The sequence below is a fragment of the Trachypithecus francoisi genome, unplaced genomic scaffold (assembly GCF_009764315.1).
Source record: "Trachypithecus francoisi isolate TF-2019V2 unplaced genomic scaffold, Tfra_2.0 Lachesis_group7, whole genome shotgun sequence".
Taxonomy (NCBI): domain Eukaryota; kingdom Metazoa; phylum Chordata; class Mammalia; order Primates; family Cercopithecidae; genus Trachypithecus; species Trachypithecus francoisi.
This window is the reverse complement of record NW_022681472.1, coordinates 99529898-100031013: the sequence shown is the minus strand read 5'-3', so window position 1 is coordinate 100031013 and position 501116 is coordinate 99529898. Positions and strand designations below refer to the sequence as shown.

Below are 501116 nucleotides of genomic sequence, written 5' to 3'. Positions count from 1 at the left end.
CTCCCAGGGAAGCCCAGCGGCCGGAGGGCGCAGGATCCGCCTGACGCACCCCTCCCCACGGGAAGAACGGGGCGAAGGTCCAGGAGGGACGTAAGCCGGACTCCCCCAGCATGCTGATCCGAACCCGCGCGGGGAAATCTGCGCAAACCAAAGGAGGGAAGACTCAGGCACCCCCCAACCCCCCAGGGAGGCCCAGGTGAAAAACAGACGCCGGCCTCGCCTCTCCCCCTGCGGATGATCCCAGCACTCCCACCCCCGCCTCTGCAGCCCCCGAGTTCGGCTCCCTCAGCCCCACATCCTCTCTGGTCACCTAAGTGCCCAGCTGCTCAGAGAGCATGTCGCGAAAGATCGGGAAGGACAGGGGTCTGCTTCCCCAGCCGCCCTCCAGACCCCCAGGGCTGGTAGGGGCCGGCAACCCTGTGCCCCAGCCTGGCCCGTGGGGGGGGGGGCACACCAGGGTAACACAGGAGCAGGAGGGGGAGAGAGCCTGGCTAGCGCATCCACCTCATAGGCACCTTCCTTGTGTCCAGGGTGCAGATGCCAGGGCTCTGAGGCCCTGAGATCCTGTCTGGGGCGAGGGGGCTTCCTCCATCCACTGCATCCACTACCTGGCTGAGTCAAGAGCCCACTGAGCAAGCAGACCCTCCACAGCGAGGCACTCAGGCCTCACATGGTCACGGTGCTTATGCTCTGGGCCAGCCTGGATTGCTCATCCCTGTCTGAGATTGGGATTCACAGGGTCTTCCAGTTCCCCCTCTTTCTTTCTCTACTGATTGAGAAACACAGAGTCCTTTCACCGCTCCGGGACCTGACCACTGCGTGTTCCCTGCAGCCTTGAACTCAGGCTGGGGCCTGGCACATTCCCTGAAAAAGCTGTTTAAGTTGCTTAAAAACACAGTCAACCCTATTGCTGAACACATAGAAACTGGCCCTGCCCTGAGCCCAATCCCTTAAACTCTCATCTAAGCTCCATAGCCAGACTCCCTTGCTGCAAACATGCTTGGGTAAAGCATCCCTTGCCTCACTGTTGATCCCAAGAATGCTGAAGCTCCATATGAAAATGTCTGGAAGAAATGCTCTGGACTGATCGTTTACCACTTCTTTCCTTGGAATCCCAACCAATTCCATTTCGGGACAGTTTGGGGAAGTCTTTTGAGGCAACTCCCTTGCTGCCACTTTTGGGGCAACTCTAAACTCCTCATATTTGGTCAGATAGAACAGTTCCAAGCTGTAAATGTTTCCAGGAAAAAAATCTCAACTACAAAGCCACTTTCAAGGTGATGCTGCATTTCCAACAGCACTCTCCGTATCCAAGTGGATGGCCCAGAGCAATGGTGCTTCCAACCGACAGAGCCCCTCCACAGGTCCCTTACCATCTGCAGACACCCATATCTCAAGGTGAGTTCAAAAGTACCCTGGATTTTTTTTTTTTTTTTTTTCCAGAGTTTCACTCTTGTTGCCCAGGCTGGAGTGCAATGATGCAACCTCGGCTCACTGCAACCTCCACTTCCCGGGTTCAAGCAATTCTGCCTCAACCTCCCGAGTAGCTGGAATTACAGGTGCGCGCCACCATGCCTGGCTAATTTTTTGTAGAAATGGGGTTTCACCATGTTAGCCAGGCTGGTCTCGAACTCCTGACCTCAGGTGATCCGCCCACCTCGGTCGCCCAAAGTGCTGGGCGTGTAAGTGTTAGCCGCGGCGCCCGGCCCCCTGGATTTGTTTTAATCAAGTGTGGTAAGGCGTGCACACGTGAGAAAGACTGTTGTGAAGGCAGAGGTTATAGTCACGGGTCCCTGGAAACTGGGCAGGGCACACAGGGCCACATGAGAAGGACCAGGGATGGCCAGGAGGCAGAAAGTGGGAGAGGGCTGAGTTCGGCCGGAGCCTTTATTTTCTCTGGAAGGAGAGGGCAGGCAGGGTAGGTATGCAGAGTGAGCTCAGGATTGGACTATTTGAACAACTGTGGCAGGCTCTGGGCTATAGGAGTGGCCCCTTCTTGTCCAGTACCTGGCTCCCAGTTGACTTAGGGCAGGGGAAATATTGGCTTGGTGAGTGACAGTATGACAAGGGAGATAGACAGTTGTGGACTCTGGATTGGTTGGTTTGTGTCTCAGAGGTGCACTGGGGCTGGGCGCAGTGGCTCATGCTTGTAATCCCAGCACTTCGGGGGGCCGAGGAGGGCAGATCACCTGAGGTGAGACCAGCCTGGCCAACATGGTGAAACCTCGTCTCTATTAAAATACATAAAAATTAGCCGGGTGTGGTGGCGCACGCATGTAGTCTCAGCTACTCAAGGCTGAGATGGGAGAATCGCCTGGACCCAGGAGGCAGAGGCCACAGTGAGCCCAGATCATGCCACTGCACTCCAGTCTGGGTGACAGAGTGAGACTCCGTCTCGAAAAAAAAAAAAGGGGGGCACTGGAAGGGGAGTGTTTGCTGTCTCTGGGAATTAGCTAGCCCTAGAGGGAGCAGCCTCTCCAGGATCAAGGCCCCAAATGCTTGGGAGACCCTAGAGAGCAGAGATGGAGCCCCACAAACAAAAGGTTCTTCATTCTATGCACACACTCCCTGGTGCATGGTTTCAAATGTCTTGGTGAAGTCGGGTCCAAGCCTCCGTGCGGTGGAGAGGATATCTAAGGAGGAATAGTGCCTGATGGGGGTGAGCTGAGGAGCAGCGGGCCTGCCAGGAGGGCGCTGGGCTGCTGTGGGAAGGGGTGGGGTGAGCATCAGGTCGGCAGTGCTATAGGTGTTCCTGGAAGGCACCCTGGGCCCTCTGGACAGTCAGTCCTCACCCATCCCACACCCATCAGAGTACAGAGGAGACTGCTTCTCCCTGTAGTGATGATCTGTTTGGGACCGCATGTCAACAACCACAAGCAGAATTTGCTTTTCTCTGGCAGCCAAATCAAGAGAGACTGGAGGCTTGTGCCACAATTGGGCATCTCTGGGGGTGAGATCTTGGCAGCCGATTCCTACCTTTCAAGTGTCCAGTGGGCAGCCTGCCTGGCTAGCTGGGTGTGGGAGGGTCCCCCAGTTCAGGCCCTGCCTGCTTCTCCTCCCCAGGCTCTCTCCAGGCCTCTGGACTATTTTCCTGAAGTAAGATTCCCAGCTTCCAAACCTGAGCTAATCTCCCTGCTGGAACAAGGGGAGACGCCCTGGATCCTCACCCAGCCAGAAATGGGGAAGAGTGCTCCCAAGGGGTGCGTGTGAACAGGGTGGCCACAGCCCCACTGCCATAGGCCAGGCCACAACTTGGAGAGGGCCTGGGAGCTCGGAAGGTTCGGAGGACAGAGAACTAGGAGCCAGGAGCGTCTAAGAGCCACAGTGCCCACCTCCCAGAGGGCCGGGGCAGACAGCTGGCCCCACCTGGGCACTGTGCCATACAGAGACCCATGAGTGCCAGAGCAGCCATGGGACGGAGGTTTTGGGAACAGCAGTGGTGGCTGCTGCGCACACACAGAGGAGGACTGGCACGGGGGCCCTGGAGATGGAGGCTCTGCTGGCACGGGGGCCCTGGAGATGGAGGCTCGCTGTGCGTTGGGGATGACCGTACTGCCATCACACCAGGGATGTCCAGAGGGAGGCAGCCTCAGGAAGCCGTGCCACCTGGGCTGGTTATGAGTCGACGGTGAGGGTTCCGGGTTGGGGACCTGGTGACATGAGCTGGGAGAGGGGCTCTACTGCCATGGCCTTGGAGGGTCTTCTCTGTGCCTGCCGTGTGGGGCACCGGGGGTCCTGACAGAAGACAGTCGGTCAGGGAGGAGCAGCCTGAATGACAGTGATTGGCTTTGCCCTGGTGCGGGGACTGTGGTCATTCCAGGTGAGGATGAGGAGAGCTGAGGCCAGGCGAGGCTGCGTTTCCAGGGCCTTCAGCAGCACACGGCCGTTTGAAGTGCATCTCAGGAGGCAAGGGATCCTTCCCTGGCTTCAAGCAGGAGAAACCTGGGGTTCGATTAGCAGCTGCTGGGACCTCCATGTTGTCATGTTGGTCATTTGGGGCCTGTTGTTGAACAGGAACAGCTGCATTGCTGGAGTTGGGGGTGCTGTACCGTGGAGGAGAGAGGGGAGCTGTCAATCAACCACCATTGCAGGCTCTGGGGCGCCCAACTGGCAACAGATGGTATGGTAAGAGGTTGGTGGGACTGCTGAGGTGCCCAGGACCAGAGTGGCTCAGCACAGAGGGGTCCAGGCTGGGTCTGTCCCCCCAGGACAGAGACACAGTTTGGGTCTAGGTGGGGGTCTGTCCATCAGCCTTGAGCTTGTGGCTGGGGATGGCTGAGATTTGACTGTTGTTTCTTCGCAGTCTTGAGATTTGGGAGTAGATTTTGAATATAAGCGGGTCTAGAGACAAGAAGTTTTCAAGAGTTTCAGAAAAAGGAGTCAGCCGGGCACAGTGGCTCATGCGTATAATCCCAGCACTTTGGGAGGCCAAAGAGGGCAAATGGCTTGAGCTCACGAGTTCTAGATCAGACAGGGCAACCTGGCAAGACCCTGTCTCTACAAAAAATACAAAAATTAGCCAGGCATGGTGGCGGGTGCCTGTAGTCCCAGCTACTCAGGAGGCTGAGGCAGGAGAATCACTTGAACCTGGGAGGCAGAGGTTGCAGTGAGCCAAGATCACGACACTGCACTCCAGCCTGGGTGATGGAACCAGACCTTATCTCAAAAAAAAAAAAAAAAGAAAAGAACAAAGGAGCCTTGGGGCTCCAGAGTCCTCATCCGGCTCCTATTGGTGCCCTCCCGATCTTCCTCGCCAGTGTCCTTTTAGACCTGTGACCTCTTGTCACTCTTATGTGGCCTGCGGGGTTAATGATGGTTCTCCCTCACAGGCCTGTCTCCAGCGGAGCACCTCTGAGCTCCCCTAGACTCCTGGGGGGCAGGGCCAGATCCTCCCATGACCTTGAGTCCTCCAGGGACCGGTGCCCACAGGTCCAGCCTGCACGGGGACAGACAGAGCCAGAGAGTGGCCACAGGCCTGCTGCGGCAAGAAGGCAGGTGGTGTGTGAGCCAGGCTGGTGGTATCTGCCTGTGTCCCTGTGCTTATTGCTGCTGGTGTGAACAAAGTTACTGGCCCCCTGTAGCAGGCCCCAAGGACTCCGTGGGCCCTACCTGTGCTCCTATGCTTCTTGTGGCTGGGGCAGCAGCAGGCCGTGAGGAGCTCCTTCATACAAGGGTTTCAGACCATGCTGGCTGTGCCAGGACGCCTTTGTGGGCAGTGGGTGCCAAGGCCGCTCCGTCCTGGCAAGCCTGCCCCTGCGCACTTGCGTGGTGGATGCACACAGGTGGCCAGCGCTCCCTTCCTTGAGAATGGAGGCCTCTTGGCGGGAGACACCCAAGGGAACGGGCAGCACCTTTATAGGTTTGCTTCACTGCCCTTGGCTCCTGCCTTGCCTGAGTCTGGGTGTCCCTCAAGAGGGGCTGGTCTGAAGGGTACAGAGGGACCAAGGGATGTTTCCCCAGGGTGCGGATGGTCTAGGAGGATGCTTTGCGGCTTCTCAGTGGGAACTGCCCCAGGGAGGCTGGTCTGCCCAATGCCAGGTGCCCAGGGATGGAGGATCCAAACCTAAGCCACTTCCAGGCCTGTCAGGGCAACCTCCTTGGCTCCTGCAGCACAATCTCTCCAGTTCCCTGCAGTAACTCTGGGTCCAGAACAGCCCTGATATGTCACAACCCCTCCCCGTGTAGAAGCTGGTCTCTCGACTCGTCCTCACAAGCACCTGTGAGGCAGGAGATGTCCTCTTTTGGAGGTAAGACACGGAGGCACAGAGGTCAGGCTGCTAAGGGTGCCACCTGGGTCTCCCCCACGCCCACAGACCCTCCTTCTGCCTTCCATAGCAGCTGTGTGTGAGGAGGACAGTTGTGGGCGATTGCAGGCCAAGTGTGACACTGAGCAGGAGAGGAGGAGGACAGGTATCAGGAGCTGGTGTCCTGTAGGCTGGGGGATTTCTCTTTCTAATGCAATGTGATCTCCCCCACCCCCTGCCAACCCCCCTTGGGCTGCTGGTGAAGCAGTGTGAGTAACCAGACTCCTCAGTTAGTGACAGGCTTTTCCCCAGGCCAGACCCTGGGGAGCTCCCAGAGGAGTCTGGATCTTAGGCCATAAGGTGAGTCCCTTGCTCAGTGCTCTGCAGGATGTGGTTGGTTCAGGATCTGAGTTCTAACTGCTAATCTCAGGCCCCTGGTGGTCATGGGAGGCTGCTGTGGGTCCAGCCTGGGGGCCTGGCCACCCATACAGTGTCAGATTAGAGCCAAAGGCCACAGAGCTGGGTGGAGGGTGCTGCTGTCCTTGTGCGAGCCTATGACATTTTGCCCGTCATGTAGAAATCCAAGCTAACTGGCCCCAGAGTTGCTGCCAGGTTGAAGTGTCCACTCCGAGACGTTTTGGGCAGAAGCTTGCAGATTTGCCCTTCGATTTAACTCGGGGGACAAGGGCTATGCTGACCTCCCCAACAGTGGCCTGGGGCAGGGAGCGGGAGAAGTGGCAGGCCCCGTGGGGAGGGTTGCAGGAGAGGAAAGTCCAGAAGTGGGGCCAGGGAGCAGTTCACCCACCCCAGCGCCCCTTTAGTCAGGTCCTGCAGTATGCAGCATGGTGGGCACAAGGCCTATGTGGCTATCAGATGCCTGCAATGTGCCCGGTCCAAATTGCCATGTGCCACAAATGCAAAACAAACACTTGATTTTAAAGACTTAGTATGAAAAAGAAAATAAAATATCTCTCAGATGATTTTTTATATTGATTACATTTGGAATTATATTTTAGATTTAAGGAAAATAAAATGTATTACTGTATTTAATTTTACCTATTTCTTTTTACATTTTATTTTATTTTATTTATTTATTTATTTATTTATTTTGAGACAGAATCTTGCTCTGTCGCCCGGGCTGGAGTGCAGTGGCCGGATCTCAGCTCACTGCAAGCTCCGCCTCCCGGGTTTACGCCATTCTCCTGCCTCAGCCTCCCCAGTAACTGGGGCTACAGGCGCCCGCCACCTAGCCCGAATAATTTTTTTTTTTTTTGTATTTTTTTAGTAGAGACGGGGTTTCACCATGTTAGCCAGGATGGTCTCGATCTCCTGACCTCGTGATCCACCCGTCTCGGCCTCCCAAAGTGCTGGGATTACAGGCTTGAGCCACCGTGCCCGGCCTATTTATTTATTTTTGTTTGAGGCAGAGTCTCGCTCTATCAGCCAGGCTGGTATGATCTCGGCTTACTGCAACCTCCACTTCCTGGGTTTAAGCAATTCTCCTGCCTCAGCCTCCTGAGTAGCTGGGATCACAGGCACCCGCCACCACGCCCGGCTAATTTTTGTATTTTTAGTAGAGACGAGGTTTTGCCATGTTGGCCAGGATGGTCTTGAACTCCTGGCCTCAAGCGATCCGCCCACCTTGGCCTCCCAAAGTGCTGGGATTACAGGCATAAGCCACTACGCCCAGCCTCCTTTTACATTTTAAAATTAAAAAGTGGCTCAGAGATAGTGATTTTAGGTGAAGGATTTGGGCTGTGGCCTCTGTGCCCAAAACTTCTGTCTTCAATTAGATCCTTTCATTTCTACAAAGCAGGCAGCACAGCCTCACATCATTTGATTATTTGATCTTTCAATGCCACCTCTTGTCAGAAAACATCCTTATATAGTAGAATTTTATCTGGGTTCCCTCTTCTGGTCTACAGCCTCCATCCCTATCAGAGCAGTTTGTAGTGTCTTTTCTATTTCTTTTCCAGATCACTTGCCCATTTTAAAATCAGATTTTTACTATTATTATTACTTTTTTGCTATTGAGTTGTGCGAGTTCCTTGTATGTTCTTGTTTTTTGTTTGTTGGTTTGGTTTTTTTTTTTTTTGAGACGGAGTCTTGCTCTGCCGCCCAGGCTGGAGTGCAATGGCCGGATCTCAGCTCACTGCAAGCTCTGCCTCCCGGGTTTACGCCATTCTCCTGCCTCAGCCTCCCGAGTAGCTGGGACTACAGGCACCCGCCTCGTCGCCCAGCTAGGTTTTTTTTGTATTTTTTAGTAGAGACGGGATTTCACTGTATTAGCCAGGATGGTCTCGATCTCCTGACTTCGTGATCCGCCCGTCTCGGCCTCCCAAAGTGCTGGGATTACAGGCTTGAGCCACCGCGCCCGGCAATTTTCTTTTTTTTTTTTTTTTTTTTTAGACAGAGTCTCGCTCTGTCGGCCAGGCTGTCATGATCTCAGCTCACTGCAACCTCTGCCTCCCGGGTTCAAGCTATTCTCTTGCCTCAGTCTCCTGAGTAGCTGGGATTACAGGCACCACCACCATGGCTAATTTTTGTATTTTTAATAGAAACGGGGTTTCACTGTGTTGGTCAGGCTGGTCTCAAACTCCTGACCTCGTGATCTGCCCACCTCGGCCTCCCAAAGTGCTGGGATTACAGGCGTGAACCACCACGCCTGGCCACTTAACTTGATTTGTCTGTTGTTGTCTGAGATGGGGTCTCACTCTGTGGTCCGGTGCAATCATGGCTTACTGGAATCTTGAGCTCCCCGGCTGGAGCAGTCCTCCTACTTCAGCCTCTCAAGTAGCTGGGACTACAGGCAGGTGACACTGTGCCTGGCTAATTTTTTGATTTTTTATTTTTAGAGACAAGTCTCAATATGTTGCCTGTGGTGATAATAATTGTACATATGTATAGGGCACATGTGATATTCTGATATTTACACATGCATGTGGCAGGCTGGTCTCAAACTCCTGGCCTTAGGGGATTCTCCCGTCTCAGCCTCCCCATAGTTAGGAGAAGTGTGTGATGTGAGAATGCCCCCCCCAAGCTGATCGATGGATATGTAATAATTGTACACATATGGGGTATATGTGGTATTTTGATATTTACACATGAATACAATGTGCCATGATCAAATCAGGGTGATTATGATACCCATCACCTCAAACATTTATCATTTATTTGTGTTGGAAACATTTCAAATCTTCTAGCTCTTTTTAAATATGTGATAAATTATACAACTGTCGTCACCCTAGTGTGCTATCAAACACTGGAATATATTTCTTCCATCTAACTTTATGTTTGTACCCATTAATCAACATACATTCATCTCCCACCTCATCCTTCCCAGCCTCTGGTAACCATCATTCTACTCTCTACCTGCATTAGACCAACTTTTTTTTTTTTGAAATAGAGTCTTGCTCTGATGCCCAGGCTGGAGTGCAGTGGCGTGATCTTGGCTCATTGCAACCTCTGCCTCCTGGGTTCAAGCGATTCTCCTGTCTCAGCCTCCGGCATAGTTGGGATTACAGGCATGTGTCACCACGCCCGGCTAATTTCTTATATTTTTGGTAGAGACGAGGTTTCGCTGGTCTGGAACTCCTGACTTCAGGTGATCTGCCTGCCTCAGCCTTCCAAAGTGCTGGGATTACAGGTATGAGACACCGTGCCTGGCCAAGATCAACTTTATTAACTCCCATATATGTGTGAGAATGTACAGTATTTGCCTTCTGTACCTGGCTTATTTCACTTAACATAATGACCTCCAGTTCCAAACATGTTGCTACAAATGACAGGATTTCCTTTTTTTTTTTTTTTTGAGACGGAGTTTTGCTCTTTTTGCAACCTCCGCCTCCCAGGTTCAAGCAATTCTCCTGCCTCCTCCTGCCTCCACCTGCCGAGTAGCTGGAATTACAGGCGCCTGCCACCACACCCAGCTAAGTTTTGTATTTTTAGTAGAGACGGGGTTTCTCCATGTTGAGGCTGGTCTCGAACTCCTGACCTCAGGTGATCTGCCCACCTCGGCCTCCCAAAGTGCTGGGATTACAGGCGTGAGACACTGCACCCAGCCTAGGACTTCCTCCTTTTATGATGAATAGTACTCTACTGTGTAAGTGTACCTCATTTTCTTCATCCATTCACATGCTGATGGACATGTTGATTCCTATCTTGGCTATTGTGAATAGTGCCACAGTAAACATGAGCATAAAGATATGTCTTTGATATACTGATTTCCTTTCTTTTGGAAATATGCCCAGCAGTGGGATTGCTGGATCATACGGTAGGTCTATGTTTAGCTTTTTGAGAAAACTCCAGTGTTTTCCGTAGGGGCTGCATAGTTTACATTCCCACCAGCAGAGTACTTGCTTTCTCCACATCCTCACCAGCATCTGTTGTCTTTTTGTTAATCATCATCTTAACTGGATGAGATGATAGCTCATTGTGGTTTTGATTTACATTTCTCTTATTAGTGCTGTTGACACTTTTTTCATATGCCTGTTGGTTTGTTTTTTGTTTGTTTGTTTGTTTTGAAACAGTCTCTGTCACCCAGGCTGGAATGCAGTGTGCAATTTCAGCTCAGTGCAACCTCTGCCACCCAGGTTCAAGCAATTCTGACCTCAGGTAATCCACCCACCTCAGCCTCCCAAAGTGCTAGGATTACAGGCGTGAGCCACTGTGCCCAGCCTGTTTTTGTTTTAGACAGCGTCTAGCTTTGTCACCCAGGGTGGAGTGTGGTGGTGCAATCTTGGCTTACTGCAACCTCCGCCTCCAAGGTTCAAGCGATTCTCCTGTCTCAGCCTCCCTAGTAACTGGGGTTACAGGCGTGTGCCACCACACCCAACTAATTTTTGTATTTTAGTAGAGACGGGTTTCACCATGTTGGCCAGGCTGGTCTTGAACTCCTGACCTCAAATGATCCAACCGCCTCGGCCTCCCAAAGTGCTGGGATTACAGGCGTGAGCCACCGCACCTGGACCACATATGGTTGTAGTTTCACTTTTCTACATATCCTCAAAATGTATTTCCAGTTTTCCCAGCACCCTTCACTGCTCTTTCCCCAGTGGATGTTCTTAGCACCTTTGCTGAAAATCAGTTGACTAAATATATGGACTTATTTCTAGGTTCTCTATTTTGTTCCATTGGTCTATGTGTCTGTTTTTATATCAGTAACATGCTGGGTTTTGTTTTGTTTTTTGAGACAGGGTCTCACTCTGTTCCCCAGGCTGGAGTGCAGTGGCACAACTTTGGCTCACTGTAAACTCTGCCCCCAGGTTCAAGACATCCTCCCAAGTAGCTGGGATTACAGGTGTGCACCACTACACCAGGCTGACTTTTGTATTTTTAGTAGAGATGGGGTTTTGCTATGTTGACCAGGCTGGTCTCGAACTCCTGGCCTCATGTGAGCTGCCCACCTTGGCCTCCCAAAGTTCCGGGATTACAGGTAAGAACCACTGTGCCTGGCCCATGCTGTTTTGATTATTATAGCTTTGTACTATATTTTGAAGTAGTGTGATGCCTTCAGCTTTGTTCTTTTTGCTCAGGATTGATTTAGGCTGTTCAGCGTCTTCTGTCACTTTATATGAATTTCAGGATTTTTTTCCCTATTGCTGTGAAGAATGTCATTGGTATTTTGATGTGGATTGCATTTAATCTGTAAATTGCTTTTGATAATATTGTCATTTTCACCAAATTAATTATTCCAATCCATGAACATGAGATGACTTTCCATTTTGTGTGTGTGTGATCTATTCAATTTCCTTCATCAGTGTTTTATAATTTTCCTTGTAGAGCTCTTTAACCTCACTGGTTGATTTTTTTTTTTTTTTTTTTTTTTTTTTGAGACAGAGTCTTGCTCTGTTGCCTGGGGTGGAATGCAACGGTGCCATCTCAGCTCACTGCAACCACTGACTCCCAAGTTCAAGCGATTCTTCTGCCTCAGCCTCCCAAGTAGCTGGGATTACAGGTGCGTGTCACCAGGCCCAGCTAATTTTTTGTATTTTTTAGTAGAGATGGGGTTTCACTGTATTAGCCAGGATGGTCTCAATCTCCTGACCTCGTGATCTGCCACCTCAGCCTCCCAAAGTGCTGGGATTACAGGCGTGAGCCACCGCGCCCAGCCTCACTGGTTAAATTTACTCCTAGTTTTGTTTTTTGTTGCTATTGTAAATGGAATTGCTTTCCTGGTTTCTTTTTTGGTAGTTTGTGGTTGGTATGTAGAAATGTTACTGGGTTTTGTATGTTAATTTTGTATCCTGCAACTTTACTGAATTTGTTTGTTCTAAGAATGTTCTGATAAAGCTTTTAGGGTTTTCTATACATAAGATCATGTTGAATGCAAACAGGGACAATTTGGCTTCCTCATTTGGAAGGACGTATTTGGATGCCCTTTATGTCTTGCTCTTACCAGGTTGCTCTGGCTAGAACTTCTGTAGTGCAGCTTTGAGAAAGCCTCTGAGGTGCTGGGTCTGGGGCATGGTAGAGAGATCCATGTAACAGGAAGAAAGAAAGTGGCAGCCCAGGTCCATGCCTGAGTCTCCTGGTGAGACACGGAATCCTTCCAGCAGACTGGAGTGACCAGAAATGCCCCGAAAGAGGGTGGCCCTGCCTCTGCGTCCAGTCTGCAGTCTGCACCTCGCTGAGCTTACTGTCAGTGTCTCTCCCACCTTGTCTCAGCCTTTGCTTCCAGTCTGCAGTCTGCACCTGGCTGAGCTTTACTGTCCCTGTCTCCACCTTGTCTCAGGCGCTGCACAATAGAGGTTCAGAAGCTGATTGGACCTGAGCTGGTACTGGGACCGGGAACAAAAAGAGACAGAAACTTGTAAACACGACCCAGCAATAAGGGGCTGGGGAAGGTGAGCAGGGATTCCAGCTTCTGTGAACGGGGTCCACCAGAGTAAATGGATTGTGTCCAAGATGAGTTAGAATGTCTTGAGATGAACCTATCCTGGATGCTTTGGAAATAGCTAGGGAGAGCAACAGAAGTTACAAGTGAGTCTGGTTATGACACAGGACTCTTTCCGGGCCACTTTGCCAGCCGGAGACCTCCACGCTGGCAACGCCCCTGCCCAAGGCCTCACGGCTCCAGGCTGTTGGAGGTACCTGCCCACTCGACCCGGCAGGCTGCACCTGGCTTGTGCTTCAGGCTGGATCCCACACTCGCCATAGGATCTGCACTCGGCCTGCGGCTGGGCCGGGCGTGCCACCACCTGCTTCCACCTCGGGCGCCGACGTCTGGATGAGAGGAACGTGGTGGCTCCTGAAAAACCTGGAGACACCAGAAACCCTGGCTCCCCAAAGGAGGTGTTACTCCTCCTGCTGGTGCCGCACATCCCGGTTTCCAGCACGGGACAAAGACTCAGAGAGGCACCTGCTGGGAGTCTCAGGCGATGGGACCCAGTGGCGGGCATGTGGGCAGCTGCCCCAGGTGAAAGGGATCTTGGCACAGCTCTTGGTTTCCCAGGCTGGCCCTGACCTTCATGCTTTCCCGCCCATGGCCCAGACATCTGAGCTCCATGTTGGGGATGCTCAGGGACAACCCTTTAGCCTCCCCCACCATGTCCCAGCTACTGCCCAGGGTTCTTGTTCTCTGGAGGGTGGATCCAGCCCTCCCCATCTTGGTGCCCTACCAGGGCCAGGCTTCCCATGGCTCTTTCTGCAGCCCCTGGCATGGACTGTGGGGTGCACAGCCCAGGGAGCAGTGGGCCTTGGAGGGGCCAGGTGTGCATGTTCCCACCCCCACCATGGAGTTTGACACACCAGTGGGCAGGTAACTCAATCCCCCCTCACCTTCTCTTCATCTGTTAGGGGTGACAAGGTATTCCCAGTGGGGCCGAGAGGATGCAGCACCCCCCCCCGGCTCCCCCTCTGGCCACACCCTTCTCTCCTGGCCCACCTTCTGAGCTGGCAGGGCTTCCTTCCTGGCTTCTGCTGGGCAGTGTATTAGGGTCCTCTAGAAAGACAAAACCAATAATAGAGTTTAGGAGAGGGGATTTTTATTTATTTTTTTGAGAGAGAGTCTTGCCCTGTCACCCAGGCTGGAGTGCAGTGGCTCGATCTCAGCTCACTGCAACTTCCACCTCCCAGGTTAAAGCGATTCTCCTGCCTCAGACTTCCGAGTAGCTGGGATTACAGACAGCCACCACCATGCCCAGCTAATTTTTGTATTTTTAGTAGAGACAGAGTTTCACCATGTTGGCCAGGCTGGTCTCAAACTCCTGACCTCAGGTGATCCGCCTACCTCTGCCTCCCAAAATGCTGGGATTATAGGCAGGAGCCACAGTGCCCGGCCAGGAGAGAGGTTTTATTAGGGGAACTGGCCCACACACTTATGGAGGCTGAGAAGTCCTCCCATAGGCTGTCTGCAAGCTGGAGACCCAGAGAAGCCATTAGTGAGGCTCAGTCCAGGTAAGAAGGCAGTTGAACCAAGGAAGCCAGTGGTGTAACTCTCATTCTGAGGCTGACTGGCCAGGAGCCCTGCGAGGCCTCTGTGGCAAGCCTGAGTCCAAAAGCCAAAGAACCTAGAGTCCTGATGTCCAAGGGCAGGAGATGGGTGTCTCCCTCCAGAAAAGAGAATATGCTTCTCTTCTCCCTTTGTGTTCCATCTGGGCCCCCAGCCAGGTGGATGTGCCTGCCCACACAGGGCAGATCTTCACTGAGTCCACTGAAAACATCCTCACACTCAGAAACAATGCTTAGCCAGCTGCCAGATGCAGTGTGTGTGTCTTAGTCCCAGCTACTCAGGAGGCTAAGGTGAGAGAAACGAGCCTGGGAGCTCGAGGCTGCGGTGAGCCACAACTGTGCCACTGCACTCCAGGCTGGCTGGCAGAGAGATCCTGTCTCAAAAAGATAAGATGATTGATTGATTGATAGACAGACAGATAGATAGAGCTCCACCAGTCATCTAGGCTTTTTTTTTAAACGAGGTGTCACTCCGTCACCCAGGATGGAGTGCCATGGTGCTATCATAGCTCATTGCAGCCTTGACTTCCCAGGCTCAACCCATCCTCCCACCTCAGCCTCCTGAGTAGCTGGGACCACAGCCTGTAGGCGCAAGCTACAATACCTGGCTGATTTTTAAATTTTTTGTAGAGAAGTTTCACCATGTAGCCCAGGCTGGTCTCAAACTCCTGGGCTTAAGCAAACCTCCTGCCTCAGCCTCCCAAAGTGATGGGATTACAGGCAGGAGAGGTGGCAGGCAGCTAAGGCACCTTCTATCCTGTGACTCGGCTTTACAACACCTGAAATTCACCGCCACACAGGGCCTGGTGCTAAGACCTGGCTGTGCCAGGCTGCATATGCGTCTATGGTATCCCCCGTGCCCTGCTCTTTGGGGACTGAGCATAGCTGCCCCTCCCTCCCTCACTACTGCCGCTCCTGGACATTTCTGGAAGGTCCCAGGAAATGGCGGCTGATGGCAGTTCCTGAGGCCACACCACGGGCTGCCCGGTGCCCTTGCCCTCCCCACTGCCCGGCTAGAGCAAGCAGCTGAGCTCTTGGTGGGAGCTGGCCCTTTCTTCAGACTTTGCTGCACCTTCAAGACGTGGGGTTCTGAATTTCTGCGCTGGGGCCCCGCCGGCTTGGGTGGGCCTCCCGCGTGATTCCTTGGCCTGTCATTCCCATCATCGGGAAGCCCAGGGGGGCGCCCGCCTGCCCTCCGTGTCCTCCTGGCGCTCGCGGCCGTGCACCTTCTGGTGCTGGATGAGGGTGGACAGCCGGCTGCAGGCCCTCCCACAGGCGCGGCACCGATATGGCCTCTCGCCGCTGTGCAGCCGGTAGTGCTCGTTCAGCGTGTAGCTCCTGCGGAAGGCCTTGCCACACTCGGTGCACGCGAAGGGCTTCTCCTTGGTATGGATCTTCTGGTGCAGAGTGAGGTTGGACTTGCGACCGAAGGCCTTGCCGCACTCCGCGCACTCGAAAGGCTTCTCGCCCGTGTGGAGGCGCAGGTGCAGCAGCAGCAGAGAGTGGTGTCGGAACAGCCTCCCGCACACCGGGCACTCGTGGGGCGGGTCCCCCACCTGGGGCCTCTGCGCCGCTCTGAGCAAGGCGCCCTGCCCCGCGCCGCGGTCCTGGGGACCCTCCTCGGCGTGCAGCCGGTGGTGCTTCAGGAGCGAGGACCCTCGGATGAAGCGCTGCCCACACCGCTGGCACCGGTAGGGCCGCTCCCCGCTGTGGATGCGGCCGTGCTCGGTGAGGGTGAACCTGCGGCAGAACGCCTTGCCGCACTCGCTGCACGCGAAGGGCTTCTCCCCGGTGTGGAACTTCTGGTGCTGCAGCAGCCGGGAGCTGCGGCTGAAGGCCTTGCCGCACTCGCTGCACACGTAGGGCCGCTCGCGGGTGTGGACGCGGTGGTGGGCAGCCAGCTGCGTGCTCTGCCGGAAGGCCTTGCCGCACTCGCCGCACTGGAACGGCTTCTCCTCAGTGTGGATCAGCTGGTGCCGCAGCAGGATGGAGCTCTGCTTGAAGGCCTTCCCGCACTCCGTGCACTGGAAGGGCTTGGCGCCAGTGTGGATGACCTGGTGCCTGAGCAGCAGTGAGTTGTATCTGAACGCCTTGCCGCACACGCACCTGTAGCGGGGGGCTGAGCTCCCCACAGGCCGGCCCGGGTCTTCCTGCAGAACCCTTGGGGAGGCGCTGCGCTCCCAAGCCCGGGGGTGGGTGAGTTTATCTGACCCGTCCTCAGGACTGCCACGTGGGTGGGGTGGCGCGGGGTGCCCCCCGGGGAGGCACCCCCACACGGTGCCCGGCAGTCCTGCCTGCCTGGAGAGTTTTCTCTGGAGAGGAGACTCCGTGACCCCGACCTCCATCCTGGAATCTGAGAGAAGGAACAGAAAACGGAAGGGTGATCCAGCCTCTACACGCAAACGAACTTATTGTTGGAAGAACCTTTTTATTCCCAAGTCTTCCCCCAACACCCAGCTTTACTGAAGTATAAATGACAAATAATACTTGTATACAAGAGGCTGACGCAGGAGAATTGCTTCAACCCAGGATACAGAGGTTATAGTGAGCCGAGATCAAGCCACAGCACTCCAGCCTGGGCCAAAGAGACTGTCTTAAAACAAACCTTGTATATATTTTTTGTGTACAACATGATTCAGTAAACATGTACACTGTGACACGATAACACAATCAAGTGAAGACAGTCTTTGTTAGATGTTCAGGGAGGTTTGAGAAATTATTGCCAGAGGTTTTAAAACCAGGGTTTCAGGCCAGGCGTGGTGGCTCACACCTCTAACCTCAGCACTTTGGGAGGCCGAGGTGGCCTGATCACCTGAGGTCAGGAGTTCGAAACCAGCCTGGACAACACAGTGAAACCCCATCTATACTAAAAATACGAAAATTAGCTGGGTGCAGTGGCGGGTGCCTGTAATCCCAGCTATTCAGGAGGCTGAGGCAGGAGAATAGTTTGAACCCGGGAGGTGGAGGTTGCAGTGAGCCAAGACCGCACCACTGCACTCCAGCCTGGGCGACAAGAGCAAAACTCCGTCTCAAAAAAATAATAATAATAAAAATAAAATGAGGGTTCGGGTGAGAAGGGAACGAAAAGGCTAATAATGGCTCCAGCACTGTGGGAGGCTGGCTCATGGGGAGCCCATAGGAGAAGCCCAAGGTCTAGCAGGGAAGACAGGCCAGGCATGAGGTGCAGGTTGCACCTCACTCCACAGCCACGTTCTTTACTCCTCTCTCCTTCAGAGTTCACCCACAGTTCATTCACTCAGCAAACATGTCTGGGCAGGTGCGTAAAGCAGGTGCCTGCACAGACCTCCGGGACTGGGGGCCTCCTCCCCGGCTCAGGGTTCTTTCTGCAGCCTCCACTGCCCTGAGCTCAGTCCCTGGCACATGGGCCATGGGGAACCGGGAAAACCAAAGCAACCTGTGGGCAGCAAGCCTCTCAGGTGCCGAGGCAAGAGACCAAGGGCACAAGCTGTTCCAGTATAATAAAGAAAATACATATAATAAGAATAGTTATACTAGAAACAGATTATAAATATGATGATATATGAATATTATTAGTCGCCAGTTTGTAGCATTACTCTTTATTCTAACATTATAATAATCTCTGTTCTGGCCAGGCGCGGTGGCTCACGCCTGTAATCCCAGCACTTTGGGAGGCCAAGGCGGGCGGATCACAAGGTCAGGAGATCGAGACCATCCTGGCTAACACGGTGAAACCCTGTCTCTACTAATAATACAAAAAAAAAAAAAATTAGCCAGGTGTGGTGGCAGGCGCCTGTAGTCCCAGCTACTCAGGAGGCTGAGGCAGGAGAATGGTGTGAACCCAGGAGGCAGAGCTTGCAGTGAGCCGATACCACACCACTGCACTCCAGCCTGGGCCAAAGTGCAAGACTCTGTCTCAAAAAAAAAAAAAAAAATCATCATCATCATCTCTGTTCCACAATTATAACCTAGGAAAAACCAGGCCATACAGAGATAGGAGCTGAAGGGACACAGTGAGAAGTGACCAGAAGCCAAGTATGAGCCCTCTGTCATGCCCGGACAGGGCCACTAGAGGGCTCCTTGGTCTAGCGGTAGCCCCAGTGCCTGGAAAGGCACCCGTTAGTTACTTAGCAGACGGGAAAGGGAGTCTCCATCTCCCCTGGGGAGTTAGAGAAGACTCTGCCCCACCACCTCTTGTGGAAGGCCTGACATCAGTCACACCCGCCCGCAGCCTCTGGAGGCCTCACCGTCTCCCTGTGATGCTGTGCTTCACCAGTCACGCTCCTGGTCCACTTTCACGTTCCGCCCTGCACACCTGGCTCTGCCTTCTAGATAGCAGTAGTATAATTAGTGAACATACTAAGAGTCATTAAATTGCATAGAAGAAATAAAGGTGTAAGCTGTCCTCTCTCCCTCTGCCTCGGCTGCCAAACAGGGAAGGATCCCCTGCCTGGTGGACACGTGACTCACATGACCTTATCAATCATTGGAGATGACTCACACTCCTTACCCTGTGCCTTTTGCCTTGTATCCAATACATAACAGCACAGCCTGGCATCCGGGGCCACTACCAGTCTCCACATCTTGGTGGTCGTGGTCCCCCGGGCCAGCTGTCTTTTTTTCTATCTCTTTGTCTTGTGTCTTTATTTCTACGATTTCTCATCTCCACATACGAGGAGAAAAACCCACAGACCCTGTAGGGCTGGACCCTACATCTGGTGCTCCAACATGGGGCTCTCCCTTTCTGTGTGAAGTTGCGCCTTGAGCGTGGGACTCAGCAGAGGACTCTGATGACAGATTCCTGAGGATTGTGGTCAATAAGCTTGGTGGTCAACTTGAGCACTCAAAGTATTTCGGGGACACCATGGGACAGGCCAATACTAAGTACTTGGCTTATTTAAACTTTATAAAACCCTCCTGTATTATCGCAACCCTGTCTCTGTTCAGCCCTGCTGTAGGGCTCTCAACTTTCTGCCTGTTTGGCCCGGTAATGAGGCCCTCAACCCTATCCCTCCACAGCCTAGTTTTCCATTTCTCCCGCCTATTTCTCTTTCCACAAATTGAGCTCTCTTGGAGCCACAGGTTCCCTTGAAGCCTGATTCTCTCTCAGAAAGTCAGGCTCCCTTGGCCGGGTGCGGTGTCCCACGCCTGTAATCCCAGCACTTCGGGAGGCCGAGGCAGGTGGATCACGAGGTCAGGAGACCGAGACCATCCTGGCTAACACAGTGAAACCCCATCTCTACTAAAAATACAAAAATTAGCCAGGCATGGTGGCGGGGGGCTGTATTCCCAGCTACTCAGGAGGCTGAGGCAGGAGAATGGCGTGAACCCGGGAGGCAGAGCTTGCAGTGAGCCGAGATCGCACCACTGCACTCCAGCCTGGGCGACAGAGTGAGACTCCATCTCAAAAAAAAAAAAAAGAAAGAAAGAAAATCAGGCTGTCTTGAAGCCTGGGTCTCTTTCGACAAATAGGGCTCCCTTGAAGAAGCCTCAGGTTCCCTTGAAGCCTGGTCCGCAGCTGCCGCGGCAGCCTGGATTTCAGGCCCACGAAAGACCAGCTCAGCAGTAATCTCGTCTCATCCTGGTTTACAGGTTCTCAACTCTTTCTCCATTCAAAATTCCAACCTCTTTTCTGCTTCTGATCAGGTCGCTACTGTGGTTGCCACAACTACCCTTGCCGCTCACAAGCAACAAGTTACATACATTCCTCGAAATGACCCTCCTCTCATGAGGGCTATAGCACAGGCAAGAGAATGTGGGGATCCCAAAGCCTGGCAATTTCCTGTAATTTTCCAGCCTCCAATACCTGCTGTCCCTGCAGCATAAAATCAGCCACAGGCCACCGATCTTGCCCAGCAGGCGGCTGATCTCGCGGCACCGTCACGCCCCGTGTTAATATCTTGTTTTTCTGCGGTACAACAAGCACACCAGCCTGTTTGGTTATTACCTGCCCCCCCCCTCAAAAATCCAGACTACTTCTTATCACTATTTAGGAATGCAGCTACAAGACAAGGGTATTAAGCCCCCAAAAATCATTGTTCCCCTCACCCGATTACAAGTCCAACAGGCTTTTGCAATCTGCGTTGCTTGGCAAGTCCATTTGGCAGGTTTCCTGGGTATAACTGATAATCATTATCCTAATGTAAAACTATTCCAGTTCTTTAAACTCACTTCTTGGATCTTACCTCACGTGACTAGAAACACCCCACTAGCCGAAGTGGTCACTGTTTTTACTGATGCTTCCTGTAATGGCATACAAGGCCAAGAGAACTGTTTGCTAGTTCAGCACAACCAGCTGAGCTGATCGCTGTCATGGCTGTCCTTGAAGATTTCCCTGAACCAGTTAACATTGTTTCTGATTGGGCCTATGTAGTACATGTTGCTGGCAACATTGAAACTGCCTTAATCAAATTCCGGCCTGATGATACACTACTTTTTCTTTTCCAAAGGTTTCAGTCTGTACTCAGAGCAAGGTCTTCTCCTTTCTACATTACTCACATTCGGGCCCACACACCCCTCCCCAGGCCCCTCTCGGCAGCAAATGCCTGAGCTGATATATTAGTTGTTCCCGTTTTCACTGACACCGAAAATTTTCATGCTTTTAACTCATGTCAATGCTGCGGGACTCCAAAAAAAGTCCCCCTCACATGGAAATAAGCTAAAACCACTGCACGTCACTGTCCTACTTACCAAGTGTTAATTTTACAGCTACTTTCCTCAGGAGTTAACCCTAGAGGACTTTCACAGAATGCTCTCTGGCAAATGGACGTGACTCATTATCCTGCTTTTGGCAAGCTTTCTTTTATATATGTAACTATTGACATATTTTCTCATTTTATCTGGGCCACTTGTCACACAGGGGAAAGTACATCTCATGTTAAACGACTATGCTTTCATGTTTCTCGGTTATGGGCTGTCCCAAGAAACTGAAAACTGACAACGGCCTCAGCTACAGTGGTGCTGCGTTTAAAAAGCTCACTCAAACATGGGCAAGCACTCACACAACTGGCATCCCCTGTAACTCTCAAGGACAGGCCTTGGTGGAAGGAGCCAATAAAACGCTCAAAGATCAACTTCGAAAACAGGACACAAGACAAAGAGGGACGCCACTACCCCTCATGCTCAGCTAAATCTGGCTCTTTTTACACTAAATTTCTTAAACCTAGTAAGAAATCAACCTTTTATAGCAGAGAACATTTCACTGGAAATAAATTTGATCCACAAAAAGGAAAGCGGGTACGGTGGAAGGATGCAAAAACTAACAAATGGGAATTAGGCACTGTGGTAACATGGGGCAGGGGTTTGGCTTGCGTTTCCCCAGTAGAAAGACAACAACCCGTGTGGGTTCCCTCCCGGCAACTGAAATTGCACCAAAATTTCAAATATGAAACGCTCTCAGAAACAAAAGGCAAAGACTCCTCACAAATCGAAGGGCAAGGTTCCCCGCCTGACACATAAACTTCATGACCTCTACATTACGACAAAATCTCGCCGTGTGACCTACACCACCAGTCGTTCAACTCCACCAACATGGCGTCAAATAAATGTCTTATCACATCAAACACAAACATTACTACAAGAAAAAGGAATTCCAACGACGATGGGTAATATAATTCCGGCTGCCTTTACAGCGGTCAGTGCAGTGGTGAGTACGCCAGCCGTTGGGACACCTGAAAAGTCTACCTATTGGGCATATGTTCCTTTTCCCCCTTTAATTCAGTCTGTCTCCTGGGTGGACGCCTCAGTGGAAGTTTCCACTCATGATAGTGCATTCATGCCGGTTCCTAATGATGACAGGTTTCCAGCTCAACCAGAAGAAGGTTTAATTTGTCAATTGGCTACAAATATCCACCACTGTGCATTGCAATGTCGCCTGGCTGTTTAGCTTCTTCTTATCAGAACTGGATGTGGACCATATTGTCCTTTAGTAATGATTCTTATTAAGTACATAATATGCTCAGTACCAATTCTTTTCAACTTATGATTGTTCAACTTAATCCACATGAGGAATGGAGGGTTCCTGTTACCACAAAAGATAATTCCACAAAAGGACTGCCAGACTGCTCCACGGAACCTACAAAGGGACCGTTTTTCGTAAATTCAGTTGTATGGAATGATTGTAATGCTCCAAAGGTCATAGTTCCAAACTCTAGCTACAGGTGTTGTTACTGACTGGGCTCCAAGGGGACATTCTTGGCGGAATTGCTCCGGCCAAAATATGACCTGCTCGGAGTTTGTTAGATTATGTAGAGGACGAATGGCAGTCATACAGGTTGAAGGAATGGGTGTCTCCTTACCCATTTAAATGGATGGACACAGGCATCGTTCCTCCTAGACCAAAAATGATTCATCCAATTGTTACCCCGGAACATCCTGAATTATGGAAATTAGCTGCAGCCATGACAGGAATAAGGATATGGAATGCTACTTATCAACTCTCTCCTACTAATACCAAGACACCCATATTCAACATCACCTTGATGTCTGAACAGGTGATGCCTATCAAGAGCTGTCAAACCCCCTTAAATGCTGTTGGTTGGAAATGTAATTATCATTCCCAATACACACACTGTAGAACGTGATAACTGTAAGCTGTTCACGTCCATTGATGCTACTTTTAATCTCACAACAAGTATTCTCCTGGTGAGGGCTAGGGAGGGGGCAGGCATACCAGTTTCTTCACATCGTCCACGGGAGTCTTCCCCCTCTATTCACAGTCAATGAAGATCTTAAAGGTATCCTCAGAAGAACTAAGAGATTCATTTTAACTCTTATTGCAGTCATTGCAGGTCTAATTGCGGTTACTGCAACAGCCGTAACCGCTGGAGTTGCAATCCACAATTCTGTTTAAACCGCTCAATATGTTGAAGCATGGCAGAAAATCTCCTCCAGACTTTGGAATTCTCAGACTCAAGTTGATCAGAAATTAGCTAATCAAATTAATGATCTCCGCCAGAGTGTAATCTGGCTGGGAGATAGAGTTATGAATTTGGAACACCGTATGCAATTACAGTATGACTGGAATACTTCTGATGACTGCATAACGCCTTATGCTTATAATAAAGATCAACATAGCTGGGAAAAGGTCTTGAGGCATTTAAAAGCCTGGGATGATAACTTAACCTTAGATATTTCTTCTATCTCTTTTGTCTTGTGTCTTTATTTCTACAATCTCTCCTCTCCACACACGAGAAGAAAAACCCACAGACCTTGTAGGGCTGGTCCCTACACAACCCAAGGGTAGAAGTGCACAGACCCGGCCTCTGACACCTTGGGGACACCAAAATGGAAAATTCATGCACTTGGGTCTTCCTGCATAAGTTAGTTTTGACCTTAGACCTACAAGCAAGGCAGTTAATAGGAACTCTGACCGTGCTGTGAGGAGCTAAACACACACACCTCCTACTGTGGGAGAAGGACCTGCACAGAACTGCACGGAGGCCACATTGGCAGCACAGGACACGCCGTGCGGTGGGGCGGAGCCAGGCCACACTGGCAGCACACGACATGCCCTACAGTGAGGCCAGGCCACACTGGCAGCACAGGACACGCCGTGCGGTGAGGCCAGGCCACACTGGCAGCACACGACACGCCCTGCGGTGGGGCCAGGCCACACTGGCAGCACACGACACGCCCTGCAGTGGCAGCAGCCCAGGCCTTCCAGTGCTTTGTACTCACCTGTGCACGGGCTGGCTTTGGCCACGCTCTGTTCAGCCACCTGCAGAATCAAGGCCCCCGGCTCCTCTCCTTGCTCCAAGAGGGAGATCAGTGCTGGTTTGGCAACAAGAAAGCCTAAGTTCAGAGAAGGAAAGCAGAATGTATCAGTACAGGAGGGAGGAGGGATGCCCGGGTGCCTGGCTGGAGTGCTTGCAGTGGGTCAGGAACACTCACTGTCCCGGGGGGCAGCTAGGTGGCAAAGGGGAGATGGGGGGCCTGCCCCAGGAGAGAAGCCTCAGGCAGGCTGATGCTGGCAGTGGCTGCCCAACAGGAAGCAGAGAGGGGCTCCTTGGGGAGCCTCCAGTTTCCCCTCAAAAATGTTTCAGACCTTGAATCTGGAATGGAAACAACTTCCCTTTGAAGCTAACACAGACGCACCTCCCGGCCCCAGGACCAAAGGCAGAAGCCCTCACCTAGCGAGGCCAGGTTCCCATAGTTCTCCAGCATCACGTCCCTGTAGAGGGCCTGCTGGTCAGGGGCCAGGCAACTCCATTCTATCCTCGTGAAGTACACAGCCACATCCTCGAACACAACAGCCTCCTGCAACCACATACTCTGCTATCCAGGCAGTCAAGGGCTCGGTGAGAACCCAGCAGATGAGAAACATTTGCATGATCTGCTAGAGGCCTCTCTCCCTGCTGCTCATCGCTGCATCCACAGGGCCCAGCAGAGTCAGGGCAGCCCAACACTCCCCGAGTGAGCAGCCTCATACACAGCACAAGCCCCAGAGAGGAAGAGGGAAAAACTGAACTCGGGGGAGGGAGAAAGATTTACCAGGAAGGGGGTCCCAACCTTGGCCTCACCCTCTCCACAGACCATCAGGGATTTGGGGAAGGAGCACCAGCACTGCGTCCCCACCCTCTGCGTCTCCATTTCCAACACCGGCAGTCAGTCAGCATCAGTAGAGGGAGGATGGCTGACCATTCACACCAGGAAGGAGGCGGGCACTGGGGAAGGACAGGGACCCTGCCCTCAAAGTCTGATCACAGAAGCTCAGGGGCCATAGGAGGCCCCAGGAAGCCCACTTCTGCCCAAAGGCTGGAAGGATTTGGCAGAGCCACGTGTGCGGCCTGGCCACAGAGCAAGGAGGTGGTCCTCAGCTTGCAGACTCCATCTTGTGATGTGGATGGGTGTGAGGCTCCCTGGAAGGTTCTCAGGGCTGAAAAGCTGAGGCTAGGGGCGAAGCAGTCTCCTGGGGCAGTGGACAGGCTCAGGGGGTACTCACCTGGGGTCCAGGCGTCGGGAGTGCCATCGTCATTCCAGGGTACCCTCTGAGGAGAAGCAGGTGCTAAAGGCAGTGAATTCCGGGAGAACATAGAGCCATGAGTGGAAGGAGCCCAGGCCTAAGGCTCTCTAGCCCCCGAAAAGGCCCCTCCAGATTCAGAAGGGAGCAGGAGAGGGTAAAGTGCTGGGGCAATCACATCAGCCACCTCCTTCACGTCCCAAGGAGCAGCTGCACCCAAGCTTCTCCACTGGAACACCCACTCCCTCCAATGTTTGCTGGCTGTCACCTTGCTGGGAGGCCTTCTGTGACTGCCACCTCCCCTCCCGCCTGGGAATTCCTTATCCTCGCTTCTTGCTTTATTTTTCTCCATAGCACTATGCCACCTGACATAAGACAAGTTAACGCCCTTGCTCCTTATCTGCCTTCCCTAATTAGATAAGACCTCTGGGCTGTACCCCAAGGGCCTGACGAAGGGCTTGGCACACAGCGTATGCTCAGAAGGGATTTATGAAATGAACAAAGCATGACTGGTTAGAGCAAAATTATTGTTTTATTTGAGACAGGGTCTCGCTCTGTCGCCCAGGCTGGAGTGATCTCGGTTCACCTCAAGCTCTGCCTCCTGGGCTTAAGGGATCCTCCCAGGGTGGCCAAGGTTGCACCACTGCACTCCGGCCTGGGCAACATTGTTCATTAGGAAATGAACAATGGGTGACTCTACAACCAATAAAACCATGTGTGGGAACATCAGAAAACATTCTTGCATTTTACTACATGAAACAAGCAGACCGTAAGCAGAAAACTAAAGCTGGTAGCATAAAACCCTAGTTCTCTCTGGGTCATAGAATGACGAGTGGTTCCTGTTTTTCTATTTTTCTTTTCATTTTTTGAGACAGGGTCTTGCTGTGTGGCACAGGCTGGAGTAGAGTGGTATGATCACTGCAGCCTCAACCTCCTGGGCTCAAGCAATCCTCCCACCTCAGCCTCCTGAGTAGCTGGAACTACAGGAGAATGCTACCACACCCAACTAATTTAAAAAAAAATTTTTTTTTTTAAGACGTAGTCTCACTTTGTTGCCCAGGCTGGAGTGCAGTGGCGCGATCTCAGCTCACTGCAAGCTCCACCTCCCGGGTTCACGCCATTCTCCTGCCTCAGCCTCCAAGTAGCTGGGACTACAGGCGTGCACCACCACACCCGGTTAATTTTTTGTATTTTTAGTAGAGACGGGGTTTCACCGTGTTAGCCAGGATGGTCTCGATCTCCTGACCTCGTGGTCCACCCGCCTCGGCCTCCCAAAGTGCTAGGATTACAGGCGTGAGCCACCAGGCCCCGCCAAAAAAATTTTTATTATTGATGAGGTCTCACTATGTTGCCCAGGCTGGTCTTGAACTCCTGGACCCAAGTGATCCTCTTGCCTCGGTCTCCCAAAGCACTGGGATTACAGGTGTGAGCCACCACACCCGGCCTCTATTTTTCCAATTTAAGACTTTTTTGGCCAGGCGCGGTGGAGATCAAGACCATCCTGGCTAATATGGTGAAACCCCATGTCCACTAAAAATACAAAAAATTAGCCAGGAGTGGTGGCAGGTGCCTGTAGTCCTAGCTACTTGGGAGGCTGAGGCAGGAGAATGGCGTGAACCTGGGAGGCAGAGATTGCAGTGAGCCAAAATAGCGCCACTGCACTCCAGCCTGGGTGACGTCTCGCTCTTGTTGCTCAGGCCGGAATGCAATGCTGCAACCTTGGTCATCCTGGCAGGATCCCTTAAGCCCAGGAGACAGAGGCTGCAGTGAACCGAGATCATGCCACCAATTCCAGCCTGGGCGACAGAGCAAGACCCTGTCTCAAACAAAACAAAACAATAATTTTGCTCTAAGCAGACATATACAGAGCAGGCATGATGCCCTGGTCTCCTCACTCTTCCCTTCAACAGACAGTTGAGCTCTTGTGTTTGGGTGAAGGTTTCCGGGGCTATCCTTTTCTGTAGAGCTGGAGCTCTAAGTAGCTGCCACTTTGTAAAGAGATGTTTCCCACTAGGCATCAGTTAACAAAAAGCGTGTGTTCAGAGGCCGGGGGCGGTGGCTCATGCCTGTAATTCCAACACTGTAGGAGGCCAATGAGGGCAGATCATTTGAAGTCAGGAGTTCGAGACCAGCTTGGCCAACATGATGAAACCCTTATCTACTAAAAATACAAAAATTAGCCGGGTGTGCTGGCACACGCCTGTAATCCCAGCTGCTTGGGAGGCTGAGGCACAAGAACTGCTTGAACCCAGAAGACAGAGGTTGCAGTGAGCCAAGTTTGCCCCACTGCACTCCAGCCTGGGCGACAGAGTGAGGCACTCTCTCAAAATAAATAAAAATCAATAAAGCGCACGTTTAGAAGCAGGACGGCCGCTTGATCACAATGCTGTGAAGTGACATTTGGCAGCAGAGTCCTTTTGACATGTTAGGGTACGAAGGGTGATGGGAGTAGATCAGACAGATTCGTGAATCACCCCTGCACAGAATGCGCAGACCTATAGCAGACTGATTGCGGAAGAGCAGGACCACACACAGCCCCGCTCACTGTCTGTCCAGGGCAGTCTGTGGCAGGACCCACCTGGGCCACTGCGATGGTCACACGTGTTGTCCTCACCCCAACAAGGCCACCAGAGTATCTCAGGGTATGAGGCTGCCAGAAGACTCGATCCCCTGATCCCTCAACACATACCACGCTCCACTCTGGTAAGAACTGCAACCCCGGACTACGGTTGGACTTGGACTAGGAGGGTAAGTTACCACTGCTACTTTTTGTTTGCTCATGTCTAGGGAGTGCATGTACTCAGGGAGGGGCTACCTGGTTAGAGGGGGAAAAACCTGCTTTTAGCTCTATCTTTGGAATTAGGAAATAAACCTTCAATCAGATTAAACAGCACTGGGCTAAAAATAATTGAGCAATGATATGATGACAACAGATCAAACTGTTGCTGCGAGTGCTGAGAGAGAAAATGTCAAGGGGAGGAGGGTGCTAATTTAGAAGGAGGACCATCAGGAAATGTTACTGGGGGAAGTAACATTTAACTGGGGTCTAGAAGACTAGGAGGGGTCACCTCCTTCCTTACACAGAATAAGCCCTGTTCCTCGGGAACCTGGGGCACCCTGCTCACTACGCCGCAGCCATGCCAGCCTTCTCTCTGTTCCCCCGCCTGGGAGTTTCTCCGCAGGGATCTGTGGCTGCTTCTCTCGGCCAGCAGGTTTCAGTTCAAATGTTAACTCTTAGTGTCGCTGTTGTTTTGAGACGGAGTATCCCTCTGTCGCCCAGGCTGGAGTGCAGCGCTGCGATCTTGGCTCACTACAAGCTCCGCCTCCCGGGTTCACGCCATTCTCCTGCCTCAGCCTCAGCCTCTGCGCAGGGTGAATGAAAGCTGCGGGAAACGGCTTCCGCCGGGGAGCGAGGCTGCGGGGAAGAGCCCGCCATCGGGCGGATGCGAGGGGCAGAGCCTGGTTCTTCCCGGAGCAGCCCCACCTCGCCAGGCCTCCCCGCCTGCAGCCTCATCTCTGCGCAGCCGTCCGCCTAGGCGGAGCGGGTCTCTGGGGTCCGGCCGCACGCCCCCGGCCACAGCCAGCATGGACCGGGGCGCAGGGCCCTTCGCCCAGAGGAGGGTTACGGACCCAAGGCGAGCGGAGGCGGCAGTGCCGGCTGCGGGTCCGCTCCCTGTCGAGCTCCGGTGGCTGCAGCCTCCACTGGGTCGGGCTTCGAGGAACGCGCCCCTCCCAGTCCCCGCCCCGCGGCCGGGGCCGACTCACCCTGGGCCGCCGGGACCGCGCGGGGAGGAGCGCAGGGCGCCCGGCGTTCAGGCTCCGGTTCCTGCTCCGCCCCCGGAAACGGCCGCTGCGCCGCTCTGGGAAGCCTGGAGGACCGCGCACCTCGACGGCGCTCGCCAGGGCCGCAGCAAGGGGCGCTCCTCGCGGGTTCCCGGCGAGACCCGGTATCAGTCCCACGCCCCAGGGGCGCGGAAGAGCGTCGACGTTCTCAGCGCCCCGTTTCCCCCAGGATCGGAGGCGGCGAACGTTCAGCCCTTGCGCCCACTCCCTGCCTCCGGATGGCCTGCGAGGGTTGGGGAGCACGGCGCGGAATCGATTCCTGGCCCCGCAGGAACGGCGGAGCTGGGGCATCGGGCCGGGGTCTGTCTCTTATATAAATGTATGGCATTGTTTAGTATGACTTTTTTTTTTTTTTTTGAGCCTGAGTCTCGCTCTTGTTGCCCAGGCTGGAGTGCAGTGGCGTGATGTCGGCTCACTGCAACCTCCGCCTCCCAGGTTCACGCCATTCTGCCTCAGCCTCCCGAGTAGCTGGGACTACAGGCGCCCTCCAACCACGCCCGGCTAATTTTTGTAGTTTTAGTAGAGACGGGCTTTCACCATGTTGCCCAGGCTGATCTCGAACTCCTGATCTCAGGTGACCCGCCGCCTCGGCCTCCCAAAGTGCTGGGATTACAAGTGTGAACCACCGCACCCAGAGTTTCTGGAATCTTTTTTTTTTTTTTTTTTTTGAGGCGGAGTCTCGCTCTGTCGCCCGGACTGGAGTGCAGTGGCCAGATCTCAGCTCACTGCAAGCTCCGCCTCCCGGGTTCACGCCATTCTCCTGCCTCAGCCTCCCGAGTAGCTGGGACTACAGGCGCCGCCACTTTGCCCGGCTAGTTTTTGTATTTTTAGTAGAGATGGGGTTTCACCGTGTTAGCCAGGATGGTCTCGATCTCCTGACCTCGTGATCCGCCCGTCTCGGCCTCCCAAAGTGCTGGGATTACAGGCTTGAGCACCGCGCCCGGCCCGAGTTTCTGGAATCTTGAAGTGTCTCTGCTGCTCCCTCTGATCACTCTCAGACCACCTCTCCTGTCTGCACACAAGGGTGGTCATTCTGACTTCTAACAGCCCTGTGATTTTTGTAAACATTTGTATGCTCTTTGTATTTACTAATTTAATCCTCACGGTAATCATATCAAAATAACTACTGTTCCCATAGTAAAATGAAGAGAGCATAGTGTCCCTGTTATCTGCCAAGGTCTCATCTCTTTTTTTTTTTTTTTTTGAGACGGAGTTTTGCTGTTGTTGCCCAGGCTGGGGTGCAATGGCGCCATCTTGGCTCACCATTACCTCCGCCTCCCGGGTTCTCCTGCCTCAGTATCCCGAGTAGCTGGGATTACAGGCATGCGCCACTACGCCCGTTTAATTTTGTATTTTTAGTAAGGACGGGGTTACTCGATGTTGGTCAGGCTGGTCTCGAACTCCTGACCTCAGATGATCTGCCCTCTTCGACCTCCCAAAGTGCTGGGATTACAGGCGTGAAACACTGTGCCTGGCCAAGGTCTCATCTCTTAAGTAACACAACTGGGATCCAACCCACAGACCTGGCTCCAAGTCACATATTCTTTTTTTAAAAAATTTAATAATTTTTTTCAAGTCACATATTCTTTAGCCACTAAACTGTGGTGTGAAACCATCATGCAAGTGGGAAGAACAGTTCAATTCATGAAACTTGGTGTGCTGAAAAATTCCCACACACCTCCACACACATTTTAGGGATGGTTTCACACACGCTCTAGGTTTTTCAGATCCTCTGAATGGCAACCGTACCCTGGGAGGAGGTATGAGGATCAAAGAAGGTAAGGGACTCGTCCAGAGCCACAGCTGGTTGGGAGCCGGGTCAGATTTGAGCACAAGACAGACCAGGAACCATCATTTTCTTCCTTTTCACAAGGATAGGGGAAACTGGGTCAGGAGGGTGACACTTGTCTACGTAGGCTCAGCCCAGCACTCTACATGGGTGGTGCTAAACTTGTGTGATGTCTACCTAGATCCTTGTCCCAGGACTGGATGCCGGTAGGTTCCTCAGACCCTTTGGGGGACCAAGGGTGTCTCCTGCATTCACACTGCTGACAGCAGATCTGCTCAGGAGTGAGGCACAGGCTGGGTAGGACAGAGGCACTCCGGATTCGGGGTCCAGCAGGGGGGACTGGTGGACACTTGCTCTGTCCCTACAACCATCTTTGGGGAAGGGATCATGACTCCTCTCAGGGCCATGGCACATAATTTCAGATAATATGGGTATTATGGTGAACTTGGATGTCCAAAAATTCTACGTAAATCCTGTGCTGTTCTCATTGTAAAAGGATGCCAAAACCCCCAACTATTTAATCACACATGTGGGGTCCCAGAGAATGTTCACCCACGGCTTTATGTCAGGTTGACATGATGCATCCAAGCCATATAGACGGCAGGGGTCACGGAGATTTAGCACTCACTAACCCGCTGGGCTTCACAATAGAGATTTAGCACTCACTAACCCGCTGGGCTTCACAATACACTACCTTAACCCCTCTCGGAAAAATTTTAACACGCACCTTCAAGCTGTCCCCAAGCATGTGCAGTCTCCATCCTCGCAACCACCCCACCTATTCCTGTTGGCATTGGTCCCTGGGGTCTCCCCTCAGCCACTCCTGAATGGGTAACAGGGTCCTATGGGTAATCCCACCCGAGGCACTGAAAGCACATGGGAAAACTATCTCAGAGAATCTTTTTTTTTTTTTTGAGACGGAGTCTTGCTCTGTCGCCCGGGCTGGAGTGCAGTGGCCGGATCTCAGCTCACTGCAAGCTCCGCCTCCCGGGTTTACGCCATTCTCCTGCCTCGGCCTCCTGAGTAGCTGGGACTACAGGCGCCCACCACCTCGCCCAGCTAGTTTTTGTGTATTTTTTTTTTTTTAGTAGAGATGGGGTTTCACCGTGTTAGCCAGGATGCGCTCGATCTCCTGACCTCGTGATCCGCCTCTCTTGGCCTCCCAAAGTGCTGGGATTACAAGCTTGAGCCACCGCGCCCGGCCTATCTCAGAGAATCTTATTGGAAATACGTTTTCACAAGACATAGCTCCAGAATTGCAAGACACTTAATTAGAAAAGCAGTGTGCATGGGGCTGGGCGCAGTGGCTCATGCCTGTAATCCCAGCACTTTGGGAGGCCAAGGTGGGTGAATCATGAGATCAGGAGTTCAAGACCAGCCTGGCCAAGATAGTGAAACCCCATCTCTACTAAAAATACAAAAAATTAGCTGGGCACGGTGGCAGGCGCCTGTAATCTCAGCTGCTCGGGAGGCTGAGGCAGGAAAATCGCTTGAACTCAAAGAGGGCAGAGGTTGCAGTGAGCTAAGATAGCGCCACTGCACTTCAGCCTGAGCGACAGAGTGAGAGTCCGTCTCAGAAAAAAAGCAGTGTGCATGAAAAATACTTAGATCAGTCCCTGGCCCGTAAAAAGTACCCAGTATTGGCCAGGTGTGGTGGCTCACACCTGTAATCCCAGCACTTTCGGAGACCAAGGCAGGTGCATCACCTAAGGTCAGGAGTTCAAGACCAGCCTGACCAATATGGTGAAACCCCATCTCTACTAAAAAATACAAAACTTAGCCGGGCGTGGTGGTGTGCGCATATAGTCCCAGCTATTCGGGAGGCTGAGACAGAAGAATCGCTTGAACTCAGGGGGCGGAGGTTGCAGTGAGCCCAGACCACACCATTGCACTCCAGCCTGGGCAACAAGAGTGAGACTCCGTCTCAAAAAAAAAAAAGTATATATATATATATATATATTTCTTTTATTACAGAGCGATCCCATTTTAGCCATATGTGATGGTGTGCCCGTATGTGGGATACAGTTATGCTACGGGGCTGTGGTGGCGGGGGCAGGGAGGTAAGGACACATCAGTTGTGGGGGATTGGGGGTGCAGGCAGAGAATGCTGGTGGGGGAGGGGAGCCAAGCTGAGCAAGACAGGGGATCACAATTTCTCATGTTTATACCGAATTACTCCTGCATGTATGGGACAAGAAACATTTGAAGAACAATTTCAAAAGGAAATTTTTTTTTGTGGTGGAGTTTTGCTCTTGTTGCCCAAGCTGGAGTGCAATGGTACAATCTCGGCTCACCACAACCTCCACCTCCTGGGTTCAAGTGATTCTCCTGCCTCAGTCTCCCGAGTAGCTGGGATTACGGGTGCCTGCCACCACACCCAGCTAACTTTTGTATTTTTAGTATAGACGGGGTTTCTCCATGTTGATGAGGCTGGTCTCGAACTCCTGACCTCAGGTGATCCTCCCGCCTCGGTCTCCCAAAGTGCTGGGATTACAGACATGAGCCATCACATCCGGCTGACAATAATTTCTAAGAATAAAGTTTGAAAAGCAAGTTGGGGGTGACGTCGGTAGCACAAGCAGAGGCACTGTGTGGGGAGAGCCTAATCCTGGCCCCAAGAAAGATGGCTCCACCCCAGAAGGCTGGAAAACCTCATGTCCAGTGCTTGCGGCCTCGCCTGGAGTGGCTGTCAAATGACCTAGAACTGCACAGCCCCTGCTGTGTGCCAGGTCAAGACTGAGCCTAGTCATATAGTCCTCAGGACTGTCGGGTGGATGCTGGCAAGGCCATGTCTCTTCGAGCCTTAAAGCGGCCTGGTCAGCCTCCTGGCTGCACCTAGGATCTTGGGAGCCGCATCTCATCCCAGAGACCCGTGAGACCTTCCTGGGGAACCCCACAGCCTGTGTGTCCAAGCACTCTTCTCACCTCTATCCCGCACCCAACTCTCCTTCTGCTCCTGCAAAGAAGCAGATGTGCTCAGGAGTGAGGGACAGGCTGGGCCTGTGGGCCAATTTTGGGTTGATCCCAGAACCTCTCACACTGCCCCTGGGTTCCAGTCCTGCCCCTCAGCCCCTGGCCCTGCTGTGGACTGGGCTGCTTCCTGAGTCCCCACCTGCAGCTCCTCCTCGATCCCCCTGCCAACCCTAGGGGAGGGCCTCCTTCAGCAGCCCCTTCTCTCCCCTATGAGCAGCGGCGGCCACAGGACACCCCTTCCACCCTCTCCTGTCTCTTTCTCACGATGTCAACCCTGCCTCAGCCCCTGCAGGGTCTAGGAAATACCCCACTTCCCAGTCCTGACTGCAAGCCTCTCCCACCCACTGGGACCCCTGCCTTCACCTCCTTGCTGCCTCCTCAACCACGGCCTCGCCTGTGCTCGACAGTGCTCACTCAGCCAGGGGCTCTCTCCTGAAAAACCTCTTCCCCACCAGCCCCCGCCCCCGGCCTCGGGGTCCCACCCCTTAGGGACTCGAGTCCGCGAAGCCCCTCTCCACAGCATGTGCCGCTGGACCCCAGTCGGGCTGACTCTTTCCAGCTCAGGCCCCCACTGCCCCTCCCAGTTTCCATTTCTTGCTCCTTCCTCACCCACCTCTCCTGCACAGAATTTGGTCAGGGTACGGTCCAGTCTGCTATTATTCGTCATCCTCGCAGCATGTGACCCAGCCCATCCCCGCTCCTTCTTCCTCGCCCAGGTACCCTCCAGCTTGGCCCTCCCCACTTCCTGGGCCGGCCGGCCCTCGCCCTCGGCAAGGATCCCCGGGCTCCTTTCCTCGACGCCCGACCTCTCCAAGGGCCTACAGTGGACAAGGTCCCCGCGTCCAGCAGCGCCCGTCCATCAGGGAGACGGTCATCTGCCACCTGCAAACCACGACGTTCCACGAGTGGGTACACGCGTCTCCCCTGCCCATCTCCTGCTCTGCATCAGCGAGAACCCCTCCGCCTACACGGAAGCCCCTCACCAGGCAAAGCCGGGAGCCCCAGACCCCGTGGCCCGGAGTGGGTCGCTCTGTGACGCCCTGGACAGTTCACCCAACCACTCGGCGCCTCCTCGGCCACTCAGAGAACACGTGCCCTCCCGGAGACCCCGGTGAAGGCCAAGCACTCTTTCGCTCCTTCCGAGCCCGCGCCAGCAGGACCTCGCGCGCCGCGTCTCCCGGTGGGCCTGCGCGGGGGCTCCAGCGGCGGAAAAGTAGGCGGGGCCGGCGGCCACTGGTGACTACAAGCCCCGGCGTGCACCGCGCTGGACTGGCCGTGGCGCGCCCGGAAGGTGTCGCGGCCCTGGGCCCCGCCCCGGAAGATAAGGCGGCTCGCGGACGCCGCGTTTCCTCTTTCGGCAGCGCTAGTGAGCTGGTAGGTCGTGCTTGCGGCCCTGCGGCATGGGCAGTATCCGCCGCCATCCTTCTCCTTGAGGCGCGCTGAGACGCGGGCCGGCCCTCCTGAGAGGATGGCGGTGCGGGCGCCCGCGGTGAGGATAGCGGGTGGTGGGCGCGGCGGCCTTGGAGGCGGGGTCCCGGAAAGCTGGGCTGGCGGGGGTGCCCGGGCCGCCCGGACGCGCTAACCGTGAATCGCCCCCAGGACCCGTCGTCATGGGCCGTGTGATCCGTGGACAGAGGAAGGGCGCCGGGTCTGTGTTTCGCGCGCACGTGAAGCACCGTAAGGGCGCTGCGCGCCTGCGCGCCGTGGATTTCGCCGAGCGGCACGGCTATATCAAAGGCATCGTGAAGGTGCGGAACGCTGGCCAGGGCGGGGCGGGAGGGGACGGGACTCCCGGCCGGAACGCCGCACTTACGCCGCCCCTGCCCGCAGGACATCATCCACGACCCGGGCCGCGGTGCGCCGCTCGCCAAGGTGGTCTTCCGGGATCCGTACCGGTTTAAGAAGCGGACGGAGCTGTTCATTGCCGCCGAGGGCATTCACACGGGACAGTTTGTGTATTGCGGCAAGAAGGGTTAGCATCGCGGCGGGGAAGGAAGGTCGGGGTGGGGAGAGGTCTGGGTGTTGCCTGAGGAGTTAACGTCCTAAACCGGTGTGGGAACCTCGCAGCAGAAGGTTGGGGTGCGGACATAGACGTGGCCAGGCCAGTGGCTACGGTGAGCACCAGTGGGTGCTCAGAGAGCTGCCCCGGGAGGCTGGGTGTTGAATGTTGTGCTCGCAACTTCGCGGGCTACTTAGAGCGAGTGGGGTCGCATTGCCTCTTACCGCGCTGACGGCCTGATGCTGCTTCCCTTTGCAGCCCAGCTCAACATTGGCAATGTGCTCCCTGTGGGCACCATGCCTGAGGGTACGATCGTGTGCTGCCTGGAGGAGAAGCCTGGAGACCGTGGCAAGCTGGCCCGGGCATCAGGGAACTATGCCACCGTTATTTCCCACAACCCTGAGACCAAGAAGACCCGTGTGAAGCTGCCCTCCGGCTCCAAGAAGGTTATCTCCTCAGCCAACAGAGCTGTGGTTGGTGAGTACCAGGCAGCAGTTGAATGCTGAGGGCTGTTGGGTGAACAGGCTGTGAGCGTTGGCGGACAGCCAGTAGCTAGACTTGGTTCCTGGAATTACCTGTTGCTTCAAAACTTGGGTTTTGTAAGTTTGAGGTTATTCTGTAGTCTCAGTTTTCGTCACTGTAAAATGGGCACAATAGTACCTGCCTTATTGCTATTGTGGCGTTAAATGAGATTGGGATTAAGTCACTTGGGACTTGAATTCTAGTCTGGACTTCCTGATTGCTGTACTTGCATACAGTTGGTTAACAGCTTTTTCAGATAAGGCAGGGAGAGAGTTGTGACTTTCTCAAAAACACCTCCTGAGTGAGTGAAGGAGGATTTGAGTCTTGGTTAACTCGCTGTGCTGTGGGGAACATTGGAATCTTTGTTACGAACTCAGCCTCGCACAGGGGAGGCCCTGAGGTGGTATTCCTGGAATAAGCAAAGCTGAGATGGGGCAGGCTGAATCAAGTGTCCCGTGTCAGGTTGCGTGACCTGCCGGATGTCTCACATGGTGAAGGGGTGCTTTCCTGCGCTTGGAGCTCAGCCAGCATTCTGGGTGATGGAGGTGAGGGCCTTGGCTTGACTGCCCAGTGTGGATTGAAGAAACTGGATGTCGGCTCACAGGGTGCAAGGGGCTCTCTAGGGTGGAGGCGAGTGGGCTTTTTGCTGGGTAGTTGGATGTAGTATTGTGAAGGTGCATGACAGGAGATTGAGGGGAGGAGGTGGGGGTGCTCTGACCGACTAGAGGTTCCCTGAGGTACCTGATCTCCCTTACAGGTGTGGTGGCTGGAGGTGGCCGAATTGACAAACCCATCTTGAAGGCTGGCCGGGCCTACCACAAATATAAGGCAAAGAGGAACTGCTGGCCACGAGTACGGGGTGTGGCCATGAATGTAAGTAACGCAGAAATGCAGGATTGGGTATTCAAGGCACGGTGGCCACACGAGCAGGCAAGTCCCATCCACAGGTGGCCCTGCAGGAGGGACATCTGCAGTGGGAGGAGCAGTAGGTGGTGGTTTGTAGTCACAGGACTGTTGATCTTGCTCCAACCCTCCTGAAGGAGGTGGGCTCACCCGCATTCTAAAGCCATCTTCCTCTGCCTACAGCCTGTGGAGCATCCTTTCGGAGGTGGCAACCACCAGCACATCGGCAAGCCCTCTACCATCCGCAGAGATGCCCCTGCTGGCCGCAAAGTGGGTCTCATTGCTGCCCGCCGGACTGGACGTCTCCGGGGAACCAAGACTGTGCAGGAGAAAGAGAACTAGTGCTGAGAGCCTCAATAAAGTTTGTCTTTATGCCACCAGGCTGTGCCCACCCCCATGGTTTCAAAGGGAGGGGTCCCTGCTGGGAGGATTTCTGTGGGATCCCCCTGGTTGGTACTGGGAGGAAGGTAGACTACTGGAGTAGACCACCAATGAGTGGTGGAAGCGTGAAGGGAAAGTCTACAACTAGAAATGAGGTGCAGGTACCCTGGGCAAGACCCTTGCTTCCACACAGAGGGGACCAAGACACTTAGGTGGGTGATTCAGTACCATGGCTTGCAGTGCTTGGATGTAAGCACTTATTTCACATATGGGGAAACTGAGGAACAGGAAACAGAATAGGACACTATCATGAGCCTCGTGTTCTGGACCATACCCTCACTCTGCCAGCTCACTGCTAACTTGCTCAGCACCTGAGGCGTTCCTTTGCCCACGGTCTTTTGGCTACATCCTTCCCCTCCATACTGGGTACAGCCCTGCTGATGTCAGTGTGTTTTTGTAAAGTCACTGCCAGGGATACCGGGCTTGCAGGTGTCTGTCTTGCACTGAGAACTTGGGATGGGCCTGGAGGAACGTGGGACAGACACTCTGTCTACAGCCAGGAAGTTACTCCTAGCCTGGCCTTTACCATTCTGTTCTGCAGACGACTGGGAGCACCCTGTATGCATTCCCACCCTGCCATGGTGGGGAGTGGTCACTGACTGGAGGGTTCTGGGTGCTTTTTCCTGTGGGTGGAGCCTCATGGCTTACCTCGTTTTCTAACCTGATTGTGACAGGTGAGGTTGAGGGTGGTGATTGAGTGTGGGGTCCCAGGTCACTGCTGGGATTGCTGAACAAAGGGATGAATGTATGCAGTGCTTGTATGGGGATCCCAGAGCACCCAAGAGTCCCTTCACCCACCCACCCAGAGCCATACACTGCAGAGAAACTAACCAGGAACAGCCCCCAAAGCTGCATTGATTACCTTATTCTGAGCACATGGCCTTTCCCTACTGGCAGGGGCAGATACCTACCTTCTCTCTAGCTTTGGTAGTGACAAGTGAGGCTGAAGGTGGTGATTCTGAGTGGAATCAGGTTGGAAGTGTCAGGGAACTGCCCCCCTGCAATGGAAGGGCAAGTAAGCTCGTTGCGGTCACAAGGCAGGTGGAGGGGCTTCCTGTTTGGCCGTAGCCAATGGCATCTTGTTCCTTAACCACGAGGAGATCCCAGGACAGCATCCTATCAGCGCTTTCACACAAGGAAGTTCCACCAGCAAATGCAGCAGCTGCAGATAGATCACTGCCCCTAACAACACTCCTGTGGAACTGCAGCAGGCAGAATGAGGCACGGTGTGCTCTGCCTATAGACTTGGAGAGTGCCTGGCAGGTGAGAATAGGCCACCTTAGGCTTCCATGGTCACTCCGGGATGACAATTCCTAACTGGCTGCAGGGTGGCCCCTGACTGTCATGGTCCACGCTGTTTCTAGAGTGAACCTTACCCCGCATTTCATGATCTTGCTTTCCTGATCCTGCTGGCATGGACCCACCTGTCTTTGGGCGCCCACCACACCTAGGCAGTGATCCAGCAGGGCCTGTTTATTTTAGACAGGCTCTCGCTATTGCCAGGCTGGTCTCAAACCCCTGGCCTCATGTGGTCCTCCCACTCCAGCCCTGACCGCCCCGCCAGTAGCTAGGGGACCTGGTTTAGATCCCCTGTCATTCGCAAGGCGGTCCCAGGGTCCTAGGTGATTGGTCAAGAAAGAAACCAGGAGGATGGTGTTTCCTCCTGAAAGATGGAGGGGCATCTGGAAAGAGGGTTTTGGGAAAGCACTAGATGCTTAGCTTGGCCATAAGCGGTCACTGCTTTTCTGCTCCCTTCTGGGCAAAGTGGATGCAGGGCTTGGTCGAAGGACCGGCCATCAGGGAAAGTTTGCTCCAGAAGCAACTCAGGCACCCGAAAACCCTTTCTCCAGAGTGAACACTGGGCTCCATTTACAGGAGTCAGGGATGAGGGGCCATGGGTTAAACCCAAGACAGGCTTCTTTGGCCAGTAAGCATCCTCTCTTAGTCCCAAGGAAGGGTGCGGTTCCCGTTTCTTTCTCTGTGAAGGAAGGGACCTAGTTCTTTCTTGTTTGCGGCACCTTTCGTGGCTCATTAGGGAGAGAATTTATCAGAAAAAGGAAAAGATTAATATGTTTTCGACTCTGACCATCGCCCCAGTTCTGAGGCCTCCGGGCCGTGGCTTCGGACTGCCACCCGGTGGCAGCGTTCCGCTTTACAGCTTTGCCATTCGCGGGTCCCCGGAGCCTTACTGCGAGCCAGGGAGGTGGGCAGCCGAGACGCGGCGTCCTAACTTCCCAGAGCGGCCCGGACGGCGCCTCGGACCCGGACAGTTGGCTGACGTCACTTCCGGGTCGGCTCCGATTGGCGGGGCGGGAGGGCCGAACGGGCGATGTTGGGCGGCCGTGCTGCTCCGCCGCGCTGAGGTGAGTGTGAGCCCGGTGGGGGCGGGCGCGCGGGGCGCAGACCCTTCCCTGCGCACTGCGCCCGTGCCCGGTTCTGTTGCGGTGCTCCAGGCCTGGGTCCGTCCCGCCATCAGCGGCACTTCCTGTTCCAGGGACCCCGGACAAGGCCTTGAGTACGGACTGCGCTTCGCCGCCCTCTCCCAGCCCCGGGGTCGCTCCTCACGGGGCTCCTTCCGCCCTCGAGCCCCTCACAGCTCCCTTGCCCCACGCGGGCCCCCCGGACTCCTGCCGCACAGGGCGGCTTCTGCGTCCCGATGCGCTCCAGACCCCTTGGTCCCATCGGCCCGAGGCATCATCCCGGCTCCCTCCCACGCCCCTCTCCTGTCAGCTTTTCAGGGGCGGGGTCGTGCGTCTCTCGGTCCTCCCAGCCCTCTGCGGATCTCGCCCCTCCTGCATTTAGCGTCCGCGCTCCTCCGTGCTGCTCCCTCTGCTGGTGCCTTCCTTCCACCCCACCCTCCTCGCTTCTAGCGGTCGGGGGCTTTTCTCCCCGCAGCCAGGCAGCCAGGTTTTTGTTTCTCCTCTTTCTTTCTTCTTTCTTTTCCTTCTTTTCTTTTTCTTTTCTTTCTTCCCTTTCTCTCTCTTCCTTTTTCTGAGACGGAGCCTCGCTCTGTCGCCCAGGCTGGAGGCTCAATGCAACCTCCGTCTCCCGGGTTCAAGCAGTTCTCCTGTCTCAGCCTCCAGAGTAGCTGGGATTGCAGGCGCTCGCCACCACGCACGCCGGCTAATTTTGTGTTTTTAGTAGAGATGGGGTTTAACCATGTTGGCCAGGCTGGTCTCGAACTCCTGACCTCAAGTGATCCGCCCGCCTCGGCCTCCCAAAGTGCTGGGATTACAGGCGTGAGCCACTGCGCCCAGTCTCATTTTCTTGTATCTCTACATACCTAATATGTTTTTTGTCTCTTTTTTTTTTTTTTTTTTTTTTTTTTTTTTTTTTTTTGAGGCGGAGTCTCGCTCTGTCTCCCGGACTGGAGTTGTGGCCGGATCTCAGCTCACTGCAAGCTCCGCCTCCCGGGTTTACGCCATTCTCCTGCCTCAGCCTCCCGAGTAGCTGGGACTACAGGCGCCCGCCCTCGCCCAGCTAGTTTTTGTATTTTTAGTAGGACGGGTTTCACCGTGTTAGCCAGGATGGTCTCGATCTCCTGCCTCGTGATCCACCCGTCTCGGCCTCCCAAAGTGCTGGGATTACAGGGCTGAGCCAGTTTTTGTCTCTTAAAAATCTACATATGTATGGCCGAGTGCGGTGGCTCATGCCTGCAGTCCCAGCACTTTGGGAGGCCGAGGCGGGCGGATCACAAGGTCAGGAGATCGAGACCATCCTGGCTAACGGTGAAACCTCGTCTCTACTAAAAAATACAAAAAAATTAACCGGGCGTGGTGGCGGGCACCTGTAGTCCCAGCTACTCAGGAGGCTGAGGCAGGAGAATGGTGTGAACCCGAGAGGCAGAGCTTGCAGTGAGCCGAGATTGCGCCACTGCACTCCAGCCCGGGCGATGGAGCAAGACTCCGTCTCAAAAAAAAAAAAAAATCTACGTATGTATTATACTGTGGATATTCTATATCTGACAGTTTTTCTCAGCCTTATAACTGCTCTATCTCCTTGGCATTACTTTTCACCACTGTGACTTTGCTGATAGACGCTGAAGTTTTTTCTTCTTTTACACAGGCACATGGTAACATTCTTGTGTTTTTCTTGTGTGCCTTAGCAAGTCTCCATAGAGTACATACTTTGAGTTAGGTTTCCCCACAGAGAGTTTTGCAGGGTTTCAGTTCTACCAGGTAGGGCCAGATGTATTTCTAGAGTCACTGTACCAGTTTACGGTGTCCTCAACATTTGATATTATGAAATATTTTATATTTCCCCAATCTATGGGGAGAGTCTGGTTTTATTTACCTTTTTTTTTTAATTAAAAAATTAGAGATGGGGGGGTCTCACTATGTTGCCCAGGTTGGAGTGCAGTGGCCACTCAGGCGTGATCCCACTACTGATCAACACCAGAGTTTTGACCTGCCCTGTTTCCCACCTAAGCTGGTTCACCCCTCCTTAGGCAACATGGTGGTCCCCTGCTCCCCGATGTCACCATATTGATGCCGAACCTAGTGGGGACACCCAGTTGGCATAGCACACTGCAGCCCAGAACTCCCAGGTTCAGGTGATCCTCCTGCCTCAGCCTGCTGAGTAGCTGGGACTACAGGGTTTGCCAGGTCCTATCCTGTGTTCATTTGTTCAAAATTGTGACATTTTTCTTATTAAAAAAATTTTTTAATATATTCTGTATATTTATGTTTTGTTATATGTTTGCAAATATCTTTCATTCTCTAGCTTGTCTGCTTGCCTTTTAATTTTGTGGTGTCTTGTACAGAATCCTTTTTCTTTTTTTTTTGAGACAGGGTCTTGCTCGGGCTGGAGTGTAGTGACACAATCTTGGCTCACTGCAGCCTCCATCTCCCACTCTCAAGCGATCCTTCTACCTCAGCCACCTGAGGTTTTGCCTGGGACCACAGGCTCACACCACCACGTGGGCTAGTTTTTGTAGAGCTGTGGTTTCTCCATGTTACCCAGGCTGATTTCCTACTCCTGAGCTCAAGCAATCTGCCCACCTCCGCCTCCCAAAGCATTGAGATTACAGGTGTGAGTCACCAAGCCTGGCCTTTTTTCCTTTTTTTTTTTTTTTTTTTTTTTGAGGCGGAGTCTCGCTCTGTCTCCCGGACTGGAGTGCAGTGGCCGGATCTCAGCTCACTGCAAGCTCCGCCTCCCGGGTTCTCGCCATTCTCCTGCCTCAGCCTCCGAGTAGCTGGGACTACAGGTGCCCACCACCTCGCCCGGCTAGTTTTTTGTATTTTTTAGTAGAGACAGGGTTTCACCGTGTTTGCCAGGATGGTCTCAATCTCCTGACCTCGTGATCCGCCCGTCTCGGCTTCCCAAAGTTCTGGGATTACAGGCTTGAGCCACCGCGCCCGGCCCTTTTTTCCTTTTTAATGGAATCAAACAATCATTTTCTTTATAGGCTTTTATTATTTATTTACTTATTTACATTTTTATGTATTTTTTTGAGACAGAGTCTTGCTTGGTCACCCAGGCTGGAGTGCAGTGGCATGGTCTTGGCTCACTGCAACCTCCACCTCCCCGGTTCAAGTGATTCTTCTGCGTCAGCCTCCCGAGTAGCTGGGATCGCAGGCGCGTGCCACCACACCTGGCTAATTTTTGTATTTTTAGTAGAGACAGGGTTTCACCATCTTGGCTATTGGCTAGGCTGGTCTTGAACTCCTGACCTCGTGATCCACCCACCTCAGCCTCCCAAAGTGCTGGGATTACAGGCGTGAGCCAGCACAACCAGCCTTTTTTGTTTTTTAAATGTTTAAGTCTTTAACCTGCCCGAAATATTTGTGTACCATAGAAGGCAGGGAACTAATTTTATTTTCCAATGGAAAACCAGTTGTGCCAATACCATTTATTGTCCTTCTTCATTGCCATTGATATTGCAGGTATATTAACATGTGTATAGATATCTTCCATTATCTTTTTTCCTATACTTAAACTTCACTTTCCATTACCATAGCCTAAGTCTCAATATCTAGTAGGGCACATCCTTGTCTCCTTCAGTTATTTTTTTGGTATTGCCTTAGCTAACTTTTTTTTTTTTTTTTTTTTTTTTGAGACAGAGTCTTGCTCTGTCTCCCAGGCTGGAGTGCAGTGGTGTGATCTTGGCTCACTGCAAGCTCTGCCTTCGGGGTTCACGCCATTCTCCCGCCTCAGCCTCTGGAGTAGCTGGGACTACAGGTGCATGCTACCACACCTGGCTAATTTTTTTGTATTTTTAGTAGAGACGGGGTTTCAGCACATTAGCCAGGATGGTCTCGATCTCCTGACCTCGTGATGCGCCTGCCTCAGCCTCCCAAAGTGCTAGGATTACAGGCGTGAGCCACTGTGCCCAGCCACACTGCCTTGGCTAATCTTAGATCGTTACTATTTCATGTGGTATTTGGAGTCATTTCTGTCAGATATAATGTCCTGTTGAAATGCTTATTGTAATTGCACAGAATAAATTTACCTTGGGGAGAATTGATATCTTTATATTATTGAGCCCTCCTATTTAGAAACATGGTCTGTTTCTGCATAAACTTTTCTAAGTACTTCAATGAAGTTTTATAATGTTGTCCATTACATACATATCTTTTTTTAAGACTTAATGTACTGCATAGTTTTTGTAGCTATTATGAATGGTCAGTTTTCGGTTGCTGATTGCTAACGAATAGGAGTGGTATTCATTATTCTGTATTGACCTTGTTTGTGGCAATGCTGTTGAACTCCTGTCATCCCAACAGTAGATTGATACTCTTGTATTTTCTATGTAGATTGTTTTTATCATTTTCAAAGAATGGCAAGTTTGTCTTTTTTCTTCTGATCCTTGTAGCTTGTATTTCCTTTTTCTGTGACTTATTGCGCTGGCTAGGATGTTGAATAGCAGCAGGCTCTGAGAGGGAACATCCCTCTCTTGTCACTGACTCTACTGCACGTGCCCTAATGTGTCCTCTTAGTGTTGTGAACACAAACTTGAATGCATGGAACCCCAGGGTCCCTGAGCCACACTCTGAGAACTATTGCTATGCCTCCTGGGGTCAAGTGATCCTCCCACCTCAGCCTCCCAAGTAGCTGGGACTACAGGCATGTGCCACCAATCCCTGCTAATTTTTTTAATTTTTTGTAGGGATGGGGTCTCAGTATATTGCCCGGGCTGAGCTTGCACTCCTGGGCTCAAGCGATCTTCCTGTCTTGGCTTCCCAAAGTATGGGGATTACAGGCATGAGCCAACCATACCTGGCCTTTTGCTCTTTTTTTTAAAAATCTATTTGAAATTATTATTATTTTTTTTTTAACCTAGGAGCATAGATTCAAACTGCCCTAAATATACACTCTTTCCTTTTTTGTTCTTGGTAGCATTTCCTTTTCTACTTTTCCATCTATTTTCTTTTTTTTTTTTTTGAGATAGGCTCTGGCTCTGGCTCTGTCACCCCAGCTGGAGTGCAGTGGTATGATCTCGACTCACTGTGGCTTCTGCCTCCTGGCCTCAAGCGATCCTCCCACCTCAGCCTCCCAAGTAGCTGGGACTACAAGCACATGCCACCATGCCTGGCTAATTTTTGTATTTTTTGTAGAGAGGGATTTTGCCATGTTGCACAGGCTGGTCTTGGACTCCTGGGCTCAAGAGATCCACTCACCCTGGCCTTCCAAAGTGCTGGGATTACAGGCGTGAGCAACTGTGCGCAGCCCCTTTTCCATCTTTTTTTGTTCCCTTTATTGGATTTGCCAGGTGTTTGTGTACTTTATTAGCATTTTCAAAGAATGACCATAGAGATTGTTTTCTGTTTCTTTAAATTGTGTTTTGTTTCCTTTCATATTCTTTCCTTGAATTTGTTTCTTTCTTTCTTTCTTTCTTTCTTTTTTTTTGAGACGGAGTCTCGCACTGGGCTTGATCTCGGCTCACTGCTACCTCTGCCACCTGAGTTCACGCAATTCTCCTGCCTCAGCCTCCCAAGTAGCTGGGATTACAGGCGCACACCACCACGCCCAGCTAATTTTTTGTATTTTTAGTAGAGACGGGGTTTCACTGTGTTGGTCAGACTGGTCTTGAACTCCTGACCTCAAGTGATCCACCTGCCTCGGCCTCCCAAAGTGCTGGGATTATAGGCATGAGCCACATCCTGCATTTGATTTCTTGCTGAATACTTAGATTGTTTATTTCAGTCTTTCCTGTTAAAATGAGTCTATTAAAGATGCACAGTTTTCTTTAGGTAGGCTTGGTTCTATTTCCACTTTAATTTCCATTTTTGTATTCTTCTGGAGAGAGGGTAACTTTTCATCATATATTTCTAATATAACAACAATATGAGTAGGAATTATTTTGCCAATGATATATTCCTTTGGGATTTGTTGAAACTTTCTCTGTTGCTCTTTTTTTGGTAATGTTCAGTATGTTGAAAAAAAAGTGTGTTCTTTATGCTTTAAGCATGAGATTCTTTACTTGACCCACTTGTTTCTGAGGGAAGTATGTTAAAAATCTCAACTGGGCACGGTGGCTCACGCCTGTAATCCCAGCACTTTGGGAGGCCGAGGTGGGCAAATCACAAGGTCAGGAGATTGAGACCATCCTGGCTAACACGGTGAAACCCCGTCTCTACTAAAAATAAAAAAAAAAATTAAACGCACCTGTGGTCCCAGCTACTCGGGAGGCTGAGGCAGGAGAATGGTGTGAACCCAGGAGGCGGAGCTTGCAGTGAACCGAGATCGCACCACCGTACTCTAGCCTGGGCAACAGAGCGAGACTCCATCTTAAAAAAAAAAAATCTCATTCCAGAGGAGGATTTACTAGTTCCTCTTTGATAGATCCATACCTGTTTGTAAGTATTAAAGCTTTTTGGTGGACTTTTAGTAATATGCACTTTTTTTTTTATTCCTATTAGTGATTTTTGCTTTCTTTTCTTTTTTCTTTTTTTGGAGACAAAGTCTTGCTCTTGTCCCCCAGGCTGGAGTGCAGTGGTATTATCTCGGCTCACTGCAACCTCCACCTCCCGGGTTCAAGCGATTCTTCTGCCTCAGCCTCCTGAGTAGCTGGGATGACAGACGCCTGCCTGCCACTGCACCCAGCTAATTTTTGTATTTTAGTAGAGACGAGGTTTCACCATGTTGGCCAGGCTGGTCTCCAACTCCTGGCCTCAGGCGATCCGCCCACCCCAGCCTCCCAGAGTGCTGGGATTCCAGGCATGAGCCACCGTGCACGGCCTGGCCTGTTCTTTCTTGACTGTGGTGCTGGTTCCATGGGCTTGTGCAGTTCGTGATGATCCACTGAACTGTGTACTCAGGATTTGTCAACTTTTATAATATAAATATACTTCAATAAAAAGCTTTAAAGATATAGAAAAGGTATGTAGGTACCACAGCTTTATTTTAACTAGTGTTTGATCTAATATTTACTGATATTTAGCCTTTCTGTGTTATTTTATTTTAGGCCAAATAGTTGCATCATGTGTACCTAATCCAAGAGTCTCATGCTTCTGGTAAGTGAGTCAACCTTATTTTGCTTATTTATTTTGAGACAGGATTTTGCTTTGTCACCCAGGCTGGAGTGCAGTGGTGTGATCACAGCTCACTGCAGCCTCTACTTCCTGGGCCCAAGCGATCCTACCACCTCAGCCTCCCAAGTAGCTGGGACTACAGGTGTGTGCCATCACAGCCGGCTAATTTTTTTTTCTTTGGTAGCATTGAGGTCTCCCTACGTTGCCCAGGCTTGTCTCAAATTCCTGAGCTCAAGCTATCCTCCTGCCTCAGCCTCCCAAAGCGCTAGGATTATAGATGTGAGCCACCGAGCCTGGCCCCTTCTATCATTTTTAATTTTCTTCCTTAACCCTTAACATTTTGTCTTCATTCTTCCATGTAAAGTGAATGAGTATTGTTGTTTTCCTCCTGAATGAGATAACTTAGCATGCCAGAGAGGAGGAGGGGGATAGACAGCCCGAGGGCAGCAGGCAGTAGAGGTGAGACTGGAGGCTGGGCACTTTGGTGCACTCCTGTAATCCCAGCACTTTGGGAGGCCGAGGCAAGAAGATTGTTTGAGCTCAAGAGTTCAAGACCAGCCTGGGCAACATAGCGAAGCCCCATCTGTACAAAAAAATTAACCGGGTGTGATTGTTCGGGTGATCAGACCCAACACCAGGCTGTGGGGGCTGTGAAGTCTGGCGGAGTCAAAGGAGAAAAGACAGGTTAAGAGTACATAAGGTGGGCCCAGGGGGCCAGTGCTGGTATGGAGGCTGTGAAGGCCCCGAGCTCTGGGAGCCCACACTATTTAATGGTGATCAAACAAAGAAGCAGATGGTGAGGACGTGCATACGTGAGGGTAGACAGGTGAGGACATGAGGATGTGGGGATAGAAAGGTAGTGGTGCATCAAGCATGGCTGTGATGGTTTAGCATTTTCTTTGATGCATATGTAATATGCTCTGCTACCTGAGATAATGGAGAACTTGTTTACCAGCCTGGGAGGCCAGTTAGCAGTACCCCCATTGGGATGGGTGGGGGTGGACCAGTGAGGCAGGCAGGGCTGTTTATGGCAGCACCAGGTAGCCTGAGCTGTGGAAGAAGGGGCCAGACTGGGCCTCCACTTGTTCTGTTCTCTTCTCTCAGCACCTGAGTGACCAGCTCCTGTGCACCGCCCTCAGAAAGCCCAACCCTTAGGCAATGGCAGCCTTGTTCCTGTCTGCCCCACCCCAGGTGAGTATCTGTCCTCCTGGGAGGAGTGAAATCTTTACCCAGGGCTTTCCTTGGCAAACACTGTCAGGTGTCTCTGGTTTGGGGTGCTGACGTGATGGTAGGGGTGACCCTGGGACCCCCATGCAGCCACCCACTGTGGTAGTGCCTTTAGCATGCTTCTGCTGCCTCCCTGCCGCTGCCAGCCCACTCTGGACCACACCTGGGCTATAGCAGTTGCTGTCAATTCCAGGCCGAGGTGACCTTCGAGGATGTGGCTGTGTTCCTCTCTCGGGAGGAATGGGGCCGCCTGGGCCCTGCTCAGAGGGGCCTCTACAGGGACGTGATGCTGGAGACCTACGGGAACCTAGTCTCACTGGGTAAGGCCCTCACTAGGACTCAGCTCTGGGGACAGCCCTGGGGGCTAAGGGCTCAGCAGAGGCTGGGCTGGGGGCCTCACCCCCTGGGCACAGAGGTAGGTGATGACCTTTGTCCCAGGGAGGCACCTGATCTGAGAAGATGAGGGGAGGGGCAGTGCTGGGACCTTCCTGAGTCAGCCCTTCCCTTCCCTCTCGCTCCAGGTCCCAGGCAGACCCCTCCCTGGTGGGACAGGGGAACCGGGGTCAGGGGGTGGAGTTGCACACCTCCTAGTGGAGGTAACCCCTGAGCTCTTGTTCCCTTATGCTCAGGACTGCCCCAGCCCAATCTCAGTGCCCTCCAGAGGGTGTCCAGGCTTCCGTCACCCCCTCTGCTTGTGCCCCCCTTACCCTGCTTCCCCAGGGTGAGACGGCACTAGGTGCTGCCCTGTATCCTTGGTACCAACCCCAGTCCCTGTCTCCTTCCCAGGAGTAGGACCTGCAGGCCCCAAGCCTGGAGTGATCTCGCAGTTGGAGCGAGGGGATGAGCCCTGGGTCCTGGATGTTCAGGGCACCTCTGGGAGAGAGCACCTGAGAGTCAACAGCCCAGGTGCGTCAGGGGGTCTGCTCCCCAACTCAAGTCACCGAATGAGCATTTGTTAGGGTCCAGCGTGTCTGTTTAATGAACCAGGAGTCTGCGGGGAAGATGCCTTGGGGCTAGCACAGGAGGCCTGACGGTGGCCTTTGCTGAAGCCCAGGTCACCTCTCTCAGTCTGGGCACCTTGGTGGGGAGATTATTGAGCAGAATCTCTCCAGGGCAGCATTTCTGTGGAAAACAGGAATGGACATTCCAGGCAAGGTCCCGTGTAGAGGGGAGTGAGTAGGTGCAGACCATGGGTGCTGTAAGGGGAGGTTAGGGTCTGCAGAACCCCACAGAACCCTGCCCTCCAGAGCTTATGCCAGACAATGAGGGCCTAGTGATGGAGACTATCACTTAATTCCCCTCTCTTGTAAATTAATCCACTACGGAAAAGTGAGAGAGTACACATCACCCTGAGTCTCACTGCCCAGACACAGTTGTATTGTAGGAGATCCCTTTCCCAGCACTGGCCTTTCCACTGTTATGTACGGACACAGTCTTTCTTTTTTTTTTTCTTGAGACAGGGTCACCCTCTATCACCCAGGCTGGAGTGCAGTGGTATGATTATGGCTCACTGCAGCCTTGACCTTCTGCACTCAAGCGATCCTCCTATCTCAGCCTCCCGAGTAACTGGGACCACAGGCATGTCATGTGCCACTCACACTAAATTTTGATTTTTTTACAGACGAGGTTTCACTATGTTGTCCAGACTGGTCTCGAACTCCTGGGCTCAAGTGATCCTCTCGCCTTGGCCTTCCAAAGTGCTGGGATTACAGGTATGAGCCACTGCCATTGCACCTGACCCAGACACTGCTTTTTTTTTTTTTTTTGAGACAGAGTCTTGCTCTGTTGCCCAGGCTGGAGTGCAGTGGCGCAATCTCGGCTCACTGCGGCCTCCACCTCCCAGTTTCAAGTGATTCTCCTGCCTCAGCCTCCTGAGTAGCTGGGACTACAGGTTCCTGCCACCACACTTGGCTAATGTATGTATTTTTAGTAGAGACAGCATTTCACTGTGTTGCCAGGCTGGTCTTGAACCCCTGGGCTCCAGCAATCCTCCCACCTTGGCCTCCCAAGTGCTGGGATTACAGGTGTGAGCCATTCTTTTTTTTTTTTTTTTTTTTTTTTTTTTGAGACAGAGTCTTGCTCTGTTGCCAGGCTGGAGTGCAGTGGTGTGATCTCGGCTCACTGCAACCTCTGCCTCCTGGGTTTAAGCAATTCTTCTGCCTCAGCCTCCCGAGTAGCTGGGACTACAGGTTCCTGCCACCACACTTGGCTAATGTATGTATTTTTAGTAGAGACAGCATTCACTGTGTTGCCAGGCTGGTCTTGAACCCCTGGGCTCCAGCAATCCTCCCACCTTGGCCTCCCAAAGTGCTGGGATTACAGGTGTGAGCCATTCTTTTTTTTTTTTTTTTTTTTTTTTTTTTTTTGAGACAGAGTCTTGCTCTGTTGCCCAGCTGGAGTGCAGTGGTGTGATCTCGGCTCACTGCAACCTCTGCCTCCTGGGTTTAAGCAATTCTTCTGCCTCAGCCTCCCGAGTAGCTGGGACTACAGGTACACGCCACCACGCCTGGCTAGTTTTTGTATTTTTAGTAGAGATGGGGTTTCACCATATTGGCCAGGCTGGTCTCAAGTTCCTGACCTTGTGATCCACCTGCCTTGGCCGCCCAAAGTGCTGGGATTACAGGCGTGAGCCACCGTGCCTGGCTGACACTGCTGCTTAACAGGAATGATAGTGTGTTCTGCCGTGCAGACACGGCATGTGTTTCCATTTCTGTGCGCATGAGTCTCCGTCATGTCTTCACTGGAGGTGCAGGCCAAAAGATTGGATAGCTCTGCTGGTCACCTTTTTGCATGTGTCTGATGATATCCTAGGAAGGAACTGCTGGCTCAAAGGACTTCTTATTTTGTAAATCTGCTTATTTGAATGTAAATAGCTATAGAAACAAGACAAACCCTACGTTTACAACTCAGTGAATTTTTATGAAAAATCATCCTTCAGATTAAAATACAGACTGTTTCAGCCCCCAGGAGCTCCCTGGCTCTCCTCTGTCATTGCCCACTGCTCCCCACAGGGGTCTTCTTTCTGACTCCTGTCACAAGAGGCCGCTTCCTGCTTTGGATTTTTCTGTCTAGACGCACACAGGGCATCTTTTGCCGAACACTGTGAGAGCTGCTTGTGTTTCTTGGAGCAGCAGTGTGGTCTGTTTGGTTGCATTGTTCTATTGTATGAACATACCACAATTTATGTTCCCTTCTACTTGTGGAGGACATTGAGTTGTCCAGGTTTGGGGTTGCACAGGACTGCTGTGGACGCTCTTGGGCATGGATCTCTCCGGTGCCCGGAATACCTTTCTGGTGCGTGTGTACCTGGGAGCAGAGTCGCTGAGTCAGCATGTTCATAGAGCAGCTTTAGATAAGGTTGCCAAACCATCCTCCACAGCAGCAGCTCCAGCACAGGCTCCTGTAGCAGTATGTGAGCACTGTCTGCTGCACATCTTGGCCGATATTGGTGTTCAGCACCTGTATTCATGTGCAGTGCAGAGCCAGGCAAGGGGTGGAAGGATAGGCCCCTTAGGACTAGGAAGGGAGCAGTAAAGTGGCAGTCATGAGGTGCTTGCACCTGGAACTTGCTGTGCTGGGCACTGGGCTCAGTTCTTCATGGTCAGTCTGTTGTATTACTCTGTTTTGTTCTCATCAGAGTGCCATGTGGCCACAGATGGAGAAATTAAGGCTCAGAAAGGTAGGTGAGTTGTTGTCTCAGGTGACTCAGCTGGCAAGTAGGGGCCAGGACTAATCAATCCTGAGTGTGGCTGCTGGTATCAGTCTCTGAGGGGCCATGTGGCAGGACCCCACTTGGGTACTTGTCACTCCCCATTCTTGGGGAGTGGCCACCCAGGAGAAGTTTGTTGTGTGAGTGTTAAATCAAGGAAGGAGTGAGTGTTTGAAGGGCTACATGACTGCGGCCCTAGGTGAGCTGCGTAAGCCTCTGAGCTCCAGACTCTCATCTTTGCAAGGCTGTTGTGACTTTGGAGATGATCAAATCAGTACCCCACAGGTGGCCAGCAGCATCTCATGCCTGCCTTCCAGAGTCAGAGCAGGTGACCCTTAGATGTTCTGTTTTTTGTTTCAGTTCTTGGGACCAGAACTGAGTACAAGGAGTTGACTTCACGGGAGACATTTGGTGAGGAAGAACTAGGACAGCCAAGGGGGATTTTTCCCCGGGGATCTGAGCCGGTAGAAGCCTGTGACCACATCAGGAAGGCAGAGGGGAGCCTGGAAAAGCTGGAGCAGAGAGGCCCCAGGGCAGTCACACTGACCAACGGGGAGAGCAGCGGGGGGTCTGGGGGAAGCCTCAGGTTGGTGTCACGAGCTGTTCCCGATCAGAGCCCTCACAAATGTGATATATGCGAGCAGAGTTTTGAACAAAGATCCTATCTCAACAACCATAAGCGCATACACAGGTCAAAAAAAACAAAGACAGTTCGTGACTCTGGGGAAATCTTGAGTGCAAGCTTAGTTGTTAAAGAAGATCAGAAAATTCCTACTGGGAAAAAATTGCATTATTGCAGTTACTGTGGGAAAACATTCAGGTACAGTGCCAACCTTGTCAAGCATCAGCGGCTTCACAGTGAAGAGAAACCCTACAAATGTGATGAGTGTGGGAAAGCCTTCAGCCAGAGCTGCGAGTTCATCAACCACCGAAGGATGCACTCAGGAGAGATTCCCTACCGGTGTGACGAGTGTGGGAAGACATTCACCCGGAGGCCCAACCTCATGAAGCACCAGAGGATTCACACTGGGGAGAAACCCTACAAGTGTGGTGAGTGTGGGAAACACTTTAGCGCCTACTCTTCCCTTATTTATCACCAGAGGATCCACACTGGAGAGAAACCCTATAAATGTAATGACTGTGGGAAAGCCTTCAGTGATGGCTCCATCCTTATCCGCCATCGTCGGACTCACACTGGAGAGAAGCCATTTGAGTGCAAGGAATGTGGCAAGGGCTTTACCCAAAGTTCTAACCTTATCCAACATCAGAGAATTCACACTGGAGAGAAACCCTATAAATGTAATGAATGTGAGAAAGCTTTCATTCAAAAAACCAAACTTGTGGAACATCAGAGAAGCCACACTGGAGAGAAGCCCTATGAGTGTAATGACTGTGGCAAAGTTTTCAGCCAGAGCACACACCTCATCCAGCATCAGAGAATTCACACAGGAGAAAAGCCCTACAAGTGCAGCGAGTGTGGGAAGGCCTTCCACAACAGTTCCAGACTCATTCACCACCAGAGGTTGCACCACGGAGAGAAACCCTACAAATGCAGTGATTGCAAGAAAGCCTTCAGCCAGAGCACTTACTTGATTCAGCACCGGAGGATCCACACCGGGGAGAAGCCCTACAAGTGCAGTGAGTGTGGGAAGGCCTTCCGGCACAGTTCCAACATGTGTCAGCATCAGCGGATTCACCTCCGGGAGGACTTCTCCATGTAACAGTGGAGCAGTGTCTGAGGGCAGAGTCCAGCTGAGCATTTCCTGCATGCGCCCCCGGCACCTGACTCTGCCCTATATTATCCACACAATGTTTTCACAGGGTGAAAGGACATTTCTCATTAAACAAACCTCTTTTCTTAAATCAAATGCAGTGCATGTTCATTTTAGAGAAATTGAGAGAGAAAAGTGAGCAAAAAGAAGCTCCTGTAATCTCCCCCACTTAGAAAAAAATTCATTGCTGCTGATTTAGGAAGGTTTTCTTTGAGACATACTGGAGAGCATTTTAAAAATAAAATACTGTAATGCTTGTCATTGCAGCACCTAGGATCTTCACTTTTGCTATTTCCTCAATATCAGGAAATTCACACTGAAGATAATACCACATATTTTAACATTTTTATATATTATAAATTTAAAAACATCGGCCAGGTGTGGTGGCTCATGCCTGTAATCCCAGCATTTTGAGAGGCCAAGGTGGGTGGATCACTTGAGGTCAGGAGTCCAAGACCATCCTGGCCGACATGGTGAAACCCTGTCTTTACTAAAAATACAAAAATTAGCCGGGTGTGGTGGTGGGCGCCTGTGATTCCAGCTACTCGGGAGGCTGAAGCAGGAGAATTGCTTGAACCTGGGAAGCAGAGGTTGCAGTAAGTCGAGATTGTGCCTCTGTACTCCAGCCTGGGTGACAGAGTGAGACTCCGTCTCAAAAAATAAATGAAACAAACATATCATTCATACTTTTTATGTCAATAGAGTTGAAGTTGCCTTTTTTATTGTGGTGAAATAACCATAACATGAAATTTGCAATTTTAACCATTTTTTTTTTTTTTTTTTTGAGGCGGAGTCTCGCTCTGTCGCCCGGACTGGAGTGCAGTGGCCGGATCTCAGCTCACTGCAAGCTCCGCCTCCCGGGTTTATGCCATTCTCCTGCCTCAGCCTCCCGAGTAGCTGGGACTACAGGCGCCGCCACCTCGCCCGGCTAGTTTTTGTATTTTTAGTAGAGACGGGGTTTCACCGTGTTCGCCAGGATGGTCTCGATCTCCTGACCTCGTGATCCACCCGTCTCAGCCTCCCAAAGTGCTGGGATTACAGGCTTGAGCCACCGCACCCGGCCAATTTTAACCATTTTTAAGTGTACAATTCAGTGGCATTGAGTACATTCATGGTGTTGTGTAACCATCACCACTGTGTATTTCCAGAACTGTTTCACTATTCCAAACAAACTGTGTACCTATTAAACAATAACTGGTCATTTCCCCCTTCTCCTTGCTGCTGGTAACCTCAATTCTATTTTCTGTCTCTTTGAATTTGCCTATTCTGGGAACATAAATATGTGTGGAAACATGTAATCTGTGTTTCTTTCTGTTTGGCTTAGTTCATTCAGCATAATGTTTTCGAGGGGTTTCTCTGTGTTGTATCCTGTTTCGGAACTCCATTTCTTTTTCTTTTTTTTTTTTTTTTTTTTGAGACTGGGTCTTACTCTCACCCAGGCTGAAGTGCAATGGCATGATCTTGGCTCTGCAACTTCACCCTCCCAGGTTCAAGCAACTCTTTCACCTTATCCTCTTGAGTAGCTGGGACCATAGGCACATGCCACCAAGCCTGGTAATTTTTATAGTTTTTGGTAGAGATGGGGTTTCACCATGTTGCTCAGTCTGGTTTCGAATTCCTGTCCTCAAGTGATCCACCCACCTTGGCCTCCCAAAGTGCTGGAATTGCAGGCATGAGCCACTGTGCCTGGCCTCGATTACTTTTATCTTTTTTAGATGGAGTCTCGCTCTATCACCAGGCTGGAGTGCAGTGGTGCGATCTCGGCTCACTGCAACCTCCACCTTCCGGGTTCAAGCAATTCTCCTGCCTCAGCCTCCTGAGTAGCTGGGACTACAGGTACGCAGTACCACACCCAGCTAATTTTTTATTTTTGGTAGAGACGGGGTTTCACCATGTTGGCCAGGATAGTCTCGATCTCTTGACCTCATGATCCGCCCACCTCATCCTCCCAAAGTGCTGGGATTATAGGTGTGATCCCCTGTGCCTGGCCTCCATTACTTTTTATAACCAAGTAATATTCCATTGTATGTATATAGCACATTTTGTTTATCCATTCATTTGTTGTTGGACACTTGGGTGTTACTACATTTTGCCTATTGTAAGTAGTGCTAGTGTGAACATTGGTGTAAAAATGTGTTTTTGAGTCCCTACTTGAAGTACTTTTAGCTCTATACCTAGGAGTGAAGTAGCTGAATCATATGGTAATTTAACTGTTTTGTCCTGGCATGGTGGCTAATGCCTGTAATCCCAACACTTTGGGAGGCTGAGATAGGCGGATCACTTGAGGTCAGGAGTTGGAGAACAGCCTGGCCAACATGGTGAAACCTGTGTCTAGTAAAAATAGAAAAATTAGCCAGGCGTGGTGGTGCATGCCTGTAGTCCCAGCTACTCGGGAGGCTGAGGCAGGAGAATTGCTTAAACCTGGGAGGTGGAGGTTGCAGTGAGCCGAGATAACACCACTGCACTCCAGCCTGGGTGACAGAGTGACACCCCGTCTCAAAAGAAAAAAATATATATGGTAATGATTTAACTTTCTCAGGCACAGTCAAACTGTTCTTCACAGCGGCTGTGCTGTTTTACATCCCCACCAGCAAAGCACAACGGTTCCAGTTCTGCATCCTTGCCAACTTGATATCTTCTGCCTGTTTGATAATAGGCATCTTAATGGCGTGTAGTGTCTCACCGTGGTTCGGGTTGCGTCTTCCTAATGTTGAGCATCTTCACAGGTTCTTATTGACCATTTGTATATTTTCTTCGGAGATACCGCTGTTCAAATTTGCCCACTTTTGAATTTGGCTCTTTGGTTTTTGTTGTTGAATTTTAGGAGTTCTTTATGTACTTTAGATATGAATTCCTTATTAGATGTATGATTTGCAAATATTTTCTCCTATTCTGTTGGTTGCCTTTTCCCTTTCTTGATTGTTTCCTTTGGTGCACAAAAGTTTCCATTCTGAAGAAGTTTAATTCATTTATTTTTTTTCTTTTGTTGCCTCTGCTTTGGGTGTCATATGCAAAAAGTCATTGCCAAGTCCCTGGTCGTGAAGCTTTTCCATTATATTTTCTTCAAAGAGTTTTACAGTTTTTGTTTGGTTTAGTTTGGGGTTTTTTGTTGTTTGTTTTTGTTTTTGAGACAGAGCTTCACTCTCATTGCCCAGGCTGGAGTGCAGTGGCACAATCTCGGCTCACTGCAACCTCCGCCTCCCAGGTTCAAGTGATTCTCCTGCCTCAGCCTCCCAAGTAGCTGGAATTACAGGTGCCCACTACCAGACTCAGCTAATTTTTTAATTTTTAGTAGAGAGGGGGCTTTGCCGTGTTGGCCAGGCTGGTCTTGAACTCCTGACCTCAAGTGATCCACCCACCTTGGCTTTCCAAAGTGCTGGGATTACAGGCTTGAGCCACTAAGCCCAGCTGTGTTTGGTTTGGCTTTGAAACAGTTGTCTAGGCTGGAATGCAGTGGTGCAATCTTGGCTCACTGCAATTTCTACCTCCTGGGTCCAAGCGATTCTTCTGCCTCAGCCTCCCGAGTAACTGGGATTACAGGTGTGCGCCACCACACCCAGCTAATTTTTGTATTTTTAGTAGAGACAGGGTTTCACCATATTGGCCAGGCTGGTCTGGAACTCCTGACCTCAAGTGGTCCACTTGCCTCAGCCTACCAAAGTGCTGGGATTATAAGCATGAGCCACCACACCCAGCCAAGTTTTTACTTCTGAGTATTACATTGCTGGGAGTGGTGGCTCACACCTGTAATCCCAGCACTTTGGGAGGCTGAGGCGGGTGCATCTCAAGGTCAAGAGATTGAGACCATCCTGGCTAACAAGGTGAAATCTCGCCTCTACTAAAAATACAAAAAATTAGCTGGGCATGGTGGCATGCACCTGTAGTCCCAGCTAGTTGGGAGGCTAAGGCAGGAGAATCACTTGCACCAGGGAGCCAAAGGTTGCAGTAAGCCGAAATCGCGCCATTGCACTCCAGCCTGGGCAACAGAGCAAGACTTCATCTCCAAAAAAAAAAAATACTGCATTTTGGTCTTTGATCCATTTTGAGCTAATTTTAAAAATACAGTGTAAGGTAAGTGCCCAGCTTCTTTTTTTTCTTTTTGTGTGTGGATACCAGTTTTCCCAGCAGTATCTTTTTTTTGAGTCAGAGTCTTGCTGTCTGTCACCCAGGCTGGATTTCAGTTCTTGCCTATTGTAAGTAGTGCTAGTGTGAACATTGGTGTAAAAATAGGTTTTTGAATCCCTACTTGAAGTACTTTTAGCTCTATACCTAGGAGTGAAGTAGCTGAATCATACGGTAATTTAACTGTTTTGTCCAGGCATGATGGCTCACGCCTATAATCCCAGCACTTTGGGAGGCTGAGATGGACGGATCCATCCATGTATTATGTGTTCTTTAACTTCTTTCAGTGATCTTTTGCAGTTTTTTTGCAACCTCCGCTTCCCAGGTTCAAGCAATTCTTCTGCCTCAGCCTCCTTAGTAGCTGGGATTATAGGCATGCACCACCATTCCCAGCTAATTTTTGTATTTTTAGTAGAGACAGGGCTTCACCAGATTGGACAGACTGCTCTTGAACTCCTGACCTCAAGTGATCCACCTGTGTTGGCATCCCAAAGTGCTGGGATTACAGGCTGAGCTATTGTGCCCAGCCAATATCTATTGAATAGACTTTCTTTTTCCAGTTGAATGATGTATTAGTCAATTTGGGCTGCCATGAGAAAATACTACGGACTGGGTGGTTTGGCATAAGCAACAGAAATTTATTTCTCACAATTCTGGAGGCTAGGAAGGTAAAGTACCAGCCTATTCAATTATCAGTGAGGGTTCTCTTCCTGGCTTGCAGATGGCCTTCTTCTTGCTGTGTTCTCACATGGTGGAGAGAGACAGATCTCTGGTATCTCTTCCTCTTTTAGAGGCACCAGCCCTTTTGCATTAGGGCCCCACCCTATGGTCTCATTTAACCTATATCACCTTCTCACAGCCACTCTCCCCACCTTGGGGGTTGGGGCTTCAACATACAAAATTTGGTGGGACACAAACATGACAAAGGGTCCAAGCATCCTTGCTGAAAATCAATTGATAATATACGCAGGGGTTTATTTCTGGGCTCTCTTGTATTATGTTTTATTTCCTATCATGCCAGTATCACATTGTTTTTTATTATTGTAGCTTTGTATTAAGTTTTGAGGAAGTGTGAGTCCTCCAACTTTGTTCTTTTTCAAGATTGTTTTGGCTATTTGGGGTCACTTGCCATTCCATATGAAGTTCAGGATAGGTCCTTTTTTTCTTTGAAGCAGGATCTCGCTCTGTCACCCAGGCTGGAGTGCCATGGCACAAACTCAGCTCACTGCAGCCTCGACCTCATGGGCTCAAGCGACCCTTCCCACTTGGCTTCCTGAGTAGCTGGGACCACAGGTGCGTGGCACCATGCCCAGTTAAGGGTTTTTCTATATGTACAAAAAACACCATTAGGATTGTGGTAGGTATTGAATCTGTAGATCACTTTGGGTAGTGTTGTCACCTTAACAATATGAAGTCTTCCAATCCATGAACAGCGAGTGTATTTCCATTTATGTGTTCTTTAACTTCTTTCAGTGATCTTTTGTAGTTTTTCAATTTATGAGGCTTTTGCCTCTTGATTAGATTTATTCCTGAATATTTTATTCATTTTAATGCTCTTGTGAATGGAATTGTTTTCCTTAATTTCTTTCTTTTTTTTTTTTATTTTTTTTTGAGATGGAGTCTCACTCTGTCACCCAGGCTGGACTGCAGTGGTGCAATCTCGGCTCCCTGCAACCTCTGCCTCCCAGGTTCAAGTGACTCTCCTGCCTCAGCCTCCTGGGTAGCTGAGATTACAGGCCTGCGCCACCATGCCCAGCTAATTTTTTTTTTCTTGGTACTTTTTTTTTTTTTTTTTTTGAGACAGAGTCTTGCTCTGTCGCCCAGGCTGGAGTGCAGTGACCTGATCTCTGCTCACTGCAAACTCTGTCTCCCAGGTTCACGCCATTCTCCTGCCTCAGCCGCCCGAGTAGCTGGGACTACAGGCGCCCGCCACCATGCCCGGCTAATTTTTTGTATTTTCAGTAGAGACGGGGTTTCACCATATTAGCCAGGATGGTCTCGATCTCCTGACCTCGTGATCCACCTGCCTCAGCCTCCCTAAGTGCTGGGATTACAGGCGTGAGCCACCATGCCCGGCTTTTTTCTTGGTACTTTTAGCAGAGACAGGTTTCATCATGTTGGCCAGGCTGGTCTCGAACTCCTGACCTCAAATGATCTGCACACCTTGGCCTCTCAAAGTGCTGGGATTAAAGGCATGAGCTACCGTGCCCGGCCTTATTATTATTATTATTTTTTTTTTTTTTTTGAGACAGAGTCTCGCCCTGTCGCCCAGGCTGGAATACAGTGGTGTGATCTCAGCTCACTGCAACCTCCACCTACCAGGTTCAAGCGATTCTCCTGCCTCAGCTTAGTGAGTAGCTGGGACTACAAGCACCTGCCATCACACCCAGCTAATTTTTGTATTTTTAGTAGACATGGGGTTTTGCCATTTTGGCCAGGCTGGTCTCGAACTCCTGACCTCAGGTGACGCACCCACCTTGGCCTCCCAAAATGCTGGGATTATAGGTGTGAGCCACCGTGCCCGGCCTGGCTCTGTTTTTTCAAGTTACGTCTCCTCCTAATGTCTCCCACTGCTGCCTTCTCCAGAGCTGGCTCCCTCTCCTCGCCTGGGAAGGGGCATCTGTGTGTGTGTTTTCAGTCTGTGGAGCATCTGGCAGCCATGGCTCTTCCTCTCTCTCCAGCTAGAAGATCAGGTCAAGTTTGAGGCCTAGAAATTCTGCTGGCAGAGAAGGAAACACAACAGGTGCATTTCTGCAGAGAACCAAAGCCTATGGTCTGCAGAGAGCAGGCAGAGAGATTCAGCTGGACCAGGTAGGAAGGCCCAGGATGGTGGAATAAGTAGGGGCTCTAAAGATAAAACTATGTCCGGGGTAGGGAGGGATGGGGGTGACTCATGGCTGAGGGAGAAAGAAGGGCAAAGGGAGAAAAGAGTACAAGGTGATTAAGAGGTTCAGACTCTGGCTGGGTGCAATGGCTCATGCTTGTAATCCCAGTACTTTGGGAGGCTGAGGCAGGAGGATCACTTCAGCCCAGGAGTTCGAGACCAGGCTGGGCAACAGAGTGAGACCTGTCTCTACAAAGAACCAAAAAATTAGCCAGGCCTGGTGGCTCGTGCCTGTAGTCCCAGCTACATGGGAGGCAGAGGTGGGAGAGTCACTTGAGCCTGGGAGGTTGAGGCTGCAGTGAGCCATGATTGTGCCACTGCACGCCAGCCTGGGCGACAGAATGAAATCCTGCCTCAAAAAAAAAGAAAAATTCAGATTCATCAGGACTGTACCAAATCGTGCTGGGGAGACAGAAAGTCCTGCCAAGCATGAGTGGAATTCCGTGGTGCAATATCTGTAGGGAACTTGGAGAGAGGGGCTACCTCAGGCCCAGCCTCTTTCCTCTGTGTGGAGCTCAGGTCTGTCCCCTGGAGAAAGGGTCTAGTTTCTAGGTCTAGAAAGGATGTGGAATTTCCATCACAACAACTGAAGTACTCAGAGAGCCTGGAGAGGGGCAGGGGAGAGGGCAGTGCCTGCCCAGTCAGGTCAAGTTCCCACAGTTCTCCAACATCACCGCCTGTTGGTGAAAAGCTAGATGCATCCGTTCCCTCCTTGTGAAATTCGCGGCCACATTGTCAAATGTCACTGACCCCTGAAATAATACGTGGGTGTGGGAAAAAAGGCACTGCTGGAGATCAATTTAAGACAAGATAAAAATACTTCTAAGTTACAGAAAAAATACATGGAATTCACTGCCCTCAGTAAGTGGTAAAAGTTTAAAATGTAACTGGGATCAAGCAGAGTGATAAAAATTACCGGAGGCAAATAAATACAGATGTGGTGGTGGCGGTGGTTTTTTGAGACGGAGTCTTGCTGTATTGCTAGGCAGGAGTGCAGTGGTGCGATCTCAGCTCACTGCAACCCCTGCCTCCCCTGTTCAAGTGATTCCCTGCCTCAGCCTCCCCAAGTAGCTGGGACTACAGGCGCATGACACCACGCCTGGCTAATTATTTGTATTTTAGTAGAGACGGGGTTTCACCATGTTGGCCAGGATGGTCTTGATCTCCTGATCCCATGATTCGCCTGCCTCGGCCTCCCAAAGTGCTGGGATTACAGGCGTGAGCCGCCGCGCCCGGCCACAGTCATGGTTTTATTGCTAATCTTCTGTACTCACCTTTTGCTTCTCCAAGCCCCAGAGAGAAGAAACAAATCTGGTGTTCCCTGACTCTGCACCACCCAAGTCAGGATGGTTCAGTCCCCCAGCTTCGCTGGAAGAACCACATCACTCAGCCCCACAATGCCCCAAACCACAGGAAGAGCAACCAGGTTTTAGGCCCTGGAAACCTGGAACTTGGGAAGAGGCCTAGGAGCAACCTGTTACACCCAAAAGCTCCCATCCCAGCTCACAGGTGAAGGGCCAGTGGAACAGGAATGTGTTCTTTCTAGAGAAAGCCTTGGGACTTCCTGCCCTTTCAGTAATGGCTTTTGTGCATTCTATTGGACCGTCAGGTATCAAAACACTACTGCCAGTGCTTATCTCTTGCCCGCCTGCAGTCAGCCTTCTGGTCCGTCTGACGCAGCCAACCTCTGCAGCGTTCACCTTGCTTCCTATCTTGTTTTGCTTCCAACTTTCCATTACAAAAAACTTCCAGCGTAGAGAATATTAGAAACTACCTCCAATTGGGCGCAGTGGCTCACACCTGCAATCCCAGCACTTTGGGAGGCTGAGGAGGGTGGATCACGAGGTCAGGAGATCAAGACCAGCCTGGCCAAGATGGTGAAACCCGGTCTTTATGAAAAATACAAAACTTAGCTGAGTGTGGTGGCAGGCGCCTGTAATCCCAGCTACTCGGGAGGCTGAGGCAGGAAAATTGCTTGAACCCAGTAGGTGGAGGTTGCAGTGAGCCGAGATCGCACCACTGCACTCCAGCCTGGGTGACAGAGCCAGACTCTGTCTCAAAAAAAAAAACAAAAACACTTTCTATATCCACCTGAGTTCAGCAGCTGCTGCTCTGTTATCCTGTTCTCCAAAATGCTCTCTACATGTTGTATTTCTGGCTGAACCATTTGGAAGTAATTTGCAGCTGGTGACACATCTCCCCAAACGTCGCAGTCCTCCTCTCAAGAATGAGACCATCACTCCACATAACTACACCTAAGAAAATTAACAGTAATTCTGTAATCTCATTTAATAGTCAACCCATGTTCAAATTTTCCAATGTCCCCAAAATGTCCAGTAAAGTTTTTTTTCAGGCTAGGATCAACAACCACAGTCCTTGCTTTGTGTCCAGTTATTCGTTTACATTTTTTTTAAAGTACATATGTATGTATGTATGTTTTTAGAGACAGGGTCTTGCTATGTTGCCCAGTCTGGTCTCAAACTCCTGGGCTCAGCTCAAGCGATCCTCCTGCCTTGGCCTCCCAAAGTGCTGGAACTACAGATGTGAGCCACTATGCCCAGTCTCCACCTACACAGGAGACACGGCGCCCTGTCTGCTTGTGGCTGCCTCTTCTGGCTTTGGAACTACAGACAGCATTATGACCACAAGCCTCCAATACCCTATTATTTCTCAGGACCAGACCCCTTTCTGAACAGGCCTGTGACAAGCCCCAAATTCCAGTGTCAAGAACTCCAGTAGACTGGGGGGGACCCTTCTTTCTAAGCCTGCAAGTTGCCATAGAGGATGAGTGGTCCTTGTCCCTGCAGCTTTGTCCTGGGCGGCCCCTCCCCTGCTCTCATTCAGGCCATTCCAGGTTCTCATTGCTAGGGCATCCCTTGCGTGCGTCTCCTCATGAACCCACAAAGGGAACTCTCTGGATGTGTACATGTGGGATTCCGGTTCGCAGGGAAAATATATATATTTTCTGCCAAAATAGTTACTCCACTTCCCATTTCCACCAGCTCTGAAGACTCACACAAATTCCCCACATCTGTATATTTGCTACTGTCAGGTGTTCCCTGGCCATGTGGTTTTCTACTCTTGTCCCTGTTTTTGCCCCTTTTTTCTACAGGATTTTTTTTTTTTTTTTTTTTTTTTTTTTTTGGAGACAGGGTCTCACTCTGTCACCCAGGCTGGAGTGCAGTGGCCGGATCTCAGCTCAGTGCAAGCTCCGCCTCCCAGGTTTACACCATTCTCCTGCCTCAGCCTCCCGAGTAGCTGGGACTACAGGCGCCCGCCACCTCGCCCGGCTAATTTTTTTGTATTTTTTAGTAGAGACGGGGTTTCACCGTGTTAGTCAGGATGGTCTCAATCTCCTGACCTCGTGATCCGCCCGTCTCGGCCTCCCAATGTGCTGGGATGACAGGCTTGAGCCACCGCGCCTGGCCTTTTTTTTTTTTGAGATGGAATCTCACTCTGTAGCTGGAATGCAGTGGCGTGATGTCAGCTCACTGCAACCTCCGCCTCCCGGGTCCTGGTTCAAGCAATTCTCCCGCCTCAGCCTCCCGAGTAGCTGGGATTACAGGCACCCACCACCACGTCCAGCTATTTTTTTGTATTTTTAGTAGAGACTGGGTTTCACCATGTTGGCCAGGCTGGTCTTGAACTCCTGACCTCGTGATCTGCCTACTTTGGCCTCCCAAAGTGCTGGGATTACAGGCGTGAGCCACCGTGCCCGGTCCAGAAAATTTTTGGTCTTATTTCATTGATTTGGGTGAGGCCTATATCTATTTTGCAAACATGTCCCCACTTGTTGCTTGTTTTCTGGTGTGGTGGCCATGACGACCACCTGGGCCCAGCCCACACAGGGTCACCTCTGCTCCACTGTTGACTTTTCTCTCTCTCGCTGTCTATGTCCCGTCTGCCACCCAAACTGGGGGTTCCCGTTCCTTCACCTCCTTACCCCCACAAGAGTCATGCTAACACAGGGCCCTAACACTTCCCATCAGGGGCTTCAACACCCCCATAGAGCAGCCAGAGAATGTAAAAAAAAAAAACACTACAGCCCCTGTGAGAACACCTTAGCGGCGTCCTGTGATCCTGGAATGAAGTGCAGAACCCCTGTGGCTCACAGGGTCCCCCGTAGTTTGGCCCCATCTCTAGTCTCACCTATGCCTCCTCCTCCCCCACTTAGCCTCACACTTTTCCTGATGTGCCACACTGTCCTGTGCTGTGGGGCCTCTGCCATGTGGTTCCATGGCCTAAGCCACTCTCTACCTGGCTATGGCCTCAGAATGGCCTCTCTGACCCCACAGAGCTCCTGGGGCACTCGGCTCCCCTTTTTCTGCTACATCTTGTTTAGTATTCGTATCTCTCCAGCCCGGCAGACTGTGCACTCCGCAAGGGGGAAGCTCCAGTTCCTGCACATGGCTTGGCATACAGGTGGTGCCCAATACATACTTGCTGAATGAACAAGGAGGCTGTTTTAAGCCCTGGAGGCATTTGCTGGGTAGAGAAGCTCCAGGCAGAGTAGAAGGCACTCACTGGAAGGATGGACAGCTCACCTGACGTCCAGCCTTCGAGGGCACAGCTGCAATTCCCAGCTCCTGGGCTGTGGCAATGGGCAGACATCCAGAACAGCAGGGACTAGGGGACAGACGGACCAAGAGAGTCCAGCGGGGACTGTGGCTCCTCCACTGACCATGCCTCTTCACTTCCCCTGTCCTCAGGGTTGGTTGGAACAAACTAAGTTCTTTTGCTGGCATTAAGCTGCCTCTGGCACACATTCTAAAGTGGCTGTGGTCATTCCGGGCCAGCCTGAGGGCTAGAGGCCGCACTAGGGTTTGTGTGTGTCTCAGTGTGGGATGTGAAGTGGGCTCCCCATGGGACTTGTTTTCCCAGCAACAGTCACTACCTGGCTGCTCCAGACAGGAGGCAGTGCAGAAGCTGGCCACACCCAGTCAGGACCAAGATGGGAATGGGAACAGCCCTAGTTGCCCTCACTGCTCATTACATGCAAATTGTAATTAATACGTCAGCATATGACATGCCTGCCAGCGCGTGACCATATACAGATGCCATCGCAGCACCACGAGGTTCCCTTATAGGGCTTAAAAGAGAGGGTTCCTCCGTTCAGGGAATTGCCCACTCCTTTTCTAGAAAGCTTGTGAATAACCCACTCCCCCCCCTTTTTTTTTTTTTTGAAACAGAGTCTCACTCTGTGGCCAGGCTGGAGTGCAGTGGCATGATCTCAGTTCACTGCTACCTGCGCCTCCCAGGTTCAAGCGATTCTCCTGCCTCAGCCTCCTGAGTAGCTGGGATTATAGGCAAGTGCCACTGTGCCCAGCTAATTTTTGTATTTTTAGTAGAGATGGGTTTCACTATGTTGGCCAGGATGGTCTTGATCTCCTGACCTCGTGATCCTCCTACCTCAACCTCCCAAAGTGCTGGGATAACAGGTGTGAGCCACCGCACCCAGCCAACCCACCCCTTCTTTAGCATATGGCATTAGTCTGTTCTCACACTGCTATAAAGAAATACCCAAGACTAGGTAATTTATAAAGAAAGAAGTTTAATTGGCTCATGGTTCTGCAGGCTGCACAGGAAGCGTGGTGAAACCTGCTTCTTGGCGGAAGGCAAAGGGGGAGCCAGCACTTTACATGGTGGAAGCAGGAGGAAGATAGAAGAGAGGGGGGTAGAGGTGCCACACACCTTTAAATGACCAGCTCTCAGGAACTCACTCACTCTCAGGAGAACAGCATTAAGGGGGAATCTACCATTGTCATCCAGTCCCCTCCCACCAGGCCCACCTCCAGCACTGGGGATTAAATTTCAGCCTGAGATTTGGGTGGGGACACCAATCCAAAACATCACATATAACTCAGGAGTCCGCCAGTGCCTGTGGGGTCAAAACATCACATATAACTCAGCTGTCTGCCAGTGCTACCCTGGCTGTGGGGTCCAAAACATCACATATAACTCAGGAGCCCGCCAGTGCTGCCCTGCCTGTGGGGTAGCCCTGCTCTGTCTACAGAGCAGGCATTCTCCTACACTCTGTTGCTCTGATAAATGTGTTTTGCTTTCACTTTACTCTGTCAGCTTACTCTTGAATTCCTTCCTGTGCAAAACCAGGAACCCTCCCAGGCTGAGCCCTGATGGTGCGGTTCGCCTGCATCCGATGTGTAGACAAAACCATTTATGTTGAGAGTCTGCAGTCCTTAAAGACCAAGGTTGAGGCCTAGTTGGGAGCAGGGCTTAGAGAAGCCTGAGTTGGAGAGGAGAGTCTTTGCCATCCCACAGCTCACCCTCCTCCAGCCATAAGGGACGGCCCTGGCATGAACACAGCCTTGGTGACCTCCTTCCCCACATCCAGCCAGGGGAGAGTCTCAGAGAGCCCCAGCCTGCTCTCCGTGCTGCTGCCAGAATTGTTATTGTTTTCCTACAGCACTCTCAAGACCAGGGAAACGCAGAAAGCTGTTTTAGGGGAGCATCTGGCTTCTGCTCCTCTGGCTCATTCTCTGCAGAACAAAGTGAAGTACCTGTGTTTGGAGAAGGAACTTGTAGAGGTAGCTCATGCCCCTCCAGCTTCTTTGTCCTTCCAGTCTTCCTGGGATCAGATAGAATGCACTGGGTCTGCTCTTTGCCATGGCAGAGGCCTCTACATATGACCGGGAGGGTCAGTTTCTCAGGACAGTTAGCAGGCGCTTGTGGCTGCAGATGCAAAATCATGGTCGTTCATCGGTTTTATCATTATTTTGTTTATTTATTTTATTTTTAGAAATGAGTTCTCACTCTGTTGGCCAGGCTGCCTGAATTCTGGTGTTTTTGTACGTGGAAACTGGTGATGCAAGTACTGAATGTACCTCATGCAGCCGGGAGGAAGATACAGACCCTTGCTATTGCCACCCGTCCCCCAGGGTAACAATTCCCAATGAAGTCACACTCTCCCCGCCACTCCTCCTGAGAGGGTGGGTACAGTGGGAAGGAACGGTCTGAATTTTCCTCCCCAGAATTTCCCAAGACACAAGTGTATTAGTCATGAATGTGAGGAGGGAGAACAAGGGCCTGCCCCGGCCCACAGTCCGATTGCCCTTTCCAGCACTGCTTGCTGTGGGTGTTCGGCCCGGGTAAATATTTTTGTTTGTTTGTTTTGTTTTGTTTGTAGATGGAGTCTCACTCTGTCACCCAGGCTGGAGTGCAGTGGCACGATCTCAGCTCACTGCAACCTTCACCTCCCGGTTTCAAGTGATTCTTCCGCCTCAGCCTCCCGAGTAGCTGGGATTACAAGTGTGCACCACCACACCCGGCTAGTTTTTTGTAGTTTTAGTAGAGATGGAGTTTCACCATGTTGGCCAGGCTGGTCTCAAACTCCTGATCTCAGTTGATCTGTTCACCTTGGCCTCCCAAAGTGCTGGGATTACAGGCGTGAGCCACCACACCCAGCCAATGGGTAAATATGCTGAGTATGTATTTCTAAAGGTTTGAACACAGAAGAAAGGTCTGAGATGGAATTTTTTTTTTAGTGGGGTAATTTACATGTAAGTAGCAGTTGAAGAAATGAGACAAGGTAAGCTCTCTTAGAGGAAAATGTAGAATAAAGTAAGGAGAATGCCCAGGGCAGACACTGAGTAGAGGAGAAAGTAGCAAAGGAGATTGAGAGTTGTTGGCAGAAAATGAAGGAAGGGTGGTATTATTGATGATAAGGAAATCGAGTGTTCCAAGAAGAACGAACAGTTCATGGTGTCAAATATTGCTGTGAGGTCAAGTAAAGGAAAACTAAAAAATGCCCACTGGTGGCTGGGCACTGTGGCTCACACCTGTAATCCCAGCACTTTGGGAGGCCAAAGTGGGTGGATCACTTGAGGTCAGGAGTTTGAGACCAGCCTGGGCAACAGAGCAAGACCCTGTCTCTACCAAAAAAATACAAAATGCCGGATGTGGTGGCACGCACCTGTGATCCCAGCTACTCATGAGGCTAAGGTGGGAGGATTGCTTGAGTCCGCGGAGGTGAAGGTTGCAGTGAGCCAAGATTGTGCCACTGCACTCCAGCCTCGGTGACAGAGACCTTGTCTCAAGGGGAAAAAAAAAAGCCCACTGGTTTTAGAAACAGGGAGGTCAGTGGAGTAGGGAACAGCTCTGCCGTAGGCCCCGAGGACCTTGGACATCTTCACATAGCTGTGTGGCAAGGTCCATCACTGTGTGAGCTAAGTTTGGCAGAATGCTTGGAGGCTCCTCCTGAAACTAAGGGAGACAAGCAACCTTGTAAGAAACGACAGTGACACCAGCGCCCCTGGTTGGCTGCATCTGGGATGCTCCCCTTGCCTCTCCTTGGGGTACAGCTGTGGACACACCACTGCCTGGTTGCAGTGTGGAGCTGGCGCCTCAGCAGCACCATGGCCACCATCTGTGCTTCCTGTCATCTGGCCCCTATGGTTTGCTGTCATCTTCTGTGTCTAGGGACACAGGTTGCTGATCATGCTGTAGCTGTTTGAATAAGAAATAAACAATCTAGGCTGGGCACAGTGGCACACGCCTGTAATCCCAGCATTTTGGGAGGCGGGTGGATCCCTTGAGGTCAGGAGTTTGCCACTAGCCTAACAGGGTGAAACCCCGTCTCTACTAAATACAAAAAAATCAGCCAGACGTGGTCATGCATGCCTGTAATCCAAGCTACTTGGGAGGCTGAGACAGGAGAATCACTTGTACTTGGGAGGTGGAGGTTGCAGTAAGCCAAGATCTCACCATTGCATTGCAGCCTGGACAAGAAGAGTGAAACGTGAAACTCCGCCAAAAAAAAAAAAAAAAAAAGAAAGAAAGAAAAGAAAGGAAAGAAAGAAAGGAAGGAAAGAAACAATCAATATCCTTCGTGCTCATTGCTGACCAAATCCACATAAATATGGCAAACCAGCCTAGCATCTGTGGCAGTGACACTGGTAACCTTGTCAGCTGCTGGATTGCTGGTTAGGGACTCCTTGGATGCTCGGCAGTTGGTAGCCCTGTAAATTGGAAATATCCGTTAGGAAAGCCTGCAGCCGCCAGTCACAGAGTGATTACACACCTCCCGTAGGAGATTTGAAAAAGAAAAAGAGGAAATCAAATATTCTGCAATCTTACAATTAGTATGACGTATTTATTTTCAGCTTTTTATATGCGTTTTTCAAGCACTTCCCAAGTATTTATAGAGTGCCTACTATGTTCCAGGCTGGTGGCTGAGCAGTGAACAAACCAACCTAGGTCCCTATCAGAGGTGACAATGTGCTAGCAACCCTCACTCTCAGCGCCTCCTCTGCTTCCACATCCACTCCTGCGGCGCTTGAGGAGCCCTTCAACCCGCCACAGCACCGTGGGAGCCCCTCTCTGGGCTGGCTGAGGCCGCAGCCGCCTCCCTCTGCTTGCGGGGAGGTGTGGAGGGAGAGGCGCGGGCGGGAACCGGGGCTGCGCAGTGGCGCTCGCGGGCCAGTGCGAGTTCCGGCGGGCGCGGGCGCGGGCCCCGCATACGGAGCGGCCGGCCGGTGCCGCCGGCCCACGGCAGTGAAGGGTTTAGCACCCTAGCCAGCAGCTGCAGAGGGTGCACCGGGTCCTCCAGCAGTGCCGCCCGCCGGCGCTGTGCTCGAATTCTCACCGAGCCTCAGCCGCCTCACCCCCAGGGCAGGGCTCGGGACCTGCAGCCCGCCATGTCCGAGCCCCCGCTCCGCGGTGGACTCCTGCGTGGCCCGAGCCTCCCCGACGGGCGCCGTCCCCTGCTCCGTGGCGCCCGGTCCCATCCACCGTCCAAGGGCTGAGGAGTGCAGGCGCGGCTGGGAACTGGCGGGCAGCTCCGCCTGCAGCCCCCCTACGGGATCCACTGGGTGAGGCCAGCTGGGCTCCTGAGGCTGGTGGGGACTTGGAGAACCTTTATGTCTAGCTAAGGGATTGTAAATACACCAATCAGCACTCTGTGTCTAGCTGAGGTTTGTAAATACACCAATTGGTACTCTGTATCTAGCTAACCTAGTGGGAACTTGGAGAACTTTTCTGTCTAGCACTCTGTCTAGTTCAGGGATTGTAAACGCACCAATCAGCACTCTGTCAAACGGACCAATCAGCTCTCTGTAAAAGAGCACTCCCCTCACTGTAAAATGGACCAATCAGCAGGATGTGGGTGGGGCCAGATAAGAGAATAAAAGCAGGCTGCCTGAGCCAGCTTTATTATGTAGGGGCCTAGGGGAAAGTTCGTGTTTGTTGTCTGGAAGTTCACTGAAAACTAACTCATAAAAGGCAGCTTTTTGGAGAAAAGGCAAATAAATTGATTTATTATTTATTTATTTTTGAGATGGTGTCATGCAGGCTAGAGTGCAATGGCGCCATCTCGGCTCACTGCAACCTCCGCCTCCGGGATTCAAGCGATTCTCCTGCCTCAGCCTCCCGAGTAGCTGGGATCACAGGCGCCACCACCCCCGGCCTTTACCGCCAGTTTTCACACAGAAAGGCGGGAGAACATCAGAGTCATGTTTTTAGGTTGTATGACTGGCTTGGGGGTTCTGGTGTCTGTGACCCGCCTTGGGGAAAAGGGGTTCACTCTGTGAGGAGCCTCGCGGGAGAACAGAACTGAGACTGGAGGGCTGGGAGGGTCGGAGGGAAACTGCCTCCCAGGCCTTCATTTTGGGGCGTTGTGTTCTAAGTCCCAATAATTGTAACATCTTCATAACCGACTCTCTGGTGGTTATGGTGAATCGGGACACATGATGTGTGGTGACCGACGGAGGAACCGGGAGCGCAGCGGGGTTAAGGTTCGGGAGGGGGTTTAGGGTTGGGGCAAGGCGGGCGCGGCCCGGACGAGCAGCGTCACAGCCCCAGACCCTCCGCTCAGCTGCCGCGGGCTCTCGCCTGCCGACCATAGACGGCGCGGGCCTCCCGTCACCCCAGAGCGGCCCAGGAAGAATCCGGGCGGGACCTCGGCTGGTTTCCGGTTCCCGACGCTCTCCGAGGCGCACTGAGGCCCCGCAGGGGGCGGGGAAGTCTGCGTGTGCGCAGCTTGGCCGGCCCGCCCTCGTCCTCGGGGGCCCGCCCTCTCCCCGGCTCAGGACCGGGTGCTGTGGGCGGGTCCACTCCGGGTTCGGTGCGCCTGCGCAGCTCCTCGGCGGTTCCTCCGTGGCTGCCCCGGGCCAAGCGAACAGGTGGGGCAGTGTTGGACTAGGAAGGAACGCCAAGCGGGCGGGCAGGCGGGGAGGGCGCGGGGAGGCGGCGGCCAGTCCAGGAGGGGCCTCTTCTGGGTGCCGCGGGAGCCACCGACGGGCTGCAGAGGCCGGGAGGAGGCGACCGCGGCGCGGCCCTAGGAGGCCGGGCTGAGGACCACAGCTGGCTTCCGGCCTCTCCCCAGAGCCTGGGGCCTTCGGCAGCACCCCCGTGGCCTCCCTCTCACATCCTCAACCCTGGTGAGGGGGCACCCTCATGTGGCTCTTTGCCCCAGGTTGGCTCAGGCAGGTAGAACAGCCCTGCACCCCATTTCCAGGGCCTTCAGCAGGTCTGGACCACGGGAACTGCCAGCTTTCTCCCCTTAGCCGGGAGTCCCTGGATCCCCTCCCCCCCGGGCTCTGGCTCCGGCCGTTCTGGGATTTCAGGAGTCGCTGAGCAGTAGGGCACGTCGGCCTATGCTGCATAGTGACCTGCTTCCCACGACCCAGGAGGCCACACCAGCAGTCAGCTTCTGCCTCCTGGCCATCCTTCCACACCCCTGGTTGAGTGGGGCTGAGCCTGAGTTCTCCCCACTGAAGGTAAGTTGGGGGAGACTTCAGGCCAGAGCGGTCTCCTGTCTTCTCTTGGAAACCACAGCAGCCCTTGCGCACAGAATGTCAACCACAGTCCAGCTTCCAGGGCACCAGGTGAGTTAACCCTCCTTCGTGCCCACCTTTTCATCTTCATCCCCATCCCAGTCAGAGGCTGCTGTCCTCTGGAGCCGTGAGCCCGGCAACTGGTAAGGCCAGCCAGGGGCTCATAGCAACCGTGAGGAAAGGGTTCTGAGATGTAGACTCGCCCTCCCACAGGGAGAGGGGCTCTGAGCTCAGCTGGGTCCCCGTGTGGCTGAAGTTGGCTGGTCCTCAGCGCTCTGAGCTGCCCCATCAGGGACCTGCTGATACACAGTTCATACTGACCACTGCAGGGCTCTGGGTAGTGGGGCTCCACCAGGTCAGAGTCCTTTTAGTGCAGGCTGCTGCCCAGTGGGCATGGCCCGGGCAGCGGCGATGTGTTGTTGCAGGAGATGCCGCTGACCTTCCAGGATGTGGCCGTGTACTTCTCTCAGGCGGAGGGGCAGCAGCTGGGCCCCCAGCAGCGGGCGCTCTACAGAGATGTGATGCTGGAGAACTATGGGAACGTGGCCTCTCTGGGTGAGGCTCTCTGCACTTGGCCTGGTTCGCAGTGGGGACCTCTAAGGAGCTTGGGAGGCTGCTTTGGCTCTTTGGATCCCAAAGAAGAGGGTCCTGCCCCTTGTCCCCAAGTATCAGTCTGATCGCGACAGAAGGAACATTTCCCATGGGAAAAGCCTGCCTTGCTCCTCAGTTCTAGGGACTTCACTCCCTGTTGCCAGTGGCCCCACTGGTGTCCCTCTAGTGGCAGGAGAGCTAATGAGTGGATTCTCCTTCAGTACTTAGTCTCAGCCCACGGGCTCCCCTGACCAACATACATGCAGGCGTACACATGTGCACACAGGGCATATCTCTCCCCACCTGGCCTGGAAGACCCAGTCGGCAGTGTCCTGCCCCAGCTCCCCAGGCCATGCCAACTCACCAGTGTCCTCATCCTCAACAGGATTCCCTGTCCCTAAGCCGGAGTTGATCTCCCAGCTGGAGCAGGGGAAGGAACTTTGGGTCCTGAATCTTCTGGGAGCTGAGGAACCAGAGATCTTGAAAAGCTGCCAGAAAGGTGAGAATTGATGGGATGCTAATCCTGGGAACAGCCTCCCAATCCTGCCTTAAGAGGCTCCAAGTGTGGGACAGCTGGGGCATGGTGTTCATGTTAATGGCCTCCTCCAGGGGCAGTCTCACAGATACAGCCTGCTCGACAAATGTGAGCATGTGCACATGCTTTAGAAGTTTTATCTTGCTGGTCTGTTTCTTTGCTTTAAAAAATACATATATTTTTTCTGATCGTGTTTTTGTTTTGGTGGTTACCTTGATAACAACTTCGTTCTCTTCTTTATATAATGCACTTATTTCCTTTTGATAATAGATATTGGTTCCCTACCATGTCCTTTTTATTCTTCACCCCATTCTCTCCTTCATTTGCCAATTTTAGTCAGTAGTAGTCTTTTTTTTTTTTTTTTTGGAGATAGAGTCTCACTCTGTCACCAGGCTGGAGTGCAGTGGCACGATCTCGGCTCACTGCAAGCTCCGCCTCACTGGTTCAAGGGATTCTCCTGCCTCAGCTTCCCGAGTAGCTGGGACTACAGGCACCCGCGACCACGCCCAGCTAATTTTTGTATTTTTAGTAGAGATGGGGTTTCACTGTGTTGGCCAGGATGGTCTGGATCTCTTGACCTCGTGATCCGCCTGCCTCAGCCTCCCAAAGTGTTGGGATTACAGGCATGAGCCACCACACCCAACCAGTCAGTAGTAGTCTTTTTTTTTGTTTTTGAGAAAGAGTCTTACCCTTACTACCCAAACTGGAGTGCTGTGGTACAATCTTGGCTCACTGTAACCTCCACCTACCAGGCTGAGGCAATCCTCCCACCTCAGCTTTCCAAGTAGCTAGGACTACAGGCACATGTCACCATACCTGGCTAGTTTTTTAAAAATTTTTGTAGAGACAGGGTTTCACCATGTTACCCAAGCTAGTCTTAAACTCCTGAGATCAAATGATCCATGTCGACCTCCAAGAGTGCTGAGATTACAGGCGTGAGCCACTGCACCTGATCAGTAGTGTTCTTTTTTTAATGTTTACCTTTGTTGTATTGAATATACATCTACTACTTGATATGTCAGCTCTAAGTATTATCTTTGACTCTCAGTTTGACTCTCAGTTATCAACAAGCTTGTTCTGCTTTTCTCCCTTTTCCTCCTCATTCCTTTCCCAGTTTTTATTGGTTATATTGTTTCTATAATATATATATTGTAGAAACAATTCAGAACATATAACACTTTACCACTCATGTCCGCAGCTTTGTTACTGTCTTTTATCTGCAGTTAAGTATGTTATTAATAATTGTTTACCTCTGGTCCTTTTACTAAAAATTTCCCTGTCTCTTGGTCGGCTGGAGCTTGTCTTCTAGTTTATTCAGAAAGGCTCGTGAAAAATATACCCCATATTTGTGCACATTCAAAATTGGTTGAACAAAGCCTTTGGTTTCTACATGTAAGAGCTAAGACTATTGTAAAGTTATATCGTTTTCTCAAAGTGCAGCTTTAGGTGCATCTCACAAAATTTTAATATGTTGCATTTTCATTAACATTATAGTTCAAAACATTATCTAGTTTTTCTTGTGATTTCTTCTTTGACCCAATAATTATTTGGACATGCATTAATTTCCAAATAGTTGGTGTTTTCCTAGTTATCTTATTGTTATTGTCATTTAATTCCATTGTGGTCAGAGAACATACTCTGTATTATTTCATTCCTTTCATATTTGTTGCTTCTTGTTTTATGATCCCAAATGTGGTTTCTCCTGGTACAAATACCATGTGCACTGAAAAAGAATGTGTATTCTGACATGTTGGGGTTAGATAAATATCAGTTAAGTCAAGGTGGTTGATGGTATTGTTCATGTCTTCTGTATCCTTGCTGATTTTTTTTTGTCTAGTTATTCTTTCAGTTGCTGAGAGGGGGGTGTTAAAATACAGAAGTATGATTGTGGAATTGTCTTTTCTTCCCTTTAATTTTTGTAGTGTTGGCTTCATGTATCTTGAAGCTGTATTATAAGGCTCATTTGCACTTATGACTATCATTATGAGAGATAAGAGAATTCCTGTTTGTCTCTGGTAATACATTTTGTTTTGAAATATATTTTATCTAATATTAATGTAGCCACTCCATCCTTCTTATACTTACTGTTAGCATAGTATATCTTTATTCATCCTTTTAATTTCAACCTGTGTCTTTACACTTAGAGTGAATCTCTTGCAGATATCATACAATTGGGTCTTGTTTCTTCATCCTAACAATCTTTGTCTTTTAATTGTAGTGTTTAGTCTGTTAATGTTTAATGTAATTGTTGATACGGTTCAGGAATACACTTGTGTATAATATTTTTTATTTACAGTTATCTCTTCTGTTTTTTAAATTCCTTTTTCCTGCCTTTATTTGGGTTATTTGAATACTTTTTAGAACTCCATTTAAATTTTATTATTTGCCTTTTACATAATCTTTTTGCATTATTTTTTACAGTGATTTTCCTAAGGTTTACAGTATACATAAGTTTCCACAGTTTACTTACAGTTCATTTATGTACTACTTCACATAAATCCAGAAATCTTGTAACCATCCCTCCCATCCTTTTTGTCATAGTTTTTTTTTTTTTTTTTTTTTTTTTTTTTGAGACGGAGTCTTGCTCTGCCACCCAGGCTGGAGTGCAGTGGCCGGATCTCAGCTCACTGCAAGCTCCGCCTCCCGGGTTCACGCCATTCTCCTGCCTCAGCCTCCCGAGTAGCTGGGACTACAGGCGCCCGCCACCTCGCCCGGCTAATTTTTTGTATTTTTTTAGTAGAGACGGGGTTTCACGTGTTAGCCAGGATGGTCTCGATCTCCTGACCTCGTGATCCGCCCGTCTCGGCCTCCCAAAGTGCTGGGATTACAGGCTTGAGCCACCGCGCCCGGCCACCTGCTGGTGTTTTTATCAGAACTTAACCTATCTGGGGGAAAGGAAATACCTAACACTGGCTACTTCTAGATATTCTGTCCCACCTGATGGTGGGTGGGGGAAACTGAAAAGCACTTGGGAAGTTCATAGTCCAGGGACACAAGCTCGGCAAGACTGAGCCCTACTCATAGTGTCATAGAACACTTTCCCACCCCAACACCTGAAAACATGGTGAAAGCCCTATTTACTGCAATTCCTTTTACCCACTATATCATGTCTACCTATCAACAGAAAATTGCAAAGCATACTAAAAGGCAGAAAATACAGTCTGAAGAGACTGAACAAGCATTAGAACCAGAGTCAGTCATGGCAGGAGTGTTGGAGTAATCAGGAATTTTTTTAAAACTATGATTAACATGTTAAGGGCTTTAATGGAAAAAGTAGACAGTATACAAAAACAGATTGATAATGTAAGCAGAGAGATTAAAATTTTAAGAAGCTGGATGTGGTGGCACATACCTGTATTTGCAACTCATAGTGTAGCAGGATTGCTTGAGCCCAGGAGTTCAAGGCCAGCCTAGGCAGCCTAGTGAGATCGTCTTTCTTAAAAAACAAAAAAGAACGGCCGGGCGCGGTGGCTCAAGCCTGTAATCCCAGCACTTTGGGAGGCCGAGACAGGCGGATCACGAGGTCAGGAGATCGAGACCATCCTGGCTAACACAGTGAAACCCCGTCTCTACTAAAAATACAAAAACTAGCTGGGCGAGGTGGTGGGCGCCTGTAGTCCCAGCTACTCAGGAGACTGAGGCAGGAGAATGGCGTAAACCCGGGAGGCGGAGCTTGCAGTGAGCTGAGATCCGGCCACTGCACTCCAGTCCGGGCGACAGAGCGAGACTCTGCCTCAAAAAAAAAAAAGAAAATAAAATTTAAAGAATTTTTTAAATGCTAGAGAGCAAAAACACCGTAACAGAAAGGAAGAATGCCTACGATAGACTCATTAGTAGATGGGACAGGGCTTCCAAGAGATTGTTATTTGAAAGTGGACCTGGATTAGCTCTAAATGCAGATTGCAAACCAATTTAAAAAGTTAAAAAAGAAGTATAGCCGGGCGCGGTGGCTCAAGCCTGTAATCCCAGCACTTTGGGAGGCCAAGACGGGCGGATCACGAGGTCAGGAGATCGAGACCATCCTGGCTAACCTGGTGAAACCCTGTCTCTACTAAAAAAGACAAAAAACTAGCCGGGCGTGGTGGCGGGCGCCTGTAGTCCCAGCTACTCGGGAGGCTGAGGCAGGAGAATGATGTAAACCCGGAGGCGGAGCTTGCAGTGAGCTGAGATCCGGCCACTGCACTCCAGCCTGGGTGACAGAGCGAGACTCTGTCTCAAAAAAAAAAAAGAAAATAAAATTTAAAGAATTTTTTAAATGCTAGAGAGCAAAAACACCGTAACAGAAAGGAAGAATGCCTACGATAGACTCATTAGTAGATGGGACAGGGCTTCCAAGAGATTGTTATTTGAAAGTGGACCTGGATTAGCTCTAAATGCAGATTGCAAACCAATTTAAAAAGTTAAAAAAGAAGTATAGCCGGCGCGGTGGCTCAAGCCTGTAATCCCAGCACTTTGGGAGGCCAAGACGGGCGGATCACGAGGTCAGGAGATCGAGACCATCCTGGCTAACCTGGTGAAACCCTGTCTCTACTAAAAAAGACAAAAAACTAGCCGGGCGTGGTGGCGGGCGCCTGTAGTCCCAGCTACTCGGGAGGCTGAGGCAGGAGAATGGTGTAAACCCGGGAGGCGGAGCTTGCAGTGAGCTGAGATCCGGCCACTGCACTCCAGCCTGGGTGACAGAGCGAGACTCTGTCTCAAAAAAAAAAAAGAAGTATAGTTGATATGCTAAAAAAGGATACAAAATGGAATTACATATAATAGAATGCTCAGGTAAACCCACAAAAGGTAGCAAAAGCATGGAAAACAGAAATAGGAATGAAGAACAAGGGCAAAAAGTAGAAAATGGTAACAGATGTGGTAGATGTTAATTCAGCAACATCAGTAATCACCTTTTTAATTTTTTTATTTTTTATTTTTCTTTGAGACAGGGTCTCACTCTGTCCCCCAGGGTGGAGTGCAGTGGCACAGTCCCAGTCTATTGAAAGCTTTGACCTCCCAGGCTCAAGTGATCCTCCCACCGCAGCCTCCCAAGTAGCTGGGACTACAGGCATGTACTACCACACCTGGCTAATTTTTGTGTTTTGTAGAGACAGGGTTTCACCATATTGCCCAGGCTAGTCTCGACCTCCTGGTCTCAAGAGATCCACCCACCTTGGCCTCCCAAAGTGCTGGGATTACAGGCATGAGCCATCGTACCCAGCCAATAATCCCCTTTTTTTTTTTTTTTTTTTTTTTTTTTTTGAGGCGGAGTCTCGCTCTGTCGCCCGGATGGAGTGCAGTGGCCAGATCTCAGCTCACTGCAAGCTCCGCCTCCTGGGTTTCCGCCATTCTCCTGCCTCAGCCTCCTAAGTAGCTGGGACTACAGGCGCCCGCCACCTCGCCCGGCTAGTTTTTGTATTTTTAGTAGAGACGGGGTTTCACCGTATTAGCCAGGATGGTCTCGATCTCCTGACCTCGTGATCCGCCCGTCTCGGCCTCCCAAAGTGCTGGGATTACAGGCTTGAGCCACCGCGCCCGGCCAATCCCCTTTTTAAAAAGTTAATTTGTTTTTTTAGAGATGGGGTCTCACTCTGTTGCTCAGACTAGAATACAGTAGCTTGATCATGACTCACGGCAGCCTTGACCCCCTGGGCTCAAGCGATCCTCCCACATCAGCCTCCCAGGCAGCTGGGACTACAGGTGCATGTCACCACATCCAGCTCTTTTTTTATTTTTGTAGAGATCAGGTCTCACTGTTTTGCCTAGGTTGGTCTCAAACTCTTGAGCCTCAAGCAATCCTCCTGCCTTGGCCTCCTAAAGCACTGGTATTACAGGCCACAGTGCCTGGCCCCAACTGTGTTTTCTATAAGGAACCAAGTTTGGCCAGGAGTGATGGCTCACACCTGTAATTCCAGCACTTTGGGAGGCTGAGGTGGGAGGATCCCTTGAGCCTGGGAGTTTGAGACCAGCCTAAACACATAGTGATAACTCATCTCATCAAAAAGTTAAAAAACTTAGCTTGGTGTGGTGCTGTGCATCTATAAGTCTCAGCTACTCAAGAGGCTGATGTGGTAGGATCGCTTGAGCCCAGGAGGTTGAGGTTGCAGTGAGCTGTGATTGCACCACTGCACTCCAGCCTGGGCAACAGAGCAAGACCCCATTGCAAAGAAAAAAGAAACCTGCTATCTCATGACAAGATCTTGCCATGAACAAAAAAATAAAAGAAGCTCACTTTAAACATAAAAACACATATATATTAAAAGTAAAGGGATGGAGAAAGATAGTAATCCAAAGAAAGCAGAAATATCTTACTACTTTAGACACAGCAGACTTCAGAGAAAGGAAACTTATTGGGGTAAAGAAGGGCATTACATGATGATAAACGTAACAGTTCTTAAGGTGTATGTACCTAACTACAGCATCAAAATATGTGAGGTTGGCCAGGCATGGTGGCTAATACCTGTAATCCCAGCACTGGGAGGCTAAGGTGGGCAGATCACTTGAGGTCAGGAGTTGAAGACTAGCCTGCCCAACATGATGAAACCCCATCTCTACTAAAAACACAAAAATTAGCCAGGCATGGTGGAGTGTGCCTGTAATCCCAGCTACTTGAGAGGCTAAGGCAGGAGAGTCATTTGAATCTGGGAGGTGGAGGTTGCAGTGAGCCAAGATTGCACCATTGCACTGCAGCCTGGGCAACAGAGTGAGACTCCATCTCAAAAAAAAAAAAAAGTGAGGTTGCCAAGTGTGGTAGTCATGCCTATAATCCCAGCACTTTGGGAGGCCAAGACGGGCAGATCACTTGAGCCTGGGAGGTTGAAGCTGCAGTGAACTATAATCACGTCACTGCACTCCAGGCGAGGCAACTGAGTGAGACTCTAGCTCTAAAAACAACAAAACCAGCTGGACATGGTGACTCACGCCTGTAATCCCACCACTTTGGGAGGCTGAGGTGGGTGGATCACCTGAGATCGGGAGTTCAAGACCAGACTGACCAACATGGAGAAACCCCATGTCTACTAAAAATACAAAATCAACCGGGTGTGGTGGCTCATGCCTGTAATCCCAGCTACTCGGGAGGCTGAGGCAGGAGAATTGCTTGAACCCAGGAGGTGGAGGTTGCAGTGAGCCAAGATTGCACCATTGCACTTCAGCCTGTATGACAGAGCGAGACTCTGTCTCAAACAACAGCAACAACAACAACAAAAATATGTGATGCAAAAACTGATAGAACTACAAGGGGAAATAGATGAATCACTGTCTACAGTTGGAGACTCCAGGACCCTCTATCATAAATGGACAGATCCAGCAGGATGTAGTTGAATTTAACAGCACATCACATCAGTCAGCTGGGAATAATTTACATCTGTAGACAGCTTCATCCAGCAATAGCAGAATGCACATTCCTGCCAAGCTCACATGAAACATTCACTAAGATTAGAGACCACATTCTGGGCCACAAAACATACTCTAACATGCTTTAAAGAATAGAAAACATACAATGTCTATTCTCAGACCACAATGACATTAAACTATAAATGAAACCAGAAAGATAGCTAGAAAATCCTAAAGTACTTGGCAAATAAACAACACACTTCCAAATAACACGAGTCAAAGAAGAGATCTCAAGAGAAATTTTAGAATATTTTGAATTAAGTGAAAATGAAAATAAAACTTACCAAAATTTGTGGAATGCTGTGAATGCAGTGCTTAGAGGGAAATGTATAGCGTTGAATGCATGTATTAGAAAATGGGAAAGATCTAAAATCAATAATGTAAGCTTTCACTCTAGGAAACTAGAAAAAGAAGAGCAAATTAAATCCAAAGTAGAAGAAAAGAAATAAAAATTCAAGCAGAAATCAATGAAATGGAAAACAGGAAATCAATAGAGAAAATCAACAAAACCAGAAGATGGTTTGAAAAAAACAATAAATCAGTAAACCTTTAGCCAGACTTAAGAAAAAAAAGAGAGAGGACACAAAATACTAATATCAGAAATGAAAGAGGGGACATCGCTACAGAGATGTCCCATGGACTTTTAAAGGGTAATAAAAAAAAAAAAAAGATGAACAACTGTGCCCAAATTTGATAAATGAACCATTCCTTGAAGGACACAATCTCAACATGGGAAGAAATAGACAATCTGAATAGGGCTATGTCTGTTAAGTAAGTCAAATCAACAGTAACCTTCCAAAATAGAGTCCACTGGGCTCAGATGAGTTCACTTACGAGTTCTACCAAACATTTAAGGAAGAAATTATACCAGTTCTCTACAATCTATTCCAGAAAATAAAAACAGGAAATACTTCCTAACTCATTATATGAGATCAGCGTTACCCACCCAAATGCCACAACCAGACATTACAAGAAAAGGAAACTACAGACCAACGCCTCTTATGAACATAAATGCAAAAATTCCAACAAAATATTGGCAAATCAAATTCAATAATGTATAAAAAGAATTACATACCATGACCAAGTGGGATTTGTCCCAGGTTTACAAGGCTAGTCCAACATTAGGAAATAAATCAATGTAATGTGGTATATCACATCAACAGGCTGAAGAAGGATCATGTGGTCATATCAGTAGATGCAGAGAAAGCATTTGACAAAAGCCAACCTCGATTCATGACTACAAATTCAACAAACTAGGAACACAGAGGAACTTCCTCAAGTTGATAAAGAGCATCTACAGAAAACCTACAGCTAACACCATACTTAATGGTTAAAAAAAAAACTTAAAGCCTTTCCACTAAGATTAGGAACAAGGCATGGATGTCCCCTCTCGCCACTGCTGCATTGCACCAGAAGTCCCAGTTAATGCAGTAAGACAGAAAAGGAAATAAAAGGTATACACATTGGGAAGGAAGAGATAAAACTGTTTACAAATGATGATCATCTGTGTGGAAAATCAGAATGAGTCAGCAAAAAGACCTCCTACAACTAATAAGTGATTGTAGCAAGGTTGCAGGATACAAAGTTAATATACAAATGTCAATCATTTTCCTTTATACTAGCAATGAAGAAGTGGAATTTGAAATTAAAAACACATTATTTACATTAGCACCACCAAAGATAAAATATTTAGGTGTAAGTCTAACAAAATATGTGTAAAATCTATGAGGAAAAATACAAGACTGATAAGAATATATCAAAGAAGGCCGGGCACGGTGGCTCACGCCTGTAATCCCAGCACTTTGGGAGGCCGAGGCGGGCGGATCACAAGGTCAGGAGATCGAGACCACAGTGAAACCCCGTCTCTACTAAAAATACAAAAAATAAGCTAGGCGCGGTGGCGGGCGCCTATAGTCCCAGCTACTAGGGAGGCTGAGGCAGGAGAATGGCGTGAACCCAGGAGGCGGAGCTTGCCGTGATCGCGCCGCTGCACTCCAGCCTGGTGGACAGAGTGAGACTCCGTCTCAAAAAAAAAAAAAAAAAGAATATATCAAAGAAGAACTAAATAAATGAGATATTCTCTGTTCATGGATAGGAAAACTCAGTATTATCATGATGTCAGTCCTTCTCAGCTTGATTTATAGATTCAACACACACTCATCACAATCTCAGGGGCTAGTTGTGGTGGTTTATAATCCAGCACTTTGGGAGGCCAAGGCAGGAGGATCGCTTGAGCCCAAGAGTTTAAGACCAGCCTAGGCAACATAGCGAGACACCATATCTACAAAAAAAATTTTTTTTTTAGCTAGGCCTGGTGGCATGTGCCTATAATTCCCAGCTATTTGGGAGGCTGAGGTGGGAGGACTGCTTGAGCCTAGGAGTTTGAGGTTTCAGTAAGTTATGATCATGCCACTGTATTCCAGCCTGGCTGACACAGCAAGACCGTGTCTCTAAAAAAAAAACCCCAAAAAACTCAGTAGGTTATTTTGTGGATATTAGCAAACTGATTCTGATGTTTATAAGGAGAGGTAAAAGACCCAGAATAGTCAACTCACAATATTGAAGGAGAAGAGCAAGGTCAAAAGACCCAGGCTACCCAATTTCAGTACTTTGACTGTAAAGCCACAGTGATCAAGACAGTGTAGTATTGGTCAAAAAAACAGAAAAAATAGATCAGTGAAACAGAGCAGAGAGCCCAGATATAAACCTGCATAAACATATGCAACTGAGCTTTAACAAGGAAACAAACACACCTCAATGTAGAAAGGATAATCTTTTCAACAAATGGTGCTGGAACAACTGAACATCCACATGTCAAAAAAAGAGAATCTAGACACCCTTCACAAAAAATTAATGTGTCTTATTCTGCTCAGACTCAATACCACAAGCTGGGTGCTTAAAACACTAACTTTCCTCCACTCCCCTTCCCCTCTGCCTCCCCGTCCCCCTCCATATGGAGGCTTTGGTCACCCAGGCCGGAGTGCAGTGGCATGATCTCAGCTCACTGCAACCTGCAGCTCCCGGGTTCAAGTGATTATCCTGCCTGAGCCTCCCGAGTAGCTGGGATTACAGGCACCCACCACCACGCCCAGCTGGTTTTGTACTTTTAGTAGAGATGGGGTTTTGCTATGTTGGCCGTGCTGGTCTTGAACTCCTGACCTCAGGTGATCTGCCCCCCTCGGCTTCGCAAAGTGCTGGGATTACAGACGTGAGCCACCATGCCCAGCCTTATTTTCTTACAGTTCTGGAGGCTACACGTCCAAGATCAGTGTGTTAGCATCGTTAGTTTCTGGTGAGGGGTCTCTCTTTCTAGGTTACAGATGACTGCCTTCGCACTGTGTCCTCACATGGCAGAGAGAGAAAGGGCAAGTTCTCCGGAATCTCTTCTTCTAAGAGCACTAATTCTGCCATGACGACCCTCATGACCTCATCTAACTCAAATGATCTCTCAAATGCCCCGTCTCCAAACGTCATCACATTGAGGCTTCAACTTGTGAATTTGGGGTGAGCAGGACACATTTCATTCCATAGAAAAATGGATCATCTACACGAGGTCAGGAGATCGAGACCATCCTGGCTAACATGGTGAAACCCCGTCTCTACTAAAAAATAGAAAAAACTAGCCGGGCGAGGTGGCGGGCGCCTGTAGTCCCAGCTGCTTGGGAGGCTGAGGCAGGAGAATGGCGTAAACCCAGGAGGCGGAGCTTGCAGTGAGCTGAGACCCGGCCACTGCACTCCAGCCTGGGCGGCAGAGCGAGACTCCGTCTCAAAAAAAAAAAAAAAGAAAGAAAAATGGATCATCTAAATGTAAACCACAAAACTATGAAACTTCTAGATGATAATATAGGAAAAAAAGAGATGACGTTTGTTGGACGGTGAGTTTTTTAGGTGCAACACCAAAAGCACAATCCATGGAAGAAATAATTGACAGGCCGGGTGCGGTGGCTCACGCCTGTAATCCCAGCACTTCGGGAGGCCGAGGCGGGTTGATCACAAGGTCAGGAGTTCAAGACCATCCTGGCCACGATGGTGAAACCCCATCTCTACTAAAAATACAAAAAATTAGCCGGGCATGGTGGCGGGTGCCTGTAATCCCAGCTACTTGGGAGGCTGAGGCAGAGAATTGCTTGAACCCAGGAGGTGGAGGTTGCAGTGAGCCGAGACAGCGCCACTATACTCCAGCCTGGGTGACAGAGTGAGACTCTGTCGCAAAAACACAAACAAACAAAACAAAAAACAAATAATTGACAAGCTGGACTTCATTAAAATTAAAAAATTCTGCTCTGTAAAAGACAACATCAACTTTGGGATCTCTACTAAAAATACAAAAACCAGCTGGGTGTGGTGGCAGGTGCCTGTGATTCCAGCTACTCCAGAGGCTGAGGCAGGAGAATCACTGGAAGCTGGGAGGCAGAGGTTGCAGTGAGCCGAGATTGAGCCACTGCACTCCAGCCTGGGTGATAGAGTCAGACTCCATCTCAAAAAAAAAAAGACAATGTCAAGAAAATGAGGAACAGTCCATAGATTGGGAGAAGATATTTGTAAAAGGCACATATAACCGACCATTATCCAAAATATGCAAAAAAAACTCAAGAAAACGAACAGCCCAGTTTAAAACATGGGTGAAAGGCCTGAATAGACTCCGGATGGAAGGAGATACCCAGATGACAGGCGGGCATTGTGAGATCAGTATCATATGTCTGTAAGGAATTGCAAATTAAAACAATGAGATTCCACTGCACACCTACTAGAATGGCCAGAATCCACACCACTGATCACCCCCAGTGCTGGCCAGGATGTGGAACAGGAACTCCCATTCATTGCAGGTGGGGGATCGAAACGGTGGCCACTCTGGAAGACAGTTCGACAGTCTTACAAAACTAAACATACCTTTACCGTGTGATACAGCAATTTTGTCCCTTTGTATTTACCCAAATGAATTGAAAATGTATGTGCACACAAAATCCTGCACACAGATATTTATGGCAGCCTTATTCATAATTTCATAATTACCAAAACTCGGAACCAACCAAAATGTTCTTCCGTGGATGAGCGGGTAAATAGACAGTGGCATATCCGGAGAATGGAGTCATACTCAGGGCTACAAAGAAATGATTGACGGGACACGGTGCCTCGTTCCTGTCATCCCAGCACTTTGGGAGGCCGAGGCGGGCGGGTCACTTGAGGTCAGGAGTTCAAGATCAGCCTGGCCAACATGGTGAAACCCCACAAAAATTAGCTGGGTTTGGTGGCAGGCACCTGTAATCCCAGCTACTAAGGAGGCTGAGGCAGGAGAATCACTTGAACCCGGGAGGTACAGGTTGCAGTGAGCCGAGATGGCGCCACTGCACTGCAGCCTGGGCAAAAAAGTGAAACTCGATCTCAAAAATTATAAAATATAAATAAAAATAAATGAGCCACCAAGCTATGAAAAGACAGAGGAACCTTAAATGCACATTACCAAGTGAAGGCAGTTAGTCTGAAAAGATTATACAGTTGGCCTTTGAACAACATGGGTTTGAATTTCCCAGGTCCACTTATATGTGGATTTTTTCAACCAAACACATGTGAAACCCACATGTCCAGAGGGCTGACTTCATGTAAGTGGATTTTGAAAGGCCAGCTATGGAACTTGAGTATGCATGGATTGGGGTATATGTGGGGGGTCTCGGGCCCAATCCCCTTTGTTTACCAACAGACACCTATACTGTATGATTCCAACTATATGACATTCTGGATGAGGCAAAACTAGAGAGAGCAAAAAGGTCAGCAGTGCCAAGGAGCAGAGAAGCAGGGTGGAGCCAGAGGATTTTCAGGGCAGTGACACTAGTCTGTATAGTACTGCAGAGGTGGATGCAAAACCCATGGATCACGCAGCTCCGAGAGTGAGCCCTAAACAGAGTTTAGATGGTAATGATGCGTCAGCGTGGGTTCATTCACTGTGATGCTGTATCACTGTGTTGTGGGAGGTAAGTAGTGGGGGAGGTGTGTGTGTGGGGGGGTGTATGTAGGAACTGTGTTTTCTGCTTAATATTGCTGTGAAATGCTCTAAAAATAAAGTATTTTCAAAAAATTTCGTGTTCCCGAGATTTTCCATCTCTAGTGCTCTTCATCCCTTTCTGACGATCTGAGTTTCTAGCTGGCATCATTTCCCTTCAGCCTAAAGACTTTTGCATTTCTCGTGGTGCGAGTCTGCTGCTCCAGTTCTTAGTTTTCTCATGTATGAAAGTACCTTTATTTTGCTTTTTTTTCCCCTTTTCCCATTCAGCACTTTAAAGCTGCTATTTTACTCTTTTCTGGCGTCCTTGGCTTTCGATGAGGAGTCACCACGGGATCCCTGGCTGGTGGTGTGTCGTGGGTCACTCTCCTGCTTTCGAGGCGAGCTGCCTGTTGGTTCGGTTCCCAGCAGGTAGACTCTGATGGGCTGCAGCACTGGCCTCTTGGGTTTTCCTCTGCTAGGTGTTCATACAGCATCTTGATCCTGTAGATTTCTGTCTTTCATCAAATTTGGGCAACTTTTGACCGTTATTTCTTCACATTTCTTTCTGTACCATTCCCTCTCTGGTCTCCTGAGATACCAATTATAAATGACCATTTGAATTATCGAACAGATTTGTAAGGCTGTTTATTATTTTTAAAATATTTTTATCTGTATTCTTCCGATAATTTCTGTTCATCTCGATTAAAGTTCACTTACTCTCCTTTATTGTGCCCGTTCAGCTGTTAGTCCGTCAAGTAATGCTTTATTTCAAAAATTCTGTTTTTCAGCTCCAGAATGACCATTTTATTTTTTATTATTTCTGTGTCTCTGCTGAGACTTGACTCCCTGAGATTTTCCTGTTTTGTTTTATTTCACTGAGGATAATTATAATTCCTGTTTTTAAATCCTTGTCTGTTAGTTTCAACATCTGACTCATTTCAGGGTCAGATGGTTGATTTCCTTTTCTCACAAAAATGTGCTCTATTTTCTTGGTTCTTTATGTGTTTGTTAAATTTGGAGTAGAGACTGTGGATTCTGTACGTATGGGTATTTGTGTATCTGCGTCTGTGTGTATATACGTGTTGACACATGTGAGTATGTGTGTGCGTTTCAGTGTGCATGTACCTCTGTGCAGCTGGTCACCAGCATGTACCTTCACAAGGTACATTTTGCTGGCATCATCCACGAGCTGTCACCGCTGTGGTCTGGGCACCGAGCTTTCTGAGGCTTGTGTGTTGGCTTGTTCCAGGGCTCTGCCATCGTCAGTATTGGCCCCGCTCACAGATACTCTTTCCTGAGTTGGGCCAGCTCCTTTTGGACACTTTAGAGATCCATCTCGGGCCCGTCTGCGTTTGTGGTGCTGCTTCTCTGTGGCCCCTTCCGGCTCCTGGGACTGTTCCCTTTTGGCATTGCATTTGGCAGCACTTCTGAGGAACTCAGCCTCCAGGGCCTCCGGTTGTCCTTTTTTTTTTTTCATTATTTTTATTTGTTTTTTTTTTGTTTCTGTTTTTTGTTGTTTTTGTTTGTTTGTTTGAGACAGAGTTTTGCTCTTCTTGCCCAGGCTGGAGTGCCATGGCGTCATCTTGGCTCGTCACAGCCTCCGTCTCCCGCGTTCACGTGATTCTCCTGCCTCAGCCTCCTGAGTAGCTGAGACTGCAGGTGCTCACCACCATGCCCAGCTAATTTTGTATTTTTAGTAGAGACGGGGTTTCACCATGTTGGTCAGGCTGGTCTCGAACTCCTGAGCTCAGGCAGTCTGCCCGCCTCAGCCTCCCAAGGTGCTGGGATTACAGGTGTGAGCCACCGTGCCAGCCTATTTTTACTTTTTTGATATTTAGTCTTATTCTGTTGCCCAGGCTGGAGTGCAGTGGTGCCATCTTGGCTCAGTACAACTTCTGCCTCCCAGGTTCAAGCGATTCTCCTGCCTCAGCCTCCCAAGTAGCTGGGACTACAGGCGCCCACCACCACGCCCTGCTAATTTTGTGTTTTTAGTAGAGATGGGGTTTCACCATGTTGGCCAGGATGGTCTCAAACTCCCTACCTCAGGTGATCCACCCGCCTCAGCCTCCCAAAATGCTGGGACTACAGGCATGAGCCCACCACGCCCGGCCTGAAAATGCAGTTTAAAAACAAAAAAAATTCATTTTGCTTGTTTGTATTTTTCTGTTGTTATTTTTATGGTTTCTTGAAGACATGAGAAGATTCAGAGCTAAACTTTGTTCCCACTGGGACCAGATAATGAAATTCTTTTTGTTTTTTTGAAACAGCCTCGCTGTGTCACCAAGGCTGGAGTGCGGTGGCGCGATCTTGGCTCGCTGCAACCTTACCCTCCCCGGGTTCAAGTGGTCCTCCCACCTCAGCCTCCTGAGCGGGACTACAGGTGCGCTCCAGCACACCCAGATAATGTTTGTATTTTTAGTAGGGACAAGGTTTCACCATATTGGTCAGGTTGGTCTTGAACTCCTAGGCTCAAGCAATCCACCTGCCTTGGCCTCCCAAAGTGCTGGGATTACAGCATCAAAACACATGAGGTTTCCGGGTGCCATGGTCACACCTGTAATTCCGGCACTTTGGGCACTTTTGTTTCCATTTAGTTCATATGTCATGCATAGGCTATTTCAGCAAAATAAGATTCCTAGCATCCCTGGGCTCTATATTTGGTAGAGAGCTCTCTAGGTTGGAGTCTAGTTGTGAGTCCATAGTTGGGGCAGAGGCAGCCCTTTTGATCCTAGTTTGTGGCGGGGTGGAGTTGTGATTTGTGATCCTAGTTTGGGGGGTGGAGTCATGATGGGAGTCTGCAGCGGGGAGGGTCTGTGTTCTCAGTGTTGAAGTCGGAGCGATGTCATCCCCTATGAGATGGGGGCCATCCAGGCGGATGGATGGTGTGCCCCCAGTTGGCCACCCCTGTCAGGAAGGCCTTGTAGTTCCCTGGGAGGGCTGCTCTGCGCATCTCTGGCGCTGTTTCAAGTATCACCCTGCATTTATGGTGATCCCTCACAGACTAAGGTGAGGAAGCCCTAGGAGGCAACTTCTTCCCAAACAGGTGCCCCCACGAGGTTGCCCTGAACGAGAGAACCGTCCTGTTTCCACAAACAGGTGCCCCCCGAGGTTGCCTTGAATGAGAAAACCGTCCTGTTTCCACTTGCCTGACTGAGTCTAAATCTATGGGCAGAAGGCAGTTTGGACTTGCAGGCATGTTGCATCACAAGGCTGCCAATTCGACTGACTCGGCCACGTCCTCCAACACTATGAGCAAGGGGCCGGGTATGAGTAAAGCCACACCCCCTCCTGGAGTTTGGGAAGACCCTTTGTGTCAGGTCAGCCTGGTCCCACAGGTGCCATTTCCATGTAGCAAGGCGGCACCTACCTGTCCTAGGTGGGAGGTGTCCTGAGCTGTGGCATGGTGGGGATTGGAGTCCACAGGGGTGCTGCTTCCACTCATTGTGGGACCCTCAGTTTCTAATTGTGCCCAATAGGTGGATAGCATTTGCCTTTCTAGGGGGCATATTGAGCTGCTCTTTGGGGCTCATTTAGTTCAGAACCCTATGGGCAACCAGGTGGACCATGTTTTCTCCACAGACTCCATGAGGCAGAATGGGTGTCGCCAGAGCTTCCACGCAAGAGTGGGACCTGGAGGCATGGTGGCATGGTGTGCTGGGCTGCCTGCCAGGCCGGGTGAGGGCTGTGGGGCCTCCCCACTGAGAGGTGGTTGCTTTACAGGTTATAGCATAAAAGGGTCTGGGTACTAGAGTAAGATATGGAAACTCTTGTCTCCCAAACCTGAAGAATCCAAATTAATGTGTCTGTCGAAGACCTGTGGGTGGTATCAGTATCAGTAGTTTATGTTTAACAGTTAATAGGATCTACTGCACCCTGACCAGACAGTGCCCAAGAATTTTACTGAAGGCACTGGTCCCTGTATTTTATGCGGGGTGATACCATAAGCCTTTTTTTTTTTTTTTTTTTTTTGAGACGGAGTCTCGCTCTGTCGCCCAGGCTGGGGTGTACAGTGGTGTGATCTTGGCTGACTGCAAGCTCCACCTCCTGGTTCACACCATTCTCCTGCCTCAGCCTCCCAAGTAGCTGGGACTACAGGTGCCCACCACCTCGCCCGGCTAATTTTTCGTATTTTCTTTTTCTAGGTAGACACAAGGTTTTACCGTGTTTGCCAGGATGGTCTCGGTCTCCTGACCTCATGATCCGTCCGCCTTGGCCTCCCAAAGTGCCGGGATTACAGGCGTGAGCCATCGCACCCAGCCATCACCATTATTTTTCAGCTGGGTTATGATGGTGTGTAAATGTGAACAGCTTATTCAGAAGGAACCTTTTAACAGGAGGTCATCGATACAATGCCGTAAATGACAGTGTGGAAGAGATGCCTCATCCAGGTCTTGTCTGCAGAGGTTTGGGCACTGGCTGGACTACTGGGGACCTCGCTGGAAGCTGAGTAAAGGGATATTGTGTTCCTTTGAAAATGAAGGCAAATTGTGGTTGAGACTCCTCAGTAATAGGTATAGAATAAAACATATTGGCCGAACCAAGGACCACAAAGTGTGCACCTGGGACCATTGGAATATCTTCAATAATTTCTGTTATCTTAGTTAGAGGGGGCTTTGTTGGAGAAACTTGGGCATGTAAGTTTCAGTAATTAATAAGTAAGCGCCACTCTTTGGAACTAATTTGGGGTACAGGCTAGACTGTGCTGTTAAAGGGAGAGAGAGTGGTTTTGTAACCTTAGCCTTTAGCATGTTTTTAATGGCTGGGCACAGGCCAGCACACCTTGTTTTAAGGGATATTGAGGGGTGTGCACCGTCTTTACTGGAAATGGCAAGTGGACGGGTTCCCAGTGGGCAGCTGCAACCAGAAGGGCTGGTGACTTAGGTTTGTTCCAGGAGTATGAGGGCACCCACTCCCATGATGGAAGAAGAGAGAGCAGGTGGGTGGCAGATGTTTAATAAAAGTAGTGCCAATAGAGGCATCTAAAGGGTCATGAGGGGCCTGGCGCAGTGGCTCATGCCTGTAATCCTAGCACTTTAAGAGGCCAAAGCAGGCAGATCACTTGAGACCAGGAGTTCAAGACCAGCCCGGCCAACATGGTAAAACCCCATCTCTACTAAAAATATAAAAATTAGCCGGGTGTGGTGGTGTGCACCTGTAATCCTAGCTACTCGGGAGGCTGAGGTGGGAGGATTACTTGAGCCTGGAAAGTCAAGGCTCCCGTGAACCAAGATCATGCCGCTGTACCCCAGCCTGGGCAACAGAGCAAGACTGTCTTAAACAAAATAAAATAGGCTGGGTGCGGCAGCTTACAGCCTGTAATCCCAGCACTTTGGGAGGCTGAGACAGGTGGATCATCTGAGGTCAGGAATTCAAGACCAGCCTGGCCAACGTGGTGAAACCCCATCTCTACTAAAAATACAAAAAAGTTAGCCGTGCATGGTGGTGGGTGCCTGTAATCCCAGCTACTTGGGAGGCTGAGGCAGGAGAATCACTTGAACCTGGGAGCCGGAGGTTGCAGTGAGCAGAGATTGCACCACTGCACTTCAACCTGGGCAACAAGAACGAAAAAAAACATCCTCTGTCTCAAAAAATAATAATAATAAAATAGGCCGGGCACGGTGGCTCACGTCTGTAATCCCAGCACTTTGGGAGGCTGAGGCGGATGGATCATCTGAGGTCGGGAGTTCGAGACCAGCCTGACCAACATGGAGAAACCTTATCTCTACTAAAAATACAAAAATTAGCCAGGCATGGTGGTGCATGCCGGTAATCCCAGTTACTTGGGAGGCTGAGGCAGGAGAATCACTTGAACCTGAGAGGTAGAAGTTGCAGTGAGCTGAGATTGTGCCATTGCACTCCAGCCTGGGCAGCAAGAGTGAAACTCTGTCTCAAAAATAAATAAAATAAAATAAATAAATAAGTAAAATAAAATAAAGGAAGGTGAACTCCCGAGGGTTTGTTCGTGATTCCCTTTATTTTAAAAGCTTCCCCTTTTTACATTTTGTAGGCTCCTCAGAAACTACTGTGACTTGGGTCCCCTTATAAAGTACTGAAAGTTTTTCTTGCCCCAATTAATAGAGTAGTAAAAGGCAATTGTCCCCTCAGAGTGGGACAGTCCCTGGAGGACCACCAAGTCCCCAGGCTAAGGGATGAGGAGGCTGCCGTTCTCTCAAGTCGGGAAAGGAGGGAGGGTATTAGTTCAGTGAGAACAGGCTGTCGAGGGTCCTCAGCCTTCAGAAATGTGGCCGCGTGAGCCCAGGTGCTTATTTTCTGGTTGCCCCGTGATGAGGGTGTTGGGCACACCCACCCATCGTGGGGGCCCATGAGGGTCTGGTTCTTAGTCCTGGGATTTGGGGAAGGGTTTCCAGGTACTCAGGGAAAATAATGGTGAGGCCTGGGTCCCACTGTGGGGGGCCAGGGTTAGTCGAAGTCAGGCTGGGGGCCCTCAGCAGGCGACTGCTGAGCACCAGGGAGCAGCTGCCCATGTCTCGCCTTTGCACGTGCCTTGTCCGGAGCTGCCATGTGACTGAGGGGAGCCTCTTCAGGACTGGAGACAGTCCCAGGGTCCCCCGGCAGTGACATTCAAAGAGACAACAGACCCCTCGCGCTGTCTGCTGTCACTCAGCAGGAGGTGGGTGTGGTCTCCAGGGCCCCTCCACAGTGAGCTCTGGCTGTTGTCACTGGTGGGTGGTTGAGTCCGGGCCTTGCCTTGAGTATCCACAGCAGGGAGTCTCCGAGTGCGCCCGTCGTCCCCACCGGGTGAGGCTTTGTCATCAGTGGTTTTTCTGATTCGTGGGCATGGGATTGGCCACATTGAGGGACAGATGTGGGGGATCTGGGCCAGTGTCCTGGAGGAATTTAGTATACATTTCTGTGGGAGTGAGCACTAACTCTGACCCGGTACTAAATGCCCTGAGTCAGCCCCCTTTTCACTCTGTCAATGCAAAATCTTTTTTTTTTTTTTTTTTTTTTGAGACGGAGTCTCACTCTTGTCACCCAGGCTGCAGTGCAATGACGCAATCTCAGCTCACTGCAACCTCTGCCTCCCAGGTTCAAGCAATTCTCCCACCTCAGCCTCCCAAGTAGCTGGGATTACAGGTGCACTCCTACCAGCCAGCTAATTTTTGTATTTTTAGTAGAGACGGGGTTTCTCCATGTTGGTCAGGCTGGTCTCAAACTCCTGACCTCAGATGATCCACCCTCCTCGGCCTCCCAAAGTGCTGGGATTACAAGCATGAGCCACAGCACCTGGCCAGTGTAAAATCTCTCTCTCTTTTTTTTTTTGAAACAGAGTCTCGCTCTGTCTCCAGGCTGGAGTGCAGTGGCGCAATCTCAGCTCACTGCAAGCTCTGCCTCCCTGGTTCAAATGATTCTCCCACCTCAGCCTCCCGAGTAGCTGGAATTATAGGCATCCGCCACCACACCCAGCTAATTTTTGTATTTTTAGTAGAGACGGGGTTTTTCCACGTTGGTCAGGCTGGTCTCAAGCTCCTGACCTCGGGTGATCCACCCACCTCGGCTTCCCAAAGTGCTGGGATTACAGGCATGAGCCACTGCGCCCGGCCTGCAAAACCCCTTAAGGCAAATTCGAATTTTCTACCATAGAGGAATTTTGGTCTCCAGTTCTAATTCCCCCGTCCCCTGTGATTTTGACCTTTTAGATTATCTGAGGGTGAGCTCTGTGTGTCCCTACCTCGCAGGCAGCACCTCCCTCTCCAGGGTGTCCCAGTGGCCTCTGTGGGACCAGGGTCAGCACCCACCAGCGCCATCATTTTCTGGTGTCAGGGTCAGCCCCCAGGCCTCAGGACCACAGGACCAGCGGCACCAAGTACAGCCCATGCTGTTGCTGTGAGCCTTGCACTCATCTAAGAGCTGGATGGCGGCCTCCAGCATCCGGTGGGGCAGGGACTGGGTGCTCAGGGCATTTGCTTTTGCCCACCAGTCCATGCCAGGGATTACACCCATGAAACCCCCTGGAGTTGGGGGAGAGGGCCGACAGGCACAGGGACAAAGCATGGATATTTGCAAGGGGTCATGGCCAGCCCTGCAGGGATCGCCCATGGTCTGGGTCTGCAGTAGACCTGGATACCTGTGAATGCCGCGGGAGGTGTCCGTACAGCCAGGAGCTCCCCTCAGCTCAGCACTGGGACAAAGGAAAACACCGGGCAGGTGTGGCATGGGAAGTTCCCAGCAGAGGGACCGTGGTCTGAGTGGGTGCCTCCTCGGTCAGGATGTCGGAAACACAGAGCCACGCCTACCTGCCCAACAGCCATTTAGGGTGCACAGTTTAGGCATCTGGCACGTACAGCCTAAAATTCTGCCGGCTGTGGGACAGACCCTAGCGGCATCTCTGTTCCCAGATGTAGTTAATCCCCACTGGCAGTGATTTGAGTCAGCCAGGCGCAGCGGAAAGGCATCTCGCGCTCCATCCCAGCAACTGTGTTAGCTGTTCCAGGGTTTTTTCTTTTATTCTTTTTTCCTTTTGTTTCTCTTGAGAAAACCTCTTCAGTGATCAGACACAAGATGGAAAATAAGGATTTTCTTACTTACAGATCTTGGGGGTACATGGCATGCCTGAAGGCCACATGGAGGCCGGCGGGAGGAGAGAGGATGGAGGGCGAGGATCTGGGGCATCTGCCTTTCCTGGGTTCCAGGGTGTGGGTGGAAGCCCAGGTGGAGAAGAGGGGTTGCAGGGTTTGGAGCAAACACGTGCAAGGAGGGCTCCTGCTCCGCAATCAGTCCAGGTTTTGCATCCAGTCAAGCAGCTGTGTGCAGGTGGGCTTGCAGCAGTGGCCTCTGACCCACAGGGACTAAGAGGGAGGGGTTGGGAACTCAGGTCAGGCGGCTGCCGGAGGCCTCATGGCAGTTGGAGCTCATGTCAAAGAGGATAACACATGTGGAGGCAGCTCAGAAACAGGCCTGCTGCACTGGGTCTGTTTTAGAGGTGGGGTCTCAACATCTTGCCCAGGCAGTTCTCAAACTTTTGGCCTCAAGCGATCCTCCCACTTCAGCCTCTCAAAGTGCTAGGATTACAGGCATGAGCCACCACACCCGACTTAAGTAATATTTTATCAACATTTTTGTTTTGTTTTGTTTTGTTTTGAGATGGAGTCTTGCTCTGTCACCCAGGCTGGAGTGCAGGGGCACGATCTTAGCTCATTACAACCTCTGCCTCCCGGGTTCAAGCAGTTCTCCTGCGTCAGCCTCTCATGTAGCTGGGACTACAGGCACATGCCACCACGCCCGGCTAATTTTTGTATTTTTAGTAGAGACAGGGTTTCTCCATGTTGGCCAGGCTGCTCTCGAACTCCTGACCTCAGATGATCCACCCACCTCAGCCTCCCAAAGTGCTGGGATTACAGGTGTGAGCCACCCAGCCTGGCCTTTATCAACAATTTATTACATACAAGTGAATTATTACTGCTGCCAGTATTAAGTTACCTACTGTGGTTTGTGTTTGAGGTCTGATAGATTCTAACGCTCAGTCTAATGTAATTGGCCAACTCATCTTTTTCCTATGACCTGTCAATCATGCATAGGTTTTGGATTATCTAGAATTAATGTACAGCACTTTTCCCCCAGTGTGTTACGGAAGATTTCAGACATACACCAAATTTGGAAGAACTTTATGGTGAAGACTCATAACACCCGCCACCAAGGTTCTGTGTTAACATTTACCATGCCACTAACCCTCTACCAGACCCATCATCTACTTTGTTTTTGCTTTTGAAGTAAATTGCAAGGCTGGGCACAGTGGCTCACACCTGTAATCCCAACACTTTGGGAGGCTGAGGTGGGCAGATCACTTGAGGCCAGGAGTTTGACACAAGCCTGGCCAACATGGTAAACCCCGTCTTTACAAAAAAATTAAAAAATTAGCCAGGCTTGGTGGCGCATGCCTATAGTCCCAGTTACTCAGGAGGCTGAGGCATGAGAATCACTTGAACCTGGGGGCAGAGGTTGCAGTGAGTTGAGATCGCATCATTGCACTCCAGCCTGGGTGACAGAGAAAGATTCTGTCTAAAAAAAAAAAAAAAAAAATGCAGCTGTCAGGACATGTCCTTTATTGAATTTAATTTTATTTTTAATTTTAAAATAAAATTATTGGGCTGGGTGTGGTGACTCACGCCTGTAATCCCAGCACTTTGGGAGGCAAGGTGGGTGGATCACCTGAGGTCAGGAGTTTGAGACCTGCCTGGCCAGCATGGTGAAACCCTGTCTCTACTGAAAATACAAAAATCAGCAGGGCATGATGGCTCACGCCTGTAATCCCAGCTCCTCAGGAGGCTGAGGCAGGAGAGTTGCTTGAACCTGGGAGGCAGAGGTTGCTGTGAGCAGAAATCACACCACTGCACTCCAGCCTGGGTGACAGAGCAAGACTCTGTCTCAAAATGCATACATACATACATACATAAAATAACCAAGCAGCAGCACTAACAGGACACTTCCTTTAAATACATATGTGTCATTGATTGGAGATCAGTGTTTGTTTACAGTTTTTTCTTTTGAGGTGAAAATTATATAAATGAAGTGCACAAATCTTAAGTGTGAATTTGCTGAGTTTTAACAAATAGACACACTTGTGTAAACCAAACCTCTGTCAAGATATATAATGTTATTGTTGCCCAGAAAGTTCCATCGGTACGCAGTACACCGTTGAGGAAACACACTTGTAGCTGGAGGAAGACAAAGAACTGCATAGTTTGTGAAACTATGGTTCTGATGGCCACTGTTTGTGGTCATTTTCACTAAAAGTATTGATTGGGATATTCTAAACTTGCAGGGGAGCAAGGCTCCTGTGTGTGGTTCGTGCCAGACTTAGACCAGGAAGCAAGGTGGCCTTAGCTCGTGGCCCAGGCATCCCATGGATGATGTCAGTGTAGTGAACCCTAACGTCATGGGGATTCGTCGGCGCTCCGGACATCATCTGGAAGCACTGAAGTCCTGTTGGGGCAGTTGGAAGAGAGTCCGTCCTCAGTCTTAACCCTATGTGGCTGTGCGACACGGTACCTGAGGTGCTGCTGTCTCCTCTCAGGGGACGGTTCCCACGACCGTCATTGGGTGTCTGAATCGCCTGAGATTTTTTTTTTTTTTTTGAGACGGAATTTCACTCTTGTTGCTCAGGCTGGAGTGCAATGGCACCATCTTGGCTCACAACAACCACCTCCTCCCAGGTTCAAGCGATTCTCCTTCCTCAGCCTCCCTGGTAGCTGGGATTACAGGCATGAGCCACCACACCCAGCTAATTTTGTATTTTTAGTAGAGATGGGGTTTCTCCATGTTGGTCAGGCTGGTCTCGAACTCCCGACCTCAGGTGATCTGCCTGCCTCGGCCTCCCAAAGCGCTGGAATTACAGGCATGAGCTACGGCGCCCGGCCTTGCATGAAGAGATCTTGAGTAAGATCTTGTCAGCCAGATAGGAAAAGATGATTCTGTTTTTGTTTGTTCGCCTTTGAAGGGGCAGTGGTGAGCACAGGTGCCCTGCTTTAGAAGTTCTGAGTGTGTCTTGTACAAGAAGGAGGTTAGTGATGGGCCCCCCCGGGAGCCACAGGCTCTGGTCCTGTCCTCCCCTACCGCGGTGTCTGACCTGGCCCGGCAGGCGTCTCTGGCAGTGCCTCCATGTAGACTCTGAATCCAGGCTGAGTTTCAGTCGTGTTTGTTGGGGGTTCCTTGCCAGGGCCCTGACCCTGGGACGCCTCGTCGCGGCGTCACGTGCTGTGCTTTCCGTGGCTGTCTTACCGCGGGAGGCCTCTGGGAGGCAGCAGAGCCCACCCTTGCTCTTTGTCCAGGGATTGGTGCTCTGGGCCCCGCGCCTGGAGGGTCCTTTAGGCCAGGTGGATAAAGCATGGCCTCTCCACTCACCTGTTTGTTTTCCGAGTTCTCTTTTGGCAGTTTTCAGCCGATTCTGGTGATGTACGAAGGGAGGGGCACCGCTGGGCCTGCCATACAGCTGCACAGTGAGCGAGCGGCCTCGAGGTGGTGGGTGAGGGCCCCCTCCTGGGAACACCGCCAGCCCTGCCTGCAATGTTGAGAAACTGTTACAATGGAACATTTTTATCTGAGTAGTCACAAAAAACACATGTAACTTGTTGATAGCCTGATGAGAGATGTTTTGGTTTTAGTTTCTCAGAGACAGAGTCGCACTCTGCTGCCCAGGCTGGAGTGCAGCGGTGCGGTCTCAGCTCACTGCAGCCTCCACCTCCTGGGCTCAAGCGTTCCTCTCATTTCAGCCTCCCAAAGTGCCAGGATTACAGGCACGAGCCACCACGCCCAGCCCAAGAGATCTATTCTTAAGCGTCCTGTTACATTGATATGAGACATAGGGGAGGACCCTGGCATTTAAAAGGAATCTTACATGCTTGCTAAAAGGGCACTACACATAGAGAAAACGACATAAAAACTTTTCTTCATTTTTTTCCCAATTTTTCTTTTGACTTTTATAACCAGGAGCTTTAGGAGTGAACTCGTATTTTTAAATTTTAATATGAATATAGGTCAGGCACACTTCATTTTCTTCCACTTCACTTTGTTGTGCTTTGCAGATACTGCTGCTGCTTTTTCTTTTTTTTTCCCCTGTAGATGGAGTCTCGCTCCTGTCGCCCAGGCTGGAGTGCAATGGCACGATCTTAGCTCACGGCAACTTCCACCTCCCGGTTTCAGATTCTCCTGCCTCAGCCTCCCAAGTTGCTGGGATTACAGGCGCGCACCACCATGCGTGGCTAATTTTGTATTTTTAGTAGGGACAGGGTTTCACCATGTTGGCCAGGATGGTCTCGAACTTCTGACCTCGGGTGATCCACCCCCCAGGCCTCCCAGAGTGTTGGGATTACAGGTGCGAGCCACTGCGCCCGGCCAACATTTTTTACAAATTTAAGTTTTGTGACAACCTTGTGTTGAGCAAGTCTTGTCAGTGCCATTTTCAACAGCACATACTCACTTCTGTCTTTGTGTCACATTTTGATAATCATTGCAGTATTCCAAATTTTTTTATTATATCCGTTATGGTGCTCTGTGATCTTTGATCTTTAATGTTGCTACTGTAATTGTTTCAGGCACCATGAACTCTGCCTGTATGAGATGGTGAGCTTAATCAATGAATGGTGGGTGTCCTGACCCACTGAGCAGCCATTCCCTACTTCTCTCCCTCTCCTAGAGCCTCCATATTCCCTGAGACTCAGCAATATTGAAACTAGGCCAATTAATAACCCTGCAATGGCCTATAAGCGTTCAAATGAAAGGAAGAGTCACATGCCTCTCACTTTATTGCGAATGCTAGAAATGATCAAGCTTAGTAAGGAAGGCGTGGTGAAAGTTGAGACAGGCCAAAACCCAGGCCTTTTGCATCTGTTAGCTAAATTGTGAATGCAAAGCAAAACTTCTTCAGGCATGGTGGCTCAAGCCTGTAGTCCCAGCTTCTCAGGAGGCTGAGATGGGAGGATCGCTTGAGCCCAGGAGTTTGAGGCTGCAGTGAGCTATGATCACACCACGGTACTCCAGCCTGGGTGACGGAGTAAGACCCTGTCTCAAAAAGATAATAACAATAAAAAGAAAAGTTCTTGAAGGAAATTGGGAGTGCTATTCTGGTGAACATAGGAATGACAAGACGGTACAGCAGCGTTATTGCTGATATGGAGACAGTTTCAGTCCCCCTGAAACTAACTGGATAGAAGATCAAACCAGACACATTCTCTTAAGCCAAAGCATCGCCTCTAGAGCAAGACCCGAACTCTCTTCAATTCTGTGAAAGCTGAGAGGGGTAAGGAAGCTGCAGAAGAAAACCTTGAAGCTAGCAGAGGTTGGCTCATGAGGGTTAAGGAAAGAAACAAGTCTCCATAACAAAAGCACAAGGTGAAGCAGCCACTGCTGATGGAGAAGCTGTGTCAAGTTGTCCAGAAGACCTAGCTAAGATGATTGATGAAGGTGGCTACACTGAATAATAGATTTTCAGTGTAGACAGAACAGCCTTCTGTTATAAGAAGATGCCATCTAGGACTTTCATAGTTAGAGAGAAGGCAATGCCTGGCTTCAAAGCTTCAAAGGACAGGCTGCCTCTCTTGTTAGGGACTATGTACACACATTATATTGTTTTCTGAATGTTCACAAATCAGACGCAGCCATAGAACCAGCACAGATTAGGAAACAAAGCATGATCAGCTCTACAGAAGCCTAGCGGTATCCCTGCCAGGCACTACTGCCCCAGGGATAATCACTGAGTTTTGCTTGGTTTTGAACTTTTTATAAATGGAATTTTACAGCATACAGTCTTTCATGTTTGGGTTCTTTCACTAAAAAAAAAATTTTTTTTCAGAGACAGAGTCTCACTCTGTTGCCCATACTGGAGTGCAGTGGCACAATCATAACTGACTGTAATGTCAAATTCCTGGGCTCAAGTTTTCCTCCCACCTCAGCCTCCTGAGTAAGGGGGACTACAGGTGTGCACCACCATGCCCGGCTAAGTTTTATTTATTTTTAATTTTTTTTTATTTTTTGGAGATGGAGTCTTGCTCTGTCGCCCAGGCTGGAGTGCAATGGAGTGATCTCAGCTCACTGCAAGCTCTGCCTCCCAGGTTCACGCCGTTCTCCTGCCTCAGCCTTCCTTCCAAGTAGTTGGGACTACAGGCGCCACCACCACGCCCAGCTAATTTTTTGTATTTTTAGTAGAGACAGGGTTTCACTGTGTTAGCCAGGATAGTCTTGATCTCCTGACATCGTGATCCACCTGCCTCGGCCTCCCAAAGTGCTGGGATTACAGGTGTGAGCCACCACGCCTGGCCCATGCCCGGCTAAGTTTTCTAGTAGTCTTTCTTTTTATTATTATTATTATTATTTTGAGACAGAGTCTCACTGTGTCGCCCAGGCTGAAGTACAATGGCACAATCTTGGCTTACTGCAACCTCCGCCTCCTGGTTCAAGTGATTCTCCTGCCTCAGCCTACCAAGTAGCTGGGACTACAGGCATGCACCACCATGCCTGGCTAATTTTTACATATTTTTTAGTAGAGAAGGGGTTTCGCCATGTTGGCCAGGCTAGGCTGGTCTTGAACTTCTGGCCTCAAGTGATCTGTCCACCTGTGCCTCCCAAAGTGCTGGGATAACAGACGTGAGCCACTGTGCCCGGCCTGATTTTCTAATACTATACTAACTTTGCATTCTTTTTTTTTTTTTTTTTTCTTGAGACAGAGCGTCGCTGTTGCCCAGGCTGGTGTGCAGTGGCATGATAGCTCACTACAACCTCTGCCTCCTGGGTGTTTCACATGTCCGTGTGAAGAGATCACCAAACAGGCTTTGTGTGAGCAACATGGCTGTTTATTTCACCTGGGTGCAGGCGGGCTGAGTCCGAAAAAGGAGTCAGCAAAGGGCGGTGGGATTATCATTGGTTCTTACAGGTTTTGGGATAGGCAGTGAAGTTAAGAGCAAGGTTTTAGGGGTAGGGGGGTGGATCTCACAAAGTACATTCTCAAGGGTGGGGAGAATTATAAAGAACCTTCTTAAGGGTGGGGGAGATTACAAAGTACATTGATCAGTTAGGGTGGGGCAGAAACAAATCACAATGGTGGAATGTCATCAGTTAAGGCTATTTTCACTTCTGTGGATGTTCAGTTGCTCCAGGCCATCTGGATGTGTACGTGCAGGCCACTGGGGATATGATGGCTCAGCTTGGGCTCAGAGGCCTGACACTGGGTTCAGGCAATTCTCCTGTGTCAGACTCCCGAGTAGTTGGGACTACAGGTGAGGATCATCACGCCCAGCTAATTTTTGTATTTTTGGTAGAAATGGGGTTTCACCATGTTGGCCAGATTGGTCTCAAACTCCTGGCCTCAAGTGATCTGCCCTCCTGGGCCTCCCAAAGTGCTGGGATTATAGGTGTGAGCCACCACGCCCAGCCTAACTTTGCATTCTTGAAATAAACCCACTTGTTGATGATGTGTTATCTTTGTTACATATATGACAGGATTTAGCTTCTGAATATTTTGTTTAGGGATTTTACATCCATCATTGTGGATGAGATTGGCCTTCAAGTTTGTTTTCTCATACTGTTGTCAAATTTTGGTATCAAAGATGAATTAATCTCATATACACTGTTGGAGCATGTAGCATCTCTTTCTGTTTTCTGGATGTAACTAATAATGTAATAATAAAATGTAAATAATAAAACAGAATGAACAAATAACCAAAATGAAAAAGGAGCCACCACCTAGATATTTCAGACTATAATAAAAAGATATTTTGGGCCGGGTGTAGTGGCTTACACCTGTAATCCCATCACTTTGGGAGGCTGAAGTAGGAGGATTGCTTGAGGTCAGGAGTTGGAGACAAGCCTGGCAACATAGTGAGACCTTGTCTCTACAAAAAAATAAGGAATTAGCCAGACTACAGGTGGTGCACTTTGGGAGGCCAAGGCGGGTGCATTGCCTGAGCTCAGGAGTTTGCAACCAGCCGAGGCAACACGGTGAAACCCCGTCTCTACTAAAATTACAAAAAATTAGCCGAGCATGGTGGTGAGCATCTGTAATCCCAGCTACTCAGGAGGCTGAGGCAGGAGAATCGCTTGAACCCAGGAGGCGGAGGTTGCGGTGAGCCGAGATCGTGCCATTGCACTCCAGTCTGGACAACAAGAGTGAAACTCTGTCTTAAAAAGAAAGAAAGAAAGAAAGAAAAAAAGTGGTGGTGGTTGGGGGGAGCTATTTTGAGCACATTTATGCCAAATATTTTAAACATTTAGATAAAATGTATAAATATCCTAGAAAAATACAGTTTATCAAAACTGACACAAGAAAAGGTTAATACATAATTATTTAAGTGCTAAATAAATTGACTTATAATTTAAAACCCTTCCTCAGAAAAAATGCCAAGCCCAGATGGCTTCACCAACTTGTACTAAACAGTGAAGGAAGAAATAGCAACTATCTTACATATATACGTTCAGTAAAAGTTGGTTTATGCTGTGCATAACCAACTGATTCTTCACTTTGTAATATAAGCTTTTCATTTAATTATATATCTTTCTATTATAATAATGGTAGAATGGTATTCCATTATATGAATAGTCTTTACTGGGTTAAAAACCCCCATTTTTGGAAATTTGGGTTCTTCCTTATTTCCCCACAATTACAAAATGCAGTGAGCCTCATTGTACTCATTTCCATGTACATACAGCAGTCCACTTAGGATAAATCCTAGGGGAGCAGTTTGGGGGACAAAGGGTGTGTGATATATCAATTTTTTTGGCGACATATTGTCAGCTTTTAAAAAAAGTTGTATTTTGGTCAGGCACAGTGTCTTGTGCCTGTAGTCCCAGCTACTTGGGAGGCTGAGGCAGGAAGATTGCTTGAGCCTGGGAGGTCAAGGCTGCAGTGAACTGTGGTTGCACCATGGCACTCCAGCCTGGGCAACAGAGCAAGAGCCTATCTCAAAAAAAAAGTCATTTATTTACAGTCCCACCAACAGTACATGGTATGATTGTTGCTTTAATTCTTTTTTTTTTTTTTTTTTGAGACGGAGTCTTGCTGTGTCGCCCAGGCTGGAGTGCAGTGGCACGATCTCGGCTCACTGCAAGCTCCGCCTCCCGGGTTCACGCCATTCTCCTGCCTCAGCCTCCCAAGTAGCTGGAACTACAGGCGCCCACCACCACGCCTGGATAATTTTTTTTTTTTTTTTGTATTTTTAGTAGAGACGGGGTTTCACCATGTTAGCCAGGATGGTCTTGATCTCCTGATCTCATGATCCGCCCACCTTGGCCTCCCAAAGTGCTGGGATTACAGGTGTGAGCCACTGCACCCTGCTGATTGTTGCTTTAATTCTTAGCAGTGCTCAGCATTATTTTTTTTTTAAGTCTTTATCATAAAGTCCAAATTTCTCAACCTCTTTGCAGTGCTTCCTGTGTCTTTACCCTGCCCCATCTTGCCCCACTCTCCCCTCATACTTCTTGCTCTAGCCGTGGTGGGATTAAAAAAAAAAAAGACAAGAGTTTCACTCTGCCACCCAGGCTGGAGAGCAGTGGCGTGACCCTAGCTCACTGCAGTCTCAAACTCCTGGCCTCAGGCTCCCAAGGTGCTGGAAGTACAGGTGTGAGCCAGTGCACTCAGCAGTGAAATTCTTTAATTTTTTTTTCTTTAGACAGGGTCTCATTCTGTTGCCCATAGTGGAGTACAGTGGCACCATCATGGCTCACCACAGCTGTGACCTCCCAGGGTCAAGCAATCCTTACACCTCAGTCTTCTGAGTAGCTGGGACCGTAGATGTGCATCACCGCACCCAGCTAATTTAAAAAAACAAATTTACTTTTGTAGAGATGGGGTCTCCTTATGTTGCCCAGGCTGGTCTTGAACTCCTGGCCTCAAGCAGTCCTCCTGCCTTGGCCCCTCAACTGGGATTACAGGCGTGAGCCACCACATCCAGCCAGATTTTTTTTGGGGGGGAGGGGGGATGGAGTCTCACTCTGTCCCCCAGGCTGGAGTGCAGTGGCGCGATCTCAGCTCACTGCAAGCTCCACCTCCTGGGTTCACGCCATTCTCCTGCCTCAGCCTCCCGAGCAGCTGGGATTACAGGCTACCGCCACCATGCCCAGCTAATTTTTTTGTCTTTTTAGTAGAGACAGGGTTTCACTGTGTTAGCCAGGATGGTCTCGATCTCCTGACCTTGTGATCCACCGGCCTCGGCCTCCCAAAGTGCTGGGATTACAGGCGTGAGACACCGCGCCCGGCCCTGGCCCAAATTCTTTAAATCAGGAACTTGATTGATATTTTTGTGCATCACAACCAGACCCAGGCCTTCCTGTCTGCCACTGCTAACTTATTTCCTTTGTCAGGTTTCAGCTTGAACCTCACTCCTGGCATTTTCTCTGACCATGTAGACTAGGTTAGGGCAATAACATATTTACACAATTTCTGTCACATGGTGTATCATTATTTTTAAGAACTTACTTGCTATCTACTTGAGTAGAACATAAACATCATGAGATCAGAGACTATATTTATCTTCCTGTATATTCCTTACCTAGAACATGCCTGGCCTTCTAAATATTTGTTGAATAATTTGCCAATTTGATAGGTGAAAAATCATAATTTGTTTTGATGTGACTAATTTGATAACTAATGAAGTTGAATATTTTTATCCTGTTGATTGGCCATCCCATCTTTACTTTTGAATTCTGCCTTTCACATGTTTCCCTGTGAGAGCACTGCCTTCTGCATGGTGGTTTGTAGGAGCTTCTACCACATCGTGGACATTATCCCTGATGGAAGGTTTTCTCTAGTAACTCCTTCATATTTTTCTTTAACAGATTCCGAGGTTGGGACCAAGAAGGAACTATCTATTTTAAACCAAAAATTTTCCGAAGAAGTAAAAACCCCAGAATTTGTATCAAGAAGTCTCTTAAGGGATAATGCACAGGCAGCTGAGTTTCGGGAAGCATGGGGCCGTGAGGGTAAACTCGAAGAGCACCTGGGAAATTCTGCCAGGCAGAGTTTGAACAAACCCAATATTCACAAGAGAGTTTTAACAGAAGCTACCGTGGGTAGGGAAAGATCTCTGGGAGAAAGACCCCAAGAGTGTAGTGCATTTGATAGAAACTTGAATCTGAACCAAAATGTTGTCAGACTTCAAAGAAATAAAACAGGAGAGAGGGTCTTTAAATGTGATATATGCAGCAAAACCTTCAAATATAATTCAGACCTAAGTAGACATCAGAGAAGTCACACTGGGGAGAAGCCATACCAATGTGGCCGGTGTGGGCGAGCCTTTACTCACAGCTCAAATCTTGTTCTGCACCATCACATTCACACTGGAAATAAACCATTTAAATGTGATGAATGTGGGAAAACTTTTGGACTCAATTCTCACCTCCGTCTTCATCGGAGAATTCACACTGGAGAAAAACCCTTTGGCTGTGGTGAGTGTGGGAAGGCTTTCAGTCGAAGCTCAACTCTTATTCAACATCGGATAATTCACACAGGAGAGAAACCCTACAAGTGTAATGAATGTGGAAGAGGCTTTAGCCAGAGCCCCCAGTTAACTCAGCATCAGAGAATTCACACTGGAGAGAAGCCGCATGAATGCAGGCACTGTGGGAAGGCCTTCAGTCGAAGTTCCAGCCTTATTCAGCATGAGAGAATTCACACTGGAGAGAAGCCCCATAAATGCAATCAGTGTGGGAAGGCCTTTAGTCAGAGCTCAAGCCTTTTCCTCCATCATCGGGTTCATACTGGAGAGAAACCCTATGTATGTAATGAATGCGGTAGAGCCTTTGGTTTTAACTCTCATCTTACTGAACATGTAAGGATTCACACAGGAGAAAAACCCTATGTTTGTAATGAGTGCGGCAAAGCCTTTCGTCGGAGTTCCACTCTTGTTCAGCATCGAAGAGTTCACACTGGGGAGAAGCCCTACCAATGCGTTGAATGTGGGAAAGCTTTCAGCCAGAGCTCCCAACTCACCCTACATCAGCGAGTTCACACTGGAGAGAAGCCCTATGAATGTGGTGACTGTGGGAAGGCCTTCAGCCGGAGGTCAACCCTCATTCAGCATCAGAAAATTCACAATGGAGAGACTCGCAAGTGCAGAAAACGTGGTCCAGCCTTTGTTCATGGCTCTAGCCTTACACCAGATGGACAGATTCCCACTGGAGAGAAGCACAGCAGAGCCTTTAGCCATGGTGCAAATCTCATTCTGCGCTGGACAGTTCACACTGGTGAGAAATCCTTTGGATGTAATGAATATGGAAAAGCTTTCAGTCCCACCTCACAACCCACGGAAGATCAGAAAATGCATGCTGGGGAAAAGCCCTATAAATGTCAAGAATGTGGAAACGCCTTCAGTGGAAATTCAGCCCTTATTCGACATCAGGTAACTCACACTGGTGGGAAACCCTGTCATTGCAGTGTGTGTGGGAAAGCCTTCAGCCAGAGCTCACAGCTCACACCACCTCAGCAGACTCATGTTGGAGAGAAACCTGCTTTAAATGATGGATCTAAAAGATACTTTATTCAAATCAAAAAGATTTTCCAAGAAAGACATTTTTAAAGTGATAAATGCAGAAGACAATTTAGCAACTGTTCACTTTACGTTAGAAGATAAGATGGCATAATGAAAGATAAATAAGGTCTAAATATTCCTGGCAAAGTAAAATAAATAGTTCAGATGACTACTAAAAGTCATTTAAAGTCATTAAATCTGGGAGTAAACACAAGAGAATTCATTCTGGGAAATCAGGCTGTCTGTGTAAAGGCTACTGCTGTGCTCAGGAGTTGAACCGTGTGGTGCTGTGTCCGGATATTCATGATGAATGGATGGAGGGTGTGAAAAATGAGCCCAGCTGGTGCTCTGGGTCTACCCTACCTGACATCCTTCCAGTCTTATCCTTTGTTTCCTATCCAGGCCCAGGCTTGTGGCTGAGAACATCCACTTTCAGTCCCATACATCTGCCTCCAGGCAGAGAACTTGGGCCTGCTGGTGGGGCTTAGCCTTATTCCTTCCACCACCTCTCCCACCAACCTGCAGAGGAACTGCAGGTAGACGTTTCCTCCTTGCTTGGAGCCCCAGTTTTTACATTTCATTTTCATTAAAATGGAAGTTAGTTTGGTTTTGGTTCTAAGGAACTCTACAGTTTAGCAGAGAGACGGACCTTAAGGGCCAAGAAAGCAGGGGCCTACCAAGTATCCCCACTTTTGAAAATTGTAATTACTGATAAAAAAAATTTTTTAAGGCAGGTTTATTGAAGCTTAATTTATAAACAATAAAATTTTTTCAGTGTATAGTTCTGTGGGCTTTGACAAAAGCAAACAATTGTGCCACCACCACATTCCAGATATTGAACATCTTCACCACCACCCAGAATTCCTTTGTGCACTCTTGTGGTCAACCCCTCCTCAACCCCAGTCTGTGGAAACCACTGGTTTGTTTTCTGTCCATCGCCTCACCATTTCCAGGATTACAGTATGCAGCTGTTTGCATGTGGCTTCACTGAACATGATGCATTGGAGTCATCCACATTGCCTGTGTAGAGTGCTTTTTTACACCGAGTAGCATTCCATTGTATGGACGAAGCCATTTGTTTATCCGTTCCCCCATGGAAGGGTATTTGGGCATTTCCAGTATGGGCAACTATGATTAAAGCTGCCATAACTGTGTATCAACTACAGGCTGTTTTGTGAATCTAACCTTTCAGTTATCTTGGGTAAACAGGACTGGGATTGCTGGGTCACATGGTAAGCTTATGTTTTACTTTTTTTTTTTTTTTTTTTGAGACGGAGTCTCGCTCTGTTGCCCAGGCTGGAGTGCAGTGGCCGGATCTCAGCTCACTGCAAGCTCCGCCTCCCGGGTTTATGCCATTCTCCTGCCTCAGCCTCCCGAGTAGCTGGGACTACAGGCGCCGCCACCTCGCCCGGCTAGCTTTTTGTATTTTTTAGTAGAGACGGGGTTTCACCGTGTTAGCCAGGATGGTCTCGATCTCCTGACCTTGTGATCCGCCCGTCTCGGCCTCCCAAAGTGCTGGGATTACAGGCTTGAGCCACCGCGCCCGGCCTATGTTTTACATTTTAAGAAACTGCCAAACTGTTTTACAAAGTCAGTTGTGCATCCCACTGACGATGTGAGTTTAGTTGCTTTGAATCCTCACCAGATCTTGGTATTGTACTTTTTTTTTTTTTTTTTTTAGACGGAGTTTTGCTCTTGTTGCCCAGGCTGGAGTGCAATGGCACGATCTTGGCTCACCACAACCTCCACCTCCTGGGTTCAATTCAAGCGATTCTCCTGCCTCAGCCTCCTGAGTACCTGGGATTACAGGCATGCGCCACCACGCCTGGCTAATTTTGTATTTTTTGTAGAGATGGGGTTTCTCTATGTTGGTCAGGCTGGTCTTGAACTCCCGACCTCAGGTGATCTGCCCACCTCAGGCTCCCAAAGCGCTGGGATTACAGGCGTGAGCCAATGCACCCAGCAGTATTGTTCATTTTTTAATATTCTAGCTATTTTAGTGGATATGTAGTGGTATCCGTGGTTTTAATTTGCATTCTCCTATTGACCATGGTTGGATAAGTAAGCATCTATTTAAAGAGTTTCATTGGGAAGTTTGAATAACACTGTAGTAGTTAGTTTCTCAGTGTGATCACCTCTGAAATTCTGATAATCAATTTTTTTTTCTTCTTTTTTTTGAAACAAAGTCTTGCACTGTTGCCCAGGCTGGAGTACAGTGGCGTGATCTCGACTCACTGCAACCTCCACCTCCAGGTTCAAATGATTCTCCTGCCTCAGCCTCCCGAGTAGCTGGGACTACAGGCGCGCACCACCATGCCCAGCTAATTTTTGTATTTTTCTTAGAGACGGGGTTTCACCATGTTGGCCAGGATGGTCTCAAACTCCTGACCTTGTAATCTACCCGCCTCGGACTCCCAAAGTGCTAGGATTACAGGCGTGAGCCACCGTGCTTGGCCTCTGATTTTCACTTCTGAGACTCTACCTGCAAGAATCTTTTTTCAAATCTACTCTTCATTCCCTCCAGGTCTAACTGAGACATTTCCCCCCTACAAGGAGCCTTCCTTAATCTCTCATTTCATCTTTGTTTTCTTTTTTTCTTTTGAGACAGTGTCTCACTCTATCACCCAGGTTGGAGTGCAGTGAAGCGATCACAGGTCACTGCAGCCTTGACTTCCTGGGCTCAAGGGATCCTCCGACCTCAGTTCCCAAGTAGCTGGGACTACGGGCACACACCACCATACCCAGATAATTTTAATTTTTTGTAAAGATGGTGTCGCACCGTGTTGCCCACGCTGGTCTTGAACTCTTGGGGTCAAGTGATCCACCCACCTTGGCCTCCCAAAGTGCAGGCCTTACAGGCGTGAGCCACTGTGCCTGGCCCTACTGTTTTCTTAGGGAATTTGGGGTCACTGCTGCATTTGGTTTAACATCCATTCTGTGATTTGCTGCACTTATTCCCCCTGCTCAGGTTCTGTCTCCCCCACTTTATTATTAAAATTCTTATCACAGAACCTCTTCCAAGTGTGGGAATTGCCAGCCTTCGTGTGGTCCATGTGGAATGGTCCACACAAAAGAGGGAGTGGATAGCACAGGCTCGCCTGGAGGGTCCTGTCTCCCTCTGCAATGAATTCACTCTGACCTCAGGAAAAACATTGAATCTTCTTCGGTCTCTTTTTCTCCAACTCTAAAATGGAGGGGGGGGGACAACTCCCCCACTTGTAAAAAAATTACTCTCTTTACTCTTGTCTCCCATAGCACAACATTCATATCCCCACCATTTCAACTCACATTTTCCTTTCTACCTGGTTACCCTGCATTCCACGGAGAGCTCTCTGCTGTCAGAGACGTCATCTTACGCGCCTTTTTATCTCCAGCACGTGATATAGAACAGGTGCTTAGGATGTACTTGGGAAGGAAAGAAGAGAGGTGACAGTAGGAGAGAAAGGAAATAGTGCCAAGAATGTGCTTTGTGTAAATGTGAACCCTGTGTTCTGCTTATGCTGTGTTCATGAGCACACTGGCTACATTAAAACTGTTTTCCCCTTCTAATCTACTGGAAGGCTCCCACAATGATGCCTCCCTTAAGAGGCCCACAGGTCTCACATTTATGTAGAATGTAAGGAAGCACCGGGACATGGGAGGGCTCCTGTGTGGCTCTAACAGCTGTTTTGACACGTACTTGCTGTGGACCCTGGGACTGAGGATGTTAAAAGGAAAATTCATGGTTAAGCACTAAGAGAGTGAGGGAACACCTCGGGCTAAAAATGAAGACTGAAATGAAAGAGCCTCCCACCTGGAAACTGATGCTAGGACAGCTCTGGGGCCCGTTTATAGCCCCCATGAAGACAGTGAGGCCTGGGTGGCTTGAGGGTGATGGTTGGAACCTGGGCCCCTATCTAAAGGGTTGAACCCCCTGTATAAAGACAGACTAGGAAAAATCCACCTGCACATAGGGAGATGCTGGGCAGTCTCTATAAATTTAGGAGATGGAGATGGAGCTGGAGTCCTGGGAGCCCAAGGTGACTAGAAGTCAAAGGAGCAGAAGAAAACTGTAACACAACAGAAGTAAATATCCTCAAGCAAGCATCTGGAGATACTAAAAACCTCTAAAATCAGATATTTTAAAACTAAGAAAAAAAGTGTCTCGTCCTATATTTTGCACCCCCAAAAAGAAACAGGAAGAAATACAGGAAGATATGGAACTTAGGTAGGAAATTATAGACAAAATGACTCTTTCAAGCCTACTTCTAAATGGTTAAAAAAAAATGAAAGAGAAATAATATAGCAACAGTTAAGAACTGGTGAGTCTGAGTTAAGGTTATTTGGGAGTTCTCTGCATTATTGCAACTTTAAGTTTGAAATTATTTCAAAATAAAAAGCTCAGAGAGACCAGGCGTGGTGGCTCACGCCTGTAATCCCAGCACTTTGGGAGGCCGAGGCAGGTGGATCATGAGGTCAGGAGATTGAGACCATCCTGGCTAACACAGTGAAACCCTGTCTCTACTAAAAACAGAAAAAATTAGCTGGGCACGGTTGCAGGCACCTGTAGGCCGAGCTACTCGGGAGGCTGAGGTGGGAGAATGGCATGAACCCAGGAGGTGGAGCTTGCAGTGAGTTGAGATTATGGCACTGCACTCCAGCCTGGGCGACAGAGCGAGACTCCGTCTCCAAAAAAAAAAAAAAAAGCTCAGGGAGATGTTGGTCAAAGGATACCAAATTTCCTTTGTGTCCATTGGAGGAAGTAAATAGGAGGCAAAAGTTCAAGAAATCTACTGTACAACATGGTGACTATCGTTAATAACAATGTATTGGGCCGGGCGCGGTGGCTCAAGCCTGTAATCCCAGCACTTTGGGAGGCCGAGTCGGGCGGATCACGAGGTCAGGAGATCGAGACCATCCTGGCTAACATGGTGAAACCCCGTCTCTACTAAAAAATACAAAAAACTAGCCGGGCAAGGTGGTGGGCGCCTGTAGTCCCAGCTACTCAGGAGGTTGAGGCAGGAGAATGGCGTAAACCCGGGAGGCAGAGCTTGCAGTGAGCTGCAATCCCGGCCACTGCACTCCAGCCCGAGTGACAGAGCAAGACTCAGTCTCAAAAAAACAAAAAAAAAAACAAAAAAAACCAATGTACTCATCAAAACTGCCAAGAGGTTTTTTCTCACCACAAAAAAACGTATGTATGTATATGCTAATTAGCTCAATTTAGCCATTTCACAATGTATACATATTTCAAAACATGTTGTACATGATAAATATATACTTTTTTTGTCAGGTTCAAAATTAAATAAAAACTTTAAGAAAGCTTAAGGCCGGTCATGGTGGCTCACGCCTGTAAACTCAGCACTTTGGGAGGCTGAAGTGGGTGGATCACCTGAGGTCAGAGTTCGAGACCAGCCTGGCCAACATGGCAAAACCCCATCTCTACTAAAAATACTGTCCTTCAACTTCTATTACTCAGAGCTTTAAAAAAATCAGTCTATTACTAAGTCCAGTCTTCATTAATTTATAAACTTTTGTCAAATAACCTATTGTACTTTCATAATTATAAATCAAAAATTAGGCTGGGCATAGTGGCTTATACCTGTAATCCCAGCACTTTGGGAAGCCGAGGCAGGAGGATTGCTTGAAGCCAGGAATTAGAGACCTGTCTGGGCAACGTAGTGAAACTCTGTCCATACAAAACCCACAAAACTTAGCCAGTCATGGTGGCTTGAGCTTATGGTCCTGGCTACTTGGAGCTTGAGGTGAGAGGATTACTCGAGCCCAGAAGTCTGAGGCTGCAGTGAGCTATGATGGCACCAATGCACTCCCGCCTGGGTGACTAAGCAAGACCCTGCCTCTTAAAAAAAATTAATATACTAAGAAGTTAAATGTTCAATTTAAGAAGTTAGACAAAGATTATTAGAGTAAACCTAAAGAAAGAAGTAGTAACGAGAAAATGACAATTTTAAAAAAGGAAACAATAAAGTCGATGAAGAAAACCAAAAGGGGCAGGTTATTTGAAAGAGATACCAAAAGCACAAGTGACAAAATAAAAAGAGAAATATTGACCACATCAAAATTAAGAATTTTTGTGCTGCAAATGATACCATCAAGAAAGTGAGCTGGGCTGGGCGCGGTGGCTCAAGCCTGTAATCCCAGCACTTTGGGAGGCCGAGACGGGCGGATCATGAGGTCAGGAGATCGAGACCATCCTGCCTAACACAATGAAACCTCGTCTCTACTAAAAATACAAAAAACTAGCCAGGTGAGGTGGCGGGCACCTGTAGTCCCAGCTACTCGGGAGGCTGAGGCAGGAGAATGGCGTGAACCCGGGAGGCAGAGCTTGCAGTGAGCTGAGATCCGGCCACTGTACTCCAGCCCGGGCGACAGAGCCAGACTCCGTCTCAAAAAAAGAAAAAAGAAAGTGAGCTGGGCACAGTGCCTCACGCCTGTAATGCCCTGAGCACTTCGGGAGGCCAAGGCGGGCGGATCACGAGGTCAGGAGTTTGAGACCAGCCTGGCCAATATGGTGAAACCTTGTCTCTACTAAAAATACAAAAATTAGCCAGGTATGGTGGCAGGCGCCTGTAATCCTAGCTACTCAGGAGGCCGAGGCAGGAGATTTGCTTGAACCCAGGAGGCAGAAGTTGCAGTGAGCCAAGATCGCGCCATTGCACTCCAGCCTGGGCGACGGAGCCAGACTCCGACTCAAAAAACAAAAAAACAAAGTGAAAAGACGACAGCCAGGCATGGGGGCTCAGGCCTGTAATCCCAGCACTTGGGGAGGCTGAGGTGGGCGGATCATCTTAGGTCAGGAGTTTGAGACCAGCCCGCCCAACATGCTAAAACCCGATTGCTACTAAAAGTACAAAAACTGGCCGGGCGCACTGGCTCACGCCTATAATCCCAGCATTTTGGGAGGCCGAGGTGGGCGAATCACGAGGTCAGGAGTTGGAGATCAGCTTTACCAACACGGTAAAACCCTGTCTCTACTAAAAATATAAAAATTAGCCAGGTGTGGTGACGTGTGCCTGTAGTCCCAGCTATTCGGGAGTCTGAGGCAGGAGAATCGCTTGAACCTGGGAGGCGGAGGTTGTGGTGAGCCGAGATTGCACCATTCCACACCAGCCTGGACGACAGAGTGAGACTCCGTCGCAAAAATAAAAAAAGGTACCAAAAACTATCCAGGGATGCTGGCGCACGTCTGTAGTCCCAGCTACTCGGGAGGCTGAGGCAGGAGAATGGCGTGAACCCGGGAGGCGGAGTTTGTGGTGAGCCAAGATGGCACCATTGCACTCCATCCTGGCCGACAGAGCGAGCCTCTGTCTCAAAAAACAAACAACTGAAAAGACAACCCTCAGCAGGTGAAAATACCTGCAAACCATCTATCTGCTAAAGAACTTGTATCCAGAACAGAGAAACAACTCTTACAACTCAATAAAACAAGTAATTTTAAAATGGGCAAAAGTTTTGAATAGATATTTCTTCAAAGATACACAAATGGCCATTAAGCATGTGAGGTGATGCTTAACAACATTAGTTAACAAGGAAATACAAATCAAAACCAGAAAGCGACACCACTTCACACCCACCAGCTATGATTATGATTTTTAAAAAAAGGCCAATAACAAGTGTTGATAAGGATGTGGAGAAACTGTCGTGTATCGCCGTATGGATGAACAGATGCAGAATGGGAAGGTACAAGAAGTTAAACCTTGAGAAATTCTCAAATTCAGACTAAGGCTTTCTTCGGTCACTTCCTGAGGCCATGCACGCATCCTTTGGGCCCTTCACCACCTTCCCACACCCAGTTCCATGTGGCCCCTGCTTCTCCGGGTCGAGGGCCGAGGCTGCTCACCTTTTCCTGGGAGAGTCCTAAAGCCGCTGAGGCAAAGAAGGCCCAGCTCCCTCCACCCCGATGGGACCGCGCTGAGGTCCGATCCAAGCGGGCTCCAGACTCCCCTGCAGGACTGGAGCGGGTCATCCCGCAGCCTCTGCACGACGCTCACCCGGGCTGGCTCTTCTTCCCAGTCCTCACTGGCCGAGCCTGCGCCTCCCAATAAGCCAAGATTACAGGAAGCGTCACCTCAGGGTCTGCTTCTGGGGACCCCACCCTGACGCACATGGTCGTCATTGCAAGTTCTAAGGCGTTTTGACAAATCGTGCTTTAACCTCCACAGAGGGAAGTCCCGCGGAAACTCCGCGCGGCCCCTGCTCCCGGGCAGGTCAAGGCAGAGCGTGACTTCTGGGGGTCAGGCGCTTCCGACGGATTTTGAAAGGGGGGCTACAGCTTCCGGAACCCCAGGTTTAAGGCGCGGAAGAATCTAGGGCCACCAGAAACTTGTGGTCAGACAGCAGCTCCCACCCGGCGGAAAACGCGCGCTCTTAAAAAGGCGCTGACGCGATGGCGCCAGGTTTTCCCTCAGAAACGTTTCTCTTTCATCTTTCCGACCCATTTAGGGGATGCTTGAGGCAAAGGATTTCTCGCCCTCTACCCACTCGAGGCGCTGGGCCAGAACTGAGGTGGAAAGCGCTGAAAGAGGCGCGCGCCGGGGGCTCCTGCGGGGACCCCTCAAGCCACTCTCGGCGTTGCCCCGCGGACTCGTTAGCGACATCCCTGTGGGCGCCTCGCGTTCCCGCCGTACAGGAACGACCAGGTGAGGCAAGGAAACGCCCGGCTGGGGCAGCGAGGACGCGGCCCCTCCCCACGCTTTTGCCCTAACCACCCCCTCGGGCGCGCTTCGCCGACCACGCGGCAATGCGGACGCCCAGACTCGAGGGCGGGGCGAAACGGCCCCCCTTTCCGGGAGACCGAGCACTTCTGGGCGTGGCCCCGCCACACGCCGCCACCATCGCGCCCACTGCCACTTATGGGTGCTCCTCGGCTGGTCAGGGACGTGCTGGGGCAAAGCGGGGCGGGCAGCAGGGGCGAGTTCGCGCTTCTCTCGGGTCCGAAAGGAGCCCTGCGCCGGAAACCCGGGCAGAAACCTGTTGGGACCGCACCGGAAGTAGCCGTCCGCGGAGGTCTACGCATGCACTCTCGGTCCGTTCTGGGACATACGGTTGACCGCCCACTGGGTGGTTCAACGGTCCCCGACGGGAGCTGGGGTCCGGGCGAGGAAGGGGGCCAGTTGAGCTCTTAGTGTGAAGCGACTGCGGGACATCCTGGTGAAGACAGGACCTAAAGCCGGCAGAAGATGCTGTGATGTAGATGCAAATTGGGGCATCTTGATGGTCAGTGATGCCACTGGCGCTCGCGAGGTCACCCAGAGACAGTGTTGAGTGAGAAGCGGCCCTGGTGCCCCTGGGGCAGTTGAAGAGGAAAGAGGCGCCCTGGGCATGGAGACCAATGGGGTGGCCCTGGTGGGAGGTGAGGGACCCAGGGGCTGGGTGCCACAGAGTCCCTGATAGAACTAGGCCCCTGAGACCTCAGTGTTGCTCCGGACTGTTGAGTTCCTTGGAGAATGAGAACTAAGGACTGAAGGTAGAAAAAATAACTTATCTGTAGGAAAAATAGGTATCTTGGGAATGTTTCCAGGTGGCTGTGGTTGATGATACCCACAGCAGGAGCCCAGAAGCAACATGTCAGAACCTTAGTCTTGTCACCCATTTGGGGAAAAAGTTATCTCCTAGTCACAAAGATAAAGTTGCCTTTTACCATTAGCCTGGTAAAGTCCACCGTGGTGGCAATGAGAGGTGAAGCCAGCTGGACTTCCTGGGTCCAGTGGGGACTTGGAGAACTTATTCTGTCTTATAATGGGATTGTAAAATGCAGTAATCAGCACTCTGTAGCTAGCTAGAGGTTTGTAAAATGCACCAAACAGTGCTCTGTAGAGCTAGCTAGAGGTTTTTAAAATGGAGCAATCAGCACTCTGTAAAATGGACCAATCAGCAGGACATGGGTAGGGACAAATAAGGGAATAAAAGTTGACCACCCCAGCCAGCAGGGGCAACCAGCTGGGATCTTCTTCCTTGCTGTGGAAGCCTTGTTCTTTTGCTCTTCACAGTAAATGTTGCTGCTACTCATTCTGGGTCCGTGCCATCTTTCAGAGCTGTAACACCCACTGTGAAGGTCCGTGGCTCCATTTTTGAAGTCAGCAAGACCATGAACCCACTGGAAGGAACCAACTCTGGACACAGTAACAGTCGCTGCCATTCATGGAGCACCTGCCATGTGGCAGGTGGTGCTAAGTGCTCTGCGTGTGCCAGGTAAGGATTGACATCAGCATTTCACAGGTAAGAAAACTGAGGTTAAACAAATTGCCTGTGATCCCGATCCATCTGTCCCACTCCAAAACCCTCTTTTTGCTCCCCCCAGGCTCTGACATTCGATGTGGCTGGCCATCGTAGGGACAGGCAAGAGACTGTCTTTAAATGTGTTACTGAATAATTTGGGAGTCATTCTGAACTTCCATCAACTGTAAACTTATTGTCCCAAAGGGCATAGAATGAGATATTAATTTCATGAGCAGAAACCTAATCATTCATTAGAGAAACACAGAGGAAACTAACATTCAGCTTGGACTCTAAGCCTTAGAGGAAAGAAAATGGAAAGACAAAGAGCCAATAATGTGCAGATACTGTCCAGGCACTGTCCATTCCTCATGTTCTGGTTCCTGTTCCTCCAGCTTCCCTCAAGACCTGTGCACAAACAGAGGTACAATCCCAGTGGCAACACCAGGGTTGCTGACAACTTTCGGGCACATGTTAAGAATCTAGCCTCGCCGGGCGCGGTGGCTCAAGCCTGTAATCCCAGCACTTTGGGAGGCCGAGACGGGCGGATCACGAGGTCAGGAGATCGAGACCATCCTGGCTAATACGGTGAAACCCCGTCTCTACTAAAAAATACAAAAACTAGCCGGCGACGAGGCGGGCGCCTGTAGTCCCAGCTACTCGGGAGCTGAGACAGGAGAATGGCGTGAACCCGGGAGGCGGAGCTTGCAGTGAGCTGAGAGCTGGCCACTGCACTCCAGCCTGGGCGGCAGAGCCACTCCGTCTCAAAAAAAAAAAAAAAAAAAAGAATCTAGCCTCCAGCAGGGCTCATTTGTGCCCTGGCTTTCTGGTCTTCTATGTCCACTTCCTGGAGTGTAGGAATCATCTCAGCATGAGGGAAGAATCAGGTATCAGAGCCTGCAGAGCCACTGTCCAGACTCTGGGCAGGTGAGTTTGCCTCTCAGTAACCTCCCTGCTGATCTCTCCAGTACAAGTGTGCTATGACCCAGGCCCTTGACCAGAGCATTCAGCCACAACCAGTGTGGGTTCTTTTTTTGTTTTTGTTTTTTGTTTGTTTGTTTGTTTTTACCATAAAATCCCATGTGAAGGAAAAGGAGCCATGAGGGTAATCAAGAAGCCAGTTTATAGTCTGAGGAACAGGGCAGTGTAGCTATGACACCTGGCTGACATGTGAGGAGAAGAGCCATGCACACCATGGAGCACAGTACCTTTGTGGGCACAGGGAGCTGCCAGGTGCTTCGCAGACCACGTACCCAGATGGCCTTGAAGAGGAATTCTGAAACCCTCCTGGTTCAAAATATCCTACAGCTCCCATGGCTCCAGGACTGAACACACTCCCCAGCAAAGCCTGCAAGGCCAGGATCTGCAGGATCCTGGTCCTGCCCTGGTCCTCAGTCACACTCCCAACCCCACAGCATCTGAGAGAATCGGCCTCTTCCCAGCTCATCTGTGTTCCTTCTGCTATCATCTTAATCCTTCCAGGCCCAGTTATAATTCTTCATCCAAACCTTCCTAACTCCTCTTCCCCAATCAACCCTTCCCTTCACTGCAAGTCCTGTGGCACTTACGATCTTGGCAAGTGTCACCTGGCATCCAAGGGTATGTACAACAGGACAAGTGGAAGAGAGTGAGCCAGACACAAATCAGTGATGCACAGAAGCACCTGTTGGTGACAGCAGCTGCTGCGGCTTCCCTTTTGTGAATGTAAGGTCCGTTTTCCCTGTGAGGAGTAGAAAATTGTAGACAAGACTCAAGAGTCTACCCTCCCCTCCCTTTTGAACAAATTTTTTAGAGACCAGGCGGTCTCTCTCACCGACTGGAGTTCAGTGGTGCAGTCATGGCTCACTGTACTTTCAAACTCCTGGGCTGAAGCGATCCTCCTGCCTCAGCCTCCCAAGTATCTGGAAATACACGTGCAGGCCACCACACCCGACTAATTTTTAATTTTTTTTTTTTTTTGTAGAGACAGGGTCTCAATTTGTAGCCTAGGCTAGTCTTGAACTCCTGGCCTCAAGTGATCCTCCTGCCTCAGCCTCCCAAGTGTTGGGATTACAGGCGTGAACCACCGCGCCCAGCCCTCCCTTTTTTTTTTTTTTTTTTTAAACACAAGGCAACAGCTTGTTTCTTACACCCAGGACTGGGGGTGGAATCCTGGAGAGTATGTGGGTCTGGCTGCTCTTCTCTGCACCTCAGGCCTTGGAAGACAGACGGTCATCCCTGGCACAACCCAATGGCAGGTTGTGCCATTGTCTGATGACAAAGGAGGGGCAGATGGATGCATTTCATAGCTGTGTTCCTCTCAAAGCTTTCCTCCTTTTCCCTCAGACTGTGCCTAGAGGAAAAATCTAACCAGAAACTTTTTTTTTGAGACAAGAGTTTCACTCGGTCACCTAGGCTGGAGTGCAGTGGTATGATCTCAGCTCACTGCAACCTCTGCCTCCTGGGTTCAAGCAATTCTCTTGACTCACTGGAGTAGCTGGGATTACAGGCGTACACCACCACACCTGGCTGATTTTTGTATTTCTAGTAGAGACAGAGTTTCTCCATGTTGGCTGGGCTGTTCTCAAGTGATCCACCTGCCTTGGCCTCCAAAAGTGCTGGGATTGTAGGCATAAGCCACTGCACCCAGTAAGTCAGAAACTTTTCAACAGCTATTTTGTATAAACAATGAGCTATTTAGTTATATCTATGATTGAAGTTCACAAAATCAATTGCTCTTACCATCAATGGCTTTATAATCCTTTATTTGTGTTTCTACTTTAATGACATTATTGTATGCATCACTATTTCAATTCGAATTACCTTTGGGAGGTGTGAACTAGATATAAGTAATCTTTAACACATATATTTTTGGGACAGAGACTTGTTCTGTTGCCCAGGCCAGAGTACAGTGGTACAATCATGGCTCACTCCAGTGTCAACCTCCTGGGTTCAAATGATCCTTCCACCTCAGCCTCCCAAGTAGCTGGGATGGCAGGTACCCACCACCATACCTGGCTAACTTTATTTCTTTGTAGAGATTGGGTCTCACCATGTTTCCAGGCTGGTCTCAAAGTCCTGGCCTCAAGGGATCCATCTTGGTCTCTCAGAATGCTGGGATTACAGGCGTAAGCCACTGTGCCCAGCCTTGATTGCATTTCATAGTGAAAACTTCATTCTAAAGTCAAGGATTTTATTTTATCCTAAGCTGCTGAAGGCTTATGTTAAAATAATTTTATGTTTTCAGCATAGCCAGTAGCCGCAATGGATTGCCTTCTGATGAAAATACAGATCCTACATATTGGTGCGGCTGACACTCATTCTACATGCTTTCAGATTTAAGAAACTTAGTGCAGAGGTATAGGAAGCTACCTCAGCTATTCTGTTTGATTTCACGAAGACCTTGAGTCATTGCTCATCGTTGTTCAGGATAAAAAGGCAGCTTTGGGGACCCAACACTAACTCTAATAGTTTTCCATTTTCCTGTGCATCCACTTTGGGGGTTGCATTTATCTGCCTCTCTCTGGGTCTGGTCTCTGCTTCTGGTTTCTGCATATTTGAGATCAGGCCACACCATGGATCCTGGTCTCCCCTAGCATTTCCAGTGGCATTCCCAGCCAGGAATAAGGCTGTCTTTGTCTCCATCTGACAATTCCAGTCTAAAGCAAGATTCCCTACAGAGCATGGCCACCCGGGGGCAAGCACCTGCTAGGGCAGTTTATTCAAAAGGGCAACAGCAGGAACCCACATTTCCACCTACTTCCCACAGTACACCAAAGCCTCTCATATCCATTATATTCTCTATGAATTATCTCATTGTAATTAATACATGAGTTCCAACTAAATGTTTTTTCAACATTCATTACATCCATAGGGGTTCTCTCCAATAGGAACTCTCAAGACATTGTATAATGAGCTACAATGAAAGGCTTCCCACCTTTGTTGCGTTCTTGGATGCTTTTCCCTCCTGTATGAATTGAGGGGTTCCTCTCCAGTAGAATTTGTGAGATAGTGACCGAGAAGCTAGCTCACACTGAAAGCCTGCGCATATTCCTTTTAACTTATACTCGCTATCCATAGTGTGAATAACCTAATGTCTAGTAAGAGTTGAGCTGTGGCTGAAGCATTTCCCACATTCACTACATGCGTGTGGCTTCTCTACAGAATGTGTTCTATGGCAATGAATCAAGTGTGACATCTGAATAAAGCCTCTCCCACACATGACACACAAATAAGTTTTCTCTCCAGTGTGTATTCTTTGATGATCAATCAGGTGTGATGTTTGAAGCCCCTTCCGCACTCATTGCATTTTTAGGGCTTCTCTCAAGAATGCCTCCTTTGATTATGAATCATGTGTGATGGCTAACTGAAGCTTTTTCCACACTCTTTACATTCAAAAACTTTCTCTCCTGTACGACTTCTCTGATATTGCATGGGACTTGCTTTCAGATTAAAGGCTTTCTCACACTCAATACATTTATAGGGCTTCTCTCCAGTATGTATCAGTTGGTGTTTAATAAGGTTTGAATTCCCACTAAATGCTTTGCCATATTCATTCCACCCATAGGGCTTTTCTCCAGTATGAATTATCTGATGTTTAACAAGTTTTGATGTCTCCCTAAAGCTCTTGCCAAATTCACTACACACAGTGTTTCTCTCCACCATGAATTTTCTTTTCCTTTTTTTTTTTTGAGATAGAGTTTCACTGTCTCCCAGGCTGGAGTGCAGTGGCGTGATCTCGGCTCACTGCAAGCTCCGCCTCCCAGGTTCACGCCATTCTCCTGCCTCAGCCTCCCAAGTAGCTGGGACTACAGGCGCCCACCACCATGCCTGGCTAATTTATTTTTGTATTTTTAGTAGAGAAGGGGTTTCATCGTGTTAGCCAGGATAGTCTCGATCTCCTGACGTCATGATCTGCCCACTTTAGCCTCCCAAGGTGCTAGGATTACAGGCATGAGCCACCGCGCCCGGCATTTTTTTTTTTTTTTTTTTTTGAGACGGAATCTCACTCTGTCACCCAGGGTGGAGTGCAGTGCCGCAATCTCAGCTCACTGCAACCTCTGTCTCCCTAGTTCAAGCAATTCTTCTGCTTCAGCCTCCTGAGTGGCTGGGATCATGGGCATGCACCACCACACCCAGATAATTTTTGTACTTTTAGTAGAGATAGGGTTTCACCATCCACAGTGAATTTTCTGATGTTGTATAAGGCTTGAGTTGTGATTTTTTTCCCACATTCAATACATACACAAGACTTCTCTGTAGTATGAATTATCTGATGCCAAGTAAGGTGTGAGTTCTTGCTGAAAGACTTCCCACACACATGACATCTATGGGGCTTTGACCCACTGGTAACTGCTTGATGTCCACTCAGACATGACTCACATGGAAAGCCTCAGCCACCCATCCTCCATCTACTGGCTCTCTCTTCTGGCCTGTCCCTCAGAGGTACAACAGGTTTTGTGCCCAGAGACAAACTTTTCTCCAAGTTATTACATTCCTGGTATTTGTCTCCTGCATTGATTTTCTTTTTTTTTTTTTTTTTTTTTTTTTTTTTTGAGACGGAGTCTTGCTCTGCCACCCAGACTGGAGTGCAGTGGCCGATCTCAGCTCACTGCAAGCTCCGCCTCCGGGTTTACGCCATTCTCCTGCCTCAGCCTCCCCAGTAGCTGGGACTACAGGCGCCCGCCTCGTCGCCCGGCTAGTTTTTTGTATTTTTAAGTAGAGACGGGGTTTCACCGTATTAGCCAGGATGGTCTCGATCTCCTGACCTCGTGATTCGCCCGTCTCGGCCTCCCAAGTGCTGGGATTACAGGCTTGAGCCACCGCGCCCGGCCTCCTGCATGATTTTCAAGGGGGAGCTGACCACTTGCCTGAACCTCTCTTTTTTTTTTTTTTTTTTTTTTTTTAGACAGAGTCTCGCTCTAGCCCGGGCTGGAGTGCAGTGGCCGGATCTCGGCTCACTGCAAGCTCCGCCTCCAGGGATTATGCCATTCTCCTGCCTCAGCCTCCCGAGTAGCTGGGACTACAGGCGCCCGCCACCTCGCCCGGCTAGTTTTTTGTATATTTTAGTAGAGACAGGGTTTCACCGTGTTAGCCAGGATGGTCTCGATCTCCTGACCTCGTGATCCGCCCGTCTCGGCCTCCCAAAGTGCTGGGATTACAGGCTTGAGCCACTGCGCCCGGCCTGAACCTCTCTTTTGGGGAAGTAACTTCATCCTGGTTTTGTTTGTTTGGTTTTTGAGACCGAGTCTCGCTCTGTCGCCCAGGCTGCAGGCTGGAGTACAGTGGCGCAGTCTCGGCTCACTGCAAGCTCCGCCTCCCGGGTTCTGGCCATTCTCCTGCCTCAGTCTCCTGAGTAGCTGGGACTACAGGCACCCACCACCATGTCCAGCTAATTTTTTGTATTTTTAGTAGAGACGGGGTTTCATGGTGTTAACTAGGATGGTCTCAATCTCCTGACCTCATGATCCACCCGCCTCAGCCTCCCAAAATGCTGGGATTACAGGCGTGAGCCACTGCGCACGGCCATCCTGGTCTTTATTGTGAATTTTTTCCAGCAATATTCTGCTCCTGTCTCAATCCTACAAGCTGATCGAAACTCAAACTCCTCTGGATTGCCTCCTGGGAAAATCTCCTGAGTTACTCCTTGTAATTGTTCTTCAGATTTTTCTGTTGGGGTTGATTGTTTATGCTTTGTCTTGACCTAAGAATCTGAAACAAAGAATGGAAATTAAAAGTTTCTCTGTGAAAGAAGAAATTGATTGAGCCAAAGCAAATTTCTGTGCAGCTCATATGTCTCAGCCTGAGTTGAGTTTTATTTTCCCTTCTGTTAATGACTTTATTCCATTTGTCTTGTATCACGCTTAGTTGTGTGTGTCCATCTCTCTCTGACTGGATTGAAATTCTGAGGGCAAATGCCTTCTCAGACAGATACTTGCAGCACCTTGATGGCACAGTGCACAAAGCAGGAACTGACAACTAAAGAACTAGGGATTCATTCCAGCAGTGTTTGCCAGGTGCCTCCTGGGTACCTGGCACTGCTTGAGGTACCAGGGACTTGGTGAATGAATGAAGTCCCTGTCCTTTAGCATTCTCATGTGGAGACCAACAATATGATAGGACATCAGGGCAGGGTAAATCATTCTTCCCCAAACTACGATGTTCTGCACAAACCAAAATGTACACTCCCTGAAGACAAGGACTTGGTTTTGCTTATACTTAACCCCAGCACCTAGGAGAATGCCTGCATGCAAGCAGCGTGCAAACTGTGGAAATAGGAGAGGGTGCTGGGGGCATGCTCCCATGTGAACACAATGTGGAGTTTTGTTTGTACTTTGACATGTAAGTGCTAATCAGCTCATCAGGGAAGCCTAGTCACCACTAGAAAATGGCTGTCCCACCTGAGGAGCTGCACAAGGAGTAGCACAATGGGCTTGCACTTCCCCTCAGAGGGAAGGTGGGGCCAGGACAGGAGCCAGACTAGACAATCAGGGGTCTCTGAGCTGGCCATTCAAACTCCCCCCTCACAGCTCACACGCACAACACATTACGGCTTCCCCTGAGACACTTACCTCCTCACTCACCTGTGCAGTGACCCATAGCATTTTCCCCTGCTCCCGCTGGGAGATAACCCTGAGTGTGGACACTAAAAAACCTGTTTATCAAGAAGATAATGGTCAGTGCTGGAATATCTGAGCTGCCCCTGGCTGAGGGCCACAGAGGCTGCAAGAGGAGGGGGATCTAGAGGAGGTCTCGAGAAGAATGGGTGATGAGATCATTGGGCACTCCCTGCTGGGACACGGGTACTGGGGATGTACCATACCCATGGACTGGGGATGTTTGGTCTATGAGTCAAGAGAGCCCAGGGAACCAGTCACCTGGGGATGGGGAGCTGGGACCTGAAACCCACCATGTGATGCTTATCCAGAGCTGTTAGGATGCAGTGGTTCTCAAGTATCACATGCTGGTAGAGTGCTCTCGGAGGGGGTCCCAGGTGCTGCCCCTCCTCCTGTGTGAGGTACATGGCCACCTCCTCAAACATCACTGTGCCCTAAAATCACAGGTGCTCACTGCCCAGAGAGCCTCACCCCTGCCCAAGGGCAGGCACACCTTGCAGCTTGGACTGAGTTTCTAGCAAGAGGCTCTGTGTGCATCTCCCTACCTTCCAGGCAGATGTTTAGGAAAAGAGCTAGGGGTAGGTTGGGCAGGGAAGGTGTGACTATGGAAACACAGAGCTCTCAAAACTGGGCTCTCCCCTCAGGGCCCTGCACGCTGCTCAGCTCTGTGGAAGGGGCAGCCAGCGGGGTGGGCCTGCATCTGGGGAGGGAGATTCTGTTCTTGGGGCCCCAAGGGTCTGCTGGGCAAGGGGCTCTAGGCTGAGGGGGAGAGGCCTTGGGCAGCAACTGTTCCCCAAAGGTCAGCTCACCTGGGGCTCAGCCACCATCGCTGGGCTTCTCCTGGGAAGGATAGAGGCAGGATGTCAAAAGGAAGACACAGAAGGGCAAGCCCATGCCCCGCAGACCTGTGTGCTGCAGTGGCCCCAGGTCACAAGCTGTCTTAGGAGCTGGTGACCCTGCATTTCCTTCAGCATGAAGGGTACTTGCCCCCAAGACCTTCTCACCTGGGCTTAGTGCTGCTGCAGAGCCCTTGAATTCAGGTTCAAGGATGATACTGTGCCTCTGCTGCTTGGAGTCTGGGGGATGTGACCTGACCCTGACCCTGCCTGGCAACACCTCCCCCTGGTACCCTCTCCCACCCCCAGAGTTCGGGTCCACTGCAGGCTCCCTCGGGTCTCCAGCTTGCCTTCCTCCCTAGGGCACCTCAAATCAATGCCTTGCAGGGGTGAGGCATGTTCAAGAGGGGCTGGAGTCATGCTGGAGGGGTGTGCATCCTCAGAGTTGCCAGCAGGAGGACCTATAGTTCAGGCCTGGAGAAAACCCTTTTGGTAGAGCTGGCAGCAGGCCCCAGATTGGGAATGGCAAGGGATGGGGGCTCACCGCTCCACCTGCTCCCCTCCTCCCCAGCCGTCCCCAACCCTGCCTGAGGCCAGGGTGCCTCCCGCCCCCAATCACCACCCTGGTCGTTGGTCTCCCAGTCTCTGCCCGCCCCTGGCTCAGCCCACTGTGACTTGGGTTTGTAAACTGGCTTCCTCACCAGGCCCCTGGCCCATGGCCCTGTCCATCTTGAGGCCTCAGCTCTGCAGCCTCCCTGAACCCCTTCGAAAGAGGCCACCACAAAAGAAGCCACCATGGCATCGTGGTTGCGGGTGCAGGGGCATGGCCTGAGCTAGACCCAGGAAAGGTGGTCAGCAGGGGTCTCCCCCCAGCTGCTGGGGGACAGGCCATAATTGGCTGCATGTCACCTCAACGACCTCTGCCTTATGGACAGCAGAGACCATGACTCCACCCACTGGGGCATGAAGGACAGGGAGTGTTAATCTGTGTGGGCTCCAGGTTACACCCAGAACATGGAGTATAACAGATAGATGGCCACACGTGGTCACAAGTCAGTGTCCTAAATAGAAACAAAAAGCAGGGAAGCTATTCCAGATTAAAAGAGCCAGCAAGATGCGGTGGCTTAGGCCTGTAATCCTAGCACTTTGGGAGGCCAAGGCAGGTAGAGCCTTTGAGTCCAGGAGTTTGAGACTAGCCTGAGCAATATGGTGAGACTTGGTCTCTATAAAAAAATACAAAAAATTAGCTAGGCATGGTGGCACATTCCTGTAGTTCCAGCTACTCGGGAGGCTGAGGTGGGAGGATCACCTAAGCCTGGGAGGTTGAGGATGCAATAAGCCGTGATCGCGCCACTGCACTCCAGCTGTAGGGACAGTGTGAGACCTTGTTTCAAAAAAAAAAAGAAAAAAAAAAAGGAGCCTGAAGAGACACAATTAAATGCAACATGCAACTTTGATTTGATTAGCTTCTGAATTAGAGGGGAAAAACCCAGCTATGTAGATATTTTAGAGACAATTGGAGAAATAAGAGTTTCGTGACCATGGGATTGTTGTTTGTTTGTTTTTTGAGACGGAGTCTCACTCCGTTGCCAGGCTGGAGTGCAGTGGTGCGATCTTGGCTCACTGCAACCTCTGCCTCCTGATTCAAGTGATTCTCCTGCCTCAGCCTCCTGAGTAGCTGGGACTACAGGGGCATGCCAACACACCCAGCTAATTTTTGTATTTTTAGTAGAGACGGGGTTTCACCATGTTGACCAGGATGGCCTTGATCTCTTGACCCCATGATCTGCCCACCTCAGCCTCCCAAATGCTAGGATTACAGGCATGAGTCACCGTGCCAGGTGACCACAGGATTATTGTTAATTCTCTCAGGTGAAATAAAGTATTGTTATCATGTAAGAGAATGTCCTCACCTCTAGGAAATAGGCTGAGGTACCTAAAGGAAAGTGCCATGATGTCTACAAATTACAGCAGACCCTGGAATAACACAGGTTTGAGCTGCGAGGGTTAGTTATAATTGGATTTTCTTCCGCCTCAGTCACCCCTGAGATTGCAAGACCAATCCTCCTCTTCCTCCTCCTCCTCAGACTACTGAAGGTGAAGACAATGAGGATGACCCACTTTCACTTAATGAATATTAAATATATTATCTCTTCCTTGTGATTTTTTTTTTTTTTTTTTTTTTTGAGACGGAGTCTCGCTCTGTGGCCCAGGCTGGAGTGCAGTGGCTGGATCTCAGCTCACTGCAAGCTCCGCCTCCCAGGTTCACGCCATTCTCCTGCCTCAGCCTCCCCAGTAGCTGGGACTACAGGCGGCTGCCACCACGCCCGGCTAGTTTTTTGTATTTTTTAGTAGAGACGGGGTTTCACCATGTTAGCCAGGATGGTCTCGATCTCCTGACCTCGCGATCCGCCCGTCTCGGCCTCCCAAAGTGCTGGGATTACAGGCTTGAGCCACTGCGCCCGGCCCCTTGTGATTTTCTGAACACCATTTTCTTTTCTCTAGCTTATTTTAAGAATAGAGTATATAATACATATAATATAAAAATATGTTAATTGACTATATTATGCATAAGGCTTCCAGTCAACAGTAGGCTATTAGTGGTTAAATTTTAGGGGAGTCAAAAGTTATGCTTTAATTTCAACTGCACAGGAGTCACTGCCCAACCCCTGTATTTTTTTTTTTTTTTTTTTGAGGCGGAGTCTCGCTCTGTCCCTGGACCTGGAGTGCAGTGGCCAGATCTCAGCTCACTGCAAGCTCCGCCTCCCGGGTTTAGCCATTCTCCTGCCTCAGCCTCCACAGTAGCTGGGACTACAGCGCCCGCCACCTCGCCCGGCTAGTTTTTGTTTATTTAGAGAAGTTTGAGAGCTAATTTTCAAGGTCCAGTGGTCTGATCTGTGCCTCGATCCGGTCCAATCCCAGTGCTGGGATGACAGGCTTGAGCCACCGCTCCCGGCCTCCCCTGTATTATTCAAGGGTCAATGGTATTTTCAAATTACTTTTCAGCAACAAAAAGTAAATATATTCAAAGATACAGCCAGTGTGGCAAAATGTCAACGACCGTAGAATCTAAATGAAGGGTTTATGATGTTCATAATACTTTTCTGTGGATTTGAACATTCTCAAAATTACAAGCACTGTGGAAAGTAAAAAGCTCCTCTTCAAAGTTTCTACTTCAAATCAGAAATGTTATTGGTATTTTCTCTCAGAGCTAGTTCTGTTCAAGCTTCTTATTTTATAGTGATAACTCTGTTAAGCTTTATATAGCAAATGTAACGGAATAAGCATACTGTATGCCTGTGTACTCTGACTTCAGTATTTGTGTTAGACATGTTCACAGGCATGTAGTACATTCTGTGTCCTTTTACCTTAACCAAAATATTCGTGCTGGACATGCCCAGACATGTCCCAGCTTACAGCCTATGCCCCTTCCTTATTTGGAAATGTTATTACTGTTCTAAAGTCTTTTCGTTAGCAACTTCCTCTTTTCCTTTGTTCCTCATTGACTTGACCTATTTAGGAAGTTTTAAATTGTTAGCCAATCAAATTCAGCCTAGAATGTGAGGTTCAACTCCAGCCAATGGAGACAGGACACAGCAGTAGGGACTTCATGCATTAGGGATAAATATTCCTGTCTCCCTTTGTTTGGTGTACTCTCGTGGCGAGACTGCTGGCAAGCAGTACCATTTCTGCAGAAAGTAAAGTTGCCTTGCTGAGATAACTTTTTGTCTAAATGCTGACTCTTCCTTGCGACACCAGGGAATAAGCATTTATTTCTAACAAGCAGCAATAGAAGACACCACTCTGGCTTCCTACAGAGAGCAGTGTGGAGGCAGGAGAGGACAGGGGAGGAAACCTGTGGTCCAGGGTCCAGTGGCCTTTTCCTATCTTAGTGCTCCACGTTCGCTAAGTCGGAGGTACCACCTGTCATCACCACCCCATGGCCATTCATGCTTGAGAGGAGAGTCCTGCACAGACAGAGCCAGGCTCTGCTCCACATTTCCGTCTTTAGGCTATTCCCTGGCCCCCACCACCCCCAGCACGCTTCCGGCCCAAGAGCCGTGCAAGGACAGCAGGGCGGCTTCCAGGTATCTTGTGGGGAATTGGACGTGAGAAGAGCTGAGAGAGGAGCCCTGGGTGACCCTTGAGTGGAATCAATGAATGAATGAATGATTTCCTCTCACCTCCTCGAGTTTACTTCATATTGGTGGATCGTCTCAGGAAGACTCCAGAAGTGAGTGCCACCAGTCAGCTTTCTGGCAGTACAAGTGGGGAAAACGCAGGGCTGAGGATGAGGCCAGAGGTGGGAGTCTCGCTTGTCCCTGGACCCTCCCTCTCCAACTTTCACCAGACAAAATGGCGGACGCCGCCCAGCGACCACGTCTCCACCTTAGAGGACACAGCCCCGAGACAACTCCTCTCGTCCTGCACTAACCTCACCCGAAAGCACGTCATTCACCCTTCACATATCCTGCTCCAGGAACACTCTCCTCACCCTTCACAGACCCGCACCACCGGCAACACGGCTCTCACCCTTCACGGACCCTCAAGCCAGGAAAACACCCCTCTCCCTTAACAGTCCCTCATGTCGGAAAAACGCCCCTCATCCTTCACAAACACCTGCACCCCAGGAACACGTCCCTCACCCTTCACAGACCCTCATTCCGGGAACGCGCCCCTCATCCTTCACAGACCTGCACCAGCGGCAACACGGCTCTCAGGCTTCACAGACCCTCAAGCCGGGAAAACGCCCCTCACCCTTCACAGCCCCTCATGCCAGAAAAACTCTCATCCTTCACAAACACCCCCACCCCAGGAACACGCCCCTCACCCTTCACAGACCCTCACTCGGGGAACAAGCTCCTCAGCCTACACAGACCTGCACCCCATGACCACACCCCTCAGCCCACCCAGGGACCACGCCCCTTGCCCCTTATAGACTCCGCCCGGCGACCGCACATCCTTTAGAGACCCGGCCTCGCCCCTGCATCCCTTGTAGATCCCGCCCTGTGACCACACCCCTCGCCCTTCATAGGCACCGGCCCGCCACTGTGCACCTTTTATTGGCCCCGCTCCGTGACCACGCCCCCGCACCCTTGATAGACTCCACCCCCGAAGAACCTTCGCAGGAGCACAGTGACCCCGCCTCCACAGGGTCCGCTCCGCCACCCTGACCCTTCCGTGTCGCTCGCGGGGTCCCACCCCTGTCCGCCTGCTCCGGTGCCCATGGGGAAGCCTGGTGCCAGGGGCCACCAGTCAGACCAACTCACCGCCCGACTGGTGGGACAAGCACAGGTCGGCAGGTCACAGGCCGGAAGTGAGGCTCGCCCGGCCGCTCTAGGACGCGGGAAGACCGGGGCCTCGGTGATTCCCCTCTCCCCGGCCTGGCTCCCTCAGGAGAGGGAGCAGCTAAGCGAGGACCCGACACCGCGGTCGTAGCCGCCTTCTTTTCTGGCCCGGAGTACGGCCTGGGATCTCCAGGGCTGGAGACTGAATGGGTGCTGTCGAGGACCGGCGAGAGTCTGGAAAGTTGGCGCCTTGGTGGGAGAACGAGGAGGTGACGGATAGGGAAGCGGGAGCGGCCGCTGGGTGGGACGTCTGAGACCGTCGGGAATGGCCCGGTCGCCGACTGTTTGCACCACTGGCATCCTGCAGCACTGTGAGATGCGGCCCCGTTTGTTCCCAGAATGTAAATCATCCGGCACCTGGCACAGAAAAGGATGCGATTCACGGAGAAAGAGTTCTGTCTCCTCTCTGGGCACAGCTCTCTCCTTTCTGGGCAGCAGCGGCCCTGGACAGGCTGGGGGCCCCCGACAGGTTCCAGCCCGGAGGAAGGCGCTGTGTCTGGGGCCTGCGGTGAAGACAGAGAACCTTAATGGATTTTATTGTTGTGAGAAGCCCGCTTTCCTACCCAAACCTCATGCCAATTGGTGACGCGAAGTTAACTTGGGCACTGATCCAGCCCACCCAGCCACCATGGTGCCCAGACCGTCCCACCCTCCCGTGCCCTAAGCCCACCACGCTGCCCTCCCATTCCCTAGCCCACCAGCACCCCGCCCCGCCCTGCCGCCGAACGCCCACACAGCCTCCCCTCCGTGCCCCCAGCCCACCAGCCCCCTAAGCCTCCCACAGCGCCGCGCCCCAAAGCGCCCACAAGGCCTCAACCTTGGGTCCCTCAGCCCCACAGCCCCTGACAGCGCCAGGCCCCACCCCACAATACCCACAGCGCCCCACAGCCTCCCACCCCCACCTCAAGGCCCTAACCTATGACCCTCCACATTGCCCCACCCACACAGCACCCACACACCGGCCCGCCCCAAAGTGCACCACAACACCCCACCCCACAGCTCCCCAGAGTGCCCCTTCCCATAGCCCCCAACACCATCCCGCCCCGCAGTGCCAGCCCCAAGGCCCCGCCAACGGCCCCGCCCCACTGCCCTGCCCCTTCCATCCCCCACACCGCCCTGCCCTACAACACGCTACCCCCCATCCTCCATAGCGCCCCCACCTTCAGTTCCCACACCACCCTGCCCCACAGCGCCCCTCACCGCCCCATCTCCCAGGGCTTACAGTCCCCACACTCTGCATCCCCCAGCGCCTGAGAGGCTGGGTTCCTGGTACTTCCCAAGAGACAAGAGGTGCGTCCCGCGCCCTGTGCAGTGAGAAGCCCTGGAACTCCAGGACCCTGCTTTTTTAGGCAGAATGTTATGGATGGGCCACTCCAAAGAGAAACACGGCTGGGGTCTTCTCATTGGGGTTGCAGGCCGTAGGATGGTGTGAACACTCCACGTCTGTTCACATCTTGGACCCCACAATCTCCCTAAGGAAGGGGTGGCCTTCTCTCTGCAAGAAGGCTTCTGAGGCCTTAGAGGCGAAGCTGTGTCCCCATTCCACTCCCCCCGATACCCAAGCCAACAAGGAGATGCCCTGACCCACTCATGGCCAAGGACACCAGTGGAAACAGCCTTCCTCCTCTCAGTACAGACTGTGCCAGGCAGGCCAGGAAAAGTCAAGAAAATGTGGATGGAACAGACAGGTTCCTAGCAAAATGCTAAAGCTGAGCCAAAGTAGAATACTTGAATTAACTAATTGCCAAAAAAAGAGATTAGAGAGGTGATTAAAAAGCTACCATTAAGAAAGCTCTAGATGGCTGCAGATCACAGCTGAGCTCTCATCAACCTTTAGAGATCAGATAATTTGAAAGTTAATCACAATATTCCAAGCCACAGAAAAAGATTAAACAATTCACTTTACGAAGCCTTCTGTCTATAAGCTTGTCTAAGTCTGTGTTAGTTATAAGGAAATACCTGAGACTGGGTAATGTAAAGAAAGGAGGTTTATTTGGCTCACAGTTCTGCAGGCTGTGCTGGAAGCATGGCACCAGTATCTACTGGTGAGGCCTCAGGCTGCTTTCACTTATGGTGGAAGATGAATGGGAGCTGGTATGCAGAGATCACACAGCAAGAGAAGAGGCAAGCGAGAGAGTGGGTAGAGGCCAGGCTTGTTCAAACAACCAGCTTTTGGGGGAACTCATAGAACTAGAACTCATTCATTACTGTGAAAAAGGCACCATGCATTAATGAGGGATCCACCCTCATAACCCAAACACCTCCTACCAAGTACCACCTCCAACATTGGGGATCAAATCTCAGCATGAGGTTTGGGAGGACGAACACCCAAACCATAGCGAAGCTTAACACGCCAAAATGATAGAGCTCAAAGAATCTATAGACCCAGATCTCTATGTTTAATATTGAAAAACAAATTATAAGTAAGCTAGTAGCAAATAGAATCAAGCAGCATATCGGCCGGGGCGCGGTGGCTCAAGCCTGTCATCCCAGCACTTTGGGAGGCCGAGACGGGCGGATCACGAGGTCAGGAGATCGAGACCATCCTGGCTAACACGGTGAAACCCCGTCTCTACTAAAAAAATACAAAAAATTAGCCGGGCGAGATGGCGGGCGCCTGTAGTCCCAGCTACTCGGGAGGCTGAGGCGAGAGAATGGCGTAAACCCGGGAGGCGGAGCTTGCAGTGAGCTGAGATCCGGCCACTGCACTCCAGCCTGGGCGACAGAGCGAGACTCCGTCTCAAAAAAAAAAAAAAAAAAAAAGAATCAGCAGCATATCAAAAAATATTATGCCATGGCCAAGTATGCTTTATTTCAGGAATGCAAGGATATCTACCTACCATTGCAATTCATTAGCTCAACAAATTAAAAGAGAAAAAACAGGCCAGGTGCAGTGGCCTACACCTGTAATCCCAGCACATTGGGAGGCCAAGGCAGGAGGATCCCCTGAGGTCAGGAGTTCAAGACCAGCCTGGCCAACATGGTGAAACCCCGTCTCTACTAAAAATACAAAAAAATTAGCTGGGTGTGGTGGCAGGTGCCTGTAATCCCAGCTACTTGGGAGGCTGAGGCAGGAGTATTGCCTGAGCTCGGGAGGTGGAGGTTTCAGTGAGCCGAGATCACGCCATTGCACTCCAGCCTGGGCAAGAAGAGCAAAACTCCATCTCAAAAAAGAAAAAGAAAAAACAGCATTCCATCAACATACAGTAAATAATAACAACATATGGTAAAAAATCAACATATGGTAAATAAAATTGAATAAAATTCTGGAGCCATTCTGAGTAAACTTTCAAAGAAAATAGGAATAAATGAAAATGACTTAAATATGCTAAAAATTATTAACCATAAGCTCCAAGAACAAGCATCACTTATTGAACAATATGCTAAAGCTATTACTCTTTTTTTTTTTTTTGAGAGGAATCTTGCTCTGTCACCCAAGCCACGATCTCAGCTCACTGCAACCTCCTCCAGGTCCTGGGTTTAAGCGATTCTCCTGCCTCAGCCTCCCAAGTTAGCTGGAACTACAGGCGCATGCCACCACGCCTAGCTAATTTTTTTGTATTTTTAGCGGAGATGGGGTTTCAGTATGTTGGTCAGGCAGGTCTCAAACTCCTGACTTCAAGTGATCCGCCTGCCTCGGCCTCCCAAAGTGCTGGGATTTACAGGCATGAGCCCCTGCGCCTGTAATTTAAAATAAGATAGTAAATTTTATGTTATGTGAATTTTACCACAATACACAATTTTTAAACTCAGCAATAAAAATCTTAGTGAAAATTTAGAATATCATATGTACAAAGTAGAGCAGAGGAATACTTTGTAACCATGACAGGCAACTCAAAAGCTGTAAAAAAACAGATTAGACATATTTACTAAAGCTATTACTTGCACCAGGCGCAGTGGCTCACACCTGTAATGCCAGCTCTTCAGGAGACCGAGGCAGGTGGATCACTAGAGATCCAGAATTTAAGACCAGCCTGGCCACCATGGTGAAATCATGTCTCTACTAAAAATACAAAAATTAGCTGGGTATGGCAGTGCATGCCTGTAATCTCAGCTACTTAGGTGGCTGAAGCACGAGAATCACTTGAACCTGGGAGGTGGAAGTTGCAGGGAGCCAAGATCACGCCACTGCCCTCCAGCCCAGCCTGGGAGAAACAGTGGACTCTGTCTCAAAAACAAACAAAATAAGCTATTACTCAAAATCAGGGATAAGACCAGGACACCAACCTACATAATTTTTGGTCTACATTTGCTATGGACAGAATTATGTTCCCCCAAAATTCGTATTTGAGACTCTACCCGTCCCTATGACTGTACCAGAGATAGGGCCTTTGTGTTAGTCTACTCTGGCTGCCATAACAAAGGCCACAGATTGGGCGGCTTGAACAATAGAAATTTGTTTTCTCACAGTTCTGGAGGCTGGAAGTTTGAGATCAGGGTTCCAGGATGGAGAGTTTCTGAACGGGTCTTTTCCTAGCTTTCAGAGAGCTGCCTTCTCTGTCCTCATGTGGCATGGAGAAAGAGGTCTCATTTCTAGTGTGTTGTCTTGTAAGGGCACTAATCCCATCATGAGGACTCCACCCTGATGACCTTTAATTCTAATCACCTCTCCAAGGCCCCGTCTACAAATGTGATTACAATTGGGGTTGGAGTTTCAATATATGAATTTCAGGGGGACACAAACATTCAGTCCATAACAGCCTTTAAGGAGGTGATTAAGGTTAAATGAGGGTTAGGTGCTGTGACTTTTGCCTGTATTCCCAGCATTTTGGGAGGCCAAGACACATGAATCACCTGAGGTCAGGAGTTGAGAGCAGCCTGGACAACGTGGTAAAACCCTGAAACCCCATCTCTACCAAAAATACAAAAATTAGCTGGGCGTGGTGGCAGGCGCCTGTAATCCCAGCTACTTGGGAGGCTGAGACAGGAGAATCACTTGAATTCAATATGCAGAGGTTGCTGCGAGCTGAGATTACGCCACTGCACTCCAGCCTGGGCAACAGAGCAAGACTCCAACTCAAAAAATAATAATACTAATAATTAGCCAGCGGCGGTGGCTCACGCCTGTAATCCCAGCACTTTGGTAGGGCGAGGCAGGAAGATCACGAGGTCAGGAGATCAAAACTATCCAGGTTAACACAGTGAAACCCCATCTGTACTAAAATACACAAAATTTGCCAGGCACGGTGGCGGGCACCTGTAGTCCCAGCTACTTGGGAGGCTGTAGCAGGAGAATGGTGTGAACCCGGGAGGTGAGCTTGCAGTGAGCCAAGGTTGCACCACTGCACTCCTGCCTGGGCGTCAGAGTGAGACTGTTTCAAAAAACATTTTTTAAAGTTAAATGAAGGCATGGAGTGGAGTTCTGATCTGATAGAACTGATGCCCTTAGAAGAGGAAGAGACACCAGAATGCTCTCTCTCTTCCCCCCCACCCTGCCGTGTGACAACAGTGAGAAGTTGGCCATTTGCAAGCCAAGAAGAGGGCCCTCACCAGAGACTAAATCAGCTAGCACCTTGACTAGGGACCTAAGCCTTCAAAACCATGAGAAGTAAATTCTGTTGTTTAAACCCCACCAGTCCCAGGTGTTTTGTTATGGCACCCTGAGCAGACTAATACAACATTGTTTGGTAATTCTTACGAAAACAAAAAGAAATACGATTCGCATATAAGCTGATAAAGAAAAGACACGGATTCTTTTTGGGCAATGATATGATTGTCTGCATAGAAGACACTATTAGGATTAATATGAATGTTTGTTAAAGTTACTGAATACAAGATAAGTGTGTAAACACGATAGCTTTCCTCAATAATCGTTAAGTAATAATCACCAACTTGAAGTGGAAATGAGAAAATAGCTCATTCACAGTAGCAACAAAAACTATAAAATGTAATATTTAGTAATTATAAAGTAAGATGTAATAAATTATGAAGTGTAAAACCATATCGGAGGACATAAAAACAAGATTCGAGAAAAAGGTGTCCATATTCTTGGAAGACTTAATATACTAAAAAGTAAATTCTTTCCAAATATATCGAAAATATGTATACAATTAACAAACCTCTAAGTTGACACCCGGTAATTGCATCTTTCATAGGATATAGTCAGTTTAATTTATATATGGAAGAAAAATTTTCAAAACTAGCCAGGGAAACTATAAAGGATTAGGAGGGAGGATTTGCCTTCCAGATTAAACTAGCCTCTAAATCCTGTGAAAACAAAGCAATGTGGAATTGGTCTAAAAACAGACAAAAAGATCAAAGACTAAAATGGAAATCCTAGAAATGACCCCAAAACAGAGGGGAATTACTATTTCACAAAGGCGGCATTTCAGTTCAGTGAGGCAAGGATCATTTATGTATGTGTGTGTGTGTGTGTGTGTGTGTGTGTACATACTTTTTTTTTTGTGAGGCAGAGTCTTACTCTGTCACCCAGGCTGGAGTGCAGTGGCGTGATCTCAGCTCACTGTAACCTCCGCCTCCTGGGTTCAAGTGATTCTCCTGCCTCAGCCTCCTGAGTAGCTGGGATTACAGGCACGTGCCACCACGCCTGGCTAATTTTTGTATTTTTAGTAGAGACGGGGTTTCACCATGTTGGCCAGGATGTTCTCAATCTCCTGAACTGGTGATCCACCCGCCTTGACCTCCCAAAGTGCTAGAATTACCGACGTGAGCCACCGCACCCCGCCAAATGTAATTTTTAAAAGTTCAAAAATATAATAGAAAGATAGATTTAAAATGAAAGGATGGGCCGGGTGTGGTGGCTCACGCCTGTAATCCCAGCACTTTGGGAAACTGAGGCAGGTGAATCAACAGGTAAGGAGATCGAGACCATTCTGGCTAACATGGTGAAACCCATCTCTACTAAAAATACACAAAAATTAGCCGGGTGTGGTGGCGGGTGCCTGTAGTCCCAGTTACTCGGGAGGCTGAGGCAGGAGAATGGCGTGAACCCGGGAGGGGGAGCTTGCAGTGAGCTGAGATGGCGCCTCTGCACTCCAGCCTAGGGGACAGAGCGAGACTCCGTCTCAAAAAAAATAAATAAATAAATAAATAAATAATAAATAAATAAATAAAAATGAATGGATGCTAGATGGTACAATCCAAATAGCCAATAAACACGAGAAAGATGCTCAACCTCACTCATCAATGGGCAACTTAAAACTAATGTGTGAACAATAACTATCACTTCTCACTCATCATATTGGCAAAAATGTAAAAAGCAATAGCACTTGGTGCTGATCGATTGTACTCTGTTGCAATAACTCCTGCCTACAACATCCCTGCCCACCCAGGAGATTTGCAGTGTCCCTCCTTATGGAAGGAGAAGGCCCCCCTGTACTGATGATGTTGCTTTGATCAATGAAACAGCTGCCACCTTTCAGCAGCCTGAAATGTTATCATAAGATTCCAGCATGGCTTTTGCTGCACTGCCATGAAAACAGCCGGTCCAGGAGAGACACTCTATAGCGCTGACACCAGCATGAAGATCTTTAAAGAGCAGGTGCATAACACAAGTAAGGCCTGAACCTCCAATGTCGAAAACCCCTGAGATCTGGGAGTTGTTACTACCTGCACAACTCAGCGAAAGCTGACTCATATAGGAGGGGAATGGCATTAACACATAGTTGGTGGCAAGGTACATTTCCACACAGGCACTTTATGAAGCAATCTAGGGGCATTTATGAAATTCACAAATGCACCTGTCCTTGGGCTGAGCCGTTCCACTCTGGGACATCCATGGAAACGGGAGCCAGTGCATAGGCTAAGGCCCAGGGATGTACATGCAGCAGGGAAAATGGAAACGGTGAATGTTCATTACTCAACTTCTTGGTGACCCTGCAGTCCCCACTCCCCACCACCTATACTGCTGTACCACCAAGGCTGGCCTCCCTTTGGCTCCAGCTCTTGCTGCTCCCCCAAGTCCGCCACCACCCGGCCCCTGCCCCACGCAGCCTATTCCTCACAACAACCAGAATATTTCCTTTAAAACACAAGTCCCATCCCCCTATCCCTCCACTCACTCAGGTCCGTGGGTCCTCGCCCTCCCTTTCCTTCTCCTCTCTGAACATGGAGTCTGCTCTTTATCTTTGTGGTAGGCCTCCAGTCATTCCTGCCCCAGGGCCTTTGCACTGCCTTTCTCCTTTGCCCTCACGATTTGCTATTTGCTCGGCTCAGCCCTTCCCTCCCTTCTGTTGTCTACAAAGACCTCTTCTCTGCAGCCTGCCTGTCTCCATCCCCACTTTGCTTGACTTGTCCCCACTGCACTTGGCTCCATATGGCAGCACTGCGTGACACACTTATTTGTCTTTCCCGCAAACTTTCTAAATGTAAACTCCTGGAGGGCAGGGACATTCCTTTTCCATTTAGTGCTGTACCCCTGGTGCCTAAACCAGTGTGTAATCAGTATTTGTTTAATAACTAAAACCAGAACAAAACCTGCTTTCATTGGCAAACAAATCTCTCAAAGAATTTCACCGCTGGGCAGCCTGGCACGGTGGCTTACTCCTATAATCCCAGCACTCTGGGAGGCCGAGGTGGGCGGATCACAAGGTCAGGAGATCGAGACCATCCTGGCTAACACGGTGAAACCTTGTCTCTACTAAAAATACAAAAAATTACCGGGGCGTGGTGGCAGGCGCCTGTAGTCCCAGCTACTCGGGAGGCTGAGGCAGGAGAATGGCATGAACCCAGGAGGCAGAGCTTGCAGTGAGCCGAGATTGCGCCACTGCACTCCAGCCTGGGCGACAGAGCGAGACTCCTCAAAACAAAAAAAAAAAGGCCAGGCGCAGTGGCTCACGCCTGTAATCCCAGCATTTTGGAAGGCCGACGTGGGCAGATCACAAGGTCAGTTCGAGACCAGCCTGGCCAACATGGAGAAACCTCACCTCTACTAAAAATACAAAAATTAGCTGGGCATGGTGGCACATGCCTGTAATCCCAGCTACTTGGGAGGCTGAGGCGGGAGAATCACTTGAACCTGGGAGGTGGAGGTTGCAGTGAGCCAAGATGGCGCCACTGCACTCCAGCCTGAGCGACAGAGCGAGGCTCCGTCCCAAAAAAAAAAAAAAAGCCCAGGCACAGTGGCTCACGCCTGTAATCCCAGCACTTTGGGAGGCCGAGGCGGGTGGATCACCTGAAGTCAAGAGTTCAAGATCTGCCTGGGCAACACGGTGAAACCATGTCTCCACTAAAAATACAAAATTAGCGGGGCAGGTGCCTGTAATCCCAGCTACGCGGAAGGCTGAGGCAGGAGAATTGCTTGAACCCGGGAGGTGGAGGATGCAGTGAGCCAAGATTGGGCCATTGCACTCCAGCCTGGGCAACAAGAGTATATCACTATCTCACCCCCCCCAAAAAAGAATTTTACAATATACATTTTCTTTTCTTCTCTTCCTAGTGTTTTTATGATGGTTTAGCTAGTTCATGCATCTGGGTTTGGCTTTGGGGGGCCAAGTGGAGCATTAGTGGTGAGGTGGATTGCAGGCCCAGCCCTGAGCTACACAGTCCCTGTGTGAAGAGCAAGCCGTCCACAGCACCCAGTGAGCACCTTTCTCAGTGGTCCCTGATGTCATGTCTAGGAGCAGCCACTGGGGATGACTTTGAGGAGGATTTATAGTTAAGCAAGTAATCAAGTAATCGCTTCATTGTGGGACCTGCGTGGGTCCATGTGCTTGTCCTGGGGCTGCCCTCCGGCCATGCTGACTGGACCAGATGACTGTGGGTGCACAGCCGAGGGGCTGACATCTGTCTCCAGCAGAGACAGATCCCACCCCCACTCCTCCTTAGGCTAGTAGCATACATCCCATTTAGTGCCAGGGTTGGTGCCAAGAGACACCACAGAGCTGAGGCAGGGCATGGGGGAGCCCCTGCATGGAGAAGCTGAATAGTCAAATGAGGGCGGGGAGGGAGCGGAGGGAGGGAAGGTGACAGAGAGAGAGACATAGAGAAGGAGACAGAGAGAGGGAGGGGGAGACAGACAGAGACAGAGAGAAAGAGGGAAGTGGAGGGGAGAGAGAGCAGGGAAGCCAAAGGCTGTCGGGAGACTACAGTGCCAGCCCTTTCCAGGCCCTTTGTCAGCCTCATGCTGTCTGCTTGTAAGACTCTCCCATGGCTTCCAGTGAGTTCTCTTCACTTTTAGGAGCCTGTGTAGCTTCTACTTGTGAGGGAAATAATGTACAGAGTGGTCCATTTCCATGACAAAGTGCCTTGAATCGGTTTAGGACAGCAAACTACAGAAGAAACAGGATAAACTAGGCCCCTGCTTGGATAGCCAATGCCTGTTTCTTGCCCCGCCCCCCGCCCACGACCCCTCCTCCCCCGCCCGCCGCTTAATTGCCCTCACTTGATCCAAAGAAGTTTAGTCTGAGATGAAAGTTTACCAGCAGGCCGGGCGCGGTGGCTCAAGCCTGTAATCCCAGCACTTTGGGAGGCCGAGACGGGCGGATCACGAGGTCAGGAGATCAAGACCATCCTGGCTAACATGGTGAAACCCCGTCTCTACTAAAAAATACAAAATAGCCGGGCGAAGCGGCGGGCGCCTGTAGTCCCAGCTACTCGGGAGGCTGAGGCAGGAGAATGGCATAAACCCGGGAGGCGGAGCTTGCAGTGAGCTGAGATCCGGCCACTGCACTCCAGCCTGGGCGACAGAGCGAGACTCTGTCTCAAAAAAAAAAAAAAAAAGTTTACCAGCAAAATAGCTCCTTTGTCTGTTCTTATCAGCCTTCCCAGCTACTTAGGTCATAAATCAAATACTTAAAGAGCCCCTGAGCGGACTAGGATTGCAGTGCATTGTGGGCTGCAACAAAATGCAGCAAGACAACCCTAAAGAAAACACCTACAGCCTCTGCCCAACAGTCAACAGGTGACCTCCGGGAAGACTGTGACCCCACAGTGCTCAGCCTATGAGGCAACGGGGGAGGGACCTGCGTACTAGGGGATGAATCGCTTGTTGTGACCGCGCTGGGTGTGCCTGCCTACCAGACACCTGACCTTGCAAGACCATCATTAAAAGTCTCACTTTCGCTGTTCTTTGGGTCTCTAAGTCCTTTCTCTGGGTTTGGACGGGTGAGTTTTTTTCTCACACTTGCAATCAGATGATCCCAGACCAGAGACATTGGCATTTTAGGTGCGGATGCCCAAGCAGGACGTCCTGCTGGGTTCCACCAGACACAGGGCAGTCATCGTGGATGGTCCACGAGGCCCTCAAAGTCAGCTCTCTCCTGGATCCACGTGAGGAAAGGGCTCCAAGCAGCTGTCTGTGGGGCTTCCTGAGCCAGCTGTGCCTGCAAATCAATCCTGTTTCCCCAGACACAGTCACTAGTTGAGGAAGTGTCCTGAGCCAAGGTCTGCACACTGGATTGTCACCTGGGGAGCAGGGAGGTGAGACTCAGGGAGAAGAGCTGCCAAGAGAGAAGCCGAGTGGTGGGTGCTGTGTCTCCAGTGCCAGCCCAGCAGAGCGGCTCGGTCTGCTTTGAGGAGCCCCGCACGAGTGCACCTGGGACTGGCCAAGCAGGCCAGGGTGGCAGAAACCAAGGCCACCAGGGAGGTTTGCAGGTGGGTGGACACACTTGATCTTCCTCCCTGTCCCTCAGAGTCCACCAGCAAACCTCGTTACTCAGCATCACCTGGTTTGTGTCCTCTAACCTGAAAACATTATGTGTCTGTAATCCATCCAAACATTCCCACCAGGTCTCCTGCTAAGAGTGGGTTTAACCAGAGGAACCAGCAGGAAAGACACACTGGAATCCAAGCAGGGCCAAAGAGAGGGGTGGTAGGGTGTGAAGCCGAAGGGCATTCAGCCTCCCTGGGAGGGTGTGCCAAAAATTCTGGGGTGGTCCCACCTGTCAGACTCCCTCCTCCTGCACGAACTATGCTCTTTCCCATCTGTTCTCCTAGTGGAGTCCCTAGTAACGAAGCTTTAAAAAGAGACCAGCCCAAGGGAAACCCTTTACAAAGTACATACCCAACAAAAGATTTGTATCCAGAATATATAAATAGCTCTCAAAATTCAACAATGAGAAATCTAACTTTTAATTTTTAATTTTTTTTTTTTTTTTGAGATGGAGTCTCGCTCTGTCGCCTAGGCTGGAGTGCAGCTGACTCAGCTCACTGCTCCGCCTCCCAGGTTCACACCATTCTCCTGCCTCAGCCTCCCGAGTAGCTGGGACTATAGCCGCCTGCCACCACGCCCAGCTAATTTTTTTTTTTTTTGTATTTTTAGTAGAGATGGGGTTTCACCGTATTAGCCAGGATGGTCTCCATCTCCTGACCTCATGATCTGCCTGCCTCGGCCTCCCAAAGTGCTGGGATTACAGGCGTGAGCCACCGTGCCCTGATTTTTTTTTTTTTTTTTTTTTTTTTGAGACGGAGTCTCGCTCTGCCGCCCAGGCTGGAGTGCTGTGGCCGGATCTCAGCTCACTGCAAGCTCCGCCTCCCGGGTTCACGCCATTCTCCTGCCTCAGCCTCCCGAGTAGCTGGGACTACAGGCGCCCACCACCTCGCCCGGCTAATTTTTTTGTATTTTTTAGTAGAGACGGGGTTTCACCGTGTTAGCCAGGATGGTCTCGATCTCCTGACCTTGTGATCCGCCCGTCTCAGCCTCCCAAAGTGCTGGGATTACAGGCTTGAGCCACCGCGCCCGGCCATGATTTTTTTTTTTTAAGAGAGGATCTCACTGTCACCTAGGCAGGAATGCAGTGGTGTGATCATGGCTCACTGCAGCCTCAACCTCCCAAGCTGAAGTAATCCTCCCACCTCAGCCTCCTGAGTAGCTGGGATTACAGATACATGCCATCATGCCTGGCTAATTTTCTTTTTTTGTTTTTTGTAGAGATGGGGTCTTACTATGTTGCCCAGGTTGGTCTTGAAATCCTGGGCCCAAGCAATCCTCCTGCCTTGGCCTCCCAAAGTATTGGGATTACAGATGTGAGCCACTGTGCCTGGTTAGAAACTCAAATTTTTTTTTTTTTTGAGACAGAGTCTCACTCTGTCACCGAGGCAGGAGTGCAGGGGCACAATCTCGGCTCACTGCAACCTCCTCCTCCCAGACTCAAACAATTCTCATAGCTCAGCCTCCTGAGTAGCTGCAATAACAGGAGCACACCATCATGCCCATTTAATTTTTGTATTTTTAGTACAGACAGGTTTTCAGGTTTTTTTTGAGATAGAGTCGCGCTCTGTCACCCACACTGTAGTGCAGTGGCACGGTCTTGACTCACTGCAAGCCCCACCTCCTGGGTTCATGCCATTCTCCTGCCTCAGCCTCCCGAGTAGCTGGGACTACAGGCACCCGCCACCACACCCGGCTAATTTTTTGTATTTTTTTAGTAGAGATAGGGTTTCACCGTGTTAGCCAGGATGGTCCCCATCTCCTGACCTTGTGATCCGCCCACCTTGGCCTCCCAAAGTGCTGGGATTACAGGCGTGAGCCACTGTGCCCAGCCAGACGGGTTTTCATCTCTACTAAAAACATGGCCAGGCTGGCCTCGAACTCCTGGTCTCAAGTAATGCACCCACATCAGCCTCCCAAAGTGTTGGGATTATAGGCATAAGCCACCACACCTGGCCAGAAACTCATTTTTTTTTTGAATTGGAGTCTTGCTCTGTCACCCAGGCTGGAGTGCAATGGAGGAATCTCGGCTCACTGCAACCTCCACCTCCTGGGTTCAAGTGATTGAACCTCCTACCTTAGCCTCCTGAGTAGCTGGGATTACAGGCCCATGCCACCACACCCAGCTAATTTTTGTATTTTTAGTAGAGGCGAGGTTTCACCATGTTGGTCAGGTTGGTCTCAAACTCCTGACATCGTGATCCACCTGCCTTGGCCTCCCAAAGTGCTGGGATTATAGGCGTGAGCCACTGCGCCCGGCCCAGAAACTCAATTTGTTTAAATGGACAAAATAGCTGGGCAAGTTGGCTCATACCTGTACTCCCAGCACTTTGGGAGCCTGAGGCAGGCATATCACTTGAGCCCAAGAGTTCGAGACCAGCTTAGGCAACACGATGAAACCTGTCTCTACAAAACTACAAAAAAAAAAAAAAAAAAAAATCAGTTGGGTGTGGTGGTGTGTACCTGTAGTTCCAGCTACTTGGGAGGCTGAAGCAGGAGGATCACCTGAGCCAAGGAGGTCCAGGCTGCAGTAAGCTGAGATTATACCATTGCACTCCAGCCTGGGCAACACAGCAAGATCCTGTCTCAAGGAAAAAAAAAGGGGGGGCGCAGGCAAAAGATGTGAACAGACACCTTATAAAAGAAAATATAAGAAGAGCAAATAAGTACATGAATAGGTGTTCAACATCGCTAATCATTAGGCTAACAGAAATCAAAATCACAATTAGATATTACCTCACACCCATTAGGATGACTACTATAAAAAAACCAGAAATTAACAAGTGTTAGGATATGGAGAAATTGGAGCCCTTATGCACTGTTGGTGGGAATGTAAAATGGTACAATTTTGCAGTGGCTCACACCTGTAATCCCATCACTTTGGGAGGCCAACGTGGGCAGGAGGTCAGGAGTTCAAGACCAGCCTGGCCAACATGGTGAAACCCCATCTCTACTAAAAATACAAAAAGTGTCCGGGCATGGTGGCAGGCACTTGTAATCTCAGCTACTGGGGAGGTTGAGGCAGGAGAATCGCTTGAATCTCAGCTACTGGGGAGGCAGAAGTTGCAGTGAGTTGAGATCGTGCCATTGCACTCTAGCCTGCGCGACAAGAGTGAAACTCCATCTCAGAAATAAATAATAAAATGGTACAATTGCTGTGAAAAAGTTTGGTGGTTTCTCAAAAAATTAAAAAGAAGCCAGGCACGGTGGCTCACACCTGTAATGCCAGCACTTTGGGAGGCCGAAGCTGGCGGATCACCTGAGGTTGGGCGTTTGAGACCAGCCTGGCCAACATGGTGAAACTCCTTCTCTACTAAAAATACAAACAATTAGCCCGGCGTGGTGGCGGGCACCTGTAATCCCTGCTACTCGGGAGGCTGAGGCAGGAGAATCGCTTGAACCTGGGGAGGCGGAGGTTGCGGTGAGCCGAGATCACGCCATTGCACTTCAGCCTGGGCAACAAGAGCAAAAAAGTCTTATCTCAAAAAATAAAATAAAATAAAATAAAATAAAACAGTCAGGCGCAGTGGCTCACGACTGTAATCCCAGCACTTTGGGGGGGTTGAGGTGGGCAGATCACTTGAGGTCAGGGACTAAAGACCAGCCTGGCCAACCAACTTGGTGAAACCCCATGTTACTAAAAATACAAAAATTAGCCAGGTGTGGTGGTGGGTGCCTGTTGTCCCAGCTACTCGGGAGGCTGAGGCAGAAGAATTGCTTGAACCGGGGAGGCAGAGGTTGCAGCAGCCGAGATCACACCACCGCACTCCAGCCTGGGCAACAGAGTGAGACTCCTTCTCAAAAAAAAAAAAAAGATGGTTAAGATGGTAAATTTCATGTTATGTATTTTAAAGACAAACAGAAAACAAAAAGAAAACCAAAAGACTGGCCACAGCAGGTGTTAGTGAGAACATAGAAGCTGTGACTTGTGAGAGCTGCTAGGAGTGGTGTGGTGGCTTCTTAAAAAATCAAACTTAAGGGCCGGGCACGGTGGCTCAAGCCTGTAATCCCAGCACTTTGGGAGGCCGAGACGGGTGGATCACGAGGTCAGGAGATCGAGACCATCCTGGCTAATACGGTGAAACCCCGTCTCTACTAAAAAAATACAAAAAAAAAAAAAAAAAAAACTAGCTGGCGAGGTGGCGGGCGCCTGTAGTCCCAGTTACTTGGGAGGCTGAGGCAGGAGAATGGCGTGAACCCGGGAGCTGAGCTTGCAGTGAGCTGAGATCCGGCCATTGCACTCCAGCCTGGGTGACAGAGCCAGACTCCGTCTCAAAAAAAAAAAAAATCAAACTTACTTCTTTTTTTTTTTTTGAGATAGAGTCTCGCTTGATGCCCAGGCTGGAGTGCTGGAGTGCAGTGGCGCGATCTCGGCTCACTACAAGCTCCGCCTCCCGGGTTCACGCCATTCTGCTGGTTCAGCCTCCCGAGTAGCTGGGTCTACAGGCGCCCGCCACCTCGCCCGGATAATTTTTTGTGTTTTTAGTAGAGACAGGTTTTCACCGTGTTTGCCAGGATGGTCTTGATCTCCTGACCTCGTGATCCGCCCATCTCAGCCTCCCAAAGTGCTGGGATTACAGGTGTGAGCCACCGTGCCCAGCCAATCAAACTTACTTCTAGTTAAATACGTGTAGAAAAAAAAGTCAAACTTGCAGTCACCCTGCAATGTGCCAGGCAAGCCCTGGGCACCTCCCTAGGAGAGGAATATGGATGTGTAAATACCCCAGTGTGGCCCAGGGATCCTGTAGCAGGACGAGTCGCAGACAAACCTCCTTAGACACCAGATTAAAGAAGGAAGAGGTTTGTTAGGCTGGGAGTGTTGGCTGACTTGCGTCTTAAGAGCCGAGCTCTCGGAAAAAGAAATTCCTAGTCCTTTGAAGGGCTTAAAACGCTAAGGGGCCCACGTGAAAGTGTCTTGATAGATCGCGCAATCAAGAGGAATGTGACTGGGGTCTACATGCATCAGCTAACAGAACAAAAAGTTTTACAGTGCTTTTCTTATACAATGTCTGGAATTTACAGATAACACAAGTAGTTTTGGTCAGGGGTTAATATTACTACTATTATTTTAACCACCAGGGCCATGTGGTGGCGCCAAGGTCGTCTAGCTATTTATCTTACTTCTGTTTCTTTCCAACTTAGTGCTTTCTCCCTTTTCTCCTGCCTTATAAACTAGGGAAAAGGGGAGGTGGGAAGACGTTGGGAAGAACAGCAGAAGTGCTGGTCTCATTCCAAAATCCAACTTCGTTTTTCTCCCTGTAGCTCGCAAACAGAGGCTCTATGAAACAATAGACCTTTTTCCGTTAGTTTTGATGTGTGGATTTGATCAAACTCTTTGCTCCATTCCGTTCCATGTTTCTGGGCCTGTGAAACAACCCGGCTCTGGAGCAGACCTTAATCTCTGCCAGGGTCTGTCCCCCTTCATGTCCTCCTTCACAATTGGATGTGCTATTTTTAGATCTATTTTATTTTGTGCATTTTTTTTTTTTGAGATGTAGTCTCACTCTGTCATCCAGGCAGGAGTGCAATGTTGCAATCTTGGCTCACTGCAAGCTCCACCTCCCGGGTTCACGTCATTCTCCTGTCTCAGCCTGTAGCTGGGATTACATGTGCCCGCCACCACACCTGGCTAATTTTTTTGTATTTTTGGTAGAGACGGGGTTTCACCGTGTTAGCCAGGATGGTCTCGATCTCCTGACCTCGTGATCCGCCCGCCTCAGCCTCCCAAAGTGCTGGGTTACAGGCATGAGCCACCGCATCCGGCCTGTTTTGTGCAATTTTTAAAATATGTTGTTATAGTCCTCAAAAAATCTTGCTGGAATTTAGATTATTAACATTTTGGATTTCTGTATAACTTTAGGAAGAATCGACATCTTTACTATGTTATGCCACTTGGTCCATCAGCATGGTATGTTCCTCTATTTATTTATTATTTATTTACTTTCTGAGACAGGGTCTTGCTCTGCTGCCCAGGCTGGAGTGCAGTGGTTTGATCACAGCTCACCACAGCCTCGACCTTCCCAGGCTCAAGTGATCCTCACACCTCAGCCTCTTGACTAATTTAAAATTTCTTTTTGTAGACACGGGATTGCCCTATGCAGCCCAGGCTGGTCTCGAATTCCTGATCTCAAGTGTTCCTCCACCTCAGTCTGGAAAAGTGATGGGATTACAGCTGTGAGCCACCGCACAGGTCCCCATCCATCAGAGGGAACTTTAGGTTTTCTTTTTAAGTCGTAAAGAGTTAAGTGTCCTTGGCCAGGCGTGGTGGCTCACGCCTGTAATCCCAACACTTTGAGAGGTTGAGGTGGGTGAATCACTTGAGGTCAGGGGTTTGAGAGGAGCCTGGCCAACATGGTGAAACACTATTTCTACTAAAAATACAGAAAGTTAGCCAGGAGTAGTGGTGGGTACCTGTAATCTCAGCTACTCAAGAAGTTGAGGCAGAGGTTGCAATGAGCTGAGATTGTGCCACTGTACTCCAGCCTAGGTGACACAGCAAGACTCCATCTCAAACAAACAAACAAAAAAGTTAAGTGTCCTCTATAAATATTTTGTATATTTTAAATTACTTAAGTGTGTGGTCACGGGGGTGAAAAGTGCTCATCTTGAGTGTGTGGTCACAGGTTCAAGGTGAAGGCAGTCAGCCTGGATGTGTGATTTTCTTCAGCAGTCATGAAGAAGGGTTAGGCTCGCCCAGTTGGGTTTTCTAGTGAATATAGTGGAGAGGGAGCGGGAGGAGGCGAAAAAGCAGAGCCCTGTGTGTTAAGAGTGAAGAGTGACGACGGCCCAACAGGGAAGCGCGGGCGGCGAGACAGCCCAACGGGAGATCTCCCCGAGGCGGGAGTCTCTGCAAGGCGAGTGGGCTGCAGGGCAGGAGGTGGAGCTCCAGGAATGACTTTTAACGGGGGCCTTTCAGCCCTTTGCGGCTTCTCATGGTTGAGGACCCAGGGAACGTCTAGGACTGAAGGGTGTGTGCCCCCGTCTTCTACTGTCGAAGCTTCAGGCTGTTTAGCCTCCATTTCTTCAGAAATGCCAGTCAGATTTAATTTCCAGAAAAGCACAGGGCACTAAGAGAATCTAGAAGACCAGGCTGAATGCAGATTTGAAAATGCCGAATGTAGCAATAGTCGAGCTGCAGCTGAGTGAACTATCGAGTAAAGGTGACAGGGCTAAAAGGGTGAGAATAATAGGAGGTTGAGAGACACGAGCCCGCCACAAGGACTGAGGAACAGGGCAGCCCACGTTTTGAGGAAAAATGGCTGCATTTCCAGAGTCGAAAAAAAGTGAAATCTCAGACTCGGGAAGCCCAACGTGGTTTGAGAGGGCAAAACTACCCCAAACCACACCGAGACGTGTCAGATGGTAATTGCTCTGCACCAAAAGAGACGGGAAGACACCGCTAACTCACACGGTAGGTCCGCCCTAGAGGCCTCCGGCGCGGCGGCGGGGCGGGGCCAGGCGGCTCCCAGCATGCCGCGCGAGCCCTCCGCGGGACTCCGGCTCCCGGCATGCCGCGCGCACCCTCGGCGGGACTCCGGCTTCCGGCATGCCGCGCGCCAGCGCATGCGTTCTGCGGCCTCGCGAGGCAGCGCCCCCTGGCGGCGGGTGGGGACCGCCGCGGGAGCGGGGGCGGAGCCGGAGGCGGGGGGTTGCGCTTGGTGACGGGAGGACGCGCGGCCGCCGCGCACTGGGCCGGCGGCGGCGGAGGACGCCGACAGCACGGGCTGCCGCGGCAGCGGCGGCGGAGCAGCAGAGAGGCCGGGGAGCGGCGGACGGCTCACGCGCGTCGCGCGGGCCGGGATGAGGGAGTGTGGCGGCGCGGCCCGCGCGCAGCCGGCCGGTGAGAGCGCGGGCGGCGGGCGGTGGGCGGCGCGGGCCGGGAAGATGGCGGAGGGGCCGGCGCTGCGGTCCCCGTGGTCCTGGCCCAGCCTCGGCGAAGGCTCCAGGCCCGGCAGCGCGAGGAATCCAGGCCCGCTGCTACTGCAGCGGCGGGAGGGGCGGTGACTGGGCCCTGGAGGGAGGGGGCGTGGGTGTGCGGGGGCCAGGACGGGCGGGGGGCGCCGAGGCGCGGGGGGCCGAGGCCGCACGGGGCCCGGGAGCGCGCCGACGGGCCGGGCTGGGAGTGTGAGGGTGGGTGAGTGCGCGTGTGCCCGACCCGAAGTGGGTGTGACTGTACCCCTGTCCAAGGTGGGTTGTGTCCCTGCCCTAGGTGGGTGTGAGTGTGCCCGGCCCCAATGTGGGTGTGGGTGTGCCCCTGTCCACGGTGGGTATGAGTGTGCCCGGCCCCAGGGGGGTGTGAGTGCCCCTGCCCTAGGGGAGTGTGAGAGTGCCCGGCCCTAGGTGGGTGTGAGTGCCCCTGCCCGAGGGGGGTGTGAGGGGACCCCGCCCGTGGTGGGTGTGGGTGCACGTGTGCCCAGCCTGAGCTCCGGCGCCGGCCGCATTCCCGGGCGCCGTCGGAGTGGGGACAAGGTGGGTGCCTGCCGGTCGGGGCTGGTGCCGGCGTCCTGAAGGGCGGCCCGGGTGCAGGGCTGCGGTGCGCTGCGGTGCAGGCTCGGGCTTTGTCCCCGGGGCGCGGGGAGCGGGCATGGGCGTCTCCAGGTGGGGTCATGGCCGCCTGCGGGTGGGCTCCGCGGCCTCGCCTCTGCGGCAGGCGCGGGCTGGGGCTCCGGCGCTGGAGCCTTCCCTTCCCCGTTGCCCCCCGAGCTGGAATTTCCTCGGTTGCTTCCCAGTTACTGGAGTGCTGTGGGTGGAGACAACGTTCCGTGCCGAGGGCCGCGAGCGAGGCAGGCTGTGCATTTTGGGGCCCAGGACGTTTTTTATTTTAAAACGTGCAGCCGGCTCCTTGGCAGCTGTGGGTGTGTTCCGAGCCGCTTCCCACCAGCAGCTGCTGTGGGCGCTGCGCAGCTTCGGAAACGCAGCCGGGCCCCCTCCCCCTCAGCGCTTCACGGGTTTAACCAGACCTCCAGTGACCTCTGCTGAAAAACCTACAGTGGCGAGGCTTCACGTGCCACCTAGTGCAACAATACGTAGATTTGCCTTTTGAAGCCAGTGAGAGGAATTGGACACTGCGTCCTAGGTGCCCTCTATGAATAGCAGGTGGTTCCGCTGGCGGCGCCCGATCCCCAATGAGCAAGGTGCGATTCTCGCGCCAGGGGAGGGAAAGGCGATTTGATAGGAGGTGTGGCTGTAAATCGAGGAGATTCATTCCATAAACCGCCCTGGGCGCAGGCTCTGTAGCCATAAATGCTTGGAGTGAATGAAGGGGGTGGCGCCTCGCTCCCTGTCCTTGGTCTCGCCAGCTGTCTTGCTGAGAGGCAGGGGAGCAGAGTGAACAGGAGGGCGGGTTCTGGAGCCAGGCTGCCCGCCTCTGAGGCCCAACTCTTCTGTTTACTGGCTTCGTGGTCTTCGGCAAGGTCTCTGTGCCTTTGGCTTCTGGTCTGTAAAATGGGAACACTAATAATATTGGTCTCATAGGGTTGTCGTGAGGACCCAGTGAATTAAGACTTGTGAAACACTTTGTTCCTGGCACATTGTGTTTGAGAAAGTTAGGAATTGCCATTACCGCCAAGAGCTAGTGCTTCCGGGGTACAAGTGCCGGGTCAGTGGGTCTTCAGTTTCCCCAGCGCTGCCAGTGTAATGTAAACTTCCAGTTGACGTTAAGCTGGAAGTCTGTGGCGCTGGTTTCTTGCACAAGAAAGCTGAGGTCATATTTGCATGAACACATGTTTATAAAGATAAAAGAGAAACAAGCCTCACATACTTAGATGAATTATTATGTAAGATTGTTTTAAGACGTTCTTGGAGAAAAATGGGCAGGTGCGGTGGCTCACTCCTGTAATCCCAGCACTTTGGGAGGCTGGGGTGAGCAGATCGCTTGAGGTCAGGAGTTCAAGATCAGCCTGACCAATATGGTGAAACCCCGTCTCTACTAAAAATACAAAATATATATATATATTTAAATTAAATTAATTAATTAATTTTTTTTGAGATGGAGTCTGGCTCTTGCCCAGGCTGGAGTGCAGTGGTACGATCTTGGCTCACTGCAAGCTCTGCCTCCCGGGTTCATGCTATTCTCCTGCCTCAGCCTCCTGAGTTGCTGGGACTGCAGGCGCCCGCCACCACCCCCGGCTAATTTTTTGTGTTTTTGGTAGAGACGGGGTTTCACTGTGTTAGCCAGGATGGTGTCGATCTCCTGACCTTGCGCTCCGCCCACCTCGGCCTCCTAAAGTGCTGAGATTATAGGCCTGAGCCACTGCGCCCGGCAAAAAAAAAAACAAAAATTCTTAGAGAAAAAAGTTTGGCACTTATTGTCCTTGGAGTCATGTAAAGTTGTTGTTGACAGAAGTACGATTTGAAGTAATGCTCTCTGAACTAAACTGCCAAGGCTTTTTTTTTTTTGAGTTGGAGTTTCACTCTTGTTGCCCAGGTTGGAGTGCAATGGTGCAATCTTGGCTCACTGCACCTCTACCTCACAGTTTCAAGTGATTCTCCTGCCTCAGCCTCCCGAGTAGCTGGGATTATAGGCATGTGCCACCACGCCAGGCTAATTTCGTATTTTTAGTAGAGACGGAGTTTCTCCATGTTGGTCAGGCTGGTCTCCAGTCTTGAACTCCCAACCTTAGGTGATCCACCTGCCTCGGCCTCCCAAAAGTGCTGGGATTACAAGCATGAGCCACCGTGGCCAGCCAGTTTTTTGTTGTTTTTGAGACAGGGTCTCACTCTGCTGGCCAAGCTGGAGTGCAGTGGTGCGATCATGGCTCACTGCAACCTCAACCTCCTGGGCTCAAGGCATCCTCCCACCTTAGCCTCCCACGTATCTGGGACTACAGGTGTGTGTCACCACAGCTGGGTAATTTTTTTGTTTTGTTTGTAGAGATGGGTTTTGCATGTCACCCAGACTGGTCTCAAACTCCTGAGCTCAAGTGATCCACTGGCCTTGGCCTCCCAAAGTATTGGGATTACAGGCGTGAGCCACTGCACCCGGCTTGCCATTGTTGTACTTCTCAATATTATCCAACAGAAGTGATTTATTAAAATAAACATTAAGTGACAGGGAGGACATTAACAGAAAGTGAGAAGGTGGAATCACCAGTAGTGTAACATTCTTCTGCTAAGCTGTTGTGAGAAGTAAGATTTAACTTGCTTCAGAACATAGTGGAAAGATTCCCCATATTTCTCAAGGAGATGGTCCTCCTCAAGTCTGGTCACCTCTTCCCTCTGTGTCTTAGCTTTACCTTAGAAAATCGCATCTCATCGCCTTTATATTGTGTGACACAAAGATTAGGGAAAACCCTTCCACCTTTAGTAGAGTGTTTTGAGATTTGCGACATTTGAGGTGAGAATATTTAATGTTTGGATAGTGGTAACAAAAATAGCCTAAAATAGATTTTTAAATGCCCATCCCAGCTTTGTCTCCTACCTCTATGCTGGGATGGGCTGTGGAAGCTGCATGCTACATGGAGAGTTGGCATGTCCTTGAACAATTTATCAACAGTAGTTCCGAGAATGCAGCCTCCTGGTAGGCTTGTACCGGTTTCTTTGGTGCTGTTGAAAAAAAGTCCATGCAATATGCTCTTATACTGAGACACCTACTTCTACTAGCAAAGCCCCTCTGCTGTGCCTCTTTGCTGACTCATGGTCCTGTGTCATAGACCTTATGCGCTCGGTCTCACAGTTAACTTTGTGGGTATCCTGTAAAGACACCACAAGGCATGGCTCAAAAGAGCAGACTCTGGTGTTCAGCCTGTGGAGCAGACTCCCTCGCAGAGCTGGACAGACTCCCTCGCAGAGCTGGACAGACTCCCTCGCAGAGCTGGACTACCCTGCCTGGCCTGTCTCCTGTACCTTCTCTTTACCTTTCTTCTGCAGGTGAAATCCTTACCCTCCAACACTGGCTGTCTCTGCTGCCCCTGGGCTTCCCTCGTTGTGCCTTTTATCCGCCACTTAGACTTGTTCCCAAGTTTATCTGACAAGTCTTCGCTGTGCCCTGAGATTGAGTCTGACCCTGACTTCCATGGCCTTGCCACACTGTTTCTACCCGCTGTAGTCCTCCTCCTCAGCTGGTCTGCATGCCAGCTCCTCTGCCACTTCCGCTGTGTTTGGTATCAAGACACCTGAGACCAGGATTTTGCAGGGTTTGTCTCTCTTAAAACTCGTGTTGCTCACTGGTGCCTGCCATCCTGCTAACCCCCTGAAATGTGATGGTGACAAAGTAATTTTATTATCATACATCTGTGAGTTTTGTTAACATGAAATAGCACCCCCCTCCGTTGATAATCTTGTTATGAAACTCGTACCAGTCTTTGACACAGTTTGTGTATTGTGAAAAGAGATTAGTGGCCGCTATTAGGCTTCATTGGGTGGAATTTTTCTTGGTGCAATATTTTGTGTGAGTTTCCACTCCTTTCTTCTGAGGTTTTGGAACTCTGTGGGAAAATCATAATATTTAGCCTTAATAATATTTTTTTTCAATTTTTTATGCAAGTGTTTTCCAACTATTGTTTTGTAGTTTTAAAATTGAACATCTAATTTATGCTCAGTTGTACTTACATTGTAGTGCCACAGACATGCTTTCAGGGAGCCTAAAAAGAAAAAGTCTGAGGCCGGGCGCGGTGGCTCAAGCCTGTAATCCCAGCACTTTGGGAGGCCGAGACGGGTGGATCACGAGGTCAGGAGATCGAGATCATCCTGGCTAACACAGTGAAACCCCGTCTCTACTAAAAATACAAAAGAAAGCTAGCCGGGCGAGGTGGCGGGCGCCTGTAGTCCCAGCTACTCCGGAGGCTGAGGCAGGAGAATGGCGTAAACCCGGGAGGCGGAGCTTGCAGTGAGCTGAGATCAGGCCACTGCACTCCAGTCTGGGAGACAGAGCCAGACTCCGTCTCAAAAAAAAAAAAGAAAAAGTCTGCTACAGATATGAGTCCTTCTGTGATTAAAGGCCTAACCAGTGCTCCAGACCAGGGGTCAGTACACTACAGCACCACTGGCAGACTCCTCTGCCTGTTTTTGTAAATAAGGTTTTATTCAGCAGCCACACCTGTTTATTTCTGTATTGTCCATGGCTGCTCTGGCTGAACTGACTCCTTGTGCAGAGGCTGTGTGGCCCACAAAGCCTAAACCCTGTGTTATCTGGCCCGTTTATAGAAGAGTTTGCTTTAGAAGTTTAAAGGGGAGATCATTGCAGGGGGCTGCAGCAGTGAAGGGAGGCTTCAAGGCGAGGTGGTCTTGTAGCTGAACCGCGCACAGTGGGATGTGAAGAGTGGAGAGTAGGGACATAGCACTGCAGACACAAGTATTTTCACATTTTGGGGGCAAAGGTGAGAAGGTTGGTTATGTGTGGTTTCTAGTGGTTTAAAGGTTGTATAAGGAATAATGGAATAAAGGAATAATGGGGGATAAGGGTCATAATGAGAAGGTCTTTTAATTCCAGTTAAAGACTTTAGATTTTAATTTTTTTTTTTTTTGAGACGGAGTCTTGCTCTGTTGGCCAGGCTGGAGTGCAGTGGCGCGATCTCGGCTCACTGCAAGCTCTACCTCCCGGGTTCAGCCCATTCTCCTGCCTCGGCCTCCCAAGTAGCTGGGACTACAGGTGCATGCCACCACACCTAGCTAATTTTTTGTATTTTTAGTAGAGATGGTGTTTCACTGTGTTAGCCAGGATGGTCTCGATCTCCATATCTTTTTTTTTTTTTTTTTTGAGACGGAGTCTCGCTCTGTCACCCAAGCTGGAGTGCACTGGCCAGATCTCAGCTCACTGCAAGCTCCGCCTCCCGGGTTCACACCATTCTCCTGCCTCAGCCTCCCGAGTAGCTGGGACTACAGGCGCCCGCCACCTCGCCCGGCTAGTTTTTTGTATTTTTTAGTAGAGATGGGGTTTCACCGTGTTAGCCAGGATGGTCTCGACCTCCTGACCTTGTGATCTGCCCGCCTCGGCCTCCCAAAGTGCTGGGATTACAGGCTTGAGCCACCGCGCCCGGCCTCGATCTCCATATCTTGTGATCCGCCCTCATCAGCCTCCCAAAGTGCTGAGATTACAGGCAGGAGCCACTGCGCCCAGCCTAGATTTTAATTTTCTAGCTAACAGGGAGCCACTGCAGGCAGCTTTGTGAGCAGGGGATGTCCTGATTAATGGTTTAGGGAGATTTAATTGGCAATGTCCTGTAGGACGGATTGGTGACGGAAGAAATCCAAATCCGGGAGTTTATTAGACAGCTTTCTCTAGGGCGAGTTGCAGTAGCAACCCCAGCACTGCAGCGCTCACAGCAGCAGAGGCGGATTCCTGCTTGCATTTCATTTCCTTGTGACTCTTTCCCAAGAGTCTTCATTTCCAGACCCAGGACCAGGCCCTATTTGGCACATGCTGTTTTTATGGCAAGAGAGTGGCAGAAACCTAGTGTCTTTTCCAGCACCATCCTGGACTGGCGTCTCAGGGTCTGTGGACCAAAGCAGGGTGTGGCACACAGCCTTTGTGTGGGGAGGGTGAACCCCTGCTCGGATGCTGTGCTGAAGAGAGCTGAGGACCCCACACCTGTTGTCTGCGCCGTCTCACCATGGCTGAAGGTGCAGCTGGACGTCACCCCTCAGCCTCAGACGCTGGAGGCTGGAGCCAGCCTGCATGCGCGAGAGCCCCTGGGGTGGCTCAGCCTCAGCACCCACCTTCACTTCTGGCCTCAGCCCTCTGGGACTTTGGAACCTCCATCAGCTTGGTCCCCACCTAGAAGTTTGGCATGCTGGGTCCTCCTCTCAACTGCCGTGCGGTGCGGCTCCAGGTCCTGCTGCTAGTTCCCCCTGAACAGTGTTCAGAACCCCTGCCTGAGCAGGGCCTGTGTCATGTCCTTCCTGCACTAGGCTGTGCCTCCTGGGGCTCCCCTGCCCCAGCCTTGAGCCACTCCCCTGTCTCTGCCACATAGCTGCTCAGATGATGTACACAGGGCAGTGGTCTCCCCGGGGGTCATTCCGACACCACTCCCCGCCCCCCTGCTACATTTGGCAATATTTGGAGACATTTTTAGTTGTCCTAACTAGGAGGGGATGGCCAGGGATTTGTGGAGGCCAGGGATGCTGTTGAAATCCTACAGTACACAGGATGGCGCCAGACTCGGAGCGTCTGGGCGAGTGAGTCTGCTGCCCGGCCCTCCTCCCTGGCTCCCCAGCGCCTCCTGGACCATGCTCCACAGCCCTGCGTGACCCCAACTGACTCTGCTCTCCAGAAAAACTGCCATGTGGTCATGGGCCAAGCCTTGCTTGGCGTCCCTCCTTCCAAAACTAAGCCAAGCTCACTGGCTCCTTTAGCCCTTTGACTCAGACTCAGGTAATGTCTGCAGGAGCACCTCCTGGATCCCTGCCTTGTGCTCAGGTGCTGCACCCCCTCCCGTAGTGCTCTAGGTGGTGCTTTTGGTCACTGCACAATCACATAATATTTTCTCCTCTCTGAACTGAGAATTCCTTGAGGGTAACAGATACATTTGTATTTCCTTTTTTTTTTTTTGGAGAGAAAGTCGGTGTGGGTTGCCCAGACTGGAATGCAGTGGTGTGATCACAGCTCACTGCAGCCGCCATCTCCTGGGCTCAAGTGATCCTCCCCGCTTGGCCTCCCAAAGTGCCAGGATTGTAGACGTGAGCCATGGCACCTGGCTGTTTGTGTTCGGAATGTCTTGCTGTCGATTGCAACATTTTCTTTGAGCACTGGCTTTGGTAAAGATGATTGGGTTTAGAATGGGGAGTTGCCCTCAGAGAATGGCTGTGCGGCAGTGAGAGGGACTCCTTGACCCACTTCCCATGTCGGCTGCTTCCAGCTTCCTGGGCCATTCTTGTAACTTGCTTTCCTAAGTATAAGTGTCTTGATTCTCACAGATTCTCTATTTTTGCTTCCTAGAAAGTTTCCATTTTGTTTATTAATATTTTTGAGCAGATAATATACATGGTTCAAAAGTACAAAGGGAGCTCAGTGAAGCCTCCTAGTCTTTACCCTGGCACCTGGTTCCTCTGGAAGCCTTGCTAGACCAGCTTCTTGTGTATTCTTCTAGAGATACTTTGTAACTTTGCAAGCAAACAAGTGTGTGTATTTTTTTTCCTTACCCTTTTCTTTTTAAAAAGTTTCTGAACCTTGCCTTTTTCAACTATGTTTGAGAGGCCTTTCCATATCAGTACATTTTCCAGTACATTCTTTTCCATGGCTGCTCTGTATTCTGCTATATGGAGGTGCTGTGGCATTTTTGTGCAGTCATGAGCGAAGCTGTAGGCAGTGTTTTTGCAAACGTACCTGTAGGACCCGTTCTAGAAACAGCATCTCTCTCTCCAGTCACCGTTCATTCCGTCACATCAGGGTTTGCTCTTGTCTCTTGGTGTCTGTATTTCTGCACTTCCTTTGGTCATTTATTTCTCCTAATTATCTCATCTCTCTATATTTTAAATAATATCGTAGGTCAAATTAAATGAGTGTCTCAGTTGGAAACTGGTTCACCTTTTGTGTGTTCTTTTGGTTGAGTGACTGGGAATATACGCATCCACCCAGAAACTTGTCCGTGAGTGGTCACAGCAGCCAGAAAGTGGAGACAGCCTAAATGTCCATCAGCGGATGAATGGATAAACAGAATGTGGTCCATCCCTGCGATGGAATATTATTTGGCAATAAAAAGAAGTGAGTTACTGATTCATGTTATAACGTGTGTGAACCTTAAAAATATGCTGGCTGGGTGCAGTGGCTCACGCCTCTAATCCCGGCACTTGGGGAGGCTGAGGTGGGCAGATCACGAGGTCAAGAGATTGAGACCATCCTGACCAACATGGTGAAACCCTGTCTCTACTAAAAATACAAAAATTAGCTGGGCGTGGTGGCGTACCGGGAAGCAGAGGTTGCAGTTAGCCGACATCATGCCACTGTACTCTAGTCTGGTTACAGAGTAAGACTCCGTCTCAAAAAAAAAAAAAAAAAAAAGACTGAGTGAAAGAAGCTGGAAACATACTGTATGATTCTAATGGCATTAGTGACTTGTCTGGAGTGGCTGCTGCCATGATGCTGGCTGCAGTGGGGGTGGCCTGGGGCTGCATGGTCCACGGAGCTGGTGGGAGCTGGGAACAGGCAGGAGCCGCACCCCCTTCCAAGTTGGAGGGGTGGGAGACCGGCCCTCCTGGGCGCAGCTGTAGCTGCCTGGCTGTGGCTATGGACTCAGACATCCCTGCTCTCCCAGGGACTCTGGAAGCCCCCCTTCCCCTGCAGACTCAGAAGTGCCTGCTCCCACTGCCTGGCCTCTCCCTGCTCCTGGCGCCCGCATCAATTTTGGAACACAGTTGAGGCTGAAGCCAGGCACTGTTGCAACCTGGCCAGGTGTGTATATACCTGGGGCAAAACTGACATGCCAGCCGCCTGCCTCCTCAGCCCCCTTCGGACTTTGGGTGCTGACGAGTGAGCACTGGAGGGAGCCGGAGGAGGGGCTGAGGGAAGTGTGGCACAGGCCTGCAGGAGCCCCTCAGCACAAATAGCCTGGGCACCGTGGACAGCAGGTTGATGGCAGCAGGAGGCAGACAGGCTCCTGGGTGGAAAGGGGCAGGTCCCTGGTGAAGCCCCATGTTGAAGTCAGGGACAGCCTGAAGCTTGAGGGCTGGGCTGCCAGTTCCATGGACCAGAGTAAGAACTTCTGGTGCTTTTTCTGGGCATGCCCACAGCCACCCATGGACCAATCAGCACACACTTTTATGAAGCCCATAAAAACCCTGGGCTCAGCCAGACTCAGGCAAACAACAGGTCAACCAGCCTTCAGATAGGATAGGAGCTAACCAGCCCCAGTCTCCTTCCTGATGAGAGCCGGACACTCATCAGGACAACCCACATGCGGAAAGGAGCTACCCACTGTGGGTCTCCCAAGAGCTGTTCTGTCGCACAATGAAGCTCCTCTCCACCTCACTCACTCTCCAGTTGTCCACGTACTTCCTGGATATGTGACAAGAACTTGGGACCTGCTGAATGGTGGGACTAAATGAGCTGCAACACAAGCAGGGCTGAGACACGCCCCCCCTCCGCCACTCACCACGTCGCAGACAATGAAAAGGAGGGAAGAGCTGCAGCACTTTGGGGAGCCCAGACGTAGGGTCTTCTCGAGCCAGGGCTGTGACATCCTGTTTGGAGTTCTGTAGTTCCTGGCATCTTCAAGCTTCTGGGTGCCACTGCATTCCCCTCGTCCAGATGCAGGTGTCCACAGCAGAAGCCATGTGCAGTGCATCTGGTCAAGCCGCAGCCTCACACAGAGCTAGCACCTGGAGCAGCCTGCCCCGCTGCAGCCGGCATGTCTGGCTATGCACGGTGGCCTGACCCTGCGCTTGCTTGCCCACACACCCCTTGCCACTTTGCGCCTGGCTTGCACTTGGCAGGTGTGGGATCTGGGCCAGTAGTGCGAGCTGAGCGCAGCCTGCCAGGCTGAGTGGGCACAACGATCCCGGCGGGCTTGAGCAGTACTCAGGCAGAAGGCACCACTGGCCACAGTGGTTTCTGGCTTGTGGAGCGACACCCCAAGGGTCTCATGATAATTCCGTTTATGTGAAGTGTCCAGAAGTGAATCTGTAGAGGTAGAAAGTAGATTAGTGGTTGCCAAGGGCTGGGGTATGGAATTTCTTTTAGCATAATGAAAATATTCTAAAATTGACTGTGGTGAAGGTGCACATATCTGTGAATATACTAAAAATAACCTAAAATCGTATACTTTAATTGGGTGAATTGTATGTAATGTGAATTCTACCTCAATGAAGCTGTTAAAAACAAGAGTGACTAGGATTTTTCAGAAGAGAACATTCCAAGGTGAGGGTCAGAAGGTTGCATGCCACAGAGGACTTTGGTGTGGATGTGTTCCTGGAGGCTGTGGCAAGGCGATGAGTCCTTGATCAGTTTCTTTTCTTCTTCTTCTTCTTTTTTTTTTTTTTTTTTGAGACAGGTTCTTGATCTATCTCCCAGGCTAGAGGTCAGTGGCATGATCTCTGCTCACTGTATCTTTGACCTCCTGGGCTCAAGCGATTCTCCTGCCTCAGCCTGTCAAGTAGTTAGGACAATAGGTGCATGTCACCATGCCCAGCTAATTTTGTAATTTTTGTAGAGGCAGGATTTCACCATGTTACCCGGGCTGGTTTTGAACTCCTGGGCTCCAGTGATCCTCCCACCTTTGCGTCCCAAAGTGCTGGGATTACAGGCATGAGCCACTGTGCCTGGCCCTTATCAGTGTCAAATTTCAGGTGGTAGCAGATGCGACACTGTTCTCCATGCAGAAGACTTGAGTTAAACATTGACTTAATCGTGCCTGTGTGATTGAGCGCAGATAAGTCAGTTAAGCACTGGAGCTGTCATCTGCAGATAAGGTGCTTGTCCTGCTTATTTGTTCAAGGTTGTTGCGAAGCTGAAGCATGGCTGAGTCTCAGTGGGTTCTGTAAATTACTGAGTGTTATTTGTGTATAATAGGAGTTTTAAAAATTAATTTCAACACTAAGAGGGCGATGAACCAGCCTCTTGCAGGCTGGTCTAAGACAGTGCATGCAGAGCACAGTGATGGCGGTGTAGACAGATGTGAAGTGTGGGAGCACCACTGTCTCCCCAGCTCCTGGCAGCCAGGGTGCTGGACACAGGGTCCAGAACCCCTTGTCTGGCCCACAGTGTTTGAGTCTGTTTTCCTTTCTTGCCATTCTTCTTTCATCTTTTCTGCTTTTTCTCTCTCTCTTTTTATTTTTATTAGTAGAGATGGGGTTTCACCATCTTGGCCAGGCTGGTCTTGAACTCCTGACCTCGTGATCCGCCCCTCAGACTCCCAAAGTGCTGGGATTACAGGCGTGAGCCACCGCGCCCAGCCTCTGCTTTTTCTCTTGATTATTACTTTAAACCACTAGAGGCCCCAACACTATGCAGACAGAGTGGCTGATGCTTCCTTCATGGGTTGAGTTGACTGTTTGCCTTGAGATACTCCTAGTGGTTTTCTGTTACAGTCCCTTCAAGCATTGCCTGGGATTACAGTGGTGGCCAGCATGTTCCTCCTGGCGCTAGGGGCTGTGCTGAAGCCTCCGCGGTGTAAGCTTTCTCGGGATCTGACTGCCGGCTGCATGTGTGCCTGACAAAGGGGGGCAGCTTCTGAAGCTCTAGGTGCTGTGTTTCTGTTTCATTGCAGCTGTGTTGACCTTTTATTTTCTATTCAGAATTCAGCTGTGCTGTGGAAATTCCTAATTCTGGGAGGGGGTAGTGCTGTGACGTGCCTGAGACCCTCATTTGCAGCATGTGCCGGAATCACAGAGCGTCCAGGAATGGTGTGGGGTTTCTGCCCAAGGCCACTGGAGCCCAGGATGAGTCTCACTTGGGCAGAGCCCATCTCCATTGCTCTGGCAGGGCTCTCACACCTGGTCTTGTGTTTGCCAGGCCCACCCACACTCATCTCGCCCCCTCCTGTCGCCAGTATGTGCCAGCCACTTGGCAGTCAGATACCCCCGACAGGGAGGAGACAGATCAGGCCTCTGTTGGGGGACACGGGAGTGAGTTGTACTAACATCCTGTGGGCGGTGGAGGTGGGTGGCGGAGGCGGGCGGCGGAGGCGGCCATGTACCTGGGGTTGTAGGGAGAACCCTAGGGTGGATGGCCGGGAGGGGTATGGAGTTCAGGTAGGCTTTCTGGAGAAGGGGTATCTCGTCTGGAAAGGAGGGATATCGGCAACTGAGCCTTCGGCTATTCACCAGGCACAAAAAGAGCACACCTCAGGTGGCAGGGAGGTGCAGCTGGAGCCAGCAGGTGTGTCGCAGTGCCAGCAGCTCTGTGTGACTGGAGTGTCTGGCGAGACCCAGGTGAGCAGGCATCTGGGGGTCAGTGAGCAGGTGGGAGGGTGGTGTTTGCACTGTGTAGAGAGAGACTGTCTCCTGAAGGGGAGCACTTCTCAGCTTGAGCCCCACCTTCAGAGTCAGCTTGCAGTTAGGAAGAGCGAAGGGGTGCGCAGTAGCTTCTTTCTAACTCCAGCTTTATTCATTCATTTCTTTTTTTTTTTTTGAGATGGAGTCTCGCTCTGTCACCCAGGCTGGAGTGCAATGGCACCATCTCTGCTCACTGCAAGCTCCACCTCCTGAGTTCACGCCATTCTCCTGCCTCAGCCTCCCGAGTAGCTGGGACTACAGGCGCCCGCCACCTCGCCTGACTAGTTTTTTGTATTTTTTAGTAGAGACGGGGTTTCACGGTGTTAGCCATGATGGTCTCAATCTCCTGACCTTGTGATCCACCGGCCTCGGCCTCCGAAAGTGCTGGGATTACAGGTGTGAGCCACCGCGCCCGGCCATATTCGTTAATCTCTTTTGCGGAAAACATCAGAACTTACCTGAAGTTATTATCCACACTTGACCCATTCTGATGTATTTTAAATAGTAAGTCATTTGCAGAATTTGCCTGTTGGTGACCCTGTGCCTCTGGCTGGGAGATGCCGCAGGGCAGAGACTCTTGTCAGTGACCTGCAGAGCCAGGCATGGGCCCCGGATGCAAGGATGAGACACCTAACATAGGCCTCATTTCACATAGAGAACCAACATTAGGATTACAAACTGGAATTAATTCGCATGTACTTGGTATGTGAAGGGCTCTGGTTGAGTATTGGGAGAAGCTTGACTGCCCTGAGGCTTGGCGGCACTGCCCGTCCTGAGTGTGATCACGTGTGGGTGGTTGGGGTCTCTGGTGTGGGAGGAGGAGCAGCACCAGGCAGTGTCCTCAGAGCTGGATTGGGTAGTCATGCCTCTCTGGTCATCCACTGCATGGATAACTGAGTGCCGGTCAGTGGTGCTGGGGGCTGGCAGTGCAGGGGTAAAGCGTTTGTCTCTTGAAGCTCAGAGTCTAGTGCAGGGAACACATCCACACAGTTGGCAACTGTGATGTGTGCTCTGAAGGACGGGGGTGAGGCTGTGAGAGCAAATCTAGCATGCTTCATTTAGATGAGGAGCTCAGGGCAAGCCTCCGGGAGGGAAATTGAGTCTGGGGCCTCCAGGAGAAGATGGTGGGGATCAGCTCATGTGGCAGCCCTGAGGTAGCAGGACCGGATGGCAGGAGCCCAGGGAGCCTAGAGCACGGCAGGAGGTGGGACAAGTTAGGCAGCCAGCCAGACTGCACCAAGGGCCCACCCAAAATAGTCTTCTTGAAGCCTCACCCAGGCTTTTGTGTCAGGAGCACATCAAGGAGACTGACAGGAAATACAGAAATGGTTGAGCCACCTGTGGATGAAGTGAATGACAGTGGGGCTGAGGCTGAGGGGAGATGGCAGAGGTGTGGGGAGGACGATGGGAGAGGTGTGGTGAGCCCAGCACAGGCGCTTGGTCCCAGGTGCTGATCCTGCTTCCGGGTACGCTCTAGCACGCATCTGAGCTCCGCTGCTTTTTATTGCCGAGGGATGTTCGTTGTACTGGTCAACCCCGTTTCCTTTATACTTTCACCCATTGCTGGGCGTTTGAGTTGTTTCCACGTTTGACTATTATGAAGATTTGTGTAGTTGCTGGGTCATGTAGTAATTCTATGTTTACTTTTGAGGAAATGCCAGACTGTTTTCCAAAGCAGCGGCCCCGTTCTACGTCCCCACAGCAATACATAAGGTTCCAGTGTTTCCACATCCTTGACAACACTTGTGATTGTTCATCCTTCTGGTTAAAGCCATCTCAGTGGATGCGAAGTGACATCTCATAGTGGTTTTTATTTGTATTTCCCCAATGGCTAATGATGTTGAACATCTTTTCTTGTGTTTGTTGACCATTTGTCCATCATCTTTGCAGAAATGTCTATTCATATCCTTTGCCCTTTTTTCAGTTGGGCTACTTATCCTTTATGACTGAGTTATGTGTTTTTTCTATATTCTGTATACAAGTGCCAGATCAGATATATACAGTTTACAAATGTGTTCTTTCATTCTGTGGGTTCTTTTTTTCTTAGTTTTTTTGCAGTACATAAGGCCTTGGAATTTTTATGTTTCTTTCTCTTTTTTTAAGAGAGTCTCGCTCTGTCGCCCAGACTGGAGTGCAGTGGCGCCATCTAAGCTCACTGCAAGCTCCGCCTCCCGGGTTCACACCATTCTCCTGCCTCAGCCTCCCAGAATTTTTGTCTTTCTTGATGATATCATTTGAAGCACAAAAGTTTTTAATTTTGATAAAAGTAATTTTTTTTGTTGTTGCTGCTTGAACTTTGATATTATGGCTAAGAAACCATTGCTTAACCCAACGTCATAAAGATTTATTCCTGGCTGGGCACGGTGGCTCACACCTGTAATCCCAGCACTTTGGGAGGACAAGGTGGGTAGATCATGAGGTCGGTTCGAGACCAGCCTGGCCAATGTGGTGAAACCTTGTCTCTACTAAAAAATGCAAAAATTAGCCTGGTATGGTGGCACACACCTGTAGTCCCAGCTACTCAGGAGGCTGAGGCAGGAGAATCACTTGAACCCGGGAGGCGGAATTTGCAGTGAGCCAAGATCGCGCCACTGCACTCCGGCCTAGGTGACAGTGTGAGACTCCATCTCAAAAAAAAAAAAAAAAAAGAAGAAGAACCCAAAGATTTATTCCTGCTCAGGTGCAGTGGCTCGTGCCTGTATTCCCAGCACTTTATGAGGCCTAGATGGGAGGATCACTTGAGGCCAGGAGTTCAAGACCAGCCTGGGCAACATAACGAGACTCCATCTCTACAAAAAAATAGAATTAGCCAGGTGTGGTGCACACCTGTAGCCTTAGCTCCTTGGGAAGCTGAGGGAGGAGGATTGCTTGAATCCAGGAGTTTGATGCTGCATGAACTGTGGAAGCCCCACTGTACTCCAACCAGAGTGACAGAGCAAGACCCTGTCACAAATTTAAAAAAAAAAAGATTTACTCATGTGTTTTCTTCTAAGTTTTATAGTTTTGGACTTACCTGTACATTTCTATATTTTTTTAATTTAATTTTTTTTTCTTAGGATCTTAGTATGTTGCCCAGGCTGATCTCAAACTCCGGGCCTCAAGCAACCTTCCCACCTCACCCTCCCAAAGTGTTGGGATTATTGGCATGAGCCACTGTGCCTGGCTTACGTTTCTATTTTTATACATTGCTTTATATCATTTTGATACACATTTAGGTGTTTGATCCGTTTTGAGTTAATTTTGTTCATGTGTGAGGTAGGGTCCTGCTTTGCTTTTTTAACGTGGCCACTTGGCACCATGTGTTGGAGGGACTGTTCTTTCTTTCTATCATTGAAATATCTTGGCACCTTTGTCAAAAATTACTTGATCATAAATTTGAGGGTTTATTTCTGAACTCAACTCTGTGCTGTTGTCCTGTGTGTCTGTCCTCATGCCGTGCCACACTGTCTTAATTATGGTAGCTTTGTGAGAAGTTTCAAGTCAGAAGGTGTATCCCATTTTGTTCTTCTTTTTCAAGATTGTTTTGGCTATCCTGTTGGGTCTCTTGAATTTCCATATGAACTTCAGATCAGCCTGTCAGTTTCCTCAAAAAAGCAAGCTCAGTGTTTTTTTTTTTTTTGCAGCAAGCTTGACTTTGATGAGGATCTGTTGAATTCTGTTGATCAGTGTGGACTGTTCTGCCATCTTACTAATGTTGTCTTTCATTCCATGAACATGGGATGTCTTACCATTTATTTAGGGCTTCTTTAATTTTTTTCAACAATGTTTTGTAGTTTTCAGTATATAAGTGCTTTTGTTAAATTGATTCCTAAATATTTTACTCTTTCTGATGTTATTCTAAATGGAATTGTTTTCTTAACCTTGTTTTCAGAGTTTTTCATTGCTAATGAGTCTTCTAAAAAATACTTCCTGTTCCTGCTAAGTATTGGTTTTTATTTTTTTATTTTTTTATTTTTATTTTTTTTGAGACGGAGTCTTGCTCTGTCGCCGGGGCTGGAGTGCAGTGGCCGGATCTCAGCTCACTGCAAGCTCCGCCTCCCGGGTTCACGCCATTCTCCTGCCTCAGCCTCCCGAGTAGCTGGGACTACAGACGCCTGCCACCTCGCCCAGCTAGTTTTTTGTATTTTTTAGTAGAGACGGGGTTTCACAGTGTTCGCCAGGATGGTCTCGATCTCCTGACCTCGTGATCTGCCCGTCTCGGCCTCCCAAAGTGCTGGGATTACAGGCTTGAGCCACCGCGCCCGGCCTGGTTTTTATTTTTTATTTTGTTTTGTTTTGAGACAGTCTCACTCTGTCACCCATGATGGAGTGCAGTGACGCAATTTTGACTCACTGCAGCCTCAACCTCCTGGGCTCAAACTCTCCTCCCACCTCAGCCTCCTGAGTAGCTGGAACTATAGGTGCATGCCACTGTGCTCAGCTAATTTTTGTGTTTTTGTAGAGACAGGATTTTGCCATCTTGTCCAGGCGGGTCTCAAACTCCTGGGCTCGAGCAATCCTTCCACCTCAACCTGCCAAAGTGCTGGGACTACAGGTGTAAGTCACTGTGCCTGGCCTTAAAATTTCCTTTCTGAAAAAATGGGGAGGAAACAAATGTAACTTCTATTCCATCCTCTAGTGTGCCAGTTTTTAGGGGACCAAGAATTCGCTAGCTTTTTCAAGTCCTGAATGGAGGTTAAAAAAAAGAGAAAGGCTATGAACACAATTCCATGAAGAACATACTGGCATTTTCAACTCGCCCAGTGGTTTGAACATTGCCTTGTCAGAAGAAGTCATCACTCTGCATAAAATCTAGGAAAAATGTTTTGAAGATAAATGTTGCCCATTTTCATTGCTGTTAGCATTGTTGCTGTAATCTGAGGCATATGCTCTGAACACATTCTGTGCTTTTGTATAATTTTACCTCGGAACAATGCATGCAGTGGGTGCTCTTGGTCCTGTTTCATAGATGAGGAAACCGAGGCTGGAGAGGGCTGTGACCCACCAGGGTCACACAACTAGTAGGCAGAGCCAGGATTCAAGTCCAGGTGCCTTGACTCCTGAACTTTCCCTCTTACCACAGTCACACTTCCTTTCCTGTCCTGTGATCTCCATGACCTCAGGGTGTAAACACTTTGTTTATTGAGACATAATATACACAGAAGCTGTCCCAGATGCTGGGACATCACAGGGAGGAGGACAGGCCAAGCCCCTGCTCTCTTGGAGCTTATGTTCTCCCAGGGCAGGGAAAAGCAGACACGTGACATGTGACGTCTGCAGTAGTTGGTAGGTGTCAGCACTGCAGAGACAGGATGAGGGAAGGCCTGGGGATTGGGAAGGGTGTGGGGTCAGGTGGGCTTCAGTCACAAAGAACCTTCTTTGAGCAGGTGAAGGAAGTAAACCATTTGTGGGAGAAGGAGTGCAGACAGAGGGAATGGCCAGTGCAGAGGCTGGAGGGAGGGTCAGAGTGAGCCTGCAGTGCTGGAGGGCAGTCTGTGAGGCAGGAGCAGGAGGGCATCCGGGCTGCCTGGGGACAGGCAATGGGGGGGTGCGGGTGGGCTTGGAGCATCGGAGTGCTGCATCTGCCTTTTCTGTTTCTTTTTCACTTTGGGGATAAATTTTAATAGAATATGAGTCTGAACTCTTATATTTAGAATAAACAAAACCTTAAAATTGATTGGTTCAAAATGGTTTTATGGAAAAATTAATCTATAGCAGAAACTTGGCCTTGAGTGCAAAGGTTCTACCATTTTTTGAGCAAAGTGTACAAAGATTCAAAGGGACAGGACCAAGGAGGAGGGGCTTGGACATTTCCTACAGCAGGCATTTTCTCTTCCTCTTGTTTGCAGGAGGTGGGCAGAGGCCTGCTTGGGTTGCTTTGAACACTGTCTTGGGGCCTTGCTGTGAGAGCTAGAGCCCTCTGGGTGTTGTCCAGCACTGATCTCCTTAGCCATGTGTATTGGTCCATTTTCAAGCTGCTAATAAAGACATACCCAAGACTGGGGAGAACAAGAAATTTAACTGGACTTATGGTTCCACATGGCTGGGGAGCCCTCAGAATTATTGCAGGAGCTGAAAGGCACTTCTTACATGGCTGCGGCAAGGGAAAATGAGAAAGAAGCAAAAGCAGAAGCCCCTGATAAACCCATTAGATCTCGTGAGACTCACTCACTGTCATGAGAATAGCATAGGAAAGACCAGACCCCCTGATTCAATTACCTCCCCCAAGTCCCTCCTACAACATATAGGAATTCTAGGAGATACAATTCACATTGAGATTTAGGTGGGGACACAGCCAAACAATATCATTCCACCCGTAGCCCCTCCAAAACTAAGTCCTCACATTTCAAAACCAATCATGCCTTCCCAACAGTCCCCCAAAGTCTTATTTCAGCATTAACCCAAAAGTCCACAGTCCAAAGTCTCATTTGAGACAAGGAAAGTCTTTTTTGCCTTTAAGCCTGTTAAATCAAAAGCAAGCAAGTTAATTCCAAGATACAATGGAGGTACAGGTATTGGGTAAATACAGCAGTTCCAAATGGGAGAAATTGGCCAAAACAAAGGGGTTACAGGCCCCTTGCAAGTTCAAAATCCAGTGGGGCAGTCAAATTTTAAAACTCAAAATGGTCTCCTTTGACCCCAGGTCTCACATCCAGGTAATGCTGATTCAAAAGGTGGGTTCCCATGGTTGGACAGCTCCACCTCTGTGGCACTGCAGGGTATAGCCTCCCTCATGGCTGCTTTCTTTCTTTCTTTTTTTTTTTTTTGAGACGGAGTCTGACTCTGTCGCCCAGGCTGGAGTGCAGTGGCCGGATCTCAGCTCACTGCAAGCTCCGCCCCCCGGGTTTACGCCATTCTCCTGCCTCAGCCTCCCAAGTAGCTGGGACTACAGGCGCCCGCCACCTCGCCCAGCTAGGTTTTGTATTTTTTAGTAGAGACGGGGTTTCACCGTATTAGCCAGGATGGTCTCGATCTCCTGACCTCGTGATCCGCCCGTCTCGGCCTCCCAAAGTGCTGGGATTACAGGCTTGAACCACCGCACCCGGCCCCTGGCTGCTTTCAAAGGCTGACATTTAGTGTCTGCAACTTTTCCAGGCACATGGTGCAAGCTGTTGGTGGGTCTGCCATTCTGGGGTCAGGAGGATGGTGGCCCTCTTCTCACAGATCCACTAGGCCATGCCCCAGTGGGGGACTCCGACCCCATATTTCCCTTCTGCACTGCCCTAGCAGAGGTTCTCCATGAGGGCTCCGCCCCTGCAGCAAACGTCTGCCTGGGCATCCAGGCGTTTCCATACATCTTCTGAAATCTAGGTGGAGGTTCCCAAACCTCAATTCTTGACTTCTGTGCACCTGTAGGCTCAACACCACATGGAAGCTGCCAAGGCCTAGGGCTTCCACCCTCTGAAGCCACAGCCCGAGCTTTATGTTGGTCTCTTTCAGCCACGATTGGAGAGGCTGGGACAGAGGGCACCAAGTCCCTAGGCTGCACATAGCACAGGAACCCTGGACCTGGCCCACGAAACTACTTTTTCCTCCTGGGCCTCTGCACCTGTGATGGCAGGGGCTGCCAGGAAGGTCTCTGATATGGCCTGGAGACATTTTCCCCATGGTCTTGGGGATTAACATTCAGCTCCTTGCTACTTATGCAAATTTCTGCTGTTGGCTTGAATTTCTCCTCAGAAGATGAGTTTTTCTTTTCTACTGCATCATCAGGCTGCAATTTTCTAAAGTTTTATGCTGTTTACCTTTTAAAGTGGAATGCTTTTAATAGCACCCAAGTCACCTTTTGAATGCTTTGCTGCTTAGAGATTTCTTCTGCCAGATACCCTAAGTCATCTCTCACAAGTTCAAAGTTCCACAGATCTCTAGGGCAGGGGCAAAATGCTGCCAGTCTCTTTGCTAAAACATACAAGAGTCACCTTTGCTCCAGTTCCCAAAAAGTTCCTCATCTCCATCTGAGACCACCTCAGCCTGGACCTTATTCGTATCACTATTAGCATTATTGTCAACCATTCAACAAGCCTCTAGGAGGTTCCAAACTTTCCCACATTTTCCTGTCTTCTTCTGAGCCCCCCAGACTGTTCCAGCCTCTGCCTATTACCCAGTTCCAAAATCGTTTCCACATTTTCAGGTATCTTTCAGCAACGCCCCACTCAAGTACCAATTTACTGTATTAGTCCATTTTCATGCTGTTGATAAAGACATACCCGAGACTGGGAACAAAAAGAAGTTTAATTGGACTTACAGTTCCATGTGGCTGGGGAGCCCTCAGAATCATGGAGGGTGATGAAAGGCACTTCTTACATGGTAGTGGCAAGAAAAATTAAGGAAGAAGCAAAGTGGAAGCCTCTGATAAACTGTTCAGATCTCGTGAGACTTACTCACTATCGCAAGAATAGCACAGGAAAGACCAGCCCTCATGATTCAATTACCTCCTCCTGGCTCCCTCCCACAACATGTGGGAATTCTAGGAGATAGGATTCAAGTTGAGATTTGAGTGGGGACACAGCCAAACCACATCACCATGGCTGAGTCCTGCATTTCCGTCTTCTACCACATATTGGATGGCCTGCCTCTCTGGGGCTAGCAGCTGGGTGCTGAGGTGGGAAGTGGTGGAGTCCTGGGGCCACTGTTTAAGTGGCCTTGCCCTCCATGGAATGGAAGCCGAAGTTGGGCAGTGGCCACCACCCAAAGCTAGGAAAAACTGCTGCCTTGTCTGTTTTAAAGGGATCCTGCTGGCTGCCATGTGGAGGGAGGGAGGAGATCAGTTAGAAGTTGACCACAGCAACCCAGGCTCTACCCAGGTGGCAGTGGTGGAGGTGATAGGCTGTTGGACTCTGGAAATAGTTTTTATTTTTGTCCTCATTTTTTTTTCTTTTTTTGGGGAGGGGGACAGAGTCTCACTCTGTCACCCAGGCTGGATTTCAGTGGCATGATCTCAGCCTACTGCAGCCTCCACCTCCTGGGTTCAAGCGATTCTCTCACCTCAGCCTCCCGAGTAGCTGGGACTACAGGTGCACACCACTATGCCCAGCTAATTTTTGTATTTTTAGTAGAGACAGGGTTTCACCATGTTGGCCAGGCTGGTCTTGAACTCCCGATCTCAAGTGATCTGCCTACCTCAGCCTCCCAAAGTGCTGGGATTACAGGCATGAGCCACTGCACCTGGCTCCTCATTTGTTTTAATCTTGCTTATTGAGTTTTCTGCACCTATCTTGAAGTTAACCAGTAAAATTTCGTGGTAGAAGCCCAGGAGTTCAGTTTGGTCATGCTGCATTTACGAGCCTGAAACATTGGAGATGGTGGTCAGAAGTTGTCCATGGAGTGTCAGTTGGTAAATCCCGAGCATAGAGATGAAGGGCCCGCCTGAGCCTTAGGGGAGGCCTCTCGGGGAATGGGTGTAGCTGGAGAGGATGTGTGGGGCTGAGTGTGGAGCCTCCTGCCACGTGGGGTCCAGGAGTAGGAAGGAGGCTGCTGTGGTTGGCTATGGTTTGTTCAGTTCTGCCAAGTCTTGTGTTGAAGTGTAATCCCCAGTGTTGGATGTGGGGCCTGGTGGGAGGCGTTTGAGACATGGGGTGGCTCCCTCATGAGTGGCTTGGTCTGTTCTCTCAGGAGGGACTTCTCCCTCAGTTCCCTCGAGAGCTATCCCTCTCTTGTTCCATCTCTTATTGTGTGATCTCCACATGCCAGCTCTCATTCCCGTCTGCCAGGAGTGGAAGCTTCCTGAGGCCTCACCAGAAGCAGATGCTGGCACTGTGCTTCCTGTACAGCCTGCAGAACCGTGAGCCAAATAAACCCTTTTTTAAAAAATAAATCACCCAGATTCAAGTATTCCTTTATAGCAACGCAAACAGAGGCTTTAGTGACCAAAAGACCAAATGAGGAAGGTTAACCAGGGAGGAGGGTGCGGTCCAAGGTGGATAATGGAGGGTGGAGAGTAACCCAAGATGGATAATGGGGAGGCGAGGAGGGGCCCAAGGTGGGTAATGGGGAGGGGGACCAGTCCAAGGTAAATGATGGGGAGGAGGGAGTGACCCAAGGTGAAAATGGGGCATGGGGAGAGGCCCAAGGTAGGTAACGGGGAGTGGGGAGCGGTCCAAGGTGGATAATGGGGAGTGGGGAGCGTTCCAAGCTGGATAATGGAGAGGCGGGTAGTGGATAATAGGAGTGGAGAGCAGCCCAAAGCAGATAATGGGGAGGAGGAATGGTCCAAGGTGGATAATGGGGAGTGGAGAGTGGTCCAAGGTGGATAATCGGGAGGGGGCATGGTCCAAGATGGATAACGGGGAGTGGGAAGTGGTCCAAGGTTGATAATGGGGAAGGGGGTAGTTGCCTAAGGTGGATAAGGGAGAGGGGGAGCAGTCCAAGGTGGGCAATGTGGAGGAAGGAGGGGTTCAAGGTGGGTAATGCTGACGGGAGAGCGGTCCAAGGTGGATAAAGGGGAGGAGGGAGCTGCCCAAGGTGGATAATGGGGAGTGGGGAGCGGTCCAAGGTGGATGATGGGGAGTGGGGAGCGGTCCAAGATGGATAATGGGGAGGGGGAGTGGTCCAAGGTGGAAAATGGGGAGGAGGGAGCAGTTCAAGGTGGATAATGGGGAGGAGGGAGCAGTTCAAGGTGGATAATGGGGAGGAGGGAGCAGTTCAAGGTGGATAATGGGGAGGAGGGAGCAGTTCAAGGTGGATAATGGAGACACGGGAAGGGTCCAAGGTGGATAATGGGAAGGCAGGTAGCGGCCCAAGGCTGCAGTGAGCTGTGATTGCACCACTGCACTCCAGCCTGGGCAACAGAGCAAACCCTGTCTCGTTCATTCATTCATTCATTCATGTGGTGGCTCCCACCTGTAATCTCAGTATTTTGGGAGGCCGAGGTGGGCACATCAGTTGAGGGCAGGAGTTTGAGACCAGCCTGACCACCAGGGTGTTAAGGTGGCCAGATGGTCTCAGGCCCTGGGCTGGTGTGAAGATTGGGAGGGGAGAAAGGGGAAGGCTGGTTAGAGGCTGTTTTCCCCTGGGTGTGTTTAGCGGCAGGTGTGGATGGGTAGTGCTGGGTTAACCACAGGTGTTTGCCAGGTAAGCATGGGCCCAAGAGAGTTGAGAATATCACAGGAGTGAGGGTGCTGTTCCTGTTAGAAGGAAAGAGACTGAGGCCAGGTGGCTGGCGTGTGGAGCCCACCTCTGCGCTGGCCTAGCAGGAGTATCATGCGCGAATACGTGAAGAGGAGCTAGGGAGAGGCTGAGATGTTGCTCACAGAGCTTTGGGAGCCTTGTGTGTGTAGAGTGGAACGGCCTCCTCCGATCCACACTGCATGTGTGTGAAGGGGCCGTGGTGATCCAGGAATGGGTGAAGCTGCTGGGACCCTGTGTGATACTGCATGTGTTTTCATGGCAGTGCTGAGAGGGCTGCCTGCAGCCAGGTTGGACTGCAGCCTCCGTCTCCTGGGCACAGGTGATCTTCCTGCCTCAGTCTCCTGAGTAGCTGGAACTACAGAGTCATGTGACACCATGCCTATTTTTTTTTTTTTGAGACAGAGTCTCACTGTCACCCAGGCTGGAGTGCAATGGCACAATCTCAGCTCACTGCAAACCTCCACCTCCCAGGTTCAAGCAATTCTCCTGCCTCAGCGTCCCCAGTAGCTGGGACTACAGGCGTGCACCACCACTCCCAGCTAAGTTTTTTTTTGTATTTTTAGTAGAGATGGGATTTCACCATGTTGGCCAGGCTGGTCTCAAACTCCTGACCTCAAGTGATCTGCCTGCCTCGGCCTCCCAAAGTGCTGGGATTACAGGGATAAGCCACCCACTTGGCCTGTTAAAAACAATTATTTATTTATTTATTTAGAGATGGTTTTTACTGGAACAGAGCAGAAGTAGGAAGTCATTCTGGCCCAAGATCCTGAGAGAAGTGTTTTCTAGAGCCTGCTGTCCTGTGTGTGACTGCTGAGCACTGAATCATGGCTTGCAAGACTGAGTATTAAATGTCACTCAACTTTCCTTTAAATAAGCACAGTGGCAAGTGACTAGTGTGTGGCACAGTGCAGTTCTAAGGAATGTGCTCGTGCAAGGAGTGTCCCTTTATTTTAGAGGCACCAGTGAGTGCTTATCATGATGAAAGTGATGTGACCTTGGCTGGCTTTTTTGGAGATTCTTGAATGTGGTAGTAGGGGTGAGATGGGGTTAGGGGAGGCTGAAAGCATGAATAATCTTATGTTATTTAACCAGAGGCCAGCAAGAGGGAATTCGGTCTTGAATTTGTGAGAGACCATTCAGGCTTGTGGGAACAGGTGCTGCAGAGCTGACGCTGAGGTACCCTAGATGGGATGAACAGTGGCAGAGACCTGGGGCCCAGGAGGAGGAGACACGGGACCATTCCACACCTTTGACCCAGGGGTCAGGGGCAGAGTGGCATGTACTGTGGACAGAAATAGATGCACAGTGCAAGTGCATGTGGTGACTGGGAAAAGTGATTTGGGGAGGAGTAGCATTGCGATTCAGGTGAGGGAACACCACCTGAGGAATGTCCATCTGGCATTTGTAAAGTGAGGTGAACCTGGCATTTGGGAGAGAGGTGGTTGGGTAGAGAATTGGGACTTAGCTGCAGAGGGATTATAATGGAGACTGGGGGAACAGAATGAGGAGTTCAAAGGATAGAATGTAGAGAGAAATGCGTCTTGGGGCATCCCACAGTTGGAGTGGGGCATGAATAAGTGGACCCCTCAAGGCAACCAGAGAATGGGGATGAGAGAATCTATGGTTAGCTTAGCTCTGCAGAGAGCGTGAGTCGGTGAGCTGTGAAGGGGTGGCAGAGCAGCAGAGCCAGCAAATGAGCCCAGGCCAGAGGATTTGGCAAAAAATTGTTTGGGATTCTCTGATTGCTTTGTTTAGGTCCCATGAAATAGTCTAGGAAATGTCCTCCAATTAGGCTTGAACTTGGAACATTGACTTAGAAATAACACTTGTCTCTCCATTCTTAGATCAGAGGGCTGGTGTGATTGAAAAGTGGGCACTCTTCGGCCTCAGAGACGCTTGGTCGTGGTTAAGACAGGACTCAATGGGGACTGGGCGCGGTGGCTCAAGCCTGTAATCCCAGCACTTTGGGAGGCCGAGACAGGCGGATCACGAGGTCAGGAGATTGAGACCATCCTGGCCAACACGGTGAAACCCCATCTCTACTAAAAATACAAAAAACTAGCCAGGCGAGGTGGCAGGCGCCTGTAGTCCCAGCTACTCGGGAGGCTGAGGCAGGAGAATGGCGTGAACCCGGGAGGCGGAGTTTGCAGTGAGCTGAGATCCGGCCACTGCACTCCAGCCTGGGTGACAGAGCGAGACTCCGTCTCAAAAAAAAAAAAAAAAAAAAAGACAGGACTCAATGGAAATAGAAAGTTGAACACGTGAAACTTTAATTTTCTGTAGGTCAAAAACTGTTGAAAAAGGCAACGTCGTATGATCATATCTAATTGTGTTAAGAAGCATTCTTCAAATGAGCAGCTTCCCAGCACATGTTGGGAGTTACCAGTTGTTTCCTCCAAGCCTTCAGGGTGTGAATATGTGGTTAGGCTGGTGATAGGTTAATGGCTCTGGTCAGCATGTTGCTGGTTTTCTAGCTGCCTGTCGTTTTGATTACAGTAATTATGTCCTTTACAATGTGTATTATTAATTGCTGTTTGTGTTGAGTTCTCTGGGAAGTGGACACTGAATTGATTTGTCTTTAGGAAGATCACTGGGGAGTGCTTTTGGTATTAGCACCTGTGGAGTGAATGAACAGAATAGGGTTGGACAGAAAGACAGTGGAGCCATTACACCCTAATCCTGTTGGGCTGCCACATCCATGAAACTGGTACACCTCCCCATGATTCAGGTCCTTTTAAATGTCTTCCATCAGTACTTTGTAGTACTCAGTGCGTGTATTTTGCCAAATTTATTTCTAATGTTGATTAAATTTAATATTTACCCCAATATTAAACATTAATATGTAATGTTTTAATTTTTTTATATATATCATCATTTTGTCTATGAATATAGTTTTATTTTTTCTTTCCTAATCCTTCTACTTTTTTTTTTTTTCTTGCCTTATTGCACTGGCTTGTACCTCCGGTAATGTGTCATGTAAGAGTGGGGTGGGGAAAGCAGTCAATCTTTTGCTGTTTGTTATGATACACAGTCATCCCTCAGTGTCCATGGGGAATGGTTTTAGGACACCCTGTGGATACCAAAATTCAACGATCAAGTCCCTGATTAAAAAATGCTGTAGTGGCCAGGCACAGTAGCTCACACCTGTAATCCCAGCACCTTGGGAGGCTGAGGTGGGCAGATCACCTGAGGTTAGGAGTTTGAGAGCAGCCTGACCAACATGGAGCAATCCTATCTCTACTAAAAAATACAAAATTAGCTGGGCATGGTGGCGCATGCCTGTAATCCCAGCTACTCGTGAGGCTGAGGCAGGAGAATCACTTGAACCCAGGAGGCAGAGGTTGCAGTGAGCCAAGATCGCAGCATTGTACTCCAGCCTGGGCAACAAGAGCAAAACTCCATCTCAAAAAAAAAAAAAAAATTAGCTGGATGTGGTGGTGGGCACCTGTAATTCCAGCTACTTGGGAGGCTAAGGCAGGAGAATCACCTGAACCTGGGAGGCGGAGGTTGCAGTAAGCCAAGACCACGCCATTTCACTCCAGCCTGGGCAAAAAGAGCAAAACCGCATCTCAAAAAAAGAAGGCCAGGCACGTGGCTCACGCCTATAATTGCAACACATTGGGAGGCTGAGGCAGGCGGATCACAAGGTCAGGAGATCGAGACCATCCTGGCTAACACGGTGAAACCCCATCTCTACTAAAAGTACAAAAAATTAGCCAGGCGTAGTGGCAGGTGCTTGTAGTCCCAGCTACTCGGGAGGCTGAGGCAGGAGAATGGCGTGAACCCAGGAGGCGGAGCTTGCAGTGAGCCGAGATTGTGCCACTGCACTCCAGCCTGGGCAACAGAGCGAGACTCTGTCTCAAGAAAAAAAAAAATGAAAGAAAGAAATGCTGTAGTACTGATATATAACCTATATATATCATCCTGTATACTTTAAATCATCCTTAGATTAATTTAAATATCCAATGCTGTGTTAACACTATGTAAATAGCTGTTATGCCATATTTAAAAATTTGTATTATATTTTATTGTTATGTTGTTATTTTTATTTTAAAAAATATATATTTATATATATATATATTTTTTTTGAGACAGAATCTCGCTGTCTCTCAGGCTGGAGTGCAGTGGCGCGATCTCGGCTCACTGCAAGCTCCGCCTCCCAGGTTCACCTCATTCTCCTGCCTCAGCCTCCCAAGTAGCTGGGACTACAGGCACCCACCACCACGCCCGGCTAGTTTTTTGTATTTTTTAGTAGAGACGGGGTTTCACCATGTTAGCCAGGATGGTCTTGATCTCCTGACCTCGTGATCCGCCCGTCTCGGCCTCCCAAAGTGCTAGGATTACAGGCTTGAGCCACCACACCCAGCCTATTTAATTTATTTTTTTCAAAGACTGGTCTTGAACTCAAACACTCTACCCGCCTTGGCCTGCAAAAGTGCTGGAATTACAGGCATGAGCTACCATGCTAGGCCAAAATTATTTTTCTTAAATATTTAGTTTTAATTATTTTTCTTAAATATTCACCAGTGCAGTCATCTTGGCCCGGAGTTTTCTTTGTCGGAAGGTCTTAACCTACAAATTCAATTTATTAAATAGATACATTGGCTATCAAGTTATCTATTTCTTCATGAGTGATTTTTGGTAGTTTGTGTTGTTCAAGGAATTTATCCATTTCATCTAATTAACTCATTTTGTAAATGTCAGCTAAAAAGGATTGATAGAGATCCAGTCTTATATACCCTTAGACTAACTTTTTTTTTTTTTTTTTCGAGGTGGAGTCTTGCTCTGTCATCCAGGATGGAGTGCAGTGGCACCATCACAGCTCACTGCAACCTCTGCCTCCTGGGTCCAAGTGATTCTCCTATCTCAGCCTCCTGAGTAGCTGGGATTACAGGTGTGTGCCACCACGCCTGGATAATTTTTTATATTTTTAATAGAGACAGGGTTTTGCCATGTTGGCCAGGCTGGTCTCAAATTCCTGACCTCAAGTGAGTGATCCACCCACCCCAGCCTCCCAAAGTGCTAGGATTACAGGCATGAGCCACCATGCCTGGCCCCTTAGACTAACTTTTGAATTTGCCCCTTCTTGAAGTTCCATACTTTTTTTCCATGTGTTTTGAAGCTGTGTTATTAGACCAGGCATACTCATTTAGGATTGTTACATAATCTTGATGAACTGACCCTCTTAATCACATGCATTTAAAAATGAGAAAACATTTGCTTTTTATTTTTTAAAATTTTGTAAAAATGGGTCTCGCTATGTTTTTTTTTTTTTTTTTTTTTTTTTTTTTTTTTTTTTTTTGAGACGGAGTCTCGCTCTGTCGCCCAGGCTGGAGTACAGTGGCCGGATCTCAGCTCACTGCAAGCTCCGCCTCCCGGGTTTACGCCATTCTCCTGCCTCAGCCTCCCGAGTAGCTGGGACTACAGGCACCCGCCACCTTGCCTGGCTAGTTTTTTGTATTTTTTAGTAGAGACGGGGTTTCACCGTGTTAGCCAGGATGGTCTCGATCTCCTGACCTCGTGATCCGCCCGTCTTGGCCTCCCAAAGTGCTGGGATTACAGGCTTGAGCCACCGCGCCCGGCTGGTCTCGCTATGTTGAGCAGGGTGGTCTTGAACTCCTGGGCTCAAGCGATTCTCCTACCTCAGCCTCTCACGGTGTTGGGATTACAGGCATGAGCCGCTACACCTGGCCTTTTTTTTCTTCTTCTTCTTATTTGCTATGTCAGGTGCTCTTTATTACATTTTACATATTCAAGTTTTTATCCAGTATTATCTTTTTGCTTGAAGAAGTTCATTTTGTATTTCTTTTAGTATGTCTCTGTTGGCAACTAATTCTCTTATGTTTTTCAGGAAGAAAAGAATCTTTGTTTTTGGTTTCATTTTTTAAGAATGTTTTAACTGGGCATGGGATTCTAGTTTGATAGTTTTGTTTGATTTAGCATTTTAGAGATGCTGTTCCCTTTCTTCTTTTGTGTATTGCTTTTGATGAGAGGTTTTCTCTCTCTGGTTTGTATCAATTTGATAAGACTGAACTTTGGTCTGGTGTTTTCCTGTTTGGCATTCATCAAGTTTGTTACATCCGTAGTGTTACAGGGTCTTTGGGGAGTTGCTCTTCTGGCCAGAAACCTCTGTGGCCAGTGGCGCCTTTGCCCAAGTTCTTGTCCTGCATCCAGGAAGAATGAGGTATGCAGACAAGTGGAGGGTGAGCAAGACGAAGAGGAGCCTTATTGAGTGTTAGCTCAGAGGAGACCCACAGTGGGTAGCTCCTCTCTGCAGGCAGGTCATCCTGTCGTCTCTGCAGTTTTCAATAGAGAGGGGGCCTGGAGTGGGTAGCTCCCCTCTGCAGCTGGCCATTCCAACATCTGCGCAGCTCCTAGCAGAGAGGAAGCCCTGGATGGGTTTGCTCCTCTTTGCAGCCAGTAGTCCCGGCGTCTCTGCAGGTCTCTGAAGCTCTCAGTGGAGAGGGGAGCTCCTCTCTTCAGCTGGCTGTCCTGTTGTCTGCTCAGCTCTGGCTGATCCTGGGGCGTTTATGGGCCTCAGAGGGGAGGAATTGCACGCCGATTGGTCCATGGGTGGCCATGAGTGGGTCCAGAAAAGGCACCACAAGTTCCCACTCCAGTCCATGGGACTGGCAGCCCAGCCCCTAGCCTTCCGGCCATCTCTGGCCTGCGGTGGGGCCTCACTGGGGACCTGCCCCCTTCCACTCAGGAATCTGTCTGCTTCCTGCTGTTGTTCATGGTGCCTGGGCTCAGACACAACTTGCTCCAAGACTGGAGCGTGAGCTGACAGCAGGGAGAAGCCAGGCAGTGGGAGTGGGCACTTCTGAGTCTGCAAGAGTAGGGGGCCTTCCTGGGCCCCCAAGAGTGCAGGGATGCCTGAGTCTGCAGCTGTGGTTTGGTTGGCTGCAGCTGTGCCTAGCGGGACGGGGCTCCTGCCTGCTCCGTGGAACAGGAGGCTGGGTCTATAGCCATGGTTTGAGCGGCACGTGGGAGGACAGGGCTCTTGCCTGCTCCCAGCCCCCCAAGAACACAGGGAGGCTCAGATCTGCAGCCACAACTTGGGTGGCTGCAGCACTGACCAGGAGGGCAGGGCTTCCACCTGCTCCATGGAGCAGGGGGCCTGGGTGTGCAGCAGCAGCTTGGGCAGCTACAGCAGCACCAGGGGGAGCTCCTACCCCGACTCAGAAGGGGCGGGGCTCCTGCTTGTCCTGGCTCCTGCCGGCTCCGTGGAGTGTGCAGCCCCTCACCACGCCTCCCTGTTGCAGCCAGCATGATGGCAGCAGCAGGCCATCTTGAGTGGCTGCTGCCAGCAACAGTTTTCATCAAATTTGGAAAAAGTTTTTTTGACAGGGTCTTGTTCTGTCACTCAGGCTGGAATGCAGTGGTGTGATCACAGCTTACTGCAGCCTCCACCTCCCAGGGTCAATTGATCCTCCCACCTCAGCTCCTGAGTAACTGGGACTCCAAGCACCTGCCGCCATGCCCAGGTACTTTTTGTGTGTTTTGTAGAGACGGGGTTTCGCCATGTTGCCCAGGCTGATCCCACACTCCTGGGCTCAAGCGATCTACCTGCCTCAGCCTCCAAAAGTGCTAAGATTACAAGTGTGAGCCACTGTGCCTGGTCTCAAATATGGAAAAATTTTGACCATTATTTTTTCGACTACTTTTACTGTCTTCTCCCTTTATTTTGGATACGGGCTTCCAGTTATATATATGTTGGGGTGCTTCATATTGTCCTGTAGGTCGGTGTTCATCTTCCGTTGGGCTTTAGTTTGCATACTTCCATTTGTCACCTTTGGGTTCACTACTGTCACCTCCTTTCAGTGGTCACATCCAGCAGTGGGCTCTGCCCAGACGGTGGTCTGAAAAGTGCCTGCACAGAGCCGGGCTGGGAGCGGGGTTTCACCTTGTTGGTTTCCCTTTTCAGCACCAGGTTTTTCACATTCATACAATTTCTAGTTGTTACAACAGGAGAACAAGTCCAGCTCTGGCTCCCTCTCCACTGTAAGGAAGGTCCTTCGATTCTTCTAGATCAGTTTTCTGCATAGGAATCTTAACTGCAGGTTTGATGAGACCGAGAGGGTTAGGCATGGGTATTTCAGAGTTTCTGATGGCCAGTGTTTGTGGGGGTTCTCAGTGCAAGCAGGTGTCTGACGGGAAGATGGAGAAGCTTGTGCTTGCATCGAAGGGGCTTCCTTTTTCCATTTCAGTAGCTCCCAAGCAGGCAAACGCCAGGCATGGTGTTGTGCGTGTTTATAACTTGATGGACTGTTCTTTTACTATTTGTGGTTTCTGTGGTTTCCTATTAGTGTTTTTTGCCTGGATTTCTATTTCATACTTCAATAATTTTCTTTTATATATTTTTTGAGATGGAGTTTTGCTCTTGTTGCCCAGGCTGGAGTACAATGCTGCGATCTTGGCTCACTGCAACCTCTGCCTCCTGGGTTCAAGTGATTCTCCTGCCTCAGCCTCCCGAGTAGCTGGGATTACAGCCACAGGCCACCACGCCCGACTACTTTGTATTTTTAGTCAAGATGGAATTTCACTATGTTGATCAGGCTGGCCTCAAACTCCTGACTTCAGGTGATCTGCCCGCCTCGCCTCCCAAAGTGCTGGGATTTACAGGTGTGAGCCACTGCGCCTGGCCTCATATTTCAATAATTTTCAACCTTGGCTGCACATTAAAATCATGTTGAGAACCTGAGAAATTGGACTTATCCTCCGCTACTTTTTTTTTAACTTTTATTTTAGGTTCAGGGGGTACATGTGAAAGTTTGTTACACAGGTGAACTCATGTCACAGGGGTTTGCTGTACAGATTATTTCATCACCCAAGTATTAAGCCCAGTACCCAGCAGTTATCCTTTACGCTCCTCTCCCTGCCTCATCTCCACCCTCCACCCTCAGGTGAACCCTAGTGTCCATTGGTCTCCTTCTTTGTGTTCATGAATTCTCATCATTTATCTCCCACCTACAAGTAAGAACATGTGGTATTTGGTTTTTTGTTCCTGTGTTAGTTTGCTAAGAATAATCGCCTCCAGCTCCATCCATGTTCCTGCAAAGGACGTGGTCTTATTCTTTTTTATAGTTGCATAGTATTCCATGGTGTTTATGTACCACATTTAAAAAATCCCATCTGTCATTGATGGACATTTAGGTTGATTCTATGTCTTTGCTATTGTGAATAGTGCTGCAGTGAACATTCGTGTGCGTGTATCTTTATGGTAGAATGATTTATATTCCTCTGGGTGTATACCCAGTAATGGAATTGCTGGGTCAAATGATAGTTCTGCTTTTAGCTTTTTGAGGAATACTGCTTTCCACAGTGGTTGAACTAATTTACACTCCCACCAACAGTGTTAACTGTTCTGTTTTCTCCACAACCTCACTAGCATCTGTTACTTTTTTTACTTTTTATTAATAGCCATTCTGGCTGGTGTGGATCGTATCTCATTGTGGTTTTGATTCATATTTTTCGAATATCAATGATATTGAGCATTTTTTATATGCTTGTTGGCCACATGTTTCGCTGTTCATGTCATTTGTTCACTTTTTAATGGGATTATTTTTCTCTTGTAAATTTGTTTTTAAGTTCTTATAGATGCTGGGTATTAGATCTTTGTCAGATGCATAGTTTGCAAATATTTTCTCCCATTCTATAGGTTGTCTGTTTACTCTGTTGATAGTTTCTTTTGCTGTGCAGAAGCTCATTTAATTAGATCTCATTTATCAATTTTTGCTTTTGTTGCAATTGCTTTTTGTATCTTTGTTATGAAATCTTTGCCTATTCCTATGTCCATGATGATATTGCCTAGGTTGTCTTCCAGGGTTTTGATAGTTTTGTGTTTTACATTTAAGTCTTTAATCCGTCTTGAGCTGATTTTTGTATATGGTGTATGGGTTTGCCACTCTGTTCCATTGGTGCCTGTTTTTGTGCCAGTACCATCCTGTTTTGGATACTGTAGCTCTGTAGTATAATTTGAAGTCAGGTAACATGATGCCTCCAGGTTCTTTTTGCTTAGGATTGCCTTGTCTATTTGGACTCTTTTGTGGTTCCATATGAATGTGTTTATTTATTTTAATTTTTTTTTTTTTTTGAGACAGAGTCTCTCTCTGTCATCCAGGCTGGAGTGCAGTGATGTGATCTCAGATCACTGCAATCTCTGCCTCCTAGGTTCAAGTGATTCTCCTGCCTCACTCAGCCTCCCGAGTAGCTGAGATTAGAAGTGTGTGCTACCACACCCAGCTAATTTTTGAATTTTTGGTAGAGATGGGGTTTCACCATGTTGGCCAGGCTAGTCACAAACTCCCAACCTTAGGTGATTCACCCACCTCAGCCTCCCAAAGTGCTAGGGTTACAGGCACGAGCCACTGCACCCGGCTGCATATGAATTTAAAAATTATTTTTCTAGTTTTGTGAAGAATGTCATTGGTAGTTTGTTAGGAATAGCATTAAATCTGTAAATTTCTTTGGAGAGTGTGGCCATTTTCATGATACTGATTCTTCCTATCCATGAGCATGGGATGTTTTTCTATTTGTTTATGTTTTCTCTGATTTCTTTGAGCAGTGTTTTATAATTCTCATTTTAGAGATCTTTCACCTCCCTGGTTAACTGTATTCCTAGGTATTTTAGTATTTTTGTGGCATTTGTGAATGGCATTGCCTTCCTGATTTGATTCTCGGCTTGGCTATTGTTGGTGTTTAGGAATGCTAGTGATTTTTTGGACATTAATTTTTGTATCCTGAAACTTTGATGAAGTTGTTATCAGCTTCGTTTGATGAAGGAGCTTTTGGGCTGAGACTATGGGGTTTTCTAGATATACAATCATGTCCTCTGCAAACAGGGATAGTTTGACTTCCTCTCGTCCTATTTGAATGTCCTTTCTTTCTTTCTCTTGCCCGATTGCTCTGGCTAGGACTTCCAATATTATGTTTAATAGGAGTGGTGAGAGAGGGCATCCTTGTGCTGGTTTTCAAGGGGATGGTTCCAGCTTTTACCATTCAGTATAATGTGGCTGTGGGTTTGTCACAGATGGCTCTTATTATTTTGAGGTATGATCCTTCAATTCTTGGTTTATTGAGAGGTTTTTTTTTTTTTTTTTTGAGATAGAGTTTTGCTCTTTTTGCCTAGACTGGAGTGCAATGGTGTGATCTCAGCTCACTGCAACCTCAACCTCCCAGGTTCAAGCGATTCTCCTGCCTCAGCCTCCTGAGTAGCTGAGATTACAGGCATGTACCACCACACCAGGCTAATTTTGTATTTTTAGTAGAGATAAGGTTTCTCCGTGTTGGTCAGGCTGGTCTCAAACTCCTGACCTCAGGTGATCCGCCCACCTCCGCCTCCCAAAGTGCTGGGATTACAGGCATGAGCCACCGCGCCTGGCCTGAGAGTTTTTAACGTGAGCAGTTGTTGAATTTTATTGAAGCCCTTTTCTGCATCTATTGAGATAATCATGTGGTTTTTGTCTTTAGTCCTGTTTATTTGATGAATCACATTTATTGATTTGCATATGTTGAACCAACCTTACATCCCGGGGATGAAGCCTGCTTGATTTTAATGGATTCGTTTTCTGATGTGCTGCTGAATTCAGTTCGCAAGTCTTTTATTGAGGATTTTTGCATCAATGTGCATCAAGGATGTTGGTCTGAATATATATATTTTTTGTTGTTGTGCCTCTGCCAGGTTTTGGTATCAGGATGATGCTGGCCTCATTGAATGACTTGAGAAGGAATCCCTCCTCCTCAATTTTTTGGAATAGTTTCAGTAGGAACGGGATCAGCTCTTCTTTGTACGTTGGGTAGAATTTGGCTGTGAATCCATCAGGTCCTAGGCTTTTTTTGGATGGTAAGCTATTACTGATTCCATCTCGGAGCTTGTTAATTATCTGTTTAGGGAATCAGTTTCTTCCTGGTTCAGTCTTGGGAGGGTGTATGTGTCCAGGAATTTTTTTTTTCTTTTTTTTCCAAGACAGAGTCTTGCTTTATTGCCCAGGCTGCAGTGGCACAATCTCGGCTCACTGCAACCTCCGCCTCCTGGGTTCAAGCAGTTCTCCTGTCTCAGCCTTCCAAGTAGCTGGGATTACAGGCATGCACCACCATGCCGGGCTAGTTTTTATATTTTTGGTAGAGACAGGGTTTCACCATGTTGGTCAGGCTGGTCTCGAACTCCTGACCTCATGATCCACCTACCTCGGCTTTCCAAAGTGCTGGAATTACAGGCACATCCAGGAATTTACCCATCTCTTCTAGGCTTTCTATTTTATGTGCATCGAGGTTTTCATAGTAGTTTCTAATGGTTATTTTTTTTTTTTTTTTTTTTTTTTTGAGGCGGAGTCTTGCTCTGTCGCCCAGGCTGGAGTGCAGTGGCGCAATCTCGGCTCACTGCAAGCTCCGCCTCCCGGGTTCACGCCATTGTCCTGCCTCAGCCTCCCAAGTAGCTGGGACTACAGGCGCCCGCCACCTCGCCCGGCTAGTTTTTTGTATTTTTAGTAGAGACGGGGTTTCACCGTGTTAGCCAGGATGGTCTCGATCTCCTGACCTCGTGATCCGCCCGTCTCGGCCTCCCAAAGTGCTGGGATTACAGGCTTGAGCCACCGCGCCCGGCCTCTAATGGTTATTTTTATTTCTGTGAGGTCATGATAACATTCCCTTCATCATTGCTTGTTTTTTTTTGAGTTGATCTCATTTTGTTGCCCAGGTTGGAGTGCAGTGGTGTAATCTCAGCTCACTGCAACCTCAGCCTCCTGAGTAGCTGGGATTACAGGCGTATGCTACCACACCCAGCTAATTTTTGTATTTTTAGTGGAGACAGGGTTTTACCACGTTGGCCAAGCTGGTCTTGAACTCCTGACCTCAAGTGATCCATCTGCCTTGGCCTCCCAAAGTGCTGGGATTACAGATGTGAGCCACAGCACCTGGACACCTTTGTCATTTCTATTATTTTTTACTATTACTTTTCTGAGATGGAGTCTCGCTCTCTCATCCAGGCTGGAGTGCAGTGGCGTGATCTCGGCTTGCTGCAAGCTCTGCCTCCTGAGTTCACGCCATTCTCCTGCCTCAGCCTCCCAAGTAGTTGGGACTACAGGCACCCGCCACCACACCTGGCAGATTTTTGTGTGTGTGTATTTTTAGTGGAGATGGGATTTCACCGTGTTAGCCAGAATGGTCTCGATCTCCTGACCTCGTGATCTGCCCATCTCAGCCTCCCAAAGTGCTGGGATTACAGGCGTGGGCCACTGCGCCTGGCCTGTCATTTCTAATTGTGTTTATTTGGATCTTCTCTCTTTTCTTCTTTATTAGTCTAGCTAGTGGCCTGTCGATCTTACTGATTTTTTTCAAGAAGCCAACTCCTGCTCACTGACCTTTTGAATGGTGTTTTGTGTCTTGATTGCCTTCAGGTCAGCTCTGATTTGGGTTATTTTTTTGTCTTTTGTTAGTTTGGGATTGATATGCTGTTGCGTCTCTAATTCTTTATTTTATTTTATTTTTTTTTTTTTTTGAGACGGAGTCTTGCTCTTTCGTCCGGGCTGGAGTGCAGTGGCCGGATCTCAGCTCACTGCAAGCTCCGCCTCCCGGGTTTTACGCCATTCTCCTGCCTCAGCCTCCCAAGTAGCTGGGACTCCAGGCGCCCGCCACCTCGCCCGGCTAGTTTTTTTTTTTTGTATTTTTAGTAGAGACGGGGTTTCACCGTGTTAGCCAGGATGGTCTCGATCTCCTGACCTCGTGATCCGCCCGTCTCGGCCTCCCAAAGTGCTGGGATTACAGGCTTGAGCCACCGCGCCCGGCTCTAATTCTTTAATCAGCTGTGGTGTTAGGTTGTTAATTTGAGATCTGTCTAATTTTTGATATGGGCATTTAGTGCTATGGATTTCCCTCTTAACACTGCTTTAGCTGTGTCCCAGAGATTCTGGTATGCTGCATCTTTGTTCTCATTAGTTTCAAGGAACTTGATTTCTGCCATAATTTCATTATTTACCCCAAAGTCATTCAGCTCAGCTAGCTTTTAAAAATGAGTTTTTAAAAGTTCCACAAGAGATTCATTGCGAAGCTAGGGTTGAGCTTGGCTCTGCATTTACCTCCTCTCTACAGTGGCACTGGCTGAGCAGCCCTCCTTGGCAGTTGTCGTTACTGTTATCGAGTGGAACTTGCTCTGCCTTTCAGTATAAAAAGCTTTTAAACAGCCAGAAATTGAGTGTCCAATATCTGATGTTGCCCTTGCTCAGTATGGTTTCCTCTTAGGCTGTTTTCTTTCTGAAACGAGCCCTTCGGTCATTTCTGTAGTGAGGGTCTGTGAGTGCTGCAACTGGATACAACTTCAGCTGTTGTTTCCTTGTAGGAGATTGCTCCAGTTACTGTTGCTGGATAACAAATTACCCCAAGATGTAGGGGTCTAAAATAGTTGTATATGATCCTCTCTCCTGGTTTCTGTGAAACAGAAGTTCAGGAGCAGCTTGGCACGGGGTCTCCTGAGACTACAGTCAAGACGGGAGCTAGAGACGAGCCATCTTCTGGCATGTCTGGTGCTTCCTCTGGGGAAACCAGAGCAGCTGGGGCCCTAGAGGAGCAGCTGAGGCCCTGGAGCAGCTGGCGCTCCCTGCCTTCTTGTGGGTGTTCTAGCACGGCATCCTCAGGGTACGGCAGGCAGCTCAGGGCTCTGAAGGCTGTACCCCCTTTTCCAGCCCAACCTCTGAGGTCACAGGTCACTTCTCCCCCATTGTGTGTACCAGGAGTGAGTTGTTAGGGCCACCTGTGCTATAAGTAGGGGAATTAGACTCTCTACCATTTTGTAGAAATTGTACCAGGAATTTGTACACATTTTCAGCCCTCCAGTCTTTTGTCTCTGGTAGCTTTTAGTCCTTCAGGGCAGTGAGTCTGGATATGGACTTGGCACATGGGTGCACTTTTGCTTGGAAACACTGTTCCTCATTGTTCCCTCTGGTTCCCTCTCTTGGGGTCCCCGTGGACACATGCACGGCTTCCAGCTGCCCTCCCCTGGCATGGCATCTTGCTTTGTTTCCCTGCGCTCTGCGTCGGTCTCTGGGACTGCCCCCAGCTCCTGCGCTCTGCGTCGGTCTCTGGGACTGCCGCTGGCTCCTGCATTCTGCATCGGTCTCTGGGACTGCCCCCGGCTCCTGCGCTCTGCGTCGGTCTCTGGGACTGCCACTGGCTCCTGAGTATATCTTGTCCTGGATTGGTCATTCCTTCCCTCACCCACCAAAGGTCCTGACCTGAAGTGGTGTAAAGTCGTTTTCGTTGCTGTTTTGTTTTCATTTCCTCAGGAAGAATGAGAGTCTGTGTTCAGGCGAGGCTGACAGCAGTGCACAGGGCAGTGCGGGCAGCAGGGTGGGTGGCTGCAGGCTGCCGATAGCCTTTCCTTATGGGAATGTTCTGGGGCCCTGGACATTGTGAGCACAGGGCTCAAGCCCATGGTGCTTGTGGGGAAGTCTCAGGGGCTCTGCACAGTGAGGGTGAGAGCAGGGGTGCCACCTTGACACAGCAGTCTGCGGCCTTCATGTGAGGATGGGCGTTTGTCCCTTCCCTGCTCTTACTGGGGCCACGTGCTCGAGCTTTAAGAAGGGTCAGAGTAGGCCGGGCGCAGTGGCTCACCCCTGTAGTCCTAGCACTTTGGGAGGCCGAGGCGCGCAGAACACAAGGTCAAGAGCTCGAGACCATCCTGGCCAACATGGTGAAACCCCGTCTCTATTAAAAGTACAAAAATTAGCCAGGCGTGGCGCATGCCTGCAGTACCAGCTACTCGGGAGGCTGAGGCAGGAGAGTGACGTGAACCCAAGAGGCAGAGGTTGCAGTGAGCCGAGATGGTGTCATTGCACTCCAGCCCGGCTGTAGAGTGAGACACCGTCTCAAAAAAAAAAAAAAAAAAAAAAAAAGGAGGGTCAGAGCAGATGCCTCCAGCTGTGCCCCATCAGGGAGAGAGACAGAAGGAAATGCCATCTTGACCACAGGGCACTGGAGCCCTCTGGGCATGTCTGGTCCAGGAGCCTCATCTGCAGCGAGTGTGGCAGAGAGAAACCCAAGGCCTTGTTTCCTCACGTGCAGTGCCAGGGCCACAGCCCCGTCGGACTTTGGCCTCAGTGAGGGTCTCAGCAGGACCGGGCTGTCTCCTGCAGGTTCCCAGGCCCTTGGCTCACGGAGGCGTTTTGTTCTTAGAATCAAGGCTTTCAGGTAGGTTTCTGGAAAGGAGATTCACTTTTAATGCAGGTAGCCCAGGCACAGAGCTCTCACATTGCGGCGGTGCAGAAGGGACGAGGCTTCCATGCCCGCCGGCCTGTGCCCACCTCAGTTGTTGTTAGAGGCAGCCAATTCTGCTCCTTTCTTTTGGTGTCCCTGCTATTCCTCCTTTCTTTATATTTTCTCCACACTTTTTTTTTTTTTTTTGAGACGGAGTCTCGCTCTGTCGCCCGGGCTGGAGTGCAGTGGCCGGATCTCAGCTCACTGCAAGCTCCGTCTCCCGGGTTTACGCCATTCTCCTGCCTCAGCCTCCCGAGTAGCTGGGACTACAGGCGCCCGCCACCTCGCCCAGCTAGTTTTTTATATTTTTTTAGTAGAGACGGGGTTTCACCGTGTTAGCCAGGATGGTCTCGATCTCCTGACCTCGTGATCCGCCCGTCTTGGCCTCCCAACGTGCTGGGATGACAGACTTGAGCCACCGCGCCCGGCCCTCCACACTTTTTTTGGTGATTTTTTAAAATTTAGTTTTTTGGCTATCGATACTTTCACAGGATTAAAACAAACAGAAGCTGAGAAGGCATGTGCTGTAAAGTTTCACTCCCTCCCCTCCCCCTCACTGTTCCTGCCAACTCCCAGTACCACTTTTATTGCAGATGAAACAAACACAAGCGCCCTTGTCCTCACTCCTGTTTGGGGCCCGGTGTTGGCATGGTCCATACGTGCTCTTCCCTATCGAACATGTTTGCGGTTGTTGCCCTGTTGGCACAGAGAGAACACCCACATCTCCTCCAGCAGCCTGTGCCCTCCCTCCAGCAGGCTCCGAGCTTGTGACGTGTCCGTCCTTGCTGGCGGACATTCGGGTGCCGCCCGTGGGGAGGGGTGGCCAGTGCAGCTCCGGGGGATGCCCAGCAGGTGGTTGCTGGTCAGGGGGTGGTGTGTTCAATGTGGTTACCTACTCTAGCTATCCTGCCTCAGCCACAGAGCCAGCTGGGCCATCTGGGTGTTACCCTGTTGTTACACAGTGACGTCCTAAAGATGGTGTCGCTGCTGCATACCTTGCACCAGCACCCAGGCAAGGCCAGCTCCATCTGGGAGCATCTGCAGGTGTCTCTATCCTCCCTGCTGCCCCCAGTTCCCCTGTAGCCCTGGTCTCGCTCTGGCAGCCCCTTTGGTTATGAATTTCCTGAGTGTTGGGATTCCACACAAAATAAACCTCTGCCATCCAAGGTCTGTCGCTCTGCTTCCTGAGAGCACATCCGGGTTTGGGGATGGTTTTACCTAGAGGATAAGAATCCCAACGTTTGCACTTTATGTGTCATGTCTTCCATTCCTAACACATCCGGGACGATGACATTCATGGAACTCTGTGCCGGGAGAGACCAGAGTGAGGCAGGGAGGCCCTGCCCTCACGGAGCCCATCATTGAGAGTGTGGTGTCCCAGGGCTGGTTCCCACCTGGGCATCTGACCTTATGGCCAGCCTCTCCTTGACACCTGGACTCGTCGTGCCTTCAACTTACGTAGTGTCTCAGAGCTTCCAGCCTGAGTTTCGTAGCTGTGACTTCATCCAGCTGCTGCTTCTCATGGTTGCACTGGCATCTGCAGCTCTGAGTATGAGAGGAATGGGGTTTTGGAGCTGTGCAGAGCCAGGCTCAGGACCCACTTCTTGTTAGAGAGTTGCTGTTTGACCGAGGACGTGCCCAGTGTTTTCTTTGCTTCCTCCTGGATAACACGGGGACTGCGGTTGACACGTGCTCACTGCGATGGCCCAGCACCTGTCACCTGCCACCCAGGGACAGGCCTGCGAAGACTGACTTCTGTCCTGAACGGGCACACTGGGCAGGGTGTGGCAGCACGGGGCAGGGAACCTGCTAGGGGCAGAGTCTGATGAGATGAAATTGAGTTGTGAGGAGGCCACACAGCTCCCGAGGGGGGAGCTCAAATGTAGGGTGAAGGAAGATACAGAGCTTGGGTTCGGTGCCTGCAATGACTCAGGGTGCAGGTGCAGCTGAGAGCTGTGCAGACACCTGTTACTGAAAGGCCAGGTGCAAGTCACGGACGGGGACGTGCTTTGGCCTGGGTTGATGATGAAGTTCTGGAGACTGCTGTGCTCCAAGGGCCTGTAGCGAGAGGCCTCGGATGCCGCTTCAAGTGACTCGGAGCTCAGAAATGCATGGTGGAAGCCAGAAGGGGCGCCGCCACAAGCCGGTGTGCGTTTGGCAGAGTTTCAATTTTGGAGGTATAATTTATATATAAAAAATTCACAGGCCGGGCGCGGTGGCTCAAGCCTGTGATCCCAGCACTTTGGGAGTCCGAGATGGGCGGATCACGAGGTCAGGAGATCGAGACCATCCTGGCTAACACGGTGAAACCCCATCTCTACTAAAAAGTACAAAAAACTAGCCAGGCGTGATGGTGGGCGCCTGTAGTCCCAGCTACTTGGGAGGCTGAGGCAGGAGAATGACGTAAACCCGGGAGGCGGAGCTTGCAGTGAGCTGAGATCCTGCCACTGCACTCCAGCCTGGGCGACAGAGCAAGACTCTGTCTCAAAAAAAAAAAAAAAAAAAATTCCCTCGTTTCCAGTATATAATCCCATGGTTTTTAGTAAATCTGTGGAGTCATGCAGCCATCACCGCCTGTCGAGCGTTTCCGTCACCTAGAAGATGCTGCTGCTTCGTGCCCAGCCCCACCCCATGGCTGCCTCCATCTCTGCAGACCTGCTGCTCCTGGCCATTTCACGGACACGGAACCCTACAATATGTCATCTTCTGTGTCTGAGTTTGTTGCTTGCTTTCTTTTCTTTTTTTAAACACTTTCTCCAGGGTGTCTGGAGGGCTCTTTTAGCCTTAGAGCCAAGCCCTGCCTGTGGCTGAAGCATCGCATTGAGTGGGTCCACCGTCTTTTCTCACCCATCGTCTGTAGTGAATGTGGGGCTGTGCTGTGTTTGGCTCTTGTGAATGGTGCTGTTGGGAATGTGTGTGCCCGGGTCTCACTGTGCATTCGTGACTCCGTGTCTCCTGAGTCGATTCCTGGGAGTGGAATTGCTGGGTCATGTGGTAGATTTTTCCAAACTGTTTTCCAAAGTGAGCTCTTACTTGCAGTGTATGAGGGCTCTTGTTTGTCCACATCCTCGCCAGCACTTTTGTGTGACTTATTTTTTTTCTCTCTTTTAAAACATTGTCTTACTTTTCCCCCCAGCCATCTTATTGGCTGAAAAACAATAGCAAAATAGACTTTCTATCAAAATTCATGACCTTTATACTTCAAAATACACCATTAAGAAGGTGAAAAGACACGCTAGGCATGGTGGCCACACGTAATCCCAGTACTTTTTCTTCTATCACTCGTCCTTTGGTTGTTGAAGCTAAGAAGTCTTGCTCCTTGAGTAACATTGAGTACAATCCCCTGGATTCAGTTTAGTGACTTGGAAGTCACTGGAGACTTCAGTCAAGTGGAGGCATAAACCAGAGTGTCAGAGTTGAGGCCCCAGGTGAAGGTGAGGAGATGGAGGCCGCTTCGTCAGAGGAACTGTGGGGACATGTGGGGTGAGAACCAAAGTGGTGGGGGGAGGGGCAGAGAGCTGGGGAACCAGTCTCTCTGTGTGACTTTTTTTTCTTTTTGAGATTGGGTCTGGCTCTGTCGCCTAGGCTGGAGCACAGTGGCACGATCACGGCTCACTGCAAGCTCTGCCTCCCGGGCTCAAGCAGTCCTCCCACTCAGCCTCCCAAGTAGCTGGGACTGCAGGTGTGCGCCACCATCCCTGGTGATTTTTTTGTAGATACAGGGTTTTGCCGTGTTGCCCAGGCTGGTCTCAAACACCTGAGCCCAAGCAGTCCATTCGCCTCAGCCTCCCAAAGTGCTACGATTACAAACGTGAGCCACCACACCTGGCTGATAGTTTTTAATACGGTGGAGATAAGAACATGTTTAAATACTGTCAGGAAGGCCCGTGGGGAGGGGAAGGGCTACTCTACAGAAGAGACAAGGGATCATTGACAGCAGAAGCTTCCTGAGGAGGAGGAAGACATTGGTGTTAATTTTGTATTGTTTTTGTTTTGTTTGCTTGTTTGAGACAGGATCTTGCTCTGTCGCCCAGACTGGAGTGGAGTGGTGTGATGTCGGCTCACTGCAGCCTCAATCTCCTGGGCTCAAGGGATCCTCCTGCCTCAGCCTCCCAAGTAGCTGAGATCACAGGCATGAGCCATCACGCCTGGTGTGTTAGTATGTTGTCAGGAATCCTCCTGCCTCAGTCTCTCAGGTAGCTGAGATCACAGGCATGAGCCGTCACGCCTGGTGTGTTAGTCTGTTGTCATGCTGCTAATAAAGACATACCTGAGACTGGGTAATTTATAAAGGAAAGAAGTTTAGTTGACTCACAGTTCAACACAGTTGGGGAGGCCTCACCATCATGCAGAAGGCAAAAGGGAAGCAAGACACGTCTTATGTGGCAGTAGGCAAGAGTGTGTGCAGGGGAACTGCCCTCTTATAAAACCATCAGATCTCATGAGGCTTATTCTCTGTCATGAGAACAGCTCGGGAAAGACCTGTCCCCATGATTCAATTACCTCCCACTACGTCCCTCTCATGACACGTGGTGATTATTGCAATTCCAGGTGAGATTTGGGTGGGGACACAGAGCCAAACCATATCACCTGGCTAATTTTTAAAAACATTTTTATCTTTTTTTTTAGATGGAGTCTCACTGTCACCCAGGCTGAAGTGCGGTAGCATGATGTCGGCTCACCGCGGCCTCCGCTCAAGTAATTCTCCTGCCTCAGCCTCCCGAGTAGCTGGGACTCCAAGCGCCCACCACCACGCCCAGCTAATAGTTTGTATTTTTAGTAGAGCCAGGGTTTCACCGTGTTGGCCAGGCCAGTCTTGAACTCCTGATCTCAGGTCATCCACCCACCTCTGCTCCCAAAATGCTGGGATTAACAGGCCTGAGCCACCGTGCCCAACCCAAGTTTTATCTTTGTTTGTTTTGATTTTTAATGGAGACGAGGTCTTGCTGTGCTGCTCAGGCTGGTCTCAAGCTTGTGTGCTCAAGCAGTCAGCCCACCTCAGCATCCCGAAGTGCTGGGGTCAGAGGTGTGAGCCACATCTGTATTAGCTTTCTGCTGCTGCCATAACAAACCACCACAGGCTTGACCTCTTACAGCCGCATAAATCTGTTGCTCACAGATCCATGTAGCCTGGCTGTGGTTCTGAGAGTGTTGTCTCTGCAGGTTTGGGTTTAGCAGGTGGGTGTGCCAAGGGGCCGAGGATGAGGTGGTGGGTGGCTGCAGTGGCCCACCCGGAGCTGTGGCAGGTACCCCTCCTCCTTGCGGCTGCACTGTGATGGGATGTCCCCTTTCCTTGCATGATGGGTAAATGCACCAGCTTCAGAGGACACCCTTGGGTCCCTGTGGGGCCAGCTCGGACTGTGGCAGGAGCGTGGGTGCATCCTGGGCCTGTGTTTCTTCTTTCCGAGCTCCTCTCCTAAATAGAGCCCCTGAATCCACATCCTCGTCTCAGGCTCTGCTTTTGGCGGAGGCCGACAGAGGCTGAGTCTAAGCTGGAAGTTGAGGGGTGTGGGAGGATGGGGTCCTGGGGTGGAGTGATGGGCAGGACGCAGGAGAGCCGAGGACATGCCAGGAGACAGGTCGGGTGGTGCTGCTGGGGCCCTGCCTGAGCTCCTGCCTCGGGGGTCGGCCACTTCGGCGCCGCTGCGCTATTCCTCGATGTGAGTGTGGTGGGGTCTTGGTGGTCAGCTTCACTTTACCAGCCCATCTTCTGCCTGTGTCTGCATCTCCATGTTGTCTTGTTTCTGCTTGACGGATTGTAGCAGCCAGTAAATCTCTCGAACCCAGGAGGCAGAGCTTGCAGCGAGTCAAAGTCACGCCACCGCACTCCAGCCTGGTAACAGAGTGAGACTCTGTCTCAAAAACAAAACAAAACAAAACAAAAAAAAAACGATTATTTCATGCAATGTTTATGGATTTAGAGATGTGTTTACATTTTGCTAACCATTTCTTTTTGCATCTCTTTGTTTTTTGTTTTTTTTTAAGACGGTCTTGCTCCATTGCCCAGGCTGGAGTGCAGTGGCGCCATTATGCCTCACAGCAACCTGAAATTCCTGGGCTCAAGTGACCCTTCTGAGTAGCTGGGACTGCAGGTGTGCACCACCACCGGTGGATATTTTTCTTTCTTTTTTTTTTTTTGAGAGAGGGGTCTTGCTATGTTACTCAGGCTGGTCTTGAACTCCCAGCCTCAAGGAATCCTCCTACCTCAGCCTCTCAAAGTGCTGCGATAACAGGCATGACCCACCACCCCCAGCTCATTCTTTCCTTTTAAAACATTTTTCCTTCTTCTTGCATCCTGTCTTTTAGAAGCATCTTTAATGATGGTCTCTTGGTGGTAAGCTCTGTTTTATCTGAAAACGTCATTTCACTCTTACTGTTAAAAGATAATTTTGTTGGATGCTTGATAGGTTCCTTCTCTCAATATTTAGGATGAACACCACGGTCTTCTGGCTTTCACTGTTGCTGAGAAGGCAGTGGGCCGTCTGTACTGCTGGCACTGCCCTGGATGACCCCTCTCCTACCTCTGGTTGCTTTTAGAATCATCTCTTGGTCTTTGGTGTTTTGGAGCTTCCCTATGATGTGTCTCCCACACAGATTGCTTTTATTTAACTTGTTTAAAATATACTGCGTTTCCATTACCTAGGGACTCAAATCTTTCATCAGTTACAGAATATCCTTCAGCCAACAGCTCTTCAAATACTGCCTCTTCTTCGTTCTATTTTCCCCTTCTGGGGCTAAATCAAATGTACCTTAAACTTTTGCATTCTGTCTTCTGTGTCTCAGTCAACTTCTCTGTCACTTTCTCTATCTTGTTAACTCTTGACTGCATTCTTTTTGTTTTTTTTTTGAGACGGAGTCTCGCTCTGTCGCCCAGGCTGGAGTGCAGTGGCTGGATCTCAGCTCACTGCAAGCTCCGCCTCCCGGGTTTACGCCATTCTCCTGCCTCAGCCTCCCGAGTAGCTGAGACTACCAGCGCCCGCCACCTCACCCGGCTGGTTTTTTTGTTTTTTTTGTTTTTTTAGTAGAGACGGGATTTCACCGTGTTAGCCAGGATGGTCTCAATCTCCTGACCTCGTGATCCGCCCCTCTCGGCCTCCCAAAGTGCTGGGATTACAGGCTTGAGCCACCGTGCCCGGCCGGCTGCATTCTTAAAAAATGTCTTCCAGCTCACAAAGTTTCTCTCAACTGTACATAAGCTGACATTCAACCTATTCCTTGGTCTCTTTCAAATCTTCCTTATCACTCCTGCTGATCTCTTGTTTTCTGCTCATCTTCATGTTCTTTCTTTTTCACTTTTTGAGTCCCTAGTACCTCAACTTTTCGAGACTTCTGAGTGTTCTGTAGCACAGACAGGGTGAATCCTCAGCTTCCCTCACTGCCGACACGGAATCTGGCTTTCTCGGATCTGCTAAGGAAATTGTCACTCACCCATCTGCTTCCCGGCTTCCAGAACTTCACTACTGTCTTCTCTCCCACTCCACCCATTCCCTGCGAGTCTGACTTTTTAAAACATCACTTTGCTGTTCACTTCGCAAGGGATTGGGAAAGAGCGACACTGCATTTGTGTTCACTTTGCCACCCCTACCTGGAAGCCAGTATGCTTTTTTAAAAAATTACCTTCAGCATAGGCCAGGCGCGGTGGCTCATGCCTATAATCCCAACACTTTGGGAGGCCGAGGCAGGTGGATCACTTGAGGTCAGGAGTTTGAGACCAGTCTGGCCAACATGGTGAAACTCCACCTCTGCTAAAAATACAAAAATTAGCTGGGCATTGTGGTACCTGCCTGTAGTCCCAGCTACTTGGGAGGCTGAGGCAGGAGAATCACTTGAGCCCGGGAGGCGGGGGTTGCAGTGAGCTGAGATTGCACCACTGCACTCCAGCCTGGGCAACAGAGCGAGATGCTGTCTCAAAAAAAAAAAAAAAAAGGCCGGGCGCAGTGGCTCAAGCCTGTAATCCCAGCACTTTGGGAGGCTGAGACGGGCGGATCACGAGGTCAGGAGATCGAGACCATCCTGGCTAACACGGTGAAACCCCGTCTCTACTGAAAATACAAAAAATTAGCCGGGCGAGGTGGCGGCGCCTGTAGTCCCAGCTACTCGGGAGGCTGAGGCAGGAGAATGGCGTGAACCCGGGAGGCGGAGGTTGCAGTGAGCTGAGATCCGGCCACTGTACTCCAGCCTGGGCGACAGAGCAAGACTCCGTCTCAAAAAAAAAAAAAAAAAAACAAGAAAGAAAGAAAAGAAATATTTTTGAATTAATTTAAATTTCATTTCTATCACAAAAATTATTTCAAAATATTAAAAAAGAACTTCTTAAATCATCATCTATTAACATTAACCATATTACAGGCACACTCCACAGATGTCTTCCTGGTCAACACTTCTTGGTAGAGCATCTTTTTATTTCTGACAGTTTATAAGTTCATAAACCATATGATTCTTTCAATATGCATTCCTATCAATGGTTGCAGGGGTAAATTTTGTATTTACATCAAAAAACAAAACCAACATTTTAACAAAATAAAGTGCAGGGGAGAAAAAAAAAACCTCAAGTTGCATTTCAGATGCAACTAGAAGACGCCACGATCACACGCGTAGGTGTGAGCAGAGCATGTGCTGCCTGGATGATGCTGGCACAAACAGGCCTCTCAGTGTCACCCTGGGAAAAGCAACACTGAAAGCTTCACCTCGGCTGTCCAGTGTCAGGAAGCCACGTTTCAAACATTAACATCCTCACACAATAGCCTGTTTCTTGTATAAAGGGTATTTGTTACACGAATGTTTTGTCTTAGGAAACCTGTTGCACTGACACATGATAATTTACTAACTTTTCCTATTTAACATGAAAAAGACAACATTTTCATGCAAGATGTCTGGTTTTCAGGAATGGGTTACTGATGCAAGAACCACCTTTGCTCTCTGTAGAATACATTACAAGCCACATGCAGAAAATATAGAAAACCATTTCTGCCAAAAGCCAGATCAAGTAGTCTCTGCTATTTTAGAAGCTCCATGACACCAGGGATTGGCTAAACACAAACAAGTTCAAACAAGCACCCACCTGTTTCGGACTCTTGCATGGCTCAGTTTCACCTGGTGGACTGACAGGGACAGTTTTCATGGCACATGATACGGTTTGGCTGTGTCCCCACCCAAATCTCATCTTGTAGCTCCCATAATTCCCACATGTTGGGGGAGCGACCTAGTGGGAGATCATGGAATCATGGGGGCAGGTCTTTCCCATGCTGTTCTCCTGATAGTGAATGAGTCTCACAAGATGTGATGGTTTTCAAAACAGGAGTCTCCCTGCACAAGCTCTCCTCTTTGCCTGCTGCCATCCAGGTAAGACATGACTTGCTACTTCTTGCCTTACACCATGATTGTGAGGCCTCCCCAGCCACGTGGAACTGTAAGTCCATTAAACCCTTTTGCTCCATAGATTACCCAGTCTCGGGTATGTCTTTATCAGCAGCTTGAAAACAGACTAATACAGCACACTTACAAAGCAACATTGCAACGTAGGTTTAGCAGAAACAACAAAAAATGTCGCAGCGTTGCAGTAAAGAACGGTGTTTTCCCGATAAACACCCGTTAGGTAGTAGATAAGCATCCCACAAAATAGTGCTCAAAATGAAGCCAAGTTTTTCGATTCATACAGTTGTCTATTTTCACCTCTCTAAATGTTCTGTTCCAGTTGCTTTCATTTCATCAGATCCTAGTACATAGAAATCAACATTGTGATGGTCTCATTCTTCATCTATACAGACATGACTCTATTTCTTCTTTCCTACAATAATAAAATGTACACTCAACTACTGGGCCCGTCCCAGCACCAGCTCTTGCAGAGGTGCTCCGGGAGGTGAATCTGAAGGTTTCACCCACCATCCACCTGTTCTGCCTCAGGACCACGGGGGTAAGGAACACACTGGCGTCCAGTTCTCAGGGTCTAGTCTATGGCGTCTGGGACGCTGGGGCACCGGTCTCTGGCCCTCAAGGTACCAGAGGACGGGAAAGGAGAGGAAGACACCATTACATTCTTTATGGAATGAAAATTAACTCTTTCCTGCTTCAACCTCCCAAGTAGCTGGGATTACAGGTGCATGCCACCATGCCCGGCTAATTTTTGTATTTTTAGTAGAGACTGGGTTTCACCATGTTGACCAGGATAGTCTCGATCTCTTGACCTCATGATCCGCCCGCCTCAGTCTCCCAAAGTGCTGGGATTACAGGTGTGAGCCACCATGCCCAGCAATGAAATAATCTTTGTAAGATTCAAAAGAAAGAAAAGACTAAACACAAGCATGGGTTGCAAGATAAAGTTGAGAATCTCTCAGAAAATAGAGCAAAAATTTGGAGTTGGAGAATAGGAGAGAAGAGTATTCAAGGATCAGTCTTGGGAGTCCAGTCCCTGGATAGTAAACGTTTTAGAAATGAGATGGAGGAAACATCAATGAGAGAAACCACCAGACACCCACATGCTGTGTCAACAAAGACCGGTACAAAGACGCAGAGACATGGTGTCTTGAAATCCCAGACCCTAGGGCCGGGCGCGGTCGCTCACGCCTGTAATCCCAGCACTTTGGGAGGCCAAGGCGGGTGGATCACAAGGTCGGGAGATCGAGACCACGGTGAAACCCCGTCTCTACTAAAACCACAAAAAGTTAGCCGGGCATGGTGGCGGTGCCTGTAGTCCCAGCTACTTGGGAGGCTGAGGTAGGAGAATGGCGTGAACCCAGGAGGCGGAGCCTACAGGGAGCCGAGATCGTACCGCTGCACTCCAGCCTGGGGGACAGAACGAGACTCCTCTCAAAAAAAAAAAAAATCCTAGACCCTGAGGACAGATCGAAGATTCGGAAAGCTTCCAGAAAGACACAGATTGCGATCCAGGATTGCTGGTCAGAATAACTTTGGACTTCTTTTTTTTTTTTTTTGAGGTGGAGTCTTGCTCGGTTGCCCAGGCTGGAGTGCAGTGGCGCGATCTCGGCTCACTGCAGGCTCCGCCTCCCGGGTTTATGCCATTCTGCCTCAGCCTCCCGAGTAACTGGGACTACAGGCGCCCGCCACCTCGCCCGGCTAATTTTTTGTAGTTTTAGTAGAGATGGGGTTTCACCATGTTAGCCAGGATGTTCTAGATCTCCTGACCTCGTGATCCACCTGCCTCGGACTCTCAAAGTGTTGGGATTACAGGCGTGAGCCACTACGCCTGGCCAACTTTGGACTTCTTAATAGCAATTCTGGAGTTTGGAAGTCTGTGAAGCAGTAGGTTCAAAATTCTGATGGGAAGTGATTTCCAGTGTAGTATTCTTTACCCGTTGAAACTATCAAAGGCTGCAGAATTTACCTCCCGGGCATCTTTTTCCTGGAAGTGACTGACATGTTCCTCACCAAAACCAGGTGATAAATGGAGGGTGCTGAGCCAGGGGTGCAGGAGTGTCACCCCAGCGATGCTCCAGGGCTGGGAACCACCTTAGTCCTTTAAACATGTACAAGGCTAGTTTGGTTAAAGATGCAAGTATGCAGAGCTAGCTGATGTTATGCATACTTTATCCTGCAGAAGTGAAAATGCGGTTTGGTAATGCTGTATCTGTGTTAGCATCTGCTCTGATGTGCCAGGTGTCCCGCCCTCCTGGGCATCTTCACATCACCTGCATCGCAGGGAGGATTGCGGCTTCAGCAGCTTGGCCTGCTGTGCAGGGTTCCTGCAGGTCCCACAGTTTCTTCCTTTTTATTCCTTCTGTACTTCCCCCTCGTCCCTCAGTAAAAATAAACCAACCCAGGCAGTTTGATTGTGAGTTTACGTTTTCCCACCCGTTTCCCCCTCTTAACTGCTAAGCCTCCACTAAAACTAGCTGAGTATTGAATTTTAAGAAGCTTTTCTTCTGCACTCACCCCATAAGAATCAACACAGAAGAATTCTGTACCTCTGGTCACCAAGAAGGGTTTCTCCATACCAGCCACAAATCAGTCCCACAGCAGACACGAGCTGAGTGTCCTCTAAGTCATTCCTCACATTGTCTGCCTGGCGGTAGCCTCAGCTCCCGTCTAATTCAGTCCCTGCACTGTCTACCTAGCAGGAGACTCAGATCCCATCGGGTAAGTGCTCAGCTCCCCAAGAGCGCCCCCACTTCCAGTGCCCATTCCAAGCCCTGGGATATTTCACCCGAGCTCTAACCAACCACGTACAGATCGGGGTTCCCACACTCCCTCCTTGGGTCTGACTGATTTTCAAGAGTGACTCATAGAATTTGGGGACGCTTACATTGATGTTTATTGTGAAAGATATTACAAAGGATACAAATGAAGAGAAGCGTAGGGTGAGGTGTGGGGAAAGGGCCTGGAGCTTCCATGCCCTCCCCAGGTGCACTGTTCTCCAGAAACCTCCCTCCATGTGTTCAGCTCTCTGGAAGCTTCTTGAACCCTGTCCTTTTGGGTTTTTATGGAAGCGTCATTACATAGGCATGATTGCTTAAACCGCTGGTGACCAACTTAACCTTCAGCCTCTTTCCCCTCCCTCTGTGGGGAGTGCAGCTGAAGATTCCACCCCTCTAATCCTGCCTCAGTCTTTGTGGTGACCTACCCCATCCTCAAGCCACCTAGGGGCTACAGCCCTCAGTCAACTAACTAGTGTACAAAACAACATAACTGTGGAGATTCTAAGCATTTTAGGAGCTGCGTGCCAGGGTGGGATGAAGACCAAGCACACATTTTACAATTTAAAACAAACAAACAAAAAAACAGGGTCTTACTGTATCACCCAGGCTGGAGTGCAGTGCCAGGTCTCAGCTCACTGCAGCCTCCACCTCCCCAGGCTCAGGTGATCCTCTTGCCTCAGCCTCCCAGGGAGCTGGGATTACAGGCACAAGCCACCATGCCTGGCTAATTAAAAAAAGAAATTTGTAGAGATGGGGTCTCACTATGTTGCTTAGGCTGGTCTTGACCTACTGAGCATGGCCCAGAAGATTTCTTGAGTTGGATTCATAGTTCACCTCTTAAGTGAAAAATAAGCAAAACATATCTTGATTGTGAAACATGTTTGTTGGAGTATTTTCTCTTTGACAGCATTTTTAGAGCATGGGTTTGGGTCTGTGAGAAATGTGCCGAGTCGCTGCCCTGCCTCAGGCTCAGGGCAATTGTCTGGGTGGTTATGGGGCCATCACCTGACATGCAGTGCTGCCTGGGGAGATGGCACTTTGGAGAGTGTGTTTAGCCAGTTGGTGGCAATCCTGCTGCCCTGGATGAGGGCAGCTGCCCATAAGCCCACCGGAACCCCTGGGGCAGGGGACTGACAGCCCAGGCCCAGACCCGGCTCTGCCCCGTGGCACAGCCCTCTGTACCCCTCAACTCGCCGGTTCTACCAGGCAAGCCCACCACTCATTGGCATTTAGCCCTCATGCATGCTGAGGCCACCAGGCAGAGGCAGTGAGGGTTTGTCGACATGCTTTGAGGTTGATCGGTCACAGGCTGCTCCAGTGCAGCTGGAAGAGGGGCTGTGGGCTCTGAACAAGTGACAGAAGGTAGGCTCCACAGCTCTCCTGGAGGGTGATGGTGCCCTGGACAAGTGGCGTGCGCTCCGGGGCTCCTCTGGAGGGTGACGGTGCCTGTTCTGTGAACTTATAGCAGTCACTGAATTGTGTACTCACAAGTGCATGGATCTTAAGGTATGCAACTTATACTGCAGTGAAACTGTTTTAGAAAGAAAAGTTCACCAGGATGTCACTTGGGTGGAAAAAAGAAAGCAGAATCAGCACTTTGGGGCCAGAAGCTCCAGGAGGGGCAGTGATGGTCTTGGCAGACCCAGGAGGGCAGGACGGTGGCAAAGGAGCACACAGGGTGAGAACCAGTCCACGTTGCACTGGCTTCACCTGAGGGCTCAGAATCCAGGGCCCTGGCTTTCTTGGAGATGACAACCCTCGCTTTCTTGGAGATGGCAGCTGAGATACGGAGGCCCAGTCACTGGCTGTTTGAAAAGCAATTGGGTCCCTAGCTAGACTCTTACTTTCAATTCTTGGCATTGACAGTTTCCCCGCCTGGTTTGGAGGCTCTTTCTCTGGAAAAAGGTTACAGGAAAACAGGAGATGTTGGTATTGGGGCTCTGGCCGAGGTGCAGCTGGAAGTTCCCTGCCCAGAACGGGATGGCGGCCAGGCCTTTCCCTCTGCACAGGCTTCTTTGGGGGATCCAACTGCCAACGGAGAACCAGAGTTGCTTACATCAGGGACCCCAACAGATGGCCCAGCTGTGCTGCACTGACCTGGCGCCATCCACCTCCACAGGTTCAGAGTCAAACTTCCAACAGGAAAGACACAGATCAACTTCAATTTGCAGGAGATAGAGACTCTTCACAGAGAAGAGCATCAGATACGGTGATTATCCTCAGGAACCTGTAAAACGGGGCAGATGGCATAAAGAAAGGATATTCAGAGAACAGAAAAAATGCTTGGCAGTTTAAGATGTGATGGTGGGAATGAGAACTCGGGAGGGTTGGAAGATGAGTGACGAGGGTGCAGCCTTCCAGAAAGAAGGGCAGAAGGACAGGCAAGACATGGCGCCCCGTCCATTCCTGCTGCTGCACCTAAGTGCCCTAGACACGGTGCCCCGTCCATTCCTGCTGCTGCCCTAGACACGGTGCCCCGTCCATTCCTGCTGCTGCACCTAAGTGCCCTAGACATGGCGCCCCGTCCATTCCTGCTGCTGCACCTAAGTGCCCTAGACATAGCGCCCCGTCCATTCCTGCTGCTGCCCTAGACACGGCGCCCCGTCCATTCCTGCTGCTGCACCTAAGTGCCCTAGACATAGCGCCCCGTCCATTCCTGCTGCTGCCCTAGACACAGCGCCCCGTCCATTCCTGCTGCTGCCCTAGACACGGCGCCCCGTCCATTCCTGCTGCTGCAACTAAGTGCCCTAGACTGGTGATATGGTTTGGATATTTGCTCCTGCCCAATCTCATGTCGAAATGTAATCCCCAGTGTTGGAGGTAGGGTCTAGCGGGAGGGGTCGGATCATGGGGGCAGATCCCTCGTGAATGGCTCGGACCATCCGCTTGGCGATGAGTGAGCTCTGGCTCTGGCTCATGCGAGATGGATCTAGTCATTTAAATGTGGGCAGCAGCTGCCCCCTCTTGCCCCTGCTTTTGCCATGTGAGGCACCTGCTCCTGCTGGCCTTCCGCCATGAGTCAGAGCTCCCTGAGCCTCCCCAGAAGCTGAGGGATGTCAGTGCCATGCTTCCTGTACAGCCTGCAGAACCGTGAGCCAATTAAACCTCTTTTCTTTATAAATTACAGTCTCAGGTGTTGCTTTATAGCAATGCAAGAATGGCCTATTACAGATGGGTAATTTATAGACAACAGAAACTTACTTCTCACAGTTCTGGAGGCTGGGAAGTCCAAAAGCAAGGCCCTGGCCGGTCGGCGCCTGAGGAGGGCTGGCTCCTCACTGGCACCTTCTCACCTAGTGGAAGAGAGGGAAAGTCCAGGCCATCAGGACCTGATCACCCACTGGGGTGAGGTTAGGGGTGCCACCTCTTAACACCATCACATGGGGTTCTAGGTTCCAGTGTCCGCATTTGGCAGGGGACATTCACTTACACCACAGCAAATGGGAAATAAAAAGCAGAGTCTAGGAGTCTCAGTGTCTCGGTAACTGGAGTTCTAGAAAAAGGACAGAGGGGACGTCATGCCTGTCACCAGGCATGTCGGGCTTGTGTGCTCAGCACAGTGGGTGAGACCAGACCTTTGCGAGGCTGCAGAAGCTGGGGGCTAGGGCTGGGGCGCCTCTCAGCCACTACAGGGCTGGAGAACCAGGAAGCACTTTCGTAATTGTGACAGAATGACCCTGATGAAGCTGAATAGTCCATCTGTTGTCAAGGTAGAATAAAGGCATTTCCAGACAGGCATGGTTTCAAACCTTTACCTCCCATCTAACATTTTTCAGGAGCAGATACCTGGTGCTTGGGTGAGCACATGAGATGTGGTGGGGCAGTGAGGAGCAGCTGGACGGTGCCGGGTGGGGGCCTAGCCGGGGCTGGGGCACCAGGCCGCTGCTGTTGACCAGTCCTGCCAGTTTCTGTTTGGCCCATGTGCTCTGGACCTCAAGTGCGTTGCTGGGATGCCTGGTGTTGGCACCTGGGCTCGTCCCACACCATTGCCAGGGGCCTGTTGGGGTTCGGCCTTGCCTGTCTCTCGGTAAGAAGTGTGCCCTTGTGTTTGGGACTAGAATCAGCCCCCAGAGGCCCCCACAGTGCCCCCTGCCCCTACGTTGTGCTGCACCTGGACTCGCAGTTGGGAGGCGCCGCCTTTGCTATCCCTCAGGATGTGCCCCCAGCAAGTCCCCAGCACTTCCCACAGGCCGTCCCCTCTGCACACACCACTGACACCATCGCAGCTTCAAGTCCCCTGGCCACTGCCTGGCGCCCTCCTCCTCTGCCTGTGGCAGCCCCACCCGAGTCTTGTCCTCACCACCCTCTGCCAGCACAGGTCTGGCCCCAGGCCCCTGGGCAGAGGCGCTCATTGCTGTCAGTGCCATCACCTGATGCTACACAAAGCTGCTGCTTTTGTTGATCTAGAAAAACAGAATTTCAGAGGGTTGAATCTGCTTGCTGATGTCTTTCAGGTTTGTCTCCACAGCTCGGACTTCTGAAACCACACTTGTGTTCGGTAGCGTGTGCAGGATAAGCCCCTCGCACTCGCCTGTCCCCAGCCCCACTCCCCCTGGCCTTCCCTAGCCCGCAGCAGCTGCCACGTCTGCCAGGGCCCATCCAGCCAAGCCCTGGAGGTCTCTCAGCCGTGCTCTGCCTCAGCCCCGCTGGAGCCTGCGGGTCTGCTCTTACGGTGGTGCCAGTGCTGCAGCTCCGCCTTAGGCCGAGGCTGCCCCTGACCGGGCAGCAGGGTGAGTGGTGACTCTGGGGAAGGGGAAAACCCTTCTGTTACAGAAGATACCGAGAAGAGCAGTGCGGCCTCAAACCCAGAGAGTTTGCAACTCATGTAGCTGAAGACACTCATCCTGTGCACATTGTGAACCTTGTGCACATTGTGAACCTTGTGCACATTGTGAACGTTTTCAAGTTAGTAAGATCCAGTAAAGGAGTGGACAGAGGGTGTGAGCCGACACCTTGGGGGAAGGGAGGCGCTAAGGGGAAGCGCGTGGCAGGTGCTGGAATTTGGTGGGTGGAGACGCACCCGCCATCACAAGAATCACACGCGTCCTCCCGGGCGCAACGTTGACGAGGTGGGGCAGTGAGAAGCTGGACCGCGATGTGGGGCGCGGAATTCCTACAAACCAGTGGTGGGCTGAGCTCAGCACAGACACAAGGAATTGGGCGGCCTGGGGTAGTTCTTTGGCTGATGGGTTGTTTAGAGGGTGAGTTCCCTGTTGGGTGGAGTCAGGCCGGCCAGGTTGGCGCGTTGACTGTGGGAATCTGTGTTCTTCTAGATGGGGGATCGGGTTTTGTTGTCTGCCCACCCTGTCAGTTATCGAGAGAGACGGTTTTAAATCTCCCACTGCGATTGTGGGTTTGTCTGTTTTCCTTTCAGTTCTGCCAGCATTTGCTTTGTAAACCTAAGACTGGGTGATGCCAGGTACATTCAGGATTGCCATTTGACTTGGTGTCCCCGTGTTCTGCCAGCGTTTGCTTTGTAAACCTAGGCTGGATGATGCCAGGTACATTCAGGATTGCCGTTTGACTTGGCGTCCCTATGCCACTCCGGAATGCCCTCTGTGCTGCTGCCTCTCGTCTGGCCCAAGGTTGCTGGACCAGCCCTCTTTGCGTGTGTTCTCCTGGCTATTTTTCCTGCTGTGGCTCTCATGGGTGTCCCCTGCTCAAGTGGCTGGGTTGCTTTTACCTGGCAAATGTTCACTGACCGCCCACACCATGCTGTGCTCAAAGGACTGGGGAGAGCAGCGGGCGATGTCTTCTGCCCACAGGTGGCACCTGGCCCCTGCCCTGCATGGTGACCACCGTGGTACCCCACGCCGCCCCTCTCTGAGGACACTGTCTCTGTGTGGGGCCAACATCAGCCGACTGCAGTTTGTGTCAGAATACCCTGAGTGAGAGCCTGTGTCGACCACTGCATGTGGGATGACGGCTGCTGTGCCCGATGCCAGCCGTGGCGCTCCCACAGGTCCAGGACCAGCAGTGCCAGCCTCCTGGGGAACGCAGCCCTCAGCCCACTGCATTGGCCTGCATGCAGCTGGGCCAGAGTCTGAGTTGGGGCGGCACCCGCCCCCTCCGGCTCTGAAGGCAGGGGCAAGGCTCCCATGCTGGCAACTCCAGAGCCAGTGGTCGGAGTGCCTGGCGGAGCAGTGCTGTGACCGGGAAGGCAAGGGGTCCAGGGTGCAGGGAGGCCTCCATGAGCCAACCTGCCTCATGACTGGTGAAGTCAGCAGCTGCTTTGTTTTGTTTTGTTTTGTTTTGTTTTTGAGACAGGGTCTTGCTCTGTTACCCAGGCTGAAGTGCAGTGGCGCCATCTCGGCTCACTGCAGCCTCAACCTCCTGGGCTCAAGTGATCCTCCCACCTCAGCCTCCCAAAGTGCTGGGACCAAGGTGTAGGGCCCATGCCCAGCTGGCAGCAGCTGTTTGAGGTCATTGTGAACCCCACTTCCTTTCTTTTTTTTTTTTTTTGAGATGGAGTCTCGCTCTGTCGCCCAGGCTGGAGTGCAGTGGTACGATCTCGGCTCACTGCAAGCTCCGCCTCCCGGATTCACGCCATTCTCCTGCCTCAGCCTCCCGAGTAGCTGGGACCACAGTACAGGTGCCCGCCACCACACCCGGCTAATTGTGTGTGTGTGTGTGTTTAGTAGAGACGGGATTTAACCATGTTAGCCAGGATGGTCTCTATGTCCCGACCTTGTAATCCGCTCGCCTTGGCCTCCCAAAGTGCTGGGATTACAAGCATGAGCCACCACGCCTGGCCTATGAACCCCCTTCCTTGCTTGCACTGTGGCCTGGCAGGTCAGCCAGCTGAAAATGAAGGGTGACGCCAGAGCCCCCTCCTCTGTCCCTGGCTGTCACTGCCAGCTGCAGACACTGGGAGCGTGGTCGGATCCAAACAGCAGAGGCAGCTGCAGCCTTGGCCTGGCTCCTCTGTGAGGGGCTGCTGGATCCAGGTGCCAGGTGATCTTTCTTCTTTTTCTTGTTTTTCATTTCTACTCCCTGGTGTTTTTGGGGGGATCCTGTCCCTAGAGGGGACAAACATGGCCCTGACAGCTGCAAGCTCGAGCTTTATCCCAGCAGGAGTTCAGGGATGTCTTGTGGGGGCTGTTGTTCCACCTTAGTGCTGCTGCCTCCATGCTCTGCCTGTCCTGTGACCAGACATCTGTGGGGAGCCTCACTGAAGTGTCAGGAGGGGGAACTGCAGAAAGAGGGGTCTCTGGCCGAGGAGGGGAGGGGAGGAGAGGGGAGGGAAGCTGCCCAGCAGAGCCAGGGGCATGTCCCTAGTAGGAGGACAGACCTTGGTTTGGAGATGGGCCTTGGGGGTCCGCCTTGTAAGTGAGGAGGTCAGGACTCAGGAAGAGATGCTGTGGTGTTGGCAAGGCTTTTGCTGGGCCTGCTGCAGTGTGCAGTAGGTTCTCCGTGAATGGGGCTGCCGGGGCAGGGGCTGCTGCAGTTCTGCTGTTCGTCCAGCCATGTTGGTGCAGATGTGCGGCTTAGATAGAGGCAGCCTTGCCACACAGGCGAGTCTTCACTGGTCTTCAGAAGGAGATTGGGATGTGATTGATCAGAAGAAACGATGCGTTCTGTTTCATTCTCAGGCCCAGTGAATTGTGGATTTCATGCTTCTTCCTCTTCTTTCCTCTCTATTCATATAAAATTATTTCTTGAGATGATTATTTTATGGATTTTATGATTCATTATTTTGTCCAAGCCCAAAAGTATATCCTGCACTGTACGCTTTACACTTAGTGCAAAGGTGCTCATCATGGCTGTCAGCACGGCCAGGTCACTGGGGCTAACACAGTGGCAGGTGCAGGTGCAGGTGGGTGTGGCTTACAGGGACGACCTCGTGTGGCTCCTGGCTTATTTAGCACGAGTGTAAGGAAGCTTCTCTTCAGGAGGCCTGCGTGCTGGTGAGGTCTGGGCTCCCTCTGATGGGTGGAGGGTCCTGGCTTGTTTGCCGCAGAAGGCTGCTCCGTCAGCTCTCCGGTCTTAGCTGGGTCGCCCAGGGCTGCTGCTGATGCCAAGCATGGTCGTGGGCCTTTGTTTGCACTTGGTGCGCTGTTGTCACCCCAGCAAGTGAGGGGTATGGGCGCAGAGCTTCTCACTCACTGCCAGTCCTTCCCTGGAAGGCTTTTTGTCTACTCTGTGTGCTCACTTGCTCAGCGGCCTCTCTCATCCCTGATTCTGGGCGGTGCATTTGACAGAGGCCTGCCTGGGTGCTGCAGCCTCTGACATTTGCCCAGACGTTGCTTCATGCCCTGCTCTGTGGTCCATTTCAGAGACACTCCCTGGATTGTGAATCTGTGTTTTCCGTTTCTTGGGTTGGCGTTCTGCACGCCTGCAAGGTAAAGCCTGGCTTCTTGTGCCATCTCCCCTGTCATTGCAGACGTCGGGTGCCTCCTGGAACGCATCTGCCCGCTTTGTGTCTGTGCCATGAGGCCCTGTCAGGTCTGGGTGGCCTCGCTGGTCACGGAAGCCCTATCTCCACAGAGCCAGCCGCGATGGAACCGCACCAGCTCTGTCTCTTCCATTCTTGGCTTTTCGAATGTCCTGCCCTTACACTTCAGATGTGTTTGGTGTAGACACTTTCCCAAGATCTTTAAAATCTTGCTGACAGTCTTTGCCTTGACTAGACTATTGGTCCATTTACGTTACTGTAATTATTCTATTTAAATTTATTTCCACCGTCTTTCCTTGTACTCTGTCGTTTGAGAACCAGGTTGCTTCTTCGCTTCTTTTGGATGATTTTTTTTTCTTTCGCTTCTCTACTGGGTTGGAATTTGCTCACTTGGCTTCATAGTGGTTGCCTTGGATGTTCTAACATGCAGAATTAATTTGTCAAAGTCTAAAATTAGTATTTTTGCCCTCCTCCAAACGATTCAAAGATCCGGGAACATTTTATTCTGAGCACTCCGTCCACACAGGACTTGCCCCTCCCCGTCGCAGCCTGCAGCGTGTTGTGTCTCTGTGGGTCCTGACCGCGTGGGGCCAGGAGGACTGCGAGAAGAGCTTCCCCTGGGGCTGGATAGTAGTTTTCTTCCTTGTTCACCTAAACCCTCCCAGTCTCAGCCTTGGGGCGTCCCCCAGCAGTAACTGGATCCACAGCCCAGGCTTTCTCCTCTCTCCCCTGACTTCTGCAAAGCTGTGAAAGGAATGCGTGCAGGCCAGCTGCTGGCCAGGGCCCTCCTGCACAGGGCCTTCCTTTCCCCAGGTCCCTGCTTTTACTTAGTTTTTGTTCTCTAAGGTTCTGAACTTTCTTGCCAACCCACTGATAGATTTTTAAAGTTTTTAAAAATATATCTTACCTGGTAGTAGTGCTCGTTTGTTCATTAAAAGGCTGGTCAAAGCTTTTTACTCTGACAGAATGTAAGTGTCCACTCTGAATACATTGGCCCCTGTCGCTGCTGTGGGCTGGGCTCGTGCCTGAGGCTGGCGTGTCTCTCCCACCAGGACTGGGCCTCCTCTCCGGGAGAGCGACTCCGGGCACAGCCGTTCTGGCCCTCGGGTCATGGTGGCAGAGTCCGGAGTGTCTGGGAGGTGCCGTGCCTTCTGCTGCTTGTTGTGGGTGAGCCTTGGACTTGGCTAGAGGCTTCACAGAAGGAAGCCCGTGGCAGCTGGGGCCGCTGACATGGCCATGGGGGGTGAGGACATTTCCGAAGCTTTTCTGGAACCTGCGTTGAGAAGCTAGAAGTGATTCCGCGCACAGACAGCTCACCTCAGCCTTGGCCACTCAGCCTCCATTCCTCGGGTGCCCCAAGGCCCACGCTTTGCCTGGGACCCCGGCACCTTGGGCCTGTGCAGACCCCAGCAAGGCGGAGGCGGCCTGCCTGTGTCCCACTGATGGCACGAGGCCGTGGGGGGCTCAGTCTTGTGTGTGTTTTCTGTGTCTGTGCCTTTCCTCTTTTTCTTTCCTGCTTTCTGTGGGGTAAGTGAAAGTTTCTCCTCCTTTATATTTTGATATCTTTCCAGTGGATTTGATTATTTTCTTGATCACCCTTAACACTGTGTCTTCATGCACTGAGTCTTCCTACCTAAGTCGCAGTCACTCAGCTCTTCTGCGGAGAACCTGAGCGTGTGCGGCCCGCACTGAGCCGACCACATCTTGTTTGCCTGAAGCTGTAGTCTTATCCCTTTGGAGAACATGAACGTGAGCTTTTATTTTAGTTTAGTTTTGAGACAGGGCCTCACTCCTCTCGCCCGAGCTGCAGAGTGCAGTGGCGAGATCTTGGCTCACTGCAGCCTCTACCTCAGGGCCTCAAGCCATCCTCCCACCTCAGCCTCCTGAGTAGCTGGGACTATGGGTGCACACCACCACGCCCTGCTAATCTTTGTATTTTTGAGGGTTTCACTATGTTTCGCAGGCTGGTCTTGAACTTCTAGGCTGAAGCAATCTGCCTGCCTCAGCCTCCCAAGAACATGAGCTTTTAACCAGTGGTCAGTTAGTTATACTCACCACTGTCTTCCTCCCACCTGCCAGGCCCTGCCCCCCGGCCCTTCCCGCCTCTTGCCTCAGAACCTCTTCTCTGGGTGGCGCCTTGACTCCAGACCCTGCCACATTGATATGAAGCCACAGGACTGCCTCTTCCTGGGGTTTGTGGTTTTCCCGCCCCTGGGAACTGGCAAGCTGCGTTTGAGGGCCTCTGCTGGCCTGGAAGCCCTGTGGGCTGTGGAAAACTTGGGAAGTGGGTAGTTTCTGTTCTAGAGCCCAGAGCCCTCATCAGGGAGACCTGGCAGGATGCAGCTTGTGCTGTCCTGGCCTGCTGACCCTTTGCACAACTTCTGAGAGGCCACTGGTTGGCCTGCAGGGTCCAGGCTGAAGGCAGGGACTGATCAGAGTTTATGTAATGTCACACCAACAGGGCAGGCAGCTGCAGGCTGGGGCTTGGGCCACCCTCTAAGGGGGGCTAGGACAGCACCAGGACGGCCGCCAACTGGGGCTCTGGGTGGGGAATCTGGCCCCTTCCAACCATGTACTTCCTGCGAAGCAGGCCTCACAGGCTGGTGACAGCGGAGCTTCCGAGGGACAGGCCTGTGCTGGGCGTTTTCCAGTTGCTGTTCAGTTTCCCAGTTCCTTCCCATCACCTTCACCTCGAGGGCACAGTGGCCACTTCAGTAGCTCAGGGATTCCTGCCGGTCCTCACGGCGCTCTCCTGTACTCACAGTCCCTGCCTGACCCAGCATCTTCTGCTCAGACGCAGGTGTCTGTCCTGGAGGGGCAGGTGGATGGGCACAGGCGGTGTTCAGGGCAGCCCAGCAGGTCGGGTCAGAGAGGGCCGTCTGGACCTGAATTGGGTTTGGAGCCATCGCTCTTGTGAGGGATGCAAGCTCGGCAGATGGCAGGGCTGCTTGGGCAGTGGGCATATACTCACACACACGTACTCACACGCACGTGGGCACACATGCTCTCATGGACACATAAGCTCACAAGCGCATGGGCATATGCTGTCTCAGGGACACAGGCTCACATGCACATGGGCACACGCTCTCTCAGGCACTCAGGCTCACGCACACAGGCAGACAGACACACGGGCTCACGCACACGGGCACATACAGGGACACAGGCTCACACACACACGGGCACACGCTCGCTCAGGCACTCAGGCTCACGCACACAGGCAGACAGACACACGGGCTCACGCACACGGGCACATACAGGGACACAGGCTCACACGCACACGGGCACACACTCAGGGACACACAAGCTCACATGCACACGACCACACACGCTCAGGCACTCAGGCTCACGCACACAGGCACACACGCTCTCTCAGGTACACACAGGTTCACACACAGGCACACACTCAGGGACACACAGGTTCACACAGACGGGCACACACACTCGGACACAGGCTCACACACATGGGCACACAGGCTCCCATGTGCACACACAGGGACACACAGGCTCATGCACACGGGCACACATAGTCGGACACAGGCTCAAAGACACGGGCACACACACAGGGACACAGGCTCACACGCACACACATTCTCTCAGGGACATAGGCTCACACGCACATGGGCACACGTGCTCAGGGACACACAGGCTCACACACGGGCCCACACACACGGACACAGGCCCACATGCACATGGGCACACACAGGCTCACACACACGGGCACACACGCTCTCTCAGTGACACAGGCTCACACGGGCATCCACACTCAGGGACACACAGGCTCACGCACACGGGCACACACGCACGCGAGCACGCACCCTCTCTCTGGGACACAGGCCCACACACATGCTGCGTGCGGACCCTGGAGTGGGGATGGGAGACCCGGGCTTCTTGGAGTGAGAGGCCTCTGGCACCCTGGTCTATGGCGAACGTCGCCAGCCCAGGCAGATGCTGTTTCTGCGCTTGCTCTCCCAGCAGACCCCGTCTGGAGCTGGCACAGAGCATCCTCTGTTCCAGATTCGGCGTGGGACGTTGGAAGCAAGCGCCTGTCGCCCACTCATGACCGGAACTTTCCGGCAGTGCGAGGCGGGGGCGGGAAGCCCTTGTGACGTGTCTGGGGCCTGGGCCTGTCCTCCTCCCTGTGTCCACTGTGGACCAGGCTGGGCTGTGGCCTTCACTGCTACGGAGACCACCACAAGAGACCCTGGGGGCCCCACGTCTGCAGAACGAGGATGAGGACGGAGCACACCTGCCTCGTAGGGTTGTGGGAAGAACCAGGTGAGGCCGCTGTCACCAGTGTGCACCTGTGCCCGCCACGGTGGCTGTGCGCCCGCGGTCCTGCTCACGCTGCGCCACAGGGCCTCGGGAGGAGGTAGCCAGTGCCGGGGGCTGGAGAGACCCCAGCAGGACTTGCTCCTAGGAAGCCCAGCACTGCGCCTCCCACGCAGGAACCAGGCTCCGCGTTGCGGGGAGCCCGGCCTCTTCAGGGACCTCCCTCCCAGCTGAGCAGGCGGCAGCCCCAGCAGAGGGGGGAGGTGGCTGAAGCTGGCCCTGGGCCTGGGGACGGAGGGCACACAGCTGAGGCGCGTCCTGGGGGCTCTGCCTGCCTGCTCTGTGCCCTGTCCGCGCCCACCATGACCAATGCAGGCAGCATGCCCCACCTCAGGTGGGGCTCTGAGTACTGCATTCTGGTGGACAGCCTCAGGATAGAGTCCACGGGGACCTCCAGAAGCTTCCTCTCCCACCTATGAGCACAGGCTCATAAACTACCTATGAGCACAGGCAAAGGCAAAAATTCCACATCAGTAAATTGTGAAGTGGATTCTTTTGAAAAAGCTCATGCGAGATTATTGAGCAGAAAAGAAGAGGCAGGACGTGATCATGACAGCGCCAGCTCTGCCCTCTCAGGACCCCGTGTGGCCCCAGCCCTACACCAGGACCCCAGTCTGGGAGAGGGTGGGGACAGGAGGCGCTGAGCTCGGGTGGGCTTTGCCATGTAGGCAGGCGAGGGGTTCTTGAAAGGGTGGAACTCAGGATTTTTTGAGAAATGTTACAGTAACCACCTAATAAAAATTAAAATACTCTATTCCATTGAAATAGAATTTTAGGCCAGGCATAGTGGCTCACAGCTGGAATCCCAGCACTTTGGGAGGCCGAGGCAGGCAGATCCCTTGAGCCAAGAAGTTCAAGGCCAGCCTGGGTAGCATAGAGAGACCCCATCTCTAGAAAAAATACAAAAATTGGCCGGGCGCGGTGGCTCAAGCCTGTAATCCCAGCACTTTGGGAGGCCGAGACGGGCGGATCACGAGTTCAGGAGATCGAGACCATCCTGGCTAACACGGTGAAACCCCGTCTCTACTAAAAATACAAAAAACTAGCTGGGCGAGGTGGCGGGCGCCTGTAGTCCCAGCTGCTCGGGAGGCTGAGGCAGGAGAATGGCGTGAACCCGGGAGGCGGAGCTTGCAGTGAGCTGAGATCCGGCCACTGCACTCCAGTCCGGGCGACAGAGCGAGACACCGCCTCAAAAAAAAAAAAAAAAGAAAAGAAAAAATACAAAAATTAGCTGGGTGTGGTGGCTCGCATCTGTGGTCCCGGCTTCTCAGGAGACTGAGGCTGGAGCATCATTTGAACCCAGGAGGTTGAGGCTACAGTGAGCCCTGATTGCACCACTGCAGTTCAGCTTGGGCGACAGAGCAAGAAAGACCCTGTCTCAAAAAAAGGAGAGGAAAGGCCGGACTATGGTGGCTCACGCCTGTAATCCCAGCACTTTGGGAGACCGAGGCGGGTGGATCACAAGGTCAGGAGACCGAGACCATCCTGGCTAGCATGGTGAAACCCTGTCTCTACTAAAAATACAAAAAAATTAGCTGGGCGTGGTGGTGGGCGACTGTAGTCCCAGCTACTTGGGAGGCTGAGGCAGGAGAATGGAGTGAACCCGGGAGGCAGAGCTTGCAGTGAGCAGAGATGACGCCACTGCACTCCAGCCTGGGTGACAGAGTCAGACTCCATCTCAAAAAGAAAAAAAAAAAGAACAAGAAAAGGAGAGGAAAAACAAATAGAATTTTAAAAAATCAATGCAGAAGATAAAAGCAAAACATGGAACTGTACAGAAAAGCAACCAAAAAAGTCAGGTGAGAGGCCAGCTTGTGTGTGAGAAAATGTCTCAGATTCCATGATTAAAAGAACAAAAACCTCACTTTAGATCACAAAACCAGACCAGAGCGGGTGCGGCTCGCAGAGTTCACCTGCTCCTGCCTTTTTTTTTTTTTTTTTTGTCTTTTTTTTTGTCTTAAAAGTTTCTTATCTCCTGGGGCCAAGGCTGGGCTCTCAGCCTGAAGTCTGTGTTCCCAGGAAGCCCAGCTGAGCTGGGGGGGTCTCCTGGTTTGTGGCACTGGGTGCTCCAGTCTCCTGTCTCTTGCTGGTGCTGCGTCGCTTGTCCCGCCTGCCAAAGCCAGTGACAGGTGAGAAGCCCTTTGAGACATGAGGTGCCAGGCCCTTGTACCATCACCTTTATTCAGAAAGACTTCTGTTCTGAAATCACCCAGTTTTTTTTTTTTTAGACAGAGTCTCACTCTGTCGTCACCCAGACTGGAGTGCAATGGTGCAACCTCTGCTCACTGCAACATCTGCCTCCCTAGTTCAAGTGATTCTCCCGAGTAACTGGGACTACAGGCCATGCGCCATCATGCCCAGCTAATTTTTGTATTTTTGGTAGAGACTAAAAATGTTGGTCAGGCTGGTCTCGAACTCCCAACCTCAAGTTATTCTCCTGCCTCAGCCTCCCAAAGTGCTGCGACTCCAGGCGTGAGCCACCCCGCCCAGCGTTATTTTGTATTAAAATAGTGTTTGTTGATTCATTGGGCAAAATTGATTCACTGGGCTTTGGGCATATATGGTAGTGAGCAGAAGACATTTTTATTTACTGGATTTTAAACAATCATTTTGTAAAGAGGTTTGAGTAATGAGAAAAATACCCTCCACCACAGGATGCCATTGGCACTCGCCCTCCTTCCTGGGACCCAGGTCGCCCTGCACCTGTCCTGCTGCCTGAGGCCACTGTGCCGCCCCTGGATGCTGCCCCTGTGGCCCTTGGGCTCCCCCTGCCCTCCCCACCTCCTAGCTGCTGCCTAGGGCAGCCTTGGGTGAGGCAGTGCAGTGGCACAGAGTCAGCAACAAGGGCACAGCCTCATCTCCTACCCTGGAGGTTGGCTTGGGCTCAGCTTGAAGGGGGTCAAAGGAGTAGCTGAGCACCCTTTGACCAGGCGGCCTCCTAGGACACAAGCAGGCTCCGAGGAGGAGTCTGACCCTCGCAGTGCCCGAGCCTCTGTTTCCTGCACTGACAAAGCTCTTCCATGGCTTTTCTCATTTCTCTCTTAAAGCCCAAGGCAGCCCATAGCCACACCCATTCAGAATTTATGAACAAGCCCAGGACCCTTTTGTGGGGGGCCTTTCCCGGGTCACAGACCAGGTCTCTCTTTTGACCATGGACACAGGGCAGCCAGGAAGGGGCTGTGCTGCCAGGCAGGTCCATGCATCCTGAAGGCACAGAGGCCCCTCCAGACTGCCCATTTCAGGACCTTGTCATGCAGCTGGAGTCATGGGTGACACCAGCCCCGGGGCCAGGTAGCGGCTTGGCAAGCGTTGCAGCAGCCACACCACAGTAAGAAATTCTTTTTTTTTTTTTTTTTTTTTGAGACGGAGTCTCGCTCTGTCGCCCAGGCTGGAGTGCTGTGGCCGGATCTCGGCTCACTGCAAGCTCCGCCTCCCGGGTTCACGCCATTCTCCTGCCTCAGCCTCCCGAGCAGCTGGGACTACAGGCGCCCACCACCTCGCCCGGCTAGTTTTTTGTATTTTTTAGTAGAGACGGGGTTTCACCGTGTTAGCCAGGATGGTCTCGATCTCCTGACCTTGTGATCCACCCGACTCGGCCTCCCAAAGTGCTGGGATTACAGGCTTGAGCCACCGCGCCCGGCCAAGAAATTCTTTTTCTGTGCATCCAGGTGGCTCCAGCCAGCACCGTCCTTTCCATGTGGGGTGTGCCTGACACCCTCCTTTCCCACTCCCAGAAAGGTGAAGAACCTGACCTCCCAAGTCCATTCCGTGGCTGGCTGATGGGCTTGGTCACAGATCTAAACCCCTCAGCCTGGCCTGGCCTGGAGCGGGCGGCCTTGGTCAGCACAGCTGCTGAAGGGGCAGCAAATGCCAGTCGTGCCTGTCCTGGTCACTGGGGTCGCGTCTTTGCCCAGCCTGGCCCAGGCACTGGGCGGGGAGAATGGGGCCTTGTGTCTCCAGCTCACAGCCGAGCTTTCAGAGCATCAGACTGGGTTCATTGTTCAGAACCGGGAACACTAAAAACAGCATTGAGAATGGAACTTGGGCCTTCTGGAAATGACAGCTGAGTAAAGACTCATTTATTCTGCTTCCCTTCTTGAAACTCACTGCAGTGAACAAAGAGAATGAAAAATAGGGAGCAAGATTTAATTCACAATGGGCCTAAGGAATAGCCATGGCAAAGGAGGGTGTCGGCCAGACGGGAAGCAGTGACAGCCACATCAGGTCCAGCAGGCTGGGTTTTTGTTTAACAAGAATGGATTTTTGGAGATAGTGCTGATGAGTATTTTAAAAGAATGGGGTTGTGGCTCGGGGGAGCTGAGTAGAGGCGTGCTTCACTTTTCTTTCTTTCTTTTTTTTTTTTTTTTTGAGACGGAGTCTCGCTCTGTCGCCCAGGCTGGAGTGCAGTGGCCGGCTCTCAGCTCACTGCAAGCTCCGCCTCCCAGGTTCACGCCATTCTCCTGCCTCCGCCTCCCAAGTAGCTGGGACTACAGGCGCCCTCCTCGTCGCCCGGCTAGTTTTTTGTATTCTTTAGTAGAGACGGGGTTTCACCGTATTAGCCAGAATGGTCTCGATCTCCTGACCTTGTGATCCGCCCGTCTCGGCCTCCCAAAGTGCTGGGATTACAGGCTTGAGCCACCGCGCCCAGCCTATAAGATCCAGATTCTCATTTTTTTCTAATTTTTAGAAAAGGGGTCTCACTTTGTCGCCCAGGTTAGAGCGCAGTACCACAGTCATAACTCACTGCAGCGTCAGCCTTCTGGGGTCAGCGATCCTCTCACCTTAGCATTCTTAGTAGCTGGGACCACAGGCGTGCGTCACCATGCCCAGCTAATTATTGTATTTTTTGGTAGAGATGAGGTTTTCCCATCTTGCCCAGCTGGTCTCGAACTCTTGAACTCAAGCAATCCTCCTACCTTAGTCTCCCAAAGTGCTGAGATGATAGGCGTGAGCCTCTGCCCCCATGATCCAGACTCGTAAGGGGTGAAATGGGCAACGAAAGGATGGGCTGAGGATTCTCTTAGTTTTCAGCGTCATACTGATCATTACGTTCATATGAGGAAACTACCAGAGACCAGGGAAAAAGTCACCTGGAAGGATTAGAGAGAACAGTAAGTACTCAGAGCTCTCAGAACACTCAGAAGAGTGACTGTTGCCAGCAGGCGGACTGAGAAACCCCGTCACTCACAGGGCATGTGGTAGAGGACCCAGTGGAGAACAGGTAGCCCTAGAATAAATGCTGCTCTGCTGCTGTGCGACAAATCTCAGAAGGAAGAATCAACATTTTCAGTTTCCAAGTATCTGGATCCAAAGCAAAGCTCAAGAACAGTAACGGGCCAGGCGCGGTGGCTCACGCCTATAATCCCAGCACTTGGGGAGGCCAGGGTGGGCAGATCACGAGGTCAGGAGTTCAAGACCAGCCTGGCCAACATGGTTAAACCCCATCTCTACTAAAAATACAAAAGTTAGCTGGATGTGGTGGTGCGCACCTGTAATGCCAGCCACTTGGGAGGCTGAGGCAGGAGAATCACTTGAACCTGGGAGGCGGGTGTTGCCGTGAGCTGAGAGCACACCACTGCACTCCAGCCTGGGTGACAAGAGCAAAACTCTGTCTCAGAAAAAAAAGAATAGTAACAGGAACACAAAAAATATGCAGCTTTCCAAGAGGTAAAATTGATAATGTCTGGCATCCAACCAAAGAAGATCAGGTATGGAAAGAAACAGGAAAGTAGAACCCATGCTGGAGTGAAGACTCCATCCACACTGGCGTAGATGTTAGGGTCAGCAGACGGGCACTGACGTAATTGTTATAACTGTATTCACTGGCGTAGATGTTAGGGTCGGCAGACGGGCACTGACGTAATTGTTACAACTGTATTCACTGGCGTAGATGTTAGGGTGGGCAGACGGGCACTGACGTAATTGTTACAACTGTATTCACTGGCGTAGATATTAGGGTCAGCAGACAGGCACTGACGTAATTGTTACAACTGTATTCACTGACGTAGATGTTAGGGTCGGCAGACGGGCACTGACATACTTGTTACAACTGTATTCACTGGCGTAGATGTTAGGGTTGGCAGACGGGCACTGACGTAATTGTTATAACTGTATTCACTGGCGTAGATGTTAGGGTTGGCAGACGGACACTGACGTAATTGTTACAACTGTATTCACTGGCGTAGATGTTAGGGTCGGCAGACGGGCACTGACGTACTTGTTACAACTGTATTCACTGGCGTAGATGTTAGGGTCGGCAGACAGGCACTGACGTAATCGTTATAACTGTATTCACTGGCGTAGATGTTAGGGTCGGCAGACGGGCACTGACGTAATCGTTATAACTGTATTCACTGGCGTAGATGTTAGGGTCGGCAGACGGGCACTGACGTAATCGTTATAACTGTATTCACTGGCGTAGATGTTAGGGTCGGCAGACGGGCACTGACGTAATCGTTATAACTGTATTCACTGGTGTAGATGGTAGGGTCGACAGACGGGCACTGACGTAATCGTTATAACTGTATTCACTGGCGTAGATGTTAGGGTCGGCAGACGGGCACTGACGTAATCGTTATAACTGTATTCACTGGCGTAGATGTTAGGGTCGGCAGGCAGGCACTAAAGTAATTATTATAACTGTATTCACTGATGTAGATGTTAGAGTCAGCAGACGGGCACTAAAGTAATTATTATAACTGTATTCACTGACGTAGATGTTAGGATCGGCAGACAGGCACTAAAGTAATTATTATAACTGTATTCCATGTGTTCAGAGAGCAACAGGAAATGAACACATTAAGTGGAGACATGGAAGTATTTTAAAAGATCCAAATTAGAGTTGAAATGAAAACGTCCAAGTACCAAATACACTGGATGGGATTAATGGTAGATCAGAGATTGCAGAAGATTAGTGAACCAAAAGACGAAGCAGTAGACACTCTCCAAACTGAAACAAGGAAAAGAACAATATTTTAAAACAAACAGGAGCATCATGGAGCTGGAGGACAACTTTCAGAGATCTAACAATTGTGTGATTGGAGTCCCTACGTGGGAAGGGAGGGACGGAAGAATTGTTGGAGGACATGATAGCTGAAAAGCTTCCCAGTTTGATGGAAACTATAAGCCTAGATCTGACCATCTTTTCTTTCTTTTCTCTTTGTTGACCAATGGATTCATGTCACATGATCGGACCATCTTAATGACCCTAGAAATGAAGAAAATGACGCAAGGCACATCATCATCAAGTTACTCAAAACCAGTTACAAAGAGATAAATCTTAAAAGCAGCCAGAAAAGGAAAGCTTCCATTCCTTTGCTTATGGAAGAAACAAAGACAAAGATGCAGATGACAGCAGATTTCTCATGAGAAACAATGCAAGTGGGAAGACAGTGGTGTAGTGTGTTTAAGATGCTGAAAGGAAAAAAAAAAAAAAACACCCGTCCACCAAGAATTCTATGCCTAACTATCTTTTAAGTGACAGTGACATAAAAATGTTTTCAAACACACAATAGTCGAACTAGTTTATTACCAGCAGACCTTCACTGAAAGAAATGTTACAGATGCTTTAGGCTGAAGGAAAACAAAACCATGTGGAAATCTGGATCTATACAGAAAATTGAAGAGTACTGGAAATGGTAACTACATGTTTAAATACATGATACTCAACTCTCTTTAAAATATAATTGTTTAAGAATAGTAATTATGTAGCAGAGAAAGGAATTTATAACATATACAGAAATAAAATATTTGACAAAAATGGCAAAAATAAAAGTCCAGGAGAGAAGAAAATGGTAAATGCATACATTTGAAGTGGTAGAACAGCACTTGAAGGCAGAGTATGACAAATTAAATATGCATGTTATAAACTCAGAAGCATTTACTAAAATAGCAAAGCAACAAATTACAGCTGATAAGTGAACAGTGGAGATAAAGTGACCCACATAAAATACTTAATCCAAAGATGGCAGAAAGGAGGAAAAGAGGTAAAAAGAACAGATAGAACAGGTAACACAGCAAGATGGTCAGATTGCAGAAAAAAGCAATGCCCACGTATATACTGGCTAAAATAAACTGCTTTTTTCTTTTCTTTTCTTTTCTTTTCTTTTTTTTTTTTTTTTGAGACAGGATCTCACTCTGTTGCCCTGGCTGGAGTGCAGTGGCGCAGTCATGGCTCACTGCAACTTTGACCTCTTGGGTTCAAGGAATCCTCTGGCCTCATCCTCCTTTTTTTTTTTTTTTTAGGTGGAGTTTTGCTCTTGTTGCCCAGGGTGGAGTACAATGATGCAATCTCGGCCTACTGCAACCTCTGCCTCCCAGGTTCAGATGATTCTCCTGCCTCATCTTCCTGAGTAGCTGGGACTACAGGTGCACCCCATCATGCCTGGCTAATTTTTTTGTAGAGACAGGGTCTCACTATGTTGCCCAGGCTGGTCTTGAACTCCTAGCCTCAAGGGATCCTCCTGCTTCAGCCTCCCAAAGTGCTGGGATTGTAGGCATGAGCTACTGTGCCTTGCCACCCTCTTTAAATTTAAAGAAATAAATAGGCCATAAGTAAAAGAAGGATAAACGTTACACAATTCTAACTCTGATGTAAAGCAATCTGGAGTTGCTATAATATGAAATGTACTGATTTCAGAGCAAAGGAAACTACCAGGATAAAGATACTTCATGATAAAGGAGTTCATTCATCAAGAAGACACCATAAGTGTGTGCACCTAATAACAGAGCCATAAAATACATGAAGCAGAAACTGATAGTGCAGAGAGAAATAGACACATCCACAGTTGTCGTTGGGACTCTCAGTGATGGATAGAACAAATAGACCAGAAATTAGTGTCAGCACCATCAAGCAGCCTGATCGGTTGGCTTTATACAGCACTTCACCCAGCAGTACGTTGTTTACCAGTGCACATGGGACATTTTCCAGGATAGACCATTTTAGGGGGCCATAAAAAGTGTCAATAAACTTTAACAAATTCAAATCATATAAATTATGTTCTCTGAGAAAAATATAATTAGAAACCAGTAGACTGGGCACGGTGGCTCACACGTGTAATCCCAGCACTTTGGGAGGCCGAGGCGGGCGGATCACGAGGTCAGGAGATCGAGACCGTCCTGGCTAACACGGTGAAACCCTGTCTCTACTAAAAATACAAAAAATTAGTGGGGACATGGTGGCGGGTGCCTGTAGTCCCAGCTACTCGGGAGGCTGAGGCAGGAGAATGGCAGGAACCCGGGAGGCGGAGATTGTGGTGAGCCAAGATCGCGCCACCGCGCTCCAGCCTGGGCGACAGAACGAGACTCCGTCTCAAAAACAAACAAAAAAAAGAAACCAATAAAAAATATCTGGAAGATGATTAGTTACTGAGTATATGTTCTATTAGTCGAAAAAGGAAAACAAAAGAGAGGTTAGAAAAGCTTTCTGAGGCTGGGTGCGGTGGCTCATGCCTGTAATCCCAGGATGTACAAATCATGAACTCTGCTTCTGCCTTAGGAAATTAGAGAAAGGAAAGCAAATTACGTCTAAAGGATGCACAAGAAAGGAAACAAAGATCAAACTGGAAATTAATGAAAACAAAAATAGAAAAACACCTATTAAGCTGTCTTTTTGAGGCAATGAGTAAAATCAATAAGCTTCTAGCCAGGAAAGAGTGAAAAAAAAAAAACATTTTTTATATCAATATCAAAAATGAAAGACGTGGCATCACTACAGGGTATGTTGCTCTTAAGAGCATGTGAAGGAATAGTATGGTATGATAACTTACGCCAGCAAATGTGATTAATTTTATATGAAATGGGCAAGTTCCTTGAAAGACAAACCATTCATACTCACGTAAGCGGTTTTTAGAACCTGCTGAGCTCTGTATCTATTAAATAGATTCGATGTGTAATTGAAAACCTTCCCACAAAGAAACTACATGCCCATCTGGCTTCACTGGAGTCTCTGCCACACATTGAAGGAAGAAATAATAGCAATTCTATATAAACTCTCCCAGGAATTTGAGAGGAAGGAATACTTCTGATTTTGTTATGCTGGTATTACTCTGATAGCAAAACCAAAGATGTTACAAGAAGAAAATAGATGCAAAAATGAATATGAATATAGATGTAAAAATTCTTAACAAAATTTTAGCAAATCTCATTTGAGAATATATAAAAAGGACAATATGGCTGGGCGCGGTGGCTCACGCCTGTAATCCCAGCACTTTGGGAGGCCGAGGCAGCAGATCACGAGTCCAGGAATTCAAGACCAGCCTGGCCAACATAATGAAACCCCATCTCTACTAAAAAGACAAAAAAGTTAGCTGGGTGTGGTGGCAGGCATCTGTAATCCCACCTAATTGGGAGGCTGAGGCAGGAGAATTCGCTTGAACCTGGGAGGTGAAGGTTGCAGTCAGCCGAGATCACACCACTGCCCTCCAGCTTGGACAACAGAGTGAGACTCCATCTCAAAAAAAAAAAAAAAGGACAATCCATCATGACCAATTGGCAGTTATACAAGGAATATGTAATTGGTTTAAGAATAGAAAATTGGGCCGGGCGCGGTGGCTCAAGCCTGTAATCCCAGCACTTTGGGAGGCCGAGACGGGCGGATCACAAGGTCAGGAGATCGAGACCATCCTGGCGAACACAGTGAAACCCCGTCTCTACTAAAAATACAAAAAACTAGCCGGGCGAGGTGGCGGCGCCTGTAGTCCCAGCTACTTGGGAGGCTGAGGCAGGAGAATGGCGGGAACCGGGAGGCGGAGCTTGCAGTGAGCTGAGATCCAGCCACTGCACTCCAGCCTGGGCGACAGAGCAAGACTCCGCCTCAAAAAAAAAAAAAAAGGCCGGGCGCGGTGGCTCAAGCCTGTAATCCCAGCACTTTGGGAGGCCGAGACGGGTGGATCACGAGGTCAGGAGATCGAGACCATCCTGGTCTACACGGTGAAACCCCGTCTCTACTAAAAATACAAAAAACTAGCCGGGCGAGATGGCGGGCGCCTGTAGTCCCAGCTACTCGGGAGGCTGAGGCAGGAGAATGGCGTAAACCCGGGAGGCGGAGCTTGCAGTGAGCCGAGATCGCGCCACTGCACTCCAGCCTGGGTGACAGAGCAAGACTCCGTCTCAAAAAAAAAAAAAAAAAAAAAAAGAATAGAAAATTGATGGAATCCAGCTATTATCAAACTAAAGAGAAACCATGTGATCATTTCAATAGATACAGTAAAAGTATTTTACAAAATCCAACATCCATTCCTGATTTAAAAAATAACTTGGCAAACTAAGAGTACAAAGGAACTTCCCTGATCTTACAAAAGACATCATGAAAAAGTTACAGTCAACATCATACTTAATGGTAAAAGACTGGATGCTTTCCCTAAGATTAGGAGGAGGGCACATATGTTCACTCTTACTAATTGTGTTCCGTAATAATACTGCAGGTTCTTCCCAATGTAATTATGCAAGAAAAATAAATAAAAGGATCTAGTTTGGAAAGGAAGAAGTAAAACTTTTTGTTCACTGTTGACATGATTACCTCTGCAGAAAACCTAATAAATCTGTGAAAAAAGCAATTATAATGAATAAGTGAGTTTATCAAGGTTGCAAGATCAAATTGTAAAAACAACACTTTTTTTCTGTATTAGCAACAAACATTTGGAAATTATGTTTTGTTAGTATTATAAATATGCAATGCTTAGGGTGACACTTAACTAATATGTGCAAGATTTGTACACTAAAAACTACAAAACATTGCTGAAAGAAAGTAGACCCAACTAGATGGATATATTTTGCTCACAGATCAGAAGATGTAATGTAGTTAGGATGTTAGTTTTCCTCATATTCATCTAGAGATTCAACACAACTGCAGTCAAAATCCGAGCAGGCTATTTTGTAGAAATTGAGAAGCTGATTCTGAAATTCATATCGAAATGCGAAGGACCTGGAATAATTAATTCATTTCAAAAATAAAAAGTAGTTTGGGGACTCACAGCACCTGATTGCAGACCTGGTGCATTTGGGGTCACTGTGGCGTGGGGTTCCAGATGGGAGGAAGCTTCCTGAGAGGTAGTGCCTAGTTGAGTCTAAGAGGACGAGGAGGTCGGTGAGCTTGTTGGAACCCGTGGTGGAAGGATGGGCTGAGGATGGAGAGCAGGTGCACAGGGGAAGGCGTTGGTCAGGGTTGCTCTCAGGCTGTCGTGGATGCTTTTTAGCCTTTCAGAACTTCACTGATGCTGCTGTTTTACTTTTCAAAAAGATTGAAGCTGTACAAGTAAGTCACCTGTTTCCTCTTAAACAAGAAATTAAAAATACTTTTGTTTCTTTTTATTTTTCTTTTTTCTTTTTTTTTTTTTTTCTTTTTTGAAACAGAGTCTTGCTCTGTCACCCAGGCTCTAGTGCAGTGGCGTGATCCCGGCTCACTGCAACCTCAGCCTCCTGGGTTCAAGTGATTCTCCTGCCTCAGCCTCTCAAGTAGCTGGGATTACAGGCGCATGCTGCCACACCTGGCTAATTTTTGTACTTTTAGTAGAGATGGGGTTTCACTGTGTTGGCCAGGCTGGTCTCGAACCCCTGACCTCGAATGATCCGCCTGCCTTGGCCTCCCAAAGTGCTGGAATTATAGGCGTGAGCCGGTGCGCTGGCCAGAGTTTCATTTTTAAAAATAGCATTCCTAGCAGTCCCAAGCATTAAAATTAAAATGTGTGGAGATTTAAGTGGCGGAAAGAGCGTTTCCTCTAAGGAGGTGGTTCCCCCGCTTGTGAGTGGAGTGAGTGTGGGTTAGATTTGTGGCCCCACAGTCTGTCTGGGACTTGAAGAAAGTTTCCGATTGGCCTGCAGTGTCTCTTCCTGCTGGGCCCCGTCACCGGCTGTGCTCTCTTCTGGTGCCTGAGTCTTTTTTATTTCCCCTTGAATTAGCACAGTTAGTATCTATGGAAGGGCCTCTCCTCGGGGAAGGTGGGCGACCCTGTACTGATGCCAGCTGGGGCATCAGGGAGCAAGGAGACAGGTGCCCACCACAGCCGTGCCCACCGTGGTTCTGCAGACCGTCGGAGAGTGGCGGTGTATGTGTGAGGCCCTGTGGCTTCTATGAGCCAGTGCTGCAGGCAAAGTGGCACCAAGGCTAGGAATAGCCGTGTAGCCGTGGGTCCCTCCCCATCACCACCCAGGCCAGAGGCCATTGGTTCTGATTTCTAACAGCAGAGGCTGCTTTTGCCTAACCTTGAACCTCATGAAAGGAAACTGTACTCTGTGCATTCAGTTGTGTCTGGCTTTTTTTTTTTTTTTTTTTTTTGAGACAGGGTCTCACTCTGTTGCCCAGGCCGGAGTGCAGTGGCGCAATCCTCCTCCTCCTCTGCCCGTGTGGCTGGGACCATAGACACGCTCCACTACACTCGGCTGATTTCCTTCCTTACTGATAGGGTATGGCTCTTTGTCAGATTACACACACATTACACATGTTCTGTGTATTAAATATGTCCCACTTAGGATGTGCTTTTTTTTTACTTAATAGTTTCTTGATAAACAGAGGTTCTTAATTTTACTATAGTCCAATTTGTTAATTTTTCTTTTGTGCCTTATTTTTTGTGTGTGTCCAATTAAGATATCTGTGCCTACGATAAGGCCACAAAGATTTTCTCCTACATTTCTTTCCAAAAGCTTTATTATTTTACTTTTTTTTTTTTTTTTTTTTTTTGAGACGGAGTCTCGCTCTGTTGCCCAGGCTGGAGTGCAGTGGCCGGATCTCAGCTCACTGCAAGCTCCGCCTCCCGGGTTCACGCCATTCTCCTGCCTCATCCTCCTGAGTAGCTGGGACTACAGGCGCCCGCCACCATGCCCGGCTAGTTTTTTGTATTTATTAGTAGAGACGGGTTTTCACCGTGTTAGTCAGGATGGTCTCGATCTCCTGACCTCATGATCCGCCCGTCTCAGCCTCCCAAAGTGCTGGGATTACAGGCTTGAGCCACCGCGCCCAGCCTATTATTTTACTTTTAATATTTAGGCCTACAGTGCATCTAGAATTAAGTTTTACGTACAGGATTGGATGAGGTAAAGGTCCAAGGTTCATTTTTTTCACACTTGACCCTTGAATAACTCAGGGTTTGGGGCACTGACCCCACCAGGTGATCAAAACCCACATCTTACTTGCTGCTGCTGCTGCCAGCGCCCCCCCACCCCCACCCCGTTAACTACAGACAGCCTGCTGTTGGTGAGAAGCCTTCGGATAACAAGTCAATTCGTATGCATTTTGTATGCTATTGTAACATCTGTACTCTTCCTATAAAGTCAGAAAAGAAAATGGTAGTAAGAAAATAATAAAGGAGAGAAAATATATGTACTTCATTACGTGGAAGTGGATCATCCTAAAGATCATCGTCGTCGCCTTCACGTTGAGTAGGGTGAGGAGGAGGAGGAAGGGGGTTGGTTGTGCTATCTCAGGGGAGGCAGAGGAGGAAGAAAATCCACGTACAGGTGACCCTCTTAGCTCAGACCTGTGGTTTTCAAGAATGGACTGTGTACCTGATGAATACAGCACTGTTCTCAGAATTCAGGTGATCCGTGTGAACATGGATTGCTCCTGAGCGCCCTTGTGCTATGGCTGTGCACGCTGTATGTGTGTGGTCCTGCGTCCTTCCCCAGTGACTGCCGGCAAGTGTCGCCTGTGTGGACAGCTGGGGACACTGAGTCTCAGACGTGGGGCTGAGAGTGAGGGCGGAGCAGGTGCTTGTCCTCCTGTTCACCCTCCTGCTAGTCCTCAAGTCCTGTGGTCCCACAGTCCTGCCATGCTTGGCTTGTGCTTGCCCCGGCCCAGCATGGAGTGGGGGTGGTGTCTCCGGCTGACATGGGCTGGATCCTGGCTTGTGGGCACAGTCTCCCTGCTGTGTGGGAGACTGGCCAGGCTTTGCTGCAATGCAGGGCCAGACATCAGGAGCACTGAGGAGTGGGGTTGGCTGCCCGGGGACGGCTCACGGGTGCCGTGGAGTCCATCTTCATTCTGTCCAGCCACTCTGTGGTGACGGGCTCGGCTGGGTGGTTGGTGTGGTGAGGCATTTTCCAAATCAGCACTGTTCCTTCTCCCCTCTTGCAGTGCAGCACCTTCCCGTCTGATGCTGGGGTTGTCCCGATGATGCCCTGACGTCTGTCCACTTCGGCGAGGAAGCAGACAGCGATGTCCCAGACACAGGACTACGAGTGCAGGAGCCATAATGTCGACCTGCCGGAGTCAAGGCTTCCAGGGTCGAGCACTCGGTAAGGAGCCGACCGACCTGCGGAGCTACCCAGGCCTCGGGAGTGGGTGGAACTGCTTTCTTCCTTTAGAGAAAGCAGCGTGCGCACAAGATTCTCTGTGGGGTCGCTGGCTCTTCCCAAGGCCAGGGTGGCTGACGCCACCTGTGCACAGCACTGCCCTCAGGGCTCTGGCCTGCGATCCTGCAGATGCGGGTCGCCATGACTCGTTTTTATCTTTCTAATTTTTGACTTTCTTATTTATTTATTTATTTAGGAGACAGGGTTGTCTGGGTTGGAGTGCTGTGGCGCGATCATAGCTCACTGCGGCCTTGAATTCCTGGGCTAAAGCAGTCCTCCTACCTCAGCCTTCCAAGTAGCTGGGACTGCAGGCACGCACTGCCACGTCTAGCTGATTTTCAATTTTTTGTAAAGATGAGGTCTGTTGCTCAGGCTTATCTCAAACTCCTGGGCTCAAGTGATCCTTTTGGGAGGTCGAGGCCTCCCAAATTGCTAGGATCACAGACGTGAGCCACTGTTCAGCCCTGATTTCTAGGCTTTTATTTGGAAATAATTTCATGCTTCCGGAAAAGTCACGAGAAGAAGAACAGCCCCATGAGCACTCGAGGCGCAGAGACCTGTGGCTGTCATCGCTCCTGTCGCCTCTGAATGTTTCTGGGGATCGCAGTGTGAGAGCATGCGCTCCCTCAGGACGTCTTCCAGGTAGCCCAGGACACTTGTTACCACAAGTAAATCTGACTCTGTCCCATCTCAGCCAGCGTCCCGTGCCTCCAGGTCGGCTCTGCCTCTGACTGCCTCTCTCTCCTTAGCCTTTTTTAATCTGGAAGAATTTCACCGCTTTTCTCTGCCTTTGTCACATTGATTTTTTTTTTTTTTTTGAGATGGAGTTGTCCAGGCTGGAGTGCAGTGGCGCGATCTCGGCTCACTGCAAGCTCCGCCTCCCGGGTTCACGCCATTCTCCTGCCTCAGCCTCCCGAGTAGCTGGGACTGCAGGCGCCCGCCACCGTGCCTGGCTAATTTTTTTTGCATTTTTAGGAGAGACGAGGTTTCACCGTGTTTGCCAGGATGGTCTCGATCTCCTGACCTCGTGATCCGCCCGCTTCGGCCTCCCAAAGTGCTGGGATTACAGGCGTGAGCCACCGCGCCTGGCCCACATTGATATTTTTAAGGTAATAGTCACCCTATTTAAAACAGATGATCCCAGCCTGGGCAACCTAATGAGACCCCATCTCTCCAAAAAATACAAAAATTAGGCAGGCATGCTGGCAGATGCCTATGGTCTCAGCTACTCGGGAGGCTGAGGTGAGGAGATCCCTTGAGCCCAAGAGATTGAGGCTTCAGTGAGCTGAGATCGCATCACCACACTCTGGCCTGAGCAACAGAGTGAGACCCCTGTGTCACAGTAAAGTAAAATAGAGTTCCTTGGTTTGGGTTTGTCTGACAGTTTTTCAGGAGGATGCCGCACAGGTGGTGTTGGGGCCTCCCGGGCCCCGCATCTGCAGACACTGATGTCCACCTGCCCCTCACCTGGCAACATGACCTCTGACCCCGACAGAGGCCTCGCCCACACCCCCCGAGTTGCAGCTGCTGCCTCCCGGCCACCTGAGGGCGCTCTGAGCCCGGCTCCGTGTCTGGTGCTTTGTGACTCCCCGTGTGGTTGGTCTTTCCGGGACTCTGTGCACCTTCCACACTCGATCCGCACTCGGCCTTGACCTGAGCAGGAGTCCTGCTGTCTCCTTGTTCGTTCGTTCACTGGTTTGTTCGCTGATGTGGACTGAGCCCCGTTGGGTTTTTTCGGGGCTTTTGTTGCTCTTGCTCTTCACTGGGTTGGTGCCCAGATAGGCCTCCAAGCGTCTCGCCAGCTCCTGCGTCCCTGACGGCCTCATTCCTCCCAGTGCTTCCTCCTGGCACAGCTGCCCTGCTCAGCCCTGGAATCAGCTATTTGTCTAGGGAGTTCTGATTCCTTTCGGGGAATACTGGTCTTAGAGAACAAGGTCTGGGTTCTTAGAACATCCAGAGCTACTGCAGTGTGTTTGGTTTTTGGCCTCTTTTTTTTTTTTTTTTTTTTTTTGATGGAGTCTTGCTCTGTTGCCCAGGCTGGAGTGCAGTGCCCTGATCTCAGCTCACTGGAAGCTCTGCTTCAGGGTTGAAGCATTTCTCCTGCCTCATCCTCCTGAGTAGTTGGGATTACAGGCTCCCACCACCACACCCGGCTAATTTTTTGTATTTTTAGTAGAGATGGGGTTTCACCATGTTGGTAAGGCTGATCTTGAACTCCTGACCTTGTGATCTGCCCGCCTCAGCCTCCCAAAGTGCTGGGATTACAGGCGTGAGCTTTTTGGCCTCTTAAGCACATAGAACTAGAAAATTACACAGGAGTATGCACATGTACACACAGGTACCCAAACACACCTCCACGCGCACACATACATACACAGGTTCACGAGCGTGTACGCACGCCTCCACACATGCAGGTACACGAGCATGCATGCACGCCTCCACGCACACACACACAGCTACATGAGCACGCACACATGCCTCTATGCACACGCAGGTAGGTACACTAGTGCACACACATGCCTCCACACACACGCACACGCAGATAGGTACATGAGCTCACACGCACGCCTCCACACACATGCACTTAGGTACAAGAGCGCACACACGCCTCGTGCACATGCACATATGTACACGAGCACACATGCATGCCTCTACATACCTGCAGGTAGGTACATGAGTGCGCACACACGCCTATGCAGGTAGGTACATGAGCTCACACACACGCCTCCATGCACACGCAGGTAGGTACAGGAGCTCACACGCACGCCTCCATGCACACGCACATAAGTACACGAGCACGCACACATGCCTCCACGCACATGCACATAGGTAGACAATCACGCACACATGCCTCCACACACGCACGTGCAGGTAGGTACACGAGCACACACGCACACCTCCATGCACACCCACGCAGGTAAGTACATGAGCTCGCACAGACACCTCCACACACACACAGGTAGGTACACGAGCATGCATGCATGCTTCCACGCACACAGGTACAGGAGCACGCATACACACCACGCACACGCAGATAGGTACATGAGCTTGCATGCATGCCTCCACACACGCATCCACGCACACACAGGTCGGTGCATGAGCTTGCATGCACACCTCCACGCGCACACACACAGGTAGGTACATGAGCGTGCATGCATGCCTCCACGCACACGCACACAGGTACAGGAGCACACATGCACCTCCATGCACACGCAGGTAGGTACATGAGCTTGCACACCTCCACGCACACACACGCAGGTAGGTACATGAGTATGCATGCATGCCTCCACGCACATGCACACAGGTATAGGAGCACGCACGCCTCCACGCACATGCAGGTAGGTACATGAGCTCACATACACGCCTCCATGCACAGGCACACTCAGGTACACGAGCGTGCATGCATGCCTCCACGCACACAGGTACAGGAGCGCGCACACACACCATGCACACGCACATGCAGGTAAGTACACAAGCTCGCACACACGCCTCCATGCACACAGGTACACGAGCGTGCATGCACGCCTCCACTCACACACGCAGGTAGGTACATGAGCTTGCATGCACACCTCCACGCACACGCGCAGGTACACGAGCATGCACACACACCTGCATGCACACGCACACAGGTACAGGAATGCACACGCACCTCCATGCACACGCAGGTAGGTACATGAGCTTGCACACACGCCTCCACGCACATGCACATAGGTACACGAGCTCACACGCACGCCTCCATGCACACGCAGGTAGGTACATGAGCTCGCATCCACACCTCCATGCACAGGCACACTCAGGTAGGTACACGAGTGTGCATGCATGCCTCCACGCACACATATACAGGAGTGTGCTCACACCACGCACACGCAGGTAGGTACACGAACTCGCACACATGCCTCCACGCACACGGGTACACGAGCATGCATGCACGCCTCCACTCACGCAGGTAGGTACATAGCTTCCATGCACACCTCCACGCACACACGCAGGTAGGTACACGAGCATGCACTCACGCCTCCACGCACATGCACACAGGTACAGGAGCATACACGCACCTCCACGCACACACAGGTAGGTACGTGAGCTTGCACACACGCCTCCATGCACACGCGCATATGTACACGAGCACACACGCAGGCCTCCACACACACACGCAGGTAGGTACATGAGCTCGCATGCACACCTCCATGCAGAGGCACACTCAGGTACACGAGCGTGCATGCATGCCTCCACGCACACAGGTACAGGAGCGCACGCACACACACACCTCCGCGCATACACACACAGGTACAGGAGTGCACACCCACCTCCACGCACATGCAGGTAAGTACATGAGCTTGCACGCATGCCTCCACGCACATGCACATAGGTACGCGAGCGCACACGCACGCCTCCACGCACAAGCAGGTAGGTACATGAGTTTGCATCCATGCGTCCATGCACAGGCACACTCAGGTAGGTACACGAGCGTGCATGCATGCCTCCACGCACACAGGTACAGGAGCGCGCACACACACACACCTCCGCACACACGCACATGCAGGTAGGTACACGAGCACACACGCACGCCTCCATGCACACACAGTAGGTACTTGAGCTCACATCCATGCCTCCATGCACAGGCACACTCAGGTACACGAGCGTGCATGCACACCTCCACTCACACACGCAGGTAGGTACTTGAGCTCGCACACACACCTCCACGCACACGCATACATTTACACGAGCATGCATGCACGCCTCCACGCACACACATGCAGGTAGTTACATGAGTTTGCACACACACCTCCACGCACACGCACACAGGTATACGAGTGTGCATGCATGCCTCCACACACATGCACGCCTCCATGCACACGCGTCCTAGAATTGCTGAGCACACACGGCGCCCCAGTCCCGTCCCTCCCACAGAGTTGCTCTGTGGTCTCCTCTTCCGTCACATCTCTTCTTCCCTGGCTCCCAAGAACACCAGTGCGTTTACTCACTTGCTCATCTGATAATTCGTCTAAAATTGGTTCAGAATTGCTTCATCCATTCCACTACAAAAATACTTGCACTAAAAAAAGTCAGGGTTCATTTGCATTCCCTCACGTGCGCATGTCTCCCAGGAATGCGACCAGCTCATCCTGTGTTCCTAAGTTGTTTGGATTAGCTCTTTCTCTTTTCTTCATTGTGGTTCTGGCATCCGTTGGTTCATTACTTTCAGTTAGAGATTTTTTTGTCTCCCTTTTCATTCTTCCTGATACACTTTTGTATTCTAAATATATAGACCATTCGCACCCTCCCAAAGCCCCAGCCGTTCGCAGGCACATTCAGCCAGGCCTCTTCCCCACGTCCTTTCTGCACCCGCCTACCTGCTGCAGGCAGAAACTTGTCTAGTTTTCTGTTTTTCTCCTGGGTTTCTGTTGTGAAGAATAAACAGATGTTGGTATGTTTTCTTATTTCCCCTTCATCCTTACACAAATGGTATCATGATTTATGCGTTCTTTGCACAATTTGCTTTTTCCACTTAAAACATCCCCTAGACATCACTGCCTCCCAGACCATCCAGATTGTCCTCCTCCTTTTTCGAAGCTTCCTGGGCCTCTGTTGTGTGCCCCAGTCTTGTGTTGGCCATGTGGGTAATTTCGAATATTCTGCACTTATAAGGAATACTGCTGTCTGCTTGTGTCATTCTGAGTTTTGGGAGGTGCATCTGCAGGTGAATTTCTGACAAGGGACTGTTGGGTCCACGAATACCTTTGGATTGCTGTCCTTGGGGCGTCTGTGAGCAGCACCGGCCCCTGGCCATGGGGCGTCAACTGCTGCCTGTGGTCAGGTGCGTGGGCGGGTGCCTGAGGTCAGATGCAGGGGCTGGTGCCTGTGGTCAGGTGCGTGGGTGGGTGCCTGGGGTCAGATGCAGGGGCTGGTGCCTGTGGTCAGGTGCGTGGGTGGGTGCCTGGGGTCTCCGTGCAGCCTGGGCTTTGGGGCTCTGATGATCGCCGAAGTGGATGCTCTCCAAATGTCTGTGTTCACCTTGTGAACTGCGCGCTCTTACCTTTTGCTTTTTATAGTATTTTTATCTTTTCATGCTCAAATTTGTATATTAAAGACATGAGTTCTTTGTCTGTAATTTGTATTGTAAATGTACCACTAAATGTGTCTAAAAAGCCAAAATCAGTTGTATTTGTAGTGGCTTTTGCACGTAAAAGGTTTTGAAGTTTTGTGCAGTCAGGTTGGCCGTCCTTTCTTCAGTGCCTGTGTATTTTTAGTGTCAGTCCATCCAGGCGACTGACAAAAGAGCGTGTTGCATTTGCTCAGGGACTGGCACACTTTTGTTTTTGCTTTTGGGTCTCAGCTCCACTTAGAGTTGGTTCTTGTGTGTGGTGTGAGGTGTGGTCTGACCTGTTTGTTTTCCACGTGCATCCGGCTGTCCCCACACCATTTGTTTGAGGCTGAGGCTGCCTGTGCTCTGTGAGGGGCACCATGCCTTCTCTCATGCCCCAGGCTCTGTAAGGAGCTGGGGCTGCTTCTGTCCGTCTGTCTGGTCCTGCTGGCCTCTGGTCCTGTGCCCAGCCACACCTTCCTCATCCCTGTGCCCAGCCACACCTACCTCACCGAGGGTCTCTTCTGCTCCTTCGCAGTCTCTGTGGGGCTCACGTGTCCTCATGTGGCGCCTTGGTAACCCTCCACTGACACCCACGGCTGGGTTCCGAGTTCCCCTGTACGCACAACGCGGAGAGGGCCCCCCAGGTGTCCAGGCTTTAAGGCCATGCAAGGCGCCCTCTGGACTTCCCTGGGCTGCTCCTTCCCCACCACGGAGCTCCTGCTCTGTCCAGACTCTCCTTCCCTGCTGGCGAGTGGGTCTCCGTGGCTTCCGTGGTGGGTTTGAGCATCTCTGTGTGTTCTTAGCCCTCAGGTTTCTGCCTCTGGGAATCTCCTCCGGCCTTTTCCTCCGTTTAATAGTCTTTCTTAACCTTTGTGGTGTGGATGCATCCCTGTCTGTTCCAGGTACAGCTGCATGTTGACTGCGAGCCTGGATTATGGTCTCCGTCTGTGCTCACCCCTTCATGTCAGTGCTGGTGGCCTTTGATGAGCCAATGTTTTGAACTCCAGCGTTCTCTGTCCACCTGCCTTTTCCTTGTGGTTTTGTGTCTTACTCAGGAAGCCCTTTCCTAACTGAGCTCCTGAAATTCTTCATGTATTTTCTTCTAAAAGTCTTAGGTTTTGCCTTTCCCATTTGATCAGACTGCTTTTCATATCAACCCAAGTCAGCAATCCCAGCTCCATGGTTACAGTCTTGCCTCCCTGATCCTCTGTTCCCCCCGCCCCCTGCCCCCGTCCTCAAGGGCATCGTGTAGATCTGCGAGGGGCTGTGAGGGGCTCTGTGTCCATGCCTCAGTGTGCTGGGGTTCCAGCCTGGGCACGTGGCTTCCTTGGCTTCCTGGCAGCTCACGTCTGTGTCCTGAGTTCCCTCCCCAGCTGCAGTCCTTTAATTCAAAGATGCCTCCACCCTCCCTCCATGTGCTCTTCTAGATGGAGACAGGACCAGTCGGCCCCACCCAGAGAAGACGTTATGCTGGGCTTTGGACTGGAGGCGTAGGGCCGTGTGGCTGCTGGTGGGGAGTGTCCTGGCATTTGATGAGGTGGTTGCTGCGTCGGGCGGAGCTGCCTCCCCTCGTCCTCACGGAGCAAATGCGTCTCCTGCTGGATTCACCTTGCTGTTGTGAGCCTTTATTACAGCCCTAAGGCCGTTAGGGCGGAGCCTGGGAGGCACTCAGCCAGGGCCCTCCGCATCTCCTTGGGCACGAGTGAACCAGGGAGATCAAGGCCCAGAGGGAGTTCCCGCGGCTCTTCCCTCACCACGTCTGGTGTGAGAAGCCATGGCCTCTGCTGCTGGGACTCTGTCTCATGGTGGTAGACTTGCCTTGCACTCCTGGTGGCCTCAGGACAGCACGATGTGCCTGGACACGCGCCCTGGGCCTGGAGGGAGAGTTGGGAAGGTGGGGCTGGCAGGCAGAGCCTGTGCCCCCCCGTGTTAGGGGTGTGGTGCCTGTGCGGGTCTGGAGGACGGTCTAACATGGTGGCCACTCCTGCAGCATGTGCCAGGTCCTGCAGCACTAGTGGGTCCTATCTGTGTGCCGTTTCTCGTCTTCACCGAGGACCGTCTCTCAGCAGTGTGCGCCACCCGGGGCCTGCAGCACTGGATGTTTGCCTGGTAAAGAGCAGCGCCTGGCTGTGTGCAGGAGGCCCAAGAGGCCACACCTCCCCCATGTGCTCACGTTTGCAGGGCTTCCCCTGTACCTCACAGGACCCTCTCCATGCGACCCTCATAGCCAGTCTGGATTCAGCCCGCGAGTGAATGCCCTTCAGTGCTAGGCCTTGATTTAGGAGACCAGGAGGGAGTGGAAGGGCTTAACCTTTGAGTCACTTGTCAGGAACAAAGTCTTGAGGCCAGACAGGAGCAGTGGTGGAGCACTGAGGGGTGGTGGACGGGGCTGGGGTGGCGAGGACTCAGCCGTCCTCCTCTGCCGCCAGGGCCCTTTGGGTTCTGGTCACGTGGGTTTGCTGCTGGGCCACTGTCTCCTTTGTCTGTCGTGTACAGTTGTGAGCAGCCTATTGGGTGAGGAGGGGATTTGGTGTCTACTGCTTGGTCTGGGTGTCCTCTGTGGGGTGTCTGTGGTGATGGGTCTGGGGCTGGCCACACCTGCTGCCTGGCAGAGCGATAAGGATCGAGAGAGGAGCAGCGTGGCAAAGAGGACGCCATCTGGGAACAAAGAGCAGATCGGGGGGGGGTGATGGGAAGACAGCGGTGAGGTGGGAGGGACACCAGGTGCCCCTGGCAGAGGCTGCACAGCCAGGAGCTGTGCTGGGGGCTGCATGCCTTAGGGAGCGGTCCCACTGGGCCCACCAAGAGGGTCTGCCTGGGGCCAGCTGTGGCGGCTGGAGGCTCAGCATCGCCGTGGCCATCGTGGGCCCTGTTCAGCCTCTGCACCTTCCACATGTTCCCAGACACCTGCCTGCTTCTCGGGACCTCTTGGCTGAGGGCAGCCTGACAGGGCCTTCCCAGCGAGAGCCCAGCCCAGCTGCCGCTCACCTGCCAGACTCCCTTTTTTTTCAGGATTGAAATATAGTTCATATGCCACAAAGCTCACTCTCTAAGGTGCGCAATCCAGTGGCTCTTAGAGCAGTCAGAGTTGTGCACCTGCTGCCACCATCCGCCTCCCACAGAGAAGCCCCACTCCCAGCAGCAGCCCTCCCCAGCCCCAGGCACTGTGGGCCAGCTTTGTGTCCTGTGGGATTCACCTACTCCAGACAATTTAAATACATGGAATCATGCAAGTGGTCCTTCGCTCACGATGACACGCTCCAGGTTCATCCACGCCGTTGCTTGGGTCAGGGCTGCATTCCTGTTATTGCCGAACGATATTCCCGTGTAGGGATGGGCCACATTTTGCTGATTCATGCGTCCGTTGAAGGACATTTGCTCTGTTGCCACTTTTTGGCTATTATGAATCATGCTGCCATGAACATTTGTGTGCAGATTTCTGTGTGAAGACGTTTTCGTTTCTCTTGGGTATATACCTAGTTGTGGAATTGCTGGGTCAGGTGGTAACTCTGTGTTTTTTTTTGTTTGTTTGTTTGTTTGTTTGAGAAAGGTTGGTGCTTGTCAGGCTGGAATGCAGAGGTGCAATCACAGCTCACTGCAGCCTTCAACTCCCAGGCTGAGGCGATCCTCCCACCCCAGCCTCCCAACGTGCCGACATTACAGCCACCACACAGAGCCTGTCTGACTTTTTTTTCAGACAGATCCTCACTCTGTTGCATAGACTGGAGTGCAGTGGCACAATCTGGCCTCACTGCAACCTCTGCTTCCCAGATCCAAGTGATTCCCATGCCTTAGCCTCCCAAGTATCAGGGACTACACGTGTGTGCCACCATACCCGGCTAATTTTTGTATGTTTAACCTTTTTTTTTCTTTTTTGAGATGGAGTTTCGCTTTTGTTGCCCAGGCTGGAGTGTAGTGGCACGATCTCGGCTCACCGCAACCTCCGTCTCCCGGGTTCAAGCAATTCTCCTGCCTCAGCCTCCTGAATAGCTGGAATTACAGGCGCCTGCCACCATGCCCGGCTAATTTTGTATTTTTAGTAGACGGGGTTTCACCATGTTGGTGAGGCTGGTCTCAAACTCCTGATCTCAGGTGATCCGCCTGTCTTGGCCTCCCAAAGTGCTGGGATGACAGGCGTGAGCCGCGTACCCGGCCGGTGTGTTTGACTTTTTGAGGAACCACCACACTCTTCCATGGTGGCCACACCATTTAACGTCCCCACTTCCTACCAGCAACGTATAAAGGTTCCGGTTCTCCGCAGCCTTCACAACGCGTGTTGTTATGGTTTTGCGTTCCAGTGGGTCTGAGGTGGTGTCTCTTGTGGTTTTGATTTGCATTTCTCCTATGGGTAATGAACATGGGCATATTTTAATGTAGATTGGCCATTTGCATATCTTCTTTGGAGGTGTGTCTGTTCAGATATTTTGCCCATTTTTAAACTGGGGTATTTATCTTTTTTTTTTTTTTTTTTTTTTTTTGTGAGACGGGGTCTCACTCTGTTGCCCAGGCTGGAGTGCAATGGTGCAATCTCGGCTCACTGCAACCTCTGCCTCCCGGGTTCAAGCAATTCTCCTGCCTCAGCCTCCCGAGTAGCTGGGATTACAGGCGCCCACCACCTCACCTGACTAGTTTTTTGTATTTTTAGTAGAGACGGGGTTTCACCGTGTTAGCCAGGATGGTCTCGATCTTCTGACCTCGTGATCCACCCGCCTTGGCCTCCCAAAATGCTGGGACTACAGGCGCCCACCACCACGCCAGGCTAATTTTTGTATTTTTAGTAGAGACAGGGTTTCACCATGTTGGCCAGGCGGGTCTTGAACTCCTGACTTAGGTGATCCACCCGCCTCGGCCTCCCAAAGTGCTGGGATTCCAGACGTGAGCCACTGCACTGATGTGCGGACCAGCCCCACAGGGTCGGTGGGTTTTTCTTCCCGCGTGCGGAAACAAGAGATTGTAGAAATAAAGACACGCGACAAAGAGATAAAAAACAGCTGGGCCCGGGGGACCACTACCACCAAGACGTGGAGACCAGTAGTGGCCCCGAATGCCAGGCTGCACTGATACTTATTGGATACAAGACAAAGGGACAGGGTAAGGAGTGTGAGTCATCTCCAATGATAGGTAAGGTCACGTGGGTCACGTGTCCACCGGACAGGGGGCCCGTCCCTGCCTGCAGCCGAGGCAGAGAGAAAGAGAGAGAGAGAGAGAGAGAGAGGAGAGAGAGAGAGAGAGAGAGAGAGGGCTTACGCCGTTATTTCTGCATATCACAGACTTTTAGTACTTTCACCAACTTTGCTACTATTATCTAAAAGGTAGAGCCGAGTGTGCAGGATGGAACGTGAAGGCGGACTAGGAGCGTGACCGCTGAAGCACAGCATCTCAGGGAGACGGTTGGGCCTCCGGAGAACTGTGGGCGGGTCTGACTGATGTCAAGCCCTCCACAAGAGGTGGAGGAGCAGAGTCTTCTCTGAACTCCCCCAGGGAAAGGGAGACTGCCTTTCCTAGTCTGCTAAGTAGAGGGTGTTTTTCCTGGACACTGATGCTACCGCTAGACCACGGTCCACTTGGCAACAGGCCTCTTCCCAGACACTGGTGTTACCGCTAGACCAAGGAGCCCTCCGGTGGCCCTGCCCGGGCATCACAGAAGGCTCACACTCTGGTCTTCTGGTCACTTCTCACTATGTCCCCTCAGCTCCTATCTCTTTATGGCCTGGTTTTTCCTAGGTTATGATTGTAGAGCGAGGAGTATTGTAATATTGGAATAAAGAGTAATTGCTACCAACTAATGATTAATGATATTCATGTATAACCATATCTATGATCTATATCTAGTATAACTCTTGTTATTTTATATATTTTATTAGACTGGAACAGCTCGTGCCCTCACTCTCTTGCCTCGGCACCTGGGTGGCTTGCCGCCCACACACCCGGCCTATCTTTTTTTTTCCCTTTGAGACAGGATCTCACTCTATTGCCCAGACTGGAGTGCAGTAGATCAAGGCTCACTGCAGTCTCCACCTCCCAGGCTCCTACCCTGTTATTACTGAATTAGGAGAGTCCTTTGTGAACCTCATCAGACGGATGATTTGTGGGTGTTTTCTCCCATCCCATGGCTGTGTTTTCACTCTCTCGGTGGTGGCCACAAAAGTTTTAGTTGTGATGAAGTCTGTTTTTCCATTGTTTGTCTTATTGCATGTGCTTTTGGTGTCATAGGTCAGAATCCATTGCCAAATTCGAGGTCATGCAGAGTTGCCCTGTCTATTCTGAGAGTTTTATCAGTTTAGCTCTTACATTGAGACCTTTCATCTACTTTGGAGTAATTAGTGTGTGTGTGGCGTGAGGCAGGGACTGACTACATTTGTTTGCAGATGGATGTCCACCTGCACGTTTGTTCAAGAGACTCTCCTTTCCCCACTGAGTGGTCTCGACACCCTTGTCTAACTCTGCAGGGCAGGGCACGTTCTTGTTCACTCTTGTCTCCCTAGCACCTGGCAAACTGTCTGGCGTGCACGTGGCACTCATTACATTCATCAGAAAAGGCTTATGTGGGCAAATCACTGTCTGCAAAGAGACATCTCCGAGAAACAAGGGCTGCAGGAAGGTTGCTTCCACCTTGACATCAACTTCTGGGAGCTTCTGGGAAGAGGCCCATCCCCAGGGACCCTGAGTCCCCTGGGGTCACAGACATGTTGCCTCCTTCCACCTCTGTCACCAGTGGCTTCTTTCTCTTCCCATTTCATTTTAAATACTGTTGGCAAATGAATCTTTCTCAAACACACCTCAGATTGCGTCTGTGGGTGGATGATGACCCGCTGTGGTGGAGGGTTGAGGTGTGAGTTCCCCAGCCCACACAATGTCCTCCCCACCTTGCCCTGTGCAGAGCCAGCCTGTGGCGCCACTCGCTGCACCCTTTCATCCTTGCGGTCCAGCTCCAGCCAGTCCGTGGGGCCCCTGAGGCCGGGTCGCCCTCTGCATTCTGAAACCCTTGCCTTTCTCTGGGCAGCGGCTCCCCAAGGCCCAGCATCCTCCATGCTGTTGTCTGCCCTCAGGTTTCCCAAAGGTCTGGGCTCAATGCTGTCCCCTAAGAGGTGCCCACGGTGTTCTTAGGAGGGTGGTGTTCTGCCCACACGCACGCAGGAGTGCACTAAAAAGGGAACAATGTGCTATTCTTTGTTGAGAGAGAATTATACCATTACATTCATTTGAAAGTGCATTTTAAACAAAAATAACAATTGGTATTACTTCTTCTAGGACATAGAATGTTCGATTCTCTGCTTTTTGAGCTTCTCTGTGCTCAGAAAAACTATTTTGGGAGTATCTCAACTTTGTTCTGCTAAAATCTAACAGAAGCGAGGCGAGAACAGGAGAGCAGGCAGCACTCCCCGGAGGCACGCAGTGACGCCACCGTCCAGGGGAAGCCGCCCTGGCACACGGGGCCTGTTCCTTCCGGGCAGGGAGGCTGTGCTGATGCCAAGGGCACCTCACTGCTCATCGCATTTGACCTGGGTCCACATGGTCCTGTGCTCAGTGCACGTCCTGAGTTCTGACCCCAGACCTGACACAGCCCTGCCCTTCCAGGTGATCAGGCGGAAAACCTTGTCCTTCCTCGCCTCTGCTCTCCCACCCCTTGCCTCTCCTCCCCCACCCCTTGCCTCTCTTCTGGCATGCACCCTGTCCACCAGCACCCCTGGCCTCCCAGAGCCTTCATCCTGCTCCCTGTGGACCGGCCAGGAGGTTCCGCATGGCTGGGGATGCCCAGGAAACAATCGTGGTGGAAGGGGATGCAAACAAGTCCTTCTTCAGGGTCCGTTCACCTGAATTGACTCAGGTCAGCCCAGGCCTCAGGCTCTTCATGGTGGCCCTGCTGCCTCCGGTCCCCCCAGGCCCCAAGATGAGCTTCCTGCAGGTGTCTGCTTGCAGGTGCCTTCTTGGGGTTTCCTCGGGTGCCCTGAGGCCGCTGCATTTGCCATTGTCCTTTTCAACGTCCCAGCAGGTGCTCCTCACACTCGCCGCCCTCCCCTGCCCGGTCTGTGCTCACAGGAACACAGAGCAGGTGTGCATCGGGGTCCAGGCTCCGGCTGGGGAGAGGAGGTGTGTGGACAGCGAAGCCGCCTGCTGGGGGACTGTGAGCCTCTGGCCGGGTACCCCAGGCTTATGCAGCCGCCTGCTGGGGGATCGTGAGCCTCTGGCCTTGCACCCCAGGCCTGTGCAACTGCCTGACTCCAGGAGGTCACAGAAGCAAAGGTGACAGAGGCCGGCCAGGCTGAGGAGTGGACCGGGGGATGGGGGCTTTGCCGGGAATTGCCCCACTCCAGGGTCAGTGCCAGCTGTGGAAGGTGTCAAGGGTATAATGACCAGGTCCAGTTTGGGGAGTTTCTTCCATCTTCAGCATAGAGAATGGCCTGGACGGGGCAGGGGTGAGGGCTGGGGGTCAGGGCGACCTCCCCCTCTGGCTGGGCCCCAGGACGGTTGACAAGGCTCACGACCGGGGACTAGGAGGAGACAAGGCCCTGGCTGGGGTCTCCATGCTGGCTCTGTTCCCAGGCAGGGCTGGGGTAGCAGGTTGGGCTGTGGGGTGGGTAAGGATGTCTCTGGAGCTGACAAAGACCCTCAGCACACACTGAGATGTCACATGGTGCAGACTAGCCTTGCGGTCAGTCACTTGTGTTAGGCCGTTGTTGCATTGCTGTAAACACCTGATACTGGGTATTTTATAAAGAAAAGACATTTAATTGGCTGGTAGTTCTGCACGCTGTGGAGGAAGCATGGTGCTGGCATCTGCTTGGCTTCTGGGGAGGCCTCAGGAAGCTTCTAGTCATGGCAAAGCAGGAGCACGGGGCAGGGGAGGCACCACACACTTTAAACAACCTGCTCTTACAAGAACTCACTCACACTTGAGAAGATGGCACCGAGCCATGAGGGGTCCACCCCTGACCCGAGCACCTCCCACCAGGCCCCACCTCCAGCACTGGGGATCACATCTCAACATGAGGTTTGGGGACAAGCATCCAAACCGTCATCACCAGTAGTGAGGAAACACGAGTGACCTGTAAGGGCCGCTATACAAGGTCACCAGAGATGGGCCTGCCCCGACCACAGTGTCGATGGCATCTTCTGTCAGGCCTTGTTGGGAAGCCTTCTCTGGCCTCTGACCCATGTGCCACGTGATGTCCCTGGTGAACCCACCAAGCTGGCCCTGTGTTCTGCAGGATGACAGGCGAGAGACCCTTGGTGGCCTCAGGTCAGCTGGGAGCATGGAAGGCTGACAGCTGGCACCAGGGTCAGGGCGTCGTGGGCCCTGAGGCAGCAGTGATGTGGTGTTCCCCCTCGTGGCCGGGGCTCCCATGCATCTCAGCCTCTGTAGGCTCCTCACACCCCTCTGTGCCCCGCAGCCCACACGCAGCCCTTGTCCCTTCCCTTGTCCTAAGTCTTCTGGAGGCGCTGGGGCCTGGCCTGAGCCCCCATCTTTTTTTTTTTTTTTTGAGACGGAGTCTCACTCAGTCGCCCAGGTTGGAGTGCAGTGGCACGATCCCGGCTCACTGCAAGCTCCGCCTCCCGGGTTCGTGCCATTCTCCTGCCTCAGCCTCCCAAGTAGTTGGGACTACAAGCGCTCGCCGCCACGCCCGGCTAATTTTTTTTTGCATTTTTAGTAGAGACGGGGTTTCACCGTGTTAGCCAGGATGGTCTCGATCTCCTGACCTCGTGATCCGCCCGTCTCGGCCTCCCAAAGTGCTGGGATTACAGGCTTGAGCCACCGCACCCGGCCCTGAGCCCCCATCTCACAGGCACCTGGGCTGTGCCCGGGGCTGCTGATTCACAGCAGAGGCAGAGCCGTGTGGAGGCCTCCGAGCTCCTCCTGGGTGTCTCTGCCACAGGCCACAGGGACAGACCTAGCTTCAGGTCCCTGAGTGGGATGGCGGCGTTTGCCAGGACATGTGGGGGCCACCCTCTGCCCTGTGCACAGCCCCTCCCAGAACCTGGTTGTCCCTGGATCATGGGGTCACGGGAGTGCCTAGGGCCAGAGGGCCTCATTGGGGAGCTGGTGAGGTCTCCTGTGTTTTGGTAAAGCTGCCTCATGGTCACCAAGTTGGTGTCCTCAGGAAGAGGAATTGGGGGCTTCGTTCCATCCTGTTAGCGTCAGAGGAGTTCATCCTCCCAGGAGGGGCTTCCTGCTGCCCTGCTCTGGGCGCTTCTGTCCCCTGAGCCCTTCTGGGCCACGACTCCCTGCCCCAGGGTAGGCCCTGCCCTGACAGGCCTGCATGAAGGAGCAGCTGCTGGCTGCAAAATGAGGCCGACTGTGCTACTTATATAATTTATAGAGTAAAATTAACATTTTAAAATATGGAGACTACTTACGTTTTTTAAGTAAACTTTTAATTTTAGAACAGTCTTAGATTTACGTGGAAATGGCACAGGCAGCCCAGAGCCTCTGTGTCCACTGCATCAGGGTCCTTCGGCCGCTGACACCCTCACCTTCGTGCTGCCGGTGCCTTTCTACAGTTGACGAGCCCCTGTCGGGAACTGTTAGTAATGGAATCCACACCTTATTCAGATGCCTGGGCTTGCACCTCGTTTCCCTTTTCTGTCCACGGGTTCCACATGACACTGATCCTGACGTCCCCGGGCTCCTCTGGACTTACCCTCTCCTGGCATTTGGTGACCTACACAGCCTGGAGGAGGGCTGGCCCGGTGTTGCGTGACGCACCCCTCACTTGGACGTGCCTGATCTTTACCACAATTCACTGGGAGGAGGACCACAGAGGCGATGTGCTGCTCTCATCTCATGGTGCGGTGAGCACGCACGAGAGTCCTGCCCACGCTGGCCGCGGTCGCCCAGCTGAGGCTGCTGAGGCTTTGCTTTGTCCCCCCGCGCCACCATGCTGCCTCCGGCTGCGAGTCTGACCCTTGCTGGGTTTGACGGAGACAGGCCATGGGCATCAGGCGGCCAGCTGGGTCCCCAGCCCTGCTGGGTCTTACCTTCCACTTTGTCAGGGTCGGGCCCTGGACGGAGTTTCTCCAGATACTTGGCGAGAGCCCCGCCTCCTGCACTCAGTCTGCCTCTCCCTGTGGTCCCCACAGTTCTGTCCCTGCCGCCTATGGCTGCTCCTCCCGACTGCTGAGGGAGGCTTAGGGCCGCCTCCCCATAGGGTGAGGCACATTTCTCTTCCTCTACAAACATGTTAGCTGACACACTGTGTGCAGAGAAGTGTTCAAGGAGGCGCAGGCTCATGATGCGCCCCACCGGGCGGGCAGCCTCTGGCCTCACCGTTGGTTTGGTGCCTCTGTGAGCCTCAATGCAGTGCACAGCCTGCAGGCCCTGACTTGTTCCCTCATGCGGCATGCGTGCTCAGGACCCTTGGGGCGGCTCTGCTGTCTTGTTAGGTCTGTGGCTCTGCTCTGTCTTGCTGGGTCTGTACACCCTTGCTCCTGCCAGGTCGTAAACTGTAGGCCCAGGGCAGCAAGTCCCCCCAGTGTTGTCAACCGGCACCTGGCACACATGGCCCACCCGTGTTCCTGCCAGCAGCGTTGCTGGCTCCTTCTACCCCAGCTGTTCCCATGGGGCTGGGACCACCCTTGCTGGTTTTCCTCAGTGTCTCGAGCTCTGCATTTCCCTGATATTGATGGGCACTCTCTTCCACCTGCAGAGACTGGAGGCTGATCTGTCTAAAAATGTTTCTTCTGGCCAGGCGCGCTGGCTCACGCCTGTAATCCCAACACTTTGAGAGGCCAAAGCGGGCAGATCAGGAGTTTGAGACCAGCCTGGCCAACATGGTGAAACCCCATCTCTACTAAAAACAAAAATTAGCCAGGCGTGGTGGCACGTGCCTGAAATCCCAGCTACTTGGGAGGCTAAGGCAGGAAAATTGCTTGAACCCAGGAGGCGGAGCTTGCAGTGAGCCGAGATCGCACCACCGCACTCCAGACAGGATGACAGAGCAAGACTCTGTCTCAAAAAAAAAAAAAAAGATGTCTCTCTGCCCCTCATTCTTCCTCACGTGGACCCAGCAGGCCTTTCTCTGCCCTCTTCCGCGTCCTCCCTCTCCAGGCCCCGTCCCTGCTGCTGGGCTTTGTCCTCTGACCATCCTGTGCTCTGTCCCTTCATCCTTCGGCATTAGTTTCTTCTTAAACCTGTATAACACGTTACTTTCAGGGATCTATTTTGACATTTTAGATTTTCCACTTAATTCTTTATACACCCTCTACATTTTCCTTCCTCTGTAGAAACTCATCTTGTCATGAATGCCAGTCACAGCAGTGTGCATTCCACGTGTGCTGGCTCCAAACCGGGACCCTGAGGAGCTGCTGTGGCCTCTCTCCTTCTCTCTTGGTTTTCGGTTGGTTCTTCCTTGCGCTTTCCTGGCTGTCATTTCTTATTTGATGGCTGTATTAGCCCGTTCTCATGCTGCAACTAAAGGCATGCTCGAGACTGGACAATTTATAGAGAAAAGAGGTTTGTGTAATTGACTTATGGTTCTGCATGGCTGGGGACACCCAGGGAACAATCATGGTGGAAGGGATGCAAATAAGTCCTTCTTCACATGGCGGCAGGAGAGAGAACGAGAGCCCAATGAAGGGGAAGCCCCTTGTGAAACCATCAGATCTCATGAGAACTCACTGTCACGAGAACAGGATGGGGGAAGCTGCCCCGTGATTCAGTTATCTCCACTTGTTCCTTCCACGACATGTGAGCGTTGTGGGAACTACGACTCAGGAGGAGATGTGGGTGGGGACACAGCCAAACCACGTCATTGCCCATCCTGGTGTGTGTGATGGGCCTGCAGCCACGTGGGGGTGCTGATGGCTGCTGTCCCACAGAGCAGACTGACAGCAGCCCAGGCCAGCCGGTGCCAGTGGGAACCGTCCTGGGGACGCTCCTGCTTCCCTGGGCAGGGCCTGAGCCCTGTGTCAGCATGGGACCCACCACCTGGAAATGGCCAGAGTTTTCTGGCCGCTGCCCCAAGTTGAAGCCAAGTGTCTATGAAGGAGTCACACTCCAAGGCCACTCCTGAGGCTGTCACTAAGGGCTCAGGGGAGCCTGGGACTGCCACATGGGGTCTGGCCTCCTGGGGAGAGAACTGTCCTCCACACTGCAGCCATGGGAGGGATAAGACTGGAAGACACTGGGGGTGTCCCGGGCACACCCTGTGGGGCAGAGGAGAGTGGAGCCCGTCCCCAGGGTGTGGCCCAGAGCCGGGAGTGATTCTGGGCTGAGTGCTGAGCTGGTTGCACTTCCAGCAGTATGAGAAACATTGTGAAAGGAATTCCTGTTGTGTCCACTGCTGGCTGAGAATCAGCCCTGAGGCTGGGTGTGGTGGCTCACTCCTGTAATCCCAACACTTTGGGAAGCCAAGACGGATGGATCACTTGCGATCAGGAGTTCGAGACCAGCCTGGGCAGCATGGTGAAACCCCATCCCTACTAAAAATACAAAATAGCCAGCTGTGGTGGCACACACCTGTAATCCCAGCTACTTGGGGGGCTGAGGCAGGAGAATTGCTTAAACCTGGGAGGTGGAGGTTGCAGTGAGCTGAGATTGCACCACTGCACTCCAGCCTGGGCCACAGAGCAAGACTCTGTCTCCAAAAAAAAAAAAAAAAAAAAAACCTGCCCTGAGTCACGGGGGTCAGGTAACAAGAGTGAAGAGCCCGGCTGAGCCATGGGGGTGTAGCTCTGCCCCTTGGGGAGAGCTGGGCTCCAGGGGAAGGCAGGGTACCTGTCCACCTCCTTTCAGCAGTTGCCATTTTTACTTATGTGAGCCTTGGATTCTCTTTCCCATTTAAACTGTGAGTCCTGCAGGGGCCCACGAGGGTTGAGATTTAAAGGCATGGTGTGCAGCGGACTGTCACAACCAGCAACATCCTCAGGAGGCCCAGGCTGCAGCACGTGGCACCATGGGCAGGAGGAGGTCCTGGCCCTGCCAAGCCTCAGCCCTCTCTCCCTAGAGTGCTGAGCTCTGGGGGTTCGAGGTGCACCATGTCGGTGTCCCTGTGTTTCTGACAATGGGAGACATTGACACTTCGTATCCTGGGCTGAGGTCAAGGGTCTCCCGGGAGAGTTGCCCTGGAGCTAAGGACCAGAGAGTCCACGAGGGGAAGCCGGTGCTGGGAACCCCTGGCTGGCCCCTCCAGATTCTCTGTGAGCCGGTGCTGGGAACCCCTGGCGGGTCCCTCCAGGTTCCGTGTGAGCCGGTGCTGGGGACCCCTGGCTGGCCCCTCCAGGTTCCGTGTGAGCCGGTGCTGGGGACCCCTGGCTGGCCCCTCCAGGTTCTCTGTGGTGTGGTGATTTGGGATGTCCATGGAGAGAAGGAAGGGAGACAGGGGTGAGGCCCTCGAGAGGAAGAGTGAGTCTGCCATAGCATCTGGGACTGGGACCTGCAGAGGCTTCTGGGTGGTCTCAGCCCTCCCTGCGGCGGGATTTCCCTTAGTGGTGCTGTGGAAGCAGAGAGGGACGCAGGGCCAATCGGAAGAAGGCGTCCAAGCCCTTCAGAGACCTGGACGAGCAGAGGGAGACACCTTGGCTCTGGGTGGAGACCAAAGTTCCACCGAGACGCCTGGTTCTCCTTAAATGCATCCACAGGCTCTGTGCGGAGCCAACAAAGAGGTGATTCTCAGTTTCACAGGGAAGAACCAAGGGTCAAGAATGGCTTCAACACATGCCTGAGGGAGAGGAGTGTGTGGCTTTGGAAGCAACTTTACAAAGTTACGTAACTAAGACACTGCTCCAGCAGAGACAGAGATGGATGGATCAGCAAAGCCAGCTGATCTGAGCTAGGGGCTCAGACACACTTACAGAAACTCGATTTTTTTTTTTTTTTTTTTTTTTTTGAGACCTCGCTGTCACCTAGGCCTAAGTGCAGTGGCGTGATCTCCGCTCCCTGCAACCTCTGCCTCCCGGGTTCAAGGGATTCTCCTGCCTCGGCCTCCTGAGTAGCTGGGATTACAGGCATGCACCACCACGCCCAGCTAATTTTTGTATTTTTAGTAGAGACGGGGTTTCACCATGTTGACCAGGCTGATCTTGAACTCCTGACCTCAGGTGATCTGCCTGCCTCGGCCTCCCAAAGTGCTGGGATTACAGGCGTGAGCCACCGCTCCTGGCCAGAAACTAGATTTAAGATAGAGCTGCCATTGTCTATCACTGAGGAAACAAAGCTATTTAACAAGCTGTCCTAAGATCCATCTGGGAAATGATCCATCTGTCTATCCATCTGGGAAAATGAAATTTCACACAGTAAACAAAAATCAATGCAGGCAGATTAATGACTTCAGTGTGAAAATCAACTTAGAATATCTGCTGGGCACGGTGGCTCCTGCCTGTAATCCCAGCACTTTGGGAGGCTGAGGCGGAAGGATCACGAGGTCAGGAGTTCGAGACCAGCCTGACCAACATGATGAAACCCCGTCTCTACTACAAATACAAAAATTAGCCGGGCATGGTGGTGCACGCCTGTAATCCCAGCTACTCAGGAAGCTAAGGCAGGAGAATCGCTTGAATCCGGGAAGCAGAGGTTACAGTGAGCTGAGATCGCGCCACTGCACTCCAGCCAGGGCAATAGAGCAAGACTCCATCTCAAAAAAAAAAAAGAAAGAAAGAAAAAAGGAAATATCTGTGACCTAGAAGTAGGGAAGTTTTCTTTAAAAAGGTCGAAAGGGGCCGGGCGCGGTGGCTCAAGCCTGTAATCCCAGCACTTTGGGAGGCCGAGACGGGTGGATCACGAGGTCAGGAGATCGAGACCATCCTGGCTAACACGGTGAAACCCCGTCTCTACTAAAAAATACAAAAAAATTAGCCGGGCGAGGTGGCAGGTGCCTGTAGTCCCAGCTACTCGGGAGGCTGAGGCAGGAGAATGGCGTGAACCCGGGAGGCGGAGCTTGCAGTGAGCTGAGATCTGGCCACAGCACTCCAGCCTGGGCGGCAGAGCGAGACTCCGTCTCAAAAAAAAAAAAAAAAAAAAAAAAAAGGTCGAAAGGGCCAGGCATGGTGGCTCACGTCTGTAATCCCAGCACTTTGGGAGGCCGAGACGGGTGGATCACGAGGTCAGGAGATCGAGACCATCCTGGCTAACACGGTGAAACCCCGTCTCTACTAAAAATACAAAAAATTAGCCGGGCATGGTGGCGGGCGCCCATAATCCCAGCTACTTGGGAGACTGAGGCATGAGAATTGCTTGAACCCAGGAGGCGGAGGTTGCAGTGAGCCAAGATCAGACCACTGCACTGTAGCCAGGCGACAAAGCAAGACTCCATCTCAAAAAAAAAAAAAAACAAGAAAATGAAAACAGGAGAAATCATGAAGGAAAGATTTATGAATTCAACCAATTCAACCATATTAAAATTAAAAACTTATTTTCAGCAAAAGGCACCATGAAAAGTGAAAAGACAAGCCGCACAGCCAGAGATCTTTAGAGCATAGACGGGAGGTGTCACCTAGGACGTGCGTTTCTAAATACACAGCGCCGGCAGATCAGTAAGAAAATTGTAATGGGAAAGCCGTGTGTGTCTGGCGAGTGAGGAAGGTCAGTGGCTTAGGAACATGAGGAAATGCTTGTCCACATTAATAATTAGAAACATTAAAACCACATACATGGGGTTCATTGTACTAATCTCTCTATTTTTGTGCATGTTTGAAATTTTCCATCATACATTTTGAAAGCAAAAATGGGGGTGAGGTAAAATTGCACCAAATTCCACAACTCCACCAAATTCCACAACTCCACCAAATTCCACAACTCCACCAAATTCCACAACTCCTAGTAACCCTTCTGTGCGTGCGTGTGTGTGTGGACAGCATCTTTCTCCGTCACCCAGGCTGGAGTGTAGTGGTGCGATCTCAGCTCACTGCAACCTCTGTTTCCCAGGCTCAAGCCATCCTCCCACCTCAGCTCCCTGAGTAGCTAGGACCAGAGGTGCACCCACCATGCCTGGCTAATTTTTGTATTTTTTGTAGAGATGAGGTTTCACCATGTTGCCCAGGCTGGTCTCAAACTCCTAAGTTCAAGTGATCCGCCCACCTTGGCTTCCCAAAGTGCTGAGATTACAGGCATGAGCCACTGTGCCCAGCCAGGTAACCTCTTTTAATATTTGGCTTTAGACTTCCAGTAACTTTCTACACAACTATATACATATGAACACATATGCCACTTCTAAAAATAAAGCTATATCACTTTATCTCATTATAAACTGTGACTGTCCTTCCTTGTCATTAACTTCGCATTTGAATTAAAACACCCCTGCAGGGAGATACCTTTTATTCCCTTGAGTGATGTGCTGCACAGGCCAGTATCAGAGTGCAGATACTTCATGGAAACATTGCCCACTAAATCCTTAAAACTTGAAAACTGGACACTTGGAAAGATTCATTGCATGTCATACTTGGAACACGCACTATTTTATAGGAAGATAATGTGTGGTTTTTTTTTTCTCAAATGACAGTAGCAATCTTGTGAATATTGTGGAACACTTGGAAAATACAGAAAAATAGAAACCTCCGTAACCTACCGCCCCCACAACAGCACTGCCAGCATGACAAATTCTTTATCGTGCGACTCTTAGAATTCCAGCCAGCAAGGGCAGACTGTGTGCTGGCCAGCTCCGTGGAGCATGCAGGCAAGAAGCGTCCACGATGCTGAAAGTCGTGGGTGAAAGTGGAAGAGAAACAGGATGTCATGGGCCTTAAGGAATCCCCACGAGATCCTCATAGCCGGAGAGACGATACAGGATGCTGCAGTGGGGAACCCTGATGGGCACCCAGTCCCGCCTAGGCCTGTGCCTCCACGGTTGTCTCCTGAGCTGCTCAGCCCACAGTGCGGGCGCCTCGCCTCATTCTCCTCCTGTGGCCAGACCCCTGAGCCAGCTCCTTCCTCACATAAGGCCCTGAGCACACCCACCTCATGGCCCCACATGGAGTGTCCCTCGGTGTCTCCTGCCTGCGGCACCCAAACACGGAGGGGCAAACCGCGCCCAGTGGCCAGGGCCTGAAGGAGGGCTTGGGTGGCGGGGCGTGTTTCTCAGCTGCTCATCTGCTTCAGCAAGAAACAGATCCAGAACCCGAAGGGCTGCTGCTGGGGCTGCCGCCAATGGGTGAGGGCCCGGCTTCCCCAGCTGGCCTCTGGGGGGTGGCACGGACAGACTCCGCCTGGATCCTTGGTGCCACACGATCTGGTGCGCTGCGCGTCACAGCCCGTTTTCAGAGCCGCCGTGCCCCTGGCCTGGTTTCAAGGGGTGGGATGTGGGATGAAGGTCATCCCCGCAGCCAGTCTGTGCTGGCCGCCTGGGGCGGGGGCTCTTTCTGTCCTTGACCTGGGGGAGCCGCAGGCGGCCCCCACTAGCCTGTCTGGGCCTGTTGTCCGCTGGCCCTTCTGCCCTCACCACTCGCCTCTCCTTCTGCTGAGCCCCTGGGATTAGTGCCTTTTCCCTGGAAACAAGACCCCTTACCAACCCGGTGATGGTGAGGACCAGGCCTGTCACAGGGTTGCGAGACGGATGCACAGGCCCATGGTGACGCCTCCTGGCAGTGGCTTTGCTGAGATGTGCTCTGTGCCTCTAAGAGTTTTTATTTCTGTGTAGAAACGTGGAAGAGGCCTGAGAAACATTACTGAGCTGGAGGCTGTGCCTTCCAGCGGGGTTCTGAGGGCCGGGTGGTAGCTGTGCCGCTCAGCGGGGGTCTGAGGGCTGGGTGGAGCTGTGCCCCCCAGCGGGGTTCTCAGGGTTGGGTGGAGACTGTGCTGCCCAGCGGGGGTCTGAGGGCCGGGTGGAGACTGTGCTGCCCAGCGGGGGTCTGAGGGTGGGGTAGAGACTGTGCCCTCCAGCAGGGTCTGAGGGCCAGCTGGGCTCTTGGCCTTGCTGCTCTGGGAGCCCTTGGGAGAACAAATCTTGGGAGCCCAGCAGCACTTAGCTGGACCTGAGGCCCCTCCAGACCCGACCCAGAGTGGAGGTGGTGGTCCAGTTGCATCAGAGGGGCTACTGAGCAGGTGTGCAGTTGAGCAAGTGTGCAGTGGTGACTCACAGGCCCTTGCCACGATCCTGCAGGACGAGCGGTGGGCAGTGGGGTTGTGGCCTGGGTGCCTGTGAGGACAGGAACCTGCAACCACAACCAGTATGTCCCCACCTGGCGTGGGGCCCAGGACCCCTAGAGGGCTGCACCAGCCTGGGGTGCTGGAGGCTCCAGGGGCCTCCCTGGGTGCGGGTGCTCAGGAGCGCGGCAGTCAGGGGCGGACTGGGCTTGAGTTTGCTGTCCTCTGTGACAGGATTTCTGGGTTTTGCAGCCGGGGCTGGAGCCGGCGTCTGCAGGGGTGGGAGGCGCGGGTCCCGGACGCCGTGGATCCAGCCGCCCTAACGCTGTCTCTCCCCAGGTTGGAGTGGGTGGAGATCATCGAACCGCGCACCCGCGAGCGCATGTACGCCAACCTGGTCACCGGTGAGTGCGTGTGGGACCCGCCGGCCGGCGTCCGCATCAAGCGCACCAGCGAGAACCAGTGGTGGGAGCTGTTCGACCCCAACACGTCCCGCTTCTACTACTACAACGCCAGCACGCAGCGCACGGTGTGGCACCGGCCGCAGGGCTGCGACATCATCCCGCTGGCCAAGCTGCAGACGCTGAAGCAGAACACGGAATCCCCGCGCGCCTCAGCCGAGAGCAGCCCCGGGCGCGGCAGCAGCGTCAGCCGCGAGGGCAGCACCAGCTCCTCCCTGGAGCCCGAGCCCGACACCGAGAAGGCGCAGGAGTTGCCAGCGAGGACCGGGCGGCCCGCGGCATATGGGGCCGTGAAGGAGGACAGCGGCAGGTGAGGGCGGGGGCAGGTGCTGTGGGCGGGGCCAAGTGAGAGCAGGACTGGTGAGGGTGGTGGGCGGGGCCGGGTGAGGGCTGTGGGCAGGGACCCAGGGGACTCAGTGTCCCTGCGAGTGGCCAGAGCCTCGAACTTGGCTGTGGCAGTCACCACTGCTGTCCCAGTGAGCACTTTCTTGTCTCTCTGGGCAGCAGAGCCTGGTGCTCAGCCTCAGGTTTCTGGGTCCTCCAACCCTCCCCCTCGCTGGCCCAGCCCTGGCAGGTGGTGGTTCCTGAGGGCAGTGTCTGAGGGGCTCACCCAGCTCTCTCTGCTGATGGTAGATGCAGATGTGGGGATTTGGGTGCAGGTGTGGGGTGTGTGGACCTGGGGGACCCAGGTGGGGGGTGCAGATCAGTGTGGACACAGCTGAGGGGTCTGAGCAGGCTTGGAGGTGGCCCTCCCAAGTCACAGTGGCTCTGAAGGAGCACAGCCTATGTTGGTGGGAGCCAAGGAGACCCCTGCCCTCAGAAGCAGGAAGAGGTTAGGGTAGAGCGCAAGGGCCCCCAGGTGAGTGCACCTTAGGAAGCGAGTCCAGAGAGGACAGTGGGGAAGGGCTGAGGCAGGTGGCAGACGGGCAGGACAGTGGGGAAGAGCTAAGGCAGGTGCCTCATGGCGGGTACAGGGTGTGCTCTGGGGTCCCATGGGGTCATGGATGGTGAAGGTAAGACTCTGGCCCGGGGACAGGAGGCCGGGCCTTCCCAGAGCCCAGGCTGTGGTCCAGGGCAGACAGAAGCCTGGCCGCTGCAGGGGCGGATAGAGGCTCCTCGGAGAGGATGGAGGAGAGGCTGGACCCCAGGGAGAGAAAGGCAGGGGATTGGTCTCCCCCAGTACCAGAGTTTCGGTGCTTGGCTGAGGTTGCCAGGGGAGCTGAGGCCCAGGGGATTTCTGCAGAGGTGGGAAGGAGCCTGTTGGACTGTTGGGCTCATCTGAGGCCTCAGAAGAGGGACTCAGAGCATACCACAGAGTTTAGAGGACAGCAGGCTTCCATCCCACCCTGCCGAGGTGCAGGCACAGAGGGAGGCGGGCAGCAGGTTTACCCTGTGGACCCAGCCTGGCAGGATGAAAGGGAGGCCAGGGATGGAGCCTGCTGCAGACTGGGCAGGAGGCAAATCAGGTGTGGAGGAGCCACTGGAGCACACACACCAGGAAGATGGTATTGACGTCGGCATTCAGGGCAGAGTGAGCAGTGGAGGCTCGGGTGTGGCGTGGGTGCAGTGCAGAAGGTGGGCACAGGGAGGACTAGGGCCTGTATTTCACATCCCATCAGCAAATATGAGGGTTCAAAGTTATCCACAGCCTTACCAACACTACTTACTTTCCTTTTTAGATTTCTTTTAGCTATTGTAGCCGCTGTGAAATGTCTCATTGTAGTTTTGGTTTGCATTTCCTTAATGACTAATGACATTGAGCTTTTTTTCGCTTTCTTCTTTTCTCTTTTTTTTTTTTTTTGAGACAGAGTCTCACTCTGTCGCCCGGGCCGGAGTGCAATGGCGCCATCTTGGCTCGCTGCAGGCTCCGCCTCCCAGATTTACACCACTCTTCTGCCTCAGCCTCCCTGGTAGCTGGAACTACAGGTAGCCACCACCATGCCCGGCTAATTTTTTGTATTTCTAGTAGAGACGGGGTTTCACCATGTTAGTCAGGATGGTCTCGATCTCCTGACCTCGTGATCCACCCACCTCAGCCTCCAAAGTGTTGGGATTACAGGCCCCTTTTTTCACTTTCTTGATGGTATCATTTGAAAAACAAAGGTTTTTGTTGTTTTTGTTTTGTTTGTTTTTGAGACAGTGTCTCTGTCTCTGGGGCTGGAGTGCAGTGGTGCAATCTTAGCTTACTACAGCCCCCACCTCCTGGGCCCAAGTGACCCTCCCACCTCAGCCCCCCAAATAGCTGGGACTACAGGCACATGCCACCACACGTGACTAATTTTTGTATTTTTTTTGTAGAGATGGGGGTTTCACTGTGTTCCCCAGGCTGGTCTCCAACTCCTGAGCCCAGGCAGTCGGCCCCCTATGCCTCCCAAAGCTCTGGGATTACAGACATGAGCCAGCGTGCATGGCCACAGTACAAAGTTTTTACTTTTGGCCAAGAAAGGTGGTACACACCTGTAATCCCAGCACTTTTCGAGGCCAAGGAGGGCAGAACACTTGAGGACAGGAGTTTGAGACTAGCCTGGCCAATGTGGCAGAACCCTGTCTCTACTAAAAGTACCAAAATTAGCTGGGAGTGGTTGTCCACACCTGTAATCCCAGCTACTCGGGTGGTTGAGGCAGGAGAATCACTTGAAGCCAGGAGGTGGAGATTGCAGTTAGCCGAGATCGCACCACTGTTCCCCAGCCTAGGTGACAGAGCGAGACTCTGTCTCAAAAAAATATATATATATTGACTAGTCGTAGATTTGGGTTTATTTCTTGGCCTCCCAATTGATTTGCATTGATCCATATGCCAGTACCACATTGTTTTGATCACTGTAGCTCTGTAATACGTTTTGAAACTGGAAAGTGTGAGTCTTCGAACTTTATTCTCATTTTTCAAGGTTGTTTTGGCTATTTGGAGCCCCTTGCAGTTCCATATGAATTTGGGGATTGGCTTTTCACTTCTTTTAACAACAACAACAACAAAAAGAAAGCTTTTGGAATTTTGGATCTGTGTGGGGGATTGTGTTGGATCTGTAAGGTGGTATTTCATCCAAGCAATATAATTTTTTTTTTTTTTGAGATGGAGTCTCACTCTGTCGCCCAGGCTGGAGTGCAGTGGCGCGATCTAGGCTCACCACAAGCCCTGCCTCCTGGGTTTACGCCATTCTCCTACCTCAGCCTCCCAAGTAGCTGGGACTACAGGCGCCTGCCACCATGCCTGGCTAATTTTTTGTCTTTTAGTAGAGACGGGGTTTCACCATGTTAGACAGAACGATCTCGATCTTCTGATCTCGTGATCCACCCGCCTCGGCCTCGCAAAGTGCTGGGACTACAGGCGTGAGCCACCACACCAGGCCTAATTTTCTAATCCATGAACAGAGGATGTCTTCATTTGTTTATGTCTGATTTTTCTTAGCAGTGTTTTATATTTTCTAGTGTACAGTCCTTTCACCTCCTTGGTAATGTTTATTCCTAGATATGTTCTTCTTTTCGATGCTATTGTAAGTGGAATTTTTTTGTTTGTTTCTGGATTGACCATTATGGTGTATGGAAACATAACTGATTGTGTGTTGTTCTTGTATTGTGCAACTTTGCTGAATTTCTGTGTTAGCTGTAGTAACCTTCTTTTATATTCTCTGGGATTTTCTATATATAGGACTGTGTCATCTGTGGTTAGTGATTGCCTTACATCTTCCTTTCCAATTTGGATGCCTTTTTCTTCTCAACTGATTGCTCTGCGTAGGATTTCCAGTGTAATGTTGAATGGCAGTGGTGAAAGGGGCTTCCTTGTTCTGCCCTGATCTCAGGGGGAAAGCTTCCAGTCTTTTCTGTTGAGCAGGTTCCTTGATACTCCTTGTGTTCTCAGTGGTTTTATCATGTGGATTTTGTCAAATGCCTTTTCTGCATCAGTTGAGATGATCATGTGGTCCTCCCCTCAGTCTGTCAGTGTGGTTCATTACACTGGCTGGTCCCGTGTTGAACTGTCCTCGAGTGTGTATTCCGGTCGTCACAGCAGCATCTGTGTGCATTTGAAAACCAGAGGAACCGCCGGGCGTGGTGGCTCACGCCTGTAATCCCAGCACTTTGAGCAGCCAAGACAGGTGGATCACGAGGTCAGGAGATCGAGACCATCCTGGCTAACATGGTGAAACCCCGTCTCTACTAAAAATACAAAATTTAGCTGGGCGTGGTGGCGGGCGCCTGTAGTCCCAGCTACACGGGAGGCTGAGGCAGGAGAATGACGTGAACCCGGGAGGTGGAGCTTGCAGTGAGTGGAGATGGCACCATTGCACTCCAGCCTGGGCGACAGAGCGGGGAACCTCCGTGTGGACTTTCATGTGATCCATGAGACCCATGTGAGCAGTCTCATGCCTGTAGTTAAGCACACACCAAAGCAGGCCAGGAGTTCTTGCCCTCCAGCAGCATTTCCCAAAGGAGATGATACGGAAAGGTACAGAATTTAGACTGTTGTGGAGGTTAAGGAATAAAGGACGTTTGTGACGTGTACAGGTGGAGCTCCTGTGGAAAGGTGACTGCAGCATCTGGTTTATGGTTTAAATGAAATAAGCGAAAAACAAATCTATTGGTTTGCTGCAAATACTGATGGCAGTTAAATCCTATGGTCCCTCTGGAGAACAGCTTCTCCCAACCAGAAACAGGCAGAAGCTCATCTTGCACAAATCGAAGCCAGATTTATAACTCTCCCTCAAGAGCCTGTGCTGTGCTGCAGCACTAGAATCTCCTGTTTCCTCTCACTGAGCAGAACGGACAGCTTCGGGCCTGCACGGAACTTCTCAGAGAATTGCTTTCGGAGAAGCCGTGGGTCTGGCCTTAGCCCTGCCCTGTCACCCATGGCTCAGGGCCCACTCTCTGGGGACTGGAGTGTCCATCTCTTTTCAAAAATGTCTCAGGAATTCTGGGGTGATGTGGGGCTATTGGGGCCAGGACTTCCATGAGAAGCTCTGTTGGAGTTTTTTTTTTCTTTCTTTCTTTCTGTTTTTTTTTTTTTTTGAGACGGAGTCTCGCTCTGTCACTCAGGCTGGAGTGCAGTGGCGCGATCTCAGTTCACTGCAACCTCTGCTTCCCGGGTTCAAGCGATTCTCCTGCCTCAGCCTCCCGAGTAGCTGGGACTACAGGTGCCCGCCACCACACCCAGCTAATTTTTGTATTTTTAGTAGTGACGAGGTTTCACCATGTTGGCCAGGATGGTCTCAATCTCTTAACCTCGTGATCTGCCCACCTCGGCCTCCCAAAGTGCTGGGATTACAGGCATGAGCCGCCACTCCCGGCCACTCTGTTGGGATTTTGACTAGAATTGTGTTGAATTATGGATTAGTTTGGGTAGATAGGTGTCTTTATAATACAGTCATGTGCCACAGAACATTTCAGTCAGCAGCACGCTGCATATATGAGTAGTCTCATAGATTATAATGGAGCTGAAAATTTTATATGACCTAGTATGGTTGTGTACAACACTGTAGTCACAAGTCTGTGGTGATGCCGGTGTAAACAGACCCGCCGCGCTGCGGTTCGTGTGGAGGACAGCACGTGTGGCTGTGAAGGGTGCACGGTGTAAACAGACGCGCTGCGCTGCGGTTCGTGTGCAGGACAGCACGTGTGGCCGTGAAGGGTGCACGGTGTAAACAGACGTGCTGCGCTGCGGTTCGTGTGCAGGACAGCACGTGTGACCGTGAAGGGTGCACGGTGTAAACAGACGCGCTGCGCTGCGGTTCGTGTGCAGGACAGCACGTGTGACCGTGAAGGGTGCACGGTGTAAACAGACGCGCTGCGCTGCGGTTCGTGTGCAGGACAGCACGTGACGCTGGTGTAAACAGACCTGCCGCGCTGCAGTTCTTATGGAGAACAGCACATGTGGTTGTAAAGGGTGCACGGCACTTGATCATGATGATGGTACACGACTATTTCAGTGGTTTATTATTCACTCTACTATAGTTTTTATCGTTTAGCGTGCACTTAGTTAAAAAAAAATGCCTTGAAGTCAACTTTTAGAGTTTGTGGTGCCGTTGTTTCTCTTTGGTTAGAATTTGCCTCCTTCATCCATCCAGTCTATTTCTTGTAAATGATGTATAGCCGTTTGGCTTATATTTTAAATCTAGTCCAAACACCCGTCTTTTGTTTAGCAGGATTGTTACAGTCATTGATGAGATTGCCGATGCAATAAGAGGGTTTAGTTCATCATCTCATGTTCTGCTCGTCTTATAACCTTTTTTTTTTGGAGACGGAGTTTCACTCTTATCACCCAGGCTGGAGTGCAATGGCACGATCTCAGCTCACGGCAGCCTCCACCTCCCAGGATCAAGCAATTTTCCTGCCTTGGCCTCCTGAGGAGCTGGGATTACAGGCATGAGCCACCACGCCCGGTTAATTGTTGTATTTTTAGTAGAGATGTGGTTTCACCATGTTGGCCAGGCTGGTCTTGAACTCTTGACCTCTCATGATCTGCCCGCCCCAACTTCCCAAAGTGCTGGGATTACAGGCCTGAGCCACTGCGCCAGCCTCGGCATGTAAGCTTTTCTGTTGTCCTCTCTGTCTTCATGTTCCCCACACCTACTACTCTGTGTGTTTTTGTTAACATTTGGATGGATATCTTCCTGCCCTTGCCCTGATGTTTCTGTCTCTCCAAGTGTGTCAACTTTATGGAAGGAAAATGGAAAGGCAATAAACCACACACTTTTAAAGCATATGTTTTCATAAGTCTTGTATGTACACACCCATGACCATCACAATTACGGTAGTGCACTTTCCACTGGTACCAGAAGTCTCCTTGCCCTCCTGTTCCCCTCCCACCTGTCTCTGCACAATCCGCCACATTCCTAAGGAACCATACATCTACCTCTTTCACTGTAGATTAGTTTGTGTTTTGTAAAATTTGACATAAAAGGGCTCAAGCAGTATGCTCTCTTCTTTGTCATCTTCCACCGCATGTAACTGCTTTGACATGTTGTTGAATGTATCAGTATTTATTCCTTTTTCACTGCCTAGTAGTTATCATTATATGGATGTACTACCTTTTGATGGGCATTGGGGTTGTTTGCAGGTTTGAGCTATTACAGATAAAACTGCTGTGAACATTCATGTACGAGTCTTTGTTTGGACATACATTTTTTATTTCTCTCAAAATACCTAAGAGTATTTTGAGGCTCTGTAGTTAGGAACATAAACATTTAGGATTATGTCCTCTTGACGAGTCAATCCCATCATCGTTGACCCTCTTTGTTCCTAGAAATATTCTTTGCTCCAAAATCTACTTACATTAATATTGGCACTCCAAGGCCAGGCGCGGTGGCTCAAGCCTGTAATCCCAGCACTTTGGGAGGCCGAGACGGGTGGATCACAAGGTCAGGAGATCGAGACTATCCTGGCTAACACGGTGAAACCCCGTCTGTACTAAAAAATGCAAAAAACTAGCCGGGCGAGGTGGCGGGCACCTGTAGTCCCAGCTACCCTGGAGGCTGAGGCAGGAGAATGGCGTGAACCCGGGAGGCAGAGCTTGCAGTGAGCTGAGATCCGGCCACTGCACTCCAGCCTGGGCGACAGAGCGAGACTCTGTCTCAAAAAAAAAAAAAATATATTGGCACTCCAGCTTTCTTTTGATTCATGTTAGCATGGTACTTCTTTTTTCAACCTTTTACTTTTTACCTATTCTTTTGTCTTTATTGTGATTTTTCTTGTAGGCATCATATTATTAGGTCACATGTTTTTATTCAATCTGAACATCCCTGCCTGTTTATTGGGGGATTTAGACCATTAACACAATACGATGATGTGTATGGTTAGGCTTAAATCTGTCATCTTGCTGTTTGGTTTGTTGTCTCTTTTGTTCTCAATCCCTTTTTCTTCTCTCTTTTTTTTTTCCTTCTGCATTAATCGAGCATTTTTAAATTCACCTTTATCTCCTTTTGTTGGATTCTTAATTATGGTTTTTACTATTTGTTAGTGATTGTTTTAGGGTTTATGTATTATCTTAACTTACCATCGTCAACTTTCAAATGATATTATCCCACTTCATAAATGATGTAAGAACCTAACAGCATTTATTAGGCTCCATTTCTCTCCAATTTTGTCCTGTTGCTGTCAAGTATATTACTTTTCTACATGTTATCAATGTCTCAATACATTGTTATCATTTTTACTTTAAACAGTCAGTTATCATTTAGAGAGATTTTAATACTAAGCAAACATTTCTACATCAGCCCACACAGTTCCTGTTTCCCGTGCTCTTGATTGCTTATGTGGATCCAGATTCATGTCCATCTGGTGGCATTTCTTTCTGTTTCAAGGACTTCATGTAACATTTACTGAAGTGCAAGTCTGCTGCTGGTAATGACTTTTAGCTTTTGTATTTTTGAAAAAGTCTTCCATCTTTTTTTTTTTTTTTGAGATGGCATCTCACTCTGTTGCCCAGGCTGTAGTGCAGTGGTATGATCTCGGCTCACTGCAACCACTGCCCGCCAGGTTCATGTGATTCTCCTGCCTTAGCCTCCCGAGTAGCTAGGACTACAGGTGTGCACCACCACACCCGGCTAATTTTTGTATTTTTTTAGTAAAGACAGGATTTTGCCATGTTGGCAAGGCTGATCTCGAACTCCTAACCTCAGTTAATCTGCCCACCTCAGCCTTCCAAGATGCTGGGATTACAGGCATCAGCCACTACACCTGGCCTCATCTTCATTTTTGAAGGCTACTTTTGCTGGGTGTAGGTTAAGATTTATTCCTTTTTGCCACTTCATTGTCTTCTGGCTTGCACTATTTCTAACAAGAAATCAGCTGTCATTCTTATCTTTGTATTTCTTTACATAATGTGTCCTTTAACTCTAGCTCCTTTTTTTTTTTTTTTTTTAATGAGATGGAGTCTCACTCTGTCACCTAGGCTGGATGCAGTAGCATGATCTCAGTTCACTGCAGCCTCTGCCTCCTGGTTTCCAGCAAATCTCCTGCCCCAGTCTCCCAAGTATCTGGGATTACAGGCATGCACCACCATGCCCAGCTAATTTTCTATTTTTAGTAGAGCCAGGGTTTCACCATGTTGGCCAGGCTGGTCTTGAACTCCTGACCTCGTGATCCGCCCACCTTGGCCTCCCAAAGTGCTGGGATTACAGGCATGAGCCACCATACCCAGCCAATTTCATTCTATTTTTTGAGACAGGGTCTGGCTCTGTCACCCAGGCTGGAGTGGAATGGCATGATCTCTGCTCATTGCACCCCTTTGCCTCCCAGTCTCAAACCATCCCCCCACCTCAGCACCTGAGACCACAGGTGCACACCACCACACCCAGCTTGCTTTTGTATTTTTGGTAGAGATGGGGTTTTACCATGTTGCCCAGGGTGGTCTGAAACTCTTGGACTTAAGCGATCCACCTGCCTTGGCCCCCAAAGTGCTGGATTTACAGGAGTGAACCACCACACCTGGCTCTAGCTCTTTTATTTTCTCTATTTTGCTCATTTTAAGCAATTTGCTTAAAATAGGCGTTTATGTCATTTTCTTCATGTTTCTTATGCTTGGGGTTCATGTAGCTTCTTGGACCTATCAGTTTATAGTCTTCATCACGTTTGAGAAATTTTCAGTCATTTTTTCTTCCAAAACAAAACTTTTTTTTTTTTTTTTTTTTGAGGCAGGGTCTCGCTCTGTAGCCCAGGCTGAAGTGCAGTGGCACAATCACAGATGACGGCAGCCTCAACCTCCTGGGCTCAAGCGATCCTCCCAATCCTCCCACCTCTGCTTCCTGAGTAGCTGGGACCACAAGCTTATGCACCTCCATACCCTGCCAATTTTTTTTTTTTTTTTTTTTTTTTTCTGTAGAGATGGTGTCTCTCTCTGTTTCCCAGGCTGGTCTCAAACTCCTGGGCTCAAGCGATCCTCCCACCTCAGCCTCTCATAGTGCGACAAGTGTGAGCCACTGTGCCTGGCCTTTTCCTTCGATTGTGTGTGTGCCCAAACCCCCACCCAGCACTCCAGTTATGTTTCAGGTCACTTGAAGTCATCCTGCAGCTCTCTGACTCCATGGGATGATTTCCACTTCTCTTTTCTTTTCTTTTCTTTTTTTTTCTGAGACGGAGTTTTGCTCTGTCGCCCGGGCTGGAGTGCAATGGCTGGATCTCAGCTCACTGCAAGCTCCGCCTCCCAGGTTTACGCCATTCTCCTGCCTCAGCCTCCCGAGTAGCTGGGACTGCAGTCGCCTGCCACCTCGCCTGGCTAGTTTTCTTTTGTATTTTTTAGTAGAGATAGGGTTTCACCGTGTTAGCCAGGATGGTCTCATCTCCTGACCTCGTGATCCACCCGTCTCGGCCTCCCAAAGTGCTGGGATTACAGGCTTGAGCCACCACGCCCAGCCTCTTTTCTTTTTTTTTTAAGATGGAGTCTCACTCTACTGCCCAGGCTGGAGTGCAGTGGCACAGTCTCGGCTCACTGCAACCTCCACCTCCTGGGTTCAAGCGATTCTCCTGCCTCAGCCTCCTGAGTGATTACAGGCACACACCACCACACCTGTCTAATTTTTGTATTTTTAGTAGAGACATGGTTTCACCACATTGCCCAGGCTGGCCTTGAACTCCTGACCTCAAGTGATCCACCCGCCTTGGCCTCCCTGAGTGCTGGGATTATAGGCATGAACCACTGCGCTCAGTCCCACTTTCTCTTTTTTCTTTGTTTTTCCTCTTTGTTTTTTGTAGGTTTAATTTTGGATCATTTCTATTGTGCTTTCAAATTCACTAAACTTTTTTTTCTTTCTAGTGATGGATTTGATTTTGTTTTGTTTTGAGGCAAGGCCTTGCTGTTGCCCAGGCTGGAATGCAGTGATGCAGTCTCGGCTCACTGCAGCCTCAACGTCCTGGGCCCAGACAATCCTCTCAGCCTCCCAAGTAGCTGAGACAACAGGCACATATTACCACACTGGGCTAATTTATATATATAATTTTTTTTTTTTTTGAGATGGAATTTCGCTCTTTTTTCCCAGGCTGGAGTGCAATGGTGCAATCTCGGCTCACAGCAACGTCTGCCTCCCAGGTTCAAGCGATTCTCCTGTCTCAGCCTCCCAAGTAGCTAGGATTACATGTACATGCTTCCGTGCCTGGCTAATTTTTGTGTTTTTTAGGAGAGAGGGCTTCATCATATTGGTCAGGTTGGTCTTGAACTCCTGACCTCAGATGATCTGCCCGTCTTGGCCTCCCAAAGTGCTGGGATTACAGGCTGAGTCACTGTGCCTAGCCAATTTTTTACTTTTTTTTTTTTTTTTTTAAAGATCTCACTATGTTGCCCAGGCTGGTCTCAGACTCCTGGCCTCGAGTGGTCCTCCCGCCTCAGCCTCTCAAAGTGCTGGTATTATAGGTGTGAGCCTCCATGCCCAGCCCCAGTGTATTTTTCATTTCAGACATCATAATGCTTATCTCTAAAACTTTGATTGGGTTCTTTTTTGTGTATTTTATGTCTCTACTTAACATGTTCAGTCATTTCTCTAGCTTTTTGAACATGTGAACTTTGGTTGGGTTCTTTTTTGTCTATTTTACATCTCTACTTAACATATTCAGTCATTTCTCTAGCCTTTTGAACATATGGACTTTAGTAACTTTTAATGTCTTTCTCAATGGCTATCATTTGTGTCAATTTGGGGTTAGGTTCAGCTGATTGAGTTTTCTTATAATCATTCCCCCTTTTTTCCCCTTCTCCAAGTTATTGGTAGAGATTCAGTGCATTTTGAGCAAGAACTTAAATCTTGTGAGCAAAAGTTGTTTGATATATGAGGGGAAGCCATCCCAGCAGAGGAAGCACCAGTGCCACGTCCCAAGAAGGAAGAGCATTTGGTGTGCTCAGGGAACAACGGGGGGCTGGTGCTGTTGCTCCAAGAAACCAAAAGGAGTTGGCATTCCTATCAGAACCAACTGCAGATGTTCATCTGTTGTTATTTGTGATGACATTTTACATGCTTCATCTGCAAAAATGTCTTTTTACACAGATAGATACTGCCAAATACTGGTGTCAGTCCATGAGCATATGATTTGGAAGGCATTTATCAAATTCTGCTGATCTATATTTTGAGCTCAGAAAATATATCTACTGCAAATTTGTGTGGGAATGGAAATCTCACTTTCTGTTTTAATTTTAGACACCATGGGAAGTAGATAAAGCAGCTTGACATTACTTTTTTTTTTTTCTTTTTTTTTGAGACGGAGTCTCGCTCTGTTGCCCAGGCTGGAGTGCAGTGGTGCCATCTTGGCTCACTGCAAGCTCCACTTCCCAGGTTCACACCACTCTCCTGCTTCAGTCTCCCGAGTAGCTGGGACTACAGGCTCCTGCCACCACGCCTGGCTAATTTTTTGTGTTTTTAGTAGAGACCGGGTTTCACCGTGTTAGCCAGGATAGTCTAGATCTCCTGACCTCGTGATCCGCCTGCCTCGGCCTCCCAAAATGCTGGGATTACAGGCGTGAGCCACCGCACCCAGTCAGCATTACTTGTGATTCAGACGTTAGTTGTCACCAAAATAACTTTACTGCAATATAAGTTTTGCATGTAAGCACCGTTTGCTTTGTAATGTTGGGTTGAATTCGTTAAGAAATGTTGTCAAGTCAGCAACAAAAATCAATTTCCAAAGTCATTAATTGTGCATTTATTTATTTTAATTAATTAATTTTTTTTTAGAGACAAGGTCTTGCTGTTACCCGTGCTAGAATGAAGTGGTGTGATCATAGCTCACTGCAGCCTTGAACTCCTGGACTCCAGTGATCCTCCTCCAGAGCAGCTAGGACTATAGGCATATGCCACTGTGCCCAGCTAATTTTCTTTTCTTTTCTTTTCTTTTTTTTTTTTGTAGAGATAGGGTCTCACTATCTTGCCAGGCTGGTCTTGAACTCCTCGCCTCAAGTGATCCTCCTAACTCAGCCCCCTAAAGCATTGGGATTTTAGGGCTGAGCCATGATGCCCAGCCCTTTTCAGTGTTTAATAGTGGTTGAGGGAGGTTTTTCTCATGCAGAAAATTTTAGTCTTGGCCCAGAGTTTTCTAAAAAATGACAGTAAAACTTTGCCACTGCTAAGCTGTTGAACTTTGTGTGGTCAGGAATGTGAGAATATGTATCATCGATTTCTGACAAAAATTCATGGAACTAATGATGGCTAAGTCATGAGAGTGCATGAAGTTCATGTTGACGCCACTGTTTCAGTAACTCCTAATAGATGCAAATATTTTTTACAAAGTATCTGCTAATGAATAACACAATCAACATAGGCTTATATTTTCACATGATCTTCAGTTTTCATATGCTTTGTAAGTTTGTCTAAGTAAGCCTTTTCTGATCCATGTATATTCTTAGCATGATCAGTTGTAGTTCATCTTAGTAGATTCCACTTCAGGTCATACAAAATTAGCATTTTCACAACTTATTTGAAAATACTGTGTGTTCCAGTTGTTCCACATAGAAAAAGTGATAGAGGCTAATTTTTCAGTCACTTCAAGCTCAACATTGACTCCTTCAAACACAGCAGTACCAGTAACATCTGTCAGCTCATCAAGAGCCAAGGAAACCACTGGGGTCCTACGGAAACCACTGGAGTGAGTCCAGTGGAAACCACTGAAGTCCAGTGGAAACCACTAGGGTCTGATGGAAACCACTGGGGTCTGATGGAAACCACTAGAGTGTGATGGAAACCTCTGGAGTCTGATGGAAACCACTGGAGGGTGATGGAAAACACTGGAGGGCGATGGAAAACACTGGAGTGTGATAGAAACAACGGGAGTCTGATGGAAACCACTGGAGTCTGATGGAAACCACTGGAGTGTGATGGAAACCACTGGGGTCTGATGGAAACCACTGGAGTGTGGTGGAAACCACTGGGGTCCTATGGAAAACACAGGAGGGTGATGGAAACCACTGGAGTGTGACAGAAACCACGGGGGTCTGACGGAAACCACTGGAGTATGACGGAAACCACTGGGGTCCGACGGAAACCACTGGGGTCTGATGGAAACCACTGAGGTCTGATGGAAACCACTGGAGTGTGATGGAAACCACTGGAGTGTGATGGAAACCACTGGGGTCCAACGGAAACTACTGGAGTGTGGTGGAAACCACTAGGGTCCAACGAAAACCACTGGGGTCTGACGGGAACCACTGGAGTGTGGTGGAAACCACGGGGGTCTGATGGAAACCACTGGGGTCTGATGGAAACCACTGGAGTGTGATGGAAACCACTGGGGCCTGACACAAACCTCTGGGGTCCGACGCAAACCACTGAGGTCCAATGCAAACCACTGGGGTCCAACACAAACCACGGGGGTCTGACAGAAACCACTGGAATGTGACGGAAACCACTGGGGTCCGACGGAAACCACTGGGGTCCGACGGAAACCACTGGAGTGTGACGGAAACCACTGTGGTCTGACGGAAACCACTGGAGTGTGACGGAAACCACTGGGGTCCGACGGAAACCACTGGGGTCCTAGGGCTGTTGTGTTGCTCTCACTGTCCTCAATTCCTCAAGCAACTTTTCTTGCCAAAAGGCTAATAGTCTTAAGCAAGTTTATCATCTCTTGACACAGTTTTAGATGCTGTAATCAACACAAGGTCATTAACTTCCCATCAGTGAACAACGAGTGAGTCATGTGAGAACATACATTAGTGTAAGGGTCATTTTTGTGTTTGTAAAGTAATTCTGCCGTGATGAAATGCTCCATTTCAGAGTTTCTGACAGCTGTGTAAGTTGAGTCTATTGTGATGAGTACTTGCTGGAGTAGTGTTGACAGAGTGCTCTGCTAGCATAGCCAGAGCATTACTGCCTCAGGAACATGATACGCATCTAGTTCAATAACAGAAGAGCCCACACTCCACTGGTCTTCAAGAGCATGATATTGAACTCACTTGCAGGGCCTCAGTCAGGTGACCAGTCAGAAACAGCAGGAGGGATGCACTGATACAGATACAGCAGTAGTAGAGATGTCTTTGCCTGTGTGGTTTTCCATATAGACATATTCCATGTTTCTGGCTTTTTGTTCTGTACCATAATTATGTGTTTGAAGATATTGACCACCAGCCAACTTCAACATTTACCACTTGTTTTTTTATTTTGTTTCGTTTTTGAGATGGAGTCTCGTTCTGTTGCCCAGGCTGGAGTGCAGTGGCAAGATCTCAGCTCACTACAACCTCCGCCTCCTGAGTTCAAGCAATTCTCCTGACTCAGCCACCCGAGTAGCTGGGATTACAGGCACCCGCCACCACACCTGGCTACTTATTGTATTTTTAGTAGAGACGGGGTTTCACCATATTGGTCAGGCTGGTCTTGAACTCTTGACGTCAAGTGATCTCCCCACCTTGGCCTCCCAAAGTGCTGGGATTACAGGCGTGAGTCACTGTGCCCGGCCACTTTGCCATTTGCTTATACAACTGATTTTGAAACATTTTTTAAACGACCTTTTTATTTGAGAAGCAGTGTACTTTCATCATAGAAGATATATATAATTACATAAAAGAAAATAAACACTTGTAATAGATATTAGTGCTGTCTACCACAGGCCAAGCACACAAAATTCAAAATGCTCCGTAATCTGGAACTTTTTGAGTGTCAACATGATGCCACAAGTAGAAAATGCCACACCAGACCTGCAGTTAAAACAGTCAGAACTTTGTTTCATGCACAGAATTATTAAACATATTATATAAAATTGCCTTCAGGTTGTGTGGATAAGGTATATATGAAACATAAATGAATTTTGTACTTCGACTTGGGTCCTATTCCAAGATACCTCATTTTGTATATGTATATGTAGATATTCCAAAATCCTAAAAAATCCAAAATCCAAAACACTTCAATCCCAAGCATTTTAGATAAGGGATCATCAGCCTGCATTCATTTTCTGGCATATATCCTTGAGGTTTTTAAAATATTTTACCACAACCGTATTGCAGCAGCCACGTCCTATTTCTCAGTAGGAGCAATGTGCTTACCTAGTCCCTGTCGCCAGACACATGACTGGTCTCCAGCCTACTTGCTGTGTACAAAAATGTTAATCCCTGTCTCCTGAATTCTTGTATATATTTGGGTCAATACTTGGGCTTTCTGTTGCATTCCAGAATCCATCCGTCTACTAGTACCACACTGCTTTAATTATGTAGCTTTTTTTTTTTGAGACAGAGTCGCTCTGTCGCCCAGGCTGCAGTACAGTTGCATGATCTCGGCTCGCTGCAAACCTCCTTCTCCCGGGTTCAAACGATTCTCTTGATACGGTGACCACAGGCATGTGTCACCGTACCGGCTAGTGTTGGGGTTTGTTTGTTTGAGACAGAGTCTCACTTTGTCGCCCAGGCTGCAGTACAGTTGCATGATCTCGGCTCGCTGCAAACCTCCGCCTCCCGGGTTCAAACAGTTCTCCTGATACGGTGACCACAGGCATGTGTCACCATACCTGGCTAGTTTTGGGGGGTTTTTTTTGTTTGTTTTTTGTTTTGTTTTGTTTTTGAGACAGAGTCTCACTCTGTCACCCAGGCTGGAGTGCAGTTGAGTGATCTTGGCTCACTGCAAGCTCTGCCTCCCAGGTTCAAGCAGTTCTCCTGCCTGAGCCTCCCGAGTAGCTGGCACTACCGGTGTGCACCACCACACCTGGCTAATTTTTTTTTTTTTTTTTTTTTTTTTTTTTTTGAGACGGAATCTTGCTTTGTTGCCCAGACTGGAGTGCAGTGGCCCGATCTCAGCTCACTGCAAGCTCCGCCTCCTGAGTTTACGCCATTCTCCTGCCTCAGCCTCCCAAGTAGCTGGGACTACAGGCACCCGCCACCTTGCCTGGCTAGTTTTTTGTATTTTTTAGTAGAGACAGAGTTTCACCATGTTAGCCAGTATGGTCTCGATCTCCTGACCTCGTGATCCGCCCGTCTCGGCCTGCCAAAGTGCTGGGATTACAGGCTTGAGCCACCGTGCCTGGCCTACACCTGGCTAATTTTTTATATTTTTAGTAGAGACAGGGTTTCACCATATTGCCAGGCTGGTCTCGAACTCTTGACCTTGTGATCCGCCTACCTCGGCCTCCCAAAGTGCTGGGATTACGGTGTGAGCTACCGTGCCCGGCCCTAGTTTTTGTATTTTTCATAGAGATGAGGTTTTCCCATGTTGGCCAGGCTGGTCTCGAACTCCTGACTTCAAGTGATCCGCCCACCTCAGCCTCCCAAAGTGCTGGGATTACAGGCATGAGCCACCATGCCCAGCCTAATTACGTAGCTTTATATTACTGTTTATATAATCCTTTCTGGATTACTTCTCAGCTATTTTTACATGGGGCTTTTTGCAGGGAGCAGAGTAGGGGATGAACATACCAAACATTCTTAAGTTCTGAAAGCACTCCTGCTGGAAATTTTTCTTCAGCTGCCTACTGTTGCCACTTAATGAAATTATTATTAGAATTATATGGCTCAGCGTGGTGGCTCATGCCAGTAATCCCAGCACTTTGGGAGGCCAAGGCAGGTGGATCACCTGATGTCAGGAGTTCGAGACTAGCCTGATCAACATGGCAAAACCCTGTCTCTAATAAAAATACAAAAATTAGCCAGGCGTGGTGGCGGGCGCCTATAGTCCCAGCTACTTGGGAGGCCAAAGCAGGAGAATTGCTTGAACCTGGGAGATGGAGGTTGCAGTGAGCCGAAGTCAAGATCACACCACTGCACTCAAGCCAGGGTGAGAAAGTGACACTCCATCCTCCCGTCAAAAAAAAAAAAAAAAAAGACATTAAACGTATTAACTAATTTAGAAAGAAGTCATCTCTTTATGTTTATTGAATTTTCCCATTCAGGAGTGTGTTTCTCTGTTATGTATTCAAGTCTTGCTTTGTGTGTCTCAACAAGACTTGACAATTTTAATCACACTGATACAGCACATTCCTCACTGACCTGTGCCTAGTACTTTTGTTGTTACTGTTGTTTTAATAAAGGTGAGCTTGGTTTCCAGCCAGTCACCACCACACAGCACAGCCTCTGATGGCAGGTGGCACGTGAACGAAGTCTCTCCACACTGCTGCTCGTTTCTCATTCGATTGCTTTAATTTCTCTAGGCTGACAACTGATGATCAGTTGTATGTCTTCCTTTCAAATATTTGAATCTTTTGTGTTTTTTTTTTTTCTTGTCCAAATGCATTGCCTAGCACTTCCAATATTGTATTAAACAGTGGTGGTAAGGATAAATAAGTCTTGCGTTGACTTTCGTGGGTTTGCTCTCAGCCTTTTGCCGCTGAATGCGTTGAAGGCCTTGAGTTTAATTTGGATATTCTTAATCAGATTAAGTAAATTTTCTTCTACTTCTGGACCACTGAGAGTTGTTTTAAATCATAAATACTTACCGGTTTGATCACATACCTGTGAATATCTGTCGGGATAATCGCCTACTCAGCCATTCATTTCACAGATATTTGTTATGTTCCAGACCCTGACCGTCAGCAGTCACAGTCTCCAAGGGTATTTCTAACCAAGCTTCCTTCCCAGGTCATCTTTCTATGTCTGGCTGAAGCTGTGATTCTCACTAACCCCATCTCTGTGCCCTTAGAACAGTAGCCCCAGCTCCAGTGGTTCAAGCTTCTGAAATCCAGATGTCCCAGCCACCCCCTGGCCTCTGGATGGGCCACAGTGGTGTGTCCCTGCTGGAAGGAGGTGGACTCAGGGCAGAAGATGAAGAATCCAGCCTGTGGGCAGGAACCAGGTTATTTCCAGGAAATTGAGGTGGCAGTGCCACATTCTTAAGTCATGGAGAGGCTGGTTATGGTATTTTTAAATGATTGCGCTTACATTCATGTCTCTTTCATTTTACTGTATTTCAGTTCTTCACCACCGGGAGTGTTTCTTGAGAAGGACTATGAGATTTACCGGGATTACAGTGTGGACGGCCAGCTTCTTCACTACAGGTAGAACCCGTGTCTCAGGCGTGGCCCTGTTTGCTGATGGGAGGGTGGGCTCCTCAGCGAGCCAGGTTCACTGCGAGCGGGAGGTGTGTGGCGCGTAGCAGCAACACCACAGGGCCAGAGCTGGAAAGGCCGTGGAGGCCACAGTGCCAGGGGCCTGGGCAGAAGCCCCTTAGAGCTGCCCCAGGTCTATGCCCCAGAAGCCCCATTGGCAGCCCCTGTCTAGGAACTTTGTCTCTGCCTAGCTTAAGCAGCCTGGAGCCTGAGGGGCTTCCCTCCTGCTGATGGAGCGGCAAAGTGCTGGAGGGTCCTCAGTTAGGTCCACCCCTGGCAGCTCAGGCCACATGTGCCAAAGCACTTGCCAGGCCCGCCTGGAAGGTTGGCGCTAGTCACAGTGGAGAGGTGAGCTTTGGCTTCCAGTAGTCCTGGGTCAGCCTCACAGACTGCTGGAAGGTTCTGGAGACCCCCCTCAAGACCTACTGCCTTCACACTGGGGGGGCAGGGCACTCCCTCCACCTCCCAGGAGGTCCGGGCAGGGGCAGGCACCTGGATTTCTCCTCCTTGGCCGGGTGGTGACCAGTTGGCTGCAGGAGATGCAGGGCCAGGGCCAGCTGCTGTTTCTGTAGGGGGTGGGTGTCCGCAGCATGGACCACCCAGGAGCACTGTGGTGCTGGGAAGGAACTGGAGGACCCGAAGGGACTCTGGCATTTTGCACGGACGATTGAACAGCTGGAGCTTGGAAGTGGTGACGGTTTGTTTCTTACGTTTGTGTTTGTTGAACATTAGGGTTGCGACAGGGATTTAGAGGCTGCCCTGGTCCCAGCAGTGTGGCTGTTGGATGGAGGACAGGTTTTATAGCCTTCCCGAGCTTCCGTTTCCTCATCAGTGAGATGGATCTGGGCAGCTGACTCCGTGGTCAGTGCAAAGTGACAGAGCTCGTAGTGGAAGGACCACCCCACTGTGGCAGGTCAGGTCCTGGCTCTGGTCACCGTCCTTGGGGCTTCTCGCAGACCCACCATGTGCTTAGTGGACCAGCACGACTGCATCCTTCATGGCGGACGGGCCCACCTGGTCTTTGCCAGGCACCGCCTCAGCTCTGCCATCACCAGGGTACCATTCTCCCCAGAATCAAGAGTCTGACTCGCTGGCAGTATCCCTGAGCTCATCTGCAGCTCCCACAGAGCTTTCAGGGAAGCACGTGTGCCAGGTGAGGTGAGGAGGACCTTCTGGCCTCTCTGGGGATGTCAGGAGTGGGGATGGGCTGCTGAGCTAACCCTGCCCCAGCGTCCTGCCCCTCGCACCTGCCAGGCCATTCTGGTGGCTCAGCCTCCTTCAGTCCCATGGAGCCAATTCTGGCCCCACAAGCTGACGTACCAGGTCTTGGTCTCCACGAAGGTCCAGGGATCCTCCCGGAGGTCCACAGCCCCCGCAACCCTCCAGTGGCTGCGCTTCCTGTGGCCTCTGCCTCTGCTGTGCCTTTGGCCCCTCTCAGAGGCTGGCACCTTTCACCTGGCTGGTGATTCAGCCTGATGAAGATCTCTGTTCAGACCACGAGTGTGTCCATATGCTGGCCAGGCCCCCCGACACAGGGCCAGCAGCTGCACCTCTGGGCCATAAACTAGTGGCTGGGAGGAGACAGCCCACATCAAGCTGTGTGTGGAGTCATCAGGCTTCCTCTGCACCTGGCTGGGAGGAGACAGCCCACATCGAGCTCTGTGTGGGGCATTGGGCTCCCTCTGGACCTGGCAGGGAGCAGAGGCCTTGCCACTGCATTGGGCGGCCCAGCCCAGCGTTTTCTGTGAGTAGTGCTATGCATCCCTGAGGGCGATCCCGGGCCCTTGGCCAGTGTGGTGGTGGCAGCCTGGCCTCCTCCAGTGACCTGGTTGGGGGCTGCTCCACACCAGGCAGCTTGGCCACCTCCTCATGCCCCTCCCCTGTCACTGTCGTCCTGTCACTGAGACCTTGGGACAGAGGTTCAGTGGTGTCTGGAAGAAGAAGACACTGGGTCCACAGGGGGATGAGGGAGGCCTGCCAGTGTGCAGCAGCAGGGCACTGCCTCGGGGGGATTTCCGCGCCCTGGGGTGATGCATGCATGTCTGGGGCGGCAGTGCCCTGGGGTGATGCACGCATGTTTAGCTGGGAAGGTGGAGCAGGGCCGGGAAGTGGATAGCCAGACCTGTCCTGAGACGTTCTCAGTCCTTTTTGCCGAAACCTGCGTGCTCTGTGTGTTCTCATGATACGTGGGTGTGGGACTCACCCTCGCCAGATTGGCACTTGTAGATTGGTTGAGAGCAGGCACCCGGTGGAATCTGCCAAGCCAGTTCTCCCTATGATCTAGGGCTTCTGGAAGGAGGGAACTTATCTTCCTTGGGGAGTTAGTGAGAGGGCCTGCCATGCAGCAAGCTGGGCACAATTACAGACGGTGCCAACATCTCCTGGGGTGGAATGTTGAGTGTGCCAGGGTCCCATTGTGGCCGCTCGTAGGCGATACCGCCCTCAGCCAACCTGGACTCCCATCAGGAGTGAAGCTTCCCTCTGGACATGCTGGAGGCCTAGGTGTGAGCTGCCACAGCCATGCGGGTGCTTCTGGGAAGTGGGAGGAGAGCTGGTGTCCAGCCCCACGCCAGCCCCTCAGGGGCTGAGAGCAGAACAGATGAGAGCCAGCCGGGCCTGCTGGGCTCGGGAGGCCTTGGAAGCCCCACTCTGCCCCCAGACCATGCCTGGTGCTTCCTTCCACAAGCTGCCATCAGCATAATGGGCCAGTGTGATGCCATGTGAGATGGCAAGAAATAAAGTCCCTGTGAAATAAATTATATGGACGCAGGTCACTCAGGAAAAAGAAATTATAAACAAAAGCCAGGGAGCTGACCCAGCCCTGAGTTGCAGCGAAGGCATCCTACTACCTCAGCCTGGTAAAAGTACATTGCTTCTGGTGTTCTCTGCATATTGAGATAGGAAAAAAAAAAATGTCACCAGCTGGATACCAGCACTCAGGGTATCAAGAGACCACACCTAGAACAGCAGGGATAGCAGTGGGGTCGCCCTGGCAGGCAGCCTGGCAGGGTCACACCCAGAGGGAACACATATGAGTGTGAGGTCACAGGGGGACCCAGGGCCTGGAGGATTGAAGTTGTTTTTCAAGCATCATTTCAGACGAATGGTTTCTTGTTCTGTGTGAGTATAACTGTGTCTGTACTTCGGAGCTCTGGCGGAGTGTTTTCCTCGGAAACCTGCGGCATTGGCTTGGGAGCCTGTCAGCTGCTGCCGCCGCCCACTTCTCCCGGCTCCATCCAGGCTTTGCATGCACAGCAGCCGTTTCTTAGAAGCGAAAGCAGCAGAGAAGCGCTTCTGGCTGTGGTTTTGTTTCTGCTTTGGTTTATGTGCAGCGCTCCCAATTCTTCCTCCAAAAATAGGCTCTGGGAGAAACAGCCCTCAAGGCCCTGAGTGTCATCCTGTCCTCTGTCACTGAGTCTGCCCTGCCCGCCTGACTTCAGCATTTTCAGAGGCCACGACCGCTCTTAAGATTTTCCAGCTTCCCTTGCAGTTTGGAAGTGTCCACTGAACAACCTGTGTTGTGATGTTTGATTTCTGTTTTATTGAGAGATGGGGGAGATGGTCTTTCTGCACTGGTGCCCCTGTCCTACAGAGGTATGGCAGGGAGGGTGAGGAGGAGAAGGACAGGTTAGAGAAGGGGGAGGAGAGAGAGGCCTGGGGTTCCACTTGCCCCAGAGACATGGGAATGAGCTGGGCTCAGGAAGAGGGGCTGTGAAGGCCCGTCGGGGAGGCCAGACCAGCTGAAAGGGCAGACATTGCCCAGGAGGAAGCCCAGCAGGGGCAGCTGAGCCACGGGTGCTGTTTAGTGCTCCCCAGGGGCCCGGGACAAGCTCAGCCAACTAGGGGTGAGAATTACAGTCGGCGGGGCCTGGAGACTGGATGTGATTTGGGGGAGCTGAGGAGAAGGGCCAGGCGATGGGGTTGGGGAAACGCAGGCTCAGGAGCTGCCCCAGGGAGAGAGCGGAGCTGCCTAGATGGCAGAAGGGTGGGTGGGGCAGAGCGAGAGACCTCTTAAGAGACACTCTGGGCACCATAGGGCATGGTCCTCACCTAGCGTGGTCCTCACCTAGCTACCACGGGGTCTGTGCTGCATGGCCTGGGGAGAGTGTCTGGGCCTCTCGGGGCTTCCCCATCTGTGACTCAGGTGCTCGGCATGGGGGCAGGTCCTCTGGCCTTCTTACCTTTCTTCATCTCTGCCCCAACTGGGCAGAACCCCTCTCCGTTCCTGGGATAGAGTGTGGCATCTGACCAGCAAGCCTTTCCCGTGCCCTCACCTCCCGTCACACTTACCCCACCCTCCCGGCCACCTGCCAGCCCCCATCCTCCCTCAGCAACCCTAGACGGACAGCAGAAAGGCGCCTCCCTGGGGACACAGCAGGGCACCCTGTGCTGGGACCGTGTGCCAGCCCTTCCCTAGGCCTGGCCCAGGCCTAAGGCAGTATCTGTTAAGTGGTAAAAAGAGTCACAGATATGTGAAACTGGTGGTTCACATTTACCAAGGGTTTTCTGTGTCAGTGCTGAGCTCAGGGCCTTACTACATGCACATTGTTTTGTTGAATCTTCATCATAACTGAGGAGGAAACTGAGGCAGAAAGATATTAAGTGAAATCTGAGCCTTTGCAGCCACAGAGCAACAGACTGGAGTTCAACCCCAGATCTCCTGAACTCTGGAGCCCTTTACCCCTCAGTGTCCCCAGGCCATGGAGGGGTTGACACCACAGCTGGCCCTCAGGGTTTGGTGGCCCCTGCCATGCTGGCTGCCACCATCCACTCTGCCTGGCTAGCCCCTGGTGTCAGATTGGGAGCAGCCTCCAGCAGCCACGAGCAGAAATCCCGGGAACAGGCACCTGCACTCTGCCCCTGGCTGCTGCCCTGACTTCTCGCCTGGGTGGTGTGGCCATGCTGAGCGGGCCCACAGCCCAGTGTTCTGGAGCAGATTGCCGCCCGGCCAGCAGGTCAGGGGGTGCCATGTCTTCCTGGTCTTGCCTCAACAACCCCCCAGGCAATGGAGAATGTGGCCTTGTCCAGAAAGACCCCACATCAATCAGAGGGACACAACTGGCTTGTAAAATGTGTGGGGTTTCTACTTTTTTTGTTGTTTGTTTTAGAGATGGGGTCTCACTGTGTTGCCCAGGCTGGTCTCAAACTCCTGGCTTCAAGTGATCCTCCCACCTCAGCCTCCCCGAGTGCTGGGATTACAGATGTGAGCCACTATGCCTGGCCAAATTCCTGGGGCTCTTTGTATTTATTTATTTATTTATTTATTTTTATTTTTTATTTATTTATTTTTTTTTTTTGAGATGGAGTCTCGCTCTGTGGCCCAGGCTGGAGTGCAGTGGCCGGATCTCAGCTCACTACAAGCTCTGCCTCCCAGGTTCACGCCATTCTCCTGGCTCAGCCTCCCGAGTAGCTGGGACTACAGGTGCCGCCACCATGCCCCGTTAGTTTTTTGTATGTTTTAGTAGAGATGGGGTTTCACCAGGTTAGCCAGGATGGTCTCGATCTCCTGACCTCGTGATCCACCCATCTCGGCCTCCCAAAGTGCTGGGATTACAGGCTTGAGACACCGCATCCGGCCTTTATTTTTATTTATTTACTTTTTTTAAACAGGGTCTCACTCTGTCACCCAGGCTGGAGAGCAGTGATGCGATCATGGCTCACTGCAGCTCTGGCCTCCCTGAGCTTAAGCCATCCTCCCGCCCCAGCTTCCTGAGTAGCTGGGACTACAGGAGCACACTACCATATTTGGCTAATTGTTTTTTGTTTTTATTTTTTATTTTTTTTATTTATTTATTTTTTTTTTTGAGGCGGAGTCTTGCTCTGTCGCCCAGACTGGAGTGCAGTGGCCAGATCTCAGCTCACTGCAAGCTCCGCCTCCCGGGTTTCCGCCATTCTCCTGCCTCAGCCTCCCGAGTAGCTGGGACTACAGGCGCCCGCCACCTCGCCCGGCTAGTTTTTGTATTTTTAGTAGAGACGGGGTTTCACCGTGTTAGCCAGGATGGTCTCGATCTCCTGACCTCGTGATCCGCCCGTCTCGGCCTCCCAAAGTGCTGGGATTACAGGCTTGAGCCACCGCGCCCGGCCTGTTTTTTGTTTTTATAGAAATGGGGACTTGCTCTGTTGCCTGGGCTGGTCTTGAATCCCTGGACTCAAGTGATCCTCCTGCCTCAGCCTCCCAAAGTCTTTGGATTACAGACGTGAGCCACTGTTCCCAGCCATTCCCTATTTTTAAGCTACCTCGTTTGTAGTATTTTGTTATAGAAGCCTGAATGGACTAAGACAGTGCGTTTAAGAGCAGATTAAACATAGCTGAATAGAAAAGTAGTAAACTGGAAGGCAGCCGAGAAGAAAATATTCTGAAGTGTGGAGTTGCCAAGCGATGGAAACTGCTGCAGAACACAGCATGAAAACCACGTGGGGCTGGGCGAGGTGGCTCACACCTGTAATCCCAGCACTTTGGGAGGCCAAGGTGGGCGGATCACAAGGTCAGGAGTTCGAGACCAGCCTGGCCAACATGATGAAACCCCATCTCTCTACTAAAAATACAAAAATTAACTGGGCGTGGTGGCACATGCCTGTAATCCCAGCTACTCAGGAGGCTGAGGCAGGAAAATCACTTGAACTTGGGAGGCGGAGGTTGCAGTGAGGCAAGACTGTGCCACTACACTCCAGCCTGGCAACAGAGCGACAGAGCGAGACTCTGTCTCAGAAAAACAGAGTGGTGTACAGTAAGAAAGAGTGCAGTTGGATTCCCAGAAGAGAGAGGAAACAGGGTAAAAGTAACATTTGGAAATTGTAGAAGATGTCAGGCCCCAGATGTACAAAGTGCTATGCGTCCCAAATAGAGAAGCACACCCAAGTGGCCTCCAGGAGATGGAAGGTTGCAGAGGGGCCTCTCATCTCTCCCTGGCAGCATCCTGGGTCCAGCACCCTGCGTGGCAGGCACGACTGTGGACACAGGACCAGTGCTGACCTTGGGCCTCCAGGGGTGGAGCACGTGTGGGCATAGCTTCCGCAGTGCTGCCCAGGGCAGGGTCTCTCCCTTGTTGCGGATGAGGGAGTGGGGCTCATGCACTGGGTTGGCAAGACTGGTGAGGACGCAGACAGCGTGACTCAGGGAACTGTGGTGCCCTTAGCCAGGTGCGGGTGTTAGATGTTGGGGTGAGCGTGGTGACTGGGGCAGGGTCAGAGGAGGACAGTTAGTCTGTTTGGAGCTCACAGGAGTTCCCAGTTGGAAAATGGGGCCGTGGGATGCTGGTGGTGCGCCCTGCTCCTGCTGGGCTCACCTAGACCGCTGGGACGGGTCCAACGCCACCGCTCAGCAGGAACACAGGGCCCAGGAGCCTGCCTGGCAGCTCAGGCAGCTCGGGCGACACCTGCACAGCATCCACAGTAAGGGCCGCGGTAAGGCCGCCCCCGGTTCTAGTTATAGAAGCAGCTCTGTGCGAGGTCAGGGGCGGGGATGAGAGCAGACAGATGCCTGGTCGTGGGCGGCAGCTCCAGGAGAGCCCCAGAGGGAGGGCTGCGAGGGCTGGGGCAGGGCAGGTGTGAGGGGCTCCAGGGCACAGGGCCCCAGTGAGGAGGATGTACAACAGAGGGTTCGTGGGAGCCGCAGGCAGGCAGTCACCTGTGCCCGTCCATCCCCCACGCAGGACCTCCTCGCTGCGGTGGAACTTGGGCGCCAAAGAGCGCATGCTCATCAAGGTCGCTGACCGCGAGCCCAGCTTTCTCGCCGCCCAGGGCAATGGCTACGCCCCGGACGGCCCGCCTGGGGTCCGCTCGCGCAGACCCTCCGGCAGCCAGCACTCGCCCAGCCTGCAGACCTTCGCCCCGGAGGCTGACGGCACCATCTTCTTCCCAGAGAGGAGGCCATCACCCTTCCTGAAGAGGGCCGAGCTCCCCGGGAGCAGCTCCCCGCTGCTGGCCCAGCCCCGAAAGCCCTCCGGGGACTCGCAGCCCTCCTCCCCGCGCTACGGCTATGAGCCCCCGCTCTACGAGGAGCCCCCAGTGGAGTACCAGGCCCCCATCTACGATGAGCCCCCCATGGACGTGCAGTTCGAGGCTGGCGGGGGCTACCAGGCCGGCTCTCCCCAGCGGTCCCCGGGCCGCAAGCCCCGGCCGTTCCTCCAGCCCAACAAGCAGGGTCCCCCCTCGCCCTGCCAGCAGCTGGTGCTCACCAAGCAGAAGTGCCCCGAGCGCTTCCTGAGCCTGGAGTACAGTCCGGCCGGCAAGGAGTACGTGCGGCAGCTGGTCTATGTGGAGCAGGCGGGCTCCAGCCCCAAGCTGCGCGCCGGCCCACGGCACAAGTACGCGCCCAACCCCGGCGGGGGTTCCTACTCCCTGCAGCCCAGCCCCTGCCTGCTGAGGGACCAGCGCCTGGGCGTCAAGTCCGGAGACTACAGCACCATGGAGGGACCTGAGCTGCGGCACAGCCAGCCGCCCACGCCGCTGCCACAGGCCCAGGAGGACGCCATGTCCTGGTCCAGCCAGCAGGACACCCTGTCCTCCACAGGCTACTCCCCGGGCACGCGCAAGCGAAAGAGCAGAAAGCCCTCTCTGTGCCAAGCCACCAGCGCTACCCCCAACGAGGGCCCCGGGGACCTGCTTGTGGAGCAGCCCCTGGCCGAGGAACAGCCCCCGTGCGGGACCAGCCTCGCTCCTGTGAAGCGAGCGGAAGGTGAGGCCGACGGGGCGCGGGGCGCGGCCGAGCCCTTCCTGGCACAGGCTCGGCTCGCCTGGGAGGCGCAGCAGGCCCATTTCCACATGAAGCAGAGGAGCAGCTGGGACTCCCAGCAGGACGGCTCTGGCTACGAGAGCGACGGCGCCCTGCCACTGCCCATGCCCGGGCCGGTGGTGCGGGCCTTCAGCGAGGACGAGGCGCTGGCCCAGCAGGAGAACAAGCACTGGAGGAGGGGCACCTTTGAGAAGCTCGGCTTCCCCCAGATCCTACTGGAGAAGAGCGTCTCCGTGCAGACCAACCTGGCCTCGCCAGAGCCCTACCTCCACCCCTCACAGGTGAGGGCCCAGCGGGCGGGGCTGAGCCTGAGAGCCTGGGGCCAGCGCAGTCAGAGTGGGCCCCGTGGGCTGGGCACAGGAGACCTGGCGTCCAGCGCGTGCACACAGCACACAGAGTTCTGAATCCCTGTGCCTCCGGGGCCCTGGGCACTCCAGCGGGCTGTCAGGGCTCAGCCGGGAGTCCACGAGGAGGCCCCTGTGGGGTGTGGGCTGCTGGGGGTTCCCTGGCAGTGCCTTCCTCATCCTGGGGGCACCTGGGAGCTGGAGGCCACACCCTGACTCCAGCAACAGAACAGAGGTAGCCTCAGCAGACTGGGAGGGTGGTGGCCACCAGAGCCGTGGACTGGGCTCCTGAGGAGCGGGCAGCCAGGGTGTCGGGGGCTCCCTGGTGTTTCTCAAAGCCAGTCTCCGAGGCTCCCTCAGGTAGGAAGAACTGCTGAGGGGTCAGAGGCCCCAGGAATTCAGGGATGTTGTACCCAGCCGGGGGCCTCTGGCACGTTCCCCACCTGGCTCCTGGAGCTGATGGAGACCAGATCCCGTGGAGGCCACGTGCACCTCTGTCCAGCATCTCCGTCCTTGTTCTCACCTCCTGACCCTGGCCTTTCACACTGGTCGGCTGCAGACACAGGAAGCCTCTGCCTCACAGGGTGAGGCCTAGTGTCTGAGGACCCAGGAGGGTGGAGGAAGAACCCAGGGAGCTTCCTGGGGTGGGGAGGCCTCGAGGGCCTGGGTGGCCTTCATAGTCTCCAGGATGGAGACCTCAGAACAGCTTCCAGGCTGTGCGTCCACTGCTCAAGATGCAGGAGGACAAGAGGACAGAGAGGCCCAGGGTGCGTGGACCAGGGTCCTCTCAGAGCAGCAGGCAGGGAGAGGCCTCCTGGAGGTCGGCCTGGGGTGAAGGCTGGAGGAAGGGCCTGGGGTCCCAGCAGTGAAGGGATTGGGAACCAGGCAGCACTTTTACCTGGTGTGAACTGCAGCCTTTCGTGCCTGAACAAGGGCACTGACACTTCTCAGGGGGTGGCAGAGTAAGGTCAGCCCCCTGGGGATGCCAGCGGATACTCCCCTTCCTCCTGCTTCACCCTCAGCCAGGTCACCTGGGTCACCCATCAGCAGGCTGCCCTGCCACACCCTGGGAGTACAGGGCTCCAGAGCCCCAGCCGCATCTGTGGACAGGCTGGGCTCCCCTGGGCCTCCCCCTCAGGCAGCCTTGTGGTGAGCAGGGCAGGCCTCTCACCTGACTGGCTCTGGTGGGGCCCCAGCTCACACTTCTGGGGACTGTGGCCCAGTGAGCCCAACTGCCTGGCCCTCCTCCACCCCCTAACAGCCCAGTCCCATTTGTCCTTCTCAGTCTGAGGACCTCGGTGCCTGTGCCCAGTTCGAGAGCAGCCGGCAGAGCCGCAGCGGCATTCCCAGCTCCAGCTGTGTCTTCCCCACCTTCACGCTGCGCAAGCCCTCCTCGGAGACGGACATCGAGAACTGGGCCTCCAAGCACTTCAACAAGCACACTCAGGGCCTCTTCCGGCGGAAGGTGTCCATCGCCAACATGCTGGCCTGGAGCAGCGAGTCCATCAAGAAGCCCATGATCGTGACGAGCGACCGGCACGTGAAGAAGGAGGCCTGCGAGCTCTTCAAGCTGATTCAAATGTACATGGGTGACCGGCGGGCCAAGGCCGACCCGCTGCACGTGGCCCTGGAGGTCGCCACCAAGGGCTGGAGCGTGCAGGGCCTGCGGGATGAGCTCTACATCCAGCTGTGCCGGCAGACCACTGAGAACTTCCGCCTGGAGAGCCTGGCCCGCGGCTGGGAGCTCATGGCCATCTGCCTAGCCTTTTTCCCGCCCACTCCTAAGTTCCACTCCTACCTGGAAGGCTACATCTACCGACACATGGACCCCGTCAACGACACCAAAGGTAAGGCCATGCACGGGCTCTGCCTCCAGCTCAGGTAAGGGCAGTGGAGCGGGCTCCTACTGTGCTGGGTGGCAGCTGGTGAAGTCTGGCGGCCCTCCACACAGGGCCGTGGCTTGACACACACCTCCCGAAACACCCCACATCCTGTGTGGCCTCTTTCTGGAGCCCCACCTAGCACTGAGGCGAGGAGCTCCGGAGCCCTGGCAGACACGAGGGCGTGGGACCTCGATGGCCGCATCCACTCTGCTCCAAGCCCACTACAGGCAGTCCCGCTCCCTGACAAGGGCAGGCACGAAGAGGCTGAGGGCAGAGCAGCCGTGGTCAGGGCCCTGCATGCCTGCTGCACTCGCCTTCTGCTGTCCGTGGCCTAGAGGGATTACCACCCTGGCAAGACCCAGGTTGTCTGTTCTGGGCATGATCCTGGCAGAAGGCTCCTGTGAGCAGGCAGCAGCTCAGTGACCATGGCTCACATGCAGGTCATGCAGCACCTGAGCTGCCCCGAAGCTGCCCCATGGGGTCGTAAGTTGGAGCTGTCAACCCATCCTGATGGCTGCCTGGAGCAATGTGGGAGGCCAGAGTCTGCCCAGGGCTCTCCAAGACGATGCTTCAGGTGTGCTGGGCCCAGGCCATGGTGCCGTCAGCCGGACAGCCCTGTGTCTGCAGCAAGCCGCCCTCTGCCTCACATTGTGGGTATCTGCAGGGCACAGCCACAGAACTGATGTCCAGAAATGCATGCACGCACACACACATGCACGCATGCACACACACATCCTCCAGGTCAGACATGTCATAGACTGTTCTGTGGTAGTGAGAGCCCACCCTGGTCTCGCCTTTGCCTCTACAGAGATTGAGCCCCTGGTCAGGGCCTTGCTGGGCTTTACCCCTATTACCCCCAGCCCAGGTGTGGGGAAGGTGGCTTGCAAGCTGCTGTGGGCACAGAGGCAGGGTGGAGGCCACAGGGCAAAGGGAGGTTCCTGGGGACAGTGTTGGGTATAGGCACCACCCAGCCCGTCAGCTGTTTGTGGGGAGATTTTGGAAGCCATGCAGTTTCACCCGACTTCTCAACACAAAATCACAGCAGAGGCAGAGCTTGGCAGGTGGCTGGGGGCTCTGCATGTGCAGAGGGGGACCAGAGCAGGGTGCCAGGCAGGCTGGGCTGGCCCGTGAAGCCCAGTCCCTGGTCTTGGGCCCTTCAAGAAGCAGGTGAAGTCCTAGGGGCTGTGCTCCTGTTGGCGTTGTAGTTCACCTCCTCGCCCTCTTCCAAAAGGGCCTGGGAATGTCGTGCCTGAGCTGGAGGCTGTGGAGCTGAGCCCCTGCTGCTCAGCACAGCATGCAGCCCACAGTGGGTACCCAAGAGTAGGCAAGTGAAGGGCCAGGAGACAGCCAGACAAAGGCCTGAGGTTCCTTGGGCCCATCTTGGGCCAGCTGCCTAGCCAGTGTGTGGCTGGACCGTTTCTGCTGTGTGTAAGTAGAGGCTGTGGCCTCCTAGGGGAGTGTGTGCTCCAGGCCACTGCCCTTCACACGTAGGCTCGTGTGCCTTTGTCCTCGTGTCTTATAGCTGTGGGGTCCTGGCCTGCATGGAAAAAGGAATCAGGCTTCAACCTGGGTGGCCATGGCTTCAGAGCTCTGCCAAGGAAGGCCCATGAAGGCCAAGAGCACTGTCTGGGTTGGAGCGACAGCAGGACTGGGGCTCTGTGCAGTCCCACTGGCAGGCAGCCTGCATCTTGGCTGTGGTACTGTGGCCACCCGCACAGCCAGAACCCCATCTCCAGCCCCAGGGTCCACTCCTAGGTTCATCTGTCAGGGTCCCTGATTGACCCTGAGCCCAGAGGAGAGGCCTCTACATACACGGTGGCCATCCCTTCCCAAATGAGCCTCACCCTTCCAGCCAGCCTCCTGCTGCTCAGAAAGACAGGCCCAGCCAGGCACAGCAGCTCACACCTGGAGTCCCAGCACTTTGGGCCGAGGCAAGAGGATCCCTTGAGCCTGGGAGTTTGAGACCAGCCTGGGCAACAAAGTGAGACCCTGTCTTTATGAAAAATGTTATAAAGGAAATTAGCCAGGCGTGGTGGTGCATGCTTGTAGTCCCAAGTACTTGGGAGGCTGAGGTGGGAGGATTGCTTGAGCCCAGGAGGTTAAGTCTGCAGTGAGTCATGAATGCACCACTGCACTCCACCACTCCAGCCTGGGCAACAGAGCAAGACCCCCTCTTTTTTTTGTTTGTTTGTTTGTTTTTGAGATAGAGTCTCACTCTGTTGCCCAGGCTGGAGTGCAGGAGTGCAGTGGTGCGATCTCAGCTCACTGCAACCTCTGCCTCCCGGGTTCAAGCAATTGTCCTGCCTCAGCCTCCCACGTAGCAGGGACCACAGGTGTGCACCACCACACCCGGCTAGTTTTTGTATTTTTAGTAGACATAGGGTTTCACCATGTTGGCCAGGCTGGTCTCAAACTGCTGACCTCAGTTGATCCACTTGCCTCAGTTTCCCAAAGTGCTGGGATTACAAGCATGAGCCATTGTGTCCAGCTAAGACCCCATGGGGGGGGAGGGGAAAAGGGAAAGGAGGAGAGGAGAGGAGGGGAGGGGCGGGAAGAAAGACAGGCCCTATCAGCCAAGGAGGATGTAGGATGTAGCCTGTGCTCTGGAGGGCCAGCTAGGCTACAGCAGAGTTCTTAGAAAAAGGAAACTGTAGCCTGGGGACCCTTGGTGAGGGGCAAAGCTGAGCCTGGTGCATTGCCCTGAGCACCCTGCCTGCCTCAGCCTCAGGAGCCTTTGATTGTCTTATCTCCCAGCACCTACATGACCTGCACTGTGTGGTCCCCACCCTCGGGGACTGAGGCCCCACAAGGTGATGCCCCCAGCTTAGCCTTGTCTCATGGGTGGCCACACCTTCTGGTCTCCTGGCTGGTCCCCAGGACCTCCCTCAACAGGTTCTCGACACAGACATCGAGCGCACCTGGCAGTGGGTATGGTCGCTTCAGCTCTCCCACCTGCTCCACGTCTGTGTATTTTGGAAGGCTGGAGACCCCTAAAGATTTCACTCACTGCTCTTCTTCATGCATCCAGCAAGGTCTCCTGGCTTCCAGCTCATGACAGCAGATAGAACATGGGCATTTGCCTCACCTCCACCTTGAACTCACTAAAATGACAGTGAAGCCTTTTTTTGTTTTTGAGACGGAGTCTCACTCTATCGCCCAGGCTAGAGTGCAGTGATGCGAACTCGGCTCACTGCAAGCTCCGCCTCCCAGGTTGACACCATTCTGCCTCAGCCTCCTGAGTAACTGGGACTACGGGCGCCCACCACCACGCCCGGCTAATTTTTGTATTTTTAGTAGAGACGGGGTTTCACCGTGTTAGCCAGTATGATCTTGATCTCCTGACCTCGTGATCCGCCTGCCTCGGCCTCCCAAAGTGCTGGGATTACAGGCGTGAGCCACTGTGCCCAGCCAGTGAAACCATTTTTTAAAGGCAAAAAAAACAGAAAGGAATGTAAAATGGTATAGCCACTGTGGAAAGTAGTAGGCAGTTCCTCAAATAATTACAAATAGAATTCCCATATCATCTAGCATTTCCACTTCTGGAATGACCCAGAAGAGCTGGGAGCCAAGACTCTTAACGGTGATTTGTACACCCCGTTCCCAGCAGCTTTTATAACTTAAAAGGTGGGAACATGCCAAGGATCCATCAGCAACTGAGTGGAGAAACAGAACGTATCCAGCCACGAAATAGAAAATTATTTCCAGTCTTAAAAAGGAAGGAAGTGTTGACAGGTGCACGTGCATGAACCTTGAGGGCATCATGCTAAAGACAAGAAGCCAGTCGCAGGACAGAGATTGCAGGATTCCACCTCCGTGAGGCCCGAGAGCAGTCAGATTCCCAGAGACGGAGATTGCAGGATTCCACCTCCGTGAGGCCCGAGAGCAGTCAGATTCCCAGAGACGGAGATTGTAGGATTTTACCTCTGTGAGGCCCTAGAGGAGTAAGATTTCCACAGGACAGAGATTGTAGGATTTTACCTCCGTGAGGCCCGAGAGCAGTCAGATTCCCAGAGATGGAGATTGTAGGATTCCACCTCTATGAGGTCCTAGAAGAGTCAGATTCCCAGAGACAGAAACTAGAATGGTGGGTGCCACGACTGGGGGAGGGAGAAGCAGGAAGTGAGGGTTTAATGCGGATAGCGGTCTACTTCGGGAAGAGGAAAAAGTTCTGGAGATGGACAGTGGTGATGGTTGTACAATAGTGTAAATGTACTTAATGTCACAGTACTGTCTATTTTAAAATGGTTAAAGTGGTAAGTTTTATGTTATATGTATTTTACCACAATTTTAAAAACTCACAAAGAAAAAGAAAATGGAAAAGGAAGAACAACTGTTTTAGAAGCTGGAGCATGTGGACCAAAAACGGTGAATCCTGGGCAGATGGTGGGAAAACGGAAAAGCTAAAGCAGGCAGCAAACCCTTAAAAGCTCCAAAGTGGGTAGAGCCAGATTCCTCTAGCAAAGGGGGAAGAGGGTGACCCTGATGCTGAAAACAAAGGATTGGTCAAAACTCTGCTTGATAAGGAAAGCAGTCTCGGCGCAGTGGCTCCCGCCTGTAATCCAAGCACTTTGGGGAGCTGAGGCAGGCGGATCACTTGAGGCCAAGAGTTCGAGACCAGCCTGGCCAACATGGTGAAACCCTGTCTCTACTAAATACAAAAATTAGAGGGGTGTGGTGGTGTGTGCCTGTAATCCCAGGTACTCTGGAGGCTGAGGCAGGAGAATCACTTGAACCCAGGAGGCAGAGGTTGCAGTGAGCCGAGATCGTGGCATTGCACTCCAGCCTGGGTAACAAGAGCAAGACTCTCTTTCAAATTAATTAATTAATTATTTCTTTTTTTTTAATCCCCAGACAGGGACTTCATTTCAAATAAATAAATATTTATTTTTTTTCCAGACAGGGTCCCACTGTATTGCCCAGGGGAGTGCAGTAGTGCTGTCACGGCTCACTGCGGCCTCCACCTCCCAGGCTCATGGGATCCTCCCACCTCAGCCTCCTGAGTAGCTGGGACCACAGGCACTACCAAGCCCAGCTAATTTTTTTCTTAAGTTTTGTAGAGACAAGGTTTCACCATGTTGGCCAGGCTGATCTCGAACTCCTAGGCTCAAGTGATTCTCCAACCTTAGCCTCCCAAAGTGCTGGGATCACAGATGTAAGCCACCAAGCCTGGCCTCACATTTCTATATACTAGCAACAGATTATTAGAAGCTGGTATTTTAAAATACCATTTGCAGTTGAATGTATTTATTTATTTAGAGACAGGGTCTCCAGGGTGGAGTACAATCGCATGTATCTATTTCTTCTGAGACTCTGTGGCCCAGGGTGGCATGCAGCAGTATGATAGCTTACTGGAGCCTCCAACTCTTGGGCTCAAGCTATGATCCCCCAGCCTCAACATCTCAAGTAGCTAGGACAACAGGCCTGAGTCACCACACCCGGCCAATTCAAGTTTTTTGTAGAGATGAAGTTTTGCAGTGTTGCCCCGTCTGATCTTTAACTCCTTGCCTCAAGCGATCCTTCTGCCTCAGCTTCTCTGTGCCTGCCTGCAGTAGCATTTTAAAATACGACATACTGAGAGATAGATCTGACAAAGGACATGTGATACCTGCACAGTAAAAACTGCAAACCATTGCTGAAAGTAACGCAGTAAAGCAGACGACGAGGTCTACTGTGCTTATGAGTCCGAAGACTCAGTGCTGTTAGGCCCTCACTTCTACCACACTGATGCACAGATTAAATCTGAATGCAAATTGTACACATTTTTTTATTTTAGAAATTGGCAGGCTGATTCTAAAATGCATAGGAGCTACAAAGGACCTAGAATAGCCAAAACCCCTTTGAAAAAATACAGAGTTGGAGGATTTACAGCACCTCACTTGTTATAAAGCTAGACTAACGAGAGTGTGGCACTGGCCTTGAGGTAGACGGGGTCAGTGCCACAGAGAGCAAGGTTAGAACAGACCCATGTACGCATGAGCCAGCTTTCCACAGTGCTGCAAAGGCAACTTAGTGAAGAAAGGACAGTCTTTTCCTTCGAGGGTGCTGGGAAAACTGGGTGTCCAAATGCAAACAACAGATGAATTTCAATGTATATTTTGGAGTGTACACAAAAAAATAACTGCAAATGGATCACTCGGATACCAAGATATAAAACCTAAAACTATAAAACTTCTGGAACAAAACAGGAGAAAATGCTTGCTTTCCTGAGGGAGGCAAAGATTTTTATATATAATTCCAAAAGTACTATCTATAAAAGAAAAACATGGATAAATTGGATTTGATCAAAATTAAGTCTCCTACAAAAGACTGTTAAAAGAATGAGAAGATACACCAGTTACAGACATGCAAAGGAAGGAAGCCAGAGCGACTAACAGCGGTAGTGGAATCAAGTTAGAGGCCATGTTTAGCTGATACGGAGACAGACGGTGACATCCAGAAATATTTACAGATGAGCGTGCGAACAGGCGTTAGCGTGCACGCAGGTGTTTCCTCATTCTGTCCGTTGACAGGGCCTGCAGCAGTGATTTCCTGATAGCAGTAAGCATGTCACACACCCAGATCTTGGTTTCTAAATAACTGTTTTCCATTAAAAGGATCCAGAGTTCCTTGGAGAAACGGGTGATTCCAGGGCTGGTGCAGGGCATATATACAATACGAGATGGAGTCAAAAGTGAGAAAGTGCTAGAGGTGGGGGTGACGCCTGCCACAGGGACACAGGAGCCAGTGGAAGGAGTTCCCAGTGGCCAAGCCTGGAGCAAGTTGAGCAACAAGATAAAGACCCATTGGATTGTAACCCAAGTATAAAATAAAATCCATAAGTAGGCCAGGCGTGGTGGCTCATACCTGTAATTCCAGCACTTTGGGAGGCCGAGGCGGGTGGATCATTTGAGGTCAAGAGTTCAAGACCGGCTGGGCGCGGTGGCTCAAGCCTGTAATCCCAGCACTTTGGGAGGCCGAGACGGGCAGATGACGAGGTCAGGAGATCGAGACCATCCTGGCTAACACAGTGAAACCCCGTCTCTACTAAAAAATACAAAGAATTAGCCAGGGGTGGTGGCGGGTGCCTGTAGTCCCAGCTACTTGGGAGGCTGAGGCAGGAGAATGGCGTGAACCTGGGAGGCGGAGCTTGCAGTGAGCAGAGATCTGGCCACTGCACTCCAGCCTGGGCAACAGAGTGAGACTCCATCTCAAAAAAAAAAAGAGTTCAAGACCAGCCTGGCCAACATGGTAAAACCCCATCTCTACCAAAAATACAAAAATCAGTCAGAGGTGGTGACGCGTGCCTGTGATTCTAACCACTCGGGAGACTGAGGTGGGGGGTGGGGTCTCTTGAACCCGGGAGGTGGAGGTTGCGGTGGGTGGAAGTTGCCAGGAGGTGGAGGTTGCAGTGAGCTGAGATCGCACCACTCACTCCAGCCTGGGTGACACAGGGACACCCTATCTCACACACACAAAAAATCCGTAAGTCCATACTGATATAAATGAATAATCCAATAGATAGGAATAGACAAATCTGTGCAGAATAATGACAGACAATTTACATGCATGTCCACCCTCCAGGAGCTGGGGCCTAACCCCACCCCTCAGGTGTGGGCCGGGCACAGTGACTCCTACAGAGTGTGGCACGGAGTGGGGGGAGGAGACGGCACCTCACAGAAGCCTGGCAGCCGTGACCTCAGCTAGGTCATCAAGGCCAGTGGCCGCAGTGCGGAGTTACGCTGTGCAGAGCGGGAGGCCAGGATCAGCCTGAGGGGAGCCCCTCCTCTGACTGCGGTGGCTGGCTTGGGGCCAGCTGCCTTCGCCCCCTTGTTTCTGTTGGTTTTCTGACCGGCAGGCAGAGAGTCCAGGCCGTGGCCACCCCAGCCTTGCTGCCATCCAGAGGGCAGAAGCTGCCTGCTCTCCTCCTACTCCCCAGACGCCTTCCCTGCACCTCTACTCAGGCCAGTACGGGCACAGCAGCTTCCCAGCCCACAGTGCTCAGAAGGGCCCCTGGCACCTCTTTGCCATTCACACACACAGCCACGTCCCCCCAGACACGCTCAGCCCCCAGCCAAACAGCGTGAGCCCCCAACAGGCCCAGGGGCCTGCTCACCGGCCAAGTGTGGGAGCTGAGTGGGCGCTGGGTCCTGGCGTTGTGTTCTGTGGTCCTCATGGTTCTCTTTGCTCCCCAGTGACACAGCACATAAAAGAGCTCCTGGAAAGAAACACTAAGAAGAAGTCCAAATTGAGAAAGAAACCCAAGCCTTATGTTGAAGAGCCGGATGGTAGGGCCTCTCCCCGCAGCCCCTGGGCGCTGCGTCTGCACAGCTCTGCTCTCCAGCCTCGGCCGCCTGGCCTTCTCTTCTCTAACCGCTTCTGGGCGGGGGGGATGGGGCCACTAACCTCAGGCCTGTGGCCTCCTGAGCGAGCTGGAGGGCCCAGGTGACTGACTGGACCCCTGGAGAGGTCAAGCCTGTCCACACCTGTCTTGGTGGTGCCCAGAGTCATTTCCAACTTGCTTGCTGGGTTCTTGATGGGGTGGGGGCATGAGGACTTGCTGGCCGAGGGCTACTGGAGGTGCCCCCAGGTGAGCGAGTGGGCCTGACCCCCACAGGGAAGTTTGCAGGTGGAGAGGTGTGTGGTGCCCTGCAGACAAGTACCCCTCAGCCCTGTCTTCCAGCCCAGGGCTGCCCCTGGGCCACAAGAGCCAAGCCTGCATTCAGAATCAGCAAGGAGTCGTCCCCTGCTTTGATGGTGGCCCCCAGAAGCTGGGAGAGGGCTTCCCCACCCTCCCCGCCAGCACCCTTCCCACCACCCACACTCACAGCTTCCACCTCTCCACCTTCCCCCAGGCCCTGGCTCAGGAAAGCCCTGTAAACCCAGGGCTGTGCCCTATTGAGAGCTGTGCTGTCAGACCATGTCAGCTGTGCACACACACACACACAGGCTCCCAGGGCCACCCTCCCCGCTCTGCAGTGTGGTCCTGCCACACTTGGTGCCTCATGCCCACTCGTCTGTCTAGAGCTCCGTCACCACCTCTCTGCTCCACTTCACTTCCTTTGAGACCACTTGACTTAGGCACCCCTTCCTCGAGGAAGCCATCCCTGACTGCGTGCTGCCTATGCAGGCCCAGAACAGGCCAGCAAGCTTTCTGTGGATGAGGTTTGCTTAGGGCCAACTTCGGGGCCAGCAGGAGGCTACAGGAGCATGAAGGGCCCTCGTGGGGAATGCCAGGATGGCATCTGCCGGGCTAGGGACTTGTCCTCACCCTGGCGCCTCCAAGGCTGCCACCAACAGGTCTGTGCCAGGGTACAGTGACCCAGTCCCGAGTCACCCAGCCTGGTCTCACCCAGGACCCTGGGAGAAGAGGGCTAGCTGCAATGTAGGGGTGAGATTCCTGGTCACAGACATCCTCAGACCACTCCATCTGGGGCAGCGTAGAAGGAGCTCTGCACTCCTGCCTGAGCTGGTGTCTGGTGGCCTGAGAGCTGGACCAACACCACTGGCCGTAAAAGTCTCCTGGCTGCAGCCAGGCGGAGCAGGGAGCAGACTTCCCTGTGCCTGGAGTGGAGCCCAGTGGAACACTGCAGCCCAGAGTGTGTCAGCACCAGGAGGCCCTGGTCACACCTGGCGACCTGGGAGACCTGTGACCTGATCCTGTAGCTCTAAGGTCCCCGGGGCAGGCCTGGCCACCGAGCAGAGCAGCACAGACCTTAGGAGAGCTGCTGCTGTGGGTCCCTCCATGGGCAGCCATCCCACCTGGGCTTGCCTGCAGCTGGAGGGGGATGGAGATGAGGGCTGAGGTCAGGCAAGGTCAGATCAGGGCAGTGGGCTCAGAGCAGAGCACCTCACACAGGGGAGGGTCTCCCTGGGCTGGCCATGAGCACTGCCCACTCTCACACCACAGGTCAGCAGACACCTTGGTGCCTGGCCCTGTGCATGATGCAGCGTGAGCTGCAGTCATCCCCAGCTTTCTAGACCTTAGGGCACAGGCAGCCTGACCCCCAGAGTGAAGCTGCAGGTAGGATAGTGTGGCCTCGGTCCCTGGCCTACCGAGTACACTCGTGACGCCGGCAGCTGCCTGCTGAGCACTGCATGAGACAGGCGTTGTCACGGTCCCCATCCTACAGAGGAGTAAACTGAGGCACAGAGAGATTGCATCATGCTCCCCATCAGCTGAGAAGCGGTGGTCTCGGTGTGTCCCAGTCACAGACTGTTGGAGGGTGTCCTGGTCCCAAGCAGGCTGGGGCTGGGTGTTTGTCCCACCAGGGGCCTGGGGACAGGAGATCAGGGCCTGTCTTCCCGCAGGGACAGCAAACAGGAGGCCCGGCCCTGCCATCTGCCCCAGGCCCCCCGGCCTAGTGACTCCACGTCCCAACTGCTGAGCTGAGGCCCTGGGTTTCTGCCACCTTCTTGGGGCTCTGAAGCCTGGGTCCAGTGTGTGTGGGCACCATCCATTCTAGAAAAACGAGGGTACCTCACAGCCTGCCTGGAAGGCCCAGACCCTTGGTCCCACGCTGGAGGCTGGGGCCAGATCCTCTGCCAGGACCTGCGGCCCCAAGGACCATGACAGATTTCCTAGGACCTAAACATCTATGAAAAAAAAAAATTCATTTTGGTTACTTTAGAGTAACCAAAGAGTCTTGTTAGCAGTCACATGTCAACTCCTCTGTGGCAATTAGAGATGGACTCAAGACATGTGTGTATTTTCTGAACGTGGTCCAAGGACCCCTTGTCCTCAGCTGTCCACCAGAAACTGCTCCTTCAAAGAAGACAAAGACGTTCCGATTGGGGGTCAGGATCCAGAGGCCCCCCCTCACCCTGCCAGGCGGTAGGCTCTGGGTACTGGGGCAGGTCTCATGTCCAGAAGCACAGGGTCCTGTCCAACTGTCCAAGGTCCATGGCTCCCCTGGTCCCAGACAGCTTCACTTGGCATGTTCTCTCATCTGCTTCTTCCCGACCTGGAGCAGGAAGGTGCTGCGCCTTCCAGACCCAGCCTGGGAATCCTCTCCCCTCTGGCACTTTCCCCTGGGCCCTGTGTTTGCAGACTCCCCAGGCTGAGGTCCCTGAGTCCCTCCCCAGGTGCTGACTCAGGCACACTGCCCCTCCCCTCAGGGACGGTGCTGTCAGGGGCTGAGTTTTAGAAAGCCCCTCCCTTGAGAAAGGAGACTGGGCCCTCTCATTGCCACCTTAGTCCTTCAGAAGAGCCCAAAGGTGGTACTGCAGGCCCAGGGCTGCAGCAGAGTTGGGCTTGCTGTCCAGATGGCTCAGTGTCTGCCTCCCCCAGCACTGGCTGTGGGTGCTGAGTAGGTGGAAATGACTCCTCCAGGGCTCCTGCCCAGAGCCCAAAAGCCAGGGAGGGGCCTGAAGCAGAGAGGAGTCAAATACCTGGACAGCTGCCTGGTCAGGCCCCAGCGAGGGAGCAGTGGGGACTAGAGGCCCTCAGACCCAGGTCCTTCTCTTCCTGTTCCTGTGTGGCCGTGGGAGGGTGGGTGGAGCTGCCAGAAGGGTTCCTCCCCAGCCTGTCCCTCCGCAGGCGGGCACGTGCTCCTTGGGTCTGTGCTCTAAAGGACACTGCCTGAGAGAGTGTGAGGACCTGCTGCGCTGGGCAGGGGGTGGCTGGGGCCCAGCCCCCCAGGGCCCTTGAAGGAGCTGCGTCTGCTCACCTCTCTTCTGGCCCCACACCCACACATCCACAACAGGTTGATCGGGTCCCATTTCTTTCCAGGGGTGGCGATAAGCACATATGCCAAGTACTGTTACCACAAGCTGCAGAAGGCAGCCTTGACTGGGGCCAAGAAGGTACGGGTGCGCCTGGGGGGCTGGGGAGGGCAGGCGGGGACACAGAGACCCTTGGTGGACAGCCCCAGGAGCCCCGCCTGCAGTTTGGTGTGGGGCAGAAGTGCAGAGGGTGCCACACAGAGCCCACCTAGGTGAGTGGTGGGGTGTGCCAGGCCAACCCCGTGTTCCGACCTGTACCCTCCCCCAGGGGCCCTTCCCAGGCCCAGACTTCCAGCTCAGGAGCAAGGCAGGTAAAGGGCTTCAGTCAGACTGCACCACAGGACCTCATTCCCTGGACCTGTCCCAAGAGCCTGGCCCCTTCCCCACGTCGTCTTCTCTCTGATGCACTGCTCCCATCACACCCCTCCCCAGGGCTCTCAGCCCTGCCACAGACTTCTGGAAGTTTCACCCCAGCTCAGCCAGCTTGGCCTGTGCTATGCTCCCCAACAGCCCTGGCCAGCCCAGGGGACACTCCCACCTTTCCAAGGGACCCTGTGAGCTGGTGCTGTAGACAGTGACTCTGGCCAGGGAGCTGGGCTTGTCCGTAGCTCTAGTTGGAGCCAGGAGTTCACAGGGATGAGAGGCGGGGAGGCAGAGCCAGGGGCAGCCCAGGAGGAGTTAGGGTTTGGGGACGAGGAGGGCTGGAAGCAGGACGGCCAGGCCAGACCAGGACGGAGCCTCTGTCTTCACAGGGGCTGAAGAAGCCCAACGTGGAGGAGATCCGGCACGCCAAGAATGCCGTGTTCAGCCCATCCATGTTTGGCAGCGCACTGCAAGAGGTCATGGGCATGCAGAGGGAGCGCTACCCTGAGCGCCAGCTGCCCTGGGTGCAGACACGGCTCTCTGAGGAGGTGCTGGCGCTCAACGGTGACCAGACAGAGGGCATCTTCAGGTGCCACGGCAACCCTGGGTGCCGGGTGTGGGGGCCACAGCCGTGTGTCCACCATGCATCTCTGGCATGCAGGGGGGCCATTAAGCCTCCGACCTGCTGGGCTGCTTCCGCACCCCCTACCAGAGAGCAGATGGAAGGCTGGGGCCACAGTGTGGAAGCTGACCCCGAGGGTGTGCAGGCCAGGAAAGAGGACAGGACTCATTCTGAAGAGACAGCACAGCCAGCCAGGGAGGGCGCCCCTGCAGATGGCCACCAAGGGTCCAGAGCATGCTTGGACACCAGCCATGGGCAGCCCAGGGTGTGAGCCTCAGATGACAGGCAGCCCTCGTCTGAGAACAGGGATGGCACAGGGTGCCACCCACTCCCGTGACTCACCTGTCAGGGCAAGGGGTACCTAGGCCCCAGGAGGGCAGCTGGGGAAACTGAGGCTTGCAGGTTGAGCCCCAGTGATGCTTTGGTGAGGGCATCCACACAGGGAGCCGGCAGGGGTCCAGGGAGGGACGGTGGCCTGGGGAAGCACCACACTCGGACCCAGGTGTGTGGGGCAGGAATCCTGAAGAGTGCCATCCACCCAGGTTCATGGGAAAGAGGCCAACCAGGGTGGCAGGGGGTCCTGAGGTTTCACTCCCTCCAGGGGTCAGCAGGGGCCGACCGGAGGGAGTGTCCAGGTGGAATCATGAAACCGCAGCGCAGGCTCCTGTTGCCTGAGACCTGCCCTGTGCCCTGCAGGGTCCCTGGGGACATTGATGAGGTGAATGCTCTGAAGCTGCAGGTGGACCAGTGGAAGGTGCCCACAGGCCTGGAAGACCCCCACGTCCCTGGTGAGTCCTCCACACTGCAGCAGAGCAGGCCTAGCTCAGGTTGTGGCTAAGGGGTCCGTGTCTCCGCCTCTGGAGTCCACCCTGATCCTGCCTCCTGCCCAGTGATATGATGGCTTCCCAGTCACTTCCAGCACATCCTCCCTCCTGCCCACTGCACAGTCTCCCCAGGTGTCTGCGGGGCACCCCGAGGCCTGCCTGTGCAGCACAGCCCACTCCCAACCTGCTGCTCTCTGCCCTGTGCCCTTCCGCCATGCCTGCTGTGCAGACACCCCCTCACAGCAGCTGCACAGACTCCTGAGAAAAACCCTATTTGGCACGTCTCTGCTGGCGTGACCCCCATGCCTCCAGGATCAAGTTCGGGCCCCTAGGAGCTGAAAGGCCCTCTGGGGTCCGGGCCCAGCCGGGTCAGATGGGCCCGTCCAGAATGGGCCGGCCCTCCCAGCCTGTCACCCACAGCACCCCTCGTGTCGGCCACAGAACCCCACTTGGCCCGGGGTGCCCGCCGAGCAGGCCCGCTAAGCCCCGTGCTGTGTCCCCAGCATCCCTGCTGAAGCTGTGGTACCGGGAGCTGGAGGAGCCCCTGATCCCGCACGAGTTCTATGAGCAGTGCATCGCGCACTACGACAGCCCCGAGGCGGCGGTGGCCGTGGTGCACGCGCTGCCCCGCATCAACCGCATGGTGCTCTGCTACCTCATCCGCTTCCTGCAGGTACTTCCCTCCCCGGGGGTCCCCGCCGCTTCCCCCTCCCCGCCGCCGCCCCTCCGCGCCCACCCTCGCTCCTCCTCCAGGTCTTCGTGCAGCCGGCCAACGTCGCGGTCACCAAGATGGATGTAAGCAACCTGGCCATGGTGATGGCGCCCAACTGCCTGCGCTGCCAGTCCGACGACCCGCGCGTTATCTTCGAGAACACCCGCAAGGAGATGTCCTTCCTGCGCGTGCTCATCCAGCACCTGGACACCAGCTTCATGGAGGGTGTGCTGTAGTGGGGGCGCCCGGGGACAGGAGGGACGTCCTGCCGCCCCGAGCCAGGCCGAACCCCGCACTCGCTCTCCCGGCAGAGGGGCCAGAATCGCCCGGCCCAGCCCTGGAACCCCCTCCCCGGCCCCAGGCCCCTGGCCCCGGCGCTCCCCACGTCTTCTGCCTGGTCTGAGGGTGCAGTCAGGGCAGAGCAGCGGCGGGGAGGGCGCCTCTGGCCCCCCACCTCACGGCCAGTTCCCGCGGGCACCGCCTCGCCCTCCGCTGGCCCCAGGTCAGCTCCGAGAAAGTGCCTTCAGTGCCTTCAGTGTCCTGGAGCCGAGCGACACTGCCCTCCGTGGGGCCGGGCTGCCTCCCCGTGGCTCCTGCGCGTCCTGGCCTGGGCCTTGCCCAGCCGCCCCCGTCTCCTTCCCTTCCTCCGGTCCTTGTCCTGACCTGCAGCTCTTCCCAGCCCCGGGGGAGCTTCCCGACCTGTCCCGCCTCCTCTCCCTTCCTCGGCCCGTGGTCCCCAGCTGGTGACTGCTCAGGAGTTTGGGGGCTCCAGGGCAGTGGGCCCGGGGTCTGGCAGGCTCTCGGTGGGTGGGGTGGGGGCCCCCAAACCAAAGTCCTCTGGGGTAGGGGGCAGGGCTGGGCAGACATTCTGGGGGCAGGGTGGGGGAGGGGCGAGAGTATTTTTTCTTCGTGTAACTATAAATCCAGAATCCTGCATCGCAGCCCACCTGTGTATAGAGATATAAATAGAGGGAAAGATATAAGAACTAAATTTGCTAATGACATAGTTTTAACCTAAATGCTATTTATCTCTGAGCCGTCCCCGTCCTCCGTGCAGAGGAAGTTGAGGTCATTCCTTCTTTTTCTTCTCCGATCTTTTTTCTTGGCTTCTGACCAAAAACCAAGCTCTACCCCATCCCGGTCCCCGACCTGCAGCTGACGAGCGGGAAGACGCCGGGCCCGGGACTGCCTGTTCTCGAGGCCAGAGCTGCTGGGGGACCGAGTTTGTACATTTTCCATTTTGGAATTTTGAGTTCCAATTGTTGTAAAACTTAATTTCTCCCCATTTTTTATATATATATTTTTTAGAGTTCCGTTTTTATTTATTAAAAACAAAAGGCCCAGCCCTGCCGAGGCCCGGGCGGCGTCCTCAGTCGGGTGGCCCCGGGGCCTTTGCGGTCCCGCCCGGCTCAGACGCTCGCCCCGACGCATGGACCCGAGAGGCGACGACGCGAGTGAATAAAGTGCACATGGACCCTGCGCCGTCTCCTGTTCCTTGTGGGCGCGGCCGGGGGCGGGAAGAGACGCGGGGCCGACCGGAAGGGGCGGTGCCGGGTACGCCACTCGGAAGGCCAGGGCGGGCGAGCCCCCGAGGCCAGAGGGAAAGGGAAGAACGCCAGGCCGGGGTCGCGAAGGCGGGCGCCGCCGGAACGCGAGGCGCGGGACTGCTGCGGGCGGGCGCGCGTTCGCGCGGCACCGCCTTCGGCGTGACCTGCTGGCTGCTTCCGGCGCGGGAGGAGAATGTGGTCGCAGTGCGGGGCGCTCCGGAGCCTGGCCTTGGCGCTGTCGCGGGGAGCCCGGCCCTGCAGCGGGGATGGGGGCGTTTCCTACACGCAGGGGCAGAAGCCTGAACCCCAGACCCGCGAGTATTTCTACTACGTGGACCACCAGGGCCAGGTGGGAGGGGGCAAGGCCGTTGCTCGAGGGGCGGGGCCGGGGGAGGTGCCTGTGGGCGGGGCCGGAGGCGAGGGTTTCTGTGGGCGCGGCAGTTGCCCGAGGGGCGGGGCCGAAGGGAAGTCCCACGTGGGTGGGCGGGGCCGGGGCGGTGGGCGACCTGGTCTCCGCAGAGCTGGAGGAGCGCGCGCTGGGAAAGACGGGGAGCTGGGTCGGTCCGGCTGAGGCTCCTCCACGGGCCGCGTCCCTGCTGCGTCGTGCAGCTCCGGACTCTGTCCTGCAAGCCCCCAGCCCTGGCGCTGACTTCTCGCCGCTACCAGGGAGACACCCGGGCCGCCCCGCATTTTTTTGGAAGCCCTGTCAAAGGCAGCGGCTTGTCCGGGAGGAAGCAAGCCAGGTAGTCTCCGCGGAGGAGATGACACAACTGATTACAAACTTGAAAAGAGGGAAAAGGTGCGGGAAAGACTTGACTGACCAGGGAGCAGAAGTGCACATAGATGCAAAGAAGTCGGCAGGGCCCCCAGGTTTACCTTCCACGAGCCTCCCTGCATTCGGCGTGCACAGACAAGCAGGAAAAGTGGGCTTGGGCCGGTTCAGGACCTCCCGAGCTTCGCAGCCTCCCCCTACACACTGGGACTCATCATGGCCCGGCCCTCTGTTTGCAGCTTTTCCTGGATGATTCCAAAATGAAGAATTTCATCACCTGCTTCAAAGGTAATGTTGTGCCTTCCTCCCCAGCCCCTTCTTTCTCCCTTCGGGCAGCCCCGGATGGGCTCCCCGACTCTGCCGGTGGGCCCAGCGCACCAAGGAGTGGGCGTCCTGCGCTCAGGAGCCCCGCTGAGTGAGACCAGGCGAACCTCTTGCCGCCGGCGCCTGCCTTCGGTGTGGTCCTGGGCCCGGCAGCCTTGGGAGCCCAGCGCACTGAGCATCCGCGCCCTTCATCCCCCAGACCCGCAGTTCCTGGTCACTTTCTTCTCCCGCCTGAGACCCAACCGCAGCGGGCGCTACGAGGCCGCCTTCCCCTTCCTCTCGCCCTGCGGCAGAGAGCGCAACTTCCTGCGCTGCGAGGACCGGCCGGTGGTCTTCACGCACCTGCTGACCGCGGACCACAGGCCTCCGCGCCTCTCCTACTGCGGCGGTGGTGAGGACCTGGCCGTGCCCTTCGAGCCGGCGCGTCTGCTGCCCCTGGCCGCCAACGGGCGCCTGTACCACCCGGCGCCGGAGCGTGCGGGCGGCGTGGGCCTGGTGCGCTCCGCCCTGGCCTTCGAGCTCAGCGCCTGCTTCGAGTACGGGCCCGGCGCGCCCGCGCTGCCCTCGCATGTGCGCTGGCAGGGCCGCCGCCTCGCCCTCACCATGGACCTGGCCCCGCTGCTGCTCGCGGCTCGGCCGCCCTGAGCGGGGCCAGGGAAAAGGAGGGAGGCCGCGGGCGCCCCTCACCCCGCTCCCGCGGGACCCCACGCCCCGGAAAGCCCGGACCACCCGCACTCGCCACAGCCTAGTGCGCCTGCGCACCCCGCCCCCCCAACCCATCCGGCGCTGTCCTTGGTGCTGCCGCGGCCCGGCCCTCCCGGACCCTCCGCTCCCCACGGCGCGCGCCCCCCGCGCACCCGACTCCAGCGCCCTCCGGATTGGCCCGCGCTGGAGACGTCAGGCCCAGGCGGCGGGCGCGGGACTCTGGTGCGCGTGCGCGAGCGTCCCCCGCCCCCTCCCAGTCCGGCCGCTGCTCGGACCGGGGCCGCCACCTGCACGGCGGGGGAGCCGCTCGCCGCGGGAGCGTCAGGTGAGGGGACGCCCGGCCCAAGGTCACCAGGCGTGGGGGGACTGGGGGGTCGGGGACCACCCCGGCTCTGACCCTGGTGCGCTCCGAGAAGGGCGTGAGTCTTGGAGGGGGATGGGGAACGCGGAGGCCACGCCCTCCCTGAGCCTGGCCGAAAACCGACCTGCGCTCGTGGGTAGCAGAGGAGACCGTGGGGGATACAGGCACCGGGTCGCGGTGCTGCAGAGGTGCGCAAGGGCCGCCCAGAGAACAGCTTGGGCCTCGCACTGTGCCCTAGGCAGCACAGGGCGTTCCATCCTCTTCCCTCCCCGCCTCCCACACAGAGGGGCGCCCAGGAGGCGGTTACAGTCGTCGCGGAACCCTTCGTGTGACACCCGGCCCCTGCCCAGCGGATTAGGGGGTGTCCTCTGGTAAAAGGATTTCTGGGCTTCTTCCAGCCTGGGGCCCTCATCCTGCTCTGGCAGGCCTTTCTACACCAATCTGCATCTGGGGGGGGGTCAGCGTGAGCAGCAGCGCCCTGAGACCTGAGGCCAAGAACCTTCTCCACTTGAGAAGCCTTTCTGCTGGAGGCTGACTGGGCCAGGCCTGGAGCCACGTACCAACCCTTTTTACCCAGGGGATGGATCCCAGGGGCCCAGATAACGCCCCCAACTTCTTGGGGTTCACACGCATCTTGAGACATCTGGGAACTGCCTCTGCCTGGGCCAGAGCTATTCCATTAAAACTTTATTGCTGTGCTTATTTATCTCTAGTGACTTTAAATAATCATATGAGTTACAATTTAGGGCACGATTTAAACACCAAGGCCACTTGGTCCCATCCCTTTCCACATGACAGCTCGGCAAAGAGGAAGAGCTGGTGGACAGACAAATGTTTGGGGAGGCCTGCCAGATGAGGCTGGGAGACAGGACACCTGCAGCCCTGTCTTCCCTGGCTTCGGGTAGGCTGGCTGGCTTAGTCCAGATCCCTGCTTTTAAAATTGGGCTCCTTGTTCCTGAAACCAGACCCCAGCCTTCCCATTTCTTTAGGGTAAGTACATGTATATGGTCCCCCAGCAAACTCCCTGCTCCTTGCTGACCTCAGAGGTCACACTGCTCCCAGAGCCCACTTGGGAGGCCACACCAGAAACCCAATTGGTGGCCCAAGGCCCCCCCTACCCCAGCTTTCCCAGGGCCCCATCTGTCCCCAAAGACAGGATCCCTTTCTGGGGGCCAGCATGGGAAGCACAGACCCATGGCTCCTGAGCCGACTTTTCGATTGTTTTTCTCATCCCCCAATTCTCTGACAGGTTGTCTGAGAAAAAGACCCAATTCTAGTTAAGCTGGTCCCACCCCTAGGCCAGGAGCAGGTGCTGGACAAAGCTGTGCCTTGAATTCCCTGGGGCTCGTAGCTCCTCTGAAGCCAGCTCTGCCTGGGCCCCCACAGGATAACAAAGAGGCGTGTCTGCCCAGGGCCTGTTCTCCCCTTCCTAGCCATGCTTGGGTAATGGGGCCCCAGGCTTTGTCACCTAAGCAAAGTTCCCAAGCCCATACCCTGTACTTCCAGCTTCTTGCACCCTAGAACCAAACAGCAACCACTTGCCTGGGGGTAGAGTCGGGGGCAGCAAGTGACACACATCCATGTCCTGAGCAGGAAGCTCCTGACCTGCCGGGCACGGGTGGAGGAGGAAGAGAAGGTGACAGGGTTGGGTGGCTCTCCCTACATGGTCACATCCTGTGAAGAGGACACCAGGAATTCTAAATTCGAACCTGATGCCCCAGAGCTTTAAGAAAATGGTTTTGTCAAAGGAGAAAACCGAACGTTTTATTAGTTTCTTGAACCGATTTGTAGCGTCAAAAGTTAGACGCAGGTGCAGGCCTCCATTCCATCTATGGGCTGGCTCTCGACTGCCGAGACTGGCCTGCCAACCTATGTTTCAGGAGGGCACGCGTCCGCGGCTGAACCGCGTGAGGGCCGGTGAGGAGCTGGGCCTTGGGAGATGGCCCCGGGGGCCCCCGCGCTGCTGCTGCTGCTGCTGCTGCTACTACTACTACTACTGCCGCCCCGCACCGCCGGCTGCCCAGCAGCCTGCCGCTGCTACAGCGCCACAGTGGAGTGCGGCGCCCTGCGGTTGCGTGTCGTCCCGCTGGGAATCCCGCCAGGGACGCAGGTGGGCACCGTGTGGAGCTGCGGGAGGACAGGGTGCCCCCAGGGAGAAGACCCCCGCAGCGGGGTAAGCGCCTCCCCTTTCCCCGGCCTGCAGACACTGTTCCTGCAGGACAACAACATCGCGCGCCTGGAGCCAGGAGCCCTGGCGCCGCTGGCCGCTCTGCGGCGGCTCTACCTGCACAACAACAGCCTGCGCGCCCTGGAGGCCGGCGCCTTCCGAGCGCAGCCGCGCCTGCTGGAGCTGGCGCTCACCAGCAACCGGCTGCGCGCCTTGCGCAGCAGCGCCTTCGCAGGCCTGGCCCAGCTGCGCGTGCTCTACCTGGCGGGCAACCAGCTGGCGCGGCTGCTGGATTTCACCTTCTTGCACCTGCCGGTGAGCGCCTGGGGTCTGAAGGGGCGGGATACTCCATTATGGTCGCTCGCCCTGTAGGGCTGGAGTCGTTAGAAAAGGCAACGTAGTGTAGCTTGGTAAGAAGGGGGGCATGCCCCCAACCTCGGCGCCCTTTTTCCTCACGATCTGCTGTCCCTACTTCAGCGACTGCAGGAGCTTCACCTGCAAGAAAACAGCATTGAGCTGCTGGAGGACCAGGCTCTAGCGGGGCTGTCCTCCCTAGCACTGCTGGACCTCAGCAGGAACCAGCTGGGTACCATCAGCCGAGAGGCGCTGCAGCCCCTGGCCAGTCTGCAAGTCCTGCGCCTCACAGGTACTTCTTCCTCGGAAAGTGTCTCTGTCTTGGCCAGGTAGTGACAGTAGGGAACAGGCTCATGTGTGGAGGGGCTTTGACAGCAACTGGGCAGCAGTCTGGAGGGCCGCACCACCGCCTGCAGCCACAGTGGAGGGCTGCGGGAATGGGCGTGCTGGGGGATACAGCTCAGGCACCCTGCCTGAGGAAGAAAAGACAGGAACCACACAGGGTGACTTAAGAGTTGAGGATTCTGCACACTTTTAGGCCCTCAGAGGGGAGGCAAAAATTGCAAAGGAGAGAAACAGCTGATCAGGACTGGGGACATTCCCGAGAGAGCATCCAAAGACAAGGCTGAGAGGACTTGTAAGGTTTCAGTGCTAGTGAGATGCCTATGTGGACGCCCAGGTTCCTAAAAACAGTGGCACTTGTTGCAGGAAGATTTGAGGAGCAGGTGCTTTCTCAGAGACTGACGCAGAAGTGATCTCTAACAGGCAGGCATCACAGAGCTATAGCGGAGGGGGGCGGGGCGGGGGTGAAGGGCTGCCGCCGCCCCAAGGAGCTTGGGGTGAAGGAAGGGGTGGCAGGGGCCTTGGACTCCGTGTGAAAAGGCTGTGGTAGGTGGGAAAGAGGCCCCTGCCCTGGCCCGCAGAACCCCAACTGCACAGGCTGTGTTGTAGCACCATCCTCAAACCACCTGCCTGATGCTGCTCTCCCACAGAGAACCCATGGCGCTGTGACTGCGCCCTGCACTGGCTGGGTGCCTGGATCAAGGAGGGCGGCCAGCGGCTGCTCACCTCCAGGGACAGGAAGATCATGTGTGCAGAGCCCCCCCGCCTTGCGCTCCAGAGTCTCCTGGATATATCCCACAGCAGCCTCATCTGCATTCCGCCCTCTGTCCACGTGCAGCCGCTGGAGCTCACAGCCAACCTGGGTGAGGACCTTCGGGTTGCCTGCCAAGCCTCCGGCTACCCGCAGCCATTGGTGACCTGGAGAAAGGTGCTCCAGCCTCGCGAGGGCCGGCCGCGAGCCCAGGCCCAGCTAGAAGGCGGGGCGCCGGGCCTGGGCGGACACTCGGCATCCGACACGGGCAGCGGCATGCTCTTCCTCACCAACATCACGCTGGCCCATGCCGGCAAGTACGAGTGCGAGGCCTCCAACGCTGGTGGCGCTGCCCGCGTGCCCTTCCGGCTCCTGGTCAACGCGTCCCGGCAGCAGCCGCAGCAGCCCGCGCAACCGCCGCCTCCGGCCGCCCGCCCCGCTGGTCGCGAGCCCCGGCCCGAGGCGGGAAGCATGGCCTTCCGCGCCCTGGGCCTGGCCACGCAGACGGCCATTGCGGCGGCCATCGCGCTGCTGGCGCTCACGGCGCTGCTCCTGGTCGCCATGATCTGTCGCCGGCGCCGCAGGCGAAAAAAGGCGCGGGGGCCGCCGGGGGAGGGCGCGCTGTTCGTCAACGACTACTCGGACGGCCCCTGCACGTTCGCACAGCTAGAGGAGCTCCGCGATGAGTGCGGACACGAGATGTTTGTCATCAACCGCTCCAAGCCGCTCTTCGCCGAGGGTCCGGCGGAGGCGCCCGCGGACTGCGGGCCAACAGAGGGGGCGGGGCCGGGACTCCGCGTGCCCCCGCCGGTCGCCTACGAGATCCACTGCTAGGGCCGCGGGCGCGGGCAGATGACGTGGGCGCCGGGGATTGGCCGGCGCGGCCTCGCACATGCTCCGTCAGTAAAGGTGGAAGCCGCGCAGTGTGCGGTGAGTCGTGTGTGGAACGCGCCGGGAGCGTTGCCCTCGGGAATCCTGGGGTAGCAATGGAAGGTGGCCAGGGAGGCCCCAACACCTCCCTTGAAGTTCTTCCGAAAAGACATCACCCCAACCTCCAGCTCTGCAGGGGGGTCCCTCGCTGGCCCTGGCCGGCCACAGTAGGATCTTGGGCCTCCGAAAGGTGGAAAGAGCAAGGACTGGCCGGCAGTGCAGACGGGGCCGCCCTGCGGGCAGGCTGGATGGCAGTTGTTGCCCAGTGGCCATGTTGGGGGTGGTGACAGCAGAGATAAGGATAAGGCCGACCAATGTGGACAGAAAAAAAACCAGCCATAAATTCAATTTCCAGGCACATTTGTACCTTGATGACCCCCTCCAGCCCGAGCCCAGCCCAGTGGGGTGGCTGGGTAGCAGGGCAGGGAACACATAAGAGGCACGAGTGCCTGGGGACCCCAGCCTCCCTGAAGCAGCCTCTGTCCAACTTCAACCCCAGAGCACTGAGCTCTCAGTAACGGGATGGGAAAGGCTCAGAGAGGCCATCATCTCTCTCAACTCCCAAGTGGGATCCCAAAGCATTTGCACAAAGGACCAGGACCCCAGAGGGCAGCCAAATGCAGCCAAACTGAGCAGGGCAATGGAGGCTTGACATCCAGCCCTGGGGCCCACAGACGGTCAGCCAATCATGGAGCAAGTGCAGGGAAAACCGCGTGGGGCACTGCAGAAAGCAGGGGAGGCTGGAGGTGTGCCCAGAAGCAAGGCAGACCCCGCCGGAAACCAGAAACCAGTGCTTTTGTGACAGGTCTCCACCAGGGTCCAGCAAAGGCCCTGCCTACCTAGAGAGACTGCAGGGCGGCCTGTGTCCCACCCAGAGCTACTTCATCATAGGCTGAAGTAGTCTGCAGCCAGTCGCCCGTAGATGTCCGTGGTCCAGAGCACATGGGCACGGCCTGAGGCTAGAAGCAGCTGATGCAACTCTGCTTCTACGCGGGCAAACTTCTCCTCATTGATGGAGGCCTCCAGCAGGACAGAGGCAGGCGGTGGCCAGGGCAAGCCCTCATAGCAGTCCACAGGGAAGGGGTGCACCACAGTGCGCAGCTCAGCCTGCACCGCTGAGTCCCGCAACAGCTCCTTGAGGCCCGCCATGGACAGTGGGTTGCCATAAAGGCCAAGGTACCGGAGACTGGCACACCGAGTCAGGATGGGTAGTGTGGCCAACAGCTGGGTGTCTGCAAGCTGGCACTCAGTCAGCTCCAGATGCAGCAGTGTGGCTGCTGATGCCTGCAGCAGACCCTGGAAGGGTGCCAGCTGGCTGCCAGACAGGTCGTTACCACTCAGGTCCAACTTCTTGAGGTGGGCAGCATGGGGGCTCCGTGCCAGGAAGCGCAGGTCCTCAGGCAAGAGAGCACAGAAGGCCAACTCCAGGCTCTCCAGGGGGCTCTGCAGGGTGCTACAGGGGACACAGGGGTCACAGACAGGCAGAGCCAGGGAGGGTCCCTACAGAAGGGAGGGGCAGGGCAGTGGTGGGGCCGGCTCACCTGAGCAGCTGGTCCAGCCTCCCTGAAAGGAGAGAGGAGCCCATGCTGAGCTCGCGCAGACAGGTGAAGCGGCCCATCTGGGCAAGGAAGTAGCGGAAGTTGTCCTCGCCATCCACGGAAGGCTGCCTCGAATCCCCATGCACATAGTGGAGCCGCAGGCTGGCCAGGTGCTGGAAGCGAGCCACGTGTGGGATGATTACAGACAGACCACGCAGGCCCAGGTTGTTGAAGCGCAGGTCCACCCGGCGCAAGCAGCCTGCATCCAGAAGCTGCAGCAGGGCCACGGTGTTGCGCATGGGCAGGTCCTCAGCTCGCAGGTCCCGGCAGCAGAGCCGCAGTGGGCTGCCCACGCTGCTTCGGAGTGCCTCCCGCAGGAACGCATAGGAGGCCCGGTTCACCCGCAGGTCCACACGCACCTCCACAGGGACAGGGGCTGGTCCAGGCTCTGTGGCACCCCCCTGCTGCTGGGCGATGCATGTGCGAGCTACGGCAGCAGTACAGTCCCACATGCTCATGGTGCCAGGATCCTGTTCCACACCATCATCCAAGAGGCCTGTCATGTCCAGCACCCGCAGCGCATGCTTCCTGGGAGTAGGAATGGTCTGAGGAAGGGGTCCAGGGGCAGGGCCCATACCCCCTCCCAGCCAGCTTGGGACAGGAGCAACGCGCCTGCTCCTGTATGAGCTCTTGCTAACTTTACGACCCAAGCCTAGAACCTTCTCAGGGGACCCACTTACACACCCCTGGCCTGACAACCCTTCAGATAAGTCCATACCTGCAGAGGGGCTGTGTGCTGGCCCCAGGCTCTGGGGTGTGGAGCCGGGCAGTCAGCCCCAGGATAACGGCCTGCATGCTCTCAGTGCTAGGCCGCTCCTGCAGGAGGGCACGGCTGCAGTGGGCACACTCCTGTAGCAGCTGCTGGAAACTGAGCAGCGGGAAGGGCCATGTGTGTACCAACTCGCGCAATACCACTGTCTTCTTGTCCATGAAGGCCACCTTGAACAGCAGGGGGAAGAGTTCGCGTGGCAGCAGGGGCAGGGCCTGGCAGGCAGCTGGCTGGCACTGCAGCACCTGCCGCGTGCTCAAGAACACAAGCGTGTGCATGGCGCTGGGCCGGGCAGACGGCCACCTGCAGGAGAGGGACTTCAGCAGGGAGGAGAGACCCTAGGCCACTACCAAGCCACACACAGGTGGTAGGAAGGCCTAGCATAGTGCCTGAAACAAAGTCAGAAGTTAGCAGAGGCCACGGCACACACAAGCACCTATTAGATGCCTAGCGCTGGGCTAGGTGCAGTGAACTGGCAGACAAGGTCACAACTCAGCCCCAGCCCTCCAGAGGCACAGGACTCTTTAGGGAAACCAAGCGTCAGGCAGTGTGATGTCGTCGACAACTCACTTGCTCGGGTGTGCTTTTGACAGATGCCTGTTGCCTTGCAGGGCCCCCCATGGGTACTTCAGGCCTCCCAAAGTACGAAGCTGCTTCACAAAACCTTCTTCAAAACCTGAGTAAAGTCCAGGCCTCTCCCCACCAACCTTCATCAGCATTAACGTTGATGGGGCACTCCAAGGGGTCAAGCCACCAAATCACGTTTCCCTCCCCTCTCCTCAGAGGCTCTCCAGGGCTACCCTGGGACTCCACAAAACAACAAAGAGCTGGAAGCACAGATGCAGCTTCATAAGCAGCAGGGCAGGTTGAAAAGACCGAGACCCAGGGAACACTGAGTCCAGATGATATGGCCTATGAAATCCAAGCCTTCAATATAAGCCCCCACGCAAAAAAAAAAAACTATTCTCCAGAGTGTCACCAAACACGGAGACCCCTGAAAGAAAGCAACCCTCACCTTTGGTGGCTCTTACCAGTGGCCTAAAACCTCTCCCTCCTTCCTGGAGAACCACTGTGGAAAGAATAAGTCTTATGTGGGATTCCGAAGGCGCAAGGCTACAGATTGCTCAGACAAGGCAAAGAAAGCTGCCTAAGCAGCACCCAAGCTGCAGAGATGCGCGCGAACACACCCGAGGCCACAAGGTACCTGTGACACAGGGTGCCAGCCCTGCTGCTGACTGCAGCATCCTCAAAACTAAATCGCAGCCATCTCTCTGTGACAGATTAGAAAATGAAGGCCTAGGCCTGGCCCAAGGTCACAGCCTGAGTGACAAGTCAGGGAAGGGGTCTGGGGAGGCCACTCTGGCCCAGGGCCCTTGTTTTTGCCGACTTTTCCACATACAAATAAGTCCTTAACCGCTTCCTGAAAAGTCCCAGACACCAACCCTCGGTCTCATTCTCAGATCTCAACGGTCATACCTCGCTCTGACAGGACAGACCAACTGAGCACCTGTCACGGGAGGACACGAAAGCAGACGGCCTAGCCACCAAGGGAGGCAGGCACCTCCGTGCGACACCCCCGCCCCTCCCGCCGGCCACGGGGAACGCGTCGGTCCTCGGCTGCCTGCGTTTCGAAAAGATGCCCCCGCCCAGCTCCTCTGGGCCTCGAGTGGCGGGAGACGCTGGTCCCTCCGCTCCTTCGCCTCCCAGGCGGGGCCTGCTCCTCCAGGCCAGGTGCGTCTCCCACCAGGGCCTGACGCCGCTCCGACCGGCCGGGGGACTCCCAATCCTTCCCGGCCCGCTATGGCACCGCCCGGGCTCCTGGCTTCGGCCCCGGGCTCCCAAATGCAGCTACTGCCTCCCTCAGCCGCGCTCCCTGAGCGACCGCCGCCCTGCCCCTTGCGGCCAGGCAGGGCCAGGGACGTGCGTCGCCCCACTCCGACCCCCGCCTAGCAACCCGCGCTCACCGGTCCCGCAGCTGCAGCCACCGCCTCCGGCCCCGCCTAGACCGTCTGCCGCGCCTCGCCCGGCGCCGCGGCGCCCCGCGATGACGTCGACGCCTCCCATTGGTTGGTTGTCCAGGGCCCGGCGGACTGGCTGCCTAGTCGCGGTGGCCCCGCCCCCGGCCCGCCGCGCGCCTGCATTGGCTGTTGGCCCCAGCGTCGGCGGCGCGGGAGATTCGCTGGACGGCCGCTGGACGCAGCGGAGACCTGGCCGGCCCGCCATGGAGCGGCTGCGGGATGTGCGCGAGCGGCTGCAGGCGTGGGAACGCGCGTTCCGGCGGCAGCGCGGGCGGCGGCCGAGCCAGGTACGGGATGCCCAGGGGCCGAGGGGCTGAGGGCGCGGCCCGCGGCTCACGCGTTCCCTTTATAGGACGACGTGGAGGCGGCGCCGGAGAAGACCCGCGGTGAGCGCGCGGCGGGGCGGCGGGGGCCCGGGTCGACGGAGGCGGGAGGACGCCGGGTTGGCGGGGGCCCAGGCTCCACCCTGACCCCGCCTCCCGCCCGCCCACGCAGCGCTCTACCGGGAGTATCGTACTCTCAAGCGGACCGTGGGCCAGGCAGGCGGCGGGCCTCGCAGCTCCGAGTTGCTCCCCGCGGCCGTCGAAGAGGTATCCAGGCCCCGCCACCCCAGCCTCCTCCCACTTTCCTGTTTGGCGGAGTGGCAGGAGCCACGGAGTCGCGGCCAGGCCTCCGTAGGGCACAGAACTTGGGAGGGGGACTGAGCAAAGTGAAGACGGGCCGGACCTCGCTCCAGGTGTGGGAGGGGTGGCTGGGAGCGCTTCTGCTTCCACACCAGCCTTTTTCTGGCCTGCGCCCCTACTGTCTCCTGCAGGCACCAGAGTCCCACTGCTGGGGGCCCCACCTGAATCGGGCTGCAACCCAGAGTAAACAACCTACGCCAGGGCAGAGCTGCCAGGGGTCGGTGCCAGACTACGGGCAGCGGCTCAAGGCCAATCTGAAAGGCACCCTGCAGGTGAGGAGTTAGCAAGCAGTGAGTCCACACTAGGTCCAGAGGTGCTTCTGGCCCGGGGCACTTTCTTGTCACTCTTTGCACACAGATAGGTACAAGCTCCTATGCCAACCAGGGCACGAGTCTCCACGGAGCTTCTCGGGGCCTTCGCCCTTGACTTCCTTTCTAGTCCAGCCTTGTGATAATTAGCGTGCCCTACGATTGAGGGTGGGGACTCAGGCAAGTTTCAGAGTCTACAGAAGTCCAGGGGCCTGAGTTTCTGCTGCCATTCTGTTCCCTTCCCAGGCCGGACCAGCCCTAGGCTGCAGACCCTGGCTTCTAGGAAGATCCTCATCCAGGACGCCCACCCCAAATCCCCCAGGCACAGGGCCTGTCCCTACCTTTGCAGAAAAAGTCAGCGATGAGCCTCCACAGCCCCCTGGGCCCCCGCCAAGGCCAGGCCAGCTGCAGCATCTGCAGGCATCCGTGAGCCAGCAGCTGGCCTCCCTAGATCTTGACTGGTTACAGCGATGTCACAGTGAGATCCCAGACTTCCTGGGGGCCCCCAAAGCCTGCAGGCCTGGCCTAGGCTCAGAGGAATCACAGCTTCTGACCCCGGGTGAGTCAGCTGTCCTTGGTCCTGGTGCTGGCTCCCAGGACCCAGAGGCTTCAGCCCTCCAAGAAGTCAGCATCGGTGCAGGGAGCCCCCAGCCCAGCAGCAGTCGAGGCAAGAAGCAGAGATGGAACAAGGAGCTCTGGGGGAGCCCTGCACAGGTCCAGCAGCAGAGCAGCCAGGCTGGACCCCCATCGGAAGGGGCTGGGGCTGTAGCACTTGAGGAAGACCCTCCAGGGGAACCTGTACAGGCACAGCCACCTCAGCCCTGCAGCAGCTCGTCGATCCCCAGGTACCACAGACTCAGCACCTACAGTCAAGCTAGGGTGGGGAAGGCTGAGAGCACAGCCCACCTGCACATCTCTAGGCTGGCCCGCCATGATAGGGGCAATTATGTACGGCTCAACATGAAGCAGAAACGCTATGTGCGGGGCCGGGCACTCCGTGGCAGGCTCCTCCGCAAGCAGGTAAGACAGCGACGGACTGGGACAGGCCCTCCCTTTCCCTCCCCTCAGCACCCCCACATGTCCCATCCAGTGACCCTCCTATGTGGGCACCCTTCAGGCATGGAAGCAGAAGTGGTGGAAGAAAGGGGAGTGTTTTGGGGGCGGTGGTGCCACAGTCACAATCAAGGAGTCTTGTTTCCTGAATGAACAGTTTGATCACTGGGCACCCCAGTGTCCTCAGCCAGGTGAGACATCTGCCCTGGAGGGTGGGTTTGGCCAACACTGTGGAGAGAGCACGGTACTCTTTTGGGGGATACTTCTGTTCCAAGCAAAAGACCTTCCAGGTGCCCCTGGTCCAGGCCCTACCCTGGCTTCCCCAAAGGAGGGTGGCAAGGACGAGGATGGGTGTCAGCCTTTTATGCTTTGGAAGAAGTAGTGCAGAAGAGGGGCACTGCCTGCTGCCAACCTCTTTGGAGGAAGAGAAGGTTGTGCCCAGTGGTTGTTTTGCTTGGAGCTCCCATTCCACCTTCTCTTGCCTGCTCCAGTAAGTGAGGAAGACACAGACCCTGCTGGCCCTGAGCCGCTGGTTCCTGCACCACAATCTGTGCCTGGGGTGCCCAGCCTGGCCTCCACCATGCTGCCACTCTACTCCCTGGGGCCCTCAGGGCAGCTGGCAGGTAAGCAGTCAGCTTCTGGCCCAGAGCCTTTACTGATAGGTTGGTGTGCCTTAAGTCATGGTGGTCAACACCTGTGTCTGCAGAGACGCCGGCTGAGGTGTTCCAGGCCCTGGAGCAGCTGGGACACCAAGCCTTCCGTCCTGGGCAGGAGCGTGCAGTCATGCGGATCCTGTCTGGTGAGCGTGGCTGCTGGGGCTGAGGCCGGGCTGAGGCCAGGCTGCAGAACCCCGCTGCTGACTCGCACCCCACACAGGCATCTCCACGCTGCTGGTGCTGCCTACAGGTGCCGGCAAGTCCCTGTGCTACCAGCTCCCGGCGCTGCTCTATGCCCGGCGCAGCCCCTGCCTCACGATGGTCATCTCTCCCCTGCTGTCACTCATGGACGACCAGGTGTGCACACAGGGCCCTGGGCACATGTACACACCCAAGAACCAGCACTTGTGACTCCTAAGGGCAACTGCTACCTCTCCCCTAACCGCTCCTCCCTTGGGAGCTTCAAGGTATCTGTGGCCTCAGTCCCAGTCCTGGCAGCAGGTCGAAGGCAGCCCAGCTCCACAGGCACCACCACCACCCCTACAGGAGCTGTGCTGGGAAGGGAGCCCTCCCCACTGAGTCTGTCTGCTGTGGGGCTCCTGGGCCAAGGCCCACAGGTGGCTCTAAACCCTTGGCCCTAGGACCCAGGACCTGGTTCTCCACTCCCCTGAGGGCCTAGGATGGACATGGCAGCAGCTCTGGGATGACCTGGGGGAGGGCCAGGGCTGGGCTGGCCTATGACGGCCATTGCTCCTGCATTTGCAGGTGTCTGGCCTGCCACCGTGTCTCAAGGCAGCCTGCATACACTCAGGCATGACCAGGAAGCAACGGGAGTCTGTCCTGCAGAAGGTGGGTGCCTCATGGGCCTAGGGGTGAGGGAGGCAGTGCCTGGGCTGTGCCTCTGATCTTGTTGCCTTCAGGTTCGGGCAGCCCAGGTACACGTGCTGATGCTGACACCCGAGGCACTGGTGGGGGCAGGAGGCCTCCCTCCAACCACGCAGCTGCCTCCAGTTGCTTTTGCCTGCATTGATGAGGTCCACTGCCTCTCCCAGTGGTCCCACAACTTCCGGCCCTGCTACCTGCGCGTCTGCAGGGTGAGCCATATGTGAACTGGGGTGGGCGGCTAGGGCCAGGATGGACTGGATGGCCTCACACCACCACCGCCTCTGGTGCAGGTGCTTCGGGAGCGCATGGGCGTGCACTGCTTCCTGGGTCTCACAGCCACAGCCACACGCCGCACTGCCGGTGACGTGGCACAGCACCTGGCTGTGGATGAAGAGCCTGGTCTCCATGGGCCAGCCCCAGTTCCCGCCAACCTGCACCTTTCCGTGTCCATGGACAGGGACACAGACCAGGTGGGTGTGTGAGCCCTGGGGACCCTGCAGGGCCCTGGCTCCCGACTGCCCACGCTAACGGCTCCTCACCCCCCACGGCCCACACCGACCTCTCCTCACCGCCCACGGCCCATGCTCAACCCCCACTGCCCATGCCGACTGCTCCTCACTCCCCACGGCCCACGCCGACCACTCCTCGCCAGGCACTGTTGACACTGCTGCAAGGCGAACGTTTTCGAAACCTGGATTCCATTATCATTTACTGCAACCGGCGCGAAGACACAGAGCGGATCGCTGCGCTTCTCCGAACCTGCCTGCATGCAGCCCAGGGCCCAGGGCCTGGAGGTGAGGCACAGACAGGGCTGGTGTCCCCGTGGACCCACCTTGGGCACACATGGCCCCTCCCACTGACCATCTGCCTGTCTTCCCCAAAGGTCGTGCCCCCAAAACCATGGCCGAGGCCTACCACGCGGGCATGTGCGGCCGGGAACGGCAGCGGGTACAGCAGGCCTTCATGCAGGGCCAGTTGCGGGTAGTGGTGGCCACGGTGGCCTTCGGGATGGGGCTGGACCGGCCAGATGTGCGGGCTGTGCTGCATCTGGGGCTGCCCCCAAGCTTCGAGAGCTACGTGCAGGCCGTGGGCCGGGCCGGGCGTGATGGGCAGCCTGCCCACTGCCACCTCTTCCTGCAGCCCCAGGTTGGCACCCCCCCAACTGCCAGTGCTCAAGTCCCCAGTGCCCCACCCCACCCTCATGATAGTTGTCCCGCAGGGCGAAGACCTGCGAGAGCTCCGCAGACATGTGCATGCCAATGGCACAGACTTCCTGGCCGTGAAGAGGCTGGTGCAGCGCGTGTTCCCAGCCTGCACCTGCACCAGGCCGTCCCCAGAGCAGGAAGGGGCCATGGGTGGAGAGAGACCTGTGCCCAAGTATCCCCCTCAAAAGGCTGAGCAGCTTGGTGTCCACCAGGCAGCCCCAGGACCCAGAAGGACCTGCGTGGGCCATGAGCGGGCACTCCCAGTACAGCTTACCGTGCAGGCTCTGGACATGCCGGAGGAGGGTGAGGAACCTGGGGTAAGGCACGGGTGTGGATGGGCTGTGCCCACATCCCCTGAGCCCTGCTCTGCCCACAGCCATCGAGACTTTGTTGTGCTACCTGGAGCTGCACCCATGCCACTGGCTGGAGCTGCTGGCGACCACCTATATCCACTGCCGTCTGAGCTGCCCTGGGGGCCCTGCCCAGCTCCAGGCCCTGGCCCACAGGTGAGCACGCCCTGCCCTGAGTTGGAGGCAAGGTTGGAGAATCAGGGCTGCTGGCCACATGTTTCCTTTTCCCTGGGCACAGGTGTCCCCCTTTGGCTGCGTGCTTGGCCCAGCGGCTGCCTGAGGACCCAGGGCAAGGCAGCAGCTCCGTGGAGTTTGACATGGTCAAGCTGGTGGACTCCATGGGCTGGGAGCTGGCCTCTGTGCGGCGGGCTCTCTGCCAGCTGCAGTGGGACCGTGAGCCCAGGACAGGTGCGCCCCGCCCCACCCCACCCAGCCCTGGATGCTGCCTGCCTGCATCTGACATGCTTTCCGGCAGGTGTGCGGCGCAGGACGGGGGTGCTGGTGGCGTTCACGGAGCTGGCCTTCCACCTTCGCAGCCCAGGAGACCTGACCGCTGAGGAGAAGGACCAGATCTGTGACTTCCTCTATGGCCGTGTGCAGGCCCGGGAGCGCCAGGCCCTGGCCCGTCTGCGCAGAACCTTTCAGGCCTTTCACAGGTTGGGAGGAGGCGGGAAGGGCCTGGGACCATCCACCCTCCCGCAGTCATCAGCTCTGATGGGCTCCTCCCCACAGCGTTGCCTTCCCCAGCTGTGGGCCCTGCCTGGAGCAGCAGGATGAGGAGCGCAGCACCAGGCTCAAGGCCCTGCTCGGCCGCTACTTTGAGGAAGTGGAAGAGGAAGCACAGGAGCCGGGAGGCATGGAGGACACACAGGGCCCTGAGCCAGGGCAGGCCAGAGTGAGTACAGTAAGGTCAGGAAGCACATCGGGGTTGCATGTTCCTTGGACTCCATGGGGCTTGCTGTGTGGATGTAGTGCCACAGTAGCTCAGAGGAAGCCTGATGTGCCTGTCCACACAGCTCCAGGATTGGGAGGACCAGGTCCGCTGTGACATCCGCCAGTTTCTGTCTCTGAGGCCAGAGGAGAAGTTCTCGGGCAGGGCTGTGGCCCGCATCTTCCACGGCATCGGTGAGGCCTGGGAGGCTCCACCCAACGCAAGCTGGAGCTGGGGCTGGGGCAGGTGAGGCCTGGGACGCTCCACCCCATGCAGGCTGGGGCTGGGGCTCATGGCTGTGTCTTTACTCCACGGTAGGAAGCCCCTGCTACCCAGCCCAGGTGTACGGGCAGGACCGGCGCTTCTGGAGAAAATACCTGAACCTGAGCTTCCACGCCCTGGTGCGCCTGGCCACAGAAGAGCTCCTGCGGGTGGCCCGCTGATTGCACTGCGTTGGGGGATGTCGGGTAGAGCTGGGGTTGTCTGCGGCTAGGGCAGTCACTGAAGCCCTGGGCAAAACCTGTTACAGGGTGTGAGGACGAGGAGACTCCAAAATGCAGATATAAAGTGCTCACATTGTTTTTATGGGCCCTCCTGGCCAATGAGGCAGCCCCCAACCTGGGGACAAGCACATCACATACTCTAGGCACACGTGGCTTTACTGACCAGTCCAGCCACCCAGCTCAGAGAAAGGTGCTGGGTGCCAGGCCCAGGTACATAATGGGCAAGGCAGAGAGGATGAGCAGGAGGAAGAAGCAGGGATGTGGCCCCAGCCCGTCGGCCAGGCCTCCGGCCAGAGCGCCCAGCAGCAGCTTCCCCAGTAGCTCCAGAGTGGCCAGAAGGCTGTAGTGTGTGGCCTGAGGGGGTAGGGGTCAAGGTCAGAGTAAGGCCCACACAGCCCCAGCCCTGCAGTCCCTCTGTGTCCCTGCAATGTCTCCTCACCTGCAGGGCCCTGGGGGCCAGCTGGCTGCAACGCATCATCCCAGTGAAGGTGACTGTGGTGACCAGGCCTCCCAAGAAGTGCTGCAGACATAGGCTCAGCAAGGCTGACCCTGGGAGGGCAGAGGTCAGCAGTGCCCCAGGCTCCTGGCCCCTCTTTTCCTCCCTCCTCAAGGCCAGCCCCTCACCTCTCAAGATTGTGCCAGGGCCCATGCTGGCCCCCAGGGTGTCCAGGTGGAAGACCAAGGCAGTCTGGCAGGCTAGGCCCCCAAAGCGGATCCGCAGCACTGACTTCAACAGAGGCAGCAGTTCCCTGGGGTGGGGGTGGGAAATTGGGCAGTATAGGGATTGGGGACAGCTTGGGTACAAGTGGGTGGGCAGGGTACACTGGGGAGGGCTCACCAGTGCTTGGCCAGCAAGGTCCCACCCAGGGAGGAGCCAGCGATGGAGCAGACCACAGCACCCACACCATTCCACAGTCCCAGCTCAGGGGCAGAAACACCATGGTCCAGCAGAAGAAGAGGAAACAGGCTGCTGGCACCCTGCTCACCTTGGGTTGTGGAGAGGGGGTATGAGCACAGGAGGTTCCATATCTGCCCCACCTCCTTTCTCCCCACCTGGGGCCTCAGTCCTGCCCTGCTCTCCTCAGTGTTCCAGAGCTGCAGGTGCTGGGGGGAGAAATGGGGCAGCCCGAGAGAGCGCAGGGATGTGGTTAGAGCTGGGAGAGGACCAGACAGCAAGGTGCAGGTGCAGAGCCCCGGATGTCAGGGCCAAGTCCTGCAGGTCATACCCAAGAGAGTGGCCGTGTAATGGGTTGCAAGCACTGGGGACACACCTGGAGCTGTCCCAGAAGCCACACCTCTGCTGTTGCCTGCCTCGAGGCCTCCTCACTCACCTAGCTTGTAGGTGAGCACAAAGCCTGCCGTCCACAGGGTCCCCGGCACAGCCAGCACGTCCCGCAGAAGGTGCGCGGTGTGGCGACGTTGCTTGGACGGGGCCGGCTGTGGGAGCCGCCGCAGGGCTGGTGCAGCCCAGGCCAGCGCCGCGGCCAGCCAGTAGGTGGCAGCCAGGAGCAGAAAGAGTTGCGGCCACGAGAGAGTGGGCTGCAGCGCCAGCAGCGCGCCTCCGGCTAGCGCGGCCCCCAGCTTGTAGGCGACTACCTGCACGGTGTTGCCCGGCCCCAGCTCGGCCGGCTCCAGCAGCTGCACAGCCAGCGCGTCCAGGGCCACATCCTGCACAGCGGCACCCAGGTTCAGCAACAGCAGCAACCCCGCCACTGCGGCGGGCAGCCCGGCCTGGCCAGCTCCAGGCGGGGGCAGCCCGGCAAGCAGCCCACACACCAGGCCCAAGCCTGCCGTGCTGCGCGTCAGCCAGGCCCTCACCGAGCCCTGCGCGTCCACCAGCGGGGCCCACGCCAGCTTGAGCAGCCACGGAGTGTAGAGAACCTTGGCCAGCCCCACGCGCGTCAGGGAGAGGCCGCCGGCGCGCAGCAGCACGGGCAGGAGGCCGGACTGGAGCCCGTAGGGCACCCCCTGCACCAGGTAGAGGCCGGCCAGCGGCAGCAACTTCCCACGCATGACGGCTCCGGCCGACTGCGAGGCCGGAAGGTCGGGTTCCAGGTGGGGTCCCGCAAAGTGAGGTCCCCTCGCGTTGGGTCAGAGGCCACACCCCAGCATGGTTTTGGTTCTGGGACCGGACGGAGTCAGCGTCGTACAGGCTGGGGTCTGGACACGTGCGATCGGGCTTTAGGAGCATTAACACCCCAGAAGGACCGAAGTCGGGTCCAAACACACGCGAGCGGTGCGGACACCGGCTCCCGGCATGCTCTGCGCGGCCTCAGAAAGGGGCGGGGTCACTGCCTCCCGGGGCTCCCAGCATGCTCTGCGAGACCGCAGGTAAGGGGGCGGGGTCACTGCCTCCCGGGGCTCCCATCATGCTCTGCGCGGTCGCAGGTAAACGGGGCTGGGTTGCTGCCTCCCGGGGTCCTCACCGTCGGCCGAGCCGGACTCTCAGCAGTTTCTCGGCCGCCTAGAGCCACACAGTGGAGCACGGGCCACACGGTGTCGCTGGAGCCCCGCGGCCACCGACTCCAGGGCCGGACGGTCGCGCGAGCCACAGAGACCGGAGCGGGCCAGAGCGTCAGCTCGCTGGCGCCCCCGGTGACCAGTCCGGGCTAGTGCCCGCGGCCGCCCCGCCACGTGCGTGCTCCCAGCGAAGTCCTGCGCTGGTGAGAGGCCCAGAAAGGGAAGCTACAGAGCAGGGCCGGCCTCGAATGTAAGGATCGGCCTGCGCCCACCGCCAGCCCTAGTCTCTCCCAGGAGTCTCGGATCCGCGCCACGCCTGCTTCCTTCCTGGTGTCTGACCTGCAGCCTGGTTGCTGCAGTGCCCGGCCCCGCTTCTCCAGCCGCCCCCGTGAAGGCGTCGGTTTCTTAAGGGTTCTGCCGTCTACCGCCGGATACTTCCGGCGTCGGATCCCAACCTTGCTGTGTCTGTGGCTTCAGCCCCTCCCTAAGGCAGTGACAGAGACATGGAAGTTAGGAGGGTAGTGTGAAAGGTCAGAACCCAGCTTAGCTCAGAAGGACACGGCCTGCCACTGCCCTTGATGCCTTCAGTGTCCGGTGACAAGGCTAGGAGCGCCCTGCCTGATTCGAGCCCGCCCTGCCAAGGGAGGGGTCCATCTGCTGTGTCGCCTGTCCAGAGCTGTGCCCTCAGGGGCTCCCGAGGCCAAGATGAGGCTGTGAAGTGTGGCTTGTGGTTAAGAACCATCCCCAGAGCAAACAAAACCAGGTGCCCTTGGCCAGTCGTATTTCCAAGTCTGCGAGTCTCTAAAGCCAGTCCCATCCTTGGCGGACTTGGCACTGGACCCTGTTTTGACGAACGGAGGCAAGATGGTGCATTTCCGGGTTTTTCATCACCAACTTTTCCCCGTGTGCGCGAGGATGCAGCTGGCGCCCGGGAGAGTGCAGACCAACCAGGCATGCGCCAGGTGATGTCAATCCGAAGAGATCAAGATTTACCTGGTGGCACCTGCGGCGCCTTCCCCCCCCTCCCCTGACGCGTCTGTGCCCCTCCTATTGCCCTTCCACTCCTAGAAAAGCCACTCCGGGCAGATGCACGGGGCGGGCTTCCTCAGCCCCTACCTTTGTCGGGACTGCATTAGAAACTCTGCCCGAGAGCTCTACTGGGTGACTCTCTCGGCCTCCTTTGCCGGAGGCCAACAGACTTCACCCCCATACCTTTTTCTCTAGAGCTAGATGACCAAAGAATAAATGTGCAGTTTTGCTTTTAGCCTTGCCTACTCGCTGGTTCTTTTGTGCTCGCTCTGGTGGTCTTAGAAAAACAAATCAGTTGGTGCCGAAGACCCGGGAGGAGACCCCTCCTCAGGCCTCTAAGGGTTGAGGAACCTCCTCCTGCTCCCACGCGGCAGACGGACCAGGACCTGAGACCCGCTTCCCTCACTCTCACGGCCTTTCTGGGGTAAGTGCCCTTGTCTCCTCTTTACCTCCCTCGGCCAGAAATCCTGTGCAGGTCCGAGGTCCATTTTGAGCCACCAAGTGGCTCGGGAGACCCGTTCAGGACGGAGACGTCCGCCTGAAGGTAATCTCCATTTTGGCTTCAAGAGCCTCCAGTTTGTCTCTGCTGGTTCCGAAGGACGCTTTGAAGCCAGGCAGGGATCCATTTCCATTTCCATTGTGTCCATTGTGTAAGTAAAGAGGAAACAAACGGGAAACCCCCAGTCCAAATTTCCAAAGAGCACCCCCTTAGGGTGCCTCCTAGCCAATTTAAAAAAACCTTACAGCTTGAACAAGACCTTAGGAGGAAGCAGTTAATTTTCCTTTCCACTGTGGCGTGATCGACCTCAGCAATTTCTGCCAGCGGCTAGGCAAGTGGTCCGAAATTAATTACGTACAAGGCCTTGGGCCTTATGCTCTCGTCCTGACCTGCCCTATATTCCTCCTTCTCTCCCCTCTCTCTCCAACCCCTCCCTTCCTGCCCAGACTCCTCCTTCCTCCTCCTTATCTACTAGTAATCCACTCGGTCCCGTGCCTCCTTCGGGGCCCCCAACTGGCTGTCTTGAGTCCCCTATCTCTGCCCACACCCTCCTACAGTGTTAGCACCTTTGCGAGAGGTGGCTGGGGCGGAGGGGGTAGTCAGAGTACATGTCCCTTTTTCATTGGCCGATCTTTCCAAAATTGAGAAGCGTTTAGGTGATTTTTCAGCTAATCCTACCATATACATAAAGGAATTTAGATACCTTTGTCAGGCCTATGACTTAACTTGGCATGACCTCCAGGTTATCCTAACCTCTACCCTAAACTGACTGAGGTTCTAACCCAGTATACCCGGTTAGATCCGGCCTCCCCCACAGGGGCCACCATTTTGGCGTCTTATTTCATTTCTCAATCAGCTCCTGACATTCGTAAGAAACTTCAAAAGGTAGAGGATGGTCCTCAGGCACCAATACAAGACCTGGTTAAATTAGCCTTTAAGGTCTATAACTCCAGAGAGGAGACGGCAAGCTCGCCTTGAACAGAAGTTACAGCTCCTAGCAGCGGCTTTACAGCCCAGTTGTAACCCCAGGCCAGAGAGTACACACTCCGCAGACTCCAAGGCTACAAAAGGAGCCTGCTATACGTGCGGCAAAGCAGGACACTATGCCAACAGGTGTCCGCAAGGTCCCCGAGCCCCAACGCAGCCTTGCTATAAGTGCAAGGCATCAGGACATTGGGCCAGTGAATGTCCTAACCCTCGTCCACCAGCAGCCCCCGCCCTGCTTGCCAGCAGGGAGGACACTAGAAGTTTGATTGCCCCACCCTGAGAACAGGTGCTGCGTCTCCACGTGACCCCCTTTCCCAGGATCCTGGGAGCTCATTCCAGCTCCTACATCTGGACGACGACAACTGAAGGTGCCGAGACTCGGGGACCCCCATCACCCTCGCCGAGCCGCGGGTAACTCTCCTGGTAGCGGGTAAGACAGTCAATGTTTTAATCAACAGCGAGGCTACCTATTCCGTTTTGCCGTCCTTCTCTGGACCTAGCCTTCCATCCAATATCTCTGTAGTAGGAGTAAGCGGAAAGCCATCCACTCCACAAAAGAAAAACCCCACTCCTTAATTGCTGCCTGGCCAACAACTACTCTGCGCGCTCGTTCCTCATTCCCAGCTAAAAAGGGCCCCTACCGAAAGCAATCAGTGGAAATCAGTTTGGCTTTCCCCCACTCGCCTCAAACTTACTAAATTTTCTTAACTATCTCATACTCCTCAACCTTGCTGGGACCTTCCTTCTGGGTTTTGCCCCTATTCCAACAAATGCTTCCATTCCTCATTCCTGTACTAATACTGTGCCTTATTTTATTCTTCATCCGTATGTCCAAATGCCAACCATGGGCCCCGACCTTGACGATGCCCCTTAACAGCAGGAAGTAGCCAGACAGACCACGGCGCCCCTTATCACTATTACCAATAAAAGGTTGGAATGTTTTGACGAACGGAGGCAAGATGGTGCATTTCCGGGTTTTTCATCACCAACTTTTCCCCGTGTGCACGAGGATGCAGCTGGCGCCCGGGAGGGTGCAGACCAACCAGGCATGCGCCAGGTGATGTCAATCCGAAGAGATCAAGATTTACCTGGTGGCACCTGCGGCGCCTTCCCCCACCCCCTCCCCTGACGCGTCCGTGCCCCTCCTATTGCCCTTCCACTCCTAGAAAAGCCACTCCGGGCAGATGCACGGGGCGGGCTTCCTCAGCCCCTACCTTTGTCGGGACTGCATTAGGAACTCTGCCCGAGAGCTCTACTGGGTGACTCTCTCAGCCTCCTTTGCCGGAGGCCAACAGACTTCACCCCCATACCTTTTTCTCTGGAGCTAGATGACCAAAGAATAAATGTGCAATTTTGCTTTTAGCCTTGCCTACTCGCTGGTTCTTTTGTGCTCGCTCTGGTGGTCTTAGAAAAACAAATCAGACCCAGTGCATTTTTCTGGCTGCTGTGGCCTCTGAGGGGGTTTTTTGTCAGCTCAGCAGGTTTTTGTTTCCAGGTTTCCTTGTCTATTAAATGGGGGCTATCATGCTTACTTCAGAAGACCATCTGTGCAGATCGAGTGACCCCCAGCAGTGTCTGCATGTAGTAAGTGCTCAGCCATGCTCTCCAGGCCAGGACACATCACTGCCCACCCCCCTCAGCCCAGCCCCTGCCTCCTCCAGCCCCAGCCCTCCCTTGGGACACTGCCTCATCCTCTCCCTCTGCCTCCCACTCCACCCAGCTGAAGGACTGCACCACACACTGACACCAAAGGTGGTCTCTCTGGCCCCCCAGACAGCGGCCCCACCCCTACTACCTCGCATAAGAGAACTAAGACTTCCTTCCTGAGCTGTCAGTCACCCCGACCAGCCAGCACCATGCTGGTTTAGTATTTCTCCCTGCCCCAGGGAAGACGTGGACCTCACAGGAAAGGGAGCCAGGAAGGAGACAGCTTTCTGCGCCTTCTTCAGGAAAGGCTGTTGCTTTGGGTGGCCACCTGGGCCCCTGGTTCCCTAGATTCTTTGCCAAGCCCCATCCCCACCCCAACAGCTCTGGGGGCTTCCACAAAGGGGTGCGGGTCCTGTGCTTTCCTCACACTCCGGACTCTCGGCCCATTTCTGTGTGATCGTGATGGGCTCTGCCCCACATCGAGAGACCACAGGGAAGACCCAGCTCATGGTGGGTGCCGGGTCTTCAGGAGGAACAAGTGGGTGTTGGCCATGGAAGGCCCTTTCTCTGAAGGGACTCAGGTTTGCAAGAAGGGTAGGCAAGTGGGAGCGGACCATCCCTGGAGTCAGACTGCCACACAGCTTTATTAGGGACCTGCAGAGAGGCAGGGGCCCAGCCCCCCCACTCTGCCTGCCAGGCAGCAAGAGCAAGTACAGTGGGCTCCAGAGCCCCCACGGCCCCTGAGCACACAGTCCGGGGCACCCAGCCTGGCCCCGGCTGGGCTCAGGAGTACTCGAGGGTGAATTTGGCATGAAATCTGCTCAGCTTCTCCAGCAGCAGCCGCAGTTTCTCCAAGGGGGGCAGAATGGTCATCCTGAAAGGAGTTGACAGTGAGTGAAGGGCCAGGGTGGCGGGACAGGCAGTGAGGGCTGGGCCTCACCGGAAGTGGTAGGTGCCTTCCCGCTGCCCAAAGCCGCTCCCGGGCACCACGCAGATGCCGGTCTCCTCCAGGAGGCGCAGGCAGAAGAACATGTCGGGGGCCAGGCCCAGTTCCTGTGGACAGGCAGTCATCAGAGAGAGATGCCTGGCCACCACTGCCCACCCCACAGGCCCCGCCCCCGCCTGACCTGAGCGCGTTCCACTGCCCGCGGGGGCAGCTGCACGCGGGGGAAGGAGTACATGGCGCCCTGCACTGGGTTGCAGCTGATGCCGGGAGCCTCGTTGAAGACCTGCTCGGTGAGCTTGGCTTTGGCCGCCAGCTCGGCCAGCACTGCCTGCCTCTCCTGCGGCCGCGGAGGGAGGGAGGGCCCATGAGGGCACGGCACTCAGCATCCCCCACCCCTGATTGGGTCACCTGGACCCCCTCCTGCCCCCAACTCACAGCCTGGAACTGCGCGAAGGAGGGGTCAGTGGGCGCGGGCGGGCTGACCACCAGGTCCAGCAGGGCCTGGCCTGGCACCGGCGGGCACAGCCGCACACTCATGAGCTTCAGCATCTGCTGCTGCACTGCGGCGTCCATGTTCACCACCTCCACATAGCCACCGCGGAACCCGCACCTGCCAGGTGAGGGGCATGTCCAGGCCAGGTGCGGAGGAGTTGGCCCACTGGCCGAAGAGGGCCAGGCCACAGCCCGCAAGCCCCCACCCGCCTCGCCTGCACGCACTCGCCCATGTAGCCCTTGGAGGTGGAGTGGAAGGAGGCGAGCTCCTGCTGCCCGGCGTAGGGTGGCCCCATCTCCATGAGCACCTTCTTGAATGAGTGGAACTGGGAGCCCGCGGCGTACACGTTGTCCTGGTACACCTGGAAGGGCGCAAGGCGTCAAGGGGGCTGGCTGTTGCCCAGCTTCCCGCTCCCCTGCGCCGCGCACCTCGTCCGCCAGCAGAAAGAGCTGCTCTTCGAAGGCGAAGCGGATCACAGCCTCGATGCACTCGCGGGTCTGCACCTGCCCTGGGGTGTGGGGGAGGCAGCAGGGCTGGGTGAGCCAAGGGGGTGCACTGCCCTCCACTGGGCAGCCGGGGGACGGCGGACCCGGCACTGCCTGGGCCAGGGCGGACAAGGGTGCGGGAGGAGTGGGGCGGGGCGGGGCGGGGCAGGGCAGGGCGGCGGGAATGCACCGGTGGGGTTGCCGGGGTTGATGACACACAGCGCACGAGGGTGGCAGTGGCCACGCGCCTGGCACAGCGCACGGTGAAGCTCGGACACGTCCAACGCCCAGGCGCGTTCCTCGTCCAGGTAGTAATCCACCTGCACTGCGCCCAGCTCTGCCAGTGTGGCCGAGTAGAGTGGGTACTGGGGGATGGGGATGAGCACACCCGTGCGTGTGTGGCCCTCGCCAGCCACCAGCAGCTTCAGCACCGTCTGCAAGAAGGAAGGGGAAGGCAGGATCGGTGGGGGCTGGGGCTGCACCTGTCCCCCACCCTGGGCATCCCCTCTGCAGTGTCAGGAATGTCTTCCTGCCCATGCCCAGCCTACCACGATGGCATCGCTGGCCCCTGTGGACAGGAAGACATTGTTGGGGTCTGCAGGGATGCCTCCGTCGCGCCTCTCAATGTACTGCGCCACGTCCTCCCGGATCAGCTGGATGCCAGAGCTGACACTGTAGGCCCCTGGACTCGGGCAGGACAGGATGGGAGGTACAGGTGAAGTTCTCAGCCCGCCCAGGGGACCTCCCTCCTCCAGCAGCAGGGCTGCCGTCTGCTTCCTCCTGGCCCTGGCTCTCACCCAGGCTGTGGCCCCCACACGCCTGCAGGATGCGCTCCGCCCTCTTCTTGGCATCGTCAGGGAAGCTGGGGCTGGTCAGAAGATCGGGGTTGACACAGAGAGCCAGGACCTGGGAAGACGGAGTGCTAAGGTCAGGGCACATGGGCGGGGGGTGGGGGGGTGCAGTGGGCATGAGCCTCACCTGGCGCAGGAAGGTGATGGGCCTCTGCCCCATAGCCTGTGCGTCCCCGATGTTGGCACGGATGACCTCGGTGAAAGGCTTCTTCACACCCTGGGAGGGGAGGGGAGCAGGCAGGGAGACCGTGCCCTACCTAACCCCTCAGCCCTTGTGCCATGAGCCGGTGGGACTGGGGCCAACTCAGCCACCCCAGTGTGACCTGGAGGGCAGCGAGGGGCCTGGGTCATACCTGGCGCAGCTCCTGCTCCAGCTCCAAGGCTCGCTGCACTATGGGGCCACGCACTGCGTACTCCACGCGCCGCACACATGGATTCATGCTGTGCAGCGTCAGCACCTTCGCCCTCAGTCCGTTCCTCACCGCCTGGCTCTGGTCACCTGTGCTCGAGGCCATGACTCTACCCAGACCAGGTGGGAAGGCAGCTCAGGAGGTAGCAGGACCAAAAGTGGGAGTGGGGACAGCTGGGTCTGGCTCAGTGGGCCACGGCTGGGAGGAGGCAGCCGTAGCAGAGGGGACGCCAAGCAAGAGGGCACCCTTTTCACCGAAGCTGGCCCCACTGGGAGAGACAGAAAAGGCTGAAGGAGCTGGGGACAGTTGGGCCCCGCCCCACCCATCTGGGAACAGCTCTGCTCCAGGGAGGGAGAGGCAGTGGGTGAGGCGGCAGGCGGGGCTTGGGGCAAGGCCCAGTGCCTGCCCAGTGTCCCCATGAAGGGAGAGCAGGAGACCCACATGGGGGGTAGGTACAGACGTCAGTCCCAGTCCGGACAGCTCTGAGGGACTAGATGTGGGGCGGGGGCTGAGCGCCTAGGGTATTCAGGAGGTGAAGGGAGTGCCTAGCAGCCCTGAGGGTCTGGAAGAGCTGGAAAGGAGGGAGCCCCGGGGAGAGACTAGAGCCTGGGCTGCTGGGATTTACCCCAGCAGGGCTTGGCCAAGGCCTAGCCCTCGTGGCACCCGCATCTTTGCTTGGGCCAGCGGACCTGTCTCCTTAGTAACTGAGCCAGGCCTCAGGAATCCAGGGGGTGCTGGGGGGAGGGGAGGGGTGTTCAGGCTCTGGGTTCTATCTGGCTTCTCCAGGGCTGACACCTATGGCCCAGAGGCTGCAAGAGCTCTGTAGCTGGACCTTGGTCCCTGATGAGCACGGCGAGGGGCTGGGGGAGGGGGCTGGAGCCAGGCAGTCCAGCCCTGGGCCCTGGGACAGCTCACACCGGGCTGCCCTTTCACCAGGCACCAGCTGGGGGTTGCCCTTGGGACACACCCCAGGCTAGGGGTGACCTGAGTTCTCTGGCCCTCTTGTTCCCGATTGGAGGAGAGAGTAGGAAATGAGCCGGGATAGGTCGTCAGAGATCCCCCTCCACAGGCCTGCCGAGCTGAAAGGCCAGGCTCAATGCTGGCCCACCCCAGCAGCCACAACGAAACCTGACCCACAGGGGTCAGGACAGCTGGCCCCCAGGCTTCTCACCTTGCACTTCTCTGCTCCGCTGCCACAACGGCCTCCTAGTGCGCAGGCCTGCCCCTCTGGCCCCCAGACAGGGGCACAGGTTAATATGGGCCTGGCCCCAGGCAGAGCCAGCCCCTGCCCGCCCCCTGGCAGCGGAGCCCAAGTGGCAGCCCTGGTGGCAGGTGGACCTTGGGCAGCTGCCCCACCCCCCACACTAAATTTAACCAGCAGCCAGTCCCCGCCTGTCCGTAGCCCTGCAAGAACACCCTTCCAACCAGGGATGCTAGGGGAAGGGCAGGCCCAAAGGACACTGGGCTGACAGGCCCGTGCTGAGCCAGGAGGGAGAACATCCCAAACCCACACCACCCAGCACTGGTGGCCACACAAAGCTGCCCACCATGAACAGACAAACTGGTGGTGCCCTCAGCCCTCCTGCTTGAGGCCCCTAAGGGATCCCCTCACCCTGACACGCTGTGCCCAGCCAGCTCAGAGCCAGAGTGGCCAACTGCGTGTCCCCTATGCCAGCCCAGGCAGAAGCTGGCAGCCAGGCCCCAGGATTGGGGCTGCATGCCAGGAACTGGGGACCCACAACCCCCCCCAGGGAGGTTCTGACACAGTCTTGTGCTTGTTTTGCCCCTCTGGCTCTGGCACAAGAGTCTTGTGGAAAACACTACTTCCCTTTCCAGGCCATGGTCCCTGGGACCTCCACTCTCCACTCCCTCAGCACAGACACCGTAGACCCTGGCCCCCATTGGAGGTTCCTTCAAAGCACCTGGCTCCTCTCTGGAAAGCAAAGGGTTATGGAGGAGGCTCCAGGAGGCTGAGCACGGGAGGGAGTGGGTGAGGCCCAGGCTTCCAGCCCAGTGGCCGCGGGCCTCACTCCCACATGGCCAGGGCTGCCACATGCCCCTGCATGCACCTACAGGCTTTCGTGCTCACAGGCACGGGTGGCACCCCAACCAAACGGCACAACCCACTCCCCACCATGGGGCAGCAACCCAGCTGAGACAACACACAAGCAGACTCCATGGCAAACAGCCCTTTATCAAGAGTTGCAAGATAAAAATAGTCTTTGCAGTCAGATGTCCCTCCAGGCATGGCTTCTACTCTGAGAGGGGCCAGTGTCCTGCACAGTCAAAGCCGGGGTTTCTGTGCTGCCCACCCGCAGCACCAGGGCACGCACCGTGCGGAGGCAGCCTTGGGCTGTGCCCGGGGACAGGAGCCCTGCCCGCCGAGGAACCCCCTCACATGAGCAGGCAGCACGGCCTCCTCTCCACAGGGGCCTCCACCGCTGGGGCTGTGAGCTTGAGCAAGGGTGGGTCCCCGCCTGCCCTGAAGCCACCGTCAGGCTGGGGGGTCTCCGTGTGACCAGGCAGGCCAGGCCCCGCCGTCTCAGGGCTGTGGGGCCCCTCAGGGGGGGGTCGCTGCAGCTTGGCAGCAGCTCGCTGCCGCTTCAGGTCAGCCAGGGTGTGGTGGGCCTTGTCATGGACCAGCGTGTGGGGGGCGGTGCTGTCCAGGGAGCTCAGCTGGTAGGAGACGCTCCGGTCCAGTCGCTTGGAGTACAGATGCCGCGCTGGGGAGCCCCCTACTCGGCCATTGTGCGGCCTGACCACGTCGGGGTTGTCCTCCTGCGGGCAGTGAAGGTCCCAGAGGCCATCAGGAGGCTCCTCCCCCCTCCCCAGCCTTGGATTCAGGCTGTATGGTCATTAAGGGACAGACAGAGATGGGGCAGCAGCTGGCCTCTGCAGGGCACCATTCCTAACAGGCAGGAGGGGTCCAAGCGGAGAAAGAACCAGGGCAAAGCCAGGCCCACCCCTGCGCTGGGCGGAGCAGGGACGGGACGCTCACCTCCAGGGGCGGTGGCCTGAGCTCTGTGTCTGTCTGGCACTCATCGTTGTCCTCGGGCGGCTCCGGGCTGGGGGGCGGCGGCTGTTGCCACACGATGGCCTCCTGGGCGTGCTGCTTGCGGTACAGGTCGGTGCGCTGGGTTAGGCTCGCCCGCCTCACCACCTTCCTGGGGAGGAGAGAGGAGAAGGTGAGTGAGGGGAAGGGGAGTGCCGGGAGGACCCCGCCCGCCCCCTCGTACTCTGCCCCCAGTTCGGCTGGCACTCCGCCAGGGCTGACATCCGCGGGGCCAAGCCGGGGGCGGAGCCTGCTGGGGGCGGCGCTCACCCGCGGCTCCCGGCGCTGGAGGTGCGGCGTCGCAGCAGCGAGCGCTGGCGGCCCTGGGCGCGCAGGAGAGCGTCGTGCTTGTGCTTCAGCTCCAGCAGCTTGGCCCGCACCTCCTCGTCCCCGCACACATCTGAGAAGTGGGTGCAGGCGTCAGGGGCGCCTTCCTCGCCTGTCCTCTCCCCCAGGTGGAGGTGGGCCCCGCAAGCTCACCAAGGGGCGTCTCGTCCATCAGGGACTTTGCGTTCAGATCGGCCCCGTGCGCCACGAGCAGCTCCACCAGGGGCACCTGTGGGCGGCAGGCAGGCGCTGCAGACGGCTGCGCTGGAAGCCCCCTCCCACCTGCTCCTGCCCGCACTCACCTGGCCCCAGTAGGCTGCGGCGTGCAGCGGCTCCCAGCCGTCTTGGTCCTTAGCGCTCAGGCTGGCTCGGTGTTCCAGCAGCAGGGCAGCCGCCTCGCTGAACCCGTTGGCGGCTGCGATGTGCAGCTGCAGGCAAGCGCCCGGCCTGAATTCGGCCCCATCCCCCACCTCCAAGTAGCAAGGCCCCCAGACCCGCATGCCACTCACCCCCAGCCCTCACCAGCGTGGCCCCGTGGTCCAGCGGGGCATGGAGGTCTGCCCCGGCCTGCAGCCGGCTCCGGATGTCGTCCAGCATGCGCAGTTCTGGCACGGCCCGGGCGGCCTCGATGCTGTCCTGGGTGATGCCTGCGAGGCGGCAGGCTCAGAGGGAGCGTCACCGGCAGCCCTCCCACAGCCGCACCGCGGCACCTACCACGGTCGGCCATGGCAGTCTCCAGGCAGTCCAACGTCTGCTCATCGTCACACAAGTCATAGGGCATGTTCCCGTCGGTGTTGACCGCCAGGAGATCGGCGCCACTGCAGGGAAGACGGACGCGGTGCTGGACACAGGACCCTTCCCCACTTGCCAAGCTTCTCACTTGGAGAGGTCCCCCTAGGGCCCCTCAGCCCAGGGCTGCCCCTCAGGAGGCACCCTGTCCACCTGCTGCTGGGAGAGGCGGCCCTGGGGCCCATCGGCTGCCCCTCAGTCCTAGATCCTGTCGTTCAGCCAGACAGGCCTCCTGCAGTCTCTACCCATCCGGGCTCCAGGTTCCTGGCACCTCCAGGGGCAGCGGTGCCCCCATAAACGTGCACTAGATGGGTCTGCCTGCTGGCGGAGCAGGGACACTGGGGACCCCAGGGAGCACAGGGCGGTGGGGGCGCAGGACCAGGCAGCCACGCTGAGGGGCCGCAGAGCTGTGGGGAGCATGGCCCCCGGGAAGGTCGGCAAAGGGGAGCCCAGGACACAGAGGGGGGTGTGCCTGTGTGCAGTGGAGGAACAGGCCTACCTGTGGGCACCCCACATCCCCGCCCACCCTGCAGCGCCTGAGTGTGATGGGACCGCCATCCACACCCCATCCAGCCTCATGGGGACACTCGAGAAGGGCCGCAGCCCTGACCTCTCTGCCACTACAGATGCCTGGAGCGAAGGGGAAGGAAGGGAGGAGGCTCGTGGACGCTGGTGAGGCCACCACCCTCCCTGCTCAGAGCTCCTCCTGCTCTACGTCCCTCTATGTTAAAGGTAAAAGCCCTACCTGTGCTCAGGTACCCTCTCCTCCCAAGCCACCTGGCCTCCTCACTCCCCTTCTCTCCTTACCAGTTCTGTGCTCACTGACCAAGACATTTCTCTGTGCACACCCTGGGGGAGCCCGAGGCCTGCCCTCTTGGCAGGAGGATGCATGCTGGGGAGGCAGAGACCAAGCTGCCCTGGGCACATGCCCATCCCGCTGGGGCCCCAGGCTCTGCTCTCCATGCCAGGACACAGGCAGGGTCAGCAAAGGTGAAGGTGGGAACACAAGAGGCCGAGAGCCGGGCCTACTGCCCAAGAGGGGCCTCCTGAGCAGCCATCTGAGAGGAAGCCCCTCCCTGCCACAGACGCCCAGCAGGCCCTACCTGGCGATGAGCAGCTCCACCAGGTGCAGGTGGCCACAGGTGGCCGCAGCATGCAGAGGTGTCCAGCACTCACTGTCGCAGGCATTGATGTTGGCCCCAGCCTCCAGGAGCTGCTGCACCATCTCTCGGAAATCATCAATGCAGCACTGCAAACCGTGCCACGTGAGCGGCCAGAGCATGGGGGCCAGCCCCCACCCCACCCACGCCCAGTGCAGGCTGACCTGGTGCAGGGCTGTCAGGCCGTCCTCGTTGGCCAAGTCAGGGCTGACCCCACTCCCAAGGAACTGGCAGACTGGAAAAAGGTGGCAAGGTGAGGACAGGGTCCTGTCCCTGGTCAGGTCCTGTCAACTGTGCTTCGGCCCAGGACTCGGGGAAGGACAAGGAAGACAGTGGTGCCAACGGCAGAAGGCACACCAGAGCAGGGGGGTGGGGGCAGGAGCACCAGGCATCTGTCTGGCCCAGGCCAGTCACACTCCCAGAAGCCCTCTGCCTCTACCCACCTGCAGGCCCTTCATGGTGGTGCTCAACCACCTTCCAACCCCCAGAACAGGCCGTGCTTCTGTGTGAGAGCAGCACTCCAACAATCCCGCACCTCCCTTCAGCCAGGAAGGGCTCCCTGCCCCGAGGCTACCGCAGCTAGGCTATGCCATAACGCTGCAGCTCCTTCGGCTCTCCCCTGACAACTAGGCAGCCCTGTGTTCATGATCTCTCCTGGGTCCTCTGGGACCTGACCTGAGGCTCCCCACCACCAGAGTACATCCCTGCTCTCGCTCCCCTCCCCTTCAAAGATCCCAACTCAGGCCCAGCTCTCGCCCAGGTCACCAGGGTCCTCCCTGATGACGCCTGGGGTGCAGCAGAAGGGCTCCTGCCTTCCCACAGCTCCCTGTGGACCATGGTACCCTCTGCCTCTTCCCTCTGCCTCCAGGCCTCCTGGGAGGGCTCCTGTCCACATGGGAAGATGCAGGCCAGACACTGCCAGCTCCTCCTTACTCTGCCCTGGAGGGAGGCAGGGAGGGGTCAAGGGCCACTACAGTGCCTCTTCTCCCCAGACCCCAGAGCACCACAAGTGGAACCCACACAGCTGAGGCTGCAAGCGTGGGGCACAGGTGAGGAGAACAGAGTCAAAAGCAGAGCCTGGGGCAGGCATCGAGAGGGGGGCCACCAGCATGGGCTCTGTGCCTACCCGGGGCCTGGCTCTCTAACCTGCAGAGGTGGGCGGTCCCACCCTACTTTACAGAGGTGGAGACCAGGGCTCTCCTGAGCAGCTTGGAAAGAGGCAGCAGTGACTACCGGCCACCCTGCCCCCACGGGGCCCGCACTAGGTGTCTGAAGGCTCCTGGGGGTCCACCCCTGGCCTCGCTCACCTCACAGCAGGACCCCTGTGCATGCAGCCCTGCCTGAAGGAAGGCTGTCCCGCACGGGCTCACCTCAGGGCTGCCCACTGCCTGGGCTTTGCCTGATGGGGGGACGCTGGGCCACCCAGCCTGAAGAGACCAAGCAAGATCTGGGGGCTGGAGCCCAGGAGCTGTGGACAGGCCCAGCCCCCAGGCTTCGCATGAGACGGCACCCAGGTGGCAGGGAGTGGGCCGCTTGCTGGGAGCTGCTCTGGGCTCAGCCACACTCACCTTCTTCCAGGTCATTTCGAGCAGCAGCCTCCAGAAGGACAACACTGGGAGGGAAGAGGACCTGCTTCGGGGGCCCTCGGCCGGCTGCCTCCTTCCGGGGACGCTCCCCAGGACCTTTCTTGCCCTGGGCCTCCTTCTCAGCCTGGGCCCACATCTTCACCTGCTGGGCACGCCGCTTCTGGGCATGCTTCAGCCGCTCCTGCGTGCTCATCCTGCCCACCATGGGCATCTCTGCCAGCAGCTCCAGGTGCTCGGCCATGGTGGCGGCTGCTTGCCCACAGGGCTGCTCGGGGCACCAGAGTGGGGAGCTTGGGGGCCAGGCTGGGCCTGAGGGGTGGGGCAGCTGGCTGGACTGGCACCCTCGGGGGCATCCCCTTCCCAAAGCTCTGTGTCCTTGGCTGGGTCAGGAGGCCCCACACGATATCCAAGCCCAGGTAGCCCTGGGGGGCACGGGCCAGGGCAGGGAGGGCAGTGTGGAAGGGCACCCCGAACCTGCTCCCCAGGCCAGCCTCTAGCTGTCGACCCGCAGTGCCTCGCCTCCCTCTCGGGGTCAGGGTGCACAACCTATGAGACGCAGTCCCGAGACCTGGCTGGCCTCAGTCCAGGGTCTGAAACTAATGACCCAGATAACAAGGTTCCAGCTTCCTGGCACCTTGCTGAGGGGGAAGGGAGGGCAGGGCCAATCAGCAGTGAGAGCCCCTGTGAGCCCCTGAGAGCCTCTTTTCACTTTCCAGGCTCAGGAGCCTGGGTGGGGCCTGGGAGCAGGCATGGCCCAGCCCCCCAACCCCTCCCAGCTGTGTGCCGAGGTCAGCGCATCAGTACTAATGAGGAGGTGCAGCCACTGAGGCTGGGGCAGGGCAGGTGGTCAGAGTCCTGGAGTCCTGGCCCCAGGGCGCAGGGGTGAGGCTCTCTAGGCAGCCAGGGCACCAAGGGCACAGGCGGGCCAGCCACAGTGTCTTCAGGATCACCTCCCCTTCCGGCAGCTGCTCACACCTGGGAAGTGGGGAACAAGGAAGCACATTGAGGCTGGCTTGAGACAGAGTGGCCCCAGGGAGCCCCTGCCCTGGGCCTCGGGTGAGACCAGGCTTCCAGCCGTCTCGGGTCCTGCCCTGTGTGAGGCCCACCCTCTGGTCCACAGAGAGCACTGCAGAGCAACAATCCTGAGGGTATGGGGAGCTCCTCTGCCCCCATTCTGCCCCAGGTCCAGAGAGGGGCAGGGGAAAGGCATGTCAGGCTCCTCCCACCCACCCTTTCCAGAAACGGCTGCGCACCCCCGCGAGGCATTCCCCGCTAGGCTGCTCCTCCAGGGCCAGGCGCTGCCCTCAGGCTGGGTAGGGTGAGGTCTCCTGGAACCGTCATGAGGGCTTTGCAGGCTACGGCCTTCCAAGGGCAGGCCCTGCCTCCTGCGCCTCCGCCTGTCCTGACTGACACCCCAGCCTCTCACTGCCCAGTCTCTAGACCTCTTCCTTGCTGGGTTCCCACAATGCCTCTGCCATCCTGGGCTGTAACAAAAGCCCCCACCTTCGGGCGCGGTGGCTCAAGCCTGTAATCCCAGCACTTTGGGAGGCCGAGACGGGTGGATCACGAGGTCAGGAGATCGAGACCATCCTGGCTAACACGCTGAAACCCCGTCTCTACTAAAAAATACAAAAAATTAGCCGGGCGAGGTGGCGGGCGCCTGTAGTCCCAGCTACTTGGGAGGCTGAGGCAGGAGAATGGCGTGAACCCGGGAGGTGGAGCTTGCAGTGAGCCAAGATCGCGTCACTGCACTCCAGCCTGGGCAACACAGCGAGACTCCATCTCAATACATACATACATACATACATAAGGCACCCCGTGCTCTGCAGAAGATGCCTACCAGGAGTCCCATTCTCCACCCAGCCAGGCCTCATGGCCATCTACACACTGACCCAACTCTTCACTACTGGACTTACACCCAGAATAAGTCATACAATGCCCCCTTCTTTCAGGAAGGGGACTGTCCTGAGCCAGGTCAAATTAAGCCAGTCAGGTCCTTCTTGTTCAGGGGCCCCCAATTTATCTGGGAGCCCACTTTACAGGTTTAGCCTACTCTAGACATAGTTCCCCTCTGCAGGCCTAGCCTCAGAGGCTTCCTGAGGACATGGCCAATAAGGTCAGTAGCCCTGGCCTGGCTTTCTGTCTGCCAGGTGAAGAGCTTTTCCAGGCAGTAGCTCTCCCTCTGAGCAGCCTGCTCCCAAGCCTCGCCGGCTCTGCAGACCGCAGAGGCCAGGGCAAGCACACACTGGCCAGACGCCCTGCCCAGGCTCCCAAGTCCTCCCCTTGCCCTCTAGAGACATAACATGGGTACCAGAGAGGCGGGAGAGCCACTCCTGCAGGCATGCTGCCAGCTCCCCATCTGCGAGGACAGAGGAGGCACACCACACCTGGTATGGCAGAGCCCTCCCTCCCTGCCAGCCAGTCACAGCCCACACCCTCTTCCTGACAGGGCTGGCGAGATGAGATCCTCACCTCTCTGTCATTGGCATCTCTGGACCTGCCAGAGAACCCACCTGGGCAGTAGACACTTACTCCCACCCCAACCCAAAGAGATCATAAGCCAAGAGCAAGGGAAGGAGAGCAAGGCAGGCTGCCCTCGCCCAGCCCCAGGAAGGAGAGATTAAGAAGATTTAGCCGTCAGGGAACAGTGGCTCATGCCCACACTTTGGGAGCCAAGGTAGTAAGGTCACTTGAACCCAAGAGTTCAAGGCCAGCTTGAGCAACAGAGTAAGACCCCATCTCTACAAAATAATTTTAAAATTAGCTGGTGGCACACGCCTGTGGTCCCAGCTCCTCCGGAGGCTGAGGTGGGAGGATCCCTTGAGCCCGGGAGGTAGAGGCTGCAGTGAGCTGAGATCACACCACTGCACTCCAGCCTGGACTCCAGAGGGAGATCCTGTCTCAAAAAAAAAAAAAAAGAAAGAAAAATTTAACAGATACCACCTACCGTCCCCAGCATTTTATAAAGAAAAGATGGGCGGGGCACGGTGGTGGCTCATACCTGTAATCCCAGCACTTTGGGAGGCTTAAGCAGGCAGGTCTCTTGAGCCCAGGAGTTCGAGACCAGCCTGGGCAACACAGTGAGACCCCGTCTCAATTTATATTACTAAAAAATAATTAATGTAAGAGAAAAAAATTAAAACAAATTTTTAAAAAGGAAGAAAAGATGTTCTGTTGCCCGTGTCCTACAGAAGAGAAAGCCTGAGCACAGCAGCCGCACTCCTGACGGAACGCCTGTCTCGTTTCTCATTCCGAGGCTCATCCGTGAAAATTAATCAGAGAACAGCATCTGGACAGTGGAAACCGCCCCCCAACACCCCCGGCTGCAGAGGGAGGCCCACGGCTGGGGAGGCTCTACCTCCCCCACCCCACCAAGCACGGCTCACAGGGCACTCGGCCCCCACCCTGGCAGGCCCACCTTCCTAGCTGGAAGCTGCCCGATGTCTCCATGGGACTCTGGGCAGGTTCCTGTCCTGCTCGAGGGCCCAACTGCCTTCTCTAAGAGAAAATGAGGTGTCCAAAGTGAGCCCAGAGCCCTCCAAGAGTGGGTGCCAGGGGGTGTCCCAGTGCCCACTTCCCCCCAGGCTGAGCCCTAAGCATCCCCCTCTGGCCTCCCTGCCCAGGAACCAGCCTCAGAAGGAAGGGGCTGGCTGAAGGCCCATGGCAGTGGGCTGAGGGCTCCAGGAGGAGAGGCGGCCTCCCACCTACCTGAACCCTGGCTGCCCTAGCTGAACTTCACCAAGATTTGTCTGCTCCTCCCAGCCACAAGATGGATCAGGAACAGCCCAGCAGAGCCGAGAAGACTTGCCCCTTGGCTGAGCCACGAAGGCCTGGTGGCCGGCTCGCAGTCCTACCAGACGGACACACCCAGGCTGAGGGGCTGGGCAGGCGGCTCCGTCTCCTCCACAACCTTCCCCCAAACCTCCCTGGAATGTCAAACAGATTCCCGGGTCAGTTCATTCCAGTTCTAAACAGATAACCTGGTTGGTTCATTCCAGCTCTCAGTCAAAGCCCAGGCCAGCTGCACTTGAGTGTGGGCCTCGGCGGGAGGAGCCCCGTGGAGGATATGGGGCACTGTTCCTGACCCTCACCCACCGCCCCTCACAGCCTGCACACCCCGGGCCATGTGGCTTCCGAAAGGGAGGCCCAGCAGAGCACGGAGGCCCAGCCCACGCTCCCAGGAGCCCCCGCGAGGACAGCTCCAGGCCCAAGAGCCTCAGCGCCCTCTCTACTGCCATCACCCCGTCTTCCACATGAGGAGACCAAGGCCACGCCTAAATCCAGAGCTGCCCAGGTCACTACTTCACCACAGTGCCCACCTCCCAGTGTCCGTGGTGCAACAAGAGCCCAGAGCCTGAGGGGCGGTGTCCCTCTATTCACCCAGAGATAGGGACAAGGGATAGATGGTGGCCGCATGCTATTCAGAGAAAGAAAAGAGAGGAAAGGGGTAGGGGAAAGAAGAGTCTCAGAGAAACGCTGAGGAGGGTGCAGAAAGAGGATGGGAACTTGCTTCTACAGGCGGGGCAGAGGGCCGGGGACCTGCTGTAGGCTCCCACGTTCACAGGGATGCATGAACAGTGCACCTCAGTAAGGTGCACCTCCAAACTTAAAATGTGCACCTAGGCACAGTGGCTCACGCCTGTAATCCCAGCACTTTGGGAGGCCGAGGCAGGCCGATCACCAGGTCAGGAGATCAAGACCATCCTGGCTAACACGGTGAAACCCCATCTCTACTAAAAATACAAAAAATTAGCTGGGTGTGGTGGCAGGCGCCTGTAGTTCCAGCTACTTGGGAGGCTGAGGCAGGAGAATCACTTGAACCCAGGAGGCGGAGCTTGCAGTAAGCCAGAATTGCATCACTGCACTCCAGCCTGGGTGACAGAGAGAGACTCCGTCTCAAAAATTAAACAAAGTACGCCTTTTGATAGCCTGATTTCCAGGACCCCACCCTACTAAAACCCCAGAGCAGGTCGGCAAGAGGGACTGACGGTGCTGCGGAGCCTGCCTGCCTTCTGGCCGCACTTCACAGGGTGAAAGCCCACGGTGCAGTGGTCAGCACCTGGACGGTCCCACAGGAGCCCCACCAGGGACGGGCCGGCCCAGCGCTCCCACACTGCCTGCCCTAGGCTGGTTCTGGGGGCTTTTATAGCCCAGTTATGCTTAGGCTTGGTGGAGTTGGTTCCTGTAACTTATAACTAAAAGACTTGGTTGTTTTGTTGTTGATTTTTTATTATGTTTTTTAAGAGACAGGGTCTCACTCTTGCCCAGGCTGGGGTGCAGTGGTGCAATCACGGCTCACTGCAGCCTCGACCTCCCAAGGTCAAGCAGTCCTCCCACCTTGGCCTCCCAAGTAGCTGGGACCACAGGTGGGATCACCACAACTGGAAAATATTTTTCTTTTTTTTTTTTTTTTTTTTTTTGAGATGGAGTCTCACTCTTGCCCAGGCTGGAGTGCAGTGGCGTGATCTCGACCGCTGCTCACTGCAAGCTCCGCCTCTGGGTTCACGCCATTCTCCTGCCTCAGCCTCCTGAGTAGCTGGGACTACAGGCTCCCGCCACCACGCCCGGCTAATTTTTTGTATTTTTAGTAGAGACGGGGTTTCACCGTGTCAGCCAGGATGGTCTCGATCTGACCTGGTGATCCACCCGCCTCGGCCTCCCAAAGTGCTGGGATTACAGGCGTGAGCCACCACGCCCGGCCCACACTCGGCTAATTTTTAAATTTGTTTTGTAGAGACAGTGTTTTCCTGTGTTGCCCAGGCTGGTGTCTCGACGCCTGGACTTAAGCAATCCTTATGCCTCGGCCTCCCAAAGTGCTGGTATTATAGGTATGAGCCACCACACCCAACCAGATTTGATTTTATTTGTAGCAATATCTACGAGATACAGAGCAAAAAATGGGAAACTACCTAGATGCCCATCATTGTGGGAAAGTAACTGTGTAGCCACTCTGTAGAATAACGTCTATACATACACATCTGTTAACAAGATGAGGTGGGTCTCAGTGTCCTTGGGAGAATGGCTATGGTATCTTGCCAGTGGGTACAGAGGCTGCCAGAGCCTGGCTAAAAGTGTTACATACACACAGACTGGTTTGTTTGTTTCTGAGACAGGGTCTTGCTCTGTCACCCAGGCTGGAGTGCAGTGGTGCGACCTCGGCTCACAGCAACCTCCGCCTCCCAGGTTCAAGCGATTTTCCTGCCTGAGTCTCCCAATTAGCCGAGATGACAGGCGCCTGCCACCACACGGGCTAATTTTTGTATTTTTAGTAGATACGGCGTTTTGCCATGTTGGCCAGGCTGGTCTGGAACTCCTGACCTCAGGTGATCTGCCCGCGTTGGCCTCCCAAAGTGCTGGGATTACAGGCGTGAGCCATCGCACCCAGCCCCAGCAGCTCACCTTTGAGGACTCCTGATGGCACCTTCCTGACCCCTGCCACCAACCCACAGCAGCGTCCACACGTGGGTTCTGCGTCCCGGCCAGTCTCTTCCACTAGGCGACAAGCTTGCTGAGAGCACAATCTGCAGGCCCCTCTTCTATGACTCTTCACCCATGTGCCAGCACCTGGAAGAAGGGCCTGCATCAGCCACTGTGAAGGACCGAGGGAGCCAGGCAGAAGCTGGCAAGGCAGGCACAGCTCAGTGCGGCCAAGGAGTGGACAAGCTCAGGCCAAGGCTCCCTATGGCCCGTGGCCCATGGCCCACATGGTCCACTCTGAAAAGAAACCAAATGTCCAGAGACCTCCCAAAACGTGACAAGGACAGCACCAGCCATAAAGCGGGCTGGTGGCTGCTGGAGAGGTTCCATTTGCACTTGTCTGCCTGTGCCCTGGGGAGGGACAGCGGGGGCAGGCCCTGCCTTTAAGCAGCTACATCTGGGGACTGGAGCCGAGCTGCAGGATGCGCACCAGCACGTCACACCACGTCTACTGCGGTCAGCACAGAAAGCATGGGGTGTCCAGGGCAGAAGAAGACGCTCTGGAGGGGCCTCTGCAGCTGCATGAAGCTCTGGGAGGGAGGCCCCAGCAATAAGTTTCCTACACAAAGGGCACGCCCGGGGCCTGCAGACTGCTCCAAGGAAGCAGCAGTTTAGGGGAAGTGGTGGCTAGATGAGTGAGTGGTGATGGGGGCAGGAAGGAGGGTCTGAGTGTCCTCCAGGGCCCAATGTGCAGCTCACCCCCTCCCAGTCCAACCCCCCTCCCAGTCCAACCCTTAGAAGTTCATCCCAAAGCACCTGCATCGGCATGAAATACTGCAACCTCTGGCTCCTGGGTTCAAATGATTCTCCTGCCTCAGCCTCCTGAGTAGCTGCGATTATAGGTGTGTGCCACAACACTCAGCTAATATTTGCATTTTTAGTAGAGAGAGGGTTTCTCCATGTTGGCAAGGCTGGTCTTGAACTCCTGACCTCAAGTGATCTGCCTGCCTCGGCCTCCCGAAGTGCTGGGATTACAGGGGTGAACCACCGCGCCCGGCCAGGAGGGGGCTTCTGATCCAGGCTTTCTCAAGCCTCCATCCTGAAACCCTGCCCTGGGGCTCTGTCCCCAGTGACACCGTGTCTTCCCTACTGAGGGCCCTCCTTCCCCAACCCCTGTGCTCCTGGCTGAGGCCTGGAGTCCCCTGCCCTCCTCTCCCTGAGCATTCCAGCTGGAACACACATCATCAGGCACCAAGCACCCAGCACCAGCCCTCACTGTGGCTTCACCCCCACCCATCGCTGCCCGAATTCCTGCTGTTCTCGTGGAGAAACTTCCACAGACTGCCTGTCCCCTCCGAGCCTTGACCTCTTCTCTACACCAGTGTCCTCATCTGACCAACTGTGCTCCATCACCACCAGTAACTACAGCCCACGTCACCTCCATTCAATACCCCACTCTCTGCCCATCGCCTCCTCTCTGCCGGCTCACTCCTGCAAGCCCTGACTCCAACACTCCAGTGTCTCCCTCACTGCCATGCCCTCACCTTGCCCCACGCCTCCTGCTCCCACAGCCCCAGTGACTGAACATAGCAGAGCCACTCCCTCAAGTGCTCTGACGCTTGCAGAAATCTGCTTCCCTTGCCTTTTCTCTTCTGCCCTCCCAGACAAAGTATATTCCCTGGAAAGAGCTTCCCTTGCCTTTTCTCTCCTGCCCTCCCAGACAAAGCATATTTCCTAGAAAGACAGAGGCTGACGGGGGAGGATGTACACTCCTACTTCCAACTGAACAATAGAATAGTACCCAAAAGCCTCAATGCCTCAGAATAAGCCTAACAAAAGATGTACACAGAAAACCACAACCATATCTTTATAGGAAGATACGGGAGGAGACATCACATTATATGTCACAAGACCCAGAACCGAAAAGATGTCATTTCTTCCCAAATTCATACAAAATTTGACGTAGTCCCAATCAAAACCCCAACAGTGTGAAACTCACGAGCTAATTCTCCACTTATATGGAAACACAAAAGGCCAAGAACAGTAGGGATAAGCCTGAAAGAGAACAAATTTGAAGTACTTACACTATTAGATGTCAAGACTTATTGTATAGTTTGGTAAGTGAGACCTAAGTTATTGGCTTAGGCATAGAGACATAAACCAATGGAATACAGTCGAGTCCAGAAAATTACCAGATGAGGCAGCTCACACTTGCAGTCCCAGCACTTGGGGAGGCCGTGGCAGAAGGATCACTTGAACCCAGGGGTTCAAGGCCAGCCTAGGCAAAATAGGGAGACCCCCATCTCTACAAAAAATTAAAAATTAGCCAGGCACGGTGGTGCGCCCCTGCAGTTCCAGCTACTCGGGAGGCTGAGGTGGGACGATTACTTGAGCCTGGGAGGCGGAGGTTGCAATGAGCTGAAAGCAACACTGCACTCCAGCCTGGGCGACAGAGCAAGACTCTGTCTCAAAAAAAAGACCAAAAACAAAACAGAAATAACCCTACACATGTGTAGACATGCAATTTACGACACTGCTGGGAGTGAAAAAGTCTTCAGTAAATGGTGCTGGGGCCAGGCACAGTGACTCATGCCTGTAATCCCAGCACTTTGGGAGGCTGAGGGGCAAGGATTGCTTAAGATCAGGAATTCCGGTGGCTCAAGCCTGTAATCCCAGCACTTTGGGAGGCCGAGACGGGCGGATCAAGAGGTCAGGAGATTGAGACCATCCTGGCTAACACCGTGAAACCCCGTCTCTACTAAAAAAAAAATACAAAAAATTAGCCGGGCGAGATGGCGGGCGCCTGTAGTCCCAGCTACTCGGGAGGCTGAGGCGAGAGAATGGCGTAAACCCGGGAGGCGGAGCTTGCAGTGAGCTGAGATCCGGCCACTGCACTCCAGCCTGGGCGACAGAGCGAGACTCCGTCTCAACAACAACAACAAAAAAAAAAAAGATCAGGAATTCGAGACCATCATGCTGAAACTCCGTCTCTACTAGAAATACAAAAAATTAGCCAGTAGTGGTGCCACACATCTGTAGCCCCAGCTACTCTGAAGGCTGAGGTGGGAGAATCGCTTGAACCTGGGAGGCGGCGGTTGCAGTGAGCCGAGATCGCGCCACTGCACTCCAGACTGGGTAACAGAAAATAATCCAAAAAAAAAAAAAAGAATCTTGACCCCCCACCCTGGGTGAAATGCAAACCAAATGTAAAGGTGAAATAACAGCAGTTCTACAGAGTGGTGACACCAAAAGCAAAAGCACAGTCTATAAAATGAAAAACTGAAAAACTGGACCTTGACAAGATTAAAAACTTTTGCCTTGTTATAAAAATCCAGTGAAGAGGGTGAAAAGACAGCTACTGAGTGAGTAAATATCCACAGACCACACACAGAACGATGGACTTCTGTCACGAACACACGAGTCTCAAAAAATCAGCAGTCAAAATGAAACCATCCAATTAGAAAAGGGGCAGAGGACGTGAAGACACACTTCACTGAAGAGGATCCAGAGACGGCAAATGCGTCCATGACAAGATGCTCAAATCAACATCGCCGCCATTCAGAAAATGCAAATTAGAGCCACAGCGAGATACCGCTGCCCACAAATCCAAATGGCAAGGATGTGAGGAAAAAGGAGTCTCACAGGGAGCTGATGAAAACCCGTGACATAAAACAGCCACCACTCTGGAAAGCAGTGTGCAAGTTTCTTAAACCAAAACAGCTCAACATGCAACTCCCATACCAACCAGCAGCTGCGCTCATGGGCCTTTATCCCAGAGAAATGAAAATTTAAGGCGGGCGCGGTGGCCCATGCCTGTAATCCCAGCACTTTCGGAGGCTGGGGCAGGCGGGATCACGCGAGGTCAGGAGTCCAAGACCAGCCTGGCCAACATGCCAAAACCCCATCTGTACTAAAAATACAAAAATTAGCCGGGTGTGGTGGCATGAGATCACACCACTGCACTCCAACCTGGTGACAGAGTGAGGCTCCGTCTCATTAAAAAAAAAAAAAAATTAAGTCACTCAAAAAACTACATAAAAGTTCATGGCAACTTTATTCACAATAGCAAAAAACTGGAGGAAAAAACCAAATGTCTTGTAACAGGTGAATGGTTACAAGAATTTAACCCACATGGTTAAAAACATGGTGGTCCCTCCATACCATGGAAGGTTCCTCCAGTCACAGAAACACACTCGCAGTGCACACAACTGCTTGGACCTCAGGACGTCATGCCGACCTCCACGCCACACCCTACAGCACTCCACGGATGGCCGACCTCCACGCCACACCCTACAGCACCTCACTGATGGCCGACCTCCACGCCACACCCTACAGCACCTCACTGATGGCCGGCCTCCACGCCACACCCTACAGCACTCCACGGATGGCCGGCCTCCACGCCACACCCTACAGCACCTCACTGATGGCCGGCCTCCACGCCACACCCTACAGCACTCCACGGATGGCCGACCTCCACGCCACACCCTACAGCACTCCACGGATGCAACATTCTCGTAATGGCAAAACCGTACAGATGGAGAACATACCAGTGGCTCCCAGGGGTTACGGCTGGGAAAAGAAGGTGGCTGTGGCTGTAAGAGGGCAGCTCAAGAGGTCCCTATGGTGGCTGTGCTGCGTCTTGACCATGGCTCACACAAACCCTACAGTGACAGAGGCGCAGAACTAAACCACACACACACAGGTGGACACATGGAAAGCTGTGAAATCTGAATAAGGTCAATGCAGCACAATGATTCAACATCCCCTTGAGCTAATGTACTCCACTGACAGGTGCAGTTACCACGGGGGTCCTTGCCAAGTCTACAAAGGATCTCTGAGCCATTTATTTTATTTTTTATGTATTTTTCTTTATTTATTGTTTTTTTCTCCGAGACGGAGTCTCACTCTGTCTCCCGGGATGGAGTGCAGTGGCACGATCTCGGCTCACTGCAAGCTCCGCCTCCCGGGTTCACGCCATTCTCCTGCCTCAGCCTCCCGAGTAGCTGGGACTACAGGCGCCCGCCACCTCACCTGGCTAATTTTGTATTTTTCGTAGAGACGGGGTTTCAACACATTGGCCAGGCTGGTCTCAAACTCCTGACCTCAGGTGATCCACCCGCCTCAGCCTCCCAAAGTGCTGGGATTACAGGTGTGAGCCAGTGTGCCTGGCCTGAATCATTTCTTATGGCTGTATGTGAATCTTCAATTATCTCAACATAAAAAAATTAAAAATAAAAATAATGAACAAGCAAGCCATAGAATGGGGAATAATATGTGCAACACACAACCAACAATGGATACAAAAAGGGCCACCAGGCCGGGCGCGGCGGCTCACGCTTGTCATCCCAGCACTTTGGGAGGCTGAGGTGGGTGGATCACAAGGTCAAGACATCGAGACCATCCTGGCCAACATGGTGAAATCCTGTCCCTACTAAAAACACAAAAATTAGCTGGGTGTGGTGGTGCATGCCTGTAATCCCAGCTACTCAGGAGGCTGAGGCAGAAGAATCGCTTGAACCAGGGAGTCGGAGGTTGCAGTGATCGGAGATCGTGCCACTGCACTCCAGCCCGGGCAACAGTGCGAGACAGCAAGTCTCCATCTCAAAAAAAAAAAAAACAGCCACCAAAAAGCAAAAAGAAAATCATAATTAACAGGAAAATGGGCCAAAGACTTAAACACCCACCCAATAAGATGACAATCAATGCACACAAGAAGGTGCATGAGGCCGGGCGCGGTGGCTCAAGCCTGTAATCCCACCACTTTGGGAGGCCGAGACGGGCAGATCAGGAGGTCAGGAGATCGAGACCATCCTGGCGAACACGGTGTAAACCCCGTCTCTACTAAAAAAAATACAAAAAACTAGCCGGGCGAGGTGGCGGGCGCCTGTAGTCCCAGCTACTCGGGAGGCTGAGGCAGGAGAATGGTGTGAACCCGGGAGGCGGAGCTTGCAGTGAACTGAGATCCAGCCACTGCACTCCAGCCTGGGCAACAGAGCCAGACTACATCTCAAAAAAAAAGAAAAAAAAAAAAAAGGCCGGGCGCGGTGGCTCAAGCCTGTAATCCCAGCACTTTGGGAGGCCGAGATGGGCGGATCACGAGGTCATGAGATCGAGACCATCCGGCTAACACGGTGAAACTCCGTCTCTACTAAAAATACAAAAAAAAAAAAACTAGCCGGGCGAGGTGGCGGGCGCCTGTAGTCCCAGCTACTCGGGAGGCTGAGGCGGGAGAATGGCGTGAACCCGGGAGGCGGAGCTTGCAGTGAGCCGAGATTGCGCCACTGCACTCCAGCCTGGGCGACAGAGCGAGACTCCGCCTCAAAAAAAAAAAAAAAAAAAAAAAGATGGTGCATGAGCCATCAGAGTGCACGCCAGGGCCCCAGCACACAGCCCAGCACACAGCCCAGCTCACACCCACCAGAGCAGACAGAATGAAAAAGACCCAGGGTGGAGTCAGTGGCACGAGGATGGCTCACTGCAGCCTTGAACTCTTGAGCTCAAGCAATTCTCCAGCCTCATCCTCCTGAGTGGTTGGACTAAAGGTGCACACCACTGTGCCCAGCTCTTACACTCATATACACAATCCTCTCTATGTGTACGTGTGCATAGAGGGTGGGGCAGGAGGCAAGAACGTGTTCCTTTGCTAACCTCAAACACGGGTAGTGGTGTCTCCCTACAGTTTCGATTTGCATTTCTCTGAGCATTAATGAGGTGAGGCATCTTTCCAAAGATAATTTATATTATCTTCTAAAAGCATGATAGTTTGTGTCATATTTAAGTCTGTAAGTCACCTGGAGCTGATGTCTGTGTATGGTGTGAGGTAGAGGTCTGTGGTAGTTTAAAAACATACCCACAAACTCTTTGATACACCTACCTTCAGAAGGTGGAGCCTAATTCCCCTTCCCTTCAAGGTGTGGGCTACACTTAGTAATTCACTCATAACGAATCAAGTGTGGCAGAAGTGAAGACGTGGGATGCCCAAGATTAGGATATGAAGGCACTGCAGATTCCTTCCCACTATCTCTTATCACTCACCCTGCAGGAAGCCAGCCGCCGTGTTGTGAGGACACTCAAGCAGCCCTATGGGGAGATCCATGTGGTGAGGAACAGCCAGCAGCCATGTGAGTGAACAGCCTTGAAAGTAGATCCTCCAGCCCTAGTCAAGCCTTCAGATGGCACAGCCCAGGCCGACAGCATCAACAGCTACAACCTAACGAGCCAGAGTCACCCTCTGAGCTGCTCGCACCTTCCGGACCTATCATGACTGTGAGATAACAGATGTTGCTGATGATGGACGACGATGATGATGATGATGACTAGAGAGAGACGGAGGGTCTCACCCTGTCACCCAGGCTGGAGCATAGTGGCGCATTCACTGCTCACTGCAGCCTCCACCTCCCAAGCTCCAGCGATTCTCCTGCCTCAGCCTCCCGAGTGGCTGGACTACAAGCATGAACCACCACGCCCAGCTAATTATTATCTTTTGTTTTTCAGAAATGGGGTCTCCCTATGTTGCCCAGGTTGGTCTCAAAGTCCTGGGCTGAAGTGACCCTCCTGCCTCAGCCTCCCAGAGTGCTGGGATTACAAGCGCGAGTGTTTTGAATCACTACATTTGGGAATAATGTGTTACACAGCAATGCTTAACTAATACAGGCTCTGATTTCATATTTTTTCCAAACTGATATCCAATTGTCTCAGTACCTTTTTTTTTTTTTTTTTTTTTCCTGAGACAGAATCCTGCTTTGTCACCCAAGCTGAAGTGCAGGGGCACGATCTCAGCTCACTGGAACCTCCACCTCCCAGGGTCACGCAATTTTCATGCCTCAGCCTCCTGAGTAGCTGGGACTCCAGGCATGAGCCCCTGTACCTGGCCTTCAGTGCCACTCATTTCAAAGCTGCTTCTCTCCAGAGTGTTTGCAGGACCACCTTGGTGATGAATTAGGTTCCCATACATACGTGGGCCTGTTTAAGACTCTACTCTTTTTGTCCTTTTTGTTTGACATGGAGTCTTTCTCTGTCACCCAGGCTGGGGTGCAGTGGCGCGATCTCAGCTCACTGCAACCTCCACCTCCCAGGTTCCCGTGATTCTCCTGCCTCAGCCTCCCGAGTAGCTGAGATTACAGGTGCGCACCACCACATCTGGCTAATTTTTTGTATTTTTAGTAGAGACACAGTTTTACTATGTTGGCCAGGCTGTTCTTGACCTCCTGACCTCAAGTGATCCACCTGCCTTGGCCTCCCAAAGTGCTAGAATTACAGGCATGAACCACTGCGCCTTGCCTTTTTTTTTTTTTTTTTTTGGATTCTATTATTTTTTACTGGTTCCTTTGTCAATCCTTGAGCCTGTCCCACATGTCCTCCTCACTATGGCTTCCTAAGGAGCCTCCTCTCTGGTCCCACCTCTCAGGGGGCTGACTCCTACTCACACTCTGGTCTCAGCCTCCTTTCTGGCCCCGGGCATGAGGTTCTTCGTTCCGCCTCGGCCTCCCAAAGTGCTGGGATTACAGGCATGAGCCACCGCACCTGTCTTCTTTCTCAGTGATCTCAGTGCTCCTCAGACTCCCCCTGCATAACACTTAGCAGCAGAACCATACGAACTTGAAACCATTCCATTATTTTTGATCTACAAACACAAAACATTATTTACCTCAGTAACAGCTGCTTGGCTAAAGCTGTGAGGGTGGGAGGACCCCATGATCTGGACGTTTGCACACATCATGCTTCCAGCCCGGGACTGAAGATACGTGTGGACCACACCAGGCACCGGCCTGCTAACGATGAGCTCTCACGCAACGTCTGTCAGGGGCTGGAGAATCGGGGAGGCCTCCCCCCAGAAATCAGGGGAAGCTACGTCTCCCTCTTCAATTTCCTTTCCCCTTGCCACCTGGCTCCAAAATAAATCTAATAAACTAACTCACAGCAAGGTGTCAAAGCCCCAGATGCCTAAATGAAAGAAGCTGGCAGTCTGAGGCATCTGCATTTGAAAAGAGACTCAATGAGAACTGAAGATAACAGCCAGCCCTAGACCAAAAGAAAGGGAAGAGAGGGCAGGGAGGGCTCCCAGCAGCCCCTGCAAATCACACCTTTCTAGAAGCCAGGACCACAAGCACCCTTCCCTCTGAACTGCCTCATTTAGCTTCATAGCTCTAATGGGCCATAATCCCACGGAGTAGATGTGGCAACTAAGGCCTGTCAAGTACAACGGTGAAGAAACGAAAATAACAAAAGTGAGCTTTGGAGGGTCAGCGCTGCAACCCAGGATTTGCTCTGACTCGGCATTCACTCCCTCACAGAGACACAGACCTTCGTTCCAGGTGGGGCTGCGGGAAGGGGACCTGCAGACAGGTGTGCCAGTGGCACAGGGCCTGGGAGTGTGGAAGGAGGCAGCACTGGGACCGCGAGGGCCCCCAGCCTTAGGACAAGAGAGGTGTGGGGTCTAGACAACCAACCTAGGGCGCAGGTGCCACAGTGAGCCACTGAGATGCCTCAAAACTTGGGACAGGAGCTAGGAGGGTATTCCCAAGAAAGAGAGCTCACAGTCAGCCAGCACATTCCTAGGAGGTGGAAGGAAGGATGGTGGGAGCTGTCAGAGCAGAGAGATGAGCAGGGAAAGGAGGTCAAGGAAAAAGAAAACAGGGAAGGGCTGGGCATGGTAGCTCACGCCTGTAATCCCAACATTTGGGAGGCCAAAGCAGGAGGATTGCTTGAACCCAGGAGTTTGAGGCTGCAGTGAGCTCTGATCGCACCACTGCTCTCCAGCCTGGGCAACAGAGCAAGACTCTGTCTCTAAAAAAAAAAAAAAAAAAAAAAAAAAAAAGGAGGATGGGCACAGTGGCTCAGCACTTTGGTAGGCCGAGGCGGGCGGATCACAAGGTCAGGAGATCGAGACCATCCTGGCTAACACGGTGAAACCCCGTCTCTACTAAAAATACAAAACATTAGCCGGGCATAGTGGTGGACGCCTGTAGTCCCAGCTACTCGGGAGGCTGAGGCAGGAGAATAGCGTGAACCCGGGAGGCGGAGCTTGCAGTGAGCCGAGATCGCGCCACTGCACTCCAGCCTGGGTGACAGAGCGAGACTCCCGTCTCAAAAAAAAAAAAAAAGGCCGGGCGCGGTGGCTCAAGCCTGTAATCCCAGCACTTTGGGGGGCTGAGACGGGCGGATCACGAGGTCAGGAGATCGAGACCATCCTGGCTAACCCGGTGAAACCCCATCTCTACTAAAAAATACAAAAAACTAGCAGGGCAAGGTGGCAGGCGCCTGTAGTCCCAGCTACTCGGGATGCTGAGGCAGGAGAATGGCGTAAACCCGGGAGGCGGAGCTTGCAGTGAGCTGAGATCCGGCCACTGCACTCCAGCCTGGGCGACAGAGCAAGACTCCGTCTCAAAAAAAAAAAAGAGTTCGAGACCAGCCTGACCAATAGGGTGAAACCCCGTTTCTACTAAAAATATAAAAGTTAGCCGGTCATGGCGGCGTGCACTTGTAATCTCAGCTACTCGGGAAGCTGAGGCACGAGAATCACTTGAATCCAGGAGACAGAGGGTGCAGTGAGCCAAGACGCTGCCACTGCACTCCAGCCTGGGCAACAGCAAGACTTTGTTCCAAAAATAAATGAAAAAATTAAAAAAAATAAAGAAAACAGAAGGACACAACACATAGGATGACAAAGTTCAAAAAATTCGTGTGATAAAGGAGACTAATGATTCATGAAACAGGAGGAAAGCGTTTGAACTTGAAGCCAGTCAAGAGTATCATTTGTAGGGGGCAGGAATTGGTACACTGGACCTACAGATGAGGAAACCTAATTTACACACACTGCCTGGCTCTGTAGATAGAAATACTGACATGTGAACTATGGTTACAGAACAGAACGTAATTCCGTCAGCCACACAATGTAAAAATGAAGGCATATCCTACTTCTGGGTACATACACAAAAGAAACGAAAACTGAGCCGGGCGCAGTGGCTCACACCTGTAATCCCAGCACTTTGGGAGTTGAGGAGGGCGGATCACCTGAGGTCTGGAGTTCAAGACCAGCCTGGCCAAAATGGCAAAACCTTGCCTCTACTAAAAATACAAAAAAATAGGCCGGGCGCGGTGGCTCACACCTGTAATCCCAGCACTTTGTGGGGGCCGAGGCAGGCGGATCACGAGGTCAGGAGCTCAAGACCATCCTGGCCAGCATGGTGAAACCCGTCTCTACTAAAATTACAAAAATTAGCGAGGCGTGGTGGCAGGCGCCTGTAGTCCCAGCTACTCGGGAGGCTGAGGCAGGAGAATCACTTGAACCCAGGAAGCGGAGGTTGCAGTGAGCCGAGATCACTGCACTCTAGCCTGGTGATAGAGTGAGACTCTGTCTCAAAAACAAACCAACAAACAAAAAATACAAAAAATTAGCCGGGTGTGCTGGCATGTGCCTGTAGTCCCAGTTACCTGGGAGGCTGAGGCAGGGAGAACTGCTTGAACCCAGGAGGTGGAGCTTGCAGTGAGCCAAGCTTGTGCCACTGCACTCCAGCCGGTGTGACAGAGCAAGACTCCGTCTCAAAAATAAATAAATAAAAATAAAATAAAAATAAGAAAACTATAAACTGGCCAGGAGCAGTGGCTCATGCCTATAATCCCAGCACTTTGGGGGGCTGAGACGGGCGGATCACGAGGTCAGGAGATCGAGACCATCCTGGCTAACCCGGTGAAACCCCATCTCTACTAAAAATACAAAAAACTAGCAGGGCAAGGTGGCAGGCGCCTGTAGTCCCAGCTACTCGGGATGCTGAGGCAGGAGAATGGCGTAAACCCGGGAGGCGGAGCTTGCAGTGAGCTGAGATCCGGCCACTGCACTCCAGCCTGGCGACAGAGCAAGACTCCGTCTCAAAAAAAAAAAAGAGTTCGAGACCAGCCTGACCAATAGGGTGAAACCCCGTTTCTACTAAAAATATAAAAGTTAGCCGGTCATGGCGGCGTGCACTTGTAATCTCAGCTACTCGGGAAGCTGAGGCACGAGAATCACTTGAATCCAGGAGACAGAGGGTGCAGTGAGCCAAGACGCTGCCACTGCACTCCAGCCTGGGCAACAGCAAGACTTTGTTCCAAAAATAAATGAAAAAATTAAAAAAAATAAAGAAAACAGAAGGACACAACACATAGGATGACAAAGTTCAAAAAATTCGTGTGATAAAGGAGACTAATGATTCATGAAACAGGAGGAAAGCGTTTGAACTTGAAGCCAGTCAAGAGTATCATTTGTAGGGGGCAGGAATTGGTACACTGGACCTACAGATGAGGAAACCTAATTTACACACACTGCCTGGCTCTGTAGATAGAAATACTGACATGTGAACTATGGTTACAGAACAGAACGTAATTCCGTCAGCCACACAATGTAAAAATGAAGGCATATCCTACTTCTGGGTACATACACAAAAGAAACGAAAACTGAGCCGGGCGCAGTGGCTCACACCTGTAATCCCAGCACTTTGGGAGTTGAGGAGGGCGGATCACCTGAGGTCTGGAGTTCAAGACCAGCCTGGCCAAAATGGCAAAACCTTGCCTCTACTAAAAATACAAAAAAATAGGCCGGGCGCGGTGGCTCACACCTGTAATCCCAGCACTTTGTGGGGGCCGAGGCAGGCGGATCACGAGGTCAGGAGCTCAAGACCATCCTGGCCAGCATGGTGAAACCCGTCTCTACTAAAATTACAAAAATTAGCGAGGCGTGGTGGCAGGCGCCTGTAGTCCCAGCTACTCGGGAGGCTGAGGCAGGAGAATCACTTGAACCCAGGAAGCGGAGGTTGCAGTGAGCCGAGATCACTGCACTCTAGCCTGGTGATAGAGTGAGACTCTGTCTCAAAAACAAACCAACAAACAAAAAATACAAAAAATTAGCCGGGTGTGCTGGCATGTGCCTGTAGTCCCAGTTACCTGGGAGGCTGAGGCAGGGAGAACTGCTTGAACCCAGGAGGTGGAGCTTGCAGTGAGCCAAGCTTGTGCCACTGCACTCCAGCCGGTGTGACAGAGCAAGACTCCGTCTCAAAAATAAATAAATAAAAATAAAATAAAAAATAAGAAAACTATAAACTGGCCAGGAGCAGTGGCTCATGCCTATAATCCCAGCACTTTGGGAGGCCGAGGCAGGCGGATAACTTCAGGTCAGGAGTTTGAGACCAGCCTGGCCAACATGGCGAAACCCTGTCTCTACTAAAAATACAAAAAGTGATGGGTGTGGTGCATGCCTATAGTCCCAGCTACTTGGGAGGCTGAGGCAGGAGAATCTCTTGAACCCTGGAGGTCGAGGCTGCAATGAGCTGAGATGCAGTCACTGTACTTGGTGAGACTCCATCTCAAAAAAAAAAAAAAAAAAGAAGGAGAAGAAGAAAAGGCCGGGCCACAGTGGCTCACACCGGTAATCCCAGCACTTTGGGAGGCCAAGGCGGACGAATCATGAGGTCAGGAGTTTGAGACCAGCCTGGCCAGCATGGTGAAACCCTGTCTCTACTAAAAATAAAAAGAATTAGCAGGGCATGGTGGTGGGCGCCTGTAGTCCCAGCTACTCAGAAGGCTGAAGCAGGAGAACTGCTTGAATCCAGCAGGCAGAGGTTACAGTGAGCTGAGATCACACCACTGCACTCCAGCCTGGGCGACAGAGCAAGACTCTGTCTCAAAGAAACAAAAAAAAAAAGAAAAAGGGAATCTACTGCGGATACACATAACCACTTGAATCTCCAAAACACTGTCGTCTCGCAAAATTAATTAGACACAAAAGTATTCATTCCATGTGATTCCACTGATGTGAAATTATTTTTTTTTTTTTTGTGAGACGGAGTCTCGCTCTGTCACCCAGGCTGGAGTGCAGTGGCCGGATCTCGGCTCACTACAAGCTCCGCCTCCCGGGTTTATGGCATTCTCCTGCCTCAGCCTCCGGAGTAGCTGGGACTACAGGTGCCCGCCACCTCACCCAGCTAGCTTTTTGTATTTTTTTAGTAGAGACGGGGTTTCACTGTGTTAGCCAGGATGGTCTCGATTTCCTGACCTCATGATCCGCCTGTCTCGGCCTCCCAAAGTGCTGGGATTACTGGCTTGAGCCACCGCGCCCGGCCTGAAATTATTTTATTTTTTGAGATGGAGTTTCGCTCTTTTTGCCCAGGCTGGAGTGCAATGGTGCGATCTCGGCTCACCACAACCTCTGCCTCCTACGTTCAAGGGATTCTCCTACCTCAGCCTCCGGAGTAGCTGGAATTACAGGCATACGCCACCACGCCTAGTTAATTTTTTGTATTTTTAGTAGAGACGGGGTTTCTCCATGGTGGTCAGGCTGGTCTCCAACTCCCAACCTCTGGTGATCAGCCCGCCTCAGCCTCCCAAAGTGCTGAGATTATAGGCGTGAGCCCCCACGCTGGGCCAATGTGAAATTCTTAAAAAGGAACACCAAACCTACAGTAATCGAAAGCAAATCACTATTGCCTGGGCTGGGTGTGAGGAAGGGCCCACCACAGAGGAGCACGAGAACTTTTAGGGGCAATGGAAATGTTTTATATTTGGATTATGACGGTGTTTACAAAACCCATCAAACAGGCCGGGCGCAGTGGCTCACACCTGTAATCCCACCACTTTGCGAGGCCGAGGCAGGAGGATAATGAGGTCAGGAGTTCAAGACCATTCTGGCCAACATGGTGAAACCCCATCTCTACTAAAAGTACAAAAATTAGCTGGCCATGGTGGCATGCACCTGAGGTCCCAGCTACTTGGGAGACTGAGGCAGGAGAATCGCATGAATCCGGGAGACGGAGGTTGCGGTGAACTGAGATCACACCACTGCACTGCAGCCTGGCGACAGAGCAAGATTGTCTCACAAAAAAAAAAAAAAGATACAAAAATTAGCTGGCATGGTGGCATGTACCTGCAATCCCAGCTACTGGGGAGGCTGAGGCAGGAGAATCATTTGAACCCGGGAGGCAGAGGTTGCAGTGAGCGGAGATCATGCCACCGTACTCCAGTCTGGACGACAGAGTAAGACTCCATCTCAAACAAACAAAAAACCAGAAAGCCACATGGTCAGCAAAGCCTAAAATGTTTACTACCTAGCCCTTCACAGTAAAAGCTGGCCAACTCCTGGTCATCATCACCCCTACCTTCATCAGCTGCTCCTTCTGTCTGGAAAGTTCTTCCACCAGATCTTAGGACAGCATGCACCTTCTTGGGACTCGGATCACATCTTAAGTGCGACCTCCTCAGAGATCTTCTGTGGTTACCTTGTCATTCTCTTATCTCATCACCGTTTTAATTCTTGACATGCCACTTACTGTTTGTTTCCTTGCTGCATCCTCAGGACTTGGCGGGTTCCTGACTCATAGGAAGCACTCAGTAAGTGCGGTGCGCTGAGCAGGTGAACAGCTACTGAGCCTGCGGCACAGGGCTCCCAGCAAAGGATGTGACATGGGAGGCTCCGAGCTCCTGGCTGAGCAAGTTTGATGAAAAGGCCTCACTTAGGTGTGCGTGCAACAGTGCCGGGAGAACCTCGGCATGAAAGAAGGGCCTGGAACTGCCACCTAGTTTTCATTTGGCCAATGGGTAGATGTGGCACAAGTGCTAGGGTAGGACATGCTCGGGGCAGAGCAGGGTGGAGCTGGTGGTGCTGGTACGGTCTGTGGGGTCACCTGAGACTGAGGTTCCTAAGCCACAGGCAGTGGAGAGCTGTATCAGTCGGCTGTTCATTCAGACCAGAGGTTCAAGAATCTCTAGAACACAGACCCCAAAGTGGAGTCATACAGGAGGAGCCCCCTTGCTAGGTGCCAGCCCAGGCAATCCTGGGGCAAAGCGGAGTCCAGGTGCATCCCAAGCAGGTGAGGGATGAGGCCAGGACAGGCCAATCAAGAGACAGGAGGGATGGCCCCAGCCAACAGGGAGGAAATCCAGCTCGAGCACCAGGAGGGGGAAGGACGCCCTAAAGCCTCCCCCATTCCAACCCGAGCCTGGAGGACTTGGGGCAGGGACAGGCAGCTGGCCCTGCAGAGCTCTGAGCGTCCACCACAGTGACAAGCATGGAGTCAGTATGTGTATAAGTCCGCGACGCAGCCCCCAGCCCCTCAGGCAACCCAGCTGCACGCCGCCAGAGCTCCTCTCGGCGAGTCGTGGCTCTGGGTCCCTGAATCAGGCAGCGCAGCCAGAGGCCTCTTCAGGAGGCCCAGGGTACTGCAGGCAAGACCCTTCTCCCAGAGAAATCCCAACACGTCCAGGAAGCAACAGGGGCGCCAAGACGCCCAGGAGGGCTCACTGCTGTATCAGACACGCTTTGAAAAAGGCAGCGGTACCCCGGCCTCCACCTCCACCCCCAAGTAGGAATCCAGGAAGAAAAGGAAGGCACAGAGGTTTGGGGAGGGCTCACTTTGCTCTGGCTCCCCTAAGCCTAGAATGACTCCGTACACCCCTCCCCTCTCTGCACCCATGGAAATTAATCCCACCGTGCCCGGGGCCTCTGCTCTGGTACAGACGGGCCCACACCAGTCCCGGACACTCCCTCCTGGGCGGGGTGCTTGCTTAGTAATTGTTGCCCTGACCCCAATTCCTGAGGGGTGGTCCAGGCGCCCCGCGCTACGAGTGAGGTCATGTGAATCCCTGAAAGTTGAAGGAACTTGCCCCAGAGAGAGACTCCACTTTTTCCTTCAGCCTAGCTCCAAAGCCCACACAAAACTTGGGTAATTCCCTTCTCTGCGGCCTTGATTTCCTCATCTGAAAATGAGGATAATTCCGGAGCTGTCTACCTGACCGACGGACTGCGGAGAATCCACACACCTTCGCCTTGGAACAAAATGCGAAGCGCCCACCGGCAGCCTTCGGCTCCCTGCCTTTCCTGACCCTTGGCACCTGCTGCCCTGGGCCCCAGCCAGCAACGCCCAAGGCGGCCCGGCGGGACCTGTGCCCTGGGCGCCCGCGTGCCGGCAGCCGCGTCTCCCGAGGGCCCCTCCCCGGCCTCCTCCCTCGCCAGCCTTCTCCCTCGCCAGCCTCCTCTCCCACCTCGGTCTCTTCCTCCTCCCGCCCACCCCGGCCTCCTCCCTCCCCTCGGCCTCATCTTTCCACGGCCCGGCCTCCTCTCCCGGTGTCGACCCAATGCCCCTCCTTCCCAGGCCCGCCACGGCTGTCCCTGGCCGGGGCCCCTCTCCTTCGCTCTGCTCCTGCTGCAGGACCCGGGAGTCCGCGCCTCACCTCGCGTCCCGCGCCGGCCGCCGCGCAAGTGGGTCCGCTGGCTTCCGCGGGTCAGTGGGCCCCGCGCTCCCCGAAGCGCTGCGGGGGCGGGCCCCGCGCCCGGCCCTCGCCATGGCAACGCTACACTTCCGCCCCGCGCTACCCACAGCCGGAAGCCGCGGTGCCCCGTGGGAGCCAGGGGCGGAGCCTGGGGAGGGAGGGTCGGGGGCGGGGCCTGGGAGGGACAGTCGGGGGCGGGGGCCAACTGGGACAGCTGAGGGTGGCCGGGCGAGTCCTCCGCGGCTGGGACTCCCTCGGGGCCGGGTGGGACGGGAAGGGCTCAAAGTACTCCAGGGCTCCCGGGACGGTGGTCATTGATTTATGCTGGACAAAACCGAGTCATTGTAGACAATGGGACGGGCGCCAGCGGAATGAGTGGCAGCTTTGGGGGTGGTGTCGGGCCCGGGACGTCGGAGATGAGCGGTCAGAACTTGGGGAGTCTCCAGCGCCCCACCAAGGAGGTGCCAGTGGAAATGGGGTGCCTTAAAACTTATGGGAGGCCGAGCGCGGTGGCTCACGCCTGTAATCCCAGTCCCTTGGGAGGCCCAGGCGGGCGGATCACGAGGTCAGGAGATCGAGACCATCCTGGCTAACACGGTGAAACCCCGTCTCTACTAAAAAATACAAAAAACTAGCTGGGCGAGGTGGCGGGCGCCTGTAGTCCCAGCTACTCGGGAGGCTGAGGTAGGAGAATGGCGTGAACCCGGGAGGCGGAGCTTGCAGTGAGCCGAGATCGCGCCACTGCACTCCAGCCTGGGCAACAGAGCGAAACTCCGTCTCAAGAAACAAACAAACAAAAAGTTTATGGGAAAGGCCTGACGCGGTGGCTCACGTCTATGATCCCAGCACTTTGGGGGGAGCTCGAGGCCAGTGGGTCGCTCGAACCCAGTAAACCAACCTGAGCAACATAGGGAGGCCCTGTCCCTACATAAGAAATTAGCCGGGCGCTATGGCGTACGCCTGTAGTTCTGGGAGGCTGAGGCGGGAGGATTGCCCTAACAGGGGAGGTGGAGGCCGCACAGAGCCCAGATCGCACCACTGTACTCCAGCCTGGGCAACAGAGTGAGACCTTGTCTCAAAACAACAAGAAACACTTGGAGGAAAGAACGGCGCCTTGCTGACCGAGTCGGGTAAGAGGCCACAAGTGTTAGCCTCATGAGGCACAGGACTGTGCAGCCATAGCCTAGGGAACACAACAGAGAGGGCCCCAGCAGCATCGATGTGGTGACAGGGGTCCTAAGGGAAACTACGTGGTGTCTGAGGGGAGAGTCAGAGACAGAAGGAAAAGGGGCACCACCCAACCAGGGGTGTGGCGGGCAGGAGCAGTGTGGCACCCCACATACAAGGCCCCTTGCAGCCCAGGCCTCCTCCTCTTGGAGACTCGCTGCCTGTCCCTCCCTTCCGCACCTCAGGGTGTGCTGGACCCCACCATATGCTGTAGATTTTCAGCCCTTTGAGGTTATCATGGTGGGGGCTGCGCAAGAAAAGCTGAATTCTCAGAGTGAAGGGCACAAGCATATCCCTGGCCCCCATCTGTCTGGGGCCCCTTGGCCTGGTGCCAGCACCAACCACCCCGGCTAGTTCCCAGAGCTGCTATCCTCTTGGGCAAACTTGCGCCTTGTGAGGGAGGAGAACCTGGGCTTTGAGGCGGGGTACGTAACACCAGCCTTGCTTGGCTGGAGGAGGAGAGATGGCTAGGGAGGAGGAGGTGAGGGGTCCACCTGGGCTCCTGAAGCAACTCCCAAGAAATCAGTTGAGTCAATGTGTCCCCCTTTTGTTCCTAGGGTGGGGACTTCATGGCCTTCTCCTCCAGGAAGGCCCACCTGATCATGTCCGGAGTGGGTATCCAGCCCCCATAGTTCAGGGCCTACTAGCTGCTAGGTGTAGAACTCCAGGGACGCCCCACTCCTTGGGAGCTTGGCATGGGCGAATTACTCCCCCATCTGTTAAATGGGGTCCTGAAACCTGGCCAGGGAAGACGGGATAAAGTAGCCATTGGTCATCGCAGCCCCTTTGAAGCAGGGCCTGGCCACCCAAAGGTAGCGCAGGGGTGGAGACTGAGGCCTCAGGAGAAGCCCCCACTAGAATCCTCTCTGCCTCTCCCTTCCAGATTAACCAAAACCTGCTAATTGTGGTAGCCCTCGGCATGCTCCCCTCCCCCACAGCCTCTTCCTCCCTTCCCTCCCCTCCCCCTTCCATCCGAATGATAAAGGCCCCAGCCCGCCTGCCCCAGCCCGGCCTCAGGCCCCGGCCCTGCCTCCTACACTGTCCCACTGCCCTGCACCCTCCACCCGGCCAGGCCCCTGCCCACGCTGTCTACCGTCCCGCATGGGGCCCTGCAGCGGCTCCCGCCTGGGGCCCCCAGAGGCAGAGTCGCCCTCCCAGCCCCCCAAGAGGAGGAAGAAGAGGTACCTGCGACATGACAAGCCCCCCTACACCTACTTGGCCATGATCGCCTTGGTGATTCAGGCCGCACCCTCCCGCAGACTGAAGCTGGCCCAGGTGAGAGGGCCCCAGGCCCCACTCTCTCTTTCCCTAGACTCGTTCCCCACCCACTTCCAGGCTCAAGCCCTAACCCCCACACCTTCCTAGCCCACCCAGGTATGCCAGTGGGACCAGTCCTGAGAGCTGAGGGCCTCAAGGCACGACCCTTCTCCGGGAGCCCCTTGCCCCCACTGTTGCCCTTCCGCGCAGAAATGTTCTTCTTCGGGGCGAGCAGGGGCCGGCACCGCGCGCCCCTGAGCCCGGTAGTGGGGGAGGGGTGGGGCGCTACACTCTCCCCGTCTGGGCTCACGGCGCCGGCCGGCCGCCTGGCGGTTTCAGATCATCCGTCAGGTCCAGGCCGTGTTCCCCTTCTTCAGGGAAGACTACGAGGGCTGGAAAGACTCCATTCGCCACAACCTTTCCTCCAACCGATGCTTCCGCAAGGTGGGGCAGGCCAGGGTCGGAGTCCGGGGGCGGGGCGCGCGCGGAAGTCCTGAGCATCCGAGGTTGGGCAGCCCCACCCATGTCTGACCCCCACACCCAGGTGCCCAAGGACCCTGCAAAGCCCCAGGCCAAGGGCAACTTCTGGGCGGTCGACGTGAGCCTGATCCCAGCAGAGGCGCTAAGGCTGCAGAACACAGCCCTGTGCAGACGCTGGCAGAAAGGAGGTGCGCGCGGAGCCTTCGCCAAGGACCTGGGCCCCTACGTGCTGCACGGCCGGCCCTACCGGCCGCCCAGTCCCCCGCCACCACCCAGTGAGGGCTTCAGCATCAAGTCCCTGTTAGGGGGGTCCGGGGAGGGGGCACCCTGGCAGGGGCTAGCTCCACAGAGCAGCCCAGTTCCTGCAGGCACAGGGAACAGTGGGGAGGAGGCAGTGCCCACCCCACCCCTGCCCTCTTCTGAGAGGTCTCTGTGGTCCCTCTGCCCTCTTCCTGGCCCCACGAGAGTGGAGGGGGAGACTTTGCAGGGGGGAGACATCGGGCCCTCGACCCTCTCCCCAGAGCCTAGGGCCTGGCCTCTCCACTTACTGCAGGGTGCCTCAGTTCCTGGGGGGCTGTCCAGCGGGGGACACAGGGCCTCCCTCTGGGGGCAGCTGCCCACCTCCTACTTGCCTATCTACACTCCCAATGTGGTAATGCCCTTGGCACCACCACCCACCTCCTGTCCCCAGTGTCCACCATCAAACAGCCCTGCCTACTGGGGGGTGGCCCCCGAAACCCGAGGGCCCCCAGGGCTGCTCTGGGATCTAGACGCCCTCTTCCAGGGGGTGCCACCGAACAAAAGTATCTACGATGTTTGGGTCAGCCACCCTCGGGACCTGGCGGCCCCTGGCCCAGGCTGGCTGCTCTCCTGGTGCAGCCTGTGAGGCAAGACAGGGGCACCTCCTCCCTCCCGCTCCCACCCCCAGTTTGTTGACAGGGAGCCAAGGCCAGGGGGGTGTCTGCGACCCCAGCAGCCTTGAAACACCAGGCAGTAACCTTGCTGGGAGTCCACGGTGTTTATTGGACTACCCCACGCATGGCCATGGCCCAGCTGGGCACAACCCTCACCCTGGTCAGTCATGCCTCTGTTTCTCCTACACTCAGAGGCAAGGCTGGAGGGGCAGGGCTGAGCCTGGAATAGCCCTTCCTAGTCCCCTCTTCTCAGCCCACTACCCACCCATCACCTCCCTTCCCGTGCTCCAGGCTGGGGGAGGGAGAGCCCTATGGTGGGTCCAGCCTGAAGTCCTGCTCTCTCTCATTTGTCTGGGAAGGAGGTAGCACCTTTTTCGGGAAAGGAGTTAGGGAGTAAAGACTGCACCCTACATGGTCCGGTGGTGGGGAGGATAACAGTAAAGGAATTTGCAACGTTTTAATACCATGCCTGATTTTTGGGTCAGGAGTGGTGACTTGGGTAACCACTTGGCGGGGGGCGCCTGGGATTCCCTGCTGTGTGCGGTGATAACAGCAAATGGTGATAAGGAGGAAGCCGAGACCTGTGGCCTGATGCAGGACTGGGGGCGGGGGGATGATCACTTCACCAGGCACAACACACTTCACTGGCTGCCGAGGTGGAGGGGTGACTCTGGGAGTTCAGGAGCAATGGATCCAAAGAGGCTAAGGAGCTTGTGCCCTGGGAGACGGGGTACAAGGACTTGACTACCGCCTCTGCCAGCAGAGACCTGGCCCGAGACCCCATGGGCAGAGACGCCACTCAGGACTACAGGGGCAGGCCCTCTCCGGGCGCGAGGGCCGAGCCCGAGCCGTTGTCAGGGCTGGGGCATGGAGGGCTGCCAGGGGACGGCGTAGGGGTGCAGGGGGTCCCGGTGAGCGGAGTGTCGGTACTGAGGGAGGAGGGCGTCCCGGAGGAGCGCGGGACCCTGCGGCGCCGGGCTGGCCCCAGCTCCACTTGACCCACTCGCTCGGCGAACTTGAGTGAGCAGACTGTCTCCCCGAGATCCTCTGGCCGCGTGGAGATCTGCGGGCGAGAGGCGCGGGTGGGCGGGCCCGGGTGGGCGGCGACCGGCAGGCACACACCCGCCCCGCGCCTGCGTCGCCCCGCGCCCACCTGCAGCAGCAGCACCGCGGTGGTGCCGGGGCCCAGGGCCGGCTGCAGCAGGCGTGTGAGCTGCGAGTCGCGGAAGGGCACGTGCGGCCGGTGGGCCCGCAGTGCGGCCATCACACCTCCCAACGCCAGCAGCGAGCGGTTTATGGTCTGGGCCTCCCGCAGGCGCCGGGCACCGTCTGGGTCTCCCCGCGGCGGGCCGGCCGCCCCTGCCTTCCGTGCGCGCTCGGATCCCGCCAGGTCCACCAGGTGCAGCGTGCCTAGAGGGGCGAGCGAGCCCGACATGGGGGAAGGCCGGGCCTCGGGTGCGCTGGTGACTCCGCAGGGCTCAGGCACCGGCTGTGGTACCTGCGGTGCCTGGAGCGCGCGGTTGAGTCGCCGCGCGCAGCGTCAGCGTGACCAGGGCGTGCGAGCGGGAGCTGCGCTGGTTCATGGCGGTGGCGGCGGTGGCCCGGTTGCTCCTCCCCAGTTTCAGCATCTGGAAGGCGGAGCAACAGGGCTGGTCAGGTGCGGGGTCCCCGCCCCCAACTGGAAGGAAAGGATGGGGTCTCCGGAGGCGGGGCAGCCCTACCTGGTGCAGTGTCTCCAGGTTGGGCACGTCCCAGTGGGTGAGGCCAGCCACCTGGATCCCGCCCTGGCCTTCAGGGCCCTGCCTCACGGCCAGACGCTCGGGAGGCCCTGGGGCAAGGAGGTCCCTGGTGAGAAAGGGGAAGGTCTTGGTTCCAGAGTTCTCTGGAAACCCGGAAGGGCCCTGGGCCAGGGGTGGGGAGAAGGCCTCCCTGCTGGAGTAGCCCACCTGACGGCCTCATTGTAGATCTCCACCATACTGAGTGTCACCCGGTGCTGCCTGCCGGCCCCCATTTCCCGGAACAGCGACTGCAGTGCCCTAGGAACTATGCCAGGGTCCTCAGGAGGGCCCTGAGGATGGGGTGGGGTACACACCGGGCTCACATCCAAGTCATGCAGGGCCCCTGGGGCCTCTCCCACCGGGCGTGGGCTGTGTCCCACCTCCATGCTGTAGGTCTTCCCGGTTCCTGTCTGGCCATAGGTGAAGATGCAGACGCTATAGCCTTGGAGGCAGGACAGCACCGCAGGTTCCAGCTCTCTGAAGACCTGGGGGGAGGTGGGAGAATGTGTTTTGAGTCCTCCCCACATTGCCTGTTTATGACCTATTTGGTGGGGTGGGGAGTGCCAGGAAGGCAGGTGTAAGCAGAGCCTAGTCCCCTGGGAGGATGGCTCTAAGAGACCATGAGGGAGGGTGTGTCCTACAGAGACCCTCTGTCTCCCTAGAGAAGGTGGTGCTTGCAAGAATTTGCCAGGCAAAGAAGGGAAAAGACGGATGAGAAGAGGGAACAGCCTATGCAGAGGCTCTGGAGTCCTGAAGACCGTGTAGGAGGCCTAGGGACAGCAGTTAAGAGCGTAGGTGCGGTGTCCCTAATGTGGAAGCCAACGTGGAAAAAAGAAAAATAAATCCCAGCATTTTGGGAGGCCGAGGTGGGTGGATCACTTGAGCTCCGGAGTTTTGAGATCAGCCTAGGCAACATGGTAAAACCCCGTCTCTACAAAAACTACAAAAAAAATCAGCCAGGCATGGTGTTGCACATCTGTGGTCCCAGCTACTCAGGAGGCTGAGGTGGGAGGATCTCTTGAGCCTGGGAAGCAGAGGTTGTAGCAAGCTGAGATTGCGCCACTGCACTCTAGCCTGATGACAAAGTGTGACTCTGTCAAAAATATATATATATATATGTATATATAGCATAAATTTTAAAAAATATTTAAAAGAGCGCAGATGGGCTGGGCGAGGTGGCTCACACCTATAAGCCCAGCACTTTGGGAGGCCAAGGCAGGCAGATCACAAGGTCAGGAGTTTGAGACCAACCTGGCAAACATGGTGAAACCCTGTCTCTCCTAAAAATACAAAAATTAGTTGGGTGTGGTGGCACGCACCTGTAATCCCAGCTACTTGGGAGGCTAAAACAGGAGAATTGCTTGAACCCAGGAAGTGGAGGTTGCAGTGAGCTGAGATCACACCACTGTACTCTAGCCTGGGTGACAGAGTGAGACTCCATCTCAGAAAAAAAAATAAAAAAAGCCCAGATGTTGGGGCATGACTGCTTGGTTCAAACCCGGGTATGATTGGAGTTTACTCATTAGCCTTCCTGTGCCTGTTTCCCCTGAGAGGTAAGGGCTGCAGTGGCACCTGCTGTGAACGCTCGTGGCAGTGCACCTAGAGGGCCACAGCAGTACCTGGCTCATGAAGTGTGACCCCAGGAAGGGCCTCTGCAGATACGGGGGATGGTAGCCAGCCAGGCCTGCTGGAGCCCAGGCACAGACAGGTGCTGAGAGAGACACAGGGTTGGGACATTCACCCCATTGGCACTAGACACCAACAGTCTTTTGAGCAACAACATGGCTGGCTTTTATGCCCAGAAGGTCACTGATAACAGGGTGGGCTGTCAGCTCTGTTTGAAGACAGCCACGAGGCTAGAATCTAGAATTCTGTGTTCTGTGTGGTTACTGAGATTCCATGATTGGATGGAGGTGACACTGTGGATGACATTCAGGAGCACATCATGGCACCACTGCAGAAACGGGAGCACAGGTGAGGGCTTGTCCACAGATGCCTTAGGTTCAGACACATTGCATTAGAGGGCCTTGTCCAGGACGGCTGTCCAGAGGACAGTGCACAAGGCATGCCCTGCGCAGGGCTGCAGTTTGGGGTGGGGCTAAGGCCAGAGGGATATGTGGGATGAAGAGATAAGTGGCTGGAAAAGAGGGAATCAGGGTCACCCTGTCCCTGTGAGGCTGGCAGGCAGCCTGGGTGTGAGTCGCTGCCATTCTGCCCCTTACCTAGTCTCCCCTGGCTCTGAGCTGCCATCTCCTCAGCTATGGGAGCTCTAGCAGCAAAGGGCACGTGCAGATAAAGATGTGTGTGAACGTGGAGTGGGCTGGGGCTGGAGCCCGAGCCCCTGCTTTTCCACAGGTGTCTGGCAGGAAAAGGGTAGGGAAGAAGAGTGGGATCCAGGCAGGGCAGAGTAAGACTAGAAGCTTGTCTGCTCACCCACGGCCCCCACCACCCACCGCCGGCCTTAGGGCCACAAAGCAATGAGGGGCCCTCATAGCTGGGAAGACCCTGGACCCCAGCAAAGGGGAGTGGACAGGTAGTGAAGCCTGGGAGGAGGAGGCACCAAGCTGGGCTGCCTGCCCTGCTTCCCAGCCCCCTCAGTTCCCTTTCCCTCCTGGCTAGAGCCCAGCCACCATCCCTCCTCCAGGTGGACAGCCAGACTGGGAAGGGGAAACTGGAGCCTCTCCTGCTCTTCAGGGGACTCTGAGACAGGGTCAGAATGATTGCAAAAGCAGGCTGTCACCTCCTCCTGGCTGGCGTCTGGAGGGAAGACCCAGTCTAGGCGGAATCGACGATGGCGCCCCCGGTAGCAGGTGGTGACGGTGCCCCCTGGGCCAGGCTCCACGCTCACGAGGCTGGAGGATGTCCCTGGCCTCAGTCGACACAGCACACGGATATTTCCTGCAGTGGGGATCAGGTCAGCAGGGTGCCTCGCAGACCCTAAAGTGCAGAGAGGCTGCACTTCCTCCAGCCACCCTCCCTGCTCCCCTGGGCTCCCAAGCCTGCCATACCCTTGAGTTCTGGCAGCCGCCCTGGGCATCCGGCTGGAGGCCCTTGCTGCCCCTCAGGGAGCTGAGTGCCAGGCCCTCCAGATGACAGTGCCCCCAAGGCCCAGGACACCTGAGGGAACAGGGATGTACAGAAGGCAAGGGGTCAGCCAAGGAGCTGCAGAGGTGGGGGGTGGGAGGGTCCTGAGAGCAGCAAGGAGCCCGCACAGAGCCACCCAACTGTGCTGAGCCACAACTTTCAGTGGCTCTGGGCCCCTGGGGACATCAATTCACTAACCCCAGGATAAAGCCCAGAAATGACAAGCGGAGACACCACATCATCCGTCTCCTCTGTGCTTCTAGGCAATGCTTTAAAAGTTTACTGTTAGGCCGGGTGCGGTGGCTCAAGCCTGTAATCCCAGCACTTTGGGAGGCCGAGGCGGGCGAATCACGAGGTCAGGAGATCGAGACCATCCTGGCTAATACAGTGAAACCCCGTCTCTACTAAAAATACAAAAATTAGCCGGGCGTGGTGGCGGGTGCCTGTAGTCCCAGCTACTTGGAGGCTGAGGCGGGAGAATGGTGTGAACCCAGGAGGCAGAGCTTGCAGCGAGCCGAGATCGCACCACTGCACTCCAGCCTGGGCGACACAGCGAGACTCCATCTCAAAAAAAAAAAAAAGAGGCCAGGCGCGGTGGCTCAAGCCTGTAATCCCAGCACTTTGGGAGGCCGAGGCGGGCGGATCACAAGGTCAGGAGATCGAGACCATCCTGGCTAACACAGTGAAACCCCGTCTCTACTAAAAAGTACAAAAAACTAGCCGGGCAAGGTGGCGGGTGCCTGTAGTCCCAGCTACTCTGGAGGCTGAGGCACGAGAATGGTGTGAACCCGGGAGGCGGAGCTTGCAGTGAGCTGAGATCCGGCCACTGCACTCCAGCTTGGGCGACAGAGCGAGACTCCGTCTCAAAAAAAAAAAAAGAGATCTATTGGAATAAATAAAATTTATTATTAAAATTAAAAAAAAAAAAAAGAGTTTACCGTCAACCAAGTATGCACACAATGAAAACCAGGCCCAGAAGCGAAGTCCCAGCCTGGGTCACACAGAAGCTGTTTGGGTTCCAGAGCCCCACTTATTAGTACAGCCAACTCCCCAGGAGCACCCCCGTCAAAAGAACAGTGAATAGGCTGCCCAGAGAGGAGGGGCTAGGCGGTGAGGGGTCCTGACCTGGCCCCGGGCCTCACTCAGCGAACCCTGACAGCTCTGGGTAAAGGTGCTGACCAATCCTCGGAGATCGCCACAGCCCTGACGCAGGCTGGCCATCCGTGCCCGAAGTCCTGGAGAGGGAAGTCTGTTGGAAGGGAAGGCCCAGTCTCCAGGGCCTCCCGTGAGCCCGAGCCCCAGCCCTTACCTGCCAGCTGCCCATGCATCTGAAGTAACTCGCGCCTGCAGTTCTGCTCCGTCTCCTGCTGGAGCTGCTGGAGGGCCCCTTGAAGGCCCTGCAGCTGCACCTCCTGCACCCCCAGCTGCCCCGCCCAACCCCACCCCTGTCACTGAGGAAACAGGCACTTACCAGGCCCTGCCTCAGATAAGCTCCTCCCAGTACCCCAGCCCTCCTCACCCCCGAGCCACGGATCCCTGGGCCCCATGCCCACCTGGGCTCGGAGGGCTTCTGTGGTGTCCTGGGCCTCCTGAAGCCGGCCCTGAAGCTCCACCAATGCCTCCGCCTCCTCCTGCGGGAGGGTGGGGGCCAGGAGGGACTCAGAGAGGGACGGTCTGCGGTACCATTTCACAGATGGGAAAGTCAAGTCAAGAGGTGGGCAGAGCTGGCTGTGAATCCATGCCTCCCAACTCCACGCAGAGCTCCTTCCCATGGTTCCTCTGCTCTCCTGGGATCAGCTACTCATAGGGGCCACGGAGAGAGGGGGTCCTCCCACAGGCATCAGCCTCCCTAATGGGGCTGCCCTGCACAGACCATCCCAGGAGGTCCCGAGGAGGCTCGGACACTGTGGCTGCATGCCAGGTGTGCAGGAGCCCCAGGCTGCAGGAACGGCTGCAGCCTAGGAGCAGGGTACCTGCGGAGCCCTGGTAGGGGGGCCGGGACCCCAGTGCAGCAGAAGGTCCCGCATGAGGCTCAGGCTCTGCTTCAGGGCCTCGTTCTCCAGGGTGAGATGCTGAACCCTTTTCTCTGAGTCTGTCGCCCCCTGGCGGAGAGGAAGCCTCGGCACTCACCTGAAGCACCCCTTCCATGCCCAGCCCTGCCAGGTCCTCCCCCGACCCTCCCCGCAGCCTCACCACGCCCAGGCGCAGTCGACCCAGCTCCTCCTCCTGCTGTTCCAGCTGCTGCTTCAGCTCCTCCAGCTGGGGAGAAGTACAAGAGACAGGGTGGACCTCGTTTTTCTGGCGCCCCAGCCCCCGATCCCTTCTGGCTCCTGAGGCCTCACCTGTCCCAGGATGAGCTGCTCCAGCCGCTGCCACTCCCTCTGGTCGTCCTCCAACTGGAGGGGCTGCTGTCCCTGGGCCTCATCCCCCAGTGGCTCCCCTGGGACTGCGGCGAGGTGGGAAGTGCTTTCTTCTTGGGATGTGGATCCTGGAGTAGGGTGGGCCCAGTTAGCACTGAAGAAAGAGGTCTCTGGTCCAAATCCTCCGGAACAGGACCCCGAACTCCAGGCCGCCCAGGTTCTACTGGGATTTGCTCCCTCCAGAGTCCGTCTTCAACTTACTGCCCTTTACTCACCATCTGGAGTGGGGGGCCGGACCCGAGGGGCTGGCTGAGTTCCCTGGAGCAGGGCCTGCCTCCCCCTGGGGCTCCGAAGCCATGCCAGAAGGGCCAAGAGCTGACTGGTCACTGTCAACAGTGGGGGGACCTCGCCAGACTGTGAAGAAGATAAGAATCGGAGCAGGGCTGTGAGAGCCAGGAAGGCCTGGCAGGTGGCAAGCTGCCAGCAGCCCCTCCGCCGAGCTCACCTGGCCCAGGTCGGCCGGGCTCCCGCAGCTCTCTTCCGCCCCCAGCTGGACGGAGAGGAACTCGGCGAGGCGCAGGAGGGCCTCCTCCAGGGACACCGCTGCTGCGCGGCCTTCGGCTCCGCTGTCCGACCCATTTTCAGGCTCGGAGCTGCCTGCCGGTCATGGAGGGGAGCGGGAGGCATTTCGGGTCACGTGCTGGAGCCAGGCCTCCGCCCCTCCCAGGGAGGTCCCGGCACCGCCCTCGCACAGCAGGGCTCCCAGCCCGCACCTACCGATCAGGCCGGTCAGCTCGGTCCACAGCTCTGGCGCGGGCAGGTCTGGACGCCGGCGACCCCGGGGCTTGCGGGCTCTCTAGGGAAGGAGCAGGGGCGCCCCTGACGAGGGGGCAAGCAGCCTGCTGGCTCCTTCCCTCCGCGAACCGGGCCAGAGGATTGGGGCCGAAGTCTACGCTTCCAGCACCGGAGCCGAGCAGACGGTCCTCGGCACGACCCCGTCGCCCCGCGCCCAGTGCCCGCCCTCGCCACGGGAACCTCGGCGTGGGGGTGGGGCAGGCGGCGGGGGACGACGGGCTGCACGGCCAGCCCCGCTCACCTGGGCGGGGTCCCCGGGCTCCGCGGCCGCCGCGGCGCCACCATCCCTGCGAAAGAGGCTGTAGAAGATGTAGATGAGCAACGAGTAAAAGGCGTACATGGGAGCGCGGGGCGGCAGAGGGCCCCGCTTCGCGCCGCCCCGCGTCCCCGCGCCCAGACTCGGCGCCCGCCCGCCGCAGTGCCGGTGCGCATGCTCGCGACGGCCGCCCCCACGGCCAGGCTCCCACGGCTGGAGGGCGAGCGCGGAGAAAGGGGTCCCAGAAACAGGGGCCCGCGGCCGCACCTGGAGACCCGCCGCTTCTCACGGCGCCGCGCCGCGCGCCCCAACCCCTACAACGCGGACACCGGGCTGAGAGTGCCCACGGCTCCCGCGACCCTCCCCTCGGAATCTCTCCCGCCCTCCGCATAGTCCCCCACCGCTCCGGTTTCGCGGAGCCTTCAACACGCGGGTGTTCACCTTCCCCTCCCCGGAGCCCCGCCCATCTCAGCCCGGCCCAATCCCCCCCTCTCAGCCCCGCCCAAACCCCGCCCCTTGCAGTCTCGTCCAGGCCCCTCCTTTCTCGGCCCCTCTCAGTCTCACCCAGACCCCTCATCTCGCAGCCCCGCCCAGACCCCGCCCCCTCACAGCCCCTCCCAGACCCCATCAAATAGGGGCCCAGGCCCCGCCCCACCCAGGCCTCCTCTCAGACCCGCTGCGCTCAGCCTCGCCTACATCTTGTTCCCCTCAGCCCGCCTAGACACCCTCCCCTCGCAGCCCCGCCCAGACCCCGCCCCTCGCAGCCCCGCCCCGGCCCTTCTCCCCTCATCAAGCTCCTTCCAAACCACTAAGCCCACGCACCCACCCAAACAGCGTTTTCTGGTCCCCAAGCTCCTCCCGACCCCACCCGCTCCTATGGCCTCCAAGGCCCACCAGGCCCCGCCCCCCCCAGCCGCTCTAGCCCCCGCCCGGCCGCTCTAGCCTCCGCTCCGCTCGCTGGTGGAGGTTCCCGACCGCGCTCGCTCCCGCACCCGGAAGCCTGGCAGAAGAACCAAGGCCCACGGCGGTGGGCGGTGCGTTGGTCAGGCTCGGGCCTCTGGCTCGCCGCTGCGTTGGGACTGCGCAGGCCGGTAACTGCGCACGGCCGGCCGCCCGGAGGCCTGCGCCGTCGCTCCTCCTGGACCCGGGCTCCCAGGACGGCGCCTCCCGGAGTGCAGGGAGCAGGCCGAGGCCGCCGCGTGGGCCTGCGGCGCCCCGCCGCTCTCTCTTCCCCAAGCCCGGGACTCCCACTTGGGCTCCAGGGCCCCACGGCTCACGTGCCCCCAGCCTAGACCGAGTCGTTTTTCCCCCGTTTCCCGGCTGAATTAGGTTCTTATTCTCCACAGGTGTGTGCAGTGGCCTCAGGGATTCAGAAAATCTAAGACGGAACCCTCTTCTAACATCCAGTAATGGGGCCCTGGAGCCTGGGCGTACTAGAGTGCCGCGCTTAGGGCTCAAGGTCGCTGGCTTCGCACTTTTTTCTCCAAAGGTGAATATCTCGTATCTGCGTTCTCATACTACCGCCTGAGGTGCCATGGCCCCCAAGCCGGGGGCCGAGTGGAGCACAGCCCTGTCCCATCTGGTGCTGGGAGTGGTGTCTCTGCACGCAGCCGTGAGCACAGCCCAGGTGAGTGCACTGGGGCTGAGCAGGGGCGCATCCCCATACCTCCCAAACCCGAAGGACCTAGTTTCCTGAATTAGGGAGAGGTTGGTGGGAAGTGCATCTAAGACCAGGTCTCCATGGAAGCTATAAACCCTTTCCTGTTTAAAAGGGTGGCCCCGGCCTCTTTTTCCCACATGTTCTCCCTTCCCTGTGTTGACAGGCAAGTCGAGGGGCTGCTGCTGGCTTCCTGCTCCAGGTCTTGGCTGCCACCATCATGCTGGCCCCAGGGCTGAGCACACATGAAGACTGTCTTGCTGGAGCCTGGGTGGCCACCGTCATTGGCCTGCCCCTTCTGGCCTTCGATTTCCACTGGGTGAATGGGGACCGCTCCTCTGCCAACCTGCTCCTGGGAGGAGGCATGGTGCTGGCAGTGGCTGGCGGCCACCTCAGCCCTGAGGGCCGCTCTGTGGCTGGTCAGGCAATGCTGTTGGTGGTCGCAGTGACCATCCTCATTGTAGCTGTCTTCACGGCCAACACTTATGGGATGTGGGGGGGTACGATGCTGGGTGTGGCAGGCCTCCTGAGCCGGCTGGAGGAGGACAGGCTGCTGCTGCTACCGAAAGAGGATATCTGTCGCTGGGCCCTGGCTGCAGGCAGCTGGGCTTACTGCCGGGCCCTGCATACACAGCGCCTGCAGTGGGAATGACAGTTGGATACAGCAAGGCAGGGTTTCTGCCCTGCTGAACACTTTCCCTCCCACCTGCCTGCTCCTGGCGCCTTCTCCCCTAGAGGTAGACTCTCCTGAAGTGGGCTTGCTGCACATTCACTGGTCAGGAGCAGAGTCTGGGTGCTGTCCTTTGGCCACGTGTGGGGACTTGCCTAGACCAGAATGAAAGGGACAGGGTCCCAGACACGTTTGGGGGACCTGATTCTGGGCTGGACATGGTTGTGGATCCAGAGAAGAGGCCTAGTCTCCAATAAATCTTAGGAATTTTGCAGGAATATGGAATCTGCTCATTTTTGAGAGGGATTGAGGGATCCTTCAGTGAGCTTCTTAAGGCCCCTCAGGGCAGCAGCCGGTTACCCTGATAGGGTATGTACTGGAACTAGGATGGGGCCTCATGCAGCCCGGCCTCCTTTCGACCATTGTCAGGAAGACCTCTGGGCTGAGAAGACATAGTCCTGGGCCCTTACTCTCCTGGGACATGGTGGAGTTCCAGATATCCTGGCCTGGCCTGCAGGTGGTCCTCTGGGGCAGTGACCTTCAATAACTGACGGGTAGGGTGGAGGCAGGGCAGGGCTGTACCACAGCCGTTTGAAGAAACGCACATCCTTCCCAGAGTTGATTCGCCCTCCTGTGTACCTCCGGCCTGTGGAAGCCAGCCCTACTCCCTAAGACCTTCGTTTTCCTCGGTGGACCCCTTCAGCCTCTAACCCTAGGTTCAGGAGAGGGGGTTCGGACGAGCAGAGGATTAGATTCCGGTGGATTAGGGGTCTGGAGTCCCCTCTCCCGGAAGTCTCTCCGCTTGCTCCTGTGGAGACCTAAGGGGTCCCGCACCCGACAGAGATGGGTAGCCCGCGGGATTTTTCATTTGTCCCCTTCCCCTGCGGGGAGCCGGGCGAGATCCCGTAACACACGAGCCTGAGTCTTGGGGGGACAAAGACGCAGGCACACCCCGCCGTAGGGGTCGGCAGCTGCCGCTGGCTCGTGGAGCGTGGGTGCTGCGCCGGCGCCGCAGCTCGCGTGGGCCTCCCTGCCCCCAGGTGAGCGTGCCTCCGCGACTCTCGTGGGCCCCGCCCCCTCCCCGCGACTCTCGCGGGCCCCGCCCCCTCCCCGCCTACCTTCTGCAGGGGCGGGCCCTCGGAGGCCCTCGCGCTCTCATTGGCTCTGACCCCTGCGCTTTCTCGCCCCAAGCGGCGCTGCCATTGGCCCCGCGCGGGGCTCACGTGACGGGGAAGACGAGGGGGTGGTGGCGGCGGGGCGGGGGGAAGCGCACAGCGAAAACAAAGATGGCGGCCGTGCCGGGGTCGGTGGCCGCGGCTCCAGCGGGGCGACGCGCGGGCCGGGCCCACTGAGGCGGCGGCGCAGGGAGCGGGGCTGCGGGGTCGCGGCGGCCGCGGCGGCGGCGGGAGAGCGGCGGGAGCGCGCGGCACCCCTAACTTCTAGTCGCGGGAGCGCGCCGGCATCCGCCCGCCGGGCCGGCCGGTCGCTATGTCCGGCGCCGAGGAGGCCGGCGGGGGCGGCCCGGCCGCGGGGCCCGCGGGCTCCGTGCCGGCCGGGGTCGGGGTCGGGGTCGGAGCCGGGCCCGGGGCGGCCGCCGGGCAGGCGGCGGCGGCGGCGCTGGGCGAGGCGGCGGGGCCTGGGCTCCCGGACGAGGCGGGTTTGGCGGGCGCCCGGCAGCTACAGCTGCAAGAGGCGGCCGGCGACCCCGACGCGCCGCCCAAGAAGCGGCTGCGGGCGGCCGAGGCGGCCGAGGCGGCGGCGGCGGCGGCGGCGGCCGGCAGCGGGAAACTGGAGGAGCGGCTCTACTCGGTGCTGTGCTGCACCGTGTGCCTGGACCTGCCCAAGGCCTCCGTGTACCAGGTAGGGCCGCCGGCCGACCCCGACCCGGCCCAGCCCGGGGCTGCAGCCCCCGCTGCTGGGCCCCAGGATCCGCGTCTCCTCGGAGGCCAGGCCCGCTGGGCCGGGCGGCCGGGAGCCCTCTCCGGCCCTTACAGCCACTTCCTCGCCCAGCGGAGCTCCAGCGCCTGCTCTGAAGCTCCTCGTTGTCTTCCTCTCGGGGCTTTATTTTCAGCTCGGGACCCCCCTTTTCTGTTTTCTGATCCACGTTAATTCCCAATCTCCGTCGCTTGTCTTCCGATTACCTCTCCCTTTTCTTTTCTAGATTTCCCCACGGTCCTCTCAACACTCTTCCAACCCACACCTTCAAACTGACCCTTACCTCACAACTGCTCCCCCCAACCCACCCGGTCCCAAGCTCCCTGGGCTCAGAGTCCTGTGCTCGAGAGCTTCTTCCCCATTCTTCTGGCAGCCACACCCCCGAGCTTGTCCCTCCACTCCTGAACATCCTATGGACGTCTCCTTTTCTACCTTCCTGGGTGCAAAAATCCTTTCACTTTGTCCATTTCCACTTCATCTTGAAGAACAGTAGAGAGAGGGGATTGCTGCTTGTCGGGATGAACTATTTGCAACAAGCCCCACAGTCTAGGTACCTTCTCCAGTCCCAGGCAAACCCTGGATCCACCTGGACCTGCCATGCCCCACGCTAGGCTCCTGCCCACTTCACCCAGGCCAGGCCAGGCTTCCTAGGCAGCCAGTGCTCCAGGAGGCCGGCCCACCCCTCCTTCCCCATCTTCACATCCACATGGCAGTTGGACTCAGCCCTTAAGCAATCTAGGGCTGTTACAGAGGATACCTGGTCCAGGTGTGTTTGACATGACCCTTCCCAGGTAGCAGCAGGGACAAACTCTGGTTGACACCCAGAGGCAGAGTACAGTGTCCCCACCTTCCCTGTGTCTTTCCCTCCTTTCAACTCCCCAGTCCTTGTGAGAAATGAAGCAAGTTCCCTGTCAGCTTTCTTTACACTTAGAGGAGCTGGAAGTAGCTAATGGGGCCTTGTTTGCCTGCTTATGTTTAAACTAGGGACCTGGATGAGGAGCTGCTTTTGTAACAGGTGGTGTAGGGCTAGTCTGGGTTGCCATTTCCCCAAACTCTGGATCTCCAAGTCCTCCTTGCTCTGGCATGACCTTGTTGGGAGGATCCCAGTGTGCCTGGATGGGGAGAGATCGCTGGCTCTCACCCACCCTCCTGGGTGTCAGCCACCAGGACCAGCTAGGGGAGCACTTTTCAGAGCCACTGGCTCCCAGAGTTAACAGTTACTTCTTGGCTTTGGCAGTACCTTGGCTTCCAAGACATGCCTACTCTCCAGCTCCCTTTTCCTGGCTCACAACCTTCGATCGTCCCAGGTGGAAGAACTCTCCTTTTTTTGAGACGGAGTCTCACTCTGTCATCCAGGCTGGAGTGAAGTGGCACAATCTCAGCTCACTGTAACCTCCGTCTCCCGGGTTAAAGCAGTTCTCCCTACCTCCGCCTCCCGAGTAGCTGGGATCACAGGCACCTGCCACCATGCCCGGCTATTTTTGTATTTTTAGTAGAGACAGGGTTTCGCCATGTTGGCCAGGCTGGTCTTGAACTCCTGACCTTGGGTGATCCGCCCGCCTCGGCCTCCCAAAGTGCTGGGATTACAGGCGTGAACCACTGTACGCGGCCAGAACTCTTTTTTTCTTGGATCTCGAGGGAGACTCCAACAAGCTAAGCCAACAGTGCGAGGTCACGGGAACAGGGAAGTCTCCTTGTCTCCCCACTGGTGGGTGGGCTGGAGCTGCAGCTGGACCTGGTGATGATGGGCCACATGGTACTGGTCCCTGATGCACTCTGTCCCCCAGCTAGGCTGGCCCAACACAGAGTGATGGCTCTGCTTCTGACCGGAGCTCCTGGTGACCAGGCCTCTTAGCCTGGCTGGTTCAAACCGGCCTGCACTGTGCGGAGCGGAGTTCTGCCTTGGGTGGCCAGAGGCAGGGAGCTGAGCAGGTGTAATGGAGACCGAAGGCACTGGGGCTGCCCTGGCTGGTGGCCCTCCCTGGCCTGAGGGCTCTGCTTAGTGACTTCCCTGGGAACAGAGCAGCTGAGCGAGGAGTGCTGTGGGCACTGGCCTCCCCAAATGCTGCTGAGAACACCTCCAGGGGGTGGCCCTCTGCTGTGAGTGGCGCCCCCGGAAGGTCAACACAGCCCTGGAGACATGGACTCTTGCCTGCTCTGCTCCCTGGAGAATCTGGGCGCAGGTGGTGTGGGTCTCTACATGCTGCCTTCTGCATGTCCCTGGTTGGGCCCATGCTGGCCATCACCCCAGCTTGGGCTCGGTCTACCATATTCTACTAGCCTTCCTTGGTGACCGTGTTGATTGGCTGTCTCGAGCCAGCCAGTGTCAGGAATGCAGTAGGTTCCACCCTCTGTTCCTGCTAGAATGCTTTTCCTGACCCCAGCAGAACACATGGCTCAGGGTGGGCACCAGCCAAGCTGGGGGCTGACTCAGACAGTCCCCGACTCTGGTGAGACGAAGATGGGAGTATCCATGCTGAACCTTGTGTGTTGTGCCTGGCACTGGGGCTGTGGGGGACAATCCCATGGGCCTCTGGAGTTGGCTGGGTCCTCAGTAACTCGAGAGCTTGTCATCCAGATACCAGATGCCACCAGTGCTGGCAGGGAAGCCTCCGGTGGTGCCCCAGGTCTGAGCCCTTGGGCCTGCAGGGCCAACTGACCCACAGGCCTGTGCCTGCACAATGATGCCTCGCAGGCTGGGAAACCTGCTTGGGTATCAGACTGAGGCCCTCATGCAAACGGTTTCTGCTACCGCCGAGTCCTGCGTCACGTCAGGCTGGGGCCGCAGCTGGTACAGCAAGACCCAGCTTTGATGTTCTCTGTGTGGGTGTTAGATGTGTCCTGGGTGACTGGCCTGACAAGGTGTACGGCCACCTTCTGGAGTCTCAAGTGGGTGGCAAGAGGGCTGGCAGAGCCAGCAGGGACACCCGTGCAGGAGTTTCTGGCCTGTTCAGGCCGAGCAGGTGGTCGGGTTGCTCCTGCTGGCTCCCTGCTCTGTGGCCCGAGGGCAGTGTGGCCTGTTGGCACCTCTGCCCATGGGGCACCTCCTCTGGGAAGACACAGCCTTACTAGTGCCCAGGACGTTGCAGCCGCAACCTCATCCCTGACTTCTCTCCCTCTGATTTGGCCCTTTAGATGAGTCCCAGTGTGGTCCTGCATAAGACCTGGCCCTGACCCTTACTGCTGATGTCAGCTGAGACCCTGGGCCTTGGTGCTGGCACCTGGAGGAAGGGACTGCACATTGTTCCCACCCTTCATGGGGCATTCTTTTTTTTTTTTTTTTTTTTTTTTTTTTGAGACAGAGTCTCGCTCTGTGGCCCAGGCTGGAGTGCAGTGGCCGGATCTCAGCTCACTGCAAGCTCCGCCTCCTGGGTTTACGCCATTCTCCTGCCTCAGCCTCCCGAGTAGCTGGGACTACAGGCGCCCGCCACGTCGCCCGGCTAGTTTTTTGTATTTTTTAGTAGAGACGGGGTTTCACTGTGTTCGCCAAGATGGTCTCGATCTCCTGACCTCGTGATCCGCCCATCTCGGCCTCCCAAAGTGCTGGGATTACAGGCTTGAGCCACCGCACCCGGCCTCATGGGGCATTCTTAAGGCGAAAACAAGCTCTCTCAGGTGTAAGGACCGGGCCGAGGCCTCTCAGATGTGTTCCAGCCGCTCCCTCTAACTCCGCCTTGCACAGTGCCCCGCCACTCCCGTGCCCTCCTGCCTGAGGTGTCCTCTCCCTGCCCCTGCCCACCTCTTGGGCCCGACAGAGGCAGTGCTTCCACTTTGAGATTTTGTTCTCTCCTTGCTACAAGGATCCCCTTCTGCCCCATCTGACCAGGGTGTGTCCACTCTGTCCTGTGGGTGGGTTGGTGTGTGCACCTGCCCTCCCGCCTGTAGCGCCCATGTCTCTGCCACATCTTGACGGTCCCATTGATAACAGCCCAGGAAGCAGAGATGACTCCTCTCTGCCTGAGCCCCACACCCCCAGCCAGCCCAACAGTGCGCAGTCCTATGGGGATGGAGTCACCATCCACATGTCCAAGGAGCTTCGGGCCCCTGTTCCCCGGTCTCCTGGGCAGCAGTACAGGACTGCAGCTGACTTGCTCTTTGTGGTGATGAAAGTGGCAGAAAAGAAAGATCCTTGTAAATATGTCTGCTTAGGTATTTAAAACTCACAGGAGCAAGGAAGAGTTTCTGGAATCTGGCTGATTGAGAATTTTTATTTTCTGTGGTGGTTATCATTTGAGTTACTTTTAGATCTAAGCAGCCTTGTTCTGAATGTGAGCCTGACTGGGTATTGACTGGCCCCCGTTTGAGGTCTGACAGCAGTAGCAGGTGAGGGACTTCAAATCCAGCCTGGGCAGAGGGTTCGAGTCCTGGCTTCACACTTAACCAGCTGTGTGGCCTTGGACAATGTGCCAGTCCCTCTCAGACCCATGTTTGATCCAGGAGGTCAGGGGCCGAGCATGCGGGGTGTGTCCTGAAGCACCACTGGCCCTGGTGGGGCCTGCATGCGGATGGCAGAGGAAGGGGGACCTCCATCTGGCTGAGCAGCGCTTTTGTGGTTTGTGCCACAGGGAAGCCCTTTGGCTGCATTTTGGCTCTGACGACCTCTGTCAAGGGCCGGTGGGTCCCTGAGCCCTAGGTGAGTGAGGGCACTGCTCCCATGGGCCTGGGCACTGTGCCATCCTCCAGTGGGAAACAGGAGGTCCCCAGGGTCTGAGGGAACCATGCAGTCCAGGCTCAAAAAGGTTCCTACGAGGCCAGCTGACCATAGGGACCTTGGGACCACCAGAAAGTCGTGGGGGCCCTCGGCTGGGGGACGGGGTCAGGGCTCCTTCTTGAGCCTGTTTAGCCTGTCCAGCTCCCCTTTAACCCCAGGGAAGAAGTAGCTCAAGTGGAGACCCTGGGTCTGCATGAGCTGCCTGTAGCCGGCAGCGGGGAGGGCTGGGTGCTGTCCTGAGGATGCAGGTGCAAATGGCCGTTTCTGGACCACCTGTGTGTATCAGCATCTGCAGAGGGGCCTGGGGTCTGGCTCCTGGGGTTGGCAGCCCCAGCGGCTCTGCCATGGCTGCCCGAGGTGGTGATACTTCCTCTGTGCCTCCTGGGTGTGGGGCAGTGCCACCCTGTCCCATCCCACCTCATCAGCACAGAATGAAGCTGGTCCTATACTTATCACCTGTGCATGGGAGGAAACTGAGGCCCCAAGAGGAGAGCCCAGGGTCATACTACTGGTGACCTGTGGGCTGGGGTCTGAGCCCAGCACTGTGGCTTCAAGCCCACATCTGCCCTAGGAGGGGCCAGGAGGCCCTGTGATGTTATTATCCTGTGGTGACAGTCCACTGTGATGTCATTCCCTCGTGGTAGCATTGCCTGCAATGTCACCCCGTGACATCATTTCCCCCATGTGATGTCATTCCCGTGATGTCACCATATGTTACTGTCCCCTGTGATATCACCCCTATGATGTTATCCCCCATGTCAGTCCCCCATCATGTCAGTTCCCCACAATGTCATCCCCTGTGATTCCAATACTCCCTCTGATGTCAACCTCCTGATGTCAGTGTGATGTCAGTCTGCCATGATGTCATCCCCCTTTGATATCATCTGTGTGATATCATTCTGTGATGTCACCCCCATGATGCCATTCTCCTGTGATGTCATGCTCCTGTGATGTCAGTCTCCCACGATGTCACCCCGTGATGCCATCCCCATGTGACATCACCCCAGTGATGTCTTCCCCCATGATGTCATCCTTGGTTGTGGGGGAGTGTGGGATCCCCTCCTCTCCCCTCCCGTGGGGTCTTCTTGGCTGGTGGTGAGAGGTGGCCTGGCCTGGGTGCTGCAGCAGCTGCTCTTGAAGGTACCTGGGCTCTTGGGGGCCTTGGCCCATGCCATCCCCTGGACTGTGCGGAGCCCTCCAGGGCCCAGCTTCTGTCGGGTGGTGGGCACAAGTCAGAATCAAGTGCATCTGACCAGATACTGCCAGGGCCAAGGATGCAGCTGCCTGTGGCCTGGCCTTGGTGTGGAGCCAGAGTCTTGCGCAGGGGCTGAGGGGACCCACATGGTGGGGAAGGCTCTGGAGCTTGTGACGAGTGACTGTCCTGCTGTGGACAGACCTCCTGGGCTGAGTGTTGGTAGGGCCCGGGCCGTGCACCTGGAGGGTGTCCCTTGACCAGTGAGGAGGGTCTGGGGGTGGGTGTGGCTGTGTCCCTTGGCTGCTGGGCCAGTGTGGTCCAGGGCACCTTAGGGACTCCCTGTGTTCTGACTTGAGTGGCAGGCACCATTGCGGCTGAAGGGGCAGTGGCCCTGTGTCTCCTCAGAGCTTGCAGTTCCTCTCGGAGGCCCAGAGGGAGCCAGAGGAGGGCAGGGTCACTGCTGCCTCCCCATGGTATGGAATTGACTGAGCCCATGCTGGGGTTTGGAGGCCCCAAAGGAATGAGGCCTATGGCCAGGGACTGGCCCAGGAGCTGGGGTAGCTTTCGGGGGAGAGGCTGGCAGTGCTGGGAGGTAAGTGGTGATGTGCTCGGTAGCTTCAGTACTCCCTTGGGAGGGTCCAGGACTCCACCTCGAATCTTCCTGGGCTATCCAGAGCCAGGAAGAGAGGCCAGATGGCCTTAGTGGGTGGGATCAGGTGCTCCAGCCCTGCCTGGAACTCCCTTGGGGGCTGGGCCACAGCCAAGAGGAGTACCGTTGTGCCTGTGCTCAGGCCACACTGCACGTGCAGAGCTGGACCCAGAACCTCACCCAGGGGACCCGGGCAGTCTCATCAGGAGGTGTCTAGAGCTGGCCACATGGAGTGGCACACCTCCAGGGTTGGGGGCCTGTGAGAAGGCAGTGGTGTGGGCCCTTGGTCTGTGCCTCCCGTGGGACAGCTGCTTCAACAGCGTCTGTGTCCACTTCTGCCCAGAGTCCATCCACCACTGACCCCTGGACTTAGCTGGTAGATTTTCACACGTTCTCCTGGGGCAGGCCTCAGCTTGTCCCCACCCCAATCAGAGCCAGACTCAGGCAGCTGTGTATGTTTTAATTTTTTATTTATTTATTTATGAGACAGAGTCTCACTCTGTCTCCCAGGCTGGAGTGCAGTGGCGCCATCTTGGCTCACTGCAGCCTCCGCCCCCCGGGTTCACGCCATTCTCCTGCCTCAGCCTCCCGAGAAGCTGAGATTATAGGCATGCACCACCATGCCTGGTTAATTTTTGTATTTTTAGTAGAGACGGGGTTTCACCATGTTGGCCAGGCTGGTCTTGAACTCCTGACCTCAGGTGACCTGCCTGCCTCGGCCTTCCAAAGAGCTGGGATTACAGGTATGAGCCACTGCCTGTCATTTTAATTTTTAACCAAACTGAGAACTTGAGGATTGAATGCAGGTAATGGGTGGTGGTCATGTGGAGGTGGATTCCATGAAAAAGGGCTTTGTGCCCACTGTCGGTTCTCCACATGGAGGTCCTTTGACTCAGCACACCTTAGGCCTGGTTCACAGGTGCTGAGCAAACAGCCCCAGCATCTGGCCACTCCTTAGCTTGGGGTGCACAGGCCGCTGAAGTAATAGGATGGCAGCTCAGGCTTACCAGGGCCCCACATGTGCAGGGGTGGCCTCCCAGCACCACCAGGCAGGGCCCTGTGAGTGTCCCCTCCCTGACACACTCCTTGTAGAGAGGCTGGGCCTGGGCAGGCCCCTCTGCTGCACTACATCCCATTCTCAAGAGGGTCCCAGGTCCCAAAGGAAGCCTGTGGCCCAGTGGCTTTCTGGAGGTTTTCATGGCTGGCAAGCCTGGGCCCGCTGCTGGAGAGGCATCAGGACAGGAGCAACTCTGCTGACTGCTCCACTCAGTGAGCTGTGAGTCTTTAGGTGGGAGGCACATCACACCCCCGTCACTCCTGTCTGGCCCTGGAAGGCCTCAGCCTGCACATCCCACTCCAGCCAGGGCGGTGGGAGCTGTGTCTGCTCAGGTACAAAAGGCTTTGTTTGCTCTTGACCTCTTGGTTCTGGTCTGGGCTTCCCGCCTCCCATGCTGGGAGCCCCCACGGGCTGGGACCACAGCTTGCTGAGTGTCTCTCAGTGGCACCAAGTGGACGCTCGAGGCTTATGTTGAGGGAGAGCCAGGATGGGCCACTGGCTGTCCTGGGAGCCCCCACGGGCTAGGACCGCAGCTTGCTGAATGTCTCTCGGTGGCACCAAGTGGACGCTCGAGGCTTATGCTGAGGGAGTGAGAGCCAGGATGGGCCACTGGCCGTGCTGGGAGCCCACACAGACGGAGCCCAGCGGGAGGTGCCCTGCTCCTGCCAGCCCTGGTTACCCCAGCAGGCTGGGCACCCACTCAGAGCCCCCCCTCCCACTCGCACTCCCCAGGCACTCCCTGTGTGCTCACCTGCCCTTGTCCTGGGCCAGCTTGGCTCCTGCCTTCCAGCTCTGAGGAGGCCTCTGCAGGTAGCCGACCTCCCTGGATGGGGGGGGACAGCTGCCTCCTCTCACCTGGGCTCCCTGGGGAGGGCTGGAATAGAAGGGCCAGGCTAGGCTGGTCCTCTCAGGACCTCTCTGAGCCAGGTCCTCTCAACCCAGGATGAATGGCCTTTGTGAAGACCCAGAGAACATCCCTGCCCCAGTGTGGGAGCCGTGTCTGCTCCCCACCTGATAGTGTTAGCCAAGAGCCCAGCGTTTCTGGAGGGCTCCGAAACTCTGGACCTGTAGGGGAGTCAGGGCAGTCGCTGGTCCCTAAGAGAAAAGCCTGGCTCTAAGCCTCAGGTGGCTGCACCCATCACTGCCAGGGCCAGCTGTCGCCTCTGTGAGCTGACGAGTCCTTGCTCTTAGGACCTCTAATCTCTGCAAGAACCCAAGCTGACTCTGTCTGTCTCTCCTGAGCAGCTCTCAGTATTCACCACACTCCAGCACGACTCGGGACAGGCATGTGCGCCCCTCTGCACTAGCTGGAGTCCCTCAGGACACCTGGTCGGAGCTGACGGGCATGGGCGGGTGTGTGCGAGCATGAGCCCGCAGGTCTGTGAGCTTCGTCTCCCTTTCCTTCTTCGCAGTGTACTAATGGTCACTTGATGTGCGCTGGCTGTTTTATCCACCTACTAGCAGATGCCCGGCTGAAGGAGGAGCAGGCCACGTGCCCCAATTGTCGTTGTGAGATCAGTAAGAGCCTCTGCTGCCGGAACCTGGCCGTGGAGAAAGCCGTGAGCGAGCTGCCTTCAGAGTGTGGCTTCTGCCTGCGCCAGTTTCCCCGCTCCCTGTTGGAGAGGCACCAGAAAGAGGAATGCCAGGACAGGTAACTGAGGGTCAGGGGCTCAGCCTCACAGGCAGGGCCCAGGACTACTGGAAGCCCACCCTGGTGCAGCAGGGCCCTGTGCAGGGTGGTCTGGCCATCCCTGCTGCCTGGGCCTCGGGGGCCACCCATGTAGCCCAGCGATGGCCCTGGGGGAGGGTGCCTGCACAGGATGGGGCAGGCGGGTTCTGCGTCCAGTTGTTATCCAGATACGAACCTAGCCTTCCAGCGCTCTTTGTGACTGTGGGGGAGCCCCTTGAAGGGCCCACGACAGCGTGTCCAACACAGGACCTCAGGGAGCTTGGTGTGAGGCTACACTGCCCATGGCTACCCATCCAGTGGAGGCAGCCACCAAGTCTCCTGCAGTGAGGCTGTGCAGGACCGCCGCTGCCAAGGAGAGGAGAGAACCACGCCTCGGTGCGGGGCATGCGGGCTCAAGCTTGCACTGTTCCTTCCCCTCTCTCTCCCTGTTATTGCCTATCTCCTTTCTCTCCACACACTGCCACTCTGACTTCATCCTGGGGGCTGGGCTCACAGTTACGTGTGTCCTGCAGGAAGGGGTTCTTAGCTGGATGGAAGCCATGTGGGAGGACAGCTTGTTGCAGCCGCCTGTTCGGGGCTCAGGCTGTGAGTCATGTGCTTGTCTCCCCCAGGGTAACCCAGTGCAAGTACAAACGCATCGGCTGCCCGTGGCACGGCCCCTTCCATGAGTTGACAGTGCACGAAGCTGCATGTGCCCACCCGACCAAGACAGGCAGTGAGCTGATGGAGATTCTGGATGGGATGGACCAGAGCCACCGCAAGGAGATGCAGCTGTACAACAGCATCTTCAGCCTGCTCAGCTTCGAGAAGATCGGCTACACAGGTGAGGCGCCCCGCCGCCTGCTGCATGCCACACAGGTGTGGGCGTGGGGGGCTGGCAGCCAGGAGCCTGGGGGCACTGGGCACTGACGGCACCAGACGGCTGGGCTCTGGACAAGCTCCCGGTGGACAGGAGGACACCTCAGGCAAGAAGACAGGCCGGAGACTGAGCAGAAGGAGAGGCCGAGGCAGACCCCAGGTGCACACCTGTGTGGCTCTCATGGCAGCCCCGCCCACCTGTCCTCCCCACCCTGGCTTCACCACCCCCGCAAGGTGGCATCTCACTGTGGGGCTCCAGAGCCTCAAAACAGTCAGGGTCTAACCAGAAAGCGAGCAGGTCTCAGGGGGCCTGGGAGCTAGGGGCCTGCCCCTCGGACCCTGGAGCGAGAAGAGCATCTGCCGAGTGAGGTCCTGCCTACAGGCAGTCACTGCCCCGGCCGTGGGCCTCTCAAGGCTGGCACGAAGCCGTGCAGGGACAGGGCTCCAGAACAAGCTGAGGGTGCCCGACTTAAACTGTAGAACCAGGAGTGGACACCCACAGACGCACAGGCTGGATGCGTGCGCAGGCACACTGGATCTCTGGGCCACTGCCACCGCCTTTGAACATGTCGGGGAGCAGGAGCCAGGCCAGAGTCTGGCCCAGAGGACAGCAAGAAGCACCTGTTGATACTGGGGCCACTGGAGGAAGCTCCGTCCCTCTACTCTCAGCCCACACCAGGCGGCCAGCTCAGAGCACCAGGCATGGCGCAAGCAGGGCGGTCGTGGGCAGCCAGTCTCGCCCTGCTGCCTGGACTGTGCCCAGCGGGATGTGGGCCCAAGCAGGCCAGAGAGGCTGAGGGCCTGGGGTCTCTGCGGCAGCCACAGCCTGTGGTGAGTAGCAGCCTTAGCTGTCCTGGAGATACCAGGGCCTCGTGGAGTCTAGGCAGGCTGGGGCACTGTGGCTGCGGCCGTGGCCAGGTGGGAAGCCCCATTCATGCAGGAAAGACTGGCCACCTGGGAACCCACGCCTCCGCGGAGGGACTTGCCGGCCACAGGCTGTGGGCTGCCCAAGAGGACTATGCAGGCAGGGCTGCCTGCTGACTGGCAGCTCCGGATCAGGCCTGGCGCCCTTGGACCTGGTGCTCCCCTCGGGCAGGGCTGGGTGCCGCAGCCGCCTGCTGGCTTTTCTGGCAGCTCCTCTGTATCAGAACCAATAAAGTGCACTTGTTCTCGGAACCGCATCCTGTCTGTGTGTCTGCTTACCCCGCCCTGGGGGACACCCGGGACTCGGGGCGACGAGGGAGGCCAACGTGGGTCGGGCACGCCTGGGGTGTGGCCTGACACGTGTAGCCTCTGGACTCTCTCCAGCTAATCCATGTTGATTCTGTTTGTAGTCGTTCCCCTCAAAGCTTGTGTGCGCCTCCATTTGCCATAGTTACGTTTGGCTTGCTTGTGACAAGCAGAGCTCGGTGCCCGGGTAAGTTGCCTTCCTCCCCGGCTGAGCCTGCCCTCGGCCTGGTCAGGGAAGGCGTTGCTGCCCAGCCCTGCCCACACTAACAGCCGGCTCTTTCCGGCCTTGTCTGTCTCCACAGAGGTCCAGTTCCGGCCGTACCGCACAGATGACTTCATCACGCGCCTGTACTACGAGACACCCAGGTTCACAGTGCTGAACCAGACGTGGGTCCTGAAGGCTCGCGTCAATGACTCGGAGCGCAACCCCAACCTGTCATGCAAGCGTACACTCTCCTTCCAGCTCCTCCTCAAGAGCAAGGTCACGGCGCCACTGGAGTGCTCCTTCCTGCTGCTCCAGGGCCCCTACGACGACGTGAGGATCAGCCCTGTCATCTACCACTTCGTCTTCACCAACGAGAGCAACGAGACGGACTATGTGCCACTGCCCATCATTGACTCCGTGGAGTGCAACAAGCTGCTGGCCGCCAAGAACATCAACCTGCGGCTCTTCCTGTTCCAGATACAGAAGTAGGGCGGGGCCTCAGGACGCCCAAGGAGCTGACGGGCAGCATCCCAGCACCGCTGCCCTGTCCACCTGGCTGGCAGCTGCTTCACGGGACTATCGGATCATTTTAGCAGAGGAGGAGAACGAACGAAGCCAACACAGGGCGAGTCTGCATGTGTGCGTGACAGGACCCCCGCCTCCGGCTCACCCCCGACCCCGCCTCCCCTCCTTCCGAGGGCCGCCAGAGGCTGGGCTGACCCGAAGAGGAGATGGTACACCAGGCGCCCCGAGGCTCAGAGACGGTGGCAGCAAGGAGGCCGAGAGGCACAGCGACCCTGCCCCAGCCCTTCGGTGCAGTCAGGCGGCAGTGCTGCTCCGTCCCTGAGGGTTCCGGCCGGGCGCGGGGGCCTTGCTGACGTCAGACGGGATATCCGAATATCTGATAGCAATTAAAAGGCAGCCTTGTTTCGTACTTTCTGTTTTGTTCAAGGGGAAGGCATGGCTGTGAATGGACAGCTTGGGAGCTTTGGTTTGGCCTGGGGGTCAGAGCCTGCCCCGTCCCCATCTCTGGGCCCGCACACGCCCCCCGAGGAAGACTCAGAGACACTGCCTCCCCCTACACTCTGTCATGGGGTCCTGAGACTGAGGCTTGGGCAGGGAGATCCAGGTAGAGTCGGGGCTGCCCTGGCCAGCTGGCCACTCCCAGGGAGACAGGACTCAGCCACAGGACTCAGCAGACATTTTCGGAAAGCAGGGTGAAATTGTCTCTTCCCAGGAAAAAGATTAAACTCCTTGCAGGCTCTTCGATAAGTTACACAATTTTAGTGAGAAAGAGTCTATTTACTGTAGATTCAGCCTTGAGGGCCCAGCGTCCCCAGGCTGTGCGGAAAGCTTGGGTCAGTGCTTGGGTGCCTGGCTGGGTGAGAGTCTGAGGGGTGTCCCCCATGCTGCTCTCGGGGTCCTGATGCTGGCCCTGCATTCAGGGCTCGCTTCAGAGGTCAGAGGTTGGAAAGCTTCTCACCTTGAGGAGGTGGGCCCTTCCCATCACCCTGGCTGCCCCCTGATACGCCCTGTGGTGGCTGAGCAGGGTTAGCTTAACAGGGTGGGAAGGAACCCTGTCTGGAGGAGTGAGCCCTCATCCTTTCTTCCCCTGGGACTCTCAGGGCTACTGGGAAGGGTACAGTTTGCTTCCCCCACGTTTGCTTAGGAGATGTGGCTCTTCCCTGACAGCTTTTTGTTGCTTCGGTACCAAAGAACTGGTTTTCTCTGCTCCAGTCAAGGGCATTCACATGCCCCACAGCAGCCCCACCCGCTCCACCTGGCTGCCGGGGCCTGGCCCGCATTGTCCTGTGCTTTCCTCCTCACGGGTCGAGGGCTGAGAAATGGAGAGGAGCAGCTGGGGGGCAGAATGCAAGTGCCATCATCCGGGCGGCTGACCATGGCACAGCCCAGCATGACCCTCCCAGCCAGCTCTTCCCTCCTGGGCTGCCGCACTGCCTCTCACAGGCTGCAAGTTTCTGGGCTTTTTCTGAGAATCCTGTGGGTTTCTACTCCCAGGCCAGGGTGTGTGGCCTGCTGGGAGTGCCTCGCTGCCGGAGCCTTATATCCTACAAAGCTGATGTGGCCTGGCCACCAAGGGCATGGGAAGGCCCCATGGTTGGTTTTCTGTTGTCCACAAAGAAAGACCCCACCCAGCCCCCAGCACATCCTTGGGAGCAGCTGCCTCTGACTCAGGCACCCCCAGGGCTGCGATTTGGGGCTGCCCTCCGCCATGCTGCACCCACAGGCACAGAGGGATGGGCTATGGCTCCGCATCTCCGTGTCTTTGGAAGCCCGACGCCCTCTTGGGTAGTGTTTCTGGGTCCAAGGTGATGGTGTGGGGGGCATGGGTGGGGCAGGCTTGCCCTGTCACCTGTTTGGGTGCATGTGTGAGAGACTGACTCAATGGAGGGACAGGCTCCAGCGTGTCTCTCGGGTGGGGAAGGTGGGAGGCTTGTTCTTTATGGGTTGATCCAGGCTGGGATGCCAGGGGCCTGGAGGCAGCACATCTCTGCAGGTTGGGGGGCCACATGGAGAAAGGAGACCTGGGGCTGGTTGAGGTCCTGCAGCCCCACATGCACAGTCCTGGTGCAACCAGTCCTGTGGGAGTTCAGGACGGGAGGGCCGGCCTGAGGGTAAGGGCAGTGTCCACACACGGCCCTTCAAGATGTGGGTGCCTCAAGTCTGCAAACGCGGCCCAGTGTCCTCAGCAGGGCATCTGCCCCGTGACCATGACGTGCAGCAGCTGAGCCTTACGACCTGGGGGAGCCAAGCACCTGGGAGGACCACAGTGTGTCCTCAGGCACCGGGCACTGGCGCACAGGCTTCCCATGGCATTGTCAATGTGGGCCACACATGATGGGGCCGCCACACACACGGCTTGTGTTCAAGACCCTGAGACATCTTGGCATCCCGGCCTGCTCCTTTGCCATCTCGGAGGATGGGGGCGTGGGGGTCCAGACTCCGCAGAAGTGGGGCGGCATAGCCTAACCTGGGGCCCACGTTTCTCCCTCCCTTGTCTCACCCCCACCCCCTGGTGAGCACCACATCCCTCAATTTGCCCAGAGTGAGACATTTACCAACATAATAAAAATAGGCCAGGCACGGTGGGTCACGCCTATAATCCCAGCATTTTGGGAGGCCAAGGCAGGCGGATGACCTGAGGTCAGGAGTTTGAGACCAGCCTGACCAACATGGTGAAACCCCATCTCTACTAAAAATACAAAAATTAGCTGGGCGTGGTGAGGGGTGTCTGTAATCCCAGCTATTCAGGAGGCTGAAGCAAGGAGAATCACTTGAACCCAGGGGGCAGAGGTTGCAGTGAGCTGAGGTCCTGCCATTGCACTCCAGCCTGGGTGACAGAGTGAGACTCCATCTCAAAAAACAAAAACAAAAACAAAAAATAGCTGGGCATAGTGGTGGCATCTGTAATCCCAGCTACTCAAAAGGCTGAGGCAAGAGAATCACTTGAACCTGAGAGAAGGAGGTTGCAGTGAGCCCGGATCACGCCATTGTACCCCAGCCTAGGCGACAAGAGAAACTGGATTGTCTCTGAAGGGGAATTGGGCTTCCACGAGCTGAGCTGTCCTGTGGACCCTGGGGCTGGAGGGGATACTTAATCGTTGTCCAGGTAGCTCAGGGAGCCCCTCTGGTATCCAAGTCACCCTGTCTTCAGCTGTTCACCTAAGTCCTCTGCTTCTGAATCTCACTCTCCACTCCCTCCCTCAAGCCTCACTGTGCCCTTTGCACACCTCACCAGCTTGCCCGCCAAGTAGTTGCCTTGGCTCAGAGCCATGCTTTGGATGGGCAAGGGGTTGGCAGTGCAGGCCTCCACAACCTGTCCTCACACCCAGGCCTGCCTGGATTTCCCGCCTCCTGCACCTTGGCCTGCACAGGTGTGCAGGCTTGGCCTAGTCCCATCCCTGCAGCCTTGGAGGCACTGAGGCCCAAATCTGCCCAGTCCTGGGGCCACGCCAGGAGGCCCCGGTGGCAGCCTTTACTGGACCCAAGGACCTGTCAGTGCGTCATGCCACTCTCTCCCCAACAGACCTCTCTGGCTGTTTTGCCCAATGACTTGCTGTAATTACGATGGAAATTAACCCATCTATCTTCCACTCCTTCTGAGGCTCCTCAGTTGAACTCTGTGCACCCAGCCCCTCTGGGGCCTCTGGAAAACCAGTCACCGCACCGGAGTGCAGTGCTGGGTGTGCTGTGTAGCTGGGAGTCAGAGACTCAAGCAAGGCATGGCAGGCATTTAGTCCTCAAGGTCATGGGGGACAGCAAGGGTATTTTAGAGGCCTGGGTGCCCCATATCATAGAACTCTAGACATAATTTTGCAGTCGTTTTCTCTCTTCCTTTTTTTTTCTGAGACGGAGTCTCGCTCTGCCGCCCAGGCTGGAGTGCAGTGGCATGATCTCGGCTCACTGCAAGCTCCGCCTCCCAGGTTCACACCATCCTCCTGCCTCAGCCTCCCGAGTAGCTGGGACTACAGGCACCCGCCACACGGCCGACTAATTTTTTGTATTTTTAGTAGAGACGGGGTTTCACCGTGTTAGTCACGATGGTCTCGATCTTCTGACCTCGTGATCTGCCCGCCTTGGCCTCCCAAAGTGTTAGAATTACAGGCGTGAGCCACTGCGCCTAGCCCTCTCTTCCTTTCTTTCTTTTCCTCCTTCCCTCCGTTTCTTTTTTTTAAATAAAAATGGGGTATCGGGCTGGACGTGCTGGCTTAGGCCTGTAATACCAGCACTTTGGGAGGCCGAGGTAGGCAGATTACGAGGTCAGGAATTTGAAACCAGCCTGGCCAGCATGGTGAAACCCCGTTTCTACTAAAAATGCAAAAATTAGCCGGGCATGCTGGCACGTGCCTGTAGTCCCAGCTACTTGGAAGGCTGAGGCAGGAGAATCGCTTGAACTCAGGAGGCGGAGGTTGTGGTGAGCCGATATCGCACCATTGCACGCCAGCCTGGGCGACACAGCGAGACTCACACACACACACACACGCACACACACAAAAAGATGGGGGTCTCACTATGTTGCCCAGGCTGGTCTCGAACTGCTAGGCTCAAGCGATCCTCCTGACTGCACCTCCCGAGGCGGGCCACTGCGCCCGGGATACTTCTGCAGCTTAAGCACAGGTTCACTGACTCTTCTGAGAATGCAGCTGACATACACGTTGCTGAAACAGTACTTGTTCACTACGGAAAGCACATTCCCCTACCAGAACATTCCTTGGGGCCGAGTCCCCAAAAAAAGTGACCCACTGCGTTCTGTGGAGGAGGAGCGCACCTTATTCCGTCCCCAGAGCCAAATGCTCGTGAACTTGTCAGTCTTCTATCTGGACCCTACGTGCGTTTTTCACAGTTGAGCGTGTGAGCAGGCTGTGTGTGTGAATTTCAGGAGGAATTGGGGCGGCGGCACAGCTCGTCCACCTTGAGAGGCGCGGGCGGCACGCGGGCTGCAGTCCAGAAGACCCCACCCAGGGCGCGCTGCGACCCCGGCCTCCTGGGTCCCCGCCTCCTGCGAGGAGGAACGGGGTCCCCATCAGGCACTCCCCGGGCCGTGCAGAGGACTCCACGCGCGGGCCAACCCCGGAGTCCGGGAAGATAACTCCTCGGGTCCGACGCCCTAGTTGTCGCCGCGTCCCCGCCAGCTCCTCCCACACTAGAACTTCGAGGACGTCGCGGGCGGGCGGACCGTACTTCCCAGCATGCCCCGCGCCCACCGCCGCCGTCGAGGGGCGGGGCCTGCGTGTCGGCGGCGAGGGGCGGGGCCGCGGCGCAGCGCGGGAAGTCCAGATCCCGCGGCGACCGGAGCATGAGCCTAGAGCGCGAGCTTCGCCGTGAGTCCCTCGGGGGTCCCTTGCGCCGGGGGCGCGGAGGCTAGGGAGGGTTTGGGACTCGGCCCCGGCCCCGAACCCCGCCGCGGAGGCTCAGCCCTCCTCTTCCTCCCACAGAGCTGAGCAAGGCGAAGGCCAAGGCGCAGAGGGCCGGGCAGCGGCGCGAGGAGGCAGCGCTGTGCCACCAGCTGGGGGAGCTCCTGGCCGGCCATGGTGAGCGCCGGGACCAGGAAGCGGGAGGCAGGGCCGGGGGCTGGGGGCTGGGGCCCTGGCCGGGGTCGGGGGCCGGGGGTCGACGGGCTCTTCCCGCAGACGCCGCCCCAGGTCCGCCCTCGCACCCGCGACGCCTGCCAGGCCGTGCTGTGTCCCCGCCTAGGCCGCTACGCCGAAGCCCTGGAGCAGCACTGGCAGGAGCTGCGGCTCCGGGAGAGCGCTGACGACCCCCTGGGCTGTGCCGTGGCCCACCGCAAGATCGGAGAGCGCCTGGCCGAGATGGAGGACTACCCGACTGCCTTGCAGGTGCAGGCGCCCTCACTGGCCTCGCCCAGCCCGGTCGGCCTCTGTTTGGAGCCCTTTTCTGAGGAGGGAGGCCCGGTCTTCGCCTTCAGGAGCCTCGGGCTGGAAGGGACACCTGGCCTGACGCAGCCTTAACTTCACCGCGCCGGGCCAGCCCTCCAGTAGGGACCCCACAGCCTTTCCTGGGACTGGGGCAGGAGTAGGTTTCCTGGCACTAGAAACCATTAATGAATGTTATTTTAGCTATGTTTGTGTTGGGGGTGGTCAGGCCCCAGCCCGAAAGCTCTCCCTGACCCTGGCTGCTGGAGGCAGGACTGCAAACCCCCACCCCACCAACCCCCAGCCGCCCCTCCCCACGTGACAGCGTTGGCTGCACACAGCGTGAAGCCACTGTCGCCACAGAGCCCTTGGCATGCAGAGGAGGGGCATGTGGCTGACCTTGGCCTGCTCTCTGGGGGTTAGGGGGAGCAGGAGTCTTTCCTTAGCAAGAACAGGGTCTCTGGGTATCTGGCAGTGCCGGTTTGCTTGAGGCAGGGTCAGCTCACAGCAGTGACTTCCTTCCACACTCAGCACCAGCACCACTACCTGGAGCTAGCACATTCCCTGCGCAACCACACGGAGCTGCAGAGGGCCTGGGCCACCATCGGCCGCACCCACCTGGACATCTATGACCACTGCCAGTCGAGGGATGCTTTGTTGCAGGCACAGGCTGCCTTTGAGAAGAGCTTGGCTATTGTGGATGAGCTGGAGGGTGGGCAGGCCCCTCCTCGTTTTCTGCCTCCTGAACTGCAGGCCGAAGGCCCAACACCCCTGCAGCCTCCTTGGGCGATCCCGTCTTCTGGGGCCCTCCCTTTGCAGGGCTCTTGTGTGAGGGGTACATGCCCTCCGCAACCTTTCCCCTGGAGATCCTCAGCTCTTTATCCACTCTGTGCTCTGTCTGTAGCAGGACCCTTGCCCCAACATAGGGAGGAGGGAGAGGGTAGGAGAGGCACTGCACAGGCCCCAAATGGGGCCCAAAGCTGGAAACCGCATGTGGGGAGGAAGTGGCTGAGTGGGGGGCATCTTCCAGGGACACTGGCTCAGGGAGAGCTGAATGAGATGAGGACCCGCCTCTACCTCAACCTGGGTCTTACCTTTGAGAGCCTGCAGCAGACAGCCCTGTGCAACGACTACTTCAGGAAGAGCATCTTCCTTGCGGAGTAAGGCCCTGCCCCACCCCAGGAGAGAGTGGAGTCCCTTGTTCCTGGAGGAAGTAGTTAGGGGAGTATTTCTCCCAGGGTCCTCCTGAGAGAGCAGCTTGGTTGGACCTCATCCTCCATCTCTCACACCTGTGCCTCACACTGGGCGAAGGCCAGGCATGGTTAGGGCCCTGAGACCATAGCATGGCAGGGCTGGGGCCTGTGTGGCATCAGCAGCTATCACCGGTGGGAAGCTCCTGGGTGCTCAGTGGCCATCACCCCTCTGCAGGCAGAACCACCTTTACGAGGACCTATTCCGCGCCCGCTACAACCTGGGCACCGTCCACTGGCGCGCGGGCCAGCACTCCCAGGCTATGCGCTGCTTGGAGGGTGCCCGGGAGTGTGCGCACACCATGAGGAAGCGGTTCATGGAGAGCGAGTGCTGCGTAGCCATCGCACAGGTACCCGCTGTGTGTGGCTCTGAGCTCAGGCTCCTGGCGACTTGGGCCTTGGGTATTTTGCAAAAACCTTGCTGTCCTTTGCTCTCCAGGTCCTCCAAGATCTGGGAGACTTTTTGGCTGCCAAGCGAGCCCTGAAGAAGGCCTACAGGCTGGGCTCCCAGAAGCCTGTGCAGAGAGCAGCCGTCTGTCAGAACCTCCAGCACGGTGAGCCTGGGGGCCACAGTGGGGCCCCGGGAGGTGTGTGCAGGGGTGAGCCTGGGGGGGCGTGGAGTCCTGCCAGGTGTGTACAGAGCTCCCTCCCTCACAGAGGAGGCATGAGCACCTGTCCTTGGAGGCAGCAGCTTCAGCAAGAGGGACAGGTACCCTAGTTCCTGACAGGAGAAGACCCTCGTTTTTCTCTGAGCTCAACACAGTGTATCAGGGGCACTGAAAGGGCGGCCAGGAGACCAGCTGGGCTTTTATTTTGCGGCCACCATCTTCACTGGCAAACTGGAGACAGTAGTTGCTCCCCAAGCCTCCTGGATGGAACAGCAGGTGGCACGCATATGGTCCAGGAGTGCTGATGGCCGAGACCACCACTGGAGGTTGGTAGCAGTCAGCCCTTGCTATGAGCCAGGCACCATCCGAATTTTTTTTTTTTTTTTTTATGAGATGGAGTCTCGCTCTGTCGCCCAGGTTGGAGTGCAGTGGCGCCATCTCGGCTCACTGCAAGCTCCACCTTCCGGTTCACGCCATTCTCCTGCCTCAGCCTCCTGAGTAGCTGGGACTACAGGCGCCCGCCACCTCGCCCGGCTAATTTTTTTGTATTTTTAGTAGAGACGGGGTTTCACTGTGTTAGCCAGGATGGTCTTGCTCTCCTGACCTCATGATCTGCCTGCCTCAGCCTCCCAAAGTCCTAGGATTACAGGCGTGAGCCACTGTGCCTGGCCCCGAGTTTTTAAGTGTGTTAGTTCTTGTGACCCTTGAGACCACTCCCCAAGATAGACCCTCCTGTTAACCCCCACATAAACAGGCAGGCAGAGGGAGAGGGTAGGGAGGCCACCACAGGGCTCAGCAGCAACAGCTGGAAGAGGCCGAGGAGCCTGTCCGTGAGGCCTGTTGGGGGATGTTCCAGGGAAGGCTGTGACTTCAGCTCTGAACTCAAAGGGGTCGTTAGAACCCCGAGTGGCCAGGTGGTAGAGCTGGGGTCAGAGCCTCCTGTGTTGCCCCCCGCATGAACCTCTTCCTGGCAGTGCTGGCAGTGGTCCGACTGCAGCAACAGCTGGAAGAGGCCGAGGGAAGTGACCCTCAGGGCGCCATGGCCATCTGTGAGCAGCTAGGGGACCTCTTCTCCAAGGCAGGAGACTTTCCCAGGGCAGCTGAGGCTTACCAGAAGCAGGTATGTGGCCCCAGCTGGGTGGGAGGGCCAGTGAGGTTGGTGAGGCCTGGCCAGGGTGGCAGCCCCCAGCCTCACTGGCACTGCCCCCAGCTACGTTTCGCTGAGCTGCTGGACAGACCGGGTGCCGAGCGGGCCATCATCCATGTGTCCCTGGCCACCACACTGGGAGACATGAAGGACCACCGCGGGGCTGTGCGCCACTATGAGGAGGAGCTGAGGCTGCGCAGCGGCAACGTGCTGGAGGTGAAACCCTGGCTCCCCGCCCGAACGCAGGTTCACCCATGTCTCTGCTTCAGGACTGCCGTTCTCAGGGTGGTCATGGACAGACGTCCTTACTGGACAGGCAGCTCCTTCCTAGGACCGTCCACCCTCGGCAGCTGGGAGGCCGGGCTCCCATTCCGTGTGGGCAGCCGGGGACGCTTGACTGGGGCCTGTTGGACATGGAGAGCGGCAGCCCCCGACCCCGTCCTTCCTCCTGCTCCAGGAGGCCAAGACCTGGCTGAACATCGCACTGTCCCGTGAGGAGGCTGGCGATGCCTACGAACTGCTGACCCCATGCTTCCAGAAGGCGCTCAGCTGTGCCCAGCAGGCCCAGCGGCCCCAGCTGCAGGTACAAGAGCCCGTCCCACCCACACTGGCTCCCCAAGAAGCCCAGCGTCGTTGCAGCCTGCCTGCTCCTTGTCCCACATCCCAGCTTTCTCGGCATCCACAGCCCCCAGCTCTGCTTGCCACACCCCAAGTCCTGAGCCAAGCATCCCTCTGCTCCTCAGAGGCAGGTCTTGCAGCACCTCCATACCGTGCAGCTGAGGCTGCAGCCCCAGGAGGCCCCTGGCACCGAAACCAGACTACAGGAACTCAGTGTAGATGAAGATGAAGAGGAGGAGGAGGAGGAGGAGGAGGAGGCGGCAGCAGCCACAGCGGAGTGCAAAGCCCTGGAGGCCAGCGAGGTGGAGCTCTCAGAGAGCGGTGAGGGCCGGCAGCACCTGGCATTTTCCCTGGGCCTGCTCTGGGCCGGGCTGGAGAGGGGTGTGCTGTGCTGCCATGGAGCCTGCTCAGGGCTTGTGGCGGGAACAAGGCAGGACGGCCGGTGCTTTCCCGGAACTGGACAGAGGAGGTGGTGACCTGCAGGGAGCCTGGGGCAGGCCTTCGCCTCCTAGAGGAGACAGTGGTTGGGAGCCGTGTGAGCGTCAGCTGGGGACATGGTCCCATTAGAGACTCACGTGCCATCTGGGGCCAGGGGTGAGACTGTGCACTTTGAAGAACCCCGGGTGACTCTGAGGGCTGAGCACCTTCCTGAAACCCTCCAGAGCAGGCTTGGGTTTCCTTCAGAGGCCGGCGACATCAGCTGCATGGAGGGTAGGCCTGAGGGACTGGCTGGAGCAGGGCTTGGACTGAAGCCACCTTGGCCATGGTGCAGGGCGAGAAGGCTGAGAGCGGGCTCAGCGGGTAGCTGGGGGGCTAATTTCTGACTGAGTGGTGGGTGGCAGGAGCCTGTCCGTGAGGCCTGTTGGGGGATGTTCCAGGGAAGGCCGTGACTTCAGCTCTGAACTCAAGGGGGTGGTTAGAACCCCAAGTGGCCAGGCAGCTGTGGGAAGTTGGGGCCTCACCAGATTGGTTGCTGTGGGGAGGTGGATCAGGATCTAGAACTGTGGGGAATGCCACTCAGCTGGTGGGCACAGTGAGGAGCTGGGGAAAGACCCGGGGGAAGCTGGCAGAGTGTGAAGGGCATGGTGACGAGGGGTCACCCAGAGCAGGGACAGAGGCAGGTGTGTCTGCCACCTAGGCAGGGTGGAGGCTGCAAGGTGCAGGACACCCAGGCTCCAGGGCTGACCTGGCCTGACGACACAGCTTAGGAGACGGGGGTGGAGAAGGCCTGGGGTGGAGGAAGACCGGCCCACAAGCCAGTCTGGGTGTGGGGATGAGCGGCTGGCACACAGATGGATGGGCCTCGGGCAGGCCTTCTTCTGAGGGAGGGCCAGGTGTGGGTTGGGGCAGAAAGCTCAGGGGTGTGTCTCGAGTGGGAAGAGGGATGGCGGGCAGGAGCAGGATCCCAGCAGGGTCAGGTAGATGTGGAGGCAGCGCTGGGACCATTGCTGAGGAGCCCCCAGAGCCCAGCAGCCTCAGAGCTCAGCCCTCCCATCTCTGGCTCCTTTGTACCTGGGAGTTTGGGGAGCTTGCAGCGGGGTGAGGGCTTCTCACCTGGGGTGGACTTGGCTCTGTTCCAGAGGATGACGCCGATGGCCTGACCCCACAGCTGGAGGAGGACGAGGAGCTGCAGGGCCGCCTGGGCCGGCGGAAGGGGAGCAAGGTGAGGACGGCACCCTACCCCCACCCGCCCTGCCCAGCAGCCCTGCCAGCTCCTCACACCCCTGCCCTGTGCTGGCTTGGCTGTGCCCACAGTGGAACCGGCGGAACGACATGGGGGAGACCCTGCTGCACCGAGCCTGCATCGAGGGCCAGCTGCGCCGCGTCCAGGACCTCGTGAGGCAGGTGGGCCCTGCTCTGGGACACAGGACAGGCTGCCCAGCATGGAGGAGCTGTGGGTTTGTGCCAGATCCCCTAAATCTCTCTGACTCTCAACTTCCTCATCTTCAAAATGGGGCTCCTTAGCATGGTGGCACTTGCCTGTGGTCCTAGAGGCAGGAAGATCACTTGATCCTGGCAGGTTGAGGCTGCAGTGAGTCGTGATTATGCCACTGCACTCCAGCCTGGGCAACACGGTGAGACCCTGTTTCAAAAAAATTTAAAAAGCAGAGCCTGAGCAGAGTGGCTTATGCCTGTAATCCCAGCACTTTGGGATGCAAGGCAGGCAGATCACATGAGCCCAGGAGTTCGAGACCAGCCTGGGCAACCTGACAAGACCTTGTCTCTACAAGAAATTTTAAAATTAGCTGGATGTGGTGGCGTGTGCCTATAGTCCCAGCTACTTGGGAGGCTGAGGCAGGAGAATCGCTCGAACCTAGGAGGTAGAGGTTGCAGTGAGATGAGATTGTGCCAGTGCACTCCAGCCTGGGTGACAGAATGAGACTCCCTCTCAAAAAAAAAAAATGGAGTGCCCGCTGTGTGGTACGCATCTGTGTTGCAGCTAAGTTGGTCAGCCTGGCCAGGATGGGGGCTAGCCCATGGGCTGAAACCTGGGTACCTTCCCACCCCACCTGCCTCATGCCCCTGCGATTTGGGTGCACTGTCTGCCTACAAGGGGACCGGGCAGGCACAGAGGCTGGAGGATATGCTATGGCTGGTCCACCTGTCTCAGGGGGAAGCATGTCCTTCACTGGTGACACCTGAGCCAGAGGAGGAGAGGGCAGGGCCACAGGACTTGCTCTGGGCTCTAAGACTGAGGCCCTGGGCCCAGCTCAGGCTGCAGAGCTCATGGGACTGGGGCCAAGCTGTGAGGTACACAGGGCCAGGCTCCTTCCTGTCCTTGGTCACAGGGCCACCCCCTGAACCCTCGGGACTACTGTGGCTGGACACCTCTGCACGAGGCCTGCAACTACGGGCATCTAGGTGAGCAAGGGACAGAAGGAGCCTGGCGCACCTCGGTGGACATGTGGGGCAAAGAGTCAGTCCTCGGGGGGCATCGGGAACTGGGCTCACGTCTCCCGCTCTGCAGAAATTGTCCGCTTCCTGCTGGATCACGGGGCCGCAGTGGACGACCCCGGTGGCCAGGGCTGCGAAGGCATCACCCCCCTGCATGATGCCCTCAACTGTGGCCACTTTGAGGTGGCTGAGCTGCTGCTTGAACGGGGGGCGTCCGTCACCCTCCGCACTCGAAAGGTGAGCCTGGTGGGGCGGAGGGCAAAGGCGTGGGTATGGGGGCTGCTGTGCCCCTGTTCAACTGATGCCACACAGGGCCTCAGCCCGCTGGAGACGCTGCAGCAGTGGGTGAAGCTGTACCGCAGGGACCTGGACCTGGAGACGAGGCAGAAGGCCAGGGCCATGGAAATGCTGCTCCAGGCAGCCACCTCGGGCCAAGGCAAGCAGGGCCTCCCATGTCCCTGGGGTTGCTGTGCCTACCCTGAGAGTCCCTGGGCCCTGATTTCGGGAGATGCTCCTTCACAGGTGGAATGGGAGGTGCCGGGCCCCTGCCTCAACACGGATTCTCTCTTCCACAGATCCCCACAGCTCCCAGGCCTCCCTCACCCTCCCAAGTAGCCTTCTGTTTGACCCTGAGACCTCTCCTCCTTTGAGCCCCTGCCCAGAACCCCCCTCTAATAGCACTAGACCCCCAGAGGCCTCTCAGGCCCATGCCAGGGTCTCCCCAGGGCAGGCAGCACCAGCCGTGGCCAGGCCTCGGAGGAGCAGGCATGGGCCAGCCAGCAGCAGCAGCTCGGAAGGTGAGGACAGCGCAGGCCCCCCGCGGCTGTCCCAGAAGAGGCCTCGGTGCTTGGCCACAGCACAGCAGGTGGCAGCCCGGACGCCTGGCCCTGCCAGCAACAATGAAGCAGCCGCAGCCAGCACCAGCCGGGCAGCCTACCAAGCAGCCATCTGGGGTGTGGGCAGTGCTCAGAGCCGGCTGGGGCCTCGCCCACCGCGGGGCCAGAGCAAAGCCCTTGCCCCCCAGGCAGCCCTCATCCCGGAGGAGGAGTGCCAGGCTGGACACTGGCTGGAGCTGGACACGCCCCTGACCCGCAGCCGCCGGCCCCGCCCCCAGGGCACTGGGGACAGCCGCAGGCCTAGTAGTACGTCTGGGTCGGACAGTGAGGAGAGCAGGCCCCGTGCCCGAGCCAAGCAGGTCCGCCTGACCTGCGTGCAGAGTTGCAGTGCACCAGTCAAAGCAGGGCCCAGCAGCCTGGCTTCAGAAGCCCCAGGAAGCCCCAGCACCGCCAGGATCTCAGAGCCCAGTGGGGACAGCTCTGCGGCAGGCCAGCCCTTGGTGGGTGTGCAGACCTGGAGCAGAGCCCTCTCCCTACTTGGGGCAGGCAGGTGTTGGGTGGAGCCCACTGTGGCTCCTGACTCAGCCCTGCTGCCTTCACCTGCCAGGGTCTGGCCATGCCACCTCCCATCCGGGTTCGAGTTCAAGTTCAGGATCATCTTTTCCTTATCCCTGTCCCACACAGGTGAGATATCGCCTGCCCTACCCTGCAGCCCACCTGTGCAGCTCCATGCCAGGGTGGTCATATTTGCCCGTCAGGGTGGGGAGTCTGACGAGGACTCCCTGGTGTGTTCCTGGAGGACCCTGTGGCTCCCAGGAATGGCAGAGGGGTGGGTGGTGAGCTGGGCTGCAGGGAGAGGAGGGGCCGGCTACCTGGGAGTGGGAGAAGCAGCTGAGGGGGCTTTTGGCCCTGGGCAGGGATGGCGGGTTCCTGGGGCTTCACCCCAGCTGTGTGCAAGCGGCAGCAGCAGCAGCGCCTCTGTCCCTGCAGCAGTGAGACCCACTCTGTGGCCTGGCTGGCCGAGCAGGCAGCCCAGCGCTACTACCAGACCTGTGGGCTGCTGCCCAGGCTCACCCTACGGAAAGAGGGGGCCCTGCTGGCCCCACAGGACCCCATCCCCGATGTGCTGCAGAGCAATGATGAGGTGAGCCGCGGAAGCCAGGGCCGTAGGGACCGGGAGCCCCCAGGCGGCTCATGACGGTGCCTTCCAGGTGTTGGCTGAGGTGACTTCATGGGACCTGCCCCCGTTGACTGACCGTTACCGCAGGGCCTGCCAGAGCCTGGGGCAAGGTGAGAGCCAGGAGAGCTGCAGTTTCTGGGGGAGGCCGTGCAAGGGGATCGGGCACGCAGGCTCCACCAGCCCAGTTCGTTCCTGGACCTCGGGTGTTTTGGGGTGCACCTCCCCCAGCCTGGTGGGTGCTGTGTCCTGTGCTTGGAAGTATGGATGGCAGGGGAGAGGGCAGCCCTCAGCCCCATGAGCTGCTGATGGTAAGATGGCAAAAAGCAGCCAAAAGCCTGGAAAGTCAAGCCCAAGGAGGAGAGCCTTGCGTGGGCTGGGAGCTGCTGGGGAAGCTTCCCAGAAAGCTTGTCCCAGGGGGCGTGGAATCTGGCGGTGACTGGTGGAACTTAGGGTGCTGCAGACCCACGTTGGCCCCCATGGCCTCACAGTGCTAGACCCACAGGCATGTGCGAGTAGGCGCTGCAGCATGTCCAGCGGGTGACCCCTGGGGCTATTGAAAAGGGGCTGCCTGGTTTTTCTGGGATTCAGAGGGCAGAAAGGGCCGGCTTTGCCCTGGTGACACCACATCCCTCCCCACAGGGGAGCACCAACAGGTGCTGCAAGCCGTGGAGCTCCAGGGCTTGGGCCTCTCCTTCAGCGCCTGCTCCCTGGCCCTGCACCAGGCCCAGCTTACACCCCTGCTGCGGGCCCTCAAGCTGCACACAGCACTCCGGGAGCTGCGCCTGGCAGGGAACCGGCTGGGGGACAAATGTGTGGCTGAGCTGGTGGCTGCCCTGGGCACCATGCCCAGCCTGGCCCTCCTCGACCTCTCCTCCAATCACCTGGGTCCCGAAGGCCTGCGCCAGCTTGCCATGGGGCTCCCAGGCCAAGCCACCTTGCAGGTAGAGGCACAGGGAGCAGTAGACCCTCAACAGTGGGGTATCAGGGTTCCCATTCTGCAGGTCCCTGGTTGGTCTGGGGTAGTTAGGAGAGCCAACCAGTGCCCAGTTGTGATAGGTTGGCCAGGCAAGGTGGGGAAGAGACAGCCAAGCCAAGCTCCTGGGGGCTCACTGCCAGCCTGTGTCTTCCGCAGAGTTTGGAGGAGCTGGACTTAAGCATGAACCCCCTAGGGGACGGCTGTGGCCAGGCCCTGGCCTCCCTCCTGCGCACCTGCCCCTTACTCAGCACCCTGCGTCTACAGGCCTGTGGCTTCGGCCCCAGCTTCTTCCCGAGCCACCAGACAGCACTGGGTAGTGCTTTCCAAGGTGAGCTTGACCAGGCACTCCCTGTCCACTCCCTAGCCCCGGGGCGTTGAGGGTTTCGAGGACCTTCAGAGGGGACCTGGGCTGGGCACAGGGGCAACACCTGTGGTCCCAGCTACATGGGAGGCTGAGGCGGGAGTATCGCTGGAGCCACGAGTTCCAGGACAGCCTGGCCAACATAGACCCCATCCCTTAAGAAAAAAAGTCTAGGCTGGGCGCGGTGGCTCACGCCTGTAATCCCAGCACTTTGGAAGGCCAAGGCAGGCAAATCACCTGAGGTTGGGATTTCAAGACCAGCCTGACCAACATGGAGTGCAGAGGTCATGCCACCGCACTCCAGCCTAGGCGTGGAATCTTACAAAGTAAGATTCCGTCTCAAAAAAACCAAACCATGTCTAGGGGCCTAGGATGCCAGACCTGGCTCTCCAGGAGGGCCTGGCACCTGGGAGCAATAGATGGATGTGTGGGTACAGGGTCTGCCTCCAAGGGGCATCTGGTGCCCACCCAGCCAGGCTGACCCTCCCAGGGAACACTGTGAGCAGAGTCCAGGCAGCTCAATGTCCGGTGGTCCCCAACCCGTGCTCACCAGCTGAGTGCTGTTCGCCTGAGGCAGTTCCACTGTGAGCCCACCCAGGCGGCAGAGACGGGTCCCGGTGCCAAGAGGCTGGGAATTGGGTATCATCCAGGGGTGGGGGAGTGTAAGGGGGGCAGCAGTGGTCCGTGCACTCCCCTGACACCCCACTGTGCAGAGTCATGTGGCCCAGGACCATGTGGTTGTAGGGTGGGAGAGGGCAAGGTGTCCAGAACTGGGGGGCAGCCGAGCTTGGACGTCTGACCCCACCCTCCCAGCTGGGAGAACGTGGGCGAGAGCCTTTGCCTCTGCACTTACCACCCCACCCCACGAGCACTGTGTCGTGGTTTCCCCAAAGGGGTCCTGAGGGTTCTGGGCCCAGAACTTGGGGTGGGTACAGGGCTGTGGCCACGTGGAGCTGACAGATTCTGGCCCTGGTGCAGACGCTGAGCACCTGAAGACCCTGTCCCTGTCCTACAATGCCCTGGGAGCCCCTTCCCTGGCCAGGACCCTGCAGAGCCTGCCCGCCCGCACCCTCCTGCACCTAGAGCTCAGCTCCGTGGCAGCCGGCAAGGGTGACTCAGGCCTCATGGAGCCCGTAGTCCAATACCTGGCCAAGGTACGAGGTGGGGAAGGACCCAGAAAATACTGAGCCTCAGAGGTCAGAGGTCCCAGGGGAGCTGGGAGGCGCTCACCTCTCCCCAGAGTCCAGCTGAACTCACTGAAGGGCTCTACAGAGAGGGTTAGAGGTTGGGAGGTTTAGAAAAAACAGCTGGGGGGGCCAGTCGCGATGGCTCACGCCTGTAATCCCAGCACTTTAGGAGGCTGAGGCGGGTGGATCACAAGGTCAGGAGTTCAAAAGCAGCCTGGCCAACATGGTGGAACCTCATCTCTACTAAAAATAAAAAATTAGCCGGGCATGATGGTGGGTGCTTGTAATCCCAGCTTCTCGGGAGGCTGAGGCAGAGAATTGCTTGAACTTGGGAGGCAGAGATTGCAGTGAGCTGAGATCGCACCATTGCACTCTAGCCTGGGCTACAGAGCGAGACTCCGTCTCAAAAAAAAAAAAAAGTAGGCCGGGCACACTGACTCATGCCTGTAATCCCAGCACTTTGGAAGGCCAAGGCAGGTGGATCACAAGGTCAGGAGATTGAGACCATCCTGGCTAACAGGGTGAAGCCCCATCTCTAGTAAGAAATACAAAAAATTAGCCGAGCATGGTGGCAGGCGCCTGTAGTCCCAGCTACTCGGGAGACAGGCGGGAGAATGGTGTGAACCCGGGAGGCGGAGCTTGCAGCGAGCAGAGATCGTGCCACAGCACTCCAGCCTGGGCAACAGAGTGAGACTCCGTCTCAAAAAAACAAACAAGGCTGGGCACAGTGGCTCAAGCCTGTAATCCCAGCACTTTGGGAGGCCGAGACCATCCGGCTAACACGGTGAAACCCCGTCTCTACTAAAAAATACAAAAATGGCCGGGCGAGGTGGCGGGCGCCTGTAGTCCCAGCTACTCGGGAGGCTGAGGCAGGAGAATGGCGTGAACCCAGGAGGTGGAGCTTGTAGTGAGCTGAGGTCTGGCCACTGCACTCCAGCCTGGGCGACAGCAAGACTGTCTCAAAAAAAAAAAAAAAAAAAAAAAACAGCTGGGGGAATGCTTTTGTGCAGCTGCTTGTCTCAGGCTATGAATTCCTGCCCACCAGATAGGACCTGGGACCCAGAGTGGCCTTGCCCACCCACAGGCAGGTCCCAAGGGGCACACTAGGGGCCTCTGATGCTCTCTCCTGGGGGGTCTTCCAGGCACAACTGGGACCCTATTTTCACACCACCACGTGCAGACTGTGACCCACATCAGGAGAGGTGTTTCCTTCCGATCTCCAAATTGATGGGGGATTCTGCTCCCTTCTGGGCCCCTGGGTGTGGGTGCATCTGCTGGAAGCAGGGAGGGCAGGTGTGCCACTCGGTTTGGCCCCCTCGGGGCTCTGCTCATGTCTAGGAAGGCTGTGCTCTAGCCCACCTGACCCTGTCTGCAAACCACCTGGGGGACAAGGCTGTTAGAGACCTGTGCAGGTAACGTCCTTGCCCTGCTGCCTGCTGGCCTGGGGGTCTGATCACATGGCTCTGGACCCCAGGGAGCTGGGCTACAGGAGAAGGGCCACAGAAATGGTACCAGCTCCTCCTCCCCAGCGCATCCGGAGACATGGCTCCTTCGGTTTCCACCAGCCTCTCAGGCTGTCCTGGAAGGCAGACTACCCTAGGGCTTCTTTCTTAGCATGGGCCTGTGGCTCTTGAGAGCACCCCTCTGGGCGTGTCCTTGTCACTGCTGTGCATCGGCCCACATGAGGGCCACTGCTCTTACTACCTGGAGCCTCAGTCAGCTCTCTGAGGAGTGTTGAGAGGAGCCAAGCTGGGCCAGGCACACCCAGAGCTGGCCACTGTGGCCCTGACCCCTGGGAAGGACCCCCAGCCCTAGAGGGGCACCTGCCCCTGGGCCTGGCCCGAGGCTCCCTGAGCTGGGCATTTGTCAGGGCAGCTTTCCTAGTGTTGGGGCACTGGCCTCTGGAAGCCAACCTTTGCACTTCTTCCCACGCTATCTCAGATGTCTCTCGCTGTGCCCCTCACTCATCTCGCTGGATCTGTCTGCAAACCCTGAGATCAGCTGTGTCAGCCTGGAAGAGCTCCTGTCTACCCTCCAAAAGCGGCCCCAAGGCCTTAGCTTCCTTGGCTTGTCAGGTGAGGGCTGGTATGGTGGCCATGCCTGCCATGTTTGGCCTTTTCGGGGACCTGCCTGAGACCCGGGGGCCTCCTCCTAAGGGGCTGTCACTGCTACCAGCCAGGCAGCAAGGCTGGGCTCCATGAGGCTGGGGCAGCAGGGGGCAGAGAGACAGTGACAGAAAGGGGGCATGATCCCAGCTCCTAAAACCATAGGGTGGGGAGCGAGGTGGGTCTCTGCCTCTGGTCTCTCCCACCCAACCTTCAGAGTAGACTATGGCAGGCAAGACCCCCTTCCACGGGGACTTTCCCATTGTCTCTGGCAGGAAGAGGGAGCCCAAGGTCAGGGTGTTGAAAGCTGCCAAGGGACCCTCCCACTTCCTGGCAGCGGCTCCTCTGACACAACCCTGCCCAGGCTGTGGTCTCATGTAGCTTGTTTTCTCTTGAGCCACATCAGGGCAGTCCCCAACCTGAGCTGTCTGGAAGACAATCCCAGGAGAGGCTTTGATGACCTGGCTTCCCAGCTGGGGCCAGGGCAGGCTGTGCCCTCCAGGGGATGAGGGCTGTAAGTGAATGTAAGAGCACAAGGGGGAGCTCTGCTGTCTTCCTGCGCCCTGTCTTTACCCCCCAGGGCCAGACCGCCTTTTCCAGGAAGGCACCTGAGTGCTGGTGGGAGATCCCCTCCCCCCACTTTTGGCATCTGTACCTTTCCACCCAGCTCCCTGAATGCGTGAGCTAAGTGTCCTCGAGCCACTCAGGCCCACCATGTACAGATTTGCAAGCAGCCCCATTATGTCCTTACGGGTGGAGACTGACGTGTAGGCATGGACTTTGAGATCGGGCACCGGCAGAGGTATAGAAGGGAGCCCCCCTTCCTCCTGCCTGAACGCTGGCTGTGCAGAGGAGCCCACTCCTTTCTGGCGTGTCATGGGGCCTCTCCTGGGCTCTGCCCTCTGCCCCTCACTACAGCCCTGGGTCCCTCAGGGAAAGCGAGTTTGTTCCCTCGAGCCTGCCGCGGGCACCGGGACGCCGCCGGCCCCCACAAGCGCTGAGGCCTGCCCTGTTCCCTCCGCAGGCTGCGCCATCCAGGGTCCCCTGGGCCTGGACTTGTGGGACAAGATCGCCGCGCAGCTCCGGGAACTGCAGCTGTGCAGCAGACGCCTCTGCGCCGAGGACCGGGACGCCCTGCGCCAGCTGCGGCCCAGTCGGCCGTGCCCCGGAGAGTGCACGCTGGACCACGGCTCCAAGCTCTTCTTCCGGCGCCTCTGACCCCGGCGCCGCCTTTCCCCACCCTCACCGAAGCCCCTAATAAATGAAGCTGCTGGCCGGACGCGATGGTTCACGCCTGTAATCCCAGCTACTTTGGGAGGCCGAGGCGGGCGGATCACGAGGTCAGGAAATCGAGACCATCGTGGCTAACACGGTGAAACCCGGTTTCTACTAAAAATACAAAAAATTAGCCGGGCGAGGTGGCGGGCGCCTGTAGTCCCAGCTACTCGGGAGGCTGAGGCAGGAGAATGGCGTGAACCCGGGAGGCGGGGCTTGCAGTGAGTGGAGACTGCGCCACTGCACTCCAGCCTGGGCCACAGAGCGAGACCGTCTAAATTAATTAATTAATTAAAAAAGTGAAGCTGCTGCCTCCCTCCCTGTGGCTGCCTGGCAGGCGGGTGGGCGGGGTAAGACCCGGCTTCGCGTCTGCTGCGCCGCTGGGGGGCATGGCCGGAAGTCAGTGCGGGCGCAGGCGTGAGGGCTGAGCGCCGAGCTGCCGATGGGGAGGGTCGCCCCCGACGCGCGCAGGCGCAGACGTGAGGGGTGAGCGCCGAGTCGCTGATCGAGCCCCGCCCCCGGCGCCATCTCTCGCACTGCGAGCAGTCCAGGTACCCGGGGCCAGTGGGTGGGGAAGGGGCCGAGTGGGGGGAGGCGATCCCGGGCCTGGCACCCTCGGGGTGCGCCTGGGCCCCGGCACAGTCTCGGCTGAGCGCCGCAAACGTCATGTTATTGGCGTGTTTTAGAAACTGGCTTTTCTTGCTCATTGTCCACTCTGCGAGGTTGCTTTGCACATTCGCTTGTGGCCGCAGAACGTCCGCTTTCGCTGTTGGGCAGAAGTCCCTGCGTGGTTGGGGCGGTTGGCTCCTTGGCCCTCTCCTACCTGGCGATTCCGTGACGGCTGCCGAGCAGCCTCGGTCCCCACCCCGCGGCTCGCAATGGCCTCGACCCTCGGAGAGCTTGACCCAGACGTTCCCTTCCCACATGAGCGGCGCTGCTCTTTCCCGGCCCTTCGGCGCGGGCCGCCTTCCCTCCCTTGTGCTCTTCCCCCATCCCTGGTAGCACTGTCCACTCCCGCAGTTAGCCGGCTCAGCGCTGCCCTCCCGGGCCTCTCCGCCAGAGCTGCCTGCGCCTGCCCGCCAGGCCCGCTCCCCTCCCTTCTCCCTTCTCCGTCCGAGTTGACCTTACTGTCCCGCCCACTGGGCCAAAAACAGGGCTGTCGTTCGTAACTCCTTTATTTTAATCCTACCTCAAATCCCTCGGCGGATCTGACGGTTCCACTTACGAAGAGAGAACGTCTGGAGCTGGCCCAGCTTCCGCACTAGGCAGGACCCTCCCACGGGCTCCGCTTCCATTCTTTTTCCCCAGCTCGCTGCCCACCTAGAGGCACCTCTCCATCTTCATGCCCTAGGACCCCCTCGCTCCAGAAGCTCTACCCTCAGCTTGTTTGTTCCTCCAAGTTCATACCTACTTAAAGGCGAGCTGTTGCGTGTGTCGTTCCTGTGCCCGAACTCTCTTCCCGGGCCATCAAATAGCTGCCTGCCTCCCTCATCACCTCCCTCAACCTCCAGCTTGGACCGTACCCCAAGGCAGCCCTCACCCCGCTGTCCTTAGTGTCCACAGTACCTCAGTTTTTCCTGGCAGCCCCCATAGCACCCTGTGTGTTCACCACTATTGAGCTCGGGAGAGCTCTTCATGGCGCCCTGGGTCTCCAGGACCAGGCGCTTAGGGGCTGTCTTTTTTGTTTTTTGTTTGTTTGTTTGTTTGTTTTGAGACAGGGTCTTGCCCTGTCTCCCAGGCTGGAGTGCAGTGGCTCAGTCTTGGCTCATTGAAACCTTCACTTCCTGGGTTCAAGCGATTCTCCTGCCTCAGCCTCCTGAGTAGCTGGGATTACAGGCGTGTGACACCACGCCCAGCAAATTTTGTATTTTTAGTACAGGTGGGGTTTCACTATGTTGGCCAGGCTGGTCTCGAACTCCTGACCTCAGGTAATCGCTTGCCTTGGCCTCCCAAAGTGCTGGGATTACAGGTGTGAGCCACCACGCCTGGCTTAGGGGCCATCTTTGAGTCAGCCCTGGCTCTGCTCCCCAGGTCTCAGTGCTGTGGCCCCCACAGAGCCTAGAGGATGTTTCATGGGATCCCAGCCACTCCAGGCATAGGAGGTAAGTGTGGCCGGAATGGCACAGGCTTTCAGCCCCTGCTGCAGGGGCTGACGGGCAGTATTGGGTATTGGGGGTCAGGGGTGGGGAGGCATCTGACCCTGCTCTCATACAGCCTTGGGAGTGGCCAGGGGCTGATGCAGTTTATCACAGGAGCACTGAGGGCCCAGAAACCTCCAGGCAGAACTAGCTTGGTCCTGCTGGGCAGACATGATGAGCTTCAGTGTGGCCAGAACCGTGGGGGTCCTGGGCACCCAGTGTCACCAAGCCGAGGGGAGAGACCGTGTGTGATGAGCCTTGTTGGCCCTGCATCATGAGTCACGAGCAGGACGTGGCCACTTGTGCAGGTGACTCGGCCAGGGAGCCGCAGTGGAGCTGGGGAGCTGGGCCTGTCATGCCGCCCCCGGCTTCTTAGAGGCGTTATCCTCAGGTGCCCCCACACACTGATAGGGGTGAGGTTGGAACCCCTGTGCTCCAGCTCCCTCCGGGTTCTTTGGGACCCAGCCTGGGAGGCCTCAGGGAGGAACTGAAATAGAGGCTGGGACTGGAGCCTGCCCTTGGGTTCCCTTTGGGGCCAGCCTGCCAGCTCTCTGCCTTCTCTTGCAGCCCCTGGGAACAAGCCAGAGCTGTATGAGGTGAGTGGTGGGTGCATACCCGGCCAGCATTGGCCAACAGCAAACACCTGTGTGGCCTTGCCAGGGCCCTGCAGCCCCTGCTGGCACCAGCCCACAGAGCCTGCTCTCTCCGGCAGGAAGTGAAGTTGTACAAGAATGCCCGGGAGCGGGAGAAGTAAGTCTAGGCGCCCAGGCTGCCCCAACACACCTGTGCGCATCTGGCTGTCCTGGGGCAGCCTCCCCCAGACCCACCCCACACTGAGAGGTGGGAGGATACAGGGTCAGGCTGGGGAACCGTTCCTGAGGCACTCCAGGATGGAGCGAGAGGTGGGCAGAGCTCCCACAGTGGCACCTCCGGGCAGGGGATAGTGCTCTGGGCTCTGGGCTTGGCACCCCAGGGCCCGATAGACAGGTGTGTCCTCAGGTATGACAACATGGCAGAGCTGTTCGCAGTGGTGAAAACAATGCAAGCCCTGGAGAAAGCCTACATCAAGGACTGCGTCTCCCCCAGCGAGTAAGAGCCCATGTCCTTGGAGGCCTACTCCTGCCCTGCCCGGCCTGGGTGCTCCGTAGACAGCAAGAACAGGCGTCTGTCAGGCTGTGAGGTGCCCACTCATGTGGGGCCCACCCAGTGTGAGGAGGGTGCGCCTGGCTCTCAGCCAGGGAAGTCCTGGGGGGTGGGGAAGGAGGCGGGCAGAGGGGCAGCCCCTGGAGTGTCATCGGGCCCACTCCCCCACCCTTATCCCTCAGCACAGACAACCTTAAAAGACGGTTGGGAGGCTTGGGGATGTCCCAGGATGTTTTGGGGGGCTTTGTTCAATAAAGTGACAAGACCCTCACAGGCCTCACAGGCCTCACAGGACCAGGACAGGCCGCCACACAGGACCAGGAGCTGTGGGCTGGGCCATCGTAGCAGAGGGCTGGTTGCTGTTGCTCGGGGTGGGCCGGGGTTGGGAGCTGGGGCTTCCACCTAGAGCTGAGCTACAAGCCCCACTATGTGCTCAGGGTCCCGCCCCCCCAAAGCTGCTGGCAGTCCCTCCTCCTTGCTCGGCCTGCCTTTGCCTGTTGCCCTGCCCTCTCTGGGAGCTGCTCTGCCTCTGGACCAGCTGAGGGGGCAGGATGAGCTGGGCAACGCTGGTCCCATGCTTGGGCCGCAGCTCACCTCTCCCTAGGTACACGGCAGCCTGCTCCCGGCTCCTGGTCCAGTACAAAGCTGCCTTCAGGCAGGTTCAGGGCTCAGAAATCAACACTATTGACGAGTTCTGCCGCAAGTTCCGCGTGAGTGCCTGGTCCTTCCACCCCCATGGGATGGGGACCGTCGGGCATGGGTATGGGGTGCCGGAGGGCTCTGGCCACCTGGGGCTTGCTGTCCTGAGAGCCCCAGCACCCATGTCAGCTCCCCACAGCTGGATTGCCCACTGGCCATGGAGCGGATCAAGGAGGACCGGCCCATCACCATCAAGGACGACAAGGGCAACCTCAACCGCTGCATTGCCGACGTGGTCTCGGTGTGCCCCAGCCCCCAGGGCTCACAGGGTTAGGAGGGCCGAGGCCGCCCCCTGCATTGCCGACGTGGTCTCGGTGCACCCTGGCCCCCAGGGCTCACAGGGTTAGGAGGGCCGAGGCCGCCCACTGCATTGCTGACGTGGTCTCGGTGCGCCCCGGCCTCCAGGGCTCACAGGGTTAGGAGGGCCGAGGCCGCCCGCTGCAGCTGGGCACAAGGGTAGGGTCCTGGACCTCCAGAGCTGGGCAGCACTCTGACTTGTTGGGCGGAAGGGGACCCTTTTAACTAGGGATGAGGGATTGGCAGCCTACGGGGAGGCCCCCCAGGCCACCTGGACTCCTTTTCGGGGGATGAGCACAGTGCGTTCTGGTGGGGTCCTGGCCCCGGGAGAAAGTATGTGGGCCTACCCTCCAGTTCCCATGCAGCTGCCTGGGCAGCCAGGACCTCGTTCACTCAGGAGGCCCGCAGGGTTTGGGAGCAGAGTGCAGTGAGGAGGCCTAGTGACAGCTGTGGCTGGGAAGGGGTTGGGGCCTGTGAGCTGCGGGGCCACCCCCACCCCTGAACACGCAAGCCTCACGTGCACACCTGCCCCCAGCTCTTCATCACGGTCATGGACAAGCTGCGCCTGGAGATTCGCGCTATGGATGAGGTGCGGGCATTGGGCTGGCAGGGGGCCTAGGCAGGAGGGGATGGAGCCGGTGTTGGGGTCCCAGCCACTGTGTGTCCCAGATCCAGCCCGACCTGCGAGAGCTGATGGAGACCATGCACCGAATGAGCCACCTCCCGCCCGACTTCGAGGGTCGCCAGACGGTCAGCCAGTGGTGGGTGTCCCTCCCCGCCAGGCGGAGTCCCCGCGGTGCCCCTGAGGCCCACCCCGCCAGGCGGAGCCCCCGCGGTGCCCCTGAGGCCCTCCCCGCCAGGCGGAGTCCCCGCGGTGCTCCTGAAGCCCTCCCTGCCAGGCGGATCCCCCGCGGTGCTCCTGAGGCCCTCCCCGCCAGGCGGAGCCCCCACAGTGCCCCTGAGGCCCTCCCCGCCATGCGGAGTCCCCGCGGTGCCCCTGAGGCCCTCCCCGCCAGGCGGAGTCCCCGCGGTGCCCCTGAGGCCCTGCCCACCCCACATGCCCTGTGCTGCACTCCCAGGCTGCAGACCCTGAGCGGCATGTCCGCCTCGGACGAGCTGGATGACTCACAGGTGCGTCAGATGCTGTTCGATCTAGAGTCAGCCTACAACGCCTTCAACCGCTTCCTGCATGCCTGAGCCCGTGGCGCCAGCCCCTGCACGGAAGGGCAGAGTCTGAGGCGATGACTCCTGTTGCCCTATCCGCCACACAGGCCCTGGTCACCCACAGAACTCACTGTCTGCAGCTGCCCATCTTGTGTCTGTCTTTGGTGTCAGGACTTTGGGGGCCGGGCCCCTCCCCACAATAAAGATAACTCTCCGACCCTCCTGCCTAGGTGGCTCCCCCAAGCCTGCCCTGTGTGGTCTCTCCACCCTCCTGGGACTCTGAGCATACATCCCCTCTCGCCTGCCCTCCCCCGACCTGTGTGGTGGCCTGGCCCTGGCTCTGTCCCTGCCACTGTGTCCCTCATGGCCTGTGTCACTCGGTGACAGCTGCTTCCCTGGTGGGCTCTGCCTGGGCATGCAGTGGGAGGCAGGGCTGCTTCCACAGCCCCAAGGCCTGGGAAACAGATCCACCACCTGGCCAGGCATGGCTCAACTCTGGCCACAGGGGAGGCTGAGGCTGCCTGCCACCCCTCCCCACTCCTCACTGAAGCCCAGGGCAGCACCAGGTCTTCTGAGTGCAGTCAGGTCCCAGCGCACCCGGCCAGGCTGGTCTCAGGGGCGGTGTGCTTCATGCTGTCAGCTGCTCCACACCCACCTCTCCACTCTGGTGACTGCACCCTGGCCCAGGACTCCTGACTTACTGCAGCTCCAGCCAGTGACTCATCGGGTGGGAGTTTGTCAAGCCCACCACCAGGGCCTCTCCCCAAGCGCCTCAGCAGAGCCCAAGAGTCAAGGCCGGGCCTGGTGGGGAGGCAGTGGGTGGTAGACACCGTCCGTTCAAAGCATGTGCTGTACACCAGCAGCTGCCCCCAGGGAAAGCAGCAGACCACACACAACACTTCTGGGTTCCAAGAGCCACGCTTCACATCTTAGCAACTCTGTTGTCAGGACAAGGGACGTGCCAGGGTGTCACTATAGCATTTTTCTTTCTCAGCGGCTGAGAACACAGCACCTCTTACTATCTGTGGCATTTAGAGCCAATGGAATGAGGTGTGTAGAGAAAGAAAGATGGTGAAAATCAAATCGCATGGTATTCCGCGGGGTCTTGGGACGTCGAGCAGGAGGGCATGGGGGAGGCAGGTGGGCTCTGCACGGCTGTGTGGGGGCTGCCTCTCAGACGGCCAAGGGGGGCCATGAAGCAGGATGACAACTTCAGTGGCTGGAGAGGGAGGCTGAATCCCACCAAGAAGCCGGAGGACTGGCCAGGGGCACTGCTCTGGGAAGTGGGAAGAGACTGACCAAGGAGCCAGGGAAGAGCCCCCAGGACAGCAGGATCCAGGGCACCCGGAGGGAGCTGAGGAAGGGTACTGTCGAGTCGGGCCATGGAGCCCCAGTGTCCTTGACAGGCACACGTGGGTGCAGGGTGCTTTGAGGGAGGATCAGCACCCAGAAACGTGTGTGTCAAGCCGAGCAGATGGCCTGGGTCATTTTGATCTTTTTTTTTTGAGGAGTCACTTTCTGTTGCCCAGGCTGGAGTGTAGTGGCACTCGGCTCACTGCGACCTCCACCTCCCGGGTTCAAGCAATTCTCCTGCCTCAGCCTCCTGAGTAGCTGGGATTACAGGGGTGTGCCACCATGCCCAGCTATTTGTGTACTTTCAGTAAAGACAGTTTCTCCATGTTGGTCAGACTGGTCTCCAACTCCTGGCCTCAGGTGATCGCCCGCCTGAGCCTCCCAAAGTACTAGGATTACAGGCACAAGCCACCACACCTGGCCTGCAATTTTTTTTATTTTACTTTTTAGTTTTCTTTATTTTTATTTTTTTTGAGACAGAATCTTACTCTGTCACCCAGGCTAGAGTGCAATGGCATGATCTCGGCTCACTGCAACCTCCACCTCCCAGGTTAAAGAAATTCTCTTGTCTCAGCCTCCCGAGTACTACAGGCACGAGCCACTATGCCTGGCTAGTTTTTGTATTTTTAGTAGAGATGGGGTTTCACCGTGTTGGCCAGGCTGGTCTCCAACTCCTGACCTCAGCTGTTCTGCCCGCCTCGGCCTCCCAAAGTGCTGGGATTATAGGCATGAGCCACCGTGCCCGGCCTATTTTATTTATTTTTTACTATGATAAAATATAACAAACTTTGCCTTTTTATCTAATTTTAAGTACACAGGTCAGTGGCATTAAGTGTATTTACATTATTGTGCAACCTCATCGTCCACCTCCAGAACTTTTCCATCCAAACAAAGTGAAGCTCCATCCCTGTAAAACACTCAGCGCGCATCTCCCTTTCCCCAGCCCTGGCAGCCAGGGGGGGCTTCTCCCTTCTTGCTTTTTGTTCTTTTTTTTTTTTTGAGGCAGTTTGACTCTGTCGTCCAGGATGGAGTACAGTTGCGCAATCTCGGCTCACTGCAGCCTCCACTTCCCAGGTTCAAGCGATTCTCCTGCCTCAGCCTCCCGAGTAGCTGGGATTACAGGCGCCCGCCACCACGCCCGGCTAATTTTTTGGATTTTTAGTAGAGACGGGGTTTCATTGTGTTAGCCAGGATGGTCTCGATCTCCTGACCTTGTGATCCACCCACCTCAGCCTCCCAAAGTGCTGGGATTACAGGCAGGAGAATCTTTTTTTTTTTTTTTTTTTTTTTTTTTTTGAGACGGAGTCTTGCTCTGCCGCCCAGGCTGGAGTGCAGTGGCCGGATCTCAGCTCACTGCAAGCTCCGCCTCCCGGGTTCACGCCATTCTCCTGTCTCAGCCTCCCGAGTAGCTGGGACTACAGGCGCCCGCCTCGTCGCCCGCTAGTTTTTTGTATTTTTTTTTTAGTAGAGACGGGGTTTCACCATATTAGCCAGGATGGTCTCGATCTCCTGACCTCGTGATCCGCCCGTCTCGGCCTCCCAAAGTGCTGGGATTACAGGCTTGAGCCACCGCGCCCGGCCAGGAGAATCTTTTGAACCTGGGAGGTGGAAGTTGCAGTGAGCCAAGATCGCACCATTGCACTCTAGCAGTGGCGTGATCTCGGCTCACTGCAACCTCCACCATGCCCAGCTAATTGTGGACTTTTAGTAAAAATGGGGTTTCGGCCGGGCGCGGTGGCTCTAACTGCTGACCTCAGGTGATCCACCTGCCTCAGCCTCCCAAACTACTGGGATTACAGGCGTGAGCCACCGCACCCAGCCTGTTTTGTTTTGTTTTTTTAATTTTAATTTTAATTTTTTTATTTGAGACGGAGTCTCGCTCTGTTGCCCAGGCTAGAGTGCAATGGTGCGATCTCAGCTTACTGCAACCTCCGCCTCTCGGGTTCAAGCAATTCTCTTGCCTCAGCCTCCCGAGTAGCTGGGACTACAGGCATGAGACACCACGTCCAGCTAATTTTCGTATTTTTTAGTAGAGACGGGGTTCCACCATGTTAGCCATGCTGGTCTCGAACTCCTGACCTCAGGTGAGTTGCCAGCCTCAGCCTCCCAAAGTGCTGGGATTACAGGCGTGAACCACTGCACCCGGCCAACAAACTTTGCCATTTTAACTGATTTTAAGTGCACAGTTCAGGGGCATTAAGTGTATTTACATTATTGTGCAACCTCACCACCGTCCACCTCCAGAACTTTCCTATCCAAACAAAGTAAAGCTCCATCCCCATAAAACACTCACGCGCATTCTCCCCTCCCCAGCCCTGGCAGTCACCTTTCTTTCTTTTCTTTTTTTTTTTGAGACAGAGTCTCGCTCTGTCGCCCAGGCTGGAGTGCAGTGGCCAGATCTTGGCTCACTGCAAGCTCCCGGGTTTACGCCATTCTCCTGCCTCAGCCTCCCAAGTAGCTGGGACTACAGGCGCCCGCCACCTCGCCCAGGTAGTTTTTTTTTTTGTATTTTTTAGTAGAGACGGGGTTTCACCGTGTTAACTAGGATGGTCTCGATCTCCCGACCTCGTGATCTGCCCGCCTCCCAAAGTGCTGGGATTATAGGCTTGAGCCACTGCGCCCGGCCTCTTTCCTTTCCTTTCTTTATTTTTTTTTGAGAAAGAATTTGGCTCTGTCGCCCAGGCTGGAGTGCAGTGGTGTGATCTCAGCTCACTGCAGCCTCCACCTCCCGGATTTAAGTGATTCTCCTGCCTCTGCCTCCTGAGTAGCTGGGACTAGACGGGCGTGCCACAACACCCGGCTAATTTTGCACTTTTAGTAAGGATGGGGTTTATCCATGTTGGTCAGGCTGGTCTTGAATTCCCAACCTCAGATGATCCACCTGACTTGGTCTCACAAAGTACTGGGATTACAGGTGTGAGCCACTGCGACCAGCCTGTATTTATTTTATTTATTTTTAAATTATTTTTTCTTTCTTTCTTTTTTTTTTTTTTTTTGAGATGGAGTCTTGCTCTGTCGCCCAGGCTGGAGTGCAATTGTGCGATCTCGGCTCACTGCAACCTCTGCCTTCCGGGTTCAAGCAATTCTTCTGCCTTAGCTTCCTGAATAGCTGGGATTACAGACACCTGCCACTGTGCTCAGCTAAGTTTTGTATTTTTAGTAGAGACGGAGTTTCACCATGTTGGCCAGGGTGGTCTTAAACTCCCAACCTCAGGTGACCTGCCCGCCTTGGCCTCCCAAAGTACTGGGATTACAGACATGAGCCACTGTGCCCGGCCTGTAGTTTTTTATTAATTTTTAAAATTTGTTACTATTATTTTTGAGTTGGAGTCTCACTTTTTCGCCCAGGCTAGAGTGCAATGGTGTGATCTTGGCTCTCTGCACCCTCTTCCTCGGGGTTCAAGCAGTTCTTATGCCTCAGCATCCTGAGCAGCTGGGACTACAGGCGCCCGCCACCACGCCTGGCTAATTTTTGTACTTTTTAGTAGAGATGGGGTTTCGCTGTGTCGGCTAGGCTGGTCTCGAAGTCCTGCACTCAGGTGATCTGCCCGCCTCAGCCTCCCAAAACCCTTCTACTTTCTCTGTAGGGTCCAGCCCACAGGGTCGGTGGGTTTTTTTCCCCATGTGGGGACGAGAGATTGTAGAAATAAAGATACAAGACAAAGAGATAAAAGAAAAAGCAAGCTGGGCCAGGGGACCACTACCACCAAGACGTGGAGACCAGTAGTGGCCCCGAATGCCAGGCTGCACTGATACTTATTGGATACAAGACAAAGGGACAGGGTAAGGAGTGTGAGTCATCTCCAATGATAGGTAAGGTCACGTGGGTCACGTGTCCACCGGACAGGGGGCCCGTCCCTGCCTGCAGCCGAGGCAGAGAGAAAGAGAGAGAGAGAGAGAGAGAGAAAGAGAGAGAGAGAGAGAGAGAGAAAGAGAGAGAGACAGCTTACGCCGTTATTTCTGCATATCAGAGACTTTTAGTACTTTCACCAACTTTGCTACCATTTTTTTTTTCTTTTTTTTTTTTTTGAGGTGGAGTCTCGCTCTGTCGCCCGGGCTGGAGTGCAGTGGCCCGATCTCAGCTCACTACAAGCTCCGCCTCCTGGGTTTATGCCATTCTCCTGCCTCAGCCTCCGAAGTAGCTGGGACTACAGGCGCCCGCCACCTCGCCCGGCTAGATTTTTGTATTTTTTTAGTAGAGACGGGGTTTCACCGTGTTAGCCAGGATGGTCTCGATCTCCTGACCTCGTGATCTGCCCATCTCAGCCTCCCAAAGTGCTGGGATTACAGGCTTGAGCCACCGCGCCCGGCCTTTGCTACTATTATCTAAAAGGTAGAGCCGGGTGTACAGGATGGAACGTGAAGGCGGACTAGGAGCGTGACCGCTGAAGCACAGCATCTCAGGGAGACGGTTGGGCCTCCGGAGAACTGTGGGCACGTCTGACTGATGTCAAGCCCTCCACAACAGGTGGAGGAGCAGAGTCTTCTCTGAACTCCCCCAGGGAAAGGGAGACTCCCTTTCCCAGTCTGCTAAGTAGAGGGTGTTTTTCCTGGACACTGACGCTACCGCTAGACCACGGTCCACTTGGCAACGGGCCTCTTCCCAGACACTGGTGTTACCGCTAGACCAAGGAGCCCTCCGGTGGCCCTGCCCGGGCATCACAGAAGGCTCACACTCTGGTCTTCTGGTCACTTCTCACTATGTCCCCTCAGCTCCTATCTCTTTATGGCCTGGTTTTTCCTAGGTCATGATTGTAGAGCTAGGAGTATTATAATATTGGAATAAAGAGTAATTGCTACAAACTAATGATTAATGATATTCATGTATAATCATATCTATAATCTATATCTAATATAACTTTTTTTTTTTTTTTTTTTTTTTTGAGACGGAGTCTCGCTCTGTCGCCCAGGCTGGAGTGCAGTGGCGCGATCTCGGCTCACTGCAAGCTCCGCCTCCCGGGTTCCCGCCATTCTCTCGCCTCAGCCTCCGAGTAGCTGGGACTACAGGCGCCCGCCACCGCGCCCGGCTAGTTTTTTGTATTTTTAGTAGAGACGGGGTTTCACCGTGTTAGCCAGGAGGGTCTCGATCTCCTGACCTCGTGATCCACCCGCCTCGGCCTCCCAAAGTGCTGGGATTACAGGCTTGAGCCACCGCGCCCGGCCCTATATCTAATATAACTCTTGTTATTTTATATATTTTATTAGACTGGCACAGCTCGTGCCCTCTGTCTCTGCCTCGCACCTGGGTGGCTTGCCACCCACGTTTCTGTCTCCATGCATTTGACTGACTGGGGTCCTCACGTGAGTTAGATCACACCGTCCTTGCCCTTTTGTGTCTGGCTGCTTTCGCTCATCACAGCGTCCTCAAGGTGCATCCAAGTCACAGCGCAGGCCGGTTCCCTCCTTTTTCAGGCTGGATCACGCTCCACTGTGGATGAGCCACAGTGTGTTCACTCACGCGTGTCTGGATATTTGAGTTGCTTCCACCTTTTGAATAATGCTGTTAGTGAACATGGGCTTATTTTTTTTGTTTTTTCCTCTTTAGAGTCAGGGTCTTGCCCAGTTGCCCAGGCTGGAGTGCATGAGTGCATGATGCGATCATGGTTCACTGCAGCCTCCACCTCCTGGGCTCAAGCAATTCTGCCTCAGCCTCCAGAGTCACTGGGACTATAGGCACCCACCACCACTCAGGGTGCCTTTTTTTTTTTTTTTTTTTGAGACGGAGTCTTGCTCTGTCGCCCAGGCTGGAGGGCAGTGGTGCAATCTCAGCTCACTGCAAGCTCTACCTCCCAGGTTCACGCCATTCTCCTGCCTCAGCCTCCCGAGGAGCTGGGAATACAGGCACCCACCACCACACCCAGCTAATGTTTTCGTATTTTTAGTAGAGATGGGGTTTCACTGTGTTAGCCAGGATGGTCTCCATCTCCTGACCTCGTGATCTGCCCGCCTCAGCCTCCCAAAGTGCTGGGATTACAGGCGTGAGACGCTGTGCCTGGCCGGGGTGCCCTAATTTGTTTTTGTATTTTTAGTAGAGCTGGGGTTTCATCGTGTTGCCCAGGCTGGTCTTAAACTCCTGACTTCAAGTGATCCACCTGCCTCAGCCTCCCAAAGTGCTGGGATTACAGGCATGAGCCAAGGTGCCCGACCAATGTTGTTTTTAAGATGGGCCAATTGCAATGAGCTTGTTGGATGACAGAGTGGGCCTGAGGGGCAGGAGAGTGCAACCCCTCTGCTCTGGGGAAGCCGGCCTCAGGCTGGGGCATGGGTAGCTGAAACCCTCAGCTGCTCCTGGGCTGTGGAAGAGAGTTTCTGCAGGGAGGGATGGGGTCACATGAATGGAGGGAATGGAGGAGGCCTGTAGCCCAGCACTGAGGCCTACTGGGGAGGCAGCTCAGGAAGGCCACAGAGTCAGGCCCAGCCCAAGACCTTTGCCCTGAAGCTAAAATAGGCCCTTGAGCCTGGTTTAGAATGGGTGGCCTCCAGCCATAATAGGTCCTGGGGTGGTGTGGGAGGGAAAGGGCCAGTTTGGGACCGCAACATCTTCGGGCTGTGTGTAGAGCTGCCCCCATCATGGTCTCGGGGCCCAGAAATCATCTGCACCCCCAGCGGGCTCCCTTAAGGGCCCCCAGAAGGACACCACGGTGGGTGGCCCAGCCAGAGGGGCACCATGAGATCTGCCGCTTGGCGGGGTGAGGCTGCCAGGGGAAGCACCCTGACCCCAGGACACTGGGCCCAATGCCCGCCCTGCCCCATCCCGCCCTGCACATGGCAGGACAGAGTCCTTGGGCCTCAGGCATCCAGCTCCCCACCCCAGCCCCACCCACAACACTCAGGGTCAGGCTGGCTGGACTGGGCAAGAGGTGGCATCTGGACTCCCCCTTCAGAAGGCAAAGCTGCCCTGAGATCTGCCTTCCCCTTCCCCCAGACTTCCTGCCATCACCACCACAGTAGAGATAAGGCCTCTAGGCTCAAAGGCCAGAGAAGGAGCCCACAGGGAGGGCAGGGCTGGGAGCCACAGCCTCCCTGCCCCCAGGGCTAGAGCTGGGGTCTTACCCCAGTCTTATCCTGACCCAAGCCCGGCCAGGTGGCTGCCAGGGCCCAGGTCCGCCTTCCTGGTTGTCTGTGTTGGAGCTTCCTGGGGCTTTCTCTGGCCTAAGGGAGCATGACTCAGCAGGCACCTTTTCAGTTCCTTTGATTCCATCGCAGTCCCCAACAGGGACCATAACCCAGGACCCAGGAGGAGGTCCATGTCCCCACCCCCAACTGGGGCCACCAAGGGTGTCGGGGCAGCCTCTGTTGGGAGGGGTAGAGGCATGGACCTGGGAGCTCTCAGGCTCTGGGGGCATCTGTGCACCACTGCCCTCCGTCCCCCAGCTTGGAGGCAGCCTCCAGATGGAGAGCCAGAAGGGGACACTCCGGCCCTGCCCCATAGCTTGAGGGGCAGCTGGAAGAGGACAGAAGCCCACCCAGACTGGCCTGGCGTGGTGGCTCAATCCTGTAATCCCAGCACTTTGGGAGGTCCAGGCAGGCGGATCACCCGAGGTTGGGAGTTCAAGACCAGCCTGACCAACATGGAGAAACCCTGCCTCTACTAAAAATACAAAATTAACCGGGTGTGGTGGCGCCGCCTGTAATCCCAGCTACTCGGGAGGCTGAGGCAGAAGAATCACTTGAACCCGGGAGGCGGAGGTTGCAGTGAGCCAAGATCACGCCATTGCACTCCAGCCTGGGCAGCAAGAGCAAAACTCTATCTAAAAAAAAGCCCACCCAGGCTGCCTGTCCAGGGGAAGGGGCCCAGCCCTCGCCCCCCACCAGCACTGGCTTCAGGCTATTGGGGAGGATCTGCCGCTGGAATGGTTAACCCAGGCATCTCCAGCAGCCAATCACAGAGCTCTGCAGGAATACCTGGGAGAGGTCCTCATGCAGGCCGAGCCGGGCGGGTCCTAGCCCAGCCCCAGTCTGGCCCTGGACAACCCCAGCAAAGCCGCCCTCAGCCAGCCCAGAAGCACTGGGCCTTGGCCACAGCAACACCCACTGAGCACGCTGGGAGCTGAGTATGGCGTCCCTGGTCTCGCTGGAGCTTGGGCTGCTGCTGGCTGTGCTGGTGGTGACGGCGACAGCGACGGCGCCCCCGCCTGCTGGTCTGCTGAGCCTACTCACCTCCGGCCAGGGCGCTGTGGATCAAGAGGCGCTGGGCGGCCTGTTAAATACGCTGGCGGACCGTGTGCACTGCACCAACGGGCCGTGTGGAAAGGTAACAGCCCCACCCGACGGGTCCCCCAGCCCTGGCCTCTTCCCGCCCGCTCCGCCCTGCCAACTGGCAGCAAAGGGCCCTGGGCAAACTCCAGGAGGCGGAGGAGGCTGGCGGCAGTACCTGGGCACCCTGGCCCTCCCCGCAGGCCAGAGCCCACCCTCATGCTCTTGAGGGCAGACAGGCACACCTCTCCAGGGACACACAGTCCCTCTTCTCCCCAGGACCCCAGGGCCACCTCCTCCTGCCGGCCCCCAGCCATCAAATTGGCAGTGGCTCCAGGGGAGTCCCCTGGGGATGGGGGACCACTGTTGGGGACCCCTCTCTGTGCACCCCTGTAGTTGGGGAAGGAGAACAGGGTCCTGGGGAGACGGAAGGGCACAAGGGGTTGAGAGAGGATGGTGGGCGTTGCTGGACCTGAGAGGGAGAGGAAACAGGCCTGTGGGGAAGCCCCTTGGCTAGGCCTGCCTCTCCCCTCCCTGGTGGGCCCAGAGCCCCTGCTCACCTGTCTCTGCCCACAGTGCCTGTCTGTGGAGGACGCCCTGGGCCTGGGCGAGCCTGAGGGGCCAGGGCTGCCCCCAGGCCCAGTCCTGGAGGCCAGGTACATTGCCCGTCTCAGTGCCGCCGCCGTCCTCTACCTCAGCAACCCCGAGGGCACATGTGAGGACGCTCGGGCTGGCCGCTGGGCCTCTCGTGCAGACCATCTCCTGGCCCTGCTCGAAAGCCCCAAGGCCCTGACCCCGGGCCTAAGCTGGCTGCTGCAGAGGATGCAGGCCCAGGCTGCCGGCCAGACCCCCAAGACGGTGAGGGACAGTCCAGGCAGACCAGGGGAGTGGGTGAGGAGGGCCCCACAGCCTAGGGGGCCAGGCCTGGCTGCAGAGCCTTCAGGGAGCCTGGGGGCCTGGGGAGACACCCGGGAGTCGGCCTCCGGCTAGGGATTCACAATGTGGAGCTCACTACCGGGCACCTGGGGGCCTGCAGGAGCCCCAGGAGGGGTCTCAGGAGGGAGGAACCCAGAGGGCTGAGTGCCTGAAGCAGCTGGACCCGGCAGGGAGGGCTGTGGCTCCAGGGAAGGGCGGGGCTGGTGGGGGTAGATCCTGTAGTTGGCGTGGGAGATGCATCCAGGGGCAGCTGGGTGGATGGCAGAACTGGATGCAAGGTCACACCAAAGGCTGAGACGGAGGCCCCCTCTTCCCCAGGCCTGCGTAGACATTCCTCAGCTGCTGGAGGAGGCGGTGGGGGCGGGGGCTCCAGGCAGTGCCGGTGGCGTCCTGGCTGCCCTGCTGGACCACGTCAGGAGTGGGTCTTGCTTCCATGCCTTGCCGAGCCCTCAGTACTTCGTGGACTTTGTGTTCCAGCAGCACGGCAGCGAGGCTCCTATGACACTGGCCGGTGAGGCCTGGGCTGGGCTGTGGAGGGGGACACCCCTGAGTCCCCAGCCTCCATGTCCCTGGGGGGCAGGGCTGGAGCCCACACAGACTTGCCGTGCTGACTCTTCTCCCTGCTAGAGCTGTCGGCCTTGATGCAGCGCCTGGGGGTAGGCAGTGAGGCCCACAGCGACCACAGTCATCAGCACAGGGGAGCCAGCGGCCAGGACCCTCTGCCGCTCGTCACCTCCAACGACAGCTCCAGTGTGTGGGACACGGTGAGCTGTGCCCTGGGGTAAGATGGGGCCCCACTGGGGTCTGCTCAGGCCCCTGAGCCTGTCCTGCCACTCCCCAGGTATGCCTGAGTGCCAGGGACGTGATGGCTGTGTATGGACTGTCGGAGCAGGCTGGGGTGACCTCGGAGGCCTGGGTCCAACTGAGCCCTGCCCTGCTGCAACAGCAGCTGAGTGGAGCCTGCACCTCCCAGCCCAGGCTCCCCGTCCAGGACCAGCTCAGCCAGGCAGAGAGTGAGTGCCCGGCACTGTGCTGGCAGTGCAGAGGTGGGGCCACATAGGGAGGAAGGAGTGGCTGCCGAGGATGAGGGATGGAGAGAGGGAGCAGGGCCTGGAAGTAGAAACAGCAGACACAGGGGAATGTGGCGTCGCCAGGAGGGGAGTGGGGCTTTGAGGCAGGAGCGTCAGCCTGAGTGAGGGACTGGCCCACACTGACCACCTGCAGCTCTGGTGAGCGAGCCCAGGAAGCAGGGGCTGAGTCTGGAAGAAAAGCTCTGACAGCCACCTCACCCACCCCCAGGGTATCTGTACGGCTCCCTGGCCACGCTGCTCATCTGCCTCTGCGCGGTTTTTGGCCTCCTACTGCTGACCTGCACTGGCTGCAGGGGGGTCACCCACTACATCCTGCAGACCTTCCTGAGCCTGGCGGTGGGTGCACTAACTGGGGATGCTGTCCTGCACCTGACGCCCAAGGTCTGCCCCCACCATCCCCCGATCCTGGCCTTCCCTTCCCCACCATGGACTCCCAGGCCATGCCCTCCCAGGGCCCTTACCCACACCACCCCCTGACCCCTGACCCCTCTCCCTGGGTCTTGGAGGGAGGCGCCCTGTGCCCCCCCTTGCCCAGCGCCCCTACTCCCCAGGTGCTGGGGCTGCACACACACAGCGAAGAGGGCCTCAGCCCACAACCCACCTGGCGCCTCCTGGCTATGCTGGCCGGGCTCTACGCCTTCTTCCTGTTTGAGAACCTCTTCAACCTCCTGCTGCCCAGGGACCCAGAGGTCAGGCTTCTTGGGAAGGTACCCGGCGGGTGGGTGTGCTGGGGGCCTGGCGGACACTGAGCAGCTACCCTCACAGGACCTGGAGGATGGGCCCTGCGGCCACAGCAGCCACAGCCACGGCGGACACAGCCACGGTGTGTCCCTGCAGCTAGCACCCAGCGAGCTCCGGCAGCCCAAGCCGCCCCACGAGGGCTCCCGCGCGGACCTGGTGAGTGGGCGCCCGATGCCCCAACCCACGCGGAGCCCCTCCCACAGACCCCTTCCCACGCCCACACTCCCAGCCCCACCCCAGGCCTGCGGCCCCGCCTCGCCTCCCGCGGTGATCTGGGGCCCCGCCCCACCGCGTTCCTCCTCTACCTCTGGGCGGGACTTACTCAAGGCTCCTCGCAGGTGGCGGAGGACAGCCCGGAGCTGCTGAACCCGGAGCCCAGGAGACTGAGCCCAGGTGAGCCCAGGGGGCGACCCCGAAAGGGCTGGGGGATCTGGGGTTTGTGTGGAGCGTGAGCGGGGCCCGGGGCTTGGCGGTCGGGGACAGGCCACGCGAACCCACGGCCGCTGCATCCGCAGAGTTGAGGTTACTGCCTTATGTGATCACGCTGGGCGACGCCGTGCACAACTTCGCCGATGGGCTGGCCGTGGGCGCCGCCTTCGCGACCTCCTGGAAGACGGGGCTGGCCACCTCGCTGGCGGTGTTCTGCCACGAGTTGCCGCACGAGCTGGGTGAGCGGCGGGCGGGGCCTGGAAGGAGGCGGCCGGGGCCGCACGGGGCTGGGCGGGGAGACCGGGAACAGGTGGGCGGGGCTGGTGGTAAGAGCGCGGGACGGAAAGGTGGGCGGGGCATGTAAATAGGAGGGCGGAGCTGTTGATGTGGACCCGCCCCCAGGAGACTTCGCGGCCTTGTTGCACGCGGGGCTGTCCGTGCGCCAAGCGCTGCTGGTGAACCTGGCCTCTGCGCTCACGGCCTTCGCCGGTCTCTACGTGGCACTCGCGGTTGGAGTCGGCGAGGAGAGCGAGGTCTGGATCCTGGCAGTGGCCACCGGCCTGTTCCTCTACGTGGCACTCTGCGACATGGTCAGGATGGCGAGGGGAGGGGCTGCTCTGGGCCGGGAACTGAGCAGCGGAGCTGAGCACGGGCGCTGATCTGGTGCCCACTTGCTCCTCAGCTCCCGGCCATCTTGAAAGTACGGGACCCGCGGCCCTGGCTCCTCTTTCTGCTGCACAACGTGGGCCTGCTGGGCGGCTGGACCGTCCTGCTGCTGCTGTCCCTGTACGAGGATGATATCACCCTCTGATACCCTGCCCTAGTCTCCCACCTTTGACTCAAGATCCCACACCCCACAAACCTACAGCCCAGAAACCAGAAGCCCCTATAGAGGGCCCAGTCCTAACTCTACAATAAAGACACTCTTGTCCTTGGAGCATGGCTGTGCTCTCCTTGCTGGGTGGGAAAGGTCCTCAGCTGAGAAAGGACAATTGCAGCACTGCCTTCTCCCCATCGGGGTGCCTCGAAGTGAAGCAGGAAGAGCTGCACTCAGGGCCCCCCAGGCAGCCAGCCTCAGGCACCCCCTCTTTGATGTGGAGACCCTGCCTGCCTGAGGAGTGGGGTCAGGGAAATTCGCCAGGGTGTGTGGGCAGCAGGTGGGACCCTGTCCCCAAACAGTAATCAAACTTGCTTACCTATAACTGCTTACACAGATGAAGGCGTATTTCTCTGTCATGGAAAGCAAGCCTGGAGATAATCAGACCAGAGTGTGTGGCAGCCCATGGTTCCTGGGACCCTAGCCTCTTCTGACTCTGAGGCGTTAATCCTGAGTCCCTATGTGGTGGCCTCCTAGGGCTCCCATAACACAGCCTACCACAAACTGAGTGCCTTCAAACCAGAAACTTATTTTAGGAATCAAAGCATCAGGAGACTAATGCTCCCTCTGAAGTCCCTAGGAAACAGTCTGTTCCCCAAGCCTTTCCTGGCTACTGGTGGCCCCAGGTGTTCCTTGGTTTGTGGGCAGTATGACTCCAATCTCTGCCTCTGTCTTCACATGACCTCCCCTCCTCTCCCCCTTTTTTTTTTTTTCTTTTCTTTCTTCTTTTGAGACAGAGCTTCAGTCTGTTGCCCAGGCTGGAGTACAGTGGCACCATCTCGGCTCACTGCAACCTCTGCCTCCTGGGTTCAAGCGATTCTCCTGCCTCAGTCTCCTGAGTAGCTGGGATTACAGGTGTGTGCCACCATGCCCGGCTAATTTTTGAAGGGGGCCAGCCCCTCCACACCTGTGGGTATTTCTCGTCAGGTGGGATGAGAGACTGAGAAAAGAAATAAGACACAGAGACGAAGTATAGAGAAAGAACAGTGGGCCCCGAGGACCGGTGCTCAGCATACTGAGGACTCGCACCAGCACCAACCTCTGAGTTCCCTCAGTATTTATTGATCATTATTTTTCCTATCTTAGTGAGGGGAGTGTAGCAGGGCAACAAGTGGGGAGAAGGTCAGCGGGGAAACATGTGAGCAAAGGAATCTGTATCATGAATAAGTTCAAGGAAAGGTGCTGTGCCCAGATGTGCACGTAGGCTAGATTTATGTTTCTCTTTACCCAAACATCTCAGTGTAGCAAAGAGTAACAGAGCAGCAGCGCTAGATTTATGTTTCTCTTTACCCAAACATCTCAGTGTAGCAAAGAGTAACAGCAGTATTGCTGCCAGCATATCTCACTTCCAGCCACAGAGCGGTTTTCTCCTATCTCAGAAAAGAACGAAAGGGAATGGGCGGCTTTACACCAAGACATTCCAGTCCCAGGGAGGAGCAGGTGACAGACGTCTTCCTCTTAACTGCAAAGAGGCCTCCCTCTTTCACTACTCCTCCCTAGCACAGCACAGACCCTTTACGGGTGTTGGGCTGGGAGATGGTAAGGTCTTTCCTTTCCCATGAGGCCCTATCTCAGGCTGTCTCAGTAGGGGGAAACCTTGGACAATACCCAGGCTTTCTCGGGCAGAGGTCCCTGTGGCTTTCCGCAGTGCATTGTGTTCCTGGTTAATCGAGAATGAAGAATGGCGATTTTACCGAGCATACTGCCCGCAAACATATTGTTAACAAGGCACATCCTGCACAGCCCTAAATCCATTAAACATTGATTCAATACAGCACATGTTTCTGTGAGCACAGGGTTGGGGCTAAAGTTACAGGTTAACAGCATCTCAAAGCAGAAATAATTTTTCTTAGTACAGATCAGAATGGAGTTTCTTATGTCTTCCTTTTCTAAATAGACACGGTAACAATCTGATTTCTCTTTCTTTTCCCCACAATTTTTGTATTTTTAGTAGAGACTGGGTTTCACCATGTTGGCCAGGCTGGTCTGGAACTCTTGACCTCAAGTGATCCGCCCACCTCGGCCTTCCAAAGTGTTGGGATTACAGGCGTCAGCCATCGCCTCCTATTGACTTTTAAAAGGAGGTTGAGTGTGGCTCAGAGGTCACACGCCTGAGCATCCAAGTGGCCCTTCCCCCACTGCCCAACAAGCAAGTGAGTAGATTTAGATGCAACAAAAACATATTTCCACGCCATTTTCTTGGGCGTAACGATACTTTCTTGTTTTTTTTTCGCATGATTCCATTTCTAGGTCCTAGGCCCGTGCCTGGTCCAGGATCCAAGCTGGAAGCTGGCACTGGGCCCGCCCTGGGTAGGCATCAGTGAGCAAGGCGGGCGGACAGCGCTGGGCTCGCGGGCGTGTCGGCGGCGGGGGTCGCTCTGCGAGGGGACACTGGGCAGCCGGGGGCGTGCGGCCTCTCTAGGAAGTTTTCTCGGAGCCCCCGACACTGGCAAGGCGCCTGCCCCCTCTTCCGGACCCCGGCGCGGCTCCCTGCACCCGGGGGCTAGGAGCGGAGTCGCTTCTCCCTGCAGCCGTCCTGGGTCTGGTGGAGACGCACCCCCGGCCGACCCCGAGCAGCTGCAGCCGGCGCCCCTGCGGCTTCCCACCCGCGCTACTCCGCCCGCAGCGGAGGCCCCGCACTTCACGCGCTAGGGGTTTGGAGTCTGGACGCCCAGCCCGGAGCCGAGCCTCCGGGCCGCCCCGCACCCCGGGCCACCAGGGGCCGCTGTCGCCCCTGCAGCAGCTCTCACGCGGCGGCGCTGCGCAGGCGCCGAAGCCCGGAACCTTCGCGCCCAGCTTCTGGGCTCGGCTGGGCCCAATTCGCCGCCGTTCCGGTTCCCCTCCAGTCGGCTCCAACTGCCAGGTGGGCAGCCGGGAGGGCGGCCGAGGCGGCAGCGCAAGGCCGGCGAGGGACGCGGTACGGGGCCGGGGTCCTGCGCGGGCGACCCCGCTCACTTTTCCTCTCCCGGCTTTGCGCAGCCCGGGTTGGCGCCATGTACGCCGTGTACAAACAGGCGCATCCGCCCACCGGCCTGGAGTTCGCCATGTACTGCAACTTCTTCAACAACAGCGAGCGCAACCTCGTGGTGGCCGGGACCTCGCAGCTCTACGTGTACCGCCTCAATCGCGACGCCGAGGTAGGCCGGGCCCTGGGCGCCCTCCCCGCTCTCCGCGACGTGAGTGCTCTCACCGCCCCCAGTTGCAGATGGAAGAGCCCAGCCCCAGACAAGTTCAGTGATTTGCTTAAGGTTCCCCTGCCTGAGGAGCCAAGATATGACCCAGAATCTCTTGTGCTCAGGTCCTTTCTCGTAGCTGCTACCCTGTTCTGCCTCCCTTCCTGCCCCACCGGGAAGGGCGCGCTGCACTAGCCGTCTTGTTTGCTCTTCTGTTTTTTCAGCAAGTTGTTTGGAAGGAACGAACGCCCACTGTGTGCTGGGTGGCAGATACCAGGTGAACCTGCAGACACTTGGGGGAGGGGAACCTCTAAATAAACACACCTGCCCCTGAAGGAAGTGCTGCTGCGGGGATAAAGGAGCGAATGAAGGAGACTGGATTTCCAGTCGCTGGATCAGAAGAGCCTGTCTGAGGCAGAGTGGGAGTTTATCAGAGGAAGGACATTCCTAGCACCACGAACAAGGCCAGGTCTAGGATGGGGACAGACTGTTGACAGGAGTCTTGGTACAGTGGGGCACATGCCTCAAGGGTTTGGGAAATACAGTGGCGTTTTGGTTGCCAGAGGGCTGAAAGCTGGTCCAGGAAGGCTACTTGCAAGAGGCAGTTTCTCCATTGTTCTTGAAGGGAGGAGTAACTCTTACCCAGGCCCAGGGAGGGTGAGAGGAGGGTGTTCCAGGCAGAAGAAACAGCCTGTGCACAGGTCCAAAGCAGTTGAGGGTGGAGAGTCATGCACAATGTGGCCGTAGTGTAGAGTGGATGTGGTGGTGGGGATGGAGGGAGGTAGGCTGTGGTCAGGACTGTTCTCCACAAAGCAGGGAGGAGCCACAAGAGGGTTGTGAATAGGGGCTGACCCAGCAGGCAGATGGGTCAGAGGCGCAGGCCAAAGGAGGCCAACCCTCCTGGGCACCTACCCCAGCATACACATGTGTTTGCTGGCCAGGGCTCCCTCCTCTGAAGGCTTGAGGAGGGCTGGAGTTTCTGCTCCGAACACACTGTTGGCAGGAGGCTGCAGTTTCTCACCACATGGGCCCCTCCCTGGGGCAACTCACAACATGGCAGCCTCCCTCACAATGAGAGAGTCACCAAGACTGAAGCCACAGTGAGTCCTGTAACCTAATCTCAGGCTGGGTGCATTGGCTTACAACTATGGTCCCACACTTTGGGAGGTTGAGGTGGGATGACTGCTTGAGGCCAGAAGTTCAGGACTAGTCTGGGCAACATAGCAAGACCCCATCTCTACAATTTTTTTTTTTTTTTTCCTAGTGAGACAGAGCCTTGCTCTGTCACTCAGGCTGGAGTGAAGTAGTGTGATCTCACGCTAACTTTAACCTCCACCTCATAGGTTCAGACAATTCTGGTGCCTCAGCCCCCTAAGCCCTCCACCCAGTAGCTGGAATTACAGGTGTGTGACACCACGCCCAGCTAATTTTTTTTTTTTTTTTTCTATTTTTTGTAGAGACAGGGTTTTGCCACATTGGCTGGGCTAGTCTCAAACTCCTGAGCTCAGGCAGTCCAGTCACCTTGGCCTTTGAAAGTGCTGGAATTGGCTGGGCGCGGTGGCTCAAGCCTGTAATCCCAGCACTTTGGGAGGCCGAGACAGGCGGATCACGAGGTCAGGAGATCGAGACCATCCTGGCTAACACGGTGAAACCCCGTCTCTACTAAAAACTACAAAAAACTAGCCGGGCGAGGTGGCGGCGCCTGTAGTCCCAGCTACCCGGGAGGCTGAGGCAGGAGAATGGCATGAACCCAGGAGGTGGAGCTTGCAGTGAGCTGAGAGCCGGCCACAGCACTCCAGCCTGGGTGACAGAGCGAGACTCAGTCTCAAAAAAAAAAAAAAAAAGAAAGTGCTGGAATTACAGGAGTGCACCGCTGTGCTTAGCCCAAATATAAAATATAAAAGTTAGCTGGGTGTACTGGCCTGTGTGTAGTCCTAGCTCCATGGGAGGCCAGGGTGGGAGAATCGTTCAAGCCCAGGAGGTCAAGGCTGCAGTGAGCTATGATTGCACCACTACACTCCAGCCTGGACAACACAGTGAGACCCCATCTCAAAAAAAAAAAAAAAAAAAAGGCCAGGCGCGGTGGCTCATGTCTATCATCCTAGCACTCTGGGAGGCCAGGGCGGGTGGATCACCTGAGGTCATGGGTTCAAGACAAGTATGGCCAACATGGCAAAACCCTGTGTCTACTAAAAATAAAAAAATTAGCCGGGTATGGTGGCAGGCACCTGTAATCCCAGGTACTCCGGAGGCTGAGGCAGGAGAATTGCTTGAACCCGGAGGCAGAGGTTGCAGTGAGCCGAGATTGTACCACTGCACTCCAGCCTGGGCGACAGAGCAAAACTCCATCTAAAAAATGAAGTAGTAGTAATACACTGTTAAACTGTCATATTCTATTGGTCTTATCTACCAACCCTGGTAGGGGAGGCGGAGGCTGCAACACCTCCCAGCATTCACTGCAGAGGGCGTTGTGCCGCCGTGGACGCTGGCCACTGGGGGTCGGCCGAGGGCGTTGTGCCGCCGTGGACGCTGGCCACTGGGGGTCGGCCGAGGTGCTCATTCCACATCAGGCAGCAGTGCAGAGCAGGAGGGTGCGCAAGAGTCTGGAGTTGAGGAGTGAGGTCTGGTATGGAGGTAAAGCCAGAGTCTTCAGCCTGGGGGTGGTGTCTGCCCTTGGAAACTGGCACCCAGAATATAGCCCAGGACAGGGTCTTGGGGCACCCCAACATTGAGAGATTGGGGAGATGAGAGGCCATGAAAGAGGTGGAGGTCGCATGGCCTGGAAGGCAGGGGGAAAGCTGGACAGGGCCCTGGAGGCCCAGGAAGGGCAGCTGGGAGGGACTGGACACTGGGTCCCACGCTGCTGAGCCTCAGGTGATGTGACCCCGATGGGGCAGGCTGGGGCCATGAGGGGCTGTGGTCTGACTGGAGCAGGGGTAAGAGCCCAGCAGAGGAGGAGAGTCAGTAACAGTGAACAGAGACAACTCTGGAGGAGATGTGTGTAAACTGAAGCAAGAAATGGAGCCGTAAATGCAGGAAAAGAGGTTTTCTTCTTTTGTTTATTGTTTTTAAGAAATGAGGTCTTGCTATTTTGTCCACACTGGCCTCAAACTCCTGGGCTCAAGCCATCTTCCTGGGGTCAGTCTAGTCATGGCTCTGTAACCAACTGCCCTGGAACATACAAACGAAGTCTTTCATCATAATTGCATACACCTGGAAGTCTGGTTTTCAGGGATTCATCAGAGTGTGGGGATCCCTTGGCGCTCCTCCACCAGGGCTGAGCCTTGACAGGGATGACTTGAAGAGCTGGGGACAGACCAGATGTGTCTTCCCCGACCCCCACCCCATCCCTCCACTCTCCCCTGTCCCCCAGCGTGGCTAGCTGGGTTTTCCTGGCAGTTGGTGTAGTTGAGCTTCTTGCAGGAACTCAGAGCCCAAGGAGCCTAAGGCAGAAGCTGCCAGTCACTTTAAGGGCTAGACCAGGAGGGCACGTCCCTGCCACCACAGTCTGCCCTAAAGGCAGCCTTTAGCCCAGATTCACCTGGAGAGGGAGGGAGACAGCCACCTTTCGTGCAGCTGTCTTTTTTTTTTTTTTTTGAGGCGGAGTCTCACTCTGTCACCCAGGCTGGAGTGCAGTGGCCGGATCTCAGCTCACTGCAAGCTCCGCCTCCGGGTTTACGCCATTCTCCTGCCTCAGCCTCCCAAGTAGCTGGGACTACAGGCGCCCACCACCTCGCCGGCTAGTTTTTTGTATTTTTTTTAGTAGAGACGGGGTTTCACCGTGTTATCCAGGATGGTCTCGATCTCCTGACCTCGTGATCCGCCCGTCTCGGCCTCCCAAAGTGCTGGGATTACAGGCTTGAGCCACCGCGCCCGGCCCTTTTTTTTTTTTTCTTTTTTGAGACAGTGTCTCCCTCTGTCACCAGGCTGGAGTGCAATGGGGCCATCTCAGCTCACTGCAACCTCTGCCTCCCGGGTTCAAGTGATTCTCCTGCCTCAGCCTCTCGAGTAGCTGGGACCACAGGCGCTACCACCACGCCCAGCTAATTTTTAGTAGAGACGGAGTTTCACCATGTTGCTCAGGCTGGTCTCGAACTCTGACCTCAGGCGATCCACCCGCCTTGGCCTCCCAAAGCTCTGGGATTACAGGCTTGAGGCCCTGTGCCCGGCCTCGTGCAGCTGTGTTGAATCTGTCCCAGAGAATCGAGTGCAGGCTTGGCTTGGCTTGAGTGTGACCTGCGCACCCATGGCCATGGGAAGGCAGGCACAGAACATGGGCGCAGTGAAGAGGGTAGGGGTGTCTGCTGATAACTCAGTCTCTGGGGGAGGCAAGAAGCAAGGCCAGTTGCACCTCAGGTTGTTGAGGGGCTGTTGCTTTGCAGAGAGAGGGAGGAGAAGGCATGGATAGGAAATGGGCGAGCATGTGGCCTTGGGCAGCACAAAAGGCCCCTTTATGGGGAAGAAAATATACAAACAACACTGTTGAAATTAATAAAAGTCTGTTTTTGTTTTTGTTTTTTGTTTTTGAGACACAGTTTCGTTCTTGTTGCCCAGACTGGAGCGCAGTGGTGCGATCTTGGCTCATTGGAACCTCTGCCTCTCCGGTTCAAGCAATTCTTCTGTCTCAATCTCCTGAGTAGCTGGGATTACAGGCACGCGTCACCATGCCTGGCTAATTTTTTGTGTTTTTAGTAGAGACGGGGTTTCACCATGTTGGCCAGGCTGGTCTCGAACTCCTGACCTCAAGTGATCCACCTGCCTTGGCCTCCCAAAGTACTGGGATTACAGGTGTGAGCCACCGTGCCCAGCCAAGAAATTCCCAGGTGTTTAGATGAGACATTTGTGTTTTTGACAGGAACACCACAGAAGAGGCACACAGCACCCCCATCAGTTCTCAGGAGGTGGCTGGAGGCCCTTGCCTCATGACTGGGTGCTGATGCTTCGATGCTTGGTTGGGTAGTGTTGGCCTGGATTCCCCCACTGTAAGGTTATTTCTTTCTTTTGTAACGAAAAGGATCTTGTAGGGACTTATTTTCAAACCCTGTAAACATCCTCCTATTCAAATTTTTGGGTTTTTTTTTTTCTTTTTTTTTTTTGAGACGGAGTCTCACTCAGTTGCCCAGGCTGGAGTGCAGTGGCGCGATCTCGGCTGACTGCCAGCTTCACCTCCCGGGTTCATGCCATTCTCCTGCCTCAGCCTCCCAAGTAGCTTGGACTACAGGCGCCGCCACCACCCCTGGCTAATTCTTTGTATTTTTAGTAGAGACGGGGTTTCACCATGTTAGCCAGGATGGTCTTGATCGCCTGACCTCGTGATCCACCCGTCTCGGCCTCCCAAAGTGCTGGGATTACAGGCATGAGCCACTGCGCCTGGCATTTGGTCACTATTTAGCTATTTATTCTGTCCCCGTTCCCCCAAGATGCCAGTTAGACATTAGACCATTTGACTATGTACACATTTTTCTTTTTTTTTTTTTTTTTTTTGAGGCGGAGTCTCGCTCTGTCTCCCGGACTGGAGTGCAGTGGCCGGATCTCAGCTCACTGCAAGCTCCGCCTCCGGGTTTACGCCATTCTCCTGCCTCAGCCTCCCGAGTAGCTGGGACTACAGGCGCCCGCCACCTCGCCCAGCTAGTTTTTGTATTTTTAGTAGAGACGGGGTTTCACCGTGTTAGCCAGGATGGTCTCGATCTCCTGACCTCGTGATCCACCCGTCTCGGCCTCCAAAGTGCTGGGATTACAGGCATGAGCCACTGCGCCTGGCATTTGGTCACTATTTAGCTATTTATTCTGTCCCCGTTCCCCCAAGATGCCAGTTAGACATTAGACCATTTGACTATGTACACATTTTTCTTTTTTTTTTTTTTTTTTTTTGAGGCGGAGTCTCGCTCTGTCTCCCGGACTGGAGTGCAGTGGCCGGATCTCAGCTCACTGCAAGCTCCGCCTCCCGGGTTTACGCCATTCTCCTGCCTCAGCCTCCCGAGTAGCTGGGACTACAGGCGCCCGCCACCTCGCCCAGCTAGTTTTTGTATTTTTAGTAGAGACGGGGTTTCACCGTGTTAGCCAGGATGGTCTCGATCTCCTGACCTCGTGATCCACCCGTCTCGGCCTCCCAAGTGCTGGGATTACAGGCTTGAGCCACCGCGCCCGGCATTTGGTCACTATTTAGCTATTTATTCTGTCCCCGTTCCCCCAAGATGCCAGTTAGACATTAGACCATTGACTATGTACACATTTTTCTTTTTTTTTTTTTTTTTTTTTTTTGAGGCGGAGTCTCGCTCTGTCTCCCGGACTGGAGTGCAGTGGCCGGATCTCAGCTCACTGCAAGCTCCGCCTCCCGGGTTTACGCCATTCTCCTGCCTCAGCCTCCCGAGTAGCTGGGACTACAGGCGCCCGCCACCTCGCCCAGCTAGTTTTTGTATTTTTAGTAGAGACGGGGTTTCACCGTGTTAGCCAGGATGGTCTCGATCTCCTGACCTCGTGATCCACCCGTCTCGGCCTCCCAAAGTGCTGGGATTACAGGCTTGAGCCACCGCGCCCGGCCTATGTACACATTTTTCTTAAAATTCTTCAGAGGCCGGGCGCAGTGGCTCAAGCCTGTAATCCCAGCACTTTGGGAGGCCGAGACGGGCGGATCACGAGGTCAGGAGATCGAGACCATCCTGGCTAACACGGTGAAACCCCGTCTCTACTAAAAAATACAAAAAAATTAGCCGGGCGAGGCGGCGGGCACCTGTAGTCCCAGCTACTCGGGAGGCTGAGGCAGGAGAATGGCGCAAACCTGGGAGGCGGAGCTTGCAGTGAGCTGAGATCCTGCCACTGCACTCCAGCCTGGGCGACAGAGCGAGACTCCGTCTCAAAGAAAAAAAAAAAAAAAAAAAATTCTTCTGAGTGGTGGCCGGGCACAGTGGCTCACGCCTGTAATCCCAGCACTTTGGGAGGCCGATGCGGGTGGATCACCTGAGCTCAGGAATTCAAGACCAACCTGTACAACACAGTGAAACCCCGACTCTACTAAGATACAAAAAATATATGTATATTAGCCGGCGTGACAGCATACGCTTGTAGTCCCAGCTACTCGGGAGGCTGAGGCAGGAGAATTGCTTGAACCCGGGAGGCAGAGCTTGCAGCGAGCCAAGATCACGCCACTGCACTCTAGCCTGGCGACAGAGCCAGACTCCGTCTCAAAAAAAAAAAAAAAATTATTTTGAGTGGTTACCCGTGTTTCTTGCATGTACACTGAAGTGCAGTTGATCTCTGTGTGTTGACCTTATACTTGGCAGAGGGGATCAGGCGTCCTTGACTCGTCCTGACCAAGAGGGAAAATTTTTTTTTTTTTTTTTTTGAGACGAAGTCTCTAGTCCCCCAGGCTGGAGTGCAATGGTGTGATCTCGGCTCACTGCAGCCTCCACCTCCCGGATTCAAGCGATTGTATCACTTGAGGTCAGGAGTTGAAGACCAGCCTGGTAACTGGGCGCAGTGGCTCACGCCTGTAATCCCAGCACTTTGGGAGGCCAAGGCTGATGGGTCACGAGGTCAGGAGATCGAGACCATCCTGGCTAACACCTTGAAACCCCGTCTCTACTAAAAATACAAAAAATTAGCCGGGGGTGGTGGTGGGTGTATGTAGTACCAGCTACTTGGGAGGCTGAGGCAGGAGAATGGCATGAACCCAGGAGGTGGAGCTTGTAGTGATCCGAGATCGCGCCACTGCACTCCAGCCTGGGGGACAGAGCAAGACGCCATCTCAAAAAAAAGAAAAAAGACCAGCCTGGCCATGGTAAAACCCTGTCTGAATTAAAAATACAAGAATTAGCTGGACATGGTGGTGGATGCCTGTAATCCTAGCTACTGAAGAGGCTGAGACAGGAGAATCGCTTGAACCTGGAAGGCGGAGGTTGCAGTGAGCCGAGATTGCGCCACTGCACTGCAGCCTGGGCCATAGAGTGAGACTCTGTCTCAAAAAAAAAGAGGCCGGGCGCGGTGGCTCAAGCCTGTAATCCCAGCACTTTGGGAGGCTGAGACGGGCGGATCACGAGGTCAGGAGATCGAGACCATCCTGGCGAACACGGTGAAACCCCGTCTCTACTAAAAATACAAAAACTAGCCGGGCGAGGCGGCGGGCGCCTGTAGTCCCAGCTACTCGGGAGGCTGAGGCAGGAGAATGGCGTAAACCCGGGAGGCGGAGCTTGCAGTGAGCTGAGATCCGGCCACTGCACTCCAGTCCGGGTGACAGAGCGAGACTCCGCCTCAAAAAAAAAAAAGAAAAAAAGAAAAAAATTCCTCCTATTTTTGCTTTACTAAGAGTTTTTATCATGAATGCTTTTATCCGATGCTTTTTTGTATCCATTAAAATGACATGATTTTTCTCCTTAATTTTGACAGCATGGTAAGTTTAGTGATGGCTGTTCTTGTGGAAAGCGAGTTTTGTGTTCCTGGAATTTTTGTTGTAATACTGCTGCTTGTCACTGGGCTCATCTGCAGGTGTTTTGAGGAGGTTCATGTCACTTCCTGTCCCACCTGTCTGTGGGCTGTTGGGGTGGCCTGAGCCACCTGCGGTGCCATCAGTCCCACACCAGTGAATGAGTTTTTTTTTTTTTTTTTTTTTAAAGTTTGTCATTACTTCTGAAACCTTTGGTAGAATTTGCAGGTGAAGCCCTAGAGTTGCCCTTGTCAATGTGAGATGGGTATTGGTTTGTGGATGCCTCTTCTGTATCTGTTAACCAGCTTCCAGGATGCCCTCCCCGTAGCACAAGTCCATCGTGAAAAATGACCTCGAGGTGGCTCACACCTGTAATCCCAGCACTTTGGGAGACCGAGACAGGTGGATCACCTGAGGTCAGGAGTTCGAGACCAGCCTGGCCAACATGGTGAAACCCCGTTTCTACTAAAAATACAAAAATTAGCCGGATGTGGTGGCAGGCGCCTGTAATCCCAGCTACTCGGGAGGCTGAGGCAGGAGAATCACTTGAACCCAAGAGGAAGAGGTTGCAGTGAGCCGAGATTGTGCCATGCCATTGCACTCCAGCCCGGGTAACAGAGTGAGACTCCATCTCAAAAACAAACAAATAAAAAAACCCACTTTTCCCTTGCCTTGAGGCAATGGTATATAAGTATGCTAACTAAACTAGCTACTTAGCAAAGAAGACACAGCCTCTTATCATTCTGGGACAGCAGTGAAAAGGGAGGAGGTAGAGAGGCAGCCTGAGGGAGCCCGAGGCGTCAGGATAGCTCAGGGCTTCCTCCTCTCTAACAGGCGCAAGGATCAGTAGCTACAGGTACCCCTTGGCTCTGGCTTCCTATCCTGTGACATTCGGACCCGGGGCCGGTGCTGGGCTGCTGTGAGTGTGCAATCAGGCAGGTTTGGGGGTGTGCAGATGCAGAGACAGTGCACTCTGACCCTGAGGACTTGCCTCACAGGGCCTGGCTGCTAGGGAGCCGTGAGGTAGGGTTTCCTGGGGAGGGGCCTGTGCCAGGGCTGCGCCGTGGGTGTGAGAGCATGAACGGAGGTCGCTGTTGGGGGGTGTGCACAGCTGTCTCCAGAAGGCCCTGGTCTGCTCCGTCCCTCCCTCCCTGCTGCAGAGAGGGTTTGGGCAGAGCTCCCAGGAGGCAGGGGCCAGCCTTGCTGGTTTTTTCTCATTCCCTGGATGAGGTGAGCTGCCAGATGTGGCCCCTCACTGCCCTCTCTTTCTCCCCGCTCCAGGCTCTGACCAAGAATGACAGGAGCACAGGTGAGTGTGGGGGGGTGGCCTGGGGCTGTGCGGGTGCCAGTGCGGGTGCCAGGCATGGCTGGGCCCTGACCCTGAGCCCTGGCGTCTCCCCTAGAGGGGAAGGCCCACCGGGAGAAGCTCGAGCTCGCTGCCTCCTTCTCTTTCTTTGGCAACGTCATGTCCATGGCCAGCGTGCAGCTGGCAGGAGCCAAGCGGGATGCCCTGCTCCTAAGCTTCAAGGATGCCAAGGTGAGTGGTAGGCTTGGCGGGGTGGGCCTGGCCAAGTCATGGGAGTGGGTGCCAGGGCCTGGTGGGGTGGGCCTGGGCACAGCTGTTGGTTGCCGGGGGTGACACTGTCAGGACAGGCAGTCGGCAGCCACGGCTGTGCCCTCTGACCCCAGCTGTCTGTGGTGGAATATGACCCGGGTACCCATGACCTGAAGACCCTGTCGCTGCACTACTTTGAGGAGCCTGAGCTTCGGGTAGGGCCATGCTCACGCCCTGACCCAGGCCCCAGCCCAGCCACCCTCCCTCCCCCTGCAGCTGGGTTCTGTTGCCCCAAGTGCTTCCCTTGGGGTCTCCTACGCTGGGCCTGGCTGATGCCCCCTCTGCCCCCAGGATGGGTTTGTGCAGAATGTACACACGCCGCGAGTGCGGGTGGACCCCGATGGGCGCTGCGCAGCCATGCTTGTCTACGGCACGCGACTGGTAGTCCTGCCCTTCCGCAGGGAGAGCCTGGCCGAGGAGCACGAGGGGCTCATGGGTGAGGGGTGAGTGCCAGCTGAGGCAGGCTGTGGTGCTCGGGTGGGGGCCCCCAGAGCCCAGGCTCCCCTCCCCGCACCCCCTCCTCTCCTGCTGAAGCTCCTGGCCCCCCAGGCAGAGGTCCAGCTTCCTGCCCAGCTACATCATCGATGTCCGGGCCCTAGACGAGAAGCTGCTGAACATCATCGACCTGCAGTTCTTGCATGGCTACTACGAGCCCACCCTGCTCATCCTGTTCGAGCCCAACCAGACCTGGCCTGGGTGAGCCCCCTAAGGAGGCGCCTCTGCGCTGTGGGCCCCCCAGCTGCCTTTGCCTGGGGCGGGGCTCATGGGGCATGGGTGGGGTTTGTGGGGTTTGGAGCAGGGATGATGGGGTGTGGGTGGGGCTTGGGGGCGGGGCCTGGATCTCTGCAGGGAGGTAAGGCCCTTGGCTGACTCACTGGCATCCCCAGGCGCGTGGCCGTGCGGCAGGATACGTGCTCCATCGTGGCCATCTCACTGAACATCACGCAGAAGGTGCACCCCGTCATCTGGTCCCTCACCAGCCTGCCCTTTGACTGCACCCAGGCTCTGGCTGTGCCCAAGCCCATAGGTGAGTATCCTGGGAGTGGATGGGGGGTGTGTGGAGGGAGCACCGAGCCTGCCCACCAGCCTGTGTCCACCTCCAGGTGGGGTGGTGGTCTTTGCCGTCAACTCGCTGTTGTACCTGAACCAGAGTGTCCCTCCGTACGGTGTGGCTCTCAACAGCCTCACCACAGGCACCACAGCTTTCCCGCTGCGTGAGTGTGGGGTGGCTGGGGTGGGGCCAGGGATGGCTTGAGCCTGCCTACTCGGCCTGACCACCCACCCCACAGGCACCCAGGAGGGTGTGCGAATCACCCTGGACTGCGCCCAGGCCACCTTCATCTCCTACGACAAGATGGTCATCTCCCTCAAGGGTGGCGAGATGTGAGCCCCTCCCCTGCCCATGAACTCTGCCCTCACCATCCCCCCAAGTCCCCTAGGGTCTCCTGGCCCCCTTCACTCCCCCAGGTCCCCGTCCCCAACTCAGAATTCTCCCTGCCCCCAGCTACGTGCTGACCCTCATCACCGACGGCATGCGCAGTGTCCGAGCGTTCCACTTTGACAAGGCGGCCGCCAGCGTCCTCACCACCAGCGTGAGTTGGGACTGGGGGTTGGCTCTGGGTCCAGGCCTGGTCCCGCCCTCACCCACCTGCCCTCCCTCAGATGGTGACCATGGAGCCCGGATACCTGTTCCTGGGTTCTCGCCTGGGCAACTCCCTCCTCCTCAAGTACACAGAGAAGCTGCAGGAGCCCCCGGCCAGTGCTGTCCGTGAGGCTGCCGACAAGGTGGGTTTCCTAGGCCCATCGGGCCACCGCCCTTCATGTGGGCACCGCCGTGGCATGCCACTCAGTGCCCCTCCTGCCTCACAGGAAGAGCCTCCCTCAAAGAAGAAGCGAGTGGACGCGATGACCAGCTGGTCAGGTGAGGGCCGGGCCAGGGCTGGTCGGGAGCGGGGCCGGGTGACCCAGGGCTGTGCTCAGGTGAGCTCTCTGTGTGCAGCTGGGGGTAAATCGGTGCCACAGGACGAGGTGGATGAGATTGAAGTGTACGGCAGCGAGGCCCAGTCGGGCACACAGCTGGCCACCTATTCCTTTGAGGTGAGATTGAGGCAGCAGTGCCCCCATCCCAGCCAGTGCCCCCAGCGGCCCCTGACTTTTGCTGTGCTGCAGGTGTGTGACAGCATCCTTAATATCGGACCCTGCGCCAACGCTGCCATGGGCGAGCCTGCCTTCCTCTCTGAAGAGGTGCCCAGGGTTGTGGTCGGGGCTGTGGGCAGGAGCTGGAGTGTGAGTGGTGGTGGGGGGCATAGTCCTCACCCCTGAGTCCTATGCAGTTTCAGAACAGCCCTGAGCCGGACCTGGAGATCGTGGTTTGCTCTGGCCACGGGAAGAACGGGGCTTTGTCAGTGCTGCAGGTGTGTGGGCAGGTAGGGGCGGGTGCCTCCTGGTGGGACCTGGGTGGGCTCACACCCCCATCACACCCCCACCCCATCACCATTCTAGAAGAGCATCCGGCCCCAGGTGGTGACAACCTTTGAGCTTCCTGGCTGCTACGACATGTGGACAGTCATCGCCCCAGTGCGTAAGGAGGAGGTAGGTGCGAGCCCGCTGCAGGGATGCTCTGGGATGGGACCGGCACTGCCTTCTTGTGGACTGGGGGGGCCCAGGTCGCATCTGCATGCCTGCCCTCACTGGACTGTGGCTCCCAGCCTGTTCCCCTTTGGCCCTGACAGGAGGACAATCCCAAGGGGGAGGTCACAGAGCAGGAACCCAGAAGCCCTGAAGCAGACGATGACGGCCGTAGACATGGATTCCTGATTCTGAGCCGGGAAGACTCAACCATGGTGAGGGGCAGGGCCTGGGACCTGGGGCTGGGGCCCCCTTCGTGGGGTGCCTCCCTCACAGCTGTTGCCCGCAGATTCTGCAGACGGGGCAGGAGATCATGGAGCTGGACACCAGTGGCTTTGCCACGCAGGGCCCCACGGTCTTTGCTGGGAACATCGGGGACAACCGCTACATTGTCCAAGTGTCACCGCTGGGCATCCGCCTGCTAGAAGGAGGTAGGTGGGTGGGGATGGTGGGGGATGGGGCAGGGGGTGAGCCCTGGGGAGGCGCGTGCTGACTGCCCCATGTCCACAGTGAATCAGCTGCACTTCATCCCCGTGGACCTGGGCGCCCCCATCGTGCAGTGCGCCGTGGCCGACCCCTATGTGGTCATCATGAGTGCCGAGGGCCACGTCACCATGTTCCTGCTGAAAAGTGACTCCTACGGTGGCCGCCACCACCGCCTGGCGCTGCACAAGCCTCCGCTGCACCATGTAGGCCCCTCATTCCCGGCGTCCGCCCATCCCCGCCCCCTGTCCACCGCTGAGCCCACCCCTCTCTCCACAGCAGTCCAAGGTCATCACGCTGTGCCTGTACCGAGACCTCAGCGGCATGTTCACCACTGAGAGCCGCCTGGGCGGGGCCCGTGACGAGCTGGGAGGCCGCATCGGCTCGGAGGCCGAGGGCCTGGGCTCGGAGACTAGGTGCGTGGGGGCCGGGGGCACAGGTAGGGCTTGGGTCCCTGTGGCTGGCAGGCTGCCTGTGACCCTCTGCTGGCCCCCAGCCCCACCGTAGATGACGAGGAGGAGATGCTGTATGGGGATTCAGGCTCCCTCTTCAGCCCCAGCAAGGAGGAGGCCCGAAGAAGCAGCCAACCCCCTGCTGACCGGGACCCTGCACCCTTCCGGGCAGAGCCCACCCACTGGTGCCTGCTGGTGCGGGAGAATGGCACCATGGAGGTAGGTGGTGCCCTGCGCTGTGGCCCAGCCGGCTCCGCCCGCCTGCCTCCACTGACTGCTGCCCACCCCGCAGATCTACCAGCTCCCCGACTGGCGGCTGGTGTTCCTGGTGAAGAACTTCCCCGTGGGGCAGCGGGTCCTCGTGGACAGCTCCTTTGGACAGCCCACTACACAGGGCGAGGCCCGCAGGGAGGAGGCCACGCGCCAGGGGGAGCTGCCCCTCGTCAAGGAGGTGCTGCTGGTGGCACTGGGCAGCCGCCAGAGCAGGCCCTACCTGCTGGTGAGAACGCCTGACCTGGCCTCCCCTTCCCGTCTTCCCCACGGCCCCGCCCCTTCCCATGGCTCCGCCCCATCTCCCCCACGGCCCCGCCTCACCCTGCCAGGTGCATGTGGACCAGGAGCTGCTCATCTACGAGGCCTTTCCCCACGACTCTCAGCTCGGCCAGGGCAATCTCAAAGTCCGCTTTAAGAAGGTGCCAGTGGCTGGACTGCAGGGGCGTGGGGTGGGTGCAGCACAAGGGATGGGTTTCAGACCGGGAGCCCCTGGAGGACCTGCATGGTTCCCCCCCAGGTCCCTCACAATATCAACTTCCGTGAGAAGAAGCCAAAGCCATCCAAGAAGAAAGCAGAAGGTGGCGGCACGGAGGAGGGGGCTGGGGCCCGGGGCCGCGTGGCGCGTTTCCGCTACTTCGAGGATATTTATGGCTACTCAGGGGTAGGCCAGCACCTTTGCAGGGGACTATGGTAGAAGGGAGATGTGGCCTTATCCACAGCATCCTGATAGTGCCTGCCCCTAGGTGTTCATCTGCGGCCCCTCCCCTCACTGGCTGCTGGTGACTGGCCGAGGGGCTCTGCGGCTGCACCCCATGGCCATCGATGGCCCTGTCGACTCTTTCGCTCCATTCCACAATGTCAACTGTCCCCGCGGCTTCCTGTACTTCAACAGACAGGTGGGGCCTGGCCGGTTCCCAGCAGCACTGGCCGATGCTGCCCCAGCTGGTGGCTGAGGGGGAGGGAACAGAAGGGACCATTGGCTCCAACCTGAGGACCAGGAAGAGTGTCCAGAGGGCGATGGGGTTGAGGCTGAGGAGGTGGAACCTGGGGCTTGGTGCGCCAAAGGTCTGGAAAGGGGTAGTTCGAGTTGGGGCTGCAGCCCCTGGGGTCCCCGCCACTGCTCTGCTGGCTAGCTGGGCAAGCCTCACAGGGCCCGGCCTCTGCAGTTCTCAGGAGAGCTGACTTGAGCACTAGCTCTGCCCCTTGGCTCTTCTGTGACTTTGGGAGGGTGCACATGCCTTCTGATCCTGGTTCCCCATTTAAGCCACCACAACACTCCAGGTCGCTTGAGGCCCTGACTGGGATGCGGTGAGTGCTTCCCGGGCACCTGAGGACTCAGGACTGTCCGTGAAAGAGGGCAGCCCTGGCTCCCTCTGCCTGCTTTTCAGTCCCCAGCATGGCAGTCTGTGGACTCTTTGTCTGCAGACTCCAGTGCCCTCCTGGCCTAGCTTTCCCCTCCCCTGTGGCCAACATCCCTAGCCCTAGCTGAGCCTGGGAAAATGGACAGGAGCCCCAGAGGCTGAGCGGCAGCCCATTCCAGGACCTTGCCTGGACACAGCTGCCCCTCACGCACCCCTGCTCCCGAAGAGCTGAAGGCAACATCCCAGGGCTCTTGGCGGCCTGGGCCTGCCTGCCCCTGCCCTTGGCTAGCCCTGGATCCCCTGACCCTGTGCCTCCACCCCAGGGCGAGCTGAGGATCAGTGTCCTGCCTGCCTATCTGTCCTATGATGCCCCATGGCCTGTCAGGAAGATCCCGCTGCGCTGCACGGCCCACTATGTGGCTTACCATGTGGAGTCCAAGGTCTGCCCCCCACCCCCACCCCCACCCCCACCCCACCAGGGACCTTCTGGGCCTGACCACTGGTGTGTGACCCCCCCCCCACTAACCCACAGGTGTATGCGGTAGCCACCAGCACCAACACACCGTGTGCCCGCATCCCACGCATGACTGGCGAGGAGAAGGAGTTTGAGACCATCGAGAGAGGTGGTGACGCCCACACCATGCTCCCCAATCCTCAGCCCCATCTTGGGGAAGCCCCACCCTGATTGTCACCCTTGGTGCTCACAGATGAGCGGTACATCCACCCCCAGCAGGAGGCTTTCTCCATCCAGCTCATCTCCCCAGTCAGCTGGGAGGCTATTCCCAATGCCAGGTGAGGCTGGGCTGGGGTGGGGGCTGCCCAAGGACCCCGGGGCAGCATCCTGAGGCCCCCGGCCCCTACAGGATCGAGCTGCAGGAGTGGGAGCATGTGACCTGCATGAAGACAGTGTCGCTGCGCAGCGAGGAGACTGTGTCGGGCCTCAAAGGCTACGTGGCCGCGGGGACCTGCCTCATGCAGGGGGAGGAGGTCACGTGCCGAGGGCGGGTAAGGGGCCAGTGGGTGGGGGCGGGAGCAGGCAGCCCCTGGCAGGCCCTATGCAATCCTTACAGCCATCCCCATGCCCTCCAGATCTTGATCATGGATGTGATTGAGGTGGTGCCTGAGCCTGGCCAGCCCTTGACCAAGAACAAGTTCAAAGTCCTTTACGAGAAGGAGCAGAAGGGGCCTGTGACTGCCCTTTGCCACTGCAACGGCCACCTGGTGTCGGCCATCGGCCAGAAGGTGTGCCAGTCCCACCTGGCATGTGCCCCCCCGCCTCATGCCCACCTGGCTCAGCATCTGCCCCCGCTCAGCCTTCCCTCCACCCCCAGATTTTCCTGTGGAGCCTGCGGGCCAGTGAGCTGACAGGCATGGCCTTCATCGACACGCAGCTGTACATCCACCAGATGATCAGTGTCAAGAACTTCATCCTGGCAGCCGACGTCATGAAGAGCATTTCGCTGCTGCGCTACCAGGAGGAGAGCAAGACACTGAGCCTGGTGTCGCGGGTACGCCTGTGGCTGCGGTGCCCGTGTCTGGGTGGGTACCCACCCAAGGCACCTCTGACACCCCTTCCCGCCCCCAGGATGCCAAGCCCCTGGAGGTGTACAGCGTGGACTTCATGGTGGATAATGCCCAGCTGGGTTTTCTGGGTATGTGGGCAGGGCCCTGGGGAGCTGAGGCTCTGGGGGTGGCCGGGGCTGACCCTGGGCCTCTGCTCCCCAGTGTCTGACCGCGACCGCAACCTCATGGTGTACATGTACCTGCCCGAAGGTGAGTGCGTCCTCCACCCCCTCTGCCTGGGCTGGGTCTGGCCTGATAGTGACCCAAGGCCTTTCTGGTCCAGCCAAGGAGAGTTTTGGGGGCATGCGCCTGCTGCGCAGGGCGGACTTCCACGTGGGTGCCCACGTGAACACGTTCTGGAGGACGCCCTGCCGGGGGGCCACCGAAGGGCTCAGCAAAAAGTCGGTCGTGTGGGAGAATAAGCACATCACGTGGTTTGGTGAGTGTGGGGGGCAGGTGTGTCTGGGTGGGGGGCCCTAGGGTTGGCCTGGCTCACACCGAAACCCTCCCCACCGCCAGCCACCCTGGACGGTGGCATCGGGCTGCTGCTGCCCATGCAGGAGAAGACCTACCGGCGGCTGCTGATGCTGCAGAATGCGCTGACCACCATGCTTCCGCACCACGCCGGCCTCAACCCCCGTGCCTTCCGGTGAGCCCCGGCCCCGCCCCTGTGCAGCGCCCCCTCCACCCCAGCCTGCCCTGACACCCCTGCCTGCACGCCCCAGGATGCTGCACGTGGACCGCCGCACCCTCCAGAATGCTGTGCGCAACGTGCTGGATGGCGAGCTGCTCAACCGCTATCTGTACCTGAGCACCATGGAGCGCAGCGAGCTGGCGAAGAAGATCGGCACCACGCCCGACATAGTGAGTGCACGCCCCAGGTCTGCGCCCGCCCCTCCGTGCGGGTCCCCACCCACCCATCCACCCGTCTGTCCCCTGCAGATCCTGGACGACTTGCTGGAGACGGACCGCGTCACCGCCCACTTCTAGCCCCGTGGATGCCGTTGCCACCAGCACCACCGCACTACCTCCCACCCCCACTTTTGTACAAAACACAAGGAAAAACATTTTTGTTTGAGAGGAGTGTGTGGTCATTACACGGCCTCCTGGCCCAGCTGCGGTCACAGCCCCCAACGCGAGTGCCCGCGAGGCTCGAGGCGTCCACACCTCCAGCCCCGCCACCTCTGTCGGCTCAAGGCGTAAAGGGCCCCGCAGGCCCCAGGCGGCTGCCGTGGTCGTCGGGCCATGCACCCTAGGTCTCCAGGTACTGGTAAAGCTCTTCCGCTGGGGGCACGAGGCTGAGGTGCACCAGAGCACGAGCCAGGAGGGCAGTCAGCCGCATGGCCAAGGTCTCCAGCCTGTGCGGGTCAGGTCACAGGTCAGTGGGGAGGTGGATCACAGGTGGGTGGGAAGCAGGCCCCTGCCATCCACCTGCCCCACAGCAGCTCACCTGAGCGCCACTTCAAACTTGAGCATCTCCCAGACAACCTTGGCATGGCGCAGGAGGCTGGTGCCGTAGACACCCCGGTACGTGGCGCCCACCAGGCGGCTCCAGCCGCGGACGGCCCTGCACACACCCGCATTAGCGCCGCGTCAGCCCCAACCAGCCCCACCACGGGCGCCTGCTCGGGCCACCGACCTCTTAGCCATAAGGAAGTAGCGGTCCACGGGGGCGCCGAGGGCCACGTTGATAGCGCGCACGGTGTTGATGTTGCGCAGTACTAGCAGCATGGGTCGCGGCAGCGCCCTGAGCACCGCCATGATGGCCTCGAAGTGCTCGCGAGCCATGTCCACCATGTAGGCTGCCTCCTCGCGGCTCAGGAGGTGTGAGCCCCACAGCTGCCCCAGGCGCACGGGGCGCTGCATAAGCATCTCGGAGAACAGGAGGTAGTCTGGGGAGGGAGGAGGCTCTGAGCTGGGCTCCGCGCCGCCCGCCTCCCTTCTGTGGTGCCCCGGCCACCCCCGCACGCCCTCACCTTGCACCCCCAGTGCGGCTGCGTGCGCCCTCATGGCGGCGTCGTCCCGCAGGATGATGGCCCGCCACAGCTGGCACAGGGCTGCGCGGTCCCTGGGTGTGGATGGGCCCGCAGCCATGAGCCCCCTGTGGCAGGAGAGGCTTGCCCTGCCCCACGCCCACCCACCCGCGCTCACTTCTCCTCCAGGAACTGGTAGAGCCCATGGTCCAGCAGCACCAGCTCCGCTGTCCCGTCCGGGCCTTTCCGCACCAGAACTAGGGATACAGCCTCTTAGGTCGCGCCGCGCCCACCCCAAGACCCCCCAGCCCCAGGAAAACTTCCTACCGTTGCCAGGGTGTGGGTCCGAGTGGATGAAGCCCGTGTAAAATATCTGCTCAGCAAAGGCCTTGATGAGCTTTTCTGCTATCTGGGGAGAGGAAAGACCTTGCAGTGGACGTAGCACCCGCCCGCCCTGACCCGCCCCGCCCCCGCACTCACGTCCTTCACTGGCAGTCCCTGGCTCTTGATGGCCTCCACATCGTTGACCTTGCAGCCGGCGCAGAAGTCGGCGGTGAGCACGCGCTGGGGAGAGCAAGAGGCTGGGCTCAGCAGGCCCGGCGCTGTGCCCACCCCAAGGGCCTGGCCCAGCCCACCTTGCTGGACTTGTCCCAGTGCACGCGGGGCACCACGATGTAGGGGAAGTGCGCCAGCTCCTGCGCACAGCGCTCCGCGTTGCGGCCCTCATTCTCGAAGTCCAGCTCCTGGGCCAGGGTCCCCTTCAGGTCCTGGGGGCCAGATGGTGGTTGAGGACCAGCTCTGCCTACGTGCTTGCTCCTGCTGGTCGGGGAAGGGGTGGGGCGGTACCTGGAGGACCCAGCTGAAGCCAAAGCTGGGGTGCATGACCTCAATGAGCCGCAGCAGGAGCTCCAGGGTGTGGATGTCCCCGTCAAAGCGGTCCCGCAGGTCGATGTACTGCACCTGCACCAGGCGAGGGCATGGTGAGGACATGGGGTCCCCTGTGCACTCCGAGTCCACTGCTGAACAAGGTGGCCCCCGCATACCTTCACAGCCACGCTGGTGCCATCGTGCAGCTTGGCTCTGTGCACCTGTGCCAGGCTGGCGGCAGCAATTGGCTGGTAGTCAAACTCCTGGAAGAGCTCATGGGGCAGGGCCTGGAAGTCCTCGAGAAACAACTCATCCACCTGGAAGGACAGGTGCTCAGAGCAGCCGGGGCCACTGCCGGAGCCCACCTCCCTCTGCCTGAGCGTAGCACTCACCTCCTGGAAGCCCCGTTTGAGGGCCCTGTCCTCCAGCACACGCAGGGTCTGGGTGTACTCGGGGGGAAGCAGGTGGTTGAAGGAGCACAGCCCCTGGCCCAGCTTCACGTAGAGGCCCCCGTTGCTGATGGCCCCTGCCACCAGGGCGTCAGCCGCCCTCTGGTGACACGCAGACATCACCTCCAAGTAGCCCGGGCTGTTCTGACCACAGGCATGGGGAGAACACATGGGGACAGGTGGCTGCCTCCTCAGTCCCACCCAGCCCACCACCTCATGCCCACCACCATGTGCCCAGGGCACCGGGACAAACCTCTTCCACTCCTCGAAGGACAACATTGGTGCACCACCAGTAGTCCAGGGAGATCTGCAGGCCGACCTTCAGAGACCTGCGGGTAGAGGTGGCCTCAGTCTCCAGGGGGACAGGCTCAGGGCCCCAGTGCTTGGTCCTCTTGTCAGAGTCCTCATGGTCTAGCCTCACTCCGGCCAGCCCTTCATGTCCCCAGGGTGAGGCCAAGCCAGGGTCCAGCCTATAGCCCCACAGGCCCGTGTGAGCACAGTGGGGACTGCTGAGCTCATGGAGTGTCCTGTGGCCCTGCAGGTCAGTCTCAGCTCAAGATCAGTAGAACAGGGCCAGGTGCGGTGGCTCATGTCTAGTATCCCATCACACTGGGAGGCTGTGGTGGGAGAACTGAGCTCAGGAGTTTGAGACCAGCCTGGGCAACATGTTGAAACCCCGTCTCTACCAAAAATACAAAAAATTAGGCAGGCGTGGTGGTGCACACCTGTGGTCCCAGCTCCTCAGGAGGCTGAGGCAGGAGGATTGTTTGAGCCCATGAGGCGGAGGTTGCAGTAAGCTGAAATTGCACCACTACACCCCAGCCTGGGCGACAGAGCAAGACTCCGTCCAAAAAAGATCTGCAGTCAGGCGCAGTGGCTCACGCCTGTAATCCCAGCACTTTGGGAGGCCGAGGTGAGCGGATCACCAGAGGCCAGGAGTTCAAGACCAGCCTGGCTAACATGGTGAAACCCCGTTTCTACTAAAAATACTAAAAATTAGCCGGGTGTAGTGGCGCACACCTGTAATCCCAGCTACTCGGGAGGCCAAGGCAGGAGTCACTTGAACCTGGGAGGTGGAGGTTGCAGTGAGCCCAGGTCGCACCACTGCACTCCAGCTTGGGCAACAAGAGCGAAACTCGGTCTCAAAAAAAAAAAAAAAAAAAGAGGCTGGGCGTGGTGGCTCACACCTGTAATTCTAGCACTTTGGGAGGCCAAGGCGGGCAGATCACAAAGTCAAGAGATTGAGACCATCCTGACCAACATGGTGAAACCCCGTCTCTACTAAAAATACAAAAACTAACTGGGCATGGTGGTGCGTGCCTGTAGTGCCAGCTACTCGGGAGGCTGAGGCAGGAGAATCACTTGCAGCCAGGAGGTGGAGGTTGCGGTGAGCTGAAATCGCACCACCACACTCCAGCCTGGCAACAGAGCGAGACTCAAAAACCAAAAAAAGATGTGCAGAATGGGCAGCCTGTGTCCATGCCACCCTCACTCCCTGCCACCCTCAAGGGTGAGATGGGGTAGGGGACAGTGTGGATGGTGGTGTCCCCTGGAGAGATGGGGTTCTAAGGCCGTCTGTGAACGGAAAGGATGGCGGCAAGGGGGCAGGGCTGAGGCAGCAGAGGTCACAGGAGGGTCAAGGTCACCTGCAGACTGAGGTCCGCTAAGAGAGGAGGACACCAGGAAGGTGGGTCTCCAAGGCCTGGGGAGGCAAGGTCTGCAGGGAAGAGAGCCCAGTTAAGGCAGGAAGTGGGGGACATGCTGGGTGTCTGTTGAGCAGGTACTGGGCTCCTGGGGGAGATTTAGGCAAGAGGATGGGATGCTGGGGTGGAGGGGTGTCCCCAGGCCTAGCCCCAGTTAGGAGGACATCAGGGTGGGGGCCCTGGGGGAACTCTGGGGACCAGCTGGGCAGCCCTGGAATGAGGCGCCAGGCAGCGAGCAGACCACACCCAGGTGCACAGGGAGAGGCTGAGGTCAGAGTGGCTTCTCGAAGGCTGGCCATGGCCAGAGGCCCGTCCCTGCGTTCTGCGAAGCTCGCGTCCCTGCCTGGGGACAGGGCCCACCGTCATTCCTGATGCGCAGCGCTGGCTGCCCAGGTGGGCTCTGTGTCGCCCATCACTCCAGGGAGACCCCCCACTCAGGCCCCATTCTGGGCCCCCGTAAAGAGCAGAGCGCCTGGAGTGTGCTGGGCGGGTCGGGCCAGGGTTTCTTTCTCTTTTTTTTTTGAGACGGAGTCTCGCTCTGTGGCCCAGGCTAGAGTGAGTGGCCGGATCTCGGCTCACTGCAAGCTCCGCCTCCCAGGTTCCCGCCATTCTCCTGCCTCAGCCTCCAGAGCAGCTGGGACTACAGGCGCCGCCGCCACGCCCGGCTAATTTTTGTATTTTTAGTAGAGACGGGGTTTCACCGTGATAGTCAGGATGGTCTCGATCTCCTGCCCTTGTGATCCGCCTGTCTCGGCCTCCCAAAGTGCTGGCAGGCCAGAGTTTCTTTTGGAGATGGAGTTGCACTTGTTGCCTAGGCTGGAGTGCTATGGCATGATCTCAGCCGACCACAACCTCCGCCTCCTGGGTTCAAGTGATTCTCCTGCCTCAGCCTCTCAACTAGCTGAGATTACAAGCATGTGTCTCCATGCCCAGCTAATTTTGTATTTTCAGTAGAGATGGGGTTCTCCATGTTGGTCAGGCTGGTCGCGAACTCCTGACTTCAAGTGATCCGCCTGCCTTGGCCTCCCAAAGTGTTGCGATTACAGGTGTGAGCCACCGCACCGGGCTGAATTGAGCCAGAGTTTCTAAATGTGCTCTGGGACTCAAAGGCTACTCGGTGGGCAGTGCTGGCTTTGGACCAGAGTGCATCAGCTTTAGACCCCAAGACCCTCGTCGAGACCCAGGTGTGTGAGAGAAACCTAACTGCCTGTGGCAGGCATAGGACTTGCTTGCAATGGTCAGTGACTGACGATGGGGAAGGCAGGGCCTAACAGCCACCTCGTTTCTGTGGCTGGCACTGAGCTGCCTCAGAAACACTGAAGAAATGAACAGGTGATGGAGCTACCAGCAGACGTTCCATGGCATTTGCCCGAGAAGGCACAGGGAGAGGCCGAGCCCAGCTGCCCTTTCTGCAAACCAGCCTGCCTGTCCTGACAAGCTGCCCCATCTACCCCTACCTGTATGCACGAGCACAAGACCCCAGCAGCACCCTGCGTTCCACAATCAATGCCTGTGTGCATGTGAGCCAATACAACGATTTCTATCACCTAGAGCTGAGTCTGTTGATACAGCAAGCAGTTTTGACACAGAGTCAAGAAAAGTTATATCAAAAATGGTTAGGCTGGGCACAGTGGCTGACACCGGTAATCCCAGCACTTTGGGGAGGCCAAGGTGGGTGGATCACCTGAGGTCAACATGGTGAAACCCCGTCTCTACTACAATTACAAATATTAGCTGGGTGTGGTGGTGCACACCTGTAGTCCCAACTACCTGGGAGGGGCTGAGGCACAAGAATCGCTTGAACTTGGAAGGCAGAGATTGCAGTTGCAGTAGCCAAACGCAGTGGCTCACTCCTGTAATCCCAGCACTTTGGGAGGCCAAGGTGGGCAGATCAGCTGCAGTCAGGAATTTGAGACCAGCCTGGCCAGCATGACAAAACCCCGTCTCTACTAAAACTATAAAAATTAGCAGGATGTGGTGGCACATGCCTGTAATCCCAGCTACTCGGGAGGCTGAGGTGAGAGAATCACTTGAACCCAGGAGGTGGAAGTTGCAGTGAGCCAAGATTGTGCCACTGCACTCCAGCCTGCGCAACAGAGCGAGACTGTCTCAAAAATAATAATGATGATGATGATAATAATAATAATAATAAAAGGTTCAAATCCTTTTACCCTTGAGGTACTTAATAATAAAAGGTTCAAATCCTTTTACCCTTGAGGTACTTAAGAGGCCATGTGAAGCTGTGGACTGCAGAGGGAGACACCCCGAGGGCAGGGCAGGTGCGCCTCGTTTTAGGTCACATTTGTACACTGAAGGGAACGTGAGCTGACACAGAAGCCAATGTGTGTGGATAACATTCTTGGAGAGCTTCTACCTTGGTGCGGGTCTAAGGGGAGCTTTCTACCTTTCTAACTTTCCTACTATTAACATTTGTTATAGTAAACACAACACTTTTGTAACAAAAGTTAAAGATGTGGAAAAGTCCCATAGACTTGTGCTTGGGGGAGAAGGGATTTAATTTTTTTTTTTTCTTGAGATGGAGTCTCGCTCTGTCGCCCAGGCTGGAGTGCAGTGGTGCGATCTCGGCTCACTGCAAATTCTGCCCCGGGGCTAACACCATTCTCTGGCCTCAGCCTTCCAAGTAGCTGGGACTACAGGTGCCCACCACCACACCCGGCTAATTTTTTGTATTTTTAGTAGAGACGGGGTTTAACTGTGTTCATCAGGATTGTCTCGATCTCCTGACCTGGTGATCCACCCGCCTCATCCTCCCAAAGTGCTGGGATTACAGGCGTGAGCCACCCAGCATTGCCTCACAGAGCATTTTCTTTTTCTTTTTTTTTTGGAGAAGGAGTCTCACTCTGTCACCCAGGCTGGAGTGCAGTGGCCGGATCTCAGCTCACTGCAAGCTCTGCCTCCCGGGTTTACGCCATTCTCCTGCCTCAGCCTCCCAAATAGCTGGGACTACAGGTGCCGCCACCGCGCCCGGCTAGTTTTTTGGTATTTTTTTTTTAGTAGAGACGGGGTTTCACCGTGTTAGCCAGGATGGTCTCGATCTCCTGACCTCGTGATCCGCCCATCTCGGCCTCCCAAAGTGCTGGGATTACAGGCTTGAGCCCTGCGCCCGGCCAACACGGAGCATTTTCAACATTGCTGTATGTTTGAAGTTTTTCACAATAAAATGTTGGAGGCCGGGTGTGGTGGCTCACACCTATAATTCCAGCACTTTGGGAGGCTGAGGTGGGCGGATCACCTGAGGTCAGGAGTTCAAGACCAGCCTGACCAACATAGAGAAACCCACCTCTACTAAAAAATACAAAATTAGCCAGGCGTGGTAGAGCGTGCCTGTAATCCCCAGCTACTCAGGAGGCTGAGGCAGGAGAATTGCTTGAATCTGGGAGGCAGAGGTTGCAATGAGCCGAGATCGCGCCATTGCACTCCAGCCTGAGCAACAAGAGTGAAACTCCGTCTCAAAAAAAAAGTATCAGTGAGTGCTAAACTGCTGGAAGGAGGCCAGGTGCGGTGGCTCACGCCTATAATCCCAGCACTCTGGGAGGCTGAGACAGATGGATCACTTGAGGTCGGGAGTTCAAGACCAGCTTGGCCAACACGGAGAAACCCCGTCTCTACTAAAAATTTAAAAAAAATTAGCCGGGCGTGGTGGCAGATGTCTGTAATCCAAGATACTCGGGAGACTGGGGCTGGGAGAATTATTTGAACCCAGGAGGCAGAGGCTGCAGTGAGTCGAGATGTCGCCACTGTACTCCAGCCTGAGCAACAGAGCAAGACTCCGTCTCAATAAAGAAAGAAAGAAACAAACTGCTGGGTGGAGGAGCAGTGAGAACAGACATATCATCTCAACTGCCTCCATAGGGCTAATGACAAGGGAATCAAAAGGGGAAACTGAAATCGCGTGCCCCCGGCAGGACAGAAGCAGAGCAGTGTCACTCCTGTGTGACTCCTGCCCAAACGGGTGACTGAGTATGAACAGGAGCAAACATCAGACAAACTCACACTGAGAAACAGGAAGCAGTGAAATGTTTCTGAAAAAGATGAGATGGGGAGTATTGTAGGCATGGTGGCCATGCGTGAGCACATGGGCGTGGCTGTGTTCCCATAACGCTTTATGTACACATCAGACAGCTGCCACACGGGGCCCCTGCAGTTGACCCAGGGACTCTTGTTGTACAATAATTACAAGCCTGTAATCGTCAAAGGTGTCCAATCATGTAGGACGTACCTAAAGAGAGGTCTGACCTTTGTCCCTTCTTCAGTCCTTGGAATTTCCTGAGTGATAAGGAGTGCCTCTGTTTTCCATGGTGGCCCTGAGGGTTTATGCTAAGGAGGGACTCCAGGCGAAGACCCACCACTTTGGGGCCTATGGGGATGGGAGTGGGAGGGCTGGGGCTGGAAACTGAGTTCCTGGGATTTTCTGAGAAACTGGAGATTTTCAATCAATCCTGCCCAAGTATTAATACCCCAATGAAAACTCCAGGCATGGCCCATGTGGAGGCTCACGCCTGTCATCCCAGCACTTCGGGAGTCCGAGGCGGGTGGATCACTTGAGGTCAGCAGTTCAAGACTAGCCTGGCCAACATGGTGAGACCCTATCGCTACTGAAAATACAAAAATTACCCGGGCATGGTGGTGGGCACCTGTAATCCCAGCTACTCAGGAGACTGAGGCAGTAGAACTGCTTGAACCCGGGAAGTGGAGGTTGCAGTGAGCCGAGATTGCACCACTGCACTCCAGCCTGGGCAGCAAGAGCAAAACTCCGTCTCAAAAAATAAAAAAAAAAAAAAATAGTAAGTTAAATAAAAAATTAAAAATAGGCCGGGCGCGGTGGCTCAAGCCTGTAATCCCAGCACTTTGGGAGGCCGAGACGGGTGGATCACGAGGTCAGGAGATCGAGACCATCCTGGCTAACACGGTGAAACCCCGTCTCTACTAAAAAATACAAAAAACTAGCCAGGCGAGGTAGCGGGCGCCTGTAGTCCCAGCTACTCGGGAGGCTGAGGCAGGAGAATGGCGGGAACCCGGGAGGCGGAGCTTGCAGTGAGCTGAGATCCGGCCACTGCACTCCAGCCTGGGCGACAGAGCGAGACTCCGTCTCAAAAAAAAAAAAAAAAACAATTAAAAATAAAAAAAATAAGTTAAATTTAGGTCAGGTATGGTAGCTCACACCTGTAATCCCACCCCTTTGGGAGGCTGAGGCAAATAGATCACCGGAACTCAGGAGTTCGGGACCAGCCTGGGCATCATGGCAAAACCCCATCTCTACTAAAAATGCAAAAAATTAGCCGGGCGTGGTGGCACACACCTGTAGTCCCAGCTACTCGGGAGGCCAAGGCATGAGAACTGCTTGAACCTGGGATATGGAGGTTGCAGTGCCCAGCTATCCACAAGCTTCCACTCACTGCTGGAGGAAATTTCTGTGACGCTTCTGGTGAAGTCCCCGAAGGCACCAGAAGCCAAGGCACTTGCTGCGAAACTGACCTAGGCCTGGCAGATGCTCAGAGGCGGTCAGAACAGGACCATACCCTCCCTGCCTCCTTCCCACTCTGCCACTCCGTTCAAAGGGGCTTTGGGCTAACAGGTTTCTCTCAAAGCCGAGAGCTGGCTCCACGAGACTCAGGCTAGGCAGGGCTTTGTGGCTGCAGGAATTCTAGGATCTGACCAAAAGCAGGAATGCCCGCCCAAGGGTTCCAATAGAATGTGTCCCCACCCTCCCCCTGAGTTCTGCACTGTAAGGTAAAGGAGAAAGAAAGGGCCCTGACAGCAATAACCCAATTTTGCCCATCTTCAGGGGCAGAGACAGAGGCAGCCTCCTCTCCCAGGCCCAAACCTTGGAATAGGGCGAGAAGAGAAGGAAGGCCGGGCAGCTGCTTCTCTGCCAGCCTAGAAGCCTGAGGGAGAAGGCACCAGCCCAGGGCTGCAGCCCCTCCCCACTCACACCAAGGCTGATCTGGGGAAGGGCCTGTGGCAGCTGCATCCAGTGTGGAGGATCCTGGTCTACACCCCACCCCACAGGCCCAGCAAGGCTCACTGTCCCTTCAGCCAGTACCTTCCCATGTAGGAAAGGATGCCTGAAAGGCATCTGTAGAATCCTCAGCAAAGCCCTGCAGCCCTCCCAGCCCCACCCCCCATGCCTGTGAGGGTATCTGGAGCAGGCACTCCAGCACGGCGCACCCCCCGCCCACCACGCTGCACCACCCCCCGCCACACCACACCCCCCGCCAACCGCTGCTGGGCCCTCCTACCTGCCAAAGCGCCCCATGCCATCCACCACGAGCCGCATCCTCCTCTTCTCCCGTGCCTCTGCCATGGCATAGCGGGCTCCAAGGAGCAGGGGCACCCCAATGACTGCGGTAGACAGCACCTTCTTCCACAGGGGTGTGGGGCTCGAGAACCTGAGGGGAGACAACACAGCCTGGAGGCGCCACTCCCCACATTCAGCTGGCTCTGATCTCTGCCCTCCCGCCTCCCCGAGCACCACCTCTCACTCCTGTGTGCACAGCCATTCTGACGGTGTGGTCAGCAGAGAACACCACTGCATCAGTGTCCCCTTCCCTGAGCCCCTGCACCAGATACCCCTGCCCCAAAGCCTGGCACCAGATGGCCATAAGGGGCAGGTCTCATTTGGGTCTGTCCGGAGACCCAGCCAATGGGGCCGTGGGACGTGGAAATGCCTCCTCAGGTAAAGGGAACAACTCAATGGCAGGTCCGTGCTCCTCATGGACCGGGGCCACCTACACTGTGGAGATTCACCACCACTGTCCACCTTGCAGGGTTCAACCGGATGGTCATCAGCACAGCAGAGACAGAGAAGATGTGAGGTCAGCACGTGCAGAGTCACGTGACAGTACAGAGCAAGGAAAAGAGCTTCACCCATGCTGAACATAGTAGAATCCCCCACACGCTGTATACAGCAGGAGCCCAATACTTGCTGAATACAGCAGGAGCCCAGTACTTGCCAAATATAGCAGAAGCCTGATAGAGCAGGAGCTCTACGCATGCTGAACACAGTAGGAGCTCCATATATGCTAAAGGCAGCAGGAAACCCCTAATGCTGAGTGCGGCAGGCGCCTGAGCACCCATCTGTTTCTACACCCGGCCGCAGGCGCCTGAGCACCCATCTGTTTCTACACCCGGCCGCAGGCGCCGGAGCACCCATCTGTTTCTACACCCGGCCGCAGGCGCCTGAGCACCCATCTGTTTCTACACCCGGCCGCAGGCGCCTGAGCACCCATCTGTTTCTACACCCGGCCGCAGGCGCCTGAGCACCCATCTGTTTCTACACCCGGCCGCAGGCGCCTGAGCACCCATCTGTTTCTACACCCGGCCGCAGGCGCCTGAGCACTCATCTGTTTCTACACCCGCCGCAGGTGCCTGAGCACTCATCTGTTTCTACACCCGCCGCAGGTGCCTGAGCACTCATCTGTTTCTACACCCGGCCGCAGGTGCCTGAGCACCCATCTGTTTCTACACCCGGCCGCAGGTGCCTGAGCACTCATCTGTTTCTACACCCGGCCGCAGGCGCCTGAGCACCCATCTGTTTCTACACCCGGCCGCAGGCGCCTGAGCACCCATCTGTTTCTACACCCGGCCGCAGGCGCCTGAGCACCCATCTGTTTCTACACCGGCCGCAGGTGCCTGAGCACCCATCTGTTTCTACACCCGGCCGCAGGTGCCTGAGCACTCATCTGTTTCTACACCCGGCCGCAGGTGCCTGAGCACTCATCTGTTTCTACACCCGGCCGCAGGTGCCTGAGCACTCATCTGTTTCTACACCCGGCCGCAGGTGCCTGAGCACCCATCTGTTTCTACACCCGGCCGCAGGTGCCTGAGCACGCATCTGTTTCTACACCCGGCCACAGGTGCCTGAACACTCATCTGTTTCTACACCCGGCCGCAGGCGCCTGAACACTCATCTTTTTCTGCATCCAGCCACATCTGTCCTGGGGATACACGTTCTCCTACTGCAGAGCTCTCGGGAGAAAGAGACCCCTGCCAGGTTCACCGAGCCAGTGGCACTCAGGCAGCTCACCCTGCCTACCCTGCCTGGCCGCGTCTACCCTCCACAGCCTTCCTGCCTTGCTACCGCCCATCTGCCCACTGTGGTCCAGACTTGCTGGCCTCACCACCTTGTCTGGCCTTTCCTTCTGCTCAGAACCCTCCCTCCACATCTCTTCTTGCTGCTCTTGCTCTTGTGTGACCCCCACCTACAGTCACCCCACCCTCCTCCAGGCTCTGAATGACCCGGTTTGCTCGTCAGAGCAGGCGCTCCATGTGCACCTTCCTGATTCGCTAGCTGTCCGCTCTAAACGCTGTGGTCAGGGCGTGCCCACCCCTGGGCATAGTCCCATGGGTCAGGACCTGGGGGTCTCTAGTCCCCGCACACCGCACTGAGGAGCAAACATATCTTGTCTTGGTTGGGCGTACAGGAGAAGGTCCAGCCTCGGGCCCTCGACCGCCACCTCTGCACGCACACAGACACCATTCATGCCTGCCCGGGTGAGAGGCACGTGCCCGTGGAGGACTCATTACCTTGGAGGAAGGACCCTGACGTTTCTCCTGAAGAATGCAGCAGGGGACGGCCAGGGCTTCTGCCTGCTGTGCAGCAGAGCAGAGTGGAAATGGCAAAGCTGCAACTGCAAAGAGAGGAAATTGTGTGGGATCGAACGAGGCCAGGACACGCCCCTGCCCTCAGCCACTACCAGTGCTTACCCATGCTGGAGTCTGAGTCAGCCTAACCCTAAACCTAATGTATGAGTCCATTCTCACACTGCTCTAAAGAACTACCCAGGCCGGGCTTAGTGGCTCATGCCTTTAATCCCAGCACTTTCGGAGGTCGAGGCAGGTGGATCATCTGAGGCCAGGAGTTTGAGACCAGCCTGATCAACATGGTGAAAACCCATCTCTACTAAAAATACAAAATTAGCTGGGCATGATGGCGCATGTGTGTAATCCCAGCTACTCAGGAGGCTGAGGCAGGAGAATCGCTTGAACCTGGGAGGTGGAGGTTGCAGTGAGGCAAGATTGCGCCACTGCACTCCAGCCTGGGAAACAGAAACTCCACCTCAAAAAAAAGAGAACTATGGCCAGGCGCAGTGGCTCAAGCCTGTAATCCCAGCACTTTGGGAGGCCGAGACGGGCGGATCACGAGGTCAGGAAATCAAGACCAGCCTGGCTAACACGGTGAAACCCCATCTCTACTAAAAAATACAAAAAAAATAGCCGGGTGAGGTGGCGGGCGCCTGTAGTCCCAGCTACTCGGGAGGCTGAGGCAGGAGAATGGTGGGAACCCGGGAGGCAGAGCTTGCAGTGAGCCGAGATCGCGCCACTGCACTCCAGCCTGGGCGACAGACTGAGACTCAGTCTCAAAAAAAAAAAAAAAAGAGAACTACCCAAGACTGGGTAATTTATGAAAAAAACAGGTTTGTTTATTTATTTATTTATTTATTTTTTTGAGACGGAGTCTCACTCTGTCGCCCGGGCTGGAGTGCAGTGGCCGGATCTCAGCTCACTGCAAGCTCCGCCTCCCGGGTTCACGCCATTCTCCTGCCTCAGCCTCCCGAGTAGCTGGGACTACAGGCGCCCGCCACCTCGCCCGGCTAGTTTTTTGTATTTTTTTTTAGTAGAGACGGGGTTTCACAGTGTTAGCCAGGATGGTCTCGATCTCCTGACCTCGTGATCCGCCCATCTCGGCCTCCCAAAGTGCTGGGATTACAGGCTTGAGCCACCGCGCCCAGCCAGGTTTGTTTATTTTTTTAAGATGGAGTCTTGGCCGGGCGCGGTGGCTCAAGCCTGTAATCCCAGCACTTTGGGAGGCCGAGACGGGCGGATCACGAGGTCAGGAGATCGAGACCATCCTGGCTAATACGGTAAAACCCTGTCTCTACTTAAAAATACAAAAAACTAGCCGGGCGACGAGGCGGGCGCCTGTAGTCCCAGCTACTCGGGAGGCTGAGGAACCTTGGTCTCCCAATCACACTTGACCTATGATGAGGTCTTACAACTCCCTCAACCCCAAATTCTCCAACTGAGAGCTCTTCTAACAAGTCAGGGTTTGGGAGGAAAGGACAGTGCATAGCCGCCAGTCATGCCCCCCGGCGCAGACGCTAACATGGTCCTCAACACTGGACCTAGTAAGGAACTGACTTGCCAGCTGGTTTCTGGCCAGAGCTCAGAGCCCTGGAGAAAATTTCAAGGACTCCAAACAACACGAAAGCCAAAGGGAAAAGTCCATGACCTCCTGTCCCTAGAGGATGGGCTGACAGAAACCTCTGCAAGTGCTGATTCACAAGGAAAACCCGAGGCAGCCGGGCAGCGACTTGTAGGTGGGTCATCCACCTGCTGTCTACCCAACCTGCACCTCCTGACACTGGCCACCTCTGGTGCCAGCGCATGCACGGCCAGAGGCCCCACGATCAGGCAGCCGTTCCCAGGGACTGTGGAGAGACTCCGAACAGCAGCTCATAAGTGGCTGCAAGGGAGCTACCTCCAGGTGGTTATCCCAACCACCACCCACCACATCTGTTACCAACAACGCAAGCTGCTTGCATTTCAACGGGCTCCACTGAGTAGGTGAGGCCGGGAAAGTCATGGCTATCTTTTTTTTTTTTTTTTTTTTTTTGAGACGGAGTCTCGCACGGCTACCCAGGCTGGAGTCCTGTGGCTGGATCTCAGCTCACTGCAAGCTCCGCCTCCCGGGTTCCCGCCATTCTCCTGCCTCAGCCTCCCGAGTAGCTGGAACTACAGGCGCCCGCCACCTCGCCCGGCTAATTTTTTTGTACTTTTTAGTAGAGACGGGGTTTCACCGTGTTAGCCAGGATGGTCTCGATCTCCTGACCTCGTGATCCGCCCGTCTCAGCCTCCCAAAGTGCTGGGATTACAGGCTTGAGCCACCGCACCGGGCCAGTCATGGCTATCTGATCGTTATCTCCAACAACAGTTTTCTGCTCTCTCCTCAGGAACCAGCACTGCAGGTGCTCCAGCTGCGTCTCTCACCCCTATTCTCATCCAGGACAGAGATCCCTCCAGTAGACCCCAGGCCACCATCACCCTACCCTGGTCCACCAGCAGCCTCGCTCATGCCCACACCCGGCTCCACCTTGCTCACTGTGGTCCTATCCTGCCACTGCCCTCATCACATGCCAGCGTGACTATTAACTTACAGAATCTGTCTCCCCACTAGACTGTGAGCAGGGCCACCTCTCACCATCTCTGAACAAGCAGGCACTCGATGAATGCCTGCCGAATGAGACCAACAGCTGTGAAGCACAGGACTGAACAGAACCCCACATGGCCCTGCCAAGCAACAGGCAGCAGGTCACAGGCAAGAGATGGCAGCAGCCCCTGCCTCAGGCTGGTCCTGGACACAACCCAAGTGGACAAGTTCTTGTGCTGATAACCCACAGTGCCTGCCAGGGCCCATGAGGCTGTGCAACAGCCTGACTCCTTTGAATGTGGGGTGCCCAGCACACCCAGACTATCCTCTCTGAAATTCCATCACACAGGAGAGGTCCCCAAGGTCCAGAGAGGTTATGGGTGGGGGTGGCAAGCCTGCAGCCACACCTCCCAGAAAGACTTCCCAGAGCCCGATCTGGGGCAATTCTCACGTGACATACAGCCCCAACCTCACCCAGAACATGACCTCTAAGCTGCCAGAAGATAAGCAGTCTTTTAGACGGTGGATCCTCAGGGCCTTCCCCCCACACTCCTGAGCCGTCCCTGGTGACACTTATCCCGGCAGCTCCCCTCGCTTCCAAAGCCTTGCAGTTTGGACAAGATGAAACGGGTGCTCTCTGCCCCAACCTCTCATGCTTTCCTACAGTGAGAGTGCAGTCGGTCTGCACACACAGAACCCCCTTTCCAGAGTGGCTTTAGACCACAGCTGACTACCTGGGGAGCAGCAAGTGTCTGAGGTAACACTCACACAGGTATCACGAAGTTCACAACCAAAGGGCGTGCTTTGGCCGCAGAACCACGTGCGTGTTCCAGCGTGTCTGGTTTTCCAGCATCTGCAGATGAGGAAGATGCAGCGCCCACAGACCGGCGCCTCCGCAACAGTGAGAAGCAACTGCGGAGTCTCAGAAAAACGCCAGAAACTAAAAACCACGAACGGATGACCAGAGCCTGGGGAACCCAACAGCCCTGTGCCCCTCAACAGGAGGGAAAACTGAGGCACATAACTGTCCCCAAAGTTAGGAAGAGACAGATTGGGAGTCTGGGCGGGGTAAGTGGGTCTGGCGACCACACATGCCGTCCTTGTCCCAGGGTGTGCGACCCTCTCAGCCTCAGGCAACCCTCAAACGCGGACTGGACCCAGTCCTGCTCACTGGCCATGAGCAGCTCCTAACCAGGGGCTAAACCAACCTGTCCACTCGCTGGGGTTGGGGAGGGATTGAGTGACCAGCGCGTGGGAAGACTTTGTCACCTGAAAGGAGCTGCACTGAAGGCCACCTCCCAGTCCCATGAAGCACCCTGGGGTCACACAGCTGGGCTGGGGCACGAGTGGGCCATCCACCCGTGCTATTAATAGCCAGACCGTCAAGGCTAGCTTATCGCCAAACACAAGCTCTGCTGACATTCCAAGAAAAAAAAGGAACGGCGCCGGGAGCCCCTTCCATCTCTTCGGGAAGGGGGTGGGTAAGATGCGTGTCAAGGCCTCTGCCCCGACCCCTCGCAGTCCTAACCGCAGGGACAGTGGAACGGGACCCAGAGGCCACGTGGGAGCGGGGAGACGCCAAGGGCCTGAGAGAGGGGGCCTCGGAGCCGTGGGGAGCGCGCCCCTGAGCCGGGGCAGGGGCGCCCAGAGCAGAGCCCGCCGTGCAGCCGCCGCCCGCAGGCCCGCCGCCTCAGGGCAGGGCGGCCCCGGTGGGGAGGCGAGCGGAGGAGGTCCGGGGAGCAGGCTGGGCAGGGAGGCGTCCGTGACCCCGGGAGGCCGCCTCGCGAGGGGAGCGGCGCCAGAGGCTTCCCCGCGGAGCCCCTGCCCTCTGGAGACCGCGCTCTCCGGGGCGCCAGGCAGCCGCCTCCGGGCTGGGCGGAGAGGCCCCTGCGGCTCCCGGTGCAGGCGGCGTCAGGGCTGCGGGTGCGGCTCCCGCCTGAAATCCCAGCTCTCGGGGAGGCTGAGGCGGGCGGATCGCTAGAGCCCAGGAGTTCGAGACCAGCCTGAGCAACATGACGAGACCCCGACTCTGCTAAATACAGAGTTGACCGCGCGCGGTCACGCCTGCGGTGTCAGCTACTTGCAGGGCCGAGGCGGGAGGATCGCCTGAGTCCGGGAGGCGGAGGCTGCGGTGAGCGGACATCGCGCCACTGAGCTCCAGGGCGACAGAGCGAGACCCTGCCTCAAAAACACAAAGAGGGAAAAAGAGCCCCGAGGATCTCCGGGGCGGGGTCTGGGGACCTGCGGGTCTCGGGTCACTGGGGTTGGTGTGCAGGATCTCGGGCGCCCCGGGCCACGAGGGTCCTCACCGGTCGCCACATCTCCCACCACCGCTCCGCTCCGCTCGGCTCCGGCCCGGCGCCGCTTTGCGTCTCGCAGCCCAGCAGTCCCTGCGGGAGGGCGCGCAGTGCGCATGCGCGGAGCCGAGCGCTCCGCCCCGTGGGCGGTGGGCGGGGCTGCAGGCCACGCCCCGGTCCGTGCCGGCCTCCGCGGCAGGGCAGCGTCCCCTGGCGGTCCCCGGAGGCGTACCTTTTGGCGCCCGGACCGCGCCCGCCTGAGAGCGGAGGGTTCCGGTTCAGCACTGGGCGCACTGCGCATTCCCGGGCAGGCACCTGCAGGAAGGACTGCAGTGAGAAGCACGTGGCTAATCCTGGGAGGGCTGAGGGCTTCCTGAGGTATCGCCCCCTCCTCAGCACTTCCTGCTAGTGTGATTAGAATGAATCTCTTTAACCTGAGGACTCCAAGTCACCACCTGCCTGTGCGAGGCCCAAGGAGATGCCTCTGACTGGGAACTGGAAGACAACCAGGAGAGTGACCACAGGGGTCCTGGAGCAGCTCCTGTGCCCATGGGGAGACCTACCCAAGGCCAGGGCTTCAGATTCTGGGGTCCAGTTTGCAGCCCCCCTTGGTCCCTGTCACTTAGCTTCTTGTGGGAACGTCAGTGACGTCACAGCCTCCTGCAGTGCCCTAGGCTACTACTTCTCACTCTGTGACAGCCCTGGCTGGGTAGGGGCACAGGCCTGGGCACTCCATGCAGCCAGCAAGGCTGCTGATGGACTGACGTCACCGTCCCCGAACAGGCCAGGGATCATCGGGTGCCAACACGGGTCCTGGCACTTACTGCCTGGAAGCCCTCCTAGACCCCACTGGGAGCATGAAATAAAACACCGTCCTTGTGGAATCCACCAGGGCTCCTGAGCCAGCTTGGCCTAAGGGTGCCACAGCAGCTGGAAGTGGGAGGTTTTCAGGCCTCAAGGCCTTTTCGCAACTCTCACAAGTGGCTCCTCCTCCTCCCACAAGTGGCCCCTCATCCTCATCTTCCTACATTCCTCTTGCTCCTCCCACTGGGACTGAACCCAAAGGCATCTCTTCAGTGGGTGGTCCCAGCCTAGGGAAGCCGGTGCCTCCAGCCCTCTAGTGCTCCTTCTGTGACGGCATGTCTCCTGTGAAGTCCGTCATCCCCAAGGTCAAGTATACTGTGCTCAGTGATTCCGTGTGCCCTGCATCACTTTGCTAGCAGGACAGATTGGCCTCTAGTCTTCAGTCCCTCATCCCCAAAGCCCAGACTAGAACTTGACAGATGTACCTGGGGTCCCTCCCAGAGCCGGGCTTTGTGGTGTGTTCTCATTTGCTAATATCTGCCTTCCCCAGCAGCCTTTCCTGTACAATGGAGCAGGTCCAGAAGAGCCATGTGGGCTGACAGAGTAAGGCCTGCAGGCATCTGTGCTGTGACGTGAGCAACGTGTGAGCTGCAGGGCGGGATATGCCATGCCTTGCCTAGGGGCCCGGGCACTGCCATCACAGGGAGCCTTGGCCATCAAACCGACATGGTTGCCCCATGGTGGGAAGGGTTGGGTGGAGGACTCTGCCACCCACTCTTGGGAGACACCCCCAAAATGAATGAAGGAATGACCTCTGTCTTTCCTGTTTTGACATCATGGGAGCCATACTGTGGCCTAGGGTCCTGCCCCAACTGCAGGGCCCTGGATGGGGTGTGACATCCTGCCCCTGAGGGTGAGGTGGGGAGTCGACGTCACACAACTGAGCCACAGGGCCCGGGGACGTGGTGAAAGCCTTCCCCAGGACCCAAGTGCCCACAGCCCCTGCCCCTGCCCCATCCAAGCCCGAGAAATGCAGCTCACTCCAGCCTTTCAGTGCAGCCCCGCTCTGAAGCCCACCCGTCACCTCCCAGCACTCTCACGTTCCCAAAACCCTGTGTTCGTTCCCAGTCTCTTTGGTGTCCAAAACTGTCATTAAAGAAAGAAAGGGCTCTGCGTAGTGGCTCACGCCTGTAATCCCAGCACTTCGGGAGGTTGAGGCGGGCAGATCACCTGAGGTCAGTTCGAGACCAGTCCAGGCAACATGGTGAAACCCTGTCTCTACTAAAAATGCAAAAATTAGCCGGGCCTGGTGGTGTGTGCCTGTAATCCCAGCTACTGGAGAGGCTGAGGTGGGAGAATTGCTTGAACCTGGGAGGCGGAGGTTGCAGTGAACCGAGATCAAGCCATTGCACTCCAGCCTGGGTGACAGAGCGAGACTCTGTCTCAAAAAAAAAGAAAAGAAAAGAAAAAGAAAGAGAAGGTTAAATAGGTGTTAAGAAGCGTGGCTCTCGCTGGGCGCGGTGGCTCAAGCCTGTAATCTCAGCACTTTGGGAGGCCAACACAGGCGGATCACGAGGTCAGGAGATCGAGACCATCCTGGCTAACACAGTGAAACCCCGTCTCTATTAAAAAATGCAAAAAAACTAGCCGGGCGAGGTGGCAGGCGCCTGTAGTCCCAGCTACTCGGGAGGCTGGGGCAGGAGAATGGTGTAAACCCGGGAGGCGGAGCTTGCAGTGAGCTGAGATCCGGCCACTGCACTCCAGCCTGGGCGACAGAGCGAGACTCCCTCTCAAAAAAAAAAAAAAAAAAAAATTTCTCTAGAGACAGTGTTGATTGCTTGAGTCCTAGTCTCAAGCAATCCTTCCCACCTCAGCCTCCAAAAGTGCTGGGATTATAGGCAAGAGCCACTGAACTCAGCCCTGACATTTTGATAGCGACAGGAGGTAGCCAAATGCCTAGGCAGATAGAGGCAGGTCCCCAGTGAAACCCCACCTCCGGCCGGGCGCGGTGGCTCAAGCCTGTAATCCCAGCACTTTGGGAGGCCGAGACGGGCGGATCACGAGGTCAGGAGATCGAGACCATCCTGGCTAACATGGTGAACCCCGTCTCTACTAAAAATACAAAAAAAAAAAAAACTAGCCGGCGATGTGGCGGGCGCCTGTAGTCCCAGCTACTCGGGAGGCTGAGGCAGGAGAATGGCATAAACCCGGGAGGCGGAGCTTGCAGTGAGCTGAGATCCGGCCACTGCACTCCAGCCTGGGCGGCAGAGCGAGACTCCGTCTCAAAAAAAAAAAAAAAAAAAGAAACCCCACCTCCAAGCCAGAAAACCAGCCTGAAGTCTGAAAGACAGAACTGCTGGTCTGGGATGAAACCTGACACCCAGAGCGAGAATTTCTGTTCCTGTTTGCCTGCCCGTTCCTGATTGATTCTTTCTGAATAATGCTTTTATTATTATTATTATTTTGAGAGAGAGAGCCTTACTCTGTCACCCAGGCTGTTGGAGTACAGTAGCACGATCCTGACTCACTGCAACCTCTGCCTCCTGGTGCAAGCAATTCTCATGCCTCAGCCTCCCCAGTAGCTGGGAGTACAGGCGCACGCCACCACACCCGGCTATGTTTTGTATTTTAGTAGAGATAAGGTTTCACAGTGTTGGCCAGTGTGGTCCCAAACTCCTGACCTCAGGTGATGATCCGCCTGCCTCAGCCTCCCAAGGTGCTGGGATTACAGGAGCCACCACACCCGGCCTGAATAATGCTTTGTAACCAGTTGAATGCTGCCTTTTCTAATACTATCTATGGCCTGCCCCTCCCCAATACTGAGGCCATAAAAGCTCTGGACTCAGCCACATTGAGGGGACTTCCTGCCTTTAGGTAGGGGGACCTCCCATGTCGCCTCTCTGCTGAAAGCTCTTTTATCACTCAATAAACCCCCACCTCTTTTATCACTCAGTAAAATCTCCACCCTCACTCTTTGTTGGCCAGTGTATCCCCATTCTTCATAAGTGCAGGTCAAGAACTTGGGAACCAGTGCGCAAGCCAGATTCGGCCTAGGTGGGCTGAGTGGACCAGCTGTCACTGCAGCAGGTAGTAAGGTCCAGTGAGGCCCAGGTGGGGCATCGTTGGCTGGAGGTCCCTGGCTTGCAAAGTGACTAAGAATAAAATTGTTCATCAATTTTAAGTCACTAACTTTGTGGTAATTTGTTCTGGCAGCCCTAGGAAATGAGGACAGTGTGTCAAAGGTTCATTTAACTAACTTAGCTGGGTGTGGTGGCTCACGCCTGTAATGCCAACACTTTGGGAGGCCCAGGCAGGTGGGTCGCCTGAGGTCAGGAGTTCAAGACCAGCCTGGGCAACGTGGCGAAACCCCATCTCTACTAAAAATACAAAAATTAGCTGGACATGGTGCCCGGTGCCTGTAATCCCAGGTACCTGAGAGGCTGAGGCAGGAGAATCCCTTGAACCTGGGAGGCAGAGGCTGCAGTGAACTGGGATTGCCCCACTGCATTCCAGCCTGGGCGACAGAAGGATACTCCATCTCAAAACACAAACAAACAAACAAACTAACTAATGAGGAAACCAGGAAAATTGTTATGACCAGTTCAAAAGAGAAGCCTACCACAACTTTTATTTTTTGAGACGGAGTCTCGCCCTGTCGCCCAGGCTGGAGTGCAATGGCATGATCTTGGCTCACTACAACCTCCACCTCCTGAGAATCACAAATTTATATGGAGTAAAGGAATGATAAAAAGCTGAAACATAAAATGCTGAAATATAAAAATAGATGTGAGACAAACTTTTTCCAAAGGAAAAAACAGTGGCACCTCCTCTGGACCAAAATTACTTACATGTGTATAAATTACTTGCATTGCTATCAATTATTTGTAATTTACAGACCCGTAAAATCGTTCAGAGACAATGAAGAGCAGGAACATGAATCACAGTCAGAAAACCTGGGAACCTGAACTCTAAATCACATGCACTTTTCCACTGGAAATACCAGTGATAGGTTTTACTTATTCCAAAGTTCAAAGATTTCATCACTGACTCCCACTTCCTCTTTTGATTAAAAACAATTTTCTTTTTTTTTCTTTTCTTTTTTTTTTTTGAGACGGAGTCTCGCTCTGTCGCCCAGTCTGGAGTGCAGTGGCCGGATCTCAGCTCACTGCAAGCTCCGCCTCCCGGGTTCACGCCATTCTCCTGCCTCAGCCTCCCGAGTAGCTGGGACTACAGGCGCCCGCCACCGCGCCCGGCTAGTTTTTTGTATTTTTTTAGTAGAGACGGGGTTTCACTGTGTTAGCCAGGATGGTCTCGATCTCCTGACCTCGTGATCCGCCCGTCTCGGCCTCCCAAAGTGCTGGGATTACAGGCTTGAGCCACCGTGCTCGGCCTAAAAACAATTTTCAAAAAAAGATCACTCAGCCGGGTGCTATGGCTGGTACCTGTGATCCCAGCACTTTGGGAGGCTGAGGTGGGCAGATCACCTGGGGTCAGGAGTTCGAGACCAGCCTGACCAACATGGCTAAACCCCGTGTCTACTAAAAATACAAAAATTAACTGGGCATGGTGGTGCATGCTTGTAGTTCCAGCTACTTGGGAGGCTGAGGCAGGAGAATCTCTTGAACCCAGGAGGCAGAGGTTGCAGAGAACCGAGATCGTGCCAGTGCACTCCAGCCTGGGCGACAGAGCAAAACTCCATCTCAAAAAAAAAAAAAAAAGGCTGACTGCAGTGGCTCATGCTTGTAATCCCAGCACTTTGGGAGGCCGAGGCAGGCGGATCACCTGAATTTGGGAGTTCCAGACCAGCCTGACCAACATGGAAAAATCCTGTCTCTATTAAAAATACAAAATTAGCCAGGCGTGGTGGCCCATGCCTGTAATCCCAGCTACTCGGGAGGCTGAGGTGGGAGAATGGCTTGAACTCAGGAGGTGGAGGTTGCAGTGAGCCAAGACTGTGCCATTGCACTCCAGCCTGGGCAAAAAAGTGAGACCTTGTCTCAAAATAAAATAAAATAAAATAAAATAAAAAATAAATCACACTAGGCCATAAAATGAAGCTGATGTCAGCAAGTGTGGTCCAATTATTTACACAGGTGCAGAAAGAGTGTAAATGCACCATATAGGCCACCTTATGTTTGCTTTGCTGGAAGTTTTCATAAGAAATATCAAATTGGGACTGGGTGCAGTGGTTCACGACTATAATCCCAGCACTTTGGGAGGCCGAGGCAGGTGGATCTCTTGAGGTCGGGAGTTCACAATCAGCCTGATCAACATGGTGAAACTCTGTCTCTACTAAAAATACAAAAATTGTCGGGCACAGTGGCTCAGGCCTGTAATCCCAGCACTTTGGGAGGCCGAGGCAGGTGGATCACGAGGTCCGGAGATCGAGATCATCCTGGCTAACACGGTGAAACCTCATCTCTACTAAAAATACAAAAAAAAAAAAAAAAAAAAAATTAGCTGGGCGTGGTGGCACGCGCCTGTAGTCCCAAGTACTCACATGGCTGAGGCAGGAGAACCTGGAAGGTGGAGGTTGCATTGAGCCAAGATCGTGCCACTGCGCCAGCCTGAGTGACAGAGTGAGACTCCGTCCCCAAAAACAAAACAAAACAAAAATTAGCTGGGGGTGGGAGCAGACACCTGTAATTTCAGCTACTCGGGAGGCTGAGGCAGGAGAATCGCTTGAACCCAGGAGGCAGAGGTTGCAGTGAGCTAACACCACTGGACTCCAGCCTGGGTGGCAAGAGTGAAACTGTCTCAAAATAAATAAATACATAAATAAATAAGATAAGAAATATCAGAGTGGACCTGTATTGTTTGCTTGTTTGCAGAGGCAAAAAATGCAATACCTATCATGGGTCAATTTCTATGTTCCTGGGCCTGCCAGGAAATCACCTTCCTGGTCACCTGCAAGGCCTGGGTCCTGCACCCTCAGGAGAATTTGCAGGCACTCCTTCATAACAGCAACCCAAGGTCCGCAGCAGCAGCTGGTCATCCCCAGTGAAAGAGCAGAACTCTCCATATAACACTCTGGGCAAAGCCTTGGTGGCCTAACCAATTCATCCAATTGTATTCTGTAAAAGGAGAAGAGTCTCTTAACTGAATCTATGTGCTGTGGTTTGAATGTGTCCCCCCAAGTTCATGGATTACAAACTTGGTCCCCAATGTGGCAGTATTGGAGATGGGACCTTTTTTTTTTTTTTGGACAGAGTCTCGCTCTGTCGTCCCAGGCTGGAGTGCAGTGGTGCAATCTTGGCTCGTCGCAACCTCTGCCTCCCAGGTTCAAACGATTCTCCTGCCTCAGCCTCCCGAATAGTTGGGATTACATGCATGTGCCACCACGCCTGGCAAATTTTGTATATTTAGAGATGGGGTTTCTCCACGTTGGTCGGGCTGGTCTTGAACTCCTGAGCTTGTGATCTGCCCGCCTTGGCCTCCCAACGTGCTGGGATTAGTCGTGAGCCACCCTACCCTCTTAAAGGTAAGGCCTTTAAGAGGTGATTGTGTCTTGAGGGCTTCACCCTCATGAAGGGATTAATGCCATTAATTCGGGAATGGATTCCTTATAAAAGGATGAGTTTGGCAGCTTTCCGTCCAGCCACATGCCTCCCGGCATGTGAGGTGGCAGCAAGAAGGTCCTCATGAGATGTGGCCCCTCCCTCTTGGACTTCCAAATCTCTAGAACCAATAAATCCCAGTTTATTATCAATTACCCAGTCTGTGGCATTACAGCAGCACAAAACGAACTAAGACACTGTAGGGTCCAGCCCTACAGGCTTCGCGGGTGTTCTCCCCGTGTACAGAGACCAGAGATTGTCATAAATAAAGACACAAGGCAAAGAGATAAAGAGAAAACAGCTGGGCCTGGGGGACAACTACCATCAAGACGCGGAGACCCGTAGTGGCCCCCAGCGGCTGGGCTCGCTGATATTTATTGCATACAAGACAAGGGGGCAGGGTAAGGAGGGTGAATCTTCTCAGAGATTGAGAAAGCGAAGCAAGTCACATGATCATAGGACAGGGGGCCCTGCCCTCTTGGGTAGCCAAAGCAGAGAGAGAAGGCGGCATACGTCAGCGTTTTCTTCTATGCACTCATAACAAAGATCAAAAACTTTTAAGACTTCCACTACTTCTTCTACCGCTATCTACTACGAACTTCAAAGAGGAACCAGGAGTACGGGAGGAACATGAAAGTGGACGAGGAGAGTGACTACTGAAGCACAGCACCGCAGGGAGGGGTTTAGGCCTCCAGATGACTGCACGCAGGCCTGGGTAATATCCAGCCTCCCACAAGAAGCTGGTGGAGCAGAGCATTCCCTGACTCCTCCAAGGAAAGGAGACTCCCTTTCACGGTCTGCTAAGTAACGAGTGCCTTCCCAGACACTGGCGTTACCGCTTGACCAAGGAGCCCTCAAGTGGCCCTTATGCGGCATGACAGACGGTTCACCTCTTGCCTTCTAGGTCACTTCTCACAATATCTTTTCAGCACCTGACCCTATACCCGTCAGTTATTCCTAGGTTATATTAGTAATGCAACAAAGAGTCATACGAAAAGCTAATGATTAGGCCGCATGCGGTGGCTCAAGCCTGTAATCCCAGTACTTTGGGAGGCCGAGACGGGCGGATCACGAGGTCAGGAGATCGAGACCATCCTGGCTAATACGGTGAAACCCCGTCTCTACTAAAAAACACAAAAAACTAGCCGGGCGAGGTGGCGGGCGCCTGTAGTCCCAGCTACTTGGGAGGCTGAGGCAGGAGAATGGCGTGAACCCGGGAGGCGGAGCTTGCAGTGAGCTGAGATCCGGCCACTGCACTCCAGCCTGGGTGACAGAGCGAGACTCCATCTCAAAAAAAAAAAAAAAAAGCTAATGATTAATGTTTATAATAACGATTGATAATTGTCCATGCTCATCTCTATATCTAATTTGTATTATGACTGTTCTAAATCTATTTTCTGTATCATACTTAAACAGTTTGTGCCTTCAGTCTCTTGCCTCAGCACCTGGGTAATCCTCCGCCCACAAGACACCATGCAAATACCTGTGTTGCCATGAAAAGTGAGGCGGCTCCAGAAGAGCTCCTGAGAATCAAGGGCAGGAGATGAAAGGACCAACCTCTGGGGAATCTCCAAGATCATTTATTTATTTTATTTAGAGACAGGGTCTTGCTCTGCTACCCAGGCTGAAGTGCAGTGGTACAATCGAGGCTCACTGCAGCCTAGACCTCTTGGGCTCAAGTGATCCTCCTGCCTCAGCCTCCTAAGTGGGACTGCAGGCTCTCACCACCGTGCCCAGCCAATTTTTAATTTTTTGGTAGATATGGGATCTCACTATGTTGCCCAGTGCTGAGATGACAGATGTGAGCCACGGTGCCTGGCCCAAGATGGTTTTAGATATGAGAAAACATCCTGACAGAGACAAGCCCTCAGCCGGGCACGGTGGCTCAGCCTGTCATCCCAGCACTGTGGGAGGCCGAGGCCGGCGGATCACCTGAGGTCAGGAGTTCAAGACCAGCCTGGCCAACATGGTGAAACCCCATCTCTACTAAAAGTACAAAAATTAGCTGAGTGTAGTGGCGCACGCCAGTAATCCCGGCTACTCGCGAGGCTGAGACAGGAGAATCACTTGAAACCGGGAGGCAGAGGTTGCAGTGAGCCGAGATTGTGCCATTGCACTCCAGCCTGGTGACAGAGTGAGACTCAGTCTCAAAAAAAGAAAAAAAGAAAATTAGCCAGGGTGGTGGTGTATGCCTGCCGTCCCAGTTACTCAGGAGGCTGAGGTGAGAGGATCATTTGAGTCCTCGACCTCACTTGAGCCTCAGGCCTGGGCAACAGAGTGAAACCCGATCTCTAAAAAACGAACAAAAAATCAAGGGGTGCACTGTTCCTTCACCCCATAGTCACCTGTACCCGTCTAGGGACTAAGCTGGGCAGAGAACTACAGAACTGAAGGAGGGGAAGGCTCTTCGGTCAGCAGCTCAATCACAGCCGGCAAGGCTTGTGCCCACACGCACCGGAGCAGCATCAGATGGGATGGCCACACATCTGGGAGTGGCGGCTGCACGTGGTGGCCACGGCCTGGCTGGCCCTTTGCTGCTGGTTTTTTTTTTTCTTTTTTTGAGATGGAGTTTCGCTCTTGTTGCCCAGGCTGGAGTGCAATGGCACGACCTCGGCTCACTGCAACCTCCGCCTCCTGGGTTCAAGTGATTTTTGTGCCTCAGCCTCCTGGGTAGCTGGGATTACAGGCACCCGCCACCATGCCTGGTATATTTTTGTATTTTTAGTAGAGACGGGGTCTTGCCATGTTTGCCAGGTTGGTCTCGAATTCCCGACCTCAGGTGGTCCAGCCGCCTCGGCCTCCCACAGTGCTGGGACTATAGGCGTGGGCCACGGCACCGGCCTCTTCTCTGCTGCTGAGGAGCCCAGGAGACTTTTCCTTGTAGTGAGACAAGGAACAGTGAGTTGCAGGCTTTGCTCCTACTCGGGACCACCCTCTGGGGACAGTGGGGGGTACCGGGTCCGGCTCCACTCCTGCCTTCTGGTGGAGGATGGCGTCTCCTCCACATTCCTCTCGGGCAGGATTTCGCGCGTCAGAACCTCTGGTCACTTGCTGTGCAACTATCCTGCCTCCCAGGGGCCCAGCTCTGGCCCTGGACTCAGCCCTGGGAAACTGTAAGTGAGCAGTGCTCAAGGCCTCGGCCCCGAGGCACCTTCCTGCCATTATTATTCTGACCCCTGCCCCAGTTCCTACTGGGCATGGGCAGGAAGCTCACGGAGACTTCAAAAGGCAGGGGATTCCTTACTCAGGCCTGTGCACCTTGCTCCTCTGCAGCCCGGGGGAGTGCGGCTCACGTGTGGCACAGAGCAGAGGCTCCATGGATGCCTTTGATCGCTGCCCTATGGGAGGGAAAACAGGAAGAAGCTGGGAGGTGGCTCCACCGGCCTCCAGCCCAGGGTGGACAGGAGAGGCCAGGCCCCAAGCATCGGTGTTGATAGTGGTGGGGGCAGAGCGATGAGGGGAAGGGGGCGAGCATGAGACCTGGAGCCCTGCTGCCCACAGCCGTGCCACCAACACCACCCACCTCGTCCCATCCTTGTCCTCATCCTCCCTCAGAAGCTTTCTTCTCTTACCAGGTGACTTCTGAAACTCACTCAACCTGCAGCCTCCACCCCCTAGAGCCCTCAGCACCTGCAACCCCCAAAGGGAAGCAGCCGGGTCAGCTGGACAGGGGCCCAGCCTCAGGGGGCAGCATCCTAGAAGGCTGGAGCTGGCGGTGGCCTCTGCCCTCAGAGCTGGGGTTCCTGAGTCCCTGGGAGCTGGCCTGCCCCTGAGGTTTGATGGGGCCCCAGACCAGAGGCTTTCCCGGTCACGGGGGTTCTTTCCGCCTCCGATGGTCCTGCCAAGACAGGAGGGAGTAGAAGCAGGAAGGAAGACCAAGCCTTCGAAGGCCCACGTGCAGGCCAAGCCAAGGACACTCAGAAAGGGCCTCCAGAGAGCCAAACCGTCGCAGGCAGAGCTTGGGCAGCAGGAACAGACCCACCTTCCCCAGCGCCCGCACGCTCCCTGTGGCTGCAGGGGCTCCTCTGCAGAAGTGGGGCCTCTTGCCTGTGAGAATGGGCCTTACTGCCAGGCCCGTCATACTGCTCACAGTTCGGGGTCCTGCCTCCCTGGGGTGGCTGCCCACAAGGTGAAGAAAGCCAGGCTCCTACCTTGGCACGGCCTCCCCCAGCACTTTCTTCCAGATCCTTGCTGCCAGGCTCAGGGGCTCCTCTCAATTAGTTCTTTTGCGGCTCCAGCCCTTTTTGTGGGTGCCCGAGAACCACCCAGCCCAGGACAGGCCATGGTCAGTGCTGAGGTCCTGTTCCCTGCAGATGCCAACACTTACAGGCCCAGGCTGCTCAGGGCCGGGGCAGTGTGTCATCAGCCCAGGGAGAAGGCAGCTGTAGCCAAATCTGCCTGAAGAAAGGGTTTGGGGCCTTTGGGGGTCTGATTGCAGGAGGAGCTGGCACTGAGAGACTAGAGGCTCAGGGGAGGGGGCAATACTCAGGCCAAAGGGTCCCGACGGGCTAAAACCTTAAACTCTGTCTCTTCTGAGTCCCCCTCACTGAGTACCCCAGTGCCTGCACACCAACCCCCCTGGTATAAATCCCTAGCAGGATACTCCTGGGAAGCTAGCAGGCAAGCAGTCACTCCAGGGCTAAGGCTGGACAGGGGGCTCAGCACATTGCAGCCCCATCCAACTAACCCTAATGCCCTTGAGAGGTGCTTGTGGAGCAGTGGCCTTGCTGGGAAGAGGCTCCTCTACTCCTCTGACCACCGAAGCTGGTAGCTCCTGTGTGCCCAGAGAGTCCAGGGCAGTTCCAAGAAGGAATGTGGGGGAGTCTGGGCTCAGAGAGCATGACTGTACGATCTGTGAGACCAGCCTGCAGTGGGTAAGGACCTGCCCAGGGCCTGGGGAGAGGTGGCCCCTGTTAAATAGGCCCGGCCATGGCTCTAGTTCAGGGAAGCATCCACCCAGAGAGAGGTGCTCAAAGAATTAATGCCAACTCATTAAATAAAAATGTTTTATTACACAAACCACAGGTAGCTCCTAGACTCAGGGGCTTACCCTATAGCCCCCACTGCTCCCTGGCTCCAAGCCTGCTCCCTGCTCTTTCCCCCCGCCCCGGAGAGCCAAGGTCTCCTATGGAGTGTGTAGGTGTCCACGAGTGTAGCGGTGCGCAAGGCCTCCTGGGCTGCAGGCACTCAGGCATGGTGGCAGCATTGAGGGAGACAGGCGTCGGGGAGCGGGGTCCTCACCTGCCCAGGCTCAGGAGTCACAGGGGTCTGCACAGTCCTTTCTGCTGTGGAACACGTGATAGATGCTGGTCGGGGGGAACATAGCAACAGCGCCGAGCAGAGAGCCCACCTGGATGGCCATACCGGCTGCCAGCAATGCCGGCCGGCCCCCGCCATGCAGCAAGGAGCTGGCTGCCACTTTCACGTAGGAGAAAACGCCAAGACACAGCACCCACGACAGCACCTGAGGGGACACAGGAGCAGCTGAGCGTGAGATGTGCCTGATCCGCGGCAACGCCCCGCCCCACTTCTCGTCCCCTGTGCTCACCACGAGGACCACCCCTGCCGAGGTGCCCACCAGGGGCGGGCAGGGGCTCAGGACTGCCAGCGCCATCAGGTAGCCCCCAAAGAGCACGCCCAGCAGAGAGAGGCCGCCCAGCCCTGCCAAGGATCTGCAGTGAGTGAGCAGAGTGTCAGGGCTGACTGTGCCAGGACCTGGCTCCCAGCGCTGAGTTCCACCCGCACGGGGCTGAAGGGCCCTTGTGTACCTGCACAGCACACCCATGGCCAGGAAGCACGCCAGGGGATTGGCAGCACTGCCCAGCACCACAGCCAGGTGGTAGGCCAGACGCCCGTAGGGTAAGCAGGAAAAGCTCTGCACAGCAGGTAGCACGCCGTTGGTCAGTGCGTTGGTGGCGGCCAACAGGCCCAGCAGGCAGGCACTGTGGGCTGAGAGAAGCTGATAGGTCTTAGGGTCTGGACCAGGGGTGGTGCCTGCTGCCTGGCTTGGTGGCTCTTGCAATGGTGAGGCCTCTTCCACCTCTTCCTCTGCTCCTGGGGCTCCCACCTGGAGGCCTGATCCTAAGCCCCCTGTGGGTACAGATGGTGGTGGCAACAGCAGCAGGAGACCCTGAAAGGCAGCAGTTGAAGCAACCAGAAGGGCAGTCAGTGCCCAGAAGAAGGTGCTAGCGGAAAAACGCTCAGGGAAGTGGAGCGGGGGGCCAGGGGTGCCGTTGATGGGGGCTGGCGGGCACTCAAGGCGGCCCACACCCTGCACTAGGGCCAGCACACAGGGCAGCAGGGCACTCAGGCCTTGACCCAGGAAGAATGATCGTAAGAAGCGAGGTGGCAGGTGGCTCAGGAAGGGCAGGAAAGTGACATTAGAGGCACAGCATGCCAGCGCCAGCACAAAGGCCAGTGCTAGGAAGGCCACGGAATGCAACTGTCCTGCCACTGGGACCATGTGGTGCCACAGAAAGGCCAGGAGGGCTGTGCCCGCCATGCTCAGCACCTGCACCACCCGGATGGGGACCCGCTCGCCCTTTCCTGGGGCCAGTCGCCTCCAAAGGGTCACCACCAGCAGACCCAGGTTCCCCAGCGCCACAAGCACAGAGACGTAGGAGGGGAGGCTCCAACCTGCAGGGAAGGGAGGAGGCCATGTCAGGGGCATGATGCCCAAGGGAAGAAGAACTGACAGAGCCCACCTTCCTGGGCACACCTGCACCTCCTCCCACTCACCCTCCGGAAGCTCTTTGACCACCACAGGTAGCTCCACCCAGATCCCACTGACCGCAGCCCAGGAGTCCTGGGCACACCTGCACCTCCCTCCCACTCACCCTCCGGAAGCTCTTTGACCACCACAGGTAGCTCCACCCAGATCCCATTGACCGCAGCCCAGGAGCCCATGCCGAAGAGAGCCACCAGCAGGTGGGTCAGCACCGGACGGCCGGGCGTGGGTGCTGCCATTCAGCCCAAGGCTGCGCCCTTCCAGGTCAGGGCAAAGGTCACAGCCAGTTCTTTTCCCACCTAGGTCCAGAGACGCTTTGGCTCTTCTGGGAACTGAAGACCTCTTCTAGCTTGAAAGAAGCAGACAAATAGGTAGGATACAAAGCCGGAATCAGAACAGGGTGAGACCATGGGAATTGGGGAAGCCCCGGGCAGGAGTGGGGATGGGGAGGATTGGCTAAAACGTACCCAGCAGCACCGCCCGCCAGCCTCTGGACCCGCCGGCAGGTAGGGAACCAGGAAGCCGGCCTGAGTCGCTGCGGCCCCAGGGGAGGAGGCCGAAGGAGCGAGTGCAGACCTCCTCTCCAGGGAGAGGCGGGGTTGGAGTCACCGCAACCACCACCCCAAGCCGGACACCGGGACAGGGCGACTACCAGCAGGAGCCACGCACGCCCCAGGACTTCGCGGCGCCCGGGACCGCAGGAGCCAAGTCAGATCCCGGGGGAGTGGCTGGGGCGGCTCTGCTCGGAGGGGCGCCGCCCTCACCAGCTTCAGGTGGGCGACCCGGGAGCCGTCCTGTCCCTGCGCCTCCCGGTCCCGCGCCCAGTGCGCTCCCGCTCTAGTACCGGCTTCCCGCCACGCCAGGACGCCGCCGTCCGACCCAGGGACGCCACCTCAGTCCAGGGAGCGCAGGACCGGACAGCAGCCACCACCGGACTCACCCGCCGCGACTCCAGGCCCGCCCCCAGCATGGCCCACGGCCGGAAGTCCCGCCCCGGAAGCGGGTCAGCGGGCGGGCGCTGAGAAGAGTCGGGGGGCTGTCGGTCTCTAAGCCCCGCCCGTTCCGCTCCCTGAAGCCGCCCCAAGGGCTGTCGAGAGGGCTGTCGGTGGTCATGGCTGCTCCGGCCTCCCGGCAGGTCCGGCGCAGAGCTCGGGCAGCGCCGCGGGCCCGCTCGGCCGAGGACTGGTGGTGGGACCGGTTGGCGCCGAGCGGCTCGGGGTACCACCTGCTTCCGTCCGACAGCATGCTGCTGGTGCTGTCCGAACCCGGACCCGCCCGGACCCGCGCACAGCGGCGCGCTGCCCGCCGCACTCCCCGGCAGCCGCCCCCGGGCCGCGCCGCGGTCAAGCCCAAGGCCACGCTCAGGTCCGACCCGGCGCCCTCGCCCGTACCCGCGCCCACGCCCGAGGAAGGGCCCGACGCGGGCTGGGGAGACCGCATTCCCTTGGAAATCCTGGTGCGGATTTTCGGGTTGTTGGTGGCGGCGGACGGGCCCATGCCCTTCCTCGGCAGGTAACTCTGCTGCCGTCGCCGAGCGCAGCGACTTGGGCCAGACGTGGTCCGAGCAGTGGCCCGGGCGGGGGCGGAGGGCGAAAGCATCGGAGCGCGCACCCCTCCGCCCGAGAGCGCAGCCCCTTAGGCGCCCAGTTGGAGTCCCAGGTTTTGAGCCGGGATGTCCACTGCTCTGCGAGAGGGGGTATCGCCTACGAAGGGGCCGGCATCCTCAGCACGCTGTCCTCCCAGGGCTGCGCGCGTGTGCCGCCGCTGGCAGGAGGCCGCTTCCCAACCCGCACTCTGGCACACCGTGACCCTGTCGTCCCCGCTGGCCGGCCGGCCTGCCAAGGGCAGGGTCAAGGCAGAGAAGAAGCTCCTTGCTTCCCTGGAGTGGCTTATGCCTAATCGGTGAGGGGTTCCCTCTTTTCCTTGTCCCCTGGCTCTAGGCTCCTGTCTCCCTGCACCAAGGTGTTGGGTGGGAAGGACTCGTGTGGGAACATTAGTGCAGCTCTGCCTCTGCTGTCGGCCCAGGTTTTCACAGCTCCAGAGGCTGACCCTCATCCACTGGAAGTCTCAGGTACACCCCGTGCTGAAGGTGAGAGCTCCAGGCTGCCCTGCACACCAGCTGTGACCCTCTGGGACTGTTGAGTACTCTAGGAAGTGGGTCAGGCACCTTGGGGGCCCAACGCTGCTCCATGGGGATGCCTGCCTGCCTGGTTCTCCTTTCCTGCTGTTTCCTCCAGCAGGGAGGTGTCAGAGGCGGGGACACCCAAGTAGGCCTGGCATGGGCAGAAAGGAGGTCACAGCTAAGGCGATAGAGTGGGGTTGGCACCAGCCACCTGTTTGTTTCCCTTGTGGATCTTAGCCTGCCCTCTCCCAACCCCAGCTGCCCCTCTGTCTCCCTGCAGCTGGTAGGCGAGTCCTGTCCTCGGCTCACTTTCCTAAAGCTCTCCGGCTGCCACGGTGTGACTGCTGATGCTCTGGTCATGCTAGCCAAAGCCTGCTGCCAGCTCCATAGCCTGGACCTACAGCACTCCATGGTGAGCCCTGTGTCCCAAGGGGCCCTGAGAAAGCCCAGACTGGGGTGACGAGTGCTCTTGTATTGGGACCCTAGGTGGAGTCCACAGCTGTGGTGAGCTTCTTGGAGGAGGCAGGGTCCCGAATGCGCAAGTTGTGGCTGACTTACAGCTCCCAGACGACAGCCATCCTGGGTGCACTGCTGGTAGGTTGGCACTGGTGGGAGCAGAGCCAGATGCTGAGCTGGGGACTGCCAGGCCACTGACCCTGTGACCCCCTTCCCCCCACCTCTGCAGGGCAGCTGCTGCCCCCAGCTCCAGGTCCTGGAGGTGAGCACCGGCATCAACCGTAACAGCATTCCCCTTCAGCTGCCTGTTGAGGCTCTGCAGAAAGGCTGCCCCCAGCTCCAGGTACCTGGCGCCCTGCCTCTCCCACCTTTTATATGCTCCCCTATCTACAGCCTGGGCCTTGCCCCCAGGTGCTGCGGCTGCTGAACCTGATGTGGCTGCCCAAGCCTCTGGGACGAGGGGTGGCTCCCGGACCAGGTTTCCCCAGCCTGGAGGAACTCTGCCTGGCAAGCTCAACCTGTAACTTTGTGAGCAACGAGGTCCTGGGCCGCCTACTCCACGGCTCTCCCAACTTGCGCTTACTGGATCTTCGTGGCTGTGCGCGCATTACGCCGGCTGGCCTTCAGGATCTGCCGTGTGGGGGTCAGTGGTTCTGGGTTGTGGCCAGGCGCATGAGGTGTGGGGGCCCTTGTGCCATGCTGGGGTCAGCGGTCCTGGGTGGTGGCCGGGCGGGTGAGTTGTGGGAGTCCTTGTCGCCCTGCAGCTTATGCTCACTCCTCTCACTGCAGAGCTGGAGCAGCTGCATCTGGGCCTGTATGGCACGTCAGACCGGCTGACTCTAGCCAAGGAGGGCAGCCCCTTGTTGACTCAGAAGTGGTGCCATACACTGCGAGAACTGGACTTGAGCGGCCAGGGTTTCAGTGAGAAGGACCTGGAGCAGGCCCTGGCTGCCTTCTTAAGCACCCCTGGGGGCTCACACCCAGCCCTGTGCTCTCTTAACCTCAGGGGCACCCGGGTCACACCCAGCACGGTCAGGTCAGCATTCCCTACCCCAGTCCCTGGAGCCAGAGTGGCTGTCACCGTATCTGCCTGGGGCCTGGAAGTGGTGTCCTGCCTGGCCTGAGAGCTGCAGGGGTCAGAGGGGCATGCATACTGTCCAAGCCCCAGTGTGGGGTGGGCTTAGGGACACCAGGGGGAACTGGGCTTGGCCTTGATGGCTATGGGTGGCAGAGCCAGGTGTGGAACACCAGCAGGCACAGCTCCCTAGTCTGGCCCAGCCCTTCTGGGGCAACAGCTCAACTTCCCGTGGCCTGCCCTCCCCACAGCTCTGTGATCAGCAGCTGCCCAGGCCTGCTCTACCTCAACCTGGAGTCCTGCCGCTGCCTTCCCCGGGGTCTGAAGCGGGCCTACCGGGGCCTGGAGGAAGTCCAGTGGTGTCTGGAGCAGCTGCTCACCAGCCCCTTGCCCAGCTAGGCAGCCACAGACCTGGGACACCTCAGCCCGCCTGCCCACCCCCTACCTTTGCCCAATTTCAGATATTTGAGCATTTTTTTTAAATAAAACGTTTTTGGGAGCTCTATGTGTGTGGTCCTCAGGGTTGGGTTGGGCAACGGGTTATATCTGATGGAGCCACTGGGGCTACAGCCGACCCAGAGCCTGTGTGTTGTGGGGTCAGGATTGCCCCATGGGCTCTTAGGCCTGCAGGTGGCCATGTCTTTGCCTGCCCACTGTTGTCTCCAGTGTGTGTGTTCTATCCTCAGGAACACTGGTGAGCTTGTCTGTGGTTGCGTGTGGGGGGAGAGGTGGGGCCCCGCCCAGCTGTGGGGCTCATTGAGGGGTCACTGCCTGCAAATTTCTCTCCAGCTCAGGCCTGGGGTGTCCATCCATCCACCCTTCAGATGAGGACTGTGAACAGGCCATACAGGGGGCCTCCAGTGGATGGACTGGCCAAGAAGTTAATGCCCACCACAGGACCTCACCCCGGACTCCCTAAGAGGTGGTTAGGGAGCGGCCCCTTCTAGAACCTGCCCAGAAGTTCTAGAACCCGTGCGCGGTCCACCCTGGGCCGCTCCCTGGCCTGGCTGCCCTGCCAGTCGCCTATGAGCTCCTGCTCCTTCCTGGGCCTGCAGCCCTGGAGAATTTGCTCACCCAGGTAGGAGCGTCGTTGTGGGCAGTGGGCGGCGGCAGCGGGCGAGCGGCCAGGCTGACCACCTCTGCCTGACGCAGATCCCTAAGGCCAGGCCCGGCAGCCTGCCCGCGACCTCCATCGGCTGGCGCTTCCAGCTCTGGTCCCTAGGACTCTCCTGTCCGGAGCGCCACCTGGCCAGGCGCCTCAAAAACAATAGCTTCTACCCATTCATGCAGCAGCAGCCAAACGGTGCGCGCAAGGCTGGGCGGGGTGGGGCGGGTCCGGGGACGGGCCTGAATAGGGCGGAGCCAGGTGGGCAGAGCCAGGGCCCTGGGCGGGGCCAGTCGGTGCTCCTGGGGGCCGAGACACCGCAGGCGAGACACCGCCTCCCCTAGCCCTGCGCGGACCCAGCCAGTCAGGGCCAAGCCCTGGCACCGCCACCCTCGGCTGCGGGCAGGGCCGGGGCGTCCTCATGCGCCGCGCCGCCCCCAGTGTTCGTGCTCGAGTACTACTTGGACACGCTGTGGAAGGGGATGCTGCTCTTTGTCGTCTGCGTGGTCCTGGTCAGCTTGGGCTCCCTGAGAGAGGTGTGAGCCCCTGGGCCCGACCCCCATCGCCCTCCTCCCCCAAGGGCCGGCCTCGCACAGCTCAGCACAGACGCTGCCTGCGGCGCCCGCAGGTACAGAAGCAGGAGACCTGGGTCTTCCTCGCGTACGGCGTGGGCGTGGGCCTGTGGCTCGTGATCTCGTCGCTGCCGCGGCGCCGCCTGGTGCTGAACCACACGCGCGGCGTGTACCACTTCTCCATCCAGGGCCGTACCGTGTGCCAGGGCCCCTTGCACCTGGTCTACGTGCGCCTGGCCCTCAACTCCGACGGTGACTGGCCGGGAGGGTGGGCCAGGGACGGGGAGGCCGCTTGGGAGGTCAGAGGGGCGGTCAGGCCGGCTGATCCACTCTCCCCGCAGCCTACGGAAGGTGCTTCTTCCAGCTGGTCCTCGGCGGCCACAGGTTGGAGCCGCTGGTGCTGGTGCAGCTGTCGGAGCGCTACGAGGTGGGTTCCGCCCAGACACGCGCCCTCTCTCGGAACAGGATGACACCGATCATTGTTTAAGGTCTTTGGGTGGGGCCGTTTCCTCACGCAGAGGGTAAATACAATGCAGTCCTCATTGCTGGGGGCCGGAGAGGGCGCCGGGGCTTCGGGCAGGGCTGGGGATGCGGCCTGGTAGGGGAAGGAGACGCCTGGACGGCGACTCGGGGTCTGTCCTGTCCCGGCCCCAGTTGAGTGCCACCTGCTCCCACAGCAAATGGAATACTTGGGCCGTTACATCGCCCGGAAACTCAACATCAACTACTTCGACTATCTGGCCACCTCCTACCGGCACGTGGTTCGCCACTGGCCACCCCCTAGCGCCGGCACCCTGATGCGTAAGAACCCCGCGGGTCACAAGCCCAGCTCCTCTCAGTCCAACCTGGAGGTGTGATTCTGAGGGCCTCCTCCACCCCAGGACTGCGTTCTCGGTAACCTCCCAGCCCCACTCTGGGGCAGATCAAATTGTGAGACCCACTCACTGACCTTCCTTTCAATAAAGCTGCCTCAGCTTCCACATGGGTCATTTCGGGGGCAGGGAGGCACTCTGATGCCTAGGTCTTCCACTATTGCACACTCCTAGGACCTCAGAGAGCCAGTGCCTTCCAGCTGACTGAAGCAAACCCCACAGCTTGGGTTTGAAGGCAGGAACAGCTGGGAGCAAGTGATGGTATATAGTCAGGTCTCTGAGGTTGGGCCCATCACTAGAGAGGCTGGGAACTCTGGCCCCTCAGCCAGCAGCACTTAATTTGTCCTACCTGACCTCAGAGGTGCTGACCAATGCGTGGAATCCAGAAGTCAGAATCTGGCCCATTCTGGATCTGGTGTCTGCTGCTGTTCTAACCAGCAATGAGGTGGGGTGCGGCCAGAGAACAAGCCCTGTGCCTGAGGTGCATGCTTGCCCCAATAGCCACAAAGCTGCTGTCACTTGCTCCAAGGGGGTGGGCGTGAGAGTCCCGGGCCAGGGTGCAGGGCCTCCTAGGAGGGAGGATGTGCAGTGCCCCGACACCTGCTCCCCATGCCCGCTGGAACCCCAGGCCTGCAACCCTGACACCCGCTCCCCATGCCCTCTGGAACCCCAGGCCCACCACCCTGACACCCGCTCCCCGTGCCCACTGGAACCCCAGGCCCACGTCCCTGACACCTGCTCGCCATGCCTGCTGGAACCCCAGGCCCACCACCCTGACACCCGCTCCCCGTGCCCACTGGAACCCCAGGCCCACGTCTCTGACACCTGCTCGCCATGCCTGCTGGAACCCCAGGCCCACGCTCCCCTCTCTAGTGGATCCCCAGCTCTCACTGCAGCACCTGAGGCCTCCTGAGTGCTGGGGGCTGTTGTGGAAGCAGAGAAGGCTGTGGGCCATAGGGTCCCAGGGAAAGCAGCATCTGGCTCTCCGGATCTTCAGGAATTATCAGCTGAACGTCCCTGCAACCAAGAGCAGCTATGTAATTTGCAGGGCTCCATGCCAAATGAAAATGTGGAGCCCATTGTTAGAAAGTTAAGTGGGGTGCAGTGGTGCATGCCTGTAGTCCCAGCTGCCCAGGAGGCTGAGGTGCGAGGAAAGCTTAAACCCAGGAATTCAAGGCTAGCCTGGACAACATAGTGAGACCCCAGTCTTTAATAAAATAAACAATACAAATAAAATAAAGTTATTAAGAATTTCAAGATAGGCTGGGCATGGTGGCTCACACCTGTCATCCCAGCACTTTGGGAGGCCGAGGCGGGCAGATCACCTGAAGTCAGGAATTCGAGAACAGCCTGACCAACATGGTGAAACCCCATCTCTACTAAAAATATAAAATTGGCCAGGCACAGTGGCTCATGCCTGTAATCCCAGCACTTTGAGAGGCCAAGGCGGGTGGATCACGAGGTCGGGAGATCGAGACCTTCCTGGCTAACATGGTAAAACCTCGTCTCTAGTCTCTACGAAAAATACAAAAAATTAGCCGGGCATGGTGGCGGGCGCCTGTAGTCCCAGCTACTTGGGAGGCTGAGGTAGGAGAATGGCGTGAACCTGGGAGGCAGAATTTACAGTGAGCCAAGATCGTGCCACTGCACTCCAGCCTGGGCAACAGAGCGAGACTCCATCTCAAATAATAAAATAAAATAAAATAAATAAATAAAATACAAAATAATAAAATAAATAAAATATAAAATAAAATAAAAATAAAATTAGCTGGGTGTGGTGGTGCATGCCTGTAACCTCAGCTACTCGGGAGGCTGAAGCAGTAGAATTGCTTGAACCTGGGAGGCGGAGGTTGTGGTGAGTTGAGATCACACCATTGCCGTCCAGCCTGGGCAGCACAGCGAGACTCCAAAATGACAACAACAACAAAAACCCAAGTGTGGGACCTTTCTGAGCCTGGGGCCCTGTGTGACTGCCCAGGTTGCAGGCTCATGAGGCCAGTTCTGCCTGGAACCATGACTTAGAGTCTCTGCTTGACCCCCAATCCCAAAGCTGCTCAAACTCTGGGCACACAGGCACCCTGACCCATCGCTGGGGCAGGATTTGGGGGCCACTGAAGTGGCTTTAGGTAGTCCCTGGGAGCAATTGTTATTAACAGCACAAGTGCAGGGACCCCCACTCCCCAGAAGATGGGGCTGAAGGTGTCCTAGAGTGGCAGTAACAAACAGGTTTGGGTTGAGGGCTCCATGTCACTCAGGCAGGCAAAGTCCCTCTTCCCTGGAGCTGGCGATCTAAGGGGCCCCAGAATGGAGAGTGTTTGGAGGGGCAGCGTCCCTCTGGCTGGAGAGCTTTGGGGGAAAGGGCATCCCTGGCAGAGAGCACACACTGCACAAGGGCGTGATACAGGACTGAGCTGGGTGTGCTGGAGAAGCTGCAAGGGGATTGGGCTGGTCGGAGTAGAGAGGATGAGGGAGAAGGAGGCCTGAGATGAGGTGGGAAGGGCGGGCAGTGTCCTTGGAGGCCATAGCTCAGAGCTTTAGTCCTGTGTGCCATGGGACTCTGCTGGAGAGCTGTAAGGAGAGATGCACTAAGACCCAGGGAGGGAGTGGTGGGGAAAGGCCAGGAGGCTACAGGAATTGTACAGGGAGGAAAGGGAGCGTGAGGGACAGAGGAGAACAGAGAGGAGCAAGGATCACAGGCAGTTCTGAGCTCCGGGCTCCCATTGATGGGATTTGCTGCTGGGCGGGAAGTGGGTTGGGAAGAAAAGGGACTCAGGGGAGTCCAGGGTTTCTGGCCTGGGCACTGGGGCTGGAGGCCATGGGGAGAGGGGTTGGCAGCCAGGAGTTCTGAGTTAGACAAGGCCTGAGGAGCTTATGGGACCTTATGGGGGAGATTTTGAAAAGACAGAAAAGCCCTGGGGAGAAAGGAAAGGGGGAAGCATAGACCTGAAACCATCACGCCCTGGGAGGTCCCTAAAACTAAAGCACTAGATGAGATGTCCCTGGCAACGCAGAAGATGGGGGAGAACAGGAGGAGGGCCAAGGATGGAGCCCCGGCATCAGACACACAGAAGCAGACAAGAGGCCACAGGGGAAGAGGACCCAAACACAGGGAGAAGGAATCCATGTTAAGTAAGATGGGGACTCATAAGAGGCACGAACACCTCTGCAGGAACAGCCTCAAGGAAGGGGCCTCAGCAGCACAGAACTGGGAAGGGGAAGAGGGGGAAAGAGACGGTGGAAAGAAGAGGACAGTAAAGATCACGCAGGAAGTTTTGCTGCCATCGGCAGAGAAACCAGGGGGCAGCTTGCAGGAGGAAGGTCTTGCTTGTTGGTGTGCAGGTGCACATGGCCCAACAGATATTTTATTTATTTATTTGTTTATTTATTTATGTATGTATTTATTTATTTATTGAGACAGAGTCTTGCTCTGTCACCCAGGCTGGAGTGCAGTGGTGTGATCTCGGCTCACTGCAACCTCTGCTTCCCGGCCTCAAGCAATTCTCCTGTCTCAGCCTCCCGAGTAGCTGGGATTACAGGCATGTGCCATCACACCTGGCTCATGTTTGTTTTTTTTTTTTTTTTTTTTTTTTTTTTGAGACGGAGTCTCGCTCTGCCCCGCCCAGGCTGGAGTGCAGTGGCCGGGTCTCAGCTCACTGCAAGCTCCGCCTCCTGGGTTTACGCCATTCTCCTGCCTCAGCCTCCCAAGCAGCTGGGACTACAGGCGCCCGCCACGTCGCCCGGCTAGTTTTTGTATTTTTAGTAGAGACGGGGTTTCACATGTTAGCCAGGATGGTCTCGATCTCCTGACCTCGTGATCCGCCCGTCTCGGCCTCCCAAAGTGCTGGGATTACAGGCTTGAGCCACGCGCCGGCCTGTATTTTTAGTAGAGACAAGGTTTCACCGTGTTAGCCAGGCTGGTCTTGAACTCCTCACCTCAGGTGATCCACCCGCCTCAGCCTCCCAAAGTGCTGCAATTACTCTGTCTCAAAACAAACAAACAAACAAACAAATAAACCCATAGAACTAAGGAGCTCTATGATTGTGGAGTTGCCCTGCTAGTACTGCATGGCTTCTACTGGACTCTATTTATGTGAAAGAGACAAATTTCCAGTTTAAGCTACTGTAATTTACATTTGTTGTTGTTGTTGTTGAGATGGAGTTTCGCTCTTTGGCCCAGGCTGGAGTGCAGTGGTGTGATCTCAGCTCACTGCAACCTCTGCCTTCCTGTTCCAAGTGATTCTCCTGCCTCAATGTCCGAGTAGCTGGGATTACAGGTGCCCGCCACCATGCCTGGCTAATTTTTATATTTTCAGTAGAGACAGAGTTTCACCATGCTGGCCAGGCTGGTCTCAAACTCCTGACCTCGTGATCCGCCTGCCTCAGCCTCCTAAAGTGTTAGGATTACAGGCGTGAGCCACCGCACCCAGCCTATTTGGAGTTTTCTAACAGTTGCTGGCAAAATGTGAGTCAAACGAATAAGATTATTAGGCCGAACGTTGTGGTTTGTGCCTGTGATGCTAGCACTTTGAGAGGCCAAGGCAGGTGGACTGCTTGAACCCAGGAGTTTGAGACCAGCCTGGACCTTGTGATCTGCCTGCCTCGGCCTCCCAAAGTGCTGAGATCACAGGCGTGAGCCACCGCGCCTGGCCGAGACCCCATCTCTCAAAAAAAAACTGGTTGGCCGGGCCCACCCAGCTGGACATGGTGGCAGGCACCTGTAATCATAGCTACTCAGGAGGCTGAGGCAGGAGAATCACTTGAACCCGAAAGGCAGAGGTTGCAGTGAGCCGAGACTACACCTTTGCGCTCCAGCCTGGGAGACACTAGGGGACAGAGCAAGACTCCATCTCGGAAAAGGGAACGGAAGGGGAAGGGAGGGGAGGGGAAGGGAGGGGAGGGGAGGGAAAATAGTAACTTGACAGTGGAAGAATCTGGCAGACACCATGTTAACCAGGTGACTGAGGTCAGCCTCATCAGTGATGTCACGTCAGCCCTGAGATGATGCAATGAGAAGACCACATCGCCTCTGTGGTCTCCTCCCCACATCCCAAATCCTCATCACGAGAGTGCATCCGACAAACCCCAACTGAGGGACCCTTTACCAAAGACTCATTCAATCTATAAAATTGAGCAGTGCTCCTCAAAACTCTCAAGGTCATGAAAAACAGGGAAAGACTGAGAAATTGTGACAGACCACAGGAGACTAAGGAGACACGATGGCTAAAGGCAAAGTTGTATCTTGAATAGATTTCTGTAACAGAGAGAGGACCTAGGTAGAAAAACTAGTGAAATCCAAATAAAGCCTGGAGTTAGCAGTAACATATCAAGGTTGGTTTCTTTCTTTCTTTCTTTTTTGAGACAGAGTCTCACTCTGTCACTGAGACCGGAGTGCAGTGGCACTGTGTCAGCTCACTGCAACCTCCGTCTCCTGAGTGCAAGCAATTCCCCTGCCTCAGCCTCCCGAGTAGCTGGGATTTCAGGCGCCCAACACCATGCTAGTTTTTTATATTTTTAGTAGAGATAGGGTTTCACCATGTTGGCCAGGCTGGTCTCAAACTCCTGACCTCAGGTGATCCACCCGCCTCGGCCTCCCAAAGTGCTGGGATTACAGGCATGAGCGGCCCAATGTTAGTGTCTTTTTTTTTTTTGAGACGGAGTCTTGCTCTGTCGCCCAGGCTGGAGTGCAGTGGCGCGATCTCGGCTCACTGCAAGCTCCGCCTCCTGGGTTCATGCCATTCTCCTGCCTCAGCCTCCCGAGTAGCTGGGACTACAGGCGCCCGCCACCTCGCCCGGCTAGTTTTTTGTATTTTTTAGTAGAGACGGGGTTTCACCATGTTAGCCAGGATGGTCTCGATCTCCTGACCTCATGATCCGCCCGTCTCGGCCTCCCAAAGTGCTGGGATTACAGGCTTGAGCCACAGCGACCGGCCAATGTTGGTGTCTTAATTGTGACAAAGGAACCATAGGTATGGAAGACAGGCTGGGCTCAGTGACTCACAATGGTAATCCCAGCACTTCGAGAGGCCAAGGCAAGAGGCTCCTTTGAGCCCAGGAGTTCAAGCCTGGGCAACATAGGGATAACTTGTCTATACAAAAAAAAAGCAACAAAATTTTTTTTTTGAGATGGAATCTAGATCTGTCGTCCAGGCTGGAGTGCACCGGGTGCGATCTCAGCTCACTGCAATCTCCGCCTCTTGGGCTCAAGTGATTCTCCTGCCTCAGCCTCCCCAGTAGCTGGGATTACAGGCATGTATTACCAGGCTAGGTTAATTTTTTTATTATTTTTATTTTTATTTTTTTAGTAGTGACAAGAGTTTCACCATGTTGGCCAGGCTGGTCTTGAACTCCTGACCTCAAGTGATCTGCCTGCCTTGGCCTCCCAAAGTGCTGGGATTACAGGCATGAGCCACCACGCCCAGCCAATTTTTAAAAAATTAGCTGGGTACAGTGAGATACACCTGTGGCTGAGGTGCAGGGCCACTTGAGCCCAGGAGGTCGAGGCTGCAGTGAGCTGTGATTGTACCACTGCACTCCAGCCTGGAGAACAGAATGAGACCCTGTGTTTTTGTGTGTGTGTGTGTGTGTGTGTGTTTGTTTGTTTGTTTTTGAGATGGAGTTTCTCTCTTGTTGCCCAGGCTGGAGTGCAATGGTGTGATCTTGGCTCACTGCAACCTCCACCTCCTGAGTTCATGTAATTCTCCTGCCTCAGCCTCCTGAGTAGCTGGGATTGTAGTACAGGCATGAGCCACCATGACTGGCTAATTTTATATTTTTAGTAGAAACAAGGTTTCACTATGTTGACCAGGCTGGTCTCGAACTCCTGACCTCAGGTGATCTGCCGACCTCGGCCTCCCAAAGTACTGGGATTACAGGCGTGACCCACCTCGCCCGGCCAACCCTGTCTTTAAAAAAAAAAAAAAGGCCACCCTACTCCACCATCACTTGAACTAATTAAATCTGTGTGCAATGGGCCTATTTCCCAATATTGTCATATTCTGAGACACTGTGGATTGGGGCTTCAACACATACTTACTTGGTGGTGGGGCATTTCATCCCATACCGGGCACCTCCACATTTTGCCTGCATCTCGTGGCCCAGAGCCCAGCGTCAGGTGCAGCTGCGTCTCCAGGTTGCTGTGGCAACGCCTCTCTGGGCGTCCTGCTGACACAGCTCATTTTCCTCCATCCTTCTCGTGGGCTCCTTCACTCCCCGTCTCTCTTGACAGTCTCCTCAGGCCTCTGCTTGCCATGCCACCCAGTCCTGGAGCCAATGCCACTGATTTTAGGTATTTGGTCCAGCAACTGCCAACTTCTGTTTTAGTCACCTATTTGCTGTGTAAAATGTAGATGCTAGTAGCAACTTTGTTTTTTTTCTTTTAGAGACAGAGTCTTGCTTTGTCACCCAGGCTCAGTGGTGCGATCTTGGCTCCCTGCAACCTCCGCCTTCCTGGTTCAAGTGATTCTCCTGCCTCAGCCTCCCAAGTAGCTGTGATTACAGGCATGTGCCACTATGCCCCACTAATTTTTGTTTTGTTTTGTTTTTGAGACAGAGTTTTGCTCTTGTTGCCCAGGCTACAATGCAATGGCACAATCTCCGTTCACTGCAACCTCTGCCTCCCAGGCTCAAGTGATTCTCCTGCCTCAGCCTCCTGAGTAGCTGGGACTACAGGTGCCCACCACCATGCCCAGCTAATTTTTTTGTATTTTGAGTAGAGATGGGGTTTTACTATGTTGGCTAGGCTGGTCTCGAACATCTGACCTCAGGTGATCCACCTTCTCAGCCTCCCAAAGTTCTGGGATTACAGGTGTGAGCCACCGTGCCCGGCTAATTTTTTTTTTTTTAGATGGAGTTTCGCTCTTATTGCCCAGGCTGGAGTGCAGTGGCCATCTTGGCTCGCTGCAACCTCCACCCCTCAGGTTCAAGTGATTTTTCTGCCTCTGCCTCCCGAGTAGCTGGGATTACAGGCATGCACCACCACGCCCAGCTAAATTTGCATTTTTATAGAGATGGGGTTTCTCCATGTTGGTCAGGCTGGTCTCAGACTCCTAACCTCAGGTGATCTGCCTGCCTCAGCCTCCCAAAGTGCTGGGATTACAGGTCTGAGCCACTTGCACCGGACCTAATTTTTGTATGTTTTAGTAGAGACAGGGTTTCACCATATTGGCCAGGCTGCTCTTGAATGTCTGACCTTAGGTGATCTGCCTGCCTTGGCCTCCCACAGTGCTGGGATTACAGGTGAGAGCCATTGCGCCCAGCCAGTAGCAAGTTATTATTTATCCTATCGTGCAGGCTGACTGGCTCCGTGAGGCAGTTCTATCCCAAGCATTGTACCTGGGGTTACTTGTGTGACTGCATTTGGCCAGGAGGTCTGCTGAGGCTGGACCATCTGCGGCACCTGTCCCAGAGGAACACTCTGCGTGGCCTGTCCTCAATAGCCCGGTCTGAGCTCCTCCCGGCTGTAGCTGCAGGCATCCCAAAGCGAACGAGAGCTCTGGAGTCACCCACAGTGTGCGTGGTCACAGCCTTGGCTTGCACCAATCTTGCTGACGCCCACGGCCAGACCCAGGTCAGTATCGGAGGGGGAACCGCAAGAGCTATGCCCAGAGGAACAATTCCTGAGGCCCCATGAGAGCAGCCGCCATAGGCAGAGACGTGTTGGGGCTGATGGCTCTGCTGAGTTTGAGATATTGGAGTGAGAGCAGCAGGGCAGAGGAGCTGACGGTGGGGAGGGCACGAAGACGATGAGATTCCTGGAAGGAGACTTGGGCCCCCCTGCAGGGTGAATAGGCATGAGAAGCAGCCCAGGAGGGCTGGGCCAGGGTGAGGAGCAGAAATGGTTGCTACAGAAGCTCGTCTATGTGCACTGTCCCCAGGGACTTTTCAGCCAACAGGAGAGAGTGGAGAGGACAGCCAGGCCCAAACGCTTTCAGGGAACCTGGGGTAAGGGAGCATGGGGGCTGGGGGTGGAATTGGGGACAGGAGTGTGAACATGGCTGGAAAGGTCACATTCCGTTGGAGGGAGCAGAATGAAGCTCCAGGAAGGAACTCTGAGCCTGAGTTTGGGGCTTTAGGATATTTACAGGACTGCCTTAGGGATGGACGTCTGTGGAGGGAGGGTGAGGAGGTCAGATGAGGCCGAGGGAGGAGTGATGGCCACCCAGGAACAACGGCCCCTGCTGGTCCCCAAAAGGCCTGAGCCAAGATGGCCCATCGAAGTTGTCCTGCCTCAGGCAGGAATACCGGGGCCTTTGCAGTCCTGTCTCCATCAGTCACCAGGTGTGGCCACCCCTAGGAGGGTGTGGCCCTGGGCAAGGGGCTCTGCAGCTGGGGCCATCCCTCAAGGCTGCTGGTGACAAGACTCCCAGCAGCTGGGACAGCAGGAAGCCACACCATGGGGAGGTCCAGGAAGGTGAAGGTGGGGAGGCTTATGCTGCATCAAGAATTAGGAGGTTGCCAGGCCGTCGACACTGGGCCTCCACTGTGCAGGCAGGTCAGTGCCCCCCAGCCACTTCCAGAGCCCTCCCCATATCACCCTGCTAGGAAAGAAGTGAGCCCAGCTGCTAGGAGTGCTTGCAGTGCCTAGGTGGGGCCGGGCTGCCCTCTGGTGGAAGCCCTCTCCTCCCCCTCCTCCAGAGTTGCCTCCTCCGCCTCTGCCTCTCCTCCCTTGCCTCTTCCCTCCCCACATCCCCCTTCTCTGCCTCCTCCCAGGCCTCACTCTCAGGTTCCCCCAGCTTCTCCTCAATGTCTCCTTTACAACTTTACACCTGCCCCAAAGGACCATCCTGTAGGGCATGGAAGTATCCTGCGTCTCTGTAGGTGATGGGTTACAAGAGAATATGTGTTTTAAAAACTGATGGAATTCTACATTTAAGGTATTTTACACCATGAAAATTATATCTCCAGTTTAGAGAAATTAAGCGACCCCTGCCTGAAGCTGAAGGTCTGAGCAGGTCAGGCAGTTGGACCCCTTGGAAGGGGGTGGGATTTGGACCATTTCAGAGCTGCTGGCCTCTCTGCTATGCAGCCAGCAGGACACAGGAGACTGAGGGGTTGCCCTGCTGAAAGCAAGAAGGAGGCAGGGTCCAATCCTGTCTCCAGGCACCCCCAGCTCAAGCTGGGCTGGGCCTGAGCAGGTCCCTGAGACCCAGCTCTGCACCTCCTTAGCTGCACCCCCACCCCTGCTCATGTGTTTATCAAGAGAAAAATGGGACGGGTGGGTTTTTGTTTTTTTTCTTGAGATGGAGTCCCGCTCTGTCGCCCAGGCTGGAGTGCAGTGGTGCAATCTCGGCTCACTGCAACCTCCGCCTCCTGATTTCAAGGAATTCTCTGCCTCAGCCTCCCAAGTAGCTAGGATTACAGGGACCTGCCACCACGCCCGGCTAATTTTCGTATTTTTAGTAGAGACAGGGTTTCACCGGGTTAGCCAGGCTGGTCTGGAACTCCTGACCTCGTGATCCACCCGCCTTGGCCTCCCAACGTGCTGGGATTGCAGGCGTGAGCCACCACACCCAGCTACACCTGGCTAATTTTTGTGTATATATATTTGCTGTTGTTGCTGAGGTGGAATCTCGCTCTGTTGCCCAGGTTGAAGTGCAGTGGTGCAGTCTCAGCTCACCACAACCTCCGCCACTCGGGTTCAAACGATTCTCCTGCCTCAGCCTTCCAAGTAGCTGGGATTACAGGCACGCGCCACCACACCTGGCTAATTTTTTTGTATTTTTAGTAGAGATGGGGTTTCTTCATGTTGGCCAGGCTGGTCTCGAACCCCTGACCTCAGGTGATCCGCCCGCCTCGGCCTCCCAAAGTGCTGAGATTACAGGTGTGAGCCACCATGCCCAGTCAATTTTTGTATTTTTAGTAGAGACAGAGTTTCATCACATTGGCCAGGCTGGTCTCAAACTCCTGACTTCAAGTGATCGCCCACCTTGCCCCTCAGAGTGTTGGGATTACAGGTGTGAGCCGCTGCGGCCCGCCAAAGATGGCGTTTGTGATGCGACGTCTGGGATTTGCTTGAAAATGATGAGGGAGTCGGGGAGGAAGCAGGATGCCCATAGGCTGGTCTTTTTTTTTTTTCAGACAGAGTCGTGCTCTGTTGCCCAGGCTGGAGTGCAGTGGCCGGATCTCAGCTCTCTGCAAGCTCCACCTCCCGGATTCACGCCATTCTCCTGCCTCAACCTCCCGAGTAGCTGGGACTACAGGCGCCCGCCACCTCGCCCGGCTAGTTTTTTGTATTTTTTAGTAGAGACGGGGTTTCACCGTGTTAGCCAGGATGGTCTCCATCTCCTGACCTCGTGATCCGCCCATCTCAGCCTCCCAAAGTGCTGGGATTACAGGCTTGAGCCATCGCGCCCGGCCTCTGCTTCTGTTTTTCAGACACACATTTATAGTTGTGTTGTGCAGCAACCTTGCTCTTGTGGCTCCTCCAAAGCTCCTGCCCCAGCAGGGACCAAGTCTGCCCTCGGGCTTTTCTGGGCCACTCCTCATGCCTTTGTCCCCATGCCTCCCCCACAACCCTACCAGAACCATTTTGGAATACAGACCCCCCTCATCCTAAAACCCTCCCCAGGGGCTCCGACCCCAGTGACCCTGCATCCTCCCTGCTGAGGGCCCTCCTTCCATGCTGTCCCTCCCCACAGCCCTCTCTGGGGACTGCTTTCTCTATCTCCCAAACACTCCTGTGCTCCTGGCTGAGGCCTGTAGACCCCAATTCCCTCCTCTCCTTGAGCGTCACAGCTGGAGCACATGTCATCGGCCACCAACCACCCAGCAGCAGCTCTCACTGTGGCTTCGACCCTGCCCATCGCCGCCCGAATTCCTGGTGGTCTAATGTTCTTGTGGATGAACCGCCGCAGACTGCCTGTCCCCTCCGAGCCTTGGCCTCTTCTCCAAGTCAGTGTCCTCATCTTCTGACCAACTGTGCTCCATCACCACCAGTAACTGCAGCCCATACCTCTCACTTCCATTCAACACCCTATTCTCTGCCCATCATTTCCGTCCAGCAGGGTGGACCCTCGGATCTGGGCTGTCCACTGATTTCCTGGGTTGGAACCTCAATAGGGCAGGGGTGGGTGAGAATGCAACTGCAGGATCTGAGGGTGGGCACACCAGGGGTTCTGGCTTTGCTGAGGGTGGGGTGCTGGAGACAAAAGAGTGGGGACACCTAACCCTTATGGTTGATGTTTCCACAACATGGGGCCTGGGAGGGGCAGGGAGAGGTGCGGCCAGCAGCAGAGGGCACAGAGGGTTCAGAGCCAACACTGCACCCACCTGAAGGGACAAGGGGCAGAGCTGGGGCTTGCATCAGGGCGGCAGGAAGAGACTCCCCAAGAGGGGCTCTGCAGAGAGTGGCTAGGGGTACCAGGACTTTAATTGGCTGGGGACCCTGACCCTCTCCTCTCCTGCAACAGAGCCTCCCAAGGCCGCAGCTCTCAGTAAGAGACTCGGGGAGGCCTCCCATGCAGGACGACTGACACTTTTCCAAAGCGTGAGAATCGTCCACTGTCCTCCTCCAGCCTCTCCTAGCTGGGACCCAGGACTGGGGCACCACAGCGACCTCCTGATGCTGGGGGAGAGGGGGAAGGGGGAGTCAGGATATTTGGGGGGGTGGGGTGAGGAAGCCCAAGTAATTGCGCCCGGGTCGCATGTGCGCTCCGCACCCGGGTCGGTTCAGACTGATGGCCAAGGCCTGGACCCAGCTGTCCCTCCCCGCCAGGGGTCCCGGGAGGCTGCGGGCTCCACCTGAGCGGGGGCAAGGGCCGCCCCAATGGTTCCCGCGGGAGCGCCTGGCCGCGGGACACATGTGTCCCGCTCTGATGCCTCTTCCGTCAAGGGGGCTGGGGGCCAAGGGGGCGAGGAGCTTGACAGAGAGAGGCAGGTATGTGCACAGAGGCAGGAGTGGAAGGGGCTGAGAGGGTGGATGGAGGGACAGGGAAAAGGGGTGAGAGCAGGACGACAGGAATGGCGCGGGGAGAAGGGATGAAGTGGGAGGGGCAGAGGAGAGAAACAGGGATGGGGGGACAGGGCAGACGAACGGAAGAATGGGGGAAGGGGACAGAGTTGGGGGTCGGAGGGCCCGGAGTGTGGGGACAGAGAGGCAAGAATACTAGGACGTGCGGAGGAGGCCAGGGATGGAGTCGAAGGACAGAGTTGAGGGCAGGGACAGGGTCCAG

At 54.4% G+C, this 501116-nt stretch overlaps 24 protein-coding genes and 2 long non-coding RNA genes across 120 annotated transcripts; 17 read left to right on the top strand and 9 right to left on the bottom strand.

Moving 5' to 3' along the window:
* Nucleotides 1-14796: 14796 nt before the first annotated feature.
* On the bottom strand, nucleotides 14797-29312 carry ZNF517 (zinc finger protein 517). Of its 6 annotated transcripts, none has more exons than XM_033203462.1 (6): nucleotides 27713-28968; nucleotides 27488-27610; nucleotides 25117-25179; nucleotides 24305-24431; nucleotides 23853-23966; nucleotides 14797-16548 (listed from the first exon to the last, which is right to left on the bottom strand). In XM_033203462.1, exons 3-6 carry the CDS (start codon nucleotides 25147-25149, stop codon nucleotides 15356-15358), a joined length of 1467 nt encoding a protein of 488 aa, XP_033059353.1. In that variant the 5' UTR covers nucleotides 25150-25179; nucleotides 27488-27610; nucleotides 27713-28968; the 3' UTR covers nucleotides 14797-15355. The 6 variants fall into 6 exon arrangements, with proteins under 6 accessions (XP_033059353.1, XP_033059357.1, XP_033059352.1 ...); XM_033203466.1 differs by having other exon boundaries at nucleotides 28215-28968; XM_033203461.1 differs by lacking the exon at nucleotides 27488-27610 and having other exon boundaries at nucleotides 28900-29312.
* A 5665-nt stretch (nucleotides 29313-34977) lies between these two features.
* RPL8 (ribosomal protein L8) lies at nucleotides 34978-37543 on the top strand. Of its 2 annotated transcripts, none has more exons than XM_033203439.1 (6): nucleotides 34978-35113; nucleotides 35339-35487; nucleotides 35570-35711; nucleotides 35997-36215; nucleotides 37018-37133; nucleotides 37347-37543. In XM_033203439.1, the coding sequence occupies exons 2-6, from the start codon at nucleotides 35350-35352 to the stop codon at nucleotides 37503-37505; spliced, it is 774 nt and encodes a 257-aa protein (XP_033059330.1). In that variant the 5' UTR covers nucleotides 34978-35113; nucleotides 35339-35349; the 3' UTR covers nucleotides 37506-37543. The 2 variants fall into 2 exon arrangements, with proteins under 2 accessions (XP_033059330.1, XP_033059331.1); XM_033203440.1 differs by having other exon boundaries at nucleotides 35113-35213.
* A 2316-nt stretch (nucleotides 37544-39859) lies between these two features.
* Nucleotides 39860-53881, top strand: ZNF34 (zinc finger protein 34). Of its 3 annotated transcripts, none has more exons than XM_033203435.1 (6): nucleotides 39860-39967; nucleotides 47011-47059; nucleotides 48182-48268; nucleotides 48498-48624; nucleotides 49091-49210; nucleotides 52374-53881. In XM_033203435.1, the coding sequence occupies exons 3-6, from the start codon at nucleotides 48236-48238 to the stop codon at nucleotides 53732-53734; spliced, it is 1641 nt and encodes a 546-aa protein (XP_033059326.1). In that variant the 5' UTR covers nucleotides 39860-39967; nucleotides 47011-47059; nucleotides 48182-48235; the 3' UTR covers nucleotides 53735-53881. The 3 variants fall into 3 exon arrangements, with proteins under 3 accessions (XP_033059326.1, XP_033059328.1, XP_033059327.1); XM_033203436.1 differs by lacking the exon at nucleotides 39860-39967 and adding an exon at nucleotides 39978-40119; XM_033203437.1 differs by lacking the exon at nucleotides 49091-49210.
* Nucleotides 53882-71246: 17365 nt separating this feature from the next.
* Nucleotides 71247-109190, top strand: ZNF251 (zinc finger protein 251). Of its 8 annotated transcripts, none has more exons than XM_033203430.1 (5): nucleotides 71247-71926; nucleotides 72582-72631; nucleotides 73006-73135; nucleotides 73557-73670; nucleotides 106342-109190. In XM_033203430.1, the coding sequence occupies exons 2-5, from the start codon at nucleotides 72599-72601 to the stop codon at nucleotides 108078-108080; spliced, it is 2016 nt and encodes a 671-aa protein (XP_033059321.1). In that variant the 5' UTR covers nucleotides 71247-71926; nucleotides 72582-72598; the 3' UTR covers nucleotides 108081-109190. The 8 variants fall into 8 exon arrangements, with proteins under 8 accessions (XP_033059321.1, XP_033059323.1, XP_033059320.1 ...); XM_033203429.1 differs by having other exon boundaries at nucleotides 71248-71926; nucleotides 72524-72631; XM_033203428.1 differs by having other exon boundaries at nucleotides 71248-71926; nucleotides 72434-72631.
* A 7493-nt stretch (nucleotides 109191-116683) lies between these two features.
* LOC117079504 lies at nucleotides 116684-118731 on the top strand. Its single transcript, XR_004435478.1, has 3 exons — nucleotides 116684-117296; nucleotides 118065-118223; nucleotides 118333-118731. It is a non-coding gene; the product is annotated as an uncharacterized LOC117079504 (long non-coding RNA).
* A 32552-nt stretch (nucleotides 118732-151283) lies between these two features.
* Nucleotides 151284-303160, top strand: ARHGAP39 (Rho GTPase activating protein 39). 4 transcript variants are annotated; one of them, XM_033203092.1, is made up of 12 exons: nucleotides 151284-151474; nucleotides 231797-231957; nucleotides 257454-257885; nucleotides 276365-276448; nucleotides 284152-285514; nucleotides 286863-287424; nucleotides 295632-295724; nucleotides 299168-299241; nucleotides 299913-300112; nucleotides 300842-300933; nucleotides 301473-301642; nucleotides 301723-303160. In XM_033203092.1, the coding sequence occupies exons 2-12, from the start codon at nucleotides 231878-231880 to the stop codon at nucleotides 301915-301917; spliced, it is 3345 nt and encodes a 1114-aa protein (XP_033058983.1). In that variant the 5' UTR covers nucleotides 151284-151474; nucleotides 231797-231877; the 3' UTR covers nucleotides 301918-303160. The 4 variants fall into 4 exon arrangements, with proteins under 4 accessions (XP_033058983.1, XP_033058984.1, XP_033058986.1 ...); XM_033203093.1 differs by lacking the exon at nucleotides 295632-295724; XM_033203094.1 differs by lacking the exons at nucleotides 151284-151474; nucleotides 231797-231957 and adding an exon at nucleotides 255523-256263.
* A 63-nt stretch (nucleotides 303161-303223) lies between these two features.
* On the top strand, nucleotides 303224-306096 carry CUNH8orf82 (chromosome unknown C8orf82 homolog). 3 transcript variants are annotated; one of them, XR_004435369.1, is made up of 4 exons: nucleotides 303237-303577; nucleotides 304240-304288; nucleotides 304524-305354; nucleotides 305675-306096. XR_004435369.1 is itself a non-coding variant. In XM_033203127.1 (3 exons), the coding sequence occupies exons 1-3, from the start codon at nucleotides 303422-303424 to the stop codon at nucleotides 304967-304969; spliced, it is 651 nt and encodes a 216-aa protein (XP_033059018.1). In that variant the 5' UTR covers nucleotides 303237-303421; the 3' UTR covers nucleotides 304970-306096. The 3 variants fall into 3 exon arrangements, 2 of the variants coding, with proteins under 2 accessions (XP_033059019.1, XP_033059018.1); XM_033203127.1 differs by having other exon boundaries at nucleotides 304524-306096; XM_033203128.1 differs by having other exon boundaries at nucleotides 303224-303577; nucleotides 304240-306092.
* On the top strand, nucleotides 305238-309938 carry LRRC24 (leucine rich repeat containing 24). 2 transcript variants are annotated; one of them, XM_033203107.1, is made up of 5 exons: nucleotides 305238-305354; nucleotides 307271-307500; nucleotides 307594-307872; nucleotides 308035-308203; nucleotides 308904-309938. In XM_033203107.1, exons 2-5 carry the CDS (start codon nucleotides 307330-307332, stop codon nucleotides 309836-309838), a joined length of 1554 nt encoding a protein of 517 aa, XP_033058998.1. In that variant the 5' UTR covers nucleotides 305238-305354; nucleotides 307271-307329; the 3' UTR covers nucleotides 309839-309938. The 2 variants fall into 2 exon arrangements, with proteins under 2 accessions (XP_033058998.1, XP_033058997.1); XM_033203106.1 differs by lacking the exon at nucleotides 305238-305354 and having other exon boundaries at nucleotides 307190-307872.
* On the bottom strand, nucleotides 307141-314462 carry LRRC14 (leucine rich repeat containing 14). 13 transcript variants are annotated; one of them, XM_033203115.1, is made up of 5 exons: nucleotides 314266-314461; nucleotides 313009-313128; nucleotides 312251-312690; nucleotides 311476-312060; nucleotides 307141-311387 (listed from the first exon to the last, which is right to left on the bottom strand). In XM_033203115.1, exons 3-5 carry the CDS (start codon nucleotides 312577-312579, stop codon nucleotides 310820-310822), a joined length of 1482 nt encoding a protein of 493 aa, XP_033059006.1. In that variant the 5' UTR covers nucleotides 312580-312690; nucleotides 313009-313128; nucleotides 314266-314461; the 3' UTR covers nucleotides 307141-310819. The 13 variants fall into 13 exon arrangements, with proteins under 13 accessions (XP_033059006.1, XP_033059005.1, XP_033059002.1 ...); XM_033203114.1 differs by lacking the exon at nucleotides 314266-314461 and adding an exon at nucleotides 313778-314259; XM_033203120.1 differs by lacking the exon at nucleotides 313009-313128 and adding an exon at nucleotides 313317-313370 and having other exon boundaries at nucleotides 310278-311387; nucleotides 312251-312604.
* RECQL4 (RecQ like helicase 4) lies at nucleotides 314421-320979 on the top strand. 7 transcript variants are annotated; one of them, XM_033203091.1, is made up of 21 exons: nucleotides 314426-314606; nucleotides 314672-314705; nucleotides 314815-314909; nucleotides 315134-315274; nucleotides 315557-316330; nucleotides 316428-316554; nucleotides 316855-316986; nucleotides 317070-317162; nucleotides 317240-317376; nucleotides 317785-317868; nucleotides 317940-318113; nucleotides 318195-318374; nucleotides 318557-318698; nucleotides 318788-319050; nucleotides 319124-319412; nucleotides 319486-319615; nucleotides 319698-319867; nucleotides 319935-320115; nucleotides 320192-320354; nucleotides 320476-320584; nucleotides 320709-320979. In XM_033203091.1, the coding sequence occupies exons 1-21, from the start codon at nucleotides 314523-314525 to the stop codon at nucleotides 320831-320833; spliced, it is 3627 nt and encodes a 1208-aa protein (XP_033058982.1). In that variant the 5' UTR covers nucleotides 314426-314522; the 3' UTR covers nucleotides 320834-320979. The 7 variants fall into 7 exon arrangements, 5 of the variants coding, with proteins under 5 accessions (XP_033058980.1, XP_033058979.1, XP_033058981.1 ...); XM_033203088.1 differs by having other exon boundaries at nucleotides 314425-314606; nucleotides 314672-315274; XR_004435365.1 differs by lacking the exon at nucleotides 319698-319867 and having other exon boundaries at nucleotides 314421-314606; nucleotides 314672-315274; nucleotides 320709-320970.
* PPP1R16A (protein phosphatase 1 regulatory subunit 16A) lies at nucleotides 315401-361390 on the bottom strand. 11 transcript variants are annotated; one of them, XR_004435367.1, is made up of 15 exons: nucleotides 361228-361390; nucleotides 344014-344178; nucleotides 337597-338589; nucleotides 336193-336263; nucleotides 335972-336117; nucleotides 335676-335760; nucleotides 335368-335498; nucleotides 334794-334897; nucleotides 334602-334726; nucleotides 334382-334507; nucleotides 334233-334308; nucleotides 334023-334152; nucleotides 333699-333864; nucleotides 332970-333478; nucleotides 315401-315416 (listed from the first exon to the last, which is right to left on the bottom strand). XR_004435367.1 is itself a non-coding variant. In XM_033203097.1 (15 exons), the coding sequence occupies exons 4-15, from the start codon at nucleotides 337853-337855 to the stop codon at nucleotides 333095-333097; spliced, it is 1803 nt and encodes a 600-aa protein (XP_033058988.1). In that variant the 5' UTR covers nucleotides 337856-338589; nucleotides 344014-344178; nucleotides 352458-352606; nucleotides 361228-361390; the 3' UTR covers nucleotides 332875-333094. The 11 variants fall into 11 exon arrangements, 10 of the variants coding, with proteins under 10 accessions (XP_033058988.1, XP_033058987.1, XP_033058989.1 ...); XM_033203097.1 differs by lacking the exon at nucleotides 315401-315416 and adding an exon at nucleotides 352458-352606 and having other exon boundaries at nucleotides 332875-333478; XM_033203096.1 differs by lacking the exon at nucleotides 315401-315416 and having other exon boundaries at nucleotides 332875-333478.
* Nucleotides 321035-323199, bottom strand: MFSD3 (major facilitator superfamily domain containing 3). 2 transcript variants are annotated; one of them, XM_033203126.1, is made up of 5 exons: nucleotides 322225-323159; nucleotides 321732-321879; nucleotides 321518-321642; nucleotides 321333-321442; nucleotides 321035-321247 (listed from the first exon to the last, which is right to left on the bottom strand). In XM_033203126.1, the coding sequence occupies exons 1-5, from the start codon at nucleotides 322904-322906 to the stop codon at nucleotides 321074-321076; spliced, it is 1239 nt and encodes a 412-aa protein (XP_033059017.1). In that variant the 5' UTR covers nucleotides 322907-323159; the 3' UTR covers nucleotides 321035-321073. The 2 variants fall into 2 exon arrangements, with proteins under 2 accessions (XP_033059017.1, XP_033059016.1); XM_033203125.1 differs by having other exon boundaries at nucleotides 321333-321642; nucleotides 322225-323199.
* Nucleotides 328134-331440, bottom strand: GPT (glutamic--pyruvic transaminase). Of its 2 annotated transcripts, XM_033203109.1 has the most exons (11): nucleotides 330644-331435; nucleotides 330418-330507; nucleotides 330237-330345; nucleotides 329988-330121; nucleotides 329630-329873; nucleotides 329383-329462; nucleotides 329179-329315; nucleotides 328897-329071; nucleotides 328643-328798; nucleotides 328456-328568; nucleotides 328134-328389 (listed from the first exon to the last, which is right to left on the bottom strand). In XM_033203109.1, the coding sequence occupies exons 1-11, from the start codon at nucleotides 330803-330805 to the stop codon at nucleotides 328299-328301; spliced, it is 1491 nt and encodes a 496-aa protein (XP_033059000.1). In that variant the 5' UTR covers nucleotides 330806-331435; the 3' UTR covers nucleotides 328134-328298. The 2 variants fall into 2 exon arrangements, with proteins under 2 accessions (XP_033059000.1, XP_033058999.1); XM_033203108.1 differs by lacking the exon at nucleotides 328456-328568 and having other exon boundaries at nucleotides 328136-328389; nucleotides 330644-331440.
* A 2161-nt stretch (nucleotides 361391-363551) lies between the features above and the next one.
* FOXH1 (forkhead box H1) lies at nucleotides 363552-365605 on the top strand. The gene is made up of 3 exons (XM_033202234.1): nucleotides 363552-363768; nucleotides 364090-364194; nucleotides 364295-365605. Exons 1-3 carry the CDS (start codon nucleotides 363595-363597, stop codon nucleotides 365114-365116), a joined length of 1101 nt encoding a protein of 366 aa, XP_033058125.1. The 5' UTR covers nucleotides 363552-363594; the 3' UTR covers nucleotides 365117-365605.
* KIFC2 (kinesin family member C2) lies at nucleotides 365234-373718 on the bottom strand. The gene is made up of 18 exons (XM_033202229.1): nucleotides 373463-373718; nucleotides 373144-373222; nucleotides 372872-373023; nucleotides 372642-372780; nucleotides 372349-372494; nucleotides 372200-372265; nucleotides 371980-372108; nucleotides 371560-371637; nucleotides 371316-371430; nucleotides 371132-371241; nucleotides 369931-370039; nucleotides 369663-369820; nucleotides 367303-367407; nucleotides 367091-367212; nucleotides 366866-366989; nucleotides 366643-366772; nucleotides 366298-366554; nucleotides 365234-366207 (listed from the first exon to the last, which is right to left on the bottom strand). Exons 1-18 carry the CDS (start codon nucleotides 373559-373561, stop codon nucleotides 365950-365952), a joined length of 2376 nt encoding a protein of 791 aa, XP_033058120.1. The 5' UTR covers nucleotides 373562-373718; the 3' UTR covers nucleotides 365234-365949.
* Nucleotides 373719-374282: 564 nt separating this feature from the next.
* Nucleotides 374283-376084, top strand: LOC117078775 (cysteine and histidine-rich protein 1-like). Of its 3 annotated transcripts, none has more exons than XM_033202232.1 (3): nucleotides 374283-374568; nucleotides 374824-375104; nucleotides 375301-376084. In XM_033202232.1, the coding sequence occupies exons 2-3, from the start codon at nucleotides 375012-375014 to the stop codon at nucleotides 375784-375786; spliced, it is 579 nt and encodes a 192-aa protein (XP_033058123.1). In that variant the 5' UTR covers nucleotides 374283-374568; nucleotides 374824-375011; the 3' UTR covers nucleotides 375787-376084. The 3 variants fall into 3 exon arrangements, with proteins under 3 accessions (XP_033058123.1, XP_033058124.1, XP_033058122.1); XM_033202233.1 differs by having other exon boundaries at nucleotides 374296-374511; XM_033202231.1 differs by having other exon boundaries at nucleotides 374317-374823; nucleotides 374967-375104.
* Nucleotides 376085-377089: 1005 nt separating this feature from the next.
* CYHR1 (cysteine and histidine rich 1) lies at nucleotides 377090-390615 on the top strand. The gene is made up of 4 exons (XM_033202230.1): nucleotides 377090-377664; nucleotides 386764-387002; nucleotides 387653-387864; nucleotides 389432-390615. Exons 1-4 carry the CDS (start codon nucleotides 377293-377295, stop codon nucleotides 389821-389823), a joined length of 1215 nt encoding a protein of 404 aa, XP_033058121.1. The 5' UTR covers nucleotides 377090-377292; the 3' UTR covers nucleotides 389824-390615.
* Nucleotides 390616-395075: 4460 nt separating this feature from the next.
* TONSL (tonsoku like, DNA repair protein) lies at nucleotides 395076-410171 on the top strand. Of its 4 annotated transcripts, XM_033202222.1 has the most exons (26): nucleotides 395076-395177; nucleotides 395292-395387; nucleotides 395551-395693; nucleotides 396261-396441; nucleotides 396760-396889; nucleotides 397158-397329; nucleotides 397419-397533; nucleotides 398562-398707; nucleotides 398798-398950; nucleotides 399192-399317; nucleotides 399478-399673; nucleotides 400933-401015; nucleotides 401108-401197; nucleotides 402142-402214; nucleotides 402321-402484; nucleotides 402560-402683; nucleotides 402823-403583; nucleotides 403691-403767; nucleotides 404074-404227; nucleotides 404295-404373; nucleotides 404903-405204; nucleotides 405396-405567; nucleotides 406579-406754; nucleotides 408126-408199; nucleotides 408729-408862; nucleotides 409917-410171. In XM_033202222.1, exons 1-26 carry the CDS (start codon nucleotides 395153-395155, stop codon nucleotides 410108-410110), a joined length of 4140 nt encoding a protein of 1379 aa, XP_033058113.1. In that variant the 5' UTR covers nucleotides 395076-395152; the 3' UTR covers nucleotides 410111-410171. The 4 variants fall into 4 exon arrangements, 3 of the variants coding, with proteins under 3 accessions (XP_033058113.1, XP_033058115.1, XP_033058114.1); XR_004435160.1 differs by lacking the exon at nucleotides 408126-408199 and having other exon boundaries at nucleotides 409917-410052; XM_033202223.1 differs by lacking the exon at nucleotides 395076-395177 and having other exon boundaries at nucleotides 395487-395693.
* A 405-nt stretch (nucleotides 410172-410576) lies between these two features.
* VPS28 (VPS28 subunit of ESCRT-I) lies at nucleotides 410577-415846 on the top strand. 5 transcript variants are annotated; one of them, XR_004435161.1, is made up of 10 exons: nucleotides 410577-410718; nucleotides 412199-412269; nucleotides 412873-412901; nucleotides 413018-413055; nucleotides 413305-413394; nucleotides 414053-414158; nucleotides 414277-414461; nucleotides 414980-415033; nucleotides 415114-415205; nucleotides 415524-415846. XR_004435161.1 is itself a non-coding variant. In XM_033202225.1 (10 exons), exons 2-10 carry the CDS (start codon nucleotides 412233-412235, stop codon nucleotides 415639-415641), a joined length of 666 nt encoding a protein of 221 aa, XP_033058116.1. In that variant the 5' UTR covers nucleotides 410580-410718; nucleotides 412199-412232; the 3' UTR covers nucleotides 415642-415846. The 5 variants fall into 5 exon arrangements, 4 of the variants coding, with proteins under 4 accessions (XP_033058116.1, XP_033058119.1, XP_033058118.1 ...); XM_033202225.1 differs by having other exon boundaries at nucleotides 410580-410718; nucleotides 414287-414388; XM_033202228.1 differs by having other exon boundaries at nucleotides 410658-410718; nucleotides 413018-413207; nucleotides 414287-414388; nucleotides 415524-415835.
* A 4656-nt stretch (nucleotides 415847-420502) lies between these two features.
* LOC117078769 lies at nucleotides 420503-424532 on the bottom strand. Its single transcript, XR_004435159.1, has 3 exons — nucleotides 424015-424532; nucleotides 422204-422448; nucleotides 420503-420823 (listed from the first exon to the last, which is right to left on the bottom strand). It is a non-coding gene; the product is annotated as an uncharacterized LOC117078769 (long non-coding RNA).
* Nucleotides 424533-424713: 181 nt separating this feature from the next.
* Nucleotides 424714-429291, top strand: SLC39A4 (solute carrier family 39 member 4). 4 transcript variants are annotated; one of them, XM_033202215.1, is made up of 12 exons: nucleotides 424726-425215; nucleotides 425734-426015; nucleotides 426412-426604; nucleotides 426721-426857; nucleotides 426935-427106; nucleotides 427393-427520; nucleotides 427736-427873; nucleotides 427950-428081; nucleotides 428264-428318; nucleotides 428441-428593; nucleotides 428757-428944; nucleotides 429037-429291. In XM_033202215.1, the coding sequence occupies exons 1-12, from the start codon at nucleotides 425018-425020 to the stop codon at nucleotides 429163-429165; spliced, it is 1905 nt and encodes a 634-aa protein (XP_033058106.1). In that variant the 5' UTR covers nucleotides 424726-425017; the 3' UTR covers nucleotides 429166-429291. The 4 variants fall into 4 exon arrangements, with proteins under 4 accessions (XP_033058107.1, XP_033058106.1, XP_033058105.1 ...); XM_033202214.1 differs by having other exon boundaries at nucleotides 427393-427565; XM_033202216.1 differs by lacking the exon at nucleotides 428757-428944 and having other exon boundaries at nucleotides 424714-425215; nucleotides 427393-427565.
* A 2663-nt stretch (nucleotides 429292-431954) lies between these two features.
* On the top strand, nucleotides 431955-450479 carry CPSF1 (cleavage and polyadenylation specific factor 1). Of its 4 annotated transcripts, none has more exons than XM_033202210.1 (38): nucleotides 431955-432094; nucleotides 432211-432368; nucleotides 442105-442132; nucleotides 442227-442360; nucleotides 442513-442593; nucleotides 442730-442881; nucleotides 442988-443134; nucleotides 443326-443465; nucleotides 443542-443652; nucleotides 443728-443821; nucleotides 443943-444030; nucleotides 444101-444223; nucleotides 444308-444359; nucleotides 444438-444535; nucleotides 444608-444682; nucleotides 444772-444852; nucleotides 444941-445030; nucleotides 445171-445281; nucleotides 445356-445497; nucleotides 445577-445755; nucleotides 445829-445965; nucleotides 446046-446220; nucleotides 446294-446500; nucleotides 446604-446693; nucleotides 446792-446935; nucleotides 447018-447170; nucleotides 447959-448075; nucleotides 448168-448258; nucleotides 448343-448427; nucleotides 448499-448640; nucleotides 448725-448877; nucleotides 448967-449143; nucleotides 449221-449287; nucleotides 449361-449408; nucleotides 449482-449637; nucleotides 449759-449847; nucleotides 449924-450062; nucleotides 450141-450479. In XM_033202210.1, the coding sequence occupies exons 2-38, from the start codon at nucleotides 432225-432227 to the stop codon at nucleotides 450452-450454; spliced, it is 4554 nt and encodes a 1517-aa protein (XP_033058101.1). In that variant the 5' UTR covers nucleotides 431955-432094; nucleotides 432211-432224; the 3' UTR covers nucleotides 450455-450479. The 4 variants fall into 4 exon arrangements, with proteins under 4 accessions (XP_033058101.1, XP_033058103.1, XP_033058102.1 ...); XM_033202212.1 differs by having other exon boundaries at nucleotides 431956-432094; nucleotides 449718-449847; nucleotides 450141-450276; XM_033202213.1 differs by lacking the exon at nucleotides 431955-432094 and adding an exon at nucleotides 440886-440979 and having other exon boundaries at nucleotides 432248-432368.
* ADCK5 (aarF domain containing kinase 5) lies at nucleotides 450271-467784 on the bottom strand. Of its 4 annotated transcripts, XM_033202218.1 has the most exons (16): nucleotides 467670-467696; nucleotides 466129-466281; nucleotides 462738-462841; nucleotides 460451-460600; nucleotides 452741-452816; nucleotides 452431-452631; nucleotides 452215-452355; nucleotides 452018-452131; nucleotides 451807-451938; nucleotides 451652-451735; nucleotides 451499-451580; nucleotides 451350-451428; nucleotides 451175-451266; nucleotides 450838-451090; nucleotides 450649-450765; nucleotides 450271-450556 (listed from the first exon to the last, which is right to left on the bottom strand). In XM_033202218.1, the coding sequence occupies exons 1-16, from the start codon at nucleotides 467679-467681 to the stop codon at nucleotides 450451-450453; spliced, it is 1896 nt and encodes a 631-aa protein (XP_033058109.1). In that variant the 5' UTR covers nucleotides 467682-467696; the 3' UTR covers nucleotides 450271-450450. The 4 variants fall into 4 exon arrangements, with proteins under 4 accessions (XP_033058109.1, XP_033058110.1, XP_033058112.1 ...); XM_033202219.1 differs by lacking the exon at nucleotides 466129-466281 and having other exon boundaries at nucleotides 467670-467781; XM_033202221.1 differs by lacking the exon at nucleotides 466129-466281 and having other exon boundaries at nucleotides 452431-452626; nucleotides 467670-467749.
* A 12223-nt stretch (nucleotides 467785-480007) lies between these two features.
* SLC52A2 (solute carrier family 52 member 2) lies at nucleotides 480008-482737 on the bottom strand. 16 transcript variants are annotated; one of them, XM_033202194.1, is made up of 6 exons: nucleotides 482213-482730; nucleotides 481855-482094; nucleotides 481530-481654; nucleotides 480787-481148; nucleotides 480567-480690; nucleotides 480008-480482 (listed from the first exon to the last, which is right to left on the bottom strand). In XM_033202194.1, exons 2-6 carry the CDS (start codon nucleotides 481982-481984, stop codon nucleotides 480270-480272), a joined length of 954 nt encoding a protein of 317 aa, XP_033058085.1. In that variant the 5' UTR covers nucleotides 481985-482094; nucleotides 482213-482730; the 3' UTR covers nucleotides 480008-480269. The 16 variants fall into 16 exon arrangements, with proteins under 16 accessions (XP_033058085.1, XP_033058080.1, XP_033058073.1 ...); XM_033202189.1 differs by having other exon boundaries at nucleotides 480787-481654; nucleotides 482686-482737; XM_033202182.1 differs by having other exon boundaries at nucleotides 480787-481654.
* FBXL6 (F-box and leucine rich repeat protein 6) lies at nucleotides 482726-486351 on the top strand. 7 transcript variants are annotated; one of them, XM_033202174.1, is made up of 9 exons: nucleotides 482726-483257; nucleotides 483489-483647; nucleotides 483771-483834; nucleotides 484148-484279; nucleotides 484354-484461; nucleotides 484553-484666; nucleotides 484717-484966; nucleotides 485113-485359; nucleotides 486188-486351. In XM_033202174.1, exons 1-9 carry the CDS (start codon nucleotides 482857-482859, stop codon nucleotides 486315-486317), a joined length of 1605 nt encoding a protein of 534 aa, XP_033058065.1. In that variant the 5' UTR covers nucleotides 482726-482856; the 3' UTR covers nucleotides 486318-486351. The 7 variants fall into 7 exon arrangements, with proteins under 7 accessions (XP_033058065.1, XP_033058068.1, XP_033058067.1 ...); XM_033202177.1 differs by lacking the exon at nucleotides 486188-486351 and adding an exon at nucleotides 485650-485903 and having other exon boundaries at nucleotides 484553-484576; nucleotides 484735-484966; XM_033202176.1 differs by lacking the exon at nucleotides 486188-486351 and adding an exon at nucleotides 485650-485903 and having other exon boundaries at nucleotides 484553-484585; nucleotides 484735-484966.
* Nucleotides 486188-488053, top strand: TMEM249 (transmembrane protein 249). 5 transcript variants are annotated; one of them, XM_033202198.1, is made up of 6 exons: nucleotides 486188-486476; nucleotides 486551-486701; nucleotides 486945-487039; nucleotides 487132-487327; nucleotides 487417-487502; nucleotides 487753-488053. In XM_033202198.1, exons 2-6 carry the CDS (start codon nucleotides 486683-486685, stop codon nucleotides 487930-487932), a joined length of 576 nt encoding a protein of 191 aa, XP_033058089.1. In that variant the 5' UTR covers nucleotides 486188-486476; nucleotides 486551-486682; the 3' UTR covers nucleotides 487933-488053. The 5 variants fall into 5 exon arrangements, with proteins under 5 accessions (XP_033058089.1, XP_033058088.1, XP_033058091.1 ...); XM_033202197.1 differs by having other exon boundaries at nucleotides 486335-486476; nucleotides 487132-487502; XM_033202200.1 differs by lacking the exon at nucleotides 487132-487327 and having other exon boundaries at nucleotides 486335-486476; nucleotides 486848-487039.
* Nucleotides 488054-501116: the final 13063 nt, after the last annotated feature.

Coding starts and splice junctions, on each gene's coding strand:
- ZNF517 (XM_033203461.1), bottom strand. CDS start 29,268: ATGCCCCAGCTCCGCCGTTCCTGCGGGGCCAGGAATCGATTCCGCGCC. Junction 25,180..28,899: donor CGCGGTCCCGGCGGCCCAGG/GTGAGTCGGCCC, acceptor CACTGCCTTTAG/CACCTGCTTCTCCTCAGAGG. Junction 24,432..25,116: donor TCCCGACGCCTGGACCCCAG/GTGAGTACCCCC, acceptor ATGTGGTTGCAG/GAGGCTGTTGTGTTCGAGGA.
- RPL8 (XM_033203439.1), top strand. CDS start 35,350: ATGGGCCGTGTGATCCGTGGACAGAGGAAGGGCGCCGGGTCTGTGTTT. Junction 35,488..35,569: donor ATATCAAAGGCATCGTGAAG/GTGCGGAACGCT, acceptor CCCTGCCCGCAG/GACATCATCCACGACCCGGG. Junction 37,134..37,346: donor TACGGGGTGTGGCCATGAAT/GTAAGTAACGCA, acceptor CTCTGCCTACAG/CCTGTGGAGCATCCTTTCGG.
- ZNF34 (XM_033203435.1), top strand. CDS start 48,236: ATGGCAGCCTTGTTCCTGTCTGCCCCACCCCAG. Junction 48,269..48,497: donor TCCTGTCTGCCCCACCCCAG/GTGAGTATCTGT, acceptor TGTCAATTCCAG/GCCGAGGTGACCTTCGAGGA. Junction 49,211..52,373: donor CCTGAGAGTCAACAGCCCAG/GTGCGTCAGGGG, acceptor TTTTTGTTTCAG/TTCTTGGGACCAGAACTGAG.
- ZNF251 (XM_033203427.1), top strand. CDS start 72,401: ATGCTGCATAGTGACCTGCTTCCCACGACCCAGGAGGCCACACCAGCA. Junction 72,632..73,005: donor TCCAGCTTCCAGGGCACCAG/GTGAGTTAACCC, acceptor GTGTTGTTGCAG/GAGATGCCGCTGACCTTCCA. Junction 73,671..106,341: donor CTTGAAAAGCTGCCAGAAAG/GTGAGAATTGAT, acceptor TTTCTTTAACAG/ATTCCGAGGTTGGGACCAAG.
- ARHGAP39 (XM_033203092.1), top strand. CDS start 231,878: ATGTCCCAGACACAGGACTACGAGTGCAGGAGCCATAATGTCGACCTG. Junction 300,113..300,841: donor CAGACAGAGGGCATCTTCAG/GTGCCACGGCAA, acceptor TGTGCCCTGCAG/GGTCCCTGGGGACATTGATG. Junction 301,643..301,722: donor ACCTCATCCGCTTCCTGCAG/GTACTTCCCTCC, acceptor CTCCTCCTCCAG/GTCTTCGTGCAGCCGGCCAA.
- CUNH8orf82 (XM_033203128.1), top strand. CDS start 304,292: ATGTTGTGCCTTCCTCCCCAGCCCCTTCTTTCTCCCTTCGGGCAGCCC.
- LRRC24 (XM_033203106.1), top strand. CDS start 307,330: ATGGCCCCGGGGGCCCCCGCGCTGCTGCTGCTGCTGCTGCTGCTACTA. Junction 307,873..308,034: donor TCACCTTCTTGCACCTGCCG/GTGAGCGCCTGG, acceptor TCCCTACTTCAG/CGACTGCAGGAGCTTCACCT. Junction 308,204..308,903: donor GCAAGTCCTGCGCCTCACAG/GTACTTCTTCCT, acceptor GCTCTCCCACAG/AGAACCCATGGCGCTGTGAC.
- LRRC14 (XM_033203115.1), bottom strand. CDS start 312,579: ATGCACACGCTTGTGTTCTTGAGCACGCGGCAGGTGCTGCAGTGCCAG. Junction 312,061..312,250: donor AGCACACAGCCCCTCTGCAG/GTATGGACTTAT, acceptor TCCTACTCCCAG/GAAGCATGCGCTGCGGGTGC. Junction 311,388..311,475: donor AGGCTGGACCAGCTGCTCAG/GTGAGCCGGCCC, acceptor TGTCCCCTGTAG/CACCCTGCAGAGCCCCCTGG.
- RECQL4 (XM_033203087.1), top strand. CDS start 314,523: ATGGAGCGGCTGCGGGATGTGCGCGAGCGGCTGCAGGCGTGGGAACGC. Junction 317,163..317,239: donor AGTCATGCGGATCCTGTCTG/GTGAGCGTGGCT, acceptor CACCCCACACAG/GCATCTCCACGCTGCTGGTG. Junction 320,116..320,191: donor ACCTTTCAGGCCTTTCACAG/GTTGGGAGGAGG, acceptor TCCTCCCCACAG/CGTTGCCTTCCCCAGCTGTG.
- MFSD3 (XM_033203125.1), bottom strand. CDS start 322,906: ATGCGTGGGAAGTTGCTGCCGCTGGCCGGCCTCTACCTGGTGCAGGGG. Junction 321,880..322,224: donor TGTGCTCACCTACAAGCTAG/GTGAGTGAGGAG, acceptor CCACAACCCAAG/GTGAGCAGGGTGCCAGCAGC. Junction 321,643..321,731: donor ACCTTGCTGGCCAAGCACTG/GTGAGCCCTCCC, acceptor CCCCCACCCCAG/GGAACTGCTGCCTCTGTTGA.
- GPT (XM_033203108.1), bottom strand. CDS start 330,805: ATGGCCTCGAGCACAGGTGACCAGAGCCAGGCGGTGAGGAACGGACTG. Junction 330,508..330,643: donor TGGAGCAGGAGCTGCGCCAG/GTATGACCCAGG, acceptor CTCCCCTCCCAG/GGTGTGAAGAAGCCTTTCAC. Junction 328,799..328,896: donor CCTTCGCGCAGTTCCAGGCT/GTGAGTTGGGGG, acceptor CCGCGGCCGCAG/GAGAGGCAGGCAGTGCTGGC.
- PPP1R16A (XM_033203097.1), bottom strand. CDS start 337,855: ATGGCCGAGCACCTGGAGCTGCTGGCAGAGATGCCCATGGTGGGCAGG. Junction 335,761..335,971: donor GTGGAGCTGCTCATCGCCAG/GTAGGGCCTGCT, acceptor CTGCCTCCCCAG/CATGCATCCTCCTGCCAAGA. Junction 333,865..334,022: donor TCCAGCGCCGGGAGCCGCGG/GTGAGCGCCGCC, acceptor TCTCCTCCCCAG/GAAGGTGGTGAGGCGGGCGA.
- FOXH1 (XM_033202234.1), top strand. CDS start 363,595: ATGGGGCCCTGCAGCGGCTCCCGCCTGGGGCCCCCAGAGGCAGAGTCG. Junction 363,769..364,089: donor GCAGACTGAAGCTGGCCCAG/GTGAGAGGGCCC, acceptor TGGCGGTTTCAG/ATCATCCGTCAGGTCCAGGC. Junction 364,195..364,294: donor CCAACCGATGCTTCCGCAAG/GTGGGGCAGGCC, acceptor CCCCACACCCAG/GTGCCCAAGGACCCTGCAAA.
- KIFC2 (XM_033202229.1), bottom strand. CDS start 373,561: ATGTACGCCTTTTACTCGTTGCTCATCTACATCTTCTACAGCCTCTTT. Junction 373,024..373,143: donor CGAGCTGACCGGCCTGATCG/GTAGGTGCGGGC, acceptor CATGACCGGCAG/GCAGCTCCGAGCCTGAAAAT. Junction 367,408..369,662: donor CAGACGCCAGCCAGGAGGAG/GTGACAGCCTGC, acceptor ACCTCCCCCCAG/GTCTTCAGAGAGCTGGAACC.
- LOC117078775 (XM_033202232.1), top strand. CDS start 375,012: ATGGCCCCCAAGCCGGGGGCCGAGTGGAGCACAGCCCTGTCCCATCTG. Junction 375,105..375,300: donor CAGCCGTGAGCACAGCCCAG/GTGAGTGCACTG, acceptor CTGTGTTGACAG/GCAAGTCGAGGGGCTGCTGC.
- CYHR1 (XM_033202230.1), top strand. CDS start 377,293: ATGTCCGGCGCCGAGGAGGCCGGCGGGGGCGGCCCGGCCGCGGGGCCC. Junction 377,665..386,763: donor CCAAGGCCTCCGTGTACCAG/GTAGGGCCGCCG, acceptor CCTTCTTCGCAG/TGTACTAATGGTCACTTGAT. Junction 387,003..387,652: donor AAAGAGGAATGCCAGGACAG/GTAACTGAGGGT, acceptor TGTCTCCCCCAG/GGTAACCCAGTGCAAGTACA.
- TONSL (XM_033202222.1), top strand. CDS start 395,153: ATGAGCCTAGAGCGCGAGCTTCGCC. Junction 397,330..397,418: donor GCTGCGTAGCCATCGCACAG/GTACCCGCTGTG, acceptor TTTGCTCTCCAG/GTCCTCCAAGATCTGGGAGA. Junction 402,215..402,320: donor CTGCAACTACGGGCATCTAG/GTGAGCAAGGGA, acceptor CCCGCTCTGCAG/AAATTGTCCGCTTCCTGCTG.
- VPS28 (XM_033202225.1), top strand. CDS start 412,233: ATGTTTCATGGGATCCCAGCCACTCCAGGCATAGGAG. Junction 412,902..413,017: donor ACAAGCCAGAGCTGTATGAG/GTGAGTGGTGGG, acceptor TCTCTCCGGCAG/GAAGTGAAGTTGTACAAGAA. Junction 414,389..414,979: donor GCATTGCCGACGTGGTCTCG/GTGTGCCCCAGC, acceptor ACCTGCCCCCAG/CTCTTCATCACGGTCATGGA.
- SLC39A4 (XM_033202214.1), top strand. CDS start 425,018: ATGGCGTCCCTGGTCTCGCTGGAGCTTGGGCTGCTGCTGGCTGTGCTG. Junction 426,016..426,411: donor CCGGCCAGACCCCCAAGACG/GTGAGGGACAGT, acceptor CCTCTTCCCCAG/GCCTGCGTAGACATTCCTCA. Junction 428,594..428,756: donor CGAGTTGCCGCACGAGCTGG/GTGAGCGGCGGG, acceptor ACCCGCCCCCAG/GAGACTTCGCGGCCTTGTTG.
- CPSF1 (XM_033202210.1), top strand. CDS start 432,225: ATGTACGCCGTGTACAAACAGGCGCATCCGCCCACCGGCCTGGAGTTC. Junction 444,031..444,100: donor CCAGCGTCCTCACCACCAGC/GTGAGTTGGGAC, acceptor GCCCTCCCTCAG/ATGGTGACCATGGAGCCCGG. Junction 446,694..446,791: donor TCAAAGTCCGCTTTAAGAAG/GTGCCAGTGGCT, acceptor GTTCCCCCCCAG/GTCCCTCACAATATCAACTT.
- ADCK5 (XM_033202218.1), bottom strand. Junction 462,842..466,128: donor GTGAACTTCGTGATACCTGT/GTGAGTGTTACC, acceptor CTCTCTTTGCAG/TTGCAGCTTTGCCATTTCCA. Junction 451,581..451,651: donor AGGGACTGCCAGTGAAGGAC/GTGAGTGCGGGG, acceptor TCCTCTCCCCAG/ATAGCAGAAAAGCTCATCAA.
- SLC52A2 (XM_033202181.1), bottom strand. CDS start 482,715: ATGCTGGGGGCGGGCCTGGAGTCGCGGCGGGTGAGTCCGGTGGTGGCT. Junction 481,655..482,044: donor CAAAGCGTCTCTGGACCTAG/GTGGGAAAAGAA, acceptor CCTTCCCTGCAG/GTTGGAGCCTCCCCTCCTAC. Junction 480,483..480,566: donor CGGCAGGGGTGGTCCTCGTG/GTGAGCACAGGG, acceptor GTGTCCCCTCAG/GTGCTGTCGTGGGTGCTGTG.
- FBXL6 (XM_033202172.1), top strand. CDS start 482,857: ATGGCTGCTCCGGCCTCCCGGCAGGTCCGGCGCAGAGCTCGGGCAGCG. Junction 484,462..484,552: donor CCATCCTGGGTGCACTGCTG/GTAGGTTGGCAC, acceptor CCACCTCTGCAG/GGCAGCTGCTGCCCCCAGCT. Junction 484,667..484,716: donor AAGGCTGCCCCCAGCTCCAG/GTACCTGGCGCC, acceptor CCCTATCTACAG/CCTGGGCCTTGCCCCCAGGT.
- TMEM249 (XM_033202196.1), top strand. Junction 487,328..487,416: donor CCTGGCCCTCAACTCCGACG/GTGACTGGCCGG, acceptor CTCTCCCCGCAG/CCTACGGAAGGTGCTTCTTC. Junction 487,503..487,752: donor AGCTGTCGGAGCGCTACGAG/GTGGGTTCCGCC, acceptor CTGCTCCCACAG/CAAATGGAATACTTGGGCCG.